A 420,939-nucleotide genomic window follows, 5' to 3' on the forward strand; every position below is an offset into this window, starting at 1 on the left:
TTCATCCCTCATCCTCAGCCCATGGCAGCAACAGGAAGTGCTCTCCCTGGGAAGGGGCTCCATGTGCACCCAGCCATGCTGGGAAAGGTCCTGTCACAATCCCTACTGTCCCAAGTCCTTCCACATTCCCCTTCTCCCAAGAAAATGAGCTGGGAGAACCAGCCCTGGTGGGCAAGAGCTCCATCATAATGGCCAAGTTGTTCCCTATGATGGTAATTTCTTAGAAAGAAACAGTTTGGGGATTAACTTGTAAAGAAAAAAAACACATATCCAATGATAAAAATGGCTCAAAACCCAACAGTTCTGGGGGCTTAGCCTTTGATTCCAGATCTTGAACCAGCACTGATTTACAGCAGGGCCTGGGTTTTTTTTTTGTTATTTTTTCCATGTGCCCCTTGGAAAGCTGGGGGGCAGGAGGGGCAGACAGGTGATGACAACCCCATGGTCCCCATCCCTGGAAGCGTTCAAGGCCAGGTTAGACTGGGCTTGGAACAACCTGGGCTAGTGGAAGGTGTCCCTGCCCATGGCAGAGGGTTGGAACTGAGCTTTAATGTCCCTTCCAACCAATTCCATTCCATGAGTCCATGATCCCCATCCTGGTCCCTTCAGAAACCCCCTCCCAGCAAACACAGGAGGTCTGGCAGCTGATGATGGGGGTGGGAGCTTGAGACCCCCGAGATGCTGAGCCCAACCAGGCCAGGACAAAACAGCAGCCCCCTCCTGCCTTTGGCGTCTCAAAATTACACCTGTACTCAATAATTTAACGTATTTTTTTGTTTTATTACCAAAATCGGCTCCCTCCAGACCTTCAACAGCTCCTTGAGCGAACAAGTCAATATTTTCTCCATTCACTAAGTTCTCATGACACATTTTAGGTCTCACTTGCACCCAAGTCTTGGCTCCCACCCCAAACCAGCTCTGCACAGAAAGCACAACAGAAGAAACGTGTCAGTGTTGAGTTATACATTTTTATTTTCTAATAGGTACAATACTAAAATAAACACAAATTAAAAAAAAGTTTTATTAAAACAAAACTGTACAAAAAAGCAGTTATACTACATTTTAATTACAGAACAGTCTACTGTCCAAAAGGCACTAATCCAGAATAGGAGATACAATGATACAGGACTCATTTGAACTATTTTAATCAATACAATAGAGCACTTGTTTCTCTGTCCATTCACATACAGAAACAAGGACTTTTGCTACAGTCATTACACATTGTTATAAATATGAGCCCTACGTGTAAAGGTGCAGTATCGCTCTCCCTGGGCCGCGGGCCGGTTCAAACAACGAATGATTCTCATTAAATTAAAAAAGAAAAAAAAAACAGGAAAGGACACAAGGGAAGAGGTTGATACTTGGGGTTTTCGCAGCACCTGCCAGCAGAGGAAGGTGTGTGATGGACATAAACCCTCACCTTGCATTTCGGGTGGGAACACTTGGGCTGGTTTCCTCAAGGGTCTGGGGTGGAACTGAAGGGGAACTTCCATCACCTCGTGCCCAAAGCTCTGCATTAGTTATTCCACTGCATCCTGTTTTATCCAGTTCTCCCCTGACCCTTTCTTTCCCTGGATAAATAACAATTCCCAAACACACCAAGGGGTCTCAAGTTTTCTAAACTATTCCTTCTCTCCTTGCAACGAGCCATTGGCACCTTGCAGGTAAAGGCAGTGATTTGGAGAAGGTTTTTGGAATGTTCTTAACCATCAGTGTCTCCACTGCAAGGGCATCGTGAGCAGATGGACCCTGTCTCACAAGGTTGCTCCAACTGTCCTTGAATCAGAGGCCCAAACTGCCCCAAAGCCACCAGAGATGCCCCTGGGATGGAAGGATGTTCCTGAGGCAGCACAGGGAGAGTTACAACCCATCACCTCTCCAACCTGCCTTCCTGCAAGCAAAGCTCCCCCTCAAGCAGCCAACTGTGGGGAACAAACCTCCCCGTGGCCCTTCCTCCATCACCCCCTTCATGGTGTTGCCAGAGATCCACCCCCGGGACACCCCACTGCTTCCCTGGTACCTCTTTATCCCTAAACAACTTCCCACCACGAGGATCTGTTCATCCTCCCCCCACATTTATCCCACTTCATGTTTTTTCCCCCCGAAATGTCAGGCTGAGGGCCACAGCAGCAAGGACACCACAGACTGGGGATGGTGCTCAGAGAACAACCACACGAAAAGGGATCAACCAGCACAGGAATATTTGACTTGATGATGATGAGCAACATGAAATATCTTGTCTTTAAGCTGAACAAGCAGCCCTTAAGATCAAGACCGGGGTGTACCTGAAGGGTTTGATGATGATGAAGATGATGATGATGATGAGCAGCATCACCTGACTCGTTCCCGGTGGAGGAGGCTGAAGGCGGGGCGGGAGAGGGATACTGCACCTTTGGAACAGTGTCATACACATAAGACAAAGACAGGCATCTGGATGTTAACAAAAATAAGTAACAAAGAAATATGATTAAACAAAATCTCTTCTCACATCATCCTATACTACATCCTCCTTCTGCTTAGCAGAAAATTGTACGTACACAAAAATACAAATACACAATTTTGTAGAACAGTCTGATTTTAATATATTTATATATATTTATATTTATATGAGTGGCAGGTTAGTTCATTATATAGAGCTTTTTGCACTTTTGGCTCATATGCAACAAGGCTTTATAAATTCAGCTTTAGCTTTCATTCAGGTTTTATAGCTTCTTGAACATTTGTTTTCACATTTAAAGCAGCATCCAATTTGCAAGAGGAGTTGGTGGTGGCTACAGCAAGGATCGGGTCAAGAGGTTATTTGGGGGCGAGGGGGAGGAGAATATACATTCCAGTGTGTGTGTGTGTGTGTGTGTGTGCGAGTGCTCATGGAAAACAGCCCAGAGTGGGAACACACCACTCCAGGATCCCATGTTTTGCCTCTTGAGGTAGGTGGGACACCTACAGCAGATGAGACACGGGGGCCAGTTTGGTCGGGGCAAACAAACAGGAAGGTGGGAGATGCCAACAGAGGAAGGGATGGACAGGAAAGGACCCTCTGGAGCGACCAGCAGGGATGGGACACTCTTGGATCACTGATCTGGTGACACATGGAGTGACAGGAGGCGACTGGAGCCATCCCACACGCCCCTCCACGGCCCGGAGGCACGGCTGGCACGACCCCCAAGCTAAGATCAGTGGGACAAAACCAAGACACACAAACATGGACAGGAGGAACATGACCCTCCCCCCGTGCTCTGCTGGGGGTTTGGTCCATTTTTGTGTGGCTCTGATGCTGTTCCACCACCCTTTCGCTTCTAGGTTTGAGACACTCCCTACACTGATCTGTTGTCACCCACTGCCCGTGACAATCACTTGGTTCAGAGCAGGGGAAGGGTCCGTGTGTGCCACAGGCTCCACAAACTCTTGATTCCCATTAGGATCCCCACAGGATCATTGCTTATATCAACTCCCATCCACACCCTACAGGCTGATTTTCTGCTCTCTGCAGAAGAGTCCTCACAGCTTTCCTTGCCAACAGACATTCCCCAGGCTTTCCCACCTCGCATGTTCAGTTGTCAGAGTGAAAACATTTTGTTCCTAATGAAAAATAAAACATCTACATATGGATTGCTTTCATTTGCTGAACCCTTAAGTGGTACTAAAACACCTTCATAGTGTTCTGTTATCTCCTTTCACTCTGGTCAGAAGAAATTCTCCTTTAACATAAATTTTTAAACTACCATCGATATCTTTTTTTTTTTTTTCTTTAAAACCCACATAAAATTCTCACCTTTACAAAATTATAACCACCTGCCAACAGTCAGGATTATTTTGATAAAATGTTTAGCAGGTGCCACTATGATAAACCTAGAAATAATTCAAAATATAGGAAGAAACTGACTCTGGGATTCCAGAGAGGTTTTGGCTGCCCCATCCCTGGAAGTGTCCAAGGCCAGGTTGGACAGGGCTTGGAGCAACCTGGGATAGTGGAAGATGTTCCTGCCCATGGCATGAGGTGGGACTGGATGATCTTTAAGGTCCCTTCCAACCCAAACCATTCCATGATTCTAAAATGAGAGATTAAAGATGCATTTTAGGTTTTTCCATCCAGAGTCTGGTTATCCAGAAGTGGATGTTTAACACACAAGGCCCTTTGGATCTGCAATCCAAGAGGCAGTTTCCTACTGAATCCTATCCAGGCTTCCCCCCTCTTTGCCAATCCACCCCAAATCAGAGATTGCAAAGGTTTGGCTGAGAAATGAGATCCACTCCCCATCCCCCACCAGACTGAAAACCAAGAGGAGGAAGGAGCAGAGTTTTTTCCAGCCAGATTCTGCCGGGCTCTGGACTCATCTGGAGGGATGTGTGGAGGGATGCAGGGAGGGCTCTTTTCTTAAGAGGGAAATGAGGTCTAATCCTATTCCTCCAGCTCACTCTGGAGTCCTGTTCCTCACTTAGGCACTTTTAAAATTGACACTAACTAAAAAACCCTAAAATTCAAAAAGTACTGCACATATTTCACACTTCCCGGGCTTTCGGCAGCCTTGGGAAGATCATAAAGACCAAGAGGAAGACACAGCCAAGGCAATTTGTCAGGAAAATAGTGCTCCCCATGGCCACAACTGACTTGTACTTGTCACCCTTTGACAGAACTGCTATGGAACTACAGGGAGTTTAAACCTGTTATTCCTGGATTATCTTTAAGGGAAGAGCCTTTCCCTCGGGGGTTCTGTGGCACGATGGCATCGCTTCATCCTACTGGATCTGACATCTGACTTCCAGAGGGATATGGGGCTTTCCCAGTCTAAGCCAGCAGCACTGGTGGGAGAAGTGCTGCCTGGAACCACCCAGGACAACTCTGGCAGCAAAATTAAGGAGGGTCGGCTTTGCTGAGACATTCCCGGAGCCAAAATCAAGGCAAAAAGGGGTTTTTGCTTTTGGGGTTGTATTGCAACGGGTGATGGGATGGAAAATCTGTCCCTCAGGAAAGACCAAACAGGGCTCTGGTCCCACAGCAACTAAAAACCAAGTCACCACCTTCAGCTCAGCATAAGTTTCTCAAGATGACACTCAAATTTAGGCAGAAGTCAAAAAAAAAGAAATAGAAAATTCAGTGTTATCCACTGAAAGATGGGAAGCTCAAAATCCAAACTCTGCTTTTTCTACTTTTTCATTTGGAAAAGTAACTTCAAGTTTTTCCAATCATCTTCAAATCTAAAATAACTTAATAACAACAATAATAATAAGCTACTCTGGCTGCAAAAAGTGATCCCAAACCCTGGGTGAACGAAGTGACAAAGGGAACCACCACACTCCTGGGAAAGCTGTGCAAATCCAGGCATCCTGTCCCAAACTCTCCTAATTTAAAGCAGGCAACAGCACCTGAACCAGGAAAATCCACTCCAATTTAAAACAGGTTCCAATACTAAGAGTAAGCAAGACAAAATAAAATGGAACAAGAAAGGTTTGGAGCAACCTGGTCTATGGAAGTTGTCCCTGCCTATGGCAGGGGTGGGAATGAGACGAGCTTTAAGGTCCCTTCCCACCCAAACTATTCTATGATTCCATGAAAAAAATGCTCCCACCTTGTCCCTCTTCCATGGTCCAACCACCTTCTCTCACACAGGAGGCTGCAAGTGAAGAACCTGTTGTAAATTGGCTGTATTTATAAGCTAATTTTTTTTTTAATGGTGAAAGTAGGTAAAACTGGTCATATTTACTCTCTGCTGTGGACAATATAAATTTAGACTTCAATTAAGTAATGGATACAGCACCACCTGAAAGGCCAAAGGAAAGGTGAATGTCTCTAAACTTGGACTGAGGAAGTATTAAAGGAATTCAAAGAGGTTTAACCAGAAATACACTGTTTGAAGGTAATAAAGTGCCTGTACAGGGAAAACAGAAGGAGAAGACCAGGCTGGATGGTGCTTGGAGCAACCTGGGATAGTGGAAGGTGTCCCTGCCCACACCAGGGGGTGGAATAAGATGGTTTTTAAGGTCCCTTCCAACCCAAACCATTCTGGGATTCTATGAGAAAGAAGATGGCACAAGTCACCAAGACAGTGAAAGGGGAGAGAGGGCATGGAAGTTCAAGAAATAATTTAAATTATTATACTTAGAAGTCACTCTTTCCCTGATTTTCTTATCTAGGCATCCAAACTGCAGTGAGGGAAGGGAGGAGAGCTGCTGGGAAAACCCTGGAGCAGAAATTCGGGAAGATTTCCTAAGGCTGGATCAAACCTAAGCTTCAGCCCTACACTGGATTGCTTTTTATTAGGGTGGAAACAGTATATATCCTGTATTTGGGGACTGTAAAAACAACAGGTTCAGGTCAGAGCACTTCAGTATGGAAAAACCATTAGTAAACCAGGAAAAAATAGGATGATCAGGATGTGAAGGAGCTTGGATGGAAGATAAAAAGAAACTACCTGTGGAAGAAGCACTGAAAATAATGTGTGACAAATTCAGGACCAAGAATCAACTTGAAAGTGAATGATCAGAGCTGTTGGAGGAGGGACAGCTCAGAACACTCCACTGGAATTCCTTCAAGGAAATACAGGCCCCACGAAGGAAAGAAAGGAGACATCAGTTTAGCAAGAGGACTTGTGAGATATTTCTGAAGCACTCTGGCAACTGATGAAAGGATTTGTGGAAACCAGTTGCTTGAGGCACTGCAGCTGGAAAGGAACAGTGGTGACTGATCAAACTTGGTTCATGTTGAATGGTTTTGGGTAAAAGAGATTTATCAACAGAACTGGAACTTGGGTTACAGACATAAGGCACAACATGTTCTCTGATGGAAAGTTCTTGCTGCACAGAACCCCTGCAGAACTCGAATCTCTACAAATTACTCAATGTAACGAACAAGTTATAAAGGTAAAAGACAGATCCACCTCTTTGGAGTCACAGATTTATACAATTAAGGCCAGAAGGGACCAGTCTGTCACCTACAAGGAGACCCCGAATGTCAGGTGGCCTCCCACAATCCTCATGCAAACTCCCTGTTCCCTAAACTTCATCCAAGGGGATGAATAAACCGTCCTGCCCTTCCAAATACAACAACAAAGAAGAAATAAAAATCCCCTAATTGAAGTTTCTGCCCTTTTCACATCATTCTTTAAAACTTGGCCATATATATCCAATGGATTTATAAACATTCCCTCATCTCAAGAGCATTTATCTTTTCCAAGCACCTGGAGAAAGAGGACTGTGACTTAAAAAGCTCTAAAGGAAGGAAGTGGTGTAGAATTAACCAGTTCCTGCCCAATGAGCAGCTGTGCCAAGATGGAAATGTTTAGTTAAACTGAAAGGCAACTCTCTCTCTGGGAGACCTTCTAGCACCTTCCAGTGCCTAAAGGGGCTCCAGGAGAGCTGCAGAGGGACTTGGGACAAGGGCTGGAGGGACAGCACACAGGGAATGGCTTCCCACTGGCAGAGGGCAGGGAGAGATGGGATATGGGGAAGGAATTGTTGGCCGTGAGGGCGGGGAGGCCCTGGCACAGGTTGCCCAGAGAAGCTGTGGCTGCCCCTGGATCCCTGGAAGTGTCCAAGGTCTGGTTGGACAGGGCTTGGAGTAACCTGGGCTAGTGGAAGGTGTCCCTGCCCATGGCAGGGGGTAGGATGAGATGATCTTTAAGGTCCCTTCCAATCCAAACCATTCTGGGATTCTGGGAACTGCCCCTGCAACAAACTGAACAAGAGCATGGCTCAAATTCCCATGACAACTCCTCAGCTGCTTCAATTACCACATCAATAAAGATGTTTCCTCTTCTCAAGGAGCAGTTACAGATTTTGTGCTGGGTCTTTCCCAACAATATGTGGAATTTCCTCTTCACCACTCCGACCCTAATGTACCTCCACCTAAACTCAGCCCCCTCCATCCAACACGCTGAAAGGTGAGATGCTCCTGCTGCTGGTTCCACTCCAAAATTCCATCAAACCTTTTAAAGAGAAGAACAGCTTGAATGTGGCAGGCAGAGTCCCTGTCACTCTGGGCTCAGATCTGCTCACTTGCCATAATGCAGCAATGAAATGGAAAACCTGGTCAGTGAGTTGATACTCAGAATTCCTGGCTCTGGTTTGCTCCTGAAGGATGTTTTCAGCCCTGTCACTACAGCCCTGTCAAAGAGAGAGGCACAAACTCCACCAGCAGTCTTTAAAAAAAAATATATCCAAAGTCAAATGTGCTCTGAGGAATGGAATATATGCTTAATAATCTTAATGGAATATACTGGGTGAGAGATATTAATTAATAATTTACTTTCATTATCTCTTTGCCCTCCTCGAGCGATCTGATGGATAAACTGTGTAAGTAAAATGTATTTTTAAATCTCAAATGATGTCAAATATATCTCAGAAGGCTGAATTCAACCTCTTAATTAAAGAGGAGGGTTATTTAAGCTCCATGTGCCATCTCAGCGTTACATGGAAGACTTTAATTAGTCGAGGAGAGGGGAGAGGAGGGCAGGAAGCTGAATTGAGGCCAGTGACAGCAGCAAGTGAACACCTAAAAATGTATATTCTTGAAAAGAAGTTGTTCCCATTGGTACTGTGAGTGTAGTGCTGGAAGAACTGAAGTACCCACAGCTCTGCTCTGAACTACAGTGACACTGGGTGAGAGTCACACCAGGATTTCAGTGCAAAGAAGCTGAGAAGTAACTGGAAGATTCAAATAAGAGCTTGAGGAAGTTCCTAAATTCTTTTTTGATGGTGCTCATTTTAGTAAGTTTGACTAAGAATCTCTTCACATACCAAAAAACCCCAGAAACCTGTCTGATAAGTGACTGCAGTGGGAGAACAGCACTATGGAAAAATCTGGTCAACTTGAGGGTAAAAATGGAGCTCAGGCTCTGCAGCGCTCAAGGGCCAACAAATATTCACAGAAACAGAATTAAAAGGCACAGAAAACCCTCTGGCAGATGTTTTTTGAGAATCTAGCAACTTGTCAGGGAAAAATGATGGTGTTATTTTGGGTCACCACCACACACCGCCGGTGAATGGCAGGGATGGTGTCCAGCCAAACCTGCAGGTGCAGGATATTCTGAGGTTTTTTAAGGAAAAGGGGAGTTAGCTCCTGTCCCTACAGCATGTTAATTGGGGCAGCAGAGAGCTCGAGGACACCGTGGCAACAAGTTCTGGTGAGGCTTCCAAAGAGACACCAGGAAGGGGAATTTGGAGGAGGACACAAGAGCCAGTTCCATTCCCTGCTCCAAGGGACCGGAGACCAAACGGTGCAGAGGTGACAACATGAGATGAGTTCAGTGGAGTTCATGGCTCACCTTCCTCACCTCTACAACCCCAAAACAACAAGGAGAGCTAAACCAGCCCCTGGGTAATCTGTCACACAACTAAACATCCTTTTTGTCTCCAAAACTCACTGAGAAGCGACACGTACATGGAGCGGGGAACGGGAAACCGGGAGAAGCAGCTTTGCATAGAAAACTGGCCTCAGCTCAGCCCCTGCTGTTGTAAGTCACCATTCATTTAGGTCATTATTTAAGTTTACAGAGGGTCTGTGTTCCAAGTGTCACTAATAACAGTGGTATTAGAGAGAATTAGGGGGCGGAGGATCTCCTGTTTTCAGTCACAGAAAAGACAGAAATCCTTTTAATCGCGACCATGCCAATCCCCAGCGTTCTAAAGCAGCTAATTACACGTCAGGGACACCCAGTCATTCAAAGGAGCTGCCATCACTTCTCCTGCCATACTCCCATGCATTTATCCTGCCCATCCCAATTACCCTGGCTGCAGTTTGAAAGGATTTAGCACAAGTGTGCTGGGTGTTTTGATCAGCAGGATACACCCGCTGCCATGGAACTGAGAGGGAATAAATGGCAGGGAGAGGCTCCTGCCAAGCCATCTGAGGAGGAGATGCACTGTACATACAGAAACATCAAAGGCCCATCACCAGCTCACTCCAGTTCAATGCTTTTGGTTCATTCCTGCTTAAGCTGTTGGCTGGAGCACTCCAGACCTTCCTGAAAGAATGGGATAGAGCCCAGCACTGCAGCCATCCAACCCATTAGTTCATTTTCTGGATCAGCCTCATTAAAAGGGGCGTTTAAAGTGTTTTGTGAATTTTCCCCCTGCACTCCAAATAGCAAATCCTTTTCTATCTCCATGACAGTTGTGGCTGACCCATTCCTGGAAGTGTCCAAGACCATGTTGGACAGCACTTGGAACAATCTGGGATAGTGGAAGGTGTCCCTGCCCATGGCAGGGCGGTGGAATGAGTCGGCCTTTAAGGTCTTTAAGGTCTCTTCGCACCCAAACCACAATTCTTGGATGAAAGCCACATGAAAACAGGCAGGAACAAACAAATCCAGGCTATTTTTAAGTGACAAGGCCTCTGTCTCACTGATGCCACTGACATAACTTCCATTGGTCTGATTTGATTTATATTTGTTGGACAAAAACCAACATCAAATCACTGTCGTTATTGACAGTCCTAAAAACACCCAACCCAGCTCTTCTAGTTATAACACATTTCTCACAAAGAAGATAATTTCTGTGTATTTCAAATTTGGATTTGTAGCTGCCATCTCCAGAAAGCCTCTGGTTTTCATCAATGTGCAACATCTTTAGTCAGACAGTTTAAACCCCATAAATTTGACAACAGTAGGAGAGGCTAAAACGAAGGTTTTAGGGCTGTGCCAAATGCCTGTTGGCCAAGAACTGCTCCAATATCCTGAGTAAATATCCCAGCAGCTAAAAAGCCCAACAGGGAATGCTCTAGTTTGAAATGTCTCTGTAACTCTTTTTGGGAACTGCGAGGTACTTTCTGGTCAGGCCATCAACATTCCCTTCCAAGGGATCACAGTGAAAACTCCCAACTCCACAAAACTCCATTAAAATGGCTGGGATCAGGATACAGCCCTGACTGCTGCCACAAACACACACCAAATCTGGGCCATCAACACATATTAAGGTCACTGACACAGAACACAGTTTTAAGACCAATCCTGCCACCAAAGAGTCCTGCCAAAAGCTACCCCAAACCAAAGATTATTGCCAAATCAAAGCTTAAGACTTTGATTGAAATAACATTATCAAGTTAAATAACTTCAGAGTGCAAGGCTTGAAATAAGAGCAAAGTTTATTTTAACAAAAACTCCTAAAATCTGCTGGTTAATTACTCAGTGAGTTTGAAAGAAGCTGATGAGCACTGGGAGGTGAGGGCTGCACTATGATGGAGCTGGGCTGGGAGGAAGAACATAAACCTTCTGCTAAGAAAATTATTAATTAAAACAAGCTCAATTCCAGGGATAAAAAGTGTGGGGGGGGAAGTGTGATCTTTTCCAACTGAACATCCACAGCTCAGGATTATGGGCAAAATCTCACACTGAATCTTAGTAATTTGCAGGGAAAAGTGTGACTCCAGCTTTGGACTGGAGTTAAGCTCACACCCAGGGAACCACAATCCTGCATTAAGGCAGCAATTAATTTGAGTTTTGGAAATTCTTACACTAATTTTAGTGGTTTTATCTATATGAAAAATCAAACCTTCTTTTTTATGAAACCCCGTTACAAGTACCATGGGTTTCTTTTTTCTAGCAGTGGCCAACAGCAAACACTTAAGGAAAGAGGATCCAAGTAATTATAATGTGACTTTTTCCCCATCAAACCCTTTCAGCTTCTGATAATGATCAATTTGTGATTTACTGACCCAGAATTTGTAGCTTATCACAGTAGTCACCAGTGGGCTTAAATGAACCACAATTTCTCCTCCAATACGTTCAGCTATGTGGAATTTTTCAGCAGCAAGACAAAGATGAACCCTCACAAATGAAGGCAAAAACTGATCTACAAATCACAAATGTTACAAAACCATGAAAAACTTACCAGTCTTATGTTAGGCAATGAAACAAACAGAGTTAAGTCAAATATCCCTGAAGAACTGTGTAAACAGAGCAAATAATTAATGAAAGTTCTAACTTATGGCTTGACTGGAGCCTGAAGTCAGACCCTGCAAATAAAGTTCCTCTCTATTAGTAAACTAGAAAAGTTAACTTTTATGAACAGCAAAACAGAAAAAAACCCCAACAAATTAAGAGGATTTCTTTTAACAAGTCAACATGTATAAATCAGAACTAGGGAACAGCCCAACCTGAGCAGCTCTGTTACAGAATCATAGAATAATTTGGGTCAGAAGAGACCTCTGGAGGTCTCTAATCCAACCCTGTCCAGTTGAGTTTTGAATATCCCCAAGGATGGGAATTCTACTGCCTTTTCAGATTGTTGTTCTGCCCCTCTGAGTAGGAAAATATTTCTCTTTATATTCATCTGGGATTTTCTTTGACACAACTTTAGCCCACTGTCCCTCACATCTTCACCGTGCCCCTCTGAGAAGAGCCTGGCTCTGCCTCCCCTGGAACCACAGAGTATCCTGAGTTGGAAGGGACCCATGAGGATCACTGAAGTCCAACTCCTGACCCTGCACAGGTCCCCCCAATTAAAACCAACCTATTAAGACAGTCAAAAACCAAAATATGGGACGTCCCCAGAGCCAGCCTGGACAAACCCAGCTCTTACGATCTCCCTCCACGTAATTTGTGCTTCAACCCTCACGCCTCCTGCCCACACAAGGGTCCCACAAATGCTGGACAGAAAGGTCTAATCCCTTTCCACAACCTGCTGAAGACTCTTAATGAGGTCCCTTAATTGCTACAAGAGTGCACTGCTGACTCAAAGCCAACACGTGAGTAATGGGATTTCATTATAATCACACATATGTTTATAGAGCATTCAGAAGATCAACAGAAACAAGTCTGCTGATTTTTATCAATTCATAATGCTTTTGCAAACATTTGGGATCTCATACTTCAGGAGAAAAAGGTGGGGGAATTAAAAAAACAATCCATAAAAAAAGTGGAGGTAGAAATTGTTGTTTTAAGAAGACGGTAAGAGACAACAACTCAAGTATAAGGACTTTATGAGGGAAAAAGTAACAGCCAGAACTTACCCTATGAAGTTAAAAGCAACCTGTGCCCACCACAGAGGAGGAGCATCTTAAATAATTTCTTCTCTATTCACAGAACAAAAAGGTAGATCTGGTCTGCCACCAGACCCACTTCAAGGGAACCCACACAAGAACAAATTGCAGTAACTCCAGACTGGCTACAACAAACCACAACTGAACTGCAACGCTACAAAAACGAGGCTTAATTTCCAAGGAAATTAGTTTTTCCCATAACATGGAAAAAACCCAGAAGAAAGGTTAAATTCCAGGAGACACTCTCCACCAATTCTTTCACTTACTCCAGATCACATTCACTTCTCCTGGTACCATCACACCAGCATCTGTTCCATCGTGGCTAATTAATGTCAAACCAAAAGGTAATTCACTAACTGCAAACTGCTCACTGCAATCTTCCAAACTCCAGAAAACAGCCTTTCATAAAGACCCCGGGAACAGCCGAGCTCTCACTCCTGCCTCGTACCTCTTGGTGCATAAAGAAAAGCCAAAGCAGACAGAAACACCCAAACACTGACACCACAGAACCAAGTGTCTGACTCCCCAGTTATTTGCTATTTCCTCTGGTAAGAGGGAAATGTGGGAAAGCAGAAAACTGGGATTTACCAGGAAGCTGCAGCCAAGGAGGATCTGCTCCCCTCCAGTCGCTCACCAGGGGTTTGTTTAACTGTTTAACCTTCAGAGAGGATATTGGTGCATCATGTCAGCGGCTTCCTGACAGTGACAAACAGAATTAAGACCAGATAATTCTACATTTGATGGTACAGACATACAGTTCCAGTGGTGTTACTTTGATCCTGCATCACATGAACCTAGAACCAGGCTACACAAGTCCTAATACTTATTTTCATTCTCCCCTATTGCTTTAAAAAGGCAACGCCTCAAACAACGACTTTTTTTTTTCTTTTACAGATACTATAGTAAGCAATATTTCTTTCAAAATTGCAGCTGTCCAACACTTTGAGTCTGTTCTTTTTAAAATGAAACAGCCAGAACAAATGGTGGTGGCAAGACCAACGTAAAGAGGTCATCGATTATTAAAATCTCCTTACTATAAATCGTGGATGTTGCTTGTCAGCTCGGTGTGTGACTGTGGAATGAATAAGTAGGTAAAATTCCACTAAGGCTCGAGTTTGCTCGATCATTCTGCTGTGCAAAAAATAGAAATAAAAGCTCTCCCCGTCCTTTGGCCCCTTAGTACCAAAACATTCATACAAAGCAGTGAGAAAAGAACTGCAGTGGTGCAACGTTGCTGATCCCAGTCCTGCCTTTCCTGAGTCCACCCCGGTGCTACTTATGAATTTGCCTACTCGAGAAATGCAATAAAACAGAAAAAAAAAAAAAGATGGCTTCATTCTGCTTCAGTGATCTATATCCAAGGAAAGCACATAAATTTTCCAATGAAATCCATAAGTGAGAGTCGAGGCCAAGCCCTACCTATATATCTTCAAAGGTACAGAGACAAAGAGGTGCCAACCCGGTGCCCTCTGAAAGCACAAAATCTCCTCCACACTCGGGTCAGCAGTTTTCCCCAGATTAACAGATGTAAAGCTGATCTTGTCAGCCTGTGCCTGGAGGGGTTTGGGCTGGCCAAAAACCTGCTGAGCAGCCACATTTTAGGGGTTCACGGTGCTCTCTGAGAGTTCAGAGTGAGGAAGGGATGAGAACAAGGCGAGTAACAGCAACTTCCCTTCGTTCCCTCTGCCTCCAAAGTGGGAGAGAAAAGGGAAGCCCATCCCTCAGACTGAGCTGTTCTCCTCTTTTTTAAGCTATTCCCACATAAACTGGGAAGGTAAAATGGAATGTCCAGGAAACGCTGTGGAGATTTTTATACATCTCTCGTACAAAAATTTCCACGGGTTTTTAATTTTTTTTTTTTCCTTGTTAACGTTTTTCTTGCCCGTCTCTAACACTTCCCGTGCTGTTTCCATCAAAATGTTTCCTCTTACCGGCAGCAACATATCATTTTATCAGGATGCCAGGAGATCATTTCCACACAATGCTAGCAGATGTAATTTTCTTAGATGCACACACAGTTCATCATTTAGATACTAAGATGACAAGGTGATCGCAGGGTGACTCTGCAATGCAAGTTTGCTGTTTGGTATTTGGAATTCTCAAATGATAAAAAAAAGACTTATCAAATATAAATATCTTTAAGAAAAAAGTAACAAAAGTGCTACATATGATCAAGGAAAACAATTCCATTAGTTCCTGCTACTTAAAGTAGGTTTGCTTTACAAATATTACCACATCCATTATCAGTATGGCTTCCAATTATTAATTAAATTGCTCGTAGCAGTATAGCTTTCTCACACCTTAACAAAGACAGAGTAAAGAGAACACAAAACATTCACACCCCATTTCTCAGGTAAGAGATCCTCCTGCCTTTAAACAAACAAAAAAGTTCATATTTAGGAGAATATTTATGCTCTGATGGTTTCCCTAGCAAAGGTCAGGTGTCAAAGTTCTCCAACAACCTTTCAGGCTACTCAGGACGTAGGCATCGGTTACACAGACGTGTAAAAATCCACTCACCCATTTTATGACCTTAACAACCTTCCTGGAAAACATTGCTTTCAAAAGCGGCAAAGTGGAGAGGGGAGGAGGGCGGGGACAGAGAGAAGGCGAGAGGAGGAATAAAAGGTGAAATAGTTAATGACAGATCAATAAGAGTCTAGACCTCTTCTGAGCAGGCACTGCCAGCCATGCCAAAAAGGAATAGTGGTTCTGAGAAGTGGACTGTTGTCCATTAGACATTCAGCTCATTTGTCATTTGATCCCAGGCTGGGCTTCAACCCATGGTCCCAGAGGCAGAAGGCAGCACTTCTCCACTAAGCCACGCAGCTTGTGAGAGCAGAGGATGTCTGTGTTGAATATGTGAACGCCAACGGAAAATATGGGAATGTGTTTCCAATGGACATTCTCAGCACAGCACCCAAAAGTAGATCAAGTCACTGTATGACCAGTGAGGCACGGCTTATTGCAGCTGGAAATCATTTATTCCCAGGCTGAAGTGGGGGTTCTAAGTGTTCTTTTTACTCTCTGTTGATGCTCCCAGTGTGGTGTCCATCGACCCTGTGCCACTACCTCAGCTTGCATCCTTTCAGTCTCAGGGAAGGGAAAGCGTACGGACTATTGTTTCAACACGATCTCTAAGGTTATCCAAGGTTTTTAAGTGTAGCCTAAGACTTGGAATCGAGGGCTGTCTAAAATACCTGGAAGCACTTTGAATGCTAAGACAGAGCAGCAAGATTTTTTTTTTTTTTTTGATTTTTTTTTTTTTTTCTAGCCACTTGGGGCCGGGAGAGGGGAGGTTGGTTGGTTGATTGATTATTTATTGGGAATTAATACTGAGAGAGTATATGCAAAGGCTGAGGGCACCATGCCATCTTCACAGAACAAGACCCTAACAGCTAAACTGACGTACAAGAAACTGCAAAGTTATACTGTAAGAACACATATTAAGGACCGAGGAAAGTCTGCTAAGGTGCTACGTCTAAAACTAAGTTACTTCTTGCTTTGACCCTCCCCTCTCTTTGTATCAGTCGTCGTCGAGAGCCTCTGTCTTGATCTCGTTGGCTCCTTGCCGGGCCAGTGCCAGGATGGTGTGGTTGACTGCTGCCATCTCCACAGCTAAGGAAATGGGGTCTTGGTGGTCACTATGGCTAGTGCTGTCATCCTGGGAATGTGGGAAGGAGGAGAGAGAAGCAGGGTTATTCCACAGGTAGGAAATCGGTGGGTAAAATGAGTGTGTCCAGTAATGAGCTACAGGGCAGGGGACTGTTGGTTATGGGGGCAGAAAGTGAATTTACAAAGCGGGTTTAGGATTGATTTCCCTCACTGTGCAGACAAAGGAGTGGGGGACCCACCTTTCAAAGAAAATAATAGATGATAAAGATAAAAGTGATACACGAAGTAAGTCAGGAAACCAAATTAAGACAGGAATCATTAGGCACTGCACAAATTCATGGAACAGACAGTTCTGGTCACCCCAAGGGCATCCCTGCCCATGGCAGGGGTTGGAACAAGAGAAGCTTTAAGGTTCCTTCCAACCCAAACCATTCTGGGATTCTCGGATTCTACTTAGAGGACACAAAAGAACCAGAAAGGCAGAGAGAAGAACATCCCAGGGAAGAGGCAGGAGGTGGCTTCCTTACAAGGAGAGGTTGAACAGACTCAGGTCCTCCAGTTTGGGAAAGAAATGGCTGATGGTTGATATGGTAAATGTTTATTACAAATAACTGGGAAACAGAGAACAATTGTTCATGGCTTCGTTTATGATTTCATGAGCAAAGGTACCCTCTGGAATGTGTTCCAAAGCACTGCTTCACTTAGTTCAGCTTGGGATTCACTCATTTTCAGGTCAGACACAAGTAAAACTGGCTTTAAAAGGTTTCAGGGGTTAAAAAAGATCCAGGGAAAATTAGTCTACTAAAAAGTAGGAAAAATGAAAGTGGATGCATGGTCTGGTTCAGGAAGCCTCTCAAAAGTACTGACTTCCACAAGCTCGAAGCTACTATAACAAAATAATTCTATATGTACTTTAAAAGTACTTTTTCTTTAAATGTTACTACTGATCTTGCTCAGAGCCAGGATACAAACCCAGCCTAAGCCAGTATCCTGTGAAGACACTGAATTCTCACAGGTATAAGGAAAAAGATGCTGAAAAACTCCTGGGCTGCCAAGAAAACAAAGGGAATGACTGTGGGGGACTGGAACCACCATAATTCAAATATGGCACTTAGGGCAAAATCATGTTTTCCCCTTTTTAAAACAGAATACTAATAGTTATCACACAGTTTTAAAATTACTATTAATTACAGAAAGGAAATTATAAACGTTTCTCAGTCTCCCAACAGCCTTTAAGTGGTGAACTCGTGAGATTTAAAATAAAATGCATAAAGCATCTTTAAATGAAGATGACAGATGGCAAATGTTGAGGAGGACAAAAAAACCCCAGGATTTGGTAAAATCCTCAGGTTATTTAAAAGAATGCATTAATTTACAACAAGTGTCTGGTAAACACTGTGATGTGCACACACTCTAAGGGCCTCTCAGTAATCTGCAGAAATACAGAGCCCTTAATTCTGGAGTTTAAGGCACTTTGTTAGGATTTGAATGAATTTTGTGTTTTAAATTTTATTAGAGTTTCAGTGTTGTTGTGGAAAACAGAATTTCTGGTTTTAACAGCTCAGGGATGTTAAATGGTCATCGGGAGAACTTCCATTTAATCCTCTTTGCTGCTAATGCCCAATTACAGCTCACAGAGGAGCCCAGCCAGATTACTGAGAAATGTCATTTTTAAGGCCTCTAAACAAAGATCTTTAAATTTTAATAACCAATTTATCACTCTTTTCGAAGTATTCTGGTTAATGCACAGAAGAAAAACACAGCTGGGGAGTTTACACCACGTTTCACCTCAGCATTCCAGTCCTGTTTCTGACTGACAGGGAATTATCTGTGCTCAGAGCACTTTCTAAATATTTCATGACAGTCACAGAGCAGCTTCTCCTCATCCAGAGCCAGAAAAGTTGGTTCCACCAAATCTGCTGGTGATGACCTATAAAAAGGGTTTTAATACCCATCAGCAGCAGAGCAGCTGGGGATGCCTGTGCCAGATATTCCTTGTACTGGGCCACAGCCAAGTGTGTGAGGGACTCATTCCAGGACACTCAGCAGCAATTACACTCCACCAGCAGCTTTTGGAGAGGGAGAGCTACTTAATTCTCCCCCAAAAGAGTCAATGGGAAGTGATGTGCCCACCCCAGATGCTGGGGCAGCACAGAATCATTTCATTTCAAAACTAAGAGAGAACTGGTGGAATCCACTGGTGCCAAGCACACACACAGCCCTGGGGGGGTTTGGCCAACACTGGAGGAAAATTGGGAAGGGGGTGCAATACCTGTCAGGAAGGTGTGTGAAGGAAGGGTCACCAACTTTAGGGTAGGTGAGGGCTCAGAGTGCGGGAAGGGCTATTCTTTTGCTAGAGAATTTAAAAAAGAAGTTGCTGTCAAGGGTTAAAAATAACCAAGAAAGGAGAGAATAGGCAAGAATTAAAATGCAAAAATGAACAAAAAAAAGAAGACAGGTAATATGTAAACAATCCAAATAGTGGCACACTGCTGCAGAACAATAGGGAATAGGCCAAATAAAGGTCAAACTTAATCAAATCCTTTCCCCCCCACCCTTCACCCTTTGTCTGTCAGTGTCTTAGGGACGGATCCTGAGATGCTCCTGAAAGGTTCCCCCACAAAACAAGCAGAGGGAGCTCAGGACCTTCCAGGAGGGTGCTCAGTGCTCATTTTCTTGCTGGGGAAGGCTGACACAGGGAATGTAAAGTGTCCTGGGCACAGTGTCTGGGGTCAGATCAGCCGCTCACAGCAGCCTTAGCCCAGGTCAGAACAGGGCATTTCTTGCAGAAATAAAGAATAGGTGCAAGAGATCCCCAGTTTTCAGGGAAGCTTGTTGGTGCCTGATCTACAGAAGCAACTGTTTAAAGACCTGTAACATCCTCTCCTGAGGGAGGGTAACTATAACAGAGCCAAGGAGGGCACAAGGTGTGGTGGGCACTGGGTGAGCTGACACTCTCCCCACGTGTATCATACACTGCGTGTGGTGTGAGGGGTGTAACTTGCTTGTTTGGAGCAGATCCTCCTGTCTTCTTCTACCTTCTCTGCTTCTCTGCCTCCCTCTGAACATCTTCCCTCCTCCTCCCCGTTGCGTACTTGCCAAGCGTCCTGTGGGGAGGCAACAAATCCACGGGGATGAATGCTGAACGCTCACCCTCTCCCCATCAAAATGACATAAAACCAAATCAAAAACAAGAGATTACTCTCAAGAGGTCAAGGGCCTCCTGAGGTGTGAGTGAATCTCCCTTTTTGGGCCCCGTGGCTCAGCCCTGGTTCTCACCTGCTCTGAGTAGTCGTTGCCATCCACGTCGTCGCTGTTGGAATGGCCTCCTGGACTCTGTACATCTATTCCATGGCTCTCCAGGATTGCTGCTTCTTCGAAAAAAGCAAATGGATCCCTAATTTATCTGATGCATTGGGGTAATTTAAAGTAACTAGGTGTTTGGTTGGAATAACTGGAGGAACAGAGTTAGTTCTCAGCCTCTTCCTCTTCACTCTCCAGTATTTGGGAGCACATGTACAAACACTGGTTAGCCTGAAATCCTTCCCTGCCAATTAACAGATCTGTTGGAGAGTGAGAATCCCTGTTTTCCAGCCAGTCCTACTAGAAATTAGCTTGATTTCTAATGTACTGGAGTGGCAAAAGAATTCCCTGTAGCTCTTCCCACATACTTTGGACTGGCAGGACTTGAGGGGGGCAGGGAGTGTCTGCAAATAGATGGAGAAATTTTTGAAGGCACTTAAGGGATTTAAAAACAAACATATCCATCTTCCAGTAGGATCCATGCATCTAAAGCTTCCTCTGGTTCTTTTAAATCTCTTCCCAGTCCTTCTGCCCAAACAGTACAGATATAACTCCCACTCCACCCACCTTGGACTAAGTTTGCTTTGTTCCCCCCCAGTCTCTTCTAGAAGCAATTTCTCATTTAAAAAAATAAATTCAGGTTAAATTTCAGTAATGCATTAAATCATGTAAAAAGAATTTTTCCTTACTCAGACACAAAAAGCAAAAATAAAGAGCATTTGAAATAAATAAAAATCCTGGTAATAGGCAGGTATGGATCTCTGTTCATCCATGTGCTGCAAAAGTAACTCTGCATAAAGTAAGGGCATAAAATTTGGCATAAATGCCAGGAGTTTGTTTAATCCTGGCCACTGAGGTGAGTTTATTCTCCTTGGAATGTCTTTTCCACATTAAAAGGTATCCTTCTTACAAGTTCAGAGTCACTTCTAATTTCCTTACGATCAACTCCTCACACTGAAAACCTGCAGAGTTCACTCTGAAGTGACTTTTGTTTTATCCTGATCATCAAGAAAAAAAAATTACTTTGTTCCAGCCACCTGTCACTGTGGAAAACCTTGGAAAGCTGGAAGGAGCAGAGGTATAACCAGAATAAACAGCATGGCAAGGCTGTGAACCCACACACGTTTCAATCTCCCTTATTGACAATTTTGAGGTTTTATTTTAGATTTTCTGGACACCCAAAGGAGCCTGAGCATAGGGAAACACAACTCCAACAGCAGACTTCTCACTTCGCTTTTTAAAGCTGATCTTCCAGTAAAACTTTGTAAAAGCACCACTTTTCCTGCACTGATGACGGGCTTCCAAAACTAAACTCCTGCACGTATTCCACAAAAAATCTGGAACAGCAAGGGGCTGATTTTCATAATTCCTCCACACTTCTACAGAGACTGTCAGAACCTCCAGTGTTCCCACTAATATATTCTGATGCAATTGCCACCTCTCCTGAGCAAGTGCAGCCCCTGCAAAGAGGCCCTGTGATACATTACCGATATTGGCTCTTCTCTTGATCTCCTTCCTCCTGTTGGCAAACCAATTGTACACTTTGAGGGAGGTGACTCGCTCCAAATCCGACAACTTTTTTCCTAGGAAAGGAACAGAAATAAAAATAAAGGCCCTCAGACATTTGCCCCCCATCCCTGGAAGTGCCCGAGGCCAGGTTGGAGGGGCCTGGAGCAACCTGGGAGAGTGGAAAGTGTCCCTGCCCATGGCAGGGCGTTGGAATGAGATGGGTTTTAATGTCCCTTCCAACTCAAACCATTCTGTGATTCCAAGAGATAAACCCCTGAAACACAGACAGCACTGAAAAGTTATTGTAACTGAGAATAAAGTGAATTTTATGTGAATCAAAGTCCTGTGTGTCCAGGTGTCACGGCACTAAATGCCAAATATCTCCCTAAAAACAAAAGAGTCATTCTTTTTTTTCTTTTTAAAATCTGAAATACAGGAATTTCTTTGAAGCTTCAACCAACTAAGTCCAGTGGTGTGGGAGAAGGGAGGGCTGCTTTTCTAGTTTGAGCACAAAACTGAGATTCCAAAACTCCAATTCACAGCCCTGCCACAAACCCCCTTTCCTTGGGCTCCTTCTCTTACTCTGTGCCACGAGGATACAGTTCAATGACATCCTTTCTTCAGCAGAAAAATGAACTAAGAGATTTTTTTTTTGGCATTCCCCTGCAATCTGCTTTCCTTTCTCTCAACCCCCAGCACTCATCACACCCTCCCAGATGTGCCAGGACACTCATGATCTTTTGGGAGAATGGGGGGTGGATGCTGGAAACCAGATCACTGGATTTTTACCCTTAAACCAGCAAAAAAATTCCCAACAACCACAAGGGACCTAAGGAAAACTATTCCTTTTTCTGGTCATCAGTATAAAAGAGGGGAGACTGGAGGGGTTCAGCATCACAGTTGGCCTCTTCAGTTGGCCTTGTCCCTGTATAAAATACTCCATGTAGCTGCATCAGTGCTCTGCAGGTTCCTTAGGGATGAGACTCCCCTGCTTCTGAGTCTTTCTCAAAGTTTATTTATTCAGCATACAAAGCACCTGTGTAATTGCAGCAATCTGCACACTTAAGTAAGTTAGGAGAGATGAGACAACTGAAAGAAAGAAAAATCTGGAAACTGATAGCTATGCTGGTGCATCAGCACCACTGACAGTATTTCACTGCTCCTGAGACAGGAGTGTGTTTCAGCAGCTTGTTCCAAGCTGCTCCACAAACCAAATCCTAACCTCTTTGGTGCTCTACCCAATAGATCTTTCTGCTCCCACAGCCAAAAGACATAAAAGCTGCAAGAAGGGAATTTTTCGATAGGTATTAGGAAAAAGTACTTTGCCATGAGAGTGCTCGACCTTGTGGAATAGGGGCCAGAGTCAGGAAAACCTCCAGTTTTGGAGATACTGAACTAGGTAAAGCCCTGAACAACCTTAAGAGCTGGTCCTGCCTGACCAGATGACCTCCAGAGGTCACTTCCAGCCTAAACTGGTCTGATTCTGTGCTATCCTGGGACTGTCCCATCTCTCTACAACGACCTGAAAGGATAACAAGGTGGGGATCACTCTCTCCTCCCAGGTAACACGTGATGGGATGGGAGGAAACGTCCTCAAGTTCCACCATGAGAGGTTCAGGTTGGATATTGGGAACTATTTCTTCACCAAAAGGGTTGTCCAGCCCTGGCACAGCTGCCTAGGGCAGCAATGGAGTCCCCATCCTTGGAGGGATTTAAAAGCCGTGTGGATGTGGCACTTGGGGACACGGGGCAGGGGTGGCCTTGGCAGTGTGGGGGGATGGTTGGACTGGATGATCTCAGAGAGCTTTTCCATCCTAAATATTTCTGTGGGTTTATGTTCATGACTCAAGCTTTAGCTTTCCGTTCGTTAATTTTTATTCTGGTTATATAAAATCTAAATATATCCAAAACACAAGGTCTGACATCTATGTAAATGTTTGGTTAGCAAACCTAAGCAAAGGCAGGTGCATCCACTAACACCACACTGAATATTCATGCTCCTCTCCCAGTCTGACTTCTCCAGGAACAGGGAAAATGCAGCTTGTTGGCCCAAATACAATGTCCTCAATTAATATCCACGTTCTAATCCGAGATCCCTGTCTGGAAGCTGTGAAGAAAACTGAAATCCAGGAAAGATGAGCTCCTTCCAAGGACCTGCTCTATGAGGTTGGGCTCAATGATCTTGGGAACTCTTTTCCAACTCAATAATTCTTTGATTTTATGTATGATCTCCTGCAAACAGTCTGAACCCAAGGTGCTGAAATCAAATTGCTTTTTGGGAAGGACACCAGGAGCAGCTCCTCACCTGGTTTCTGGATAACTGCATTACAGGCATTGGCAATTTCTTCTCTCTTTGCCTCGTCTGGATACTGGTTCTCATTGAAGTAACTGCAAGGAGGGGAAAAAAACCCAAGTTTTTTTCAGAAATCAGAGCGTGAAGGTTCCAAAGCAGCTCCACTAAAAGGTGTCAACTGCTAATTTATACACCAGTCTTAGAGAGGCACCACAGATACAGTAAATTTTATGCATAAGGTAACATCAGCTTGCACTTGCATCCACATGGAGTGGAGGAAACTTCCCAAATGCCTCAAATAAATTAAGATTATCTCAGCATGGGCAGTGTCACCTCAGCATATGGAGATAAAACAACTTAGACAATTCCATGGGTATCAGATTTAAGACTATCCAGTGAAGCATCACATCTTAGACACCACAAAGCATGGCTTTTGTTTATTATAATTTTTTTTTCCCCCTGCCATACCCCAGCTTAGGTAGAAGGATTCACGAATATGGTGAAAATAAATGTTCACCATTTATTTCCATCCCTGGGTTAATATACACACACCCATACATACTTATCAATATGTATGACCCACAAACACACAAATACTGCAATACTTCAGACAGCTACGGTGTGCAGATGGCACAAAATAGACACAGGAAGGTTTCCAGAGTCAGGTTATGTTTTTTAAAAACCACGATTTAAAATTTTTAAATCTTCCTCAGAACACCACACTGAGTACATACAGCACGTTTCCAATAGTATTTTTTTTCCAGAATAATTGTGATTTTATTGTACTTCATGTGCAGTAAACATCCCACAGAAGTTAAAACTGTTTCCTCTTTCACTTCATTTAACTGCTTTACAAATTTTAATGAACTGATTTACATTCTACAGAGCTTATCAGATCTGCACTAAAAACAACAAAACATCCTGTTTACTTCAGTGGACTCTGATAATCACACCATAAGCAGGGACTACCACTGTTTTTTTCCTGTAGGTTATCCATAACACATAATCCTAGGAATTCTTTCATCAGCTTTGATCAGCAGCAGGTTCAGCTGTTGGACAGCTGCTCCAGATTGGAAAATCAGATATTTCCTTTAATTGTGGATCATTTGGTAGCAGGAGATTCAGGCATATTGAGGCAATTATTATTTTCCATGCTCATATTTCTCCTCCAGTGGATTGGCCCCAGCCCAGTCACTTCCTATGGAAATCTGGATTCTGTTCCACACAGCAACTGCTTCTGTCCCACTTTCTGAACACTCAGTTTGGATTTCAGGCACTGCTTCTTCATCCCACTGCTCCCAGGGTTATTTACACTCCCAGCTATCCCCACAAACAGGGGCCTATTCCAAAGTTGCTACTCAGTGAGAATGAGAAATCCCACATTAGCCCAGTGAGTTGCTGCATTAATGTAATTCCAGGGGATTTGCTGGAGCAAATGGAATCACAGGAATAGCTCCACCTTCTCTAAATGGAGGGCAGGTCATGTCCATATGACTTACATGGGCCTTGGAGGCAACACATTTCCACAGGAACACCCACTACTCCTTCCCTGCACCTCTGAGCTGCTCTTGGGAAAAGAATCTGGAGGCACAGGTTGCCCAGAGAAGTTGTGGCTGCCCCTGGATCCCTGGAAGTGTCCAAGGCCAGGTTGGATGGGCTTGGAGCAACCTGGGATAGTAGAAGGTGTCAGAGTTGGAACTGGATAAGCTTTAAGGTCACCTCCAACCCAAACCATTCTGGGATTCTGTGATAAAGGACAATTGGAATCCATTTAGAGGGATTTTTATGGAAGCTGGGGATGTGATTCAGAGTGAACCCCCTTGTTTCCTAAACTCCTTCTCAGGGAGGAGTTGGATGAGGCTGGATCCAGTCTTAGGCTTAAGCTGGGAGATCTGGGGGTGTTCAACTGGAGAAGAGAAGGATCCAGGGAGACCTTCCAGCACCTTTCAGTGCCTAAAAAGGGGCTCCAGGAGAGGTGGAGAGGGACTTGGGACAAGGGATGGAGGGACAGGACACAGGGAATGGCTTTCCACTGCCAGAGGGCAGGGAGAGATGGGAGCTTGGGAAGGAATTCCTGGCTGGGAGAGTGGGGAGGCCCTGGCACAGGTTACCCAGAGAAGCTGTGGTTGCCCCATCCTTGGAAGTGTCCAATGCCAGGTTTGCTCTAAGGATTGGGAGCTTGATGAAGCTGTAAGAGTTGAGAGCTTGTCAGCCAGCACTTCTGAGACCTGGAGTTTGTGGTGGGAGTTGGGAACTTGTTAAAATTTTGTTGAAGTTATTTGTAAAGTTTGAGAACTTGCCAGCCAATGCTTCTACTATTACAGAGTGGGATAGTGGCTGGAATTAAGGTGACTATCTAACAAAAGGATGAGTTCCCTGACACATGGACTGGTGTCTTTGTTCGACCAGATGAGAACTTGCAACAAACATCACACCCTCTGGACATGGTCATTTTTTAAACTACATTCTCCCCTCTTCCATATCCATCATCCTTCCCTGATTTAAGCCTTTGAAGTGGTGTGTGGGTCTATCTGAAAGTGCAAATTTCTGTTCAAAGGGGTCGTGTTCTGCACAAAGGTGCATTTTTTTGAGAATGAAGAACTTGGAAAACAGAGTAGAAAATGTTTTTTGCAGTAGTTAGTGATGGAACAGAAGCTCAGGATCCCAGTTCAACTGTCTCATGACAGAATCTCAGCTCTCTCACCTACAGAGTACTCCACTCTCTGTCCAGAGCCAAGAATTATTTCCTCTTGGAAGCGCTGTGGGATAAAGGAACATTAAGACATCACAGCTGAAAACTGCTGTACTATTATTTACATGAATATATTGTATGACCTCGACTCCTAATCAGGAATCCAGGCCAACACCATGTGTACAAAAATCAACTCAGCCCATTTTGGGAGCCATAACAGCAGTTTTATGGACTCCCTTTGCTGAAAGGAGAAGCTGTGGAGTCTCCTTCTCTGGAGATGTTCAAACCCCAGCTGGACATGATCCTGTGCAACCTGTTCTACTGAACCTGCTTTAGCAGGGAAACTGGACCAGATGATTCCAGGGGTCCTTTCCAACCCCAATCATTCTGTGAATGTTATTTATTTTACTTAGAGGTACCTGCCAAGAGCAAACACCACAAAGGAAACCCCACAGAATTAGAAAACATGATGGATCTACACAAAGATGCCCTAAAAACAGAAGGTGAAGCCCTGATATCATCTGATATTATGGCTCGAGATCATCTGTGGTCACAAAGCTGCTGGACAATGCCTAATATTTATGGGGAAAAAATTACAAAATACATAAAATTAAGAATCAGTTTGTACTTGAACTGCCCTTTCTTATGTTGATGCAAGAACGTGAGACATCAATTAACACAGCAAAGACAACACAAGAGCCAAGAGTGACCCTTCTCTTGGCACATAACTCAACACCATCCCTTTTGCAAGCCACAGCCAGGCTTTGCCTGGCTCCAGCAAAGCAGCTCATGTTTTCCAACCACAACAAAACTTAGGCTCACACTTACAGATTCTCTGGGACAACAGGAAATCTCCCCATGATGGAACTAAATTCCAGAACTGGGCAATGAACGAGGCACCTCTGCTGGCAAATGAGGAAGTTTTGTGCAGTCCAATCATTTTTTTTTCATTTAGAAACCACTGAAAACAGTCATTCTTACCTCTAAACATTTTACAACTGAAGCAAAACTTATTTGATTAGATCAAGACGTATTTTTTGGTATTCTGAAACATCTCCTTCAAATTCTAACACAAATTTCTTAACTAAACGTTTTTACAAGAAAAATGATTCCCACTTGAAAATCTGAAATTTTTTTTCATCCTAAATTCCTGTTTTTTAAAAGACCTGTTAAGGTCTTTTCCAGCCTTAACAATTCTATGGTTCTATGATCCTACAGTTTCTGGAAAGTAGGAGAGAATAACTGAGTTTTCAAGATAGAAAAAAAATTCAAGACTTCATCACTGACTATTCTGTTTGCTCATGTAGAGGTTTGTGAAAACATTGTGATTTTTTTGACTACAGTTCTTCTTGCAAGCAGTAAATTAATTAATCTGCCTCCAGTCCTCTTTCTTATCAGCCAGGTAGACAGGGGAAGAATGCAGGATGTCTGAATTTCTCTTCACAGCTACAAACCTCAGCCTGCTCACAGTCTGAAAAGTTCCTGAAAGCTACAGATGAAAAATTTGAAGAGATATGAACTTAAAAGGAAGGGGAAAAAAGAGCAGGCACAAGTAACTCTGCAAAGGCACACTGCTTTCTAGACAAAGGGCAGCTGTCAGCTGAATACCTTCCATGAAGAAACCAAATGATCTCTTTTGTAGAAAATGACAGTGGAGGATTAAAATGAAAAGTGGCCAAATAATTTACATGAGATGAGAATCCAGATGATGGTAAAGAATGCAGATATCCTTGAAGCCGTTTCATTTCAATAACACTGAAGCCCAGAAAAATTGCAGATTCAGAGAAACCCTCTTTCTTTCAGGGATAATGTGCTTAGGACAATGATGGAGAGGGAATCCACCTCAGCCCCGGGCTCTGTGATGGAAGCAAACACCTCCCCTCCCCTCTTTTCCAAGGTGCCCCTCTCTGAATTCCTGCAATAGCTGCCAATCTTTCTTTCTGTTGCTTCTGTTCTCCAGGCTGAGATATCAGATGCATTAAGCATGTTCCTGATAATCCACAGGGGAAGTTTTGCTGGTTTGCATCAGCTCTGCAGCCGCCAGGGAAAGGTCTGAAACAACCCAAGCTACGGAGCGGCGGAAGGATGGGCGGGTTGGGAGCTTTTCCAACCAGAAAAACTCCCCAGAACTGATCCAAGGACCCCCAGCTGGGGAAATGCTTAGTTTACAGCATGACAGAGTGGTTAAGCTGCCAGCTGGGGGAGTGATTTCAAGTGGAGAGGCTCAAATGTGTTGCAGGGTAACAATTCACCCAGGTGTGTGCACACAGGGCACTGTCCCCGGAACAAGGATGATTTACCTTGCAAATAACAGGAGGCAGGAATACACAGATGGGTATTTATTGGACAACAGCAGATGTGCTGCAGGCTCAGTCCCTCACTGAACTCTGTGTTTGCATCCCTGGGCTCCCACTTCCATCTCTGTGGGAGTTTCACCTCCCAGCACTCTTGTTGGGATCCCAGACAGAATTACTGAATCATGGAATGGTTTGGGTTGGAAGGGACCTTAAAGATCATCTCCTTCCACCCCCCTGCCATGGGCAGGGACACCTTCCACTAGCCCAGGTTGCTCCAAGCCCCATCCAACCTGGCCTGGAACACTTCCAGGGATGGGAAGTCCATCTTCCCTGAAACTCAGGCTGCAGTTCAGCTTAACACAATTCAAGCACAGACCAAAGAACGATCCCATCCTCTCCTTCATTCCCTTTCTGTGGGAATGTTTTCTGCCCGGCTGCTTCCCTGGTCCAGCTTCCCACCCGTGCCAAGAGCAGCAGTTGTGCAGCCAAGGGAGGCAGGAGATGGCTGGAACAGGCAGTTGGGACCAGCTCCTCCCACAGCAGCTCCCACACATCCTCCTCAACTGATGCTGGAAGCAAAGCCTGAGCGACGGGCTCCAGGGATGGATGGATGGAAAAATGGATCTGCCCGTTTTCCCCAGCTGACCCCTGCTGATGAACAGAAAATCCTGCTGTCCCCAGGAATGGAGTTCCCTGCCAAACCCTCTCCTGTCTGAAAATACACAAGAGAGTCCAAGCTGCTCCTTTATCTCTGATAATTCCAGCTGTAATTCCAGCTCCCTATCCAGTTTCCCTCCAAAGGCTTCTTCTGCTTTCCACTGACAAGTCACAGAAACCACTCACTTACCTATTTATCTCTCATTAGTAGATTTATCAGCCCAGTATCACCCAGCAGCCAGAGGTCACTGTTTGAGTCTTTGTGGCTTTTAACAGAACTATTATTCAGGCTGTCAAATCAATGGAAATATTTCTGAAGTTGGTCTGTCATCTGTGCCTCAGATCTTATCTCCACGTGGCACGAGACAGACTGTCAGAGGAGTGACATTCAAAGCATAATCTCATCAGAAAGTGTAATGACTAGTTTATTTCCCAGTAAATACTGGCCAAGAATATCCCTAATGCCATTTCCAGAGAGGTCAGCAGATGACACCATCCGTTTCATCTACTGATATTTCTACAGATCCTGTAATAACGACAGGGGTGTCAACTGAAGAGTTCACCCCACAATATAAAGTCATTTCTATTTGTGACAGCAAAATTAAAGCTCAGAGATAACACCCTGCACAGATAAACTCTGATGGAGCCAAGAACTGCACCGAAGGCACCGTCCTCTCCTTCCCCCAGGACTGCAAAACAACCAGGCAAGGCTGGGAAGTGCAGCTCTCTGGATGCAATTCTGCCATTCCTGCAGCAAAAACAAACCTAAGAACAAATCCCCAGCCCAGAAAAACCCACTGCTGAACACGGTGGCTACAGTTCTCTGCTGTTTTCCCCACAGCACTATCCCTTAGCTAATGGATTCCACACTTCCACGGGTCCACAGGACTGGAAAAACCACCCGACCTCTTCTACAGCTCTGACCAGAGGTTTCTCAGCTATTCTGGCATTAAGCCCAGATCTTCTGTTTGACCTACAGAGGTATCCAGCCCCTACATGAAAAATTGGGGTTTTATCCAATGTAGAACCTTTACCATAACTTTAAATCACCTTTGAAACTAAACTGTAAAAATCCTCGTTTTTTTTTAAAACCTGTATCTCATTCCCAGCTCGAGTTTTCAAGCCCAAGGTATTGCCAGGGACAGCACAGTTTTTAAGCCTCTCATTGTAAGAAATGCTTCATTCCTGTACTTCTTTTCATGGCAAGTGCAAATCTGGAGGAGATCAACAGGACTAGATCACTTAGAGCACTTATATAAACTGTAATTATTTCCCATGTCAGGATGTGTTTGTGTGTGTAAATTCCACAGTCATGTCAGTCAGTATGCATTAAAAAACTTCATGCAATAGAGCTCGCTCTATTCTGGTTTTACAAATCAGTGCCTGAACTCCAAAACAATCATTTTACTGATGTTTCTTAGCAGGAATCTTCTCTACAATGTAGATTAAAATGCCAAAAATACACCTTGCACCGGGTGGAGAAGCTGTATGACCTTCAGAGCTAATGCAACAACAAGCTTTTCATTTTTAAACAGCACTTTCTCAGTATTTTGACAGCGGTCTCAAGGACCACAATCCTATCAAGCTGTTAATATTATCCTAGAATTTGTTTAAAAACAGAATTAATTGATAATAGCTCTGAAAGCTTCACACTTGCAGCAGATAATCTGTGCCTCCTAATCTCCAGCACCCTACTGTCGAGATAATTAACAATTAAAAAAAAAGAATAGTTGAGACATGGAGGTGGTGATTTACTCTTCCTTGTAATTGGATTTGGCGATAAGAGTATTTTTGAAATGACACAACAGGCCTCTTCTGAACAGAGAGATCTGGAGTTTGGAGCAATTTGTAACACACAGGTACCTCCTGCTTAAGGCACCTTGAAGGCCCTGACAGCAGAGAACAGCTACAATTTGGACTATCCTTAAATTTAGAGGCACCACAGACCCCCAAAGTCAACAGTGTTCACTAAATTGTTCCTAAAACAAAAGGAAAAGGGGAATTTTTTTGAAGCCAGCAAGAAACCAACATGATAAAGTGAGAACTGTTCTATAATATTTCAACAGGAGGCTGGTGTGAGCGAACAGCACCTTCAAAGCTCTTCCTAACAAGGCAGCCAAGCATGAATAATGGGATCTCTTCCTCTCTTTTATTTACTGGCAATATTTAAATTGAGACCTACATGCTACAGGGATATTTATGTGCATTAAATCCTCTGGACTCAGTGACTGATAAACAAGGCCTTTATGAAAACAACTGTGGAACAAACATCTCATCTTCATTTTCTGACTCGGGGCAGGGGAAGTGTTATTTTAGTTGCATCCTCTGGATTATCTGGTTCTCCTGAGGCAAGCAGAGCTCAGGCAGGGTCAGCCCATGGAAGAAACATCTCCAAAGGGATGAGGCCCTGCAGAAAGCAGCCCTGGCTGGTTCCCACCCGCTGGGAAGGGCTGTTGGTGACCCACCATTCCAGCCAGAGGTCCCCTGATGGACGCTGTGGTTATCAGAGATACCATTTGCAGGCCAACAGAGGATTCCAAGGCTTTATATGGACACATGAACAAATGGCAGAACTTGGATTTTACACTGCTCAACACAAACTATCTTTTTCTGCTCTCCTGAAGAAAATTTTACACTCACCAGAGCCAGAATTCAGTTTTCAGCTCATCTGAAGTTAAGTATTCCCAGGAGAACAGCCTATCCTTCCCTCAAAATTGTGCTTTAATGGGAAGTTCAGGACTGGATAACAAAAAATGTGTGTACATAATGTCAGCAAGGCCTCTCAGGTAATTCTTAGTTTAGCCTCAGTAAGGTCTTGTTTTCCAAAATTTTATAGTCCTCCAGGCTGGGAAACTTGAAGTCTCCCTTTGTCCTAAGCCTCCAGGAGGGGAAAAATCCCAGTCCTGAGATTTGTGATAAAGCTTGGCTTGAGCTGACAGCTTCCAACATCATCACCAGCATTTCCCCTCAAAGATCCACGAGTTTTTATTTTCAATTTTCAGGCTTGGACCAGACTCAGCTCAGCTCAGAAGAGCACTGACAGTCATCACTGCTGCTGCATTTTCAGAAAATAAAAAGGAGGATCCTACAGGATTCCAAAGACAAGGCAAATTCCTGCAGGATATCCAGCACCTGAAGTCAAGAGGTTCAGGATTAAATCTGATTTTGGGCTTATTACATGTATTTTTAATGCCTGGTACCTCCAAGATCTGGGCTAGAACTGTTATCCCATTAATTGCTGTACAGACAGAAAGCAGGAAAAGGTATTTAATTTTTTAATATCAATCTACTGTCTGCCTTGCAACCTGAATGCAACACAACAGATGGATTTGAGCAACTGAGAATGAGAAATAATGAATGAACACAGGCCAGCAATGCCAGTTGATTGAACTACTTTGGTGCCAAGACAAACTTCCTGGGGTTCTTTGCAGACAACACAGACAAAGGAGGAGATTTAAGGGAAGTTTTAAGTCATCAGGTACCTCTGGGATCCTTGAAGAGCGTTTCTCAGGTCGGGCAGCAGCAACATCTTGTCATTTATTTTTATTTATTTCCTAGAGATTATTCAGTGGCCATTCCCCATCCATAGGGAGGAAATAGCTGGGTTTATTATCCAACTTTTTTTTTTTTGCCTATAGGACTGTGAATTACCTCAGAAATGCTAAGCTCCAAGGACTACAACAGATTACTTCATTTACCAATACCCTTCATGCTTTGTATTCCAAGAGTGCTTTCCATACCCAGACCATCAGCTTCTTCAAAAGTGTTCTGGAATTGTCTTCATTCATCTTATTAATATTATTAGAAGGTAATATTCTACAGGTAGAAGAGCAGCAAAGTTAAGAGATATAGACCCAAGAAAGTAGTCACAGAGCTGAGAAACCAACTCACAGCTCCTAACTCCAAGATTTGTGCCCTCTGTGGCTTTTTCCACGTGTTTCCTCTGAAGTGTCATTGTCACTCTCCAGATCAGCCAAGTTCCCTTGGAATAGTCCTTTTGGGAGGCCTGATTTGAACAATGTTGGCAGTGATGCTCCAACAACTGAGGAGTTGTTGACTGTATGTCTAGAAAAATTAATTATTCCTGTCGTTTTTGAGCTCCAGTGAAGTATTTGATGAAGTGACAAACGGGGAATTATGCCTAATTTTGGAAAAGATAAAGGTGAGTACAACAATGAGATAGAGTAGAAAGAAACATATAAACAAGAAGAAGACTAAAAAATGAAGCTAATGGCTTGGAGGGTAGTGATCAGTGATACTCCTCAAGTATCATCTTTGGAGCACCTTAAGAAGGAAAACTCAATGATCTCGCCACAAAGTGTGCACATGGCAGTGAAACCTGCTGATGACAAAGTCAGAAGCCACGTCAATACAGTGAACTGAAGCACCATAAAAAGCAATGGACAATCCTGAGGGCAAGAACTAAAGAGAAATGTAATGGTGCAGCTTCCAGGGTCACCCACTTTGGGAAGAACAACTCCACAGGCACAGCAAGATCATCGGCTGGAAAGACTGTTTTCTGTGAAGGCCCTGTGACCAAAAGACAAAGTTCAACAAAAACACCAAAAAGGCAAAGCCTGACAAGAGCTGAGGATGCTGCTCTTCCCAATCCAGGAGGAAAAGCATGAGGAAAAGCATTAAAAAAAGCATTGGCCTATGGAGACAGGCTGGGGGAGCTGGGGGTGTTCAACTGGAGAACAGAAGGATCCAGGGAGACCTTGGAGCACATTCCAGAGCCTAAAGGGGCTCCAGGAGAGTTGAAGAGGGACTTGGGACAAGGGTTGGAGGGACAGGACACAGGGAATGGTTTCCCAGTGCCAGAGGGCAGGGAGAGATGGGAGATTGGGAAGGAATTGTTGGCTGGGAGGGTGGTGATGCCGTGACACAGGTTGCCCAGAGAAGCTGTGGCTGCCCCTGGATCCCTGGAAGTGTCCAAGGTCAGGTTGGACAGGGCTTAGAGCAACCTGGGATAGGGGGAACCTATGGGGGAACCTCCCATGGCAGGGAGGTGGAACTGGCTGATCTTTAAGGTCCCTCCCAACCCAAACCATTCTGGGATTCTGTGCTACCCTTTCCTTGTCAAAGAGCCTTCTGGGCAGCCACCACCCAACAAGCTGTTGTGCCCTTGGCTGTATTTGCCTCAAAGACAGAGATTTTAATCACATTCTGAAAAGGATATAATAAAGGCTCAGGGAAACAAGAGAAGCTGAAGATGAAACTGGAAGTCTCAGTCCAATGTTCCTGTCCAAGGGGCATTAAGCAACTGAAAAAGCACCAACCCATGTACATAATAAGCAACAAATCAGATGACTTTTTCTATATATTGTGTACTTAATGCCCTATTTTCTCATTCTTTTTCATATTAAAAAAACCTCCTTGGACCAGGTCCATGTCTTCTACTCTGTTGATGGAGTTCCTCACAGACAGCACAATATTCAAAACAAATTAAAACTTATGCATGTTCCAAAGGAATATCAACCATAAAAAAGGTCAGTTGTGCTACCCTGGATCACCAAAAAAAAAAAAATTTAAAAAAGGAATAAAAAAGAATCTAGGATGTGGCAGTGACTTCTGTGGGTAAAGCCCATACAGTTCTCTGAGAGAACATTCTTTTTAGTCTCTTTAAAGTGCTCCACAGCCTGACCAAGGAGCCCATAAATACATGATGCAACACACTTAAGGAGTTTTACTTAGGAATTTTCCTCCCTCACTTCTCCTTGTAATTACTCTGTTTATTACTTGAATAAAGACCTCACATCTGTTACTGGATGGCAGAGAATTTCCCTTCACCGAGGTAGGTTTGGACTCTGTTCAGAGAGGAGCTGCAGTGAGAGTCAGCAGGAACACTCTGCAAAGTTCCAGAAACCAGGAATGGGCAAATCCAGTCGTGCTTCGGGCTGGATGGTGCTCCTGGATCCTCCTTGCTGACAGCTGGATGCAGCACTGGCAGAGGGGACAAGGTACCAACCTGATCACTGATTCCTCCTGAATGCTTTCCAGATCCCTCAGGATTTAATTCTGGAATTCACTCCAGTGGGTTTTTCCATGGGTAAAGTTACAGGTCAGGTGGGTCCTGCAGTGAGGGATGGCTGTTCCTCCAGCTAAACTCAGATTTGGACAGCCCAATATCCCATCTAACCCTGCTCTCCTTCAGTTCAAGGCCATTCCCCCTTGTCCTGTCCCTCCATCCCTTGTCCCAAGTCCCTCTCCAGCTCCCCTGGAGCCCCTTTAGGCACTGGAAGGGGCTCCAAGGTCTCCCTGGATCCTTCTCTTCTCCAGGCTGGACACCCCCAGCTCTCCCAGCCTATCTCCATAGGCAAATGCTTTTTCAAATGCTTTTTCTCCAGGACTGGGAAGAGCAGCATCCCCAGCCCTGTCAGGCTTTGCCTTTTTGGTGCCTTTGTTGCATTGTGTCTTTTGGTCACAGTGACTTAACAAAGTCATTATAAAACAGCCACCCAAAATGCAGCCTGAAGGTGTCAGGGGCCACCTCACACAGTCTGTGTGACAAGGATGTCCTGGCTTGCCCTGCCTCCTGAATTCATGGTAACAGCTAAGAAAACAGCAATTAATAACGATTAATATGAGCTTTTTGTTACCATCTTTTGAACAGAGCAGTCACAGGGAGAAGAACACCATGAGGGATTACAGCAAGTCAAGTGCTGGCAAAGAAAAAAACCTCAAAGAGAGAGAAATCACAGCACCAGACTTGGATTTTCACAGTGTCCTTACAGCAAACAGCATCTAGAGGTCTCAACACGATTGTAAAGAGCACTGGGCTCTGTGCATGGACAGAGCACAAGCCCTTGGCTCAGAGAAGTTGTGCCCTAAAATGACTGGCATTAACAGTTAATAACGTTCTGGAAGGTGAATTATTTATACTGGATATAAATAAAGCAGGTATTTTTGAAATTCACAGCAATTAACACTCCCATGATTCAACTTTATTTGCTGTCTTAGGGTAATGCACACAGAGAGGAACAAATTCCAACCCCTCACATATATGAGTGCATCCAAATTATTGTAATCCTTCAGGAAAGACTGTTCAGAGAAAAGATACTCTCAGTCAATACACAAAAGTGATCAGCAAAAAATACAAATGCTGGGCTGGAGGTCAGAGAACAACAGGAATCAGATGCAGCTGGTTGTGTAAGCTGGAATATTCACCCTGGAAATATGGAAATCAGTTCTGCTCGGGTCCCTGCTCACCTGCCCCAGGTCACTAAAAATTGAATGTAGGAATAGAAAAGGTCCAGAGAAGAGTGACAATTAATATTATTAAAGGCAAGGGAAGCCTTGGCATCTGAGAAGAGATAAGAGAGTGACTGTTAAGTTCAGAGAGGAGATAAATGAGCAGCACATTGATAGCAGCACATACTGCAAATGGTGAGGGATAAATGCAATGTTCTGCCTTGTTCTTTCTCATGATACTCAGGCCAAAGGGACCTTGGACTTTTTAAACACATTTTAGCATTTAAAATGAAACCAGGTATAATTAGTTCTCCAGAAGTACCCTGAAGACCTTGGCAGGATTTAGAAGGAATTACATATTTATGTGAATAATAAGAATGCCCAGAGCTACAATAGCAGGATTAAAAAAAATATATACAGGATAAGAGATAAGAGCTTTTGTCCACAGCCACACCAGCTATCCAGGTGTGAACACCGAGTATCTCAACTGGTCCTGCAGAAATGCAGGAGAGTATCTGGACTAGAGAAGAATTCCCATCCCTAAAATGTGGGTTTACAGCACCAGGCAGTGCTGTTACAGGTCAGACTGACAAAGTTCCTTTTTGTAAATGTTGATTTCAGTTATTTTGACCTTGGCAGATACAAAAATTTTATCTAGAGTCTGCTGCAAGGAGCTGCCCCTCCCACAGATCATCTCTTTTATTATTAAAAAAAAAAAAAAAAATAAAAGAAAAAGAGAGAACACAAAGAAAGAAAAAGTACCTGAGCTCTCTAAAAAGGAAAATAACTCATTAAGTGCTGGATCCTTGAGGAAACCAGAGTCTGGCGAGACTTTGGACAGACATCCTTGCATTCTATTTTACTGCCTGCAATCTGCCCAACAACTGGGATTTGCTTACAGCTGATTAGAATAGGAAGCTTGTATATTATGCATGTCTGAGAGGGAACAGAGCTTGATCTGATGCAAAATAAGGAAGATCCTGTGTCAGGCAGAAAATGGCTGCTCTTGCATTTTATGAAGACATACAGCAATGACCCTGAGCCAAACCACTTGAACTTTCAGGCAGTAAAAAGATCTTGCCTGGGTCTGAACAGCAAAGTGAACTTTGCTGGATGCCTTTGCAAAGTGCCCTCGCTCAGATCTCAAAGCATTTCACAGGCAAGAACTGCAAAGATCCTAAAAAAAAAAACCAAAAACAAACAAAAAACCACACTCCCCGAGTCTCAAAGGACTTAATGAAGTTGAACCTCCCACTGCAAGTTGCTGACTAACAAACACCTTATGACAGAGTAGAAAGAGCTGGAAAATAATGTAAAGAAATCACCTGATGTTTTCCTCTGCATTAAGATCAAGTGTCTCAGAATCATCCTGACAGATTTCAGCTGATTTGCTCCTGAGAAATGTTCTGTAATTCCCGCAACCTGCTTAATGCTCCACCATTCCTGAAGTCAGGAAGTCTTTCCTAACCCAAATATTTCTTGGCAACCCAAAACCTGGAGGCTTTTAGCACCTTGCTCACCCTTCCTTCGGACTGGCTCAGCTCCAGAGCAGGTAGGAGATATTTTATAGTGAGAACAGCGAGTCACCAAAAGGTTCAAGGACACCTGAGGGTCACAGGGATGGCAGAGCACAATTCCCAGCACTCCAAACCTCCCAGCAAGGCCAAGAAAGACGAGCAGCACTCCGTGGACATCGTTATATTGATGAGAAACTGATGTTCTGTTCCTAACAATGTACCAGCCTAATGGAAGAGGCCGAAGGACACGACTTCCTGCTCTGTTGGCAGCTTGGAAAGGGAGAGACGCAATGAATCCCAAACTTCAATCTCCTCCAAAGCCTCGCACAGGAAACTTAGATCCCCTATGGGGCCGGTATTAAGGCTCTGCTAGAAGACATAACTAAGAGTAATGGGATAAAATTAACTAAGAAAATTTCCTAACTGGATTTCAGGAGCTAATAGAGCTCTCGTTTTCCCCAGGGAAGCCGTGGAAGCCCCGGCGCTGGGGAGAGCTGCAGTAATAGAGCTTTCACAATCGGAAGGATTTCTAATAACCCATGTCAGGGCTGACATTGCCCAGGGCCAGGACCATGGCCAGGACTCCGTGGGCCCATCCCGGCACCACTTCGTCGGGAACAGGGATGGAGGGGCCTCTTTCAGGAGGGTAAAACTTCCACAGTGTAGAATCACAGAATGGGTTGGGTTGGGAGGGACCTTAAAGATCAGCCAGTTCCACCTCCCTGCCAGGGGCAGAGACACCTTCCACTAGCCCAGGGTGCTCCAAGCCCTGTCCAACCTGGCCTGGGACACTTCCAGGGATCCAGGGGCAGCCACAGCTTCTCTAGGAATTCTATTTCAGTTCCTCACCACCCTTATAGGGAAGAATTCCTTCCCAATATCCCATCTAACCCTGCCCTCTGGCAGTGGGAAGCCATTCCCCCTTGTCCTGTACCTCCTTGTCCTTTGTCCCAAGTCCATCTCCACCTCTCCTGGAGCCCCTTTAGGCACTGGAAGGGGCTCTCAGGTCTCCCTGGATCCTTCTCTTCTCCAGGTGAACCCCCCCAGCTCTCCCAGCCTTTCCTCACAGGACAGGTGCTCCATCTCTCTAATCCTCATGGAACTAATCCATTCCTGTTCCCTGGAAAAATCAAAAGACCCCTCTTCCATGATGCCAGCACAACTGCCAGTATGGCCACACTTTTAATGAAACCAGGAACTCACCAAACTCAAACCAAACAAAACCAGAACAAAACCAAGCAGATCAAAAACCCACCATGGATAATCCATCCATCTTTTGTTAAACTTCCCCTTCCCTGTGCTCCCAGCTGTGCATCCCTGTCCTCTGCCCTGGGACAGCTCTGGCACCCCCTCCCTGCACAGCAAGATGAACCAATTCAGGAAAATGCAGGGGGGGAACAAGAAGGATTTATTTTCCCTGAACTGAGCTGAACTGGCTGCTATTTCCATCAGACAAGAAACATATCTGGCACAGTGCAGGGTGGTAGGAGCAGGGAAACTGAGGAGGAGGGGGAATTGAGAAGGGTGGTGAGGCAGGATAACACCTAAGGATGAGCTGGTGACAAACTGTTAATTCAGCTCAGCTATAGCATGAAACTATACCCTCCTATCTTGAGAAATCTAAACCCATTTCTCTGGGGAATAAAGCCAAGTGAAACACCTGACTCTGTTTTGCCACCTATGAAATGGGGATAATGGGTATCTATATCATCTTAGTCTTATTTAATCTAAATACACCCTTTACAAAAGGAGTTTCACAAGCACAGACAAGTGTTAAAATAAAAAAAATCAGACCCATAAAATCAAACCAAATAACCCTCAACCAGAAAGCAAAGTCTCTGCTCCCCAGACAAACTGAAATGCGTTCAACTGATGAATTATTCATTTTTGTTTAGGGCAGAATTTACAGGTTTTTTAATTTAATCTTTGGATAAAGTGTATACTTAAAAAACAACACTCAACCCCCCCCTCCAGTCTTTAATGGCACTCGACAAAAGTGCCTTAAAACGGGTATAAAGTCACTGATTCTGCTGCCAATCTTAGTTATTCTGTTTGCCTGAAAAAGAAGATAAACCTCGACTCCAACACATGATTAGAGGAGAAGCACGAATCACTTGGGGAAAAAAATAACAATAAAGAAAATAAAACGACAAGACAACACAGCTTCGTTTAAAAAAAATAAAAAGGAGAGAAAACCCTGAGGGAATTTTCTATTTTGTGGTTCTAACGAGAGGGGTTGAAAAGAAGAGGTAAAGCAGAGAAAAGAAAAAGAAAAATTATCTGTGGGACAAAAAGTAACAGAAAAAGAACAGGAAAGTGAAGCAGAAACAGGCTTTCAAGTTTAACCTGAGGTTTGCACAGAAAGGACTCTTGCAGTCCTAGCTCTGTTCCCAAAGGAGGGCAGAGCCACACGACAACACCGACACACTCAAAACTCAGCATATTCCATGGGCAGGAGGCTCCAGGAGGGAACAGGTCAAGGTTGGTATCAGTAGCACAGCAGAGAGAAGGAGCTTTGCACTGCAGTTGTCTGAACCACACCTAGTCTGCAGTTAAATATAGAGCTTTACTTTCTGGAACTACTGCTCCTCTTAACCTTCACAGCATAAATATTGAGAGAGATGTTTTAAAAAAAAAAGAAATAAATAAATAAAAGGAGAAAAGAGACCCAAATCCATTGTCCGAAATCTAAGCCCAGAGACTAATAAACTACTCTGGGAGGATTCCAAAAAAGCAGGGAAGACTGGAGAATTGAATTACACAAACCACAAGCAGCATTCTGGAAATCCAGTATAAACCAATTAGTTTCTTTAATACACATATCCTGTACACAGACACTTAGGTACATCAGACATCTAAGTATATGGCCCTAACTCTAATCTTAATCCTATCAGGTTGGCACCAATATAATAATTAATTGCACTGGAATTTTTGTTGATTTCAATATTCAAAAAAAAAAAAAAGAGAAACGAGCCCTTCAACCCTCACCCTTCTCATTCAGCTCATGGGCCAAATCCTGACTGGTGCTGTGCATTTTCAGTGCTCCAGGAAGCAAATCCCTCTAATTTTTGCAATCAAATTCAGGTCCTTCCCCTGAAGTGCTCTCAGCTGGTTTGACACATCGACTTTTAGTGATGGCAGTTCTCACCAACTGAATACAACTCAAAAGCACACAATTAACTGACAGAGCAGGTCAACACCCCCACCCTCACCCAAAAATTGTTTATGCAGCATTCCAGTAACATCCAGAAGGAAGAAGTTCTGCATTACCTACACAAGAGTTTCCAGTAAGGTTTAGATTCAACCCTCTTATCTTCAGGCTTTAAACTAAATGACCAAAGTCAGTTCTAAGTGCAGAAGGCAATTAGAGAGGGAGGTGCCCACAACCCTCATATGAGTTGGATGGAATTGTCTCCTGCATCTCTGTTCCTCCTTGCTGGACAGTTATCAGCTGAAGTTCCCAAAGCAGCAGGACATACAAACACAATGCAGTGGAACTTGCACCTCCTGGAGAAAAACAGCCCAATAAAGTGAGATGCCTCCATTCACAGTCAAAATTTAATCCTTGGGAGGAAAATGCCAATTACCCAACAAACAGCACCAGCCCACAGGCAATGCCAACCACCATTTTAGTGGCCAAATGCTTATTCCTGACCCTATGGCATGGAGGAAATCCAACCTCTTGGGCCAGGCAGCCAGGAATCTGGTTACCTCCATCCTGCTGCTGTTATGAGCCACATTATGGACAAGCCTGGAAGACTCCAGTGACTTGTAAGTGAAATTAGTTCCTTTCTTCCTGGGGCTCCCAGAAGAGCATTTTTCTCCCACTCTTTCAGGACCTGTCACATAAAACAGCTCATCCCTCCAGCTCACTAGGCCTACTAAAGCACAACAGTTTAACAACCATATTCCCAGCTTGCTTTATGGGGTGGTTTTATTGCCATACAACACTTTTACTGTGGTCCTGCCTTGAATGAAACTCCTCAGCCCTGATTTCCAGTACCCCACACAAGGCTGGGAAACTCAGTGCTCACGGTGACCTACCAAGGGCTTGGTAAATTAACATTAAAGCCAGGATTAAGGCAATGTGGCAGCAGCAGAATAAGAAGAAAACCCTTGCAGCAAAGACCTTACAGAGCACAAGACACAGAGAACAAAACCAAGAATGACAAAGAAGAAAAGAAGTTAATGAAAAATTAAGATCGGGCAATTACGTATCTGCATTCACAACTGGGTGATTTCAAACTCAGCACTGATTTGCTTCTTTCCATAACCAAACCCAAACCTCACACCTTTCTAACAGGCACATCAAACCACCACAGGTTCTCTGAGAGTGTCTCAGCAGAGAAAGGCTTGAGGAGAGGTGTGGAGGAGGAAAGGGTAGTGCTGGTTTGCTCAGCTCTTTCTCTGCTCTGTGTTTCCCCACAGAGGTGTCTGAGGCACAAACAGGATTCAAACAGCAAATCACAGCAGTTATTGCACTTCAGGCCAGATAGAAACCAAAAAATGAAAACAGCCACGTCCAAAGAGCTCTAATTCTACATCAAGCATAACTATTTCATACACAGAGGGTTCATCAGGAGATGGTGCTGTCCTGAAGGCACACAGAGCTGTGGTGGTTTGTCATTTTACACATCAGGAGAGTCATACAAACATTTTAAAGTGCTAAAGATCCTGTACTGCCTCTGTGGAGGGGGACACCAGAAAAACACAGTCCTGTACAATCAGATCCCAGGACTTTGCATTAGCTTAGTCCAGCAAAGCAGAACAGATTTCAAATATTTCCTTCGGGGAAACATCCAGCCTAAGCTGAAAACATCAATGCAGTGCCAGGCCAGAACAGGGAAACAAACACTTAGTTACTGGTTCCAGTCCTGCAAAGACCCTGTGATGGCCTGTGCCCACACAGAAGTGTGTCTATCCTGTGTTCCCGAGGGAGCTCAGGATTTCAGTCTTAGCTCAGCCTCAGCTCCTGCTCCTACTCAGTTCCCCAGGCCCTTGTGCAAGCAGGAGGGAAGAGGAGCATTACAGAAATGGGAAAAGCACATCCCACAGATCTGCTGGCCAAGGTCTCACTGGAATTGCAAACCAGAGGAGTGCAGCACACACATGGTGCTTCCATGGAAAGGAAGCTCCTCCTGCCCTCAGAGGGGAGAAAACTCTTCCCAGCCATTTAGCCCTGAACAGAAACAAGCATTCATCCCTAAACTACACCTGAGTTCACTGGCCCTTTCCTGTTATACAACATTATCCACAAAAGAGACATTACTGTGAGCAGAGGGGAAGGCAAAGCACACCCAGGCTCAGAGTGATCTGTCTCTGCAGGACTGGAGGGCTGGGAGCTCTAATGATCACCTCCCACTCTGCAGATGTGTTTGAAAGATCCACTTTGCTCTGTGCTGCTCCCAGCTCATACAAAAGGGTTGTAAGAGCCTTTTTGGACAAGGAATCTACTGCTTGTTAGGCAAAGTTCTGCATCCTGAGCAATCACAGCGCTGTCCAAATGCCAGTACCAACTATAAAATACCTGGATACACCACGAGGGGAAATGAGGAAAGTGGGAAAGGAGAAATGCAGAGTGTAAAGAGAGTGCAGGCCCCCACCAAGAGGGAGTCTGGATTAGGCTAAGTGGAAAGGTTTCTGCAAAAGCAAAGGAAGAGCTGAACACCAATACTGAGCTAAAGACATGATGTCCTGGGGGCTACAAAAAAAAAAAAAAAGAGAGATTGTCCAGAGCAGTGCTACATTTTTTTAAACAACACAAGAGGTAAAACAGCTCCTCCTACTCTCTAGAATCAATTACAGGCTTGCATAATGCTAAAACACACCCAGTGCTGCTGTTCACCAGAGCAGGCAAAAGGACACTTGAGTTGGGTTTAAAACACCCAGCTCCAAAGCCCCAGAGTGACCTACCTTTCCATGACTGCCAGGCACTCCTTTCTCCACGTGAACCGACTGCCTCGCCGTAGTCTGAAGGTCCCAGAGGTAGCTGTGACTGGGGGAGGCGTCTGTCTCCATTCTGGCTCTTCTACAGGGATAGGAGCTGGTCTCATGCTTAGTGTGGCCCCTAAGAATAACAAATATTGTGGGGTTTAGAGGGTTAAAAGTCATGCCCATCCTCTCATTCCTGTTCGTGGGAAAAAAAGACAGGACAGATGGTGAAACCATTCACACTAAAAAAGAAAAGCATTGTCCAACAGAGAGACCTTAAAGATACACTAAGAGTTGCCATCCCCAACCTCCAAGCCAGAGAGGTACCAGGTGACCATGGAAGTCTAAGGAGACATAACTGAGCTGACAGGCACTTAGGAAGAGCTGTCCTGTCTTCATCAAGAGGAAAGGGGTTGTAAAGAAAGGGTGAGCTGTGCCCCAGCTGGGATTTATTTAGGCTGTGCTGCCACCTGGTCTGTCACAAAATGGGAAACAGCAAGTTCTGTTTAATTTTACAGCAGTGTCAGGAAACAAAATGGAAAATTTATACCAATGGTATTTCAGCCTGTCCAAAGAGCTGAGGGAACACCTGAAGCAGCTCCACCAACAGAAGCACAACCTGTGGCCTGTGCAAACATGGGCTCACAGGTGCCAGGGGGCCTGGAAAAGTCACTGAAAGCAGATTAACACCACAACTTTCCTCTTCTGCTCCCCTTCTGTGGATGCATTTCTCCTTTCAATAGCTCTGAGCTGGAAAGCATCAAGCACGAGACGGGACTTGGCAAGGTGCCTTCAGGAAAGGCCCCTTTGAAACTCACCCCTGATTCTTTCCACAGGAGCCTCTCAGTTAATAAATCAAGATAAATCAAGGCACACACTGGGAGATCGATCTTTCATACATCCCCGGGTGAGGACGGGAACCTGGGACAGGACACGAGGACGGAAAGCAGGGCATGTTCTGAAGGACAGCTCTGTGCTCAGTGACTTCCCCCACAGGGAGGGAAGAGCTGCTCTTGTGTGCAAAACAGAAAGAAAAAAAAAAAAAGGTGTATGAAAAGAGAAATCACCACCTCTGTCCCACAAGCATTCTGAGCTCCACCGGAATTCCTGCACCGGGCAGCTCCAGGAGGAGCAGCTCTGCTCACAGAATTGTGCACACACAGACAGCAAACCCCTCTGGGTTGGGATTTAATCATCCAAACAGACTGTGGTAGTGAAACAACACTGCTCCTCTAATACACAACGGGGTAGAAGGGTCAAGGGAACTTAAGAGTTTAACCAATAAACAAATTCCTGCAGCTAAAAAGCAAGAAATGAGCTATTTAGGCACTTGGCTGTGCTCCCTCCCAGAAATGCACACGGAGTATTTTCCTCACTGCATCTGTGGCAGGTAGTAGAGCTCCAAACAATTTACAAATGTTACCCAGGAGGAGCCTGTAGGAAGTGAAGCCCCACAATCTCTGCCTTGCACACACAACACACGGTGCCTCTCACTAATTCCCAGCTAACGAGCCCACACAGATTACTTGGGTTTTATTGAAACATGAAATATTTCCTATAGTGCCAGTTTTACTGGGAGGCCATTTCAAGGAAAGCTCCTTATCTGGTTTTTCTAGTACTTGCACACTTTAGGGGGCTGGGTGGGTGTCAAGTTCCCAAGCTTTAAATACACTTCAAAAATTGAAAAACAAACAAAAACCCACAAAACGTCCCTCCTTAAAAAAACTCAAAAATTAAAAAAGAGACAGGGAAGAACAGGAAAAGAAATTCACTTTCCCTGCATTGTCTTAGCAATATACTTTCCCTACCTGAAGGTTTAATTTCACAGGGAGAGTATAGGAAAATCAGTGATGACCAACATCAAGGTAAGTCCTTCCATGAAATTTTTCTGAGATTTTTCAGACAGAGGTTGAAAAAAATCTGCATTGAATGCATAAATTTGCTGCTGCTGCTGCTACTGATATGTTCACATACTGAATATAACGTACTTTTTTTTGTTTTAGTAGCCCTGCTGGATCAATTTACCTATTTCTCTTTTCTATGGGGTAACATCAATATCAGCAGCAGATAAGAGAGAAATATGCTGAGAATTACAAGTAAGTACCACAAACAGAGAGGGAAGGATCTGAATGCATAAAGAGACCCAAAATGAGCTTGGATGTATGTGTGGAAAGAGTGGACATGGGATGCACCAAGGGCTGGAGCCCCTGTGCCATGGAGACAGGCTGGGAGAGCTGGGGGGGTTCAACTGGAGAAGAGAAGGATCCAGGGAGACCTTCCAGCACCTTCCAGAGCCTAAAGGGGCTCCAGGAGAGCTGGAGAGGGACTGGGGACAAAGGATGGAGGGACAGGACACAGGGAATGGCTTCCCACTGCCAGAGGGCAGGGAGAGATGGGAGATTGGGAAGGAAGTGTTGGCTGGGAGGGTGGGCAGGCCCTGGCACAGGTTGCCCAGAGAAGCTGTGGCTGCTCATCCCTGGAAGTGTCCAAGGCCAGGTTGGATGGGGCTTGGAGCAACCTGGGACAGTGGGAGGTGCCCCTGCCCATGGCAGGGGTGGAACAAGGTGATCTTGAACCCAAACCATTTAGGATTCCTGACATGCACTGCTGCCACATTTGGTAGGGTAACTCTGGAGCTTTTCCTCATCCCCCTCAATTCAATGAGCACTTGGGGATCCTATTTATTGTGCTGTTCTAAAGCTTCATCCCAACCTTCTCACCACCCAGCTCCACTTCTTTATAACTTACTAAGTTACATCCCAGTCACCAGTTCAGAATCTTTTTATAAACCCCTCAAACAGCTTTCAAGAAGAAGAAGTGAAACTTCTCTCCTGAGCAGACAAGAGTGGAGAAAATGCAGCATGAGATTTTCATCTCAGTATATGCATCAAACAGCCAGACATCTCTCAGGGGTGTAGAGGTGAACTGTCTGGGAAGAACTGCCTTCACAGAGGGAAAGCAGAAGTGGCATCTCTCACTCCCTGCCAGTGCTGAGCACCTTTTCCTGCAGTGCTGGGTTTTCTCTGGGCAAACCTGAATTCCCTCAAACGCAAGGTATGACTTCGAGGATCCTGCAGGTGGGTTTTTGGGGAGAGGAGGCAAGATTGGTGCTTCCCCACTGGAATGCAGCTCTCTCTGTATTCAGAATTCCTCATGGAGAAGGGCTGCCTCCTCTTGGCACATCCCAGACACCATCCTGAAGAAAGGGAGTTGCTGTAAGAGCATCACATGCAGTTGTTGATTCCCATCACGTGCCCCACAGAGGCCCTGCCACAGGATGGTAACTCTGAGCCTCAGGCATCTCCCAGCTCCAAGGAACCATTTCCTGGCAAGCCTTTGCAGCAAGTACCTCTCTTCCCCTGCACTGATAAGAACAGATGTCTCACTGTATTTTTAGCCAGGCTGACCCCAGATCACACAATAAACACCTCTCAGTTCCTCCCGAGCCAGGGCAGATTTGGATCAGCAGCAGCAGCACAGCAAAAAGTTCCCTCCACAGCTCCTGCCCTGGATGAAAAGGATCAGAGCAGGGACTGTTTGCTCTGGGAAACAGCACATCATCAACAATCCATTCCCAGTGTAAACCCCCTGATTTTGGGTAGGCTTTTCTTTTAGAGCTCAACAAGAACTGTTGTGGGAATAACACAAGAGATGCTACATCTTGACAATAACTACCTCTCTTTTTCCCTTTTGTTCAAGGAGCAAGAGCAGAGGGTTCTCTTCAAGGTGACCACAGCTGCCTTCCTATTACAGAAGACTGGCAGAAATAAATACCCAGCCTAAATGGAAGCAGTCTGTACCCATCTGTAACTTTAACATATCATTTCTGGGTGCCAGCTTCACTTTGCACTACAAGAGGCAAGAGACAAGTTAAAGTTACTCCATAACAAACTTTCCACATTGTCCAAGACCCAGTGTCAGGCAAACTAATCAGGGTAACAACTACCAATCTAAAAAGAAATATTTATTTATTTAAAACTCATGGGCTCTGAAAAAAATCAGTCAGAACGTTGCAGGACTCTCTGCACTCATATACTGGCTTTCTGAAATATATACTATTTATCTACTGCCAAAATGCTCTCAGTCCTCCACAAACCACAGGACAAGTGGTGCCTGTCTGAAAAAAGCGCCATCTAAATGAAAAGCATCCCTATTAATTGGATTAAAGACCTTTCAAATACTTGCATTTAGCACTGACTTCTCCCCTTCAACAAAAAAACCACCTTTCACCCTAAATGGCAACTCCTCCCAGAAAAATTTACAACCAGTAGAACACTGGAATTCACAGCAATGCCATTAACTCTGACATCACTCCTACCAGGAAAACGTTGGTAAAGACATTTTTGAGCAAGATTATTGCAAACAGTAGGATAAGTGGGTGGTTTTTTCCCCCTGGTCCATGAGATTTCAGTCCCTCTTGCAACGTTCCAGCCTGCTGCTGTCTGAACACCCCCCACCAGAGACAGGAGAAATACAGAAACTGCCCATGCAAACCAGCAGTCAAACCCAAGCAAGGAACAAACAGCACATTCAAGAGGTCAGAGAAACCTGGAAAAGAATGGAAGTGATGGAATTGCTGATTCTCTTCCACAAAGGAGCAACATCTGAACAGTAGCAGTGTCCTGAAACTGCCTTAAGGCTCCCCAACATGAAATTCTTTGTTTTGTAGATGCAGGAAAGCTTGTGGATGATTTAAAGCATTATATAGCACCATTCTACATTTGAAAAAAAAAACCTAAAATAAAATCTCTTTTTATATATTTATAAGTTATCTTTTGCTTATATAAGCACAGTAAAAGACAGACCCTGCTGTGAGGCAAAGCAGGGGTGTCACACTCAGGGAATGGGGCTCACCTTTGTTGAGGAGATGGGGAAGTGAAAGGTGAATTCTACAAATTGTACAGAAAAAGTGGCAGAGCCAAGGGAGGGCTGCAGGCCTGCCAAGAGATCTCCAGTCCTTTCCACACAAAACAACTATTCCTCCTTCCCAGTTTATAAATTGATTTTATCTGCTGTCCTAGTCCTTCAAAACCGATTCAATTTTAAGTGAAAGGTTTTTTTCCATTACACAAATTCAGTCCGGACTTACTCTGAGCTTTGCAAGATAAGGAACTAAAGAAATTGGGGAACTAATTAGTTCCCAAAGACCTCACTGTGCCCACTGGTAACTCAAACATGCAGGTGTTCTGCACAGAGACCTGACTCTGTCACTCAGAGGACTGAGGTTTTGTTCCCAGCAGCTGGAATTGGAAAAGTTGGGAATTCTGAGAACAGAAAGCCAAATGCCACTTCTCAGCAAGCAAGTAAACAGAAAAAAAGCACATGCCAGTCATTTAATCTCTCAAGTTTCCTCCAAGGAGGACAATCTTTCACACTACAGAGAGTGCAGTGATGGTATCACTTTGGGAATGTGGCAGGAAGTTCCACTGATTTCCTCATTTTCTGGCTTTAGAGGAGGCAGCAGAATGTAGTGGTTTGTCTACTAATCACAAGATACTCCAAGTAGGATCCAAAACTTTGTCTCTAAATTGGTTTTGTAACAGTGATTTAAATCCAGGATTCTTTGGACAAGGTTGGTACCTTCCAGAAGACACTTGTTAATTATCTCCTGGCTACCTGCTCTGACCTGCAATATAGTAGATGGCAGTAATTCAAAGCAGTGGATGATCCTACAATAAATAAATAAATACAACCCCATTTTCCTCAAGCAGACTTTCCCCACAGCTGCAGGAAAGCTGAAGGTTCCTCTCTTTACCTCAGTGCCTTAAAAGAAACCAAATGTTATTTGGTTCTAAAAGGAATTTAAGTGCATCCAAACAGTCCCTTTGCTTAGGCAGAGGAAACAATTTGCCTTTTACACTTCTTGAAAATGCTGTTTAAGATTTCTTATTGGGAAAAAGGTTACACTCAAACAACCTCTCTTCCAGGAGGTTTTCCATGTGTGCATAAAGAAAAGCAGAGGTTCACGTGGACTCATGTCAATTTAAGCCACATCCTTCAGTGTTTAAAGTCTTCCTTCCTTAAGACACTTCTCAAGAGCAAAAGGACAAAGGAGATGTGAGTTTGTTAATATGGGGAAAGAAAGAAGGATAAGAAATAAAGATTCTAGTGCTGAATTGGACAAGATTTCTCTTATCCCAGCACAGAATGTGATTTCTTAAACAGCTTCATGTGACACTGGCAAGAAAAGATGCAAAGTGATAGGAAAGATCCACACAACAGGTTTCATCTGGAGCAGATTTTTGTGGGGCTTTTTCCCCAAAATACACTTTCCAAAACCCTCTAAGTTTCTCCACTACTTTGGAGGCAACACCTTCCATCAAAGGGAAATATCTGGGAGTCACTTTGCAGGGCACAATCCCAGCCTTTCCAAGGAGCTGATACTGGATGGTTGTACCCAGGAACTTTGCTGATCCTGAGTGTCACAATTCCAGCCAGTGCAAAAACCAAGGCTCCTTGGCACTTTCATTCTTTAAAACAAATTTCTACATGCTTAACAGAAGAAACAGGCTCAGCTGTCACTTTGAACCCACCCAACTTCAATCTGAGGCAGTCCCAGGCCAATTGGCAGCTGGAGCCTCTTGATTTTCAGCTCACACACAAAGCAGGGGTTTTGAGACTCTTGTTTTCACTGGAATTTTTCTTAATAGAGTTCTGGGTATTGAAGCCAAGCTCGCATTAGAGAGCCTGAGTTTGAAATTCCTTAAAACAATTACACAGCTAATTTAATCATGCCATTGTTTAAAGGAAATTAAACGTAAATATTTTGATCTTTACAATAAAACTGCTAAAGTGAAAAAAAAAAGAACTGTGGTCAAACAAAATCTGTGGAGAAGAACAATGTGAGGAAATTAATTAAACTGTGATGCTTAAGATTGCTGGTTAGTTCAAGATAATGAGGAGCTTTACTTCTCCTTTTATATTCAAGATCTATTTTCAGATTTGGAGAGGCAGGTGGGATTTGAAAGACACATCTCCAGTTTATCACTGGAACTATCAACATCCCATCCAGGAGATCCAACTCAAAACCCTCTGAAGTTATCCCAAAGATCCTCTCTGCCAAACTGTGGATTTTTTGCTGCAACTCTGTATTATGCAGCCATTATTAATGTTTTCTAATCTTTCATTCTGAAGAGCCTCAGCAGGTATTTCATTAATTAACTGACTGTAACTCCATTGACTGCTTCTGATTCCCAGATTTAGTTAGTGGTGGGAGGGCAAGGCAAATATCCATGACTGAGGAGCTGGACAGACAGCTATGGATGAGACAGATCTGGATGAGTCAGCTCTGGATCATTTGTTGAGAAGTAAAGTGAAGATCTGCTCCCACCCTCCCAAAAATGACACCATTCAGAGGAAGAATCTCTGGAGTACCCCAGACAAGGAGTAAATTATCAGTGACAGAACAGTGACAAAAGGTTTCCATTCCATAAATAAACAGCAGGAGATGTTTAGGCTGTATTTGTTTACCAGGATTTGTCTTCTCAAGCTGGTACCATCTGTAAAATGCCCTTTTCTTCTGTTCACTCAGGTCCGACCCCTGCTGCAACAGCCAATGGGAGATCCGGCTCTGGCTGATCCCTGGAAAAACCAGAACAAAACACAAAAAAAAAGGAGAAAGGGAAAACTTGTTATATCTAAAACATTTTTAGGTGGTTTTTATACTGATAAAAGGTGTTGCCTCACAAAGCCCAGGAACCTGCAGTGCTTGGATCCCAGGAAAAGCAGAGCTGAAGATTCCCTGCCCTGCCCCAAACTGCTTTAACTTCTCCCTGGTGTTTTTTGTTCATCCTTACTCAAGGGACATCCTGGAATCGGCCCAATCGACCCACAGGCAAAAAGGGTGCAAAAGTGGGAAGCCAAATCTACCAGCGACTCCAATTGTCCACAACTTCCCCGACTCTTAAACTTCTTCATCTGTGAAATGGGAACAAGTCCCTTCCCCACTGTTACAAGTATATAAGATAGTTAAGAGATCGTTATCACTCGATGCTTGAATGAGGGAGATAAACACAGAAACAGTCTGGGTGATACAGATCAAATCAGCCCAGAAGTGGAGCAAACCAACTGTCAGCAGCTGGAACAACGGCCAGAAAACAACCCAGGAAGGGCAGCTGTCTGCCAGCAAAGCAGGAGTCAAGCTCCAGGTATCCAGGTATGATTAGGGACAAAATATTCCACTTTTTATAGCAAGATTTCTAAGAGTAAAAAGGGGGAAAAAATCATAGAAGGTAATACAGTTATTTCCAAAGCCTGACAGCAAATGAAGGATCAATGCAGAAAGGGCAAAAAGTGATTAGGAGGGAAACTAAACAAAACAAGAGGTTTAAAAAGTGCACCAGGAGGTGAACTGTAGGTTCACTTGGCAACATCAACAAATGTATACAGTTTGCTGAATAACTGCAGCAGAACTTCAGGCAGAACAACTCCCTGTGCTTTCCACAAGGCTCTTCAGCCACCAGGAAGGGTTAACAACATCTCCACTCTCCTGAGAAGTGAAGTTTTAGGAGGTGCTCCAAGTAACAATATACTGCCAACACCACCTGTGCCACCACCTGCTTGGTGATAATGCCCAGGCAGGTAGAGGCTGGTTCTCACACAGAAACCAAACTCCCTGTTCCCTCTTGAGATGCATCAAGGTTTTGTAAGATCTCATAATCATATTTAACTCATGAAAAACAACCCCCTGTAGTTTTACTGCTTCCAATCTGGGGGTTTTACTGTGCTTTTTTTCTGTGTTGAACACCGAAGGCAGTTAAGTTCAGAATGTCTCAACTTGACTCTCAGGTACCATATTCAGGTGGGTTTACTCCAACCAGATTTTTAAAATCATGGGGTTTATACTCTTAATTGTTCTTCCTTAAACGGAATTCTGGAGGCTATGAAGTTTTAATTATCCTGGGGAAAAGGGGTAGGAATGTTTTGTTTCGGAGGCAGAAGTTTACTGCTGTTCACCAGGGCTGTGCCCACAAAACAGACCCTGATTTTCTTAAAACCCATTCCCAGAGACTGCCTTGCCCACAACTGAAAGAGCTCAGGAACAGCTGGGGCAGCCAAGAGTTGCCTACCCCCAGGGCCCACACTGGGATCTAAAATTGAGTTTATATTACAAGGGAAGTGGAATTATTCAACCAAGCAGAAATCTTAGATCCTGCCAAGTTTACATCAAGTAACAGTGGAAGTTACAAGTTAATACCAAAAGAAGTCAATTCAAGTTGGTGATATCCTCTGGCCCAGACCAAAGCTTCAAGAGCCTAGTTGAAATCATGCCATCTAGATGCTTGATCACCAGTGAAAGGACCAAGTTTCGAAAATTTGCAGCTCTTGACCTACTCTTATGATTTATAAAAGCCATTTTTTGAACACAGTGCTGTGGGACACGAAGGTTTGGCTGCCTGGCTCCCATCAATCACTGGGTAACAGCACCACACATTTACTTGTTTACTACGGTCCACTTACACTCACTGCAGTGAATTAGCGTGTGCTGAGTGCTTGGATAACAAACTAAGACATAAACACAGAGCACTGTTAGATAAAAATTATAAATAAGAGATTAGATGTCCTCAGCAAGTGGAAAATCCGAATTCTCCTCACAAGGCTGCCTGACACGGTCACAACGTGGTACAGACGTGACCACTCCAGACCATGTGCTTGGGACAGCACAAAGGGGAAGGAGCCAAAAGACTCAAGCTGGGTGTTGCCATGTCCACTTTCATAGAATCACAGAAAATTTGAGTTGGAAAAGACCTTTAAAGGTCATCTAGTCCAACACCCCCTGCAATGAGCAGGGACATCATCAACTAGGTCAGGTTGTTCAGAGCCCCATCCAACCCGACCTTGAATGTTTCCAAGGATAGGGCATCCAAAAACTTTCTGGGTAACCTGTGCCAGGGTTTGGCTGTTCTCATTGTAAAAAGCTTCTTTCTTCTATCTAATCTAAACTGATCTTCCTTCAGTTTAAAAACATTACCCCTTGTCATAACAGGCCCTGCTAAGTTTGTCCCATCTTTCTTATAGGCCACAATAAGATCTCCCCAGAGCCTTCTCTTCTCCAGGCTGAACAACCCCAATCCCTTCAGCCTGTTCTCACAGGAGAGGTGCCTCATCCTTCTAATCATCTCCATGGCCCTTCTCTGGATTTGCTCCAATGTCTTTTCCCATCTTTTAACCTGGATCTGTCTTACCACCAACTCTGCACTGTCACAAGGTACTGAACTGCACCAAAGTCCTCCAATGCAGAGCTGTATCTCTGCTGGAATCCTTCTGTGGCAAAATAACTGGTGTCATTTAGCCACAGCAGCTGATCCTTCGACTCACTGGGAGTCCTCACAGTTCACAAAGCTGCTTCTGCAAAATGTTCTTAAGGCATAAAACTTATCTGTACCTCAGCTCGGTTTAGAGGCCCAAAAACCACATTTCAACGGCTTTACTGATCAAGGTCACGTGCAAAGTCTGCAGCAGAATTGATCCAGGATCTCCTAGATCCCAGTGTCCTAATCCAAATCCATCCTTCACTCTATTCAATTAAAAAAACAACCCCCCTCAAATTGTCGTGTCAGAGTTTGTTGCATCTCAAGTGCCTCAGGGCCAGGGCCAGGTACTGCCACACCAGGACCACGCCGGCACGTTGCCTGTAATCATTCCTCTCTAGGAAATTGCACTGGCAGGAAAAAAAGAAATCCTCCTGCTGCCAGAAGTAGTTTAATGAAATAAGTTCTCTGGAATACTGAAAATCCAGCTGTGTGGAGGAAATTCACTCCCAAACTGAATGGGGAAGACTGTCATCCTCTGGGCCCAGCAACAGCAGGGCCACGAACACGTGGCTGTGAGCACACATAGTTTTCTCACCGAAAACACTGAAGAAAAGTGGTGTTCACAAAGGGCTGTTGCAATTTAAATGCTGACTTCTTGTGTCACACATCACTCCTTCCCGTGGCAGGTTATGCTTCCTAACAATAAACCCCACGGAGGTGGCAGGTCGTGCTCACTCCTCTGGCCAGCCCTGTTGGCTGCTACACAAGTTACTGGGGAAAGAGTTTCCCTTTCAAATATATAAAAGAAATGGCAAAACACAGCATCAAGAGGAGGCAACTGGTATCTGCAGTACAAATCTCCTCATAACCCTCAACGCTGCTACTCAGCGAGTCTTTGGGAACTGGTTTTCACCTTCACAGATTTGTTCGGCGGCTCTGCTTTGCATTTCTTTCATGTTTCTTTCAGGAGAGGTTTTTAGAAGCACCTGGAAACACGTCAGACCCGGAGAAGAAAGTAACTGACTGTGTTTTAATTCTTCACTTTGTAAGCAAAGTCCTACATCCACAGAACAAGTGCTTGCAAAGGACACCTATCAATTTAAGGAGATTAGCAAAGCTTGTTTACAGAAAACCTGCAAAGATCAAAATCATAGGGGGAAAAAAAAGCTTTCTCTGTGTTGTCATGAGTTTAAAAAAAGAAGGAAGGAAGGAAAATGTTTTTCAAAATCCAGTGGCATGCCATTTCAGATGATCAGTAACTCAGTAACTTTCTGAATTCTCTTCACACAACAGGACTAGTTAAGTTTCCCTTTGTATCTGCATTTGTTCAGCATCCCTGTGTGTAGGTTTCAAACCTTTAGGGATTTTATTTGTTCCAGCAGTGCTCCAAGGCTGCCCTCCACTGCACTGGATGCTGTGTGTGTTTAGCATAATGGAAAGCCAACTCCTGGAGTTCTCATCTCAGTTAAGACAGAGACAGTAGGACAGGGCTGGGCTGTACCAGCAGAATAATTGGGAAGGTGAGCAGAACTGCATCCTGCAAAGCTCTATGTGTACTTAAAAACAACAACAAAAAATGACCTCTGTGTTTTTATTCTTGGGGTTTGTTTTGGTTTTTTAAATGGTTTGGTTTTTTAAAAAATCTGAACTGAAATTTCTGCTCTGCAACCTCAGGAAAATGAGGATTTTTTTATTTTTTGTGTTCCTTCACTCCCCATGTGTAAAAAATGGGAAAGGTAGTATTTCTAAACCTTGCAAAGGCATCATCCATCAAAAGATTTATTCCCACCTGCAAAGGGCTCATCCCTGAATACTCCTCCCTCTCTCCTTTACTGTAGCACAGAACAGACAGTTCCTGAAAACATTTCCCCCACTTTCCAGCCCCATTTGGAAGCTCAGGCAGCATCTCTTAGCAAGTTTACATTTCTCTTTTTACCCTTTGCCTTCTGACCAGAACTCAATTGATGCCCAGTGGCAATTAAGGCAAATTGCAGCACAAGACTTCAAATTATGGCTGATAAAAATTTGGCCCCTCACCTGCCCCACATGGGGCTGAACCCCCACCCTGAGCAAAGCTGCAGCTCCTGGTAAAAGCAGCTCCAAATCCAAGACAGGAAATTCCGCAGGAACTATTATTAGCTCCTGTTTATACTGTCATTTTTCTTATCAGTAGGAGATTATTTATACAGAGCCCAACCCAAGTGCTTCTTGTTTATCTTATTACAGACACCATTAAAAAAGTTTCTATAAAAAGCAGCTCCTGTTTTTAGGACCAGCACTAATAAGTGTTATGTTAAGGTTTTGCTTCTTATCAATCATTCCTTTATTTTCAAGTCACCATTTAATACTCTGTTACTATTTTCCAACCTGCCCTCTCCTCTCAGAACACCATAGAACGTCTTCCAGGTTTAATTTTTTCCCGTCAGATTCATTATCTAAATCATTTTTAAAGTTTCTGGTAATTTTATATGGACTAAGAGAGCCTAAAAAATTGTTCTACTGCAACAGCTGACTTTAACCTTCAGCTCCATGTTCCTCTGTCATGTATCCTCCCTCTCCATCACTTCCCCTGTGCTACAGCAGGAAAAACAAAAGGAAAAGCTGTTTACTGATGCAGAGGCTGGGGTAGGAACGTGGATTCTGTTATTGCTTTGCAATATGAGAATTAAGATGAGAAAAAGGAGAAACAGATTTCTGAATGAAAGAGGAGCTCGAAGAATTAGCAAAATAAGGCAAAATAGAAGTTTCAAGGGGTCCAAGTTGCAGTGCAGGTTTCTGCTCCAAGGGCAGAGCACAGCAAGTTACAGAGTGGGGATAAATAAGGTCGTAAGCATTGGGGAGACATCACAGCCTCTGAGGAGCTGATCAGAAATGTGCAGCCTGAAGACATCCAAACACATTGGTTCAGCTCAAGTTTAGCACTTGTATGTCCAATCTGGCTGGTTCAAACCCAGCCACAATTAGGACAAGGCAGCCAAGTTCTGGGCTCCAAGCTAAAGGTCCAATATCACTGTTCAGATTCACTGTTATTGCTTTCCCCCTCCCCATGCCATGATCCCCTCCCATTACACACACACGGAATTTTTTAGAGTACTAAAGGAATTGGTGGAGAGGGAAAGGACAAAGTTGGCAGCAGGGGCAGCCAAGCCAAATAACTTTCCTGAGAGAGTTCAGAGCCAGCCATACATTTCTCTTTTCTTTCTTGCCTCTTCCTGGAGCAGAAGGGCTGAAGCCTAAAAGCTAATTTATTCATTTGCCTCTTGTATAAGTAACTATTTACAGAACACCTTTACCAGTAAGACTAAGGCTGTAAATACTGAGATGATGCCATTTGGGATCATATATTCTGCAAAGCATTGCCTCTGTGTATACAAACTGTTATTTTAATGAACCAAAAGTGGTTTTCCAGGCATTCCTCAGGAGCCTCTTGGATGCTGGAGACATCTGAAGAACACACAAGTCAACCAGCACCCTTCAGGCCTAAAAAACTCTGGAAGTGAAAGCCCTGGGACACGTGCTCTCTGCTTTGGATCTCTGTCCTGAGCTATTTTAGTCCCTCCTCACCACCCTGTGCTTTTGAGAGGAAGCTGATGTTTCTCCCTGGTACTGCTGAGCACACTCTTTAATCTGGTCCTTTCAAACATCTCTGAGATTCACTATTTCTTTCAGATAAGCCATAACTACGTACTTGATGGTGGCATGCAAGTACTACACATCTGCTTACACAGGGCTATGGGTTATATTTGTAATCAATCAGCTCCTGGAACCTTCCCCCAGAGGATGACACGGATCAACTGCAAAGATCTACGTGGTTTCCCATTGATTTGGCCTGACAACAGGATAATAAAACAGTGCCATTAGCTCAGTCCTCCTTCTCTCCAGTGAGATCTTCCAATAATTCTCTGATCACTGTGGGAGCTCATCCTGGATTCCCCTTGAGTTGAGTGGGATGGGTGTGAAATTTAGTCAGGCACGTCTGAAGTGGATGGAGTCGTTTATTCCCAGGAGGAAACAATCTGAGCTCCCAAAGGCTACATGCCAACCTCATGCCAACTGAAATCCAAGAGAGACAGCTCAGGATGGGAGGAGAAAAACCACCACCTGTGAAGAGACTGGGCTTGACTTTCCTACAGCCTGACTCAGGGGTATCAGAGACATGTGCCCGCCTACTTAATTATAATTAGATCCATTCCTTCCATCAATACATTAGTTTTGGTGTGGTGATTCTGATTCAGTGGCCCCACTGACCAGAAGAAATATTGGCTTGCTTTGGAAAGAGTCCTTTCCTGCAGTTTTTCCCCTCTGTGCATTACTCCTCCTGCAGGGGAAGATGGTCTGACTTGCTGGTAGACATGAAGGGTGCTGTACAGAGCTTAATTCAGAGATGGGTTATTCCAGGCCTATATTCAGGCAGGGAATACACAAAAGCAGGAGAGTGACCCACTAACTACCAAAATTTCCGAATTCAGGTACAATTTAAGCAACTTGACTTATAGTTTAATTATTAAAATACTAGTGCTAACATCTGATAAGGCTGAAAACATCCCTTACATTTACACAAAATGTTAATCTCATGACTTTCCAGATGAAATTGAAACCAGGGAAGGACAAGGAATTTTGCCCAAGATCACAGAGAAGAGTTGGAGATGTGGAAGGAATTCCAGGCTCCGTGGCTCCAGTACTTGTTCCTGCCTGCCCACCTCAACTGTCTGCAAATCCAGAGCTCCCAGACAGATGGGTTCTTATGACATTTCAAATACTGGAAATATAAGAGAACAACTTCCCTCCTGCTGATTTGGCATTTCCAGTCACCAAGGAACCTTAAAAATTATCTATTTCAAGATCTTAATCCAAGCTTGGGTTAAAAAATTACTTAAGTCTTAGAGCTGTAACATGGGATTGAGCTTTGGGATTTTATCAAGTTTTCCTCCTGAGACATTGAGGGGCTTGAGCAAGTCCAGGGAAGGGAAAGGAGCTGGGGAAGGGGCTGGAGCAGCAAGAGTGGCTGAGGGAGTTAGGGGGGCTCAGCCTGGAGAAAAGGAGGCTCAGGGGGGACCTTCTGGCTCTGCAATTCCCTGACAGGAGGGGGGAGCCAGGGGAGTGTTGGGCTCTGCTCCCAGGGAACAAGGGACAGGACGAGAAGAAACAGCCCCAAGCTGCACCGAGGCATGTTATGGTTGGATACTGGGAACAATTCCTTCATGGAAAGGAAGCTGCCCAGGGCAGTGGTGGAGTCCCCATCCCTGGAGGGATTTAAAAGCTGTGTGGATGTGGCACTTGGGGACATGTGGTGGCCTTGGCAGTGCTGGGAGTATGGTTGGACTTGATGGTCTTGGAGGGTTTTTCCAACCAAACTGATTCTGAAGATGCCACCAGATGTTCTGGATAAGCACTGTGAGCCTGTAAAGAAGAACTAATAACACCCCACCCCATGGAGGAGCAGCAGGACTCTGTCACTCTTTGTGTAAAGCTCTGGGAACACACCCAGGGAAGGTGGGATATCACTGCAGTGTGTCCACTCATCCTGCATGTGAAAGAGAGAAGGCTCAGGGCAGGGGGCACAAACACTACTCCTGTGTAAAATCAAAGCTGGTCTGGTCACCCCTCAAACTCAGATCTCATTTTAACTGTGACTCAAAGGCAAGTGATGAAGAAAACTTCCAACTCTCATAATCCGACTCCTGGTTGCAGTGATACCAGTTACAGCTGCATCTCCTGACTATTCATATACTTTTTAGAATATAAATGCATATTATCTCTCTCCCTCTCCATACACAGAGATGCAGATATGCATCTATTTGCTGCACTCAACAAACAATTTAAGAATTAAGGAAAACCGTTTTCATTTTAAGATAAGAACTTGGGGCTTATTTTAATGCTGTAAAATAAAATCTCCAAGCACAAGCCACAGGAAAAAAAAAATGGGGAAAAAAAAGGAAAAAGTGATTCACTGGGGAAGTTCCATGATGTGCAGGACAATGGGTCTTAAATCAAAGGCATACATTATCATGACTAAGCTGACAGATCTGCACTGCAATGCAGAAAGCCAAGTGATATTCCAACATCTGCACCGTGCTCTGAGAGGCAGTTTAGACACAGCTTCCCAAAATTCAGAAAGGAGACCCCCCCTGAGCTCTTACCTGTTACCTGTGCAACAACTGCTTGGGAGATTCTCCGGTTGGCCAGGAAGGCTTTGATTTCCTCCTTTATCACACTGCTGTCCCTCCTACCAAAACAAAACAACAACAGGACACACAAAAAGAGGGACAGGCCAAAGTGCACCGTGAAGGTGGGAAAAACAGCTTTATTTCCTTTCTTTAGGGGATCAGGAGTGGGGGAAGGCTGGCATCCAAACAGTCCAAGTGCCTCAGCAATGGACACTTCTTTTAACAAGTGTCACGTTTGATCCGAGCACAGGAGCAGGAGAATGGATGACTCATGTCCCATATAATTCATATTAGGTGCAGCACTGCCATATGGAATGTACAAAGTTTCATTACACAGGGATGAATAAATCTCTCACACCAGCATAAAAACCTCAGTCATAAAAATGAGGCACAAAAAATAAAAAATAAAGGATAGCAGGGGCTGCATGGTTAGTTACCCAAATGAATTTGCACACACCAACCTCCTCCAGCCTTTCAAGGAAAAGATCTGAAGGAAAAGAGATTTTGCAACCTGTCCCCTCACTGAACCCCCTTAGTCCTCCACTTTAGTCCTGATTTTGCACTGAATGAACTGAGGCATTTGTATGATTTTTACAAGGTCTGCACAGGTAGCTCAGAAGGGGCTAAAACTGTGCTAAAAAGCAAATAAATTGGGGGTTGCACAGGGACTGTGATATACAGCAAATTTCAATTGCATTAAACACATATTTTGCCTTTCTCTTCCTCCCTCCCTTCCTGAGAAGGGCAGACAATTAAAACCAGCCTTTATTAGGCTTTATTATTTGGTCATTTCCCTTCTCCCCTCACAGCAGCATTCAAGGCAGACTCGAGCTTGCAAATCTAAATGCAAAATAAATGCCATGTTGTGGGTTCATTTTTATTTCTGTACCCAACACTCATCTTCCATATGCCTGCAAATAAACGTAATTTCGGTTTAAATAAGCACTAAAAGCATTACCTGAGACTTATTGCATAGGAACCCAAAACTCAATGGGATGATTAAACCTCAGCCATGGGAACCTGGCTCTCTGCTGCACGTACCTTCCCTCATCCAGCAGGGAATGAGGGTGATCAGCTTTTCTCACTGCTCATCTCTAATCTTCTCCCTCAAAAGCCATACCTTTACCCTAAATCTCCAAACATATTTCCATCCTGGAGCTTACAAACCCCAGTTCTCACACAGGTACTTTGTGAATGTTGCAATTTCGGGGTGGGGGGGGAAAAGATAGTCCAGCATTATGACCAAAATTGTTTTGAGACATTTGGCCTTTTCTCTTTTTTTTTTTTGTGCTCTCAAAGCCCACTGACTCTGACTTTCATCCTCAGGAGTATAATCCCCTCCTTTCATCTCTGCCTGAAAAAGAAGCTGCCAGAAGTAAAGGAAGGTCAGGCTGGGGAAAAAACCCAACGACTGGCTCTGACTGAAAACTTCTGTTCTTCTTTACTGTTTGCATTTCCCCACACCAACCCTGCAGCCTCTGCAAATCCCTGCCACAAATTACAAACAGGAAACATCCATCCTCTGCAGATCCCACTGGAAAGCACTGACCAATCCAAGCAGGATTCCCCACTCTCCCTCTATATGGAAGGAATTACAAGGGGTATGAAGCAGTAGAGGAGGAGTCATGGGAGTTGACACTCAGTCAGAATTCTTCTGAATAAAAGCAGGGTGGAAAATTAGTGCAATCCCACTTTTTGGCACAGCATGGGTAAAAATATTCCAATAGCAAGACTGTGGGATACCCACAGGGCCAGGGGCTGCCTGCACAAGGCTGAGAGGCAGGTGAGGGGTTCTGGGATAGTGACCCTTGGGGAACCGGCAGGGAACAGCTCTGAAGCAGCTCCTGCTCTCCTGATAATCACTGAATCCCAATGGAATGGTTTGGGCTGGAAGAGACCTTTAAAGGCCTGCAATAAACAGAGATATCTTCAGTTAAATCAGGTTGCTGAGAGTTCAGACCAACCCCACCTTGAATGTTTGGAGCAATGGGGCATCCACCACCTCTCTGGGCAACCTGAGCCAGTGTTTTCCCACCCTCTGTGGCTACCACAGCGCTCCTCCAACACACACACACCTCCTCTGAGGCACTTCTCACTCTGCCCTGCCAAACTTCCTGGTGGCTCATCAAAAGCATTTTTAACTCCCGAACTCCCCAAGGTGCCAGAACAACGAACACGGATTTGCTGCAAAGCCCAGACACGGAACTGAAAAACAATCCCAATGCGCTCCCTCAACCTCTTTTCTCTCCTAAATCTCCCCGCTACGGGTCCAAGCGACAAGACCCCCACTAACCTCATCAGCTCCTCCACCTTGTCGTCGATGTCCAGGTCCTCCTCGGAGGCCTCGAAGCTGTAGGACCTCTGGGCCAGGCTGTTGGCCAGGGGGTACCGGGTGGGCGACATCTTCCCGTTGAAGGCGGACAACCGGTCGTTACTCTCCCTCCCGTTCTGATTCGTAGTGCAAGGCTGCGGGGAGGTGTCGTAACTGTTGCTGGGCGAGGGGGACATCCCACAGTGCTGGGTCTGCGTGGAGGCTGTGGCCGTGGAGGAGGAGGCCGGCACGTTGTTGGTGCTGTTGCCGTAGGAACCGCCCCCGTAGCCAGACCTTCTCCCGAATTTGTCGCTATGCTCTTGGTCGAGGCGATCCAAGGTTTCCAGAGCGTGGAGGATCTCATGCCTGGTCATTCCCGTGCGTCTCAGGCGCTGCAGAAGGTCTATCTGCTCTATGGTAAATCTTGGCTCGTCCGTGTAGTGAGACATGGTTTCCAGCAGGCTGAAAACGAGGGAAAACAGGAAACCAAATACTTCAGGTCAACTGTGGCACACGGGAAGTACTTTACACGCCTCAAAGATCAATCCTGGTCCAAAACTTTAAGACACACACACACGACAGAACTGGCAGCACAAAAGTGCACCTCCAAACCACCTCAGCAGGCAACCTCCCAAAAATGCTTATTTTCTTCGGAGTGCTCCAACAGCATTTCCCTCTTCTCCTGGCATTCCCTACACCTGCAGTTCGTACCCTTTTGCTTTAGACAAACCACTGCTACAGAGACAGTGGTTGCTCAGTTATTAAGGCTGCAACTTGATTTCACACAAAATTTTGCCCCCATTTACCCAGCAGGCAGAAATCCCACATTCCAAAACTGTTCGGTCAAGGCCAGCGGTTGAGTTTTTCCGCAGAAGTTTTAACCGGCTGTGACGTGAGATTTATCAGTCTCGACTCTTTCAAATCTTAACTACAAAGAGTTCAAGTTGCCCTAACTTTTGCTGCAACCTTGGGGAAAAAAAAAAAAAAAAGAAAAGAAGATAAAAACACACCTAACGGAAATTCTAGTGGCCTGTAGGACCTAAGTTGATTTGACTGAAGTCCCGTTTCTGAAGGTGGATTTCTGAAGTTGGGAACTTTTGAACCTGGAACGCTGTCACGGATCGCCTGCCCTGACAAGGAAAGTGCAGCACATCCAATTACTCCTGAGCTTTCATTTAAAGAAATAAGTCTTCAGCCTTTTCCCCTCCAAAGGCAGCCCTCTCATGTAACTCAATCATCCTGGTGGCTCATCAAAAGCATTTTTAACTCCTAAACTTCCCAAGGTGCCAGAACAATGAGCATGGATTTGCTGCAAAGCCCAGACATGGAACCGAAAAGAAAAAAATCACAATATGCTCTCTCAATCTCTTTTCTTTCCCAAGTCTCCTCACTACAGATCCAACTGGCACACAAACAACAAGATCACCTCCTTCAGAGCTCTAGATCTTGAGAAGAAGGGATGGCAGATGGAGGGCAGACAGAACTTGGCAAGGAGAACAAGGCATTTTCCATCCTTCTCGTGAATCTTCTTATGAGTCAAGGGTTTATTACCATTCCTGCAGGAGAGCAGGGTGAGGAGATCACTCAAACTCCAGGAGACGTGACAGAGCTAATGTACCATCCCTGTGAGCACTCAGAAAAGTCAAATAAGGATTCCAAGGACCCCGTGAAAACCAAGAGAGGGATGATGGCTGTGGGACCTTCCAGGGACAGGGCTGCCTATTCCTGTCCACGGATTTTGAAGATGACTCCTCATGTCCACTTTTGTACTGGCACAAAGAAGTTCCCAACAGGAGACAGGGGGTGACTAGAGATCTGTAATATGGGCTGAAGAACACTGAGAACTGGCTTGCTAAGTAGAGCTGGAGTTTGAGTGTAACTGTACAGACATGGTCCTACACACCCAGGATGCACAAATCCACAAAAATGCCTTTTGCAGCCTGGGAAATAGGGAAATGAGGAGATGGTCCCATCTTTGGCCTCATCCATCGACTACTGAACCCCTTTCATTGTTTCATGGGAAAAGGAAACAGGAGGACAAGGCAAGGGGATGACTCCCATCCAAGGGAGAAGGAAGCAGGAGGACAAGGCAAGGGGATGACTCCCATCCAAGGGAGAAGGAAGCAGGAGGACAAGGCAAGGGGATGACTCCCATCCAAGAAAATGACTGAGAAGACAGACGGACCACATCCGTATAAGTGCTTGGCTCTTATGTGCTGTCCTTTGGACAACTGATTACTGGAACCATTCAGGCCATTTTAAATTTGAGAAGACAAGTACCCAAATTATTCAGCTCAAGAAGGGCAGGGCAGGCAGTGCAGGAATGGACCAGCAACTGACTGGAATTGTAACAACTACAATTTGGAAGTGGCATCTCAGACTGAGGCGTTCCCAGCTTGACAAGGAGCATTTGGAAGCAGACACTGTGTTCTGTGTTCTAGCTTTGGCCTCTGGGGGAGACAGGGTTGCTCAATCTTTTCCTCCAAGCTTTGGGAGAAGTGTCACACTGACTTGCTGACTCATCACAGCCTGCAAGGCCCTGTGACAGCTCATTTTCAAACAGAAAATCTCTTTAAACCTCTGGCCTTGAGATGGTTTTCACTGGATGTGCCAACTCGCCTTTCCTTAGAGATAAACCTGGTTTGGGCATTTCTTACCTGTATTTCTAATGTCACCATTTCCTGAATCATTTATCTGCCAACATCAAGTTTCATGTGCTCAAGTACTAGGTTGAACTGGAGAATTTAATGAGCCAGAGCCTCCATCCAGAATTACCTCTACTCAAAATTCCTACTTTACAGACTCTTCAAGGTTTAATACTAAAACATGTATTATTCAGTTTAATCTCCCATTTGTCACAGATGTAGAAACCCAGAATTTTTGTCCTTCTAGCCCTGTGAACTAAAAAACTCACATCTGACAGAAACAAGACCTTCCAGATGGTTCAAAAATGTCCAGCAACACACAACTTATTTCACACAATCACGGAATTACAGAATGGTTTGGGTTGATGGGAACTTAAAGCTCACCCAGTTCCACCCCCTGCCATGGGCAGGGACACTTTCCACTATCCCAGCTTGCTCCAAGCCCTGTCTAACCTGGCCTTGGACACTTCCAGGGATCCAGAGGCAGCCACAGCTTCTCTGGGAAAGCTGTGCCAGGGCCTCCCCACCCTCCTGCAGCAGCTGGTGGCCATGGCCAGTGATTCCCTTTGAAATCTGGGTGTGATTCCTAATTTGTCTGAAAAGTGCCAGGGCTCAGCTTCTGGATCTGGGTTCCCAGGCCAAATTAATCTCCTTTAGTGAATTACACATAATCATTTAGTGAATCCCAAGTATCCTTTAGTGAATTACAGCTAATGAACTGCAGTGTTCTCAGATGCACGAGCACTGGGTGACCTTCTGTCGCACGTGGCTGGACGGGGGAAAGTGCTCTGGCCTCAATTTGTCCCACTTTGATGCAGCAGGGATGTGCATGTGCAGGAATTTCAATTCACAGGCATGCAAAGGCTGCTGGACAAGGCCACCCTGTGCCCTAAAAATAAGATATTCAGTGATTTCTAACTTGTGTCTCAGAATCTTGTTCAGAAAGAGCAACAAACCCACTGTCAAAGTCAGGCCCTTCTCCTGTGTTTAACACAATTATTGGAAAATTTGGAAAAAAAAACCCCTGAACTAACATCAGTGATCTGCCTGTCTGTCTATGCAAAGTATTCTTGCAGCCCTCCAACCCCTTTAGGGAACTTCTGGGTAATTTCTCAATGCTAAAAAGATAAGAACACCAAAATCAGAGTATGTCCCTGCTGGTCTCACTAATGTCATATACAGATGTCCAAACTGCCTTGCTTATATTTACATACTCAGCATATATTGCATCAGACACACTTTTTATTGTTCTACCTGATTTGAGAGTCCAATTCCCATTTTCCCATGCTTTTATACCCAACCACGAGATCTAGAAATAATGCTTTTATGTATTTAAGACACCTGGAGTGGCTTTTATGCATTTAAAACAACTGCAGGAACTTGGAATTTTCCATTAAAAAACCCCAAACAAATATTGCAAAATGTGGAATTACTGAACATGTTCCAACATTGCCAACTACCTACGACTTTTTAATGAGTAACTACAGCAACACTTTTTCAAACTGTTACTCCAGGAGGGCTTCAGTTACTTTCTCTTTTTGAAACATTTTAATAAACTTACCCTGTATAAAGATCAATTTACAAAGTAGTTAAGTAAATCAGATGTTTTAGAATCATCATAATTTCATTAATGAGTGGGTATTCTCCACCACTTCATCCCCCCCACACTGCTGGAAGAGCCTCTTATCCTCCTGCTCTCCTCTGGCTGCCTATAATTCAGTTTGTTTGCCCCTCTTTTTCCTTGTGAAATACAACCAACTGCAAAAGTAACAAGGATTAAAACGAAACAGAGACAAGCAGAACGACTGGGGGGTGCAGGAGAAAATAAAGATGGCAAATACTTTCCCTGAGCACACAGACCATGGACCAACAGCTCTGCTGCAGGCAAACTCTGCTGCTGGTGGAGCAGAATCTCCTCTACACCAGCAGATCTCCGTGTATAATCACATGCTTTATCTGCTGATCAGACAGCAAAACTCTCACCATGGGCTGTCAAATTTCCTTGGGGAGATACCTGAAAAACAGAACCAACCACCAGAGAATGGCCATGTGTTTTTTTTATTCCTCTCTGAAATTCTGCAAGCAAGACCCCCACAAAGGACTGATTCAGCTCGAAATTCAAGTGACTGATTTTCTAACAAATGAATCCTGCCCGTAAAATGAAGGTTTTTTTAGGTCCTGACAGAAAAAAAAAAAGGCAAAAAAAAAAAAAAAGATAGCTGAAAGTATTAAACTTATTTACATTCCTTACATTAAGTTGGCAGTCACGCCCCAAGGAAGATGGGAAAACGGACCCAATCCCACCTACCTCTAAAGCATTAAACCTTCATGCTTATCTTTCATGGCTCATCCAGAAGGAACATGAGGTACCTGAACATCAGATTGAAGGGAGAACTATAAGAGGCTAAATAAAAAAAGAATTTATTAGCCCTCCCAAATCCACAGATGTAAAATATCCAGCAGGTCTCAACCAGGTGCAGCTTCACTCCTTCACTTCTAAAGGGACTTCAAGGAGCGGAGGCTGTTTAGGGGCTCTCAATAGCTTTGCTTTTCCTTGTCATGCCACCAAGATTCATTTACCTGATTTTTTAAATGAATTTCACCCTTTTTTTAAATTAATTTCACCCTTAAGATATGGGGCTCCCCTGCTCTGACAGTCCTGATCTCGAGTGGGGGCACATGGCCAGACACAGACGTTTTCTCTTCCCTTATTTTCCTGCATCTCTCAGAGAAAAGTAAGGACAAACACATCAAGGGTTTCTCACCTGCTCTCACGGCCCCAGCCCACGCAGACACAGGAATCATTTACCCAGCACTTAACTTTCTAGATGATGGAACACAGCAGAATAATCCCATAAAAACAGCTACGAGCTAAGTCCATGTCCAATTGAACTTGCAGAAGTTCAAAGCAATTCAATTACCCGTTTGGGAATAAGGCCAGACACCAGCCTTAACACCTCTAACACTCGAGAAAATGGCTCTGGACTCTTTAATGATCACAAGAAATCACTTTTTCCACTCTTCTACTCGCTGTAGATGAGTAGGAACTACTCCAGCATCACTGAGGAGATGCTCTTCCGCAGAGGTCCTTCTCCAACTTCCATTAAAATTCACTGCTTTATCTAATAAGCAAAGCTCAAGACTTACAAAACCAGTTGTGCTTTTTGATATAAGACCTGTGTTTGATATAATCTGCATAATATGGATGTGGGCAAGAGCCAAAGCGTTCAGAACAGGATCCTAAGTCTGGTAATTGGTTTAAGAATGATTCTGATAAAGTCCCATCAACTGGGGCGAAGAGGACGGGGAGAGATGCCAACTTCTACCCTTCTCTGATATATGGCACAGGGCAGGACCCCTTCTCTGTGAGGTCTGATCCAGGCAGGAGGCAAAAATGGGTATTAAGGATGGCACTGCTATTCCCAAAGCAATATAACTTGCTAATCAACCAGTCTGACATCCGACCACCTAATTCACCACAGGAAGCACCGCTCTGGAAGCTTCCGATCATAACCAGGGATGCAAAGAAACTTCACCTCCAGCTGCCCATTCTGTTGATTTTTAAACCATACTTTATGTTATGCAAGCTTGTTTCTCTCTCCAAATGTATTTACAAGACCCAAGGACCCAAGCAAAGTTCCATTCAGTGCTCCTTCCTTTCCTACATAGGATCTCAGAATGGTTTGGGTCGGAAGGGACCTTGAAGATCATCTCGTTCCAGCCCCAGGGATGCCACTCACTAGGTGAGGTTGCTCAGGGCCCCATCCAACCTGGCCTTATGTCTCACCCAGCTTTACCCATCCCAAAGGATGCAGCTGGTTCTTACAAGATGCTCAGGAGAAGGACCTTAATTGAGCTCCAGCTGCTGCACAAAGAGCTGCTGACATGTATCACAAAATAAATGCTACACACACGTTCAAAGATTGTGACCCTTCCAGTGCACCCCTAAGGCACTGCTGGAATAGAATTGGGACACTTAGGGTCATAACACTACCCAGCCTTCTGAAATTCAAGTTTTGGCCTTTTCTGTTCTTACTGAACAAGTGAAACTCCTTTAATTCAGAGGGTGGTGAGGCCCTGGCACAGGTTGCCCAGAGAAGCTGTGGCTGCCCCATCCCTGGAAGTCTCCAAGGCCAGGTTAGATGGGACTTGGAGCAGCCTGATCCAGTGAGTGGCATCCCTGTCATGGCAGGGGGGTTGGAATGAGATGGTCTTTAAGGTCCCCTCAACCCAAACCATTCTGTGATTTTATGATTCACAGCCAACACAAATATTTCAGGAAAGCTCAAAGCTTTGCAAAGCTGCCCTTAAAACAGGAGTTGATGCCACGAATTCTGGGGAGCAACAAAGGATTAAGGATCTGACTCATCACTTACACTCATCAGCTGCAACTCCAGTGTTTTCAGTGGAGCTGCACCAGCTTTCAAGACAGGAAAAAACCTCAGGCCTGAAGTGCTCATCATGTCAATGAACACACAGACTTATCCATACGATCCCATAATCATCTCCTGCAGTGGCATCTCTGGGCTCTGGTTTTCCAAAAGGACTCTACTCCCATTCATCCTGACATGGCAGAGGGGTTGGAATTAGATGATCTTTAAGGTCCCCTTACCCAAACCATTCTGTGATTCACAGCCAACACAAATATTTCAGGAAAGCCCAAACCTTAGCACCTTTGCACCATATTAAGTGAAGCTGCCCTTAAAACAGGAGTTGATGCCACAAATTTTGGGGAGCAACAAAGGATTAAGGATCTGACACACCACTTACACCTATCAGCTACAACTCCAGTGTTTTCAGTGGAGTTGCACCAGCTTTCAAGACAGGAAAAAACCTCAGGCCTGAAGTGCTCATCATGTCAATGAACACACAGACTTATCCATACGATCCCATAATCATCTCCTGCAGTGGCATCTCTGGGCTCTGGTTTTCCAAAAGGACTCTACTCCCATTTACCCTGACATGGCAGAGGGGTTGGAATGAGATGATCTTTAAGGTCCCCTCAACCCAAACCATTCTGTGATTTTATGATTCACGGCCAACACAAATATTTCAGGAAAGCTCAAAGCTTTGCAAAGCTGCCCTTAAAACAGAAGTTGATGCCACGAATTCTGGGGAGCAACAAAGGATTAAGGATCTGACTCAACACTTACACTCATCAGCTGCAACTTCAGTGTTTTCAGTGGAGCTGCACCAGCTTTCAAGAGAGGAAAAAACCTCAGGCCTGAAGTGCTCATCATGTCAATGAACACACAGACTTATCCATATGATCCCATAATCATCTCCTGCAGTGGCATCTCTGGGCTCTGATTTTCCAAAAGGGCTCTACTCCCATCCACCCTGATTCACAAACAAAATGTAATCCCTGTAATGACTGCTCTCATCCCAGGGAAATGAAAGCCTGGCGCTGCAGCGAGGAGGGAAATCAGGCTCCGAGCTGAGCCGTGGAGGTTCAGCGTCACAGGGTCTGTTTAGGAATGCAAACCAGCGGCTCGGGAATGCAGAGCTCTGCCACTCGCCTTCCAGCAGAACGGGGACAATTAATAAGAGCAGCCTGAAACTCCTGAAAATAAATCCGGCGTAATCAAACACTCCCCGCTCCACAAATTAGGGGAGGCAGAGCTGAGAGCGGAATATCAACATATCATTCCTTCAGGAGGCTCTGAGATCCTCAGCCAGTTAGTTAAAGAGCCCCAAACCCACAGTCATCACTCCTACACAAGCTGGTCTTCCCCACCCCAGTCTCTGAAATTCTCTGCTGATAAGGTTTTTTTACTGACAGTGAGCAAACCCCAGCGGTTTTGCCACTGATTCCGCTCGGGTGAGGAACTCACTCTGCTCCACATCTTTGGGAAAGAGAGAGAGAACTTGAGATTGATCTTACAAGGCAAAAATACAATATAAATGCCAATTATCATCATAATCCAAGTCTTACAAAAGGGACTGACCTCTGACTAAGCACAGGGCTTGCAGCCAGACACTTCTGAATTCTACTCGAGGCACAGAGTGATTCACACTGACACCTTATCTGTCTAACCCTAACCTTCCCCACTTCCAAAATCTGGGTTTCCTGCTATTGTTGCAATTCTACAGCAACAAGGCAGGAATTCAAACTCTGAGGCTGGATTCAAGGGCAGATTGAGGGATCGGAAGGACTAACAAACAGAGAGAAAAGCTGTGGTGGCAGCTGAGTGCTGAACCAGGGCCCAAAGCCCAAACCTGTGCCAAGAGCAAGGAGGAGCTCTTGGATTCGGGAGCCAAAGACTAAACTTTGGATATATCAGTTCTGTAACAGAATCAGGGCAGGACTTGTGTGCTTGAATTACAGCAAATCTCATCAACACACTGAAATGCTGCCTTTAACCCATGTGAAAAAACACAAAGAGTCAAGGACAATAAAACTGAAATGTGGGCCTGACCTAAACACCAGACTGGCCCCACTCCTGGAAGTGTTCCAGGCCAGGCTGGACGAGTTTTGGAGCAACCTGGTCTAGTGCAAGGTGTCCCTGCCCATGGCAGGGGATGGAATGAGATGAGCTTGAAGGTCCCTTCCCACCCAAACCATTCCAGGACTGTTTGATAAGTCACATATTTTCAGCTGTCAAGATCACAGGCCTAGTGCTGTGTTCTGCCTCTTCCATTTCACTTCAAAACTTGACCAATCCTTTATTAAAATCCAGACAGCATCTCCAAACTCTTCTCCATTAACTCTGCCAGCTGAAATATCTAAGTACTTGAAACACATCTTTCTGCAGAAGATCCCTGTGAGGCAGAGAAGTAAAACTACACTAATTTTTGCAACCAAGAGCTCCCAGAGAGGGGTTGGACTTCAGACAGGTCCAAATGACTTGTTCAAAGTTACACAGGAATTCTGCAAGAAGACAGAGCCAGTGCCTGGCCAAACTCTGAGTGTTTTTTCAAAGCCATCCTACAGGGTCCATCTACAGCACCAGACACGACAAGGTGTAGGACAAGTTTCAAGCAAGGCCATCACCAGGATTTCCACCACCTCTTCCACACAGGAAGGAAAAGAGATATCCTGAAGTATTTCAGGCCCCTTCATTCTCCCTCAGGATCCATCCCCAGCAGGAACAACCAAAACACTTCCTTAAAAGAGAAATTTGTTGTTTCAGAAAACTAAAATGGAAACCCAGCAAACAGCTGAACCTCACCTACTCCTGATTTTGTGCTTAACTACAAAGCAAATAATTTTCCATTAGAAAAACAGTTTGCAAGTGTAGTTTCACTGGCACAGCCTTAATGAGGACAGAGACTCCACTTGGAGAACAACTCAGGAATAGATAATGGTGTCTCCTTGAAGAATATAAATCATAATGGCAAAAACATGGGCTTTTGGCCACAGCTGCCTCCATATTAGAGTTTTATTTTAGTTAAAAGCGTTTCAGAAAGAAACAAATGTCCTAATTAATGCTCTTAAAGCAACAATTTTTTGTGTAGTCCAGACCTGAACTAGGGAAATTTCCTCTTGCATGATATAGAGAAGACCCATCTACATCCTACACTGCCATGGCCACCACTAACCCACCTCCCCAGTCACCACATCCACAGGGTTTTTAAATCCCTCCAGGGAGGGGAATCCATCACTGGAAGAAATTTTGGGGAAGAAATTTTTCCATTCAATAAGATTTTTTTATTTTTTATTTAAGGACCCTTTCAGAGTGGCTGTGAAATCATGAATTAACTCATCTGGTTTATCCTAAAGTAAAACCACAGGCTCAGGTAGGGCATTGTTTCAGCCAAGGAAGCTTAAAAAGCCAACTGAATATTCCTACAGCCACCAACTATTTACAGGATACCTTTTCAAGCAAGACAAAAAGAGAAAATGAGCTGAGTCCTCTTTCTCCCAAGTTTAATTAACGTGGTTTGTGCCACATTTCAAGGGCACTGGACAGTTACAGCTCAACCTGTGATTTTATTTTCTAAGCCACTGTAACTCCAGTGCCTGCCCTTCAGCGTGTGCTGACTTGGGAGCATCCACAGCCTCGGTTTTTCTCCTTCTGTTGTTTTCCCTAAATGATGACAAGGCTTCAACCCAGTCCTTTTCCATCTGCATTACTCACCCTGATTCTCTTCCCACTCTGAAGGCTTTTATTCACTCCCCAGACAGCCCTGTCATTGCTGGCAATTAAGATTCACAAGCACCAGCCTGATAATTCAGGTAAACTTCAGGTGACGACGTTGCAACTGCCTGGTTCCCTCAGAACTCATATTTTGAGGGATGCAAAACATCCTGATGGTCATAGCTCACTCCTAACACATATTAATTAATCAGTACTGCCATGAGCCCATGAAGCACAAATAATTACTCCCATTATATTTATGGAGAACCCAAGAGAGATAAACTTGTGTTGGCTCCAGGGCTTAGTTTCAGATAAATGACAAATTCTTGTGAGACCAAAATCAAGAGTTCTGTGCTGACATCATGCCCCAAACTCCTCTCAAGTACTGACTCCCATCCAACTGTGGACAAAACTTAGGAAGGAGAAATGGTTAACTGCAGCCAGGTTCCTACTTGGCTGTTCTGTGTGTAGGCATAACCCAACTCCTCCCTTACCTCCCTTACCAGTAGTTTTAACTGTTTAATCTTTACCTTATTCAGAATTTAAGTTCAAAATTTAAATTTTTTTTAAGGCTCCATTTTCTTCTTTCCCCTTCTCGATCCCACTTACCCTTTTTTAAAAAATATCTATGGTCTAATCTGGAAATTTTATACCTTAATGGGTCATCTTGGCCCATTTGCTCTAATTTAATACTCTCTAATCCCCTCCAAATAGGTTCATCCTGTTTTCCCCTCAGTCAAAAATTGTTCACCTCTACTTCCACTGCATCCTATTAACTGCACATACACTGGAATAAATAAAAGCTGCTGCTGCTGCTCTGCTGGGAGGTGGCAGCTGATGAACAGGGCAGAAAGGGACTGAAATCAAAGTACAGCAAACTCACACCATGCAATTCCCACTTTGGAAATTTGTGGTGAAAGCCTGACACAAAGCCAAAGCTGTCAGACTGTCCCTGTGCTCACACAAAGTGATCTGAGATCCCTCTGCAAACTCTGGATTACCAGAACAATGAAGATGCACAGGGCAACGTGGCCTTACCTCCTGACTCCTCTCCTGCTGTGAACTAGATCTTTACAATTTCAAGTGGTGATTTTATTACTGAAATCCAACACATTTCCAGCTCAAGGGACTGGCAACAAAGCAGGAAACCACTAGTTTTGAAGAGAAGACTAAAGCCACCAGCAACAGAAAATAACTAATTAAGGGTTGTATCAAGAAGTCTTTTTGAAATTCATTGGAGTTTGGTTTCCAACAAAAAATCCCTGGCAGCCTTATTTTTGCTGTGGCTCCCTCTACAGAAGCCTGTGACTGCACTGCCACTTGCACTATGACAAGGATAAATCTTCATCCTTGAAATAATCCATCTGGGAAAACGTGGCTGCATTCACAGCAGCCCAGTTCCTTCCCACCTATTCTGCAGACCTGGCTTCTCTTCCCAGCTCAGTCTGACAGAAGGAACAATCCAAAGTCAAGAGGTCAAAGTATCTCAGGAATCTGATTGCTGGGGACAAGCATTTGGTCGTGCCAACAAGAGGGATATTGGGAACAGCCAACCAGGACTGGCCAGTGGGAGCTGAGGGACAGCACAGGGACAGGTCAAGCCTTTCCTTTCAGCCTTCCAGCTTCAACAATTGAATCCATTTGCTTGTTTACTGAAGAAACAGCATGCAGACCAATTACATTGAAGATTTATGACAGAAGTCATTTAAAAAAAAGAAAAAAAATTGACAGGCTTCAAGGATGAGATTTGGACAACTTCAATTCCACCTGGGATTCAAGACACTGCTTGGAATAGCCCATCCAATTCTAAGGCAAGGTGAGGTGCCCCAGGTTTTCTGCCTTTGCCATATAACACTGAATTATGATGGTGTTCTCATCCCTTTTGCCAAGTCTGGAGTGGTGCTAAACTCTTGCCCAGCTCAGGTATCCCTTTAGTATCTCTCCAGTATGTTCAGTAGATGTATGAAGATCTCTCTTTTAACACTAATTTTTCTCTGATCAAGGCCAAGTTTCAAAGAACTGCATGGTTTTCTTTCTCTTTCAGAGACAGAAAAGTAGAAATAGAAACAATACATCAGCCAGACCAAGTGAGCAATTAAAAGTTACTATTCCCTGATTTAAATGTCTGGTTATTTTACTATTCCCTGGTTTAAATGTTCCACCAAAGGAGTGGAACTCTCCAGCCAACTGCTCATAATCATTGTAACCATTTCTCTGCTCTTTTTAGACAAATTAACAGAAAAAAATACCATCAAATGATCTTAATTGTTCTGGGCTTCTTCAGCTTGTACTTACACTACTGGAAAAGTTCTGAGCATACTTTACATGGGGATGGGACGTTATAAAGCCTCTTGAGGGTCTTCAGTGTTATTCACCATTCTGTAAAACACAAGGAAAAGACAAATTAGAGATGTCTGTGAAAGGCAAAGAGACTCAACCCCATTATTCTGGATAACCTGTCACTAATCCAGACCCACAGAGGCTCACGGACTTCAGTGCATGTGGCACATTCCTCAGGAGAAAGTCTGGTGGTGTCATCAGTCCAGAGACAAAAATTTAAATTACAATTGATTTCTTTCGGCCACAAGTAAATTAATCTATGCAATCATTTAGCCTTATGACAGTTACCTACCCTTTTAACTCACAAAAGCTATTAAAAGGATTATTTGGCCAACATCCTCAGAGAGCTCAGAGACAGGTACTGTGTTCTGAGGAAGAATGACCTAATAGAGTTTTCTTTAGCTATTACTGCTCATCTTTTTCTCCACAAACTAACATGGACTGAAAGTGCTCCAAAAGTCAAACTATTAACCAAAGGGAAAGAGAAAAGGCAGGATGTTCTATCCAGGGATATGTAGAAAGAACTAGGGACAATATTTACACTTCAGGCTATGGGTGAGGTAGGAGAGAAAACAAGTGGAAAGAGCAGCACATGGATTTGCAACGGGATGATTTCCTCTGCTCCATAAAGAGATGTCCAGGTTGGAAAAGCCCCCTAAGATCATGGAATCTCAGAATGGTTTGGGTTGGAAGGATCCTTAAAGATCATTCTGTTCCAACCCTCTGCCAGGGGCAGGGACACCTTCCACTAGCTCAGGTTGCTCCAAGCCCCGTCCAACCTGGCCTTGGACACTTCCAGGGATCCAGGGGCAGCCACAGCTTCTCTGGGCAACCTGTGCCAGGGCCTCCCCCCCCTCACAGCCAACAATTTCTTCCCAATATCCCATCTCTCCCTGCCCTCTGGCAGTGGGAAGCCATTCCCTGTGTCCTGTCCCTCCATCCCTTGTCCCAGGTCCCTCTCCAGCTCTCCTGGAGCCCCTTTAGGCACTGGAAGGGGCTCTGAGGTCTCTCTGGATCCTTCTCCAGGTGAACCCCCCAGCTCTCCCAGCGTGTCTCCAGAGCAGAGGGGCTCCAGCCCTTGGAGCACCGGTGACCTCCTCTGGACCCACTCCAGCAGCTCCATGTCCTTCCTGTGCTGAGGGCCCCAGAGCTGGAGGCAGCTCTGCAGGTGGGGTCTCAAAAAAGCAGAGTAGAGGAGGAGAATCACCTCCCTTGAGATCGAGTCCAATCCTCTCCCCAGCACTGCCAAGGCCACCACTAACCCACGTCCCCAAGTGCCACATCCACACGGCTTTTAAACCCCTCCAAGGATGGTGATACCATCGTTACTGTGTTTTATTGGTTTTCCTTTCTTTTCCCCTCATGAAAAAACTCCTGAACTCTCAGGACAAAAGGCTGGGCTGGCTGAGCATTCCCAGGGGCAGCAGCACTCGGCTCTGGCCACCAGCTTTCCTGGGAGGTTCCAGCCTGGCCACACGTGCCTTCTCCCACCCAGACACGGCCAAGGAAAGCTGGGTGTTCCCAGGGAGGGGAGCTGCTCAGAGCTGGCTGCTGCCACTTCCAAAACAAGTCATTTGGCCCACTTGGAGCTGCCTCTTCCTCTCCAGGAAAGGAGGTCACCCAGAGGGAGGTCACAGACACGAAGAGCGGTCCTGGCAGACCGTGACAGGTCATGTCCTTGTGGCCTGGGAGTGCAATGGTGGTACCAAACCACTGATGGATGGGAGGGACAAACCCCCAGGTCCCTCACAGTCACCCACCCCAAACCTTTTAGAAAGACTTCTACACCAAACCCCTCCCCTGTTATATCTCTTAACTGCATTTTAAACATGTTCCCCGAGGCGGTCACAAAAAAAATATGAGATCATGCTGTTGACTTCTTGCCAAATTTTAATACAGAGAGCTGGTTTGTTTTCCAAAGAGGAACAAATTAGACTTAAATATATACAAACTTTCTGAAGGTCAGAGAGGCTAATGATAGAGAACTGGATTCGTCACAGAAGGGTTTGCTTCCAGGGTGAGGAGTGTGGAAGAAGCAAAGAAGGAAACCCAGAAAGGAAAGATCACTTTCCATCATCATGAAACACAGGATTAAAACTGGAACATGAGGAGATGAGGTAACAGAGGCAAAGAAAAGGCTTCAGTAACTCAGTTTTTGAGATGACACAGGCAGGAGGGTGATATTAGTAATAGTAATGGAAGAGGAAAAAAAATGGTATGGACTCAAATGTAAGTGAAGAGTCATTAGGATCTAGACCAAATTTGGGATGTGAACAGCAGAGGAAGAGGAGTTTTTCCAAGAGACTCCAGATCTGTGAGTGCAGACAGAGGATGGTGGGATTTCAGCAGGGAGTTCATGGGAAAATAGGAAAAAGATCTCTGGTTTTGCTATGTTAAAGGCTGAGTTGGTTTTTATTGCACTCAGAATGCAACCCCAAACTGTCCCAGACTGAGCCAAGCACCAAGGAAGGACAGGGAATCCTCAGGTCTGACAGCAAATGGAGTTCCAGAGAAAGGGGAGGAAGCTGCTGCTTCCTAAGGCTGCTGCCAGCACAGAGTGGTTGCTGCTGAAAAGGGGTACAAACAGTCTTTGACTCCACACTGGTCCAAAGTTCAGGGGCACAGAAACACCTTCCCCACCCCCAGATACGCGTCAAGTCTGAAGCTGAAATGTTTTTGTCATTTAGGGGCACCTCAGATAGGAAACAACCAACCCCTCACCTGTAATTTTAGTCAAAAAAATTCCATCCCAACCAACATCACTTCAGTTGCCAACAAATTATGACCCTGAAACCACGACTCAACATCCCTCTTTCCCTTTTAGCACAAACCAAAGCACCAAACCCGCCCTGAGACAGCAGCAAAGGCAGGTGTCACCACTGTCTGCAGTGATAGGCAGGTAAGAGCTCACAAACCTTTGCCCTCTTGGCATTATTCATTAAATAAACGATCTGCTAACGCAGGAAAAACACAACCAGCTCCCCTTTCCCAGGGCTGGTACAGACAATAATAACAAAAAAAAAAAAAAGTCACTATTAATATGGAAATCGTGGCTGCAGTTGTAGAATCAGATGTAATGAACAATCTTGTCCCCAGCTTAAGTTTGCTATAAAGGCAGCTTAAATTGACAGTGGATGAGTCCTCATGGCAATCTGTTTTTCAGATATTAAAAATCTCATTTTCTCAGTGCCAAGGACAAGTGGAAGTGTGAAGCACTGGAGTATCAACTCTGCATTTGTCTCACTTGACATGAAATCATTCTCATTTTAGTTCTGATTTTTTTAATACATTCTTGGGATCCACTTCAGTTTTCTTCATTTCTCACTGTGTGCAATTAAATGTTTTGAAGTAGAGTTCACCCTGATCCACAACGCCCTGCAGAAGCAAGGAGAAAGTCACTTGGTAAAGATGAGGCTGATATCACTTATTTGGAAGAGAAATTCATTTTCTCTTTTAATTTCTGAGTGACTCACCTAGTAAAAAAAAAAAAAAAAAAGAAAGAAAAAAAAGCCATCACTTTGTATTTCACTAATACCTTCCTTGGTAAGTTCTTAAGATTTTGTCCTTGGGGAAGACAAACATCATCATTTTGACATAAGGAAAACATGAAGAGAGGGGCTGAATTCTTGGCTTAAAGCCACACAGGGCAGGATCAGTGGCTGAACACGGAATCTGCCTGAGGACATGGGCCCACCACTACAATTGTCATACCAGAAATGCAGAACCCCCAAGTTCCAGCCTTGCTGACAAACCTGCTGTGTTGGATGGCCAAGAAATTAAGCCCAAAGAATGAAGTTCTACCACTGCTGAATTCAAAGTAAAGGTCAGATTCCCAACTCACGCAGAATTACAAGCCAATCCTCTCCTAGAAACAGCAAAAAAAAAAATGATTCAAAGTTCAAGTCTTCTACTGCACGTGCAGCTCAAGGTCTGTAGGAACTGCCAGGTCCTCTGGGTGGGCTCTGTGCAGGGGTGTTCACGTGTGTGTACATGTGTGTCTATAAACATGTGCCAGGGGAGGTTCAGGCTGGACATCAGGAGGAATTCCTTCATGGAAAAGGTGGTCAGGCACCGGAAGGGGCTGCCCAGGGAGGTGGTGGTGTCCCCAACCCTGAAGGTGTCCAAGGAATGACTGGATGTGGCACTCAGTGCTCTGGTGGGGATCACTCACAGGTTGGATTCATTCCAGTTGGATGATCTTGGAGGTCTTTTCCAATCTAAATGATTCTGGATTCCATGGGCTTCTCTTACACTGAAGTAAAACAGTCACCTGGCTTAACTTCTGTCCAGAGGACATCCTGCCTCAAAATCAGCAAGAGACCAATGATCCATCCATCCAGCTCTAGTTCATCCTGGTGATTAATCACCCTCTCCATTACAAATTTGTACTTGATTTCTACTCTGAATGTGTCTGGTTCCAGATTCCAGACAGCAGCCTTCCTTTGCCAGCTCCAAGTCCTTTATTCCTGGGAGCTGTTCAGACAGGCTGTTATTTACCCAGTGCTTTTAAAGCTCCAGGTACTGCATTTGTATCCAAACTCAAAGATAAATTCATCTGGGTGCACGCACAAAAGTAGGACTGGTGTCCAAAATACTAAAGCTAATCTAGGACTCTTTAGCCCATTTTCCCAAAATAGGCCTATTGGGAAAATAAAAAAATAAAAAAAGAAAAAAAGCTCTGCCATATGACTTGAGGATGTGTTTCACTTGTGCCCTGGGAAGCAAGGTTAGGAACCTTCTCTAGGAAGGTCAGGAACCTTCTCTAAAGCACTGCCACCTCCTGAGCAGATCTGTGCAGTCACTGCACTGCACCACAAAGAGAAGAGCTGGTTCTTGAGTCTTTGGGCTCCAAGTTCTTTAAATATCACTACTTTAGGTATTTAAACATCACAGAGCTCAAGGAGAGTTTGGACAATGCTCTCAGGCCCGTGGTGGGATTGCTGGGGTGTCCTGGGCAGAGCCAGGAGTTGGACTCGATGATCCTTGTGGGTCCCTTCCAGCTCCGGATGTTTTGTGATTCTATGATTTTTAAGTCAGTTCACTGAGCTGCACCTTGAGCAAGGTCTTGTGCAGACCCTCAGGAAACTCCTGCCAGAAGCCACTGCTGAACAAAGGTCACTGCACTTGCTGCAGGTTCTACCTCAAGTGCTCCTTGCAGACCAGGTGCAAGGGAATAAAAGGTGTGAACTGCTACAGTAAACATCTTCAGGGACAGGTTGTGACCTTCTCAGCACAGAAGGAGGCAGTTGAGGTTCACAGAATCCCAGAATATGCTGAGCTGGAAGGGACCCACAAGGATCAGAGTCCAACCCTCAACCCTGCACAGGACCACCCCCAAGAGTCACCCCATGAGGTTGAAAGGGGCTTCTGGAGGCCCTTTTATCCAAGCCCTCTGCTCAAGCAAGGCCTCCAAAACCCAGGACCGTGTCCAGATGCCTTTTGAGTGTTTTCAAGATTTAAGATTCCATCACTTCCCTGAGCAACCTGTGAAGCGAAAGGAGCAAGAGATCATACTTTTTATGAACACAAAAATCCTTGAAAAAACTACTCAGAAGTCCCCTCCAGCCAGTGCTGTTTTCATTCTTACTGTGACTGTGCTTTCACCAGACCCTTCACTGTACAACCCAAGAGAAAGCCATATTTTGGGATCATGGTGAGGGACTGCAGCAGCACCTTGTCACCTTTACAAGCCTATAATATTTTTATGGGATCCTCTTCTTTCTCAGAACTCCCTAAGTGAAGGAAAGCTATGGACAGAAGCCTTTCTCCTTTAGAAAAAACACCTTAATCTCAGGATAAAGCCACAGTTGGTAAATGTAAAAAAAGCAAGTGAGTAAATCATTGCTTCCATGTGCCCCACAGATCTCCTCAGAACAATCAGCCAAGGACTGCAGGTAAAACTGTTTCTCTCCTTTTCCCTGTTAAATTCCATGCAAAACAAACCTCCTTACCTAAATTTAGTGGAATTGCCTCCAGTGCAAAGCAGAGGTTGGGCTCCATTTTGAAGCAGACTGGCAATGGAGCCTTTGTACAGAAAAACTGAGGTTACAAAATCCTGAAGTTTCCCAAACTCACCCAAGGCTTCCAGAAAGGCAGAAAAGTTCATCTGTATTTCACTGGAAAGGACCCCAAATTACTCCAGAAGTCCCAGAGATACATAAAAGGCAATGCAATCCCAGTAAAAGGATGTAATTTAGTATTGCTTTGTCCTTAATGGCAGCTGGAAAATGAAATGCTGTCACCAAGTTCCATCTGCAGAGACATTTCAGCAGAGAGCCCGGGTGGTATTTTCACTATTGCTTACAAATGAGCTTCCAACTCTAACATTGCTGGTGTATCTCCTCAATTGCTCCATGCTGTCCCCTCTAATCATGTCTAAAAACTTGCCTGGACCAAAGGCCAGACTTGAATTTGCTTTTCTGGCTAAAATTACACGTGAATGTCGACAGTGGAAGACAGACAGCAAGGCACAAATTCCTGACTAGCAGGGATAGCACGTGACTGCTGCAACAGCCACTTCCTTAGGGATCAAACAGGTTATCCCAATCCACTCAGATCAGTTTGGAATGGATGAGGATGAGATCAGTCCAGCAGCTCATCGCCAGCTGACTCCTACAGAGCTACACCAGGCAGGACATGCCCTGAAGCAGAACTGAGCTTTAAAGCCCCCACATGACACCCTGAACTCCAGGTACACCCTAAGGCACAACCCTTCATCTGGGCAAAGCTGCAGATGGGACACTGCCAAGTCCTGGAGTCCCAGCCTGGGCCAAACACACAATAAGTGAGAGGTTCGTTCAGAAAACATCCCAATTAACACAAATTACCTGGACGGTTTTCGGCGAGGAACACGGTGACACAGTAGCACTGGCCATGCCAACTGGAACGAGGTTCTGCAGTGCCAAGCAGAACTGGGAATCCACCTCCACTGCAGTTGGCTTGTCCCAGAGAGGATTCCAGAGCTCACTGTGAAGGCTAACCCTCAGATTCCATGTAGGTCAGGCAGGGCCAAGAGCACGAAAACAAGAGGCACTGCAGAATATACAACAGCTCTGAGAAATCAGAGTGTTCACCTGCCTGGACAGGCAGGGCCCTTCCTGCATCCATGACTCTCCAGGGAAGCCCTACTCACCTTAGTGAGTGCCACCAAACCTCCTCTAGCAGAATCCCAGAAACTGTACCTGGCATCAGGTCACTTGAGAGAGGGAGATTAATTGCAAGGCAGGGGCTTTGAAACGTGTCAGATGAATCAAACCTGATCTTCTTTTTATTTGACCAGATTTTAACTTTTCCTTTGCCAAATGGGGGCAACACTTCTAAAAGCTGCATTTTTCCACGGAGTGGTCCACAAAGCTTGGGAGTTACATCTGCATGGATGTAAAACCCTTGGCAGGCACAGAGAACAGCTACTACACAATCCTGAAGATGCACATTCAGCTGAAGAACCTACTCCCAGCTGTTGACCCAAGAAAAGAAACCAGAATTATATCTGCCACCACTAGGACCAGGAACAAGCATAGCAGAGAAATAAGTAATGCCACACAATCTTTTATTTTTGCACTGCTCTATGGCACAAAAAAGTAATAAGAGGAAAATGGTATCGCTTGAAAATAGCAAATTCTCTGCATAAAATTTAAGTATTGTCTGTTTTAAAATAGGTTTTGGATTTAAGATCATCATCTCCCTTTTCCCAGGGAGTATCGTGATAAAATGCTGTACAAACAATAAACTTGTCAGGAACTTTACAAAACATAGAAATTGTTGTTCTAAAAAGCTCTCAGTTACTCGTAATAAAATAAAACAGGAACGCAGCCCTTTTCCACCCCCCCAAAAAGCCTGTGTGAAATTGTGCCATGAAAGGAAACCAGTGTTTGCCCTCTGCTCCCAACTGCTGGAGGTTTGATGCCCGGGCACAGGGCACCCATCTGTTGTTCACTTCAGAACAGGGGGAGTTATCAGAGGATCCGTGTGTCGGAACCGGGGTGGGATCTGGGAGACGTGTCCTCGCTGCAGCAGCACATCAAACCAGCCTCCTTGGCCCTTTCCATCCCCCTGCCCTTGTCAACCTGTTCTGCTTCAAATATTGATCCGTGGCTCTGCCCTCCCCTTTCCTGCTTTCCCCTCTTCTTCCTCCTGGGCTGACCCCAACTTTTATCCGTGTCACGCAAACAGGCCGAGCAAAGTTGTCTTTTCTCCCACGTTTTGCCACAAAGCCCGGGGGGCTCTTCTACCCCTGCAGAGGGACATGGAGCAGCAGATGCAAGGGGGAGGACAAGCCCTTTTGTCCAAGGTAAAGCTGTACTCTGGTGATGTTGGACCACAGACACTTCATCTTATTTCTGCCCACTGACTAGTTCGGAAGAGACAGAGATGACTTTGGTGAACGGACTGGCGGTGATGAAAATGTGCTGCTTATACTGGTGTTATGAAAATAAACTTTTTTTAAAAAAAGACGTTTAGCAACGTGTTTTCATAATTGCAGGGCCTGAGGCACTTCATTATTTGGCTGCAGAATCACAGTAGTACAGAATGATTTGGGCTGGAAGGGACCTTAAAGGTCATCTAGTCCAACCCCCCTGCCATGAGCAGGGACACCTTTAGCCCAGGTTGCTCCAAGCCCTGTCCAAACTGGCCTTGGCACTTCCAGTGATCCAGGTGCCAGGGCCTCCCCACCCTCATAGCAAATAATTCCTTCCCAATATCCCATCTATCCCTGCCCTGTGGCAGTGGGAAGCCATTCCCCCTTATCTCCAGCCCCTTGTTTAAAGTCCCTTTCCAGCTTTCTGTAGGCCCCTTCATACATCCTCTTCAACACTTTTATCCAAATAAATGAAGAAAATATTCCTAAGCACCCATAAAAAGTGGCAATAACATTCAGGCAAACATCAACTGGATGCTCAACCAGGACATTCCCACAGCAAGCACAGTCACTTCCCTGATCCATCCCCTTCTCCCAGACCGCACCCCCCAAACGGGGATCACTCGCTGGCTAATTATTCCTGCAAAGGCCTTCTGCTTAACATATTACCAGGGATTTATAGGAGTGACTGTCTGGAACAGTGTTTAACAATGCTAACAGCAGAGTTCCAAGAAATCAGTAGCTTGGCAATTGCAAATCCAGCAATCCATGCTGAAGTATGTGCTCACGCTCGCTAAACCTGTAAGCCCAGTTCCCTCTTTCTTCTCTTTTTTTTTTTCCCCTCCTCATAATAAGAGGTTTAAATTTAGTAGGAATGAATCACTTGGTGCAGGTTTGCTTGCTTTAGTTATTTATTTCTTCTTTTTCTTTTTTTTTTTTGCACTTGGAATCCATCTTGGATGACATCTAACAGGAGGAGTGGAGGAGGGAGGCAGAACGCGGCTTCCTAAAGAAAAGCCACTCCGTTACAGTCTTCCCAAATTCTGTTGTAAGTTAAATAATTCCATAACTGGGGAATTTCCTCCTGCAGTAAACAGCAGATACAGGGCAGACACACACCCAGCCAGTGCTCCAGTGATATTTTTGCTCTAAGCTGGGTCCAGGCCAAAAAAAGAGCCTGGTGCTCTTAAGACCTGGTGCTCTTAAGACATACTCCATACAAATGGTCTGCTCTGGCATCGTGGGCACAGAGTCACGGGACTATTTAGGTTGGAAAAGACCTCCAAGACTGAGTCCAATCTGTGCCTGATCCCCACCTTGTCCCCCAGCCCAGAGTACTGAGTGACATGGCCAGTCCTTCCCTGGACACCTCTGGGGATGGGGACTCCACCACCTCCCTGGGCAGCCCCTTCCAATGCCTGACCACCCTTTCCATGGAGAAATTCCTCCTGATGTCCAACCTGAACCTCCCCTGGCACAGCCTGAGGCTCTGGCCTCTCGTCCTCTCACTTTTTACCTGGGAGAAGAGGCCCATCCCCACCTGGCTCCACCCTCCTGTCAGGGACTTGTAGATCTAACTGGGATCCTCCTGGGCTGCTCTCAACTCAACCAGGCTTGGTTTTGCACAAGTCAGGCTTGAGGGAAAGAAGTCATGGAATCACAGAATGGCTTTGGTTGGAAGGGACCCCAAATACTATCCAGGTCCAACCCCCTGCCATGGGCAGGGACACCTTCCACTAGCCCAGGTGGCTCCAAGCCCTGTCCAACCTGACTCTGAACACTTCCAGGGATCCAGGGGCAGCCACAGTTTCTCTGGGCAACCTCTGCCAGGGCCTCCTCACCCTCCCAGCCAAGAATTCCTTCCCAATATCCCACCTAACCCCACTCTCTTTCAGTTAAAGCCATTCCCCCTTATCCTATATGAAACTCTTGGCATGTGGCTTTTGCTGCATGGAAGAGAAGTGGGAAGGAGGGAGGCAGAGGAGCAGGTGACAGCTTTGGGACAGCACCACAGGACTATTACAGCAAAACTTTGCTAAATATATCAGCAGTGCAAAGTAGGTGGGTCAGAACATACCTCCAAGAGAAATCCATATTTGGAAGCACAGCCCAAGTGGGAAGCTATATGTTCAAAGGAGGTATAAGCACAAGCATAAAGGCTTTAAGCAAGAACACTTGAAGGATTTGGAGTTTCCCTTCCCCCCTCACATATATAAAACCAGCCAAAAGCACAACACGAGCCTGCAATGGAAAACAGAAAATACTCTTTAGGAAACGGGCAAGAAAAATAAATGGATGCACAGAGAGGTGAACTGACCTCCAATCTCAAGTGGAATTATTTAGGTAGCTTGGAACCATACTGAGATTGAGCTACCAGCCTACACCCTCTCACCTGTGACAGGGCTGAGACTCAGCAACTCCTTCCATGTGTGACACCAGACCTGAACTGCAGATGGGGAGCCACTTATTTCCTGAGCACACGGTACTGACAGAGCTATGAAACAAAATACTGATTCCAGTGTCAAGAATTCCAGAATTCCAGAATGGCTCGTGTTGGAAAGGACCTTAAAGCTCATCCAGTTCCAACCTCAACACCTTCTACTAGCCCAGGTTGCTCCAAGCCCTGTCCAAACTGGTCTTGGACACTTCCAGGGATGGGGCAGCCACAGCTTCTCTGGGTAACCTCTGCCAGGGCCTCACCACCCTCACAGGGAAGAATCTCTTCCCAAGATCCCATCTAACCCTCCTCTCTCTCAGAGAGAGTCATTCAATAAGAACAGGACAAAAAGCAGGAGTCGTATTATGGAGAATTCTGAAAAACAGATGAATTTCCTCGGGCTGTGACTGAGTTTTGCTGAATCTCTGAACAGAAAATCCAGCTTCAGCTGGGGGAATGTATTGGAAGTGTTGATAAAAGCCAAAATTGCAGAACATTTGGAAATGCATAATTTAGTAGAGGACATCCAGTACAGATTCATAAAAGGAAGGTCATGCCTGACAAATCTGCTGAAATCCTTTTTATTATACGACCAAATCGTTAGGTTAGACAAGAGCGAAACAGTGGACATAAGTTATCAGGATCCCAGGAAAGCATTTGATTTTGTACCACTCAGGCTGATTTACAAAGTCATAAAGTATTGTGCAGGCAGAAGGAGCTGAAATGGATTAAAAGAGCATTTTAGGGATAGGAGCAAAGGCAACAGAGTGAGCGGAAGGAAACTGAAACAGAGAGGTGTAAAGGTCAGGCTGCTGCTAAAAGGCATAAAAACAGGCTCTGAGAAGAATAAAACATCAGCCCAGCTATCAGTTTAGAGACAAGAACACCTGAGTTTGGTGGCAAAACTGCACAAGAGTATTTCTAGTGTAGTAAATCAGGAGGGAATTGGGTGCAGAAAGGGGGATGAGCAAAGCTTGGCACTTGCAAAAACACAGGAGAGGAGCTGCACCAACCTGTGGATTCAGCTGTGCCAGAGCTGAGGTGGGAAAGGACCTTCTGGCTGGGAATCCACACTCATTTTAAAGAGGATTCAGTAATTTTATGGTCATTAATAAAATCTGCAGCTATGCATGCTGTGGTAATGATATGGGTAATTAAATCTGAAGCTTCTGGGAATTAAGCTGATGGCCTGAAAGGGTCAAAAAGAAAACTCCTCTGGTGCTTAATCAGAGGAACAGCTTTGCAAGCTGGATGGGTGCATTAATGGTCCAGCACTGACCAGGTTGTGACACACAAAGTTACATCAAATGGACCCCTGGATTGACCCAGCTCGAGTCTCCACAAAAATCACCACAATTTCATGTAGGACACACCAACAGAAACAGGTTTTTTGGACCTGCATGAAGCCAGCGTGGTTTTGCTGGCTCCTCCTGGACAATTCTGCACAGAGGAAAAGAACTCTCACTTATTCCAAGGTTTTCCATGGGTTGTTGGACATACCTTCTCCTGAAAAGTGCCAATTATCCTCCTGGCTGGTCGACTGGAGATGAGTTCCGTTGCCTGATGATGATGCAAGAAGATTTTCATCCCTTTTTTTTCTTTTCTAAGAGAGCAGCAAATCTTTGCAACGTCCTCATGAGCCAGGGGTTAAATTCTCCATGGAAAACTGAGCCTCAGCTACTTGGCTCAAGGTCACCAGGGATAAAGATGGGAACAGAACGTGGATCTTCTGATTCCCACTCCTGTGCCCTGAATTCCAGGCCACGGTGCCGCTGCCACCACCTGTGGGGACGAGCCTTTCAATCTTGAAGGCTGTCAAAAAACCCAGCAGCTTTTCCAAGCACTGAAAATCACTTTAAATAAACTTCGGGTTTGAAAAATATAAAATAAAATAAAAAAAAAGTGAGGGGAGAACAGGTGGACTCCTGTGACACCAGGATTCTTCAGCGCACAAAGAATCTTTCATCTCGCTGTTCTACTCGGCACCTTTAAATATTCTTCTACATAAAGGCCTGATATGCAAGAGCAAAAGAATAACTGAGAAACAGTAATCCCTAACAGATCAACTGTGCTTTATCTACACAGATTCTGCTTTCATAAAAGCACAGAGGAAAGAAGGGAGGGAGGAAAAAAAAATAAGAGAAAAGTACATTCTTATTGTTTTCTGAAGCTTAAAATAACCACAAAGTGTGAAAAATCAAAGCTGTTCCATAGAACAACCAGGAAAAAAAAGTCTCACTGAGAATTTGAGAGAGACAGTAAATGGTAGAAGATGGAATGAGAGATTTAGTGAGTGCCATGGCCACCAGGCTCAGATCCTAAATTTGGGCTGTGCTTAAACCAGTGTGGTTTAAACCTGCTGGAACGTACGTGCCCCATATATAATTATAGCTGTCACTGGCAGCAAAGGCTGCAGTTCTGGCTGCCATGACATCCTCCATTTTCACTTCCCAGCTCCTCTGAAAACTTTCCTTTTGCCCAAATATAATGCAACTGGATACAGGCAATGTCTGCAGGAAACCTGGTAACTGAGAGACAGACAGGAGGGAAAGGGATGGGAGGAATTAGGAACACATCATCTCCACTGAAGACAGGCAGAGTTGCTATCAATTTATTCTCGAAGCTGATTGATTATGGAGGGTTTCCCACTTCCAGAAACAAGCAGAAAATGCATTATCCACTAGAGCTGGTTTTGGACCAAACATTTGGGCTTAGCTTTAACACAGGGCCTAGGTTGGTGTTGAGGGAAGCAGCAGGAAAGTGGCCAAAATAATAGCTAAACCCCATTAATTTATTCCTCACATTCAGACATTTCATATTCCAGCCCTGACTTTCATTTCCAGACGTGTCTTTCTGTTACTCTGCCTCCAAACCCTCTGTTACAAAGATTAGGGAAGACTCTTTATAATTTGCCATTCAAACTTCTGGGGGTGGGGTGGGGTTGTATTTATATATTTTTACACATACATTTTATTTTAAACCCAAATAAATGATGGAGTCTGTTAATCTCATCCCATTCAGCCAAAAACTTCCCAAAACCAAGAGACAAACCCAGGGCCAGGACAGCTTTACCCAAGTGTAATTCAGATGTTTATGAAGTTGGTTGCCAATTAAGAGAGTTTTAAGACTTCTTAGGTATGGATGCTTCTATCCCTGGATTTCCAGCTGCTGGGATATCACAGTTGAGCCACCAGCACCCTTCAAAAATCTGCTTCAAGAGTCATGGTTGTCCCACCCAGGGTGGGAACTGCATTTTCCTCCTGATAACAAGTTTCTAACAACTGTAATTCCAAAATATCCCTGCAATTATCTCCTGTATATCAGTGACACGACAACTGGCAGTTCCAGCAAAGAGCTGCTGTTTTAACAGGCTTCCAATTTTAAGGGCAATAAAGGAAAAACCCAAATATTTTTAATTCACACGCGACTTCCACTTTTGATTCTGAACTTTTAGATGAGTTTCCAGGACCTCTCCAAGTGCATGGGTGTTGCTCAGAGGGATAGATAACCCATTCAAACCCACACACACACCAAAATCCAGGTGGGAATGAGTGTTAAGCCTTTCCTATGGAAGCTTTTAGACCTGTCCCATTCATCACCTTCCCCTTTTCCTTGGAGCTGGACAGACACCACCTTGGAAAGTTAAATCTTCTCATCTGAGGACTAAAAATTTTGACTCTGAGAGGTCTCCAAGTTTGGAAATTGGATGTCCACCAGGGCACTGAAGGATATATAAATCAACACATCACTCCTCAAATGTAAGAGCTACTGTTTAATGCAATATGCCAAAAAATAAAATGTGAGTTCCTCTAGACAGTCTGCAACAGGCAATTATCTAAAAAACAATTTTTCACCAAGTTCTGAACATTCCTGCTGACCAACAATTCTGCTGCCAAGCACAGGAGACAGGAGGATGACTTTTTTTTCTCTTTAGTTAGTTCTAAGAATATTATCCAAAACACTGACTTACATAAATTTCAACTTCAGATATTACTTAGTTCTCTATGATTCTTTACACCCAGCTGATAATGCATTGGCACATTTATCTGCTATATAAATCCCTGCTCCCACCCACACAAGGATACTATTTGCTGAGCCACTTTAACCCCTGTTTAAACACGACTTACCACTCAAAACACAGCCAAATTCCCATGGCTGAGGTCACTCATCGAATTTAAACAACTCCTGGAAGACATTCCAAAGTTACCACACTAAGACTGCTGCAAGAACCTCCAGAGAACAGAGCAGGACAGGAGTCTCTGAGGGTATTTGGAGACCATGAATTACATCTCACCCTCCATTTCCACCTTTCTAAACAAGTATCCAAGCCATTTTTTTGGGATGTGCATACATTGTTTGTGAGTTCTCTCTCATTTAGTAGCAAAAAACAGATGGATCTTCCTAGAGTCATTCTGAATTTTAAAAAAATCTGATTATCACAGAATGGTTTGGGTTGGAAGGGACCTTAAAGCTCATGAGTTCCAACCCCCTGCCATGGGCAGAGACACCTTCCACTAGCCCAGGTTGCTCCAAGCCCTGTCCAATTTGGCCTTGGACACTTCCAGGGATGGGGTAGCCACAGTTTCTCTGGGAAAACTGGTCCTGGAGTGGCTGGATTACACAGAGTGAGCTCTCCAAGAGAAGTGTGATGATTACAGTGAAATACTTGGATCACTGGAAAAGGTTAACAATTAAGAGAGAACTAGTTGATTCCATTCAGTTCCCACCAAGGATTTGCACTAACAAAACCATTTAAGGATCTGAGAAAGAAAAGGAGAAGTGGAGTAACTCTGACAGTCTCTTTTTTCAGGACTTTCTTTAGAATCCAAATCAGAAAGTAAAAATTCTCATCCATTCTCTCACTGTCCTCACACTCAAAGTTCACATTTGCTCTTCTTTAAGTTCCAGTTCTCAGAGTCAAATGACTGGAAGGAAAAGGGGGGAAAAAACAGCTGAGTAAAGTGAATCTTATACCCCTAGAACAGAATTAAGCCCTTCATGTTACCAAATCCTGATTTATAAACTTTTTTTTTGTATATTTGATGCTGTAAATAACAAACAGTTAATTTCAAAAGACTGCTCAGCCTTAACGCTTGGGAATGTAAAGGTTTGGGGGAAAAAACAAACAGGATTGTGTCTAAAAAAGCTTTCTTAACTTGTAAAAATTTAGTTGGGAGCCACTTTTACCTGTGACTGAGACTGAATCAGCAAGTGCCCTTGTTGAGAAGAGCTCACAGCAGCTGAGCTCCAGAAAGAGGGTCAAGGAGCTTTTGGGGAAAACTGGTAATGAAGAGATTTGGGGCAAAGAAAGGACTCCTGATGGCCCACATTTTGTCAGCCATAAACTATGAATCACAGAATTATTTAGCTTGGAAAAGACCCCCAAGATCATCAAGTCCAACCTGTGAAACATCCCCACCTTGTCACCCAGCCCAGAGCACTGAGTGCCATGTCCAGTCATTCCTTGGACACCTCCAGGGCTGGGCAGCCCTTTCCAACGCTTAATAACCCTTTCCAGGAAGAAATTCTTCCTGATGTTCATCCTGAACCTCCCCTGGTACAGTTTGAGGCCTGCCCCTTGTTCCCTGGGACAAGACCGAAGCTGCTCATGGTTCTGCCACTTCTTCAGCCACAAGAAAAAGGCTGCAATTCGTGTTTTACTGCAATCAGACACTGGCTACTGGGCTGGGCTGCCCCTCAGTCTCACCCTGCAGGGATCTGATGTTCCTGAATGGCCCGGGCACAATTTATGTGCAGCCATTCCGAGAGCCGGGAGCGCGTGAAGGTGTTGTAAAACTCGCTCCACATCCACAAGGAGAAAACCGACACCATAAGTCACCATCCAGCTGGCTGGGGAGAGAAAGAGGGATGACACACACATGCATATAAATGGATTAGATCACAGCCTCACTGGAGTGCTTCAGAGCCACGGTTAGACTCGCCCTTAATATTCTTAAAACGTTTTTATTTTTGAAATATAAGACGTGAAAGTGCCCCATTTTTCACGAGCTGAAGCCAAACTTGAAATAACAAAGCAGCCCTGAGTAGTTAACAGGCTACAGAGCTCCCCAGGATTTCCAGTCAGCATTGCAGGCCTGCAGAGTAACACTGTGTACCCATTAACTCCAAGTCCACAATTTGGCCAGAATTTGTTTTGCTGCATTACAGCCAAATCACTTTTTGTGTCCGTCTTCCTCCTACGTGGGATGGCCTGAGCAGAACAGGATGCCAATGCTGAAAGCACTGACTGTCTCAGACTTTACCATCTTTGATTAAGAAGGCCCTTTTATTGCAGGATCACTTAAGACTTTACAGATAACTGTTGCTGCATCGAGATGAAGTTACTGGCAGGAAAAGCTTAGGGCAACTCGGGGAAGAGCAACCAGAATATTAAGACTCCCCCCTCCCAGTGAGCTCTTTCAGGAGGCCAGCACAGAAATTATTTTCCTAGTATCAATTTTTTGCTGAAAATAGGTCCACTCCTCTTTGTACTTCCCACAGCAGATGAGAAAACATCCTATTCCTCGTTTCCCTACAAGAAACTTCCACGTTGGGTTTGTACAACTCTTGGTGAGTGGGTGGGTTATTGAAGCGTTCACTTGAAAGGTCCCTGCCCTTTCCCCCCACTGCAGGAATCCTCTCAGAACTCATCTCTCCCTCCTTTTACTGCCACATTCTCAGCTTCCACATTAATTTCACATCTTGTTTCCAGTCCTGTTCCTGCCCCACATTCCCATCTTTCCTTGCTTGTCCAAGAGGAGGCACGTGCTACAGCTGGATCCATGTGGACTGATAAACAGGAATACAAGGCTGCACATCTGCACACCCACTCCCATATCCACATTTCTGAGGGACCAGACATAAAACAGCACCAAGAATCAAGTGTTTCACAGCACTAGGCAAGAAATCCTCCTGTTTTATCAAGGCTGGCACATATCCTGAAGGATTTCCTTTCCCTTTCATTTCACACCTACCACTCCCTGTATTATGAGTGTGGGTAAACAGCAGTTACCACTGAATTTCTCTTTACAATTTGTTATTTCTGTTCAAACTCGATTTGTTTTTCATCCAAATGGATGTTCCAACATACATAAACCATCCCAGCAAGTTGTATTGGCCCCCAGTTTATGCTTTGTATGAGCAAAATTCGAGGCAGAATTAAAAATCTGATCCAGCCTGTGGGACAGAAGCACCCAAGGGTGTAAGGTCATATGTACCATTAGTTTCTCCTTCCAGTTCCACAGATCTGAGCAGCAGCAGCATTTTGAATTCGTGCAAAGGCTTTCCTTCCCTCATCAGAAAAAGAAATTAAGCATTTTCTAACTTATTAAGCAGAGCTTAACATCTGCAAGGACCTGGTGAGCGCTCTGTCATTTCCAGCAGCAGCCCCTTGAGTGATGGCAGGGACACTTTATTTATCACAGCATCGCCCAGGAACACAAACAGCAGCAAATGAACGACCTGACAATACAGAATTCCAGTGAAATCCAGAGTGACAGAAGGCTGGGCCCTCACTTTTGCCCTGATTCACAGCACAGCACCTCCAGCACTGGAGTGCTGGCAGGTCAGCGTGGTGAGGCACCTGTTTTTAAGGCAGCACAGAAGTCAAAAAAAGCACATTCTGAAGAAATAATTTTAATTTTTTTTTAGGGGGGGCAGGGGAGGAAAGGGAGGCCTTGAAGCATCTTCTACCCAAATCCTGCCAGCTTTCAGCAGAGTATAAACACTGGGCTGTAAGAAGCATTGTGGGTTTGATATTGGAGAAGGGAAGGTATGAACAGCTTCATCCCAAAACTGTTGCCTTTCTACTTTATAGATATATATATATATATACCCACACCATATACCCCCACACAGTGCAGAGCAATAAGCAAATAGTTATTTACCAAAGGATTTAAGGTGTTCTTTAGAGCTGAGACGAAACTATCACCATCCCATGAATGTTCACAAAATAGGAACAGAAAATCCAAGCAGAGCAGTACCCCTTGTCTGAGCTTATTCAAACCTCACTGTAACTGTTCTGTGGCTGCAACAAGTCTTGTGGCCCAGGGGCAAAGAAATACAAGTGTGAAGGAGTTTTGGTTTTAATCCCAAGAACACAGAGCAGTGTCTGCCTCCCTTGTTAGCCTGGGGAATTTAAACAGTGACCAAACCACTTGAACTCATCTGCGAGACAGACACAAAATTAAAAAAACCTGCTGCTGAACTCCTTCAGAGAGGAAATAAGAAATTCAATATGTATTCCGTGCTGAAAACCACCTTAATACATTTTTCACCTTGATTATCAAACCAGGGTTGCATTCACCATCAAAAAAAAAATGCTGGGGAACTACCTGAATTCATATTAGAATTCATAAGGGAAGAGGCAAAAAAAAAAAAAAGAAGTGTTTGAATTCTATTTTAATTGGCTTTTTTCAAAGTTCCATTAAAATTCTGATCAACTGTTCCAAAACACAAACTTGCAATAATGTTATTTAAAATTACACATAAAATATTTAGCAGCATTAGTTATTGCTGTCTTTTGGGGAGGCTGGGAAGGGAGGGAAGTAAATCCCAGTCCTGAACTGGTGAAAACTACAGCAGGAGCACTGGGAAGGAGAGTCAAATGCTCAAGCACTTTGGCAGATATAGGGAATAATGTGCTCATTTATAAATGTAAATGTTGAAGAATTTAAATGAGGATTTCTTGAATTATGTACCTACTCCAGGACACATTCCTGCCCACTTCCCTACCAGCTAAGCATTCCTGCTCCTGCCCAAAGAAAGAAATTAAGGAATTAACTGAAGAGCTCAACCTGTTTGCAAATAAGCACGCTTCAAACAGTCACCAGCCAATGGAAATCAACCTGTCTTCAGGAAAATAATGAAAGTACAATCCCAAAACAAGATTAAAATCAATGATTTTAAATCAAAGCTTCCCTCTTGCTGATGTAAATCAAAGTGATTTAAATCACCAGTTTTGATCAATTCACTCATTTGCATCACATTGATCGTTTATCCCTTAAAATGTCATCCAGGGGCCAAAGTTAGTTGGGTGTTTCTCTCAGTCTCAACTCATCCAGCATAAATAAAGCTTTTGTGCTCTTACTTAAAAATGAATAAAATTTGCTATCAACTCAAACATTTCCATTACTGATGTCTAATCATAGCTGGGTTGCTGAAGGGGTTTAAAGGGTAAAGGGATGTATGGAATGTACATTCTGCTGTAATCCCAAGTGCAACTGGAGCCACATCCCAGCTGACAGGGCTCTGGAGATGTCCTGACCATCAACAAACACACAAACATGCTGAGGGGACAAACAAGTGTTTACAAGATCCCTCAGCCCATCAATTCCCTTTAATACAGTTGGGTATCCAGGGGTTATTGATCCACGGGGGTGAATTTTCACAGCAGGCTCTTTTCCTGCATTGATCATGGGAGCAAAGCAGGATTAACATCGTGGAGGAGCTCCTTCCTTACTGGAGACTGTGTCCAGCTGTGGGCCCTCAGCTCAGGAAGGACATGGAGGGGCTGGAGCAGGTGCAGGGAAGAGCAACGAGGCTGGGAAGGGACTGGAGCACAATTCCCGTGAGGAGAGGCTGAGGGAGCTGGGGGGGCTCATCCCGGAGAAAAGAGGGATCAGGAGGGACCTTTTCCCACCCCACAACTCCCTGCCAGGAGGGGGGAGCCGGGTGGGATCGGGCTCTGCTCCCAGGAACCAGCAGTAGGACAAGAGGGCTCGGCCTCCAGCTGTGCCAGGGGAGGGTTAGGTTGGATATCAGGAAGGAATTCTTTCCAGAGAGGGTAATAAGGCTTTGGAATGGGCTGCCCAGGGAAGTGGTGGATTCTCCATCCCTGGAGGTGTTTAAGGACAGACTGGATGTGGCATCAGTGCCATGGGCTGGGAACCACGGCGGGGTTGGGTCAAGGGTTGGGCTCGATGATCTCAGAGGTCTTTTCCAACCCGGCTGATTCTGGGATTCTACAAAAACTTGCCTCTTCTGAAGGCAACACAAAGGTTTGTCTGAGCCTACAGATTGCCCCATCCCTAGAAGTGTCTAAGGCCAGGCTGGAGACAGGGTTTGGAGCATCCTGGGATAGTTGAAGGTGTCCCTGCCCATGGCAGGAGGCAGAACAAGATGAGCTTTAAGGTCCCCTCCAACCCAAACCATTCCATAATATGATTCTACTCATCCTGCTGCTTGTGAAAGCCGAATTTTCCTTCCAGTTCTCCCTGGCTTGCTTTGGTCTTTCCTACAGAAACTATTCCTGATGTGTATAGATTTTTCCCAGTTACCATCATTTTTGCCTCTGTTCCTTCACCCTCAGACTTTTCATCTGAGCTTTCAAGTCATTCTAACAGTGCCCAAACCCTTTCCTAAGACACCCTTCAACACACCAACTCTTCTCTGTGGTTCTGCCTTTGCTCCAACAGGTTCTGGTTCAAAGTACAACAAGGAAAGGGAATGGTGGAGAAACTGGAAAGAGGTGAGAACACAAAGGATGTCAGGATGATACAGACTGATAATTGTAGTCAAACAATTACTGTGAGGGTGGGGAGGCCCTGGCACAGGTTACCCAGAGAGAGTGTGGACTCCCCATCCCTGGAAGTGTCCAAGGCCAGGTTGGACAGGGCTTGGAGCAACCTGGGACAGTGGAAGGTGTCCCTGCCCATGGCAGGGGGTGGAACTGGATGAGCTTTGAGGTCCCTTCCAACCCAAACCATTCTGGGATTCTGTGAACGACCAAGCACACTGGGACAGCACAGGAATCTCCTAAGAATCCAAAGGATGCTTTGCTCCCACATTTTACCCAACCTACAGCTCTCAAAAACGATGAATAACCATTGAGGGCTTTCACCTATTTTACTGGCACACACAAAAATCCAAGACTGTCTCGAGTACCGAGCAGGTTTTTTTAAAAGCAAACATTTCAAGGCAACAGCAGAAAGCCAATAACTGTATCCTGGTCACTTTGATCCAATTACAATACATTTGAAAGTATTACAGTACTTTTAAAGATTAAATAGAGCTGCAGCTCCCCATCTAAAGTTACCACACTGAAAAGTTCCTGGGTAGAGAACGCACGGCCCCGACTGCGGGAGCTTTTCCACTTGGGAGATTCAAAGTGGATTTAGCAGGATTACCAGCATACTTCAGCATTTTCAGAGCCTAAATGGTATCTCCAACACACACATATGGGGGGGGGGAAAGTGGAGGAAAAAGAAATCTGTTCCTAAGAAAACCAGGGAGCTATCCATCCTAAGGAGCTTTATGCTTCTGACTCCAAACTAAGAGGGAAGGAATGAAAACAAATAGTCTGTGTTTTACTAAAAGAGTTTTATCTGAATCCATGTATTTATAATCTATTCAGCTGTCACTAACTGGTAAATAAAACAAAATATGCAATAGGAAGAGACAACATATTTAGATGACAAAACTCAGATCATACTAGAGGCACTTACTGGTTCAAGACTGAACAAAAAACTCAAACTTTATAAACATTAAATTATTATGCTGTCCCTTGCTGGACAAACCACCAGAAAACCCTACCTCAGATCCCTACACAGAATCATAGAACGTTAAGAGGCTGGAATGGACTTAATAATCTTGTTCCAACCCCCTCTGCCACGGACAGGAACACCTTCCACGATCCCAGGCTGCTCAAGGCCTTATCCCACCTGGCTTTGAACACTCCCAGGGTTGGGACACCCACCACCTCCCTGGCCAACCTGTTCCAGTGTCCAACCACCCCCACAGGGAAAAATTTCTTCTTAATACCCAACCTAAATTCCCTCTCTTTCGATTTGTACATTCCACGTGGCAAACCCCTGTTTTTCTCATTTTTAGAAAGCAGATGGAGCTTAGTTCACTTCAGGAGAGCAAACAGCCCAGGCCTAAGGAACAGGAAAAGTTAATATCCCAAAAGGAGAGCAAAAGAAGCTATTACAGCTGCACACAGACATTTCCTGCCTCAAAATCTCAGAAATTAATTCCCCAATACACTCAGAAAACTAGAGTTGTCTTAAACCGATGCCCAGATTTGTTTCCCAACCTTTTTTTTTCTCCCTTATTAAACTCCTTACAGTTTATTTTTAACTGCTGCACAGAAGCTGCATCTGTCAAGGATGCTCTCTTTGCAAACAGAGCTCCTGCTCTAGAGACTGCAGGGAGACTTGCCTGCCTTGCCTTCAGCAGAGTTAAACCATCTGTGAATAAGAAATGATTCTTCTACACACCGATCCCAACTTTAACCTTTACAGGCCAAAGGTCTGCCACCCACCCAAGTCCACTGTTTGTCAGGGAAAGGACATGCCCAGAGAGGCTGTGGCTGACCCTGGATCCCTGGGAGTGTCCAAGGCCAAGGTGGGACATGGCTTGGAGCAACCTGGGCTAGTGGAAGGTGTCCCTGCTCATGGCAGGGAGTGGAATGGGATGATCTTTAAGGTCCCTTCCCACCCAAACCATCTGTGATTTATGGTTCCATACTGATGCCATCTTCAATATCTCACATGAGCTTGAAAGAAGGGTTTAGAAGTAGAAAGTCTATGTTTAACTTGCATTTAAAGCCTTTAAAAGTTAAAGGAGTACAACAAATGATGCCAGGACAAGCATTATCTGTAAAGATAAACGAGCTCAAAATAGCCAGCAGAGCCCTGTTAGCAGTGAGCATCCTGCCCTAACATAGATCCTTCAAGAGCAGCAATTTAAGCAGCTCCTTTCCAATAATCTTCCAGAGTCATCCTGAAAACTCAGGAGCAGGCACAACAAGAGAAGTAAAACCAAATCCTATCATTTAAACAGCTGAAGGTCTTCATGTGGGCACCACCTTAAGGGAAGAGCTCACTGTGGTCACTTCTTTTCTGAGCCCAGACATGCCATGAACACACGTTCTCAGGCTCAGAGTATTGTCCAGCTTTAAGTCTACTCCAAGGATTTTCCTCTGGGGGAAAGACCCTGTAACAGAGTTTCTAGCAGGGGACATTCCCCCTCTGCAGCTCCAGGACTGCATCACTTTTTCCCTGTGAGGGTGGGGAGGCCCTGGCACAGGTTGCCCAGTGAGATTATAGACTCCCCATCCCTGGAAGTGTCCAAGGCCAGGTTGGATGGGGCTTGGAGCAACCTGGGACAGTGGAAGGTGTTCCTGCCCATGGCAGGGAGTGGAATGAGATGAGCTTTAAGGTCCCTTCCAACTCAACCCATTCTGTGATTCCACAGTTGTTCAGCCTGGAGAGGAGGAGGCTCAGGGGAGACCTCATCCCTCTCCACAACGCCCTGCCAGGAGGTTGGAGCCAGCGGGATCGGTCTCTTCTCCCAGGCAACTCTCAGTAAGAAAAGAGGACACAGTCCCTCACAGTCTTAAGCTCTGCCAGGGGAGGGTCAGGTTGGATATTAGGAAGAAATTCTTTGCAGAGAGGGTAATCAGGCTTTGGAATGGGCTGCCCAGGGAGGGGGTGGATTCTCCCTCCCTGGAGGTGTTTAAGGACAGACTGGATGTGGCATCAGTGCCATGGGCTGGGAACCACGGTGGGGTTGGATCAAGGGTTGGACTTGATGATCTCAGAGGTCCTTTCCAACCCGGCTGATTCTCTGATTCTGTGATTCTGAGATTTCCTGGTCCCTGGCCCCACATCCCACCTACAGGCCGCCCCCAAATGTGGGATATGAGGCCCTGGAGCAAAGCCATGGCAGTGCTGGGCTGTGAGCACACGAGATCCCCCCAGCCAGCAGCACGACGTCAAGCCCACTCCCACCCCAAGGAGATCCAAGGGGCTGCCACAACACGTGCCCTTGACTCCACAAACACAGCTGCAACACTCACAGGCAAAGGTGCATCTGCATCCCTGCAGAGTCATGCAGTTTAAAAATAAAGAGCTTTAAAATGACTTCCTAATTTAAAACAATTTAAATTGGAAAAACGATTAAGATGCACGTTTTTTTGCGAAAAAATTTTCCAGGGGAAAATGCTATCAAGGCAGTGAACCAGTGGAAGTCACTTGGTAAGCATTGGGAACTAGTGTCTGATGAAGTGCCAACCCATCTTTCAAGCAGAATCCTTGTCTGCAAGTACAAAAGAACAAACATTTTCTTTTTACTTTGCTTATTTAGCTCAGTTCAATGACTGCGGCTTTCAAAGTTGAGGAATCAGCTGGGAATTCAGAAAGCAGGGAAAACAGTTTCTCACTTTTAAATGAGGAATAAAAATAAGGTGGGTTGATGAGCTCTGCCAGCTCTGTGTTTTTGAAGGACAAGGTAACCAGAAATTAGGTGAAATTTAGCTCATCGAGACAAGATTCACTGTATTTAAAAAATGTATTTTAAAAGAGAAGCTGCATTTTGACATAAGTGTAACACAGCCTTAACATCAAGTAAAACTGCACTTTCAATTGAATTAGTTTCCATCCAAATGGAGCTTGACATGACTTTAAATAAGACTCAGCTGGGAAATATGCAGGATTAACCATGTTCTAATTCAGCACGGAATAAATGTATAGGAAGCAATGCCACTGCTTTAGGTCACACTTGCTGCAAAGCCCTGAAGTTCTCAGCAGAACCCAAGAAATACAAGGGCAAAACAAAACTAAGGATCAGTTATTCAAATCCAAAGTTTCCTGCCCGCTCTTTAAACCACTTTCATTTCAATTGCCCCACGTCCTGCAGCGTTGACTTTGTCCAACCACCCTCTGAAGCCACGTTCAGGTTCACTCAGCATCCATGGGATCCATTTACTGGAGGGAAGAGAACTTCTGGGATGGATCTCATGGATCATCACCTACCTGGGAGGCAGCCCTACTTCTGCCCCGAGCAGGTAAGGGAAGGGGAGCAAAAGAAATTCTGGAAGACAACCGGGACAGGCATTTGGGCCTCACTGTTCAAAATGCAAAATTTGGGCAAACAAATGCACCATTCCTTTGGGAAGAACATCCAAATGAAAATTAAACCACCTTTTCTGCCACCCTGAGCATGAAGGGGCCGGGGCTGTGAGTTTTGTATCACAGGGGATATAAAGGAAATGCTCATATAGGTGCAAGAAGTTGTTTACAAATTATTGAACTGTGCTTTGAGCAAGGAAAGTTGGTCACTCCCATGTCAGGAAGCAGCAAAAGCAACGTCCAAAATTTTAGGGGACAATTTACTCGCTGTCAAGAAGCAGAGAAGGTTTTAGTCTAAATGAGGGAAAAGGCAGTTGATGACATTTCATATCAGATCCATTCAAGACACCAAGATAAGCCCTCAACTGTCACAAGCCAAGGAAAATGAGGGTGCCAGAGATGTCCAACAACCACAAGGCAAACACCCCGTGGATGAACAACTGGAGCTGTTTCAGAGGGTTTATTTTAAAACAAAGGACCAGTAATATGTAACCTTTCCATCCACACCTGATTAAATAAGAAGCAGGCCTGGGGAGAAGGATTTGGGGGTGCTGGTGGGTGAGAGGCTGGACATGCCCTTCCATGTGCACCCCCAGTGTCCTGGGCTCATCCCACAGCGTGGGCAGCAGGGGAGGGGGGGATTCTGCCCCTCTGCCCCCTCAGGTGAGACCCCACCTGCAAAGCTGCCTCCAGCCCTGGGGAACAACAGCACAAGGATGTGGAGCTGCTGGAGAGAGTCCAGAGGAGGCCACGGAGATGCTCTGAGGGCTGGAGCCCCTCTGCTCTGGAGCCAGGATGGGAGAGCTGGGGGGGTTCACCTGGAGAGCAGAAGGCCCCAGGGAGACCTTAGAGCCCCTTCCAGAGTCTAAAGGGGCTCCAGGAGAGCTGGAGAGGGACTTGGGACAAGGGATGGAGGGACAGGACACAGGGAATGGCTTCCCACTGCCAGAGGGCAGGGAGAGATGGGAGACTGGGAAGAAATTGTTGGCTGTGAGAGTGGTGAGGCCCTGGCACAGGTTACCCAGAGAAGCTGTGGCTGCCCCTGGATTCCTGGAAGTGTCCAAGGCCAGGCTGGACAGGGCTTGGATCAACCTGGGCTAGTGGAAGGTGTCCCTGCCCATGGCAGGGGGTGAAACAAGAGCTTTAAGGTTCCATCCAACTCAATCCATTCCATGATTCTACAGCCCTGCACAGTGGAACACTGCAGGACTTGTGTTCAAGAGCCACATTTGCTGGGACACAGAGCAGTCACTGGGGTTTGAACACATCCCACAGGTACCCTGGAGTGGTCCAGGAGCAGCCCAGCAGAGTGTTTGCTGTGCAAAGCCATGTTCTCCAAAGGCATTGTCTGCACAAACTGGGAGGATTGAACTAGACCTCAGAGCAATTTAAATAAATCTGTACAACCCTTTGAGTGTGTCTTACACTGCTCCATCTTAAATTGGTTCCCTATCAGCTTAAATTTGTGTCTCAACACGTGGGAGTTCTCCCAAGCACAGGAAGCAACACCCACAAATTGACCTCTAACCACTGCCATGCACCTGAATAAAAGTGATTTACACCTGCTTGTGATTTTACCCATTGGAAGTTACAGACATAAACAGCAATTTTATGTGCACACAAATGCATTTGTGTGCATAGAAAATACACACAAATACAGGAAAACAAGCCACCACTTGTGCTCCAAATCTAAAAGCTTCTCCCAGCCACTCCATAAACCTCACAGCCAGAGCCAGACACACTTTATGTTTTTATACAGTCTGCAACTAAACCTTTAAAATAAATAAATAATAAAAGGTCATAATTCATCATCCTGACATCAAATCAGCAGATTGGGACTTCAGTATATCAGAGTGATGGATATAGACTTGTTTTAAGGATGGTTTAGTCTGCATTATGCCAGAGCATTTATTGTTGCCTTTAAGACTGTTTCCTTTCTGAGATGTTTCAAATAAAACCAACGCTCTTATTTTTCCTTAACTGCCTGATCTGTGAGTCCAGTGTCCAGCAAAAGAACTGTCAACAAAAAAAATCATGTCTAGGGAAGCAACAGGACAGTGGGTGCTAGAAAACACGATTTCTTGGTTTCCCTTGTTTTCTCTTGCTTGCCAGGGGATCTGAGAATCACTCTGTGATGGATATCAAGAGTTAAGTCTCTCTGAGGGAAAAATCCTTCCTAATAAATGCCCAAATATCACATCCACCACTTATCACCCCTGATGTTCTGCTTTGCCACAGGGTCAGGCTGCTGGAGCACCACTATCCTGGGATGTGCTGCCTATGAAGGACCATGACCAGTCTCCCCAGTGCTCCCAGTCCAGCTTCCATCTGCTCAGACCAGTGTCTACCTGCTCCCTGTGATCCACACCTGCCCTCTCACCCGTCTCTCTCTGCTTTTGATGGGGTGAGATAAAAGAAGCTGCTCCATAAATACAAACTCTGATCTTGCATCAAATGCTCTTCTATAAATGAACAGACACTTACAGTTATAAGTCACATATATATATATATATATTTTTATCACCAGAGCACACTGAAAACTATTAATTCTCATCACAACCCTTGATGGTGGTAAAACACATCAACTTTACAGATGGTCCAGTGCAGGAGGATGCACACAGAGGTTTGACAACCACCTCAGGTGTGCTGGACAACCTGGTTGCTCTACACAACTGCTTCCCTTTGCCTCGGGCCCAGATCATCACATTTCTTACCTTAAAAAAGTCCAACTTTTTTGAAACAACTCCATGGGCCACCTTGTTTATCCCACTAACACCTATGATACAAAGAAGTGGCAGAGTCATAAAACCACTGACTTTTCTGCCAAAACATTTTCCTAAATACAAATATTGATAAAACTCTGCATCCCTTCAGCTTCTGCTTCTCAGCAACACCAAACATGCCCAGGAGACAGGACATTTAAATTTGCTGCAATTATTTCAGGCCCCCCCCCTTCTAATACCTCACAGACCACCAAGAGTCAGAAAGTCACTAACACCAATATGAAAATTTGCTGTTTGATCCAGATTTAAACAAGACCTCCTCAGGTTTTGATCTGTGTTGCAAATGGTGCTTCGTAAGCACAACTGGTAATCAATTTGGAAGAGAGGAGAAAATGTAAAGGAATAAATTATCATTTCTACCCATTCTCTGCCCCCATCATAGCTTTACAACCCTTCTTTGAAGCTACTCAGACAAAAAGTCAACCCAGGAGAGCAGAGGAGGTCAAAAGTCCCAGGAAAACCAGGATAAGTGGCTGCCAGATCTGCCAATAGTGTTTTAGGAACTGCTCCCATCTTTCAGGCTGCAGAGTTTGGGAGATGATGTGTTTTAGGAACTGTCCCCAACTTTCAGGTTGCAGAGTTTGGGGGATGATGTGTTTTAGGAACTGCTCCCATCTTTCAGGTTGCAGAGTTTGAGGGATGATGTGTTTTAGGAACTGCCCCATCTTTCAGGTTGCAGAGTTTGAGGGATGATGTGTTTTAGGAACTGCCCCATCTTTCAGGTTGCTCATATCACCTCTTTCCTCGCAGCAGAACTGAAACAAATCTATGTGTGTTATGAGGGTGCAGGAAGCTCTCTGCAGACCTGGGGGTATGTACTCTTCAAATGAAAAAAAAAGCCAAAAAAACCCCACAAACTAATTAAATTAGAGCAACCTTTGGTGTGACTGCACCCCTCTTGTGAGAGCACTGCTGTATTTTCTTCGTTGTATTTATAAATAGGGCTGGTTTAATCATTAGACAGGGTAGGAAGTTGCTGTCATTTGCACTTCTCTTTTTCTCAGCTCATGCACAAGAGCTCCCAGGGCTGAGTTTGTAAATACAGATGTGGATAAACAGCAATAGATCCACAACAGTGCAATATGAGGCCATAATTCCACCGGGCCAGAAAGCGTGAAAGGAACCCCAGGTAATGGGACTGTTTCTACATATTCACACAAATAATCTCAGCCCCTGTCCTGACACTAATACAGGAGCACAATCTTATGGAGCTTGAAATCTTCCCCTGGAGAAACAACTTTGCAAGAGCAGAATGGGAAGAAAACACGCTGTGTAGAAAAGAATGTCTGTAGCTTTGCTTGTTATTTGAACCAGGCTGATTAATCTTTAAGATCCAGCAGCTTTTCAGATTTTTGCCTTCCCTCCCTCCCCCCAATTTACCAGTTTTTTTATCAGTGCTTTAAAGTAACAGCACACCAAGGGCTAAGCTACACCCTGGACTGGGCCCACAAATCCCACCAAGTGCAAAAGCAGCAGCTCGTGTGAGAGCTCAGAGCCCACCAGGCAGCTGGAAAAACAGGACAGAAGTGGAATATAAACCAAAAAAAGAAGTGGCACATGTGGATCTCGAAGAGCTGCCTGAACACAGCAAGCACAGCCCTTCAGAAACCATGACAGGACATTGAGGAACAGCCTCAAGTTGTGCCAGGGGAGGGTCAGGTTGGACATCAGCAAGAATTTCTTCATGGAAAGGGTTGTTAAGCACTGGAACTGCCCAGGGAGGTGGTGGAATTCTCATCCCTGGAGGTGTTCAAGGAACAACTGGACGTGGAACTCAGTGCTCTGGGCTGGGTGACAAGGGGGGGGATCAGTCAAAGGCTGGACTGGATGATCTTGGAGGTCTTTTCCAACCTAAATGACTCCATGATTATAAGTTTTCCAGGAGTCTTCTCCAACTGGAACCATGAGGGCTCACATCTAAGCTTTTCTCTGCAAAACTCATATCATAGGCCCTGGTAAAACTTGAGATTGTTTGACAACAAACAGATTCTTTAAGAAAAAAAAACCACACCCTAAAAATCTGATAAAAGATGCTAATATTGCCAGCCTGCTTTTCTATGCAGCAAGGTGGGAATGGAGGGCAAGGAGAAGATATTCAGAGAAATATGAATGAACAGAAGGCATTTATAAGGAGCCTGGAGTTTTATAAGGAGCCCAGAACCTGGAGTGAGGGCTGTCTTGGGCATGAAATACAGGCCACCCCCCTCCTCAGAAAGTTCTTGTAGTCTAAAGCCCCAACTGTGAGATTCTGATCCCACACATAAGGTTAAGTATCCCTATAAATGTATTTTAGGTCTGGGCTGTAAGTGAAAGGTAGTCCAAGGAAGTCCTTCAGCACACCAGTGGGAAACCTGGGTTATGTGGAACACAAAAAAAAGGTGTAACAAAACCTCAGTATGAAGCACCAGCACAGAACATTTCAACAGCAACCAGGCAAGTGCTGCACCTCAGGAGAGACCTTCCTATTCCTAAGGAGTTACTTGGGAAATAAGGAAAGAAGAGAGACAATCAGATCACCACTAACACTGGGATATAACCCTGTTTTCCCACAACTGTACCATGTAAAGGCTGTTTCCCTTCACTACAACAAGAATTCCTGCATAAACCATAGAGATGCAATGCATATGTTGCACAAAACTGAGCTTACATAATAAAGAGAATATATATTTGCTTTGATCTCAAGTTGCCCCATAAATTTTTAATAGCAGCTGTAAAACAGAAATCTTGGGCTAGAAATGCTCAGCAGCAATGAAATTTAAGCTTGCTGCTCATTTCAGGTTAAGAAAAGCCATTTCCAAGCCATTCCTTGCAGAACTGTTACCAACTTCTCAGCCAGGAGAAATGCAAATGTCATTCCCAGCCATTTATCTGGAGATTATTTCCCTCAACTTGGCTCTCTCCAAACCAAGAGGGATAAGGGACCATTCAAGCTGGTTTGTCATCTTTGGTCCTGTTAGCAGAGACATGGTGAAGTTCAGACATCACAGTCCCCTCATTTTATATTTCACTGGAAGATGCCTCTATCTGGTTGGGTTTTTTTTCTTCCTCTACAGAGAAACTGTTAAACCAAAAGTACTAAAAAAATAACTTCTCTCCCATGCACCACAAATAGATTACAGTTTCTAGTTCAAGTGCAAAGGGACAAAGAAACCAAAATCTTTTTATATGCAGACATTAAAGTAAAAGCAGGAAACAGAAGAACATCTGGTGACAGAAACATTAACCCTTGTGCTTTCAGTGATGCAACTCACAGGAATTTCATCTGCTTTTCAGCTCCTTCCCCCTGCTAAGGAATTACCACTGTTGTGTTTGAAACAGTGTGTTCACACACACCCTATTAAAAAAATAACCTTTTAGGGAAACTAGGAGGCTCCAAAAAGCTGCAACTATCAAATACTTATCTAGAAAAAAAAAAAAACCTAAATAAAATAAATATGAAATAAAAAGGAAAGTCTCACACAGAGGCATTTTAGAGGAGGAAGATTTTTAGAAAACAGTATTTGGGGGTAGAAAAGAGGCCAGATGATTACAGGGCTGTATGATATGATGAAGAAGAGCTAGCTAATGGGATATAAAACTGCATACACTGGAGACAGCTTTACAAGTTGGAGAAATGACAGCCAAATAGCAATCACACCACACCAAAAAGGGACTGACAAGGCAGAAAAAAAAACCCCTCATTTCCTAAATGACAGCAGTCAGTCCTTACACATGAAGGGTACACAGAGTTGGAGTTAAACAGTAACTGAGAGTCCTACAGATGTTTGGAGAGGCCCTGAAATGGAGAGAAATCACTCCCTGCCCTTGCTCTGAGGTTTTCCAGTTGCTCTGGACACGGACAGGTGTGTTTTCCTGGACGCAGGGATGTCAGAAATCCAAGCTGGGCATGTCCTGCCAGGGTTAAGCACCTGGAGAGTCCTTCCTGCTGGCTGGGAACTTGGAGCACTCCCTGAACCACTTGGAGCCAAACTATTCCAGTTGGATCAAGCATGAAGTCACACACAGGTCCATGTTATCCCAACCAATTCCATGTGAAGCAAATAAGAGAGTTATTAAACAGCCCTGTCAACACTTACTATCCAGCAAACAGTTTAAAATACTGCATTTGTCATGACTTAAGTGGCACAGGACAAGACAACAGGCACTGACAAAAAAACCCACCACCACCACCACCCAAAAAGACTAAAACAAACAAACCAACTAAAAAAAAGGTGAGTTAATTTAGATATTAAGGGCATTTGCTCACCAGGAACTGAACTGAAAACAGCATCTCCCTTCCCAAGCCCCAGGAATGTGACATTCAGCAGGTGGAAAACATTATCATGGACATGTGGCTGGGGATTTAACATGCCTGGACCTCTCTCTGGATGGAAAAAGTGGGATACAAAGGATACAGAGAATACCTGCAGCACCCTGTGAGGGTATTTCCAGGAATATGCTGGGGATTTATCAAATACTTGCCTTGTTTTTCCAGGCTCTCCTCAGCATCTACCCCTTTATCCAGCCCTGAGCCAGAGAGAAGGCAAACTTCTGATCTGACCACGAGAGCCACTCATTTATTAAACCCAGTTTTAACTGAACTCAGTCTTTATGTTGTGTTTTGCAGCTCTCACATAAACATTACTTTATAGCTGCCCAATTCCAGAGGTACAAACCAACACAGCTCTTTGTTGGTGCAAAGCAGAGCCCAGTTTGAAGTAACACTCTGAGGACATATTTTTATTTTATTAATTATACATTATAATACATACGTATTATTAATAAATTTTTAATTCTTTTCCAGGGCACGTTATTTTATTTTTTTCATTTCATATTTTATTTTATTCGGCTTTATTTTATTTCTTTTTTATTTTTTAATTTTTTATTCTTTATTTTTAGCGGTGCTGCGTGTGCACCACTGCTGCTCTACAGAAAGAGAGCAGGAACCTCCCTGAACCCCCAATTTCAAAGTCCACCATGTAAAACACCAACTAAACAACTGGCTTCTACCTCTCCCCTGTGCCAACCCAGTAAGAGCTGCCTGTCTCTAAGAACTACCATAAAACACTTCAAAAGCTCCACTTGTCAAAAATCAGGTGGGAGAAAGAACAGGGGACAGGATGAAAACCACAAGGATGTATCAGTATGGAAATTATTGGTTTAATTTCCCTCTTTGCACATAGCACAGACCTGCAGAGGTTAGAGAGCATCCCTCGAGCTGGCCAGGTTTAAACACCCCGTAAATGCAATTTTCTGCTGCAACTTCCTCCAAAAAAATCCCTGTGAAGGCACATGATGGATCCACCTGGATTTAGGCTGTGCCTGGATAACAACTAGATTTAAAAAAATACATTTTCCTACAAAGCCCAGCAGTCTCAGAGCTGTGGGGTCGGGATGGCTGAGCCTGACAGTTTCTGAAACCCAAGAGAACGTTGCTAAATCCCTTTTGCTTCATGGCTGACTTAGGCCAAACTCAAAAGTTAGTTAAAACTGGGTTTAAGTTAAGTTTATAACTGGGAACTACAACTGCAAATGGCACAGGAGGAGGTACAAAAGCAAGACCATCAACAGGAGCAGAGAAATCAGGCAAGAGAGACTCAAAACAGAATAACAAGAGCCATTATTTGCAATTTCTCTGCTTCCTGCAGGCCCCAGGCACGGTCCAAGACTCTCCCCAGCAGCTCTAAGAGCACAGAGCTCGTATCCAGCACATCCAAATTAATGCAGGAGAGTTTAGGAGGTCTCCCCAAGTAATGTCTCCACACAATTACAGCTCAGAAGTCATAACCCCTCCCTTTAATATTAAAGAAAAAAAAAAAAGATATAGCATTTGCAGCCAAAATGTACTGATAATACTGCAATGGCAGCATGGCCCTGAGCCTGCAGCCTTCTCAGAAGTCATTCTCATTAGAGGAAAACCCAAGGATCATCCTCTTTATCCAGTTATTTGCAGGACATTTAACACTGGAAGGGCAGAGCTGTGGAGTTTTTCGAGAGTGGGTGAGGAGAGTTTAAGTGTTTCAACCCCATCACTGTGCAGGTTTTCTCTGGAAGAGGTGGAGGGCACAAAGCAGAGCTGGAAAGCAGCACTCAGGAGGACACCAGAGGCAAATTCCTACCATGAGGGGTGGGGGGAAAGGCTGCTCACTGTAAATTGTTTTGTCAAATAATTGGAGGAAGGGCCAATGTCTCCTTTGGAAAACTGACAGTAGAAGTCTGTCAGAAGCAAAAACAATGGAGCATTAATTATTCTTAAGTATAAAGGACCTAGAACTCAGTGATCTGCTAATTAAAAACACGAAATATCCTCAATATAGTTCCAGTTCAGTTCTTGGGAGAGCCAACAGAGAGCAATCCCACCCCCTCTAACATTAGTTACAGCTTGTTTTAAGGACTCATCCTTAAAGGCACTGAAATTTAATGGAAACTGCAGATATTCAGTCCTTCTATTCCATATTCAAATATCTGAGCTCACACAAAATACACAAGAGAGTCTTTATCAACTCCTTCTGTTTCAACAGTTCTGGAAATCACCGAAAAGTAACCAGCAAACCAGCTAAACTTCAGCCCTGGAAAAGAGCTCCTTGAAGGCAGCACTGGAGGGGTTCAAAGGGGTGAAGTTTCCTTTTTGTTTTAGCTGGTCATCCAGCTAAAGAAGCAGAAAGCAGCTCTGATGTGTGAGCAGCAGAACAGAATGTCTGTGACGGTCACAACTCCTCTTTTCCTCTCCCTTCCTGTGAAGTGACAACACTGAAAATTGAACGTGTTTGTCTTAATTTCTGCTCCCAGGTAGCCAGGGTGTTTTGTGAGGGACAGAAGAAAACTAAGGTTTCTCCAGCCCACCTTTCCCACAGCGTTTTGCAAAGGAGGGAGTGGGCAGATGTTCAAGATAAATCAGGATCTGTAGGGATCCTCCTGCACTGCAGGCCTTTCAAGAGAAGTTCTATCCTCACAATGTGTGCAACCAACCTATCAAGGGATCCCCAGAAACCAAAATCACAGAGTCATTTAGGTTGGAAAAGACCTCCAAGATCATCCAGTCCAACCTGTGACCCATCCCTACCTTGTCACCCAGCCCAGAGCACTGAGTGCCACATCCAGTCATTCCTTGGACACTTCCAGGGATGGGGACTCCACCCCCTCCCTGGGCAGCCCCTTCCAATGCTTGACAACCCTTCCCATGAAAAAAATTCCTCCTGATGTTGGAAATGCTGGACAAATGGCCACCTTGAAACCCAAAGCAGAAGGAAAGGTTTTAAATTCACCCTGGGTGTGGGCTGAAGGGAGGCAGCTCCACGGAGCACAATTTTAAGCCTTATGATATCCCAGCTGGGAAAAGGTGCCCACATCCTTTGCTCCAAACACTGGGCAGCCCCAAATCCTTTAAGGACAAGCAGAGGAATGGCCACTGTCTCCCTTTTACCTGCCAGCTCACTAGTTGGACACCCCCAAACTACAAGGAATGTTTATTTCTCCTCTCAAAGCTTTCATTTTCCATTAAAGTCCCTAAAAACCCTCTCTTCCCCCTCTAAGCCAGGCCAAGGCCCGAAGAGCAGCCTACCTGCATTCCAGTTTCCACCCTGGGTTATTAGCCAGGCTGTTTAGAAAACAATTTTTAAATGCCAGCTTTTATGTATTACAGTTTTATTAATCTTGAATGATACATCATAGGTGCAGGACGCATAAAAGGGTTACGGAAACATGGTTTGCATTTTAAAATGCTTTAGTGAAAACAAATGAATTCTCTTTATTAAATGAACTGAACCTTGCTGTGTCCTCCACGGAAAGATTTCAGTATTACTGAATCTCTTCCCTCATTGTTCTTTTTTTCCACCTTATGTTAGGGGAGGAAAACAAGGATTTCAGCATTTACGGCTCCCAAATGGTTTCTCAGTTTGGAATTAAATAGTCTGTGATAGGAACTATCTGAATACACAGAAATGAAGAAAATATTCTCTGTGCATATGCAGAAGAGGCTTCTTCTGTCAAAGAAAAAAAATACAGGTTTCCTAGTTCACCAGTTTCTGGTTTCATGTGCTCAGCCAAGAGTGACAACCACCACTCCACTGGTTTGACTTGATTTGAGACATTGGCAGTAAAAATACATTGCCCAGGTTCTGCTGGAGTCCACAAGAAAGGGAGGCATCACAGCAAATTTGTAGGCTTAAAAAAAAAAAAAAAAGGTATTGATATATTTTAACCTATTGAAACAGAAAACATTTCTAGCAAAAGCCAAATTTCGAATTCAGGTTACGAACTCGAGTTGAGGTGTAATTACAGAGAGAAGGTAGAGATGCTTCACTGCTGGGTTTATCAGCTAACTCAGCCAACAATCAGCTTTTATTCTTATCAAAGATACAGATGCATTTGCCACTAAACAGATCTGTTTCCCACAAACTAGACATGGCCTCCAGGCTCCAGATAAGCAGGGAATCTGGTCCTGTAGCATCCCAAAGCTCCAAGTATAGGAATTTTAAGACCTTCCTGGAGCAGTATTTATTTAAATTGATTACTGTAAACAAATACAATCTAAATGGACTGTCCCGAAGCAAAGACTCCATATGTTCATTGTTGAACACCCTGGAGCCCCAGATCTAGTAATGCTCCCAACTTCCAACCACTTTAATCTTCATTTTAACTATTTTAGGAGTCATTTATATCCACCTAAGTAAGCAAACACAATGACCCAAAAAAGATCTGAATCCCAGTTTTCCAGTTCTACAAGCCTCAGAGGGGAAAGAAGATCATACCTCAAGAGGTTACACGTTCCAAACCCAAGGTTTTATGGAGGAAAGGGAGGTTGGAAGGTGAGAGAGAGGGATGGATTTTCCATAACACTGCAATGCCACAGGAAAGGGCCACGTTTAATGTAATCAAGTTCTACATTGCAGCCATATGGAAACAATTTCAGTCAATAAACAACTGCTGCAAAAGGCAGCAGAGGAACAGAAAAATCAGATCCTGGCTTAGCCAGCAGGCAGGAGAGCCACTGGCTGAGCTCTGAGGCTTCCATGGCAAGAAATATCCACGTCCACCAAAACTGCACAGGTTTGGGTCTCCATCACTCAAAACTTCCACACCTCAAACTGCAGGAGCACAAATGGCACAAGTTCTTCCACAGTGCCTTCCCCAGAGATCCTGTGCCCCGTCCTCTTCCATTTCTTCCCCTTTCCAAACCTTTCCTCCAAGCCCATCGCCCTTACCAGGCTTCCCGCTCGACAGCCACAAAGGAATCCACACATCCCAAACTTTAGATACTCTCTGCCTGCAATTTGCAGCTTTCAAAACAGAGACTTTCTAAGGGAGCAAGTCCTTAAAAACACCCACCCCTGAAAAAAACCCAAACAACTAACCTAAAACACAACACACTTCGCTTCCTCCTGCCAGGAGGTATTTAAATGAGGTTTGGTTTCCCGATCCCATATTATCTGAGATCCTAAAAAGCCACAGCAAAAATACTGCCTGTCCTACAGAAAAAGGCATTCCTGTGCACTGCTGATTACAGCTGCAACACCCAGGGAGTAAAAGCTAAATCAGTTTGGGACAGGAAAAGGGAAATTCAAGGGAACGAGCCAGCGAGCGAAGGCAGCTGCATTTTCAACAAAAAGCAAGGAGGCACAGTGCTATGAATAAATCAGAATTTACTTGAGTGTGACACAGGAGTGACACCACCATTTACAAGAATAATGCCCACGAACTGTAGGATAACTCACAAGTGTCTTCAGAAGTGGACACTTGTAAAGGTTGGGAAGGTCTTCACTTCCATGGAATCTGGCAGGAGACCCACCTCAGCCACCCAAAAAGCACTGCCATGTTATACTTGCAGACATCCAGGAACAAAAGCTCTTGGGATGTTCCTTTTAAGCAAGCAAAGTGCAAGATTCAAGATATAAAACCCAAATATAATAAGAGTAAGAAAATTTAGGACCCAGTGACTTTCTATGGAAAGGGAAAACCACTGAAAGTACTGGGAACAGTTTGCTGTTACACTGGGGCAACATGCCCTTGTCATGTGAGGAACCTTCTAAATTCACCAGGAATAAAAAGATGATTTCCAGCAAATCCATTAGCAGGGAAACATTTTAAATCAGCCTAAAACCTGAGGAGGGCCTTCCCCCCAGGCCTGGTGGATGTTCATGTCCTGCCAACACCCAGAAAGGGGATGGAGCAAATCTGCAAAGCTGTAAATCCACCCAGGCAGAGAACAGGCAAAGAAAAACACGGATTTTCCCAGTGAAGAATTAGGAGAACAAGGACAGCAGCAGTGCCAGTCAGCACGTTCTAATGGCAAATGTCTTGATAAAGGACTAACTTTGTTCTCTGAGATTACAAATGTAGTTGAACAGGAGAAAGTACATGCACAGAGTGTACCCTGGTTGTGGGGGAAACCCTCGTGTCAGTCAGTCAGCCAGTTCTTCATCCACTTCCTGGCATTGCATCATGCTAATTTTTTTTTTTTATTTTTTTGTTGTTGCTGTTGTCACTAAATTTAAGGCCTGATGCAGCTCAACGTTTTTATCACTGCAGATAAAAATCTGTGAGTGACACCAGGGCTGTGGAACAACAGGAGGGAAGGCTGGCAGGAAAAAGGAGGCTGAATACCTGCCTTAAGTCAGCTCAGGGAAGCAAAACACGGCGGAATACAAAGGCCAATTTATAATCTAAGAAATGCAGACTGGAACTGCTGAAGTAAAGAATGTCAGTGCTGGAGCAGGGAGGCTCAGGAACAGCATTTCCCTGGAACCTTTGAAATGGCTGTGCAGCAAAAAGGGTTATAAAGGCACCTCAGAATTTGGTCTGGATCAGGCAATGGCCGGAACAGGCACCTTTTTTGGTTTCCACAATGTTAAAAATAAACGGAGGCCATGAAGAATCACCGGATGATCTGAGTGCTGGAGAAAATGCCTCAGAGTGAGACTTAAAAGCTCAACCCTCTTCCCTTATCTATCAAGTAACTTGATTACAGAGTGTAAGTACCTTCATGGCAAGAAAGTCCTGGATACTAAAGGGCTCTAATCTTGTCAGGAAAATCCTAACAAGAACCAGCAGCAGAACTTGGACTAATTCAAATTAGAAATCAGCCACTTATAACTACCAAGAGAAGTGATGAGCCTGAAATTACCAGTGATGGACACTTCAGGGCTGGAAAGCTTTCAAATTGTTTTTAGCCAAACATCATTTACTGGTCTCAGTTTCAGAGTAAATGATTAAAATTTAAAGGCCTGTGATACAAAGCATATAAAACGTATCAGGGAAGGCAATTTAATTATCTGTTCTCGCCTTAAATTTTATGAATCTCCAATATGTTAACATCACCCGACTTCTGTGGACCAGGAAATTAAAGAGGGAGGAATAAGTTTCAAGTTCAGCAAGTTCCCTCTTTTTCAGACTTATCACTAAACAGCACCACTCCATCAAACAGATGGAGCTCCCATGAAATACAAACAGCCAGGGAATGACCCACAAGGATGCCTGGAAACCACGTGGAACACAATTTACTTGGGAAAACTCTGATCAGCCACTTCCCTCTCCCATCTGTGGCCTGAAAAATCAGTATTAGCTTAAATAATTAGTTCTCAACCACAATCTGACACTCGTGTTTATACTCCTGATGTTTATTATACTCTGCTATCCAGCCAAGAATCTCCACATACTTTGTGAATGTGAAAGCACCTCGACAGCCCTGAAAAGGATTATTTTCATATTACACACTGGAACATCAGCAAGTCAAGAAGTTTGCCCTGGGTCATGACAGAAGACCTAAGGCAGAGCCTAGAAATGAGATTCCCTTGCCAGGAACTTCCCTTTCCAACACTGGAGCACCACTTGCATGTCAGAGCTGCTGCACACCCCAAACCCTGGCAGTGAAATCACAGAGAGGTTTCTGGTGAAAGCTGACATTGTAATCAGAGAATCTGATCATGGCAGAGAGAAAGTGTCCAAAATAAAGGTCAGAATAAACACCCAAGTAGAAACAGCTCTTGTATTTGATGAACTAACTAAGTGCTTTCTGCCATCAGAGTCACAGGGAGGAACAAAAAGCAGATTCAGTGCTTGGTTCAGGGCTCGGAGGGAACAGGCAGCTCGAAATGCAGGAAATGACTATATGCTGCACTTCCCAATTGATAGGACAAGGGCTTATCAGGAGAACAAAACTGGCTGTTCACAAGGCCACTGAAAGAGTGCCCACAGTATTGTTTCAGTGGCAGTTATTCTACTGCTGAACTTGAAAATCGTAAGGAAGTGGAAAGAAAAGAAGGGTTTTGAATATTAAGTTCAAAAGTGAGGAGAAGACCAACACCAGGAACTCAGACCAACTGAGATTCAGGCAAACATAATTAATGTATTTTTTTATACCTGGCTTATAAATTCCTTCCTTCACCCAAGTTAAAACCTCATGGTTTTCATGAATGGGTTTCTCATAAATTTATATAACCTAAATAAACATACTGTACATATGGAGAACGAAAAAAAATGCCACCTCTGTGCATGAAGCAAGTGTTAAAATTTGTTTCCTCAGGCTGGAAGAAACCCTTCCACAAGAAGCAACACTCCACCCATTGGACAAAGAGACTGGAAGCACTACCTGCCTGAATTCCATGGATGTACACACGAAGTCAGATCTTTTCCAGGTGTATCACAGAACTGATTTAGGGGTATTCACAGGTACAATCTGACCAAGGGCTCTGCCTGGTAATAAGTTTCAGGCTGGTAATTGCCCTGAAACCAAGAGGAGATGATGAAGTGAACATTAGAGAGGAATTCTGCAGGAAAAAGTGAACTGACCTTCCACACCTCCTGGTTGGCTGCACAGGGAAGATAAAGCAGAGCACACTCTGTCAGAAGCACTACAGCAGTTCCCAGTTTTAAGAGCACACTTTCACTTCAGACTCTGCCTGCAGCTTTGATTAAGAACTGGGAAAGGGAAATCTGCACACAGACAGGGAGAATAACCAGTTAGAGATGATTTTTCTTTTTTTTTTAATTCTTGAAGCAAGTTGAAACAGTGATTGTTCAACCTTTTGGTGTCTGAATCAAAACAGATGATAAACATGCACGTGCATTCCTGAGAGAGATCTGAAGCCCAACACTGAAAAAATCCTATTAAATGAAGCAGAAGAAAGAGGGGCATCCCTTACAGTCTTGGGAGAAAGTTTACCCCATAGTGCTTTTGACCTGATGGGGGGGATATAATGGATTTAAAAGCAAAAAAATTAACTGAATAACTGAGGATGAGAAGTGTCAATCCACAGAAGTCAAGGGAATATTAGAAATCCTCCCATCACTGTAAAAAAATCTTGTCGACTTAGGTACTCTTAATGAGCACATTAGGTGACCAGCCAATAAATTCCTTATAAAGTTAATATATGTATATATCAATATATCATAAAGTGGAATAGATTGGGAAGGGACAACTGTGTCCAACTGCCAGTGACTCAGTTCGTGGCCTCTGTGAGTCACTTGGCCCTTCTGCCTCGGTTTCTCTGTTTCTAAAACGCCAATACCTCAGCCAAGCACTTCCAAACCAAGGTACAGAGCACTGTTTTATCATGGAATAGACAAGGAGGAGAGTGGCTCTGCCACAGTGATGGACTGAGAACCAGCAGACCCATATTCAACCAGCCAGCACAGGAGTTACGGCCATAAATCGATCGCTGGTTTGGTTTTGTGACGCCGTCACCGTCACGGCAGCAGCTCCACAACTGTGACACGAGCCCTTTGCTCAACCTGTAGCAACAAGAAGCCCCTGGCAAACCCAACTGCAGCAGCAAGGAACAGAAGCATCCCAAACCCACTAAAATTTGAGGCTGTCTATGAGAAAATCTTCCCCACGTGCTTTTACGGTCACGGGCTAGCGCCGTGCAAGCGCCCGGTCGAGAGGGGAAGGGAACCGACCACTTGCATGTTTAAAAAAAGACCAGATTTCAAGTGAATATATCTCTTCTTTTAGCAGGCACAACACAAAAATAAATGTGTTTCTCAGAGTGACAAGAGGAAATTTTCAGTTGGTCAGCAACTGCTTCTCGCTGTGGAACCACATGACTGCCCCAACACATCAGAACATTTTATCTGCCAGCCTGCAATGGAGACAACATAGTTAATAGTTTGCAACCTCCTTTCTTCCAGAAGATCTTCAGAGTTGAGTAATAAAATTCCTCACATGATTTCAATGAGAGGGTTCACTTGTCAGGGGCTGTTTCGAGACAGTGTCATATGTCAGGGAGGTGCTGCTCAGATCAAGTTCTCCAACCTTGTGTTTTCAAGGCTTCAGTGAAAATGAAAAAAAAAACAAACCAAACAAACAACCAAAAAAAAAAACAAACCTCCAGGCTCTAGAGTTTGAAACGGGAGGAAAGAGAAATAATCTCTAGATGTTAAAGTTGGTCAATTAATGAGAGGAGGAAGAAAAACCCTGATTTAAGCCCTGGCAAACCCCTGAGATCAGAGACTGATTACGAGTTGTGCCGCTGACTCCGTGCAGGAGCCTGGGCAAGTTAATCCCTCTACACCTTGGTTTGCCACCTGCCAGATGAAAAATAACACTTTCCTTTCATATCCTGTCATTCCTGCTTGCATTGTTCCCCAAATTAAAAGCATTTGTCAAAACACTTATCTTTAGCATTAACACTGGGAATTGCATTCACAGCCTCCACACGCCCGTTTGCATGACTGAGTGCTCACATACAAACTCTTCCTACACTTTGCTCCCCAGCCATCCTCATTTAACAGGAGTCAGAAGGGAGCTTCACTCAATATGGGAATATTAGAACGATAAACACAGTTTATTACTAACCTTATGTATGAAACCAGCTTTAGAGATACGAGTTAGACGCCCCAAAAAATCAGATTCTCCTCCTTACCTCCCAAAAATCCCACTGTAATCACAGTATCAGTCTCACTGCATTGATAACCCACAAGATCAAGTTATCAGCACAGGTATAATTAAAGCTCAATCCCACAAGGACATGGATGCAAAATCCAATCCCTGCTCCGTTAAAATCAGTATAACACGGAATCAACTTCAGGGACTTTAGAACTGTCAGAGCTGCACAAAGTTATCGACAGGAGGAACAAAGGCATCTTTTTTCTGCAGTAAAATTCCTAACCTGACAGCATTTGGATTTCAAATCCTAAACTTTGAAGAAGACAAAAAATATTTGCCACAGAATCCCAACACTGTAACGCGCCATCCCGCAACGTCCCTAAAAGCTCTGCACAGAAATCACTGTGAAGCTCAAGCTGCTTTCTTTAGATTAAAATGAGCTGTTGTTCCATGAAAATTGATTGATTTTCTAGCACATTAAACCAAACATCTTCAGAGATCCCTTGGTGAAAGGGACAGCACAGCCTCCTCCTTTCTCGTGGCTCAGCTTCATTAATTCTTCCAGTTCCCCGCCCAAAGACCCAAATTTCACCACTGCCCCACTGACACACAACAAAAAAAAAGGAGCAGTCCCAGAAGTTAACGACAGAACAATTCCTGACAGTCATGCTCATTAAAAATTCATTTTATTAAAAATTAAATTAGCTTTAAAAGTGAATGTCAGAACCCCACTGTTTTCCCAGCTCCAGACAGCGATGAGAAAACATACCAAACACTCCCATGAACTTACGGATTATCACTATAAAGTAAACACTTCACAATAATTTAATTTTCAAAACACTGGACAGCCTTGAACTTTTAATATCCTTTTAAAAGAGACCAGTAAGACTCACGCTGAAACTGCCTTAAAAAATAAGCTTTCTGCAGCTGACACCGGGCACAAATTCCATGGAATTATCAGAATCACAATTCTAGAGAGATGTACGTTGTCTAGAAAGGTCAACAAATGAAAGGAACTGCTTGAGACTGCTCGACAAAGCAGTTCTAGAGATAACCAGGCCTCATCCACGCGGGGTTTTCTTCCAGGTTTCCTTACCCCTCCCTAAAAATCCTGCTGTTTCACCTAGGATAGCATTCCTGGAGCCCAGCTGGCAGCCTGCACACCACAATGTCGTCTAGACCTGCTCCCAACAGTGGGATGACACAGGAGGAAAAACGCTGATGCCTGTTCTGGTTGAGAAGGGGAGGAAGCACAGGCTGAGTGAAACTCGAGTTTCCTCCTTCCCAGCCTCATGCCCAGGCTCGTTGGGTAATTCTGTCAACCAGACACAAAAAGTTGTGGCCGTCGTGGGGCTGAAGAATAATCCTCACAAAAAGGGGGAAAAGAGCTCTCCCAAACCCCCCGTTTTCGCCTGCAGAATCAACCCCTGCCCTTTCCCAGCCCGCTGCTCTCAGGACATGCAGACAACAAACACATCCCTGCACAGATAACATTTTCCATCCCTTCCTTCCTTCTCCCCCGTCTGCATCTCCGAGATATTTTCTTGGGAGAGAAATGGCAAAAAGGGAGATGCAAAACGCAGAAATAAATTAAGTTTGTTCTCCGCTGTTGACGGATTTGGTCCTACCATGACAGGAGGGGAAAAAAAAAAAACGTTAGGAGTGATAAATCCATATATACCTACTCCAAACTACACCCCACTTCCCAAGGGACACGGTATAATGGTAAATAAATATAGATGCAGCTCCTACTAATGAGGCCGGGTACAGCAAGGCCAAGGAAAATGCAATCATCTCGGGGAAAAAAACCTGCCCAGGACTCCTCCTCTCCCATCCATGGAGGAAATCAAATGCCAGCTGCACCATCCCAAGAAGGAAGCAGAGCCTGTACCTGATGAGCCCTGCAGAAATGAGCGAGTCATATCACGGGACTTCAGGCTTTCGTCTGCAGAGCACAATTCCTCGCTCCGGTATTTTACGTGGCATCAGTCATGCAAATTGTAGGGTTGTTGTTTTGGGGTTTTTTTTCCCCACCGGTTTTCGTTTTTTTTTCCCCTCCATCCCCACTAGTTTGAAGCAGGGGCACGTAGGTAGTGTCTCTGAGATCCGCTCTCTCAAACGCGTGCCTTCCCATCAGTTTAACACTTTCCTCCCTATAAAGTTTAAATCCTCGCAGTTTTTGTTCATAAAACGTTCTGCACTTAAAAGCCACCGGGTCACACTCCCAGTTGTTACTCGAGCAGAACAAATTGAGAGAGACCTGACTCCACAAACACGCTTAAACCTTCATTTCCTCTTCCTTCTTCCTTCCCCACCCCCAAAAAGAGCATTTTTTTTGTCCCCAGCACGAAGGAACTGGGAAAAAAAAAACCAGCACATGCAAGCAAGGCTTTTCCAGACCTATCGCAAAGAACGAAATGCTTCCGAAGAAGTGCTTTGCAAACATACCAAGAAACGCTCTAACAACCGGGAAAAAAAAAGAACCCATCAGACAAAACTGAGGTCGAAGAACTCGGCGGGGTCTGGCTCGGGTGTGTGTTCTGCACCTAAATACGCTCGGCTCTTGTTTAGTTTTAACCCCGGAGCAGAGGAAAACACTTCCAGCAGAATTCCCAGCCGCTTCCCCCGACCGCTCCCGCGGTCAAACACACTGTTCTGCCTCTCCCTCCCCCCCCCCCAAAAAATAAGATCCCAGGCACGGCTACAAAAGCATTTTAACCCCCCCCCCCCTCACCTCTTCCCAAGGAGTGCAAAATAAACAAGCGTCTGACACCCCACCCAAGCTCTCCTCGCACATTTTGGGAATGACTTCCCTCCGGGTCCTCCTCCTCCCCCCCCCCTCCAACCCGTCCCCACGTTAAAACTCTCCAGCAACCAGACACCCTTTTCGGGTTCACGCCTTCGCCCTCCCCGAAAACCCTCCCCAAAGCCCCCGGGAGCTGCAACAGATCCCGCAACCAGCGGGGTTTGGGGCAGCCCCGACCCCCCGTCCATCCACCTCCACAAAACTCCCAAAAGGAGCCCCCCGAGCCTTCGCACGCCCCCAGCCAGGGTTCCATCCCCGCAGGGTCGGAGCCTCTCCCTCCTTCCCCTACCGCCCCCGGGGGTCCCGGGCACGGGGGGAGTGCCGGGGGTCGCACCAGCCCGGCCCCAAACTCCGCGGCCAACAAACCCCCGGACACCCCCCAAGCCCCAGCACCCACCCAGGCTGGGAGGGCTCGGCCGCCGCCGCCCCGTGCCCCCCACACCCAGGAGGAGATGGGAGGAATCCGAATAAATAAATAAGCGGCAGGAGCAGCGAACCCCCAAAGCTGCCCTGCCCTCCCGCAGCAGCTTCCCGGGGACACCCTTCTCCTCCTCCTCCTCCGCGGAGCCCCCCAAAGCCGCGGCTCCAACTCCGCCGCCCGAGCTGAGGGGCTGCCCCTGCCCACCCGCGGCCGCCCCCGGGTGCCCCCCTCACGCACATCCCGCTCTCCGGCTCGGCGCGACTCCCGGCGGTGCCGGGGAGGGGGGACCCCTTCCCGCTGCCCTCCTTCCCTCCCTCCAGCCCACCCACCCGCCCGCCCCCTCCCCTCGCCACCGCCGCTCCCCCCCCTCATCTCCCCCCGTCCACACTCACCTCTGGGTGCTGCCGGCGCCGCCGCCTCACCATGGACCGGCGGGACTGGGGGGGTCCCCCCGCCCGCCCCCGCCCCAGATTGAGGGGGGATTAACGGGGGGCGCTGAGGGGCGAGAACAATAGGGGGGAGGAAATCCCTCGGCCCCCCGCCCCCCCCCCCCCCGAGGACACGGCCCCCTCCCCGCCCGGCGCTCCTCCTGCCGCTCCCTCCTCCTAGCCCGCTCCCTCTCTTTTTTTTTTTTCCTGGGGTTGTTTTTTTTTTTTTTTGGCTCAATCACACCAGACCGACTGTCTTTGTCTGTCTGACAAGCGCCATGTTGATATCAACATCCGAGCCCCCACCTGCTGCAGCTGTGAGACCCTGGGACTTGTAGTTCCCCCCTCCCCAGGGTGACGGGGAGACCCGCGGCGCCGGGACTACGACTCCCAGCGTGCCGCGGGCGCGCGGAGCGCCAATGGGGCGGCGGGGCTGAGCGCGGGGCGGACTACAACTCCCGGCGTGCCTCGGGGCGAGGCCATGACGTTATGCAGGGCGAGGAGGGCGGCGGGACTACGACTCCCATGATGCCGCGGGGCGCGGCAGGGCGGGCAGGAAGGGGGAGGCAGGATTGTCCCGGTAAATAGAACCGGGGGACGCGATGAAGCTGGTGAGTGCCTGGAGCGGGGGGCAGCGAGGGCAGGGAGGGGGGCTCGGCCTTACCCCAGCGGCGGGGAGGGAACCGGGGTCGCCTCTGGGCTGCGCAGCCTCAACCCCGCCGGGCGTGAGGGGAAACTGAGGCCCAGGGGGAGGTGGCCCTGAGGGAGGGAGGGGAGAGGCTGAGGTGAGGAGGGGGTGATCCTGAGGGGAGGGGAGAGGCTGAGGAAGGAGTGATATGATCCTGAGGGGAAGGGGGGGGGTGATCCTGAGGGGAGGGGAGAGGCTGAGGGAGGGGGAGGCGATCCTGAAGCTGGGGGATGTTGAGGAAGCGGGGAGGGGGCTGAGGGACGAGGATGTTGGATGGAATCAAATATCAGTGGGATTCAGGAGGAGGAGAAGGTGTTTGCCAGCCTACCTGCCCTTAAACACGAGCCTGGCGTGGAGCTTTCCACGTGTGGCTTGTGCTGGGCTCCGCCAGCCACGGGAATAAAACCTCGTGGTTCTTAATAAAGTCATTTTTCCATCGGCGCTGTGATAGTACAGGTAGTAGGTAATAAAAAAAAAAATCAGCCTGGAACTGCTTTGCCAGGGGTGCACTTTGCTCCTGACAAGGATTTTGGTTCTGATATTGCAGTCTTCTGTCAGAAAATACATTACCCGTGTTATTGGTGTATCTCGAGATCTCCCTCTTTAACTGTTTAATCTTCCTACAGACCTTGGATTCAGGCACCACTTTATTTTTCCAGGAGGAATTTCTCTTTCACATAATGTGCTGCAATTCTTGGTCTGGAGGTGAAAATCCTAGCAGGTTTCAAAATACGATAACACTTGATTTATTTAACCTGAAATTACACTGTTATTCAATGTAAAAAATTGTCTCTTGGTTTTGAGGCTGCACAGTGTGTTTTGACAAAGCCTCGTAGAAGTGAACTTGGATTCTGGTCTGTTTTGAGACTTCCAGGAAATCACTGTCTGTGGAAATGTGTACAGTTAATTCCATGGGCAGGTGGGCAAAGAGCTTGATCCTGCATAATCTCACCTGTGGGATAAAGATATGGGTGAATATCCCAAACACTGCAAAACCAAACACCTCTGGATGTGAGTGTAGAGTCTGATATAATTCAGTGGGAAAAAGCAAAGTGGGAAATCTTTAAATAAAAACCATAGTGGAAATGCAGAGTTAACATTTAGAGTCTTACATCGGGGCAGAGAGAGGGAAGGGGTTGGGAAGGGAATTACAGCCTTGTCTGGAGTCTGTATTGGAGCATTTTTAGACCTGTGTATCAATTTAGGGGCTGGGAATTATAAGATCAGATTCTTCACCTTATATTTTTCCAGAGATGTGTCTGAATCTCGGGATTGTGTGAGGAGGAATAGATGTCTTCATCCTCTTTTCTCATAGATTTGGGTTGAATTTGGAATGTCAGGGTAGAGGTGATGGATTACTGGAATATTCTCTGTCCATGGCTGGAATGAGAGGATCTTTAAGGTCCCTTCCAACCAAACCCATCATGGGATTTTTGTAACTCCAGACCTGATTCAGAATCCAGTGAAAGTGTCAGACTCCCAAAAATTCCAACGTGCTTTGGCTTGGGCAATTCCAGTTCCTAATTTCCTCCCGGATTTTAAGCTGGCACATGACACTGATACTGGAGGAATGCACTGCAGGATCTGTTGCCTTCAGCTGGAATTCAGAGTCCTGGCTTTAACCTGCACAGTTTGGAATGTTCTGGAGCTGCACCTGTGGGCCATCATCCCTCTGCTCTGTCTCTCTGCCCTCCATGAGATCACCAGGGCTGCTCTGTGGGAACCAGATTTCTGTGGAGGACCTGCCCCTCCAAGGGCCTGAGCCTCTGGAATTAACCCCTCAATTTGTGCTCCTTGTGCCCCACTGTCAAACTTCCATCCAGTTTACAAACCCTGCCGGGACAGTTCTGAGCTGAGCTGGGCATGTTTTGAATGGTTTGTGTCTTTTTTTGCATGACTTTTTTTAGTTAGGAGATGAGGCATTTCTGTGTTGGCTGCACCAGCCTTTAGCTGGAAGGGAATAAAGCTGGAAGCACACAACTCCTGGAGCAAAAAGAGCTTGGATTTTAATCCAGTCAGGAACACGACTGGGATCTCTGGATCTGTTTTAAACAGTAACAAGTATAAACTGAGTGGAAATAACCACATTTATAATGTGTATAGGGACATACAGAGTGCAAACACTCCAATTCTTGGATTCCTAATCTAAAATTCTAACAGAGGTGCAGGCCCAGAAATGTCAGCTGTGCAAACAGCTGGATAGAAAATATGAATTGCTTTTTTATTTTTCTGTCAGTTTGCTTGAAGCTGGTGGGAAGAGTCCATTGATTCCCAGGAATCCATTTACCACAGCGTGACAGCCACAGATAGAGATGATTTTAGCTGCTTGTAAAGAAGAAAAAAGGGAGATTTCCCAGTTAGCTCGTAGGTGTCAGGGTTGTGAACCTACTCATGATTTTTAAAAAAAGGCAAGAGAATGTTTTGCTGATAAAAGAGGTGATATTTCATTGCCTTTTTTAATTACCAATAGTTTAAAAGCTACAAAAATAGACCTTATTTTTCCCTTCATTTCTTTCTATTTACTTGGATTTAGAGCTTCAGTTGTCAAAGTTCTGCTCTGGTGAGAACTTAATTTCACAGGAGCATATTACATTTGTGACTAAACCAACTGAATTCCTTCCTTGTATCCTCACTCCTTCACCAGCTTGTTATTTTTAAACTTTGCTGAAAGAGAGGCAAAATGTGATGTAGCTCCTTAATAATTAAGGCTTTGTGAATTTAAAGCGAAAATCTTTGTGATATTTGAAATTTAATATACGGGACTTAGCTTTTTAATATTTAAATATCATTTAAAGCAGGTTTTTGTGGAATGTATGTAAATAGACTCCTCGGGAGCTGTTAATCCAGACAGTTGCAGTCCTGGGTTATTGTGAGCAGAGGTACAAAATGAAATGATTAATCTCCCTTCTTTCCAGTTGGTAGAGGGAAGTACAGAACACAAGCCTGTGGGATAAATGACTTAGAAAAAGACTGAGTCTGTTTGTAGTGCACTTACATGGCCAAACAAGTGGTATTTTTCATCTTAATTGACCAAAACTTGAATTTAACAGCTAAAGTTTGACTGCCCGAGCTGTGGCTGAGCTGCCAGATGGCCAGACCTGGGAGATTCCAGGTGAAAATTCCCTCCTCCAAGCAGAGAAACCCTCCCTCCCGCGGGGGCGGCCACGGCTCTGCTCAGACATTTCGGTTTCTAATCCCGCATTTTAAAGCCGACCTTTCTGTTCTCTTCTTATTCAGAGCTCCTGTGCCTCGTTAAATGTTTGTCACTGCAGACAGGAGGTGGCTGCATCTCAATGATGCTCAAGTGCCCCCTACATAACCTGCTCACCGGCTCATTAAGCTTCCAAAGCCTTTAGGATTTGGCTACACAAACCCTTCCATTCAGGTGGGGTTGTCCAGTCCCTTCTGCTTCCTGTTTGTGCTTAGCAAGACAAAAAGCAGGTGAGAACTTGCCCCAGAGCTGCTGCACCTGTGCTGGTTGTTTTTAGGCAGGTTTCTTACAGGAAAAAAGCCTTGTGTTCCTGCAGGGATTCTCTCCCTGCCTGTGCACTCCGAGTAGTTTGCAGATTTTCTAGCCAGGTTTTGCCAGGAGGACTGAATTTTGAAGAACCTGATTTCCTGGGATTTGGGGGAAAAGAGGTGATTGCTAGAAAAAAAGAGATTCCACGTGTGTCCTAAGTCAGAGAGGGGAGCTTTGCCATCCACTCAGCCCTTGGGATCAGAAAAACTGCCTGAAGAAGATCTGCCCCTTTGATCCCCTGCCACGGGGAAATCTCAGGGAGCACTCAGGCTGTGAGATGGATTCATGGGAAGTGGGATTTTGTTCTGGTGTGTGTGAAACTGGGTGTCAGAACAAGGGGAAAAAGACGTTTGGGGGAGTGGTGTTCACTCTGTTCACAGAATCACTGAGGTTGGAAAAGGCCTCCAGGATCATCCAGTCCCACCTGTGACTCATCCCCACCTTGTCACCCAGCCCAGAGCACTGAGTGCCATGTCCAGTCATTCCTTGGACACCTCCAGGGATGGGGACTCCACCCCCTCCCTGGGCAGCCCCTTTCCAATGTCTGACCAGCCTTTCCATGAAGAAATTGCTCCTGATGTCCAACCTGAACCTCCCCTGGCACAGCTTGAGGCCATTTCCCCTTGTTCTGTCCCTTGTTCCCTGGGAGCAGAGCCCGACCACCCCCCCCAGCTCCCCCCTCCTGTCAGGGAGTTGCAGAGCCAGAAGGTCCCCCCTGATCCCTCTTTTCTCCAGGCTGAGGCCCCCCCAGCTCCTTCAGCAGCTCCTGCTGCTCCAGCCCCTTCCCCAGCTCCGTTCCCTTTCCTGGACACACTCCAGCCCCTCCATGTCTTTCTTGCAGTGAGGGGCCCAGAGCTGGACACAGGATTTGAGGTGTGTCTTCCCCAGTGCCCAGACAGAGGGGAAGAAGGTCATGCTGGTAAAGGTCAGGACTAACTCCTCATTCTTTTTCAGTACTGCCTGTCAGGACATCCCACCTTGCCATGCAACGTGCTCAAGTTCAAATCCACCACCATCATGCTGGACTGTGGGCTGGACATGACGTCCACCCTCAACTTCCTGCCGTTGCCTCTGGTCCAGAGGTGAGTTCTGTGGCCTGTCAGCACTTAAGGCTGCGTCTTCTTGGGTTGCAGTTGGAGTGCTCTGCCTGAAATGGGGTTTTGGAAGGAGGGAGGAGATGGGTACAAATGAACAGCATCATCTGATATCATAAATAGACTTTGTTCACTTAAAAATTCTCTTTATCAAAATAACGTCCTTTGGCTCGGTAGACGGAAGACATTTTATGGATTTATTGATTGGTTTTTCTAGATAATTTATTCTAAGCTTCAGTAAAGTATTGCTGCAACTGCTCAGCACAAGTGAGGTCACATATCTGTCATCTTTCTGGCTTCTTCATGCAAGATGAGATAAATGGGTAACAGAGATGGAGTGTGTGGAGCCCAGTTCTGTTCAACCACCATCTTCTCAGGCTTTTCTTGGAGCACAGACTAATGCAAAGGAAAATAGCACTTAGCAGTCCTTGTTAGTTGCCTCCTTGGCATAATTGTTCCCTTTTAAAAAATGAAATAAATAAAAGGGCAGTGCAGCTGGGCACAGGGTTGGATCAGCAGGGAAAAGGAGTCTAGAAGACAATCCTGAGATCAAGACTCCTTCCATGCCCTACTACAAAGTTGTATTTCCCCAGGTTTTTAGATTAATTTGGATATTCAGCTAGGATGACTTATGTCTTGAGTAAATGGAATCAATGGCAAAAATTAACAGCTGAAAAGGTGGGAATGAGTAACTCTTAGTGATGGGAAGCAGTGGGAGTTTTCTCAAAAGCCATTCAGTAACTTTGATCCACGAGGAAACAAGTGAGGGAACGTTCTGGGTTCAGAGGAGGCTTGATGGAGGGGGGAAAATATGATTGGGAAAGGGAGTTTCCTAAGTGACCTAATGAGGTTAAAGCAGTTTGTCCAGCACTTCCTATGATTTGTTATTTTTCAGAGAGGAGAGGAAAAGAATAGACAATGTCTGCATTGTTCTGCAAGAACGTGGAGTTCAGGATCTGCTGTAGAGAGGCAACAGATGCCTTAAGAGGGATCAGTGTGATAGTTGATTTTTTTGTCCCATTCCATAATGCAGTCGTTGGCTGCAACATCTGCTGCTGGGGCAGAAGTAGAGTTTGAAGGGATCCAGAAAATTTGGGAAATCCAGGTACAGGCAGAATTACCTTGCATTAGCTTTCACCCCCCCCAAATAAAAAGGAAGTGGAGAGAGGAACAAGTAGCAAAATGAGGTGATTGAACAAAGGCTTAAGAGGTTCTTTCGGCCGGCAGGAATCAGCACTCCCTGGGGATATGCCAGCTCTGTCTGCTGATAGCAGACCCTGGGAATGAGCAGCCAAATTGCAGGTCACAACCTGGAATTCCCCAAGTACCTCCAGAATGTCGGCACTAAAATGACTCAAACTCAATAAGAAAGGATGTCAGATTTGACCCCTGATGGCCCAGTGGAATCGGAGCAAACAGTTGGATTTAAATCCAATCAATCTTGTCGGTGAGGTGATTGAACAGCCCTTCCAGCAGGGATTGGCCTGAGCACATGGACTTGGGCGAGTAATTGATCTCTCCAGTGCTCTACAAACCAGGTGTCCTGCAGAGAGTGGTGGAAATGAGGTAGAAACTTGAGGAGGAATGTGGCTGCCACTGGAAAGCCCTTATCTCTCTGCAGTGCTCAGAGTTGTACCTTCATAGATCAGGTGTCTGTGCCTAAATACCTCTGAAATTCAAATGTGCACTATCAACACGACATGGGCAGGTGACAGAGGGGTGACATTGCAATCAGTTGCCAGGTGAGAGATGACAGGAGAGACTGGCTGCCTGAGGAATTTTAGCACAGGTCAGTCAGATCTGAGCTGTGTGTCCTCTCAGAACCAGGTGTGCTAATCTGAGACAGACCCATGTGAAATCTTCATCAGAGAGGAACCACACTTCTCTCTGCTGCCTCTAATCCAGAGATCCCCAAAGAATGACCCAGGAACTGCTTGGGCTCTGCAAGTGTGAGCCCTCATTTTTACCTCTGTGGAGCACTGAGGAATGACATTACAGAGGATCTTTGCTATGCAGCTCAGTCCTGTGTCACACCTGGCTTGGGACCCTCCTTGAGCAAACATTTTGAGAGCCTGTGCTTTAATCTCTGAGAGAGGAAAGTGCTGCAGTGTTTGTGGCACGAAAGGGACTGGGCATTTTTTAGAGTTCTTTGCTCTCCAAAAAAAAAGCCCATCAAGAGGTACTTAGATTGCCCCTTGCCCTGGCAGTGGCAGTCCTTGTTCTCTCCAGCCCGTGGAGCACGTGCAGGGCACCTGCAGTTGCCAAACCCTTTGTGCCCTCTCCTGTGCTTCAAAGGGGGTTTGTCAACGGGAATTTTCTCCCCTGCGCCAAAGTCAAATGCAAAGCAGTAAAATGAACATGTGGGAAGCTCTTAACCTTTCCTGTCCAACCATGACACACTTGCTCACATTATTTATGGGGCAGTTCCAGCTATTTTGGATTAATCAATCACTCTATTACAATGTCAAAACTGTGTCGGCAGGAGCTGTGTTGCTTCTTGGCTTCAAGGTAAAGAGTCCTTTCTGTCCTGTGTTGCTCATTCCACTTCCAGCCACACACAAGATCCAAAATCTGCTGATTTTGCCTCCCTGACAAGGCCTTACCCCCCTCAGTGGGTGCCAGTTTAGTACGAGTCAACAGTTGCTCTTTCGCTGTGAATAAAGCAAAACTCACACGAGGCTAAATTAGGAGGGCAAGAATATCAGGGAAAGTTTATTCTGCTCTGCCTCGTGCTGGTGATCCCACAGAAAGATCCAGGGATTTGCCAGGGATAGCTGGACAAAGCCAGACTGACCTGACCTAGTCATTGAGACATTGGACTCCAGACCTCCAGATGTCCCTTCCAGCCAAGTTTTCTGTCCTCTCCTCCTGTATCTGTCAAAGCTGTTGCACATCAGACTGGTTTGTTCTGCTTTTTCCTTGCTTTTTCCATAGCTCTTTTAGTCTCACTGTACCAATTATCTTCAGCCTCCTCAGTCTCCAAATTACTGCTCCTAAATTGTGTCTTTGAACATGTTGGTGTGGAGTACATTCAACCACTTCATCTTTTCTATCATCAGACTTCTTCAGACTTAATCCTCAAAATGGGACACACTTCTCTGGCACAGCCTTTCCACGACAGATCCTTCTACTCTCTCCTCTTACCTTCTGTCTTCACTGCTTGAGTCTTGGATTTCCTCTTTTTCCTTCCTTGGGACTTTCTGGGGTGTCAGTTAGAATTTGTTCTTTCATATCCACATTAATCTGAACACAACATTCCTCTGAGCCCTCGAATCACTTCCTATTTTCAAGATGTTTAACTTGAAAGCCCTTGTAGGCTATAAACATGTTTGTCTGTAGAACTTAGTGCCCAGCACTTCCAGATTTCGTTGCAACCAGGTTCCAGATCTGAGGTTGTTGCAGGGCTTGTTTCCAGGTGGGTTCAGTTCTCTTGTTACCTCCACTTTTTTTTGGATTTCTGTAGGTGTGCTTGAGTCTGGGCACAGAGTGGTTTTAGAGCTAAGTTGGAGGCTCCCACAAAAATCAAATGTTATGGTGAAGTGTGGAATAAGTCTCTCAGTTAAGGCAGCAAGAAATGCTGCAGCAAGTACTGCTGTAAACTCAGGCTTACAATGTCCACCTTGAAATTTCTTTATTAGCATTTGAAACTATTAAAAAAGGGTCTCTGCTGTTGCTTAGAACATGCACTTCCCAGCAAAGCCTCCTTGCCCCTTTGTCCTTCAGCAGAGGTGAATGCTCTGCAGCTGTTGGTGTGGCTGCTCAGGGTGGGAACTAAGCAGGAAACCATGTTTTATGTGATCTAAAATCCCAACCTGTGTCTACAAACACTTCGTCCAGAGCATCAGTCTTCCCCTGCCATGGCTAATGGGAATATTTGTCTGTTGTCCTCTGTCCCAGAGCACTTTTATGGTGCTTTTGTGTTGTTTCAAGCCCAGAGTTTGTTGCTGCCCCAACTTCTGTTTATTCATCCAGTTTTACCACAGGGCAACTGAGCAGCACTGAGCCTTTTTGAAATTCTCCTCATAAATGACTACAAACTCCCTGCAGGCCCCATCCTCTTATTCTTTTTACTTGGAAGTGTCATAATCATGATTTGCAAAAGTCATTTTGGTGAACACTTGCCCACAGTGAAACTGTCTGTCTGTTTTATTGAGACTGTTACTTCCCTGAGACAGGAATGCTGTTCTCTGCCTGTGTGACACCAAACAGAAGGTCTGTGCTTGGCCACTGATCATGAGCCAGTTCATATTCCAATAATTTCTCTTTCTTTTTTTTTTCCACAGCCCCAGGCTGTCCAAACTTCCTGGTTGGGTTTTGAAAGATGGAAGCACTTTTCTGGACAAGGTACTGTACTTCTGGAATTTTCTTGCCATGCCAAAAGCTCCCTGACAGGTTAGGAGCAGGAACAATATTCCACACTGACTCATCCCAAAGGTTTCTGTGGGTACCTTTACCAGCCAGAGTGTCCTTGTAGAGCAGAAGGGTTTGAAACAAAATGCTAATAGCTACTCCAGGCTCTCAGTCTTCAGAGGTAGCCTAGATTATAAAAAATCCTCTTTAAAATGCAGAAGTCATCAGTATGAATATTTTTGTGTTTCATGGAGCTCCATAAATAATAGTGCCTTGCCTTCTTAGAGTGCCTTTTATTCCCCAGTCTCACTTTTCTGACACTGAAGCTTCAGAGTATGCTTATAAATGAGGTTGGTACTGTACCTTTTTTGAGGCAGGAGGACTCTGAGAGAGTGAATGGTTTGCCTATGGGAGGTCCCTCAGAGAGGAAAAGCTTGTCTTTGGCCTCTGAAGTCAACATGTGTTCTGCTGCTGGACATAGCAGGGAGGATTTTATCTCCAGCCTCCTAATTCTAAGACACAGAACTTCCTCAGCTACATGAGAGACACAGAATTTCTCTTTTTTTTCCCCTCTTCTTTTCATTACATCAGTTTTGTAGGCAGAATTTATCTGGGGCTTCAACCAAAACTTGGCACTGCAGCCTCCAGCTTGATCTGCCACGGGGGAACAATGAACAGAAAAATATGTCAGAAGTTAGTAAAATAGGCAGGTACATTTCAGATGTGGGCAGCAATAGGTACCAGTGGAGAAAATAGTGTTTTAATAGACTGTTCTCTGACTATGTGAACATTAAAGGAAACACTGATAATAGTTGGTTATGTAGGGGACTTTGAGGTGGACAAAATGGATTGATCTGATTTTTACAGGCAAGGGAGCTGAAGATCATAGATTAAAGACCTGATTTTTCTTCTCATTGGAGACAAAAGAAACTGTACAGGCAGCATTTGTGTTGGTAAAATAGTAACAGCTCTATTCAGAGCACTTGTTCTCTGGCAGTCACAGGCTGCAAAGGCTCAGGGACAAGGAAAGGAGTTGCTCAGTTTGAATTCCCTGGAATATGTTTCTCCTGAACCCCAGCCCGGGTCTCAGAGCCCCCAAAGAATGGACTCACTGTCAGTATAGTTTTAGATGGGATGTATTTCCATTTCTGGGGTGCTGCTGCTGCATTATGTGCTCCAAACTCACCCAGTGCCAATGGAAATCATGTGTTAGAAATTCAAATGCAGCATCTCTTCCCTCCACCTTGACCACTGGGGCTGCCTGGAATGGTAAATTCCATGACCCCTGCTGGAAAAAGGCAAGGGAAGGAGTCAAAGGGGGGTGTTTCATCATGTGGGGTGGACATTCCTGTTCCAGTGACAGTTATAAAACTTCAGTCCTGGAGAGGCACTGAAATGTGCTGAGATCTCCTTTTAATCATTTTGAACTCCCTGGAGATGAGGGTGGGAGACTTCTGCCACGAGCTGTAATTGCTCATTCGTTAGGAGTTGGCAGGTGCACTGTAATTATTAACAATGGGATTCAATCTTTAATTCTGTCAGGCTGGCTCTGGCTGAGACCCCTCACTGTGGGACAAGGGAAGCATCCAGGAGAGGAGAGTGGGTGGGAGATACCCTGTGAGGTGTGTTAGGAGTGGAGCTGGGAATAGTTTTGTTCCACACATAGCCCTGACTTTTTATGTGACAAAGATTTTTGATGTCAGCCTTGGAAAAAGAGGAAGAAAATAGAGGACTAGAGATCCGGTGGAGCTAAATCTAATAAAAAGTTCCATGTGGAGCATAGATCCCCAAAAGTTGCTTCATCAAATACTCTGAGAAAGGGGCTAAAAATTGCATTCTGGTCCTAATAAGGCAGAAGAGGTTGGATGTTGTTTGGAACCAAAACTAAATTGCAAACTTGCCTTCCAAACCACCCACCAGTGATTCCCAGGGCTCCTTCCTGACCTGCCAAAGTGCTCCTTCTGTTCTCCCAACAAGGATCTGATCCCTTCAGACACCAAGCAGCTTCATCTGGCATGAAAGGAATTTCAGCAGATCTGCCTTACACCAAACTGTGTCTAGAAGGGGCATAAACATGATGTAATAAAGGGCTGGAAATTCCCTGTTTGGAAAGTGCAAAATGTGCTGCACTGGAGTAACATTGGGTTGTATTTTTGTGTCTTCTCTGTTGGTGTGGTTTTTACAGGAGCTCAAGGAGTGCTCTGGCCACGTGTTTGTGGACTCAGTGCCTGAGTTCTGCTTGCCAGAGGTGAGTTTATTTTGCTGAAAATCTGGCTCTGTTCAATCATGTGGGAGAAACTTGTTAAATTATTATTATTACCAGATTATTGCTGTTTAATTGCTGCTCAGTAAATAACACTGCTAAAACTGGGAAAAGGATGGAAACAGCCCTTTTCAACAGAGGTTTTGGGAGGTGTGGAAGGTTTCCTTGAGCAGATCTGTATCTCACACAAGAATAAGACTTAACTGTCCCTTTTTATGGGCCTTCCAAAGACAATCTGACTGAGCTGGGCTGGAATATGACAGGATACATGTGCTGATCCAGATAAGGGCAGGGAATGAAGACAAGGAATGCTGTTTGTCTCTAACCATGGATTCAGGACCTGCCCAGTGGAGCTCTCTGGGGAGCTGAATGTGTGGTTAAGCCAGGTTTGGATTCTTCTGGGCTGCATTTCTGCCAGCAGCACATTTAGGTTAAAAACTTTTGCTGCCTTCTTTGCTGCCCATCTCTGCCTCTTTGAGGGAAGAACTCTGCCTTCAAATCCACTGACGTGGCTGCAAGTGGCTGCTTCTCAAGCTGGTTTTTACAAGAATTCATGGATTTAAAAGAAAAAAAAGAAAGCAAGACTGTTGAAGATGTTTGGATTACCTGAGGTCACCTGGCTGATCAGGGTGATGCTCTATGTAGGAGTCAAAAGCTGAGCAGAGAGAGATGGAGGTGAATGATGGGGAATGGTCTGGGAATAGTATCCTCTTCCCTCAGTGTGTTCAGACTGTGATAACATCAGTTCTTTCATTTCATGTTGGGATGTTTTCTCTGTCATTCAAAGACAGACAATTGCTTTTGGGCAGCGATTTTTTTTTTTCCCCTTCTGCCTGACCTTGTTGGCAGGAGGCACAAAACACTCCTGGAAGGTTGTTGTCAGCTTACTGGGGCTCTGGCAATAGTGTTTTTCTGTCTGTGGATCCCAGGAAACTCACCTCTGGCAGCTCCTGACTCTTGTCACTTCGATTCTTCCAAGCAAGTTTGCAGCTCTGGTACTGGCTTTGGCAAGTGATTCCAACAGATTATAACCATTCCATCCCATCTGGAATGGTTATAATCCAATCACACCAAAAAAAAACCCAACCCAAAGCCCTAATAGTACAGGGTGCTTCTGATCTCTTTGGTTACTGTGCTATGGAAGGAATATGGGAAGCAACTGTATGTGTAGAAAATGCCATTGTGGCTCAGATGTGGGGAAAGATAGAGTTTTATGTGCTGGATTCCCTTCAGAATTGAGACCATGTGCAGGAAGGATAATCTGCTGGGGTTTAGGATGCTTCAGCCAGGCTTTCTGGTTACTTTGTTGAGCTGGAAAACACCCACATGTGCAGCTCTAAATAGGACAGACGGGGAGTCACTGCTTCGTTTTACCTGTGTTACCACTGCATGGAGCTGCTTCCTGGCAGCCCATGTTACAACAACCAGCTGCACTTGTCACCATTGCAGGGACTTTAAAATTGGCCTCCCAGATGTTTTCCCAAGTTCCCAACAGATGCCAAGTCTCTGTGAGCACCAGGAAGAGATGTGCTGGTGATATCCAGCTCACCCCTTGAGCTCACCTGCCTGCAGGAGTTTCGGGTGTCATGGCCAGCTGAAAGCATCAGCACGGTGGGAACATTGCTGGTGTTTGGCAGCACAGGATGAGAAGGAGCTTGTGTGAAAGAGGCTTTGTCTTTCCCTTTGTCTCCTTCCACACCACTTCTTTTGAAGAAACTTGTCTGCAAAAGCAGTTAGTGGGAGAATCAGGGTATCGCTTCCAGGAACACCATTGCCAAAGCAAGCCAAGATTTGGATCTAATCCAGCAGCCACAAGGTGCTAAAGGCTGTCTGGGCAGCAGAGTACACTCACACATGTCAGAGTGCAGGGTGCAGCCCTCTCTTTGCTTGGCAACCTTCTGCTCTTTCACTTCACATCTCAAGGAACATTTTGAAACCTCTTTAGTTCAAAGGCACTTCGGTGAGATCGCCGCAAGTCCCAGGGAAGATTTGACTTTGTTTTGGTTTTGACACCCTTTTCATCCTTTCAGTAAATGCTTCTGAGATGTGGGATGCTGAAGGCTGGAGAGTGATGGTGTGTATCCTCCCGAGGGCTCACCTGGGCTGGGGTTCAGCTCAGGGCTGGAGCATCTCTGAGAGATGGACTGGGAGAGCTGGGGGGGCTCAGCCTGGAGAGGAGAAGACTCCAGGGAGGCCTCTGAAACCCTACCAGTGCCTAAAGGGGCTCCAGGAGAGCTGGAGAGAGACTTGAGACAAGGGATGGAGGGACAGGACAAGGGGAATGGCTTCCCACTGCCAGAGGGCAGGGAGAGATGGGATATTGGGAAAAAACTGTTTTCTGTGAGGGTGGTGAGGCCCTGGCACAGGTTGGCCAGAGAAGCTGTGGCTGCCCCATCCCTGAAAGTGTTCCAGACCAGGCTGGACAGGGCTTGGAGCAACCTGGGCTAGCAGAAGATGTTCCTGCCCATGGCAGGGTGTGGAATGAGTTTTAAGGTCCTTTCCCACTCAAACCACTCTAGAATTTGATTCTGGACAAGGTGAAAACCAGTTCATGAAGGAACCAGGCCTTGGCAGGAGGAGGCATCAGCGGATCCATTGATACCACACAGTGAGTGTGTCTCTGCCTGGAAGCTCAGTGAGATAAAAGGTGCCCTGTCAGGGATCCCAGGATGGTGTTTCACCTCCTGTTCCCAGCTTGGAGATCGTGGCTCCAACATTAGCTGTGATCATGGACTGAAACCATGAGTGCTCAGAGAGGAGTTAAGCAGCTTGTCACCAGAGCACTGTGTCAGCCCTCTGAAAAGCAGAGTGACCTACTTTCCTGCCTTTTTTATTCAAATTGCTGGACCAAGCCTTGTAATCAGATAATATGTGCTTGATGAGTGTTGAATTCCATTAGCTGCTCTATAATAACTGAGTTAGAGGTCATACATCTTGTAAATTCCTGACTTGACACCGTTTGTGTTATAGCATTACCAGTAAATATTTCTAATTAAAATTCTTTTAACAATGTGTGAAATCTTCTGTTGCTCTCAAAACTCTTGTCTAAACTGTCACATCAAAACAAATTGGACCCACCCAACTGTTTTGTTGTAGCTTATGAATGAGCTTCATCTCCTGCTGTAGAAAATGTGAATGATAAAGATGCCAAGAGTTTACTTGGGGAAAATAGAATTATTTTAAGTGTAGGAATAAATACAGTCTTCATTCATCTCTCTCACTCTCCTGGGGTACAGTAGGATGTGCTGCATAAAAAAAATATGAGCCACCCTGCTAAATCAGTGCTGCAGAAGTTTTGGTGTCTGTTCCTCCCTGAGGAAGTGCACATATGAGTTCTTTGATAAAAGTGTGATCACCATGGATCTCATATCAGCAGCCATTTCCATGTATGAAACACAGACAAACCCAGGACATGGTTTCCTTTTAGGGGGCTTTTAAATAAATCTTGTTAATTTGAAGGAAATATTAATCTTTGCCACAGCTGAGGCATGGCACGAGACAGACTTTTTTTTTTATATGAACTGGTTACCTTCCTGCACTATAAATTAATAAAAACCACCCAAAACAGAATAAGAAGTTTTTCTGCCATTGCTTAAACTGCATGAAAGGGTTAGATGTTGCTTATCTCTCTGCTCTCTTTTCAGACTGAACTGCTTGACCTCTCCACGGTGGATGTGATCTTGATCTCCAACTATCACTGCATGATGGCACTGCCCTACATCACAGAGTACACAGGGTTCACTGGCACAGTCTATGCCACTGAGCCCACTGTTCAAATTGGCAGGTAAGGAGCCCCTTAATGTTCTCCACTCCTCTTTCATCACTGCTCAGGAGAAGGTGTGAAGGACAACCTGGGGAGAGCAGGGGTGTCTCGTTTTCCCAAGAGGCTCTTAGGCAGGAGCTGAACACCAGCCAAGTCCTTAGTGCTGCAAATGTGTTAACTCAATGCTTCCCAACCTCTGGAACCATCTTCAACACTTGCAGCAGGTGCTTGGTGTTGAATCCAGGCAGTTGATGTGGGACAGTAGATCTGGAGTGGGCTGAGACACCTGGAGCAGCAATTGCCATATAGCCAACTTTGAACCTCGTGGATTAGGGATTTCTCCTGCTCCTCTCTGATCCCCTTAAACAAAAGGAGTCTTTTCAGTAAGAAAACTGGAAAAGGTTGCCCAGAGAAGCTGTGGCTGCCCCATCCCTGGAAGTGTCCAAGGCCAGACTGGATGGGGCTTGGAGCAACCTGGGCTAGTGGAAGGTGTCCCTGCCCATGGCAGGGGGTTGGAACTCATGAGCTTTAAGGTCCCTTCCAAGCCAAACCATTCTAGGACTCTATGATTCCATATAACCACACTTTCCTCCACTCCATGGAAGGGAATTTAAACAGACTTCACCTCAAACCACAGTTGAGATACATAAGCTCTGAATCCAGAGAGAAGCACTGAGGAAAACAGCAGCAACAGGAGACTGAAATAGAACATCTAAGACCTGACAATATGGTCAAACCCATAACAGTCACCAAACTTGCCAGTGTATTCTTACAAAATTGTCTTGTTGATTGAATAGGTCAACACCAAACCCTGCAGGTTTGTCCCTTGATGAGGCCTGACTGGCCTTGTGGTCTCTGCCTCCCTCATGCAGAGCAGCTGCTGTGTTCAGTAATTAGAACCCACTTTAGACCCTGGTATCTGGACTACTCTGTAAGCACTTCAGAGCAGGAATCTTTGGCTGTTAAAGGTCCTGTGCAAACTTCCCATGCCAGAGTAATTCCCCCATTGTGTGAAAACAAACAGAAACTGAAGGCCCTTGTAGGTGAAAGGAATTGTATGAATATGAACTAGAAATAGAGCTCTGGGGTTGGTCCAGAATTGAAGATAAAAGTCTTCTGGGAGAATGTACTGGTGTGGTTCTCCCCATCCCAAGTAATTCCAGATGCCATTCTGCAGGTAAATCTGTGACTTCCTCCCTTCAAACCTGCACACAGCTACAGATGCAGTGAAATCTGCAGGGAGAATTTCTAATGCCTGACATATTTCTCTGTCTCAAATGTGCACTGGTAGAGGAGGAGGGTTCCCTCTGAGGATGTGCTTGGCTTCTCCGGGTGATAAACGGGCACCAGCTAATGAGCTTTCCTTGTGTATTTTGTCTCATTCCACATGACAGGTTATGTCAGTAATGAAGGAATTATCTGGCACTTTCCAAATAACCCATAACCCTATGGGCCAGATCCTGTGCTGTCACAGCCAGGCAGGTGGAATTGGGAATGCTCTGTGGAGAAAGAGGGATAGTGTTGGTTGTCGGGTAATCGCTGCGATGGCTCTGTGGGAAGATCCCTCTTTAAAACTGCCTGGCAGCGTTAACAGCTTGTGGGGTATTTTGGAAAGATTTGGGACAAAGCTCTCAACTCTCTCCTGTGTGAGAGGCTGCAGTACTAATTTAGTCCTGATCACCTTTTCAGACTCCTCATGGAAGAACTGGTGAATTCCATTGAACGCGTGCCAAAGGCTCAGTCTGCCTCCATGTGGAAGAACAAGGAGGTGCAGAGGTAAGGAACAAGTCACCGGGAAAGGTGGCTGTCCTAAAACACTGACCAGAGTTTAGGATTCACTGGAATGATGGGTCAGCTCCCACCCTCTGAGATTTCCAAGAAAAAGGTTCACTTGGGTCGGTTCTTTCTCTAAATTCATTCACACGTTGTTGGGCTTCCAACCTCACAAGCTTGATTTAGTTTAGCTCCATGGTGGTGGATAAAACCAGCACATTTTTGTATTAACATCATAAAAAATTGTTGAAATTAGCAGGCTATTTAAACTTAATTATATTGTATTGGAATAATTTAAATTTAAAATGATATTAACGTTCATGTTCGCTGAAATACTAAGAAAGTCAAGACACAACTGTTGGAGGTAACAGAGCAGTGTTACCTTTCTTACCATCTTCTTTTACACCTGAACAGCAGAAGTGAGATTTTTGGCTTTCCAAAGCTTCAGACCAAATCAAAACCTGAATAAAAAAGGTTATTTGGAAACACCATGTCCATTATTCCAGCTGTTCATCAAAACAAGGTGCTCAAAATTGAGGGCTTCTACATCTAACATTTTGAAAGCCTGTGGAATCTAAAAATTATCCATACAGTTTACTAATTGCAGATAATGCTTTCCTTGGAAATAAAACCAATTTTAGGTGCACAACATGTTCTTTGGAGGAGAGACTTTCCTTTTTAGCACATTTTAAAGATAGGGTTGGTTGATTAGAAAGTTATTTTTAAAGGCTGCTTTGTGCATTTTTAATTGATCTCCCATTTTCTACCACTAATTCTTAAGGTGGCTTGATTTAAAAGTTCCCAAAAATGAATTATTTCATATGTTGTAAAAGTTGTCTCGTTATTTTCTGGTACCACAAAGCAAAGAAATTAAAAATCCCAATTGCCACGTTTTCAGCTGTATATTGTGTTCCCCTGCTGAGCTTAGGAGCACCCTTTGCACTGTCACTCTCACTCTTCTGAAGAAGGCAAGTAGAACTTGGATGTAAAGCAAAGTAAAGTTTATCAGGATTCTCAGAATAGTGATGGGTTTTTTTTATAATTTTGGAGTTTTGCTGGCCTGAGCAGGCCCTCTCCTGCAGCTCCCAGTGTGTGGAGGGGGAGTTCTGGAGCCCTTATTCCCATCACACCCCCACACAGCTCCCAGTGTGTGGAGAGGGAGTTCTGGAGCTGTTTTTGCCATCACACTGTGGCATGTTTTGTATGCACAGTTTAAAGGAGGGTCATATATCTCAGAGCTCAGAGAATGTCACTTGCCTGGTGGTCGTATTTTAGGAAAAGTGCTGCCTGGCACTTCACATGCTGCTGACTATTCCAGAGGCAAGCACAGAGAGGGAATCTTTGTTCTGGTCCAGCTGCTGGAGGAGGCTGCAGTCTTTTTTTGTTGAAGTGGTATTTAAAATACATTTTCCTCTCTCGTGTTTCTGAGGAAGTACCTCAAAATTAATGTTCTTCCTGGGTCCCATCATGTAGCTGTTCTGAAGGGGGTACCAGGGAGGTACTAAACAGCTATTTAGTAACATAAATTTGCATATCAGAAACTCTGCCATGAGGCCAGAAACCAGTGTTGTCTGGAGACAAATCTGAATTCCCTTTCCACCTTTGCCCTGAGTTCCCCTCTTCACCTCCCTGTCCTTCTGTAACACAGAGCTCCCACCCACCCCAGAGGGCACACAGGGACTTAATTAATGTTTGCAAAGTGTTTTGAGGCTCCTGGTGACAAGTGTCAGGCAGGAGTGAATGGAACTGATTATTAGAGCATGTGAGCAAACCTCCACTGCTCCACAAATCAGCACCTGGCTAATGGCACAGGCAGGGCTGGGCTGACATCCGTTAGTTAAGCAAATGTGATCCTTGAGGAATTGGGGTTTTTTAATACTCAGGCTGTTGCTAGGACAGAATATTTATTACTTCTGAGTGGAACTTGAGTTTCTCAGGCTGATCAGTCCCCATTACTGCTTTGCAGTTCAGCTGGTCCCACTCTGAACAGTTAGTACAGAACACAAAGTGTTGTCATCTCCATTAGATAAAGCACTGGAGCATTTTAAATGCAAACACTGTATAAAATGTAATAATAAGTTCATTAGAGTGGTTTACATTTTTCCATTATCATATCCAATCTGAACTAATAGCTTAGCCAGCTTTATTGCCAGTGGGTTTTATTTGAGATGAGCTCTGTAGATGTCAGCCAGGATATCTTTCAGACTGATTGGGATTCAGGGGGCAAAGAGGAAGTTTGCCTTATGAAAAGCACTTTGTTGACTTCTTGTTTGATGCTTTGTGATATCTTTCTCTAAAATATCTGAAACAGGCTGTTTCCTGAGGCTGAATGGGGGACAAGTTCTGATCTAGTTTGCTGCTGCATCCTCCTCTCCCTTCAAACAATTCTCTTTTTTATGTCATATCTTAAATGTCATCCTTTATATGGACCAGGAGGGACTGTTTCTGTGCAGATGCCCAGTTAAAAAACCAAACCTCTGAGTTTCTCAAGCCTAAATTTTGTGTCCTTGATGGTGCTGCTTCATGGTACCCTCCTGCTTGTGGCTGTCCCGGCATCTGCCCACACACATCTGGTTGCTGGGAGGTGATCCATAACAGGGTGTTGCCATGATTTTAGTAGATTTACTCCAGGCTGTAAAACATCCTCTAGTAACTCTGTACAGATTTTAAAAGTGGTTTTAGAGATTTTAAAGGGTGACAGACTGAATGAATGGCAGCAGGGGCACATCTGAGGGACCAGCACTTCGTCCTGTGCCACTCACCCAAATGAAACCACTGGAGAGTGGTGCCACTGGTCCCTGCCAGGGATCAGAGTATTTTTACAGCATAGACACAGAGTCAAGGCTGATAGAAACTTCCTTCTATCAACAAGGACAATTCCCCACTTTCTCCATTACCTGGAGAAATATTCTCCTCTTCCCAGAAGAGAAGCTCCTGAAAGCATCCAACACTAAATGCCTCTTAGGGTGGGTTAAAGGCTTTTACAGGCAATTTGCTTCAGTGCAGTGGTGGACAACTATCCACATTGTTTGGCCTTTTGTTGCTTGACTTCCCAAAAAAGACCTTGAAGGCTTTGTTTGTTTCCTGAAGCACAATGAGCTTTCAGCCAGCGTGTGCTGGAATTACAGTTATCGCTCCAGACCTGTGCAGTGGTCTTGGCAAGAGCTGCCCTTAATCCTTCCTTCAGTATCTTAAATTATGGAGGAGTTCACTGACCTAGTAGATATAACAATAAATTAAATTCCTTTAAACAAATTGATCAAAGAAACTTGACCAATTTCCATAAATCTTTGGAAATTGGTTTGAATTAGCCTTTGATTTAGCAGTGGTTTAATATACCAAAAAAAAAAATATCCTATTCTTGTTACGCATTTGGCAGCTGTGCTGCTTCCTGCCTCAGTCCGTGTTCCTAAGGAAGATTTATTTCCCAGGAGTTAGCCATCCCTCTTAGAGCCTGTGACATTATAGTTCACTTCTTCCCTTGACAACGCTGTCCAGCTCACTTGCAATGTCTGTGAGGGGCAGAATGGATGGATTTTACTTTGGTGTAAAACATCTTAAATACTTCCGTGTGGGGGATTTCAAAGAGCTCTGCAGTGTCAGCTCGTGTATCCTTGCCAGTGCACTGGGGGGTGAAGGCAGGGAAGCTGAGCTGCAGGAACACGTCCTCTTGGAAGAGCCCAGTAACAAAAATCAGAGCAGGGCCACCCCTGGTCATGTTCTGGTACCTGATTTTAATCACAGGACTGTCTCAGATTATTAGGGTATTAGATTATTCATATGTTTTCAGATTGTTAGGATGTGCAAAATAGACGCTGATCCCAGATCCCAGTCATCTCTACCAGTGCTGGTGGTGCATTTCATGTTGACATCTCATTTTTCAGTGATGAAAACACCACAAGAGTTGTGATAACACCTCAGTCAGAGCTCCTTCTTTGATGCAAAGGCTGGATAGAACAGCAACAAGGAGCTGAAGGACAGCAGTCCTTGGGGTGGGGTGGAATGGGCTGCTCCTCCACAGGAGCCCTGACTTAGAAGCACCAGGCATATTGAAAACAAAAAGAGTGAAATCTCAGATCTGGAGAACAGAGAGGGGTGTAAAACGTCCACCAGGACATTGTGAAGGTGTTGGTGTGTGCAGGTTGCTGCCGGCGCCGCTGAAGGACGCGGTGGAGGTGTCCATGTGGAGGAAGTGCTACACCATGCCAGAAGTGAATGCAGCCCTCAGTAAGATCCAGCTCGTGGGATATTCCCAGAAAATTGTGAGTACCTCTAAAGCTGTCCTCAGGTCAACATCAACAACTTGTCTCCCATCTTTTCCCTGGAAATGCCCTCCCTTTTCTCTTTCCCTTCCTGCTCCTGTGTAAGATCTGGTTACCATAGCCTAGGAAAGCAAGACTGGATTATAAGGAATATCCCACAGTCTCTGCCTCCCAGGAAGGGTTCAGGTTCAGTGAAATCAGGGAATATCCATTTGTTTCTCCTCTTCCTTGGGGAGGCCAATTTTAAGGCAGTGTACCTTCAAATTTGGAGTTGATGGCCGGCCCACTGAGAGCTGGGAGGATGCAGGGAATGGATGGATCCTCTCTGTAAAGCCACATCCCCTCCTGAGTTACCGGATCTCACTTCTGGGAGTCTTTTGAGTGCTTCAGCCTCCACTTTCTTCCATGCTGTAAATTAGGGATTGTAAACAAAACCTAATGGTTCAACATGAACTGCAGAAACTCCCTTCCCAGAGCTCCCAGATAACACTCATTGTCTGTAATGTTGTTGACTATAATCCACTGTAGTTTCCAGAATGAACTGAACCAACAATTCCATAGTCTGCAGATCCCTTGTGGTTTGCAGGCAGCAGATGGGCCATGATCCCTGCTCCTGTGTGGGTCATGGTACCTGTTTTTGTTGCTCAGGGCCATAAGAAATAAAAAAAATGGGTTAAAGTAAGTTGTGACTCCTCAGTATCCATGGTTGTTACTCTTCATTTTCAACCACCCTCACAGTGTGGATGCACCTCCTAATTTTACCTCTGTGCATCTGAGCCAATCATTCTTTTACAGTTACCATGGGAAAAAAACCCAAACATGTTTTATCTCCTCCCAAAGCTGACTTTTAAAATTATAACCAGACTTTAGAGCCTTGGTTTACACGCTCTGAGGGATGGAGGCCCTGCCTTGTTCTCCAAGGCATCCAAATGTGTATTGAGATAGTAGAAAAATCATTAGTATTGCAGGAATCGGGTGCTTGTTCCATTATTCAGTAACCAGAAAGCAGATCACTTTAGGGAGGTGTTCGTGGAGGCTGATTTTCCTCTCTCCAAACAAGGGTAACACATTGCTGAGTGCAGGTTTCTAATGACACCTGGGAAGGAGACAACTGTCAGGCTGCTCGTGCTGAAACTAAAATGTGGATTGAGTTTGCAGGTTGGTGTTTCTAAATCACCAGTAGACAGCATCTAAAAAGAAGTAAAGTTAGAAAGTGAGTTTGAGGTTAAGTTTGTTTTCCACAGTAAAATTTGCAACCCAAGCAGAGTGTTTTGTCAGTGGAGAAGTGCTTGTCCTTCCTTCTCTCCTGCTGGCCAATACCAGTTTAATTTGGCTAAAGGAGAAGGGAGTTTTCAAAGATTTAAAGCCCCTACAAACTTTTTTAATACAGCAAAGGCAGGCAGAGAACCAAGACCCTGGGTGATTCCTTCCTTTTGAGGTATGGTTAAGTTTGAGCTCAGTTAGATGTCACAGGATTCACATGGAAAAGAGACTTCATGGAGGCCCTGCCTCAGGAAAAGCACCTGTCAGAGCGTGTGTCCTGTTAGACATGAGTGATTCTCAGCTTCACAAAGGCTTTGAGTAGCAGAACTGCTTTTAAAATTCACATCACTGATGATAAAATGACCTGTTTTGGGGCTCACCCAAGTTAATGTGTCTTGCTGTGTGTTCCAGGAGCTGTTTGGTGCTGTGCAGGTCACCCCCCTGAGCTCAGGCTACGCTCTGGGAAGTTCCAACTGGATCATCCAGTCGCACTATGAGAAGGTTTCCTACGTTTCAGGATCTTCTCTACTTACAACACACCCTCAGGTACAGCCCCTCACTTCTGTTAGTCTTCTTTAGAAGGAAATGTCTTTGCTAAAAATAAAAGAAGGGATTTTTCCAACTGGGTTTAGGATAGAAGCCATCCTAAGGTAATTCTGTTATCAATGGCTGGGCTTAGTGGGCATTGATAAGACACACCCTGATAAGTGACAGGTATCAGTAGTTATGAGGGAAACATAACTAAAATTCTGTGTTATTGGTGATTTGATGTTCACTTATAACAGTGAAATTCTCTTTAAACAGGAAATTTTCAACAGAGTTAAACAATAGAGCATTAGTGAATTTTTTTAAAATCCATATTTCACCAACGAGTCTTCACAGACAGTTCTCAGACTGCTTCTATATCACTTCTGAAACATCCTTCCTTGGGAGAAATGATGGCTAACTGCCTGCCAACTCTTCCACCCTGCTCTGCTAAGGGCAAAGTCTTTATAGTGCTGTAGATGTAATTTCCAGTAAATTAATTCTCTCCAGATCCATAAATTCTTAGTGCAAAGAATGGTTTGAAGTTTGCAGGGCCGTGTGCTTCAGAAGTTGTCAAAATAGTTAAAAGCATTATTAGGAGGAGGTATTTAAAAATAATTTTAGCAGATGTGTCAGGTTGATGATCAGTAAGTGATTTCCCCCAAGGTGGGGATCTGTGGAGTGCTTTGCTTCTGAGCATCCTTCACTTAAAAGCTTGTTCTCAGGAGCTGAGCAGCTGCAGTAGAGAAAGGATCCTTAATAGTCTGGCCATTCTTCAGCTGCACAAAATGTATGAGAGCCCCTAAACCCCTTTTTCTCCTCAGCCTCATTCCATCTTGGGTTGTGCTCTCTCATCTCCTCCTGGTGAAGGAGCAGCAATATTTGACAAGGTATAAAAGGAATATTTCTGTGAGTAGAAGCTTCTGTAGGAAGTAGTTTGGTAACTGAGGATGTTTTGCCTTTGTTGATGTGAAGGGGTGATTCAGTTTATCAGGTCAGATTGGCCATCCTTCATCATCTTCCAAAGGTGAACATTTCTCTGGAAACTCCTGGTAAAAGCCTTGTTTTTATGGAAATTAACTCCCAGTGGCAGGGAATGGGGTGTGAGTGAACAGCCCATGAGCTGTGATCTGCACTCACTGCAACCTGCAGCAGAAGTGGGAGCATCAGACAGGGCTGTTGGAGCTTAAAAAGTGCAGGAGAAGGTTCTGGGAGCCTCCCTGAAACCCTGTTCCAACAAGAGATGGAACTGGGATTATTCACTGCTGACAGTGCTGCTTGTCCCACATGCTTTCCAGGGTCTCATTTTTTACCATCCAGTCCCTTGCACTTTGCTTAATTTTACACTAACACATAGTTTGAAGGAATATTTTACCAGATAATGAAAATCACATTCAGTTTGCACTTTTCCTGTCATTTGCCACATCACAGACGTTACCAGAGATCAGCATCATCTTGTATTTGCTCCCAGATGCTTTTTGAAGGCAATGGGTAGTTCTTCTCCTGAGGTTCATCCCTGTGAATGCCAGCACAGGCTGCTCCAATATGGATTCTGTAATAACTAAGTGGCTTTTGTGAGCTGCCAACCAGCTCTTCATCCCTCTGATGTTTGACAGACAACATGTAATGATAACAGCATCTTGAGTGGCACAGAGGCAGAATTGTGTTCAGCAGATCAACGTTCTTTGTCTGGCCTGTTTCTCCCCAGAATGGTGGTGAGCAGTTCATCATGAAACCCCCAGTTTTTGAGCAGTGTGTGAAAACAGTCGCTGCATTTTGTGTTAAAAGGGGTATCCTTCAAGCATATCCAGGGCTTTTTGAGCAGCAGCAAAACCTGAGCACTTCTCCAGCGAGTTGGGAGTTAGGCCTGGCACCGTTAATTGTTCCCTTTTCTGTCTTCTGGCAGATGGTTTCCACTGAAATTTTGCCTCCCCCTCTCCTGAGGCTCGAATTGACACCGTTGCCACTGAAGTGGAGAACAGGAGTTGACAGCACAGGTTCAGACGTGTCACTAAAAGCTTTTTAAGACATATTCTTTACATTAACCCACAAAAATCAATGCAGGCCCTCTCAGTGCAATGGCATGTGAAATTATGTGGATCTAATATGGCATAATCATTATGTACATTATCACAGGCACATTCCATATTATTTTTTATTGCCATTATTGGCATTTCATTTTCACGGACACACCACGGCGAGTCGAGGATGGGGATAAATCTCACGTGTCAGGTCTGATCCTACAAGGGGGTGCACAGTGTAAACTTCTGTCAAAGTTGATGTGAAATTCCCCTGTTTGTTTAACAGAGCAAGGTCCTTCTCAACTGCTTCAGAATGGCTCTGGGAACTGTAATCAGGGGAATTAACCTCACAGTGGTCTTCAAGGTTTAGTGATCTCTTCATCAGTCTCTCCTGGCAGAAATCTTTCCTGGTTGGTGAGGCTGCAAAGAGTATCTACTCTCTGTTTGCTAATGGAGGAAATGGGTTTGCATTTTCGTTCTGCTTTAGGAAAATACCAGTATAAAACATGTTCATTAATAGACTTCAGTGAAAAAAGGGTGAAGGATGATCCTTGGGGGTTCCTTCCAACTCAGGATAGTCTATGATGCCGTGATCCTATGATTCAGATTCATACCCAAAACTGAGAGCTTCAAGCCCAAAGGCCTTTCCTGATCTCACCTCTTCCAAAGAGAATCCACTGAAGGGTTGAGGAAAATGGTGCTGCCCCTGTAGAGCCCTGGAAATCAAAGCTGACACCTGGATTTGCAAAGGGAAGTAAGTTGGAAACTAGAGCAGCCAGAGCTCAGAATGCACGTGTCAAACCTTCCTGACTCACTGCCACATCCTCAGCAAATCATGGCCTTCTCAGTGCTCAGCTCCTGAGGCCATGAACTGATTAGACTACAGGGAATTCTCTGGGATGGATCCAGTTCCAGTTCTGCTGTTTGTTTGGGCTCTGGGATGCAGGTGAACAGTTGTCCCTGTTTTTATTAACTCCAGTCAGGTTTCCACAGATGGAGGAACGTTAAGTTCAAAGTGTTCCATGTGTTCTCCTTCTTGGTCACTGGATCTATTCTGTCCTGCCCAGAGAAAGCTGTGTTATAACTTCCCATTCCTGATGTTATTTCCCTGTGCTCTGTTCCAGCCCATGGACCAGGCTTCTCTTAAAAACAGTGATGTTCTCATCCTGACGGGTCTGACCCAAATCCCCACCGCCAACCCCGATGGAATGGTGGGAGAGTTCTGCAGCAACTTGGGTAGGTCACAGAGAGAAATCTTCTGCCTCTTTTATCATCTTATTCATGGCTTTGGGTGGGAAATAATTCTGAGATTCCTGGAATTGAGTAAGTTGTCCAGCTATAGCTGCTGGCATTAAACTACCTGTTTGGATTTTACGAGGTGCTCCTGATGTCATTAATACAGTAAGTGCTTGGAGAGACACAAGTTGTCCCTAAAATGTTTTGGAATGGAACAGGTATAATGAGATTTAATCATCTGCTGCTCCTGGTTTGCTAAGTATGTCACTTGGCTGCCAACAGGCTACGTGTGGCCTGGGCTTTGGATATTGTTCCCAGCTGAAATATTACTGTTTCCTTCCTGTATTATCAGCCAGTGTGAAAATCTTAACGTGCCTTTTTATGACTTTCAGTTTTGAAAACAAGCACATCTGCTTCCCTTCTTACACCTGATTTTTAAATATATCAAAAGCAAACAGCACAATCTCTAGTTAAAAAAAAAAAAAATCAAGATATATTTATAGACCCCCCAAAAATATAAAATCTAATCAGATGCTTTCACAGCTGGAAAAGCTGATAATTGCAAAGCTGTGATAACAGTGTGAATGACAGCATTTTCCAGCCTGTTTGGAATGTCACATCCAGTGCTGTTCTCTCCTTTTCTCCCCTTCCCCCACCTCAGTTCCTCTATGCTCTCACCCTTCTTCCATCAAACCACTTTCCCGTGTCTGCCCTGCTGGATGTTGCCTGAGATCTTCCCTTTTTTTTTAAATTCACCACTTTTTGCAAAGAAAACTAAAAAGTTTGTGATGGGAGGATCCTTACAAAAGTTGCCAAAAGACATGACAAGACTAAATCAAACTGAATTCCTGGTCTAGTGGAAGTTTCTCTGCCCATGGCAGGGGGTTGGAACTGGGTGGTTTTTAATGTTCCTTTCAAACCAAACCATTCAGTGATTCTCTTAATAAAGCACGTTTTGGCATTTTGTAAGTGTGAGAATCAAGGGGTTTACCAAAGATCCTTCTGCCAACATCCTGGCTCCAACAGGATCCATGAGCAGATACCTGGAGAAGAGTAGAACAGAGTGAGATCAAAGGATACTTTCCTCTCATAACCTTCAAGTGTTTTTATTTCAGGAATTTCCTGAATCCAACGTGGCTTTTGTGTAGTTAGTGAAGTTCAGTGGATTTGTTCCACCTCCCTCAAAGCTGTGTTAACTCCTAACACCTGTGACTTCCTCTCCTAAATGCTGTGTGTTTTACATGTGTGTATTCCACTGTTTTTAAGCACTGTTGGTAATTTTAGTACCCTGTGGTCAGCTTTGGTGACCTTGCTGTGGTAGATCCAGATGTGCTGCCACTTATTTGTCCCTCCTGGACCTTTAGGGGAGGTCATGGTGGCATGATCACCTCCCATCGTGCTGAGTAAACCCTTTCATTTTAATTAATCATTGCTAATTAAAATGCTTTTACAAGTTAAAGTCTTAGAGATGCAGCTGGGCCACAGCAAAATCCAGAAGTTGAATGTGTATAAATAAACCTGTTACATATGTTGGTTCAGGTGGGTTTGTCTCCACAAGCTGTTCTGGTTGACAGGAACACTCTGAACTATTTTAAGGAGTTTGCAGAAGGTCTTCCAGCTTCTGTCTTGAATGAGACAAACTCAGAGAAATGAGAAAATCGTTAAAAACCAAAGGAAACTCCACACTTAAAATAATGCCATTGGAAGAATCTGGAATGGGACTTGTATTAGCCAAAAACCAGCAATCTGAAGAAATTAAGTAATTCTATATTAATACAGTGTTTACATGATACCAGCAGCAGTTACACATCTACCCAACATCAGGAGGAGAAAACAGAGAGTCAATTTTCTTTCAAATGTGTAAAAAAGTGAAAAAAGCAGTGGGTTACTGGGAAGAACAAGAGTAGGCAAACTGAGCACAGTAGTTTTCATCTGTTTTTCCCATTTCCAGAATGTTCAGGGGAGTGCAGAAGCAGCTGAGAATTCACTTGGTGAAAGCTCTAAAGCAGACCAAAACTCACCAAAAATGGGTGTGAGGAGGTAACAGCGTGTTGGTGAGAAGGGTCATGAAGCACAGAAGTGGAAGTGTGAAAATTGCACCTTGATCCCTGTTCTCATCCCAGCATGTGGAGTTGTAGAGGCTGATTCTCATGATTCCCAAGTCACATCCATGATTTCCTCTCCACATAGTGTGTGCAGCACTGAAACCACACCTTGCCCCATCTCCAAATCCCTCTCAGTTTATTCCAGACCCCTCCTTTCCATGCTCAGCACCAACGTTCTGCAGCTCAGGGAGAGCAGTTGCATTTTCACATTGCCTTGGGCATCATCAGAAAACTGTCTGTGGGGACAGTTTGGGACATTTTGTGTGAGAGTTGGTTTAAATAAAGCAGAAAAAAACCCCAAAGTTTGCTTTTTAGGTGCCAGCTTGACCTTGTGGTGGCAGCTGTTGGAAAAGCAAGGATCTCTTTGGGAGTTGTGAATTGAACAACTTGTGATGGAGCCACTGAAGGAGACTAAATTTGAAATGCTGAGATTATTATACAACTTTTTATCAAGAGGGTGCATCCATCATTCCCAGAGATAAATTGGGCTTTAAAGAGCTTTCAAATAGACGTGTCCTCTTACTGACAGCTCTAGAAAGTTGTTGTAGTTGTGCAGGGAGCCAGACTGGACCTGCTGCTTGCTTGGAAAGGTTTTCATCCTTTAGGAGGAATAGGAATATTCACCAGGCCGGTTTCAAGGGTGCATCCTGTGCCACCAGGAACATGGGATTTGATGGGACAGCAACCCTGGGTCCCTGGCCTGGTGGGCAGCTGGCTGGAAGGGTGCTCCACTCCCTGGATTGGGATTTCATATTCCTTATGAAATTTCCCCTGTGACCTCAGGAATCCTGAACTTCTGCTTGTTTTCACCAGAAAAGGCTTGAGGTTCCCAGAGTGGGGAGGGAGAGCTGTGAATTCAGGCTGTGTTGGGTTTGCATGGCCAGGTTCTGGCAGCTGAGGGGGCTGCAGGGGTGGCTTCTGTGAGGAGCTGCCAGAAGCTTTCCCAGGTCCAACAGAGCCAATTCCAGCTCCAGGATGGACCCACTGCTGGCCAAGGCTGAGCACATCAGTGATGATGGTGGAGCCTCTGGGATAACAGAGTTAAGAAGGGGAAAAAAATCCTGCACAACTGCAGGCAGAGAAAAGAGGAGTGAGAACAAGTGAGAAAACCAACCCTGCAGAGTCTCGGGGCAGTGCAGCAGGAGGGGCAGGAGGTGCTCCAGGCACCAGAGCTGAGGGTCCCCTGCAGCCTGAGGTGCACCCATGGAGAGGCAGCTGTGCCCCTGCAGCCCAGGGAGGTCCATGGGGGAGCAGAGATCCACCTGCAGCCCCTGGAGACCCCACACCAGAGCAAGGGGATGCCCAAAGGAGGCTGTGAGCTGTGGGAAGCCCAGGCTGGAGCAGCTCCTGGCAGGACCTGTGTCCCCATGGAGAGAGGAGCCCACGCTGGAGCAGGTTTGCTGGCAGGACTTGGGACCCCACGGGGGACAGATCCCACTGGAGCAGCCTGTTCCTGAAGGACTGACCCCATGGAAAGGGATCCCACACTGGAGCAGCCTGTTCCTGAAGGACTGACCCCATGGAAGGGACCCACACTGGAGCAGTTCAGGAAGAACTGCAACCCATGGAAAGGGCTCACACTGGAGAAGTTCCTGGAGGACTGGCTCCTGTGGGAAGGACCTCACACTGGAGCAGGGAAGAGTATGAGGAGCCCTCCCCAGAGGAGGAAGGACCAGCAGAGGCAACATATGATGAACTGACCACAGCCCCCATTCCCTGCACCACTGGTGGGGGGGAGACAGAGAAATCAGAATTGATGTTGAGCCCAGGAAGAAAAGAGGGGTGGAGGGGGAGGTGTTTTTTCAAGATTTGGTTTTATTTCTTATAACCCTACTCTGATTTGATTGGTAATAAACTAATTTCCCCAAGTCAAGTCCGTTTTGCCCACGATGGCAATCAGTGATTGATCCTTCCCTGTCTTTAACTCTCCCCACAAGCCTTTTGTTACATTTCCTCCAGCCTGGGTCAACCCACCACAGAGGAATGAAACCCACATTTTTCTGTGGCCTGGACACATTCTTTAACCTGCACTCTGATCCCAGCTGGTGTGTGCAGCATTCCTGCTGCTCTGGCTGTGGGTGCTTTCCTTTGCTCTCTGCAGAATTTTTGGGTGTGTAATGACACAGTGCAAGTTCTGGTCCTGGAGCCAGAGCCTTGACTCCCACCCCCAGATGGCTCTGAAAATGTTGTTCTTAATCTCCTCATTCCTCCCTTCACATCCTGTTTACAGCTGGGATAGTTTAGACTTACCCATAATGTACCACATTGCTGGCATGTTTGGTGGCATCTCCAGTTCTAGACAAATGTGAGGTATTACTATTCATAATCACAAATATTTTGATGGTATAGTTTGTTTGTGACCTGCAGAAATATATCCACTGCACTACAATTGTTTTATAGGTGATATAAACGGTGCTTTTAACCACCAGCATGTCATAGGCACTGACTGCTGCAAGGAACAAAGCACCTAAATACATGGGAAAGATCCCACTGGAGTCTTTGAAGTTCCCTAGACTCCATAAAACTTGCAAACATTCAGCCATAAAAGTCTTTCCTGAGCATGTAGGTGGGGAAAAAAGACCCTTAATATGCTAGATTTATCCCCCAGAGCTTGTCAAGGAATTGAAGTGATCATGTTGGGATGTAATACCTGTGTTTTCAGGCTCTTCCACAGCTTTTCTGTGGGATGTTTGATGCATGATGTTACTGCTGCTGCAGTGGAATTAACAGCTGTAGGTGGTTTTATCCCATGTCCACAGGTGAAATCCTGGTGAGGCAGGAATTGCTCAGTGAGCTGGACAAAGTATTTCCTCTTTCCCAGAAAGAAGTTCTGGGAAATTTGTAATTCATTCTGCCAAGGGAACACTGGTGCTTGCTCAGTGCTTGCTTTTGCTGTCGTGCTCAGATCTGTCTCAATTACAGAGTAAACCTATTTCTCTTTTTCCTTTTCCTCATTTTTTTCTAGTCCCATGCTGTCTGCAAGTTTTAAATTGTTCTTGTTACATGGAAAGGACAGAAACATTTAGTTTTTAAAAAGGGGAAACACTCCATCACCCGTTTCTGTTTGAAATAACCACATCTTCAGCCTTTCAGCTGAAAAGAGCACAGAACAGTTCCCCACGTGTTGTGCTTTTGGCTGGGACCTGTGAGCTGCTGTCCTTCCCCCCTGGTGGACAGCAAAGAGCTGGATAGCAAATATTTGGGTGGGGAGGTGGTTTGTGTCCCTCATTTGTCCTCCTGTGCCTGTGCAAGGCCGCCCTCTCCTGTCAGGAGTTTTCCCTGTGCTCAGGCTGTAGGTGGAGATCTAAACCTGGAGGAGGCAGTAAATAAATGTAATTAATGATCACAAGTGTTCATCTCAGTTCACAACGTGCTCTGCTAATTCATGCTTCTTTTTATGTAATAGTTGGATTAAAGTATTCAAAAGTTTCAATTTGAACCCTGCTAATTGATTTCTGTCATTTTGCTCTCCCGTAGCGATGACTGTCCGGAACGGAGGGAACGTGCTGGTTCCCTGTTATCCCTCTGGAGTCATCTACGACCTGCTGGAGTGCCTGTACCAGTACATTGACTCTGCAGGGCTCTCCAATGTCCCTTTTTATTTCATCTCACCTGTTGCCAACAGCTCCCTGGAGTTCTCCCAGATCTTTGCCGAGTGGTAGGTGTCCAGGGGCTGCCCCACCAGCCCCAGTTCTCACCCTCAGCCCTGGGAGATTGTTCTCTCTGCCTGACATGTTCTAATTTACACTTGATTAGAATTGTGGAGGCATTTCTGGACTCACAGGGGGGTGTGGGTGTGTGTGTAAGTAGATGTTCTATAATTAGGGAAGGATCATTTCCTATAGAACGTACAAACTGAAATAATCTCTGCTTTTTGGTACTTTTGCTGATGATTAAATGATGTTCCTGACTTGAGGGAGTTTTAGCTGTCCCTGTTTCTATGTTTTACTCCCTCAAAACTTTACCATGGTGTCCCTAGATAAGCAAAATGGACTTTTCAGGCTTAATTTTGCTTAGCCAGCAATGTATTTTCATGGGGAAAAAAAAAAAGGGCAGGAGTATCCTGGGCTGGATGAGGCAGAGCACTCGGGTCAGGAGAGGGGATCTTGCTCTGCTCAGCCCTGCTGAGGCCACATGGAGAGTGTTCTATCTCCAGTACAAGAAGGATGTGGGATTACTGGAGTAAGGCCAGCACAGGGCCACAGAGGTGAGGAGCCTGGAGAGCAGAAGGCCCAGGGGAATCTTATCTGTGTGTAGAAACACCTGATGGGAAGAGGTAAGGATGAGGGATCAGACTCCTCAGCAGGGCCCACTGACAGAACAAGAGGCACAAATTGAAACATGAAATTCCAACAGGGTGATGGCATAAACTGCCAGAGGGCAGGGTCAGATGGGATATTGGGAAGGAATTCTTTACTAAAAGGGTGGTGAGACCCTGGCACAGGTTGCCCAGAGCAACTGTGGCTGCCCCATCCCTGGAAGTGTCCAAGGCCAGGTTGGAGCAACCTGGAATAGTGGAAGGTGTCCCTGCCCATGGCAGGAGGTTGAAAAAAGATGAGCTTCAAGGCCCCTTCCAACCCAAACCATTCCATGATTCTGTGATTCTGTGGAACACTGGAACAGGTTGTGCAGAGAGGGCATGGGGAGTTTTCTATGGAGACACCAAAACCCAACTGGACATGGTCCTGGATGACCTGTTGTATGTGGGAATGCTTGAGCAGGGGTTTGGACTGGATCCCAAGAGATACCTTCCAACCTCAACCATTCTGTGATTCTGAGCCTTGGAGAGGAGAGCCCAACCACCTGGAACTCTTTCCAAATTTTTACAAATGGAGACATGCTCTAGATTATTAGGGTTAGGTAGCTTTTCCTTTCTTTCTTTCTTCCTCTCCAGATATTTTAAGTCTGGAGGCCCTGGAAATCCTATGTGATTTGGTCCCTCAGGAGAATTGTAAAGAGGATTGAAATCTGGTGAATTTACATGGAATGGAGGCAGAGATACAACCATCTGTTAAAAAGAGGTTTGGGGTCAGAGCTGGGGTTGATATTCAGGGATCCCAGCCTCCAGTTCTACCCTTTAGTCAACTGAAGAAAATGTCCTGCTCTTAATACCTCCTAGACTTTATCAAAATTAGTTTGACCCAGGCTGATTGCTTTTTAATAAAGTGAAAGTACGAGGCAGGCAGTGTTTCCCAGAAAAAGCCACCAGGACATTGTCACTGCAGATAATTGTCACCCAGACCTCTGACAAACAGCTTCTGTAATAGGATGAGTCAGGAGCCTGGAAAGAGCTCATCAACAGCTCTCAATATCTGTGTTTAAAAGATAAATGATGTAAAATAGCAGGTCCCTGTGAGTGTTGGGCCGTGGTGAGAGGCATTTTACTGACACTGCAGCTACAAAAATAAAATGCACAGGAGAATGAGTTTACAGGGAACAAAAGGACCAAGTCACCGATGAGAAGTGGGATGAGGCAAGTGGAATTTTTCTGTTGACAGATGATTTGGCTTTGCAAAAACTGCTGAGGTCTGGACTGGGAAATGGGCATGTTGAGTTACAGATTTGCCTTCAGCAGCAAAGGATCTGTTACAGTGTGTACAGAATTACCTTCAGCTGTCTTGCACCTTCTCTGCGTGATCTCACTGTGATTGAGTTGTTGTTCCATGTGGGTGTTGATCCTCTAACTAGAAAGACTGGAAGCAACAAAACAAATCAGTGATTTTTACACCTGATGCCAGAAATCCAACCTGGTTTTCTCCAAGGAAAAAAAAAGTGTGTCAGTAGATGGCAGCAGATGCTGCAGGATGTTCTGCACCTCTAACCCAGCTGGTTTCCTTTGCTTTTACAGGTTGTGTCATAACAAACAAACAAAGGTGTATCTTCCAGAACCTCCTTTTCCCCATGCTGAGGTAAGTAAACCATGGTCTTGTTTAGTTTCTGGATCACAGTCCTGTGTGGCTGTTGTTTTTTGGGTGAACCCTTGTACAGCTCCTTCAGTTTTGTGTCATTATTCACACAAGTGGTTTTCTTTTTCCTTTTCTTTCTGTGATGAATTTGGGAGCGTGGGGGAGGAAGGAATGATGGTGTTCCCTCAACTCCAAAATTCCCATCTTTATTTCAGTATCTCACACACAGTATCTCACATTCCCCTCAGAATGTGATCCATGTACACATGGTTGGGTGTTTGCTCTTATCCCACTGCAACCACGAGTATTCCCAGTGTCCAAGCAGTTCATTCCAAAGTCTAAAACTAAGAACTTGTCACCAGAGACAGTTTAGTCATTCCAGCTCCTGCCTCCCTGGAACAGACACCCTGTTTGCTGCAGGAGAAGTGGTACCTTGGAAGAGAGTTTCTGTATAAAAAGTTAAAGCTTGCAGCACTGGGTGCTGTCACTGGCAATTTTAAATGGAATTACTTGAGCATCACAGTGAAGCAAAGAAGAATGAGGTTCCTGGCTTTGGAGGATCTTCCCTGCAACAAAATAAGATTTTGAGGGGAGTTTTTAGCCAACCAGACATTAAATAAATGTGGGGGAGCTCGTGCCTTCAGAGGTATCTCACGTATCAAGGAAGGAAATTCTCCACTGGGAATAGGCGGTTTTCCCTCTGAAGTAAACGAGAGGCAGGTTGGGAAAAGAAGAAACAGGACTGAGAAATAATTTTAGCTAAATCCTCCTCCATTTGAGGCGTGCAGAAAACTGTCTCTTCTAGTTTCTGTGGTCCAGACTGTTTCATGAGATATCCAGGGTGGTCACTGCAGATTTAAGAGCCCAGAAATTAAATCCTTTTACAGACGTGTTTGGGGTTTTTTTTTTCCATCTGAAAATGTGTCATCCAGGGGTTTGTTCTGGAAATTGCCATTACCCATCACATCTATCATCTGTAGGTGCTTCAAAGGCATTGTTGGAAGTAGGATCTGACCAGGAGCCCTCACTCTTTCCAGATGCTTGAACGTATTTCAAGCAGGATGTGCAGTGAATTATGTATAATCTGTTACCAGAAATAATGTGGACTGCAGGGCAAGCCACCTGCTCACCACTTATTTTCTAACCAAAAAAATTTATTCCCACTGATATATCAATTCCAAAGGCTGATCCCTGAGTACAAGACTCTCTTCCCCTCTGTCTCTGCTTTCTGGGGTGTCCTTGATGTTCCACAGTGTTGTTGCTTTCACTGACAGCCCATATTCTAGTTCTCAATATGCTCTGGAACGGGCAGATTGAAGTGAAAACCCATCCAAAAAAAAGAGAAGCCAAACATGCAGCTGTCACAGACTGGATTAATTAACCCATCTTATATGATGGGCCTTTGTGTTTATAGAGTGATAACGGTGTCCTCTCATTCTTAGGATGTTTTATATTCTCCAGAGGCCTGTTGATGATGAGATTTTGCCAAATTATTCTGTGGCTGTTGAAGCAGCTTTGCAAAAGCTGCTCTGTGCTTCAGGTGGAGATCAAGGTGATTATGCAGGAAAGGCCTCCCAGCAGGGGATCACAGATCAGCTCAGGGACGTGCCTGTTCCAGGGAGCATCCCCAAGATGTCCATGTCAGGGCCCCAGTGCTCAGCACATGCCTTGGCTTCCTTGTTAAATCTGCAAAATCTTGCAGCTGACACTGTGTGTGTACCTCACAGGATATAAAACATCTATATAACCACTTTTCCTGTGGCTCCACAACCTCCCAGTCAGGAGCTTTTGCTTACTGGCACTTCAGGGGGTTTTTAATGAGCACGAGAAGCAGACAGTGAGTGATGGTTTCTACTGGACAGGTTGTTAGTGGGGAATTGCTTTACTTTTCTCAAAGTAATGGTGGGTTGTGCAGTGTAACCTGCACAGAAATTGCCCATCATGAAAAGATGTGCTTTAACTGCTCAGTTGTTGGAGGAAAATAGGGAATTACTCAGACATGTCTCTTAGTTCTTAGGAAGCATTAATAACATGCCTGGCATGATACATCAGAGAGGGACAGGCCAGGAAATAAGTTTCTAATTATCTCCAGAACAAGCCCAGCCCAGTGCAGTGCTGATCCTGAAATTTGATGTTCCTGCTTAGTTGTATAAACAGCAAGATTTAAAAGCAAACAAGGCAAAAATTCCCCCAAATCCTTGTTGTGGTCTCTTGCAGCAATGAGTTCCAGTGTATTATAACAGAATAATTACTTCCTTTAATCAGCTGGGATTGTATTTGGCATTTCACTTAACTACCCCTTTATTATTGTCACAAGAGGATAAATAAAAGCATCTTCATTGTCTCCACAATTACTATTTTTATTTCTCCTCCCTCTCCCCACTGAGTTGTTTGAAGCTTTTTCCTTCTCTTTGCATGGAAATTTTCCAGGTTTATGGTTTCTGTTGCGTGTCTTGAGCTCATTCCTTGTTCTGCTGTGCTGAATAAAACCAGCACACGTGTTCAGCTCTGCAGAGGACCCAAAACACTTCTCCCTCCTTGTTAGTGCCACTTTACTGTAGTAGTAGGTGCTCATCCATCTCCTCCTACACAGTCACTGGTGCAGTTTTTGAGGTGGAAATTTGTTTCCCAACATCCAGTCTGAATGAGGAGGGAATAAATATACTTCCCCTCGGAGCGAGGCACGTGGGTTAAAGTGCTTCAGGTTTGTAGGGATGGATTTGGATATCAATTCCTGCTGAAATTAGTATGAATGGAGTGTCCAGATTCTTGCACACAAGCTGGTGAAGTCCCACCTGCAGCCTTTTAGCAGTGCACAAACCAAAAAAAAACCACTTCTTTTTAAAGGCATTTCTGAGGGAAGAGTTGCTGTGACTGTGTTGGAGGGACTTAAGATATGGGTCAAGAGTCCTGTGCATTCCAGCCAGACATTTCCCAGGAGGAAAAGCAGGAAAGTGGAGGAATGGTTAGGGAAGGGATGGGTGGCTCTTTGGGTGGAAATTCAGAAGTGGAAATTCAGTTTTTCACCAGCAGTTACTGGGATGGGGAAGGGAGAAGAAGGAGCTCAAACTGGGAAAATGTTGCAAAGTTAAAAACTGGAGATCCCAAATGTTTGTGGATACAGCAGGCTGGGAGGGGGCTTTCACTTCCAAGCCCCTGTATCAGTTATATCCAAGGATCCACTGTCTAAATAAGCTCAGATTTGAGCTCCACAATTCCTTGATGAAATGCTCTGGATCATAAATCAGTAATTTGTTCTGTTTAGAAATGTTATTCTGGTATTCCAGAACCAACTTGTGGTTTTTTTATCAAATTCCTCATGGGAATGTCCCATCCCAACACAGGCACAGCTGAGGAATTAACCATCCCCCTGACCATTTTACCAGGAACCATGGATTTTTTGACTTTATAAATTAATGGCTGAATTGTTCCAGCAAGGCAAAATGAGGAGCTTTCAACTCCTTTTCCTCTCTGGTCGATCTTTCCACGGACAATTTCAGGCACTGAGATAAGTGACTCCAGACTTCTGTAAATGTCTGCAACAATAAAATTTGAGAGGTAATTTATATTGATCAGTATTTGCCAGTGGAGGAAGAATTTGGATTTACTGTGCTCTTATTAAGGATTCTGTGAGCAACATCTAAGAGAAATGGCTACAAAAAATCCTTTTTTTTCTGACTCAAAGATGAGCCAGAGTGGGAGTAATATTGATTCTGTGGTCTTAAATACCAGCATTTTTCTTCTTCAGCTTTGGTTCCCTCCCCCATATACCAGTTCCTGTGTAACACACATTTCAGTAAATACCTGGAATCAGGTGATTGTATAGTATTACAGTTTGGTTTATGGTTCTATAGAGAATTGTAATATGAATAATTATTATAGAGGAGTTGGACTCAATGATCCTTGTGGGTCCCTTCCCACTCTGGATATTCTCTGATAGAATTAGGCCCCTGTTAGTGTTGATTTTATGGAGGGAGTGAGGGAGGTGAAATAATAAACGTATCATTCTCTGATAGGAACCACATTTGTTCCAAATTCTGGCTCCAGAGCACACACACACACACACACAGAGAGTAAATAGCAGTGTGTTTTGGCTCACTTCAACAAAGGGTACACAAAGGCTCTGGAGATTTATCCTGTTTATAGCAGCAGTTGCTGACCCTGTAAATCAAGCCCACAGCTTTAAAGGAAAGCAGAACCATTTGGGATTTTCAGAAAAAAACACAGCTCTCAGTCTTGATTCAGTGTTTTACCAGCCTCTGTCTCTTAAGCTCTCAGTCAACAGTGATTCTTTCTGTACAGAGATGCTCTGAGTGTTGCTCCTGCTTTCCAGCTTGTGGAAATCCTGGCTGGCTCAATGCCAGGCATTGCTTTTGGCCCAGGTTGGAGATCTGACTGTGGCTGTTGTGCTTACACACCCCAGCTCATCTGCACAGAGAAAAAAAAAACAGTACAAATCATTACAGATTCAGTCCCTTTAATGATTTGTGAAATTTTGTTGGGCCTGTCCTGCATTTCAGCCTCATATTTTTTGGATGGGGTAATTAGGGAAGGCTTTGCTGTAGGCACTAAAATCCACCAGCTGCTTTATCACTGGAGTGGACAGAATGTCTCCAAAGTTGGTTTTGCAGCCTTTCAGCCCTGCTCTGTCTACCTGTGAGAGCCAGAGATTGGGAGCTAAACTATGGAGCTTCACTGGACTTCTCAGGAAAGATCTTTCAAGGGAAAAAGATAAAGAAAAAAAAATCATCACCAACGAGGCCCTGAAAAGTGGATTAGAGACCCTGTGTCTCTCTTCCAAAGTAATAGGAGGGAATTTGAAGCTTCCATAATGCTTTGAAGAGAATCCAGCTTTTATGTTGCTAAGCAGTGAACATTTGTGTAGGTACAGCAGGGAAATAAGCTGTTCAGTGCTTTTGTACATGGAGTGCTGCTCTCACATCTTCACAAAGATTTGAATGCTGCACACAAATATATATCATTTGAAGGAGCCTGTGAAAGAGGAAGAACACTTTGTGATTATCAGGAGTGTGTTACATAAATAGTAGCTGTAGAAACGTCTTTCACTTCACTGTCTGCCTGTCCCTGGCAAAGTTTTGCCCTGGAATGTCACATATCCCATTTAATATTTGAAGTACAAATTGTCCCCTTCTTCCAGTTTACCCAAATTAAACTACTTGTGCAACTTCAGTTTTAGGACTTTTGTCTTCCCCAAAAAACCAACCAAACCACGGAAAAGCTTCTTGGGGTCATTTCCTACAAGTTCATTTAAATGCCAGGATTTTATGGATTCAAATTCAGTTGGCCCATTGTCTGCTAAACTGTAGTTTGTGTTACTGAAGCTAAGTTTAGATTCTAAATCCTGCCTGCCAGATGTGTTAATCAGAAATCTTTACCAGCCTTAATTGCAGGAATGTTTTTGAGATTCAGTGCATATCAACTGCCAGAGCAGTTGCTGGATGGTTTTTTTCCAATCTCCCTCTTGAAGTTTAAATAGGAATTAGCTATTACTTGTAAACTGTAGTGAAGTATAGTCCCCTTTCTACATCCTCCATGACCCATGGAAATCACAGGCTGTGTCCACCTGCAGAATTGTGTGATAACCATAAGTTCTGGAGTGCATAAGTTGATAAGGGACTTAGAGAAGCATCAGAATTCTCAGTTTCTCTTCATTTCCAAGTAGGCACATTATCCTGAGCTAGGTCTGCCATGGTAAAAAATAACACAGAACAAGAGGAAATGGCCTTAAACTGAAGGAGGGAGTGTTTAGGTGGGATTTTGGGAAGGAATTCTTGGCTGGGAGGGTGGGGAGGCCCTGGCAGAGCTTGCCCAGAGAGGGTGTGGACTCCCCAGCCCTGGAAGTGTCCAAGGCCAGTTTGGACAGGGCTTGGAGCAACCTGGGACAGTGGAAGGTGTCCCTGCCCATGGCAGGGGGTGGAACTGGATGAGCTTTAAGGTCCTTTCCAGCATTTCCAACCCAAACCATTGTGGGATTCCATGACCAGTCCAACCTCCTTTAAACACTGGCTCCCAAAGGAAGCCCCATTCCCCTCGTTCCCACTCTTTATCTCTGTGTCTGTTCTCAGTTGCTCAGTGTGTGATTTCCTGTGTTAAATTACATGCCTTTTAAGAAAACTGTATTTACACTTATTTTCAAGCTGGAGATGGAAGGATAAACCTACCGAGAAAAAAACTTCCAAATATTGCCTGAAAGTGCTTCCCAGACTGGTTTATTAAATTGCTTTTAAGTTGCAGCTTGTTTTGCAGATTAGAAAACAGTGGCAGGAGAAATAAAGCAAAACTCTTTGAAAAGTGCCTTGATAAATAAACTCCATCTCAGTAAAGAAATCCGTTCCACCTGCAGAGCTGATGGCACTGTTTGCAAGACATCTTATTGCTCCTAATTCATTTTTATCACTATTTTCAGAGATAGTTAAGGAAGGGCAAGTCAGTCTGTTCTTTTTCAGCAGATTTGACTTTGTGGGAACCCTTTAGACCAGCAAAGCTCGTGGCAACATTCTGCTGAAGGCACAAGTGCCTGGTACTGCTGGGATGGAAGAAAAGCAGGTTAAACATGTGCCTGGAGCTCTTTGCAGGCATGGCAAAGAGGAGAAAGCAGCTTATTTTGAATTTGGCAGCTGAGCTCTCTGTTCACTCCAGGAAACTCTAAGCAAGGGAGTGTTTGCAGAGTTTCCTCTCAGTCACCAACTGCTGGTACCAAAGAAATGAGAGCAAGGACTTGGAGGCACCTGGCCCCATGCTCTGACTTCCTTTTCATAACATTTAGGACAGTCATGACCGAATTTGTTGGAAAATCGAAGGGATATGCAGGAAAGGACTCTGTGATCGAGTTAGAAATAAACTGTAGGATATTTGTAATCTCATGCAAATAAACACACTGAAGCACACAGGCCTGAAAAGTTGGTCATGTCTGGGTTTTTGTTTTTATTTCAGCTCATTCAGACAAACAAATTGAAGCATTATCCCAGCATCCACGGGGACTTCAGCAATGACTTCAAGCAGCCCTGTGTTGTGTTCACTGGGCATCCCTCTCTGAGGTTTGGGGATGTGGTGCATTTCATGGAGTTGTGGGGAAAATCCAGCTTGAACACTGTCATCTTCACAGGTAAGTAAACTGCTGATCTCATTATCAAATTAACAGTAGGTTGTGCTCTCTGGTTAAGTGTGGCCACATCCCTGGGGCTTCACTCATTTATTCTGGGGCAGAAGTTTCTGACTTCAGCAGCAGCTTATCTAAATTAAGACCCCAGGACTGACCTTAGGGCCAAATGTAATTATTGGGCCATTTAATTCTCTGTGGCCCTGCAGAGCCAACCTTTGCCTTGCAGAGCCCGTTCCTGCCACGTCTGAGCAAGAGCTTTGTTCTGCTCAGCAGTAAAATGCCTACAGGAAATGAAGTTTTGAATTAAAAGCATCTGGCTGCAAGTTAAACCCAGGCAAGACCTAATTGATGCTCGTCAGGAAGGAGAAAACACTTCTTTTCCATATTCCACTGGAACCACAAACCTTTCCTCATCCCTTCTCCTGCCCTTTCATCAAAACCTCAGGCAGCCAGAGAGTGTTTCTGGAGAGGTTTCTGTCATCTCTGCTGCTTCACAAGTGTGCCCCCCACACAGATCTGGCAGTGGGGTCTGGGCTGTTCCTCCCTTTTGGTTGAGCTTTTCCTTGGATGCTTTTTGGCTGGCAGACACCTTTGTAGCTGAAGCTGAAGGTGCAGCTCTGGCTGATGCCTTGGCAGCTGTTTTTTCCCAATGCCTCAGAAGCACAACAGGTCTTTGAAGTTCCTCCACTTCCCTCAGTCTGCTTCTAGTGCTGGCCCTGCTCAAAAATACTTCAAGGCCTTCCCTCAAACTGATGTCCAGGTGTATTTATACCTGGTGTGTCATCCAAACAGAACCCACAGTGGGAATTCTTCAGATCTGAGAAGGCAAATAATAATCCTTTAGACTGTTGCTACTGATTTTGTGTCTAACCAGCTCTGGTGTGATGGGAGGTGTGTTATATTTAACTTATCCAGGTAAAAAAGGTGTGAATTTGGGACTTGGACAGAGTGATGGGGAGGAGAATCCTGAGTAATGGATCAAACTACTCCCACAGCAAGGGTGGGATGGAGTCCTGCTGTTAAGCTTCTTTTCCTTCTCTTTTTAGTGAATAGGAAAACTGCTGGAAAGCACAAAATGTCCTAAAGCAAAGAGGGCTGGGAAAGGGTTATTTCCTTCCTTCTAACTTCTTTAAGCAAGTTCCTTTAAGTCTTTCATAATATTGACACCAAAAAGTGTCACAGTATCATGATACTGCTGAACCAATTTGGGGAGATTAAAAGTGTATAATTAGCCCTGTGCAAGGGGAGGGGGGATTTGAGGGGGCTCCTGCTGGGCACTTCAATGTAGACTCTGTTTGTGCTGATATGTGTGGTCCCACAGCTGCTGCAGTGCCATCCCTCCTGACCCTGGAGGTAGTTCAGGAGACAAGCCCTAATTACTGTAATTGGTAAAATTGCAAAATAGATCTGCATTGTCTTGGAAATAGTGAATTCTGCTCTGGCTGGAACTTCCATTCCGAGTGTGCAGAGCCTTTGCTGGGGTGTGCATTTCATGAATCCCTGGGGAATCAGTGGCATTAATCATGTTCTGAGTGTGCTGCCCAGGGTGTCAGAAACTGGCCTTTAATGGCAGGAACTCTCATTCTGTGTCTTCTTGAAGGGAAGAGGCAGTTGACCTTTCTGTATTAAATCCTAATCCTCTGTGGATCGAGGCGGTCGAGCACTTCTGTCAGAGCCTGGCAGGTTGTTAAAGGCATTGGAATGTCAGTCCTAACAACCCGTGGGTGCATCAGGTCATGGTCTTGGAGATTTTTTTCCCACTTTATACTTCAAATAAAGCACCAGTTGAGAGCTGCTTTGATAGGGTGACCTTGGAGTGCACAGCAGTTCCGGGTGGTTCGTTTCCTAAATTCGTCTGTCCCTGGCTTTTGTCTCTGTCTGGAGGCACATCCACTGGGCAGGATGTTCCTACTTCCTTCTCACTCTCTACTCCTAGTCCTACTTCTTCCATTTAATATTTGAAGTAGAAATTGTCCCTTTCTTCCACTTTACCCAAATTAAACTACTTCTGCAACCTCAGTTTTAAAGACTTTTGGCTTCCCTCAAGAAAAGATGCCTCAGCTGGAACAAAACCACGTGGTTTAGTGGTGGGCTTGGCAGCTGGACCCAGTGACCTTAGAGGTTTTTTCCAACCTAAAATATTCTGTGATCTATGTCTGTAGAAATTCCCAGCAGATTAAATTCTTCTGTTCTTGGTAACTCCAGTGAAAATCTGAAGCATTGATACCCAATAAAATTACATTAATATTAAATTAATGTTGATTTATTATTTTATTATTTTTCTGTTTTAAGCTAAAATCTGTGGTTATGAAAGAACCACTGAAGCAGTTGTGAGAGCAGATGACATTTCAGCTGGTTTCTAATAATTAAGACCTTTAAACTACAGGCCATCCAGCATTGTTAATGATGACACTGCTTGTTCAGTCCACAGGAGCCAGGTAGTCTCCACCTTTCCAATCTGTGATGTAAAAAACAACTACAAGAATATGGATTAAACCAGCAGCAGCAGGACCCCAGCTGTGAGTGAGCTGTGGTGCTGCTCTGCTGGCTCCTGTCATTGCAAACATTCCTGCTGGAGCAGTATTGAGTAGATTATTGATTAAAAATATTGAACACCACTGAGCCACAAAGAAATTCTGGAAGGAGACACGGTACAAAGAAGCTGCTTCTTGCTCTGGTCACAGCAATGCCTTAAAAACCAGCTCCCTTGGACATCTTAAACCAGCTCATGGCACATCAGTGCCGTACAGGGGAAGGTTTTATAACTCAGTGTCACAGTGAATCAGGAGTCTTGGGGGAAAAAACTGTAATTCTGTCAGGAGGAGTCACTGTGTGTCCTTGACAAGCACAGTTTGCCATCAGACAGGTGACTTTGGATTTGTGGTGGTTCCAGAACAGCAGTTCCTGTGGGTCACAGGAGCTGAGACCAGCTCAAGTTACGTTTTTCACACGTGAAGATTTCCCAAGTCCTGTGTTAGAATTCCCTTGTTAGAATTTCTCACTTTTCCAAGGCTCTTACATTCCTATTAGTTGTTCAGAGACACACTGTGGGCTGGAAGCCGTTTGGGATTGCAGGATCAAAAACCCATGTCTGTGCATTATCTGAGCCTCTGACTCAGAAATACTCAATCTGAGCAGGTGCTGCCTCAAATTTCCTCAGATGGGATGGAAAAACTTCCTTCTGATAACTTTTTAAACTTACTTTTTTCTGTTTCATGTCACATCTCTAACGGAGGAGCTCGGCCTGACTTAAACTTTGTTTTCCCCTCATGACTTTTAAAATGTCTTCTGCTTTAACCCTAATTGATCACTGATCATTCTTCAACTAGCTGCCTTCCCAGTATTCCTATTTTTAAACTTCTGCTCACTGCTATTAAATTTAACTGACACTAAATGCCATTTTTACATGGATATTTTTAGGCTTTGTTTCACTGCCACCACCACATCTGCTTTTAACTAACGTGGCTTTTTGCCCAGCACAATTTGTATTTCATGTTTGTGGATTCATGGCTTTTGGGGCATCTTGTAAGATGTCCTCGTTAATATTTCTCACTTTAATGTTCCCAGACAATTGCTTTAAATCTGGGAAAATGATCCCTTTAACAGCTCCAAACTCCTGTATCCTTGGCTGGCTCCATATTCTGCTCTCCCAGGGTAAATATCCCCCCATCACTCACTGGTGCTCAGCCAGCAGCAGATTTTTGGGAGAGCAATTAACTTGTCTTTATGTTGGATGTCCTGCTGGGTGCTGAAATTTGAAGGAGATTTTTCCCTTGCTGTCTCCAGGAGAAATCCAGCCCTGTGCTCTGCTCAGGGTGATGGAAGAACATCTGGTTAAATCCAGAGTGAAGTCTCTGAATTTCAGTCTCCTTCAAGTTCCTCCTTTCACAGCCTGAGCAGGTACCAGAGAAAAGCCTCCAGCAAGGCTTGAACTGCACTTCACCCTGCAGGGTGTCCTTTGGTTCAGGATAATCCAGCAGATAAGGCTTTCATGCATCCCTTTCCCTTTTTCCCATTCTGTCCTTATCAAGCTAATACCAGTTTGCCTTTTTCCAGCATTCCCTTTGTGTCCTCTCTCCCACAATTATCAGGTAGATGGTGCTGGCATAAGCATTTCCACATCATTAGTTGGTGACCCCCAGAATCAAGAGGTTACATGTATCCTACACTGTGTCACCTGAGATCTACATTTGTCATCCCCCCCAAAAAATTGTCTTTTTCTGTAATATTGTCAATGTTTTATTTCTCTCTGTGTGAGTAAGAGCCCATTCAGTGCATGACTTTTCCCTGGCAAACCTCTCATCTGATTTTTAAAAGTCAGCAATGAAAGGCCCTTTGCTTTTCCACCAGTCTAAACCTGGCACTTAGATTCAGAAGAAGATATATATATATATATATATACAACAATATGATCTTTATGCTGCATTTTTATCATAGTGAAAACCAGGCTGCCATTTGGGTTACCTTATGAGACCCAAAATGACAGATCTTGCCTTCTTTTACAGGATCTGATTAAAAAGAAGAGGTGGTGGTTTTGCCATGATTAAATTTGCTTTAAAAATCATGCAATAACATGTTCAAATGGAATAGTGTTGCTGTGTTGCTTGATTAAGGGAAGACTAATTGTGGGCGTAATTTTCATCAAATTAATTGAAAATAATGGGTGAGGGGAGGAGGAAGGGAAGAGAGATGTGTAACAGAATTAACATTGCTGAACAACAGCTCCTTTAATTCCTGAATGTGGAATCCAAGAGGGATTGGGCCATGTTTGTTGTTAATAAACATTCAGTGTTTCCAACATTTCTCTTTCCAGAACCTGATTTCTCTTACCTGGATGCTCTGGCTCCATATCAGCCCTTGGCAATGAAATGTGTTTACTGTCCCATTGACACAAGGCTCAATTTTATTCAGGTGTCCAAATTGCTCAAAGAAGTCCAGGTAAGGATTTTTCTCTTGCCTTTTCCTATGTTTCTTCACACACTTGTAATAAATAAATCAGCTGTGAACAACTGATACATTAAACAAAAATCAGGACAACACCTTTTTTTTTTTCCATGAGACATCACAGAGCATTGAGCTCTCCTTTGGGAAAGGTCTGGGAAAAAGGCCAGAGGATTCTTGGAGTCTCTGCATTCCCCCCTTGACTCTTTTGGGCTTTAGTGGCCTCTCCTTGTCCATCTCACTTGTTTCTACTGAAATTTGCTTTCTGACTCATGACATAATTAAAGTAATACCCAGATTTTTTTTTCTGGCTGAGTTTTTCCCTGTGTTTTGCCCTCAGCTTGTTGAACTCAGAGATGCTTCACACATATTCTTCCAAACCTCCTGGATCATTTTCTCTCATTGTTCTGCCTTGTCACTGCACAACTGATAGAATTGCCACAGCCTGCTTTTGGATAAGCATCTTCTCCCATGTTTTTCCTGGTGTGTTATGTTGTCTCCAAAACACTTTGCAGGATCACTGTCTTCTCCTTTGCCTTCCTTAAATCCTGCAGTGATCCTTGGGGCCACCAGCCTGGTTCTGCTCTGTCAACATATCTCTGACAGGTCATGAAAACTCAAAGAGCTGCTTGTTGTGCTGATGTTTTTCACAGAACCACAGGATGTGCTGAGCTGGAAGGGACCCTCAAGGATCATCAAGTCCAACCCCAAGAGTCACACCCTGTGCCCCAGAGTATCATCCAAATGCTCCTTGAGCTCTGGCAGCCTTGGGGCTGTGATCACTGCCCTGGGGAGCCTGTTCAGTGCCCAGCCACCCTCTGGGGGAAGAACCTTTCCCTGAGATCCAACCTAAACCTGCCCTGGCACAACTCCAGTCCATTCCCTGGGGTCCTGTCACTGGTCCCCACAGAGCTCAGGGCCCTCCCCTCCTCTTTACCTCCCGAGGAAGCTGTAACTGCAGTGAGGTCTCCCCTCAGTCTCCTCTTCTCCAGCTGAACACACCAAGTGCCCTCCCTTGCACGTTAACACATCTCCATGCCAATTTTGGGATGGCCTTCACCACTACGGCGTAGACGACAAAGGATTTGGAAGAAAAACCTACTCGAGCTTCTCATTTTTTTTCTCTCCTTATGGCAACTTGCTGATGCCAAAACAGTGATTGAGGACACAGCTCCTCCTGTTTTGCAGCCCCTGCACGTGGTGTGCCCGGAGCAGTACACGCAGCCCCCGCCCACCCAGTCGCACCGCACGGACCTGATGGTGGACTGCCAGCCCCCGGCCATGTCCTACCGCCGCGCCGAGGTGCTCACCCTGCCCTACAAGCGCCGCTACGAGAAGATCGAGATCATGCCGGACGTGAGTGACTGCTCTGGGGGGCAGAGAGGGGGCTGCAAATCCCAGCTGCTGCTTCGGCAGCCCCTGTAGGAATCACGGGGTTGTTGAGGTTGGAAAAGATCTTTAAGAGCGTCGGAATCACGGGGTTGTTGAGGTTGGAAAAGATCCTTAAGAGCGTCGGAATCACGGGGTTGTTGAGGTTGGAAAAGACCTTTAAGAGCGTCGAGTCTGTCGGTCAACCTGCAGCACCACCACGGTCAGCGCTAAACCGTGTCCTCAAGTGCCACCACTGCCCCTTCCAAGGGCAGCCCCTTCCAGTGCCTGACCACCCTTTCCATGAAGGAGTTGTTCCCAGTATCCAGTCTAAACTTTGCCTGGTGCAGCTTGAGGCCATTCCCTCTCATCCTGCCCCATGTTCCCTGGGAGCAGAGCCCAACTTCCCTCGGCTCCCCCCTCCTGTCAGGGAGTTGCAGAGAGCCAGAAGGTCCCCCCTGAGCCTCCTTTTCTCCAGGCTGAGCCTCCCCAGCTCCCTCAGACTCTCCTGCTGCTCCAGCCCCTTCCCCAGCTCCATTCCCTTCCCTGGACACACTCCAGCCCCTCCATGTCTCTCTTGTCTGAGGGGCCCAGAACTGCCCCCAGCCCTGGAGGTGCAGCCTCAGAACTACAGATGTTTGTTCTGAAGATATCTGCAGCCTTTGACTAAAGGAGTCTTGTGGCTGGGGTTTACTGGTGACTGTGATCTTGTAAAGCACGTTCTGTCAAATGCAGGGCTAAGAAAAAAGCATTTTTGAGAGAGAATTTCAGTGTGTCAGCTAATGGGAATTGAAAACTGGCTGGCTGAGAGAGATGGGGCTCTTAAGCCTGGAAAAGAGGCTTCCAGTGCCTAAAGGTGCCCCAGGAGAGCTGGGGAGGGACTTGGGACAAGGGATGGAGGGACAGGACAGGAATGGCTTCTCGCTGCCACAGGGCAGGGTTATTTGGGATATTGGGAAGGAATTGTTGGCTGGGAGGGTGGTCAGGCCCTGGCACAGGTTGCCCAGAGAAGCTGTGGCTGCCCCTGGATCCCTGGAAGTGTTCCAGGCCCAGTTGGACAGGGCTTGGAGCAAGCTGGGATAGTGGAAGGTGTCCCTGCCCATGGCAGGCAGTGGGATGGGATGATCTTTAAAGTCCCTTCCAACCCAAACCATTCTGGGATTCTGTGATAGTGAGCAAGCAAAAATATGTTCAGGTGAATTGTCCTTTGCAAGGATATCACATCTCACAATTCAAAGGGTGATCTCTGCAAGCCACAGGTGAGGCAACCACTCACCTCCAGTTTAAATATGGGTGTGAATTAGTTTGAATTAGTGCCCCAGGGTCATGGAAAGGATCCCAGGAATCTGGGACTTGGTAGGCAGGAGGTGTCTTTCTCCTTCCTTGCAAATACCCTTCCCTGTGAGGAGCAGTGTTCAACCATATGTTAAAGAAGCAGTGAAAAGGCTCATTTCAACAATTTATTTCATGTATTTCAACAATTTCAACAAATGGTTAATTCCTACAGGCTGCAGAAGTCCAGCAGGTTAATGGATTGCTTGTAGGCATCTAAAATGTGGATTACTTATCCCCACAACATCTATTAATGATTCATTAACCCCATAAATCAAATCCAAATGTACCCATCTCACAAAGGCTGACCCACATTCCAACAGACACGAGCTTAAAATATTTTTTTGACAATCCAATCAGCACAAATGTGTCCTTGGATCAAAGGTGACAGTGGCTTTTTGCAAGCAGGTCTGGAAACTCAAATAGTGAGTCTGCTTTTCCTCAGAGAGCAGAGGGAGGAGGGACCCTTAGTTGAGCTAAATATGAAGTACAGAACTGGGACTCTGGTGACAAATCCCTCAGCCAGCCCCCGACCCCCATCCCCACCATTTCACACCCCTTCTGCTGGGAGCCTGCCCAGCCCACTGCTTGGAGACAAGGAGGGGGGGATTAATTAGCAAATATGCTTGGATGCAGCTCCATCATGGCCTGGATATTTAATTGTTTGGGAAATTTGCATCTTTATTGGATCCTGTGAAACCTAAGCCAGCACGACCAAAACAAATCCTCAATCCGGCAGCCGGTGGCTCAGCTCGTATTTAGATTTCACTGAAGCTTTGGGTTTTCCCCTGAGCTGTGAGAGTGAAAATGAGCCCTTGTGAGCCTGTCCCTCGTGTCATACCTCTGAAGGGGGTGGATACCAGCTCTTCCTGCACTTCCCAAAACTGCTGGGAGAGAGGATGCTCTGTAGGGAATGTGGTAGTCACCAACCTGGGAAAAGATGCACAAAGGAAATGAGGGCTGGTTTCTGTTGCTTTCACTTTGTCTTGGAGAGTTTGAGCAGAAACCTGCACAGGCAGGAATATTCCCAGAAATTGCCTTTTTTTTTTTACCCTAACAACCTAATTTCCAAGCAATCTGTGCTCAGGAAGAAGAAACATCTCCTGTAATTTTCCATGTCCAGGTGTTCTCCAGGCTGAGTGTTCAGCCCAGAGAAGAGAAAGCTCTGGAATGACCTTATTGTGGCCTTTCAGTACTTCAAGGGGGCCTGTAGGAGAGCTTGGGAGGGACCTGGGACAAGGGATGGAGGACAGGACACAGGGAATGGCTTCCCACTGCCAGAGATGGGAGCTTGGGAAGGGATTGTTGGCTGGGAGGGTGGGGAGGCCCTGCCACAGGTTGCCCAGAGAAGCTGTGGCTACCCCTGGATCCCTGGAAGTGTCCAAGGCCAGGTTGGATGGATCTTGGAGCAACCTGGAATAGTGGAAGGTGTCCCTGCCCAGGGCAGGAGATTGGAACAAGATGATCTTTAAGGTTCCTTCCCACCCAAACCATTCCATGATTTTCCCTGGTTCCAAAGCTACACTGAACAACATGTTGCAAAAGCTCCTTGGTCTGTAATGATGCTCCTGAAAAGACCCTCCTGAGAGCAAGACTGGGGCTCAGGGCTGTTCATGGGAGGCCATTCCCCAGCTCCAGGATTTACAAATCACCCTCAAAGAGGGATCTTGTTGGTTCTTTTTCATGGTCATGGCAAAACCTCAATGTAACCTCCCTTTCTACTGAGTGGGGTGTGCAAGACAGGATTGCAGATAGGACATGAGGCTCCCTGGTGGGGAGTATTTGTTGCTTAATGTCCCCTTTTCAGTAGTTTTATCCAGGAAGACTCTTTAGGGTTCCTAAACCTACAGGAATTTCTACACTACAAGGAAAGGGCATTTGTTTCATTCAGGCTGCCACCAGCCCTGGGGTTCTGGGAAGGCTCAAGTGGCAACTGAAAAGGGTATTTTATAGCTCCCAGTGAACCTTGCAATGGCTTGTTATTTGTCAAAACCATGTCAGCTCAACATGGAATTATGAAATCCGCCCTGGAAAAACAAGTCATTGGTAGATCTGCTCCAGGGCAAGGATTTGTGTGTATTTACACTCATAAAAGAAAGGCTGTTGCAGTGAAGTCCTGATCAGGGCCCTCTCCTGAATCCACAGCCCCTTCCCAGCAGGGATGTGCTCCAAATTCTGTCTGGATTCTTCCAGTTTCTGGAAACCAGAGAGTTGGCTCAGAGTGGCTTCAAGTCAGTTCAGACTGAGGGTTTGGTGGTGTGAAATTCCCTTTGCAAAACTGTTGCAGTGATTCAGATTCTGGCCTGTCAGACTAATGTAAATTTACTTTTACTGCTGGAGCTTGTCTACATTTCAATCACTTCACCGAGGAGCAAAGGCAGGTCAAGCAGGGCTGTTGTATGATAATGAGATTTACACTCACAGCAGCCTTTGTTTGGAGAGAGGTTTTAACAGTCCCAAGGCATCAGGCTGGAATGGCTCTCAGAGGGATTGTGGAAACCTTTACACTTGAACTAATTTGTTCTTCCCAGCATCTGCCTTTCACTTTAAAAAATAATAATAATAATAAAAAAAAAAAAGAAAAAAGACTGCTTCCTGGAAATTGGTTAGGCATTGTCTATTCATGGCACAACGATGGGAAAATGGAAAACACCTTCTGGAGCAAACAGATAAAATTAAACAGTAGTGTTTGAGCAAATAATGTGCCTGCAGTTTAATTACAGCTGAACAATGGTGCGGATCACTTGGTGTGGCAGCAGGCACTTCACTGAGGGCTCTGTGTTTTTAAAATACTCTATTTGCAAGTTCTTCAGGACACAGCCCAGTATGGGAGGGTGTGAATGTGCAAGGCACAGCCTGGCATGGAGGGAAACTGCAGAGGGAATTAGGGAAGCAGCACTCGGCTCTGTTAGAGTTATGGAGCTTGCACTCCACCCTCCCATTCCCTTGCCTTGACTTCTCTTTTTATGCTTTTATCTTACTTCTCCAACTTCCTTCGGGTTTCAGGGACTGAGGAGTTTTAATTTCTGACTTTCTTCTGACCCTCAGCTTATTTTGGTGGCCCCAAAATAAGGGAGTCACCAATATTGCCAATAATCTGTGACATTGTCCAATCTCCCGACCTCTCTGTTCCTTTCCCCCTGACTATTCCTCCTGGTGTCCCTGTGCCACAATCTCACACAAAGTAAATTAAACACAACCTGCCTGTTTGCTGCTCATCCCTCCCTGCAGCCCCAAGCTCACTGAATCCACTGTAAAATTGTCTGGGTCTCTCCTTTTTTTCTAGCAGTTCAGCCTCTCCTTTTGACATTCCACCACAACTGACCTCTCCTTTTAACATTCCACCACAACTGCTCTTGTCCCAGCTTTTACCAACCTTTTCCTGGACAAAGGCAGACCCCAGAGCAGTCTGTTGTCCTCCTGATTTACATCACTGGTGTTCAGAGCAATCAGCCCTCATTTTCTTCCTAAAATTGTCTCCCACCTCATTCCCATGTCTCTTCCCTCCTGGCCATTTGGGGAATTCTGCCCCTTCCTCCCCATTTTTTGTGAGCTTGGAATGTGTTATCCTTCATTTCCTTTGCCTTTTTTTTTTTTTTTTTTTTGCTGTACCTTTTCTCTGGTTGCTCTTATTCACAGATTGTCCTGTTTAGTTAGATGAAACTGGGATCTGCTTTCCTACTCCCAGCCTGCCTTTGCCTGCCTACATTAATGTCTGGATTTGTTTTTCCTTTCATTTTTGATGGCTGGCTTTAAAATAACACTCCTTTCTAGCCAGGCAGTCACCTCTCTCTTCCCAACCAGCTTCAACAACAACAACATCACATCCTGACTTGATATTCTGACCCATAAACTGGTTACTGTATTTTGAATATTTTGATTTATGCCATTTTTATATCTTTCAAATGACTCATCTTTTGCATCTGCAAGCTGCCTGCCTTTACTTTGAAGATATTTCATGTCCTTGCTTCCCCTACCTGTCATTTTTCATTCCAGTCTGAGGCTGTTTTTTGCTTCTGCTGGTTCTGTTTTCCACTATCCTCTTGTAAGTTCTTCAAACAACTCTTCCCTGCTCCCGAGCTACTGGGGAAGAGCTTCATTAAACAGCCATAAATCTGCTTCATTACACTTCTTAAATATCTCCTTCAACTGTCTTTTGGCACAGGCTTGGCAAAAAGCCACAGTGGTAAGTCCTGAGCCTACTGCTTGGACTCCCAGCTGGGTTGGTTGCTCAGTACTGGTTTGGTTTCCTTGCTCAAAACTGCAGATTACCCCTTCTGCCTCTTTTATTTCTCCACTGGATGTCAGCTCTGGGGAAGCCCAAAGTTAAGATTTAGGCATTTGCAAGCAGTAATAGCCAAAACCTTGGCTATTTATGGCACGATTCTTCATCCACTGAAGTTAATGAGACTTCAAAATCTGCTCCACAGAGAATTTTGGGAGATCCACAGCAACTGGCAGATCCATTAAGTTGGGCTTTGTTTAACAACTGAATTGTCCCACTAAAACCACTTGGATTGTGTAAAATGTGAGGCTGAAACCCCAACAAGACCTGACTCAGATCACCCACTGATGATCAGACAGATGCCCTTAGTTCTGGGATGCTCTTCTCTGTTGGAAAAGCCTTTGTTCCTTTAAGTCTCATTAACAAGATTCCCCAGTTTCCATCCTGCCTGCAGCATGTTCCATATGCTTGCTGGTCAGGAAGCCACAGGAATATTTAAATCTCCAGCCCTTTCCCCTTGGCTCCATGTGTTTGACCACACATCTTTTGTTCCCTCTGCAGGATCTGATACTTGCAGAATTCCTGCACTCAGACCCGGATTTAGCAGGGGGGGTATAAAGAAAGCCAGGGCTGGATCTGTTGGATTCTCCTGCCCACACTAAAATCTCTTCTGTCTGGTTACAAGGGGCTGGACAACAGAGCTCCTGGTTCTTAAAAAGTGAAAGCATAAGAGGAGGCAGGGAGGTAGGAGATGAGGTAAATTGTCTTCCCCTCCTCACATCACCACCCAAATTTAACTGACAGGATGAAGACCGTGGTTTTCCTTTTTGTTTTACAAAACTGACTCTACAGATCCTCCCTGCTTGTGAAAGGGCTGCTGCACTGCATTTGAACAGGTGGAATATTTGGGCAATCTTTTCCAATCAGAGATACACTGGGAAGATGCTTTTCTGCCTCCAGAAACTGGATCTGGTGTGTGTGAGGAGCAAGGGGAGTGGAGGGATGGAGGTAAAGCAGGTTTTTCTCTTTTTAGGTTTTGTTGAGGACTAGCTTTTATAAAACCCTCTATGAATAAACTCTGATCTCCAGGGCTTGGTGGGCTTTATCTGAAGTCAGGCCTTTCCTGAAGTCAGGATCTTAAAATCCTTGGGTTTCTCTAATAATTGGGAGAGGATATTTTTCTGTCTCATCCAACTTCCATCCTGTTTAGGGCCTGGGATGTGGGTAAGAATCTCTTCAAATCTGGCAAGCCCTCAGGTTGTGAGCCACCATTCCCACCTGGAAATGGAAGTGCCCTCAGGGATTACCTGGCCAGAACCCAGCTGCACTTACTAATAGTCTTTATAGTGTGCCTCAAAAAATGTAAAGCTCTGGCTCCAAATTACAGAGATTTTTGCCCCTGCTGTTCCCACTTGATGCTGTTCAGACCCCCACTGTCTCTGATGGCCAGAAACCTCCTCATTTCCAGCCCACACATGCTCACTGCTGGCCTGCACACATTTAGTCTTAACACCATGTTTTAGCATAAATACATTTCCCCTTTTGTTGGTATTTTCCCTGTGGTGTTCATTTAGAATAATCAAATTCTCCCTTTGGGCTTTCTTTTTGCCAAGACATTTAGTTCCCTCTTACCAGGCAGCTTCTCCTGCCCCAATCTACCCTTCAGAATATCTTACTTGAGCTGAAATTACCCACAATTTCCAAGTAGTTCAGATGGGATCTTGCTGGGCTCAATATAATAGTGATGGCTCATCTCTGCAAGAATTACCTGATATTTTCTGAGGTTTAATTTGGCTTTTCCACGGCTGTGTCACTCCCAGTTCTCATGGGATGGACTAATAAACCTGGACCCCTCACCTCTGTCCTTTCCAGCAGCTGAAATTCTCTGTATCAGCCCAGTCTCTGGCCTTGCATTTCATGCTGTTGAATTTCAGCTTGTTTTTCTCACTCCACTTCTTGAACTCATCTGTTGAAGGTGCCTCTACCAGCTCCAGTGGGACCTTCTGAACACTCTCCTCCATCTCTGCTGAGGTCATTAATAAAAACTGGGAATAGCCTCAAGACTGGGCACTGCACAAGCTGAACAAAACTGATCCCTGCCCAAGGAATGTATCACAACTTCATTTTTTTGCCTTATTTTTCCTGAGGATTTGCAGGGTGTTGAGTCCAAACGGGATCTGTCCTGCCCAGTGGTGTCACAGCTCTGTTTCATGTCTTTGGTTTCTCTGGTTTGACCCAGAGCAGCAGCTCTGGCTCCCACCTCTAATGCAGAGATCACACAATTTGTGCAGTTTGCAAATCTGGGAAAAAAGCACATTAAGTGTTGATGTAAAAACCCAGCTGGGTCCCTCTCTGAATACACCTGGTGTAATCTGATGGACACATCTGTGATTTCAGATCCTGAAAGTTGAGGGGGTTTTAATTCCTGGGGAACTTTGCTGTGCTCCCTCTTTGTTCTGCTCCTGGAGGGTGAAGATCCAGCTCACCCCACTCAGCTCAAACTTTGCCTCTCCCTGCTGGGTCAGGCTTCCTGCACCTTCCCCAGAGGTGAAGTTTGGAGAGGTGTCCCCAAAATCTAGGAAGAAATCACTGCAACTTGGCCATTAAAATACTGGTTGTCTGTCCCTGGGAAAATCCCTCACATGTGCTAAAACTCTGGTCTTCCCCTGATTTTATTCACTGATTTTTCAGCCTCAGTTTTATTTTTTACTGTAGGAGTTTCAGGTCCATCCCCAGCCCTTGTTCAGCCCCTCGTTGCCAACAGGAGGATTTTTGGCTGGTGACTGAAGACAACTTGTAAACTTAAACCTGTCCCTGTTGAAGGCCTTAGTAGAGACTTAGGAGTGGCCTAACCCGTGTTCTTCTTTCTCAGCAACTGTAGTTTGGCCAACAGTGGTGTTTGGGCTCACATGGTGTGTGTCAAATCCCATTTTGGTGAGGAAAACACAACCCCTCCAGCAAAGATTCAACAGTCAAAATGCCTTTACTCTGGTTTAGCATGGGTGGACGAGCTAAAAAATGAAATAGTGCCCACACAGGTTTGTCTTAAGGCAGTCCAAGTGCTCATCCATAGGCAGGGGACTGATTAATGTGCTGTTAGTTCTCAGTGTCCCTGCTTTTGTGCCTTTCCTGGTGCCAGCATGTGACACCAGGCTCATGATAATGACTGCAAGGAAGACTCATTTATTGCTGCGTGGTGGGGGGCTTTTCAATCTCACACACAAAAGGCAGAACAAGATCCAGCAGCTGCAAAGTTGGACAAATTCAACCCTGAAATAAGCCAGGGTTTCCTGGCTGCAAAGGGGGAATTAAAGTTTGAAACAGCTTGTGAGGGGAGACGTGGAGTGGCTGTAGCTTGGAGTGCAGGCAGGACTTGCTGTCCCTGTGAAAAGGGTTCCTTTAATGCAGCATTTTGGGAAGAGTTCTGTGATTTCTGTGTGCAGGAGGTCAGCAGAAAGGAGTGCAGAAAGGAGTACAGCAGAGCTGTCTGGCCTTGGAGGGCGAATTACTGGATGTGATTAAATGACCCTTTTGGTTTGGGTCAGTGAGTTTCTATAATAAAAGGATTGGCTGGCACACGGAGAGGGCTGTGGGCTGCAGCAGCATCTTGGAGGAAATAAAAACCAGTGTCTGTCTCACTGGCTTTCTGATGTTAATAATTTAAGTGTTGCTGTTTAGCAACTGCGTGGTTAAAACCTGCACAGACGTTCATATCCAGATATTTCAGTGGCAGCAGACTTGGATTCTGAGCAGCTCCCTGTTTTTTAAAGATCTTTCCCTTCACGGTGTTTGTCACTTTGCTCTTCATTAGATCCCACTTTGTATCGATCTCCCCCTGGGATGTGGTGGGAATGGGAAGTGCCTTCGACCACAGCCAAGTGCAGAACACACACTGCTGCAAGTGTTGCTATTTTTAGGTCCCAGGAGAAATCTGAAGCAATGATTATCATTATATTTTCATTCTCTCAGCCTTCAACAACAAACTGTGAAGGCTGTGCTAAAATGGCCTGCTTTAAACGTTGTGAAGAGTCCCAGAGTGACAGCAATCCCTGAAATTTGGATTTCTAAGGTTCACCAGGTCTGAATATATACAAAATTTAGGGATTTTTAATGCAGCCTGCGTTTTTTCCAACACACCAGCTGGGTTATTGCAAGGAGGTGCTCTCAAAACGTTCCTGCAGCCTTAAATAGTGGTGGGTGAGATTTTCAGAAGTCATTAAAAGCAGCTGAGCTTTGCCACAACGAAAGCCAACAGGAAAACCTTCTCAGTGCTCTGATAGCAAAAGGATCAGACCAGAAGTGGGGTGTTTTGAAGTCAAGTTCAGTTGGTTCTGTATCCACAAGGATTAGAGGTTTGCAGTGACTGAGTGATCACCTGCATGGTTGGAATTTGCAGCAGACCAGGGAGCTCAGCAGCGTTGAAGAGCCAGGTCTGGGATGTTGCCACTGGATCCAAAGGTGTAGCCAAGACTAAATTTTATGTCTTTCAGGGAAGAATTGTATAAAAGGCAGTGGAAGAGTTTTTGTGCAGCATTGTAAAGAAATAATTTCAAAGTAATCGACAGAGCCATTGGGTTTTTAAGGACAAATCCTTTACTTCCAGGTATTCTGCAGTCAGGAACTGAAGGAAACTCACTTTGGTTTTTCATTGCCCATCCACGTAACAAACATAATAAATGATGCTGAGTTAGATCATTAGCTTCACTAATTAAAATTATTAATGAAGTTGCCTTTTTAAACAAGGATTCTCTTTATTTTTTCTGGTTTCTGAGCCCAGCCCTAGTCACTGAAAACCTCTGATCCCACTATGAAATCCGTAGTTTTAGGAGCTGGAAGGAGGGCTGGGCAGGTAAGAGGAGCCCTCTGTCACTGTATCAGTGGGTTTGTGTTCACAGTTCACTAGTCCATGTTTAAAAACACCTTGCTGCCAGTTTAAATCACAGCTGGGCTGAGGCACATTCTGAGCTTCTCACCTGCTGACCAAAATCTCCTTTTGCTCCAGCTTGCAGATTCCCTCGTGCCCTTGGAGATCAAGCCTGGCATTTCCTTGGCAACAGTCTCTGCTGTGCTGCACACCAAGGACAACAAGCACGTGCTGCAGGTACAGGACAGTGGGAAAGGGGGAAAAATATCCTTACCTGGCTCTCCTGCCATCTGGGATCTCAGCTGTCCTCATGAGGAGCTCCTTCCCCACCGGAGCAGATCCTTGTCCGAGGCTGTGCCAGTGAGGAATTACACGTGGAGTGGGGGGTGGGATGCAAATAAATCTCTCTGCCCTCTTTCCCTTGGCCATGTACCTGGCTGAGATAAAAGGGGAAGTGAGATTACTGCTGAAGGGAGGCTACAAATCATCCTGCTGTCTTCTATAACCAGGAGCAGCTTCAGTCAGTCTCCCGTGGACTCTGAGCCGAGGGTCAGAGGAGAGAGATGACCTGGAACATCAGACCTGGGAAGGGACTGTGCCTTCAGTTGTCCTGTTCCCCAGGAGGCAGGTTGTACATCCTTGTACAACATGTTACATCCCTTCCTGCCACCTCCCTCAGGCTGGCAGTGGAATTCCTGTCATTAGTGCTCCTCAGGAGGAGGTGATGTCCTGATCCCCTTTCTCCTTGGATACACGAGCCTGCAGGGACTCAGCGAAGAGCCCTTCTCCTCCTGGGCCCAGCATGCTTGGGAAGAGGGCCCAGGATGGAATTGTCTTTAATGCAGGGACAGAGAAATGGGTTCAGGATTTGTGTCAGTGCACAGCAGACAGACTGTCCTTCTCTTTCCAAGTCTGTTCCCTAGAAACACCGAGCAGCGCTGGGAAAATGGAATTGTTGCAGTGGAATTGGTCTGAGGCTGCTTTGTCCTTTGTGTTTACTCAGATTCCTGCTGCCAAATAAACTTAGACCTGGCCTTAAAATGCCAGAGCCCTCATAAATGGCTGGAGCTGAGCCAGCCCAGTGGTATCTGTCAGGACTGGCTGAGCCTGGGAGCTCAGGAGTTAGGCAGAGCCCCTGTGTAGGCAAGCCCCAAAACTCAGTTTATGATCCCAGCATCATCTAACTGAGTGATTAATTCCCAAATGACATGATCCAAGCACACAGTCCCACCAACCAACAGGGAAATGGTGGGATTGGTGAAGTGACTCCAGTCACTGCAGCAGCTGCCACCCCCTCCCTGTCTGTCCAACTTCTTCCTGAAGACTCATTTTCCAAGGCCAGCGTTCTCTTGACATCCCTTTTTTTCTCCTTCCCTGAGTGTTTCTCTGAACTTGCCCATTTCTCAACCTGTTGGATCCTTCAGAGTGTGATTTTTTTTTTTCCCCTGTGCACCTTCTCATCCATCAGCTCCCTCCAAAGCCTCCCCAACCTCCTGCCAGCAAGAAGAGGAAGCGAGTGAGTGATGATGTGCCGGAGTGCAAAGCTCTGAAGCCGTTGCTGAGCGGCTCCATTCCTGTGGACCAGTTTGTGCAGACTCTGGAAAAGGTGAGGATTGTTGGTGGCAAGTGAGGATCCAGCAGATTTCTGTTAATCTCAGATGTGCTGCTTTGGTGGCAGAGAGGGGGAAAATAATTCTAGTGTAGCTTGCAGTGGAGAAGGGCTGGGTTAGCAAAGTATTCCATGGAATGTGCCTGGAGGGAATAGTCCCCCGTGGAGTCGTGTCCTGATATAGAGGTTTCATGTCAGTCATTTCCTCCTGGTTTCCCATGGAAGCAGAGCTTTTGGGTCACTCTGGGTGGGTGAATTTCCCCACTTTGGATTCAGCAGCTGATTTCCAGTAAATTTCAACAGTGGGGAGGAATTCTCAAAAGCATTTAAATTTCCACAAGTTTTGTGAGAGGGAGGTGACCAAGTGAAGAAGAGATCCTGGGAATGTCTCCACTGGTGGAGCAGCTTTCTGGGGAGCTGCAGGATGGGGGATTTAGTGGCTGAGCTTACAGGCAGTTGGTTGCTGCTCTGAGGAGCCTTGTCCTTGTCTGAATGACTTCTGGGAGAAAAATAGCAGGAAAAAGGGCAGGACTGTGGCCTTCCTGTACCTGAAGGGGCTACAAGAAAAATGGAGAGGGACTTTGGACAAGGGATAGAGGGACAGGACAAGGGGGAATGGATCACGCTGACAGAGGACAGGGATAGATGGGAGATTGGGAAGGAATTCTTCCCTGTGAGGGTGGTGAGGGGTTGGAATAGAATTCCCAGAGAAGCTGTGGCTGCCCCATCCCTGGGAGTGTCCAAGGCCGGGTTGGACAGGGCTTGGAGCAACCTGGGCTAGTGGAAGGTCGGGGTTGGAACTGGCTGAGCTTTAAGCTCCCTTCCAACCCAGACCATTCCATGATTCCATGAAATTCATCCTCTCCCCTGTGCCCTGGGTTTTCATCTCTCCCTGTTTTCCTGAGCTGTGGTAACATCCCTCTCTTCCCCCCTCCCCACCCCAGCACGGGTTCAGCGACGTGAAGGTGGAGGACACGGCCAAGGGCCACATTGTCCTGCTGCAGGAGGCCGAGACCCTCATCCAGCTCGAGGAGGACTCCACACACATCATCTGTGACAATGATGAGCCTCTGAGGGTCAAACTGAGAGACCTGGTCCTCAAATTCCTGCAGAAGTTTTAGCTCCTGGACATCCCACTGCTCCTGCAAGGAGAGAGCCCAGAGCGGGGAGACTCGGAGCTCTCTGGTGAGAGATTGGATTTGGGGATTCAAAGAGAACAAGAAACCACCTTCCCCTTCATGGAGAAGCAAGGAAGTATTTTTAATATCTGTCTATTTTTTAAATCTTATTTTCAAGCTGTTTTGGAATACTTTGGAGGAGATCCCTGTTGTGTAAAATTGGGAGTTGGAATATTCCAGGAGCCACGAACTGCAGAGTGAATTAACTCCACTGTGTGTGTACAGCACCAGGGTAAACTGCTGCTCCTCTGTGTGACCCTCAGCAGTGTCTGCCCCAGTCCTTCCCCTGACAAAACTCTGTAGGAATATGGAAACAATGGCCTGAGAGATTTATTTTTCCTCCCACTGTTTCTTCCCAGTCACCAGATCCAGTTTTTCCTGTCCTCCATCCACATTGGACACGTGTACTGCACTGGCACGAGGAGGATCAGAAAGCTGGTGAGGCAAAGATTGTAGAAATAAAAGCAGAAAAGAGGGGTCTGATGGACATTTGGAATCTGGGAAGGGTCTGGCCATTCCCTGCACAGGCAGAGGGATGTTGGAAAAGCTTTATCCTTTAGGAATTCCAGGTGTTTGTTGATGCTGCAGCTTCACCTCTTATAACCACATCTGTCCACGGAGCTCCAAGCTCTTCACTGAGCCAAACTAAAGCTGGTTCCTGCTGGTTTCCTCCATCATCAGGGGAGGAAATACCTCAGGAAGACACTTAGGGGAGTCCATAAAGTGGTTACATTCCTAGTGCTCATAAAAAACCTTGGAGATTTAAGTGCCTCTTGTTTCTACCTTCCAAAAAACTGTCCTTCCAGCCCCCACATCCCAAATCCTGGGTGGAACACCGAGTCATTCACACAAAGCCATCTGTACTGCAGACCTGGGGAGGGTTTTCCCTCCCCAAATCACATATTTTGGGGGCCTAAACTTAGTCAATAGTTTTGCTTTCACGGGCGACCGATTTCTGGGATTTACGGCTGTTTGTTTTTTATTGGGTTGTTTTGTATTTATTTGGTGTCAAAAAAATAAAAGGCATTAGTGAGACTGCCAAGGGGGAAGCACATCCCAGGGTTTATAAAGGCATCTCCATGCCCACTCCACATCCACTGTGTCCTGTGAAACACAACTGCTCCTCCAGTCGATGGCTTTGGGGAGGTTGGGGCAGGGCAAGAACAGCCCTGCAATAAAACCCTTTTGCCACTGGAATTCCCACATCCCATTAAGGATTTCTGGTGGATTGGATGCCCAGATCCCAGCATCCACACCTTCACTTTGTGTGTGAGAAACAGGATCATGAATGGGATAAAACACTTGTTGCAGTAACATGAATCCTCCTGAGGGTTTTGCAGAGTTTGCAGCAGCTCAGCTTCTTCCCTGTCACTTAAAGATGGAATAAAAGAATTGGGAGTATTTCACCTGGTGATTAAATCTCCAAAGGGATTATTCCCAACCCACAGAGGCCATGGGATAAACTCATCTTTCTGCCTTTTACCTCCAGTGCTGATCCCACTGCCCCAGAGCCTTTGTTTTCATAGAATCATGGAATGGTTTGGGTTGGAAGGGACATTAAAGCTCGTCCTGTTCCACTCCCTGCCATGGGTGGGGAACCTTCCACTTTCCCAGGTTGCCATGGTCTTCACAGCTTTCCCAAGGCTTTCCCACCCTCCTGAGAAGGAAAAAGTAAAAATGAGAAGGTTTTTTTTTTTTACATTTTTCTTCTTGTCCTTTTGAGCAGGGAAACTTCTTGCTGTTCCATCAGCCCAGCACCTGAAAGTGGATTGTTTTGTTCTGAACAGGAGGGTCGTGCCTGCTGGAAAAATAAACATCCTGGGGAGGGGGGAATCCTTAATGGAAAATCAGGATTACAGCAGCAAAAGGAAGGGCTTGTTCCTTCTGCACAGAGGAAGGGAAAGCAGCAGCATTTCTCCGTGCTGGGTCAGTCCTGCAGAGTAACCATGGCAGCCCAGGCAGGGGGAGGAGTGGGGATGGGTTTATCCAGAGATGCTCAGTTTACTGGGAAAAGAACAGCAAAGGTTCTTGGTTTCACTCTCTTTCTTCCAGAAAGGGGGAAAAAAAACGCCCTTGGCCCCTGTTCCATTGTTCCATGGATCCCACATCCCACCCTGAGCTTCTCCTGCCTCGCTCTGCTGCTCCCCAAATGAAACACAAATAGCAGGGGGTGTTTGCAGCTGGACAGGGGATTAATTCCCAGTGAGATTCCCAACCCTGTGCTCCCACAGCACAGCCAGGGCTCAGGAGAAACGGGGAGGGAAGGTTAAAATCAGCTTTCTGCACTCAGATGGCTTTTATGGAACAGATATTCCTGTTTTCTCTCCGTTGATGGAGCAAGTTGTTTAATTCCAGGTTCATACCCAGACACAGTCCCAGAGATCTGTCACCCAGGGATCTGTCCCTGGGATCTGTCACCTCTGTGGGCACTTGGACATGGTGAGCAGAGGGAAGCTGGAGCAAACTGGGGGATTTGTGTCCCATCAGCAGCTCAGCTTTGGGGAGATGTGGGGAAATGGGAGCAGAGGGATTTGGGTTTGGCTGCACGTCCATGCCTGGGCAGGGTCAGGGTGGGAAAGGTGGGATCAAACAGGTCCCAGTTACCTGTCACCTGGGAGCCCTGAGCTGTCCCCCATTCCTTGAGGATCCATAGCTGTGACCTCATCCCTTGAGGATCCATGAACTGTGACCCCATCCCTTGAGGATCCATGAACTGTGATCCAATCCCTTGAGGATCCATGAACTGTGATCCAATCCCTTGAGGATCCATGAACTGTGACCCCATCCATTGAGGATCCATGAACTGTGACCCCTCCCTTGAGGATGCCATTCCTTCATCTCCCCTTCCCTTCCCTTCTCCTTCCCCACTTCCCTACCCATGGAAACACAGCAGCCCTTTTGCTTTCCAGCCTGGCAACGAATTCCAGATAAACTTCTTAAAACACCAGGGATAAAATCCCATTTTTCTCCCTAAAGCCCTTCCCAGCAGCGAGCCCGAGGTGTTAATCCTGCACAGCCCAGACATGGCTCAGCACAGGCCCAGCACAGGCCCTCTGGAAAAGGGCCTGGATGTTGGGATTTCTGTGCCCCTGCAGCCCCAGTGCTCCCCCTTCCCTGCCAATCCCATTCCCAAACACTTTTACCAGGAAAGCAATGCTGCTGCTCCAGCTCGTGGGTGGAAAACACTCATCCAAATCCACCTGGGAATGACAGACCCAGCGTGGGCTTGGGGCTGCTCCCGGTGTCCAGCCCCACAGGAGTGTTTTCCTGCATTTCCAGCTGGGAAAAAAAAACCCCAAACCCAGTAATTTCCCTCTTGCTGCCCATCTCAGCTGGGAAGGGACGAGCAGGTCCTTTCCTGGGCTCTGGCAGGAGCTGCTGGATTTTATGGCACTGATGGGCAGGACAGGACAATTCCAGTGAAACTGCTTTTTATCAAGGAATGTGTCATCCCAAGGGGAACATCGAGGGCACTTTGTAGTGCAGAGGAGTGGAGTGTAAAGCACTTCTCACCGCCCTCCCTCCCGGGAGCAGGGAATGAATCATTAATGGCATTGATGGCTTCCTCCTCTCCCCAGTGCCTGCTTCCTCATCCCAAGGTACAATCCCTCATCCAGGAAAAAAGGAAATGGAACAGGAGCCCCGGTGCTGTGGCTCCTCTCACCAGGCACAGCAGTTCCAGGAGATTTTTATCTGCTGCCCCAGGGCTGGAAAAGCCTCCGGAGCAAATCGGCTTCAGCTGAGCCGCTGCCCAAGATGCTGCTGGGGCTCCCTGGGGAGCCAGATCCCAAACCAGCTTCCCAACCAGGCCAATTCCCTGGAGCCAGGATTTCTGTGCCCTTCACTGCCAGCGACATTCCAGCTTCCCTGCAATATTCTGGGTAGAGACCTCAGGAATTTGGGAGGCAGGTCCTGGGCTGAGCATCCACCTCCTGCCCTCCGGGACCAAAATAATGTGGGGGTTCCCTGAAACCTCTCCTGGAAATAAAGCCGGGCATGAACAAATCCCTACCCCAAGGAAGCAGGGAAAAGAAAGGGCACATTTCCCAGGGGAGCAGCAGCAAGGGCAGGAACAGAGGGAACAAGTGACCACGGAGGAAGAGGCTGCTCGGGAGGGAAGGCAAAGAAAAAACCAGCAGGAAGGACAAGAGAGGGAACCCAGGCACATGCAGGAAATCCTGTGGGATTTCCAGCCCATGGCTTGTGGCCCAACCACCTCTGTTGGTCCCCTCTGCTCCTCCCTGCAGGTTTGAAGCTGGAAATCTGTTTACAAATCCCCTGGATCTGTTTGTGTTTTCCACCTCAGCCTCTGGCACAGGAGAGGGAGCGGGAGCATCCCCCGAGCCAGCCATGCCATAGGAATGGCCCCTAAAGGATTTCTCAGGATCCCTGGGCAGGGCTGGGCAGGTTTGCAATCCCAGCACCGACCCGGCTGCTGCTTTCATTGCCTGGAAATCTCCGGACAGCTCTTCCCGAACATCCCCCAACATCCCCCTGTCCCCGCAGGGCAGAGATTCCATGGCTGTACCCCACCAGAGGAGCGGGCTCAGGGTCAGGGGCCCTTCGGTGGGTGATACAGAAATCCAGGGGTTTCCAGCCCCCTGGGGGAGTCCCCGATGCCACCAGGAGCCCTGTGCCACCGTGGCACTGGGATGGGATATCCCGGGAAGCTACAGAGAGGTCCAACCCCTGCCCGGCCACGAGCTCCCTGAGGGATGAGAGGGGGTTTAGCACCATGAGGAGTTTCCACCATTCCGGAGCAGCCCTTTGCTCCTGCTCCCTTGGGAATTCCAAGCCTGGGAGGTGCTTATTTTTGGGATGCTCCAGGGGCCCGGAGCCGCCCCATCCTGGTCCCTCCCCCGTCCCGACCCTAGCAAAGAGGCGCCGAGCCGCTCCCAAGTTAAACTCTCCATTTTATTGGATCCTTTTACAAAAACCTCAACATTTGTGCTCGTGTCGAAGGAGTGTTTCTCGTCCCTCCGACTTTTCGTTGGATTTTTAAATCCTGGCGCTCGCGGAGCTGCAGCAACAACCGCGGCACGGGGCGGGGGCAGGGCCGTGGGACAGACGATCCTATTTACAGCGGGAAAGGCCTCGCTCCACGCCCGGGGGAAGCAGCAGGAAAACTCTGGGAAGGGGAAAAAGGCCTTTCCCTTGGGAAAGGTGCGGCCGCCGAGAGCCCTTCCCGTCTCCTCGGGGCCAGAGCGGCTCCGGGAGCTGGGATGGATCCTACAACCAAACCTGAGCTGTGCAGTGAGCCTGGGACCCCCTGGAAATGCCGGGAGAACGATGGGGGGTAGCAAGGGGGGATGTTTGGGATGGTGGCACCGCTCCAGGAAAGCCCCTCTGCTCCCTGGTGGTGGAGGAAAAGTCCAGGGACAGCTCAGATCCTGGGATGTCTCAGGAGCTGTGAATCCCAAGTCTGGGCTCCAGGGGGTTTGGTGGTTATTTGGGAAAGAGGGAAACAGCAGCAGGATGGGAGGGACAGCACCAGCAGATGTTCTTGCTGGCATTTATTTTCCTCACAGAATTCCATCCCTCCCTGGGATGTCCCCCCCCAGAGCAGCCACTTCATCCCTTCACCCCCAAATCCTTCCCCTTCGGGGGGCTCAGGAAGTTGGGATCCATCCCACGATATCCACAGTGATCCCATCCACACACATCCCAACCCTGCTCAGCCACAGTGCACCGGGGGATCCTTTTAACAAAACAACACTGGGGCAACAGGCCAAAGAGCCCGGGGGGAGGAACAGCTGGATTTGCTCCACTGATCCCTGATCTCGACTGGCTGTGAACAGAAACACTCCGAGGGAAGGCGGAATTCCCATCCTGGGGCTCTGACAGAGCTCATGGAACACCAACACTTCCCAGCCTGTCCGCCTTCCCCAGGCTCCTGCAGCACAGGAAGGACATTTCCCTTCAGATTTTGGGAAATCAGTTGCTGAGCAGGGTCTGTGTCTGTATAAAGTGCAATCCACGCCCAACCATTCCCATTCCGTGCTCCAGCCTGGCCGGGAGGGCTGGGAAGGCAGAGCCGACTCCAAGGCTGGGCTGGACCTGAGCTAATGAACCACCTCCTAATGAGGGTGGAATTAAAGCTCAGGCCCCTTGGGATGCTGGAGCTGGAGCAGCTCCTGACAAAGTGCCACGTTCCCACTCCGAGCAGGAGCACAGAAAGTCCTTCCAGGTGTTTCAGAGCCTCGCAGGAGTCTCCCATGGAAATTTTAAGGAGACTGTGAACCTTCCCGTGCTCCCTTTGGAGCATTTGATGTTAAAGCAAAAAGGGGATGGAAAGGAATAGAAAAGCCATAGAGGGGAAAAGATTCCTTGGTCTGGATTTCGCTGCGCTCGGCGGTGCTGGTGAAGGCACGAGCTGTGGGCTCTGCTGGGAACAGGCTGCTCCTTCCCTCCCCTTCCCAAGGAGGAATATTGGTGACCCCCATCCACAGGGCTGACAGGAAACACTGGCTGGGAGGTGTCTGGAGAGAGCACAGAATCCCCACCGCGTGGTGCAGGAGGAGCATGGACAGGGCTCACCTTCAGAGTGATGGACCATCCCTGCTCCAGACCATCCCTGCTCCCGTTCCGGGACACACCAGGGACACAGCCAGGGGGTGACATCCTGCTGGGTGCTGGGATCCCGAGCTGCAACCTGAGCCAGGAAAAGCAGGGACATGGAGGTGAATCACACAAGTGTCACCTTCCCCCCTACCCAGAAAAACCTTCTCCAGGCTGCTCGTAGCCCTCTGGGATGCGCCGAGGGAGAACATCACAAGAGGGGAATGCTGCATCCCCCCTCCTGCCGGCTGGGATGGATGCAGGATGGAGCAGGGAGCTGAGCTCGGAGGTCGGGTGGTCACAGGTGTCACAGCATTTTGCTCTGGGGGGGCAGGAAACCAGCTCCAAAACCACTCCATGAACGCGATCCCAGCGGCATCTCCTGGTTCACAGGACGGGAAGCTCCTGCTGGGATTAACCCTGGGATGCAGCCCAAAGCCAGGGGTGAGGATGGGATGGGGTTAAGGCAGTTATGCTGAGGCCCACGGCCAACCCAGCATGGGCAGGGTTCGCTCTGGGACAGGGAATGAGGGACGAGGCAGAGTGGGAATTGTGGCCACGGTGCAGCCGCGGCTCCGGCACATCCCGGCTGGGCTGAGCACGGAGCAGGATCAGGGCTCCACCAGCCTGGGGCACTGCCAGCCCAGCCTGTGCTGCAGGGGGATCTTCCCTAAGCCCCAAACACGCTCCCTGTCTTTAGAGGATTAGCAGGACGGGGTGAAAAAGGACATGGAGAACAAGAGCACAGCAACTGAACATCCCAGGGCTGTGGCATGGGAATGGCGGGTCCTGGAGCTGGGAAAGGGTCACCCAGGCCAACCTCAGCCCTCCCAAGGGCTCAGGGTGCTGAGCAGAGCAGAGCAGAGCCCAGGGCTCATCACCAGCCAACACCTGGGAGTCCTCAGGAGCAACCACAGGGAAAGAGGAGCCGGGATGTGGTGAGTGGGAAGGGCTGGAAAGGGATGAAGGGACAGGGACAACAGTGGTGACCTCCCTGCTGCACTCAAACACCTCCAACCTGGCCTTGCTACGACCCCCTCGAGTGGGACGAGGGGTCCTGAGGGGAAAAGGGGATGAGGAGGGAGGGGGAGGGGAGGGGGAAGAAAAGGAAACAAAAAAAGCGCCTCACGAGGCAAATCTAAAACACTTTCATTTTAAATAACAATAATTATAATTAAAAAGAACGGCCGCCCTCGGCCAGGGAAGGGGCAGAGCCGGCGGCCAACGGGCCATTCCTCAGTGTACAATCCCAGGGAGTGTCCTCACAGGAGCCGAGGGATCCCATTCCCCATCCAGGGAATCCCGTTCCCCGTCACTCGGTCGAGTCGCTGCTGCGGGGAGAGCGGGAAAGGAGGGGTGGGACGTGCCCGTCCCAATCCAGGCTGTCCCGCGTTCCCGGCGGGAAGCGGGGCCGGAATCCGCAGCGAAGGGCGTTTTTGCGCTCCCGGCCCCAGCCCCCGGCCCCTCTCCGCCCTTCCCGCCGGAGGTGGGAGCCGGAGAACCTCCGGCTGCTCCCCTTTAGATGAACTTGAAGCACTTGGTCTTGTCGTGGGGCAGGCGGGTCTTGAAGAGCACGGAGTCGACGCGGAACTGGGTGTAGAGCAGGGGCATGTACCCGTACACCCGCACGAAGAAGTTGATGCACTTGTGCCGCTCGTGGAAGTGGGAATCGTCGTGGGAAAGGGCCTGGGGGCACCCGGGGCAGCGGAACGTCCAGCGGGAGGTCACCTGCAGGGAGGGACAGAGGTGGACAGTGCCCAGAATGCCCCGGCCGTGCCCGAGGTATTGGAGGGGCTGCTTGGATAAGGGGGGAATCATGGAATGGTTTGGGTGGGAAGGGACCTTAAAGATCAGCCAGTTCCAACCCCGACACCTTCCACTAGCCCAGGTTGCTCCAAGCCCCGACTAACCTGGCCTTGGGCACTTCCAGGGATCCAGGGCATCCACAGCTTCTCTGGGAATTCCAGCCCAGACCCTCACCACTCTCACAGCCAAGAATTCCTTCTCAATCTCCCATCTCTCCCTGCCCTCTGACAGTGGGAAGCCATTCCCTGTGTCCTGTCCCTCCAGCCCTTGTCCCAAGTCCCTCTCCAGCTCTCCTGGAGCCCCTTTAGGCTCTGGAAGGGTTTCCAAGCTCTCCCTGGATCCTTCTCTTCTCCAGGGGAACCCCCCCAGCTCTCCCAGCCTGGCTCCAGAGCAGAGGGGCTCCAGCCCTTGGAGCATCTCCAGGGTCTCCTCTGGACTCGCTCCAGCAGCTCCACATCCTTGTGCTGTTGTTCCCCAGGGCTGGAGGCAGCTCTGCAGGGGGGTCTCACCTGAGGGGGCAGAGGGGCAGAATCCCCCTCACTGTTGCCCAAAGTTGCCACAGAAGAATCAGCAATTTGGGGCACCCCTTGTTTGGGGCAGCCAGAGTAAGATCTCTGGAAAGGGCTCCAGTTTCCAGGAGGTGCTGAGGGGTCACCCACTGACTAAAGGGCCTCTTTGTCTGTCCTGAACCAAACAGGTTCAGGATTCTCCTCTCAGCTGCACCAAAGCCCACAGCCTCCACTTCCCAGCAGCTCCAGCTGGGAACACCACGCAGGAAAACACAGCCAGGCCCAGCCCAAGGCAGTGACACTGGCAGGGCTGAGGGAGACCTTTGCCAGCAGGGACGAAGAGCAGGATGATCTGCATCCCAAATCCATGCTCAGAACTGTGACACTCATTTGCTATCCCAGGGCAGGGGAATTTCAGCTCGGCTGCAGCGTTTGGGCCAAACACAGATGAGCCTGAATGGCTCTGGAAAGCCTCACAAAATCAGTAAGAAACCAGTGGGACTTGTGCTGGAAAGAAAGAAATCTGTGGGTTTGGGATCAGCTGCTCTTTGCTGAGCCAGAAACGCTCCGGGTTGAGCTGCGGCACAAGTCAGAGAATCATGGAATGGTTTGGGTTGGAAGGGAAACATTAAAGATCATCTTGTTCCAACCCCCTGCCATGAATCCAAGGCAGGGAACCTTCCACTAGACCAGGAACTTGGTCTGGTTTGGTCTGGTAACATCAAACCTCAATCCCCCCGCTCACCACGGCGGGATTTGGCCGATTCCACGGGCCGAGCTTCCACACCTGGAGCTGGATTTCCCCTTTCCCACAGGACAGACCCTTCCCAGAGCTTTTACCTTGATGGGAGGTTTCCTGGTGAGGTGGGAGACCAGGAAGTTCATGGCGATGTCCTCGCAGTTGATGTACTCGTCCACCATGTCCCGGATGGCCTGGGGCATCACGTAGGAATACAGGTAGGCATAGTACTATGGAAAACAGGGAGACAGGGAGAGGCACAGCCTCGGTCAGGGTGGTCCCAGCAGGAAGTGCCCAACCCCTGCTGGTGCCACCTCATGGCTCCATAATTGAGTATCAAGTTATGGGACATGTTGGGACGTGTTTGACTCAAAACTGAAGGAAAACAGTGGGGAGATTCCCAGTAATGGAGTTAATCCTGCAGCAGCAAATCACTCCCCAGCCACCACCCTCCCTGAATCCTGGAACCTCAGAAATCGAGGAATGGGGGGTTTTGTCCCCCCCCCAGACCTCGCTGTCTCTGTTGCTGGGGAATCAGCACTGGGATGGCTCAGGACCAGTTTGGAGGAAGTGAGGGAAGATGAGCAGAGAGCTCCAAAATTCATCCTTAAAAGAACTCCACCCCTCCCAAGAAGCTCCTGTGAGGAGGAAGAGGTGGCTGCAGTTGGGGGGGTCTCACCTTGTGGAAGAAGGCAGCACCAGTGAGCACCATGGAGAGCTCGCAGGAGTAGTTGGAGTTGTAGAGCCAGGACTGGTGGGGGATGTCCCACGCGTGGTAGCGCCCCGGGAAGCCCACGATCCGATCCCGGGCCTCCCTCCAGACCCTGCAAACACAAGAGTTGGGGGTGAGGCACCGCCCTGGGGGCCCATCCGGGGCTGGGCACGACTTGGGACTCTGCCCTCGAGGCCAGCAGAGGTTCCTGAGGGAAGCAAGAGGAGCTGCTGCATCAAAAAGTTGGGCAGCTGCTCATCCACTGGATGTCCAGAAGGGATAAACATTGTTAAAATGGGCTTTGAGTTGTTTGTGCACAGGGAAAGAGTTCCCAATCCATAAATCAAGGGTTTTTCTGTCTCGCGAGGGCTGTTGTGGAGGTTTAAAGGAAAACTTAAGTAGGGAGCAGCCAAGGGAGAAGCCCAGTGACTCCTGGCCTCCTCCCCAAATCCCTGCAGCTTTCCATCTCCCACAGCTCAGGTTCCTGCTCTGTGGGGCTGAGATAATGTCAATCCATCTCCCTTGAGCAGAAATTCCATTTTTAGGAAACCAATTTTTAGGAAATCAGTTTTTAGGAGAAATCACCTTCCCTTTAGGAAAGCTCCAAGGCCAGGTTGGACAGGGCTTGGAGCAACCTGGGATAGTGGAAGGTGTCCCTGCCCATGGCAGGGGATGGAATGAGATGAGCTTTAAGGTCCCTTCCCACCCAAACCATTCCAGGGCTCTGTGATTCCATGATTCTGTGAAAGCTGCTGAGATGCTGGGCCTGGTTTCTCCAGCTGGAACTGCTCCCCATCCCAAACCAGCCCCTGGCAGCTCCCCAGTTTTGGCCATACAGGAAAATCCTCTGGGGCCACAAGCACGTCCCTCACTCCAACACACACTCACGGTGGAGCCACAGGGAATTAAATCCCGAGGATTGAGAGTGGGAGCGTGGGATTGCTTAACATTCTGCTCTCATCTGAAGCTCCTCGAGAGAAATCCCACAGGAACTTCAACTCTGGTAGGAATAAATAAGGAAAAAGTCAGTGCCTAAGGCCTGATCTGGGAAATAAATCCAGCTTGCAAGGCAGGGGTGAGGGCTGCCTTTGGATCATCCCATCCCATCCCATCTCCATCCAAACCCAGTGACTCCAGACTGCAAGAGCAAACTCCCTGTGGGACACAGAAGGGTTTCTTCCCTTTTCCCCAGGCACAGAACAGGGCAGAAAGTGGCCTTTTGGTTTTTTTTTTTCCCTTGTGTTGATGTGAATTCCTCCCACAACCCAGGCTCCTGGAGTGCCACGGGAGAGCTGCTGAGGAGACCAAGATTCCCTGAGTTTTCCTTCATTGTTCAGTCCTCTGCTCTAATTAATGAAACTCCAAAAGAACCTGGAAATGAATCCCGAGTAATTACCATCACCAGCAGCTTCCCCGGCTCCATCCTCCCCCCCAGCCCTTGTTTGCTGCTGTTCCTGTCAATCCAGTGGGATTGTTTTGAAAAGCTGGAAGTCGAAACCGCTTATTCCCTTTCACTCCTCCCACGTCTCGCTCTCCTTCCAACGTGACACGTTTTCTTTCCCGGCTCAGCCACAAAAAACGGGATTTCTCCGGAGAATGGTTCTGCGTGTGCTCAGGGTTCCTGCCTCCAGCTCCTTCCCGAGCCTCCAACAGGGAAAAACGAGGCTTTTGGCCCCAAAAACCAGAGCCTGAAGGAAAGCTTTGACAAAACACACTTGTTGTGGGGTCACTCCGGCCAAGACTCCGGCTCCTCCTTGGCTGAGGGTGGGAACAGGGAGGCTTTGTGGGAACAAGGTGTCTGTAAGCAGGGATATGAGAGGGAATAACACACAGCCCTTACAATCTTCATTTGGCGCTCTCCAGGCAAAGGAAAACAGATTCCAAAGGGGGGGTTGGGGGGGTAACAGCCCAGTTGAGACAAAGAGCCTGGAATGGGGCAGGGAAGGGAAGCCAGGAGTCCTGACGCCTCCTCCAGGACTTTCATCCCTCTGACACCTCATTCCTCATCCCTTTGAGGGAGCTTGGTGGCTTTCCAGATGCTTTGTGCCCTTTAATCCTCCTCCCAGACACGAGCCAGTGTGTTTTGGTGAGAGCTGGTCCCTGTTTCCCACCCCCGGGCAGCTGTCGGGTGTTCCCGGATTCGGGATCGCGGCCGCTGCTCCTCGTGCCGTCCTCGCTCCTCGTGCCATCCTTGTTCCCAGCACTTTTTGGCAGGGAGGTTTGGCTGTGGGAGCTGCAGGAGCAGCTGCCACAAACCTCCCACAGCAGGAACCCATAGAACTGATTTCTCCCTCGGCCCCCCTGCTCAGGAAAAGCCTTTTGCCAGGGAAAAGTCAAGGGGAAAACGGAGAGGCTGGAGCAGAAGGGGAGTGGGAATGAGAGTAACCAGCACCAGCCTTCGCTGGGGAACATCTCCCTTTTCCATGCTGCAGAATGAAGTGCCCAAAATGCCCAAATCCCACCCCAGGGTCCCATGGAGCAGGGGATGGCAGCACAGGAGCAGCACGTCCTGGAGTGGTCGGGAATGCCCTGGCCTTGCCTACGGCCCGTGAAGGATGGAGTGCAACACAACAGCCTCTGGGATTTGTTTTCTGGTTCCCATCCACCCTAGGGAGGCATAGACCCCAAAATCCACTCAGGGACCATTCTCAGCACAGCCAAAGCCAAGGAGTTGAGGTTAAATGGGAGAACTGGAGTTCCCTGGACAACCTGCACTGGTTAAACCGCCCCAAAAGGCGAGTTCATCCACGGCAATGGAGCTGGAGAGCCACGGGAAGGGATGTGCTGTCCCTGACTCTGGCCCTGGCTTTGGCAATGTGGAAAGCCCACCCCGGGATGTGGAGAGCCCCAGTTTGGGTGCCAGGGCCGTGTGTGCCAGGGTTTCTCACCGGAAGCCAAACATGATCTCGTCGTGGCGCAGGTGGGCGTCGTCGTCGATGGACAGGATGGCCTCGGTCTCGATCTCGTCCCAGGGCAGGAACCGGTTGTTCAGGCTGTTCTTCTCCGTACGGACAACCTGGCGGGTGGAACGTGGAGTTATGGTGGGTGTCCATGCCCAGGGATGGGATCTGGGGGCTGGGGTTGTGCATTCCGAGTGTGGCGGCGCCGCATTCCGGCGCCGCTTCAAAGCCCCCATGGTGGGGAATTCCTTCCAACCAAAAGGCACCAGCTCACTCTGCCATCGGCTCCAGGAATTCCCCTTATCCTGCTGTCAAATCCTACTGGATTTCTCCCTCCTCTTAGAATCACAGAATAGAATTAGAATGCAGAACTGGGAGGGACCCACAGGGATCATCCAGTCCAACCCCTGGCCCTGCACAGACACCCCAACAGTCCCACCCTGTCCCTGAGAGTGTTGTCCAAACATTCCTTGAGCTCTGGCAGCCTTGGGAAGTGACCATTCCATGGGGAACCTGTTCAGGGCCCGACCACCCTCGGGGGGAAGAACTTTTTCCTGATATCCATCCCAAACCTCCCCTGGCACAGCTTCACACCCTTCTTCTCCCTCTTACAGGGATTACAGGCCGGGTTTTGATCCTGACACCACACCCAGGGCTCTGGAAATGAGGGCATCGTGTTCCAGAAAAGAGAACTCTTGAGGAAGATAAAAGTGAATTTTTGAGAAACTTTTACGCTTTAATACAAGCAATTGACCTCAGAAAAACAGGTTAGGGGCAACGGGAAGAGAATTCAATTCAGGGGCTTGAAACGTTTCTCCCTCTCCTAAAAGTTTTACATTTCAATGAGCCTCTAAAAAGCACTGGATTTCTCGGGTATGAAATGGGCACAAACACAACTCAGGAGCTGATTAGGCCGGGTGAGAAATGACCTTCCGTCCCTGGAAGTGTCCAAGGCCAGGTTGGACGGGGCTCGGAGCAACCTGGGACAGTGGGAAGTGTCCCTGCCCACGGCAGGGAGTGGAAGGGGATGAGTTTTAGGGTCCCTTCCAACCCAAACCATCCTGGGATTCCATAAGTCACCTACACAAACCTGCTGTGTGCTCCAGGTCACAGGGAGCTGAGCTGTCACTGGGGGAGGCCAGGAAGGCATCTTGTCTCCCCTTGAAGACTCTGAGAGTGGGAGAATCCACCTTTCCTCTGGGATGTTCCCTCTCAAACGTCAATGCTGCTCCTCGTGACTCATCCCCTTCAGCTCCCAACACTCTCTCTGTTCCTTTTCACCCTCTGAGGTCTCAATCCCTCACCCAGGGCTGTTTCTCCCACTCTTCCATCATCTTAAGGATGGGTTTTGCCACAGTCTTGTTTCTGAACAATCCCAAGCCAAGAGCTCTGTCAAAACCCAGCAAAAGATGTTCCCTCAGCAGATCTGAAAATGCTGCGCTCCGGCAAAACAGAGTCGGGGGTTTCCCTTCTCCGGGGAGATTCAGACAGTGAGGAGGACACAAAATCAGCCAGAGGACAACAACAGAGGCCCCAGCACACCTACCAAAAATCCCACCTTCCCTCACAGCAAACCTCAAGGCTCCAAACAAGGAACAGAACACCAGTGGTAGGACCTGCACACAAAATCCGACCCCTCCAGACTCAAAGTCATCCCGGATTGTGTCCTTCTGCCTGTCTTGTTTTGGGTTTTTCCTTGGGAATAATTCCCTTTAAAACACTTTGCCATCAGTTAAATGGCCCGGAGATCAAAACCATGAACCTCCTGAGCAGGTTTTTGAGACAAACTCAAGGTGATTCAGTTCCACCACATGGGATTTTTTGACTCAAGCCCCACAACTCCACGAAGCCCATCTGCTCCCAGTTTTTGTCGCTCACAGCCACGTTGGATGAATGGATCTTAAAAAACCTTCAAGAGAACTAAAGTAGAGCATAAATCTCGAGTCTGCCCTGCAGTAATGTCCTTAACTGATACTTTATAGTGCGTTTTTATACATAAATACAAAAAAAAATGCAGGAAAATCAGTATCTTCCACCAATCTCCTTGCTAGTGAGGCTTCACACTTAGGCTTTAAATTAAGTGCTACTTACAATTTGAGGGTGAAAACATGAAGAGTGTCTGTGCCCTTGGAGAAGTTTTGGTGGCTCAGCTTAAGGGAACTGGATTTCTGGGCAAAGAGCAAACTCTGCAAGAAACCAGGAGCCTCATTGATCCCGTCAGGTTTTTGGGAGGAATAAAAGCCAGGAGGATGCCCTGAGGAGAGCAGGGTAATTTGGGGAGATGACAGGCTTTCAGGGGAAGGATCTGCCTCCATCATTCCCAAAGATGTGCCAATTGAAGCCAGATGGGCTGGGGGGGAATAGCAGAGGGGGATGGGGACACCCCGCGCTCCCCCTGATCGCCCAGCTGGGAATTACGGGGCTGGAGACGCCGGAGACAAACGACTCTGAGGAGCTGACCTGGATCTGCACTTGGAAGGGGAAAGCAGGGAGCTCCTGCCAGCACAGCCCTCCAGGGAGGATGTGGATTTACAGCCCTGTCAATCCCTTTTCTTGGCACCACCTCGGACAGTTTGTTAATAAGCGAAGGAAGTCAGGGCGACGCTCCAGAGCTGCTCCAGGGATGTGTCCTGTTCCCTGTCCCAAGGACTGGGCTGGAGCAAAACCCAGCTCAGCATCGACCTCAGGGGTGGGATCTGCCCAGAGCCTCACCTGGGGCAAAGCTCCTTCCCCGAGGAACAGGCAGGAGTTCAGATTCCATGAAGAAAAGGGATATCACGTCTCCCAGATGGTGGCTGACCACTCCTTCCATCCCAAACTTGGGACTCGGCTCCAGAGGTGCCACCATTGCTCCCACCCATCAAGGAAGGCAAGATTGGCACATCTGGGAGCTGATGAGCTTCATCCCACCCCCATCCCTGTTCCAAGCTGAGCTGCTTCCCATCCACCTCTATTTCTGGGGAAAGCACATGGGGAGCCAAGGCTTCTCCAGCTCTCCCATGTGCACATGTGGCTGCTAATGTGGAAAAGGAATCAATTAAAATCAGCCAATCTAGGCTTAATAGGGGTCAGGGAGGGCTCTGCTGGAGGACTCTGGGAGCTGGCAAACTCTAGAAAAAGGGAACGACAGGTTCCAAGTATCCCTGAATCCACCACACTCATTTTCAGCTCCCAGTTCGGACAAATTCAGACACCTTTTGATAAGGAAGTTGCCCAGATCAGGCCTTAAGACCCACAGACTCAGAAACACCAGGGTCCCTTCCCTCTACACATCAGGTCCAAGTGCTGGGATTATTTCCAAGACTCCTTGGAAGGAGGGAAGCGTGTGCAGATTCAATATCCATAAGCGGGATCAATCACATCCTTTATCACCACGGCCAACTCCATTCCCTGCTCCCTCTGGAACCACCATGTTGGATCAGACTGGCACTTGTTTCTCTGCCAGGGATGTGGATGAGGAAGACAACAAGTCTGCCTGGTCCCATCAAACACCATCCTCCTGGAAGCTCCATGTTTTTTGGGAGCAAAGCTCTCAATGGGTTTGCGTCTGGACAAGTTTGGGATGTCAGACAGGGACAAAGCACACTGTCCTGGGGGTATCAAGAGGAATTTCTTCATGGAAGGGGTGGTCAGGCATTGAAAGGACTGCCCAGGGAAGTTTGGAGTCCCCATCTCTGGAGGTGTCCAAGGAGGGACTGGATGTGGCACTCAGTGCTCTGGGCTGGGGGACAAGGTGGGGATTTGGCACAGGCTGGACTTGGTGACCTTGGAGGTCTTTTCCACCCTAAATGATTCCATGATTCCCTAAACATCCCAGCTACAGCAGGGATTTTAGCACTGGGAGAGGACCCCTATGGAAACTACACACCTGAGGTTCATTTTCTTACAAAGATGGCTTTGATCCTGATTTCTTTGTGCTCTGTGTTGCCCGTGTCGGAGCTGAAGGGAGACGAGGTCGATCCCAAGGCAGGCACTGCACTGGCTCCAGGACAAGAAGCCAAGGAGCTGCCAAGGAGGAGCCAAAGAACCTGTTGCCATGGCTACAGATGCCACCCAAAATCCCTGCAGCCCTCACCCCTTCCCAGTGAGGTGGCATTGGTGCAAATCACACAAGTCTCACCAAGTCCACACTTTTTCCTCAGTTTTCTCCACGTTTTATCCCTGCCTGCTCCTGGGGGAGCTGAGATGCTCCACAAAACCTGGCAGGGTCACCATGGCCCTCAGCCCAGACCTCAGATCTCCCTGACTGCCCTTTCCAAGGACACCTACGGTGGTGCTTATTGAAGACCATCCAGTGCCTCCTCAAAGAGCAGCATCGCTCTGCCGCGTCCCGCCCTGCCCACGCACAACTGTTCCCTCCCGCCAATCCCAACTCCCACCACCACACAACCCTCAGAGGATGGCAATCCACCCAGTTCCCACTGGCCAGCACCCTGCTTTCCAGAGCCAGAAGCACAGATCCAAGCCTTTGGCTCAGCCAGCAATTCTTCACCTCCTGAGAAACAAAAAAACCTGGCGTCTCTCGACACAACACGAGGCTCTTCCCGGCACTTTTCCAGGCTGTGTGGGCAGGCAGGAGATGGGATGCCAGCATGGCATTTCCCCCATAACCAAGCCCCTGGGATGATGCCTTTTCTCCTCACAACAACACTCTCATTCCCAATTCAGACCCAAAAACTCGAGGACATCAGTCCAGCACAACGTGGGACTCCGGAGTGTTCCTGACAGCTCCGGATGAGCTGCAGATCCAGGGGGAATGGCAGCCCTGCACTTTTGACACGTGTGTAAACAGGGTGTCAAAGCTCCTTCCAGAAATGCTGCCAGTGCTGAGCATTATGTCAAAAAAAAATGGATGCTCTTTTGACTGTGTTTGTGATAATTAATGTTTGAAAAACTCGGGATGCACAGAGCAGCTCCTTGAGGTGTTTGTTAAGACAAAGACAATCCTGACATTATCCTGGGGTTTACACACCCAGATCCAGAAGATATGGATAAATGGGCGTGGATGTGACCACAGCTCCTAAATGAACCCTGTCCCCATGTCCAAAGCCATCCTGGAGAGAGATCCAGGCTGTTTGGATGCAGGGTGTTCGGATCCTCCTGCCTCCGAGGCGCAGTCCCTAAGGGACTGTGTTCCTCTCCTGACTGGTCTCTCCCCACCAGCCATTCCCAGACTCTCCCAGTTCCACACCAGCCAGCCTGGATGAGTCCCAGGACATGCCTGGTGCGGATGATCCTGCAGCAGCACCTGCTGCATCCGGGAAAGGGGCAGAGCAGGCAGGAGAAAGGAGACACCGACACTCATTCCCAACCCTCTTCCACATCAGCCCTCACCCATCCCTTTTGTATCCCCTGGAATGTGCTCTCTTGCTTGATTTGATGGCACTTGCACCAAAAAGAGTCATTTATCTGAACCCCCACCCCAAACCAGACACTTCTAGCAGGATGTGCCTTCAGTCACCCACTGCCTGTTGAGACGTCCCTGGATTTTAGTGGTTCCCTGGATTTTAGTGGTTCCCCCTGGCAATTCTTCACCTTCTGGTTTTTCCTTTAATCTTTGCTTGTAAAGACGGATTGGGAAGTTACCTTTATCCCTTTTCTCATGTATTAATTATTCTCCTGCTCCTCTTCACCTTGAAACAGCTCCTTTACGCCCTGAACCTCCAGACTCCCGTGCTTTTCCACCTCCAACTTCAAGCGTTTTCAAAATCAGAATTAAAAGGATTTATAGACTATTTTAAGACTCATCTCCAGAGGTATGGAAAGTGTTTCACTGGAAGGGTATTTAGCTCCAAAGGCAGTGCAGGCTGAATATAAATTGGCAAAACAGATGCATTTTTAAAATACGTGTAATTAAATAATGCAACATAAAACCCGGCATAAATTATCCCCCGCTGAGAACAAAACCACACAGGAAGATACCAGTGGAAAAGCTTATTTTTAAACTGACACTGTGTCCATGAATGTAAAATGTGGAAGCACTTGGTCCCCTTTTAAAGTCCTCAACTGTGATCAGTGGGTCGCTCATCTCCGAGAGGAGCAAACAGCTTGTGATACAAATAAAGCTGATTATTTATTCATTTTCAGACAGGAGCAGCTGTTGCATCTTTCTAGAGTAACTAAAGGAGAAGAATTCCTATTTTAGCATTAAAAGGCATCCAGATACTCCCTTGTTTTCACTCTCTCTGGGGGCTGCTGTTGGGGGCTGTGCAATTAAAGCTGCACGTTGAGTTGTTGTCCGATTGGATTTATTTTACAATTAACTGCAATTATTTGGCTCCAAAGAACGTCCCTGGGATAACACACTGTCAGGTTTAAATACTTCATCTCCCACTGCTGCAGCCCACCCCCCTCCTCAGCTTCCCAAAACTCCGCTCTGTGCTTTCCATGAAGGCTCACAGGGAAAAGCTGCGGAGCACAGAGGGATAGGAAAGCTGGAGAGGGATCCAGCTTCCATTGGCACATCTGGGATCACAGGCCTGCTTTGCTGTGAAGCCAGGGAAAGTCACCTGAAGAGGAAAGAGCTCCTGCTCAGGGGTTTGATCCTGATAACCCCAATTTTGGGCTTGGTGGGGTATTTTTGCAGTGAAATAGGGAATATCCAAAGGTGTGGTCACGGAACTGTAGAATTGTTTAGGTTGGAAAAGCCCTCTAAGATCAAGTCCAACCATCCCCAGCACTGCCAAGGCCACCACTGACCCATGTCCCCAAGTGCCACATCCATAGGGATTTTAAATCCCTCCAGGGATGGAGACTCCACCACTACCCTGGGAAGTTCATTCCAATGCCTGACAGCCCTTTCCATGAAGGAATTGTTCCTAATATCCAACCTAAACCTCTCCTGGTGCAACTTGAGGCCATTCCCTCTCATCCTGTCCCTTGTTCCTTGGGAGCAGAGTGCGACCCCCCCCATCTCCCCCTTCCTATCAGGGAGCTGTGGAGAGGGAAAAGGTCCCCCCTGATCCCTCTTTTCTCCAGGCTGAGCCCCCCCAGCTCCCTCAGCCACTTCTGCTGCCCCAGCCCCTTCCCCAGCTCCATTCCCTTCCCTGGACATGCTCCAGTCCCTCCATGTCTCTCTTGCCATGAGGGGCCCAGAAGTGCCCCCAGACTGGAGGTGCCCCAGCAGTGTCAGCACGTGCCAAGTGTGATGTTCCAACATGTGCCATGGTTCCTTATCAATGCTCTTTCAAGTTGCTGCTGGATGAACATCACAAACCTCCTCTCACCTGGCAAATCTTCTTCCCTTCCCTAATCTCCCAGGGCAGCTGTTCCATTGGCAAGTGCCTCCTAACAGCTCCAAGACCTCTGGATGGAAAAAGCCCATTCCAGGATTTTCAAAGGTCGCTCCCACACAAGGGGAATGTTCCCCTTTCAGATTCAAAGTCACAAATCCTGACAAGTTTCACCCAACACCTGATAGAGCAGCACCAGTGAAGTTGTGAAATAGGAGTGTGGGATGGATAAGGATGAGACCCAGGAGCTCCAGGCTGGAGAAGCCCAGCTTTGTATCACTTAACACAGGAAAAAATACCAGGCTTTTATCAGCCCCCCCATTTCCATCCCTGATCGATTATAAACTGAACCCAAGGGGAAGCTTTTTCCCACTGTCTCCACAGCATCCCTTCTGCAGCTCCCTGTCTCCACCCAATCCAGGTGCCTGAGCTCTCTCCAGCCAGGATCCAGCAGCGTGTTCTAATGAAATGGGGACACCTGCCCTGCCCTGTCTGCACGAAAACCACTTTGTTGTACCCGGTAAGTCACAGAGATGCCATCTGTGACCAGCCCTCACTGGTGAGAACACGCAGAGACAGGAGGAGGGCAGGGCAGCAGCTTTTAACTCCACTCAAAAGGTGGAGTGTTACTGCCTGCAGCTCAGGGATGAGGGATTCAAACCACTTGTGGGTAACAAAAACTTCCCAGCCGGCTCAGGAATGGATGTGGGCACTGCCAGCGAGCCTGGGAACAGATCCCACCCTTCGGAACCCAGCTCAGACCCCTGGGATTCAGCAGGACTTTGGTTCAGATCCCACAGCATCCTGGAGACACACAGAGCCTGAGGAGCCCATCAGATTAAAGTGACCAGTGTTCCCATCTCCTGGGTCTGTTTTGGGAATCACAGGGAAGCTGGCACTGCACCAGGCAGGACAGAGCTGCACAAGGGACTGCCTGGGAGACCCTGGCCTTATTTTGGCAAAAATATTCAGCTTCCCCGCCTGCAGGATCAGTGGAGCACTCAGAGATGTGTCAGAAGATGTGTCAGGCCAGGTTCAACCTCGGTACCTTGTTATGCTTGGAAAAGCCACAGGAGAGCCTGGAACAGGCACAGGAGAGCCTGAAGAACCACTCACAGACTGCAACTCCCCAACCTCCTTTAAACAAACAAGCAAACCCCCCAAACTCCTGCAGCGTTAAAGCCCAGACCTCCCTCAGCCTGTCACTCCTCAGACTCCAGCAGGCAACTCCTGCAGTTCTGATTTCCCTGGGAAAGGCACGTTGCCAGTCCCTGGGCCGTGCTGACAGGGCTGGCAGCAAATGGCCTGGGAGCTCAGGGACAGATCTGAGAAGGGCTGTCACATCCCATCTGCCAGACAGGGGGATGGAAAAGCCAGGAAGGCGGTTCGGGAGCACCCCTGAGGTCTCCTCCCCTGGCCAAGCCATCAGCTGCTGTGCAATCCCAGCATGGATGGGGAGGAAACACGGAAACACAGCAACATCCATCCCAGAGACAGGGAAATGTGCAGCACAGAGGCAGAGAAGAAGAAAATGCTGGAAAGCCAAGGGCTGCGGTCCCGGGGGATTATTGGGAATACCTTGCTGCTGCTCACTGAGTGAGGCAGGGCTTATCTTTCCACACTTTGCTCCTTGGCCTCCAGCCCAGCTGCTTTAATTAACAGAGGCTTTGGTGGTGCAAATCCTCTGGATTGTTGTGCAATTACCTCTCCAGCAGGTTCCTCCTCGGGATCTGTCAAATGGGAGGGATTTCCACTGCAGAGGGAAAATAAAGCACCTGGCAGAGCAGGTGCCATTCTCTGTGAATTTGTTAAGATTGGTGCATCCCAGGGTTTGGAATGTGTCACAAACCCATCAGTTAAGACTGGTGCATCCCAGGGTTTGGAACGTGTCACAAACACATCACACCCAACGGGGCAGTGCAGCATTTCAAAGCTGCTCTGACCCACCCCACAAGAGCTTCAGTTCAGGCATTAATACCTGGGGGCTGAGGGCATCCAAATGAACATTATATCCCAGCCAAGGGAGGCAGGAATTGGAGGCAGACTGTTAACTCGCTGAGCAGCTACTAAAAAAGCTGGAATATAAACCTGGATACTGGCAGAGCCATCAAGTTTGCAGGTGGGTCATTTTTTTGATGGGAAGAGGACAGAGGATTTATTAATGTTTATGTGGCTGGGAGCAGCAGCCATAAAGCTCTCAGGCACACAAACTCACTCTTGGCTTCCAGGTTTATTCCAGACTGGAAGCTTTCCGGGGACCTCCTAGATGAGAAGGCAGAGATCTCACTGGAAAAGTTCTGGATGAACTGAAAACAGCTTTCTGTCTGTCCTCAAACCCACTACTACCTAGAGATGAGAGCTACTTATGTAATGTTGGAATAAAAGAACTAAGAAATCCATATCACGATCCTCTAATTGGAATTTTATCCCTGTCGTCCCTGTTGTTCCAGCAGAGCACAGCTCCTTCTCCTTCGGTGTGGCTGAGCCAGATCATGACAAAAACCAGGACACAAGTCCCAGATGGATTTCTGAGGAATTCCCTTTGCTCCTAGGCTTCAGTTTCTGGATCCTAATGGCTGGATCCCTTGGCTGAATCCTGCTTCCCCTGATCCCTGTCTCACATCACCCCATCATCTCCCACCCAGAGGAGCAGAGGACAACCATCCCCATGCCATGTTCTTCAAAGCCTGGCTTATATCCCAAGGTTTTTAATACTTGGTTAAACAAAATCCAGGAGAAAAAAAATGCTTTCACCAAGAGGCAGGGAATACATTCCTGCCAAACATGTGGCTGGGAGGAATCCAGACCACCAGACCCACCTCCCACAACCCACAGGATGGGCTGGGAACTGAGGAGCAGCATGTGTTAGAAATTACACACTTCACATAAATGAGGGATAATTAAAAACAATTCCTGCTATAAATTTCTGATAAAATCAACCTAATTAATAGCAGTGTTTTGAAATCAAATTGCTTTGTCACCTGCACTCAGAGCCAGAGGAAAATGAGCCTTATTGGAAAGAATTATCCAACTCAGAGCTGTTCTGAGGCTTTTCTTGCTCCCCCTCAGCTCTTTTTTTGTCCCAGTAAAACATGGGGCTGTCCCTTGCTGCAGAGATAAGCCAGGCTTTCAGCAGCCAGGCTTTGGCAGCTCAGAGATCAAAGCCATGATTAGCCCTTCCACATCCAGGTTGGAAACTGAATCTCTCCACCCAAAATGCTTTCAGAGTTCAGTGTCAAGAACAAAACCCATTTCCCTTCCCTACAGGAACCTGGAACCCCCTCAGAGTTCAATCCAGATAAGCATTCAGAAACTCGAAGGCTTTGCTGAACTATTTGGATCTGGAAGTGTTATCTGGGAAGCCTTAGAGCAGCTTCAACAGATTTCCCATCTTCCTGCTGCTCATAAATCTGGGAATAAGAGAAAACAGCATTTCTGGGAGCTAATAAGGAGATGTGCAAGTGGGTGCTTTAGTGACCAGGTCAGGTTTTATCACTAAGCACAGTTTGATTCCACGAAATGGAAGGAAAAGCATCCATCAGTTGGATAAGGGAGAGCAGCATCTGCTTCCTCAGCAGATCCAGGAAGGTCCTCTGGGGAAAAGGGGTAAGGGACTGTCCAGGGGGTGACCAATACAACCTAAAAATGAAGTGGTGGACAGGTAGGGGTAGTTTTGAGAGTCAACTCAAGGGTAGAGAATGAATATTTTGAGGTGAAGATGATGTTATATCAGTAGTGGTCATACAAGGAAAATTTTGGGAGTAAACTTGGGGTAATCTGTGGCAGAGAGAAGGAACATCTTGAGGCAATCAGTGGAGGGCAGGTTGGGAAATTTTGGGGGGAACCACCTCATGTAATCCCCATGGTAGAGAATGAGTATTTTGAAGTAAAAATGAGGGAGGTGGACAGGGAAAATTCTGTGGGTAGAATCTGAGGTAATTCCTAGGGGAGAGAATGAACATTCTGAAGTAAATGAGGCAATCAGTGGAGGGCAGGTTGGGAAAATTTTGAGGGGAAACACTTGATCTAATCCCCATGGTAGAGAATGAATATTGTGAGGTAAAAATGAGGTACTCAGTGGTGGCCAGGTAGGGAAAGTTTTGAGGATAATCTTGAGGTAAAGAATGAACATTTTTAGTATGAACAGCAACTGATACTGTTCCCAGCCCTCTGGAAAACCTGGGAGTAAGTCACCCCCTTCTACCTGAGAGCTGCAATGTCTTTGCTGATCAACCCACAGGTATCTGTGAGATACATCAAACACAAAGGAACAAGCAGTGATTAAAACCTCCCTCTGGCTTCTCATCTCTTTCTCCAACCTCATATCCAAGAGGTACCTTCCTCTTCACAACCTTCTCATGCCCCTCTTTGATGTCCCAATGCCACAGGGTCCCTCCTGTTCCAGCAATCACAGACTTTTTTCACCCCAAATATCTCACAAAGCCAAGTTCTGGTGACTCCAGCTCACTCCTTCCCTCCTGTGCCAGGGGAACCATCCCTTCCTTGTGGCACAGCACCAAGTTATGGCTCCTCTGGAAGACAAGGCTGCCTCCAAAAATGAGGCAGCCTGCCCAGAATGCACAACCAAGTGGTTTTACACAGCAAAACCACCCCACCAGGACACATAAAAGCATGGGAAGAAAGGAAACACGGATACCCAGGCTCTGGGATTTTATCAGGAGAAGGGTGTAGCTTTGCAGTGAAAGGGATGTCAGCACGTGATTCCATAAGAACCAAGGAAGAGCTGCAATAACAAAGTCACAGAGAACAAAAGGAAGGTAAAAACCAAAGGAAAAAAAGAGAGGAAATGCATCCACACTCTCAGCTCCCCCTATGCTTGTGGAATAATTTGGGGACATTACAACTCTGTTGTTATTTAAACAGGACAGGATACAGACCCTAAAAGTAGAAAGAATCCAGCCCTGGACAAACAGTGTGGTGTTTTGCTGCTGCCTCAGGTGCCAAGTCCTGTCGTGTGATTTCTGTCCCCCAGCAGTTGTGCCAGAGCTGCTTGAGAGTGTTTGAGATGCCCTGACAGATTTTGTGGTGATGGGGGTGGTTTTTGTGCTTCAACACGGGGGACTGGTCCCTGTGACACCTCCAAGCTCTCATGTGTGACAAACCCCACCCAGTGATGTCCACAGCAGCGTGCCAGGATGCTTCCCTGCCTTGTTTTCCTTCCCAGTGCCCCAAACACTCCTTCCTTCTGGTCACCGACCCCATTTGCCGCATCCTGAGCCGAGGGAATTCCGAGAGCTGAGGCTGCAGCAACGTTTTGTCTGTGGAGAAGCCATTAAAAACCAGCATATGGCACAGGAGAGAATTAAGGGCTGGGTTTAGGCAATAGCAGGGAGGATTGTGAGGGTGCTGGAGTTAATATTCCCAGTGCAAATCCCCGAGGAGCCGGCACTGCTTGTTACATTATCATCCCACGTTCACGCACGGCTGCACCTCTGCTTAGGCCCTGCAGTGACAAGCATCTGGATTTTAGGATTTCAGGTAAACTAAGCAGAGGATTTGTTCCTTCCTCTCCTGCTGCACAGCAGGAAAAATACATCTTGAGATGGCAAAACCGGCAGGGATGTGGGAACTCACGGGCAGCTCCGGCTCCGCCGGCAGCAGGTGGTGCTGCGAACCCGACGGCAGCACCAGGCACTTGTGTGTGACACCTCCTGCCCTGTAAAACTGCTCCCATGGAGAAATGGAACTCCTAAACCTGGGATGCGCTCCTGGGAACGCTGGTGCAGCGGGTGGGACCCGCTCAACCCACGGATCTCTTGTGTGAAGTGACTCAGTGCTAAGGAACAAGGGGATCTCCTCGGCTGATTTGCTGAACTGCTCCTTCTGGAAGCAAAGCTGGAGCTTCCCCACTCCCACGTGCAACCCTGGACCTGAAAGTTTGGTTTGGGTTCCCCCTGATTTTGTACACAAGGCTGTGAATTCCCCACAGGGAGAAGTGGGAACTCCCAGTGTAAAGCTGTGACTCACCAAAGAGCTTCTGCAGGTGAGCTGGTCCAGAAAAGCACAAGTCACCAAGGGAGGGTTTGGGAGATGCTGAATTACCTGGTTGAGCCCAGACCCTGAGCTGGTATTTATGCAAAGCTCCCAGGAGGGAAAAGGATGCATTGGAATGGTGCTGTGGTCAGCACAGAGGGTTTTATTCCCTTTTTTAACTCATGGCCAGGGTGAGGATTTCACCCTGGATCACACCCACCACTCCAGTTTATCTCGAGCTCCTTGTGACTGCTGCTGCTCTTATCAGAAAACCAAGCCTGGAGATCCAGCTCCTTGTTGAAGGACAAGCAGAGAAGGTCTAGGTCACAGCCTGACCAGGTTCTGCCCTTCTCTTATCCAGAACCACCACCTGGGGATCCTGCTGTGCTCCTGAAAATGGAGATACCAAAGCACCTTGGAGTGTTTGTGCTGGGCAGGACGTGAAAATCTGAGGCACCTGCCCTGCAGAGCCAGCTCAGCCACTGCCCCAACAGCAGGGAAAGTCAGGACAGCATTCCCTCCTCAGCCTGCTCCCGATGAATAAAGGGCATTTCAAGGGATCCCGTGGCATCCAAACAGCTCTGCAGACCCAGCAATGCTTCTGGATTAGACATTTTCCAAAGATTATTCCTCTTTAAACAAGCAGCTGAACTGAATGAGCTCCCTGAGCCGGCCACCAGGTCGGCAGGAAAGGACATCACACCACTACTGGACTGGCTGCAGAGATCAAAGCCAGCCCCTTACTCTGGGACAAAGCTGGAGGGAAGGATTAGTCACTGCCACAGCCACAGGAGCTGCTGCTGGCACTGAACCCGGCCAAAATCCTCAGGAATGCTGCAGCACACACACACCACCTCAGGAATGGCTCCAGCACACACACTCCACCTCATCCTGAGGAAGGAGAAAGGAAACTCCAGCCACGAGAGAGGGACCTGCACTCACCTGGGAGAGAAAGGAGCTGGAAGTTCAGGCTGTCACTCAGAATGTGAGCAGAGGTTGTGAAAATACTGGTTTGGGATAAATAAGGTTTAGCCCCAAATCACAGAATGGTTTGGGTTGGAAGGGACCTTAAAGATCATCTCATTCCACAGCCCTGCCATGGGCAGGGACACCTTCCACTAGCCCAGGTTGATCCAACACCAATCCAACCTGGTCTTGGACACTTCCAGGAATGAGGCAGCCACAACTTCTCTGGGAATTCCAGTCCAGCCCCTCACCACCCTCACAGTAAAGAATTCCCTCCCAGTATCCTGCCCTCTGGCAGTGGGAAGCCATTCCCTGTATCCTGTCCCTCCACCCCTTTTCCCAAGTCCCTCTCCAGCTCTCCTGGAGCCCCTCTAGGCACTGGAAGGGGTTGAACACCTCCAGCTCTCTCAGAGATGTTCCAGCCCTGTGATCAACTTAGTGGCCTCCACTGGACTCATTTAAATACATTAAAAACAAACTCCCTTCAGGTAACTCTGGCTGTTCAACCTCAACTCATTTTTTTTAGGCTCTTAAGATTAAAAGTAGAGCAGAAACAGGCAAAGCACAGCAGGATCTGAATCTTCCTGGGTGCATCTGAATTCCACCTCTGGGGACTGGATCTGTGGCTGCCTCAGTGTTTCTGTTTCATTTGTTTCCCTTTGCTTTTACTCATGTGGATGAAAATGCTGTGGAGGAGTTGCAGAGGAACAGGTGAGGTTCCTCCTGTCACTGCTGGTTAGAAATCCTGAGCACAGCGAGGCTGGAAGGGGAGGCTGGAAGCCTCCATCCCAAAATTGAGCCAGACCTTCTCCTTAATGACTCCTGCTTTGCTCTGCTGCCAGAAACCTTTCCAAGATTAATGCATGTGCAAGGAGAAACAGCCGAACTCACTCCGACCCCGCCGCAGCCTTCCCAGCTGTTCAGAGCAGCGTTTCATCCAAACCCCTTCCCCCTTTTCTTCCCCACAAACGTGGAAAAGCAGCAGCAGTCGCTGGTGAGGGGTGAGCAGCACCATTGCAGCATCCACAGCACTGGGATGGACAGGGGGGTGTTTGTTACTCAAACAAGGCTTCTCGTTCCCAACCTTTGCTTTTTGCCGCAACGGGTTTTTACAGCTCAGCAGCTTTGGCACAAAGGCACTTCAAAAGTGAGGGTAACAGACCTACAGCTGTTCCAGGGGCAGCCCTGAGTGGTTACACCAACTTCACATCAGGTTATATTTGCACAGTCCCCTCAGGTTGGGTAGAGGGCCAGAATGTTTGATCAGACCCCTGTGAGGCTTAGGAATCTCGCTGATTTTATAGTAAATTATGCCATCACAGGAAATCTGTATTTAAGTAAAAGTTTTTCCAAAGATCAGATATGTTCTGCAGCCCTGTTTGTCTCATTAGCCATGAAAGACTTGAAGGCAGCTTTGAGCTCTGCTCTTGATTAACTCCCAGCCCACCAGGGAAAAGGAACCACGTAACCTGCTCTGGAGGACCAAACCAGAGCCAAGCAACTGAAGTTCCAAGGAACTGATCAATAAATAAGGTCAAGCCATGCAGTGAGGCTGCAGGAGGAAGCTCAACTCTCCCTTAGGGAATTCTGCCAGCCCAGAGCAACACAGTTGGAATGTAGTTCAATGTCCCACCAAGGAACTCTGGAGCTCTTGTCACCAGCAGCCCCCGGGTGGGACTCAGGACTCTATTCTGCTTCCAAAGGTTCTTTCAGCCCTAGATGTGCTGTTCACTTTGTTTGTCTCATTTGGCTGGGATTTTCATGGAATCATGGAATGGTTTGGGTTGGAAGGGACCTTAAAGATTATCTCATCCCACCCCCTGCCAGAGGCAGGGACACCTTCCACTAGCCCAGGTGGTTCCAAGTCCAGCCTGGCCTTGGACACTTCCAGCAATCCAGGGGCAGCCACAGCTTCTCTGGGCAACCCGTGCCAGGGCATCACCACCCTCCCAGCCAGGAATTCCTTCCCAATCTCCCATCTATCCCTGCCCTCTGCCAGTGGGAAGCCATTCCCCCTAGTCCTGTCCCTTCAGGCCTTGTCCCAAGTCCCTCTCTCCAGCTCTCCTGGAGTCCCTTTAGGCTCTGGAAGGGGCTCCAAGCTCTCCCTGGAGCCTCCTCCTCTCCAGGTGAACCCTCCCCAGCTCTCCCAGCCTGTTTCCAGAGCAGAGGGGCTCCAGCCCTTGGAGCATCTCCAGGGCCTCCTCTGGACTCACTCCAGCAGCTCCTCATCCTTCTGCTGTTGGATTTTCACCAATAACCTTCTGGCTCCAGGTGCTTTGATCATGGATCATGCTGGCACATGTGCTGCTGTTGTGCTGCTCCTGGGAGTCAGAGGTGCCTGGACACACTTCAATCACAAGGAGGGGCCCCCAAATCTGACCCCATTCCCTTCTCTTCCCCCCAAAGCTCTGTGCTTTGGGGCCTGATCACAGGACAATTCCCTGCATCCCAGTGTTACTGAAACATCTTTCAGCACTGCTCCCAGATCTGAGAGAATTGGATATTCCCCATCAAAAGGCGTTTTTTTTTCCCCATAAGGAAATCAGATCCACAGCTCTGCAGGTTCTTTTGACATTGGCTTGTCTTTCTTCCAACCCCACGTCCCCACCTGCCTCTTCCCTTGGCCAGTACATCCTACATCTCAGCTCCCCAAGTTCTTGTGCCCTTTTCCACGGCAGATCTTAGGATTTGATGCTGCCTGATGAAAGCCAGGTAAGTTTTCCACCATTCCTGCACCAAACCATCCATGTAGATGAATACAACATGGGTTAAACATCCAGCCTGGAGACAGATTCAGCAACAAGCACAGGAGTGGGATGGATGCCGGGAGGCGGTGCAGGGTTAATCTTTCCCTGTGAGAGATCCCTTCGGCTCTTAAAAAAACTGGGATTCAGAAAAATGGGAAGAAAGCAGACATGATCACACCTTGAGAAAGGACACTGCAGAAGCCCTCTGTGCTCCAGCCATTCCCTGGCACTTGGCCACGAGCACAGTGTTACCATCCAACATCCCCAGGCAGACACAGGACAATTCCCTCCCCTGGAACCGAACATTCCCCACGGCACATCCCCCAGAGCACACGGACCCCTCAAAGGCAACAGCAGCTCCTATGTCCAAGTCCCCAAAAAGCCACTGGGGCTCCAACACAACAGATGAGAGCAAGGCACAAAAAGCCATTATCCTCCATCAACAGAAACATCTTTTTTCTTCACAAATAACACCCATCAGCGACTCCAAGGAGAACAATCCGCACTCCGAAGGAGGACGCAGTTTTCCGGCGGACACAACGCAAAGATTCCGTGGAATTCAGACCTTCAAGGGGACTAATGTGGAAGATTATTTCCCAATTATCCAAGCAATTTTCTCTCCTCATTGTCCCTGGACTATAAGGGTTCTTAAATGCGAGCAGAAGGATTTATTCATCCCAATAATAATAAAAGGAAATATTAAATCAATGAATCTCTTTGCACGCAGCATAAAGCTCACGTTGCTGTTAAGCCCAGTGGTGTCCTGTCACATAAACCACACGCAGTTTGCCTGCTTAAGTGCCATCTCCCTCTTTTATTTTTCCTTTCCCTAATTTGTGAGGCATTATCCTTCCATTTGTCCTCCAAACACGGCCGGATTCAGCCCACACAGTGGGCTCAGTGGCTCTGTGTCTGTGCTTTAGTGGAGATTTATATTTAATATTGATTGTTAACAATGGCCAGGCAGGAAGTTATGCAGGGACAACACAGAAGTCCTAAAATTAATACATAAATAATAATTTAAGAATTAACCCCTTACAAACTCGATGTGTGAGTAGTTGGGTGTGAAAATGAACGTTGGGTTTTGAAGGTGTCGCTTCTTCAGCTTGGCTGGGGAAAAAAATAACCAACCCAAACCCATGGAAAACTCAGCTACAACCTTTGGAGCATGGAAGTTCTGGCAGCCACGTTGGCCTCGCCTTGTAATTCCTTCCCTGCCATCCCTTGTAATATAAAGTGAGAGATGAGTTCTGAGGTCTTCGCAGTCGACACGGATTCAGTGGGTCCCTCTTTTGTTTTGATAAAAAATTCATCTGGTGAAGTGCAGAAACAGTTACTACTTAGGTATTTATAAGGTGTCAACGGTCCTCACAGCGAGGAACTTGAGGAAAGATTTCCAATGAGCAGGAATCCCCGGCTTTTAGCCTTGAGATTCACACTGGGCTCCACTCAAGCAATTCCTGTTCCAGGAGTGCCAAACACCTGGAACTTCTCGTTTTTCTCCAGCACCCAGATGAGGTTCAGACACCTCCAACCATCCCACAGGACCGAAGCTGAGCTGATACACTACAGAAGAGCCACTTCAACACACAAACCCCACCAGGGAACAAGACCAGCACAGCTCCATCTGCCTTACCATGATTGGGACGCCGATGTCCGGCCACAGGAGATCCTCGGAGGGAAGCTTGGGAGAGTTCCACACCACCACCACCTTATTTAAGTAGGGGAGACCATTGAGCCTTTCCAGGGAGTTCATCAGCACCTCCTCCCGCTCGTAAGTCAACATCACCACCGTGAACTGCTCCCGGGGCACGTTGCCACCCAGAGCAGCCTGGAACTCCTTCCCAGAGCCACCCGCTCCTCCACCGATCGGCCGAAACCCAGTCCCGGACCCCAGAAACTTTGCTTCTGAGGGTAAAACAGGGTCAAAGGGAGTGTAGGGGAAGAGGTGGAAAGGCCCCGGAGCAGAGTTCCAATTCCTGTAGATATCCATCGCGGTGAGGGTGAAGTTGCGGAGATATTTGGGGGATGCATAGGGGGGTTCTGTCTCCACAGGCCCCAAGTCCAGGTCACCGTTGTCGGCCATGTTGGGGTCTGTACCAGCAGCTTTGCCAGAGCGGTGGGGGATCTCCACGGCGGGTTCTTCTCGGATGGGAGCGGCCGGGATTTGGATTCGAGTCCTTATGACGGCTAAGACCGTGCTGAAGACGTTGTCCGAGGTGGAGAAGTAGGTCTCCCACAGGAAGCGGCCCTGCCTCCTCATGGCAAGGAGATCGTTGTCAGAAATGCTTCTCAGAAGGAAGTGCACTTCTGTGATACGTGGCTTTGGTATGATTAAGGCTGCCTCGTTCCACCGGATCACGTCATTGTAGGGAAGCTGGACCTGCTCTCCAAGAACCACCGGGATGGCTCCAACTTCCAGAGCCTCAAACAGTCTCATGGTGCACCCGGCGGAGATCACCAAACGGGTGTCCCCGGGGGTGATGATCAGTGCAAAAGTAGAAAGCTTCAGTAGCTCTAGTCTGTCGTCCCTTTCTCCACACAGAGCCCACTCAGTGGGCAGACTCGCCTTGGGCTGGTTCTTACACGTGAACTCCACCAGAACGAAGTCCAGCTTGCTGTCCTGGACGGCCTTCAGGGTGGTGATGATCCGGTCGTCGTAGTCAGCCGGGGCGTTGCCTTCGATCTCCTCCTCGAAAGAGCGAACCTCCTGCAGGCTGGACCTCAGAGACTCGATCTTCTCCCCCTGGAAACTGAACAGGTATTTACGCTTGACCGGCACCTGGGGCGGGATTTCCAGGAAGTTGGGTTCGGACATGGCGTGGACCAGGGGCGACACCACGATGTCGAAGCCCGGGCGATACTGCGCGTCGTAGAAGGTGGACTGGGCGACCATGGCGCGCCCCGTGCTGATGTTGTAGAGGAAGTTCTGAGTCTCCGATTTCCTCGACAAGTTGATGATGAGATGGTTGTGTCCATCAGTCCTCCAATATGGCAAAGAGTGCAACTGTTGCTCTAGTTCAGTAGGTTTTGGCATTACGGGCTCTTGCATCTCCCCCGCTAAAACTATGTACACACAAGCAATATTTGCATTTTCAGTAACATAAACATTAGTTCTGACGGTCGCCTCAAAGGCTTGTTTAATTAAAGGGTCCAAGGAGCTACCAAAGGGGTAATCGTCACTGTTGTAGACGTAGACTGGGAAGCCAGATGTCAAGGGGCAGCGTGAGTAGTCGAAGCAGTTGTGCAGCCTGCAGTTCCTGCTGGATTTTGGCAGGGGGAAGGTCACATCATCCTTGTCGGGCAGCAGCCGGATGGGCAGGGAGAGCTTGGGCTGGTTCTGCGCCATCAGCTCCTTGTAGGAGTGCTCGGTCTGGCTGATGACGTTCTTCAGCTGCAGTAGGTCCTGCTTGGCATTTTCAATGCTCTTCTTGCAGGCCTCGATCTTGAGGTTGAGCTTGGCGATCTCGCTGTTGAGCTCCTGCCGCTTGGCCTCCAGCTGGAGCAGCTCCTCGCTGACCGACTCGCGGATGCGGCACAGGTCCTGCACGTGCTTCACCTCGCACAGTTCATTGCCGGTCCGGGGCCCGAAGATGCGCTTGCCGGCGTCGTCCGCGTCGTCGATGGTGGTCAGGTAGTAGTGGGCGATGAGGGGGAAGAAGACAAGGATGATGAAGAGGGTGAAGCTGAGCCAGGTGAGCCGGATCCGACTGGACCACCTCAACACCCAGGGCTGGCCTCCGTTCCCCACTCCCCCATTCCGCAACATCGTATATCCAGTCATGAGTTCCAGAGTCGCCGCGCGCCCAATCACGTCGGATCAGTAGCCATAACCAAAAGAGTTTGTATAGCGAGTCTCCTGGATAAAACTGTTATTGTGCCTGCTCAGCGAGAAGCCAATGGAAGGGGAATTTCATCTTCTTGCCGTGCCAACGGCTCTTCCACGGTCGTTTTGCTGCAGGCGCAACTTTTGATCCCGTCGGAGCCGGTCATTGACCTTCTCACCCACCCCCAGCCCACCCTTTCAGCGGGCAACCTTTGCCAGGAGGGTCACGGCGTTGTCATGGCGATCCAAAGTCCCAGCTGGCAGAAGGAAAACACGGTGGGACGGAGCCAAACTCTACCGCTGCTCCCGACATCCTGCATTACCGTCCCATGAACACGCACCAGTCATGGTGGAGAAGGAGCCAGGAGAGACTCGTAGGAACGTCAGTCTCTGTCATCGCTGCTGCGGGGATGACGCTCTGCCATTCCTGCAGGAGAACAACCACCCGGTCAGGCAATGCAAACAAAGTGACCCAAAACATCGTCAAGATTTAAAAGCAGCTGCTCTGTCTCAAAAGAACAACCTTTGTACATGGTCAACACCTCTGGGGTTAACACCAGAACACCTGAGGAGGTGATGGGATCCATCAGATGTGCCTTTCTCCAGGCACTCTGCCCTTCATTAGGGTCGCTTCCTTCACTGCCAGCCCACAACCACCCCAGCCCTGGACCTGGATCCCTGTTTCTGCCCCTGTCCTGCCGTGTAGCTCCACAGAAGCTGCTCAACACCTGCAAGGCCCTGTCTCCTCACGTAGGAAACGGAGACATTAACACACACCTGCCGTCCCTGCCCGCCCTGCTGGGATCCCGGGACGCGGCAGCGCCGGGAATTTGTACTGCACAGCTGAGTGTAATCACCATTGTTCTGCTCCAGTGACTAGAGCTGATGAGGAATTTTTAGATGAAGTGTTTTGCTTTCATTTCCTGCTGGAAAATTTTGATTCATTGCAGGAGGAAGTTTAAAGGGAACGCTCTGGTTGTTGGTTGTGATTAACTCTGCTGGCTGTGGATGAGGGGGTTCCTGGGCAACACTGGAAGAGTCCACACTGCACATCGAAGCAAAGGTGCTGAATTCAGCATCTGCTGGGTATCCTGTCACCCAGGTGGTATCAGCTTGGAAAACTCTGCTCTGGTACTGAGTGCCTACCTAGCACAGGCATAAAAAATCAAGGACATGGCACAGGTCCCTGGAGAGGGAGTTTTCACAAGGGCATGTGGAGGGAACGGCCTTAAACTGAAGGAGATTGGGTTTAGATGAGATGTTAGGAAGGAATTGTTGGCTGTGAGGGTGGGGAGGCCCTGGCACAGGTTGCCCAGAGCAGCTGTGGCTGACCCTGGATCCCTGGAAGTGTCCAAGGCCAGGCTGGACGGGGCTTGGAGCAACCTGGGATAGCAGAAGGTGTCAGGGCTGGAATGAGCTGGTCTTTAAGGTCCCTTTTCACACTGGATCCATGAGGACACCTGGAAAAGAGAAGGCTCCAGGGAGACCTTGGAGCTTCTTACAGAGCCTAAAGGGGCTCCAAGAATGCTGGAGAGGGACCTTGGACAAGGACCTGGAGGAACAGGACAAGGGGGAATGGCTTCCCACTGCCAGAGGGCAGGTTTAGATGGGATACTGGGAAGGAATTGTTTGGCTGTGAGGGTGGGGAGGCCCAGGTTGCCCAGAGAAGCCGTGGCTGCCCCTGGATCCCTGGAAGTGTCCAAGGCCAGGCTGGACACGGTTTGGAGCAACTCTGGATAGCGGAAGGTGTCCCTGCCTGTGGCAGGGGGGTGGAACAGGATGACCTTTAAGGTCCCTTCCCACCCAAACCATTGATTCTCTGGAATCCAGCTCCGAGCTCTAGCCCTGGGCCAACAGATTCAAATCTAGGTCACATCAATCTTCTGCCACTAGAAACTCTCCCTTCCTTTTTACTGGCATCCTCCAAGACACTGAAGTTTCTGGGATATTCTTCCACACACTGGACTTGCCACGTCACTGATGAATTCAGTGCTGGGCTCCTGCACGGCCTCAAGAGGAGCTTTTTCATTTCCACTTCAATTTTTAATTAGAGGAAAGTCATCCACGCCGGTGACGGTCATTTCTCACTAAATCTATTTAATGCCCCTCTCAGCTCCTCATCAAGAATTAGCAGAAAGGAAGCAAATCTCAGCTGAAAGATCTGGAAACGGGCCAAAGTAAAAAAAAAAAGTTCACCTTAAAGGAGCAGGGAGAAGTCAGGAGGAATTTTCAGCACAGTACTCGAGTGTCGGGGAAAATACATGGAAAATTTGATTTTAACCAGGAAAAATTGTTGTGGAAGGGGGAATATGTGGAGTAATAAAGCACAGTTCTTAGGGCTATTGCTACATGGCCGTTTGTTGGCAGTAATTTAACACCCCATGATTAAAGGGGATTTCCACCCCCTGCCAACGTGACCCAAAATTGAGCAGCACAGCAGAATGGACGCTTCAAACTGAGGCAGATTTGAAAATCGTGGCATTGGCAAACAGCACTGCTGTAAGTCTTGGAAAGCTGGGAGGATAAAGAGGCTAAAAAGTCAGCAAAAGGCTAAATCAGCTTTCTTGGATCTTGGCAGGGCTTGGGGGAGGCTCCAGCCTCCGGGATCAGCTCCGGGACCGCTGGTCCATGGCAGCAGGGTTTGAGCAGGAGCCACTGCACAACCCAGGCAACTGAAGGCAAAAATAATAATAATACTAATTAAAAAAGGCTTTTAAAGTCTATTTCCCTTTCTTTCCCCCCCCCCTTTTTAAGCTCTCTGCAGCAAGTGGAGCTCGTGCTGTGTGTCTGTGTGTGCCAGTCGGGCATTCTCTGCTATTTCCACCTGCTCTCCCGGGGGCTGCAAAGATCCTGGAATTGCCACCAGTTTTCTGCAAACAGCTGGCCAGGAGATGAGCTGCCCTATTAGTGCTTTTCCTGAGGGAAATGCCAGAGCACACACTCACTCGATCTAAAAATCAGCTTAACTTCAAGGCACAGGTGGGGAAAACAAGCCCTGCTGGTTATTTTTTGTTTGGGGGTGCCATGGGATAAGTGGGGCCAAACCCTGCAGGGTGTTGAGACAACAGAGAAATAAGGGAATCATAAATGTGGCCAAAAAAAGAATGAGAGGGCACATGGAGATGTTGCTGTGGGCTGGTCAGAGAGAGCTGCAGCTCCACAGGCAGTAAAGGAAGCCCCAGAAGGTGAGACTGCATCTAAATTTTATTCCTTTGTGGCCACTTTGGCCATTTATAAGCCATAAACAGTAATGAAATGGTAAACTGGACTCCCTAAAATGGCAACTGGGGTCCTTGGAAAGCTAAATCCATCACCCCACACGTGACCCTCAGCAGCTGCTCTGCCACCCAACCCTTCCAGTGGCTCCCCTGGTCCTTCCCTTCCTTGACACAGAACAAACTTTATCCTCTTGGCCTAAAAATGTGAGTTGTGAATTAAAAACATCCCTGTGCTCAGAAAGCTGAGGCTGACAAAGTGACTCTGCCATTCTCTTGGAAAACATCACATGGGAAAGACCAGAGGAGGCTGAGTAGGGATTTAAAATGCACCACGTGTGGCTTGGGATCGGTTAAAAGTATTGACTGTCACTATGAAATATGTGCTGGTGATAAAGTGAGTGCTTTAGACACACTCTTGGACTCTTCTTCATTATTAAGACTTTATTTCTCATCAACTCAACAGAGCCTGAGGTTGTAACACGCTGTCATTAGGACTTCAAAAGAAAAAAAGGCAAAGTAAAAAAACCGAATTCGTGGTTTTACCAAGAGAGACTTCAGTGTTGTGTTTAACAGCAACAAGCAGCATCAGGGAAAAAAGGCTGCTGATTTCTGTCATTCTCAAAAAGAAATCTGGGAGGAGGAGAAACAGGTTGGTTGCTGGGTTTTGCCAAGTACTATTTAGTTCTTTAATCCAGCCCAACACTGAAAACTCTTGTTGATGTTATGGCACGATTTCCCTGCCTGATGGAGCTAATTACACACACCAAAAAAAAAAAAAGGCAAGAAGAGCTCTTAGAAAATCAGGAGATCAATAATTACCAGAGACTCTTCCCAAATGCCAACCCGAGTGATTTCTCAGGCACAACAGGTTTGCTCTCCGCAGCTCCTTCTCCCAGGGAACGGGGCTGTGAAACTAAACTGCTGTTCCAGCACGTTGTCAAAGCTCAGGCTGCATTCCCAGCTTTCCCCAGCTCCACAGCAGGTGAAGTTATGGGAATACCCGAGGTTGTCCCTCATTTTGCATTTCTAGAACGTGCCAGGCTGGTCTGATCTGTGGGTGCTCGTGGAGTCGTTTCCCTGCAAATGTTCCAAGTCCTCTTGCAAACACCTGAGCAACAACTATTCCTCCCTGCTTGCACCTCCATTTATCCATCTCCTGATAGAATTAGGGAAATGCTGTTCCTTCCTCAGCACATTTGCAAGCAGAGCCTGGAAAATTTAAACTTGTGGTCTTTAAGGGCTTAGCAGAGCAATCCATAACCATCAGGCACAACGTGGAGCACAGGCTGCACTGTGGGGAGGAAAATCCACAGGGATCCCGCATCTGCTAAATCAGAGCTCCCAAACTCTCGTCTGCACACATTCATACCCATCCTTACTGCCTTTCCTTATGAAATGATGGCTCTGCAGTGCTACTGCTGCTGTGTCACCCCCACAAAGTCCTGCTTTGATGGCCTTTTCTGTGGAAAATGAACCCACCTGTGTCCCGCCGGCTCCCTCCTGACAAACGGAGAAGGACGTCAGGGAGTGTGTCAGTGGCTGCTGTGCTTTATCTCTCCAGGCTTGGATAGACAGTTTCTGCTGCCAAGTCTCTCTGACCAGCACTAGAAATGAAATCAAAGAAAGAAAATAAAAATACAGGCTATTCCCCCCCCTTTTCAGAACAGGTGTAATGGAAAAGAAACGAGCAGCAAACAGCCCTTCAGCAACGATAACTTTCTGCTTCCTAAAGCTCTCAAAGGAAAGGATTACACCCCAAATCTCCAACTGCTTTGGGAACAGGAGCAGTTGAACAAGGAGAATAAATCTATTAGGTGTGTGCTTTAAGGTACATTTGAGAGCAGCTCTTTGAAAGGAGCAGATGGAAAATTCACTCTGAAACGCTCCACATGCGGTAGCCTCGGGATTGTCACGAGGGATTTGTACCTTCTCCAGAGCTCAGGGGCCCAGAGAAATTCTCCCAGGCTGAGATCAACACACTGGTAAAAGGTCCTGTAATCTGTAAATTCTGGGGATAAACTGCATCCCCGGCTTTAGGGAGCTTTTATCTAAACCAAGCAACATTCACTGTGTTTGTAGCTCCACGCGAAGCCAAACCTGCTTCCAGCTGTGCTGCCCATCCCCGTGGGCACGTGTGGGATAAAGGGGTCCTGGACAAACATCCAAGAGCTCCTTCCTGTGCTTGCTCTGGCACGGCCTCTCTCCACCAACCAGAGGAAATCACGGACCCTCCAGGCCTCCCTCTCCCTCTTTCCACAGCAAAGCTGAACTCAAACTGCTCCAAGGCAGACAAGTGAAGAACTGCCACTGGCTCCCAGCTTTGTGTTCCCACCTGGGGCACAGGGACAGGATCCTGCTCCAGGAGATGCTCAGTATTGTAGTGAGAAGGTGCAGAAACTTCCCCCCCAGGTGCTCCCAGGTACCTGATGCTTTGCCCTGTCCTGCTCAGCTCAACCGAGTGCTCCATAAACATTCCTGTATTCTGATGGAATCCTGAACACCACAGGAAAACCACCTCCAGCTTTCAGAGAGCAGGTAATGGAGAAACAACCTGCCCAAGGTCACCCCAGATTGGGATTCACTCCACATCCAATTGTCCCGTCCCCAAGATCATCCATCTTCCCAGCCTGCCTTTTCCCAGCCCGTTCCCTCCTCCGGTGCCTTTCTGCTGTTTGCATAATGCATCCTGAAATCTACTTTACATATAGAGCTTTTAGTTCTTAAATTTATTATTTAGTGTTGTTTTCTGGTAATAAACCAGTCACAGTGTTTTATTTTTTTTTCCCCCCGGGCTGCACACGAGCACTTCTCTGCTCAGAGGAACATCCAGCTCACGAGCAAATCCATCTGTGTCCCGTGGGATTGGGCGGCAGAGAATCCTGGATTCCAAGTTCACTCCTCTCCTCCCCAAATCTCAGAGAAAGAGATCACAGGGCAGAGCTTTAGGAGCAGGCTGGGAAACCCAGCGTTGGGAGCGCTCACCACATTCCCAGTTCAGATGTTTTGGGATGCGGGAAGCAAACTGAGGATTCTCCATCGTGCAGCGGCGCGAGCTTTTAGACACTTCTAGAAGGGATAGATTGGGTGTGGGAGGTCTTTACCTTGAACTAATTAATGAACAAGAGCAGTCTTGAGGTAAAACCACAGCGAAGAGCCGGGTGCTCCACGTCACACCAGAGAAGCCTGGAGAGGTCAACTCCAGACAGGGCTGATTCCCCAAACGCTGACTCCATGAGACAGCTCAAGTCCTTGGAATTCTTTGTGGTTTCCAGGTTATTTTCCCCAAGGTAAAACCACAAACCTCTCTCATGTCCCTAAAACACCCTCGGTGCTGCTTCCGCGGCAGGAAATTACCCCATGGCAGGTTCGGGTTCCTGCCCTCTGACAGAAGCTGCAGGTCATAATTAAGCATAAATCTAAATTTTCTGCTGACCTGGAAAGGTTATAAGAAAAAGGAAATATTGCCTGAAGAGCACAGAAACACAAAGGGTGTTTAACAGCATCTCACTCAGCAGGGAGGGTCCCTGTGGAGAATGATCCATCTTTAGGGGTTTTATGGAAAGTTCGCCCATTTCCCACATGCAGGGAATGAACCAGTGCTGGAGAACGAACATCTCCATCAAGAGGCCTCTAACAAGCACAAAATCACATGGATGGTTTCTCATGGACCTCAGAGGCCAAGGAGGCAGGTCAGCAGTGAGTCCTGATGGGGAGTTTATATCCAAGGAAAGCCTACAGAAACAGGGAAGCCCCAGTTGCTACATCTGAGCGAGGTGCAGTGACACTCCATTCATCAATGCCACGTGGCCAAATGAACCATGTTAAACAACTCCAAGTGTGCCTTCCCTCCCTGTAACAGCTCCTTCACCTGCTCCCCCGGGTGTGTCTGTGCTGCTGTGTGTCCAACATCAGCTTTTCCTTCCCCTCTCTGGGATGTGTGGGATGGGCAGCCGCCCGCGGCCTCATTAACAGCTGACGGTCACCTGCACTTTTGGGAGAAGCTTCATCACAGTAAATGGGGCTGTTCTGCCTCAGACAAGGCCAATGGATCACCCCAAATAACTAAATTACCTGATGTGCTGTAATCACCCGTATTTATCCAGCAGGAAGGTTCTTATCCCACACAGTCCATTGCCAAGTAAGCTGGAAATGCAGATCACAGAATGGTTTGGGTTGGAAGGAACCTTAAAGTCATCTCATTCCATCCCCTGCCACAGGCAGGGACACCTTCCACTAGCCCAGGTTGCTCCAAGCCCTGTTCAATCTGGCCTTGGACACTTCCAGGGATTCAGGGGCAGCCACAGCTGCTCTGGGCAACCTGTGCCAGGGCCTCCCCACCCTCACAGCCAACAGTTCCTTCTCAGTCTCCCATCTCTCCCTGCCCTCTGCCAGTGGGAAGCCATTCCCCTTTGTCCTGTCCCTCTATCCCTTGTCCCAAGTCCCTCTCCAGCTCTCCTGGAGCCCCTTTAGGCTCTGGAAGGGGCTCCAAGGTCTCCCTGGATCCTTCTCTTCTCCAGGTGAACATCCCCAACTCTCCCAGCCTGGATCGAGAGCTCCAGCCCTCAGAGAATCTCTGTGTATCTAAGATCTCCCTCCTGTTCCAGGCACCCACAGACACCCAGAACTGGCACAACATGAAGCATCTGTGCTGTAAAACTGCTGCTGGCCAAGGCCCTGTGTCAGAGAAAGTCCCCACCTGAAACCAAGAGGTACCACAGGTACAGACCTGTCAGGTAAGAGCTCTGCCAGCTCAGGCAGTGCTATGAAATAAAGAAATAAAATATTATTGGATAATAAAAATGGATGTTTGGAAGAGATTCTTCCCTGTGAGGGTGGGGAGGCCCTGGCACAGGTTGCCCAGAGAAGCTGTGGCTGCCCCTGGATCCCTGGAAGTGTCCAAGGCCAGACTGGATGGGGCTTGGAGTAACCTGGAATAGTGGGAGTTGTCCCTGCCCATGGCAGGGGGGTGGAACAAGATGGTCTTTAAGGTCCTTTCCAATCCAAACCATTCTGGGATTCTATGAAAAGCCAACAAAGGTCCTGCAGGACCCTCGAAGTGCCCGGGTGAGGATGTGCCAGTGTGGACATGGACAAATACATCACCTCAAAACACACAGAGAGGACAAACCCCAGTGCCTGAGGTTTGTGGGAGTGTTTAATGAAGTCATTAAGCAGCAGAGGAGTGTATGATAGCAGATAAGCACCAGTAGAATCCATGGTAATTAAATTCCTACAAAGCGGCGCTGCCGCCCGGGTTTGGAACGCCGGATAATTTGACACACGCTGAGCGCTGTCTTGTCACCAATGCCCAGTGCTTTGCTTGCAGGATAGCAGAGAGAGAGACATAAAAAACAAAGCTCCTCTCAAGCTGCGTGGCTGGAAAAGACTAACAACACCCAGTCCTTGGAAAAGGCAGGATGGGAGACGGCAAATTCCACTCAGCACCCGTGCCCGGCACAGAGAGCTCTCCGACCGGAATGGGGAGGTGGAAACATTCCAAAATCACTGCAGGGCAGATGTAGCAATAACAGACCAGTTAGGAAGGGCAAAGTGACACTGCTCTGTTTATTGGAGGCCCTAGAGAGAGGTCAGGGAAAGGGATCTGAGGAACTTGGCCAGAGCTGGAGGTGAAGGAAGGAATTAACTATCCAGCTGCACGAGGTGGATTCAATCACCGAGCAAGATGAGATGGGCTTTGGAAAGCCACGGGTTATAAAAGTTAAGCTGAGGGTTAGACTGAGTCTGCCTGGAAATAAATTGATCCATTTAAGACCTACTCACCAGATTTTTAATGATGCAGCATGGACCAAGGGAGGCCTCTCCTCCATTCCCAAACCTGTGTCTGACACCTCCACGATGGCCACTTTTGGGAAATGCTTCGGGATCCTTCCATGTCAGAAGTGACTCTGCCAGCTCTCAGGGCTGGGAACTCAGGGATATTAGGAATAGCATGGCAGGGCTGTTTAGGGGCTGCAAACTTAATGAGCAAACACAGCACTTCTTTTGACCTCCAACATCACTTTTCAGGATAAAAGAGAGGTCTTAAAATAAAAAAAAAAAGCAGGAACAAAACGCCCCGACCAGTGGCACTGCCGCATGGAGCCTCTTCCTCAGCATCCCAGAGCAGATGTGCTGCACTCAAAATGTCTTTGTCTATTAAAACTGTGTCAGCTTCAGAGCCTCCAAAACTCCCTGTGGCATAAACAGAATTCCTAATGAACAGCTGCAGGATCCAGGAGTGGCCGCGTAAAACGCAGCTGCTGAGATCGTTCCCCTCTCTCACCACCTTTCTCCTCTGCTGCCCAAATCCCACTTTCCCCACTTTGAGACTCTCCCATCCTCTCTCTCCCACAGCTCTGCTGCTTCACTGTGTCTCCTGCACCCTCCACACACCTCCTGGTCCAACAGAGCCCTGGACCGCTCTCGTGCCACTCCGGTCTCTGCCAGAGTTTGTTCCCTGCTCACACCAAGGAACTGCAAAAGGGAGACATCAAGGAATAAAACATTATCTTCTAATTCCAGAGAACAAGAGCAATCCTCAGGGAAGGATTCAGCCTGAGTAAATTGACACCCTCCAGTAGATCTTCCAGCTCCAATGCCACCTTCCAGGCCAAGGCATCAACACACAACTCCTTGTGTGAGTTGGGTTGGTATTTTTTAAATCCTCCGCCTTTGAAACCCAAAACCAAGTCAGGCCTGGTCCAAAGGCGCTTCCCAGCTGCTTTCCTGAGCCTAATGGCGTCCTCTGAGCTAGCTGGAGAAACAGCTGGAATGATTATTTGGTCAGAAAAATGTCACCTGCTGGGTCAACGCAGCCCCCCCTCAAGTTCTGCTGGGAACAGCAGCACAAAGGAAGCCTGAATTCCTACTCTTTGATGCCTTCGGTCTTCAGCACCCCATAAAGAGCCTCAGTTCCCTATTTTCAGACCATTTATAGGGAGTTAATGCTTTGGTGAGCTCTATCCCTCTAATTTGAGTGCAAACAGCTGATGGATTCAATGGTTATTGGAAGACTAACGGACAAGCCCAGATGCCAAAGCCCTGCTTTATTAGGGCACTCTGACAACATTAAAGAGCATCTAATGCCAAGCAACAGTGTCTTTTTAAAGACATCTTTATGGACTGGTATCAAACACACAAGCCAGCTCAATACCTTGTGGCTTTGAGACAATCTGCCTGACACAACCATCCGAAGTCCAAATGCTTCAGCCACGAGTGGCCACACTGGTGCTATTCCTGAGCAGCTAAAACCAGGCAGGTTTCTGTACAGTTAATGGATTAACAGCTTCCCTGGATTGGCAGCAGGATGTGCAGGACAGAGCTGGTCTGTAGCTTTCAACAGCTCACATCACTGATGCACTTTCGTGGCCAGGAGGGAAAATTCCCAGAGAAACCACGTGCTGTGGATATCGTGGATACACTCCACTCCAGAGACTGTCCAGTCATCCTCAGCACTCAGTCCCACCTGCCTGCTCACAACAGGAGGTGGAGGGAATCCAAATGTTAGCAGAAGGGGCATGTTTGGGAAGGCTGGAGCTACTTTGGCTTAAAACCACTCCAGGCAGGAATCTCCCACACACAGCAGCTATTTTTGTGGGGAAGAGGGGCCAAGTGTCCTCAGAGTGGCTCAAAGATAGGCAGTGGGACACTGTGCCAGCACAAGGCTCCTGCAGATAGAGCAACTGCTTCCAATCCATCTTCCAGCCATCATCCCGAAGATCAGGCTGGTTCCAGCCCATGCCAGCTGCAGGGATCACATGGAGACAGGAGGTGCTGAGAGTTCCTAATGGATGAGGAAGCCACAAAAGCCTCTTCTGGCCACTCACATGGGTCACCATGGACAGAAGAGCAAGGCTCAGCATCTCCTGCTGTGCCACCTCCTAAGTGGCTCTGATCCCACAAAAACAGCCCGAGGGGCGGCACAGCTCTCTCCCTTTCAGAGGCTGGAGAGTGTGTGAGCCAACTATTGCCAGAGCAAACACCTGATGCCCAGCCAGGAAAAAGGGGGGGCACATTCCCAGGGGCTGGGAAAGCTGTGCTGGTGAGCACAGGGCTCTGAAGGGCTCAGTGACACAGCCACCAGCTCCACGCAGAGACACGAAGGCACCGGCCCGGAACCGAGTCAATTAAGACAGGCACAAAATTCACAACTCAATTTGACCACTGCACAGAATCCAATAAAAATAATAAGAAAAGCACCAGGATGGCTCTATCAGATCAACCCAATGATCCGTTCACCCCCAGCCCCTCGCTCCTGAGTGCTCCCTTCCAGCTGCTTTGGTGCAAAATAATCATAAATCACAGAGCAGCTTATTGGGAACAATTTGCCCCGAATCGTTAGTGAACAGGAGCTGGATGAGCCCTTGAAGAACAGAAGCTGTCCACCAAAATACTGGGTTTTTTTAAGCAATCAATCACAGACATTCTCAACTGTACGAAGTCTGAATTGTTAATAAAAAAGGGGGGGGGGGGGAATAATAGAAGGAAAACCACATCCAGCACTTGGTTTCACAGCTTCCTGCAGCAGCAAATTCCACAGGTGAGCTCTGCAAGCTGCCCAGAGAAGCTGTGGATGCCCCATCCCTGGAAGTGTCCAAGGCCAGGTTGGATGCAGCAACCAGGGCTAGTGGAAGGTGTCCCTGCCCATGGCAGGGGTTGAAACAGGATGAGCTTTAAGGTCCCTTCCCACCCAAACCATTTAATGGTTTTATGTTTCTAAGTGATTTTTTTCCCAGCTACAAATCCAAACCCTCCTAATCCCACACCTTTACAGTGGTGGGCACAACAGGATTCACACCCAACTCGCCACAGAGACCCAGAGGAACAACATTCCAAGAGCCACCTTCCCTTCCCTGAGCTGCCTGACACTCCCCCCTGGTGCAGGCTCCTCTCTGCACCAGGCACTATAAATCTTCCCAATCCTGGCAACCAGCAGTGCTGGCAGGGAAGCAGAAATACCAGGATCCCACTGCCAAGGGATAATTTCAGCACAAATCTGCACTTCTGCTATTGTCTCCCCCTTCCTGATGGACACCCTGGCTCTTCCTTTGTGGAGCAGCCCTCCCTCCCTTTTATCCAACCTCCTCTCCAACATCTTTGTTCCCTTTCCATTCCACTCATTTCCCAAATTTGTGCCTAGTTCCTTTTTTTTTTTTTTAATTGCTCTCAATATGTCACTCTACATTAGTCAACAGCAGAGTTATTTAAACGTGTCAATGCTGTTGCTTAGCAGATCTGACTGTGCTTTGCCATCCCAGCCTCCTTCAGAACCACGTGTCCCCCTCCCCAGAGCTCCCCAGCATGTCTGGATCACCGGGAAGTTTGAGGAAAATACAAGTAAGTCTGACTCTAAAGGCAGCCCACTGGGAAGCTTCAGTAGAGATTCTTAAAAACCAAAAAAAACCACCTCCAAAACCAACCTAGAAGAGGAATTCTGTCAAAAAAACCCCACCTGACTTTACTTCTCAGTTAGGAAGCAGCATCAGGTGCTGGTTTTTTTCCATTTCCTACCTTGTATCCGTGAGTTTCAACAGGAGCCCATCAAGTAAATGACCATCCAGAGCTTTGGAAAGAGTCCTAACAGGGAGCCAAGTATCAGCTTTCCCCAGCATAAGCTAATTTTAGGGAATGGCCTTTAACTGCTCTATAAAAGGCTGGGAGTACCCAGGTGAGAGCATGTTGTGACCTTTGAAATTAGACTTTGCTGAGAGAGAGGGGAGATAATGTGCAGCTAAATCACACTCCCAGTGTTTTCTGCTCGGGCTTTTTGAGGCTTGGTCACCTCTCCAACTCACAGCCAAGGAACAGGAGGGCCTAATGGTTCCAGGCAGCATCAGCTCCACACACAAATCGTGGCACAGCTGTCCCAAAATGCTTAGGGAATCATGGAATCCCAGCATCATTCAGGCTGGAAAAGCCCTCTAAGATCATGTCACCCCAGCACTGCCAGTCCCACCACTGAACCACATCCCCAAATGACAGAATTCTTTACGAGAAAGACTAAGCAAAAGCAAAAAACATCATTCTTCTGCAATCCACAGGAGCAGAACAATCCCAAGGAAACTCCCAGGAGCACACCCAACCTGCTGTGTGGCCACAGATGCCAAGTTTTCTGCATGTTCACCCGGAGCCATGTGTTTGTCTCCATGGGTTTGTCTCCACTCGGGGTGTATTTCACATGTTGCCCCTCAGCCAACCTCACCTTCTGCCCCAAAATCTCCAGCTCAACCACCACCCTGCATCCCTCCGAGCCAGGCTGGCTTGGAATCACACAATCACAGACCGGTTTGGGTTGGAAGGGACCTTAAAGATCACCCTGTTCCAACCCCCTGCCGTGGGCAAGGGGTGCCACTCACCAGATCAGGTTGCTCAGGGTCCCATCCAACCCAGCCTAGGGGGGGTGAGGGGGAATTAAATCCCAGAAACCGATGCCATCCATCTCCAGCAGCTGCTAATTCCCGACTTGGGTTGCAAGTCACACCCGGGAAAGCAGGCTCACAACCCTGGGAACTGATACCACAACCTGAGCCAGCCCAACCGAGGACAAAACTTGCAGCAGGACCTGCCAGAAGGGCTGCTGATGGCTTTCCAAAAATAACCCCTGATGCCCATTTACTTCCAGCCACCTAAAAATAGCCCTTCCCGTTGGGATCGATGAGCAGAGCTGACAGGAGCGGAAGGCTCTCATCACTCCACACACACAAGACTAGGGGTGATAAAATACTTTGGAAGTGCAGTGCAGGGAACAATCCCACACTGGCCCCGAGACAGCCAGCTGGATGGGCCTAATGATTCTTCTCCAGCACCAGCTGTGATTGAATTTATTTCCATTTCGTGTGATTAAAGGGACGGATAAAAGGGAGAACAAAATGTCCAAGATTTCAAAAGGCACTAAAAATAAAATGGTTTGTATGGGCTCGGCACCCCACCTTGACAGTTTTCTACATGACAGCCAAGCAGTGCTCAGCAACCCAAAAGGAAGGCACAGGTAATTTATAGGTGGGGAAAACAACGTTAAAATAGTGGCTCAGTCATCAGGAAAACCAACAGCAGGAGCAGATTTGAAGAGCAGGCGCTCCTGACGTCCCTGCCCGCATTCCTGCCCTGAGATCCCTCTCTGCTCGTTCCTCACGGAGCCAAGGTAATTGTTCCCATTGCCTGGCAAGTGGAAATCGATGCTGAGGAGTCCAACAGCTCCTCCTGAGATGTTCCAGCCCACTGAGCTGATCAAAGGGAACCGTTTTCCGGAGCCTGTTCGCGCCTCGCCGGGAGAACGCGCTCCCTCAAAATCCAGACGTGCGAGTTGAGCAGCGGGAGGCCCGGAATTAATCCCTTTATTTAAACATTAACAACCTGAAGCGTCTCTGAGCAATTGTAAAGGCTTTATTAGCAAAGGCAGTGAAAGCCCTGGAGCAGCCAAGTCAAGAGGAAGTCAAGGTTACCTGCAGTCCAAGCATTAACTCTGACAACACAAAACCAGCTCTGGAGAAAATCTGTACCTCAGAGGTGGGAATAAAGAGGAAAGCAACACCTTGCTGCCAGCAGAAGTCTGTGGGCAGCCATGGATGGAGTGAATCCTTCTTACCCAGGAAGGTGACTGGGAGCAGCACAGATGAACCTTGGACAATTTGTCCCTCATCGATTGTCTTCCGAACCCAAGTGACCTGCTTGGTTACCCTGACATCAGCAAGGTTCCTGATGTGGTCTCCTACATGGATATCCAGCAGGAAAACAAGTGACTGGAACAGGAGCCCATGGAGCTGGTGGACCCTCCACCCCAGCAACAAGTCAAAGCTCAAAGCCTGGGAGATTAAATGGGCTGGGTTGACACTAAAAGACATTTTAAGGGACATCCTTTTAAGGACTCCCCCGCTCAGCCACTACACAATCATTTCCCCAAATCCTTTTGTGTATCCAACACACAAGCTGTGCACATCCCACACTGGATCCTGTCTGGTTGCTGTAGTGTGAGAAAAAAATATGGATCAGGTGCTGCCTGAATTCCAGGTATCACCAGGCCTGGCTTTTTTTCTTTTTTTTTCCTTTTTAGAAATGCCTTCTGCTGTTACTGGAAAGTGTAACTATTGAGTTTCACCAAAGTCAAAAGCTCCTCTCAGGTTCATTTCCCTTTCAGCTGCTCCAGCTGCTGCCTTGCCAAAATCCATAGAAGACAAAAATCCATAGTTCCTAGGATTCGCATTTTGAAACGGTTCCAAACGCAGAGCAAAGGTTTCACCTTTAGTGCAGCTGCCACAGCTTTCTCCCTGACTTTGCTGGTCCTGATCCAAATGGAATATAAAATAAAAAAAAAACCCAAAGCACAAGTCAGTGTTTTTGCTGACCAGGATTACCTGGTTTAGCATCAGCAAAACCTTCAAGGACACGGCACAACCACCCGAGTGGAAATCACCAGTGCTGGATGCAGCTCCCTTCAGTCCTCTAAGCCTCTGCTCCTCTGCTGGGCTGATAAACTCACTTTTAGACTCTTCTCATAAAGCTGAAGGCCAGCAAGTGATCTGGTGATTAAATCTGTCACATAATTAGGCCTGATGAACAACTCAAGCCTACTCTGCTGAGCAGAGCAGAAGGCAAGGGCTGAGCTGCTGGTTTTGGGATGTGCTGTGGGATCATCAGGCCTCAGTGACAGATTCCTCAGAGCCACATCTTGTGTTTTGTAGCCTCTCCAAGCCCTGCTGCAGGTTCCTGCAGCCCTCTGCAAACCCTGGCGTGTTTAGTGACCCACTCTGGTGCATCCCTTGGCTCTGGACAACTCGTCCTCCTTCAGCAGCTCAGAATTCGCCTCTTGCCCAGGGTGGCTTTGCAGACCAAGGGTGAGGAGTTGCCCTGATCGATTCTCAGCATCTGAAACGCTCCTGACTCTCTTCAGTCTGAAGAAACACAATGATCTGACCCCCCAAAACCAGCTCTGATCTAAGGGAGGTCATTCTAACATCAACCAGTGGAGGGCAACCACACATGTTCACAACAGGCATCCTCCTCCTGCCTGATGCAGACAAAAAAGGCACTTTATTCCCATTTCCAACCACCACAACAGCTGCTTTATCTTTCCCATTCTGCCTTATTTATGTCTATTCCCTTCCTTGTGACATTTAAAGAGCAGCCCCAAACAGAATCATAAATTGGTCTGGGTTGGAAGGGACCTTAAAGCTCATCCAGTTCCACCCCCCTGCCATGGGCAGAGACACCTTCCACTAGCCCAGGTTGCTCCAAGCCCCGTCCAACCTGGCCTTGGACACTTCCAGGTGATCCATGGTGCCTCTAATTCCCAGGAGGCAGCAGTGCATTCCCTCCTGATCCTTGCATGTTATCTGGAGACAAAAGGCTAAAACAAGCCACTGTTTTGGGAGGTTTGACAAAACAAGCCAAATCAAATAAGGCTTTAGCAAGAGGCAACCCAATATCTTCAGCTGAGAACTGTTTGAACAGTCACAGAGTTTCAGTACAGAGACAGGGTGAACATCAATAACTCTCAAGTCCAGCTCAAGCAGATCTTAAGCAAATAGGAAACAAAACACTCCTTTTCCTTTTCCACCCTGGCAAGCTCAGACTGCCAGAGCCCAGCCCAGCGTGTCCCTGCTCCAGCCAATCCAGAGGGTGACAGAGCTGCTGGGAATGCTCTGAGTGAGCTCCATCAGCCGGAGGCAGAACCCCCCGAGTGTGTCCAGACAAGTCGTGTCGCTGACCCAAGGAGAACCCATCAGCTCCTAAGGAGAATTCATCAGTCACAGCTGGCAACTTGGCCACTGGGAGCGAGGAAACTGCTGGTGAACTGGTTGTAAATAGCAAAGGGATTGGGATATTTTCTCCCTCCTGTGTATTCTGCCTGCCCTGCTCACACAAACCCCTCGGAGTCGGGATGAGCCGGCGCCGACGCTCTCCTGCTTGTTTGGAATCGTGAGGTGGAGGTGAAAGGATGTGCTCAGGAGAGCCCAACAACCCTAACTTTTATACCTTTTCTCCTGCAAGTAATGCCATTCCTCAGCATTTAGCTGGAAAACCCAGGGAAAGGCAGGTGTTTGTGGAAGAGGCTCCAGATGACTCTCCCTGCCAACATTCTGACAGCACAAGGCATTGGTGTGACAGGGGTGAGACACAGGGACCTGCTGGGACAGAAATGGCAATTCAACAACCCAATCAACTCTGATTTTTAAGGATACTCATTTCTTCATCATCATTATGTTCTGTGGTAAAAGTCTCGCTTTACAGTATCAGCCAATCTGGGATGGCTGAAAGAAAAAAAAAAGGAAGAAAGAAAAGGAAGAAAAGAGAGAAAGAGAGGGAGGGAGGGAAGGAGGGAAGGAGGGAAGGAAGGAGAGAAGGAAGGAGGGAAGGAAGGAAGGGAAGGAAAGGAAGGAAAAGGGAGGAAGGAAGAGAGGAAAGAAGGAAGGAAGGAAGGAAGAAAGAAGAGAGAGAGAAGAAAGAAAGAAAGAAAGAAAGAAAGAAAGAAAGAAAGAAAGAAAGAAAGAAAGAAAGAAAGAAAGAAAGAAAGAAAGAAAGAAAGAAAAAAGGAAGAAAGAAAGAAAAGAAAAAGAAAAAGAAAGAAAGAAAGAAAGAAAGAAAGAAAGAAAGAAAGAAAGAAAGAAAGAAAGAAAGAAAGAAAGAAAGAAAGAAAGAAAGAAAGAAAGAAAGAAAGGAAAGAAAGGAAGAAAGAAAGAAAGAAAGAAAGAAAGGAAAGAAAGGAAGAAAGAAAGGAAGGAAGAAAGAAAGAAAGGAAGGAAGGAAGGAAGGAAGAAAGGAAGAAAGAAAGAGGTAGATAGATCTGTGCTTTTCCTCTGGCCTGAGCTAGTTTTCAGTGTCATTATCACTGGAAAAGGGGAAAGAGGGGCTCTGTGGTTTTGGGATGGGCTGCCATGGCCCCCAGGCCTGTTCTCTGCCCCAAGTCCAGCAGGTGTAATCCAGCCACTTCCATGCCCTTCCTCACCTTCCCAAGTACTCTGACCACACCTGACCTGCCCTGGGGATGTGATTCCTGGTGGTGCCAACCTCCAGGATCGTGTGGGTCAGGGGCAGCGGGCCAAGGTCACTTGGCTGGGTGTTACACTCTGGGCCCAGGAGTGTCCCCTCAGGCCCCAGTGACCAGGCTCCTATTCCTGAGCTGTGCATCCACCTGGGAGCAGAGCCCCAGCTGGGGAAGGATTGGGAATCCCAGTGTCCCACTAGTCCACAGCACTCAACAATGAATCAACTCCCAGGAACCACAGGGGGAGGGTTATTACCTCCAGCACCTATGAAAGGAGACACTGAAGTGACAGGCAACTTCCCTTCCCACCTTTTGTGGGGATAACACAAACCAGCAGAGCACAAAGACATCCAAAACACCGTTTATCAAAGCAGCCACAGAGTTCTCTGTCAAAGGAGAGGTTTCACAAGGATGTCACTGGCATGGGCAGATTCCTGGTGAAACAACGAGGGGATGCAAACGACACAGGGCCCTTTCTCCTCACAGGAGAGTCAAAAAGCTTTCAGAGGCTTCATAAAACCAGAGCTGCTCACATGGAACAGCTCAGATGGGAAGGGGGGCAGAGGAAGTGCCTCCCCCCTGCAGCTCTCCAGCAGCAGCTCAGGATTGCACTGGGTGGGGAACACTCTCGGCTCCAGGCACGGGGGGAGCTCAGCAGTTCACAGGATGGGGCCTGTGCTTTTGTTCCTCTCCCTCCCCACACCCTTCTCCACCCTCCCTTTGACAGCCCCAGGAGGAAGGGCTGATGACAACCCAGCACTTCAGTCACTCAGTGCAGGCACAGGGAGCAGCAGGACCCTGCTGGTGACATTTGGGCCACGAGTGAAGTCCCCCAGAGTAATAAACAATCAGGTGAAGAAATCTGGGAAGAAATTACCCAGCACACCTCATCTCCTCGGCCCCCAGGAGATCCATATGAGATGTGTTAATGCATCTGATTATGATCTAAATTATGTACAGAGGCTCCTGCCAAGCACTCGGTGAAGTTTCTTTATTGTTAAGTTGGAAGCTGCTTAAGAACAGTCCAGTCATCACGTTTCAAATTACATTTGGGAAAAAAAAAACAACACATTTTCCTATTTCATTGCTGGCTCAGAAGACAAGGTGGGTGTGGGAGTAGCAGGGGAGGTGGGGACAGAAGAGGAGTCAAACTATTCCCTGTCCTTTATTGTCACCTGAGCTGAGGGGGTTCACTGTACAGACACACCAGAGAATTCCCACATGGCTTTCCAGATGTGGGTTTTTTCCCAGAAGGGGAGTATAAACACCAAGGTTTATGGGAACAAGGGCCCTACAACTTGGAAAGAAAGGGTTTCTAGAAGAATTCTGATGAGAAAGGCTGGGTAAAAAACATGACCTGAGACTTTCAGCACACCTGTGAGGGCCACCTGAGCTGTCACCAGATCACTGGGCTGCTTGGAGGCAGGAGAAAAAGCTGATTTTCTCCCCAGAATGTCACACCAACAGTGGAGCTTTTTAGAAAAATACAGATAAACAACTCCCAGGTTTATATTCAATCCAAGCAAGTCTGGGAGAGCACATATAAATATGCCAGACTGCTAATGCACCTCTTACTGAATCACAGAATGGTTTGGGAGAGAAGGGACCTCAAAGCTCATCCAGTTCCACCCTCTGCCATGGGCAGGGACACCTCCCACTATCCCAGGTTGCTCCAAGCCCTGTCCAACCTGACCTTGGACAGTTCCATGGACTGGGAGCCCACAACCTCTCTGGGTAACCCGTGCCAGGGCCTCACCACTCTTACAGTAAAGAATCTCTTCCCAATATCTAATTTAAAGCAGCAGATCTGGAGGAGATTAGGGACCAGAGCTACCATTTCTAGCCACCACGGTGATGTAGTGGTTTAAACACCAAAAAAAAAATATGCTTTAATGTAGGATCAGAGCCTGGATCCCAGCCAGGCAACAGCCCTGCTTTAAAAGGAAGTATTTATCTCCATGAACACTTCACTGAACAACATGCTCGCTCCTTGAAAATAAAGCCTTGCTAAACAACTGGATTTTAACCTGGAATTCTGCATTGTTGGCATCCTCTGCTGCTGCAGGTAAATCTGATTCCCTCACCCAGCAGGCTGATTTTCTCTCTAAGAAAAAAAAAAAAAAAAGGAATTTTCTCTTTCAGTTTAACGTTGAGGCAAAGATGGAAGAGCACAGCCTGGCCTCAAAGCCGAGAGATCTTTTGAACTCCAAGTCAGCAGGATCTCACAGGAGCTGAGCTCGAGGGCTGCTCTGGAATAAATCAAAAACGATTTACTCTTTCCCTTGAACAAGGCAGGAAAAAAAAAAAAACTCCTCAGATGCACAGATATGAGGCTGAGGGTGAGGAGGCAGCAAAAAAAAATAATAAAAAAGGCAAATTAAGAGGGCCTCGATGGCTTGTTACGGTCCCACAAGCTGAACACTGTCCTGCATGGCTGCATTTCCTGGAGGAAATCAGCAGCACAGTTGCTAAACCTGCTGGAAGAGGTTCAGCCCAGGAACAGATGGAGCAGATGCTCCAAACACAGCACACAAGGACATGGAGCTCCTGGAGAAACCTTCTGACAGCAAGTCAAAGCAGGGGTTTGACCTGGTGCTGTGGCACTGGAGATGCAGCTGGCATTTCTTCACAGATTAGCAGAGTCCAAGGCCAGAAGGGACCTGGAGAGCACCTGCTCTGCTTGTGCTGTATCACAGCCCATTCCATCTCAGGAGCAGGAGTCTGACCTGGCAGCCAAATCCCAACTTCAATTAACTATGGTGGCTCCCAGTAAGAATCCACTGTGGAAGCTACTTCCACCCCAAAATTTGGGCTGGCAGAGAGGCTTTGTGTAGGATGTTACACCTCCTCTGGGTGTCCTGGTGTCCCTCTGCCAGGAAACACCATTCCCTGGAAGAGGCACAAGTGGCTCCGAGCTTCAGCCACTTCACTCTTGACACCTTTGCCCAAGCCCAAACCCATCAGCAGTTCTGACAACACTCCAGAGCCTGAGTTTGCCTGAAGGAGCTCAGCACAGGGCACAAAATCCCATCCTCTGGCTTCCTTACTGGAGTGAGAGGAAAACTGGAGAGGGAGAAATGTGCTGCTGGCAGCAATTCCAGCCTCTGCAGAGAGCTTGGCTCCCAGTCAGCCACACACCCACTCAAGAGCTGTGTGTGAGCACCCTGGACTAATCCTCACAGGGTGAAACAACCCCCATTCCAGAGAGCTTTGGGACATGAGTCTGCCCAAGGAATGATGCTAAAGAAGAAAATATTCGGAGCTCAACTTCCCCCCGAGCCACGAGCGGGGATTTGGATCCCAAGACACTGAGCTGGAGAGCTCAGACCATCAGTGACATTCCACACTGCCCTGAAAATCAGAATTTAAAACTGCTGAAACCAGATCCTTGGGAAATGTCACTTCTTCCCCTGAAGTTCTGCCAAATGAATTTGGCTAAAACTTTCAACAAATAATAGATGATTAAACAGAAGAGCTGATGGCCAAAAAAATATGTAAGGGGCTTGATTAATGCTCTGGGGGTGACGCTGCAATGGTCCTGCCCTATTTTTACAAGTTTTCCTCATCTCACCATTACTTTATAACTGGACTATGGGAGGAGGAGAGTGTTGCCAGAAGGGTGATGAGATATTTTGGTAAAACATGTTCAAACACAGCAAAGGAAGAGGCAACCAAACACCAGGCACGGGACAGAGTGACACTGCAGGGCTCCTTTGTGCCTTACCTGTCCCTCGGCTCCTCAGCTCAGACCTGTTCCATGTCACACATTGACTCCTCCACCACTTGTCTTCTTTCTCCCACCTTTGATCTCGAGGGTTTTTCTCCTGTTTAATATAAAAACACAGACAAAACCACATGTACTTAAGAAACATTTCATGCATGGCCTCGAGGCATCGTGCAGGAGAGGCTGTGGAACAGCACATGGATACAAACACTCCTTCCAGACTTCTCCAAACAGCTGAGGAACTGAGCAACCTGGGCTAGTGGAAGGTGTCCCTGCACATGGCAGGGGGTGGAATGGGATGAGCTTTAAGGTCCCTTCCCTCCCAAACCATTCTGGGATTCAATGATTAATGGCACAGTCGGCCTGTGAAGCTCCCAGAGGTTTGACAGTCTGAGTGTGAGAGGCTGGAGGACATTAGTGAGGACACAGGCCCAGATGGGACAACCTGGAGAAGGGATGTTTCAGATCTCAAAGGGATGAGATGTGGGTCCCCAGTTCCCTGCTCCATCAGCTCTGAGCCAGCTTGAAGGTGTTCTCAGCCCAAAGGTGTTCTCAGCTCCCTTCACAGAAAACCCCTCCTCTACAATACCTGGCAATTAATGGACAGCTCTCAGGTTGGATCCTGGGATCATTTCCCACAAAAGATTAAATAATATTATTAACTCCACTGTCTGTAAGTGCCAAGGTCAGAGAGGACCCACTGAAAGTCACCTGGTCTGACCCATTATGTGACACACCACCAGCTCCACCCGCCAGGTCCAGCCTCAAGCCCAGTAACTCAGAGGGAGTTTTTCATCCAGCTTTTTCCCTGGCTCGAATCCTCTCTCTGCTGCAAACAACTGTCTGATCTCAGAAGCCAAACAGATAAAAAAATTAAAAGAAAATAAGATGCCTTTTGCTAAGAGAAGCCCAAGGCTCCGGGATCATCCTTCAGCGCTGCCGAAGGTGGGATTTCCTTTTGCTTCAGAACAAAAAGGAACATCCTCACCCTGCCTCCATCCTCCTCCACAGCCTCTTGGACAGCCCCAGTGTTGGCAGGCGGCACAAGTGGAGCATCCCAAGCTCCCTGTTCCCACCCCACTCTCACTAATGTGTTCCATACCCAGCCTCTCCCACAACCCCGGCTCTGCCGTCGCTCCCGGCACGGAGCCGGGGCTTGATCCTTAGGGCTGGGGCTGGTTATAAAGTGCTGCTCCCAACCCTCTCACTCAAGCTGGCAAAACGTTTCCCAAGTGCCCACATCCCTAGGACAGCAACAAGGAAGCACATGGTGATGGTGGCTCTGCTCTCCTGGCTGCGGGACGTGATTTCCACCAACACTCGGCTACGGGATGTTTGTAGGAACAACAGCCAGGACCCTTCTATCCCAGACTGCAAAGCTTTTCCCAGAGTTCTCCAGAAACCAGGAGTAAAGATGTTACTCAAGAGCCCCTGAGTATTTCATTCCAGCTGAGGATTTCACTTCAACACGACCTGCAAAAACACACCCTTCAAAACTCTCGCACGCCACGCAGACCCGGCATCTGCTCCCGCCCCTCGAGGTCTGGAAAGGTTTCACTGCAAGCTCTGAATGCTTACAGTTTATAAAATAAATATTTATAGTAATTAAATTATGGGGTTTTTTTCCAAAGCCACCAGTTATTCTGAGTCCCTGAAACTTCAGCCACTCCAGGCAAAGGACCCAAGGAATCGGAGCATCTGGAAATGGGGTGCCCAAATTTGCACCAGCCAAAGGAACCACTCTCCTGAGAACCACAGGATGGTTTGGGATGGAAGAGACCTCAAAGATCATCCAGTTTCAACCCCCTGCCATGGGCAGGGACACCTTCCACTAGAAGGCAGGGAGAAGATTTCCCAGGGAATCCAGGTTGGTTTTTTTTTAAAAGCCTAATTCTAATGTAAGCTCTGGAAACCCCTCAGGCTGCTCATGGGATAAATGCCACCTTATGATAAAAGCAAAGCCTCTTCTCTAATAAACACCATATAACTTATATGATGTCAAAAAATCCAGCACATTTTATTTAATATTTATTTTATTTACTAATACTGTATTTCATATTTCATTCTGACCACTGTCACTGACAGCAGTGACAGCAACCCAGTACAGGCTCACCCCAAAAAAAAAGAGGTGCCTTCTCCCTGCTCCCCATCAGAGAAGCAGTGGCAAGCAGCTGTTACAACTTCATTTCATATTTTATTAGTTTTTACAAGCCAGCCATGCTAAAAGGTTGCACCAGTAATTTAAACTGCACTTGTCAGCAGAAGTGAAGGACATTGTGGGATACATTTGATTCCAGCTCTTTTATTGCTTGGCTCCTCGGAGTGATTCGAGCAGCTTAAGGATTTCAGAGGCACTGTCACAACAGGATCTGGGCCATCACAAGCTGCCATTTAAACACAAAAAAAACCCCAAAACCAAACCCCCAATTTCCAAAGAGCTGGCTGGACCAGCAGAAGCTGTTGAAGACTCAGCACCTCCTGGCTGCCACCAAATCGTTCCCTCGCCGGGACACTTTAAATGTGATTCCCACCTGGCAGAGTGGCTCTGTAAAATGGGGGAAATGCTGATTTTTGCAGCTCTGCCAAACCACAGGAACACACACACAGAGCACTGGGAGCCAGCAGGGCTCTGGCCCACGTCTGCAGGTGACAAGCAGAGGAGCAGAGCACGGCGTGGCTGGAGCTGAGCCAAGCCAGGAAAGCCCCAAACAGCGCTGGCCAGAGGAGGAATGTTTAAAGACTCCCATCTGCTTTCCATCTCAGCAGCATCCCAGGGTTCTGCTGGACTCCTCCACAGATCAAAAAGCCCTTTAATTCACATCAGCCCTTCTCCTCACCATGCCAAGCTGGGAAGAGGTGCTGGTCTCCATCCTCATCCAGCTGCCCTGGACGTGTTGGGGCTGGAGAGGGGAGAACATCCCACTGCTGAGGTGCCTGCCAGAAAAGGACTCAATTCCAGATCCCACTGGGAAAACTGACCCAGAAAAACAGAGGGGGATGTTACTTTGTGGGAGGGTGGAACAAAAGGGGCCATTCTTGGTCAAACAGCACGACCCCAAACCCAGCTCAGGTGACAGAACCACTGAGGGGTTTGGGTCGGAAGGGACCTTAAAGATCATCCAGTCCAAGCCCTGTCATGGGCAGGGACACCTTCTACTACCCCAGGTTGCTCCAACCTCGCCTTGGACACTTCCAGGGATTCAGGGGCAGCCACAGCTTCTCTGGGAATTCCAGCCCAGCCCCTCACCAGCCTCACAGTCAAAAATTCCTTCTCCATCTCACATCTGTCCCTGCAGGGACACCTTCCACTATCCCAGGTTGCTCCAAGCCCCATCCAGCCTGGCCTTGGACACTTCCAGGGATCCAGGGGCAGCCACAGCTTCTCTGGGCAACCTGTGCCAGGGCCTCACCAGCCTCCCAGCCAGGAATTCCTTCCCAATCTCCCATCTCTCCCTGCCCTCTGCCAGTGGGAAGCCATTCCCTGTGTCCTGTCCCTCCAGCCCTTGTCCCAAGTCCCTCTCCAGCTCTCCTGGAGCCCCTTTAGGCTCTAGAAGGGGCTCCAAGGTCTCCCTGGATCCTTCTCTTCTCCAGGAGAACCCCCCCAGCTCTCCCAGCCTGGCTCCAGAGCAGAGGGGCTCCAGCCCTTGGAGCAGCTCCGTGGCCTCCTCTGGACTCGCTGGGATTTTCAGGTTTGGGAGCTTTCCCTTTGAATGCATTAACAGAAGTTTTCCAGGTCACCTTTGCTGCAGAGTTGTCTGGAAGGAGGAGGTGTCAGATGGAGCCTCAGCAAGGGAGTGTCTGTTCCCTGGGAATGGGCTCCGAGCCCTGTGAGCTCCCTGTGCCATCTGCACATCCCATGTTTGGACTCCAAGCCCCACGGACACTCCTTTGATGTGGTGAGCTGGACTCCCAAAGGTCCCTGGAGATCACAGGGATCACATGTTTGGAGCATAAGGACCCCTCCACCCCCTGAAACAGAAGTTTGCTGTTGCTACATTTTTTTAAAGAACATTTAAATTGCTTTTTTTTTTCATGTCTGATGCAGAGAGCAGCCATGGAGAGGTGCCCAGGAAGGCTCCTCTGCTCCCTGGGGAATCCAGCCCTGCTCTCAAACACTTGGTCTCCTCTTGGCCCCCCCCAGCTCTCTGCTCCAACACAAACAGGTAAGACCCACATCCTCCTGGAAATTAAACCTGGCACCTCAGCCACTGACACAGATCCCCTCCTGCCCTGCAGGAAACAGGGATGGGGGATTTGCAGCCCCAGGTGTCCTGGAGCAATCCATGTTCTTGGGGGCTGGGGAAGGCCAAGGGTGGAACAGGCAGAACTGAAGGGCATCTTGGGATATTTAACCATCTCACTTTTCTTTTCTGGCCTCACCTCTTCACCAGCCACAGAAATTTGTCCATTTTCTCCTGCTCTCCTCACAGTGTCCACCAAAAAGCTTTTTCCTTTACCCCCTGGTCACAAAAACATCCCAATCTGCTTCCATCTCACCCTTTCCTGACAATTATCTCCACTTGCTTCCCTATTTTCTCTTTTTTTCAAGGCTCTTATCCAGGCTGGTTTTTCTTCCCCTCCCCTGCCTGCCCCACCATTATTTTTCCTCACTGTGCTACTCCATATCTAAAATTTGTTTTCAGTGGGTTATTTAAGCTCATTGTCCTGCACTAAGGCAGACAAATACTGCAGCCTAACACAGGAATATGCCTATGGAAAATCATTCCTGGGATGCAACACTCTCACCCAACCCAAGCAAGACATGGGAACAACACAAGCTCAGATCCAGAGCTCCCAAAAGAATTCCTGGCACCCCTTCCAGCAGAAGTTTGGACAACACAAAACATTAAATAAATAAAACATCAATATGAAGAGCAGAAAGTTTCCCAGGCTAATACAGGCAACATATCCCATAAAACTGGGAATAAACCCACCTGGGCCCATTAACTGTAGGATTGTTTCTGCAGAGGTTACCCAGCACACCAATACTCTGGAAAAGAAGGTGGAAAAGAGCTGGAAATGAAGGAGTGTTTGGGGATCCCGTTGTTATGCCAGAGTGGGATAAGGCAGGAGGGGCCTATAAGGGGAGAAAACCCCAGAGAGCTCCTTCCTCCCTTCCACTTCAGCAAACAAAATCCCACAAACAGGGAAATTAAAACCTGTCGCTGCAAGCTGAGAGAAAATCCAAGAGTTTAAGATCCTGCTGCGAGAAAGGAATTTTAAAAGGCTCGTGAAGGATAAACCATTAAGTTTCTTCCCTAAACCTGAATACAAACAATTGATTTCCCAGAAACAAATTGGGAAATTATCCTGCCCCACCCCCCCTTCAAGAGTCAAGTCCAAGCTTGTCAGCAAAGGATTAGTTTCTCCTGCCTTCTCCTTAACCTTTACCTGCACGGGCTTTGCCAGGCTGGGCTCAGACTCCTGATCCAAAGTCAGGCAGGTTGGAGGGGCCCCAAAAGCTGCTGATTCACCGGAAGGGAAAGGGATTTGAGCTAATAATTTACCTGGCAGAGGACTGGGAGCTTGCCAGCACCCCAGGCAGGGTGCAGCTCACGCTGGAGGCTTTCTTCTGAAAGGTCTGGGTGTCCTCAGCCACCAACTCCAGAAGCCACCACTTCCCTTTGATGTCTCCTGACCTTTGGATGGCCAAGGGACATCCAAACCCCAAAGGGATGAGGATCCTCTTTAAAAATCCCTAAATCCCCTCAGCCTGCCAATCAAGCTGATATGATAGTGAGGGCTTTGTATAGGGAGAGGGGCTTGGCATCAGAAAAGGAGGAATGCACAGGGATGTCCATCCAAGTGAGGATGGACAAGGAACACAGGACATTTACTGTGCCACTGTTACTCCTACCATTTATCAACAAGGAGCAACAAGACAAAATTTAGACTGGATGTTAGGAACAATTCCTTCCTGGAAAGGGTTGTCCTGCCCAGGGTAGTGGTGGAGTTCCCATCTCTGGAGGGATTTAAAATCCCTGTGGATGTGGTGCTTGGGGACATGAATTAGTGGTGGCCTTGGCAGTGCTGGGGGAACAGTTGGACTTGGTGATCCCAGACGGCTTTCCCAACCTAAATAATTCTTACTTTTGAGGGGAAGGAAGGGAAAGAAGGAGTTTTTTTCCCCCTTATATAACTCAGAAACGCTTTCATTAAGAAGCCACTTCCCCCAAGCTTTGGAGGCTCAAGACGTTCAGGGATAAAAAGTGGACCTTCAAACTGAGGTTCTCCCTCTTTCCCTGAAGGCCACAGTTGGGAATATTACAAACTCTTTTCACCTTAAATCACTTGAGTGGCACAAAGAATCAGCAGGACAGTGAGGGATGCTCAGCACGGGCAAAGTAACTGCTGCAAAGAGGCACCACAGGCACAGCTCTTCCCTCTTCCACAGGAAGAACACAAAGAGGAGCAACAATTTCCTTCCAGAAAAATGCCTGCTGCCAAAATTCATTCAGAAGGAAGTGGTCCAAGCAAGAACTTCCAGCATTTTACAGTGCAAAACCACCCTCTGTTTCCTGGTGGCACTTTGCTTTCACAGCAAAAACGGTGCCTTCGGGAAAGGGAATGGAAATTCCCAGGAAATCTAGTTGCCTGCTTCCACACAAAGTACAACTTCCAAAGATGCATCCAAAGAGGCAGCAGATCCATCCCTTCCTGGGAATTTGCTCCAATGATTAATCACAGCTCTACTTTTTACTGTCCCTTCCAGGTGGTTGGTGCTTCTCCCCGTCCTCTCCGAAGGACTCGGCAGGATCCAGCACCCTCTTCCCACAGCAGGGACTCGTGTCCCAATCTCTCTCCTGACCCATACACACTGAGAGAATTCCAAAGTTCAAGCCTAGATATTTTCCCTCTGATTCAATTACTGCCCTGCTGCTTCTTCCCCGGGATCTGTAGCTTTTCCCACGTCTATTTTAGAATTCCAACACGGGAGCTAAATAAGCTTTTTCCACCAGCATTTTCAAAAATGCAGTTTTTTGGAAGTAAAAACATCCTTTGCTCCTATTTCCCAGTTCACATGTCCATAGATGGCATCAAACACTTCTTATTCTGGGAGCTCAAGCAGTGAGTGGCTGCTCGGTGCAGCCACAAGGACCTTTCCACAGTGACTGTTCCTGGAGTTTTTCTGGACTGTTTTTCTGCCTCTTTCTCAGGCACAGCCCACTCTGCTCAATCCTCCCCCTCCAGCTTACAACTCATCTGGATTATTACTCCAAGTCATATTTATCATATTCTTGTAAGGATTTATTACTCCACCAGATCTGGGAGCTCCACAGATTTCCTTGGCAAGGCCTCTGTGCTTGAGGAAAATCCCAACAGCAGCCAGGATGTGCTACTCCCAGGAACTCCCAGGATCACATTTACAGCCCCACAGCTTTACCACAGCCTTTGCATGACTTTTATTTCCTCTCCTGATGGAAAGAGAGCAGAGACAGGGGCTCACACAACCCTCATGACAGCTTTGATGCTGCCCAGTCACACAAAAATGGGTCCTCTCGGAGCAGCTCCCCCCTCTCAGCACAAATCTCACCCTCAGCTGCTTTTCACTACAGACAAGAGAAAACTGATTAAGCAGAAGTGGTCCTTAGAAAAATGAATCTGCTTATCTGCCACCTATCAGACAAAAATTACCTGAAAAACTGCCCTTTGTCACCACGTGAACAACGCCTGGTGCCACCAGCAAGGATGCTCAACTCTGTAACTTCAACAAGTGCAAGAGCTTTATTACAAGGTCCTTAAAGTCCAGAGTCCTGTTGCATTTTGACACCAGATCCATCTTTCAGTCAAGCAGGCTGGTTGCTGGTTTGTTTTGTTACACAGGAACACCTCATGCAATTACTAATTCCTGCTGGGTGAGTTTTGCAGAGGTATCTGTTCATCTCAGGCATCCTGGGGTTAAAGGGTTATTTTATGGGGAAGATGGGCACAAAATTCTGCCCCTCTGCCCCACTCAGGTGAGACCCCACCTGCAGAGCTGCCTCCAGCCCTGGGAATCCCAATATGAGAAGAACAGGGAGCTGCTGGAGTGAGTTCAGAGGAGGCCACGGGGATGCTCTGAGGGCTGGAGCCCCTCTGCTCTGGAGCCAGGTTGGGAGAGCTGGGGGGGTTCACCTGGAGAAGAGAAGGATCCAGGGAGACCTTGGAGCCCCTTCCAGAGCCTAAAGGGGCTCCAGGAGGGCTGGAGAGGGACTTGGGACAAGGGCTGGAGAGAGAGGACATAGGGAATGGCTTCCCACTGCCAGAGGGCAGGGAGAGATGGGAGATTGGGAAGGGATTCCTGGCTGGAAGGGTGGTGAGAGGCTGGGCTGGAATTCCCAGAGAAGCTGTGGCTGCCCCTGGATCCCTGGAAGTGTCCAAGGTCCCACCCCCTGCCATGGGCAGGGACACCTTCCACTAGCCTAGGTTGCTCCAAGCCCCACCCAACCTGTCCCTGAACACTCCCACATCTCTGTGTAGTTATATTTTATCACCTTCACCACCACACACACATACAGATTTTCACACACACAGACAGGACCCCAAAAAACCAGATCCAAAAAAACCAGGGTCTCCAAAAACACACACTGCTCTGGGAATGGCATTTCTGAAGAGACTGTTTTCCAGCAGCTTCCCCAAAATGACGCACTCTGTGGGAACAGCAAGGACAGGATCCAACCCGAGGGTGGTATCCAGGGATGCTTCAGCAACACAGCTTTTCTCCCTCCTCCTCCTCCTCCTCTAATTCCCTGCCCCCTGTTCCCCCACTTGTTTCCAAATTGGCCCAGCTTTGGTGGATTTTTATGGGAACTGCAAAAGAGACATCTGCCAAACATCAAATCACTGCTCCCAGGGGCAGGGGCACCGTGACTTGAAATGGTCACTGGGCCTTTATTCCTATTTCTTTTTCATTGTTAAAAAAAAAAAAAAAGGTTATTTTCTCAGTCCCCTTCTCCAAATCAGCTGAATGGTTTGCATTAGAACCTTCCCAAAAAGCACATCTCCCAGTTGGAAAGTTCTAGCTGAGTTTTGACAAAAGATAGGCAGCTGAAAATGGGATTTTCGAACACAAGCAAAGCTTAGGAATTCCCCTCTCCCAGATAAAAAACTCCATCAATCCCCTCTCAGGGCTCTTTACTCACCTTTCTCTGCTGGTTTGTCTTGCTGCAATACCCAATTTAGCTACATTGGGAAAATACCTCAATATTTTAGTTGTCCATAAAACTCAGCACACCAGTAGTGCTTTGCATCCCAAAACATGGGGTTTAGGTCCTGGTTTTAGATCCTGGTTTCACACAGACACCATAAAAAGTGCATTTTAATCCAAATTCTCCTTAGTTGCCCTTCAGTCCAGGCACAGACCACCAGCAGGATTTCTGAGCAGGCAGAACACAAATCCATGACAATTAACATTTCCATAATCAGGATTTCACGTTCCTCAGAAGCAATTTGGGGTTTGGGTTTGGGGTTTTTTTAAGGTCTCCAGCAAATCCTGAAGCTGGGGATGAAGGAGAAGATGGGCTGGTCAAACACAGCCAGACACCTTGATGTTTTACATGATCCTTGCCCAACTCTGCTTCTCCACATCCAAGCTGCAAAAAAATCCCCTATCCCAAAAATCAGATGACCAAGCCCACCAGGAATAAGGAGGAATCAGAAGGGAGGGAGATAAAATCTGACACTGCCAGGCTTTGCAGCTCATTACTTTTGGCAGCAGGGGCTCCCCAGGAGGTCCCATGAAGCAGGAATGACTCAATCAAGGGCTCTCCAAGGGGTGAGGGAGATGCTCATGAATAACAGCATCAAATCAGAGCTGGGAAATCAGTGGCACCCTAAGGAAAATTGACGGGATCAGCTGGTAAATCCTGAGGCTGTTAAGTGGAAAGCCTTGCTCCTGCCTCATCCCACAAACCCAATTGCCCTGAGCAGAGCTGGAGGCACAGGGAACGCTAAAAAGGCAAAATTGGAGGGGGCTGGTTTCCAGAAGTCTGTGGAAAACTGATCCACCGCCTTTGGATAGAGCTGTGCTGGTGTGGAGCGGGTGAACTCCGGGATCACCAACCCTGCAGGTGCCAAGGAGTCACCAGAGGAGGGGCAGGAGGGGATGGGTGAGCAGATTGAAGCACTGCCAGCCCATGGGCAACACTCAGACATGGCACTGCCCTTCCACAGGGAGGTGCTGCCCTGCTGTGTCCAGCTCGGGGATCCTCAGCACAGGAGAGACATGGAAGTGCTGGAGCGAGTCCAGAGGAGGCCACGGAGATGCTCCAAGGGCTGGAGCCCCTCTGCTCTGGAGCCAGGCTGGGAGAGCTGGGGGGGTTCACCTGGAGAAGAGAAGGATCCAGGGAGACCTTGGAGCCCCTTCCAGTGCCTAAAGGGGCACCAGGAGAGCTGGAGAGGGACTTGGGACAAGGGCTGGAGGGACAGGACACAGGGAACGGCTTCCCACTGCCAGAGGGCAGGGAGAGATGGGAGATTGGGAAGGAATTCCTGGCTGGGAGGCTGGTAAGACCCTGACACAGGTTGCCCAGAGCAGCTGTGGCTGCCCCTGGATCCCTGGAAGTGTCCAAGGTCAGGCTGGACGGGGCTTGGAGCAACCTAGGATGGTGGAAGGTGTCCCTGCCCGTAGACTGGATGACCTTTAAGGTCCCTTCCAACCCAAACCATTCTGGGATTCGGCGATTCCAAGGCAGGAGTGTGTCTGCACAACTCCAGGCACACTTGATTCCCCAAGTTACAAAGCACATTTTTTGAGTTCATCTCCTTTTCAAGCAAAGCTGGACAGTGACATCACGGCCACCGAGCTCCTCGTGCATCACTGAGCGCTGCAAAATCTGCGACGACTTCAAATTCTTTCCCGTTAACACATTCCCCTCATTATTCTTCCCCAAATGATCCATACTGGAAATTTATGTCTGACCCTGTATTAAAATCCACTGTAACTGTGTCTCTGAGCATGTCCTGGAGCTTAAACATCGGGTCTTAGGAGGCTGCTGAGAGTCATTTTCTAGTACATTGGGAAGGACAAACTGTTTTTACGAGTGTGTGTTTTACAGTCTGTTTTTTCAAATTAAACCTAAAACAGTTCCCAGATGGAAGCTGTATCATTCCTACTTCAATCTAAAGAATATTTCATTTTAAAAAATATATATATAAAAAAAAAAAAAGTAGAGGCAAAGCTTCAGAAAATCTGACTCCACAGAAAGGCCGACAGTGTTTGGTGTTGCTCAGGGAGGACTGGGAGGGATGGTGAAAAAAAGCCTTGAGTTGTTTTTTTTTCCTCTTTTTTTTTTGGAGCAAAAGATTCAGATAATAAGGAAATACTTGCAAAATGGTGGCAGCAAAGTTTGTCCTTAATTCCACAATGTGTGCATCAGACTGTGGAAAATTTCTTTACAAAGCTCCAGGCGCCCGTGAGGCAGCTGGAGTGGGAAAAGGATTCCCTTGCCCTTGGTGTTCTTATCCAGTGCCTCCAAGAAGCTTTCCTTCTGCAAATTGATATTTACCATTATTTTTAAGTATCCCATACAGCTCTAACATGGCTCTAAATGCTCCTTCCAACTCATAGCACCTTCACAAGAAACAACCTCCAGAGCCTGAATTTAACTTTCAACGTGGATCAGTGGAGGATGGTCCAGCTCCTCTCCGATTCTGGTGCTGGGGAGGTGAAGCAGATCCAACTACTTTTGTCACAGAAAGTAATACTTGGAAAAGCAGAGAACAGGAGAAGGCAGAGGAAATAAAACCAGGATGTCTGGAGCTGTATTCCTGTAGCACATGAGGGTAGAAGTGCAACGAGCACCTGGCTGGATCTGCACCTGCCGGGTATTGCAGAGACCACAGGTATTTATAATTTGGTGAGGACAAACTTAGGAGTGGTTTGGTTACAGGAGCTCTGCCAGAGCCAGTTCCCTTGGGATCACCAGGGAACAGAGCAGAAACAAATCCATGTGCTTAGAAAGAAATGCTTGGGAGGAACTAGAAGCAGATTCAAATTCCCTCCCCCCTTTCCTCTCCTCGTTTCCTCCCCATGCACCTCATCTCCTACCTGTCCATGCTGCCCTTGCTCCAGTTCCTGGCTCCTACTCCAATCCTCTTAAATTCCTCATCCATTACAGGATCACAGAAGATCATGAGTGGGAAGGGACCCACAGGGATCATTGAGTCCAACTCCTGGTCCTGCCCAGGACACCCCAACAATCCCATCCTGTCCCTCAGAGCGTTGTCCAAACACTCCTGGAGCTCTGGCAGCCTTGGAAGTGACCATTCCCTGAGGATCCTGTTGCAGTGCCTGACCACCCTCTGGGGGAAGAACCTTTTCCTGATATCCAGCCTAACAATTTCAGGCAGTGCAGTCAGGAGTGGCAACATCAGCTTATCCCACACTTGCTCCCTCCTAAAATTGATTTTCCAACCACACAGTCACATTTCACCTTCCAAGTGGCTGCATCTTTCCAGTATTCACAGTCCTCACCTCAGCAGGAGCAGGGAGCTGTCCCTGGAACTGGGATTCAGCACAGCCATCTCCAAGCAGGGATTTTACCCCTCCCCAAGTCACCAAACCCACAAAAATCCCAGAACAGGTTCTTTAAACCCCAACCTCACGTGAGGCTCTGCCAGCAACCACAGCACAAAGCACAGGCTTCCATATTCATTTCTGCCCCCTGAAATCCCTGGGACACAACAGGACCAGAATAATAACACCAATTACAGACATTTGATGTAGTAATTTCAGAGCCAATTAACATAATGAACCTCCATCTCTCTCAGATAAGGAATCTCAGAACAGCCGAGTGAGAGGTGAGGGGCTGAAGCACAGAACAAAGATTTCCAGATTTCCACACAGTTCTTCCTCAAAAAAAAAAAAACCAAAAACATTCTCCAGCCCCTCTGGCTCCAAAAGGAGACCCAGGGTGTTTGTTATCTATATTTTGATGGCACACAGAGGGATTAGAGCTGGAAGCTTTTTATACCAAAGCTCCAAAGCTTGATATTATTCTGAGGCAGGAGGGCAGTGAGAGGGTCTTGCAGCAAAAGAAGGGAATAAGCAGCAAGTCCTGGGTGGGAAGCAGCACATTCCACCTGGTGCTGATAGAGAATCACCTGCCCTAGAGGAACAGATCCATCCCTCTCGTGGGGAATACCTGGAATCACGTGTGCTGTTTGCTCCATGCTGTGCCCTCTGCAGAAGGGGGTCAAACAGCTGTGAAGGACCCACTCAACACACATTTGGGACACTCCAATCCATCATGGAATGGTTTGGGTTGGAAGAGACCTTAAAGATCATCCAGTTCCAACCCCTGCCATAGGCAGGGACACCTTCCACTAGCCCAGGTTGCTCCAAGCTCCATCCAACCTGGCCTTGGACACCTCCAGGGATCCAGGGGCAGCCACAGCTTCTCTGGGAATTCCAGCCCAGCCCCTCCCCACCCTCCCAGCCAACAATTCCTTCCCAATCTCCCATCTCTCCCTGTCCTCTGGCAGTGGGAAGCCATTCCCTGTGTCCTCTCCCTCTAGCCCTTGTCCCAGTCCCTCTCCAGCTCTCCTGGAGCCCTTTTAGGCACTAGAAGGGGCTCCAAGGTCTCCCTGGATCCTTCTCTTCTCCAGGTGAACCCCCCCAGCTCTCCCAGCCTGGCTCCAGAGCAGAGGGGCTCCAGCCCTGGGAGCATCTCTGTGGCCTCCTCTGGGCTTGCTCTAACAGATCTGCATCTTCCTTGTGCCAAGGACTCCAGTTCTGGAGGAAGAAAAACCTCACACTCACATTCAGGGCACTGAGTGGTGGGGAAAGGGGTTATTTACAACTTCTTCTGGTGACAAACCTCTCTGCCAAATCAGTCACAAGACTGTTGATGGTTTGTGGGGTGAACATGAGAACTCCCCACAGATATGGGACAACAAACCATCCCACTGACCAGGCCAGCAGGTGCTGGAGCTGTCCAAGTCTATCCATTAGGGATAACCTTGATTCCTCCAGCCACACATGCAGCTCTGAGACCCACAGCAGCCCAGGAAGGGCCTGGAGGGTGGCAAAGCTCAGGCTGCCAGCGTGACACGGGCTGATAAGGCCACACTGCAGTGATGTGGATTTCCTGCTTTTGAAGCTGCAGAAACTGTTTCATTTTTTTTTTCTTTTCTTCAAAATTAACTGAAAAGAGTCAGGGTGGTGAGTGCAAAAAAGAATGAGATCAGGGTGCATGGACTCTACCCACAAACTGAACATGTCTCGTCAACCACCATTCCTTGCCCAGGACACTTCCCTCCTTTGCTTCCAGCTCCACCACAATCCTCATTTCATTTCTCAGGCATTTCCATGCAGATTTGTCCTCTCTCTCATCAGAGAAGTGCTCCAAGAGGCTCCATTAGATGGATTAGGATTTCCTCCTTCTTTGTGCAGAGTCACCCCAAAATGCTCATCCTTGCTGAGACACTACGCAGGAGACCCACAACACCCACAAAAACAAGGCAGCCTGACAAAACCAAGTAATAAACATAAAATATCCAAAACATTGGCTAAGCCTAACCCAGACATTTGGAAGGCACAACCTGCCTGTGGCAGGGGGTTGGAACAACATGATCTTTAAGGTCCCTGCAAACCCAAACCATTCTGTGATTCTAGGATTTCTCCTCTTGGGCAGAAAGGCTCCATCACATTTAATAACCATAAATCTCACAGTTCCTCAAATAACATGCAGTGTAGACACACAAAATATGAGTCTAAGCTCGTGCAAAGAACAAAGTTTCATGCACTAAAGCTTGTGCTCTGTCACAGGAAACCACAGCAAACTCTACCCCACGGATCCAGCAGGGGACGAGCACCAAGGATGTGTTTCAATGAGCACAGAGTTCACAAACTGATCCAAAGAACATCAGGTTTCATCTTAAGACAACAAGGTCCCACCAGCACAACCTGTGTGCTGGAATGGCCACAGCTAAGCCTTGGGTTAAGCTGTGGTTGCCCCATCTCTGGAAGTGTTCCAGGCCAGGTTGGACAGGGCTTGGAGCAACCTGGGACAGTGGGAGGTGTCCCTGCCCCTGGCAGGGGGTTGGAATGAGATGAGCTTTAAGGTCCCTTCCAACCCAAACCATTTGGGATTCTGTGTTTCTAAGCTCAGCCATCACCTCCAAGTTGTTGCATTAAACACAGGAAACAGGAGTTTTGATGTTTATTTGGGTACAGACCAACGGGGAACCTCTCTGAACGTGTCCCCCCTGCTCCTCTGGCATCCCCTCAGTGCACAACCAGCAGCACCAATCACCAGAACTCCCAGCTACCTGAAGGCAGTAATTGGGCCAATTAAGGCAAGGCAGAGCTAAATGACTTGCCCAGAAGGGCCACAGAAGGCAGAGAAATGAGTGGTGTTTAGGAGTCTTGTTTCCAGCCCTGGCAGAACCCCCACAACACCGATTCACGTGGGGGCCGACGGGACAAAGTGCTGGCACCTCCAAACCTGCTGTGGGGTGACAAAGCTGTGCTGCAGCCAGAACCACCTTCCTCCCCATTCCCTCCCTCTCTGCCCACAAAGACAAGGGTTGTGCTGGCTGACTGACTTCAGGCAAGATGCACAACTTGACTTAAAACAGAGAGAAACCCAAGCAGGAGTCCCTCAGCCCCAGTGCTCAAGGGCACCTGGGGACGGTGAGGCTCCCTGACCACACGGATTCCTTGGGAAAGCACTGCAGGGAGAAGAGCAGGATAAAGCTTACAGGACTGGACTGGCTACAATTCAGGTATCCTGATACTCCAGTTACCCTGGAGACAGGAATAGCTAATTAATAAGGAGCCATGGGATCTAAGTGAGCAGCTAGATATTTAGGATTAATTTAATTACTTCACCTCACAAGCACCCCCAAGTTCCAGCAACAAGAGATTCTCTGTACAGCATCCCCCAGTACAGCAATACTTACACCTCCTGTACTCCAACCCCTCCTGCAGCTCTTGACATCTCCAGTGGGACAGATTTCCCTGGGAGAGGTTTCTGGCAGCGTTAGGATGTAATAAAAAAGGAAATTCATGAATTGGCTGAAGCAATTGGAGGGAGATTTGTGGCCATAGCAACATTACTATAATCAATGCTGCAGGGAACAAAAGCCACTTTGATCGTGCTGTTCCCACTCTCCCAACCCCACCCTTAAGGCTGGATAATGCCATCCAGACACCCTCCAGCCCCCCCAAATGCCCTCATGAGCTCTCCCACTCACTATCCCTGACATGAAACCACTGAAAAGGGGATTTAAAGCGACTTTGAGAGGTTGTTCAGCGCATCCATCATCCAGGCAGACTATCCCAAGCAACCACCCTCCTGTGCTGGTTTAGGAAGGGGAAATTCCACACGGCTGAGGACACTAATTGTGCTGGTAACAACAAACAAACAACTCACCCCGGGTTTATGGCCGGTCGGTGCCACGTGGCTGCAGCTCCTGTTTCCCTTCTTACCTCGCTACACTTGTTTACTCTGAAACTCATCTAGAGCATCTTTAGGCTCGGATCATCGCCTAACTGGGGGGGTCTAAACTCCACTCAGGCCTGCAGGCACTGCTGCCATGCAAATAAAACAATTAAACCAAAGCACTGAGGAATTAATCTACCAAGCTGCCTTGCCTGCTCCCTGTGCCGTGTGGCTCCCACAAGGAAGACGCCTCCGGAGAGGCCGCTCTGCCCAGAGAGCCGAAGGCAGAGATTCCTATTAATGCTCCCACTATTTTTAGCCTCACAAATCAGGGGGAAGCTGACTTGTGCTTCCTGCCCCCGGACACAACATCTGGGCTCTTTATGGTCACTCAGGCTCTTTTCCCACAGCGGCAGAGCCTGGAATGTGGCAAGGTGGAGCGCTGGAAGGAGGGGGGGGGGGGAAGAGGCAGCGAACTTTCCAAATTAGTAGCAAAGAGCAGTAATTCCACAGCTGGGATAACTCAGCAGCAGTGATTACAATCTGTCCTCTTAATTTGGCCCTGCAGTTTCTATTAGAGGCACAGTAGGAGGGAATTCCTGCACAGGAGTTAAAGCCAGGGCCGGGTGTCGGGTGACTGGGGTTTGATTCCCAGCTGTGCCTCAGACCTTCTGCGCAACCTCAGGGAATTCGCTTCATCTGCTCCGGTTCCCTGGCTTGCAGCATTCCTTGGGAATTCACCAGGGATCTCACGGGTCACAAATAGCAACTGAGAGTAGAAATATGATCGAGAGCAACTTCCTGGCAAGAGGGAGGCAAAAGCATCTCACACGTTTGTTTGTAACGCCACCGAAAAGATGCAATGACACAAAATTGATGGATCGGCGCCTTCCGACCATCCCAGTTTTATAGGGAGGAAAGGGAACAGCCATGCTGAGCCACAGCCCCACACTACCAGGGAATTTATTTGAGGACATATGCCTTGAGAGTCTCAAAAGATAATCTTGGGAGACAGGAAAAACGAATCACCTTGTGCTGCTCTGGCTTAAATCACGTCACGGCTCTGGCTCTCAAAGAACATCTGAGCACGGGAATGGGAAACGCCAGGAACACACAAGAACTCAAACCTGAGCTTCAAAAAAATAAAAACAAAAAAGGGGGGTGAACCCCCAGAAGTTAAACACAAGAATAAAAGGAGGAAAGGGTGCTCATTGCTGACCCTTTAGTCCTGTAGCTCTGAAGTTTGGGGGTTGCTTAGAAATGAATGTGTTCTAGTACCCTGCTGGGCAAGGGTAGTTCTTTCTAAAATGCTGTGAGGTCCTCAAAAAGAGGGCCAAAATTAATTAATAATACACTTTCCAGTCCAAAGCTCTCTCTCCACATCAACTGTGAATTGTTGAGATGATGTGTTAACTCCTCAGAGGGGCTTCAACACCGGAGGAGCGACGTGGGGTATTCTGGAATGAAAAGCTGGGGTAGAGATGGGAACCCCTTGTCAGCATCTTCTCCCAGCTCTTTTCCCCTATCCAGGCCCAGCAGCAGCACAGGGATCCAGGCAGTTCATCAGTCTGTGTTGGGGGATTAGTGGCTCAGAGCCCTGGGAGAAAGGCAGTGTCACAGCAACAGCCTGAAGTCACCACGTGCCCGTTTGAAGGCGGAACACGTAACGCTGAATCAAGTGAGCAGCCAAAATCCAGCCCAAAAGCTCTGCTCTGCTTTCAGGGTGAGGTGTCACGAGCAGCACTCGCTGACTCTGACCTACTTATCCCCACAAAAGGGCCACACAGACAGGCAACAACCCCATCTCCTCGGCTGCTGCCGTGCCCAGGTCCCACAGAGCCAAAATCCCTCTGGAAAATGCACTGTAAAGAGCAGAGAGCAGGTGGGACCTTGCAAGGGTGCTCCAGTTTTCACAAAAATAATTGCTATTTTTGCCACTGCGTTATGCAGGGCCAGAGCCAGAGCAAGGCCAAGTTTAGGGAAATCCCATTTGCACCTTTGCCTGCCAACAGCATCTTTTGTCCTGTATATCCCTAATGTTCAAACCCCTCTGTAACCATTCCAGGAGGAAAGGGCAGACAGGCTTCGTTTTTTCAGGATGAAAGCATGCAGAAATCTGCAGGAGTGATTCCAAAAGTGATCATTCACACTCGCCAATCCAAACACAAACCCACACAACAGGGACATGGGAATGCTGGAGAGAAACAGCCCACACAGTGAGTGGCATCCCACAGTCCCACAGCCCCACCTGCTCCAGGCAGAGCCATCACCTGAGCCACCCATACATGGATTCAGGGAAAACTGCATCCTTCTGGAGAGCAAAAGAGCCTCATGACAATTCCATAATAATGAAGAGCCAAGGAGATACTGATTAATTTAATTAATTTAATAATGTGGCCATCAGGATCAGGGAAAGGATTGTCCCCCTGAACTGGCACTACTGGGGCACCTCAAATCCTGGGGGCAGTTTGGGGACACTCCCAACAAGAGAGACACTGAGGGCCTGGAGCATGTCCAGGGAAGAGAACGGAGCAGGGAAGGGGCTGGAGCAGCAGGAGCAGCTGAGGGAGCTGGGGGGGCTCAGCCTGGAGAAAAGAGGGATCAGGGGGCACCTTCTGGCTCTCTGCAACTCCCTGATGGACCCAGGGAAGGGTCGGACTCTGCTCCCAGGGAACAAGCAACAGGACAAGGGGAAATGGCCTCCAGCTGTGCCAGGGGAGGGTGGGGTTGGATACTGGGAACAATTCCTTCATGGAAAGGGTGGTCAAGCATTGGAAGGGGCTGCCCAGGGCAGTGGTGGAGTCCCTGTCCCTGGAAGTGTTCGAAAAACACGTGGATGTGACACTTGAGGACGTGGTTTCACGGTGACCATGGTGGTGGTCGGGCTTGATGATCTTAAAAGCCTTTTCCAACCTTAACAATTCCACAGCTTTGCAGGGCAGCAGTGGCACACGAAGCTGAGACGACCCAGGACTCGCCCCCTCCTCACACATGCTCAGGTAACCATATCACCAACCTCTTCCCAGGAATTCCTGGAAAGGGATCCTGCTGCCCAGCACCACTCACAAACACAGGAGTGGGAGCCCAGCAAGCTCCTCACATTTCACTTGCAAGGGAAGAACTTCAGAAAACTCTTCCAAATGAAAGTTTCCTGAACAGCAGCCACAGCTCCTGTAGCAGATTCCTGCTCTATCCCAGCTGAGGGTGTGATGGCTCTTCCCTTGCCAAACACCTGCTCCTCAGAAGTGAAGCCAAGCACTTCAGAGCCCGAAAAGACTCTGCAAACATGTGAACCCACCATGCAAATGAGCCATTTGTTCAGCCTCCTCCTCGGAGCTGCCGCTCAGCCCGGCACGGAGACACGGCCTTGGGATCACTCCAAGCCAGGGAGGCACAACTGGAGTCTTCAGAGCTTCTCTCAGTCCTGGATTTTTAAATCCCAGCCCCAGGGAGCTGTTCTGCCTCATCCCAGAGCAAGCCCTAAGCTGGGGAATCAGCACTACACACACATCTGTAAGACTCCAAGCCCCGGGAGCCGCTGGCCCACGGCCTTGGCTCTGAGTTTTGTTTTAATTATAGATTTAGGGGTCTGGAATACCTCGGGACTGCATCAACAGAATAAGCCACAGGCTTGTTCCCAAGGAATTTCTTTATTAATTTAGGGGAGCAAATAAGGGGACTTGGTCAAATTCAGCAGGACACCACACAAGCTGGACAAGATGTTCCACCACAACGCTGACTCAGCATATACTATTAATCCACAATGCTTAAGTCAAAATCCAATAAATCCACAACACTTAGAATCACAGAATTCCAGCTGGGTTGGAAAAGACCTCTGAGATCACCAAGCCCAATGCTCAATCCAACCCCGCTGTGGTTCCCAGCCCATGGCACTGATGCCACATCCAGTCTCAACTTAAACACCTCCAGTGATGGAGAATCCACCCCCTCCCTGGGCAGCCCATTCCAAGGGCTGATCACTCTCTCTGGAAAGAATTCCTCCCTAATATCCAAGCTAAATCTCCCCTGGCACAGCTGGAGGCCGAGCCCTCTTGTCCTACTGCTGGTTCCTGAGAGAAGAGCTCAATCCCACCCGGCTCCCCCCTCCTGGCAGGGAGTTGTGCAGAGGGATGAGGTCTCCCCCGAGCCTCCTCCTCTCCAGGCTGAGCCCCCCCAGCTCCCTCAGCCTCTCCTCATGGGAATTGTGCTCCAGTCCCTTCCCAGCCTCGCTGCTCTTCTCTGGACCTGCTCCAGCCCCTCCATGTCCTTCCTGAGCTGAGGGCCCAGAGCTGGACACAGGTGACTTAAGTCAAGATCCAATAAACCAACAACACTAGAGGCAAAATCCAACGAATGCCACAACATTTAAATCAAGATCCAACCCCTCCAGCTCCAAACCACCCCAAGCATCAAGAAATGCTTTCCTAATATCTAATCTAAACCTCCCCTGGTGCAACTCGAGGCTGTTTCCCTTGCCCTGAAGAAAAACAGTACCTGGGAAACTTTACAGTTGTGTTGAGGATGGTGGGAACTGGATCAACATACACTCAAACCCAAACCAAAACTTCACCTTTGTTCAAACAGGGGACAACAAACCCACATCCAGACCTGATCCACACAAAGAAACTGGGATTCCCAAGGAGGAGGTTCAACCCTCGTGCTTTGACTTCCATGCAACCATTTCTTCTGCTGTAAATCTTGACAATCTCCACAGATGGTCCAACAGGGTCAAGTAAACAGAAAAGCTGAACCACCTGCACATGACCCTCACTGGAAACTGGGCACAGGGACCTCCCCCCAAGCAAAGCTATTCCAAACAGTCCCCTTCCCATAAGCAGCTCCAAAGGGTGCTCATGGACAAGAAGTGCCGAGGGCCCCCAACACAAGGAAGATGTTGACCTGTTGGAACAAGTCCAGGGGAGGCCACGGAGATGCTCCAAGGGCTGGAGCCCCTCTGCTCTGGAGCCAGGCTGGGAGAGCTGGGGGGGTTCACCTGGAGAAGGATCCAGGGAGACCTCAGAGCCCCTTCCAGTGCCTAAAGGGGCTCCAGGAGAGTTGGAGAGGGACTGGGACAAGGGATGGAGGGACAGGACAAGGGGGAATGGCTTCCCAGTGCCAGAGGGCAGGGAGAGATGAGAGATTGGGAAGGAATTCCTGGCTGGGAGGCACAGGTTGCCCAGAGAAGCTGTGGCTGCCCCTGGATCCCTGGAAGTGTCCAAGGCCATGTTGGGCTTGGATCAACCTGGAATAGTGAAAGGTGTCCCTGCCCAGGGCAGGGGGTTGGAATGAGACAACCTTTGAGGTCCCTTCCAACTCAAACCATTCCAAGATTCTATCACATACCCAGCACTTCACTTCAGCCATAATTTTTCCTGAACTGTGGCTTTAACAGGAGACAGATACACACCAAGGGCAACTCAAAGGCATTTACCTGACCTAAATAATGGGAATTTCCTGGTAATTTCACTGAACTAGTTGGGAATTTGCAATACCTCAAGCAATCAACACACACCGTCCCACAGATAAAAGCTGGAGGGTTTAACTTCACCATCTGAGACATCTCTGCTGCTGTGCAGAGAAGAACCACAAGGCTGAAAAGGCTCAGATCTCCTTTTGATTTTAGCAGGAAGCTCTTCCAGCCTGCAGAAACTGTGAAGGAGCACTTAAAGAGAGTAAAACCACCGATTTGCTCCCACTGTCACAGCCCAGGAGTCCCACATCCTCAGAAGGAGAAATCCCATCCAAGAAAGGTGGATCTGAAGGTTGAAAACTCTCTTATGGATAAAAAAAAAGAGGCAACGTTTTGCTCAGACTAGGAAGCCGAAATGGGACTTTCATAGTAACAGCAGGCAAGAGTAAAATATCCATTTTATTACATTTTTAGCTTTCAAGTGTGTCTGGCTCTGCCAACATTAGATGTCTGACGTGCCTCAGACATGAATATCGAAGAGGTTTCAGTCTTGGGTTCCTCCTAAAAAAAAAAAAACCAAACCAAACCAAGCAGTTTTTGTGAAGTTTGAAGTTTTAAGCCATGGGATGAAGAAGCACAGTCAATCAGGTATCACCTACAGTCAAGCCAGACAAGAAAAACTGGACCAGGGACAATCCTGCCATGGGAAAGACCAACCATTATCAGCAAACTTAATGACAATATTATTGTGCATCAAGAGATGGTCTCTGGAACATGGTCCCCATGGAAGAGTGGCCCTCACCTGGAAGGAATCAGGTGACAGAAGGAAAAACAAGTGGGTAAATAAACATGGGCACGTGTAACCCTGAACACAAACACTCCTCCAAACAGAGAAAATGAAGTTGTTTCCCATCCTCCCTAAATGGGAGTAGAAGGACTCCACGTCCTGCCTGTCACACTCTGACCCCACCACGAGGAGAAGGAAGAGCTCTCACTGCAAAGGTCCTGCCAACAGACCACCATGGATGACTAAAATGCACTTTATACAACAGAAGATCTGAGAAACCTCTTTCTTTGAGCAGGTCTGGAGACTCTTCAAGTTCTCTCTACACTGCACATTCCAGCATCACCTCAGCTCCAAGGGAACAAGTTCTCCTGGTCCCGAGAGCTTTGGGCTTCTGGATGATAATTCCTCTTGCCCAGGGAAAACCCTTGACCTGTGGGGCCAAAAAAAAACCCTGGCTCAAAGAAAAGAATAAAATAAAATAAAATAAATGAAGCTAATGCTTCTCTTCTTCCCCAGACTGCTTTGAAACCAACATATCAAATTCAAGTGTGTGGAACCAGCACACTCTCCATGCCCTTATCCAGTGCCAGGACCTAAAGGGGGCCTTCCAGGAAGGCTGGAGAAGGACTTGGGACAAGGACATGGAGTGATAGGATAAAGGGGGAATGGCTCTGGGCTGAAAGAGGGTAGGTTTAGATGGGATGTTGGGAAGGAATTCTTGGCTGTGAGGGTGGGGAGGGGCTGAGACAGAAGTCCTAGAGGAGCTGTGGCTACCCCTGGATCCCTGGAAGTGTCCAAGGCCAGGCTGGACGGGGCTTGGAGCAACCTGAGTTAGTGGAAGGTGCCCATAGCAGGGGTTGGAACAGGGTGAGCTTTAAGGTCCTTTCCAACCCAAAGCATTCCATGATTTTATGGGATTATCCACAGTTCTCAGCCTTCCACCTCCCCTTCCCTTCAGGAAGTGCTGCCAACACCATGCCTGGTCTCCCCTGCCCTGGAGCAGACTCTGGAAGCCCTGAAAAACAGCAGATCCAGGAGACCAGACCACTGTATTTATTATTAAGTGCTTGCAGATGAGCATGAGGGGAGAGGAGGCAAAACCACGTGTTCCTGCAGCTCCTGCAGTCGGGAATCGGTGCTTCCTCCAGAGGCTCACCCTGGATTTTGGCTGGGGGGGGGCTCTTGCCTTGTGTCTGTCCCTGGCAAAAAGGGACCCAGCACATAAAAGTCCAACTCCCAGAAGCTTCATGTCCTTCCTCACAGGCTGGCATCGATGCCAGGACAAAAAACCCTGATGCCAATCAAAGCTGTCCATACAAATGTCAGGCAGGAGAGATCCCAGGTCACCAAACAGCCCCAAGAAACCCCAACTGGGTCATCTACTACAATTAAAATGCAGCACCATAATTCAGGAGAAAGGATGACTACTCCAGGTAAAACACACAAGTTCTAATGTTGAAGAGTGGCTTTTATGGAGAGAAATTGTATTTAAATTGTGGTGCTTGAGAGCTCTGGCTGGTCCCTTCTCTCCTGCTCACACTTCCCAACGCCGTCCGCTCCGTGCAAAGCGTTTCCTTGCAGGAACTGGAGAAGGAACAAGATTTACAATCTTGTAGATATGTACAGAAAGAACAGCAGCTTGAGAGGAGGAAATGGCCTGAAATTTCCTTTCTCCCAGGGACCTGCAGAAGCAGCAGCTCTGCCCTCCGCTCCGAGATCCCAGCACTTGTTTTTCTCCTTTACCAAGGAAAATCAGCACCTGTTTGCCTGGAAGGATGAATTATGGGTGCAGATTCAAGAGGTTCAAAGCAGACTCGTCCTGAAATCTGAGAATCAAGTTCTAAGTGAGATTATCCAGCCTTTACTAGATCCACAAGGAAGAAGCATTTTCCATGGGAAAACAGATCCATGAGCTGCCTAATGTAGTGTTTTCACTTTGGACCCTCTTTAAAACCTTTGCAGTCCACACAAATGTTGTTTTCATTGTACATTTTAAAAAGAATGTAAGCCAAAATTGTGATTTCCTAAAAGTATCCAGGAAGCCTCTTACTGCGCTGGAGAAAAAAAAAAAACATTACTGGCTTGAAAATAAATTTCAAATTAATGCTGCTCTGCTCAACTTAAGGCATTTTATTGCAGAGGGAAGGCAGATTTCTTTTGATGATGGGGTGGATTTGTTGTGCACAACCTACATGATCTCATGGTCGGTGATACAAACACCCAGTGCCCAACAAAGAAATACAGAAGCAAAGGCACAGAAATAGGGAAGAAATAAAATAAAAGGTAATTCAGAACTCTTTGACAGCAGCAAGAAGTCCTGGGTCCTCCCCCAGCTCTGTGCAAATGACTATTTTAACTAAAAGGGTATTAATCCAAGTCAATTAGTCCAACCACACGAACCCTCTCTTTGCAGAAGTGACCTTCACTCGAATTACCTTAATTTTGACTCTGGAAGTAAATTAAGACAAACCTCCAGGCAAATTTCATTCAGAGCAAGAACTGAATTTCATAAGCTTCAAACAACTGAACCCAAGGAGCTGAACTGTGATTATTTTGCCTGTGTATCCACGTGCAGATGAGCCATGAACCTCCCAGCCATTCCTCCCAGCCAGAAGCGTGGTGCTGCTTTTCCAGTTGATAACCATCTTTCCACTTCCCAGATGGCTGTAATTCCAGAGCTGGAAATGTCTGTCATGTCTGTCAAGGACAGGGCTCAGAGATCCTGGGAATGGGAAGCATTATTTGATGCTTAAGGCTGTTATTCGTGTGCTGGAGCCCAGAGCCAGTTGTTAAACGGCGAGATACGAAGCTCTGACAAAAGATTTCGACAGGAGGTTTCTGCTAAAATAAAATAAAAATGGGAGACTGGGGAGTTTGAAAATATTAAGGAATAACAAATCTGTTTTCCAAGCCTGTTTCAGTGTGTTGACTGTGTTAAGTGAGAAAGGCTGCTCGGAGGGAATGAATGGAATCGATCACAGCAGTTTAGGGAGAGCACGGCACAGCGGTGGAAGGGAATAACTCACCCGGCTTCAGAAATGCCAGTGTGCTGGGAAAGGCCACTGGGGCAGGCAGACAGCAGAGAGGGCTGACAGGAGAAATGGATTTCCACCCAATTTTTAAAGGGAGGGATGGCTAAAATTCCAGCTGAAGCTCCCGAGGCACGGCTCGCCAATTAATTCCACCCCAAAAAGGTTTTCGATGAGATAAACTGAACAAGAGGGAGAGTGGGGAAAAAATCCTTCCTCTCAGGTGCTGTGATTAAGGAACACAGAAGGAAACAAATGATGACAAAGTTTCTTGTTGATCTCCTCTGCTCCAGGAACAGAGGAGCCCCAGAGCAGCTAAAACAGGACCATGTGATGATGGCTCCCTGTATCTGCAGAGAAAGGAAACGTCTGTCAAGGACACGCCAGGCTGTGCTTCAAAGGACAGAACTGCAGTTTCAGAGATGTGATTTTGAGCTCTCCTCGGGTGATGAAGCGCTACTGGAACACGACAAAGCCCTTTAAGAGCAGTTGGAGTCCCAGTTTTCAGCAGTGAAGCCACAGGATGACACAAGGTGGAGCAGCAGATTGGCTCCCGATGCAGGGGTCCTCCCTGGTGGCTCCTCTCACTCTGCTCATCCACCATCTGAGCTGGGGGTTACAGAAACAAACTCTGCACACACAGCTTCTATATCTGTTTTCTTTTCCAAGTCTCTCCTCAAAGCCACTTGTCTCCAGAGAAGCTGTGGCTGCCCCATCCCTGGAATTGTCCAAGGCCAGGTTGGACGGGCTTGGAGCAACCTGGGATAGTGGTGGAAGGTGTTCCTGCCCATGGGTGGAATGAGAGGAGCTTTAAAGTCCCTTTGAACCCAAACCATTCTGGGATTCCCCCACCCAGGGTTGCTGGTCAGGAACAACCAAGCTGCCACAAGAGACACGTGCGCTGCCACAAATGGGGCCCACAATCATCAGATGGGAAAGGGAGACAGGAAAAACCGACCCTTCCTAAACAGACAGCAAAGGAAAATTGATTTCCGAACACCAGGCAACACTTCCTGACATTTCTCATGGAAACATCAGGAGCTCTTTACCAAAAAGTAACAAGAAAACCTCCCCCAGCTGAAAGCAGCACTGGGAATGTCCCTCTTGGAACGGCACTTCCCTGGAGGACACAGCCCAGGGGCAGCAGGGAATGTGCTGCCACAGCTCAGACCTCAGCAGCTGCATAAAGAGCAAAGGATTATTGGGGTGCTCAGATGGGCTCATCTCAGCTTTTTTAATCAAAGTTGTTGGTTAAGTCAAAGATTTTCCATTCCCCCTCAAGCCCCAAAGCATGGGGAGGCAGTGGGGGATCCCACGGGGATCCCATCCCAGCTCCTGCTGGCCTCACCCAACACACCCAAGTCCCCGGGCAGGAGGGAAGTGAATGCACCACGTTCAGATTTATGATTTTACAAACCACCAACGACACACTTGGCAGAATTCAGAATTCCCTTCTGGGAAGCAGAAACTCGCCCCACTTTAAGTGGGAGTCAGACGTCTCCACTCCCACGGCGCAGTTCAGAGCGACACACACGGACACAGATCTCGGAGAAGCCGCACGACTCCCCCCACCCTCAGTGGGAACCAGGGAGATTAATTCCAATTTGGAGCATCAAACCCCTCAAGCCAAAAGCACAGGGCAGAGAACAACCACACTTTGTGATTTACGACTCGGAATTTGAAGGGGAGGAAAGGAGTTATCACCCTGCATTTGATTTCTGCGGCTCTAAAAACCTTTGCAAACCACAAGGGAATGTCACAGAGAACCAACTCCCTTTCCAGGGGAGCTGGGACAGACCCCAGCTCCTTCTCCCACATTATTCCATGTGAAGGGCAAACAGGAGCGAGGGTTTAAGTGTTAAAGCAAACAGACCCAGCTTTAACACACAGGTTGATGAAAGCAGCCCAGAGCAGCTGCTCTTGAAGTCACTCCTTTGTAGTCGTCACTCCCACAGATAATTACGAGCTTAAAGGTTCCAAGACTTCAAATGATGGTTTGAGCTTTCTTCAAGTGAAAAAAAAAATAAAAGAAAAAAAATTAGATTTTAAATCTCATCTGCTTTTTAAGTCAAGATTAATGAATCCTCACCAGGATAACAGTTACAGCCACAGTTACCTGAGCCACAGACTTGTAGGGGGCTCAGATGTGCTTCTGGTCTTGTAGAGAGGCTGAACCTCAACATGGGTAGAACCCATAATTATTTAATTTATAAATTGCAGGTGTAACTTTATTTTCTGGGAGGATATACATGTACAAGCCTTCCTTTAAAACTAAAATTGAGAAATATCGGTTTTTAAGAGGCTCTCACATAGCACTGCTGGCAATAAAAGGAGCATTTGGGGAGAAAAAAAGCTGGAGGTCTTCACACCCAAAATGCCACGAGCAGGAACTCGGGAAAAGCTGAGTCCGGGGAGTGGAGGAATTCATCTTGTATTTGACATCCACTTTAAAATAAAACACAGTAGGGATTTTATAAATCACAGTAATATTTCAAAAAAGATGCCAAAAAAAAAAAAAGATAAAAAATATTTTAAGAAGAGAGAGACAAAAAAAAGGGGCACAAGAACAAACAGAACACGAGCCACAAATAGTTTGTGGCCCCCGAAATCTGGAGGACACGCTGTATTTTGTGTGAGGAGAAGGAGCAGGGGGGGAAAGAGAGTATCAAAATCCAAACAAGTCACAAGGCATCACCAGTCCCTTGATGACAGGAGAGTGGTTTTTGTTGGCACAGCTCGCGACAGCTGGAGGAATAATTGCGGCGCTGAGCGAGAAGATATTTTGCCTTCAGATTCTCAGATGAAAGATGTGATCCACAAGCACTTGGCAAACGTTAATTAAACCCACACAGCCCCTCTTGGAGGATCAAGAAGTATTTATCCTTGTTCTGCAGAGAAAGGGGTGAATTTTTTCAGGCACTTTTAACATCAGGTATCTGCTCTTCCTGCTTAGGAAGCGCCCCATGGATGCACCATTAAAAACACAGATCAGCCTTCCCAGTCCAGCAGTTTTCCAGAGCACAGAGCCAGGATGGAGTTGATCCTTCTTCTTCCCCTCTGACCAACAGAACTCTTGACTCTGAAGAAAAAAAAACCATCAAACCAGTTCTGGCCACGAGGGTAATAAGAGATGAATAAGGGCAAACTACAAACAAACTAAAAAGCAACACCATCCCTTGGTGAGTTGTAAAAAAACCCCCAGTTCAGCTGCTCTTTCTTTGGTTTTCCTCTTCAAAGGTGACTCAGTCTTTCCATATTGTCTCAGAATCATGGAATACCCTGAGATGGAATGGACCCACGAGGATCAAGTCCAACCCCTGGCCCTGCACAGACACCCCAACAATCCCACCCTGTCCCTCAGAGCGTTGTCCAAACGCTCCTGGAGCTCTGGCAGCCCTGGGAAGTGACCATTCCACGGGGAGCCTGTTCAGTGCCCAACCACCCTCTGGGGGAAGAACCTTTTCCTGAGATCCAACCTAACCCTCCCCTGACACAGCTCCAGCTGCTCCCTCAGGTCCTGGCAACGCTCACGTGGAGCAGGGATGGGAGCTGCCCCTCAGGAGGATGTTGGAGACCCCAAAGAGTGTCCCCTCAGTCTCCTCCAGCTGAACACACCAGTGACCTCAGTCCCTCCTTGTATGGCCCCTCCACACCCTTCACCACTTTGTAGCCTCCAAGTATTTGAGGCACTTGCACTGGTAGGGCAGAACTGTGTCCTGTAAAAAAAAAAAAAAGCCTTTCCTCTAAAGAAAACCACTCAATTATTTGCTAAATTGACATGGAACATTCTGTATTTAAAAGGGGAAGGGTCAGTTTGTTGGATCTACAAAGAGTAGCTGAGAACATCTGCAAGGTCAGGAAGAAAATGCATAAACACACATGTGAACTAAAGCACCAAAATACACAGTGGGGGTCGGTGCCTGTGATCTTACCATGAAAATAAGCATATCTGGAGTTCTTCCCTGCTCAAAAAAACCCCAAGCCCTGAAGCAGCTGATTTTAGTATCTATTTTAGTTGGAAATAGATTTAATGATGCTTTTTATGGATGTAGCACTTATATTCCATGTATGTTTAGAGTGTAACTTCAAGGGCACAGCACAGGCTTCCCCACCATCTGGTCACTGTGCTCAGTAAGGCAGGGCACTGTCCAGGGCTGCAGGCAGAGTTCAGACCAAAAGTAGAAGGTGGAAAACTTTCCCTGGACTAATCCAGTGCCTCACCTGGGAGCTTCCATGGTCACAACAACTTTCCACAGGAGATGGAAGGTATGGCTTGCAAAACCATGACACAGCATCACTGGCAACTCAGCTCTGGCACTGCCCCACCCAGGGGCACCATCTCCCTGCTAATCCAAGGTAGAGGCAGCTCCAAAGAGCCAGGAAAAGCTGAAACCTCACCAGGGAACCAGGATGTGCAATCCCAGTATTACAAATGCTGCTGTAACCTGGCACAGCCAGGACACATTGGAAATGTTTGGGATAAAGCCAGCAGGTGTTTGCTGCTGCATTTAGTTACCCCCTGTCTGACCTCTCCAGGGAGGCAGGACCCAAAATGCTCTCTCCACCCAGCCCAACGTGCCAGATTCACCTCGTGCTCTTCCCATGCAGAGGTTTCAGGAAAAGGTTCTTCCCCCAGAGGGTGGTTGGGCACTGAACAGGCTCCCCAGGGCAGTGGGCATGGCCTCAAGGCTGCCAGAGCTCCAGGAGTGTTTGGACAACGCTCTCAGGGACAGGGTGGGATTTTGGGGTGTCCTGTGCAGGGCCAGGGGTTGGACTGGATGATCCTTGTGGTCCCTTCCAGCTCTGGATATTCCATGATTCTTTGCCATCCAGCTCAGAGCTGCTTCTCCAACCTGCTCACTCAGGGGTTAAAATAATGCCTCTCAACAACACTTATTAGTTTCTAGTGACCAAGTCAAAGCATTTTAGCTCATAATTCCACCTGTGCCCTTGGCTTCTGGTTATATTAAGAGTGCACACAGTGAGGCAGATATTGAGACATTATTAAAGGTGCTCTGCATTCAGAGCCATTCCCACAGAAAGGGGTGTATTTGTAGCCCACTTCATCTTGGTGACAAGCCTGGAATTGGGGCAGCTCCAGGTGAGAACTGTGGCTGTGTTCTAACACACAGTGCCATCCAAGGCAGCTGTGCTGACCTTTCCTGGTTGATATTCTGGGGTCCTGCCCACAAACATTTCCTGGGTTTGGACTGGTTCTGGCCTTCTCCTGCCCCTTTGTCATCTGTTCTTAAACCCAAGGAGAGGTTTGAGGCTCAAGGCTGCAGGAGGGGCAGCACTAGCAGGGACTCCTTTTCTGCCTCTCTAGGCAAGGGGCAGGGGCCAGGCCTTGTTATTCCACACATTAAGATAAGAGCCAGAGCACATCTTTGGCCTTCCCACACAAATCCATAGTTGTGTCCCTGCCAACTCTTCATCGCTTCCCATTTAGCTTTTTTATTTTTGATTGTTTGTTTGTTTTAAACTTTGCCCAAGGTTATGTTCAGCAAATGCTGCCCCCTCAAAATACAGCACTAAAAAACAATCACACTGACATCTGGAAATTGCATTTAAATCCTCAACGAAAAGTGTTTTGCAAGACAAAGCCCCAAATGAGCAAAACACAGCAGATTTTTGCCCCACATCCCTTTGGAGGTGAAGGACTTTGTAAAGGCCACCTTGCAGCTCTTGTCATGAGCTTCTAGACACCAGTATCCCTCCTGTGCTCCCCCTCTCCTGCCCTCGTGGGAGGCAAACACCACACACACAGATCACACAAAACAGGTACTGCTCAGCCTTGAACCTTGCCAGGGAGTATAAACAAGCTCCAAACCTCCTACCTCAAGTACAACCTGCTGCAGTCACCACCTCAAAGCCCTCCCTGAAATGTTTTAGAAAGAGCCCAACAGCTGTTGAACTAATTCCCCTTTTTTTTTTTCCACTGTTTGGAAGCTGCACATCTCATGACTAAAAATCACCTTTTAACACTCTCAGTCACTGCTTATTTGTAGCCTTATAATATCATTGTCCTTTTGGGGTTCAATGCTGTCCTTGAAGTTAAAGGTTGAGGGGTTTTCAGCACCACAGCATCATCTGTATTTCATATTTACAGAATCACACATCATCTGTATTTCATATTTACAGTAACCTTTCTGCTGCCCCTCACCTCTGTTTTCACCCTGCAGCCCTCAGGGCCCTTTTTGCAGCTCCCACGTCCAGCAAGTGTTCCAGACAAGCAGCAGACTATTCCAGATCATCCTTCACTCAGTTTAATGACTCTGGAAAGATCCCTGGGGAAGGAACACTTCCAGGAATTAACTCCACTAACTATCCAACAACATCCAGCAAAAAAACCCAACAAAACAGCCAAACCTTTTGTTTTTTAAAATTATTTTCCAAGTTGGCTGTAACAGACAAAACATCTCAGAGTATGTGACCTGCTCACAGTTCTCTGCACTTCTTTTGGGGGCTGTCAGCAAATGCAGCTGTTTCCAGGAGGAGTAACTTTCCTCAGGATAACCAAGCAGCAGGAAAGCACTGCTTTTACAGTGGCTGCCCCACACAGCACTTGCCACAGAGGAGAAAACAGGACGGCTGCAAATACCTTTCAAAGACTGACACGCTCCTGGCACAGAGGCTTTGTTTAGGATGTGGTTTCACATTGTTGTTCAGCTGCTCTAATGCCCTGATGCTGCTGAAAGGAGGGATCTCTTCTCCAGCTTCCAAGTGATCCACAGTGAGCTGGATCAGGGAGTTAAGCTGGAAGGAATCTCTGGACTGAGAGGGAAGGAATCAAAGACGTATCAGCGCAAAAAGATCAGTGAGAGCACAAGGCTGGGAGCAAAACCCTTCCTTGCAGCACCAGTTTGAGATCAGTTCAGCTACAATGCACACCCTCACTCTAAATTTAGAGAGCTTTCTAACTCCAGAGCTCTATCCCACGTCCATTATCCCTCTCCAACACAGGAATGAGCCATTCTATTATAAATGCTTTTATAGCAGCGTCGCGCTCTCCGCCCGACGGGAGCACATATCAATTGTGGAGAAAGTGGTTCAACTTTGGAATGTAGACAAAAACTGAGACAAGGCTAATGGTGGTGAAAGACAGGTTGCCTGGGGAGGGAAATGATCAGAGGTTTCAGAGGAAAGGGGGGGGGGGAAAAACCCTACAGACAATTTACCTGTGCTTGGGTCAGCGCTCATTAGTGCTCTGAAGAGAATCACTTCACATGTAATAAATTATGCTGCTCTTGGCTTGTTCCCTTTATTATCCAGCTCAGACAGGAGCCAGGAGCCCTTCACACACACACTGTCTAATGGGAACACTTACTCTGAATAAAATGAACAGAAGGAGAGAGAAAAAATGAAGCTGGGGTCTTCATTTGAGCAAGAAGAACCATCAGGAGACCCAGCAGTGGCATCAGGTTTCAGCACTCGCTCCTCTGTCACTGCATCCACCTTCTCCACAGAAGGGAAAACCTCTCCCAAAACAAATCCAGGCAGAAGATGTGGCTGTTTTCTCCTGTTGATGTTTCCATCTACCCCCTGCTGATTTGGGATTTCCAACAGGCTTTTTAAAAGCTTTCCCAGTCAGGCTGTGCTCCCTTCCGAGAAGTTTCTGGAGAGACTGAACCGTGCTCAAGGCACACAGGTAAAACTTTTAATTTTGGCCATTAGGCAAAGCTCAGTTCAACAGCAAGGAGTCAATTTCTGTCTCAATGGTTTTTTTCCTCTTCTAATCATGGCTTGGAAAAAAAAATGCAGCCGTGACACACTTTACTTCTTTAAATATTTACAATTTTTTACTGTCTTGAAATAAATTCCAAGCTCACAGTAATACCCATCGGAGCTGGAAAGGGTGAGATCACTCTTTTCCCACACACCTTTCTGATCTTCTGCTGGTATCACTGATAAAACAACCTAATTATTAAAAAGTGCTTTAGTCTAAAAGTTAAAGGTTGAAAGAATCCACAACTCGCTGAGAGAGAGCAACAAAACCCAACCTTGACCAGAAAGGCTAAAAAAAAATCCCATTCAGCTCAAACATTTTGTCAATTCTCCCTCCTTTTCGTGCTGAAGCTCCAAAAGGATGAATTTTGCAGCTCAGCAGCAGGCTGACACTTGGCCTTGCTCTTTGGATTCCATCTCAGAGGGAAAAGCACGTGGAAACAAAGCCACACTTGGCTGGTGAACCCAGGAGTATCCGTATAAATGAGCTCCCTGGAGACCTGAGGAAGGCTCCCTTCCCTCCTCAAAGGCATCAGCTCTCTGATGCCTCACAGTGAGCACTCCAGACAGAATTAAAAGGGCTCCAAATCTGTCCACAGGGAAAGGCAGCAGCTGGATCAGCAGGATGAAGCAGAGGATCCAGGTGGCTCCACATAGAAAGACAGTAGAGAATAGGGAAGAAGTGCATCCTCCTTTCCTTAGGAGCAGTTTTAGTGCAGCACCATCATCCCCTTCCACCCCTCCCAACTTCAGTCTCTCCTCCCAAAATGCTTTCCTGGAAACTTCCTCACAGGCTATAGCTCAGGTCTTGGAAGATCCATCCTGTCCAAAGAGCAGCCATCCTTGGCTGAGGCACCAGGCAACGACTGATCTCATTCCTGATCCAGCCTGACAGCACCAGCTTCCAAAATCTTCCCCCTCTCTTTTCAATACTAATATGGAAAATAACAATCTGACCCTTCATAGTTTGCTAACAAAGATTCAAGTCCCACTCCCCCAGGGCAGTGGCCACAGCTCCAAGGCTGCCAGAGCTCAAGGAGCGTTTGCACAACGCTCTGAGGGACAGGGTGAGATTGTTGGGGTGTCCTGGGCAGGGCCAGGAGTTGGACTCCTTATGAGTCCCTTCCAACTCAGGATATTCCTGAATTCCAAGCCTCTGGTAGGTCTTTGTGCAGCACTATCTAATGCAGGTCCAGGCTGTGCTGTTGGCAGAGGCAGAAGTGAATCCTGTTCTGCCCAGGAGCCTTCCCAGAGAGGCAAAGCTGCACCCCCTGCTCTGGACCTGGAATTCCTCTCCTAAGATTTTCAGCATCATCCCCACAGCGAGATGCCCATGACCTCCCCATCAGCCTTTCTGCTGCCTGTGGGAGGCACAAATTTTGGCTTGCTTTTGGCTCCTGAGTCACTTTGGAAGTGGGAAGAGAAGAAATAAGTCCCCTGCAGTCACCAGCACCACCAGCTAAAAACAGCCAGGGAGTAGCAGGTCCGAGAGCCACCGAGCACAGGAAACACGTGACAGAAACACCTCCAGCAGCCAAAGGTTTAATAACCTCGCTATTAATTTTGAGCAAACAACACCACTGATTCCCACTCTACCTTTGAAGAGGAGGAAGGGGTGTGAAGGAGGGAGAAAAGAGCTATTTAAACAACAACAGCTGTCACATCCATGCCCGTAGGAGGAGTCTCCGGCATCCCGCTCTCGGGAGAGCCGGCACCGAGCGAGAGCTTTGCCTTTTCAAGAGGACTTCAGAACCTCAAACACCAACCTTCAGCCATATTTTCTTCCTAATCAGAAACCAATTATCCTGCTGAGTGATGACTGAACAATTCCACAGTGTAAAGCCTTTTCATATCAGGGCCTTCTGTGATCAAGTTGCACTGGAAACTCCCTCGCTCACACAAAAGCCAGGAGGATTTCACTTGTGCTTCCCACAGCTGTTCCCAAGGGCCTCCTTCCAAAGTACCACATGAAGCCTCAGTGTAAAAAAAACCTTCAGTGAGCCAGGTCACTTTTATCCAAGCTGAAGTTTCCCTAGTCAAGTTTTTATCAAGTCTGAGGGGATCTAGAAAGCGTTTACATCCGGCTGTCTCTAGATTTTTTTACTCAAGAGAAACAAATCAGTGCCACTGGCACATTGCTCCCAACTTCCCAGCCATTGCCACAGTAATGCAAACCTCCTGGAGAGTCCCTTTAATACCTCTTCAAGTGCTCTGAAAGAGCTTTATTACAGCAAATAATTACTGCAATAGTTTCATATCACAAAGAAGTTTCCATCTGTTCTCAGCCTTTGCACCTTGCAGTACTCTCGTCTCAACAACGTTCCCTTCCCAGGTGGTCCAAGTCCAGATACACTTAAAATCCCAGCTGAGAGTGCTCCCAGTACCTGCTCCTGGATAAACTAAGCCAGAAGTTCAGAGAGTCATGGAATGGTTTGGGTGGGAAGGGACGTTAAAAGCTCATCTCATTCCAACCCCCTGCCATGGGCAGGGACAACCCTCCACCACTATCCCAGGTTGCTCCAAGCCCTGTCCAACCTGGTCTTGGACACTTCCAGGGATCCAGGGGCAGCCACAGCTTCTCTGGGTAACCCGTGCCAGGGCCTCACCAGCCTCCCAGTCAGGAATTCCTTCCCAATCTCTCATCTCTCCCTGCCCTCTGGCACTGGGAAGCCATTCCCCTTTGTCCTGTCTCTCCATGCCCTTGTCTCAAGTCCCTCTCCAGCTCTCCTGGAGCCCCTTTAGTCTCTGGAAAGTGCTTTACAGCCTCCTCAGAGTTTATCACTACACGCCCTTGAAGTTCCTAAATCAAACCAAAACCTGGCCAGTCCCCAGGGTTACAAACCCCATTCTTGGGACAGAATCTTTGTTATTTAATAATGAAAAAAAACATAGAAACACCGAGAGAAGAATCATGGAATTGTTACAGTTGGAAAAGACCTCCAAGATCACCAAGTCCAACTGTCAACCCAGCACCCCCACCAGGTTCACCACTAAACCATGTCCTCAAGTGCCACATCCACACGTTTTTTGAACACTTCCAGGTGTCTCCACCTGTTCCAACTCCTGACAGCCCTTTCCACAAAGAAGTTTTTCCGAATATCCAACCTGAACCTCCTCTGGCACAACTTGAGACAGTTTCCTCTTGTCCTGTCCCTTGTTCACTGGGAGAAGGACTGATCCCCACCTCCCTACAACCTCCTGCCAGGGAGCTGTGGAGAGCAGGAGGAGGAATGGAGCATTGCAGCCCTGCCCTAACACTCTGGGAAGGATCTCACCTCGAGGTTTTCTCCTCCCTTGAGCTCTTTTCCTCTACCCCCCACGTGATCCAAGAAGAACTGTGAGCAGAAAAGAAATAAAACACACAAACAGGGACTTATTCTCCCCAAATACAACCCAGTTCCTGGCAGGGAGGGGAGGAGAACAGGACCTGGGCTGATATTACAGGCTCAGCAAGCAGGAGCCCTCCAGCACATACTGGTGGCTTTGTGATGGTGCCACAAAGGCTGCCTGTTCCAGCTCCTCCACCACAGCATTGTCCCACACAGCCTCCAGTCCCACTTTCAATGGCTGCATTAAATGGAAAAGTCCCCAGCAAGGGCTGGATTCTCCCAGTTCCCCATTTATAGCACAGCATTTCCCCAGTGTGGTTGGATCCCAGCAGGGATCCCGGCGAGGTCTCCAAACCTTCCCTCGCCCCAACCTTCACCTGGCATGGAGACTCTCATCACAAGAGATTTTCCTGGGCAGAGCAAAATTCCAGCACACAACTCAGCATTTTACAAGCCCTTTCCACACTGGATGTATTATTCACCCAGTGTACTGAAAAAAAAAGAGTAAAATATAAATAAAGAGCTGCAGTGTTCCAGTGCTGTCCAGGAAGAGCTGATCCCTCCTGCAGAGAGATCCATGTCTGGTGCATTTACACCCTCCAAGGACTGCCTGGCCAAAAATAATGCTGAAACCAACAGGAGAAACAGCCAATTTGGCTGTTCTCCTCCCAGCCAGATTAGAAATTACTCTTAATTTACTATCTTGCTAAATTCTTATAGTGGGATGTCTGTGGGCTGCCGAGCTGGCTCTGTGCAACTCCCCAGAAATGTAAAAAGAAGAATGAGAAAGAACCATAAATATATATTTTATATACATATATATCTTTATATATATATATATATATGAAGGCAAGGAAAGAAAAAGCCTCCAGTCTTCACCAACAAGCAGGGGCTGAGACACCCTGAGCAGTGATAGACTTGAAACCAACCTGTAATTTCTGGATGTATTTCTCTCCCTCTCTCCTCCTCCTCCTGTTCTCTGTCCAGGAGGACTCCACAGTCCTTGGATTCAGAACTGTGTGAGTGGGGTGACACATCCTGGCAGGTCAGGAGAGGCTTTAGGGAGCTGGTGTTTTATTACCAGTGTCTGGACAAATCTGTGAAGTGAAATGATGGTGCATTTGCTGACACACACCGGGGAGAAAACTGACACCAGGATTTGGTCCTTTGGCTCCTCTGGGCAGAACAGAAGCCACCAAAAAAGCCCAGACAGGTCTGGGTGGCTCTGGGGGTTCTTTGCTTTTAAAGGCAGGAAGGAAGCACTGGGGAAGGCAGCAGAGAGGAAAGAAGAAAAGCAAAGTGGCAGAAAGAGCACTGGAGTTTGAAGACGTGGAAGAAAAAGCCTCAACACTTGGGAAAACTGCTCTGGATGATCCTTGGAGCTCTGATTCAGCTGAAGGGAGGCCCAGGTTTCCCAGGCTGCCCACAGGGCAGGGCTTTAATCATCCCTGTGGGAGCCCTGACTCACCTCAGGGCAGCACAAAAGCCACAGATGTGAGTCAGGGCAGATGGTGAAAACCACAGGCCTGTCCCAGCCCCAGGCAGGTCAGGCTGCAGAGCTTCCCTGCAGCTGAGCCTGCAACCCTGTGAGGTAACATCTCACTCACATTCCAGTTCCACTTTTGGGAAGCCACAGCACTGATAAAACAAATCTCACTCATGCAAAGCAGAGGGGATGGAGGGCCAGGCCTTGCCCCTGCAGAACCTGTTTGATGACATTGATTTATATTTAACTAAATAAGCCTAATATCTAACTCTCTCTTTTGACTTCATTTCTTAACCAAGCAGGTTTAACACCCAGAGTGTTTCCTGTCCCCCTTTTAGAAGATGCAGTAGACACCAGCAGCCATTTAGTTTCACAGAATCACTGCAGGATCCAAAGAGACATCCCATATCCTGGCTGACAGCTTCACACAACCCTGTGTGAACAAGGAGCCAGAGCTCCTTGTTGAACACTGTATTGTTCTAGGGATTCAGTGCACTGGAATGTTATCAGCTTTATTCATGGCTTTTCTGACAGAGTTCTTAGATTAGGCACATAAACTTCCACTTTTTAGAGAAAAAAAAAAAAAAGTCTGTGGCTTATTGTTACGTGGAGCATCAAAATTCCTGGTTTCTTTTCCAGGGTTGTACCTAGAGAGAACTGCAGGAAAAGGGCAGGCCCTCAGAAACCCAAAGGTTCTGTGAGGCTTCTAGTAAAGACATTCGAGGAAAAAAAAAAAAAAAAAAAAGAGATGTGCACCATGACCAAAAGTTACCCATCAAGAGGACAAAATAATAGTGAAGATGGACAAAGACAAGGAGGACCAAAGGCCATGGAGGTCAAAGACTCTGTAGGGACCAGTCAATTAATCAGGACATTTTACTCTGGAAAAGAGGCCTCTGACAGGGGACATGAGAGGGATTGACAGAATTTTACCAGCAAATGTGCAAACAACAATTCCCCAAGCAGGAGCTCCCTGCAGTTAAATGGGCTGGCTTTTGGTGCAGTCACCAAAAGGAAGTGGTTCATCACACAGAGGTGAACTTTGAAATGCCTGGTGACAGGACAGAGCCTGAAAACACACTTGAGACAAACAAATGGATGTGAGATGAAGGACATCCCTACCTGCCATGGCTGGAGACAGGATGGACCTGTGGCCTCCCATGTTCTGAGGTGTTAAAGAAGCTGACAAGAGTCTACAGCATCTTCTGAGAAGAACAGCAGCAAGAAGCAGGAATTCCACTCCCCCAGTGCCCTGCATCCAAGAAGCAGGAATTCCACCCCTTCACTGCCCAGAGCTCCTGGGAGAAGTGCAGGCAGGAGGTACAGGCAGCACAAATCCTCCTTGCCCAATTAACTGCTCTCCCCTATCCTTCTTAACTGCAGTTGTGAGCTGACAGACCACACAAGCCCACGTGGTGCACAGGAAGCACCAGGCCCACGGGGATGATGCCACATCCTCATAGGAAGGGGCCTGTGACACGACCCCCTGCAGTTCTTGGCTTTGCTGCCGAGCCTCAGGTCGTGTTTGAAGAGGAGTCTCCTGAAAATATCTTTAGATTCCAGTGCCAGCCTGGTTATTCAGATATCCAGAGCCACGGAGTCTTGCATAGAAATGACTTGTTAAGGACTCCCTTGAAACAGGTTGTTTTCCCACTCTGTTCCAATGGCAACCACGGGCTGTTTCCAGCATCTCCTCTGTTCCAGCTCCCTGCCAAGAGCAGCCCTTTGCTCAGCTATCTCCCACTGACCTAAATTCACACAGGCAGCCTTCTTGCTTTCATCACTGTCCTCCACCCTAAAAAGGACTCCAAGCCTGAAATCCTTGTCTCCTACACTGTTTCCCCCAGCCATGGGCCCCCAAACAGCTCCTGAAGGTCAGTGCTGAGCCTGCTGCACACGACGCCAGCGCAATAAATGTCGTGCAGCCCAAATTATGTCCTGGGGGAAGCCTGTGCAGCCTCCTGGCCTTGTGCAGACTGCACAGCTGTCAGGTTTGCAACTCGCCACCTTCTCCCTAAGATATGCAAAAGGGAAGGAGAATTCAATGGTATCGATGTTGCAGCTCCTGGAGTCAGCAGATCTGCCTGGGAGCACAGCCTGGGATTAGAGCTGTCGATGAGGATCGTGGCACGGTGGCACAGCTGGTCAATAATAGCATTGTTTGTCCTTCAGGTGACCTCTCTGCTACTTCCAGGGTTATTATTCACCCTGGAGTTTTTCACAGGAGCGATGGATCAGCTGAGGAGAGTCCCTGCTGCTGTGTTTGGCACAAAATTAGGGAAGACAGGCTGTCCTGAATCCAGAAGTACAACAAGCTACATCCATATGTAACACACCTGAACCAAGGGCATCCTGCACATCACGATGTACTGGTTGGATATAGGAGCAGTGAGGAAGCCACAAATCAGCACACCTCTCTCTCCCCTTCTTTCCCAGAAACACAGGAATTCTCTGCCCTTCTCCCTGGATATATCCACACCAACCTGATGACACAACCCAGAGTCTGAGTGTATTATTTCGTCCTTGACTCTCATTAACAAACACCTTCAGTGTCAAAACTCATCATCCCGTGGTATCCTTTGGGAATCACCTGCCAGGGCTGCCACAATGAACTGAATTGTGCAGTGGTCTCAGTCAGTGGGTGCAGCTCCCACGCTCCCCTGCATTTTACACCCAGGAGCAGAGCATCCTCCTGGCTTGCAGACACCTGCAAGGCAATTAACCCTTCCAGTCTGGCACCAGATGGGCCAAGATGTTCTGATTACCCAGCATTTACAACCTGCACACCCGAATATGTTTGCAGACACCTCATAAAGCACAGGCTCGTTACTGCAGCCCATTAACACGCGTGCCAGACATTTTAATGGGCAAAAATCCCCCGTGAAACACTGATTTTCTCCTCCACTTCCAGGGAAAACCTCACCATGAACTAGGAGACACTTTCCAGGGCTTTTTTTTTCCGCCCACCAGTCAGGTCAAGCCTCATTTGCCTGATTTCACAGCAGCCTTTATGAGTAACCCCGACATGTGCCGGGGCAGGTCCCTCATCCACCCTCCTCGCTCATCCCACACCTCCAACGAGGCTGGAACAGCCTTGGAGACCATTTCCACTCCTGATCCTGCAGCACAGGACACCCTTGGTGTGGATTCCTCACAGCCCTGAGCAGGTCCAAGATATAACTTCACCGCTCAGGCTACTGGAAGTGGGATATGGATACAATTTACCACCTCAGACAAAAGGAGCTGGAGCAACACTTCTCCCAGAACAAGAGTTAAGCCAAGGATGCCTGTATTTCTAGGACAACGCTGTCCAAGCAGGTAGAGTGAATGCTGTGCCCCTCTGGAGGCAGTTTTAGGTCCACATCAGGCACTGCAGAAAGTTTTATTCTTGAAATATTAAGGTACTCACTGTACAGGGTGACCAGCTGGAAAACTGGAATCTGTTCCTCTTCTGTAGCCAGCTCCCTACTCATCTGTCTGGAGCCTGTTAGAGAGGAAAAAGGGTTTTAACTATGGACAAAGCGACAAAAAAAGATTTTGAAGCATTTTTAAAATTTAAGGGAAAAAAAATAATAAAAAAAAAATCAAGAAGTAGGCCAGGTAGGGAATGCAAAACAGAGAGAAACACACACCCCCCTCAGCTCTGAGGTCAAGAACTGAAAGAGCTCACAAAGCTCACAGCAAGGTCTCTCCAGCAAATGCTGTGATGCTTAAAAACAACCGTGGCACCCGCTGCCTCTGGAGGCTCCCGAGGTCAGCCCTGGCCCAGCCCAGGAGAAAAGCAAGATATTCATGTGTGAGAGCAGCAGCAAGAGCTCCACAAAGCCAGTTACTAGAGAGCCAGTGAATCCCAGCTCCTGGTGGCACATCCTGGTCACTGATGCAGGGCTACACAAATGTTAGTGCAGACACGGCGCTGGAGGGTTCCGTGGGCTGTGGTCTGCCAGGCACCACAGAAGTTCCCTTTAATAGATTTGTTGTTTCAACACACTTTATCCCCTTAATAAGGAGCCACTGAAGTTGTGCTTAAACCCATTTTGATTAAGGGAAAGATTATCCATAGAATTGCCAGACGTGCATGTTGGTTATACATCAAACACAGACCAATTGTGCTTCGGGGAGACATTAAATCCCCGTTCAATTAATAGAGACACCTCTTAAAATGAGCATTAAATAATTCCCTACAATGTAGCCAGACAACTGGTTACTTCAGGAAATTGGAACAGAAATGATTTCCCATCTCCCCACCAACAAAATCCCAATCAAAACTTGCCCTTAAAACAAGAGGTCAGTAGGGAGGGATGGGGGGCAGGAATGTAACTACCTCAGTGCTATTGTGTGCTTATATTAAAGGCTCCTCATCAGAAAATTAAATGAAATAGATGCCTTTCATGTTTATCAATAACAGAGCTAATGGTTTTTATGTAAATGCCACTACTTTCAGCCAGATCTGCCAGAGAGTGAAGCCACAGAGCCCCATCTCCCCTCAAAAGCGACTCCCTTCAGGCAGCCAATCTAAATGCAAATTACAATCAAACCAAGAGTTTTCTGGATGATACTGAACACATAAAACCAGGGGCAAAGCAGAGATATTGGAGAACAACCCTCCTCTTCTGGAAAAACCTGCTGATCTCACAACGCTGTTCCATCCTGAACATATAGAAAAATTAAAATATAATTTGGTTCTCATTTACGGTCATTTTATTTATTTGTACAGTAAGAGGGAACCACCTTCTTCCCTTCTATTGCCCTGGGTGTTAAAAAAGGAGGAGAATGTTCTTCTACCAAGCTATAGAGAGAATCACCTCTCAGGGATGTTTCAAACTGCCACAGGTTGCCCAGAGAAGCTGTGGCTGCTCCATCCCTGGAAGTGTCCAAGGCCAGGTTGGACAGGGCTTGGAGCAACCTGGGATAGTGGAAGGTGTCCCTGCCCATGGCAGGGGGTGGAACTGGATGATTTTTAAGGTCCCTTCCAATCCAAACCATTCCATGATTCACCCACAACAGGAGCATCCCCTCAGCAAGGACATTAAATCAGAGAGATACTGAAGCCCTAATTGGATTTGGCAGAACAAACAGCACTTCCACATTTTTAGGGGGAAATTTCTCCCTCGAATACAGTTGTTGGGGGAAGAAGGTGCTGGTTATTAGGTGGCAGAGATACAAAACTGTTGTCAGCCCAAGGAGCACCGTTCCTGCAGCACAAAAGCTTTTTGAATAACACTTAAATCCGACCCCTACCTGGAGCACAGATCCAGTCAGGACTTTGCCAGAAAAGAACTAATATTACAACCACGCTGCCCAGCAAGTAGAATGCACAGAGGAGAAACTAATGATTAAAACAGAGGGCAAAAGAGCTGAAAACCCAACCCTGGCACAAGTCTGCCAGTGAGTCTCAGCAGGGACTTGCTGTAACTACCACAAAACTCCCATCCCCAAGAGGGGCACATGTCCTTGGAGGGATGCAGCTAATTACCACCAGAGCTGTGTACAATCTCGTTACACGGGTGAGGAGCTGAGCACTTGGTGTGTTTGGAAAGCTACAGGAATATTCATAGAGCAGAACCTCCTTAATTAACATTAATAACCGAGAGCCCACTCGGGCAAACGGCTGGATTTTGGGAATTAGCCAGAGAGGGAACAGGCAAAGCTGGGAAACCACAGGGACAACAGGGCCCAGCAGGCGCCTGGCTCACTCCTTGGGATATCTACAATTAAATAATTTATCCTTGTGCCCCTGTGTCCACGAGGGAATGTGCAGCCTGTAAATAAAGCACCTCCTGTTATGCAAGGCTTTGCTAAGTCTGAAAGTTTGACTGCCCGTGAAAAGAGGTCATTTAATTAAAAACCACAACCTTGACTACCCTCCCTCTCAGAAACTCTTCACGTGGGCCCGGCATTTCAGAAAACTCATCCACTTCTTTGTCATCTGTTCTGTCTTACTTCATCGTTAAGCAATTACTCACAGATCTATTGTTTTATACACAAAACACTGGTTTGCAGTGCTTGTTCACAGTTTGGAGTTGCTAAGGCTGCCTTCTCCTGCTTCTCTTCCTTCTCAAGCCTGGTGAGGCAAGTCTTGGTGTCCTCTCTAGCAAAAGGAGACTGGGGTTCCAACTCCGGGTTTGTCACCACACCGACCACGGGATCAACCTGTGAGCAGTGAGAAAGGGAAAAGGCCCTTCCAAAACAAGCACAACTTCTCTTTTTTTTTTTTTTTTTTCCCCCAATGCAGACATCTCCCAGCACAATCCCACGAACAGCTGTCCTGGCAGGAGCAGCCAGGAGTGTTCCTGGCAGCTCTGGGAGACCACTCCACCCGGAGCGGGTGCTGGTGCCACTCGGGATTTCACACCCGGCCACCACCACGTGCGAGAGGAGTCTTGATTTCACAACCCTGCTCCGACTTCAGCTGTCAAACCGCAGCCGCAGCTGCTGCACGAGGCACTTTGCAAACCAGAGCTGTTCCTGCAGGAAAAATATTTCCTCCCCAAACACCCGAAACTGGAGACCGTGCATCCGTACACCAGTGCCCGACCCTGACCCCTGGCTATGCCAAGCAGTGGGTGCCAACAATATAAAAAGTTTTTCTCCTCTGGGTGGCAAAACAACTTCCAACGATCACTTTGAAAATTTTACCATTTTGCAAACATTTTTCCCTTTGCAAACTGCTCCCTGTCTCCTGTTCTCCCCTGCACAATTCACGATCGCGCTGAACTTACACGATTTTTATGTTTTTCTCCTCTCCAAAACGCTTTGCATCCTCACACACAGCCTGTGACTCCCCGGCTACAGCACAGCGTTTTCACTTTGCAAGAGTTCAGGTTTAAGCACAGCAAATCGCTCTCTTAAACTGCCTTTTCTCATTTCCCTTTGTGAGAGGCTTCACTCGATGATGGATGTGTAGAAATGCAAAGCAGAAGTCCCCACAAAAAGCAGCCAGGGTGTGAGGTGGTTTTGTCTCATAAAAAAAAAAAAAAAGAGAGGCAGGGATGACTTACGCCTCATTAAAGAGCTCCAGTCTGCATTTTTATTAGATATATTTAGACACCAACGGGTTTAAAAAAAAATAAATTAAAAGCAGTTATATTGTTAACATATGGCCCCGGATCAGTCACACGGATACAAAGGAAAACGGGCACAGCAGATCCTCCAAACACAGGCATGGAAATCATTTCAGTGGGGCACATGACCTATAAAATTTCAAGCAACACCAAACCACACAAAGGTGTGACTGAATTTACTGCAGAATTACTGCAGGGCTGTGGCTTGTCCCCAGACTGTGCATATCACAGATGCTACTGGAGACACAAAGAGGGAGGAGAGTAATTCCTGCTCGACCCTAATGAAAAAGTCATGCTGGTTTTATTTTCCAGTGGAGAAAGTGAGGCATGGAAGAGGAATATTCTGCCTAAATTCATGTGCTGTCACAAATAAAACCAAGACAACATCCCAGCCATCAGCCCCCCTCACTACCAAGTGTCTTCTACAACACTTCATCCTCTCCATCCTGCAAGAAACGGGCAGCTCCGAGGCAAAACTTATTTCAAAATCAAATGTAACTCTGGCCTGCACAGAGCACCAATTACTAATGTAAATGATACCTCCTGAGCCCGATGGAACAATAAATGATGGCCAATCACACAGGCACTGAACGAAACAGGGTGGCACGCCCAGAGCAAGCATGTCTTGCAACCACTAAACACGCGTTTCTGTGCTGTACGTGGGCAGCTACTGCTGTCCGGGATATTTTAACAGCACAAACTGCACTGGGGAAAAAAAAACAACAACAAACAAAACGAAACATCACCACAACACAAAAAACCCCGAGTACATTCCTCCTCATCGAGAGCCAGAACATGGGAAACAAGCGATATAATTATTTCCGCTGGAGAAGGAAAATAAACCCAAGAACACACAAAGGGAGAGAAACAAACCTCCAAAAGCTGATTTGTAAAATAGTTCAGGGCTCCTGTGCTGGGCTACGACCTCCCAGCACAAAAAAACTCTACAGATAAGCCAAACTGAGGGTGATGAACACCTCAAAGCACCCCCTCCTCTGTCCCCATCCCCACTCCAGCACAGCTTTGGGATGTTTTCCCAGAGCCTGCCGAGTGGGTGCCCTAAATCCTGCACATCCTTCAGCCCGTGGCCACGTTTCCATTTGCCTAAAGTGACCCTTCCTGCTGAGACTCTGGCACAAGAAACAAAGAGAAACATTTTCCTGCCTTTTGCATCGAGAACCAAACGCTTCAAACCCCACCAGTGACTGCTGGTCCCACCTGCCCAGAGCTGCTCACCCACGAGAGGCAGACCATCCCTCCATCCCAGGAGGATGCATCCAGGGCAGATCCCCCAGCTGGGATAGTGCTGGTCCCCAAATCCTTGAAGGCTGGAAGCAAAGAAACCTTCAGCAGGAGCAGGACCAGGCTCCAACCTCACTGTGGTTCCTCCAGAAGCACGGCCCGGACACACTCGCTCTTCACGGACAAGTATAAAAGCACTTTAAGGAGAGCTTTTTTTCCCTCCCTTCACTTTGTTTTAAACGGCTGAAGAATTTCCTCTGTGAATGCTCCCAATTGTGGCTCACGCTGAGTTATTTTTAAAAGCACAGAACCAGATTCTCAAGCCCCTGAATGAGGAAATGCAAAGCTTTTATTAAGCCATAATAGCCCAGACAATGGTCACAATTTCCCAAGGGTCTGAACACGGCAGCTGACAATGAGCTTTATTCCTCCACAAAACCCCCTTCACGGGCTCGGAGGGTTTGCTTTGTATGATCCGGGCTCGAGTTTGGGAGTTAAAACTCAAAGCTCTGTGGTCGTTTTCAGTGGGATTTCCTCCACCAGAGCACGTCTGATCAGAGACACCAAAATCACTGGGAGAAGACCCTTTGCACCATCTCATTCCCTCCTTTGCTAGCACAGTAAAACCCACATTGATACCAGGACTTCATCCTGGCTGGCTGGAGCTTTCCCTTTGTGGATGGATCCCAGCTGACAAACTGGCCAACCTTCCCAGGGTCAGGAGAGAAACAAAGCCCTTCAGATTTCTTCACTGATATTTGAACTGATTATCACACTTCAAACCTCAGACCTGCCAGCACAGGGTATAATCAGATCCAGTGCCCACAGATCCAGTGCCCACATCAGCTCTTCCTCCTTCCAAGAAGGAGGAAGTTGCAACTACAAGGAGCTGGTACAGTGTCCAAAAGCACCCAGCACCCAAGGTTTGGCCTTGGATAGGCCAATTCCCACTGAGAAATGTGATTCCCATCACACCTGAACCGGCTGCTCTGGCTCTCTTTGCAGGCAGCAAAAGCAGCAGGCACTGCTGGAGCACAGAAAACTGGATTGGTTCAGGTTCTGCTTAGGACAAGGTGAACTGTGCTGCAAAAATAGCTGGTTTTCACCGTAGAGAAAGAAAAAAAATGAAACAACTTTGCAAGCAATTAGATCTGTAGAAATAAGTCCCAACATAAATGTATCCTGCTCTAAATGCTGCCCTTCCAGAAAAGAAGCCACCACCATAAATCCGTGAGTTCTTCAGATCAAAACAAGTCTATTTCTACCCTCCTGTCATGTCTCCTCTCCCCTGTCCCCGCTGAGACAACAAACCTCACAAACAAGAACTGAGCTCAGATTCAATCTCGGCACTTCCCAAACTGGTCTGCCACGCAACCAGGAGACAGACCACAGGAACTCCTCCTTCCAGAGTACCACAGCTTCGAGGGATTGCAAAAACCTTTCCTAATCTGCAGATCTGCCACTCTGTAACCAAGAGAGTTTATGTGCCCAAAAGGAGGGAACACTTCAAAACCCCTTCACAAACACCTGCAAAGCTCCTGCTGCTCCCTCGCCACACCTGAGCCACCCCAGGTGAAATCTGTGTCTGCTGTATCTTCCCCCTCACAAGGTACAGGCACTGCAAAATGGTTTCAAAACTCACTACAGCTTCCTGAAGGACAGAAGGAAAAGGTGTTTAGAGGATTTAATTAAAATCATGCTTCATTCCCTTCCCTTTCCAACCCTGCCTGTAAAATCAGCCGGAATGCAACAGCCTCTTATTACCTTTTGTCTTTTTTACCTTAAACTTCAAGGACTGTTGACCCACTTTAATCCCTTATTTTGGCTTAAAATGCTACTGAAGAGTAATTGATAATCTGCCTGTCTGTAAAACAGCAGTGTCCAGAGAAGTCTGCAGAAAATGGGTGCACTCAGAAACTGAGGATGCCAAACACACCCCCCAGATATCGCCACTCAGAGAATTCACAGCAGCACTTTTTGTGCTGCAACATCTGTAAAATCAAAGCACATTATTTTCCACCCTCATAATCAAGAGGTTTGCTAGATTATATTATGCAGAGATCTGTCTGATCATGACAGACAGGGCTGTTGAACCTCCTGCAGCTGCCTGAAACACGCTCCGGTGAAGAGCTCACTCGTGACACCCCACAGTGAGAGCGGCCCCTCCAGAGCTCACTTCTAATTAGGAAAACTCTCGGTGTGACAGGGAAAGAGCCCCTCAGAGCCAGAGGAGTGGCCACAGGTGACAAATGTGCACAACAGCAGCCTCTGCTTGGCAGAGGAGCTGCAGACTGCAGGCAGGGAGGCTGGAACATCGTCAGGAGGACAGACAGCACAGCTTCAAAAGGCAGCTCTGACAGCGAGTCAATTAACAAGCTGCATTTGCAAGGCCAGACTCCAAAATGCTCCTCATCATCCAATCATCCAACCCATGCTTAAAGTCACACCATTATCACACGGAATTGGATATCAGCTGGCTGAACTAATCCCAGCCAGATGCTAAAACTGCCAGCAAATAGGTCAGTGGTGGATCCCACACCACCCAGGGCCCTCCAACGGGGAGCTGTCACACACCACCACTCCTGCACCCCTGACAAGGCTCTGAGAGGTTCCAGTTGCCAAAGGACACTTTATTTTGTGGTGCAGGGCAAGGGAAGGCCCAGAAGCTTTTCCATTGCTACCTTTTCAAAGCATGTTATGCAACAGGTAATATTAACTCGCACACATTGTAGGAGCAAAAATGCCCTTGGGCATTAATAACAATTCCAGGTTACTATAATAGGAATAGAAATGAGATTGTGGAGATTTTATTGTACAACTCTGCAAATTACTCAAATCAGGCAAAAAGGTACAAGGTTAAATTAAGGCTCTGCCTGTGAGAGAACACACAGCAAATTAAATACAGCTGTTCGCTTTCCCATGCATTATCCCAGTCATCTGTTAACCTATGGAAGATCCAGGAATGTACCTCAAAAAGCATGTGCCAAGGGTAAATTATTCCAGGGACTTTCCAGAGAGAGTGGTGACAGACTCAGGACTGTATCCTCCACTGCCATCAATGACCTTTACAGTAACACAATAAATATTTCAGCATATAATGAATCTGCTGCATTACATTTGCTCTCCGGGCCACTGAGGATCAGCCAGGAGCAGATCGATGGGAGGCACAAAGCTCCCATAAACCCTAAAGCCACAACAGAGATCTCCCTTCCTGCAGCAAAAACTTGGGGGGTGGAGAGAAAAAAAGGTGTTTTCAGAAAAAAAACAACTCCTAAGCTCAGCATTTACATTAACTTCCACCAGACTCCCTGTTCCAACAATGAGATCCCTGCAGTCACCCAGGCAGGACTGGCCCTGAAGCTGCATCTTTATTGTCTGGAATCCCAAAATTCCCTTATGCCAGCAACAAACCTCTCAAAAATAATCTCAAACCCCCTCAGGTTTCCCAGGAGTGTGAAGGACTGAGCCCCAGGAAAGGAGATGCCAAAACAGACACCCTTATCCCTGCAGAGGGTGAGCACACGAAGCCAGCAGATACTGTGCCAAAACCTCAACCAGCCAAATTGTCTTTTTTTTTTTTTTTGGATCTCATTTTCAACAGATTTAGAAAAATTATCCCAGGGGTATGGCAACGGACCAGAAGGCAGGAGATCATTTCATGGCATCTGTAACAGCACCCAGTTAACAACAGCTACTCAATTCTTGTCTTATGACCTCACTCATTAAGTAGGAAGAGTTTTTATCACCCTCAAATAATATCTTTACAAACACTCCCCCCTCTATGTCTCCACCAAGTCTTTCCTTACTGCCATATAAGCCCGAGGCTTCTCTTTCCTCTCCTTGAGATGGAGTCAAGGTAAGTTCTTCATTTCCTCTACCATCTGCAATAATACTGCCTAAACACCCGTGCCAAACAAGCTGGAATTAGACCATTAATTTCAGCTTAGTCAGCTCACCCTACAGACTAAGTCAATATTTGACAGATATTTAGCAAGGACTACAATTTATTTAAATTCAGGATGAGAGTCAGCAGGACACGCTGCTTGGGGGGAAACATGAGATAACCACAGGCTGCTTTAGGAGACCTCCTAAAGGGGTAGAGGGATAGAGGGACCACTGTCTCCTGAGATCAGCCCTCCAAACCAGGGAGGCTTCCTGAGAAACAACCAGTGAACAACACTGAGAGTGAGAACATGTCAGCTTTCAGAGGGAGGGCTGCTAAGGCAAGCAAACAAAAGGCTCGTTGTGTGCAGCCCACGGCTTCTCAACACATCCCATCCCTGCTGGGGATGGGGCAGGGCAGCCCCATCCAAGCAGCTCCAGCTAAACCCAGTCTCCATGGCCAAAGCAGCCCTTCAGAGAAGTCCGTGTTTGCTGGTACCTTCCCAGCTGCTCCAGGGCTGGCACAGACCAGGGAAACTCTGAGGACAAGGATTTATGTGCAAACAGTGCCAAAGAGGAAGGAGTCAAATCAGCAGAGCGTGAGGAATAGAATCATAATAAATAGATCAAGCACAACTTCACCACAAACTGCAACTCACCCACTACTCAAGTTTTGAACCACGGGATAAAACAACCCATCGGTTGCAGGGCGGTCCCTGAGCTTCCCACCCCTTACACAATTTTCCTAAGCTCCCGAAATCCAGCTGCCTCCAACCAGCACATCCCAGCAGGTCTCCGTGCCGTGAGTCAGCGCCGTCTCCCACAGATGGGATCTCTCCCCCCCCAGTGCCTGTTTTCCAGAGCAGCAGCTCCAGACCGGGAGCGGCGTCAGCACAACTCACCCTCGGAGCTTTCTGCCGGCTCGGTTTAGAGGAAGAAAAACTGCTGAAGCCACCCTGAATGCCAGGCTGGTGGATGACACCCCCCAAGAAACAGGTTTACCCCAGACTGTGTCAGCTTTTCACACGAAGCTGCTCCAAGTTAGAGGATGGAAGTTTTTTGCTTCTCAGTGTAAAAAGCCGAAGATGGAAGCGATTCCTTAAAGTGTCACTTCAATTCCTCATGTCACACCTTCCTCCAGCACCACAGGCAGGTACTAAAGCCTCGGGATCTCTCCAACCCTGTTGCATGTGCTGGTTCATCCTGCTGGCTGGCAAAGCCCTTTGCTTACAAGAGCCCTGGGAAACGGTGCCAAAACTGAAGATTAAATGAATAGGTCAGTGAAAAATCCCAATAAACAGCCCATCCTGGGGAGGAGGGGGAGGAGTGTTGATCCAAACCTCCCTCTTACACAACCAGCCAGAGTCAGTCCCTGCCTGTCAGCAGATCCGAACCTTTACACGGGTCAGAGCTGCCCTGAGCAGAGAAAAGCCCATAAAAAGCCAAAATTACGAGTGAGAAAACGAAGTATTCCTCGTTTTGGACAGAACTGGCAGGGAGAGGAGAGTTCAAACACCAGTAAACAGTCCACGTGAGGCCAAACCAGCTGCAGAAAGCGGAGCCTCCCACCCAGCAGCGCCCCGGGGACCTCGCTGGGAGTGAATCCCGCCCGAGCAAAGGAAGGTGCAGCAAAGCCACCAGCTCCAAATTCAGAATAAACCCCGTCTTGCAGTGCTGCAGCTCATCAAAGGGCTGGTTTGTGATTTTAATTCAGTCGCAAAGTTAAAACTTAAGAACAAAAAGATACATATCGAGGTTTATGGGAGCACGAGGTTTACAGCGAGGTTTTCCCTCGCCCCTGGACTTGGCTACGGGAGCTGGAGAAAACCGCGGACACACAAACGTACCCTGCATTTGAAAGCACAAAGAACAAAGCTCTGGTGGATGTGGGAAATTAGAAAGCCTGACAGATTTCACCCTGGTTTATCCCCTGGCAAATTAGCTACTGTTTAAACATGGAGCTCGGGCATTACATCATCTGTTTGCAGGGGATTTTTTTTTATATATATATTTTTTTTTTAAAAGCTAAACCATTCTCGTGTTCACAGCTTGAGGAACATTGTTCACTCCAAACGGACTCAACTAAATGAAGGGGTGGGTCAAACTTTTTTGCAGGGAAGCACACACCTAAACTGCTTTGCAAGTTCAAACAGCAAGAGATCTTATCTGGAATTTAGCAGGAAACACGAAGTGCCCCTCAGGTTTGTCTATTCAGATTCGGGGATGAAAAAAAAACCCCACTTTTTCAAGTTGGGATGTGCAAAACCAGCCTGATTATGGGGCTGACATCACACAGGCTCCTGCTCACCCAGCTCCAGGTCAGTGTGGATTTAAGGAGATGTGGCCGGATCCCATTTGATTCCTTCACTCTTTTGTGACTTATGCAAATAACTCCAGCATTTCAGTCCTTCGGGATACTTTAAGGGATCAGAGTGAGAGGAAGGGAAACAGCCTCAGGTGCAAACTGAGCTCCTGGAGGGACTTTCGGCGTCTGTTCACTTGTTCCAGCTCGGACACTGATTTTGGAGGCTGATTTTCCCTCGAGAGGCTCAGAGCTCCATCAGTGCAGTTCTCTCCAAACTTGGCAGAACCTGAATTTTGCAGCACCTGCTCCTTGGTGAGGGTTTCACAGAGTTCTCTTTGGTGTGTTTGAAGGACCAGGTTCTCACAGCCCCTCCAAGAGCAGCTCCAGACAACCCCCGGTGCAAGGGGCTCTCCCACAGAAACTCTTCCCAGCGCCGAGTTGATGGGAGAGATTTCCCACAATCTGTTTTTCTGACCCTCAGCTCTCAAGAGTTGTCAGATTTTGGAGAGGAAGGAGGAAGAGTGGCAGGGTTTTGGAAGGGTGAAAGGAAGAACCATCAGTCTCATCCACAGAAAAGCAGGTTTCACACACAGTTTGTGTGGAGTGAGGCCCTCAGATGTTGGGGATTTTCCTGCACACCAAACCCACAGTGGGCTCTGACCACAACCCAGTGACATCAAGGAACGAAATCCCAAAAGACTTCTGCTACAAATTTGTAAAAAAAAAATAAAAAAGGATATTTCTCCCCACAAATCTGGCAAGGTTCTATGATCTAATCACTTTACAATCTCTGAAGCTAAAAAAAAAACCCACCCAATTAAAAAAAGCAAACAAAATACAAATAAACAAAAAACCATGAAACAAAAACCATGCCCTAAATAAAACCAACAAAAACCCCACAGTCCTTTCACCATCACTTCTAGACATTCAAAAACACTGTGTGAATATTTTCTCCTTAGATTAAAAAAAAAATAAATCAATAAACAAATCATTATTTCATAATAATACCCAGGACAAGGAATTCTGGTTCAAAAAGGAAAAAAACAAACCCAACAAGTTTCAGCAAACTGCATCTATGGAAGTTCTGTTTAAATACAGCTTAACCTTTAAAAAAGCCACAACTGTAACACACGCAGAAAAATAGGCTTTGCTGACAGAATGTAATTAAAAAACATCCAAACCAACTCAATTCTGCTCTATCCTGAGATAGCCAGGAGCAGATCTGGGAGAAGGTCAAGCAAACAAATTTTCTCTCCGAGATTCCAATAGGTCACTGCAAACAATTACTAAAATGCAATTCTGCAAACAACATATGCCAGTTCTTTTTTTCTTTCCTCCAATTTACAAGATAACTTTACTGCTCCAGTTACAACTTGGAAAGAATAATAATCCCAAGGATCAGGCAGCAGATTAAATAATTACATAAATACCAAGGAACCATTAAAACTGCATTTCAAAGAGGGTAGGAAACTATTTGTTTCCTCTTCCTCTGCTTTTGCATAACACAGTTCCCAAAAACAGATCCCATCTGCAGCTCAACTTGGGCCAGGATGAAGAACATTCCTTCCCATGTATGGGAACTAAAGGAGATTATTAGTTTCACTTCTCACAACAGCAGAACAGAAGTCATAGCAAGAAGACTTCAAAATAAAAAGTCAGGCAATAAAAAGAAGCCCCAGAGCCTGAAAAGATTTGTACTGTTGCACCTTTTTCTTGCTACCAAGAGCCTTCAAAATGGGGCATTTCCTTCCTTCAGTGCCAGTCCAGGCCCCACTGAGAGGAACTGTGAGTGTCAGCACAAACCTCTGCTCACCCAGCAGCAACGGGGAGCTGAAATACAATGGTGACCTTCACAGTCACAAACAACAGCCAACTATTCCCGTGCATTCAGCACCTTCAGCTGGAACAATCCCCCCTCCCCACTCCATTAATCCCCCTCCTGGACATGGGCCAGGTGTGCCCAGGTGACAAGAGGCCAGTGGTACCTGGTTGGGACCAGCCCTGGTGTGTCCCAGCCCCAGGGCAGTGCCCGTCCCTGTGCTGGCACTGCTGGGGCACCTCCAGGGCTGGGGCAGCTCTGGGCCCCTCAGACAAGAGAGACATGGAGGGGCTGGGGCATGTTCAGGAGCTGGGAAGGGGCTGGAGCAGCAGGAGCAGCTGAAGGAGCTGGGGGGGCTCAGCCTGGAGAAAAGGAGGCTCAGGGGAGACCTTCTTGCTCTCTGCAACTCCCTGACAGGAGGAGAGAGCCGGGGGGAATCAGGCTCTGCTCTCAGGGAACAAGGGACAGGACAAGGGGAAATGGCCTCAAGCTGTGCCAGGGGAGCTTTAGATTGGATATTAGGAACAATTTCTTTCCCAAAAGGGTGATCAAGCATTGGAAGGGGCTGCCCAGGGCAGTGGTGGAGTCCCCATCCCTGGAAGTGTTCAAAAAGTATGTGGATGTGGCACGTGGGGACATGGGCTCATGTGGCCTTGGCAGTGCTGGGTTAATGTCTGGATTTTGGAGGTCTTTTCCAGCTTTATCAAATTCTGACTCTGTGTTGGCACTGCCCACGCCAAGCAGCAGGTACCCCTCCCTCCAGCAGCCAAGGAGCACCAAGCCCAGTTTCTCACTCCTCTGCCTCTCACTTTGCCTTCCTGAGTGACAGGACCAGACCATCTCCCCCTCAGGACAGCAAAATTCAGAGCACCAGAGCTGGGTAAAAATATCTAAATACAGATAGTCCCTGCCATGTGAGTGGATCCCCTCCTCAGGCACTGCCAGGGTTCATGTATCTCATCTTGAGAGAGCCAGGTTGGAAGCAATATCCTAATGCAGGAGCATTAAGACAGTGAACTAACAGTAGAAAAGGGGAAAAGGAGAGCCTAGAAACTCCCCCCTCCCCATTCTACTACTAAGGAAACCCCCCCCAACACCCCCTACAAACCCCACAAGCAGCAAGTTTGCTGTTGGATTATCAAACTGAATCACTTCACTGAGGCATCATATAAATGACAGGGACTGCAGAGCTGGGAGAGGGACCAAGGCCATCCCTTCTAGCAGCAAGCCATGAAACCAGTTCAACCATGTCACCAATCTCAGATGGAAAGGTCAGTGTCAAGCAAGGACCAGGCAGCACTTCCCCACATCACACACGCTCTGAGATACACTCAGATACTATGGAAACCTTAACCTGCATTTCCTCAGCAGTTATAAAGCACTCGAGCAGGAGGAGGTGACAGAAAAGCTCGCATGTAATCCCCTCTCTCCTCACAAGGCTCCACACAAACAGTCTGTACACAGCACGAGTTAGCAGGGAGCTCCCTCCATGCACACACACAACAGCTCCTGGTAAACAGGCTAAGAATAGGCACAGGGACAGCAAAGTGCCCAAGCAAGACTCCCCTGAAAAGCAACACCAAAGCTCACAAGAAACATTTGCAATGCTGCTGCTCTTGCTTTAATCAGTTTTGAGAGGAGGAAATTCGCTTTGGCTGGTTTTTATAACTCCCTCTCCACTCCGTTTGTCAAACAGCTGCCACGTTCTGTCCCAGCCAGGGCTGCTCCTGGTGGGACCCCAAAGGCTCAGAGACCAGGGGTGCACATTAAAACAGGCTCCAGATCTGGCTGGAGATTACCTGTCACTCCTTCCAAGGCAATGGAATTATGCAGAGATGCAAGTCAGTGCAAAGCCTGGCTCATGCTGGTATAAAGTACCCTGGAAGATGCTCTGGGCACAGTCACCTGAGCGATGTCACCTGAAACAGCAGCTCGGTGAAACACTCCACTGATGCAAAAACATCTCCTTGGACAAGGAGGAAATAATTGCCTGGCTTGGCCTTTCTAATCAAAATCACCACTGTCCCCTATTCCTCTTTCCAGAGAAAGAGCAGGGCTGATCTCTGAGGGGTGTAGGGGGGGGAAATCAGCTCAGTACGGAAGCCTTGAGATACCTGCCAGTTCCAGCTCAGTCCTCACTCCCAACTAACGACACCCCTGAGACACAAAAGGCTCAGTTCGATTCATCCCTGCCACAAAGTGAAACCAAAGTCAGGAGACCCTGGAGGCAAATGTGAGAAACCACCTGCAGGATTTCTTCGAGTCTCTTTCATCTGTCTCGATTTTCGTTAAGAATTCTTCAATTAACACCACCAGTAACACTCTGCAGACGTCACCGATTTGCAGCTTTCCCATGCAGAAAGGCAGCCCCAGAGCTGTTTTAGAGGGAGGAGGTGTAAGAAGTTTGCAGGCTACGGCAGAGCCCAGCAGCAAACAACCAAAGAGCTCCTGGATCCATCAAATCTGACCGGCTCTGCTGGAAGGGAACCACGTCAGAATCAGCTCCATCTTCTGCTCTGAAACAACAACCACCCTACCAAATCATTACAAGGACAGCTCTCGCCTTTCCTTTCTCCAGGTCCTTGTTTTTGTTTCGGGATGCACCGTGGAGGACTTGCAAGGAAAGGCTTAACAACAGCTAATTGTAAGACGCCACAGTAATTAGTGGCAGCTTTCCAAGGCATCCATTCTGGCTGGTTTTCCGATACTGGCTCCTCCCCCATCCCCACATTAAAATGAAGGTACACAAGGTAGGCGGCAGAATCATTTACAAGTACCAAGGTCTTCCCAGGAGAGATGCCTAAGGAAAGAAATATCTCTCCTAAACAATGCACGGGTTGTTTTTTTCCCCTTCCCATTTGCTATGGAACTGCTATCTTTATTAATTATCTGAGAACGATGTTAACCTATTCCCTGGCATGTATTGAAGATGTGCAATGCTTTTCTGGGAGTCAGTGTTATCCCTGGCCAGCAAATTAGCTCGAAATGAGGAGCACAGGATCGCACTGTCCTGACTTCTGCCCACCTGCTGCTTACACATCCCAGCTTTGATGTCACTCCTCCACTTATATCAAAGGTTTCTGGCCTATTTTACTTGCAGACCTTGACAAGTTTCCCTGCAGACAGAAAGGCTCTGGTAGGGAATTCAGGACTGCTCTGCTCAGACTTTACAGACCCTTCAGCAAGAGGCTCCCAGCGCTGCTCTGTATATTTAGGCTCTGCTCTCAACTCCGAGGCTCCGCACTCGGCTGGCAGCTCTCCTTGTCACAAGCTCCAACGCTTCCATGCCAACCTTTTCCAGGCATCATCTGCATGTCAGCAGAGCTCCACAGCATCTCCTCCACAATCCAGAACACATCACTTCCCACTAAGTGCCCACACAAGAGCAGCCCTGCAGCATAATGACTTCCTCGTGCCCGGAATAGAAACGCTAAAAGACGTGCACAGATCCCGGCCCTGCCTTACATACCATGTGGGGGCTTTGAAATCACGGGTGGGGAAGATAAAAGGAGTCTTTTCCCACCTCCAGTGACGTGCTGGATTCCATCACGCTCCAATCCGGGCCCAGAAGGTGGGATGCATATGGATGGGATGGGGAAAAGAAAAGCTTCTCTTCACATTGGAGAGGTGTTGGTGGGACAACGTAATGGAGGATGTTGGATGCAGAGAAGTCAATCCCTACATTAAGTGTCCAAACTTGAATTTATCATCTGTTTGACTGGGTTTACTCAACCTGTCAAGAAACGTTCCTTCAGGAAGGCGACACGTGCGTAGAGCAAAGGATTTCCTGCTCCTTGGCATTTTGGCTTTCAAATAAACACAATTCCCTTCCAAATGACTCCCCAGATGACCAGTACTCCAGCACAGATCTGAGGTGACTGGGTCACACTGAGGGGCAGCACCAAAGGCAGGACAGCTCATCATCCCACAGAGTCACATGCTGGAATCCACACTTCAGGCAACGCTGGTACCAAAACACAGCAGGAACAACAAACCTCAGGCTCCCTGCACTGTCACTGTCCCTGAGATGAAAGTCAGATGAGAAGATACCTGGAAGTATTTTGAATCATAAAAGGAAGCATTTTATGAGACTCTGACGGAGAAAGGAATAACCAGCTGGACACCGTGCAAAATAAGGGAATAAAAATGTTATTTGTGCACTGGGAAATGTTATTAAGATTTTCTATTGGAAGAAACTTGAGAGGGTTTCTTAAGAGTTCGTGGGTTAATCCCATGTTCTGATACTATTCTTGGGCAGCCATTTGCATTAGAAAAGTGACACATTTTCAAAATTCACAGGGAGGGGGGAAGGCAGAGGTAGGCAGAGAAAACACCCCCCCCCAACTGCAGGCAACAAGACTGCAACCATTTGAGAAACTGATTGTAAGAACTAAGAAATTATAAGACTCATTAAAACACGTGTCTTAAAAAAACCCCAAGTCCTTTACATCCATTAGTGGCCACAGATAATCTGTTGGTTTGGAGTGCTGGGGTTTCATCCCACCCAAAAAACATGATTTGATTGCTTTATAAATCTCAATTTTCTGTATTTCACTGGATTCTATCATTGAGGGACGGGTCACTTTGTGGTGCTGTTGGTTATGTCAACAGAGTCCTGAGAAACTGATGTTCATTTACTGGGAGAGATCCCAGAATTCCAGGATGGTTTGGGTTGCAAGGGACCTCAAAGATTATCCTTTCCCACCACCTGCCACGGTGGTGTATTCCCACCCTGGTGAAATCATTACTGTGGGCAGCAGGAGGAAAGCCCTGGGAAAACAGGCAAGGCAACTGGGAGAGGTGATGGGAGTCAAAGAGCAAGGAGAAAAAAAATCAGGCATTGAAGAATGGAAGGAAAAAAAAGAACAAATACGTACAAAACACAGCCAGAAGGAGAGAGCCAAACTCTAAAAACTTAAGATTAAGGTGTCGTGGCATTTCAAGATGTAAAAGCATTTCAAGTGATGAAAAGCAGGCTCAGGAGGGGCAAGCAAAATCTGGGAATACATCAACAACATTCAGCTCATCAACTGGACAATCCCAGAGATCCAGGCTACAAATATCCAAGGGAATAAGATGATGATGATATTTCCCATCCCACCTGAGCAGCACAAAAACAACCCTCCAATTTCACCACATCTCATTGAGACACAGCCTAAGTGAAGGCAGTTCAACAATCATGGTTTTCCTGTTCTCTGCATTTGCTGCTTTTGCTCTGACTTGACAACTGCCAAAATCCATCCCCACGTGTAAACAAACACGAGAGCTAACAGTCCCCACTTGAAAAAAATCAGAGAATTCCAGAGGACTATTTTGGACTTCCCTCCTGAAAACAAGGCATCAAGGAGTTCAAGAACTGTCTGTACCACAGCTGGGCTGCTGGAAAAATTTGCTCAGGGAAGACAAGTCAATTAGCCCTGCTCCAGAATCCCTGAACACTGAGCTGAACCCGTGCAAACTCCCCATTCTGGAATGAAAAACGGAAAAGAAGAGGCATTCCAAAGCCAGGAGTGGGTACAGATGACGCTGCACGTTAACAACTGGGCTCTCAGATGCTACATGAAGTTAAGGGATTTGTCAGAGGGAGACAAATCTCTCTCCCCATCATCACATTATCAGGCTGTGGCTCATTTCTGATGCTATTTCTGCATAGAAACGAGCTGAACGTTACTCAGTGCTCGATACAAGCCGTGCAAAACACACCCCACCTTCAGAGACGTTACTATCTCAGATATCACAGATTCCTCCACGGGAACAGAAATATCTGTAAGATAATCACCTGCATGTGACACCCCCGTCAGGAAACAAAGTTATTTAATCTCCTTCACACACATGTGAGACTTGCAGCACAGAAACCCAGACATTTTAGAAGCAAGTTATTGCATCCTGATATCAACACACAGGATTTATCAGGTGCATGCAAAGGCAACAAGAGGTCACAGAGTGGTCATTGAGGTTCTCAGTGTTTGGATTTAAACACAGAACAGCATATCTAAGTGCTTCTCCAGCATCTCTCTGAATCCTAAACACTCTCTGAGCCATATCCAGCTCCTCCAGGCTCCAAATTGTTTGGGTTTGGACCAGCATAACAGAGGTGTTACACTGTCAGCAGTAATGTATCAACCCCACGCTAGTAAAATTTTTGGTAGAGTTAAGCCCCTGATGTTTTTTTTTGAGCAAGAAGAGACCTCATGTTGGGGGAAAACAGCTGGGAAAAAAAAAAAAAAGAATAACACGAACCTCAACTTCAGCAAACAACTCGCGGGAGCACAACACCAGCAGCGCTGAGAAGCCCAGAGAGGCGACAGCCTCGTCCTTTGCAAAGCCCCAGCAAGAGCCGCAGGGAGTACGACTCAGGGACTGAGGGGCGACACAAGAGCCCCCCAGAGCACTGGGGATCCACGGGCAAGCAGGACAAGGGGGTCTCCGGATCCTTGAGGGATGCAGGAGGGAGGGCAGGCAGGAAAGCTGGAGCCCATCAGCAGCTCCTGGGCACCAGGGGCCATCACAGCCCTCCTGCCATGAGGGTCCCCCTCCCTGTGGGGATCCTCCCCCCCACACTCAGCGTCCCTCGCTCTGTGAGACGCCCACGACGCCTCTCAGCCCCCGCCAGCCTTGTGGGGGGACCCTCTCGCACGCAGATCCCTCGCTCTGAGGGACCCTCACGACGCCCCTCACGCTGTGAGGGACCCACTCACAGCCTCCCCAACCCTGAGGGGCTCCTCCCCCAGCCTTGTGGGGACCCTTTTCCCTCTGCAGTGTCCCTCGCTCTGTGAGACTCCCTCACAGCCCCTCAGCCCTAAGGGACCCCCCTCACAGTCGCCTAAGCCATGAGGGACCTCCGTCACAGCGTCCCCCCCAGCCCTGAGGGTTCCCCCTCAAAGCCCCCTCCCAGCCTTCAGGAACGCCCCCCACCATGCCCCCCCGGCCTGACGGATCCCCCTTAAAGCCCCCCCAGCCCTGAAGGACCTCCCTCACCGTGCCCCCAACCCTGAGAGACCCCCTCACAGCCCACCACCCCTTCCTGCCCCTCAGGGCCGCCCCAGCCGAGCCTCCCCCACCCCCCCGGCCGACTCAGGGGGCTTCCCCCGGACTGTACCACTCCCGCACCCACCTGGCCCCACGGGCCGCCGGGGGGGGTGCCGGGGGGGGTGGTGTTACCGCTTTCCCCCCTCCCTCCCCCGCTCCCCGTCCGCGGTACGGTCCGCCCTCACCTCTCGGCGCCCTCACTTCGCCCTCCCGGCGGAGCCGCGAGGGGCTGGGGGGGGAGCCATAGCCGCTGCCTTGTCTTCCCGCTCCGTCCGCCCTCCCCTGCTCCCCCCCCTCCGGGCCGGACACAGTTGGTTTGTTCCGAGAAGCCGGCCGGTCTTCTCCCCTTAAACCGCTGGGTCTCGCACGTCTTCGGCCATTTCCGACCGAACCGGCGGAAGTTGCCGAAGTGCTGGCGGAACTTAACGAAGGGGGGGCGGAGACACCCGAAAGGAGGGCGGAGGTAGCCGAAGCGGGGGCGGAGATTACCGAAGGAGGGGCGGAGACAGCCGAAGTGGGGGCGGAGAATGCCGAAGGCCTGAGGGGCGGGGAGACTCCCGCCTCCGGAACCTGCCGAGAAAAGCCGAAGCTCCCCCGGCTCCGCTCCCACCACTGCGCACGCGCGCCGCGCCGAGGCGCTTTTCCCGCCTAAAAGGCGCGCTGTCCCTCACACCCCCCCCGCCCCTCAGGGAGGAGCCGCCATGTTGTCAGTGCTCGATGCCGCCTTGAAGGGGCGGTCACAGCCCAGCCCTGTGGCAACGCAGCCCTGTGTGTCCTTCAAAACCCCATAAGGGTGCCCCCATGGAGCTCAGTCTGGCCACGCAGCCCTGTGTGTTCCACAGAACTCCCGTGAGGGTGCCCCTGTGGAGTTCAGTCCGGCCACAGAGCTCTGTGTGTCCCCCAAATACCCCTTGAGCTTGTTGGAAGCTGATCTGCAGATAGTAAAATCCCCCTAATGGCTTGGAGTTTGTTACAAAATACTACCCCGATCCAACCTGGAGAGTGTGCGTGAAGGGCGCAAATGCCTCTTACTCTGAACAAAGTATCTTAAAATATGTGTGTTAAATGTTATCATTGGTTAGACATTGTTAAGTCACAGCATCTATGTAAAAATCAGCGACAAGTACTAAACATAACATGTAACAGATGGTGACTGAAGCAAAAGAGAAAAAAAAATGCTATAGTGAAATAAAGGGGATTTTAAAAAAACGCAAGTAATGGTGCCAGCATCTTCACACAACAAAACCACGTCAAACACATTCAATCCTCTGTTTATGCGCTTTAATTATATATTATTGGGGCTCCATGAAAGGCATTCATATCTATGGGAATCAAATCCCACCCCAAACCACACAAACTTGACAACTTTGGGGAAATCAGAGAGTTTTTCATGGGAAGAAACAAGGTTTTCTCTCCAGGAGCAGAGAGGGTGGTGCATTTCTGGCCACAAAGCTCCGGGAATCTCAGCTTTAATAAAACATGAGCACTTCAAAACAGCAAAAAAACCCCACTTTTTCCGTCTCTCTGCACTTTTTAACAGTCATTTACACATGTGTAAAGAATGCAAGGAGAAACTAACTTTTATCCTGAGATGAAAAAGCAGCGAGGGGTAAGGCGGGGGCACGGGTCTACCCTTTGATAAACAATACAAAATCCAATTTCCCTTGCAGGGAACGTGCTGTTCCGAAGGGCAGGAATAGGTACTGCAGGTTCAAAGGCTCTAAGAAACAATACTTTCATATTTTTTCAGGAAAAAAATTTTAAAAAAAGCCTATGACTGCATCGCCCAGTATAAAGACAAAATTAACATCCGAATCATTGAACACACCCACGTTGTCCTACCACACACATCTGCTCCCACTCGGGCTCGGGGTTTTGTATTCCACCCTGAGATCTACCTGCAGCTCTGCAGGAGGAAACAGGGAGACAATAATTCCCTTCAGGACCTCACTGAGGAAGAAATACCAGCGGAGAACGTGCACTTCAGGACACAACTGAAGAGCCCAATTCTTCTCCCTGCTCCCTAAAGAAAACAAGCTGTCAGGATCAGCAGCCGGTCTGGCAAGTCTCTCTTTCAGAAAGCACTATCAAGGCTATTACAGATTATATTGACGAAGACACCTTCAGATTTAATCCCCTTCTCTGTGTGCTTACCCTTCTTACTCTAATAGGAGATCAGTATTAAAGGGGAGTTCTCAGCTTTCCTTCTACCAAGCGAAAAATCCACTGCTCCGCTGCCTTCTGTATATCCCAACAGAAAAACTGCCATGTTCAAATAGCCTCATTTCCCACCTCTTCTGCTATCTGGGCTTTTGCTTTTTCCTACACAGTATTCAAGAACACACATAAAATTTCCACATCAGAAGTGGATCCTAAAGGACACAGTCTATAAGCTATGATGAATAATAGTTTAAAGAAGAAAATAAGTTGCAGAGAAAGCTGCCTGATTCCTTCCTGGCAAGGAGAAGCTTTTTACTCCTACCAGCTTCTCAACATGTTTTCCCAAAGAAACAGACTCAGTGCATAGTGCCAGTCCTGTTAAAGACTTTGAAACTCCTTACTGACTTTTAGTTGGATTTGGAGGTCTGAAAATACTAATCCTGCTGTATGGAAGGGTGCAGGTGCAAAGCAAAGCCAACTGAAAACCAGCTGCAGTTCAGATCATGCCCCTTCTGTTCGACCTTTAGGAAGAAATTCTTCCCTGTGAGGGTGGTGAGGCCCTGGCACAGGTTGCTCAGAAAAGCTGTGGTTGCCCCATCCCTGGAAGTGTCCAAGGCCAGGTTGGACGGGGCTTGGAGCAACCTGGGATAGTGGAAGGTGTCTCTGCCCATGGAAGGGGGTGGAACTGGATGAGCTTTAAGGTCCCTTCCCACCCAAACTATTCAGGGATTCTGCTCACAGAACCACCTCTTTAGACATCCCTGTATTATTTCATGCTGGGAATCTTCCTTATATTGCATTTTAAGTAGCTCTAGAGTTGGCAGCTGCAACTGAACACAGTGAATGCCATCAGACCTTTGTGTCCTCCTCCTCTGCTTGAAAAGGTCCCCACTTTCCCTCTTTTCCTTACCCACATCAAATTCCCTGCTCCTCATCCCACTTCCTCCTAAGCATGTCTTGCATCCTGGTGCCTCCAATCTGCTCTAAATTACCTTGAGTCATTTCAAGCAGGTATTAAGGAGCTTCAGAGCCAGCTAATGCACATTTCCGTGGCACGCTTCCATGGCCTGAAATAAACCTCAGAAAAACATGGAACAACAGTCTAGGGGGGGGAGGAGGACCCTTAGCTTTAATCTTTTCTCTGCTGCAATCCTTTTGGTACATCTTTTTTAACCTCTTTCTCCTCCCTTTCACAGGAGACAGTTCCAAGGCAGGACCATCTGTGGATTTTACAAGTCCCATGGAATGTTTTCAGACCGCACTCTTAACCTCAGACACTCCTATCGGATTTCAGAGGATTCAGCCACTTTTTAGCCCCAGGGTGCTGTAGGTGCTAAATAGATTATCTACATCTCTCAGCCACTACTGGAGGACTACACAGCAAAGCTCAATTTTTAATCCTGCTGAGACTCCGACTTCTTTTGGCCATCAGGTATCCCAGGGCATGCTCCAGGAGGAAATGTTAATCTGGAGTGCTGGCCAAGCTCCAGTTTAGGTAATTGCATTCTGACAATTTGCATTCTCCCTACAGTTTTTTAATGGATACAGCATTTAGGTTTTTTTTTTCCTTTCCTTACTTTATGTCTTAAAAGCAGCGGCCTGGCTGTGCTCCTGCTGTTGGAGCAGCTGCCAGGCTTTGCAGCTGAAGTAGCTGCATTTCAGGGGTAGGTGAAGGCATCTCAGGACAGTTAAATAAAGCGCTTTTGAAGACCCCTGGGCACAAGGAGTGTTGTAACAATACACCCACTGCTGGCCATAAAGCAGAGCGAGGGCTGGAACATAAAATCAAACACTCAGTGCCAACCAGAAAAGTTACCAGAGGAATGGACACACAGACATAAAGGCTCTTCCCTCCCAAATCCTAATTCTGGTTTGGAGCCGGTGCAGCCCCAGCTGGGATCCAAAGAGCAAACACAAAGAACTATCAGCATCCTGCACAGGGGCACCAGATCCTCATGGCAGAAGAAAATAACTCTATAAAAGCAGTGGAAGCTTTTGGCAAGATGCTGGAGGACACTGAGTGGGGGTTACATGGGGTGAGGGAAAGAAACGCCTGTTCCCTTATTAATGAGGGCACAGCTGGTGTTTTTATTTTACCTGGCTATATAAAAGAAAAATCATGAGGCAAGAAATGGGGTGGAAGGTTTTGTTCAGGGTGGAATATTCTGGGTCACCCTTGAAGCACGTCGAGTTGCCCCACCAGATGTTTGACTAAAAACAAACATTCCTGATAAATTAATTAAATGGCTGTATTACCACAGAGTCACAGAATGGTTTGGGTTGGAAGGGACATCAAAGATCACCTCTTTCCACCCCTCTGCCACCGTGCTTTGCTTATAAAACCATACATAACAACACCATGTTCTCTTCTTCATAAGAACCACAATGCCCAAAAAGGGTCATTTTCATATTTCAGCAACATGGAAGTAAAGTTTTGAGAGCTTAGGGCAGTGGTGACAAATAAACCATGAGATACTGGGTGGGTAGAGACACATGGAGTGTTCCCTCCTCCCCCAGTATGTCCCAGTTCATTAGCAACCAAAGGCTGTTATTAGCACTGGGTGAACATTTTCCACAAGTAGTTTGTTGACTAAAATACGGTTTTCCCCATCCCCAAAAATCACCAGCAAATGATTTTCAGTAGGACAGGCAATTCCTGGCTTTGGTGGAGCTCCATGTGGTGTGTGTGGGTAAAGGTTTCCTTCCTCTCCTGTCTGTAACAGCTCACAGCAATTCTACACCAATCCAGCAGCACAAGAAATTACCTAAATAAATTTTATCTACAGAAATAATTAAAAAAAAAAATCCCGTGAGAGACTTCCACCCTGCAACAGTCTTGGAAATTTCTGAGTTTCTCTTCAGAAAGACACGATTCAAAGCAGGAAGCAGCAGCCCAGCCCGGTGACAGCCAAGGAAAACTCCGAGGGGATCTTGGCAATGGCCGAGTAACGGCACAAAATACCAGCACTGCCTCTTTGCTTAAGGCTCCTTCCCCTTCCAAACCCTGCTCAATGAGGAATCAGCTGCATTTCGGTAAAATTCCCTGGAATTCCTTGAGTATTACAGCTAACCATGCCTCCCCTTCATCTCAAAACAGATGCTTTGAAGTTTTCCAGAGGTACCCAAGGAAAAAAAAGACACATCCACATACCTAGACTAGCCCCAAATTCCACTCTGGAGCAGATGGTGAGGTTCTGCACACAGACACATCTGGTAACCACTGGTATGAAAAAGCTGGCAGGCAACAGCTTATTCCGCTCCACTGAATATTCCATAATTTGAACTATATTTAAAGAGGAGTTAAAAACCAATCATTTCTCTTGTATATAACATAATCCTCAAACATGTACATGTTGTAACTGCAGCAGAGCTTGGGCATTACGCTCTCGTCTACCAAAAGCACCTTTTTTTTTTTAATATTTTTTTTTTTAATTAAGCATCCAGCGCTGTCTGAACTTAAATTAAAAGTGACTGCAAACCAAGCAGTTCAGTGAAACAGAAAAGCAGCATTTTCAGCGTTGTCTTTTGTTGCAGGCTGCGAGTCTCCAGCACTTCAGCTCACCCTCGAGTCCACACGATCTGAGGGGCCTTGACAACCTGCCAGGTCGCTGAGAGTGCTTGAAAAGACAGAAGACTTCAGGGAGCGCGGGCTCGGCTCACACAAGACCTGTGCTTAAGCCAGCTGTTCCATTTGTCCCCGGGTTCAGTTACCGCAATGTAAACCAGGGATAATTCTTCCTCGTCAGGAAAACAATCTGTTAGACATTATCATCACTGTGTAGCACAGGGAAACATGTAAGGGGAAAAAAACCCACCCCCAGAGCCCGCAGACAAAGTCAGCCCCGAGCACGCACAGTACCCATGGTCGCCCCAAATCCACTCCCCAAACTCCCTTTAAATAATCTTTTGGGACGCTGTTCCACGGTTCCCTCCGTGAGCTGAGTGAATCATCCGTGTTTGCTGGAAATCCAAAGCGACGGCGGGCATGAAACGGTCGTTCTGGATTAGAGTCACCCTGGGAAAAGCCTGTAAAGGGCTGTCTGCTGGGATCGTGTTAGAGGTCCGCTGGAGACCCCACCACTGGATTTGTATGTGTGCAGAGAGCTTTTAGAAACGACTAGAGAGAGAGAAAGAAATACTCCCAGGAACTGGCTGATTAGGGAGCCCTAAATTCCAGCTATAGAAGGAAGATAAAATACCAGCAGCGGGGCCCTGTAAGTCTGGGATGTTCCACCAACTGACCTCTTCACAAAGTAGGCACTGAGCAAACCAGAGGTGATTCTGCTGTGGACTTTTGGCAAATAGTGAGGATGTTGTAATAAAAGCTGCTTGGGATCACTCCATTCGAGCCCGTTGCCCCCAAACTGGTTTAAGCAAAATAAAAGTAGGTCCTCAAGGTTTTCAGTCCCAAAAAGGAAAGTTGAGGTGATTAAGCGAACTAGTCTGAGAAGCTGAAAGGCTCCAATGAGAGGGCCTTGAAAGCAAACAAGAAAAACCATCTGCCATTTGCATCCTGAATGGAGAAAGTGAATAAAAAGCACGTGGGAAGCAATGAGAACGTGCTGGAGATTGGAGATAGTCATGGTCAAGCCCCCAGACAGAATAGAGATCAGAGAATCACAGAATCATCCAGGCTGGAAAAGACCTCCAAGATTAGAGCCCAATCTGTGACCAACGTTCCCAGAGCACTGAGTGCCACATCCAGTCATTCCTTGGACACCTCCAGGGATGGACACTCCACCACCTCCCTGGGCAGCCCCTTCCAATGTCTAATCACTTTTTCAGTGAAGAAATTTTTTCCTATGTCCTAAACCTCTTAAGACTATGTCTTCTTGTTGTGTCCCTTGTTCTCTGGGAGCAGGGCCCAACCCCCCCTGGTTCCACCCTCCTCTCAGGGAGTTGCAGAGATCAAGAAGGTCCCCTCTGATCCCTCTTTTCTCCAGGCTGAGCCCCCCCAGCTCCCTCAGCCGCTCCTGCTGCTCCAGCCCCTTCCCAGCTCCGTTCCCTTCTCTGGACACGCTCCAGCCCCTCAATGTCCTTCCTGAACTGAGGGGCCCAGAACTGGACACAGCACTCGAGGTGTGGCCTCAGCAGTGCCCAGCACAGGGGCAGAATCACTGCCCTGGTCCTGATGGCCACACTATTGCTGGTACAGGTGAGGCCTTTGAGCAACATGGAGAGCAGAGAATGTTGGAGTGAAGGCAGGGTGGGCTCCAAAAAAACCTGTCTCCAACCTCCCCCGCCAGGGAAAAGCCAACTGACTTTCTCCATGCTCTTTCAGGTTGCTGAAAGTCAAGTCCTAGCAAGGATAGCTAAGAGATCCACACAGTCCCTCAATTAAAATTCAGAAACCTTCATAATGAAAGCTTAGAAGTGCTGGAATGAGCCTCTTCATCCCTGTGTTTGGAAGTGCCAATGTGCATCTGATGTCCTCCTGTCCCCACATGGCACCATGTCAATACCAACCAATTCCGACCAGCATCCCTCCGGAATCACGGAGACCTCCAGGCAAAACATCTCTGCTTGAGGATGGAGGGAAGGCCCAGCTATTGATCACAGCCCAGGTTTGAGGACAGAGGCGGAATCAAATCATAAAAGGCCTGGAAAGACGGAGCAGAAAGTGCCCCGTGAGATCAAAGTTACGCTGCGCTAAAACACCTCGGCACACGGCTTTGATAAAGTAACTGCTGCCTTCTGCCACAAAGGCAGTTGGTCTTATTTATTGGGATTTTAGCAATGCAACAAGGAATCCGGGGACTATTTGTGAAGGGGGGAAACGGGGATCAATAAGGAGATCGATAATAAACACTCGTGTGCTTTTAAGTGCCGCAGGTTTCTTAAAAAGCGTCGTTACAAAGGGAAATAATAACAAATAATTGCCAGCTTTTTCAGCACCATCTATTTCCAGGCCTAACTTCACTGCAATGTACCAAAGGGCTTTCAGATTTAAAAAATATATATCTAAGAGGTACAGGCTTGCTGCCAAAACCCACCGCTAAAACAGGGAAACAGATGCCAGCTGCTGCTTTTTCCCCAGTGCAGAAGGATATTTCCTCCTTTCTCAATTCAGTTATTAGTGCATTAGAAACAGAGAAACCGGCTCCAAGCTGAATCATAACGAAAATATTCCTTAAAATAAAACCCTCTATGTTTTTTTCTCTCCTACCTGCAGGATTCTTAAGAGTATTTGCAAAAGCACAGGACCGGAAATCCAGAGTCTGATCCCTTAATACTGAAGTCAACCACATTGCATAATCCCATTAATACATTTATCAGGCTCCATCTTCACAGTAATCAGGTTTTTAGCCCTTTACACAATTCCCATTAGAAGGCTTTTCAACCACCTCCCTTAGTTTAGGTCTCTTCTGCTCTTTTCCAGCCTAAACTTTTTCAGAGCCTTTTGTTGCTGTGCCAGATTTGTCGTTTAATTTAAATAACTCCTCTCCCTCTCTGCTAGTTATGCCAGTGTATTTATAGAGAAAGGAACATAACTTTTCTCTGCCTTTTTTTGTCACCACCTTACCATGCAGGCTCCTGTAATCATTTTGGGAACCAGATTCCCTGTTCTCCAGATCATTTCTAGCAGATACCCTCCCCTGCCCCTTGTAGAGCTGAAATCAATCCTTGTCCTGGGGACAAGGAATGCAGAGTGCATTTTAAGCAGTGCCTCACTAAAACCTGTTGCAGTGGCATTTCCTTGTCACTCACGGAAATAACTCCATTGACAAATGTGATCCTGGTGTGTGTCTTTATCACCAGGACATCAGAATTATGCTATGATTGATTAAGACATTCCAATTCCCGCACAGAAACCCCAACTTTCCATCCTAGTTTGCATTACAAGGACTCACATTTGCTTTGAGACAAATAGTCCTCAAGTCAGCCATTCTTCTCCTGGGATCTCCTGTTATTCCTCTTTTGATGACATCTCCAAATCCCATAATTTCTGCTCTGTCATTAGTCAATACCTTGATTAACACTGCTCTTTATGCCTTGAGGAACACCATTGCTAACTTGCCTGCCAATCCTTCTTCAACCATCCCACCTCTTCTCCCGTGAATACAGGATTTATTGATGCAAAACAGAGCAAAATACTTCAATTCTGATTGATTTAAACTCTCTTACTTTGCATCTTTTTTGGGGTTTTTTGTTTTTTTTTCTTAATGAAAGGCTGATTTTTGCTGGTGGAGAACAACACAGGCTTATTCCTCCATAAATCAGGTCTTTCCCTGAACTGCAAAGCTGTCCCGTTTTTACAGTTGGGCATTTGTAAAAATTAATAAACTGCGCAAGTCAACACATTTGATGTTAAAAACGGTAAATGAAGTTTCTTAATGACTCGTCTGACTTTTTAATTGTACTCAGGGTTTATGTCACAAATTTGAAAAAAACAATTAGAATGCAGGAAAAAGGCATGTCAGGCTTGTAGTTAAATAAAATAAAGCTAAATGTGCTGAATACATAGTTTAAATTAAAACAAACTGGTTTATTGTACAAAGGAATTCTGCAGCCTACAAATAGAACCAGTTTCTCTCTACTCAGCACCGTCTGCAGGTTTTCAGAACTTGAAACAAAATTAGGTTCTATTCTCATGCAAAGGAAGAGCTGATGCTCGAGTGAAATGAAAAGTGGCAAAAACCACTTCATTAAACACTTTCTTTGACCCACCTGTGAAAGAGAGGGCACTCACACAACCCCAAGCACTCTCACTGTCCTCCTCCCATCCCTCCCCAGAAATTCCTGCACACAGGAATTCCACCACCACATCGGTTTGAAATCCCACTGGCCACAGAACCAGGCAGGGAGGCTTTTCCTGGTGAAAGTGCAGCTACACGGAGACAGTAAGAGGGACAAACTGGAGAATAAACAGGGAAATCCCTCCAGCTGGAGCGGTGAGGGATTTGACCTGGGGCAGAACATACATCCTGTGGATCAGGAATCGTCCCCAGTAAATGTTACCTCAGTCTGAGCCTTAGGAAGCTGCTTCAGCTTCCTCATCAAGATCTTCTTCAAGTCTTCCTCAATCACCAGTCCTCAGGTACCTTCAGACCTTCCAGCACGTGGCAATATTTGTGTTTAATCAATACCAGTCCTGGCTCCCAAGAGAGAAAGAACATACAACAATCTGCCCCTCCAATTACAGCAAAGTTCCACTAAAACCACTACGTGTCGAGTTTTAAATTCAACCACATTTAAAGGCAAAGAAAAATCCTCCCTTTCTCCCACCACTGACAGAACAATACTACCCTCTGCCTTTTTTTTTTTTTTTTTTGTAATTAAAAATAGGCTGAACTTTAGGAGTGCTGTTGCACTTGAAGCAGTAGAATAAAGTGCATCATAAAAAGATGCCACTGGGATCAGTTAAAGCCAAGAAAATTGAAAACATTTCGGGGGAACGAAGCCAAAAGCACAGAACCAGATTTAAACTCGGCGTATGCTGTGGCAGGAGGCCAGTGGATGCAGAACCTGCTGGAGGAGGAAGGAGAGGGAAGGCTCCCTGGATCAGGGATGGTGGGCCAGGGAACTGGCAGCTGGCACAGCTGGGTGAGATCAATGAAGTACCAGAACTCAGCTGTAAAAATTCCTCATCATACTAAGCCATGCCATTAATAAACATGGAGCTGTTATACGCCACTTGCCACCTTCAAAGAGCTCCAAACCCAATGACTAATCCTCACAACCACCTCCTTAGGTGCAGGAGCTGTTTATGGAGATGAGAACAAAGGCAAAACGGTGAAGTCATTGGCCACAGCTCCTAAAAAGCAGATTTTAAAACCAGGCTGAAATTCAGGGCTCCCAGACACAGCCCCTTGGCTGGGTGCAATTTCCCTTGCGTTTCTCTCACAGCAGGAGACCTCTACAACCTGAAACATTTGCCCCCAAACCTGAAACCTCATCTATTAAGTGACTTCTCAAGTGGGTTTACTTCTCAAGACTGGTTTTGTATCTTCTCTGCACGATCAGCAGAGCAGCAGAGGAAGTAAAACGGGTGAAGTGGCGGCACGATGGAGATCAACAGGAACTTCTGGCCACTAAACTTGCACTTCAGCTGATGTGGTTTAACAAAGTGGAAAAAAAAAATAGCACCTAGCAAAGCCTCTCACTAAAGGACAGTAAATCACAACTCCTCGATTCTCTCCTCCATCTGTCTTTCCCCCAACAAATAAAATTACCTTAAAATTAACAAGAAAGCTACGACAGAAATTCAGTTTTGCAGCAAACTCTTGGAGGGAAGATGATAGGGACACACAGAGCATCTCTGTTACCAATGCTCCGCTGAGCAGAGATCTCCAGAGGAGACTAGAACTAAAAAACACATTTTAACCAAGTGCCAAGAAACAAGAATAAGCTCCTAAAGGGAAAATAAACCCAACACACTTGTGTTTCTAAGCACCTCAAGGACGTTATCAATAAACCCAGATGCAGCCTTTCCACAAAAGCTGCAGCGACAATTGATTCAAATGGATGGCACTTCTGTAGTGCCCCTGTTTGACTCTCGAGCTGAAGCAGATAAAAATTCAAAGATTGGACTTCCTTGGTATTTTTATGTTAATCTGCACAGCTTTAGGGAAATTGTTGTGACTCCAATTCATCCCGAGCAGTCAGAGCCATTCAAGCACCTACCAGCAATTTTCCTACCTCGCGGTCTATCTCATAAGTCAACCTGATGCATTATCTTCCCTGCACAAATCTGTCATGAGCACCAGGCAGGCTCCCCCTCGGTCTTGATAAGCAGGAGCAGACCTGACTCATCCTCTTCCTCCCCCCCCTTTCATCCTGATTTGTATCATGTCCTTTACAGTTTAGTTTTCCCACACTGCACAGGGAGAAGGGATCAGTATGTGTGTAATGTGTGTGCAAGGGACAACAAGAGAAAGAATGTGGTTTTAATCTCCACCTACTCCTCTGGCTAACAGTTCCTTTGGCTTCATCTCCTTGGAGGTATTTTAGCATTAAATTCAAATGAATTCTCCTTTTCTTCTGCTTTTATTGAAAGAAAACAATAGGACACGGGAGAAACCCACGCAGGAGGAAATGCTTCCTGATCTGGAGTGCTTGGACTTGCTGAATGCCTTTTGCTGTGTCTCTGCAGAAAGCAGACAAGCAGCTACACCTCTCCCGGGGCTACTTTTGCCCAAACTGACACTGCACTTCAACTAAAAACCAGTTTTACTGCAAACAGAGACCGGCATCCATGGGCCTGAGGTCCACCAGGGCAACAAAGCTCTGGCTCTGGTTGATAGAACTCCCAAAGCAGCTGGAAGATCTCTCTCCCTCACAGGGACTGTCTGGTATCCACTCAGGCAAACTGGAGCTGCACCTCTGCCCCAGGCTCAGGGAGTACCTGGGCTATCCCTCGTGCCTCACTGCCTGTTCCCCATGAACTTATGCAACCCTAATAACCCTTCAGAACTTATTGGGGTGGTGGAAACAGACACAGGGGTGGGTGGATGAGGCTGAGGCTCATTTTGTAACAACACAACACAGATGTGTTGATTGTGGGGGCAAAAAAAAGGGGGTGTTGTCATGGATCTGAGCAGAGGTCCCAAACACTGAGGTATCCACAGCTCAGCAACCCAAAGATTCGGGTGTAGCCACAGGGAAAAATCGGTATTTGGATGTACTTAGGAACAGGCAAAGGTCTAAAATAGCACATTCATAAAGACATCCATAGCTCAGCTTCTTCCTTCAAGACCAGTGAAGGGCAGCACTGGAATGACACTGCCAAGGACACAGACAGGACCACTCACAGCACAAGCAGAGGTTGCACCACACTCCCAAACTGCTTCACCAACAGCTCTGGGGTTGGGCCACAGACGGGAAGAACAGAGCTGAGATGGACCTGTGAAATCCCATCCCTTTCCTCCGGGCTGCTCCAAGTTTTACTTCAGTCAATTTTTTGCAGGTATCCCCCCAAGATTCTCCAGGATCTCCTCAGACTACAGTTGTCAGGCCCACAAAGCAGGTGGAGTAAAAGCTGTAACTCATTAGCACCTTCAAGTCTTTAGGAATTGTGATTATGTCTGCCTTTTAACGAGGCCTTCAAGGCAACATGAAACACAACCAAACAATGAGCAAAAAAAAAGTCCTCAGGTGGTCAAAGATTCATTATAACAGGCAGAATCACTCCCTTCATCCTCTCTTAATTGAGGAGCCTGGCAAATTGATGAATTACAGTTAAATGATCTAGCTGTGATGCCCCTTGCTGATGAATGAAGAGTATCCTGCCAGAGCCTCCTGATTCCAGGTGATGGATCTGAGCCCAGGCAGCAACACAATTCCTTGTGACTGACAAGCTCAGCTATTTCCCCTCTTAATCTTGATAATATTTGATTGCATAAATCCAAGGTCATAATTTCCCAGGTGGATAAATTGTTCAAAATATCACCAGCCCTCCAATTACTTCAAAAAAAAAAAAAAAAAAGAAAAAACAAGGTGAAGAATATTCTTTCTTGTAAGAGCTGGTGAGATCTCGTTGCTGGGAAATGTCTACACCCAAACCAAACCTTTGCTGGAGCGTGAAGGAGCAACTGTGGAGTTACATTTGTCATCTCATGGCCCAGAGCCCCTATCATGCAGCCCTCAAACCTCAGGGACACGGACCCCTGGGGACCAACACTGCTCATGTTCTGTCACAGCCCAGTAGATCCTTTTTGTGTGTGTGTGTGTGTGTGTGTGTGAAAGTTTGATAGGAAGCAGCTTGGCTGACTGGGAAGGATTTCAAGATGTGGGAAGCAGGGAAAGGATAACTATTAATTGGCATCATTTTCTCTCAGCACACACAAACACTTTCTAATAGGGGAGCACCTTAAAACCCCCACGCTCGAGCCTCAGCAAGCACTTTTGGGATGCAACTTGACTTCTCCCCCCCATTTTCTTGTCCTTCCAAAGGCAAAAATGGAAGCAAAAAGCTTCTCCACCTTGGCTGCACAAAACTTTCACACAGATCTCTGCACAGCATCAGCTGGATCCAAAGATGTTGTGTCATTTGTGAAATATTCCAGCGCTTTATTGTGCAAGCTCCTAATTATTAATGTCTGTATTTCTGCAGTGAGATTTATGAGGTAGCTCAGGGTGGTGGATTTCAACTGGTTTTCCCTCAAATCTACAGATGGGAATCCACAGAAGTGGTTTTTTTATCCCCTCAACTTCTGGAGTCTCCGGTGCAGAAAAACCCCAAGGAATAAAGAAGCCCCTCAAAAGAGGAATCTGGGATGAAAATTGTCCTTCTTTGCCCCTTCCACCACCACAGTGGTGGAAATGTCTTTTTTTAAACAACTCCACATGTCCCTTGGGGGAAATATAGCCAGAACTTCGCCAAATTTCACTGTTTATCTGTTTTTAGGGGATGTTGCAAGCCTCCTTCCATCCCACTGAGGCTTTCCAGACCGGCTCCAGAATTGGGATTGCAGCAGGAACAGGACACAGATGGTCCCCTGGAACCAGGAGAGAAGAGGCAAGTGATGCAAAAGGCGGTGGCCCCACGTAACCCTTGCGAGGGAGCCAGAGCCTGTCCCCGTGGAACAATAGCAGGAAGCTGTCCCTGGGCTGGCTGTGGCCTGGGCCTCCCAACCCAGGAGCTGGGGATGGAAAAGCCTGGCAAGGGAGAAGCAGAGAACTTCTGAGGACAAAGGCTTTCACTCCTGCTTGTGATTCTCGCAGCGAAACGAAAGGGAAAAATTTAAAGGCTGGAAATTCAGCTGGTTTTGGAGGTAAACACATGGTTGGAAAGTCAAATGAAGCTGATCCCTCCTCCTCTCCGAGGAGATGGAACATTGGAAAAGCCTGTGGAGTGAGCAACCAGTACCTGGACTAGTGGCAGAAAACACTCAGATTTATATAATTATTCATATATATATATATATTCAGATTTATATATTCACATGCAAGTGCCTGTGCCTGTAGAGATGTTGGGTCGCTTTTAATGCAAATATAAAGAAAACCTCACAACATCTTATATGGCTCCAGGATGCAGGATTTAAAAAAATGACCATCTCCACGTGCTGCTGCAAGAGCTGCACTCGAACAAGCACTGCTGGTGCCAGGGAGCCAGAGGTGCTCACAACAGGCAGGATAATGGGATCTCACCGTGTCCTGTTCCCTTGGAAGTAACTGCACTGTTATCAGGAGATGCAGGATATGAGGCTCTGACACTGCTCTGATTCATCCACTGGAATAAAGCAGACATTTGATGGCATCTGCATTGCTGACTCAATCCCCTATCTCCCGTGCTGATCTTGTTGGTGCTGGGAGAAGGGATTTGGAGGGAGAAGCTGCGGCTCCGCTCCTCGCCTCGGGGCCTCGCTGGTAAAAAACAGGTAAATAAAGAAAATAAATGCGTTCCTGCCTCCATCCCACATCCACCAGGGCAAGGCTTTCAGCTGGTTTTCTCCACCCTAACTTGGCAAAGCAACTTAAAGGAAAAAAAAAAAAGAAATTCCAACTGCTCCGCTTTCGGAATATATTTGAAATTAAAAGAAAGTCAACCTTGCCCTGTCTTCTCCTGGCACTTTATTCCCAGCCAGCCTCAGGAGAAAGCTGGAAGACAAACATTTTCTTGTTGAGGCTCATTCTACCTCCAAGCAGTTGTTTCCAAAGTCTGAATTTATTTATTTTACTGAGTTTCAGCTCTGGCACACCTCGCTTTCTTCCTTTTGGGGAATAAACAAGAAGAGCAGCAGCCCAGCAAGTAATGAAACAGATTCTCCTCCAACTCCACAAGTACAGGGAATAATTTGGGTTGGAAGGGACCTGAAAGATCCTCTCGTTCCAACCCCCTGATGTGGCCAAGGACACCTTTCACTAGACCAGGTTGCTCCAAGCCCCACGGAGCAGATCCTGGTTGCTCCAACGTGGCCTTGTGTGGGTCTTTATCCCCGTGGCATGACCCAGGTTGGGTGATCTGTGTTGGACAAAGGCAATATGGGACAGGACTGTCTATGCCCCGTGTCCCTCCTGGTACTTCATTCCCTGAGGGTGCCAACAGGACCTCAGGGTGGGTGACACCAAGTGGAGACACCGCGCAAGAGCGAGAGCTTTCCCCTCACACATCCTCCCATCCTGGCTCCCTGGAGCCCACCCAGCTCACAAACACAACGTCCACGCCGGCTCTGGAACCTCTGGGGTGAGCCAGGAGAGGAACATCCCCACAGGCTGCTGAGGCAGCCGAGGCCACGCCAAGCCCCAGCTCCCAACCTCCCGCCCGGGCTGTGGCAGCGGCCCCGCCAAAACCAGGACCTGGAAGAGCCAGAGGAGTTACAGCAAACAAGAACAGGCCTGGGGTTGGCAGGCTCAGTGCCCAGTGCCAGGACTGAGCCTCCTTTCCAGGGAAGTCGTGTCTCATCAAGCCTTGACTGAGCACTGTCCCAGTCTTGCCAAAGGCTCTTCCCGTTAATAACATGAGCTCACCTCTTCCCTCCACCGTGGCACTTCCCCGCTGGGTTCCCTCCCCTCTGAGACCCCACCTCTCTGCCAAACATGGTCAGAATGGATCCAGGGATGGACAACAAGGAGCATCTCCTTAATCCTCCCATTTTTTGGGAGCTGCCTCCAACTACGCCACCGACGTGCCCAGGTGTGCCCAGACCTTCAGGTGAACCAAGCAGCAAACCCTCCCCAGGCCTCACTGCATTCACATTCAGAGCTCCACTGAATCTCCCCCACCCCAGTTCCTCTCCACTGTTTAATTAATCACAAACAGGAATTCAGGGCCGGGAGGCTGTTCTAGGACAGTGGCAGTACACAGCCATTAAATTAAATATAAACACCTCATCTATTCTTAACACCAGGTTTGATCTTTGCTGTTTTCTTCTCCTTTTTTTTTCAAGGTGATTTGCAATTTCTTTGGTTGCATTTTGGGAAGGGGAGGGCTGACTTACTGCGTAATCTCATTTTTGATCTATTATTAAATGCCTGCTTGCTTTTTTTCTCTTTTTTTCCCCCCCCTCCCCTCACCCTTTCTCTAGGAAGCCTCAGCAGGAATTACAGCTGGAAAGAAAGGTGAACTGTGAAATGAAAGCTGCGAGAGGAAAGAACTGCTTGAAAATTTTCAGACTTTTGGCTGTAAGAAGTCTTGGATTCACAAACCAAGGCCAGGGCCAGGACTTAGCAAAAGGACCCCAGAGCACGAGGTCAGCAGCACTCAGAGCATCCAGGAGCATCTCTTTTTTCACCATTTTCATACAAAATATGATCCCCACAGGGAGTTACTCAAACCTGTAGAACTCAGCCAGGTACAGAGCACTGCAAGGTGCAAATCCAGTGCTCCCTGCAGCAGCCTCTGGAGGTGGATCCCTTTTGTTCCCAGTGGGTCAGGATTGCTGGGTGATTTTCATCAATGATTGCTGCCTTATTAACTAATAAACCCACTCTTTAACCATCAGGAATGCAACCCAGGGAGAGTCCCAGCCACCAACGCTATTTTTGGGGAAAAGAGTAGGTTTTTAAGTGCCTTTGTTTTTGAAGAACAGCCCACGCAAGCAGCTGGAGGTTTTGCAGCAGAACTGGGCAAGTTCAGGCCCGTTTTGGAGGAAAAAGCATCCCCAGGCCACGTTCCATGGCAAACCCTCTGGTTTTTCCAGGGGAATGCAGAAAGGGCAGGGAGACAGCACGCAGCCCAGAGAGCAGCTGGGCAAAGTGCCACCATCTCCTTCTGCAACTGGACATCCCAATACCACTCCTCTGGGAAAATCCAGTGGGTGTTTGGGAAAGAAATCCAAAAAAAAAAAAAATGGCACATCTGGAAAGAGCCATCCCTGGGTGGGAGCAGTCAGCAGATGTGTGCATCACATGCAAGCCACCAGTGCCCACCACTCCTCCATCACTTGGAGGGTCACCAGGACCCTGTCCTGGTCCTGCCACAAGGATCATAAAACCTTCTGTTTGACCATTTCCAGGCAGCTGCTCCTGGCACCCACCAGAGATCAACTACAGGTATAATAAAGACAATTATGGGCATGGGGCTGGAAACACTTTCCTCCTTCCCAGAGCAACGGAAGAGATGGAGGAAGCAAAGTGAACCTTCAATTCCAACTCACCCAACAAGCACAAAATGGTTTTTGGGATCCCCAGCGACCAAATCACAGCTGCCACAGAAACTGATGTCAGTGACACACGGGAGCAGAGGTTCTCTCACCCCCATATTTTTGCTGGATACGACTGACTCAAGTTTCTGGGCACAAAACAACTTGTAAAGAGCCTGTTCCCAGAGCTGGATGTCTGCTAAAAACCCCAGAGCTGGATGTCACCGTGACACGAGGGGTGTATGTGCCACCTCCTTCCTCCACCTCCAGCCTGAATCCCATCCTGCCTTCCCTTAAACTCAGCAAAAAAGAGCCAAATCCAAGCAACTGTCTACATTTGGCATTATCTGCTGTGAAATGTCAAACTTTTCAGCAGGAATTCCAACATTTCCATCCTCCCTCCCCCCAAAAGCACGAAGACTGGTACAAGGAAGCCAAAAATGTACTGGAGATGAGAAAGCATCACCTCCACCGGCCACAAATGGACTGGAGCTGGAGGGCCCTCTCAAAGGACCCAACAAAGGGTCTTGATGGGGAAAAACCCACCTGGGTTTCTCCACTGCCTCGTGTCACCTCAGAGTTTGCTTCCCATGCATCCATTTATATGGAAACGCGAGGGCACGTGTGGTTTAAAAACCCCCTCTGAGTGCTGGAAATATTGTAATGGATGGAACCTGCTCAGCGTGTCAGAATCTTCCCTCCCTCCCGATGTAACAACATTTCACAGGCACTTGAGACGTTGGCACCTACGTTTCACCTGTTTTCTCGGGGGAAGATGGAATAATTTAACAAATCCCACTGATTTTCAGTCTCAGCCGTAGATTCTGCGCCTGCAGCGCCGCAGCGAAGAAGCCACAGGTTCTCCAGGCCCATTCCTGTGGGATCAGCAGGCTCACACCCCCCTCAGCAGAGCACATCAGGGCACGACACATCATTTCATTTTGATCTTCCCTTATTTTTTTCCCTACCAATCCCCCACTTTCCCCACTCCTGGTCTTTGCCATCTGCCTGGATGGCACTGGGCTGCATCTCCTGCATCCCTGAGACCACACAGGCTCTCCCAGCAAGGAGAAAGCTCCTGCTCGAGGTTTCTTCACGGGCAATTGGGAACATTTACGGCTCCATATAAATGATAAGTGCCAGTCACCTCACCCCTCAGTCCAGCTCTGGAGGGGCACATTCCCACCATCGCCGGGACACATCCGAGCTCCAGCTCCCGGACCCGGCCAGGTCTGCAGCAGTGGGGATGGGCAGAGAGATACCTCAGCACCTTTTGTTTTCAACACCCCTCCCAGGGACAAAAATAACAGAGTTCTCCCTCCTTTGCAGCATCCTTTACCCCTCCCCGAGCCCAGCAGCTCTGGCCACACATCCTTGGCAGAGCTGGCGGCTCCGGCTGCCGCAGCTCAGCCATGCTCCCTCTTCCCACGGCTTGCAGCATCTCCCGGCAAAAGAAACCCTGCAAACCCCCTTCCCGCAGCAGCCCCGGGGAAGAGACACCCAAAGGAAGAGCTCGGGGGGGAAGGCAGAGCACCGAGCGGCCCCCGCGAGGAGCCAGGTTTGCAGAAAGGAGCAGAAGTTTCCCCGAGACGCGTTTGAAGGTGAAAGCTGGACGTGGAAACATCTGGGAGCCCAGACTGCCCAGAGCAGAGCGGAACACAAAGAAACCCAGCCCAGCATGATGAAATACAAGTTTATTTGCTTTAGCCCGGGGCCAACTTCCCTCCCTGGCCCAGGAAAATGTCTTTAATGCTGCTCTGTCTGGGGGGCTTTTCTGCCAAAACAGGCTTTTAACCAGCTGACCGACCAAAACACAAGGCGAGGGAGATGGTGAGTCCCGAGCACCCCCCAGATCTATGACACGAAGGGGGACCCGAGCACGGAGCTGAGACCGGAGCATCCTGACTTCTCCAAGTCCTTTTGCTCTCCCTGCTGTCTCCTGGTTCACATCCCAGGACGAGGAGCGAACGCAGCCACAGCCAAACCACGGAGAGGGATCCCTACACCGGGGATCCCGAGATGCCTCTCTAAGGGCGAGCCAAACCCGCTCCTCTGCTTTCGGGGGCCACTCACCTCCTCTCTGACCATTCCAGGCTCTCCCTCCCAGCAGGGATTTCTCCTCGTGGCACGGGAAACCTTTCACAGCCGCCAGTTCTCCTCGCATCCCCCCATGGCCCAAATCGCCAAACTCGAAAGCAACTTCCAGCGGGGGCAGAGGAGCCCCCGCCCGCCGCTCAAACGCCGCCGTCACATTAAACCTAATTTATGTTGCACCATCCCGGCGCTGCGGGAGACGAGAGCCAGTGCCACCGCCAGGGCCACCGGCACGACTTTCCCCCAAACTTTAGGGATCTGGGTGAAATCCCAACCACCGAGCCGCCGGCTCGGCCAGGGGTCATCCCACGGAAAAAAAATCCCCCAGCCCCGGGGACACCGCCAGGCTCAGGGACACCCCCAGCCCCGAGGACACCTCGGGATAGGGAGGGATAGGGATAGGGATAGGGAGGGGAAAGGGGATATAGGGAGTGATGGGTCCTCTCCAAGCCGGACCCATCCCGGGAGGGGCTGGTGCTGCTCCCCGGGTGAGTCCGGGGCACCCCTCCCGTGTCGTGGGGAGGGGGAAGCGTTTATAAAGTGAAATAACACAAATCAATTAGATACAATACTAAAATACAAAAAAATACAAGATACATATGAAATACAAGAAAAACGAGATACGAGAAAATAATTTTTTAAAAAACGAAAATAAAATAAAATAACATAGCATAAAATGGAATTAAATAATATATTCCCCCCCTCGTCCCCCCTTCCAAAGCATCCAGCCCCCTTTACCTGGCGGGGCTGCGCTGCCCCGGGAGCCCCCTCGGCGCTGTCTCTGCGGCCGCAGCCCGGCGTGCGGAGCCCGCGGAGCCCCCGGCCCGGCTCGCTGCATTCTGGGAAGCGGCTCCCAAAAATGGGGGCCAAGTGCCCTCTGCTGGCATCGCCTGCCTGGGGCTCCCTGGGGTGGGAAGGGGCGGGGGGGGTCACTGGGGTGCGGGGCTGGTTTGGGGTTCTGATGGGGTGTGTATATATATATATATATATATAAATATATATGTATGTGTGTATATCTATGTGTATATGCATATATATATGTATGTGTGTATATATATATGTGTATATGTGTATATATATGTATGTGTGTATATATACATGTATATATATAAAAATATATATGTATGTGTGTATATGTATGTGTATATGTATATATATATAAATATATATGTACGTGTGTATATGTATGTGTATATGTGTATATATATGTATGTGTGTATATATATGTATATATAAAAATATATATGTATGTGTGTATATGTATGTGTATATGTATATATATGTATGTGTGTGTATATATATGTATATATATAAAAATATATATGTATATATATATGTATATATATAAAAATATATATGTATGTGTGTATATTATGTGTATATGTATATATATATGTATGTGTGTATGTATATGTATATATATATGTGTGTATGTATATGTATATATATATGTATGTGTATATATATGTATATATATATGTATGTGTATATATATATGTATATATATAGAGATATATACATATATATACATGTACATGCATATATATTTTTATATATACATTATTTATATTATAGATATATATGGGAGAGGTGTAATTTTTTATAGCTATAGATAGATATGGAGACACAGAATCCCAGAATGGTTTGGGTTGGAAGAGACCTTAAAGCTCATCCCGTCCCAACCCCCTGTCCCGTGGGCAGGGACACCTTCCACTGTCCCAGGTTGCTCCAAACCCTGTCCAACCCAGCCTTGGACACTTCCAGGGATCCAGGGGCAGCCACAGCTTCTCTGGGAATTCCAGTCCAGCCCCTTCCCACCCTCCCAGCCAAGAATTCTTTCCCAATATCCCATCTAACCCTCTGCAAGTAGGAAGCCATTCCCCCTTGTCCTGTCCCTCCATCCCTTGTCCCAAGGCCCTCTTCAGCTCTCTTAGAACCCTTTAGGCTCTGGAAGGGGCTCCAAGGTCTCCCTGGAGCCTTCTCTTTTCCATACCTGTTCCCAGGCAGCACCACAAAAAGGTGCCTTAAAACATCTCTAGAAAGGAGGTGGGAAGTGCTGCTTTGGGGAGGAAGGGGCAGATGTTGGGGAACATCAGCTTTTGGGGCGTAACTTGTGGCTGGAAGTGTGAGGTTCAGAGCATTCCCCTTGTGAGAGCTTACTAGACACAAACACAGAGTGGCCTGTAGCTATAGAAATGTACAGTTTGATGGACTGGAAATGTGTAGATTGATGTCCTGTGTGTACCCCAGGGGTGTTTCAGGAGGGTGTGGGGTCAGCGTGAATCTGGGGGCTCTGGGTCCCAGCCCCGACTCTTCTACCCTGCTTTTCCCCTCAGGCATCTCCTCTCTTCTGTGCCCAGGCTGCTCATTAATGGGTAATTAATGCAGCTCAGGTGGGTAATTAATGCAGCTCAGGTGGGTAATTAATGCATCTCTGTATCAGGATCAACTAAATATTAATGAGACTTTGTGGCTTGACCTCCCTGGGTCACCTCTGGAGGAGCTTTGCTCTGCTGGGCCCAGTGGGATCCTACTCAAAGGCCAACCAATAATCCAGCAAAACCCTCAAGGAAAGAGATCTCTAAGGGATGATGATCCTACACTCAGCCAGGGTGGGATCCACCCCAAAAATGGGGTGAAATCCCAAATACTGCTCTGAAAGAGGGTCAGCAGGAGCCCTCACATGCTTTGATTCACCTCCCAAATTCACAGTGGGCTCCTCTAATATAATTCCTGTTTCCTTCCTAACAGCAGAAGCAACTGCAGGTCATGGACAAGGAGCCTGGAAAAGAGCCACCAGTGACAACAGAGAATTGCCAAAGGACCAGAGGCACGAGCAATCCAGCTGTGTGCACAGCTGGAACTCCACTTGTCTCCCTTCTTTTCCATGGCAAGAGCAGCTGAGTGACCACGGGCGGCCTTGCAGGTTCTTCTGATGACACCTGTGCCTGCTGCAGGTGGGAGGTGAGATTTCAGATTGCACCAGTAGCTCACTCTGACTCAAAAAGCCTCTTTTTCAACCCAATTTCCCATTCCACAGGCTCCGTGATGTCTTTCCACATGTTCCCATTGCTTCCCAGGAGCAGGGATGTGACTCTGGGGAGATCGGGGTCCCTTTCCCAACCAACACTTGGCCAGGCTCTTGGGAGGGCTGCAGAAGCATCTCAAATCCAAGGAAATCCCCTGTTTTCCTGCTATAACATGGTGTGTTTGCCAAGTCTCGTGTCCAGAGCAGCAATGGCCATTTGGAACAACTGCTTAAATAAAATAAAACACTGTGGATGTTCCCTGGAACTGGCCAAGGACCGGGACAGGGGGTTCCTTACAGGAAATTTTACCTGTAACTGATTTTTCTGGCACAGTTTCCTCTGGCTCCAGGTGGCAGCTTGGACACAGATAATCCAATGTCTTCAAAGGGGCCGGTTGTGCTGGGACATCCCCACGGAGCAGAAGATTTGTGGAGATTACAAAGCCTTCAAACACTCCTCCTGCTTATGGAGCATCCAGGTCTGGACAGACAGACAGGGAAGAGTGAAGCCACCAAAGAACATCCCCTCTCCATCTCCTGCCCCCGGGGCAGCTCCCGGGGTACCCGGAGGGGGAGTTTAATCTTTTCCATTCCATTTTAATCAGCTCATCAGCGACAGGCACTGACAGCAGGGCTGGCTAAGAGGCTTAGGTCTATTATTCCCGAAGGATTAGCCTTTTTGATCCCCATGGAGGGAGGTGGCTGCCCCTCAAGCCTTGCTGGGGGGGCGTGTCACATCAGCAATCACCTGCAAAACTGGCTCCCCAATCCCCCCCTGCCCCTCTGTTATTTATTTGCACAGCCCAGGGGCTCCTTCCTTCCACCCCTCTGTCCTATAAATCCCTGCACCAGCCTGAGGGGCACCGTGATCCCATATGGACCCTGTAGGATGGGGGGTGTCATCCCAACAGGCCAGGCCTGTGGATTTGCACGTGTGCCCTTACGTGTCTGCATAGAACAACAAGGCCTGACCCTAAAAACGCTCAGAAGCAGAGAGGTCCTGTCCCAAAAGCTTCTTGTCCCCATTTGACGCCCTGAAACACGGACTATATGGGCATGGAGGGAGTTGGGGCGCGATGGTGCATGGAAATCTCCCGTGACAAGGAATTTTGGGGAGCTGAAATGGGGGATAGGGCTCTGCTCCCTCCTCCTGGGTGCTCATCTCACACGAGCTGAGCTGCACCTTGAGGCATCTTTGGGTCCCTGGGATGTCAGGAAGACACCCACTGGAGTGGTTTTGGTCCCTGGGGTGTCCAGGAGACACAAAATAATTGTTTCCCCTTCAGCCCTCCTATGGGCAACAAAATAATCCCAGACATTCCAGGTGAGGTTTCTCTGGGAATGGCTGGAGACACAGGACTCCTCTTGCAGGATCAGAGGTTGGATATTCCAGTGTCTGTCCCCCACGTCTCCCTCCAGGGCAGGACATGGAGCAGAGGAAGGGACTGCACGGCCCAGGTGCTGCTCACTGGTGTGGGGCACCAGCAAAGAGCATAAACCAGCACAAACCTCCTGTTTGCAGCTCGACAAATCACTCAGTTTGATGTGATTTCTGCACATTCCATGTTTCTCCAGCTCTGGTGGTGTCCCTGCAAACCACAGGCATTTTGGCAGGATCCCAACTGCCCTGGGAATGAGGGATTCCCGTAGCGGTGCCACCCCTACCCACGGGGGTGGCGCCCATGGATGTGTCCCCAGCCCCGGATGCTTTTGACCCCCATCCTACCTGTCACCCATCCGTGTCCCTGCCGAGGCCACCTGGGCCAGCGGTGTCCCTTGTCACCGGCGCCGGGAGCGCGGGGCTCGCAGGGTGCACGGGGGGGCACTATTGCACCAAAAATCCCAGCCGGCCTCTGGGGACGCTGCTTTTCTGGGATGAATTCCCGCAGCCCTCCCGGCCACCAGGAGGGAGCCCCAAACCCGGCAGTGCCCCAGCCTGGTGCTCAGATGGGCAGGGATGAGCCCTCACATTTCCCCAGGGATTTGCCTCTTCCAGAGGGACGGAGAGAGGTTTCTGCCCCGGGGTTTGGGTGGAAAAGCCACGGTGGATCCTGCCAAACTGTCCTGAGCAGCAGCTCCCATGGGAAGGTGTGGGACATCCCCCCACACTCAGGACCTTGCACAGGATTAACCCTGTGGCTTCTTCCACAACCTTCCAACCCAAATCATTCTAGGATTCTATGAGCATCCCAAACACCAGTTCCTCCCCACAAGCTCCTCGTGAGCATCCCTCCATGCCCAGGATCCCTCCAAGCCCAGCATCCCTCCATCCCTGCACGGCAAGACCTCCTTCCTCCCCTGCACCCAGGCTGCTCCAAGAGCTCTTTTACGAGGTCCCCAATCTCCCCCTGTCCCAGGAGGGAGGGAAGGCCTTTAAGGATGGTTTGTCCTTGGGAAAACAGGACACGGGGGGGGAAACAAATGCTGTACAACGAGCTCTGCTTACAGTGGGAGCAGAGGAGGAGGAAAACAGGGGCTCCCCTGATGCCAGGAGCTGGTTTGAGCCCAGTGTGGGGCACTCGAGCTTGTCGAATGGTGCAGCTCTTTTCCTCATCCTGTACCATCCCTGATCCAAGTAATTTGACTCATGCAAAGCCCTGAAGGGTGTGGGGCAGGAGCAGCACCGGGAATGTGATTTACTGCTGCTTGAGGGAGGAACAGCATCCCGGAGATGTCCCTGTGACATCCCCCGTCGCTGCCGGGGCCCTCGGGTCCCCTCCCTCCGGGGCTTCGAGCAAAAAGACAAGTATTTAAGTCCTGCTTTTCCAGCAGCAGCTGCTCCTGGCGGATCAAAATCCGTCCCAAACAGCCGGAGGGAGAGATGCCCCGCAGACAGGTCGGGAGGGTCACTCCCGGAGAGTGCCAGGGGGTCAGGGTTTGGGGGCAGCCGGGGGGGTGACCCGGCACCTGTTAACGCTGCGAAGTTCAGCACCTCCCCATTGTGCTGCCGCGAATTTCTCACAGCTCGGGAGGCCGTCACTGCAATTAGCAGTTGTCGCCCTTCAGCCCTGCTCGGGGACTAACGAGCTGTGGCAGGATTCGGGGGCTGTGCTCCCGAAGATGGGTGTTAACCCTTCACCTGCCCGAGGGCTGCTGCCGAGGTCGGGTCACCCAGGGCAGCTCCTTCAGAGGCTCCTGTGGGCAACCAGGTGCTTTCAGGGTTGTGTTTAAGGAGAAAAATTTCCAGTGGGAAAAAAAAGGATTTGGAAAAATAAAGGTGGCTTCTGGTTTTCGCAGAATCCCTGAGGTTGGGAGAGACCTCTGGGATCATTGAGTCCAACCTGTGACTGATCCCCACCTTGTCCCCCAGCCCAGAGCACTGAGTGCCACGTCCAGTCATTCCTTGGACACCTCTTCCAGGGATGGGGACTCCACCACCTCCCTGGGCAGCCCTTTCCAATGCCCGATCACCTTTCCAGGAAGAAATTCCTCCTGAAGTTCACCCTGAATCTCCCGTGGCACAGCTCGAGGCCACGTCCTCTCATCTCGTCACTAGAGGTCCAAATTCCTTTAATCCTTGGTTAGCCCCAGATTTTATTGCTCTCCCACGAGCCAGCACATCCTTGGCCCTGCTCCCTCCCTGCTTCAGTGCCACCATCCCCAAGGCCTTGGCAGCACCTCAGGCTTTGGGGACCACCGGGAAAGCCCCAAACCCCCCTGGAAAGGGAGAACCGGCACAAGGAGCCGGTTTCCCTCCAAAAATTAAAACTGAGGAGCAGGGTTAGCTTTGCCTAATCCCACTTTCTGCAGCCAAGCAGATACTCTGTGTCTTTTGGCAGCGGCTGAGCCTTATCTGATGGAGATCAGAGGGCTTTGAAGGAGCTCAGTGGAGGTGTGTCAGGGCTCGTCCCTTCTGACAGACTCCAGGTGGGATTTGTAGCTGGATTATGTTGCAATTCAGGGCCTTGAGGGATTTTTTTTCAGCAGGCTTTCCCAAAGGCAGGAACCCTCCGCACCAACAAACAATGGGAAGCGGCAGAGGATACGTCTACACCAAAAGAGATTATTATGAATATATTTAAAATATTCTCTTACAGCAGCTTGGGAAGAGGCTGGCAAACTGCAGGTCCATCCTTCTTCAGCTTTCCCACCATTTCAGGTATCATGATCCCTCCAATTTGCCGAGCATCCACTCAGCCTTCCCTCAAGAGACACGGAAACCTCTTTAAAAAGTCAGCCAGAACTCAAAATGCATCAAAGTGCTGGAGCGGGGTTGTGGAGGTGAAGTCATAAACGGGGGTGGGGAGCAAAGGGGCTCAGTGGAAGGTGGGATTTAATAAAACCCAAAAGCAAAGAGATGGGTGAGGAGAAAGCTGCTTTTCCCGCTTGTGAGGTCCCCATGGGATGGAGGGGGAGCAGGGGATGGTGGTGGGACCACAGGGGCAGGATGTGGGTGTTGAGGCAGCAAATAGACACAGGCAGTGAAACTGGAGACTGAATATCAATCAAACGTGCCCAGAGTGTTACAAAAACCAGTCAGACCGGTAGCAGAGGGTGTTGGAGACGTGGATCCCAGCAGATGGTCACGTTCAGGGGTCGGTGGTTGTGTCCCTCTGCACAAGGGGAGGGAAAAACACCTGCAGAAAATGACTTTTTAAAAAGATCCTCACATTGCCACCTATTTTGTTTCAGCCTTTTGTTACAAAGGAGTAGGAGTTAGGTTAGATATTAAGAAAAAAACCCTTCCCTGTGAGGGTGGGGAGGCCCTGGCACAGGTTGCCCAGAGAAGCTGTGGCTGCCCCTGGATCCCTGGAAGTGTCCAAGGCCAGGCTGGATGGAGCTCTGAGCAACCTGGGATGGTGAAAGGTGTCCCTGCCCATGGCAGGGGGACAGGAATGAGATGATCTTTAAGGTCCCTTCCCACCCAAACCATTCCATGATTCTGTGATTCTATGATTTTGTTTGTGGGCTTTGTGCATGGCCAGATGCTTTTCTCCCTTCCAACTGGAGAAGAAACCCCAAACAAGGGCACCAGCTGGCAGGGCTAAGAGGCAAAGCTGGACCCAAAATGACAAACAGGGTTTTAAGGTGCATAAGGAAGGTGATAGTAACTAAAATACACCAGCCTTAATCCCAGCCTGAGGGTCTGATCTGCCCTGCCCTGCCCTGCCCTCAGCTTCTGCTCTGACCACATCCCTCTCCCTGCTGCTCCTATTCCAGGCTTCTCCCACCTTCCTCACCTGCAGGTCATGAAACCATCTCTGAGAGGGCTAAACAAGCTCCAGGTGACTCCAGAGCTCCTCAACTCCTGCATTAAACCCTTTGCTGCTAAAGCAGCCCAGAAGTGAGGAGATAAATGCCATGAGCTCCCATTCCTCACCCTGATGGTTTTAGCTGCAGGGAGAATCCTCCTTGGTGCTCCAAGAGTCCGAGCTGGATCATATCTTTTGCTGCTCAGCTTTGGAGTCAGCTTGCTCATAACCCACAACAGCCAGGGTTTAAATCCAGGAGAGAAGGAGGAGAAGGGATATTGTGCCTCCTGCCCTCCCTGCTGAGGTGCAGGTCCCTACAGCAGGACAAGTGTCCCCAGCAGCTCCATGAGTCCCCAGCACTCGGCAGCCACAGCCCCACCTTGGTTTTCCCTAAAAGGGCTTTTCCTACCACTGCTCCAAGGACTCTTTGGGTGCTGCATTCCCAGGGAAGGCTGATGCTTCCAGATGGAGCTGCTCTGCTGAGGGGGAGCTGATTTCACACCTCCACGTGGCCCTGGCAGGACTTCAGGCTTTAAAACCTGAAGTTTCATCTCCAAGCTGTTCATCTCCTGAAGTTTCATCCCTGAACTATTAAGATCCCTGATCTTAACGAGGCCCGAACCAGCCCCCAGTGCTAAACCAGCCCCAGCTGTGATTAGTGAGTTATTTTATCACCAGCCCTGCCAGGCTCAGCACATGAAACCACCACGTCCCCGCCCAAACACCAGACAGCTACTTACAGTAAATCACTCATCAGCCAGTTCTCAGGTTTGATTTGGCAATTAAAAAAAAAACACCCAAACACCCCTGGAATCGCTGCTCCCAAACCTGTTTGCCCTTTGCTTGTCTCTGCTCACGGAATGCCGGCGGTTGGAGTGGTCTGTTCTCACAAAAGGGCGGAACAAACCAGAGCCCAAAATCTTGTGTTTGCTGGAAGGGTGCCCGGCGTCCACGAGTACAGATGCTGGGAGAAGATTAAGCCTAGAAAGCCTTCCTTCAGGTTCAGGGCACTGCTGGCCAGAGTCAAATCTGATCCTCAATTATTTAATCTTTCAACTCAGCTGCCGCTGAACCGGGATTTTAAAGGGGGAAGGGGGTCACGGAGAGGGGTCGAAAACCTGTCGACAGAGAGAGGCCGGGGCGTTTCAAACGTTTTATTAAAAACTTCCAAAGGTCTAAAACGAAAATGTACACCTACTACAGTTTGTACACTCACAGTTAAAGTGCTAAGAAAATTAAACTTTACAAAACCGACACTGGACTACTGTAAACGAGCCTACCCAGAGCCGAGCGCAGGGCTGGGTCAGGACCGGCCCCCGTGTTCCAGCTCCCTGCGGGACTCACGGACACGGGAGCGCCTTCCCCTCCCATCCAGGTGGATGATGGTACAGCAGGGACACAGGAGTGCCCAGGCAAAGCATTACATGCACCGAGTGCCCCCATGCACGGCCCCCACGGCTGCTCTTGACAGGCAGGAAAACGCCCCACCTCGGGTGGAAATAAACCCCGATCCGGGTAGGAAAGGAGCACAGGGGGAGAGGAGGGAAATTTCACATTCAGCTGGACATTCTGCTGTTTGAGGTGGACCTCGAGATGTCTCCCATGCAGGGTTACTCTGCTCTGTGCCCCGTGTTCATGGCACAGGGGGGTTGCCCGCTCCCCACTGCTGTTTTGGGATCCTCATCCCCCTGGAACTGTACTGTGGAGTCAGTTCCCTTGGAAGGGTGGGCATTAACCCAGCCCTCCTGGCTCTTCTCCTCAAGCCCTTTATGAGGGGTTTTCCCTCCCCTCCTTGCTGGAACAAACTGGGAGCAGTGCTGGATTTTGCTGCAGCTGGATTTTTGCCCCGTGCTCACCCCCAACCCCCAGTACAGCCGGTATCCAACGCTTCCAGAGCAAAATTCGGGTCTAGGAAAAGGGAAGGCATCGAGAGCAGACAAACACATTTACACCTGAACGTGGCTTTTTGCTGCTGTTGGGCTGTTTGTGCTCTAAAAAAGGATGAGTGGCAGAGATCCAAGGGAAGGGTGGCTGCTCCTTTTCCATGCAACGCGGCCGCAGCTCCGATTTGGGATATTGCAGTGGACAACAAGAGCTACGAGGGGGTTAGGAAAGAAGGAACATCACAGGCTCTGGGGAATCTGTTGTCAGCAGCAATTGGGTTCACAAACCAGGAGATGCAGCTCCTTGGGAACACTGGGAATGAGAAGCCGTGCTTTTTTTGTGGGAAGCTTTGCTGTCGCCATCTTGCAGAGCAGAGTTTTGGGGCTCAGGTCATCTCGTGTGTGTAGGAGGGGGGTACATTAACCTGCTGTTGGGATGAGCTGGAGAAGCTGGGCAGCTTCTCTGCCTGTTTTCCAGGAGAAGGGGTCCAGGTTTTGGTGTCCTGTTTCTCTGCTGGGAAGGGACAAAGCAGTGCTGGATCCCCACGAGGAACGTGTGTCCAGCTGCAGGAACATCCAGGCAGCCAAAGCCCAAAGCACCCGGAGTGTTCCAGTGACTGCACAACTGTCCTCCTGGGCAGGGGCTTATTAAAGCAGGGCTTTAAGCTCCAGGGGAATTTAAAGCTTGGCACCGATCCCAGAAATCCGGTGCCCAGGCTGGAGCTCTTCCTGGTGAGCAGGATGTGCCAAAGTTAGGAAAGCACCCCAAAAACGTGCCTGGTGCCCCTGCCAGAGGTGGTGGCTGGGCCACATTCCAACTGGGATATGGGTCAGAGCCCCTGGGCAGGATGATTTGAGAGCTGAAGTGCCCTGGCTGTGGAACTGCACCAGGGCTGGGACAATCTGACATCAGGGATGGGCTTCAAAATCCCAGGAGGAATGCTCTGCCCAGAGCTCAGGTGTTGAAGATAAAAGAGAGGGAGCAGGGAAGCAAAAACTCCAAGCAGAACTCTAATTTTAGGTTTAATCACCTCTCTGGGGTGACAGGATCCATGAGCAAGGAACAGCCGAGATATTCCCATCTGGAGGCAATTGGGGGACTGAACCTCCCAAATTAACATTTTCAGCAGGATTTGTTTCAAACCTCCATCACTGTTCCCCTCCCTGACTCTAAACAAGTCAAAGCACTGCTAAAATTTGTGTGTATATATATATATATATATATATAAAAAGGTACTGGAAATTGAGCCAAGAAGATCAATGTAAACACTTGAGCTTATTTAGTCCAGGTCCAGTGCTTAGGAAAACTCAGCTTCCTGGCTCCTTCTGGCAGATCCAGATTCCTGAATGGATCATCCCTTTGAAGCAGCAGGTTATTTAGTAGGAGCTGAACCTGAAAATAACAAAGGTTCTACCTCTGGGGCTTCCAGGGAGTTGCAGTTTTGCTGGTTTTGGGATTTTCCACACCCTTTCTGCTTTGGAAGAGGTGCTGTAGGGATCTGGGCAGTTATCCCTGTGGACAGTTATCCCTGGGAATGGCCCCCGGGGCTGTTTGCTGAGCAAACAGGCACAGCAGAGTCTGCTCTGCCCCGGGGGGAGCGGGTGCAGAATTCCCTCCCTGGACTGTGATTCCACACCGGGTTCCCTCTGTGCCTCTCCTTTTGGAGCAAGAAGCAAGAAGGACAATTGAGGATAAATGTGTCTCAATTTAGGATAAATGGATCTCTAAGACTCGGTGCCTCCCGAGGCAGCCCTTGATCCCCCGGCTTTGCCGTTGTGTCATCAGCGACAATTAACAGGAGTAATTGTGGAGCAGCCCCGGGAGCTGCTGCCCCGTCCCTGCCCTCGAGGCTGTGCCACACAAAAACTGTCTCCAAAGGCTTCTCCAGCCGTGCCTCGGGAAGGGAATTACGCAGTAAGGACAAAGCAAAAATAAGGATTCGTCTCCCAGCAATGGTCTGTAGTGATTACTGAGGTAGGTTTACAGGGGATCAGTGTCTCCTCACGCTGAATGAATCCCGACAGCAGATGCTCCAGAAGATCCACGATCTGCCTCCACTTCTGCCTCCAGTGCATCCCAACAGAGTGTTTCCACATTAAAAAAGCCCAAACTGAGAATTCTCCACTGTGAATCTGAATGAGAAGAAAACACCCTACAGCAGAGGTTGATCCACAATGCAAAATCCCCGGCTGGGAAGGAGCCAAAAATTTACAATGGATCCCATCTCCTCTTCCTCAAGGCAGCAATTCCAGCTGCCACATCCTGCTCTTTCCCTGTCTGTGGGCAGCTCCTGCCTGGATTTCTCCCACTCATTTTCTAAATTCTTGCTCAGCACAGAGAATCCCCCCCCCAAACCAGCCGTGACATTGCAAGGCAGGCGGATCATCCCTGAATAAACTCCTCCGGTCCTTTTGGCCTCAGCCTTTCCTCACCCAGGAGCTGGGGCTCGGAAACAGGCCTTGCCCTGGTTGTAGGGAACGGGCTCTACATTCCTGGCTGGGGGGAAAAATTCAGCTTTCCTATTATAATTTTTTTTTTTTAAATAGATCAGTAACAGGCAATCTCAGCTTCTGTACAGGACTCTAAAAAATAAGTGGCTGAATATCATCTCGATAACCAGTTTGAAAAGCCGTTCTCTTCCTACAGAAACTGTAAACGAGTAGAAAATTTAAATAAGTCTTTTTGTAAAAAAGCAAGGACAGTTACAAGTCATAAAAAAATCGCTCTATCCTGCCTGTGTCTCTTCCCCCCACCCTCCCACTCTGTCCCAGCGGCTGAGCCTGAGCAGCTCTGGGAAGAGCTGGGGATCCTCAGTGGGGTTTCCTTCTCCCCTGTGTTTCCAGTGTGACCATCCCGGCTCGCACGGGTGTCCCTCGGGCAGCATTTGATGTGTCTCCTCCTGATGTACACGATGGAGACAGGCAGGAATTGTGTCAAGGAGGTGTGCTGAGGAATTCCTTCAGCAACCAGGAGTTCCCAAGTCTCACCAGAAAAACCCTCAGCGCGACCCCCGGCAGCGAGTTTTCGGGGCGGAACCTCCCGACACGCGGAGGGAGAGAGGGAGGAAAAGGGAGACCGTTTTCCACAAAGGATTTCAGTAGTGGTGTCTGACGAGGACCAGCCATGGAATAAATAATCACCTACAGAGAGGTTCAAAGGAGACAACCAGCTTTTTACTCAGGAATTCGGGACAGCCGAGCACTGGAGCTCCACGAGAGCGCCGGCTTTTGGCTTCCTGATTCAGCCCAAATTCAGCACCCGACCAGAGGATGATAATACTGAGGAAGGGACCACGAGCTGTGCAACCACTCCAGGCTCCTGGAGCGCTCCTCCCGGCTCAGGCACTGGTGCCATCCTCCTCGATGACGCGGTTCATGCTGGTGCCGTGCGTGATGTGTGTCAGCGGGTTGCTGCTGAGGTCCCTGATGCTGCTGTGCCGTGACTGCTCGTTCAGCCGGTGGGAGCTGCTGTGCCTGGAGTGGTCGGTCAGTCGGGACATGCTGCCGTGAGGTAGTCGTTCCTCCACGCCTCTGTAGCTGCAGGGGGTGTACCTGAGTCAGGGAAAAACAGGGGACAATTATCGCCGTCGTTATCAGGGCACAACGCAAATAGATCTCACCAACCCTCTGCTCTTGGGAGGAAAAGTCCTTCCCCTGCTTAGCTCAGTCATTCGGCTCACACAGCCCCAGGCAAAGCGTTTCAGCTCCTTTCACAACGGTTCTTACTCGGTTCTTACTCCAGTGTATCGGTAATTAGGGGAGTAAAACACTCGATGGTAAATCCTGTTATAAACCTTAACCGCACCTCAAGTCAGAGCGGGCAACTCGTGCTCCCCCTTGCTTCAGCAGGGCCAGGGGCTATTTAGAGACACAAAATCGATTTGCACACAGACAAAAGCAGCCACAAAATTACTGAGCTGATGTCGGGACAGGTCTGTTTTTCCACGTGCAGGAAAACCGGCACTGGACAGAGCCACGCTGTGTAACTCGTTGGAGACCTGCAGGGACTCTGAAAATACCATCATATTTTCCCTCTCTCCAATCCAGACACTAACAGGGAGAGGAGATGCAATAGAAGAACATCCAGTTTTAGCACCATGGTAGCCACACAGGCAGGGGTCTGACCAATCTTCTACACCATTTTCCCACAGAGGTTGTGGACTCCCAGAATCTCAGGCTCTGGAGCCAGGTTGGGAGAGCTGGGGGGGTTCACCTGGAGAAGGGAAGGCACCAGGGAGACCCTGGAGCCCCTTCCAGAGCCTAAAGGGGCTCCAGAAGAGCTGGAGAGGGACCTGGGACAAGGGTTGGAGGGACAGGACAAGGAGGAATGGCTTCCCACTGCCAGAGGGCAGGGATGGATGGGATATTGGGAAGAAACTCTTGGCTGTGAGGGTGGTGAGGGGCTGGGATGGAATTCCCAGAGCAGCTGCAGCTACCCCATCCCTGGAAGTGTCCAAGGCCAGGTTAGCCATGGCAGGGGGTTGGGACTGGGTGAACTATCAGGTCCCTTCCCACCCAGGCCGTTCCATTTCTCCACGTTTTTTTGGGACACACGTACCGTCCGTCCCGCGAGCGGTGCAGGCTGCCGTGGTAGCTGCTCACTTTGCTGTGGACACTCCCTGCCTTGCTCCTCTGGTCGTCCAGCATGGCCAGCTGGGTGGAGGAGGCGTGGGTCGAGGTGCCCTGCGTGGAAGTGCCCCTGGACTTTCGGATGATGGGGGTGTTGGGATCCCTCAGGAGAGACTGGGCGAAGTCTGGCTCCTGCAGCACTTGGCGACTCTCGTTTACAACTCTGAGCAAGACAAAGCAGTTGGAACAGTTGGAACAATTAACGCTAATTGCGGCGGTGGGACCGCTTTACAAACAGAACAAGGCAAATCAGAGCCTCTGTTTGCATTGTTGTGTCCCTAATTGCCTCATTTTGAAGCATCTCTGTAGCTGGGTATTTTAGCAAAGTCCATCTTCTTGAATCCTGCCTAATCCCCGGGCCTGACCCTCCAGCCTGGACATGGGAACGATCACAGCGTTTGCGGGGTTGGTTTGTGGATGTTGTTACAGGAGAAATCCTTGGGATAGCGCTCGGATTCCCCAGGGAACTGCCTCTCGGGGAACACAGGAAGCCACCTCCTCACTCAAAAGAGCATCTAAAGTCCGGATTAGAACCTTCAGGAGGAGGGCACCTGGCGAAACACAACACATAAAACAATACCCAAACGCTGCCCTGCGGCCTCAGCCCCGGGGTTGCACTCACACACTTGGCTGCTCCACCGGGGCGTGATGAAAGGAGCTGCAGCACATCCCCGACATTCCTTTTTGGGATTTCATCTCTTCCTTGTGGAGGCCTTTTGCTCCCCTCCCACTCCCTCTGTGCTGTTCTTTCATGTTCCCTTTCCTGTGCCTGTTTTCTTGCTCCCAGAGGGTGCCAGGCTCCCCGAGGAGGGAGGTTTGTACCGGCTCTGTCTCTTCCTGCTCAGAGGAAAATGAAGGAATCTGGCTCCATCCTGCCAAGGACGGGCAAAAAGTCACGGAGGACTCACTTAAACGCTCCTGTCTTCGTGGGTCTGTTTTAAAACATCTATTTAAAACACAATATTTGCTATGAAAATAGCTCCTCGCGGCTACTACCAAACCGCACAGGTTGTCTCTAAATTTTATGCCACACCTTGGTCTAAATTAATTCCACCCTCACAGAAGCTCCAAGACGTTCTAATTGTCACTTTATCAAACTGCACTTCAGCACTAATGCATAATGGAAATTAAAAGCAGAGACAGGTTCTTTTAACTGCAGCCACGGTGAAAAGCACTTGTGTTTAACTTCAATTTAAAGGTCTGATTCAGCTGACTAGAAAAACACATTTATAAATAAAACCTTTCAGTTCCACCTCTTTCTGTGAGTGGCAGAGTAGTTGTGGTGTTCACCTGAAAACTAATTCTAGCTAAAAAATATCTGGAAGACAGAGGAATGTAGATTTGATTCTGGGACCAAATTATGGAAAAAATAAGGAATTTCAGGGTTTTTTTGTTGCTTGTTTTGTCCTTCCTCACTCCCCTTTGGTTAGTGAGAAGTTTCTAACAAAACTGTCTCTTTTTTCAAGTATTTTCAAGTACCTTGTGCTATAGTTAACATATATATCTATAAGTATATATATATGTTATATGTTATATATAAAAAAAATGTATATATTATCTACATATATATGTTATATATATAACATATATATAACATATATATAACATATACATGTATATGTAGATAATGTATACATATTTTATATATAATATATAATATATATAATACATATATGTAACATATATAACAAATAACATATATATGTTATGCATAAAATATGTATATATATTTACATATATATGTATAAATATGTTATATGATATATACACACACATATAAATATGCATACATATTATCTACATATATATGTACAAATATATATGTAGATAAATATGTGTTTTAAATAATGGGCAGGTGCAGTTACATTCTCATGCATGAGTGGTCTGCCACAGAAATTTTTATTTAATGATTAAGACCAAAAAACTCTAAGAACCAAAAGTCTACCCTGATCACAACACACTGTGACTTGAGGAAGGAGAAAAAAAAAAACACCCTAATGTATAAATATTAGATGATAACACATTTGTTATCTCTACATACACAAAATTAAAGGAACAAGTAATCTTCAAAATCAATGAGTTGTTTTTTATTTAGAAATAAGTATCTGCTTTATGTATGAAGCGGAAATGTGGATTGTTTTCATGTCCTGTCGTGCCTCCACCAAAAAAAACAACCAAAATACTCTTCCAGGACTATGAGGGCAGAGGTGATTTGCCAGTTTATCCCACGGATTCCCACACTCACTCTTTTTTCCTGCGCCCGTGGAAGAAACTGGCCCACTCAAAGCAGGTCTTCTTGCTGCCAACCCAGAACACGGAGGGAATCCCGACCACCAAGGCCATGAGATACTTCATGAGGAACAGGATCAAATCCGGCCGGCTCATCTGAGGCACCTGGGGAGAGAAAAAGGAGGAAAAAAAAGAGGATTCTCCAACCCATCCTAGTTCACTCCTCCATTTATAAACTCATTTAAACCAACTCCCTCTGCCCGGAGCCAAAGCAAACACGGCCAGGGCTCCTTTGTCCCGGGGCTCCCCGGACCATGACGGAGCCCGGTCCTGCCTCAAACAAAAGGCTCAACTGCTGTGAGGTCTTGGCCTTTTATTTGTATTTCTGGTCCTTTTGTCCGTGCCCTGAATAACTGTGAAACATTTTCTAGCCTACAAATCATAAAGACTCGTCTCTTTGACGGGATTAACCTATATAGGACCAGGTGCTGCCGGTGCCGCTGGGAAAAATCCCAGTGGAATGCTTCGTGGATGCTCAACGCTGATCCTTTATTCCTTGGCCTTCAGTGGTTGGTTCTACCCTGTTTCCCTCCCTTGGGAATTCGAGGCACCAGTGGGATACATCTGCCTGATTCTTATCAACCCAGCAAAACCCTCTTTCTTCGGAGAGATCGGCTCGAAAACACGAGGCCTATTTTTACCAAGGTTTTGATGTACAAAGGGTTTGTTTGGAAAAGACCCGGGGAAGACACCAAGATGTTCCTTCTGGGAAGGTCTGCGGGGCAGCTGTAAAACAAACAGGCATCTGGGGGCCTTCCTGAATCGGTAACTCAGCTCAAAAACTGAACCTTCAAGGACGGAGAACTTGGGGTTTAAGCCTCAAAGACACCACCAAGGCGCAGAGGAAAGGAACAAATTGATGCTGGTGGAATTAAGCCCTCTAAAAGCACTTGTGTGACACTGTCACTGTGACCAGGGAATTCCAACAAAGGCTGGGAGAGCTGGGATAAAGGCTGGGAGAGCTGGGATTGTTCAGCCCGGGGAAGAGAAGGTGCTGGGGTGACCTGATTGCGGCCTTCCAGGACCTGAAGGGGCCTCCAGGAAACATGGAGAGAGAAACTATTTACAAGGGATTTTGGACAAGGGATGGAGGGACAGGACACAGGGAATGGCCTCCCACTGCCAGAGGGCAGAGAGAGATGGGAGATTGGGAAGGAGTTCTTCCCTGTGAGGGTGGTGAGGGGCTGGGCTGGAATTCCCAGAGAAGCCGTGGAAGTGTCCAAGTTGGCTTGGAGCAAGCTGGGATAGTGGGAGGTGTCCCTGCCCATGGCAGGGGGTTGGGACAGGCTGAGCTTTAAGATTCCTTCCAACCCAAACCATTCCATGATTCTATGACCTCAAACACCCACTGATTTAGGGTACAGGAAGATCTTCCCCTGCTTTTCATCACAGCAGAGGGAGGGCTGGTCAGAAAACACCAAACACGATGTTTCGAGCCGGGAAATGTTGCTCTGTGAGGTAAAAGTGAGGCTGGAATGCTCTGGAATTCCCTCTGGGAATTCAGAGGGATGTCAAGCAGGGCCGGCAGGAGGGCAGGGAACAGCCAGACCCTCCTGGAAAAAGAAGGGGATGTTCAGATGATGCTCTCTGGCCTTTTAAGGACGAGAAAGCACGAAAAGTACAATGGCTACATAACATGAAACAGCTAAACACTGAAATGTGGGGGAAAAAACCAATTTAAGCTGAGCAATAGGAAAGAAATAGGGCTGCAGCAGCCATGAGGAAATGCCATTCTCATGGGAGCAGGATTTTGGAATAGCTTCCAACAGGAACTGTGGGGGATCTTTTAAGGCTGAGTGTTATCGGTTCCCGAAAGATGTTGACAGTGAGAGTCAGAGCTTCCAACTGATCCTCTGTGTTTTAACATAAAAACACAGACACAACCTCCTAGAACAATATCAAGGACCATTTTTTCCCCCCCAAAACTGGAAATCTGAATTCAGTGTAGTCCCTGTGCCAAGAGGATTTTCCAGGAATATTCACACCCTGTGAATATTCCAAGCATTTAATGCTGAGGGGCAGCACTGCTTCTACATGGACCACTGAAAATACAAGGATAATTGGTTTAGTACTTTGCAATATTGCACATTTTTTAATATTATCACCATTGCAGATGGGAAATAAAAGCGTGGAAATTAATGAGCATTATTTGAAGATTTTCTCAGTGTTCTCCATCCACCTCTGCCCCAGGAAAACCAAAGGGACATTAGACCCTGTGAAAGGGTCAAATGGATCTTCCTACACTTGCCACCATTTAACCAGGACAAGTCTGAGGGTTTTCTGGGTGGTTTTGTCACCAACCTGTGAGAGTCCACTCAAGGAAAAAAAAAAATAAAAAAAATTAACAACTGCCCAATTAAAAAAATTACCCAACGAAAATGAAGCTCTCAAAAATTAACCTCATTATTTCACTATGTGGCATTAAGTGGAATAAGTGGTGAAATTCATCATTTCTTAATGAAGGTGATGTTCAGGTATATTTTTAAATTTACATATATAATGCTTGTCCACAGGGCCAAGTCTCCCCTGGCAGAACTGCTGCCCTGAAGGGAATTTAATTTGATTTTTGCATTAAGAATAAACCACCAGTTCCAGCACTAAAGCTCCCAGTTGCTCACTGTATTACTTCCATGGAGATATTGCAGTAAATCACTTGATATCAACACTTCTGGCTCAATATATTCACTCTGGGTGCCATAAATAATTCCAAGCAAAAATTTAAAGGAGATTTGCACTTCTTTACTGCCCAGCTATTTAGGAAGAGTCAAAAATACAGCTTAACACAGTGAAGTTGTTGCAGGCTTGGACAGGGTTAGATACAATTACAACACATGGAATCATGAATTCACCTGGAATATCCAAACTCCACACATCACTCAAAATGCAAAACATTTTCCAATGATCTGCTTTGGGTCTTTATTTACAGTAAAGCCCTACTTGCAGGGAATATAATGTTGCAATGTCATATAGAAATATAATATAGAAATATAGTATGGTAATATAGAAATGTCATATAGAAATATAATATAGGAATGTAATATAGAAATATAATATAGATATATAATATAGAAATGGTTTGGGTTGGAAGAGACTTCAGAGGTATCTAATCCATCCCCTGCCATGGGCAGGGACACCTTCCACTAGCCCAGGTTACTCCAAGCCCCATCAAACCTGGCCTTAGACCCTCCCAGGGATCCAGGGGCAGCCACAGCTTCCCTGGGAATTCCATTCCACTCCCTCCCCACCCTCCCAGCCAGGAATTCCTTCCCAATCTCCCATCTCTCCCTGCCCTCTGCCAGTGGGAAGCCATTCCCTGTGTCCTGTCCCTCCAGCCCTTGTCCCAAGTCCCTCTCCAGCTCTCCTGGAACCCCTTTAGCCTCTGGAAAGGGCTCCAAGCTCTCCCTGGAGCTCAGTGTTTTCCTTCAATTCCTTGGAGCTTCATCCCACAGGATCTGTCTGATGGGAAACTGAGACCCCCAGCCTGGAGCCATCCCAGCTTCATGGAATCACAGAATCCCAGAGTGGTTTGTGTGGGAAGGGACCTTAAACACCATCCAGTTCCAATTCCTGCCACAGGCAGGGACACCTTCCCCTATCCCAGGTTGCTCCAAGTCCCGTCCAACCTGGCCTTGGACACTTCCAGGGGATCCAGGGGCAGCCACAGCTTCTCGGGGCAACCTCTGCCAGGGCCTCACAACCCTCAGAGCCCAGAATTCCTCCTCAATATGCAGCTCCAGGCCCTCAGAGACATCCAACTAACACCAAAAGCCAAGCTAGGAAACGCAGGAGCAGGTTGGGGTTGAGGGCTCCACGTCCTGCTTGGTCCTGGCAGGGACCAAGATCCCAGATGTGACAGTGGGATTTCTGTAACCCGATTTTTTCCCCCCCCTCCCATCTGCTGGGCTGGTACAGAGCATCCAACAGAAACGTGTTTCCCTCAGAGAATCCAAAACTGGCATTTGGAGGCACCGCTTCCCTCACGGAACGCACGGTGGCAGGTGCTCAGGAAGGAGGTTAAAACCATCGATTTCCACGTTCCTCCCGGGAAAAACAACACTCCTCCGCAGGAAGGGCGTTCATTTAAATGCTCACATGACTAATTCCCGAGGATTTTCCCCCTCCTGCCCCCCGATGATCAATCACAGCTGCTTTTTAGGGACAGAGACCGGAGGCCTCTTCCCAGGAAAATGCACAAAATCCACAAATTAATGAGCTCGCTGTGGCTGTGGAGTGAAGGGCCAAACACACCACCTGTCCCCCTCCTCTGGGGCACCAGGGCTGTGATAATGCCGAGCATTTGATATTTCCCCACGGGTGGAAAGCAATGAAATTCAAATTAACCCATCCTTTGGATGGAAATGGGAAAAGTGGGGGAGAGACCAAAGGGAATCTGACCTAAGGGTCTCGCTTTCAGAGCCATTTCCATCACTGTCACTGCTCTGAGACTTAGAATTATATCCATACATAATTATATTATATTATAATATATTACATTACATATATAATTACATATATTATAATTATATAAATAAATACATATATAATATATATATGTATAGATATGTATTTATTTATATAATTATAATATATTACATTACATATATAATTACATATATTATATATTATATTGCATTATATATAATATATAATTACATGTATTACATACATAATTATATATATTTATACATTATATAGTATAATATATAATAATATATAATATGTCATATAATATATAACCTAGTATATAAAATAATATATATTATATATAATTATGTAATATAATATATATTATAATTATATAAATAAATACATATCTATTATATACAGTTTCTTTCCCAGTAAAATGTAGTAGGGTTTGTCTCTGTAAAATAAATTATTATTAAAATCTTACTTGTTTTAACATTGGTACCATTCTGGCCCCTATGCAAGACTTGGGCCGGTAACGATTTCAAACCTAATCCAACCCAAAAATAAATAAATAAACTGTAATAAAAGCTCATAAAATTGCCACCTGAATGGGAAACAGGCTATTCCAGAGGAAACTCATCCACCCCAGGAGCTGTGTCAGCCCAGGCACTGCAGATCCCTCTTTCCATGCCAAACACACCTAAAATATATATTTTTTTTTTCCAGGAATTTTATCTGTGTAAGTGCCTAAAAACATACAACCCTTCCAAAAACCGCCTCCACAGCACGTTTAAAAGCCACATTTAACTACATTTCAGAAGATTTTCTCTTGAGTTCCTCTGGCTTTGTTATGGGAAAGAAATATATGGGAGCAGAATGAATTCAGGGAAGGACCGCACTGGTTTCACCGGGAGTCGGAGGGAACGCAGCGGAATCTCATGATTTACTGGGATAACAGCCTGGATAAGGGCCAACACCAGGGGAATGCAGCATTCCCTCATCCATCACCTGCTCGAAAAGGGATCCCAGAGGACAAGTAAAAAGGTCCTGGAGTTTGAATAACTCCAATTCCTGCCCTCCAGGCCCTGCATTCGTCACTGTCAGCGGGAAGCTCTGGCATTCCCGGGATGGGAAGGCACAAGGACACAGCTCTGTCTCTCACAGGTGTGTCCCAGCAACCTCGGGACAGGTGGTTCTGCAGCTCCTGCTGGGAGAACACCCCGTTCATCAGGGAAAGCCGGATCCCCAGGGAGCCACCGGGATGTCTGGGGGGGTTCGTGGCTTTGTCCCGGAGCAGGGGCAGCATTCCAGCCTCAACCACTGGTTTCTTCAAGTGCCAGCCAGGGTTGGGAATTCCCAAGCACCTCCCCACCAGTGAGGAACTGGGCCCACGAGTCTAAAAATGGGCAAAGCAAACCCAGCTCTGTGTAGAATCCATGGAATGCCTGGATCCTCCTTCCTTTTCCCATGGATAGGGACAAGGTGAAGTGGGGTGTCCCCAAAACAGCAAACACCCTCCACGCAGTTGTTCACCCCAGCACTGCCTCCCTTCCCTCTTCTCACTGGAATTAAGGAATCACATCACAATCCTTGAATATATTCCTCCCTTTGGATCACTTAATACTGAATTAATGTTGGATGAGCTGTCTGAGGTATCAGGTCCAATTCCTGACCAATTATTATTGGTAAATCTGCCAGATTTGGGGGATTGAGGGCTTGCATTTGGCAGATTTGTCCCACGGCCAGAAGAGGTTGGAAGTTCCCTGTTGCCATTCAGAAAAAAACAGGATTTTTTTTCTTCAGGCATTAGCACTTCATTGGGAATCAAACAACAAGTCAGGGAAAAAAAAAACCCACACCCCTAATGAACCAGCAAATCTGATTTCTGTCAACCCCAGTGCTAAAAACTTAATTAGACTAAAATGTTTGCAGCCTTAATATGCTTGGGAGTAGATGTTCTTTCCCGAAATTAATTCCATTCTTGCAAGAGAGAATTTAGGAATATATCCCCACTAAGGAACTCCCACAACTCAGATGAAGGCACTTGGCAATAAAAACTGTGAAATCACTGGAGAAAAAGCCATAAGAAAAACATCAGGGTAGTTTTATAAAGATGCAAACGAAGGCCAAGCCATCGCTCAAAGCAAAAGCACAGAACTTAGGGGAGAAACAAAAAGGTTATTTTAGCAAAAGTGGCAGTTATAAAATACTTCTTATTCTCCACAGGCAGAAATATTATGTTCATTAGGCTACAGAACTTTTTTTTTCAAGTTACGGGGGTGCATGGAGAGACATTAATAATAATTTCTATTAGTTGATTTTTTAAAAATCAGTTTTACTGAGCCTTTGAAAAATAATTTGGTGCCAGGGTTATTCCATCAATTGAGAAAATTTTACAGTGTAATACTGTATTATTAATACACTCAAATATAATAACAAGAGTTATTAATGCCTTATTTCTACTTAAAAATCCTCTTAGTTCCCCCTGAAAGAGCTGCTTCAGGAGGAGAGGTATTTCCATACATTAAAATCGGGCTGCTAAACCTATAAAATAATGCAGTTTTAGAAGAATTCCCAAAATTCAAACCCAGGGAGTAACATGATCAAAGCATACCCCTGATCTGGGAATTTTCTACATCCTGGGAGATGACACAGCTCATCAGTTTTGATAATTCTTGTCGGTTTTGATGCTCATCAGTTTATTATTGTCCTGCTCTTCAGACCTGTGTTCAGACTTTGACCCTCCCGTGGTGAAAAAAGAGGAAGAGAACCTGTTCTTAGTGGATTTTTTTGGAGCATAACAGATAATTTTAATGCTGTTCAGCGTTAATGCCTTCAAAAACTGTACTAAAAGGATAAAAGTAAACAAAACACAAGCAAAAAAATATATCATATTCGGTTTGTGTGAGTGTCAGAGCTGCTCAATCCTGATCCCAGACACTCCAAACCAAGGACCCTCCCAGGGCTTAAGCTTCCAAAATTATTTGGAAAATTATGATGAAACTCTGGAATCACTGGGAATAAATGCACAGCAGTGCAGTGTATCCCGAATTTCTCGTACCTGGTGTTCCTGTGCTGACAGGACAAGGCATCCATGGCACAGAGAGCCACTAAAACTCACCTGGATTGGGAATATTTGGAATATATGGAGGTTCAGAGACCTGCAGTCAACATTCCAACTTTGCCAGCTGGTCTCCCACTATTTGATGTGACTGCCCAGCATCCCAAAGCAACCCTGAATCCCAGGATCATGCATTGCCACACCCGATTTCCAAACGTAAATCACAAGAAATTTCCTTTAATTTATTAAAATGATGAGATGAATCTGTTTTTAGGTTTGGGTTTCCTGTCAGCATCCAGCTCTGGGAGTCAGGAGCGAAAACAGAGGAATCTGAGCTCCTCACTCAGCTTTTGGTGCTGTTTTAATCACAATTAAAGAGCCGGCGGGGGGGGAAAAAAAGGTTCCTCAATAACCAGAATTGGAGGCTGTTCCAGAAAGGTTATTAAAAAGAGAATGGCATGAGAATGAGGACTCAAAAATAGCAGGATCTGACCTCCTTTGGCAAAGGAAAGGAGAAGAAGGGCTGACCCTGAGGAGTCGTGTTGGGCCCAAATCAACCTGTCCGAGGGTTGGGAAATCGCCATTAAATTGCCATTTTCCCCCCCTGGCTCTGGCTCAGACAATCCAATTAAAACCCGGCCAGGAATGAGTCAGGTGATGAAATGATTGCATGGAATGATTGCTTTCACTCCCTGCTAATGCACTGGAGGTTGCCAAGGGGAGATAAGGGAACACACCACATCCTGGGTGGGATTTATCCCAGTCCTGGATGAGTAAGGAGGAGACTCAGCTAAAGCTGACAAGGAGAATTCTGAGAAATTCACTTTAATGTGTTATTTCCCTTGAATATATTCTTTTCCCTAAGCATCTAAACCAGCAGAAATCACCTGAATCATTGCTAGGAAGCAGAGCAATACTCTGATTAATAATTATGTTGCTCTGAGCTGATGTTACATTTGTTTTTGAAGGAAGCCCAGCTCTTAATTCAGATTTGCTCCATCTCTTCTGATTAAGAAAATCTGGTTTTATCTCAACCTTTGGGTTTTTGTTTTTTTGTTTTTTTTCCTTTAGGATGGAATAATTACACCCAACAAGAAGCACCTCCTCAGGGCAGATTTAAGCAAATCCATTACCTCTTCCAGCAGGAATTCTAAACAATCATGAAAAAGAAGGGGGAGGAGGAATCTCGATTTATAGGCACTCCTAAATATATTCTCTTTATGCCTCTGCCACACAGGGATGGTGCTGAGACACTTCCTAACAAAGCCTCTTTTCTCCAACCCAGCCCAGTCACTCCCCCCTCCACGTTTTGGGAGACCCACAGATGGCCAAACAGCTGAGACATGTTGGATTTAAAAAGACTGTGGCAACATCCCTGATTAGTGGAGAAAACGAAAAAAAAAAGATTGAAAAAAATGGGAAAATGGGGGAAAAAAAGGAAAAAATGGAAAAAAATAAAAAAAAGAAAAATCAGGGAAAAAATAAAAAAAAATTGAAAAAATGGGGGGAAAAAAAAGGAAAATGCCACGTAAAAATGGAGAAACTCCATCCCAACCTGACCAGCCCCACAAAACCATGGATTCTACGTGTCAACAATTATTCCTTGTGCTGTTTTCAGTGAGGTTTTTGTCAGCCCTGCCCCTTCTCTGCTTCGGTCCCTGAGTGGGATTGTTCCAAAGCACTTGGGCGTGAAAGTAAAGCCCAACACGTCACCCTGGGCACAGCCACAGGGAAAAGGCAGCAAGCTGACCTGGCCATCCCAAAATTTAACATTTCTGGAGTAAATTCAAATGCCCGTTCAGAATTTTTGTGGGAAAAAAAAATATAAACTGAACATATAAAAAAAATATTAAAAAATAAATTGAATATATAAAAGCAAAAAATAGAAATTGAACATAAATAAAGCATTGTTTTGTTGTTTTTATTCTCTTTTTGGGGGGGATGGGGGAGAAATGAAGAGACTCAGTTGAGCCAGAACTTTGAGCAGCTTGTCTTGGTGTGTCTTTTGCTTTGGCCCAATTTTATTTCAAATAAGCACCAGGAGATGTGACACTCAGCAGAGTGAAGGATAAAGCCATGCCAAGGAGGAATGAAACACTTGGAAATGTTCCTGTTACGTGGGAAGCCTTTGAAAAGGACTTAAAAAAAAAAAAAGGCAACGTTAAGAGCTGCTAGTGAGCCAAAACAGCCCGAAATGAAGAGATTTTTATGGCAATGGAGTTAATTTTGGGACACAGAATGGTTTGGGTTGGAAGGAACCTTGAAGATCATCTCATTCCAACTCCATGCCATGGGCAGGGGACACATTTCACTATCCCAGGTTGCTCAGAGCCGTGGGCAGGGAGGCCACATCCAAAATGATCTTGAAAATTAACCATTATTAGGTCAAATCTGTGAAGATGGGAGACAAGAAAAGTGACAAACTGAGCCAAAATTATCAGCAGGTGACAAGAGCCCAATCCTGATATTAAAATCCATTTATCCAATGTTTAAAATAACCCCCACTGCGTTATAGTTTTAATATTATCAGCAATATACTGGCAAGAGGGTACTTTGTTCTCCTCTGTGCCACGAACAAAACGTTCCTTGATATCCCAGGCAACCACAATCCATCCTCTTCTCCACCCACAGCAGCCACCACCAGGAGGGAGAGGCCCAGAATTCCCATCTCCAGCAAAAAAAGAAAAACCAAACCCTTTAAAACTTCCCCTCACGGGCAAGGCCGGAGCCTCAGCTTGGAATGAAACACCAGAGAGGGGGAAAAAAAATAATGGGCTGGATTGTCTATTTTTGCTGCTGATAAAAACGATATTCACTATGACATCACCTGAATAATTAAGTTCTTACAACCACCAAGGCGGGTTTAATCTTTTTAAAGCAAAGATCAGAAGGAAAATAGAGAAGATTTCGAGATAAGCTCAGTAGCTGCTTCAAAGAACTCGGTTAAAATTACTTTTGAAAAGGAGTTGGGTTGTGCTCATTGTTCCTGCAGGAAAAAGTCTTCTCCAGCAGTAGCTGGAACATGTTTACAAAGCTCTTAGCAAAGCAAAACTATCTGTCCACGGGATTCCCAAATTCCAGGGCTTATTTATGACTTTTCCTGAAAAATCGGCAAAAAAGCCTCTTCCCGAATTTTCTTTCTGGAATGATTAAGAAAGATTCACACCAAGGCTGCTCAGGATCTACAAAGTGAGTTTAAAAAGTGTTGAAGGCTTTATTCTGATTTTTGAAGGGGACTGATTGCAAAAAAACCCCACATGTCTCCTGCTCCTTCCTCCCAAAAAAATGTCCCCAAAACTTTGTGGCAAAAATCCTAAACTAAAAATACCAAACAAGAGCAAATGTGACCTCTTAAAACAGATAATTAATTAAGTACAAATCATGCCCCATCCCTGGAAGTGTCCAAGGCTGTGTTGGATGGGGCTCGGGGAAACCTGGGATAGTGGAGGCACCTGACATGGAATAAACGATGGATATTCAGCACCCAGCACAAAACTGAGCTCCTAATGGGAAATAAAAGAGGATTTCTGATGTAAAAATCAGAGCTTGAATTTGTCAGGTCTTCCCCATCAACAGTAAATCCACATCTGCTTCCATTCCTCTAAATAACACGGAAAACTCAAGCAGGGGCACCACCTTTGCTCCCAGCAAGGCACCACTGAGGCCTTTTAGTCCAGGAGCAGGGAAATGATGGATATCAGATCCCAAGCAAAGATAATTAATTCCACTCCTCAAGGACTCCCACTAGGGCAGCAAAAGCCTTTGAAATAGTTTCTTTTTCTTTTTGTTTTTTTTATCTCTTCGGTATCTAAATTGGGAATCTCTCCCATCAACCCAGTGCCAACCTGGCCCTGGAGCATTCATGGAAACTGGGAAGAGTCCATTTACGTTTGGATTTGAGAACAATTAATCTTAACTCAGAACTTACTTGACTTTTCAGGATATCTGATTTTTTTGGACCATTTCACCTCCTACTTTTTGTAAGAGAAATGTACTTTACAACCAGCTCTGGGGACAGGCTTTTGTGAGCATCTTGTTTCACTTTTTAGCCAAATCCATCCCAGTTTTGAGACCTGTTTTCACAGACTGGGGGCAGGTCACCATGTTTATGTTAAAGGCAAAGTTTAGTTACCTTTAAAATTTCCAAGAGGAATAAAATTCTGACACTCTCCCTGTGGTTCCTGCAGGACACGGAAGTGGAACAGCAGCCAAAGGCACTTCAAACTTTGCCTTTCCAATTTACCCAACTTTTCACTTTACTCCCAAGGTCAGATGGCTGATGGAAAGGGAATTACATCTTTTATGGCAACAAGAATTCAAAATTTGGCTGGACACAGTCCTGGGATGATCCTGCCACCACACTGAACAGCCATAGGAACATGTGGAATTATTTCCCCAAACACGATTAGGAGGAGGAGCAGCAAACATGGATTTTGAACCAAGAGATGACTAAATGTGATCATTTTATGATGGGATTGTGTCCACTTCCCTGCTTTTTTTTTTCCTCCTTTCATTTCTGAAGGGAGACCACAAGAAAGATGGAGAGGGACTTTGGACAAGGGATGGAGGGATAGGACACAGGGAATGGCTTCCCAATGCCAGAGGGCAGGGAGAGATGGGAGATTGGGAAGGGATTCCTGGCTGGGAGGGTGGGGAGGCCCTGGTACAGGTTGCCCAGAGAAGCTGTGGCTGCCCCTGGATCCCTGGAAGTGTCCAAGTCCAGGTTGGAGCAATCTGGGATAGTGGAAGGTGTCCCTGCCCATGGAAATGGGTGGAAAAGGATAATCTTTAGAAAACTGAGGACTGGGATGTGGTCACGGAGCTGCTACAGCTCCTACAAACCCTTCCCCTCTTTCCTGTTCTCTCCCAGAAACTTGGGAGTGTGGAGGACACCAAGGGCAAGCTAAGGTAACATGAGCTCCTTTTGGCCCTCCACTTACTCCTCAAAGAGCTGGAATACTGGGATATTGATTCTCTGTCTTTGTGGAAAAACAGATTTTATTTCTCATGGAAAGCAACGGACACTTCCCAGATCTGCCAAATAACCGGGAAAATGTGTATCCGGGTCAAGCCTGGAAACATCCAGGTAGCCACAAACCAAGGTGGAGGCACACAGGCATCTAGTTGTTCACTCCTTTTGGGGATTATTTATCCCTTTAGGAAGCCAGAGAAACACAAGTTTTCATTGGAACACCAGCTCCGGCTCGGGAGCATCCAGGAGAATCCAGCCCAGGATTAACCCCGGGGTCTTTCCCACACGGAGCAGTCACGCAGGAGGGAGGCAGGGCTGGAGCAGCTGTATATTCCAACCCCCTCACCCCCCTCCACCATCAGCAATTTTCCAGAATAAATTACTGTGCCATCATCTCTGGTGGCAAAGATGAAGCAACGCTTGGACGGACTCGGGGATTTTTAACCTCAGATTCGCTGCTGTCGGGGGGGGAAAAAAAAAGGGCCCAATCACCACAACCCTGGGCAAGCTTTGCACATGAACCCCCAAAATCCACGTGGAGTCAACTCCAGCTCGCAATTTAGGATAGTCTGGCCTCAGGAAAGGCACTCAGAGATTTGGAGTTGAGTTAAATAACGTGAATTTCTGATAACGATATGATCTTATTCAGGAAGAGAGGGATACTCCCCACAAAGCTCCAGATTTCCCCCCAATTTAACAATGTATTTCACTGGCATGATCTAAGGACAAAATTATTTCCCCCCCCACTCCTCTCCCCCCCCAGCTTTGGAAATCTGTTTCAATTATAACTGTAGATTGTTTAATTAGGGAAGCACGTTTAGTTTGAAGGGGGAGAAAAAAAAAAACCTAAATGGACGGGTTAAAAGAAAAAAACCCTTCTAATGCTCCCCGGGGTCCCTGGGTCCTTCAACCCAATTTGATGTGAATGAAACCATTATTGTTCTTTTGACTCCTGCTGAGCCATTATCCAACGGTTTGCTGGGATTGGAGGAGCCCTTTCCTGCAGGATTTTGTTATTCCACCGGCCAGGATTTCAGCTTAAAGCAGTTTTTTGTTGGATATTTTGAGGGAGCAAAAAAACCCTCTTGGTTTTGTAGGTTCTTAGAGGAATTTTAGGTTTGCCTACGGTGGGTGTTTGTTTGAAATGAACCAAGAGAAAGCCACGCAGCCCCTTTTTTCCTCTTTTTTTTTCTTTTAAAGCAGTTTAACATATTAAAACCTGCAGCGAGGAAGACTCAATCAAACCCATGAAACTGCACATCCCCCCCCCGCCAGAGATTTCCTGCCATAAAAATGCTCCAACGTTGGATGGAAGAATCCCACCCTAATAAAAGACAACAGGGAAAACAACAGAAAGGGTTAAAAGGTAATAAAAGGATTATTATCATGCCTAAGTCAAACCTTTAAGTGATATTTTATTGCATTAAAATGTGAGCTTTGATGATTCAGCTGGTGTTCTAACTGCTTCAGAGCCAAAATCCTAATTTTTAGTATCCCTGTAGGTGCAGATATTTGCTGTAAAACCTCCTGGAAAGAGAGTTCCTTTCAAACGAGTTAAAGAAAATATCTATGCAATCATTCCAAAAACAATTTCCCACTTTGGCTCTAAAGTAGGTTTCAAGAAATTTAATACCTAAAATACTTTCATTTCAGAATAAAACTGAATAAACCAGGGGACAGTTTGATCTTAGAGGCTGCTGTTCCTGTGATAACTGAATTAAACTGAGCAGGTAAGTGGAAAAAAAAAAAAAAAAGAAACCTGATGAGCTGTGAGCTCTGGTTTTCTTCAGGAGATACTTGAAGTAAGATTTCATACAGATGTTTTTCTGGCACACAAAATGAGCCCAAAACCTCGAGGCAAGTCAGAGCACCAAAACTGCTGCAGAGAAATGACAAGAACCAGAAAAACCGAGTGTTCGAGCTGACGACACCTCAGTTTAAAAGCCAAAATCCCACCTGAGCAACACTCCTCTAACGACCACAAATAAACTCCCTAAAGTCCTGGTGGTGAAGTCGTTTTAAAATAACAACTTTATACCCCTGACAGGTGGCACGCAGCCCTGAAATTCCACAAAAAAAGCCACGGAGCAGCGGATTTTCCAACAGCATCAAGTCTTCCAGAAGGCCTAATGGCTTATCCAAATGATTCGAGGATGGCGAGAACATCCTCATTCGAGGATGACTAAAAGTCAAGGATGGCAAAGTTCTTGCCATCCCCGAATCATTTGGACAAGTCATCCTTACCACACTGCATCATCCCCGGCCATGTCGCAGCGGGCTCCTCACCTGGTAGGGACACGGGATGTGGTATTCCCGGCAGCGCTCCTGGATCCACGTGGTCTCCCACACGCCGCGATAGGCCTGCTCGTAGAAATAGCAGCCGATGACGACCAGCAGCGGCACGAGGTACAGGACGCTGAACACGCCGATGCGGATCATGAACTTCACCAGCTTGTCCTGGTTCTCCTTTTCCAGCGGGATTTCGATGCGGACCCGGTTGAGGGAGATAATCCCGGCCAGGAGGAGGGAGACTCCCACGACGACGTAGAGGCAGAGAGGGGCGAGAACGAAGTATCTCAGCGCGTCCACGTCGTAGAGGCCGACGAAGCACACGCCGCTGATGTTGTCGCCCTCGATCTTGTTCATGGCCAAGAGGATGATGGTGAGAGTGCCCGGGATCCCCCAGGCGCTGGCGTGGAAAAGCAAGGCCTTCTTCTCGATGGCCTCGCTGCCCCACTTGGGCACGGCGGCCAGGAACCAGGTGATGGTGAGGATGACCCACCACACGCTGCCGGCCATGGTGAAGAAGTAGAGCACCATGAAGAGCATGGTGCAGGCCTTGTTGTGGGAGCCCTGGGTCACCGTGGCCGCCTTGTACTGGGCGGGGCTGGAGGCGTTGCACGCCACGCGGTCCTCCAGCAGGAAGCCGATGAAGAAGATCAGCGACACCATCATGTAGCAGACGGCGTAGAATATGATGGGCCGCTCCGGGTAGCGGAACCGCGTGACGTCGATCAGGAAGGTCAGGAAGGTGAACAAGGTGGCGGAGAGGCAGACGATGGAGATGACGCCGATGAAGTAGCGGGCGAAGGAGAGCTCCTCGCGGCGGAAGTACATGTTGGGGCAGGGAGGGGAGCAGTCGCGCACCCTCAGGAAGGAGTAGCCCAGTTCGGGGTCTATTTTCAGCTCCCGAGGGCACCAAAAGCCATAATCCCTCTGGACTGCCACTGGGGCCTCTTCCGTGGGCTCCCCGGCCGAGCTGAGGTCAACAAGGCGAGGGTACGGCTCGTCGCAGTCCGGGAACCTGAACAGTGGGAAGAGGAGGGTTTACGAGGAATATCCACATACTTTGCAAAGATCAGTAACCTCATCTATAGGGGTGACTTCAGGCACAGTAACCTTATTTCTAGGGGTGACTTCAGGCACCCCAACTGGAGCGAGAACAGACAATCCAAGCTAGGGTTAGTCCATGAAATACTGCACTATTTATACCCAAACTCCAGAGCTCCTTGTCCCAGAGTGCAGCGGATGTTGAAACCACATAACAGGTTTAAAAATTAAATAGAGAAATAAATGGACAAGGAGCCCACTGGGGCTTTAGGGATAAAGGGGAGGGTACAAAATCCATCTCGGGAGGTCTGTAAACTAAGGCTCACTGTAAACTGAGACCATGTACCCATGGAAGCAGGGTTTTATAGAGCATTTTAAAGCCTTTCCTAAGCAACTTCACTTGCTGGTCTCAGGACAGTGAGATGCTTACACCAAAAGTCCAACCCAGCATTCACAAATCAAAATTATGATGAAGATATCTGTTGATTAAAGCTCTGACTGGGGGCTAAGGACTGCTGGAGGAATGGTCTTGAAGGAGAGACTGGAGGGATTCCACACATTACAAGCATCCTCTGACTTATTTTGCTAAAATAATTCTTCATTGTTTTTCCTTCTCTCCAATCCAACTGTAAGAGAAACTATTTCTTCCTGTTTGTGGTTCTGCATTTTGACTGTTGGAGTCACTTATAAAAAAAAAAATAAAGCAGAAGATATTGTTCTTAATTTCATGCACACTCTGTTTCAAAGAGTTTGGGAAATCATCAAATGCTTTTTCTGTAAGTTATTTGTGTAATGTAAAGCTGAAACCTGCTGTTCGCACACGAGCTCGACAAGAGGTAGACGCTCTGAAAACAAGAGCTTTGAGATTTTATACCCCTCAAAACCAGCCAGTTTTCAACTCTCAGGCAGGTGATGGAAATAGGAACTCAGTTCCCACCTCAGGAAACAGGCTGGGAAGCGGAACGGAAAACATGGGCACTCGCGGTGGAAAACACACAAAACATCTGTTTGAGACCATAAAACGCCCGAGACGGTGCCAAAATTTTACCTTGGGAATGCAAAAGGGAAAGAAAAATAAAACCACCCGGATCTTCTCACCTGGTGCACTCCATGTCCTCGGGCCAGGCCACCCCGAACATCTCCATGAGCTTGGAGCACTCGCTGTAGGCCCTCTGGCAGAGCCGGCGGCAGGGCAGGGTCACCCGCCCGTATTCCATGCACACCGGGGCATACAGGGCACACAGGAAGGGTCGGAAATCCCGGGAGCATTCCAAATTCACCATCGGGTGGAAGGGCTGGGGAAGGGAAAAAAAAAAAAAGCGGGATTCAACAGCTGCAACCAGCACATCTGCAGGGGGGTTTCACGGGAAGTTTTGCTTTGTTTCGTCACAACCGTAACAGGATCTCGTTTCTCTGTTGGAATGATCAGGTATGGGTGATCAAGAAGCCTGGGGACAAGGACAGCGATTCAGAAGGGACATTTATGTCCTTGATTTGCATTAAAAGCAGAGGGAATTAAGCAGCTAAACCCCCCAGAAGGGAATTTCAGTTCTACCATCAGAGCGCATCTGTAGAAGGAAAACACTCCCAACCTGCCCGCTACCATTGTCATATAAACTCTCATCAACTTCCCAGCTTCCAGAAAAGGGCTGTAACCGTGTAACCACAGAGGAGGCACAGTAAATATGTCATTTCTTCACTAACCATCAGAAAAAGGCACCGTGAAATCAAAGCCTGAAAAATAAAAAAAATGAGTCAGGAAAATATGACTGGTGTCTTGCGCTCCCGTGGCGCTTTATAACGGGTTTGAGTATCGGCGAGAGCAACGCTCCTTGGAAACTCTGAGAGGAAATCTATCCCAGTTGGGCAAAAACAGCTGGTCTTGAGCATTTCTGAAGATGAAAAAGAAGGAAAAATAAGTAGGGCAGGGATTTATGTCTGAATAAAAGCTGGAGCACGTTGATAATCCACGTTATCTTCTAACTATCCTGTGTGGGTTCATTCTGCTCTTACTCGTCTTTAAAACTCTCCAGGAGTTAATCAATATTTTATTCCAAGCCTGTGTGGCACTTACTGTTATCCAAAGCCCCACCATCTCTTTGGATATTAATATAAGATCAATTATATTCCTTTGAGAGTGGAATATTCAAGGACACAGAATACTGAGATCCTTTAGGACTTACAACTCCGGAACGAAACACTATTTTGATGCCAGAGTTTCCCCTTCTCCCCAGCCAGGCAGGATTACAGAGCAAAGGGAGCCTAATCTTCAGAATTTGTGGTGCAATAGCTGAAGCACAAATGAACCTGCTGTAGATAAACATATATAAACCCTAAATCTTATTAGAACTGAAGCTGAAGAGGAGCTGCAGAAAGATTATATTTGCAAACAGCAATTTCCTGAGAAGTATTTTAAACCAGTTCAGCTTTTTTTTTTTTTTCTTTTCCAAGAGTAGAGTAGAACAGACTAAATAACAAAAAATAGGTCATCTGTGTCAGTATAAATGAGAAATACTAGGAATTGTATGGAAAAGTTTCATTCTCAGTTCTCCCTTATCACCTCTTTACTCTTTCGGTTCCTCCCACATGTCTCCTTTTCCCTGCAAAAGGTTAATTTTTGGAATACAAGACACAACCACGCTGTGATTTTACTGTTTTATTGTTTTGGTTTTTTTAAACATCATTATTATTTACCAAGCTGATTAAATTCCCTTTGTTTTTCCAGTGTCCCATGACAGGAGAGCTGTGCAATTTGGCACTAACCTGCATGAAGAGCAGCAGAAACCTCCAGAGTCATCCACAAGGAAAAAGGCAGCAGCAGTTGGAAAGTATTTACATTTACAAGCTCGTGTGACTGGAGAGCATCCTTCTGTTTGGCTGGACAGGTACTTCAGATGCATAAATGTATTTATTTTTGAATATTTAGGACCTACAGCACAGTTAAAGGCATTGCTTGACCACATGGATCCAAGAAATTGGTTGTAGGCAGTTATGATTGCAAAAGCTGAAGGTAAGTCTTCCTTTATTTGATGCCAAGGGAAAATAAAGGAAGTGTTTAACTCTCTTTCTTTTCAAAGAACCTTGAAAGTAAGAAAACTGAGTTATATCTTTATGAAAAAGAGCCACTGGCTTCATTCCTGGCTAGAGCCCAAAATCCTGCCTCCTGCCACTGCGGTTTTCCACACCTAAATTTCAAGTTCTCCTGACAAATGCTCCCCTACTCTCCTCTGCTACATCTCCAATTAAGGAAAGATGTTCCAGGAGTTCCTCTTTTCCTGCTATTTTGCCTTCATTAAAATTTCTGTTTGGTTTTGCATGAGTTAAAGAAGATGAACCATTTTAGGAAGAGCCCAGACTATGCCAAGGTCTGCAAACACAGCTCCAGGGCATGGATATTCCAAAGCAAAGGGAAGTAGTAAGGCCAGTTCAAGGGAACAGAAAGGTACCAGGACACCAAAACATCTGAAATAACACTGGAATAACTGGATTTTCCCAGAGGAGTCCCACAGAAGGCACAGCAGGTGCACTTTGGGTGCTGGAAAGGGTCTGGGTTTGAGCTCGGCCTTGGCACGTTCCTCAAAACACAGAACAGATTTACTCAATCCCAACAATCCCTGCCTCTTCTCCCAGGGAACAAGGGACAGGACAAGAGGAAACGGTCTCAAGCTGTGCCAGGGGAGGGTCAGAGTGGACTTCAGGTGGAATTTCTTCCTGGAAAGGGTTATTAAACATTGGAACAGGTTTCTCAGGGAGGTGGTGGAGTCCCCATCCCTGGAGAAGGTGTCCAAGGAATGACTGGATGTGTCACTCTGGGCTGCGTGACAAGGTGGGGATGGGTCACAGGTTGGACTCGATGATCCCAGAGGTCTTTTCCAACCTAAATGGTTCTGTGATTCCTGGAGAAATTCCCTTTTAAGCAGGGCTAATCTAGCAGGACCGTTCCCCAGCGCTGGCTGTTCTGGTTCTCAGCACCTCCAGGCCTCTCCCACACCACTGTGTCTCCCAAAACAGCATCTGCAGGCAGAACAAAAACCCTCTTATGAACTATAATCAAATCATTTTCAAAATCACGAGGAGGCTCAGCTGGAGAACAGGAGAAGAAAAAAAAACCTACGACAACTCCTTGTAAGGCAGGAAAAGACTGACCTGCTTCCAAGCAGCAACAGCAGCACTTGTGTCTTCAAGTGCCCCATCTCTAAAATTATCTCAGAATTATCTTACCCCCTTGCAGCTCTTAAGATGAAAAGTCACTTCCACCTACTGATTATGTTGTTCCCTATTAAAACTAAAGCCAGGGGCGTTAAAAGACTCTTTTCATGCTCTTGCCCAAGGACCCAGTGCAAGTTATGACACCAAGCCCTGGTGCCTAACAAAGGGCTCTCTGTGAAACTGAGATGTGCTCTTGAAAAACGCCTGTTGAACAGCTCCAAGAGGGAAAGGGAAGAGGGCAAGGACAAGGGAAGGCGTGACAGCCAAACCGATTTCAGCAATTCAGGCCAAGTCTTGGGAGATCCCAGGAAGGGAAGAGATAATGTGCGCTCCTGAAGGTACTCAAGTATTTAAAACATGCCAGATCACACAGCTGTGTAACATATTCCCAGTTCTACACCCACCGGGTCCTTCCACCTCTGGGAACAACCTTTGTGACCACGCAAATTCCTTCCATCCCAGAGATAACTGTGAGCTCTTCCAGGCTGAGTCAGAGCCCTCTCTTTGCCATCCAGGTGTTGAGTATCAATAACACCCCACAGCCCTCTATCACTGCTTCCCTCAGAGCAGCACAACCTGCAGCACAACCTCTCCCAGCTCTTCTTTCCCTCTTCCCCAGAATTTTTTTTGTGATGGTGGCAAAGCTGTTTTAAGAAATTTCCCGACTCCCAGCAGTGTGGCCCCATCTCCTTCTTTCCCTGCAATTCCCATCTGCTGAAAAAAAAAGGTTTAATGGCCACTCTCTAACAGAGAGTAGAAAATTCCTGCTTGCCTTATGTTTTGTTTTCAGGAGGGGATCATGGAATCACAGAATGGTTTGGGTTGGAAGGGACCTTAAAGATCATCCAATTCCACCCCCCAGCTTTCATCCCCCAAGGGATGAAAGACAAAGGATAGCCAGAATGATATGTGTCCATTTCCCCCCCCCCAAAAAAAATAATTTTTGGAACAAATTCTCATTTTTGGTCACAAAGCAAAAGCAACAATTTTATCTCTTAAATACCCCCTGGACCTGCATTTAGTTTCAGACTTCTCATATTCCTGAGAGATAATAAACCATTATCTCTCAGCTAATAAACCAAACTCTTTATTTTACACAGCAGTAGCCATTTAAAACTGGCTGTTACTTGGGAAGCGACAATGCAAGACTCAAAGCAAGTTATTTTGCCGATTTTTTTTCCCTTATCTATTCCATCCTTTGAACAGAGAACTAAACAGGAAGCGTTCTCATAAACTCATAGAGGGAAGGAGGGAAGTTTTCTCCCCTCGGGCTCCTGGGAAGAGAGCGATGCTATGACTATCAATTGCTTTTGAAATTCTCTGGTGGAAGCAGCTGCCTCGGGGCATATCCAGCCACAGGAGCTGCTCTTTGTGCCCTGCCTTGCCCCGGCTTTGATTCAGCCTGCTGCTCATTAGGGAAAAAGGCTGGAATTGTATCTCAAAGGGCATGGGCACTGCTGCCTTCCAGGCTGCCTCCTCTGAGGCTGCTGCTGGGTTTAACTCTCCAGACAGCTCCTGGTTAAGCTGAGCTTGTTCAGCCTCCTGGTTTTGATGACCACGGGTCTCCCTGACTGAAGAGACCTCAGCTCTGAACAGGCCATGTCCTCTCTCCGAGCACAACTGGCTTTCTGGAGACAGTGGAAATTTGTTTTCCGGCGTCCCTGCTCCTCTAAACTTGCCAGGTTTCCCGGAGCCTGCACCCCACACTCCTGGTGCACACACTCAACCTGGAAATACTCGTTTTAGGTTAATTCCCCTCTCTGGAATAAACAGCTGAAGCCAACTTTAAACCAGGCTGGGCTTGAGGGTCCTGCCTTAACCCACCTGGGGCCTCCTGAAGGAGCTCAGGGAACGTTCTCACAGGCACAGTAGGGCTGGTGCTCGGCAAAGAGCACTGATTTTGGGGCACTTGGTCGGGAAAACAGAGCCATTCCTACTCTTCCCACTCGAGCTGGATGGTGACACTCAGTAATGGTGGCAGAAAGGGCCAGGAGCACGCTCAGGTGTGTCAGAGCGAGCCTGTTTCTTCTGGAATTAATCCATCCCTGCCCAAATTAACGTGGCTCTGGAGGTGCAGCTTTACTGCAGACACTTTATTCTGTTTTCTAAAGGCACCAGGTTACTTTGCCCAAGCCTGCTTTGAATGCACAGTGCCAAGACACGTTCAGTGTGGAATATTTGGCATGAAGTGCATCCAAACTTACCTCACCATTAACTTCCTTGTTGAGAAACTGAGATATACTTTTATTTTTATAATTATTTCTAGCTTTGCACAGTGATGCACATACAAAAAGCCAAATGGGGCACAGTTCTGGCTGCCTGTTGAGCTTATCCTTCAGCTTGGAATTAAAGCTATCCACACATTTATCTGTGTAAACCCCATAACCCACTGCATTCCCACATCCCATGTATCATAATTTGTTGTTAGCTGGAAAAACCATGGTTGCAACGAGGATTAGATTGACACTTTAGTGACTGGGAAGGGAAAAAAAAAAAAATCAGATTTTTTTTTTACCTTAGCACTAAAAATAGATGTCTGCATTTTAATGGCTATTTAAGTAACTCCAACCATAAAAAAGACGAGTAATTACTCTGGGTTTAAGAGCCATTTTTTTTTTCATGCTATAGGTTGGACCAGCCACTCACCCTGTTATTTACTTTAAAACCTCAGATCAATTATTTTACCTACCTCAGTCTGAAAGGGCAGCAATCATGAAACCACCCTAAACGTTCTGTCTGCAAACAGACAGCCGAGGTTTAATTTCTCAACTGCAGAGGGGGGAAAAAAAAAAAGGCAGGATAAAGATGAAAGTAGTTAAAAGACAGCGACCGACATTAATCGCTGCCTGTAGGACTAAAAAGCAAAGCCATCTGCTCTTGTTCTTTAAAGATGTCTCCTGCTTCATCTGAAATTCCAAAGTTCCTCTGGAAGACACCGAAAAGACGGGACCCATCTGTCAATTTGCACTTTTCCTGGGAGTGGGTTTTATGTTTCAGGAGCCGGTGGATGCAGATGGGTGGCCCTGGTAACCATTTCCACTTGCAAGAAGAGTGTTAGTTTTTTTTATCTGACAGCTGAGATGGTTTGGGCTTCCTCCTTCCTCTCCATATGCCTGCTGTGATGGGCTTGGGAGAATTCCAAAGGGGAAATAAATACACGGCGCTCCGGACCGTGGTTTAGATCCTCATAAAACACACTTGCCTGGACAAGCAACAGACTCTTGGGCAGGAGGGGTTAAGCCTTGTCAAAATCCAGTTTTTCATTGAAATGACATTTCTATCTCCTGTGGCTGCAGGGACAACGTTCCAAGAGCAGACAGAGCGCGATCACTGCTTTGGTGGATTCTTGACGCTGACTGGAGAGCACATGGTGGAGCTCAACAGCCAGATCAGGCTCTTCAGTGCTCAAAGGAAAAAAAAAAAAAGGGGGATTTATAGAAATCAGAAACACGAGGGGAAATCCAGATAAGGGCAGGGCCAAGATTCAGAATCACCCCTCATTTTATCCGCAACCGTCTGCCACGGAACACCCAACGTCAACGCCCCGCAGAGTCAAACCAGACGAGTTGGGTTTCCAGGTATAATTAATTAATAATACGTTATATATAATTATACTGAACCCTCCTGCTGAAGAGAATTTGCTTTTACCTCCCAAAGGCTTGAGGACTTCTATGGTTTCACGTGTGACTTCACTAACTGGGGGTTTTCACCCAGCTGACATAGCAGAATGTCAGAGAGTTTAATATCACCAGCCAGTTCTTCATGGAGCCATGAAGCTCCATGTTTTCTACTGGGATGAGGATGGAAGAAGGCTTCTGTTCCCCGAATTTTTGACATTCAAGCCAAAGTGCTTCTTGGCAGACCAACCAAGGGAACCTACAATATTCTGCCTGCCTTAAAAGTAGGTGTGAACTGTATAGTTGTCACCTTCCTCCTCCCAGGTGGCTGTGAAATCAGGACAAATCCCAGTTGCCATCTAATGCCCTTCAGGGGCAGTTTCCCAAGGGGCAGGAGTTCACCCAGCCCTGTCCTGTCCCTGCCACCAGCCTCCTGCACCCTGACTTGGGTTTGAGGTTGATTTAAACCACCCATGAAACCAACCTCGAAGCCACACGTGCTGCTTTTGGACCATTCAGCCGGGTTAAAAAAAGTCAGGATCAAATCCTGAACGTTGAGATTGAGGAACATTTGCATCTAAATATCTTTCCTGTTTAATAGAGAATCGTCATTTAGGTTGGAAAAGACCTCAGAGATTGAGTCCAACCTTGTCACCCAGCCCAGAGCACTGAGTGCCACATCTAGTCATTCCTTGGATAGGGATGGGAACTCCACCACCTCCCTGGGCAGGGAGGTTGATCAACACCTTGGCTATTCAATTCCCTTTTTTACAAGCTTAGTTTTTACCTGGTTTAATGACCCAGGCTTTTAAAACCAGGAGCAGAACCTTTGGCAGGCAGAAAAACCACACCGAAATTCAGGAAGCTCCATTTGCCACTCCCTTGGCAGCCAGTCTGATCTCACAAAATCTCATAAAATCCTCCCAAAACACCTGGTTTCATGGATGAAAAAACAATGGCAGACTCAGTTGTAATGAATCCCCTCAGTGCCTGAGCTGTGAAGACCACAGGATGTTCTCCAAGAAGGAATTACCACCCAGCAACTCTCGTGCCTTCCCTGGCTACAGCAGGACCAGCATCTCCCTGGGAATAGGTTAAATGACTTAATTTTGCTCCTATGAAAACCCACAACAAACCTCCCCTAAATAATTTTGCCCCTGTGAAAAGGCACAAGAAATCTCACCTAAAGACTTGAGGGAACGATCCTGCAATACCCACAAAGACAGTTGCTTTGGAAGGCACTATTATATAAAAAAACCCAAATCAGTTGTGCCAAATGATTTTACAGGTGTGTATGGCCACATATTGAAACTTTTCTTGACTGTTCAAATTGAAAATCCAAAATAGTCAGGTTATCCAGTGATTCACCTCTATGGAAAAGTCATTTTTTTTTGCTATATATGGCTGAGAAAGGAGGAGAGCACACTGATCCAACACAACCATATGCATAAATAACATGATGCAAACTGAAGTAAGCACATAATCTGCTGGATTTACACTGTAAAAATTATTCTGGATAGCAAATCAAACCTATCTGTAACATGAACGCTGATATTTTAACAGCTGTGCCTTAATCTAACATTACAAACCATCTGTTACATCTACACACCAGCAAAAACACACACACACCCCCCACCAGTTGGATGGGAGAGAAGATTTACATTTTTGGGCCTCAAAATCAGGGATATTTCACAGGGCAATAATTAAAATATACTGTTTACTGGCTTGACAGCTATTTCTTTCCCTCATGGGTACTTTGCAGGCAGGCAGCACAGTCAGCCCAGCACGCTGAGCTGGCCTTTGGTAGCAGTAATTCAAAAATCAGCAGGTTGCTCCACGTCCATAAATAATTCAGGATGGTTTTCCTGGGTGTGAGGGTCTATATTCTACAAGCTCTGCAGCCCTGCTGTCCCTTATATCACGGAATTATGGAATTCCCAGGCTGGTTTGGGTGGGAAGGGACCTTGAAGACCATCCAGTCCAACCCCCTGCCATGGGCAGGGACACTTTTCACTATCCCAGGTTGCTCCAACCTGGCCTTGGATGCTCCCAGGGATGGGGCAGCCACAGCTTCCCTGGGAATTCTATCCCAGCCCCTCACCACTCTCACAGGGAAGAATTTTTTCCTAATATCTGTGCATTTACTGGAGTAGAATCCACCCAAATCAAGCTGCACCATCTCCAAATCTCAACTCAACAGCACTTCCCACTTCATTTTTTAGTTTTTCTACCACAGCTCTTACCTTTTCTCTTCTCTCTCACACACAAATAACAGGGTTTTTTACAATTTACAACTCCAGACTATTTTGGCTGCCAGGATTCTCCAGGGATTATACCTGATTTGGGGGATTATTTCAGCCAATTTCCAACACGGGAAAAGCAAAGCTGCAGCACTTAGCACTCCTCACATGCTTTAATTGGGTACATGTGGGTAGATAATGGTATAATCCAGATTTTACTCAGGAAAACATGTAAATTTACCCGAAAGTTTGAGGGGAAAAACCAAGAGTGGCTCCATGCAGAACCACCCTGTCCTGCTGCTCTTCCCGTGAGCAAGGACAATAAGGCCATGACAGAGATAAAAAGTGACCTTTGAGTTGAATCTTGGCATCACCTTTCTGTATTTTGGAATTAAGCATTAAACTCTTCCCACGTGACACAAACAATGAGGAAAATTAGGTGGATTTGGGGGGGGGGGAAATTTTCAGTCCTCGGAAAGAGATTTTTCTTTGTTTTGTGATTATATTTGTACAGTGAGCCTGTAGGTTCTGAACAAACACTGACTCCACTTATTGGGATTCTTTAACTGTTTTTAAAGGATATGGTCCATCCCAATACATGTTTCTTTGACCCAGTTACAGAATTACAAGAGGGCCACTAAACAGGCCTCTCTACTTCATCAGACAGTAACACAGAACCAAAAAGTTAATGGAGAATGTCTCAATCAATAATAATAACTGAGAATATCTCAATCTACTCCAACAGACTAGATGAAAATTGATTTATGCTCCAAATAGAAGCTTCAAGATAATTAGTTGGCGACTTCAACTTTTAGCCACTTTTAAACCCTTGAACATTTTTTAAACCATGTGCGAGCGCAGCAGCTGTAAATTAAAATTTTAAGATTCATCAAGCAATACCACCCCTTCCATTCAGTGCCAAGTTAATGAGGTCACAGCTGAACGCTACAGGGGAGCACAGGGGGAAAGAATTAGAAATAATTGCAATTGTATCCCACTTTTCCACTGGCCAGACAGCTGTTACCCACCCCAGGAGCATCTGAACCCCCTCCCAAGTCTGGAATCCTCACCAAAAACGCCAAACTAAGAACAAACCCAAGCTCCTGATGTCGATTTTTCTTGCCTGGAGTTAATAATTCACCAGATAAATATTTGACAGGAATTCCCACAGTGCCTTTGCCCCTTTGTTTCCTTGGCATCCTAAAAGTGCATTTGCCTCTCTGAAAACACATTAAAAGGAGATTTTGCCCTCAAAGGTGCGGGAGTTTCTCCCTGTTGAGGGCAGAAGTTTGTGCCTCACTCTCTGCTGGATCCTGAACATCATTTTTTGGGGGGTGGGGGGTAGAAAAACTGCTCCCACAGCGTTCCCTGCACGTCTCTGAAACACAAGTAGGACAAGGCCAAACACAATAACGGGATTAATAAGACAGTGGGAGGACAGAGGGGACACGGATGAAGGAAACAAGGGAAGACAAAAAGCTTATGCAACTACTCCGGGAGGCCCCTGCCCAGGAGGATGGACCCAAACTGTTTTCCAGTCAAATAAAGAGAAGCAAATATCTGTGGATGCTGTGGAAGGAGAATCCCTTAAAAATATTCTTAACCAGTGACACTCAGTCACTGTTTAAGAATATTTTTATTCTTAAACTCATGTAAATGTCAGGGTCTGGGTGGAATACACTGCAGGGGCGTTGGCAGCGGGGAGGATCCACATGGAATGGAATCAGTGGGATCAAACCATAAAGAGCAGGTCAGATAAACAGAAATATTCCATTAAATTCCTTGGAGATGTAACCACCTGAGGATGATGCAAGAAGAAAGAAGGGGGGGTGTGTTTTCCCATTGAATAATTGCCCAACGCTGCAAAATCCACTTATACGTATATATATATATAAAAATATATAAAATCCACATATATATGTTTCTGATAGGATGGAAAATGCAACTGAGGGAAGACCAGGTGTGGGGTTCAAAGGAAGGGAAGGCTTGGAGCAACAGGATGGGGCAGGAGAGTGGGAAGGAGTGTCCACTGGTTAAGGCTTCGTGATGAGTTCTCTGCTGACTTCACTCATAGTGGCTCCCACTGCCTCCCACCTCATGGATGAGGGCTGAGATTAAACCCTTTAATCCATCCCACCAGCTCCTGTCTGATGGATACAACGGGATGTGTCAGAAGGATGAGATCCCAGGGCAGGAAAACCACAACCCCCAGACCTCCTCCAGCCCTGGCTCGATCCAACGCCCCTCTCCCGAGTCCCCTCCGTGACCCTGGAATTCACAGCAGCTCCTCCAGAGCCAGAGGGGAACCAAAGGCTAAATTTTAAAAGCCTGGAAGTTTACTATTCCCAGACAAAAGCAGCTGCCTCCCGTTGTGCCAGGGGAAAAACAAACAAACAAAAAAAAAGCAAAAAAAAAAAAGCAACTGCTGGATCTGAAGAATTTTGCCACCTTTTTGTGCTGATACTTAATTAAGGTTATTCTGAATGATTTGCCCACGGTTGCAAAGTTAAGAGTAAAGAAAATATCTGTGTAACCTTCAGGGGCTGAGATTTTTTCAGAATTTGAGCCCCAAGAGTTCGTAAAACCAGAGGACCAGTTTTCAAATCAGACCATTTAAATGGTATTTCTTCTACACGAGGCAAAGACTGTTTTTCTGTAAGGCTGAGATAATTTGCCATTTGAAAAGCTGCAGGGAAAAACCTGGAGGCAAAGAGGCTTCACTGCTCTTCAGCCAATCTATATTAAAACTCAAATATTTAACACATTTGTAAAATGTGCAGATAAAATTTTATTATCACACATTTTTGTTTTCCTGATTTTTTTTTTAAATTTTATTATTGTCATTAAGCATCAAACCTGAAATCCAAGGTCAAACTTGGTTATCATCTTTTTCTCTGCGGTTACATTTCCATGTTGCACCTGCCCAGACGGGACCAGGAGGGTTAAAATGTACAATAAGGAGGCAGAAGGAATTCTCAGGGATTCAGCAATGGGATCAATGGCATATACTCATATATTCATCCACTCCTCCACAAAGATAGAACGAGGGATGTCAGATAATTGACAGCTCGATTAAATCATTTTGAAGGGAAAAAAAATGTAAATAAACACGTGAGTTTTCTGAGAAAAATGTTAAAAACATGAAAATGATGCTTTAGGAGCAGGGAGGGGGGGAAAGCAAACAAGTGGCTGACCAGAGTCCTCCCACTGAATTTAAAAAGAAAGATGTTTCCCCTCGCCCAAGGCCGCAGACATGACAACTTTTGTTCCATAAATCAAGGAAACCGGGAGGAACATAAACAAGTTTACAAATTGAAAGCAACTTTTTTAAAAGATAAATTTCGGGTCTCTCCGGCCACACAAAGCTGAACTACACAAGGAGCCTTCCTCCCCTCGTTCAAATTCAAATAAAGCAAGCCCTTTGTGCTTCTCTTTTCAAATTTCCTTCCTTGTTTCCATGGGAACCCCCGGGATGACAAGCCTTGGAGCGGGAGCAAGAGGCCAAGCTTGGCGAGGGGTGTGAAGAGGGGAGAGAGTCAAAGGGCAGAATTTGGCTCGGGAGGATCGAGATGCCAACCTTTGTCACCCCAGCAAAGGGGGGGGTAACCATAGGAACCAACTCCGAGGGGGCATCGCGGCCAAAATCCCACAAGAGGGGAAGGAAACGGGAAAGGTGTTGCTAAAAGTGCAAGGCCAGGGCTTACAATGAAAAAAATAAAAGCCTTATCAATGAAAAAAATTAAAATAAAATTGGGAATGAGCATCCAACCTCGTGCTAGTTCGAAGTCCTTTTAAATGAGTCAAATTAATTTATACGAGAATTAGATGCCAATTTACACAGAGAAATTGGGCAGATCTGATTCTCAAATCTGACATGAGAATTTGATGTGAAGAGGCCAAATATTCCCCTCGACTGATGGGCTCTGGAGATGTTTTAATGCCCCGTGGATAAGTGGAAACAGCACAGGATGAGGAAGATGGAGCTTTGGTTTCCAGCACCCACATCCAGCTCCCACAGGCAGTTCTGCAGGATATGGAAGAGTCTGGTTGTCATCGTCACCACAGCAGTGATGTGACAGAGCAGATTCACAGTCTTATTAACACGGCATCGCACTCATCCGCTCCATAAAAATATACAAATATGGTTTATTTTTATTATTGAGCCTTGTAAAAGAGACAGCAGGAGGCTGAGCCCTATAAAATCACTAATGATACATAAAGGAAAAATATGATCCAATTGCTCCCTGTATCTGCAGCACGAAAAGCAGGGAACGTAAAACCAGCAGCTGGTTGTTTGAAGATTAAAAAAAAAAAAACACAGACAAAAAAACAACAGTAAATTCTTCACACAACACTTAACTTCTGTAACTGCCGCTGGTTTGTGGGGATGCTAAAAGAATATACAAGTTCAGGGAGGAAATGGCTTCATATTGCTGCTCTCAGGCTCTTAAATTCAATTATATATCATCTTGCAGGTCCCAAGTGTTGCAAGATGGAGCAGTGGACTTAGTTCCAGAGCACTGGGTCCCTCAAACATCAGGGATATTTTGCAGCCCTCAAGGGGCTTCAGGACCAGTTTGGTGATGGATGGAGGACAAACTGGCTCACCTTCCCTCAGAAAGTCACAAACCCCCCAGGCACCTGCGTTTCTTGATTCCCACATGGGAAATTGGGAATAAGGCAGCAGGGCCCAAATGAGGCCCGGGTGAATTTAAGATTTGTCCTTTGAACATTAAAAACATGCTTTGATCAGTTCTTCTCCTCTCTTTTCCTACCACAGAACAGCTTCAAAGCCACACAGGAACATCCCACTGATATAGAACTGACTCAGATCCATAAAGGCCATCCTAACTTTCTCCAAATTCACCACAAGTGTCTCTCAAAAACAAAGAAGAAAACTGCAGCCACACCAGCAAGACAAATGGTAAAATTTATGACAAGTGTTCCTCGGTGCTTAAGTTATTTCATATTTATTCTCTTCTCTTGTCAGTCTGTTGTGGCTTTCTCTTTGAATCCAACCATCCTATAACTGGAAACACCATCACACACTGGAGAAAGCAAGGAAAAAGCCACTTCCAAGGGACCAGCAAAATAAAAAGCACATCCTCACCAAGCCACCCAGCTTTTAAGTAGGCAAACGTTATTTACATCACTGCCAACTTTTTTTTGCACAAAAACCCCAGAAAGGTGGGAAGGAATGTCTGTGATTTTGTGGCAGGGGAGAGAATGGTAAATGGTAAAACCAATATTCCCTTAAAGCTCTGGCACAACACCCTCTGGCATCTAAATTTACACTCGCAGGTCTAAACTACAACTGACTGAACAGCACTTTGTCATCTAAACTATTCAAAATAAACTCATGTGTGTTCCACCTTTTCTGATAATTCCTCCTCGAGGCTCCACCAGCTGCTACAGAATTAGCCACAATGAAGAGCCATCTGCCTTCATGACCCTGAAAACATCCCCCTGTGGGTAGATGTTGATTAAGACGTAGATCATTTACTTGCAACTGAATCTTTACATAAAACTGATTTTTTTTTTCTCGTATGTTTGCACTAAACCATCGGGGCTGAACTTCGTTTTCAGCCTTCCAGTTGAATCATCATTCAGAATTAATCTTTTATTCAAGCAAATATGAAATGGTGACAGAGTTCATCCTCAACGTGCAAGCAGTAGTTTATCAATTTAACAAAACCCCCAAACCCTAAATCTCTTCGTTTTTCCTCTCGCTGCAAGTCAGCATTTTGAAAATCTTCATGTGGCATCTTTTTCTCATTAACAAACATCAAAGAACAGAAAACAGTGTTTCTGAAATTATCCTCTGGAGAACATCTGTTACCCAGGCAAAAGAAATGAAGAGTTTCTCCCACCTGCTATCCCGCTCTAATATTTGGGGACTGATGTTTGAACCCTTGTGTTCTTTGTAACCATTTTAGAGACAAATATCTCTTTAGTGCTCATTTTTTCCACCCTGTTCTGTTCAGCACAGTCCTGTGATACCTTCAGCTGGTTCTTTGAAGTGCAATGATGTGATTCCTGGAGGGTAAAAGAGACTGACCACCGTGATTGCTCCCACTAAGGAAGCATCAAATCCACCCGGGAATGCCAGTTATGGTTTATCCCAGAACGGTTTGGGTGGGAAGGACCTTAAAGTTCATCTCATTCCACCCCCTGCCATGGGCAGGGACACTTCCCACTAGCCCAGGTGGCTCCAACCTGGCCTTGGACACTTCCAAGGACGGGGCAGCCACAGCTTCTCTGGGAATTCCAGACCAGCCCCTTCCCACCCTCACAGTCAACAATTCCTTCCCAGTCTCCCATCTCTCCCTGCCCTCTGGCAGTGGGAAGCCATTCCCTGTGTCCTATCCCTCCAGCCCTTGTCCCAAGTCCCTCTCCACCTCTCCTGGAGCCCCTTTAGGCACTGGAAGGGGCTCCAAGGTCTCCCTGGATCCTTCTCTTCTTCAGGAGAACACTCCCAGCTTTCCCAGCCTGGCTCCAGAGCAGAGGGGCTCCAGCCCTCGGAGCAGCTCCGTGCCCTCCTCCGGACTCGCTCCAGCAGCTCCATCCTTCTGATGTTGAAGCTCCAGATCTGGAGACAGCTCTGCAGGGGGAGTTTCATGAGGGCAAATTAGAGGGGGATTTATATTCCCTTGGATTGCTGTACCGGGATGGGCCACATGCTCAGGTACGATCTATCTCCATAAATCCGTTCATTTGCTGTTGGTGGATGTGGGTAACTCTGCCTGGAAAAACACCTTCCTGAGTAAATCCAGGTCTGACAGTCATTGTCTGATTGTTAATTTGGGAATCCTGACTGTTAGAATAACCACACTCTCCCAAACACAAATACCTGCACACAGCAGTAGCCGAAAAGTCCGTTTTTTGTGCATCCATTCCTGGACTTCCTCTGTTTGGATTAACTCCTCCAAAAGATTTCCAGCCAAAGACAAGGCTCTTTCCCTTTCTTCCTTATTTAAGCCTCTTCCAGCTCCAGAGCAGGTACATACACAGAGCTCTGTGTTTTATCTGAGTGCAAATTATTCTCTCATGTGGCTGCTCGTCCTGCCCAAACAGCCTAAGGGCTTCAGTATTCCCTGAATTTGCAACATTCACTCAGATTATCCTGAACTTCACTGGACCTTAAGGTGAAAAGGATCAAACTGATGGTTCCAACACGAGCCCATCCAAGGTTGTGCCCAAGAAAGAGGCTCCTCAGGAACCTCATTTTCCAAAATTGTCAGATCACACTAACTTTGGTACGGATCCGCTCGGGGATGTAACAGCTTTAATTCTTCCCAGATTGTTCTTATCCACGAAGGATTTCACCTCTGTATATTTGTGCCCTTTACAGATCAAGACTGAAACCAGGAGCTGCTGCAGTTTCCAACAGTCAAGCCTCAGGTATTCCTAAAGCAGGAATTTCCAAGCAGGGCATTGTCAGGCCTGGAATCATCTCTGCAGTTCCCGCTTTGAGACGTTCTGGTTTACAAATGAAACAACCTAAAAGTTTTCACGTGGCTATTTCTAAGGCAAAGATTCCAAGTGGGAATAAGAGACTACAAAGTTAATGGAAGAAAAGGCTTTAAGCAGCTGGAGCACTGCCTGCATCCCTGTGATCCTGCACAATTCCGCTGTTCCGCAGGGATCGTAACCTCACACGCTAACGAGGAAATTAATCCTTGCTGCAAATTAGTGCCCGAGATCAGGGTGCTTACAAAACACCAGCTGATTAAAACCCACTTTTCCATGAGCTTTATATGCTTATACTTCCAGGAGTTTTGGATGCAGAACTGAAGGACACAGGAAGCCAAGGAAAAGCGTGACATTTAGAAGGATACAGCGCCTGGGAGAGGCAGAAGGAGAGAGGGGGTGAAAAGGAATAAAGGTGGAATTAAGGGGGTAAGAAGTTAAGGATTTTCCACCCTGCATTCTCCCCATCTTTGCTGATCAGTAGGAAAGAAACACCACTAAATGAGCCACTTTATACCTGACCTACCTCTGCTGGAAAAATATCTCTTATCCCAGATGTTAAAACCAGGCTGGGAATAAATAGAGCTATGTCTTCTGTTGGTGCCATTTTAAGCACACTCCAGTTCTTTTCCACTTATGAAAAGAATTAACTGAGGCTCCAAGGATCACAGAAATAGAGCTGGCAAGGGCATGCAGACCTTGCAGCACATCCCCTGCTCTGAGGCAGGTCAGTGGAATCATCCTCTGCAAGAATCAAGACAGGCAAGAAAACCACTAAATTTGAAATGGGAGATGAAAAATCAGCTGCCCTCACATCTGTGTCAAAGTCCATGAACTATTCACTAACTCTGCTTCTAAATATTCAAAAATCTTCATCACTGGGTAGTTTGTTTATATCAGTTCAATGATTTCCAGTTGGTGAAACTTGGCATGTTGATGGATTAGGAGCACACAGTGTGACTCCTCTTCCAGCTACTTCCCTCACACTGGAAAAAAACAAATTCTCTATTTCCCCCTCCTCATCTCCCACCTACACAGTGGCTACACCCCTAAGTCCCTACTGCTGCTCTTTTTTGATATGGAAAACAGGAATGGGAGCTGTGAGACAGTGCAAAGGAACAGCACTTTATCTCCCCTGTCCATATGGTGGCTGCATCATCTCATTTTGAGAGTGTTTGACCTCCAGTATAATCCCAAAAGACAACTCAGAGGGACCCATTTAGCCCTCAGCCATGTCTGGCTCCCATCCCTTAAAGCCTCTTTGATGCCCAGAATCATTTGCGAGGTCCCACAAAAATCAGGGCAAGGAAAAAGAAGTGCTGACAGTTGTATTTAACTGCAAAAAGGTTGGGAATCATCCATATTAAACTGCTTCTCTTCATCAGTGACAAAAGCTTTCGGAGCATCCTCCCAGGCTCCAACAGGCCCCCGAGTTCCATGTTCTCTGATAAAAACATCTGCCTACAAAAAAAACTGCATTAGGGCAGATAAAACCCACTGCTTGCACAAGCAAATCCTTCAAGGCCAAAGGAATATTAAGTGCAAAAGAGACAGAAGGTAATTCTTTGTAGCAATAATAATCCCAGAGATGGGTAAACAAGGTCAGGTCCCTGGGGGAGGAGAGGGGTAATTTGACTTCTCCAACCTCACAGGCTCATTTGGGATTGATGTAACAAACGGAACCGTGGCAGCAACAACGCTGCGACATCCCAGTGTTCCTGCATCCTCGGGAATAGAGGGAGAGGGAAGTTTTAACAGCATCCCTGAAACTGGAATTGCATGTGATGGTTGTTGTCATCAACCAGCCCGTTAACAGGTTATAGAAAATGTTACAAACACCTCAGAGCAGACGGAAGGAATGACCCTCCGGAGTCAGGAAGTGAGAGGCCCTGGACAGCTCCCGGCTCTGCTCCGGCCTGGACAGCTCAGTCCACGGAAAATCCCTGCCCTGGACACCCAGGATCTCACAGCTACATTCTCTGTCATAACTGATATGTCATCACTCCTTTATTGCCCCTTTTAGATGTAAAATAACTCCCGTTTCAGTCCCTGCTACTGCCAAGAGGACGGATGTTAACAGAGCTTGGACTGGTGTTTGTCCTCCATCGAAAGCTTCTTTAGGGATATTTGGGGGTTAAAACAATGCTCCAGGCCCCTGGATGCAGCAAACCCTCCCTTCAATGCTCCTGGATTAAAGCAGGCACGGCAGAAAGCTTAAGGAATTATCTTTCCTAGGAGTAAATACACAGGAACTGATTCCAGTAGGGACTGGTGTGCACTGAGGGGTCCCGGTGTAATATTTGCCTTTGTTTAATCAAGACTGAAAGAAGGTGGATTGAGATGGGATATTGGGAAGGAATCCTTGGTTGTGAGGGTGGTGATGCCCTGGCACAGGTTGCCCAGAGAAGGTGTGGCTGCCACTGGATCCCTGGAAGTGTCCAAGGCCAGGTTGGACGGGGCTTGGAGCAACCTGGGATAGTGGAAGGTGTCCTTGCCCATGGCAGGGGGTGGAATGGGATGATCCTTAAGGTCCCTTCTCACCCAGACCTGTGATTCTATTATTCTCTAACCTGCTGATGTGATTTTTCAGCCTTTATTATAATTATGAAGGAACCATACCAGCATAAAGTCTCAAAAAGGCAACTTACTGATCTTTTCAAGCTCACCATAAATAAGTTTTCAAGCAGTTTCTTCAATGAAGCAACCAGTGGCATGGGAAGAGAAGTACACTAAATTTATTGATGGCAAGAACACAGCTACAAGAGTTCCCTATTTCACTTCACTTTCCCTCCTTGTTGTACTGCACCCTTCCAATCTGAATTTTTCTTCCAAGTTTCAGCAGGAATTGCTGTGAAAAAGTGCCACTGAAAAACTGTGAGAGTCACAAGATGAATCACACTGATTCTCCTGCTATATCATTTTATCTTCACAGCAATTAGGGAGGGCTTGGAGCTGAGAGATGCCACTAGAAAAATGTCACAATGCAAGATTTCACACATTTCCATCACTTCAAAATCTGAGCGCTTCATCCACTTGACTGTGACACTAAATAATGACTAAAAAGCCAAATAATAAAAAACTTCCATCTTCCTGAGCATATCTAAGGAGCAATCTAAGCTGGTACAAGGAATATACTTAGGAAAAACCTGTGGATTTTCATTCTTTTCCTCCCGCTCAAAACTCTGCAGCGCAGACAAAGGCCCCTGCATGAGGAATTTGAGTTTGATAATAGGTCTGTTCCCCTCACAGCCTTCACCATTTCTCCAGAGCCATTCAGAAGCAGCCCATAATCCATCCCCAGGCTGAAACTCCTGGTTTAAATGCTAATTCTACTGGCAAAGGGAGCGCTCCACACCACCAACGCGCCCGTGCTAAGCCCTCAGAACGGCTCTGGCACCAATTTCAGAGTGTGAACTGCAGCAGGACAGCCTTTCACCCAGGCTAATTTATGCTGTGAAGTTGTGTTTTCCACCACAGAGTGCAGAGAAGCAACACCCACTTCTCATCTCTTTCCCTCTCCCCGGCACAAAGCGATTTTCCAAAGATCGGAATAATCGCACCCGGGTTTTTCTGGCGCAGGCCGAGGGTCCATAAATTACTGCTCTGCTTCCAGCAGTGGCCATAAATGAGCTGTGAAAGTGAGGCTTTTGACAGTCCACGGGGTTGAACACACAACAAAAATCAGAAAAACGAACTTAATGTTGGTAATTAGCAGCTAAAAGTGTGATTTTCCGTGATAAATAAATCCCTGGGGTGGCCACGCCCGGAGCGACGTGACATTCTCAGCAAGGCCAAGGGTAGAAAAAGGGACAGAGAAAGGTAATTAAAATTATTGCAGCAATGAGGCAGCTGGATTGCAAGAATTTTCCTCTCCATTTGGAGAGGAAAAAAAGCCTTGGGGGATGGAACTGAGGTTTCCAAAATCTCGAGTGTAACAGAGGACTGAACTGCGGCACAGTATTGCACAAACACTGGACAAAAGGGTATTAAATGAAAATAGCAGGAAACTGGGAGAAAATAGGTTAGAGAATAAGTAAAATCATAAAATCCCAGAATGGTTTGGGTTGGAAGGGACTTAAAGCTCAGCTCATTCCACCCCCAGCCATGGACACTTTCCACTGAACCATCCAAATGAGTCGTTGCAAGTCCATAATTCTTCCAAACAAAGCAAATTTAAGGGTAAGAAATCCAATTTTCTTCTCACAGTGAAAAAGCCATCACATCTGGTTTAAACTCTGGCACAGAAAGACTCCATAAAGCCAAGGCTTTGTATTATTTAACAAGAACAATTCAATTCTGTTTCTGTGTTGTCAGGAGGAGCATTCAAAGAGGAAAACACATGATTATTCTTTCAGTTCTCAGCATACAGTGAATTCACCACAAGTACTTCAGAAATACAAATAAACCTAATCTGGACAAATCTCTCATGGAAATCTGAACAGGCTGACAGCAACACTTGCCTAATATCCCGAATTTCCATCAATTTTAGTGATACCACAGAATACCAAGTAAGGAAACTCCTTAAGACTGAAGGGAACTTAAAAGTCTTGTATAAACTAGACTATAGATATTTAAAGTAAGAAGCAAATGCAGAGTATTTCACACTCAGTTATATTAAATTAGGCAAATTCTGCAGTCACAGAATATCTCAGTGTATATATTACAGTACATCTTATGCAAGTGGTATTTGGGTTTATATTTAAATTATTAATTATCCCGATTTTTTTTTTATTTTCTAATGTAAGTATCTTCTTGGGTTGGTGGTTTTTTATTGATTATTTGCCAACTAAAGGACAAAACCATGTATTTTCCTGGAAAAACCACCAGCCTTACCTCCATAGCCAAAGCTGCTGTTTGCTGGTCATAGTGGTTGAGGAGGTTGGGCATGAAGGTGGTATTGTAAGGCAGGTCCTGGCACATCCTCAGGATGATGGGCTCACAGGAAAACAGGCTGTGCCCCCCCGTGAGCCCCACCAAAACATCCAACAGCCAAAGGGAACACAAAATCCAGCTCCCAGCCATCCTTCCACACCGGGAACGGGGCCCTTCCAGCTCCTTCTGTATCCTTGGGTTTCACCTGGACAACGATATTCCCAGTCCTTGTTTGAGGCTCTTCCAAACTGGAACAGTCTTTGTGTTCAACATCCTCAGCTCAGTCCAGGGGACATTGTATTTGAGGCAGGTGTGCAAGGAACCTTCCCTTTTCTCAGTCCAATATGCCATGAATTAGTTGAAGTTTTTTCAAGCATTTAACCACATTCCCACACGACTGACCCCATGGTGACAGAGGGACGTCCTCCCTTCGATGGGTAACCCTGAAACAACAAACAGAATACACTAAAAAACCCTCGAATTTTATTAGAATATGTTACCCCTTAATTTCTAAGGATTCCTACTGGCAGACAAGCTGCTTCAAGTTCTCCTGTGCAGGACTAGAAGGTCCTTCGGCGAATTTTAATCCTGGTTGGGTTTGGGTTTTTTTTTAACCTCTGGAAGAAATTAATGGAAGATGGAAGAAATTAATGGAAAATGGAAGAAATTAATGGAAAATGGAAGAAATTAATGGAAGATGGACGAAATTAATAGAAGAAAAGCTGGGATGCTGAAAGACTCTACCCAAAAAGGACGATGAAAATGGGGATCGTATTTACCGCGACAGAAGTATTTTGAGGAAACCCCACACTTTAAACCTTAACTGCAAGTGTTTGACCACACTGAAACCAAGCTATTTATGACTCAGCACCTCCTCTGGTGTGTTCACATCGATAGCATCTCGTTATTTGCATGGCCTGATGAATAATTATAAAACACAAACACAACAGTCACCACCAGCACCAGCCCACAAGTCCCAGCTCGCCACTGTCCTGCCCAACAAGCTCCGCCACGGTTTGTGCTCAAATGTGCCATTTTCATCTCGTTGTAAACGGCCTTTTTTTGGTCGTTTCTGACCCATTTTCATCCCACACACCCATCCCCTTCTCCAGGAACCACCACAGCAAGCTGAGGATAGACCAGAAGAGCGTTCTTTGAGCACCCCTTTCTCCGCGCGCTCCCGAAAGAGGGAAACCTCAAACGGTTGCTTTGCCAGTTCCACTCTCCCCATGGAGCCAATTTAAAACAGGAATCACACCCCAAGGCTGGGTCTGGATTTCCTCAGCACCGAGGGGCTGGAGTGGAACAAGCAGAATGGGGACTCAGCACATTGTGTTCATCAGCTGGAGAAACAAACCCCGAAATCGGAGGCTAAAGCGTGAAAAAAGGACCAAGGGTACAAAGAATAGTCATTTTTAATAATTATTTTGCCTTACCACGATAAACTTTGCAAAATTCAGTCTCTAACCGACTGCTTTAAAGTGAATTGTTGTTAAAAAAGGTAACAAATTTAGAAACTCTGCTTGAACCAGAAACCCCCAAGAGCAGACAACCACAAATCTGAAGAGACTTCCAATCTTGAGAGAGCAGAGTTTTCCCTTGGATGTTAAGAAAGGGAAATAAATCTACAAGATTTTCCTTTCTCCCTAAGAGCGAGAGACAGGAAAGAGTTAATTCTCAGATGTCTGCTGGTATCAGTTCTGCACATTTTTGTTTACACAGGCCCATCTTATGGTTAGAAAAATTAAGGAGCACAAAGCTCTTTAAACCCTCCTGCACTGCATAATCTTGAGAGGTTCCTTCCAACCCAAACAATTCTGGGCTTCCCTGCAAGACCACGGGTTTGGCTGCAGGTTTTTGAAGACAGGCTGGTTAAAAACAAATAATGAAAACAGGGAAAAAAAAAAAAAAAAAAGCCCAAGATGATAAACAGACCCATGTTAAATTAAGTTCATTGGCAATTTTTTTTTTCAGAGGCTGCTCAGCTCTGTCACGGAGATTGATGGGGAATCCATGGTTGAGGCAGCACGGAATTACACGAAGAATATAAATAGGAAAACTGTTCCAAGTGCAGGAAAAATAAAATATGACCAAAAGAAAAGAGAACTAGCTACACCTGAAGTGGCAGAACCGACCAACAGAGCTCAAATCACACTTTTCTTGCTCATATTTTAAAGCAAATGTTGCTGTGAAGAGTCAACGCACTGATTTTAAAACACCAAAATCAGCCACAATATTTGATACATGTTCCATGCAACCACGCCTCATTTTTAGCCCAGTTTCAAGCTCAGATGAGCCTGAAAAGTCCTGATCTCAGGATGCCATTTCTCAGAGTGACTTTCTGGCAACTTGGGAACTCTCAAAAGGAACAAAGAGCTGAACTATCCCGTTTTCCAGGCACCATCACCAAACCCTGAAGCCTTTGGAATATTCTCCCCTCCTGACCAGAAGATCACAAGTTACAGACAGACAAAACCAATTCCCACTTAGCTTTGTAGGGATGGTCTTTAGGGTCCCTTCCAACCCAAACCAATCCTTGATCCCACGTTGTACAAGGTGCCCAATCCCCTTGGAATCCAGTCCTTTGGTCTGCACTTTTTAACAGTAGTTCCTCAAAGTCAGGGAAAGAAGCTTTTTGAGCTTGTTGGATTCCTGTAATTCCTTTTTTTTTCTCTCTCCCAAACACTTGGACCACCAAATCCTCCAGATTTTATTCCAGAATTTTGGTGAAGTCACCTCACAGTGTGGGATAAGCAAGTGACTTATTTTGGCTTGCTTTAATTGAGGTGCCATCAGTAGAAAACGCTTCATTAAAGAGGTTCAGAAGAAACATAAAATGAACTGTACACACACCAGTTAAAGTCTAAAGCACAAAAGTTGGGAAAATCCAGCTCAGCATCTGGAGTCTTGGGAAAAATTTTCAGGAATACTTCACACAAATCGTATTCATGACACAGAGAGTAGAGACTCCAAAAAAAAAAAAAAATCCACCTATTCTCTGACTCCCCCACAACCTCAAACTGCTAAAATCATGCAAAACCACAAGACTCAGTAAACCAGGGGAAAAAAAAAGTTTAACTATGCAAAAAGCAGAAAAACTTTCATTGTGTTCTCTCAGGACCTTTCCATTTTATGCTGATAGCAGCAGAAAGAAAATCAAAAATACATTTACAAGAGACAGGGAAGTACATCTAATTATACAGCCAGGTCGTCCAGTGCCCCTTCCTGGGAAAACAACATAATTCCAGGTGAAATGAAGCAAAAAGAGAATCAAATGATTGCGAAAGGAGAGCCAAGTTTTGCAAAGGAGCTATAGATGATCTATTAATTGGTGCAGACAGACGGGTGCTGTAATAAGCAATCCTGAGTGTCAGGAGAGCTTCTTACCACAGATCCAGTTTGTACACTCTTTGTTAAGCCTCTACATATGAGATCTTGTGGTTATTTTTATATGTATATAAAAACAAAACACTTTTGATGACACCGGGGATAAAAAAGGGAGGGGATGTCTCCTCATCCACCCCAAGGCACTGCAAATAAAATGCAGGGAAAAGGGTAGGAAACAGTAGTTTGTTGGTGTGGTTGTGGATTTATACATTATTTATCATCAGAAGAAGCTCATCCAACTCCTGGTGCAAAAGGAGAAATTAAGGCATGTAAAGACAACTGTGAAAAAGAGTGAAAATAAATGAAAAGAAAGGGTTGACTCCCACAAGTAAATTTTAAAATAAATTTGGAAGTTCCTAATGGGGAGGAACAATGAGTAAAAACTCATGAGACTTTACAAAGAAAGGATGAAGGAGGATTAATTCACATTTATCTGTCCCAGGGAAACGGGAAGATAAAACAACAACCCGGACTCCTCCTGTACAAGCGAGAGGACAAGAGGAAAATGTCACCTCAGTCACTCCCCACCCAGTCCTGACCACGGAGAAAGGGAAGGAAAGGAGCTCATTCATTGCACACAAGCACTGCCAGCGCTTCCCCAGCCCATTCCCACCCACATGAAGGCACAAAAGCAGAATACATTATTCTCCCAACTCCATTTTAATTAGTCAGTAGGAAAGAAACTCCGGTGCTCGTGCTCCCCTGTTCCACTTGGGTTGCATCTTAAAGGAGAACCACATCATAACCCCCCCACTATTTCAGTTTAGGAGACCGTGGGGGAAAGAGGGAGTGTGGAAAGGCACAAACCCTTTCGGGTGAGATTTCTCGAAATCACGGAATTGTTTGGGTTGGAAGGGACCTTAAAGCTCATCTAGTTCCAGCTCCAGGGATGCCGCTCACTAGATCCAGAGAGATGGGTCTGGCAGCTCGCTCCTCGAGTTCATATTCCTCGGGAAGGAACTGGAGAGGGAGCTGGCCATCCTCCCCGAGGTGGGAAGCAGGATGCTGAGCGAGCATCTCCTTTTCCCCTTGGATCCTCGCCGCGTTTTAAAGGCGAAGGGAACAAGTGCACACGCGGGACCAGCATCCTCTCGGATTCCCGCTGCGCGGCGAAGGAGAAGGAAGGAGATGCTCGCACAGAACACCTGGGTGGAAAAGGAAAGAGGAGCGCGTGGACAGAGCTGCGAAGGGAGAAGGATGAAGGACCAGCATCCCTTCCCCGGGATCCCGCACTACGGCGCGGGGGGAGCCCAGGACGAGCACCCCCGGCCCCGCAGGGAGGGACGGGCGGTGAATCCATCCCCTCCGCGGCGCTCAGCACCAGCATCCCCCGGGACGAGCATCCCCCGGTCCTTCACCCGGGACGAGCATCCCCCGTCCCCGCGCTCCGCTCCGCCGCTCCCCCGCCCGCCCAGCGCTGCATGGCCGCCCCGCCAGCGCCTCGCCGGGCGGTCGCCCGTCCCCGCGGCCCGGAGGGCGGCACCCCCGCCCAGGGATGCCCCCGTCTCCCATCGCCCCGTTCCCGGTACCTGCCCGCGGAGGTCCCGCAGCCCCCGCGCTCCCGCCTTGTCCCCTCGGGTGGCGGCGGCGGCGGCGGCGGCGGCAGCGCGCGCCTCCCCGCCCGCCCTGCCCGCCGCCAGGCCACGCCCCCTCCGCGCGCATCGAGCCCCGCCCCCTCCCCCGCCGCGCAGCCAATGGCAGAGCGCCCGGCAGGTTGCTAGGTAGATCGGAACCCCCGGCCGGGCTAACCCCGCCGGAGGGGGGAGCTGATTGGCTGGCGACCACCCCGGGGTTGTCATGGCGACGGGATGCGGAGGGGAGGGGGGACGAGGAGGAGGAGGAGGAGGAGGCGGCGACGTCCGAGGGAGGAAGGAGGAAGGTGAGGGGACACCGTGGGACACGGAGGGACGCGGGAGCCTTGGGAGAGTGTGGGGAGCGAGTGTCACTGCAGTGGGGCACGGCCGAGCCCTGAGGGGACACGGGGGGACAAGGGGGACGCGGGAGCCCCGGGAGAGCGCGAGGAGGGGTGTCATGGCAGTGGGACACGGGGAGACATGAGGGGACACCGGGGGACTTGAGGGGACATGGGAGCCCTGGGAGAGCGTGGGGAGGGGCGTCACTGCAGTGGGACACGGCCGAGCCCTGAGGGGACACGGTGGGGGGACAGTGGCACTGGCTTGGACCAGCCCTGGTGTGGCAGCAGGAGCAGGGAAGGGATTGTCTCCCTGTGCTGGCACTGCTGGGGCACCTCCAGGGCTGGGGCAGCTCTGGGTCCCTCAGACAAGAGAGACATGGAGGGGCTGGAGCATGTCCAGGGAAGGGAACGGAGCTGGGGAAGGGGCTGGAGCAGCAGGAGCAGCTGAGGGACCTGGAGGGGCTCATCCCGGAGAAAAGAGGGATCAGGAGGGACCTTTTTTCTCTCTCCACAACTCCCAGGGAACAAGGGACAGGAGTAGAGGGAATGGCCTCCAGCCGTGCCAGGGGAGGGCCAGGTTGGATATCGGGGTGTTCAGGCACTGGCACAGCTGCCCAGGGCAGTGGTGGATTCCCCATCCCTGGAAGTGTTCAAAAAACACGTGGATGTGGCCCTTGGGGACCTGGGTTAGTGGTGGGTAAATGTTGGACTGGTTGATCTCAGAGGTCTTCTACCAACCTGGATGATTCTGGGATGCTGTGAGGGGGACCTTCCACAGTGCAGGGAGGACAGGGAATAAAGGCATCATGCAAAGAGTATAAGCTCAGTAAATGAGTGGGAAAAGCACTTTGTATCCATGGACAAGTCTCAGGCTTGCTGGACTACTGATTTCACCCCCAGGTCCTTCTCCTCAGCTTTCCATCCATTCTCTGCCCTCTGTTCCTGTGCTTGTTGCTGCTGCTCAAAGCATTTCTCCCATCATCCCACTGCTTATTTTTGAAATAATTGCAATCAAAATTGCTTTCCTGTCTTAGCTTGAGGTCGATTCCATTAAACTCTGTTTATTCCCAGCTGAACTCCTCGGATTTTCCCGTGGATTTATGTGATTGGGGAAAATCCACCCTTAAAATTCTGAGTGCGCCGGGCTCCGTGCACCACAAAGGCTCTTTGCTGTAGGGATGTGGTCAAAAAACATTAATAAAAGTGGGTCTGCTCCTGCAGGAGTTGTTTTGAATATGGTTTGCCCAAACCATAAGCAGAGATTAGCCCAGGTAAAGGAAATTATTCCCATGCCCTTAGTTAGTGGGATATGATCGTTATGGGTTGTTAAGCTTTCTTCAGTGCAATCACTTGGGTTTTTAAACCAAAAACTTGACCCAGCTTGTGCTGAAATCAGTGAAAGTATTTCCAGTGGTTTCCAATTTAAATTGTCTCGCTGTTAGAACCCACCATTCATGTTTCCTGCCCTGTGGAATTATTCATCTTCTTCAAACATCACCAAAATCTCCTGGATCCCCACTCAGTGTATCCTTCCATCCAAACTGTGAACCATTCCCAGGGACTCTGACTGCAGTAACCGAGGCAGTTTTCCTCTTTTAAACCCCGCATAAACTCCTAAAAGTTGGACTTTCCTCAGTCTTCCCCCCAAATCTCTTCTGCACTGGTATTTACTATTCCTGCCACCTGCTCCCACATTCCCTTTTTATTTTTTCTGGAAGGGTAAGAGGTGATTTTTTTCTGGGCATTGTGTGTCAATAGTTTTTCCTCCCTAGGTAGTGAACCAACACATTCCTTATATGTATTTAAAGCTTGATTCCCTGTTAACCTCATCCCATCTCTCTTGCTGGTGGAATGTTTTCGGATCAGCTGAGCTGGATGAATTTCATCCCAGGGTATGTGAAGAACAAGCTGGAGCAACCTCTGGAATGTTGTTTTGGGCAACCAGTCCAAAGATAAAGACTGTTGCAGAAGAGAAGTGGGGCCCTGGCTGAAGTGATAGGACGAAGGGGAACGACTTTAAACCAAAAGAGAGGAGATTTAGGTGGGATATTGGGAAGGAGTTCTTGGCTGTGAGGGTGCTGAGGGGCTGGGATGGAATTCCCAGAGGAGCTGTGGCTGCCTCTGGATCCCTGGAAGTGTCCAAGGCTGGGTTGGATGGGTCTTGGAGCAACCTGGGATCGTGGAAGGGCACGAAGATAAAATCACAGGATCATGGAATCATGGAATCTCCTGAGCTGAAAGGGGCTCCCAAGGATCATCCAGTCCAAATCCTGACCCTGTATAGGATACCCCAAAATCCCACTGTGTCCCTTAGAGCCTTGTCCAAACACTCCTTGAGCTCTGGCAGGTTTGGGAAGTGACCATTCCCCGGGAAGCCTGTTCAGTGCCCAACCACCCTCTGGGGGAAGAACCTTTTTCTGAGATCCAACCTAAACCTCCCCTGGAACAACTCCCTCATGTCCCATAGCTGGAAACAGAAGAGATCAGTGCCTGCCCCTCACAGGGAAGTCGTAGCCAGGCTTTTTCCACACCCTGAGCCCCATTTTTGGCACAGCAGGTGCACGAGAGGGTCCCGAGGCCCCGGGAGCTGTTCCCGTGCCAGCCCTCAGAGGTGCCCCGGGAATGTGGCTGCTCCAGCCCCAAGAAACCACATCTGTGAGGGAAAACTGGGACGTGAACCCGGGGCTGGGAGTGTTCTGCAGTGCCAGCTGGTGGGGTTGTGACTAATGGAGAGAGTTGTCCCTGAAAAACAGGACACGGTTGCCCGGACCTGTTTTTTTTGGCAGAGGAGCTGTTTCTGTGCATTGGAATGGGCAGGGGCCTTGCAGGAAAACAAAACAAAAACAGCCCAGTGAGTGATGCCATCCCAAAGTGTATCCCAAAAAACACCTACTCAGTTGCACAAGAAGCCTCTGGCGTTGTCCAACTGCAGAATTTGGGGCTGTGAAACCTCGGTGAGTCCTTCAGGTCTCAGCGTCTTTTTGTGGGAAGTCAAAATTTCCATGTGCAGACAATATGTTCTTTGAGGACCTTTAACCTCCAAAAGAAAAAAAAAAAAAACAAAAAAAAAAAGCAGGAAGAACTCAGGCCCTTGTAATGACCTTATTTCCAAGGACCATGTTACATCCCCAGGTGCAGAGAGGAAAAAGTAACAGGTTCTTCATTGGTTTTCCTTTATGTTTCTTTGATTCCATAAGAAAAATTAACCATGAAAGTCACGTGCCCGGGCAGATCCTGCAGTGGGTTTTGAAGATTATTAATCCATTTATATATTGAGGAATTGTGTCTGGGTAAGGAATGGGATGTGAGCTTCCATGATGTGTCTCCTGAGCCTCAGAGCTGTATTAGCAAGAAATGTCCTTTTTCTGGGTGAGTTTTGAGGAGTTTGGGTTCAGGGCAGGCTGGAAAGACAATGTGGGAGTTACTTAATGGATTTGCCTTTTCTTGTGTTCCAAAATTCCTGTTATCCATCTTTATTACCACGAAGATTTAAAGCAATCTGAGGTATTTACAGGAAAACTGCCTAATCACTGTGTGCAGGAAACAGAGATATTTTTAATGTGGTAAAGGAATTATCTGGTTTTCAGGCTGCTGCAGTTTCAGTCTCCAGTCTGGGAATTGGATGCTTGAGGTGAGGAATGGCATTATCCTGCTGAATCCAGCTGAAGGATAGAAGATAAAGAAAAAAAAAAAAACAACAACTTTTCCTACATTTGGGCAAGAACTAAAGAAGAAATTACTTTGGAGACAGTTGGACTCGGTGATCTTAAGGGTCTTTTCCAACCTTAGCAATTTTATGAAGTTCAGTTAATTGGGAAGGGAACATTTTCTTAAATGTCTGATTTGCTTCACGTAGAAATTTCAGTTTAAAAGAGCAGCACAATCCCAACCATCAAAACCTGCTCTGCCTGAACACAGGACCCTGCAAGATTTCAGTCAGTTCTGAACCATTTGGGGTTTCATTTTTTTTTTTCATTTAAGGGTTCCAGAAACAAATTGCCCCTTTGAGACTTGGCACGATGTGCCCACCAAAACCAGCAGACACACCAGTTACCTCCAGTTTTCAGTCCCAATAACTGGAAAAGGGAATTTCCTGTACTTTCCAGCTTGCTGCAAGGACCCTGTTGTGATCACTCACACAGCAAAAACAGAATTGTAGGATTGTTAAGGTTGGAAGAGACCTCTGAGATCAGCAAGTCCGACCATCAACCAGCACCACCGTGTTCACCTCGAACCCACGTCCTCAAGTGCCACATCCACGTGGTTTTTGAACAATTCCAGGGGTGGGGACTCCACCACTGCCCTGGGAAGCCTGTTCAAAGACACATTCAACAACATTTGTGACGGGGAAAACCTGCTTAATTATAAAGTATTTATTAGTGCACACGGGGAAATCCCAGGATCCCAGAATGATTTGGGTTGGGAAGGGACCTTAAAGATCATCCAGTTCCACCCCCAACCATGGGCAGGGACACCTTCCACTATCCCAGATTGCTCCAAGCCCCATCCAACCCGGCCTTGGACACTTCCAGGGATTTTACTTCCTTCTGATGGTTACTGTGGGTGCACAAAATAAAAGGCTTTACCCGATTTTCCAGTAATTTTCCTCGTGCCGTTGCTGTGCTGTGAAACCACCAGATTCCTTCTTAAAATTATTTGCTTTCCGTGTAAAGGAACAGCACAGGGATAATGCTGGCCTTTGTTTTGTGTAAATGTTGTAGCCACTGGTGCTGACAAGAAGCTCCCCCCCACCTCCTGCATCCATGGCTTTTGCTCCTCCCAGGAACACGGATGGCTCCAAGCTGCAGATCAAGATGAGCACGTGGACCCCTCTGAACCATCAGCTCATGAACGACAAGGCAAGTTTTGTGCCTGAAATTCAGAGAGTCACAGGATTTTTGGGGCTGGGAGGGACTCCTGGATGATCATCCAGTCCAACCACTCAGGACAGAGTCAGATTTACCAGTTATTTGCTCAGGATCATGTCCTGGGTGTTGGAATATTCTCATGTCCTGGGTATTGGAATATTCTCATGTCCTGGGTATTGGAATATTCTCATGTCCTGGGTATTAGAATATTCTCATGTCCTGAGGTTTTGAATGTTCTCATGTCCTGGGTGTTGGAATATTCTCATGTCCTGGGTATTGGAATATCCTCATGTCCTGGGTATTGGAATATTCTCATGTCCTGGGTGTTGGAATATTCTCATGTCCTGGGTGTTGGAATATTCTCATGTCCTGGGTGTTGGAATATTCTCATGTCCGGGGTGTTGGAATATTCTCATGTCCTGCTGTTTGGATATTCTCCAGTCCATGCCAAATTCTCAGGCTCCCTTCACAAATTCTCAAACCCTAGAAAAATTTATTTTTTCGCCTGTGTAGGTCATGATTAATGGAATAAGACCCTCAAGGTTTTGTTCCTTTTAAACAAAAAAAAAATGTGTATTTATTTCTTACTGAAAGTCCCCAAAATATTCTTTTTTTTCTTTTTTTTTTTTTGCACCAGAAGATTTTTGGTTCCACCCCATCCCTGCCTTCCCAGCCTTCAGGAGTGAGGCTGGATTGATATTTTGGAAGTGATGCACCAACTTATACATAACAGGATGCATTTCCCAGCCTCCCACTCTGATCCTAAATCTGGGACCTGCTGACATCTCTGCTTTGGGCTCCTGCATCACCCTATTCCTCCCTCAGAATTCAGATTTCTGGTGATGATTCACAGGATTTGATCCAGGGAGGGCCATCACCTCGTGGAGTTTGGCTCCCTGCATTTCTTGGGCCCTCTTGTTTCACACAGTTCTCCCACTCCTGAGCTCAGGAACTGCAATTTATCTAAAATACATTTTCCACGAAGGCATCCAGGCTTCCTCTGGGGTTAAGGACATTCATTCCTTGCAAAACCAAAGTTTCATCACTTCCCTGCTGATCTTCTCACGATTAATCCCCTCTACCATCAAAAGGTGAAGCCCTGTCTCCTGTCTGAATACCTCCAGCATTAAGATTAATTTGATTCTTCCCTTTCTTGCTTATTAAACTCTTCTGCATCCAGCATTTTTCCCTTGTGGAAGGGCTTTTATCCTGCTTCAAGCCAACACTTGAATCTTCTCTGATAAACTAAACAGATTGAGCTCTTTGAAGTCCTTTCAATCTGGCACATTCTCCAGCCTTTGAATCATTTTAATGCCTGTTTCCTGCTTAAAAGGTATTTTTACAGCCACAGATCACTGTGCAATAAATTATGACCTAACTGGAAATAAGTAGGTGGGTAAAACCACATTTTCCCACCTTTTTTTACCCCTCTCATCCTTAGGGAGCCAGAGGCTGCAGCAAAACTTTCAGGAGTTAATATTTGAGGCCTTTTCCAACCTTAAGGATTGTCTGAAATTCATAATAAAAAGCGTTTTCTTGTTTCTGATCCAGTTTTCAAAACGCTGACCCGCCTGAAACTCCTTTTTTTTTGAACATCCCCGCAGCGAAGGCAGGAGAAAAAGAGTTGCAACAAAAATAGTGCTGACGCCTGGAATGGGGAGATATTCCAGATTCCAAGTGATGTACAGGGAGCTGGGGAGGGAGAAGGTGCCATTTCTGTACAGTCACACGTCTGCTCATCTCTGCACCCTCAGGAGAGGAGAGGATTTGGAGATGGGAAGCGTGTGACAAACAGGGAGAGAAGAGACGGGCGAGAAACGTGGGTAGGACAGGCAGTGGGGGGGCAGGAATGGTGGGAATTCAGGGCTGATCCAAGGCAGAAGCATCAAAACTCCATCCAAATCCTTTCTAGGAGCAGACCCAGGGACAGTTAATGCCGTAAATTTGCTGCTGTCTAATTTTGGGTAATCCTGAGGGCACTCCATTAGTAGCTCCTGGAGACTTCCCTGGATTTTTAACTGTGCTCAAGAGCACACTCATCATGGAATTGTAGAATCATGGAATGGTTTGGGTGGGAGGGGACCTTTAAGACCATCCAGTTCCAGGGCAGGAACACCTTCCACTATCCCAGATTGCTCCAAGCCCCATCCAACCTGGCCCATGGCAGGGGTTGGAATGAGATGGGCTTTAAGGTCCCTTCCCACCCGAACCATTCCATGATTCTCTGACTGTTCCAAAGCCTGGATCAGCATCAGGGACAGACCAAAACCAAGGAGGCAGAGCTAGGAAATCTTGGATTATGCAGCCAGAAAAACAGAGGTGAAGTCTTAGCTATGCCGAGGTTGTGCTGCAGTAGAGGATGAAGCAAAGGTGGGACTGGAGCATCCTGAAGATTTCAGCGTCAGTCTGGAGAGTGCAGGGCTGTGCTGCCTTCAGGGAAGGGCTGGAATTTGGGAGATGATTTGCCTTCCACTGGGGCAGATGCCTCCAGTGGCATTTGCAGCAAAGGCTGCAGGGCTTAGCCTAAGCCAGCCTTGAGCTCGAGCTTATTTAAAACCACCTGAAGGCATGGATGTGAGAAGGGAGATCTCGGGAGCAACCTGGGCCTCCAGCTGCATCCAAGGACAGCAGGAATAGGAACAGCTCCAAGGCCTTGGAGGAGAGGACGCAAAACATGGGCTTGATGAAGGCAGTGGGTGATTATCCCAATTTGGGGCCATTCTGCTGCTAATTAATGCTTCCAAGTGCCTGGAGAGGCAGAACTTTCTGCGGGGCTGAGCTCAGAAGTGTCTCCAGGAGCGCTGAAAGCAAATGTGTGTTTTTCTTTGATCAAAGACCATTAGCATTGCTCTTGGCTACATAAACATCTCCCTGCTCCACTCGAATTCTCCGACCCAAAACTCAGATCTTTGACTATTCATCACTTGCTGGGGGCAAATCCTTTCCCGAGTTCAGCTTGTTGGCTTTGGGGTTGGTTGGGGTTTTTTTTTTCTGCTCTATACTTTTTTTCCCCTTCTGACTTTACCGAGCCACCCCCCCGCAAATAAAGCGAATCATAACTGCACAAATAAAAGGAATGTCATTTCCCAGCCCTCTCAGGAGACACTCCTGCTGAGAGAGACAGCCAAAGCTGTCAACTGCAGCAGCACTGACAATGTCCCTCTCTGCAGGAACCCCCTTCGCGGGCTGTCACAGCAAGGACATCTCTGGGCTTTGTAGTGATCAGCCACGTTTCCCCAGTCGTGCTTAATAGCTGTTTTATGTGCATTTATAAGCTGGGCTTTCCCCCTCCCTCTTTGATCTTGCCTGCTGGAAAAATCGTTTGCAGCCTTTCCCCACTTCCCAGGTCACACTCCTGAGCGCGGGGGAGGTTTGGTGGGAGCGGGGAGGCCACGTGTTGGCGCTTTTTGGGGTCCAGCTCCCCACGGATAAAGGTCAATGTCATAAATCCTCGGCTGGGTTTTGATCCCGATCGTCCCCTCGCTGTAAAGGGAACAAAGACCGGGCTTGTTATCCCGCTCCTGACGGTTTCCCTGCCTGAGGATTGAATCCGACGCCGGGGCCGCGTGAGAGTAGCTCGGGTTGTGCCCATGTGAGGAGATTCCAGGCATCCAATGCCTCTCCGAGTCAGGATTGATGAAATTCCTAAAATAAACGGGTGGGAAGGCAAAATTCTGGTCTGACCAAAGCACATGAGGTACCACACGCTGTATTCCCAAAGAGTTCCTATGGAGCCAGGATGGGAGAGCTGGGGATGTTCACCTGGAGAAGAGAAGGATCCAGGGAGAATTTAGAGCCCTTTCCAGAGCCTAAAGGGGCTCCAGGAGAGCTGGAGAGGGACCTGGGACAAGGGCTGGAGGGACAGGATGCAGGGAATGGCTTCCCACTGCCAGAGGGCAGGGAGAGATGGGAAACTGGGAAGGAATTTTTGGTTGTGAGGGTGGTGAGGCCCTGGCACAGGTTGCCTAGAGAAGCTGTGGCTGCCCCATCCCTGGGGGTTTGGGTTGGAAGTGACCTTAAAAATCATCTCATTCCACCCCCTGCCATGTACAGGGACACCTTCCACTATCCCAGGTTGCTCCAAGCCTGGCCTTGGACACTTCCAGGGATGGGACATTGAGTCCAGGGGGGGTTTCATGAGCACACTGATAACTCCCTGACACGGATCATCAAGGGACAATCAACAAGGGAAGAGGCTCTGCTGGACCTCCTGCTTCCAAGGAAGGAAGGGCTGGTTGGGGATGTGAAGGTCAGGGACCTGGAGATGACAGAGTTCAGGATACCGAGAGGGACAAAAAGCAGGATCACAGCCCTGGAATTCAGGGGAGCAGACTGAGGCCTCCTCAGGGGTCCGTGTGGAAGAACCACACGGGAGAGAAGAGAGGTCCAGGAAAACCAATCGGTTCCCAGGCTTTAGGAATTCTTTCAATGCTCAAAGAATAGATGAGCTGATGAAGTGCAAATGGAAAAGGAAGTGGACCGAAAACTGGGACACATCAGGAAGGGTGAAGGTGGCAGGTCAAGGGATATGGATTCTTCCCCTCTCCGCAGCTCTGGTGAGGACAGACCTGGAATGTTCTGTCCATTCCTGGGCTCCCCAGCACAAGTAATAACATGGACTTACCGGACCAAAGCCAGCGTAGGGCCACGGAAATGATGAAGGAATTGGGGAATCTGATGTTCAGGGAGGCTGTGGGGTCTCCATCCAAGAAGATACTCAAAGTTCATCTGGGTTTTGAAGCCTTTAGTTGATCCCATCCAGGAGTTCGGACTGAAGGATCTCCTCGGGTTTCTTCCAAACTCACCCATTCAGTTCTTCTCTCTCTGTTTTGTAGTTTGGTTTTTTTAAGCTGTATTTTCCTCAGGACATATGGAATCCCCTTTAAATATTCCGTTTTCTTTGTGTGTTTGTGTTTTCCAGGTATTTGAAGAAAGAAGAGCCCTCCTTGGAAAATGGGTAAACTTTTCCCTTTAAATGTATATTTAAATACGGATAAATTTTGGGACTGATCGAGGGATTATCTGATGGGGATGTAAAACTTACATCCTGTTTTGAAAGAGGGATTAATTTTCCTGATGGGAAAGTGAGCCATGGCCTGACAGAGGGTCTTTGAAATCTGTAATAAATGACATTTTATCTACCAAGTGCACACATAGAATCATGGGATGGTTTGGGTTGAAACTGGGGCTTATTCTTTATGGTTAATAAGCCACTAATGACTTTTTTTTTTTTGCATGTGGACTGGTCTTTACGGGCAAATATTTTGATTTTAAGGATTTTTTGGTCATTATAGTAGGGAATATTTCCGTAACTTGTTGGCGTGAGTGCATTTTGATGATAAGGAATTTCAGGGACACCAAGAAAACTAAATAATTGAATGATTATTGTTCATAAAACACCTTTGCGTGTGATATCAGCAGCTGAGAGACCTAAACCCCTTGGAAATCCCTTGGAAATTGCTGGCAAAGGGGCAAAGATGTTTCTGTTAGAACTGAAAGAGCCAAAATGTGGGAAAGAACATTTCCAGAGATCTGAGAAACCCCAAACGTGCAGCAGCTCTGCAGAAACTGCTGGGAATTCTGCTGGATCACCAAGTGGACACGAGCTGCCAGTGTCTTACAATGGCAGTAAGGGGGGAAATATCCCCAAGTCATTCCCAGTTCTGCTCCCTGCATTTTGGGAAAGCTGAGGACCAGCTGGAGACACTCTGAGAACAAGTCAAGATGTGATAACAGACTCAGGTCCAGAAAATATGGAAACAATCCCTGTACGGAAGAGAAAATGGAGGAAAGATGTAATAACATCTAAGGGTGCACAAAAGAGGTTCAAAAAGGGGAAGGGAGTGATCTGATCCTTGTGTTCCCACTGGATGGGACAAGAAATCAAGGGATTTGAGTTGCAAGAGCGGAGACACAATTTAGACACGAGCAAAATCCAGTTCTACAGAAAATTCCTTGCTGGAATATCTTGCCTAAGGGTGGAATCTCCATCCCTGGAGACCTCTGAGAACAGGTTGGACGAACACAGTCAGGAATGGTTTAGGAAGAGCAAATCTGAACCAGCTCAGCGTTCCTCAACCTTTTCCACTGAAGGACCATCCAACCTTCTGGAAAAGGGTCTCCAACAAATCCCTCCATCGGGGAGAAGATGGTGGGGGAAGGAGGGGGAAATTGCTTCTCCATCCACTTGGCAAAAGAGCCTCGTTGAGTGGAGAATCCATTCCCACTTTTGTGGAGCACGGGGATGCCTGTGGATCATAACCCCTGACCTCGGGTCCGTGTGCTGGGCTGGAGGTGAGGATTGTGCCCCTTCCCAGTTCCAGGCAGGGAAACACTCGTGTCCCCCAGCAGAGAGGGGCCCCTCTGGGATAAGCTGCAGGCCCGGGGCTGGCCCTGCGTGTCAGGCTTCCCGATTTGTGTGTGTGTGCACTCAGGGATTAATTGTAAACCGATCCCAGGAGCGGGGCCCGAGCAGTGCCAGCACTGATGTCACACCATCCCTGGGGAGACATTGTTTGCCAGCGCTTTGGGAAAGGCCCAGACGAGGGGAAAAGCCGTTCCTGGCTGTGGGGAGAGAAGGTGAAGCGAAGGGAATCCGGTTGGACTGGTTGGGTTGCCGGGATCGCAGGCTGAGGGGAGGATCTGTGGGGAAAGGCAGCCAAATGTGGGATGGGGACATGCCTGTTTACTGCTGGAAAAGACACAAATTCCGCCAGCTTAACTCCTTGGCTGCTGCTGGGTGCGATGGAGAAGGGGCCGAGTGCTCCTGGCACTGATTTAAAGGGAGCTTCCCTGGCACAGGGCGCTGGAAGGAGTCACTCCGTTGGAAAACCCGTGGCGGGATGGAAAGGGTTAAAACGGGAGCAAATCCGTCTCCCGGCAAGTGAAGCCCGATTTGTTTTGACTGGTTCACTCGAGCTCTTGATGTGGAAGAGAACGAGCCAGTGACTCCCTTGTCTCTGGAGCTCGGAGGAGGAGAGAAACTTAACTTGGCAAATTGGGGATCGGGGATTGTTTTAATTGAGAGGAGGACGTGGATGTGGCCCTGAACGGGCAGTGTCTGCAGCATTCCTGGGGCAGGGAAAGCCTTTTCTATCCAGCTGAGGGGGAGAAGGGGACAGGCAAACCCTCCTCTGTCCCCCTCGATTTTATTTGTGACAGAACCACAGAATATCCCCAGCTAGGAAGGTACCCACAAATTCTCTTTCCAAGCCCCAAATCCCAAGGTCCTGCTTCAGTTTTTCCCTGCTGAACATCATTAGAGGTGGAAGTCCTGGGCAAAATAGGGATGAGAGGAAAGGGGAGTATTCCTTTAATTCCATTTGTGTCTAAAAAGGGGCATTTGGGAGCTTTTTCCTGACTCACTTCTCATCTCTCTGGGACATCAGGAATGCCAATTCCATCCTTCCTTCATTCTGACCTTCTCAAGATCTTGAAGAGGGGGTTGCAAGAAAGGGAAGAGCTGTTTACTCTCTGGTGCTGGAATTCATCCAAGTAAAAATACAGAGTGAAACAAAGAGTTCTTCAGGATGATCAGGAAAGAAATCACTTCTCAATTACCTTTCATCTGCACAGGATATTTTAAACTATTATTCTGCCAGAGCACAGATTTGTTAGGGGGGAAGAAGAGGGAAAACAATCTGACTTTCTAGTCTGTTTTGTTCTGAAAGGAAAAGGAAGGGACACAGGACATTAAACCATTTACACAAAGGAATAAAGAAAACCCTGGAAAAAAGTAATTTTTTTTAATATTTTTAAATTTTGGAGGTCACTTTTAACCAAGGACTTAAATGTCCCTGAGGTTAAATGCAGAACTGAGTGTGCTGTGATGGGACCTGCAGAGAGCAAGTGGAAATTTGGCTTCGGGAACCAGCCCTGTGAAAAAAGAGGGTGTGTGGTTTGGGGATGACCAACCTGGGAGAAGGAAGGAAAGAGGGAAAAGCAGCATTCCCCAAAGAGGGGAATTCCCCAGACTGTTCAGTTTTCCCTTTGAAAAGAAGGTGAGTTTGGGTCAAGGCTCCTTCTGCTGTGCAGGGAAGGAGGATCATCGAATCCCAGGATGGTTTGGGTTGGAAGGGACCTTAAAGATTGTTCAGTTCCAACCCCTGCCATGGGCAGGGACACCTCCCACTAGCCCAGGTTGATCCAAGCCCCGTCCAACCTGGCTTTGGACACTTCCAGGGGCAGCCACAGCTTCTCTGGGAATTCCAACCCAGCCCCTCCCCACCCTCACAACCAAAAATTCCTTCCCAATCTCCCATCTAACCCTGCCCTCTGGCACTGGGAAGCCATTCCCTGTGTTCTGTCCCTCCAGCCCTTGTCCCAAGTCCCTCTCCAGCTCTCCTGGAGCCTCTTTAGGCTCTGCAAGAGGCTCCAGGGTCTCCCTGGATCCTTCTCTCCTCCAGATGAACCCCCCCAGCTCTCCCAGCCTGGCTCCAGAGCAGAGGGGCTCCAGCCCTCAGAGCACCTGTGACCTCCCCTGGACTCGCTCCAGCAGCTCCCCATCCTTCTGCTGTTGGGATTCCCAGAGCTGGAGGACAAAGCAGCTGGATTTCCCAGGAAAACAGGCAGGAGGGAAGCTGGAAACCCCCATCCCGCCCTGTGCTGACTGTGCTCTTTCAGTGTAAAACCGTCCCCTTGTCCTGTCCCTCCTGCAAACAGGATGAAGCAGCACTTGTCCAAACCCCCCCGTTTCACCTCAGGAAAAGCCATGTTTGTCCCTGCCATTCTGCTGCCTGCACTTCCCACTGGGGATTCCTGCTGCTCCTGCCTGCTGGTCCTCTGGCACTTCCTCCCTGCTGGCACTCAGGCGCTGCCCCCGGAGCCAGGACCGCTCGGGCAGGTTTGGAGCCGGATTGCAGCGACTGTGGGGATGAGGTCAGGCTGCTCCCAGGAGATTCCTGCTGACAGGGCCCTTTCCATGCCCTGCTATCAACACCGGTGCCACACCAGCCACTGCCAATGCTCCCACCCAGCTGACACCACCTGTGCTCCTGTGCTTCCCTGGGGGCTCAGTTCTTCCACAACTGGGTTCATCTCCCTCTTCAGGTACCTGCCAGGAGCATGGAAATGCTGCCAAAGGTCTCTGTGACTCTGCTCCTGGATCTAGGCACAATCCTGGACCATCTGGGCACAATCCTGGACCATCTGGACACCATCCTGTGCCACCTGCTCCGGGATGACCCTGGTCGAGCAGGGAGGTGGGACCAGATGGACCCACTGTGGTCCCTTCCAACCCGACCCATTCCATGATTCTGTGATTTTAGGATACTGGGATTCTCTGCTCTGTGCAGCTCATTTAGTTTCTCTTTGCTCCTCTTCTCCGTGGTGGGGATTTCTCTCCTGCGCAGTGGGAATGGGAGAAAAAATCCTTCACAAATTGTGAGGCACTCAAATATTGCACTAGTGGGGGGCATGGAAGTGTCAGGAGAGACAAGGAGTCAGCAATGAACTCAGGATTTGGGACCTAATCCTGTAAACACCCATCTGAGTCTCCTCCTTCCCATGAGTGAAGCCAAGTCTCGGAGCTGGTCCCAGGAGCAAGGAGTCTTGGAAGCAGGAGTGAGTCCTGGACTGGGCCATCCTGGATCCTTTGAGGGTTATAAATCACACGTTATGTGGCTTCAGAGTTGCTTTTCATGCAGCCTCTCCGTTTGTTCCCAGTTCCTTTGCTCCTGGGTGAGTCACCAGAAGCTGCTGCTCGTGCACTTTCCCTGCCCTGAACGTGTGCTTTATTTTAAGGAGTTGAAGCTCTGCTTTTACTCTGAACCTGAGACTCCCTCTTTTCAGTTTGACAAGTGGACAGATGGGCAGAGGAGGAGGATCCTGGTGGACCTGCTGGAACGCTGCTCCCTGGCACAGCAGAAATTCTGCTCCAGGCAGCTCCAGGACCGAATTCCCACCGAGGCCGTGGATTTCACCACGAGGCTTCCTCGAGTCCTGTCCTTGTACATCTTCTCCTTCCTGGACCCACGGAGCCTCTGTCGCTGTGCACAGGTAAAAAAGCCCAACCTGAGGTTCAAGGTGGTTAAAAAAAGAGGAAACCACCAGTTTTTGGTGAAGACACACCAGTGCTGTTCCTCGGAATGCACAGAGCTCTGACTTGGCAGCCGTTGCCAAGTGCTGAGTGATGCTCGTTCCTCAGCTCCTAAATTAAGCCAGACTTCCAGCCAAGATTTACAGAAGTGGAGAGTAATTTGAGATGCTAAAGCACTTAAAATGTGGCACTTTCAAGGCTGGTTATTCCCAAAAAGGAAGCCTGGCACCTTCTGGAAGTCACATTCCTCTGAAGTACCTTGCACTGTGTGCAGAGGCCTTAATTCTTTGGGAAACATGGGTTTGTGCTCTTGCAAAGAACCACCCACAGAAATTAAAACAGATCCTTTAAAATGCTTCGGGGTCAAGTGTTGGATGTGGGGAAGCTGAGAAGTTACAGGTGTGATTTGGAGCCCAGTGGCTGAGACTCCAAAAACATGTTTGCACAAGAGGAAGTGCTGTGAGATGCTGCCCAAAGTGGTTCTGCATGACAAAGTTCAGATACTGGTGACATTATTGCTGCACTTACATAATATTCCATGAATATTCCATGAATATTCTTGACATTCAAGAATATATCAAAATCTCAGCTTGGCTAAACCTTTGCTGTCATGTCTTTCTCCAGTGGATGCAACTGGAACTCTCCATTCACTGGCTGGTTAGGAGATTACTTAGAATCATGGAATATCCTGAGTTGGAAGGGTCCCATGCCAGGAAGACCTTGAATGGTTTAAATGGTTTAATCAAGGGTTTAAATGGTTTAATCAAGGGTTTAAATGGTTGAACCAAAGGTTTAAATGGAGCATTAACGTTGCTGAGGAGTTGGTTTGAGGACCCAGGGGAATTACACCCCGAGCACGGGAGTCTGTAGCTGGAATCTTGGATGCTTGAAACCCCGAGGTTTTCAGCTTTCAACTGGGCATTCCCAGGTGAGCTGGTACTGGAAGTACCTGTCTGAGCTGGATCAGCTCTGGATGCTGAAGTGTCTCCGTTTTGGCTGGTACATCAACTTCTGCCCAACGCCCTTCGAGCAGGGAATCTGGAAGCGACATTACATTGAGATGGTGAGAGAGCTGTGGATCACCAGGCCAGAGGTACGTGTCCAGCACCTCTGGAGTGGGACAACTGGGTGGTCTGGTTCCTGACCCTTTTCCCTCGGTGTATTTTTGGGATTCTCCTGCCCTGGATTCAAAACTCAGCCCTGGAGTTTTAAAAGATGGAGTTTAATTAAGCAAACTCCCTCTGTAGTCAAGAGGGAGAAGCCAGTGCATGTCAAGAGCAGCTCAGCTCATCCTAATGTAGATTATGGGATATGGGACAAGCACTACCAGGGGCCTGTTTCCCTCCACAGTCCCTAATGGATCTTGGGAAAACTAACGTCGATTCCCAATTACGATAAGCCCAAAACTGGGCTAATCTCACTAAAACTTACTTTTCCTCTCTGCACCTCTCCTCCCAGCCTCTTCCCAAGGAGGAGTTCACCGTTATCGACGTGCAACCCGTCGGGAGCGACGCCCCGGAGGCAAAACTTCCCGTGCACGGAAGGAGGAGAACCAAGGAGAAGAAGGAGCTCCCCCCTTGGCGCTCGTCCGACAGGCACCCCACGGACACCGTCCGCTACAACTACCTGGACAACTGGGACCCCATCGAGCAGGCGAGGCAGGCGTAAGGGCTCCCTCTCCTCTGCTTTCTCCGGGACACGGGATGTGTTTTCCAGCTCTTCTGGCTGGTTTTGGGGGTGGGTCTCAGTCTGGTTGTAGTTGGAGCTGTGCTGCTTTGTGTCTGTTGTGTCCGTTGTGTCCTTCCAGGAGCAGCTCGTTGGAGGCTGAGTCCTGGGGAATGTGATGGGAGAATCAGGTGTGAGCTCATGGGCTCAGCCAGGGGTTTGACTTAAAAATATAGAGATATCGGGTGCTTTAATCCCTGGAGGTGGCCCAAAGAGAATCAGCCACGGGCTTGTTCCCAAGAGGGGATAGTTATTGATAATTTAGGGGAGAAAATAAGGGAACTTGGCAGAAGTTCCAAAGGGCACCACACGAGCTGGGCGAAAATGTTCCGCCCCAACACTGAGCCAGCACAGAGGAATCCACGGGACCTGAGTCAGAATCCAACCCCTCCACTACAGTGGAGTTAAAATCCAACCCCTCAAGCTCCAAGGCACCCAAAGCATCAAGAAAGGAGCACAGGAAGAGAAGCAGAGGGAGTAAGAAGAGAGGAGGAGAAAGAGGGAGAGACGGATTATGGAGCTGCCACTGGGACCTTGGGGAAGACCAGGGGCTGCAGGAGCTGTGGGTGTTATAGGGCAGTGTCCTCACTGTCCCCATATCAGCTGTGGGATGTTATAGGGCAGTGTCCTCACTGTCCCCATATCAGCTGTGGGATGTTATAGGGCAGTGTCCTCACTGTCCCCATAGGAGCTGTGGGTGTTATAGGGCAGTGTCCCCACTGTCCCTGTGAGCTGTGGGATGTTATAGGGCAGTGTCCTCACTGTCCCCATAGGAGCTGTAGGGTGTTATAGGGCAGTGTCCCCACTGTCCCCATAGGAGCTGTGGGGTGTTATAGGGCAGTGTCCCCACTGTCCCTGTGAGCTGTGGGTGTTATAGGGCAGTGTCCTCACTGTCCCCATAGGAGCTGTGGGGTGTTATAGGGCAGTGTCCTCACTGTCCCCATATCAGCTGTGGGGTGTTATAGGGCAGTGTCCCCACTGTCCCTGTGAGCTGTGGGTGTTATAGGGCAGTGTCCTCACTGTCCCCATATCAGCTGTGGGTGTTATAGGGCAGTGTCCCCACTGTCCCTGTGAGCTGTGGGGTGTTATAGGGCAGTGTCCCCACTGTCCCCATATCAGCTGTGGGGTGTTATAGGGCAGTGTCCTCACTGTCCCCATATCAGCTGTGGGATGTTATAGGGCAGTGTCATCACTGTCCCTGTGAGCTGTGGGGTGTTATAGGGCAGTGTTCCCACTGTCCCTGTTAGGGGCTGCAGGAGCTGTGGGGTGTTACAGTTTTCCCAGGCTGTTTGTGACTGGCAGCTACTCTGGGAATCCGCCATGAGGTTCCAGGGGCTGCCATGAGGGACACGATTCTATCCCACCTCTGTGAGGTCCCACCCACCTCTTCCCCCTCCACACATACCCACTCCCACCCCACAAAGTGGTTCTGACCCAGCAGTCACTGCTCTGGTGTCTGACATTAGGACAAGAGTTTGCTGAAGGCTTTCGAAGTAAAGCTGCAAAGTTGAGAGGAATCTGCAGTTTTTGCACAGAAGGATGAATTAGTTGTGATGGAACACAATTCCATCACTTCAGGGATCTTGTGGCTGCAAAGAAGTTTCGGTGATCCAAGCTGGGGGGCAGGTGAAAGAGGATGTGTGAACTATAGAACATTTAAGTAAAGAACAGTGTCTGTGCCTACACTGCCTGGATCCATCAGTTCCTGGGCTCCCAGGATGACCTGGTCAGGCACTGGGAAAAGGAAAGGCATTTCCACCCCAAAGCAGAGTTTTGCACATGGATCTGTGTCAGGACAGCCCCACATTTTCCTTTCCATCAGAGATCTTCCAAATCTTAGGTCTGTGGTCACGTTCCTGTGCTTTTAAAAAGCAGCAGCAGGAGCAGCGAGGAGGCTGCAGGAGCCACCTGTGGGAAGTGTTTTCCCATTTCTTGTTCAAGTCCCTGTCAGTGCCACCTCTGATGTTTCCCAGGCTCAGGGGCAGCCGATGGGAAAAGCTGACACTACCACGGACCCGAGCCCAGGGAACAGGAGCTGGATCAGCCTGACCACTGCCCCGTTCCTGTGGGAATCCCTGTGCAAAGGACTGCCCAGACACAGCTGAATGTGCAGAGAGCAGGAGATTCCTCCTCCCCGTGCCAACAAAAACCTTGGGAACCAACCAAGCCCCAGCGAAAGCGCCCGGCTTGTATTAAAGTAAATAACTGATAGAGCCAAGATTATCCCCGTGCACAGGAACAATCAGCCCGTGAATTACCCCAGCCAGGGATTATTTGGCAGTTGAGCTCCTGTGCAGCTCTTTCCCAATGTGATTAACTCTGCTGGACCCACCACTCCTCCGGGCTGTTCCACAGCGTTCCCAGTGCCGGAGCAAAAGCCTTTTATGAATCACGTCTTAATCCGCGTCCCCCGGTCCCTGGGTATTGCACTACTTCAAAGAGCTTCCCAGTTTCCACCTCACCCTCTTTCTGTGGTGTGTTTCCAAACTCCAGCACCACTTTTGGGTTGAGTTCTTTGAGGCTTTTCACTAAATGTTTGGATAAAAAGCCTCCCGTCGCAAACGAATGTCCCGGCGTTGCTTTCCAGTTGTTCTAAATGGTTTTTTTGGGCAGCAGCTCCCAAAGGTTTTCTGTGAGGTTTAGGGTTCTGCTGTGCTGGCCATGAAAAAAACAAAAAAGTGGAACAAACCCTGTTTTAAAGAGTTGAAAAGTCATTTTTTCCCAGCGTGGAGCCGAAGATGCAGCTGAGAACCAAATGCAAACAATTCTGAACTGGTAATGACACAGCCAACCCACTCACTGTGTTCTCCTCCTAAGTGAGAGCTGAGCCTCTCTCCATTTGTGCAATGTTGCAGCAAATCTGGCATTTATCCTCAATTACGGAGGATTATTGCAGGGAGAGAGAGGAATTCTGTGAGATTTGCTTGTTTATCGAGGATCTGCCTTTAATATCACCTAAGCTGGAGGTAATTGCTGCTGCCTGGGCTCCTCTGCAATGATTATTCAGCAGCACAGGTGCAGCATTTCAGGTGCTGACCCAGCTTCCTGCTCACACAACGATGTTTGGTGCTTCTTTTCCATGGATACGGTGCCACCTGAGTCCCCTCTGCTGCCCATTCCCAGAAATCCTCCCGGAAAGGCTCTTTATGGTGTTCCCTGCCCTTTGGTCAGGGTGTCCCTCTGGGGAGTGCCAAGCCTTGTTCTGAACAACCCACAGACCCCAAACTGAGTCCAGGTCCAGCTGGCTGAGCTTGGAATCTCCTGGGAATGCTGTGCAAGCTGCTCCACCCCTGGCACAGCCTCCAGGAGAACAGAAACCCGGGATAACAATCTCCGCCCCCCCCGGGCGGTGTCAGGTGCGGGTTGTTCCTCAGATTAGATTGGATTCTTGGAGCTCAAGGGCACAACCACCACCCCTCATGTAAAATGGATGTCAGAGGTAACGAAACCTGTGTAAAATGAGACGCTAAAACAATTTCCCAGGGTTTGCCCAAGGGAGTCTGGGAGAGGAAACGGGATTTGCTGCAGCCCTGGGTGAAGATAGGGAGGAAGGAGGGTTTTCTTGAGGTCACGGGGATGTCTGAGGGGACGTGGCAGGACTTGCAGGGAAGCAGGAGAGAGACAAAATGATGGCAGAGAAGGAATGACGGGAGAGAGCACTCGGAGGGTGGAAACCTGAGAGCCAACAAACCGCTGGAGTTGTGCTGCGCCGAGGAGAAGCGGGCTCGGAGGGAGCTCCGTGAACAAACAAGGATCACATCAAAGGGATTCCTGACGCCACCATCAAAGCAAGGTGTGAGGCCGGTCACTGGATCAAAGTTAATCTGCCTAATTTCAGGGTAAATTGTGCAGAATTTAGGAGGCAATGAAAAAAAAATCCAGTTTTTCGTCACTCTTGGAGCTGGTTAAAATGTCCCCGGAGCTCGGGCTCGCTCTGCAGCAGGTTTCTGGTCCAGGGAGAGGGGAGGACTCTGCTGGTCATCAGGTCAGGAGGTCCCTGCTGGAATACTGGCTTTTAATGGCAGAGTTCGTGGAATCCCAGAATGGTTTGGGTGGGAAGGGATCTTAAAGCTCATCCAGTTCCACTTCCCTGCCATGGGCAGGGACACCTCCCACTATCCCAGGTTGTTCCAAGGGAGTCCAACCTGGCCTTGGACACTTCCAGGGATTCAAGGGCAGCCACAGAGTCTCTGGGCAACCTGTGCCAGGGCCTCACCACCCTCCCAACCAGGAATTCCTTCCCAACCTCCCATCTCTCCCTGCCCTCTGGCAGTGGGAAGTCATTCCCTGTGTCCTGTCCCTCCAGCCCTTGTCCCCAGTCCCTCTCCCGCTCTCCTGGAGGCCCTTTAGGCTTTGGAAGGGGCTCCAAGGTCTCCCCAGATCCTTCTTTTCTCCAGGTGTCCTCATGAATCCAGCATGGGAAGGGAATTTAAGGATCATCTTGTTCCACAGATTCACAGAACGGTTTGAGTGGGAAAGGACCTTAAAACTCATCTGGTTCCATGGGCAGGGACACCTCCCACTATCCAAGGTTGCTCCAAGCCCCGTCCAACCTCATCTTGGACGCTGCCAGGGATCCAGGGGCAGCCACAGCTTCTCTGGGAATTCCATGCCAGCCCCTCCCCACCCTCCCAGCCAAGAATTCCTTCCCAATGTCTCCTCTAAATCTCTCCTCTTTCAGTTTAAAACTGTTCCCCCTTGTCCCATCCCTGTCTGCCTGCGTGAAATGTCACTTCTCGCCCTCCGTGATGACAAAGATGTGTCATCTCTTTCTTCCTTGTCCTTTTGGGACAAGTCTTTCTCTACCTGGTCTCCCCTTCCACAGCAGCATCAAAACAGCTCTGCTGAGAATTCCCAGCCCAGAACTTCTCCCTGCTCAGCCAGAAAAAAAAAGTGGAACACGGGAAGCGTAACAAGCTACAGTGAATTCTCAATCACACAGGGGAGTGGAGATGAAGGGAGTCCTATAAATGGTAACACAAGACATATTCTTCGGGCTATAAAACCATAATTGGCCATTTAGCTTTGAAAAATAAATCAGGAGGTTTCTGGGGAGCAGCTGGGGGAGGGTTTGGCCTGGATTGCGCTGGTGCTTCGTGTCACTGGGGAGAGGAACTGTCACACTGTCCCAGAAAGTGGCAGAAAGGTGTTCATCTGCAATCTGGGTGATAATTGAAAGCTATTTTTTTATCTTTTCCGATGGATTTCTTGGCTTCTTGCCCAGCAAGTAACGAGGCCGCGCTCTAAAAACTCGAGTGGCGGCAACCACTGAAGGAGACTCCGTGGAATGAAGGAGATGGGACAGAGATCCCTTGGAATGTTCTCTGGGAGGTTGGTGGGTTGGGTTGGGACAGGGTGGGAGAAGCTTTGCAGTCCCTGGGCGGTGAAATGAAGAAGAGCAGTGATCAGCTGCACAGCCCAGGGAGTGGTGAGGTGGTAGGGAAGAGACCCAGACAGGACTTGGATTACAAATTGCCTGGAAGGGGTTATCAAAATCTCTCAGCTGAGTTTTGGCCACAGCTGTCGGTGTCTGGGGTGGTTTCTGGTAGGTCTGGTTTGTTTTCTGCCTGGATTGTCCCAGTAGCTTTTTGTTATATTCCCCCCCCAAAAAAAAAACAAAAAACAAACCAACAAACCCTCCCAGAGATCAGCAAGGATTTGTCTCTTTGGGCACAAAGAAACACTGCAAAGGGGAAGTGATAGATTTTTATCTCAAGTGAGGAAATCTTCCTGTGGGATTCTGATCTGCCCCCAGGGGACCAGGAGGAGCCTTTGGGTCCCGGTTCTGCTGGGAGGCATCTGCTGCTTGTGCTGCCAATAAATCAAAAGATTTGCCTTTCCCTTCAGCATGAATAATGGATTCCAATTCCAGCCCTGGCCCTGGATCCCTGCCAGGATCATGTCCTTGTGCCTCAAGGAAGGGCCCTGCTACCTCTCATGGCAACAGCTCAGCCCCAAATGCAACCTCCTTCCCCCCACCTCTCCCAGCCAGCTCGGGCTTCTGGAAGGCAGCACTGATTCAGTGGGATAATTTATGGACGTAGGCTGGCTCTAAAAAACAGTTGCATATTGTCCTGGAGTGTTTACCCAACGAGAAAATAATTACTTTCAGTTAATTGTTCCCTCGGCAGCCCTGACAAAGAGGGGCTCGCTCGCGTGAGGAGGACGTGCTGTATCCCTGCCCTTCGGAATCCCAACGCTTGGCTCCCGCTTGTCACATTCCAGCCCAGTTCTCTGGGCCTGCTGGGCTCGTGGGAGTGAAAAATGTGCCTTGTGGGAAACGAAAATGGGAGGAGAACGGGGTGAGAGTCACCGAGTTCAGGGCTGGCAGTGAGAGACCTGCCGTTCTCCTCCGGGCTCTGACGCCCTGGAGAAACTCATCCTTGCTCCCTACGTTTTCCAGACCTTGAAATGGGATCGTGGTGGGGACCTGCTGCAGGAGGATGCTCTGACACCACAGGGATGGACACCAGAATGCAGCAGGAGAGGCTGATATCCTCATTTCCAACCACAAGGCTGGGTCTCCTTTCTATCTAAAGGCCACAGGATCCTTTAGGATGGAAAAGACCCTCACGATCGAGTCCACCCATCAGGCCCACCAGGACGACCAGTTTGCTCCCAGTTGGAATACTGTGGATTGAATTTTCTCCCTTGGCTGTCAGTGTTTATAAACAGAGTGCGGTTTGCCTCCATTTCCTCTTTGGTTTAATGTTTGATTGGACTTTATGGCTCTGGACCTGCAGCTGGGCTGGGATGAGGGACGAGGGAATACCAGGCACCTGCTGCTCTTGGCTGCTTTAGGGATGGGTGTGTTGGGGGGGGGGAATCCTGCTCCTCTACAGGAGAAATGGGGCTTGCTGAGTCTTTCCACCCTTTACATCCATGATTTTGGACTCCTCCCATGCTTTTCAGCCTTCCTTCTGGGAGCCCAGAGACACTGGGACACACCCTCGGGCTTGCTGCTTGGAATTCCCAAATTATGCCTTGTGGGATTGGAAGGTGGAAGGGGAATGAGCACCTTAGAGGGGCTGATGGACCTGCCTGAGTTCTTCAAAGACCTTCCCCACAGTCTGGATTTTACTCCTGAGAGTGGAAAATTGTGGCAGCTGGCCATATCCCAGAGTGATTCCCTGAATTTTCACACTGGAATATTCACTTAACTGTATAGACATTTTACTCCTGGTATTGGAAAATTGTGGCAGCTGGCCATATCCCAGAGTGATTCCCTGAATTTTCACACTGGAATATTCCTGTCCTGCCAGTAAATTCTATTGACTTTAATAACAGCTGCATAGAAATGTCTAAATTGATAAATTTAGGTACATCTCCAAGCCTGTGTGAGCTCTAGAAGAGTCTGGACAATGCTCTCAGGGACATGGTGGGATTCTGGGAATGTCCTGTGCAGGGCCAGGAGTTGGACTGGATGATCCTTGTGGGTCCCTTCCAGCTCAGGATGTTCTGTGATTCTATGATTTTATATATTTGTATATTTAGATATTTTAGATATCTTTATATTTAATATGCAATTATATATATAATTGCATATAATTATATACTCATAGATAATAATATGCATCATTATATATGTTTATATGTATTTATATATTTAACATGTTTTTAAAATTTATGTATTTATTAATTTGGCTATAAAAACAATGAATAAACACCTTGCTGGAGGGCCAGCCCCCCCTCCCCGCCTGTTTTAGTCTACAAATTACACCGATTTCACTGAAAACTCTCAAATTGATTGAGTTAAACTCCTTGAATGTGAATTTTCCTGTAACACGTTATCTGGATTTAGCCTAAATCAGGAAGTCTGGAGCTAAGGGTGTGTTCTGAGAGCTAGAAAGTTCTCATAACTTAAAAAAACAGCTTATCATAAATTAAAAAAGCCCCACCAGTCTGAGCCCAGGGCGTGATTTGTGCTCTCTTGGGCTGCCCCAGGTGGGATCAAACGTGGGCTCTTAAATTGTGTTTTTTCAGGTGGCAACAGCACGAGGGATTTTCCTTTTTCTCCATCCCAGGGAAGCAATTCCAGAGCATTTATTAATCCTGTTGTGTTGGACTCTGCAGGAGGAGGAAGGGAGGAGGGAAGACCCCAGACCTGAGCCGACAGGCAGCCGAGAGGAAAAGGAGAGCGGGACGTGGATCCAACCAGCTCCAGAAGGAGAAATCCCTGGCAAGTACCTCCAGCCTGGAATTGGATCAACTGTCTCCGTGTCATGCACTCCCAGGAATATTTGAGCTCCGAGTTTTCACTTAGGGAAGTGCTCCTGATGTAAAATCATGGAATTATGGAATATCCCGAGTGGGAAGGACCCACAAGGATCATCCAGTCCAACTCCTGGCCCTGCACAGGACATTCCCAGAATCCCACCATGTCCCTGAGAGCGTTGTCCAAACTCTTCTGGAGCTCACATGGACTTGCAGATGTCCATAAATTTATTAATTTAGACATTTCTATGCAGCTGTTATTAAAGTCAATACAATTTACTGGCAGGACAGGAATATTCCAGTGTGAAAATTCAGGGAATCACACAGGGATATGGCCAGCTGCCACAATTTTCCAATACCAGGAGTAAAATGTCAATACAATTAAGTGAATATTCCAGTGTGAAAATTCAGGGAATCACTCTGGGATATGGCCAGCTGCCACAATTTTCCACTCTTAGGAATAAAATCCAGACTGTGGGGAAGGTCTTTGAAGAACTCAGGCAGGTCCATCAGCCCCTCTAAGCTGCTCATTCCCCTTCCACCTTCCAATCCCACAAGCCAGAATTTGGGAATTCCAAGCGGCAAGCCCGAGGGTGTGTCCCAGTGTCTCTGGGCTCCTGGAAGGAAGGCTGAAAAGCACGGGAGGAGTCCAAAATCATGGATGTAAAGGGTGGAAAGACTCAGCAAGCCCCATTTCTCCTGTAGAGGAGCAGGATCCCTCCCACAACACACCCATCCCTAAAGCAGCCAAGAGCAGCAGGTGCCTGGTATTCCCTCGTTCCTCATCCCAGCCCGGCTGCAGGTCCAGAGCCATAAAGTCCAATCAAACATTAAATCAAAGAGGAAATGGAGGCAAACTGTTTATAAATAGATATTTATAAATCATCAAGGGGGACCTGCCGTGGGCGGGGAAGGGACAGCGACTGTCCCTTCCTCGTTCCTTGCCCCTCCCTCCCTCCGCTCAGGCTCCATTTCCACGCTTTCCACAAAGCCCTGGCACAATTCCCTCGGGATGAATCCCTTCCCAAAGCTTCCCTGCTTTGCCCACAGCTCCAGTTTGTCGCTGAGCCCCAGCGAAGGTCTGGCACTGAGGCTTCTTTGTGCTCCGGGCTGGAAAAATAGGGCATCCCCTCCATCAGAGGAGCCTCGGGAAGTTCAGCTTCCAGAAAACTCCATGGGGTTGGAGGTTTTGCATAAAAGACAGGCATTGTCTCCAGGGATGGGGAGGCTCCTCCCGACCCAAATAACGGCCTGTTTGCAAGGAAAAGCTTTCAGTCGCTGTTAAATGATATAAATAATGGTGGTTATAATTATTCAGCCCTTGTCTTACAGTTTCCACTCTCCAATGGTTCCCTCTGATCCGAGCATCCCTCCACGGATTCATCCCACCACATCTCCCCCTTTCACATTTAAAGCTGTTTTATTGTCAGTCCTGAAGAGAAAAAATCTCAGTTCAGGCCTAAAATAAGTTAATTTGATTCTTTCCCCCCCCCCCCAGATTTTACCAAAGTTATTGCTCTTCAAAGTTAATGAACCTGAGCAGGAAGGCACAAGCACCTTGGGCTGGAATTCCAAAGGCTTCTGTTCCTCCTGATTTTAGAGTTGTCCACGTTCCAGTAGAAGAGCTGTGCTTTTTTATTCTCACACAAAACCTCCTTTAATGGCAGCAGCACGACGAGACAATAAAGCTGAGGTTACACCAGGCTGGTGCACAGAAAAAGAAAATAAATATATATATATATAAATATAATTCGCCAGGAATAATGCAAAATTAATTTCCATTTGTTATTAAAGCAGCACTGGGAAACCTTGCTGAAATGAAGACCTTTGAAAAGGCTCTTATTTAATCAAGTCCAAATAAAGAGGCTTAATGTGCAAATCTTTCAGTAAATCCTTAGAAGAAAAAAAAGAGACCATGATGAAAGAATAAGTGCCCAAGGCAGGCAAACATCAAGTCAAATTAAAAGGCAGCCCTTGAATAGATCAGTGACTCAAGTGCAGAAAGTAGGTGAGAATAAAGTGAATTACGGCCAATAATAAAGATGGAAAAAGGGTTATTAGAGGGAGCTCCCGGCTCAGGAGGCAACAACACACCAAAGTGGAATAAAAACACCTAATGAAGGTGACGACCCAAGCCCTGGAATTGCATCCACCGGCTCCACATTTGCATGGGGTGATGAATCCCCTGGAAAACCTGGGAGGTTTTGGAGTTTATTAGTGCTCGTGGAAAGCACAGAGTGCGACCACTTCATTTAGAATAAATTAAAGTAAAGTAGCTCAATTACAAGGAATAGTAAATTGCAGTGGGTTAAGTTAATTAGGGCTGTGAATGAATTAGGGCCACGTTCCTTCCTAGGGATGCACAGGAACCCCCCCCGTGTCTCTGCAGTGGGGAGAGAATTGATGTTTGGAGTAAAAATCATATTTATAATGGGCAGAAGATGAAGGTCCAGGGCTCCCAGCACCCACACATGGTCCTGCCCAATGTACATTTATCTTCTGCAAACCCTGTTTTCAATTTTATTTACTCAACACGGTAATGTTTGTTCACTATTCTTACCAAATAAGTCTGAAAAACCCAAGTTGTTGGTCAGAATAACCTGTGGGTTTTTTTGAATCTTTGGGGATCTTCCTCAAGGAATAAGCTGTGATATTAAGATATTATTATTATTATTATTATTATTATTATTATTATTATTTTTCATTGAATTTTGATCTTCTGTTCAAGTAGATTTCATCCTTTACACTGAGACACTTCCAAACACCAAGCAAGGCTGGGATCAGACACGGCCACGTGCATGGGGAAGGGGGGGTTGAAATTGGGGAATTAACATCTGAATTTCTGTGGAGAGTTAATTAATTAATTAATTAATTAATGTGGGTTCAGCTTTACTGGCATCACTTTCTAGTGAGGTCCTTTTGTCCTCAAGGTAAACTTTATCCCACAGCACAGGCCTCTGCAAGTGCTCCTATCATCTAGGGATAAAATGTATGGAATGTGTAGAATTTGTGGAAGTTCTCAGTGGGTTCCAAGCTTTCCAGTCCCTCTGAAGCTGTCGGGATGTTGATGTTGTCTTCTCTTCCCAGATGTGGCTCCCTGCAGATCCTGAGTGTCTTCCAAAGCCGCCAGCTCGTCCCAGCTGGGCCGCCCATCGCTCCGCTGGGAACCTGCCCCCCAAGGCAGCGGCAAAGGCCCTGGCCCAGAGCTCCCAGTGGAACGCCGGGATACGACCGGCACCTGTCCGAGCTCCAGGACCAAAGCCACGTGGGAGAGGGACTGAAGATGTCAGCAGGATGGAGAGCAGAGCTCCATGTCAGTAAGATGCCCTGTCCCGTGGGGAGGCTGTTCTAGAGCCCGGCGATATCCAGATCGCGGAATCCCGGAATGGTTTGGGTGGGAAGGGACCTTAAAGACCATCTTGTTCCAGCCCCTGCCATGGGCAGGGACAACTTCCACTATCTCAGGTTGCTCCAACCTGGACTTGGACACTTCCAGAGATCCAGGGGCAGCCACAGCTTCTCTGGGCAACCTGTACCAGGGCCTCCCCACCCTCCCAGCCAGGAATTCCTTCTCAATCTCCCATCTAACCCTGCCCTCTGGCAGTGGGAAGCCATTCCCTGTGTCCTGTCCCTCCAGTCCTTGTCCCAAGTCCCTCTCCAGCTCTTCTGAAGCCCTTTTAGGCTCTGGAAGGGGCTCCAAGCTCTCCCTGGATCCCTCTGTTCTCCAGGTGAACACTCCCAGCTCTCCCAGTCTGGCTCCAGAGCAGAGGGGCTCCAGCCCTTGGAGCATCTCCGAGGCCTCCTCTGGACTCGCTCCAGCAGCTCCACATCCCTCTGCTGTTGTTCCCAGAGCTGGAAGAAGCTCTGCAGGTGGGGTCTCACCTGAGAGGGCAGAGGGGCAGAATCCCCCCTCCCCTGGTGTGGGATGAGCCCAGGACACGGGGGGGTTCTGGGCTGGAGCTTGTTGAACTTTTCATCCACCATCACCCCCAGGTCCTTGTCCTCAGGGATCCTCTCCATCCCTTCATCCCCCAGCCCATGTCTGTGCTTGGGATCAAGCAATTCCACTGTCCTTGTCACCAGCAGAGCTGTTAAATTTAGAGCCCAGAGGGAAGGAGGTGACACTGGCCGGGTGTTTCTGTGGGGGAAGGAATAGGGATGGTGGGAATGCAGACAGGGATTTGCTGCATTGGAAGAGAATTTATGGCCAGAGATGTCACATCCAGCACTTCCCAAACCCACCTGTCCCAGCTGTCATCTTGGAATGAACATTGGCACGGGCCCAACACGGGTTTAACTCACCAACACTGCCTGGCAAAGCAAGAGATGTGGCCGTGGGCTCCATCCAAAGTCCAGGGACTCTGCCAGGTCCTGGAGAGAATCCAGGAGGAGCTGGTGTGGTTGGGTTGGAACCAGAGCCCTCAGCAAATTCCAGCACAGAGCAGTGAACTCCAGGCAGAGAACAGCTGAGGAAGCAGCTGATTCGGGAATGCCTCCCAAAAATAAGGAGGTGGAATGACACCATCCCAAAGAATCTTGTGTTGTTTCAATCTGGGCTTGGCTTGGGAAGCTCTCCATGTCTCCCGAAGGTCCTCAGTGTCTGCAGCCCCCCGGGAAAGTCTTTTGGGTACCTTTGAGGAGCACCAACACTTGTGCAGGTTTTGGTGAAAGTCCTCTTGGTTCACAAGTGGGTTTTAATGGCTTAATTATGGCTTTAATCCATAAGGATTAAAATCTGTGACCCCTGAGGGTTTTTGGTTGTGCAAGAAGGATGAGGAACCTGGAGGGAACGATGGAAAATAGGATTCTGATGGGACACTGTTAAGATTTTCAGAGAGATCACAGAGGTGGAGTGGGCAGAGCTCCTACAAGGCAACAATTGTCCAGTAATTATTGGTGATCCCATTTAGAAGGGAGATGATGGAGCACGTGGAAAGCTCCGGCATCCCTCTGGATCTCCCTGGAATCCTGCATTTTTAGCAGGTCCATAGGCTGATCTCCATGAGGAGGAAGTGAGTGATCACAAATCCTCCTGTGGGAGATGAGAGGATCTAAACACAGCTGAAGGGGAAAGCACTGGAATGAGAAAGATTGGATTGGATATAGGATTGGATATTGGGAACAATTCCTTCATGGAAAGGGTTGTCCAGCCCTGGCACAGCTGCCCGGGGCAGTGGTGGATTCCCATCCCTGGAGGGATTTAAAATCCCTGTGGATGTGGCACTTGGGGACAGGGGTTAGTGATGGCCTTGGAAGTGCTCAGGGAACAGTTAAACTCGATCTTGGAGTCCTTTTCCAACCTAAATGATTCCATGATTCCATGAATGAGGCCTAAGGAAAACACACAAAGACTTCTCCATGTGGGAAGCGGGACATAAATGCACCCTGGCCATAAAAGCATCAGGATCAGGCCAGAGGGTCACAGTCCCTCCCAGTGCTAAAGCCATACAAGATTCCTACAAAATAGGACCCTCATCCTGGAATTCCATTGCCTGGCCCTGGATTAGGGCCAGGTCATCCAGAGTTAAGCGCAGGCTCTGGGCCTTGGATGTGGTGTTGGCTGTCCCAGTCAATCCAGGGAATTCTGCTGGTCCGGCAGCAGAGTTGGGGCAGCTTCCCAGGAATGCATCGCTCGGCTCCGGAGGGAATGGGAATGGGAAGAAGTGTCTCAGCTGCTGGGAACCAAACTGCAAGTGCTGCTGGCAGAGAGGATGTGGGAACACAGGGAATTTTCCTGCAGGGATGTGGCCACCCAGTGACTGTTGCTGGTGCCAGAAAGGTGGAGGGAACTGGTGCCTGCCGGGATGTGCCGTGTCCGGCCTCAGCTGCAGCTGAATTCCCTCTGCATGGCAGGGAATTCCGGGCATGAGGAAAGGGTTAGTGGGGAAGCAAACTCCTTACAAACACCACTGTGGTAAAAAAATCCCGAGGAAACGATCCCTGAGGGATTGCATTTGGATGAGGGGCAATTTGCAAGGCAAAACTACGTAATATTTTTTTTTTTTTAATATCAGAGAGAGACAAATCCCATCTTAATTCCTTCAGTGACCTCTCCAGGACCTTTGTGAACTCTGCCAGGCTTTTCCCGAGGTAAACTTTACCTGGGCTTTGCCAGGGAATGTCTGCAGATCGCCAGGAAGTGGCAGGAAAAGTCAAGATGTTTTGATTGCTGCTGATTTTCTCTATAATGAGATGACGGAGGGAAATAATCCAGATTTGTGAAGGTATTTGAGGTACTAAATGCCACCAAAATCCCAGGGATTGGCTGAGCACCTAAACAGGTTTAGAATGTGAATTCTCTGCCTGAGTTAATCTGATCCTGACATTATTTCTCCTCCCTCCAGCATCTCCAGTGTTCGAGGCTCAGCCCTGGCACATTCCTGCATCCAGCCACGGATCCGACTCGGAATGAGGGAGGATCCAGAGTGTCCTTCATCCAAGCTGGACAGAAACTTCTCTTCCTGGCAGTGGGAAAACAAAATGTTGCTGCTGGTCTTTGGGATCTCGACCTGGTTTCCCGTTGCTGGTGCCTTATCCTCTTTTCCTTCTGGATGTGTCACCTCCGAAGTGTTCTCTTGGAATTTTGACTGTGGAGACACTTGCTTGGATCCTTTCTAGGGCTGCTGGACCTCCTGTGAGCTTTTCTAGGGATCATTTGGACAAATCTTAGGGCACATCCCACAGCCTGAGCCGCTCTGTGATGCTTTCCAGGGAATCACAGGAGTTGATTCTGGCTCTGTGGGCGCCGATGGGATGCTGGAAGATGAGGGATGACTTCCAGCCACTGCAATTATGGAAATTCCCACCCTCCCTACAAATTGAGTGCTTTACCACCAGTACTAACACAATCCTTCAGCTGCGACCTCCAGCTCCTGCCAAATCAGCTGGGAAGCACCAGGCTGGGCAAGGGAAGAGCGTGGAAGAAAGGAGAATCAAGGAAAACACTCCAAGAAAAACCCAGTTAGGGTCGGGCTGGAAACAGAATTTCCCCCTCGTGTTGAACAAGGCAAATCCATCTTTTCAATCGTGTCAGTGAGAAGGAAATCAAATCCCACACTCTGGATGGCAGCACACGGATCCGTGTGGGGAGCTGGCACTTGTTATTTAGGAGGGTGTAAATCACGGGCTGTTACTGGGGTTTTTTTCTGGGATTAAGGAATTTCCCAGTAAATTCAACAAATAGCAGTTTTTAAGGATAAGGGGATTGAATGCTCAGCAACTGTAACTCGTTGCCTGGTCATATCCCAGAGTGAGAGAGTTGGGATAAAACTGAACCTTTCCTGGTGCTGGGAAGAGTCACAGCACGCCCAGGAATCCTCAACATTTCACATTCCAGAGGGAATGCCCAAATCCCAGAATCATTAAGGCTGGAAAAGACCTTCAAGATCATCAAGTCCAACCATCAACCAGCACCCCCTCAATGATCACCCTTAAACCATGTCCCCAGGTGCCACATCCATGTGTTTTTGAAGACTTCCAGGGATGGGGACTGTTCCAGTGCTTTACAACCCTTCCCATGAAGAAACTGTTCCCAAAATTGCTCCAAATCATTGATGAGGCAACTCAGTGAGTCTCCCTCTCCCAGACTTCGGTGTTTCCTTTTCCCAGTTGTCCTGGATGCTTGGAAGGACGAGTTCATCTCAAAAAACATGACAGCCTAAGAACTAATAAGCCTGAGCTGTCACCTCTCAAAGGATCAGCTGAACCAGGAACTTGCAGACAGGAATTATCTCACGGATTTTAGGATCTGTTGATTATCCGTTGACTAATGAATTTTGTTTTGGAAAGGCCAATTGTTGAGCAACTGAAGTGAGATGGGGCAAATCCCATCCAAAACATTCATCAGCATCATTCCCAAATCTCTCCTCACAAGCCTTTTTTTTTTATTTCCCAGGAAACCAAGGTAAAGGGATTGCTCCATGGGTGCTTCCTTGGCTTCTTAAGGAGCTGTTCCAGCTCTTATTCTGGTCTCCATGAGGCAGCAGTTGATCCACAAACAGCAAAAACCTACTCAAGGAAAGGATGTAACCCTGGAGCAATGCTTTTCCTTTATCATCAATGACCACATTCCCTGGAATCATCCAGCTCCCAGGGTCCTGGAGGTGAATCCTGGACATCACCGTGCCTTTGCTGCAGCAGATCATGTGTCTTAAGTGCTCACTGTACATTTTCAACCTCAAACCTTCCCTGATTTATAAAGTTTTTTGCAGTTCTGATGCCGTAAAAGAACAAACAGGGACGTGCCAAGCCGAGGAGATTATCCCTGGAATAACGGCGGAGCTACACAACGCCCTGGTGGGATCCTATTTGTCAGAATTAAATCATATATACTCCAAATATATCGTGTGGAATGTACTGTGTGCAAAGCAAACACACCTTAACGTCATTCCTGAGGTCACAAGGCGGGGCAGAATCTGGAATGGAGAGGAATAAAATCCAGAGGGAGAGTCTCCATCACCTGGGAGCCGCTGGAAGTTGCATCCCCCCCGGGGCTGCTGATCTGCAGGGGCGGGTGGTTGTTCCCTCAGCTTTGTAGCGTTTCCAGATCTGCGGGGAAGGAATTGCCAAACCAGAACAGAGGGAGGCGGTTGTGCCTTCGCCCTTCCTCGTAGATGCGCATTTCCCAGCCCTGCCCGGCGTTCCCAGATCCTGCCCCGTGGATCTCACGAGCCACAGCCTTTGACTGGAGAGCTGAAGGTGCCTTTTGAAGCCCAGAGGCCACTGAATCAGCTGAATTCCAGCGGCACGAGCAGGATGGGGATGGGAGCCGCCGGCTACAGCCCTGCTCAGGTGTGGGGAGCAAACCCCACCAATCCAACCCCACATCCCTGCCCAAAGCTCCACCTGCAGTGCCCTGGTGTTCCCAGCCCGGAGCGACGGCACCTTTGGAGTTCGGCTTTGGAGCCAAAATGAAGTTTTCCTAATTATTGCTCTTGTGGGTTAACGAGATAGAAAGTTGGGAAAGGGAATGTGTGTAACTCAAGTTGTGGGAGCTGCAGGTCGGGTTGAAGTGAGGATTTTTGGGAATGTCCAGCCTTTGTGGGGAGGTGGGAGATGAGCCGCTGCCAGGGAAGTGGGAATATTTGGAGAGGGAAGTCTCAGCAGTGGCTGAGGGATGATGGATTAAAGGATGGCTGTGGAAGAGCAGGGAGACCTTGTGGCAAAGGGAAAGCAGCTGGTGAGAGGAGTCAAATCAAGATTAAAAGTTGCTTTAATCAGTGGGTGGAGCTGATAAGGAGCAGAGAGCAAAGCTCAGCTCAGTAAGGAAGGGCTGAGATGAGGAGGCAGCCACAGGGAGTGAGGGATTGTTTTTAGGGAGGCAGAGGGATGTGGGAATTGGTTTGGAGTCTGTCACCTTGTCCCTGCTGACGTGTTTAGATCCATCACCTTATTGTAAAATGAAAATGAATTAAGAAATAAAAATAAAATTAAAATACAGTGAAAATAAGAAATAAAATAGAAAGTAAAACATAAAATAAAAATTAAAAATTATTTACTAAATAAAATTAAAACAAATAATTACTAAGTAAAATTAAAACAAATAATTTTTTAGTGAAATCAAAATAAAAGTAAATAAAAAATAAACAATAAAACATAAAATAAAAAATTACTAAATAAAATAAAAAAAATAAAAATGAAATAAAAATAAAAATAAAAATGAAATAAAAATAAATTTAAAATTAAAACGGTATAAAAAGAAATAAAAATAAATTACTAAATAAAATAAAAATTAAATTAAAATAAATAAATAAATAGAAAAATAAAAATAAATTACTAAATAAAATAAAAATTAAAAAGTAAAATAAAAAAGAAAACTTAAAATAAAAATAAATTAAATTAAACGTAAAAATAAAAATAAAACAAAAATAAATTAAAAAATAAAAATAAAAAAGTAATAAAAAATAAAATAAAAATAAATTACCAAGTAAAATAAAAATTAAAATAAAAAAATAAATAAAACCAAAAATAAATTACTAAATAAAATAAAAATAAAAAATAAAACAAAAAATTAAATAAAAATAAAATAAAAAACAAAACTTTAAATAAAAATAAATTAAATTAAAAATAAAAACAAAAAATAAATTAAAAATAAAAATAAAATAATAACAATAAAATTAATTATTGTGCACCTCCCACAGGTATCCTGCCTGTCCCATGCTCCATGCCATTCTCAAAAACATCCTGCAGCTGAGTTCCATGTGGAATGTGCTCCATCAAACAACTCAGGGGCAGGAATTGCTGTAATTCCGACGGCCAGACACACAGACAACCCCTGAGTGCACCTGGAATGTCCCCTGAGGCACAGCAGCTGCTGGAATAGGTCTGGGAAGGTGATGGCAGCAGGTGCAGGGCTGGGGAGATGCTTTGGAACAGCCCATATCCCAACACAAGCCCTTTCCAAACCACGGCACAAACTGCTGGTTGGCACGGGACGCTCCGGAGACCCCCGGGGAGGCCAAACCACAGGCACAGGCAGGCCCAGGCACTGCAGGGAGCACATCCTGGAGGAAGGAAACTCAGTTCAAGCTCTCCAAAAAAGCCCTGGAGGCAGAAGGTTGCTGTGGGAGCAGACAGTTTAAATCCTATTTTCAACATGTTCCGTGCCAGGATCTGGTGGGATGGTGCCAAAGCCACCCAGGAAGGGGAGGAAGGACCGTGTGCCCTTTTCCCTTTCCCTTTCCCCTCCCTGGAACCCCTGCTGGCCCTTCAGTCCCCAGGCACACACCAGTCCTGACTGTGATCCCAAAAATCCTCATGTCAGCCCACAGACCCAGAGGTTTCCAGGGAAAGCTTTTTACCAGCCCACAAATCCCAAGATTGGGTCCCGTGGCCATTTCCAGCATCTCCCTTCAGTTTTATCCGTCATCTGGTGGTGTTTTTTTAATTTTGGAGGCCTGTTTTTCCTTGCTGCCTGTTCTCTCCCCCTCTGCAGCCCTGTTGTTTCATCTCCCAGGTTCCTCATCCACCAAAATCCAGAGGCTGATCAGGACACCACCAGCGAGGAGATTTGGGAGCTGGTGGCACCAGCAAGGCTCTGGCTCACAGCAAAAACCAAACCAAAGCAGGTAGTTCCCCACGTGGGATGTAATTCAGCTTTGGAATTCCCTGTCTCTGGAAGCTGTAGATGTTAAAGCTGATGTGGGCTCTAGAAGCCACTGGAGATTCATGGGAGAATTCCAAGCTCATTTTATTAGAATTTGGAAGGGACCCCAGGAGGTCCCAGGTGGCTGAGGGGCTTCAAATCCTCCAGAGGAGGAGATGACACAACTTCAGGCAACACACTCTGACACTTAGAGAATCATGGAGTGTCCTGAGTTGGAAAGGACCCAGTCCAACCCCTGGCCCTGCACAGGACACCCCCAACAATCCCACTCTTGCCCTGTTGTCCAAATGCTCTTTGAGCTCTGGCAGCCTTGGGGCCGTGCCCACTGCCCTGGGGAGCCTGTTCAGTGCCCGACCACCCTCTGGGGGAAGAACCTGTTCCTGAGATCCCCTCGACTGGTCTGGTGATGAAAAGGTCCCTCCTTACACCCAGTTTGAACCTTTCTCCTTGAAACTCTCACCTGTTCCCTCCCACCCTCCCAGCACTGTGCAAACGCAATATCCCTCAGACCCCCCGAAGCCCTTCCCTCTCCTCATCCTCTCCCCTCGAAGACCCTCATCCCCTGCCCTGCTCCCTCCCGGCACCCCCCGCTCCGCTCTCCCTGCGCTCCGCAGGAGCCCGCACATCTCCAGGCGGGATTTTCAGCCTTTTGTCAGGAAAACGCCGCCCGTTTTCCCTCCTCATCTCGATGCTCTGCTACCACCTAGCGCTGACAGGGCAGTGTGGGGGTCCCTCAGGGGGATTCCCAGGATAATCGTGGGCTGTGCCAAGTGGGAAGAAGACTGACGGCAAGATCCCGGGGAAAGCTGGGGTTTGGTGGGGAAAATAGGGTGATCCCACTAGTGGGAACCTGAAACAGATGGATTTTTACCTTCTCCTCTTTTAGTCATCAGCCAGAAGAGCAGCCACAGGGATGTGTCCAGTGCTGTGTCCAGCTCCTCAGGACAGGAGGGACATGGAGCTCCTGGAGCAGCTCCAGTGGAGGGAAACAAAGATGCTGAAGGGATGGAGCATCTCAGTGACCAGGAAAGGCTGAGGGAGCTGGGGCTGTTCAGCCTTGAGAAGAGACACTGAGAGGGGACCCTGTAGGGTCTGCAGGGAGGGGGCAGAGGATGGACCAGGCTCTGCTCGGGGGGCCCAGCAATGGCACAAGAGGAAGGGGCAGGAACTGATGCCCAGGAAGTTCCACCTGAACATGAGGAAGAACTTCTTTGCTGTGCAGTGACCCAGCACTGAACAGAGACCAGAAAGGGTGTGGAGTCTCCTCACTGGGGATATTCCAGACCTGTCTGGACACAGTCCTGTGCCGTGTGCTCTGGAAAGACCCTGTTTGAGCAAAGAGTGGGGACCAGATGACCCACTCTGGTCCCTTCCAACCTGAACCATTGTGTTATTCTGGGATACTGAGATTCTGTGGTTCTGTCATTCCGTGATTTCCTAACTCTGTGAGTGTGTGATCTTTGGATTCTGCGAGTGTGATTCCATGAGTATGTGAGCCTGTGATTCTGTGATTCTGTGAGTCTGTAATGCTGTGATTCCATGATTCTGTGAGCCCATGAGTCTGTGATTCCATGATTCTGTGAATTGCTGACTCTCTGACTCTGAGATTCTGCCATTCTGTGATGTTGCAATTCCACGATTCTGTGATTTTGTGATTGTGACTTTGTGACCCCGTGTTTCCATGACAATGATTCTGTGATTCCATGATTCTGAGATTCTATAATTCTGGGATTCTGAGGTACTGTAATTCTGAGATTCTGTGACTGTGATTCTGTGACTGATGCTGTGAGTCTGTGATTTTGTGAGTCTATGATTCCATGACTCTGATTCCACGAGTCTGTCATTCTGTCATGTTGTGATTCCATGGTTCTGTAATTTTGTGACTGTAGTTTTGTGACTCTGTGATTCTGTGACTGATTTCTTGACTCTGTGACTTTGAGATTCGTGAGTCTCTGAGTCTGTGAGTCTATGATTCAGTAATTGTGGTATCCCGAGATTCTATAATTCCATGACTCTCAGATTCTGTAATTCTGTGATTCTGTTATTTTGTGAGTCTGTGATTCTGAGAGTCCATGACTGTGATTTTGTGTCTGTCATTCCATGACTGTGTGATTCTGCAATTCCATGACTCTGTGATTCCATGACTGTCATTCTGAGGGTATGTGCTTCTGTGATTTTTTTATTCTGTGATTTTGTTATTCTGTGACTGTGATTCCAGGATTCTATGACTGGTTCTCTGGTTCTGTGATTCTGAGCCTATGATTCTGTAATTCTGTGACTCTGTGATTCCCCGACTCCGTGACTTGACCGCCGGTGCCGCAGCCCCGACAAACACCATCAAACCCTGACCATTTCACCGAGGGGACACTGAACATGGGGCACAGCGATGAGGGGCGGCCAGGGGGCACCCCGGGGACCCCCAACCACCCCCGTGTCCCCACCAGGACCGGCGGCCCCTCATGGGCCCCCCAATTCCCCTCACGGGCCCCCCCCCTCTCCTCATGGCCCCCCATTTCCCCCTCACGGACCCCTTCATCCCCCTCAAGGGCCCCCCCGATCCCCTCACGCCCCCCATTGCCCTCACGGCCCCCCATTCTCCTCATGCCCCCCATTCCCCTCACGCCCCTCATTCCCCTCACGGCCCCCCATTCTCCTCATGGCCCCCCATTTCCCCCACACCCTCCATTCCCCCTCACTGCCCCCCATTCCCCTCACGGCCTCCCATTCTCCTCATGCCCCCCATTCCCCTCATGCCCC

At 47.3% G+C, this 420,939-nt stretch overlaps 5 protein-coding genes across 15 annotated transcripts; 2 read left to right on the forward strand and 3 right to left on the reverse strand.

Annotated features, from left to right (window-relative positions):
• Positions 1-13,172: 13,172 nt before the first annotated feature.
• HMBOX1 (homeobox containing 1) lies at positions 13,173-122,964 on the reverse strand. Of its 9 annotated transcripts, XM_051812168.1 has the most exons (12): positions 122,629-122,964; positions 75,731-75,814; positions 62,692-63,171; positions 60,372-60,457; positions 51,449-51,559; positions 43,961-44,114; positions 23,706-23,788; positions 21,379-21,474; positions 19,868-19,962; positions 19,627-19,695; positions 18,861-18,941; positions 16,523-16,637 (listed from the first exon to the last, which is right to left on the reverse strand). In XM_051812168.1, exons 2-11 carry the CDS (start codon positions 75,751-75,753, stop codon positions 18,897-18,899), a joined length of 1,242 nt encoding a protein of 413 aa, XP_051668128.1. In that variant the 5' UTR covers positions 75,754-75,814; positions 122,629-122,964; the 3' UTR covers positions 16,523-16,637; positions 18,861-18,896. The 9 variants fall into 9 exon arrangements, with proteins under 9 accessions (XP_051668110.1, XP_051668121.1, XP_051668090.1 ...); XM_051812150.1 differs by lacking the exon at positions 18,861-18,941 and having other exon boundaries at positions 13,173-16,637; positions 19,594-19,695; positions 75,756-75,814; XM_051812161.1 differs by lacking the exon at positions 18,861-18,941 and having other exon boundaries at positions 13,173-16,637; positions 19,868-19,956.
• Positions 122,965-123,184: 220 nt separating this feature from the next.
• INTS9 (integrator complex subunit 9) lies at positions 123,185-185,282 on the forward strand. Its single transcript, XM_051812025.1, has 17 exons — positions 123,185-123,275; positions 127,827-127,954; positions 132,250-132,310; positions 134,502-134,564; positions 138,224-138,363; positions 140,032-140,118; positions 144,257-144,377; positions 146,052-146,186; positions 149,311-149,422; positions 155,005-155,185; positions 157,376-157,436; positions 164,388-164,559; positions 169,370-169,494; positions 170,686-170,853; positions 181,425-181,523; positions 182,755-182,892; positions 183,840-185,282. Exons 1-17 carry the CDS (start codon positions 123,267-123,269, stop codon positions 184,014-184,016), a joined length of 1,977 nt encoding a protein of 658 aa, XP_051667985.1. The 5' UTR covers positions 123,185-123,266; the 3' UTR covers positions 184,017-185,282.
• Positions 185,283-191,758: 6,476 nt separating this feature from the next.
• On the reverse strand, positions 191,759-322,492 carry EXTL3 (exostosin like glycosyltransferase 3). Of its 3 annotated transcripts, none has more exons than XM_051811988.1 (9): positions 322,473-322,492; positions 281,527-281,601; positions 239,985-240,084; positions 222,760-222,884; positions 215,873-218,489; positions 197,286-197,413; positions 194,365-194,509; positions 193,787-193,915; positions 191,759-192,359 (listed from the first exon to the last, which is right to left on the reverse strand). In XM_051811988.1, the coding sequence occupies exons 5-9, from the start codon at positions 218,018-218,020 to the stop codon at positions 192,150-192,152; spliced, it is 2,760 nt and encodes a 919-aa protein (XP_051667948.1). In that variant the 5' UTR covers positions 218,021-218,489; positions 222,760-222,884; positions 239,985-240,084; positions 281,527-281,601; positions 322,473-322,492; the 3' UTR covers positions 191,759-192,149. The 3 variants fall into 3 exon arrangements, with proteins under 3 accessions (XP_051667948.1, XP_051667940.1, XP_051667958.1); XM_051811980.1 differs by lacking the exon at positions 322,473-322,492 and adding an exon at positions 301,644-301,870; XM_051811998.1 differs by lacking the exons at positions 239,985-240,084; positions 281,527-281,601; positions 322,473-322,492 and adding an exon at positions 230,791-230,860.
• An 8,555-nt stretch (positions 322,493-331,047) lies between these two features.
• FZD3 (frizzled class receptor 3) lies at positions 331,048-381,938 on the reverse strand. Its single transcript, XM_051812012.1, has 7 exons — positions 381,850-381,938; positions 376,895-377,376; positions 355,624-355,820; positions 353,482-354,499; positions 338,712-338,860; positions 336,396-336,629; positions 331,048-335,389 (listed from the first exon to the last, which is right to left on the reverse strand). Exons 2-7 carry the CDS (start codon positions 377,081-377,083, stop codon positions 335,176-335,178), a joined length of 2,001 nt encoding a protein of 666 aa, XP_051667972.1. The 5' UTR covers positions 377,084-377,376; positions 381,850-381,938; the 3' UTR covers positions 331,048-335,175.
• A 179-nt stretch (positions 381,939-382,117) lies between these two features.
• Positions 382,118-413,500, forward strand: FBXO16 (F-box protein 16). Its single transcript, XM_051812481.1, has 10 exons — positions 382,118-382,199; positions 385,823-385,866; positions 386,957-387,094; positions 392,025-392,060; positions 396,893-397,099; positions 398,068-398,232; positions 398,598-398,803; positions 406,938-407,043; positions 410,166-410,391; positions 413,423-413,500. Exons 1-10 carry the CDS (start codon positions 382,118-382,120, stop codon positions 413,488-413,490), a joined length of 1,278 nt encoding a protein of 425 aa, XP_051668441.1. The 3' UTR covers positions 413,491-413,500.
• Positions 413,501-420,939: the final 7,439 nt, after the last annotated feature.

This window comes from Manacus candei, unplaced genomic scaffold, assembly GCF_025592945.1.
Source record: "Manacus candei isolate 608988 ecotype Guabito, Panama unplaced genomic scaffold, ASM2559294v1 h1tg000007l, whole genome shotgun sequence".
NCBI lineage: Eukaryota > Metazoa > Chordata > Aves > Passeriformes > Pipridae > Manacus > Manacus candei.

Excerpts from the sequence above, each read along its gene's own strand:
- HMBOX1 (XM_051812105.1), bottom strand. The coding sequence starts at position 75,753 with ATGCTCAGAACTTTTCCAGTAGT. Across the intron at positions 63,172-75,730 it reads CTCAGAACTTTTCCAGTAGT|CCTGCTGGAAACCATGTCTC; the intron begins GTAAGTACAAGC and ends CCTCGTTTTCAG. Across the intron at positions 23,789-43,960 it reads TGCCTGGCAGTCATGGAAAG|TTACTTCAATGAGAACCAGT; the intron begins GTAGGTCACTCT and ends CCCTCCTTGCAG.
- INTS9 (XM_051812025.1), top strand. Across the intron at positions 132,311-134,501 it reads GAAGCACTTTTCTGGACAAG|GAGCTCAAGGAGTGCTCTGG; the intron begins GTACTGTACTTC and ends TGGTTTTTACAG. Across the intron at positions 169,495-170,685 it reads AATTGCTCAAAGAAGTCCAG|CCCCTGCACGTGGTGTGCCC; the intron begins GTAAGGATTTTT and ends CCTGTTTTGCAG.
- EXTL3 (XM_051811988.1), bottom strand. The coding sequence starts at position 218,020 with ATGACTGGATATACGATGTTGCGGAATGGGGGAGTGGGGAACGGAGGC. Across the intron at positions 194,510-197,285 it reads GAGATCATGTTTGGCTTCCG|GGTCTGGAGGGAGGCCCGGG; the intron begins GTGAGAAACCCT and ends TTGTGTTTGCAG. Across the intron at positions 193,916-194,364 it reads GTGCTGCCTTCTTCCACAAG|TACTATGCCTACCTGTATTC; the intron begins GTGAGACCCCCC and ends TGTTTTCCATAG.
- FZD3 (XM_051812012.1), bottom strand. The coding sequence starts at position 377,083 with ATGGCTGGGAGCTGGATTTTGTGTTCCCTTTGGCTGTTGGATGTTTTG. Across the intron at positions 355,821-376,894 it reads CAGCAGCTTTGGCTATGGAG|CCCTTCCACCCGATGGTGAA; the intron begins GTAAGGCTGGTG and ends TCCCTTCCCCAG. Across the intron at positions 336,630-338,711 it reads CACGGGCGCAGGAAAAAAGA|AGTTGTAAACGAGAGTCGCC; the intron begins GTGAGTGTGGGA and ends TGTCTTGCTCAG.
- FBXO16 (XM_051812481.1), top strand. The coding sequence starts at position 382,118 with ATGGCGACGGGATGCGGAGGGGAGGGGGGACGAGGAGGAGGAGGAGGA. Across the intron at positions 387,095-392,024 it reads ATCAGCTCATGAACGACAAG|GTATTTGAAGAAAGAAGAGC; the intron begins GCAAGTTTTGTG and ends TGTGTTTTCCAG. Across the intron at positions 398,233-398,597 it reads TGTGGATCACCAGGCCAGAG|CCTCTTCCCAAGGAGGAGTT; the intron begins GTACGTGTCCAG and ends CTCTCCTCCCAG.